The sequence below is a fragment of the Syngnathus acus genome, chromosome 17 (assembly GCF_901709675.1).
Source record: "Syngnathus acus chromosome 17, fSynAcu1.2, whole genome shotgun sequence".
In the NCBI taxonomy this organism is placed as follows: domain Eukaryota; kingdom Metazoa; phylum Chordata; class Actinopteri; order Syngnathiformes; family Syngnathidae; genus Syngnathus; species Syngnathus acus.
Window position 1 is genome coordinate 9,499,261 of NC_051102.1, and position 529,462 is coordinate 10,028,722.

At 44.1% G+C, this 529,462-nt stretch overlaps 56 protein-coding genes, 3 long non-coding RNA genes and 1 other non-coding gene across 108 annotated transcripts; 31 read left to right on the plus strand and 29 right to left on the minus strand.

The window, feature by feature from the left end:
• The first annotated feature begins 1,997 nt into the window (after window positions 1–1,997).
• On the plus strand, window positions 1,998–15,287 carry LOC119137404 (BMP/retinoic acid-inducible neural-specific protein 3-like). Its single transcript, XM_037276695.1, has 8 exons — window positions 1,998–2,370; window positions 2,452–2,737; window positions 7,299–7,501; window positions 7,962–8,167; window positions 9,272–9,377; window positions 10,511–10,747; window positions 12,033–12,255; window positions 13,967–15,287. The coding sequence occupies exons 2-8, from the start codon at window positions 2,484–2,486 to the stop codon at window positions 15,093–15,095; spliced, it is 2,358 nt and encodes a 785-aa protein (XP_037132590.1). The 5' UTR covers window positions 1,998–2,370; window positions 2,452–2,483; the 3' UTR covers window positions 15,096–15,287.
• A 17,819-nt stretch (window positions 15,288–33,106) lies between these two features.
• On the plus strand, window positions 33,107–34,798 carry rgs5b (regulator of G protein signaling 5b). Its single transcript, XM_037276766.1, has 5 exons — window positions 33,107–33,315; window positions 33,400–33,489; window positions 33,577–33,632; window positions 34,127–34,290; window positions 34,364–34,798. The coding sequence occupies exons 1-5, from the start codon at window positions 33,272–33,274 to the stop codon at window positions 34,505–34,507; spliced, it is 498 nt and encodes a 165-aa protein (XP_037132661.1). The 5' UTR covers window positions 33,107–33,271; the 3' UTR covers window positions 34,508–34,798.
• A 6,126-nt stretch (window positions 34,799–40,924) lies between these two features.
• Window positions 40,925–44,198, minus strand: LOC119136919 (plasminogen activator inhibitor 1 RNA-binding protein-like). The gene is made up of 9 exons (XM_037275772.1): window positions 43,820–44,198; window positions 43,055–43,229; window positions 42,842–42,982; window positions 42,608–42,676; window positions 42,226–42,306; window positions 41,910–42,087; window positions 41,546–41,611; window positions 41,287–41,475; window positions 40,925–41,098 (listed from the first exon to the last, which is right to left on the minus strand). The coding sequence occupies exons 1-9, from the start codon at window positions 44,073–44,075 to the stop codon at window positions 41,039–41,041; spliced, it is 1,215 nt and encodes a 404-aa protein (XP_037131667.1). The 5' UTR covers window positions 44,076–44,198; the 3' UTR covers window positions 40,925–41,038.
• A 386-nt stretch (window positions 44,199–44,584) lies between these two features.
• Window positions 44,585–46,615, minus strand: LOC119136920 (3-keto-steroid reductase/17-beta-hydroxysteroid dehydrogenase 7-like). The gene is made up of 9 exons (XM_037275773.1): window positions 46,465–46,615; window positions 46,030–46,233; window positions 45,871–45,963; window positions 45,671–45,785; window positions 45,388–45,582; window positions 45,142–45,246; window positions 45,010–45,066; window positions 44,834–44,932; window positions 44,585–44,748 (listed from the first exon to the last, which is right to left on the minus strand). The coding sequence occupies exons 1-9, from the start codon at window positions 46,587–46,589 to the stop codon at window positions 44,662–44,664; spliced, it is 1,080 nt and encodes a 359-aa protein (XP_037131668.1). The 5' UTR covers window positions 46,590–46,615; the 3' UTR covers window positions 44,585–44,661.
• Window positions 46,616–46,839: 224 nt separating this feature from the next.
• LOC119136917 (discoidin domain-containing receptor 2-like) lies at window positions 46,840–52,671 on the minus strand. 5 transcript variants are annotated; one of them, XM_037275769.1, is made up of 17 exons: window positions 52,403–52,671; window positions 52,002–52,090; window positions 51,242–51,344; window positions 50,918–51,155; window positions 50,581–50,728; window positions 50,404–50,506; window positions 50,159–50,342; window positions 49,852–50,092; window positions 49,681–49,746; window positions 49,282–49,418; window positions 49,002–49,209; window positions 48,675–48,916; window positions 48,446–48,573; window positions 48,108–48,299; window positions 47,793–48,027; window positions 47,573–47,722; window positions 46,840–47,458 (listed from the first exon to the last, which is right to left on the minus strand). In XM_037275769.1, the coding sequence occupies exons 2-17, from the start codon at window positions 52,075–52,077 to the stop codon at window positions 47,324–47,326; spliced, it is 2,586 nt and encodes an 861-aa protein (XP_037131664.1). In that variant the 5' UTR covers window positions 52,078–52,090; window positions 52,403–52,671; the 3' UTR covers window positions 46,840–47,323. The 5 variants fall into 5 exon arrangements, with proteins under 5 accessions (XP_037131664.1, XP_037131663.1, XP_037131665.1 ...); XM_037275768.1 differs by having other exon boundaries at window positions 48,675–48,943; XM_037275770.1 differs by lacking the exon at window positions 49,681–49,746 and having other exon boundaries at window positions 48,675–48,943.
• A 563-nt stretch (window positions 52,672–53,234) lies between these two features.
• Window positions 53,235–59,154, minus strand: LOC119136918 (carboxyl-terminal PDZ ligand of neuronal nitric oxide synthase protein-like). Its single transcript, XM_037275771.1, has 10 exons — window positions 58,599–59,154; window positions 58,284–58,355; window positions 56,772–56,861; window positions 56,644–56,702; window positions 56,472–56,580; window positions 56,272–56,401; window positions 55,916–56,037; window positions 55,481–55,624; window positions 55,245–55,413; window positions 53,235–55,172 (listed from the first exon to the last, which is right to left on the minus strand). Exons 1-10 carry the CDS (start codon window positions 58,701–58,703, stop codon window positions 54,664–54,666), a joined length of 1,509 nt encoding a protein of 502 aa, XP_037131666.1. The 5' UTR covers window positions 58,704–59,154; the 3' UTR covers window positions 53,235–54,663.
• Window positions 59,155–59,500: 346 nt separating this feature from the next.
• Window positions 59,501–62,583, plus strand: LOC119136640 (UDP-glucuronic acid/UDP-N-acetylgalactosamine transporter-like). Its single transcript, XM_037275240.1, has 13 exons — window positions 59,501–59,775; window positions 60,222–60,255; window positions 60,332–60,418; window positions 60,501–60,568; window positions 60,938–61,009; window positions 61,081–61,149; window positions 61,211–61,313; window positions 61,388–61,480; window positions 61,793–61,860; window positions 61,935–62,013; window positions 62,072–62,154; window positions 62,286–62,338; window positions 62,414–62,583. Exons 1-13 carry the CDS (start codon window positions 59,588–59,590, stop codon window positions 62,425–62,427), a joined length of 1,011 nt encoding a protein of 336 aa, XP_037131135.1. The 5' UTR covers window positions 59,501–59,587; the 3' UTR covers window positions 62,428–62,583.
• A 1-nt stretch (window position 62,584) lies between these two features.
• Window positions 62,585–67,221, minus strand: mier1b (mesoderm induction early response 1b, transcriptional regulator). Of its 2 annotated transcripts, none has more exons than XM_037275237.1 (13): window positions 67,144–67,221; window positions 66,464–66,488; window positions 66,219–66,367; window positions 65,974–66,153; window positions 65,744–65,873; window positions 65,601–65,668; window positions 65,424–65,496; window positions 65,189–65,340; window positions 65,033–65,114; window positions 64,877–64,971; window positions 64,424–64,470; window positions 64,043–64,170; window positions 62,585–63,926 (listed from the first exon to the last, which is right to left on the minus strand). In XM_037275237.1, the coding sequence occupies exons 1-13, from the start codon at window positions 67,150–67,152 to the stop codon at window positions 63,634–63,636; spliced, it is 1,431 nt and encodes a 476-aa protein (XP_037131132.1). In that variant the 5' UTR covers window positions 67,153–67,221; the 3' UTR covers window positions 62,585–63,633. The 2 variants fall into 2 exon arrangements, with proteins under 2 accessions (XP_037131132.1, XP_037131131.1); XM_037275236.1 differs by having other exon boundaries at window positions 64,424–64,551.
• Window positions 67,222–67,511: 290 nt separating this feature from the next.
• LOC119136641 (tctex1 domain-containing protein 1-A-like) lies at window positions 67,512–69,146 on the minus strand. 2 transcript variants are annotated; one of them, XM_037275242.1, is made up of 5 exons: window positions 68,966–69,146; window positions 68,532–68,622; window positions 68,358–68,437; window positions 68,084–68,208; window positions 67,512–68,008 (listed from the first exon to the last, which is right to left on the minus strand). In XM_037275242.1, the coding sequence occupies exons 1-5, from the start codon at window positions 69,012–69,014 to the stop codon at window positions 67,805–67,807; spliced, it is 549 nt and encodes a 182-aa protein (XP_037131137.1). In that variant the 5' UTR covers window positions 69,015–69,146; the 3' UTR covers window positions 67,512–67,804. The 2 variants fall into 2 exon arrangements, with proteins under 2 accessions (XP_037131137.1, XP_037131138.1); XM_037275243.1 differs by lacking the exon at window positions 68,966–69,146 and having other exon boundaries at window positions 67,513–68,008; window positions 68,532–68,816.
• A 1,261-nt stretch (window positions 69,147–70,407) lies between these two features.
• Window positions 70,408–77,831, minus strand: LOC119136637 (SH3-containing GRB2-like protein 3-interacting protein 1). The gene is made up of 23 exons (XM_037275235.1): window positions 77,314–77,831; window positions 76,112–76,175; window positions 75,963–76,008; window positions 75,666–75,722; window positions 75,423–75,480; window positions 75,139–75,314; window positions 75,019–75,030; window positions 74,632–74,643; window positions 74,472–74,496; window positions 74,322–74,385; window positions 74,080–74,153; window positions 73,928–74,002; window positions 73,799–73,861; window positions 72,981–73,727; window positions 72,688–72,809; window positions 72,325–72,475; window positions 72,131–72,242; window positions 71,880–72,035; window positions 71,661–71,793; window positions 71,389–71,591; window positions 71,175–71,239; window positions 70,904–71,068; window positions 70,408–70,815 (listed from the first exon to the last, which is right to left on the minus strand). Exons 1-23 carry the CDS (start codon window positions 77,321–77,323, stop codon window positions 70,793–70,795), a joined length of 2,613 nt encoding a protein of 870 aa, XP_037131130.1. The 5' UTR covers window positions 77,324–77,831; the 3' UTR covers window positions 70,408–70,792.
• A 9,936-nt stretch (window positions 77,832–87,767) lies between these two features.
• Window positions 87,768–93,891, plus strand: LOC119136639 (phosphatidylinositol 3-kinase regulatory subunit gamma-like). 2 transcript variants are annotated; one of them, XM_037275238.1, is made up of 10 exons: window positions 87,768–88,122; window positions 90,145–90,256; window positions 90,352–90,450; window positions 90,535–90,715; window positions 90,870–90,992; window positions 91,078–91,220; window positions 91,344–91,520; window positions 91,597–91,671; window positions 91,744–91,914; window positions 91,989–93,891. In XM_037275238.1, exons 1-10 carry the CDS (start codon window positions 88,068–88,070, stop codon window positions 92,260–92,262), a joined length of 1,410 nt encoding a protein of 469 aa, XP_037131133.1. In that variant the 5' UTR covers window positions 87,768–88,067; the 3' UTR covers window positions 92,263–93,891. The 2 variants fall into 2 exon arrangements, with proteins under 2 accessions (XP_037131133.1, XP_037131134.1); XM_037275239.1 differs by having other exon boundaries at window positions 90,876–90,992; window positions 91,989–92,262.
• On the minus strand, window positions 90,624–90,986 carry LOC119136642. Its single transcript, XR_005100782.1, has 2 exons — window positions 90,846–90,986; window positions 90,624–90,756 (listed from the first exon to the last, which is right to left on the minus strand). It is a non-coding gene; the product is annotated as an uncharacterized LOC119136642 (long non-coding RNA).
• Window positions 93,892–93,987: 96 nt separating the features above from the next.
• LOC119137113 lies at window positions 93,988–95,538 on the minus strand. Of its 2 annotated transcripts, none has more exons than XR_005100865.1 (3): window positions 95,353–95,538; window positions 94,812–94,882; window positions 93,988–94,144 (listed from the first exon to the last, which is right to left on the minus strand). It is a non-coding gene; the product is annotated as an uncharacterized LOC119137113 (long non-coding RNA). The 2 variants fall into 2 exon arrangements; XR_005100866.1 differs by lacking the exon at window positions 95,353–95,538 and adding an exon at window positions 95,227–95,342.
• A 2,281-nt stretch (window positions 95,539–97,819) lies between these two features.
• Window positions 97,820–101,304, plus strand: LOC119136849 (intracisternal A particle-promoted polypeptide). Of its 2 annotated transcripts, none has more exons than XM_037275623.1 (10): window positions 97,820–97,909; window positions 98,176–98,559; window positions 98,642–98,853; window positions 98,952–99,171; window positions 99,243–99,395; window positions 99,489–99,656; window positions 99,727–99,864; window positions 100,016–100,138; window positions 100,218–100,438; window positions 100,627–101,304. In XM_037275623.1, the coding sequence occupies exons 2-10, from the start codon at window positions 98,226–98,228 to the stop codon at window positions 100,849–100,851; spliced, it is 1,794 nt and encodes a 597-aa protein (XP_037131518.1). In that variant the 5' UTR covers window positions 97,820–97,909; window positions 98,176–98,225; the 3' UTR covers window positions 100,852–101,304. The 2 variants fall into 2 exon arrangements, with proteins under 2 accessions (XP_037131518.1, XP_037131519.1); XM_037275624.1 differs by having other exon boundaries at window positions 100,218–100,473; window positions 100,551–100,730.
• Window positions 101,191–102,815, minus strand: LOC119136853 (transmembrane protein 69-like). Its single transcript, XM_037275634.1, has 3 exons — window positions 102,676–102,815; window positions 102,374–102,416; window positions 101,191–102,103 (listed from the first exon to the last, which is right to left on the minus strand). The coding sequence occupies exons 1-3, from the start codon at window positions 102,699–102,701 to the stop codon at window positions 101,438–101,440; spliced, it is 735 nt and encodes a 244-aa protein (XP_037131529.1). The 5' UTR covers window positions 102,702–102,815; the 3' UTR covers window positions 101,191–101,437.
• A 237-nt stretch (window positions 102,816–103,052) lies between these two features.
• Window positions 103,053–108,946, plus strand: gpbp1l1 (GC-rich promoter binding protein 1-like 1). Of its 5 annotated transcripts, none has more exons than XM_037275629.1 (12): window positions 103,053–103,328; window positions 104,317–105,382; window positions 105,456–105,570; window positions 106,050–106,185; window positions 106,476–106,804; window positions 107,051–107,126; window positions 107,209–107,405; window positions 107,479–107,607; window positions 107,689–107,844; window positions 107,922–108,046; window positions 108,187–108,289; window positions 108,359–108,946. In XM_037275629.1, exons 3-12 carry the CDS (start codon window positions 105,511–105,513, stop codon window positions 108,533–108,535), a joined length of 1,488 nt encoding a protein of 495 aa, XP_037131524.1. In that variant the 5' UTR covers window positions 103,053–103,328; window positions 104,317–105,382; window positions 105,456–105,510; the 3' UTR covers window positions 108,536–108,946. The 5 variants fall into 5 exon arrangements, with proteins under 5 accessions (XP_037131524.1, XP_037131523.1, XP_037131527.1 ...); XM_037275628.1 differs by having other exon boundaries at window positions 103,053–103,241; XM_037275632.1 differs by having other exon boundaries at window positions 103,076–103,099.
• A 313-nt stretch (window positions 108,947–109,259) lies between these two features.
• On the minus strand, window positions 109,260–112,615 carry LOC119136850 (histone-binding protein N1/N2-like). Of its 3 annotated transcripts, none has more exons than XM_037275627.1 (13): window positions 112,332–112,615; window positions 111,805–111,885; window positions 111,613–111,716; window positions 111,233–111,490; window positions 111,098–111,175; window positions 110,984–111,030; window positions 110,829–110,920; window positions 110,630–110,703; window positions 110,345–110,533; window positions 110,100–110,266; window positions 109,854–110,033; window positions 109,683–109,786; window positions 109,260–109,611 (listed from the first exon to the last, which is right to left on the minus strand). In XM_037275627.1, the coding sequence occupies exons 1-13, from the start codon at window positions 112,430–112,432 to the stop codon at window positions 109,605–109,607; spliced, it is 1,482 nt and encodes a 493-aa protein (XP_037131522.1). In that variant the 5' UTR covers window positions 112,433–112,615; the 3' UTR covers window positions 109,260–109,604. The 3 variants fall into 3 exon arrangements, with proteins under 3 accessions (XP_037131522.1, XP_037131521.1, XP_037131520.1); XM_037275626.1 differs by having other exon boundaries at window positions 111,098–111,490; window positions 112,332–112,437; window positions 112,507–112,598; XM_037275625.1 differs by having other exon boundaries at window positions 111,098–111,490.
• Window positions 112,616–114,767: 2,152 nt separating this feature from the next.
• On the plus strand, window positions 114,768–117,631 carry prdx1 (peroxiredoxin 1). 2 transcript variants are annotated; one of them, XM_037275659.1, is made up of 6 exons: window positions 114,768–114,895; window positions 115,796–115,907; window positions 116,055–116,208; window positions 116,279–116,401; window positions 116,919–117,049; window positions 117,291–117,631. In XM_037275659.1, exons 2-6 carry the CDS (start codon window positions 115,802–115,804, stop codon window positions 117,371–117,373), a joined length of 597 nt encoding a protein of 198 aa, XP_037131554.1. In that variant the 5' UTR covers window positions 114,768–114,895; window positions 115,796–115,801; the 3' UTR covers window positions 117,374–117,631. The 2 variants fall into 2 exon arrangements, with proteins under 2 accessions (XP_037131554.1, XP_037131555.1); XM_037275660.1 differs by having other exon boundaries at window positions 114,795–114,895; window positions 115,792–115,907.
• A 511-nt stretch (window positions 117,632–118,142) lies between these two features.
• Window positions 118,143–120,046, plus strand: zte38 (zebrafish testis-expressed 38; the record flags this gene model as incomplete). The annotated part of the gene is made up of 10 exons (XM_037276813.1): window positions 118,143–118,296; window positions 118,398–118,461; window positions 118,780–118,816; window positions 118,894–118,914; window positions 119,004–119,030; window positions 119,115–119,182; window positions 119,267–119,415; window positions 119,496–119,719; window positions 119,824–119,872; window positions 119,943–120,046. Coding segments are annotated over 10 exons (897 nt in total), but the record flags the coding sequence as incomplete, so codon positions are not given.
• Window positions 119,041–124,727, minus strand: aldh9a1b (aldehyde dehydrogenase 9 family, member A1b). 4 transcript variants are annotated; one of them, XM_037275653.1, is made up of 12 exons: window positions 124,574–124,727; window positions 124,226–124,420; window positions 123,097–123,242; window positions 122,552–122,681; window positions 122,329–122,463; window positions 122,045–122,241; window positions 121,772–121,912; window positions 121,504–121,692; window positions 121,337–121,424; window positions 121,121–121,262; window positions 120,814–120,926; window positions 119,041–120,746 (listed from the first exon to the last, which is right to left on the minus strand). In XM_037275653.1, the coding sequence occupies exons 2-12, from the start codon at window positions 124,392–124,394 to the stop codon at window positions 120,652–120,654; spliced, it is 1,545 nt and encodes a 514-aa protein (XP_037131548.1). In that variant the 5' UTR covers window positions 124,395–124,420; window positions 124,574–124,727; the 3' UTR covers window positions 119,041–120,651. The 4 variants fall into 4 exon arrangements, with proteins under 4 accessions (XP_037131548.1, XP_037131547.1, XP_037131549.1 ...); XM_037275652.1 differs by having other exon boundaries at window positions 124,226–124,462; XM_037275654.1 differs by having other exon boundaries at window positions 124,226–124,462; window positions 124,616–124,723.
• Window positions 124,728–124,886: 159 nt separating this feature from the next.
• On the plus strand, window positions 124,887–129,774 carry uck2b (uridine-cytidine kinase 2b). Its single transcript, XM_037275658.1, has 7 exons — window positions 124,887–125,046; window positions 127,145–127,304; window positions 127,595–127,691; window positions 127,815–127,957; window positions 128,208–128,305; window positions 128,387–128,435; window positions 128,530–129,774. Exons 1-7 carry the CDS (start codon window positions 124,942–124,944, stop codon window positions 128,670–128,672), a joined length of 795 nt encoding a protein of 264 aa, XP_037131553.1. The 5' UTR covers window positions 124,887–124,941; the 3' UTR covers window positions 128,673–129,774.
• Window positions 129,775–133,077: 3,303 nt separating this feature from the next.
• rbp1.1 (retinol binding protein 1, cellular, tandem duplicate 1) lies at window positions 133,078–135,871 on the minus strand. The gene is made up of 4 exons (XM_037276641.1): window positions 135,434–135,871; window positions 135,166–135,344; window positions 134,323–134,424; window positions 133,078–133,550 (listed from the first exon to the last, which is right to left on the minus strand). The coding sequence occupies exons 1-4, from the start codon at window positions 135,504–135,506 to the stop codon at window positions 133,500–133,502; spliced, it is 405 nt and encodes a 134-aa protein (XP_037132536.1). The 5' UTR covers window positions 135,507–135,871; the 3' UTR covers window positions 133,078–133,499.
• Window positions 135,872–136,091: 220 nt separating this feature from the next.
• On the minus strand, window positions 136,092–139,277 carry nmnat3 (nicotinamide nucleotide adenylyltransferase 3). Its single transcript, XM_037276640.1, has 6 exons — window positions 139,135–139,277; window positions 138,620–138,766; window positions 138,194–138,377; window positions 137,670–137,740; window positions 136,991–137,190; window positions 136,092–136,880 (listed from the first exon to the last, which is right to left on the minus strand). Exons 1-6 carry the CDS (start codon window positions 139,181–139,183, stop codon window positions 136,656–136,658), a joined length of 876 nt encoding a protein of 291 aa, XP_037132535.1. The 5' UTR covers window positions 139,184–139,277; the 3' UTR covers window positions 136,092–136,655.
• Window positions 139,278–140,592: 1,315 nt separating this feature from the next.
• Window positions 140,593–194,227, plus strand: clstn2 (calsyntenin 2). Its single transcript, XM_037275947.1, has 18 exons — window positions 140,593–140,785; window positions 161,675–161,797; window positions 172,882–173,077; window positions 174,923–175,034; window positions 175,585–175,681; window positions 176,705–176,854; window positions 178,085–178,270; window positions 178,757–179,014; window positions 179,492–179,613; window positions 185,648–185,810; window positions 189,772–189,938; window positions 190,291–190,439; window positions 190,701–190,906; window positions 191,002–191,169; window positions 191,900–192,045; window positions 192,227–192,347; window positions 192,435–192,619; window positions 192,739–194,227. Exons 1-18 carry the CDS (start codon window positions 140,713–140,715, stop codon window positions 192,961–192,963), a joined length of 2,847 nt encoding a protein of 948 aa, XP_037131842.1. The 5' UTR covers window positions 140,593–140,712; the 3' UTR covers window positions 192,964–194,227.
• Window positions 194,228–194,414: 187 nt separating this feature from the next.
• Window positions 194,415–200,427, minus strand: sept2 (septin 2). 2 transcript variants are annotated; one of them, XM_037276268.1, is made up of 13 exons: window positions 200,282–200,427; window positions 199,345–199,386; window positions 199,152–199,266; window positions 198,316–198,402; window positions 198,122–198,245; window positions 197,910–198,044; window positions 197,725–197,842; window positions 197,550–197,651; window positions 197,321–197,466; window positions 197,124–197,207; window positions 195,620–195,680; window positions 195,438–195,527; window positions 194,415–195,250 (listed from the first exon to the last, which is right to left on the minus strand). In XM_037276268.1, the coding sequence occupies exons 2-12, from the start codon at window positions 199,366–199,368 to the stop codon at window positions 195,450–195,452; spliced, it is 1,074 nt and encodes a 357-aa protein (XP_037132163.1). In that variant the 5' UTR covers window positions 199,369–199,386; window positions 200,282–200,427; the 3' UTR covers window positions 194,415–195,250; window positions 195,438–195,449. The 2 variants fall into 2 exon arrangements, with proteins under 2 accessions (XP_037132163.1, XP_037132162.1); XM_037276267.1 differs by having other exon boundaries at window positions 197,085–197,207.
• A 3,151-nt stretch (window positions 200,428–203,578) lies between these two features.
• LOC119137370 (transcription factor Sox-14) lies at window positions 203,579–204,675 on the plus strand. The gene has a single exon (XM_037276634.1). It carries the CDS (start codon window positions 203,785–203,787, stop codon window positions 204,448–204,450), a length of 666 nt encoding a protein of 221 aa, XP_037132529.1. The 5' UTR covers window positions 203,579–203,784; the 3' UTR covers window positions 204,451–204,675.
• Window positions 204,676–204,989: 314 nt separating this feature from the next.
• On the minus strand, window positions 204,990–208,777 carry selenof (selenoprotein F). Its single transcript, XM_037276636.1, has 5 exons — window positions 208,650–208,777; window positions 207,694–207,861; window positions 206,473–206,536; window positions 205,927–205,976; window positions 204,990–205,699 (listed from the first exon to the last, which is right to left on the minus strand). The coding sequence occupies exons 1-5, from the start codon at window positions 208,695–208,697 to the stop codon at window positions 205,568–205,570; spliced, it is 462 nt and encodes a 153-aa protein (XP_037132531.1). The 5' UTR covers window positions 208,698–208,777; the 3' UTR covers window positions 204,990–205,567.
• On the plus strand, window positions 207,814–222,997 carry hs2st1a (heparan sulfate 2-O-sulfotransferase 1a). 2 transcript variants are annotated; one of them, XM_037276631.1, is made up of 8 exons: window positions 207,814–207,903; window positions 209,618–209,727; window positions 218,709–218,962; window positions 219,034–219,119; window positions 219,672–219,810; window positions 219,886–219,983; window positions 220,256–220,413; window positions 221,471–222,997. In XM_037276631.1, the coding sequence occupies exons 1-8, from the start codon at window positions 207,887–207,889 to the stop codon at window positions 221,692–221,694; spliced, it is 1,086 nt and encodes a 361-aa protein (XP_037132526.1). In that variant the 5' UTR covers window positions 207,814–207,886; the 3' UTR covers window positions 221,695–222,997. The 2 variants fall into 2 exon arrangements, with proteins under 2 accessions (XP_037132526.1, XP_037132527.1); XM_037276632.1 differs by lacking the exon at window positions 207,814–207,903 and having other exon boundaries at window positions 209,155–209,727.
• Window positions 222,998–225,403: 2,406 nt separating this feature from the next.
• On the plus strand, window positions 225,404–238,425 carry pkn2 (protein kinase N2). Of its 2 annotated transcripts, none has more exons than XM_037276625.1 (23): window positions 225,404–225,682; window positions 229,564–229,728; window positions 229,854–229,989; window positions 232,028–232,182; window positions 233,138–233,267; window positions 233,342–233,487; window positions 233,659–233,872; window positions 233,988–234,173; window positions 234,398–234,507; window positions 234,583–234,726; window positions 234,819–234,894; window positions 234,982–235,138; window positions 235,220–235,349; window positions 235,455–235,591; window positions 235,738–235,813; window positions 235,929–236,020; window positions 236,092–236,268; window positions 236,393–236,455; window positions 236,541–236,617; window positions 236,866–237,008; window positions 237,084–237,191; window positions 237,455–237,535; window positions 237,716–238,425. In XM_037276625.1, the coding sequence occupies exons 1-23, from the start codon at window positions 225,662–225,664 to the stop codon at window positions 237,917–237,919; spliced, it is 2,928 nt and encodes a 975-aa protein (XP_037132520.1). In that variant the 5' UTR covers window positions 225,404–225,661; the 3' UTR covers window positions 237,920–238,425. The 2 variants fall into 2 exon arrangements, with proteins under 2 accessions (XP_037132520.1, XP_037132519.1); XM_037276624.1 differs by lacking the exon at window positions 225,404–225,682 and adding an exon at window positions 228,492–228,612.
• Window positions 238,426–239,619: 1,194 nt separating this feature from the next.
• On the minus strand, window positions 239,620–242,310 carry gtf2b (general transcription factor IIB). Its single transcript, XM_037276633.1, has 7 exons — window positions 242,167–242,310; window positions 241,512–241,624; window positions 241,042–241,175; window positions 240,769–240,915; window positions 240,552–240,681; window positions 240,175–240,456; window positions 239,620–240,079 (listed from the first exon to the last, which is right to left on the minus strand). Exons 1-7 carry the CDS (start codon window positions 242,181–242,183, stop codon window positions 239,946–239,948), a joined length of 957 nt encoding a protein of 318 aa, XP_037132528.1. The 5' UTR covers window positions 242,184–242,310; the 3' UTR covers window positions 239,620–239,945.
• A 915-nt stretch (window positions 242,311–243,225) lies between these two features.
• On the plus strand, window positions 243,226–248,333 carry lrrc8da (leucine rich repeat containing 8 VRAC subunit Da). Of its 2 annotated transcripts, XM_037276628.1 has the most exons (3): window positions 243,226–243,508; window positions 244,491–244,555; window positions 244,720–248,333. In XM_037276628.1, coding segments are annotated over exons 2-3 (2,514 nt in total). In that variant the 5' UTR covers window positions 243,226–243,508; window positions 244,491–244,554; the 3' UTR covers window positions 247,233–248,333. The 2 variants fall into 2 exon arrangements, with proteins under 2 accessions (XP_037132523.1, XP_037132522.1); XM_037276627.1 differs by lacking the exon at window positions 244,491–244,555 and having other exon boundaries at window positions 243,227–243,508.
• Window positions 248,334–248,630: 297 nt separating this feature from the next.
• LOC119137367 lies at window positions 248,631–252,228 on the plus strand. 2 transcript variants are annotated; one of them, XR_005100900.1, is made up of 11 exons: window positions 248,631–248,837; window positions 249,124–249,233; window positions 249,408–249,501; window positions 249,692–250,352; window positions 250,600–250,672; window positions 250,779–250,845; window positions 250,942–251,089; window positions 251,168–251,228; window positions 251,356–251,478; window positions 251,559–251,648; window positions 251,751–252,228. XR_005100900.1 is itself a non-coding variant. In XM_037276629.1 (11 exons), the coding sequence occupies exons 1-11, from the start codon at window positions 248,737–248,739 to the stop codon at window positions 251,769–251,771; spliced, it is 1,557 nt and encodes a 518-aa protein (XP_037132524.1). In that variant the 5' UTR covers window positions 248,631–248,736; the 3' UTR covers window positions 251,772–252,228. The 2 variants fall into 2 exon arrangements, 1 of the variants encoding a protein (XP_037132524.1); XM_037276629.1 differs by having other exon boundaries at window positions 251,348–251,478.
• A 125-nt stretch (window positions 252,229–252,353) lies between these two features.
• On the minus strand, window positions 252,354–257,557 carry znf644a (zinc finger protein 644a). Its single transcript, XM_037276623.1, has 7 exons — window positions 257,480–257,557; window positions 257,282–257,386; window positions 254,216–256,553; window positions 253,596–254,150; window positions 253,387–253,512; window positions 253,027–253,129; window positions 252,354–252,947 (listed from the first exon to the last, which is right to left on the minus strand). Exons 3-7 carry the CDS (start codon window positions 256,548–256,550, stop codon window positions 252,743–252,745), a joined length of 3,324 nt encoding a protein of 1,107 aa, XP_037132518.1. The 5' UTR covers window positions 256,551–256,553; window positions 257,282–257,386; window positions 257,480–257,557; the 3' UTR covers window positions 252,354–252,742.
• A 1,927-nt stretch (window positions 257,558–259,484) lies between these two features.
• Window positions 259,485–267,026, plus strand: hfm1 (helicase for meiosis 1). The gene is made up of 36 exons (XM_037276814.1): window positions 259,485–259,698; window positions 260,060–260,101; window positions 260,306–260,376; window positions 260,446–260,578; window positions 260,664–260,815; window positions 260,895–260,972; window positions 261,037–261,192; window positions 261,274–261,474; window positions 261,552–261,640; window positions 261,724–261,767; window positions 261,839–261,940; window positions 262,018–262,163; window positions 262,279–262,373; window positions 262,526–262,659; window positions 262,735–262,782; window positions 263,011–263,091; window positions 263,176–263,267; window positions 263,344–263,450; window positions 263,516–263,563; window positions 263,639–263,736; window positions 263,809–263,943; window positions 264,010–264,095; window positions 264,194–264,277; window positions 264,351–264,508; window positions 264,575–264,678; window positions 264,762–264,860; window positions 264,930–264,989; window positions 265,087–265,211; window positions 265,305–265,378; window positions 265,460–265,548; window positions 265,689–265,766; window positions 265,872–265,909; window positions 265,984–266,158; window positions 266,247–266,292; window positions 266,536–266,608; window positions 266,907–267,026. Exons 1-36 carry the CDS (start codon window positions 259,509–259,511, stop codon window positions 267,024–267,026), a joined length of 3,651 nt encoding a protein of 1,216 aa, XP_037132709.1. The 5' UTR covers window positions 259,485–259,508.
• Window positions 267,027–267,657: 631 nt separating this feature from the next.
• cdc7 (cell division cycle 7 homolog (S. cerevisiae)) lies at window positions 267,658–271,264 on the plus strand. Of its 4 annotated transcripts, XM_037276151.1 has the most exons (13): window positions 267,658–267,813; window positions 267,917–267,995; window positions 268,405–268,491; window positions 268,582–268,717; window positions 268,795–268,888; window positions 268,991–269,133; window positions 269,305–269,368; window positions 269,483–269,617; window positions 269,742–269,849; window positions 269,962–270,125; window positions 270,204–270,286; window positions 270,365–270,514; window positions 270,590–271,264. In XM_037276151.1, exons 2-13 carry the CDS (start codon window positions 267,917–267,919, stop codon window positions 270,943–270,945), a joined length of 1,599 nt encoding a protein of 532 aa, XP_037132046.1. In that variant the 5' UTR covers window positions 267,658–267,813; the 3' UTR covers window positions 270,946–271,264. The 4 variants fall into 4 exon arrangements, with proteins under 4 accessions (XP_037132046.1, XP_037132045.1, XP_037132047.1 ...); XM_037276150.1 differs by having other exon boundaries at window positions 269,305–269,617; XM_037276152.1 differs by lacking the exon at window positions 269,483–269,617.
• Window positions 271,265–271,333: 69 nt separating this feature from the next.
• Window positions 271,334–275,221, minus strand: glmna (glomulin, FKBP associated protein a). Of its 3 annotated transcripts, none has more exons than XM_037276148.1 (19): window positions 275,100–275,221; window positions 274,844–274,904; window positions 274,570–274,695; window positions 274,337–274,450; window positions 274,161–274,269; window positions 273,778–274,066; window positions 273,625–273,718; window positions 273,379–273,560; window positions 273,262–273,315; window positions 273,039–273,066; window positions 272,864–272,953; window positions 272,744–272,785; window positions 272,501–272,574; window positions 272,338–272,422; window positions 272,167–272,276; window positions 271,926–271,989; window positions 271,731–271,866; window positions 271,598–271,668; window positions 271,334–271,515 (listed from the first exon to the last, which is right to left on the minus strand). In XM_037276148.1, the coding sequence occupies exons 2-19, from the start codon at window positions 274,880–274,882 to the stop codon at window positions 271,426–271,428; spliced, it is 1,797 nt and encodes a 598-aa protein (XP_037132043.1). In that variant the 5' UTR covers window positions 274,883–274,904; window positions 275,100–275,221; the 3' UTR covers window positions 271,334–271,425. The 3 variants fall into 3 exon arrangements, with proteins under 3 accessions (XP_037132043.1, XP_037132042.1, XP_037132044.1); XM_037276147.1 differs by having other exon boundaries at window positions 273,039–273,069; XM_037276149.1 differs by lacking the exon at window positions 274,844–274,904 and having other exon boundaries at window positions 273,039–273,069; window positions 275,100–275,212.
• Window position 275,222: 1 nt separating this feature from the next.
• Window positions 275,223–280,187, plus strand: rpap2 (RNA polymerase II associated protein 2). Its single transcript, XM_037276146.1, has 12 exons — window positions 275,223–275,327; window positions 275,397–275,442; window positions 275,684–275,798; window positions 275,909–276,007; window positions 276,080–276,145; window positions 276,237–276,325; window positions 276,605–276,637; window positions 276,706–277,621; window positions 277,877–277,974; window positions 278,134–278,214; window positions 278,824–278,892; window positions 279,956–280,187. Exons 1-12 carry the CDS (start codon window positions 275,282–275,284, stop codon window positions 280,098–280,100), a joined length of 1,803 nt encoding a protein of 600 aa, XP_037132041.1. The 5' UTR covers window positions 275,223–275,281; the 3' UTR covers window positions 280,101–280,187.
• A 571-nt stretch (window positions 280,188–280,758) lies between these two features.
• Window positions 280,759–284,383, minus strand: gfi1aa (growth factor independent 1A transcription repressor a). 2 transcript variants are annotated; one of them, XM_037276155.1, is made up of 6 exons: window positions 284,202–284,383; window positions 283,896–284,072; window positions 282,189–282,556; window positions 281,947–282,084; window positions 281,447–281,612; window positions 280,759–281,334 (listed from the first exon to the last, which is right to left on the minus strand). In XM_037276155.1, the coding sequence occupies exons 1-6, from the start codon at window positions 284,311–284,313 to the stop codon at window positions 281,156–281,158; spliced, it is 1,140 nt and encodes a 379-aa protein (XP_037132050.1). In that variant the 5' UTR covers window positions 284,314–284,383; the 3' UTR covers window positions 280,759–281,155. The 2 variants fall into 2 exon arrangements, with proteins under 2 accessions (XP_037132050.1, XP_037132051.1); XM_037276156.1 differs by lacking the exon at window positions 283,896–284,072.
• A 3,108-nt stretch (window positions 284,384–287,491) lies between these two features.
• Window positions 287,492–290,060, plus strand: rpl5a (ribosomal protein L5a). The gene is made up of 8 exons (XM_037275853.1): window positions 287,492–287,616; window positions 287,835–287,904; window positions 288,252–288,367; window positions 288,440–288,574; window positions 288,705–288,907; window positions 289,385–289,562; window positions 289,693–289,784; window positions 289,917–290,060. The coding sequence occupies exons 1-8, from the start codon at window positions 287,614–287,616 to the stop codon at window positions 290,017–290,019; spliced, it is 900 nt and encodes a 299-aa protein (XP_037131748.1). The 5' UTR covers window positions 287,492–287,613; the 3' UTR covers window positions 290,020–290,060.
• A 140-nt stretch (window positions 290,061–290,200) lies between these two features.
• dipk1aa (divergent protein kinase domain 1Aa) lies at window positions 290,201–294,422 on the minus strand. 2 transcript variants are annotated; one of them, XM_037275852.1, is made up of 7 exons: window positions 294,107–294,422; window positions 293,957–294,033; window positions 293,084–293,218; window positions 292,446–292,553; window positions 292,181–292,357; window positions 291,916–292,047; window positions 290,201–291,813 (listed from the first exon to the last, which is right to left on the minus strand). In XM_037275852.1, the coding sequence occupies exons 2-7, from the start codon at window positions 294,008–294,010 to the stop codon at window positions 291,133–291,135; spliced, it is 1,287 nt and encodes a 428-aa protein (XP_037131747.1). In that variant the 5' UTR covers window positions 294,011–294,033; window positions 294,107–294,422; the 3' UTR covers window positions 290,201–291,132. The 2 variants fall into 2 exon arrangements, with proteins under 2 accessions (XP_037131747.1, XP_037131745.1); XM_037275850.1 differs by having other exon boundaries at window positions 293,957–294,422.
• Window positions 294,423–294,671: 249 nt separating this feature from the next.
• On the plus strand, window positions 294,672–299,926 carry mtf2 (metal response element binding transcription factor 2). 2 transcript variants are annotated; one of them, XM_037275848.1, is made up of 15 exons: window positions 294,672–294,906; window positions 295,618–295,804; window positions 295,928–296,009; window positions 296,217–296,327; window positions 296,411–296,511; window positions 296,611–296,729; window positions 296,830–296,925; window positions 297,065–297,133; window positions 297,293–297,416; window positions 297,556–297,623; window positions 297,711–297,866; window positions 297,981–298,071; window positions 298,210–298,268; window positions 298,377–298,475; window positions 298,583–299,926. In XM_037275848.1, the coding sequence occupies exons 1-15, from the start codon at window positions 294,902–294,904 to the stop codon at window positions 298,959–298,961; spliced, it is 1,746 nt and encodes a 581-aa protein (XP_037131743.1). In that variant the 5' UTR covers window positions 294,672–294,901; the 3' UTR covers window positions 298,962–299,926. The 2 variants fall into 2 exon arrangements, with proteins under 2 accessions (XP_037131743.1, XP_037131744.1); XM_037275849.1 differs by having other exon boundaries at window positions 296,614–296,729.
• A 381-nt stretch (window positions 299,927–300,307) lies between these two features.
• ccdc18 (coiled-coil domain containing 18) lies at window positions 300,308–309,865 on the plus strand. 2 transcript variants are annotated; one of them, XM_037275790.1, is made up of 25 exons: window positions 300,308–300,716; window positions 301,135–301,293; window positions 301,508–301,611; window positions 301,670–301,798; window positions 301,948–302,044; window positions 302,137–302,258; window positions 302,342–302,630; window positions 302,725–302,812; window positions 302,942–303,159; window positions 303,275–303,385; window positions 303,714–303,845; window positions 304,006–304,140; window positions 304,208–304,273; window positions 304,395–304,511; window positions 304,604–304,771; window positions 305,143–305,285; window positions 305,746–305,909; window positions 305,985–306,198; window positions 306,733–306,832; window positions 306,900–307,031; window positions 307,292–307,405; window positions 307,474–307,611; window positions 307,839–308,240; window positions 308,516–309,154; window positions 309,682–309,865. In XM_037275790.1, exons 2-25 carry the CDS (start codon window positions 301,162–301,164, stop codon window positions 309,700–309,702), a joined length of 3,975 nt encoding a protein of 1,324 aa, XP_037131685.1. In that variant the 5' UTR covers window positions 300,308–300,716; window positions 301,135–301,161; the 3' UTR covers window positions 309,703–309,865. The 2 variants fall into 2 exon arrangements, with proteins under 2 accessions (XP_037131685.1, XP_037131686.1); XM_037275791.1 differs by having other exon boundaries at window positions 308,519–309,154.
• A 2,016-nt stretch (window positions 309,866–311,881) lies between these two features.
• On the plus strand, window positions 311,882–321,499 carry scinlb (scinderin like b). Of its 2 annotated transcripts, none has more exons than XM_037275792.1 (17): window positions 311,882–311,989; window positions 313,729–313,916; window positions 314,821–314,975; window positions 316,508–316,669; window positions 316,812–316,961; window positions 317,404–317,493; window positions 317,566–317,698; window positions 317,863–317,951; window positions 318,018–318,233; window positions 318,473–318,594; window positions 318,670–318,760; window positions 319,163–319,333; window positions 319,450–319,624; window positions 319,898–320,013; window positions 320,086–320,163; window positions 320,268–320,328; window positions 320,837–321,499. In XM_037275792.1, exons 2-17 carry the CDS (start codon window positions 313,736–313,738, stop codon window positions 320,998–321,000), a joined length of 2,154 nt encoding a protein of 717 aa, XP_037131687.1. In that variant the 5' UTR covers window positions 311,882–311,989; window positions 313,729–313,735; the 3' UTR covers window positions 321,001–321,499. The 2 variants fall into 2 exon arrangements, with proteins under 2 accessions (XP_037131687.1, XP_037131688.1); XM_037275793.1 differs by having other exon boundaries at window positions 311,912–311,989; window positions 313,720–313,916.
• Window positions 321,500–322,204: 705 nt separating this feature from the next.
• Window positions 322,205–329,689, plus strand: wls (Wnt ligand secretion mediator). The gene is made up of 12 exons (XM_037276418.1): window positions 322,205–322,448; window positions 324,197–324,469; window positions 325,244–325,368; window positions 325,453–325,614; window positions 325,742–325,878; window positions 327,061–327,229; window positions 327,335–327,432; window positions 327,535–327,598; window positions 327,986–328,129; window positions 328,198–328,281; window positions 328,351–328,495; window positions 328,973–329,689. Exons 1-12 carry the CDS (start codon window positions 322,343–322,345, stop codon window positions 329,080–329,082), a joined length of 1,617 nt encoding a protein of 538 aa, XP_037132313.1. The 5' UTR covers window positions 322,205–322,342; the 3' UTR covers window positions 329,083–329,689.
• Window positions 329,690–348,034: 18,345 nt separating this feature from the next.
• neurod6b (neuronal differentiation 6b) lies at window positions 348,035–357,217 on the minus strand. 3 transcript variants are annotated; one of them, XM_037276621.1, is made up of 6 exons: window positions 356,870–357,217; window positions 356,728–356,781; window positions 354,274–354,385; window positions 353,895–353,979; window positions 349,991–350,248; window positions 348,035–349,786 (listed from the first exon to the last, which is right to left on the minus strand). In XM_037276621.1, exon 6 carries the CDS (start codon window positions 349,776–349,778, stop codon window positions 348,750–348,752), a length of 1,029 nt encoding a protein of 342 aa, XP_037132516.1. In that variant the 5' UTR covers window positions 349,779–349,786; window positions 349,991–350,248; window positions 353,895–353,979; window positions 354,274–354,385; window positions 356,728–356,781; window positions 356,870–357,217; the 3' UTR covers window positions 348,035–348,749. The 3 variants fall into 3 exon arrangements, with proteins under 3 accessions (XP_037132516.1, XP_037132514.1, XP_037132515.1); XM_037276619.1 differs by having other exon boundaries at window positions 356,865–357,217; XM_037276620.1 differs by having other exon boundaries at window positions 348,035–349,783; window positions 356,728–357,217.
• Window positions 357,218–357,920: 703 nt separating this feature from the next.
• pde1cb (phosphodiesterase 1C, calmodulin-dependent b) lies at window positions 357,921–394,311 on the minus strand. Of its 4 annotated transcripts, none has more exons than XM_037275963.1 (19): window positions 389,539–389,689; window positions 389,314–389,449; window positions 387,322–387,372; window positions 386,940–387,105; window positions 367,486–367,599; window positions 366,912–367,094; window positions 366,253–366,319; window positions 365,887–366,003; window positions 365,117–365,257; window positions 364,145–364,245; window positions 363,102–363,230; window positions 362,605–362,706; window positions 361,777–361,897; window positions 361,153–361,234; window positions 360,909–361,029; window positions 359,684–359,859; window positions 359,076–359,282; window positions 358,684–358,746; window positions 357,921–358,464 (listed from the first exon to the last, which is right to left on the minus strand). In XM_037275963.1, the coding sequence occupies exons 2-19, from the start codon at window positions 389,393–389,395 to the stop codon at window positions 358,445–358,447; spliced, it is 2,043 nt and encodes a 680-aa protein (XP_037131858.1). In that variant the 5' UTR covers window positions 389,396–389,449; window positions 389,539–389,689; the 3' UTR covers window positions 357,921–358,444. The 4 variants fall into 4 exon arrangements, with proteins under 4 accessions (XP_037131858.1, XP_037131859.1, XP_037131857.1 ...); XM_037275964.1 differs by having other exon boundaries at window positions 389,530–389,689; XM_037275962.1 differs by lacking the exons at window positions 389,314–389,449; window positions 389,539–389,689 and adding an exon at window positions 393,865–394,311.
• Window positions 369,389–384,760, plus strand: LOC119137018. Its single transcript, XR_005100838.1, has 3 exons — window positions 369,389–369,399; window positions 373,578–373,592; window positions 384,680–384,760. It is a non-coding gene; the product is annotated as an uncharacterized LOC119137018 (long non-coding RNA).
• Window positions 394,312–395,131: 820 nt separating the features above from the next.
• LOC119137017 (vimentin A2-like) lies at window positions 395,132–399,367 on the minus strand. The gene is made up of 9 exons (XM_037275966.1): window positions 398,770–399,367; window positions 398,217–398,277; window positions 396,810–396,905; window positions 396,504–396,668; window positions 396,143–396,268; window positions 395,852–396,072; window positions 395,690–395,733; window positions 395,544–395,629; window positions 395,132–395,479 (listed from the first exon to the last, which is right to left on the minus strand). Exons 1-9 carry the CDS (start codon window positions 399,351–399,353, stop codon window positions 395,438–395,440), a joined length of 1,425 nt encoding a protein of 474 aa, XP_037131861.1. The 5' UTR covers window positions 399,354–399,367; the 3' UTR covers window positions 395,132–395,437.
• A 2,189-nt stretch (window positions 399,368–401,556) lies between these two features.
• On the minus strand, window positions 401,557–408,224 carry LOC119137433 (oxygen-regulated protein 1). The gene is made up of 4 exons (XM_037276732.1): window positions 408,011–408,224; window positions 407,224–407,977; window positions 406,936–407,072; window positions 401,557–406,722 (listed from the first exon to the last, which is right to left on the minus strand). The coding sequence occupies exons 2-4, from the start codon at window positions 407,881–407,883 to the stop codon at window positions 401,730–401,732; spliced, it is 5,790 nt and encodes a 1,929-aa protein (XP_037132627.1). The 5' UTR covers window positions 407,884–407,977; window positions 408,011–408,224; the 3' UTR covers window positions 401,557–401,729.
• A 1,259-nt stretch (window positions 408,225–409,483) lies between these two features.
• tcea1 (transcription elongation factor A (SII), 1) lies at window positions 409,484–413,113 on the plus strand. 2 transcript variants are annotated; one of them, XM_037276526.1, is made up of 10 exons: window positions 409,484–409,720; window positions 410,117–410,179; window positions 410,587–410,692; window positions 410,798–410,894; window positions 410,979–411,127; window positions 411,237–411,293; window positions 411,398–411,552; window positions 412,282–412,428; window positions 412,507–412,578; window positions 412,670–413,113. In XM_037276526.1, the coding sequence occupies exons 1-10, from the start codon at window positions 409,646–409,648 to the stop codon at window positions 412,676–412,678; spliced, it is 930 nt and encodes a 309-aa protein (XP_037132421.1). In that variant the 5' UTR covers window positions 409,484–409,645; the 3' UTR covers window positions 412,679–413,113. The 2 variants fall into 2 exon arrangements, with proteins under 2 accessions (XP_037132421.1, XP_037132422.1); XM_037276527.1 differs by having other exon boundaries at window positions 409,541–409,720; window positions 410,982–411,127.
• Window positions 413,114–413,457: 344 nt separating this feature from the next.
• On the minus strand, window positions 413,458–419,338 carry rgs20 (regulator of G protein signaling 20). 2 transcript variants are annotated; one of them, XM_037276529.1, is made up of 5 exons: window positions 419,049–419,338; window positions 416,032–416,198; window positions 415,564–415,638; window positions 415,258–415,492; window positions 413,458–415,136 (listed from the first exon to the last, which is right to left on the minus strand). In XM_037276529.1, exons 1-5 carry the CDS (start codon window positions 419,235–419,237, stop codon window positions 414,948–414,950), a joined length of 855 nt encoding a protein of 284 aa, XP_037132424.1. In that variant the 5' UTR covers window positions 419,238–419,338; the 3' UTR covers window positions 413,458–414,947. The 2 variants fall into 2 exon arrangements, with proteins under 2 accessions (XP_037132424.1, XP_037132423.1); XM_037276528.1 differs by lacking the exon at window positions 419,049–419,338 and adding an exon at window positions 417,273–417,402.
• Window positions 419,339–419,643: 305 nt separating this feature from the next.
• Window positions 419,644–427,835, plus strand: atp6v1h (ATPase H+ transporting V1 subunit H). 2 transcript variants are annotated; one of them, XM_037276583.1, is made up of 14 exons: window positions 419,644–419,713; window positions 420,603–420,763; window positions 420,957–421,056; window positions 421,134–421,223; window positions 421,800–421,913; window positions 422,668–422,772; window positions 422,999–423,058; window positions 423,670–423,767; window positions 424,230–424,422; window positions 426,135–426,313; window positions 426,507–426,632; window positions 426,744–426,845; window positions 426,914–427,027; window positions 427,553–427,835. In XM_037276583.1, the coding sequence occupies exons 2-14, from the start codon at window positions 420,660–420,662 to the stop codon at window positions 427,620–427,622; spliced, it is 1,455 nt and encodes a 484-aa protein (XP_037132478.1). In that variant the 5' UTR covers window positions 419,644–419,713; window positions 420,603–420,659; the 3' UTR covers window positions 427,623–427,835. The 2 variants fall into 2 exon arrangements, with proteins under 2 accessions (XP_037132478.1, XP_037132479.1); XM_037276584.1 differs by lacking the exon at window positions 422,999–423,058.
• On the plus strand, window positions 424,961–438,681 carry bag1 (BCL2 associated athanogene 1). Of its 2 annotated transcripts, none has more exons than XM_037276586.1 (7): window positions 424,961–426,101; window positions 436,904–437,070; window positions 437,140–437,222; window positions 437,286–437,399; window positions 437,629–437,736; window positions 438,000–438,062; window positions 438,144–438,681. In XM_037276586.1, exons 1-7 carry the CDS (start codon window positions 425,599–425,601, stop codon window positions 438,231–438,233), a joined length of 1,128 nt encoding a protein of 375 aa, XP_037132481.1. In that variant the 5' UTR covers window positions 424,961–425,598; the 3' UTR covers window positions 438,234–438,681. The 2 variants fall into 2 exon arrangements, with proteins under 2 accessions (XP_037132481.1, XP_037132483.1); XM_037276588.1 differs by lacking the exon at window positions 424,961–426,101 and adding an exon at window positions 436,520–436,645 and having other exon boundaries at window positions 436,942–437,070.
• oprk1 (opioid receptor, kappa 1) lies at window positions 429,614–432,186 on the plus strand. Its single transcript, XM_037276585.1, has 4 exons — window positions 429,614–429,809; window positions 430,512–430,806; window positions 431,077–431,429; window positions 431,555–432,186. Exons 2-4 carry the CDS (start codon window positions 430,535–430,537, stop codon window positions 432,085–432,087), a joined length of 1,158 nt encoding a protein of 385 aa, XP_037132480.1. The 5' UTR covers window positions 429,614–429,809; window positions 430,512–430,534; the 3' UTR covers window positions 432,088–432,186.
• chmp5a (charged multivesicular body protein 5a) lies at window positions 433,759–435,866 on the plus strand. The gene is made up of 8 exons (XM_037276589.1): window positions 433,759–433,938; window positions 434,327–434,431; window positions 434,505–434,551; window positions 434,698–434,791; window positions 434,895–434,966; window positions 435,124–435,232; window positions 435,379–435,494; window positions 435,574–435,866. Exons 1-8 carry the CDS (start codon window positions 433,870–433,872, stop codon window positions 435,622–435,624), a joined length of 663 nt encoding a protein of 220 aa, XP_037132484.1. The 5' UTR covers window positions 433,759–433,869; the 3' UTR covers window positions 435,625–435,866.
• On the minus strand, window positions 436,124–436,216 carry trnar-ucu. The gene is made up of 2 exons: window positions 436,180–436,216; window positions 436,124–436,159 (listed from the first exon to the last, which is right to left on the minus strand). It is a non-coding gene; the product is annotated as a tRNA-Arg (tRNA).
• Window positions 437,787–440,248, minus strand: myl12.2 (myosin, light chain 12, genome duplicate 2). 2 transcript variants are annotated; one of them, XM_037276591.1, is made up of 4 exons: window positions 440,152–440,248; window positions 439,678–439,893; window positions 439,457–439,618; window positions 437,787–439,138 (listed from the first exon to the last, which is right to left on the minus strand). In XM_037276591.1, the coding sequence occupies exons 2-4, from the start codon at window positions 439,859–439,861 to the stop codon at window positions 438,966–438,968; spliced, it is 519 nt and encodes a 172-aa protein (XP_037132486.1). In that variant the 5' UTR covers window positions 439,862–439,893; window positions 440,152–440,248; the 3' UTR covers window positions 437,787–438,965. The 2 variants fall into 2 exon arrangements, with proteins under 2 accessions (XP_037132486.1, XP_037132485.1); XM_037276590.1 differs by having other exon boundaries at window positions 438,966–439,138; window positions 439,678–439,890; window positions 440,152–440,241.
• Window positions 440,249–440,667: 419 nt separating this feature from the next.
• On the plus strand, window positions 440,668–452,170 carry myom1a (myomesin 1a (skelemin)). Its single transcript, XM_037276576.1, has 37 exons — window positions 440,668–440,832; window positions 441,362–441,600; window positions 442,776–442,925; window positions 443,007–443,193; window positions 443,265–443,422; window positions 443,498–443,590; window positions 443,681–443,769; window positions 443,868–443,909; window positions 444,057–444,218; window positions 444,291–444,452; window positions 444,620–444,761; window positions 444,826–445,025; window positions 445,097–445,150; window positions 445,380–445,504; window positions 445,574–445,757; window positions 445,828–446,002; window positions 446,188–446,309; window positions 447,051–447,247; window positions 447,323–447,449; window positions 447,577–447,761; window positions 447,824–447,938; window positions 448,050–448,206; window positions 448,350–448,456; window positions 448,631–448,675; window positions 449,184–449,320; window positions 449,398–449,542; window positions 449,645–449,704; window positions 449,764–449,831; window positions 449,899–450,024; window positions 450,559–450,646; window positions 450,717–450,755; window positions 450,851–450,956; window positions 451,107–451,270; window positions 451,361–451,397; window positions 451,521–451,543; window positions 451,621–451,676; window positions 451,752–452,170. The coding sequence occupies exons 2-37, from the start codon at window positions 441,407–441,409 to the stop codon at window positions 452,019–452,021; spliced, it is 4,491 nt and encodes a 1,496-aa protein (XP_037132471.1). The 5' UTR covers window positions 440,668–440,832; window positions 441,362–441,406; the 3' UTR covers window positions 452,022–452,170.
• Window positions 452,171–452,458: 288 nt separating this feature from the next.
• Window positions 452,459–464,064, plus strand: lpin2 (lipin 2). Of its 5 annotated transcripts, none has more exons than XM_037276580.1 (19): window positions 452,459–452,729; window positions 456,167–456,367; window positions 457,179–457,274; window positions 457,483–457,928; window positions 458,112–458,238; window positions 458,317–458,614; window positions 458,692–458,791; window positions 458,860–459,047; window positions 459,190–459,283; window positions 459,358–459,427; window positions 459,500–459,592; window positions 459,663–459,745; window positions 459,811–459,955; window positions 460,195–460,343; window positions 460,936–461,022; window positions 461,420–461,572; window positions 462,442–462,556; window positions 462,832–462,935; window positions 463,059–464,064. In XM_037276580.1, the coding sequence occupies exons 2-19, from the start codon at window positions 456,176–456,178 to the stop codon at window positions 463,201–463,203; spliced, it is 2,685 nt and encodes an 894-aa protein (XP_037132475.1). In that variant the 5' UTR covers window positions 452,459–452,729; window positions 456,167–456,175; the 3' UTR covers window positions 463,204–464,064. The 5 variants fall into 5 exon arrangements, with proteins under 5 accessions (XP_037132475.1, XP_037132477.1, XP_037132476.1 ...); XM_037276582.1 differs by having other exon boundaries at window positions 457,486–457,928; XM_037276581.1 differs by lacking the exon at window positions 452,459–452,729 and adding an exon at window positions 454,151–454,170.
• Window positions 464,065–464,309: 245 nt separating this feature from the next.
• Window positions 464,310–474,453, minus strand: emilin2a (elastin microfibril interfacer 2a). The gene is made up of 9 exons (XM_037276577.1): window positions 474,229–474,453; window positions 473,542–473,667; window positions 472,984–473,174; window positions 471,052–472,923; window positions 466,928–467,236; window positions 466,752–466,805; window positions 466,235–466,294; window positions 466,005–466,148; window positions 464,310–465,899 (listed from the first exon to the last, which is right to left on the minus strand). Exons 1-9 carry the CDS (start codon window positions 474,354–474,356, stop codon window positions 465,586–465,588), a joined length of 3,198 nt encoding a protein of 1,065 aa, XP_037132472.1. The 5' UTR covers window positions 474,357–474,453; the 3' UTR covers window positions 464,310–465,585.
• Window positions 474,454–529,462: the final 55,009 nt, after the last annotated feature.

Consider the following 529,462-nt stretch of genomic DNA (forward strand, 5'->3'; position numbering starts at 1 on the left):
AAAAACGGCAAATTTTGCCAGTCGAAAGTGTTCCGTAAGCGTGCAACTGCCAAAATGGTCTTAAATATTCTCCACTGGCAGACCCGTTGGAACATAATCCACTTTGCAAATCCGTCAATGTTCTCTCCACGTTGTCAGTTCCACGCGTCCGTCTAAGTGAGACAGTCCAAGAATCTGTCAAGAAAATCGAGCGCAACTATCGCTATTTCGACTTGGAAGACGTGACCTCTTGATATTGAATTGACTGCGCTAATTTGAGATAGAGGGTGGAAGGGGGAATGATTCCTCGTCATCCTGAGGGGTTGCTGCCAAATAACATTAACGCGAAAGCCGATCGATGGAAGCAGACTATCGATCGCACCTCGTCATGGATAACAGGCGCGCTTCTCGCAGCCCATTTAACACTGTTTTTCGATGAAGATGACATGCACGCTGGAAGGAAGCAGACAGAGGAGTCTCCTGGCAAACATCACATCCAAACGGAGCGGCAAATATGACCTTTCCTATTCTTATCAACACTGCCGAGCAAAACACGGGACGCTAATTTGAGATTGATTTGCTGAGGTGCACGCAAACACGCATGTCATTATAATATAACAAAATATGTATATATAACACAATTAGAATAATGTTTGCAGGCATAACACGACATGGTGCCTATATGGCTAGCAGACGCTAAATTAAAAAAGTGCCGTTTGGTATTTCCGGTACTCCGTCCGTTTGCCGATCGCACTCCTCACCACAACCGAACTGTTGTAGAGTTTTTTTTTTTTTTTTTGGAATGCCACAGGGACCCCCTGGAAGGCGGCAGTTGATTTGATTCTCGCCAGAGTTTGATTACTCTGTTTACACCTGATCAAACAACTGCACCAAGGAGGAAAATAAATTGCACTTTGATTAAAACGTACTAAGCATCTATAGGAGGCATTAGAAGACAAGTACAGCCCAATCAACAAAAGCTATGCCATAAAAGTGCCCACGGAACACAACCAGCATTACTAAAAAACAAAACAAAAAATCTGCAGAAGAATTCCGAGACAGCTGGTTCTGTCGTTGCTGCAAATGAAGCATTGGCAAATTCTCCTGGTTGTCATTCTCAGGCCAAGTCACTGAGTTGAGGAGCTTCATTTCCTCAAATGTCATCCTTGACCGCCACCAAGAACTAAATGTCCTGCAATTATTTTTTTTTTTTAATCACGTATTCATATAATGTCACGTGAAGCTGGTCCAATCCTTTTTTTTTTCCACTTCCACCTTTTTTGCAAGTGTACGGCAAATGACTTAGCTATATAATATCTTTAAACTTTCATACGTCAAAAGGATTTGTCAAGCGATGTTGCTGTAAGGAAGGTGGAAAATATCTGCATGCACACCTGCTCCTACAGCTGTCTCCCGCATCACCATCTTGGAGGAGGGGGGGGGGGGGGGGGGGGGGGGGGGGGTTGGAACACTTGATAAGCAGCAGAGACTTGATAATAGCCTTTTTAGAGATGGACTTTTTGTTTTTTAACCAATCCTTGCCTTTTTTTCTTAAAAGATAGAGATTTCTGAGTCTGGAAAGTGTTCATTAATTTGAATGTGTCAAGAAAGCCGCTGTGTGATGATGACCAGTAATTACCCCCGCCGCTCTTTTGCAGCATGCCATCTTCATATGAGGCGCCCTCGGCTGTAAAGCTGCGGCACAGGACAATAAAATGGAAAGATAGGGGTGATAATGAGCCTATTATAAGACTCGTTTTAACACATTTCGACGCCGACGGAACTTGCTGTTATCCCAAATAGTGAGGAGCAATCATGCCAAGGTGCTGTCGACGGATCGAAAGCATTCCTGATGATCCTCATCCGGCTGTCCTTACAACCGCAATCCACTGAGACTGTACACATCACCCCCCCCCCCCTCACTGGCTCCGAGAAAAAGAGAGAGAGAGAGAGAGAGAGAGGTGCCGTTGGGGGGAAAAGTGGGGGGGGTGAAGAGAAAAAGCTCTCTGTGTCGGTCGGAGCAGCCGCTCATTCATACAGCAGAGGGAGGAAGAGGAGGAGGAAGAGGAGGAGGAGAACAGCTGCTGCAGAATTTTGCATGAAAATAGGAGGGGAGGTCAAAGTAAACAAAAACAGGAGCTTCGTGCCGTTCCTGCCATGCCTGGCGTGGGGATGAACCCGTCCATTGACTTTTTGGAATCAAGTGACTTGCGCTGGAGGGATGCGCCGATACTCAGGGGGAGGGAGGGGGGGTCCATCCGTTGTGACAAAGTTGAGCCAGAGCGGGAATCAAGTTGAAAGAAAGCCCTCGCTGCCCTTTGGACGTCTTTTCTAAATGCCAGCTTTCAATTCCTAACGAGTCCATCATTTGGTCTTCTTTTGCAAAGTCAGGTGAGTCATCGCAAAGACACTTTGATTGATTCTTTCCGAAAGGCGCAATTGTCAGCAAAGTATTCTGTTGGACCCTCCCAGCCCGGAGAGAATGAGGTGTCGTTGGGTGAAGCATGAGCCGTCAGAGAATCCGTCGTAAGCGGCTGTTTCCGCTATGGAGCGGCGCCGCTCTCGGCCTCTGGCTCTTCTGCTGCTGCTGCTGCCGGACCTCGCGGGCCGAGGGAGCCGCCGTCTCGTCGGGCGGCTCCCCGGGCGGCTCGCTCGCATGGCTTCTGTCGGATAAAGGACCCTTCCAGCAGTCGTTGGAGTTCACCGAGGCTGCGGAGAGGCACCAGCAAGGCTTCAGCACCCGATATAAGATCTACAGGTGAGATGCATTTTGGCCCAGCGCTTGTCATTTCTCATCTCACCTAACACGCCACTTGAAAAGCAGGGTGGAATGAATCAGCTGCTGCCGTGGAGACGTACTGAAAGGCTGCCCACTCTCGGGCTTGCCCTGGCAGGTATCACACCTGCCAAGGCTGAGATTTGTGAAATGCAGCCTCGACATATTCAGACTGAAAAAGAGCAAGGAGAAAGCTTCACTCGGGCTCCACGCTGTGCTCAGCTTGCTTGCGACAAAGTGGTGGAAATGCATTCAGGACGGGTTAGGGGCAATGTCCAGACTTTTTTGTTTGTTGCTGGCAAATCTCCAGCCAGTCTTCTGCGATTTTACCATTTTGTTTCCTTTGAATGGACTCGTGTCAGCTCTTTAGGTTCCTTCCTGACTGTCTTCCCTAATTAGCTAGAGTAGATATGAAATCATTGACAAGTGAGAAGAGACTGCATGGTCACTGTTTCGAGTCTGTGGACAAGGAGTAATATGACCTCTGCTCACCATTTTTACATATAAACCACAAGCCATTATCTCCAAACAGAGGGCTCAATTAGCCAGTGAATTGTAAACAATGATATTGCATTATACACTGTATTTTCTAATGCATTAGAAAAGAAAAAGACACAGTATCCTCTCCCAAAAAAGTCTGTAGTAGCTCCATCCTGACAAAAGGATCATTAAGAGCATTTGAGGCTGCACCGCAGGTTCTCCATGATAGTCATGAGTTCTTGCAAATGACCAACCATTGAGTTTTTCTTCCTTCCTAGCTGAAGTAGCAAAAAACGTCAGTGGTAATTTGTGCGCTGGGGGGATGATGTGTTGTCTTGCATGAGAATGACTTGACGGCGGAAGGCTCTGTTCTTTCGTCTTTATTTCGCTACGACACCAACTGGCCTGCTAGAAATCGCACGCATTTTGCCAAAATCGTTTTAACACATTTTTAGCACCCTGAAGGCCGTCCATATCAATCTCCAGTTTTCCAGCACCAAAAAAAATAATCACTTTGTGACCACTTTTTGTGTGTGCGTATGTAACTAAATATATATATATATATATATGTGTTTTTTATATTATTTATATATAATATAAATTATGTATTCATTAATTTACTATTATAATATATTATAATTTATTTATTTTTATTTATTGTATTTATTTATTAAATTATATATATATATGTTTGAAAACTAGTCATCATCCCAGAGCCCTGCGAATGTTTTCCTTTGTAAATTAGGGATTAGAGGTGGCCGAAATCCAGATTTATGTCTATGGAATATGATGCATTCAGAGCGTCTCAGATGACACACAGCTTTTGAATACCTGCTTGGCAATCATCGGCGGATTTTTAAGTGCTGCTCTCATTATATGGTGCCTTTCAAAATGTCCTTAGTATGCTTTCTGAGCCACACGCAAATTATTTAACAGTGCAATCATTTTCTTCACCACAATTTTCTTTCATATTGTGCAAATACACTGTGGTCCAGCCCGTTTTAAGGGTAGCATACCTGATTCAAATGAGCATCTCCTCAGCAAGATTTGCAAATGCCTCATCGCGATTCTGATTAGTTCAATCCGGGATGTTGCATGTAAATCAGGCCGGATAGTGGCTCTCCAGAACCGGACTTGGGTAGTTTGCTGCATTGTAAAAACACTTCAAATCATTTGAGAGAGAGACAGAGAGAGAAGCACTGTCTGGAATTATAATTGTGTGGTCTCCTCAAAGGTACTGTTTTGGTTCTATTGGCACTTCACTTTTACAGTTATACCTGGAACGGGTACCTCAGAGTCCAAATTATCCTTATGGAGTCACTCCTTCAGTGTATATTTGACCCAAAGGGATAGATATGGATTCGGAGTGACCGAGTGTCCAATATGAAGCTGCCTTGGGGCCAACATTGCCTTGCTGCTCTTCCCACCTCTGTGGCGTATAATTTACGTGTTGTGCTTGCCAGGAGCGTGTGATTACGTTGTCTATTTGCTCTTTGGATGTTCTCACCTTTTCTCTGGCCAATGAGATGCTTTCACCACGATTGATTGTGCACAGTGCATGTGATCATCTGTCCGGATGGACTACATTGTATTAGCAAACAATCTTTCCTTGTGTCCATCAGAAGTGGACAATGAGTCTGTCCGTTCATTAGGACGATTGGCCGTAATGGCATACCCCACACATTGTCCCGGTTCCCCAATTATTTGTGTGCTGAGCAGCTTTCCTCGTGACAATGATTGCCTCCCAGAAGGAGTCAGAGCCAGCAGCACTGTGGGATTGCAATATTGGACAAGAACAGGTTCGATTCGCTGACATTCGTGTCTGCAAAGTGCATAATGAGACTTGTTTACTTGCAGCATTCCAACGTTTTCAAAGAATGCTCATCATCACACAAGTGGCAATCCCGGGGTGAATACAGCGATGGAGGTGGAGAGATTGCCTACTGGGATGCTTGTATCCCCGGGGTGGGAGGCGGGGGGGTCTCGCGTAATCCCCAATTACATCCAACATGCCATGTTCGCTGATTCGACTCAATGAGGCCGGTTGATAGAGAAACACTGACTGGCGGGATGTTTTGACACAATCTTGGGACTTGCGGTGTCATTCGAGTTTAATGTATGGACGACGACATCGCCCAAGCAATTTCAGTTTGACAGAGAGGCAGGAACAACTCAATGCGCCGATTGCCTGTCCTCCCGGTAAAATTGCACATCTTTTCTACCTGAATCAGCATATATTTGGATTGACAATAACAATTGTGGGATTGCTGTGCCATTATGACACACAGTAGATGAATACGTCTTTGGAGTTGAACGCCAGCATTCTTCATTTTGACACTCTCCGAACTTTTTTCCTGGACTTAGTTCACTTAACAAGTGCTCTTTAGCTGAGCTTAAACCATTTTATATGCAGAATTTGAGTATCCTAAAGATGGGGTGGAGGGCTTTGGCTTGAGGTTTATTTTGGACTTTGCTCTCGCTCGGAGGTACGTGCCGAAGGATCCTAGTGGAAGAAGTAAACAAGTGTCTCTGCAGTACTTGTCTCTAATTGGTATTTTGTTCATTCTGTGCGGGGGACACATTCTTTCGGATTCCAGAAATGCCAAAGTCGGATTTGTCAATAAATCCAAGCTAACGCTTTGGCCTTGTTTCCCCCCCCCCCCCGAAGATATAATTGTCCTCTGAGAACACAATCATGACATGTTCTTCGAATGACACTTTAACTAATTGGACTCTTTATCTGGATCGAAGTGGCTTTTATATCTCCGAGCGAACAAACCATGATCTAATGATCATTTTGGAACATGTCCTTTCACGGCCAATCGATTTTCTTGCAAGCTTTCAAAGAGTGGTCCGCGGCACTCCATTAGAGATGTTCAGCCGTGATTTGTCCATGAGACAGACTAACAATTTGACTGGGTTTAGTTGCGACGCCGCGTTCTCACAATGGCAGCTGCACGTTGGAATCAGTGTTGAGCTGGAAAATGGAGGCAGGGTCTCACTTTTGATGCTGAAGGATGACTGCGTGCTAATTTACCTGGGCCTCATCAGCCCATGCTTGACTGCGGAGAAGTAAAACCCCAAGAAAATCAATCATTTTTCATTCAAAGGAGTTGAAAGGATTCAGGTTCGGAAAATAAGTCCGAGATCTGTTGCTTTAGAAACTCGACACAATTATCTCGTCTTCAAGTAAGCAGTCTTTTACTTCGGGTTATTAAAACTTTGAAGCCATAGTTGACGCAAATGGAAAAGGAACGTTATTGAAAATTGCACATCGGCTATGAAAGGAGTTAAAAGTTGCCTTTTTCTTTGAACTACAGGAACGAAATACCACGTGGTGTTTTCCTTTTTAAAAGTCATGACCATCTTTTTTTTGTGCTCCGAGCAACGACTGTTGTGAGGTCCTTCTTGTTTCTGGAGGAAACTGAATTGTCTAAATCAGGGGTGTCAAACTCATTTTTTTCGCGGGCCGCATTGTAGTCAGCTTCTTTCGGAGGGCCATTATGACTTTCAACCCAAATAAATGCATGAGCACCTCATATTATATACAGTCAAAGCTACAAAACAAACTGACAAATAACTCGTTTTCAAATCAGACCAGTAAAAACTGGTCAAATATTTAAAAAAAAAGATATTATTGAAAGTGCAATTCTAGGAATGACACAAATTTGATGCACAATTTGTCTTCGCGGGCCACATAAAAGGATGTGGCGGGCCGTATCTGGCCCCCGGGCCTTGAGTTTGACACCTGTGGTCTAAATAAAGGTATTATCTCACAGGAAAATCAATGAGTGAGTGAGTGAGTGAGTGAGTGAGTGAGTGAGTGAGTGAGTGAGTGAGTTAAGACTCCCATCCAAACCTTTCAATTAGATTTTAATTGGGTTAGAATGATAGTGGCTCAGAATAATAAGAGGACCAATATCATAGAAAAGTATCAGCCAGCCACTATGACCTCTGTAACATTGACTTCACCCAGTGACTAGGTGACAAATATCAGAATAGGCTGCAGCCAACTAAGTGTGTGTGTGTGTGTGTGTGTGTGTGTGTGTGTGTGTGTCTCCAGGGAGTTTGGTCGATGGAAGGTCAACAGCCTGGCGGTGGAGAAACGAGACAGTCTCGGGGGCGGTCGTGGTCTGACCGTGCCCCTCGACCCCGAATTCATGAACACCGTCCGCCAGCTGGGAAGACGGCCGACCCTGCACGCAATTACCCAGAGTCTAATAAAAAAATACGGCACCCATCTCCTCCTCGCCGCCACATTGGGAGGTACGGTACAACGCACGGGCAAGCATTTCGGACATATATTTATATTCTGTGCGGAGTAATGGTCGTTGATTATTAGGCTTCTTCCCTAAGGTGTGTACATAATCGTTTATCTTGATGTGCCCTGCAATGGTCCATGAGGATGGAGAGAGAGAAAAAGAATTTTCTTCATTTTAATTACATTTTGTAAAGACACATTATAATTTGGGCTACATCCGATTTTCCATGGTACCAACGTCACCGGCAAATTTGATATAATGGTAACAATGAAATGGCTGTGATTAATGATGATGAATAAATAATGTGTTCCTTTTCTCTGACTTTCCCTCAATTCATCCAAAGTGTCACTTCCTCCACAGCGCTTAATTACCACTTTTCAATCTAATATGAAGAGATGCTAACGAAGGGTGATTAGTGTCGCTCCCTCCGTCGACGCTAATGAAGCTCGTATTCTCGTCACCAGGGGAAGAATCCCTAACCATATTTGTGGACAAAAGGAAGCTGGGTCAGGAATCTCCGCCAGTGGCGACCGAGGGCAATAAAAGCGACAACGCGAGCGGGGTAATTACGCTAGAGGCGCTCCATCAGCTGGCGGCGTCCTACTTCACCGACAGAGAAAGCACCCTACGTAGACTTCACCACCTCCAGATCGCCTCTACTGCTATACGGGTGCGTTCAAAAAAAGATGACAAATGCATGTGCACTGTTAAATAGAATCGACATGTACCGTATTTTCCGCACTATAAGGCGCACCGGATTATAAGACGCGCCTTCAATGAATGGCCCATTTTAAAACTTTGTCCATATATAGGATACATACATTTGGCCCGCGGGCCGGACTTTGGACACGCCTGCTGTAGTGGCTCAATATTGGTCCATATATAAGGCGCACCTGATTATAAGGCGCACTGTCGGCTTTTGAGAAAATTGGAGGTTTTTAAGTGCGCCTTATAGTGCGGAAAATACGGTATGTTTATTGAGTGCGCCTGACACGAGGAAGCCATTTATTCTGCATTTCAAAATTGTCCGATCATTGCCATCCATTCCTCGCAAAATACCTTACTGTAATACTGAAGGCTATACTTCATTGTAGTATAATTCAAAGGATTATAAATGGCAGCCCCAAAGGAGAGCTTAAGAGGAGTGGACCAGTGCAGCCGTTTCAAGACCTCACGACGGAAACACCAATCATCCGTTTTAACATCGAAAGTAGCTATTAGAGAGAACGCATACATCAGCCCGAGGCTAAAACGTTAGATGCTAAAGTGAATAGCTGCTGATGAAGACGAGTGCCACCCCACAAACATCTTCTTGCGGTTATCTGTCGGTTTGATCGATTTGCGATATCATCCCGTTAATTCCCGGCTAGACTGTTTTCCATTCAATGGAGAGTAGCAGATGAGAGGAGGGGGGGGGGGGGGGGGGGTCGGGTGTAACAGAAGCCTCTATTGACGTCCTTTCATTCAAAAGGTATAATGTTGGAAATGTCAGGAAGGATTTGCAAGTCGAGCCTCTGCAAAATGAACATTTCTAGACTCAACAGCGGGGTCAATTACTTGAGGAGCGTTTGATGTTAGGTGGTCGGAGCAAAGTAGATTTCCTTTCGCTAATGCCTCTCTGAGGAGGCTTGTAAATGGAAGACCTTCCTTAACAGTGTACTACTTGCATTCAAATGTGATTTCAGGTAGAAAAAGGGACTGTTGAAAGATCAAGTGACATAAGACAAGTTTCTTCAAGCACGTAGATATATATATTTTTTCTATTTGGATGCAGGTAACAGAAACCAGGACCGGGCCACTTGGATGCAGCAACTATGACAATCTGGACACCGTCAGCTCGGTTCTGGTTCACAGTCCAGAAAATAAGGTTCAGCTACAAGGTAAGAAACGAGTCCATTGGACCTATTGTATAAATATATGTTCTATTTATTTATGAGGTTATATCGTACCGTTTGTTGTGTATTTATTTGTCATTTCCCTTGTTGTTACCCGAGTAAATAAAGGTCCGGTAAAATCAAATAGAAAAAGCATATGACAGGATTTGGTTGTTGAATGGAATATTTTTTTATTGTTCCTGCAGTAACCCACAGATCAATCAGACATGATGAAAAAAGTGAAAAATTGAAGCAGAATCGCCCGCAAAGACAAAAATGATAGGAAACGCATCGTAAATGGCAGCATGTCTCAGTAATTCCGCAGTAAATATGCTACCCGTGGACTGGAAGCAACACTAATTGGCTTATCCTTGCTCTTGGGAGTCTAGCTGGGAAATCATTCACAAGTGATTATTTCGTGTCCTGCGTTAGGTGGCCCGTTGCAACTTGTCCAACTATCAGCGTTCCAGTTGCCTCGTTAGCAGTAAACAACTTACACATATAGCGAGCAAGCCGTTTGGCCCGATGCTACTTTTGTAAGCTGGCGGCATTGTACCGTTCGGCTGCCAGTAGACCGCAATGATTTTGTTCGACATTGTTTTTCAGAGCTAAGTGGAAAGAACATTGTGTGCGTGAAATAATAAGTACATTCTCAACGCCCGCTGGCTGATGTTCATCTTCCTGTTCGAGTCATCGTAAAACCGAAAAAGAAGCAATTTTATTCACCGTATACGAATCGGACCGTCGGAATTTTACGGGTCAACTCGTTCTCATTGTTGTGTATTGAAGAGATTCAGAGAACTCAGCTGAAAGCAAATGGATGTTTTCAAAGGGGCCTTTATGTATAATCTGCCTTTTAAAAAGAGGAACATAAGTGTAGGTCATTACTCATAGCAGGACATTTTTGGAAGAATCTCTTGGCGTCAAAATCAACTGCTGTAGCCATCTAACGAATTGAACAGCCAGGTCGATATTGGACCTAAATAGAGTCAAATCCATCAAGTCCGCCGTGCAATTAGTTTGTCACCGCTGTGCTGCCATTTGTTGACGATAATTATAAAGCAGCGGCCTGATTCTCTCATCTTTGGCAGGGGCACTCGAATAATTGCCTTGGTTCTGCTGTCTTTCACGCTCGGCAGGGCTGCAGGTCGTCCTCCCCGGCTACTTGCGGAGCCACTTCATTCAGGCGGCTCTCGACTACATTGGCTGTAAATCCCAGGGTCATTTTATGTGCCGAAACAACGAATGCTGGTGCGAGTGCAGGGTGGAATTCCCACAGTGCAACTGCCCTCACGCTGACCTGGACACTCTGGAAAACAACCTTGTGCGCATCAGAGAGGCCTGGAGGCGGAGCAACTTGGAGTTTGAAGCATCCGGTGAGTCCGAGGTCGTGATTTATCGTTGCCCTTAGAAGTCATTTGGAAATGTCAGCGAGCGTGACTCGCGCAATCAACAAGCTCCGGCGCCGCTTGAAATGCTTCTGAACTTTCGGCCCTTGTTCTCGGAAAGACTGCGCCGTCGCGTTTGAACGCTAACACGAACAGAACAGCCACGTCTTGTTCTCGTTCAAAATTCTTGCCTGGCTGTCAAGTGTTGCCACTTTAAATCAAATGAACTGTCACTCAAAGTGTCAGATTTCAGCGTGCGGCTCTTGGGCCAGGATGGAGTGGAAAAGAAGGTCACTCAAAGATCATTTTAATCTAGGGTTGATTTGAGTAATGACTTCAATAATGGACCACCGTATTTTTCGGAGAAAATAAAAAATACATTTTCATCAAATCAATACATGTTCTCAACAATTGACAGACTTGATTCGTGAGAGCCTGCCTTGTTATCCAGTGCGCCTTATAGTCGGGAAAATACGGTAATTCATTACCACTACAGCTAAAACGTGACTTGTCAGCAGGTGTTGTAAACGTACCTCTAACAGTGTGACACTTGCTAATTGATTGTGTGACCTCTACTAAGAAGCTAGCTTGTCCTCATTTTCCCACGTGTAGTTCCCCACCGCTTTGTACGCGGCAAATTGGCTCGCGCACAAATAAACGGTCCAGCGATCAAACAAAGCACGCCTGGCGTCCTAGGACCTAATAATGTAATATTGTATCATTGTGAAACAAAGCTATCGTGACTATAAACACAACATTACCGTGCCTGATTGGATTAGCGGCCTCAACTGGCATTTAGTCAGCAAAATACCCAGAGGTTTGCACAAAATCTGATTTAATCTGTTCTGGGGCATGAATAAAATGGCCTCCACTAAAATCAAGGTTATCCCATCCCTTGAGTAGGAAGGAAAAACACTTTAAAGGATTGCGTGGGATTTTAGGCAGAATGCTGCTTTGCAAATGCAGCTCACAATTCGCCATTTCTCTTGTCACCGTGCTTGGGTGACGTTTTATATATATATATATATGACGGTATCCGTTCATTCACTGTATACGGGTTCGAAAGTCTCTTTTTGTTCCCTAACAATTCAGAATAACAGACTTGTAAATAAATACTCCCGCTCGTCCGACTAATACCGAAAAATTCCTCGAGCTATTTGCTTTTCCGAGACAAAAAACGAGGAGCGTATTGGGTATTTTCGTTCAGATTGTTATTTTCTGGATAATACCCAAGCAGCAAATTTTGCCCCTTGGTGCTCTTCTGTCCTTCCAGAGGAATTCCAAAGCTTTGTTGGAAAGCTGCCGACGCATTACGCTGTAAACACATCTGTTGTGGAGCACTTATGGAGGACAGATGCCAGCCTGCTCCAACGCTACAGGCAACTCGAGACCGTCAACCAGCGGCTCTTCACCAAAGCTCGCCGCACCATCAACAAGCTCTTCAGCCTCAGCAAGAGGTGCAGTAAACAGCCCAAAATCATCCTGCAGAGGCCGAGGTGAGATGCAAAATGAAATAAGTGGCAACCACAAGCCGAAAAAATTCTGTTTGTTTTGATTAATTGCATTTTTGAAAAGGTTTAACCCTGTGCGTGGATATACACTGCAAAAATATCTTCTAATTGGAAGCTCCTGCAGTGAGAGCTCCTTGGGACTCCACAGAAGCTTCAAGTGCCTGTTTGCTGCTCATCACTGACTTTTTTTCACCCGCTTAATGCTGCTAACGATGAAAAACATGCCGTTGTCAGAAGCCATTTGCTTTCTGAATCATCATTTTTCAAAATTTGGGCCACTGACATGGAATGGGGAGGCTTTGTCTTCCATCTGCCAATATTCAATGTTTCAATCAGGATGGAAACTTTCAATTTCTGCCTCTGACATACCGTATTTTCCGCACTATAAGGCGCACCGGATTATAAGGCGCACCTTCAATGAATGGCCCATTTTAAAACTTTGTCCATATATAAGGCGCACCGGATTATAAGGCGCACCTTCAATGAATGGCTCATTTTAAAACTTTGTCCATATATAAGATATATACATTTGGCCCGCGGGCCGGACTTTGGACACACCTGCTGTCGTGGCTCAATATTGGTCCATATATAAGGCGCACCTGATTATAAGGCGCACTGTCGGCTTTTGAGAAAATTTGAGGTTTTTAGGTGCGCCTTATAGTGCGGAAAATACGGTACTTCATACTTGCTTCTAATGACAATCGCGTTGAATTTCATGATTTGGCAAACCTGCAAATCTACTCTTGAGCTTCCGGGACCTCCCCAAATTTTGTCCGAATCCCAAAACTAATGGCGACACTTGCAGCATCAGCTGTCCGTATACTTTCTTTCCGTGCCAGCCACCATTCGTCATTATCTGCAAGCTCGTCAACGCTGTAAAAGCACTCCGAGTAGGTTCAAGTTTGAAAGGTGCTCTATAAACGGAGTCCATTTACTGTTTACTGTTTTTTTTCAAGAATCTCAGTTTTGGCCGTTGCTATCCATTACCGCTCTAGCTTTTTTTTTTTTTTTGCTTCAGCTGCTGTTTCAGCATAGATCCACCCGGATGTTGGACTTTAGCAGATTGTCACAGCCACCGTTGGCTGCGACTTGTAGGAGGGACATTCGTAAAATTACACAACCTTGGCCCGCTAGCTCACTAGTCAAATTTAGACACTGCCTCCTCAGTCTGAAATCCAATTAGACTTGTTTATGACACACTCACTGCTGGTAAAATAAAACAAGACCATATTGGTTTCGGGTCAGTAGGTGCAGCTGTTTCTTTTATTGTTTGTGTCTCTGTGAAACATTTATTTTACGGCTTTATTAAATTTCCCCATGTGCTTACAAGTTGTATTGTAAATAGATTTTGTTTTCTTATGTGAAGTATGTATCATGTCGTAATATAGTAAACGCATTAAGGGTAATTGGAGGTGCCCATCTGTTGTCTCCCTTGAATTCAATCTTTTGGAATTCAATCAAAATGATTGTCTTTATTCATCAAATGGTGAACTGTGTGATTGTAATCAGGAGAAATCAAAAAAAAAATCAAAGGCACACCCATTACTCTGTCTCATATCCATGTTTACGAGATATAAGAGCAGAGACAAGTGGTCCTTGTAATTTAAGTGAGGTGTCCTCATGGTTCTCTCGTACCTTGAAAAAGAAAAATCCTCAATGGCGAGTTGATGTAAAAGTGGATGTGATTGTCTCCTAGGTCTCTCCACTTCTGGCTGAGCTACACCCTCTCCATCCTGTACTGCAGCGAGAACAACCAAGTGGGCGTCTACAATGACGAGAGCGCCCGATGTTCCTGCCCTTATAGCCAGCCGCCGTGCCAAGGGCTCATCCCGTGCTCCACGGGTGACGGAGCCCGCTGTTCGTCTTGCTCAGCCGAGAACCGCACGCGCTGCTCCGGTTGCAATCCCGGCTTCACCCTCAACCAGGGAGTCTGCAGGCACGCCGTGCCAGACCCTACGGACCCGTATTTGGGTTTGGAGAGCGATCGGGACTTCCACGACGTGGAGCTTCGCTACCTCCTCCAGAGACGCGATCCGCGCATCACTCTGCACGCCGTGTTCGTAAGCAACGACGTGCGGATAAACACTTGGTTCGACCCGTCGTGGAGGAAGCGAATGCTGCTGACCCTGAAGAGCAACCGGGTTAAATCCAGCAGAGTTCACATGCTCCTTGGACTGGCCTTGCAGTTTTGTCTGAGCAGGAACAGCAGCCTGGAGCCGGCTTTTTCGCTCTTTGTCAATCCTTTCGGGGGCAGCCATTCGGAGAGCTGGACCATGCCTATCGGACAACACGGCTATCCCGACTGGGAGCGGACCAAATTGGACATTCCCTTGGACTGCTATAACTGGACCTTGTCTCTCGGGAACAGGCGGAAGAGCTTTTTTGAGACGGTGCATTTTTACTTGAGAAGCCGTATCAAGGAGGGCGGGTCAACGGGACCCAAGAACGCTTCGGCGGACTACGACCCGGTGGAGGCGACCGAGCCGCCCAACAGCGTGGGTTATATGAAAGTGAACAGCATGCAGCTGTTTGGCTACAGCATGCACTTTGACCCTGAGGCGATCCAGGACTTGATCCTGCAGATCGACTACCCGTACACTCAGGGATCGCAGGACTCGGCTCTGTTGCAGCTGGTGGAGCTGCGCTACAGGGTCAACCGGCTCTCGCCTCCCGGGGCCCCCCACGTGGACCTTTTCGCTTGTCTGCTCCGCCACCGGCTTAAACTCTCCGGTGCGGACGTGAGCAGGATCCTCACCGCCCTGCAGACGTTCAGCGCCAGGCAACCGAGCTACGTGGAGTACGAGGCCACCAAACTCTGTAGCTAATGGCACTTTGGTTTTCTATCTTCTTGCCGCATACACTACGGGCTTGCATCCTCTTTCAGCCGGGTTCATTTGTTGTCAAGGGAATGGTCCATTCTCTGAGGCTTTGTTGTACATAAGCTGTTCTGCGATTCAAATCACCGCTAATGTCAATGTAGTTTTATGAATAAAAGATGTTGAAATCTTCTGTTTCAACTGCTATGCTTCTCGTTGGTATTAACTAGCCACGGACAACAAGCGCAGCTCAATCAATTCCACGCATAGCACACGGGAGGGATTCGATCCAATTCGACGGACACGTTGCGCACGCACGAGACCGTGAAGACTGGTGAAGAAAGTGATCCGCAGTTGCCATGGGAATGACAAAGAAACTTCTGCAACTTTCTTGCTGTTGAATTGAAATGCTACCTTGAACATGTGGTGAATGGTCTTTGTTGCTTCGCTGGTCTTCAAAAAAACACTTGGTGGACGATGGCTGGCCCAGAGAAGGAACACCCCAGTGACACGCGGCTGATTGGGAAAAGATTTTATTCAACCGATGTCAGAGTGAAGTCTCTCCGAAAATTCGAGTAGCCCAACAGCAAAGATGTTAGCAGCCCCTCCTTCCTTCTTTCTTCTCCTGTGAGGCCCCGCATCTTTTATACCTGGCAAGACAACAGCTGCGGTTCGAGTCTCAGTCTACTGGTTGCTTTCGATGCCCCTAAAAGGTCATGAACTAGGGTCTTCCCTGCTCACGAACAAATAGCCCTTCCATATTCTAAGTACCTACACATTCCTGAAACTAAAGCCTCTCTGCCCAGCAAAAATAGCTTATGGTAGTCTCACTGCTGCTAGTTGACCACCTAAGGCAACATACAAAGACGCATAGAATCCAAATTTTACCACAAACAGCAATTAAAACAGACAGGGCTAACTTTGAGAGAAGCTCTGACCGTTTCTTACGTAACATCACGGGAGGAGCAGCCCCCCCCCGCCGGAACGCTGCAGGTGTGTGTAGGCCGTTGTTGTTGTTTTAGCCCATCTGGAGCCTCAAAACACAAGGTCTCCATTCTGCTTTTAGGGACTCGCCTTGGCACAGATTGCTGAGTATATAGTTGGAGAGAGGAAGGCTTGCTTGGAATTAGCCCTCCTCTCCTCTGATCCACCGCCGTCCCTGACTGCCATTCACACTTACCGTGATAGATGAGCTCGCTCGGCAGTGAGACATGACCGGCATCAAACAGCAGCAGTTAGCCATCGGTGACGAGGAAAATTCCCTCGGATAGCATCCGAGGGACGAGAACCTCTCGGACCAAAAGGGAAATTCGCTTCAGCGCCCCGGGGGATGTCGGTACAGGAGCCGCCGGCATCCAGCGCGGCTTTGATTAAAATCTGAAGACAAAGTCGACGCTTCATCAAGATTCCCCCAACATGCTACGCCACAGATTAAAGCTCATGTGGTATTACTCGCATGGAATACAAAGAGGTTTGTATGCATTCCCATTTCAGAGGAGCCAAAGAGTTCATGTAATGACTTCACAGAGGAGATGCAGTTGAACGATAGTCGTCTTGAAACATTGAGAACTATTGGCTAAACCTAACCCCCCTGGTTATAAACAGAAATATTGCCTACCATGCTCAAGATTTTGAAATTCGACTCTGTGGTGGAAGTAATGTGGCTTTTTGGCCAGCGCAGGCAATGATTGCCATTTCAAATATCAATCCGTCCATCCACTTGTCTCTTCGGATTACGGCTGATTAGTCATCGGGTACAGTATTCGGAGACTAGTTGGCTAACAGATCGCTGGTTGCCGAGACATTTCCACGACGTCGCCAGGGAGTCGAGGTAAATTCGAACGTTTTTCTGTGACCGTTTGGAGACGCCTCCACGTAGCGTTCGTTGATTTGTGTCGGTCGAGCTCTCGAACGGTGTAACTCGCCGATGTTTAACCGATATGAAAATATCCCATTCCATATATTCCGAACCTACGTCGTGTAAATCCAGCCTAATTGTTTCTTTATACCTACATTTTAGTTTGAACAAATGGGCAAGCAACAGCTGCAAAGCAATTAAAGTTACGTTTAAATAACAGCCAGAATGCACACTTTCCGTTACAACTGGACAGAAACGAGACCGTAAAGATTAAATCATTAGGCCAACCACCAAAGCTTTAATTGCAACAGAAAGGTTTGTTTCTTTACTAAGTGTCACATAATAGCTCAGGTCCTGCTATGTACTCGGGGCACTTTGGTGGACTGATTCCTGTCCTGCTTCCATGTCTACTTCAGATTTCCAAGTGGTGATATTTTCAGCAAATTTGACATTTGATGCGCTTCACCTCAACCCTGTTGGGAAAAGAGCTGAACATGGACTTCCAACTGATGGTTGAGAAGTCTGCATTAAAAACCACACTTGCTGTGATGAAGTCCACATATACTGTATGCACCAAAAAAAAACATCGATCACCAATTTACATGTGTCTACAACAACTAATGGATTCCGAGCGTAACCGCTTCAAACGTGCAATACACCGGAGAAGAAAAATGATGCAATTTGGCAAAAGGTGGACAAGCGCAGGGGCGGGTGATTTGAGGGCAGGAGTTCTAAATGCGTGCTATGCACACATGCACCCAAGCACGGAGCAGAGTGTGAGTGATAAGCGGCTACTTTGGCTTGGCAGTTGTGTGGGTCTCTGAGGAAACATGAGCTCCACTAATGTGAGTGTCTGTTTAACAAGCATGCTGCTGGGGGTTGGCAGGGGCTCAATGGAGGGGGCACACTTTGTGGAGAGGATCAGCCCATGGGAGGCATCCGGAATAATAGCAGATGATACGTCACACACGCCTACACATTAACACGTACTGTGTATGTGAGAATTATTGGACTGCATTAGTATAACAGCAAAAGGTCAGGGAGACGTCTCCACATACTGTGTTTTAAAATGCTGCTGATTATTGCCTTTTATCAGCCGCTCTTTCATTTATGTGATACATTTGCCCAACAAAAACTTTCAAGCGTCGGTGAGTTATTCAAGTGACTCACAGATTTAATGACCATTATGACGATTTTCTGGAAATGTCAAGTGTTTTAATTTTTCAAAGACTCTGCAGATCTTTTTATCAGCAGAAAGAGCCGTCTTCTTTTTTAACATGATGCACATCTACGGTGACTTGCATAAAAATGTGCAGTTAGCAAAAGGAGCAAATTATGAGCCCCCACCCTTATGCATGGGGGGGGGGGGTTCTGAAAGGCGCTCTGCAATCGATCCAAAAGCGATCGGCACGTTCCGATCAATTCATTCCGTATAACCGAAAGCTCTTACTTTCTGCGTCAAGAAAGCGAAATATGGATTGTTGCCTTCAAGGATGGACCTTTGCGCCATAAAACCAAATGAAGTTACTGATTAGATGCTTGAGAATAATTCAGTCGTGGCCATTTGCCATTTCCTCACTATCAGCCATAATCAACAGCATCATCTCATTTCAATCGGAGAGCTGCACAATAAAATGCCGAGGTTCATGATTAACAACAACACGAGCTTTTCGGATTTGCATAAAGTCTTTTCATGACGGGTGATTGTGATGCACGTGCACGCGCGCACACACGAAATAATGCAAAGCAAAGGTTGCCGTTCTTTAGCCCACCCGCTCATTATCGCCAAAGTGCTAATGATACAGTGAGGATCAAGGAGCTGTATGCAGATGGAGAGGATTTACAATGCTTGGCAGATCACTGATACGCACGGCGTCAACTCCAGTGTGCCTGCCTGCCCGGGGTTTGTGCCAACAGGGATTTGGGATTTAGTCTCCTGATTCTGCATCAGCCTCTTTTAACTCTCAACATTAGAGAAGGAGAGAGCAGAAATCCCACCAGAGCTCCAACCTGCAACATCTAAGAATACATTTAAAACATAAATACATTTAAAAGGCACTCGGGTTTGATTTTGCCAAGCTTGGGCGCAGGAAGTACACGCTCTCCACTTTGATTATCTCCGCAAAGCCCGACGGTCCATCTGAGTGGCTTCTCGGCACAATTACATTCATCAAGATCTGGAGAGTGCTTGTCATGTTAACAATTTGATTATTTGACCAGATAATTGCGGCGTTCCATTACTTTGTGTGTATGACTCACGGCTACCATGTCGCTCCCGAGAGAATGACATCTGCTGTGCAATGTGTAGCAACCATTGGAGGACATTTCATCATCTCATTAAGATCTTCGCCACTGCCGCTTTCAAATGTTTACCCCCCCAAACACATTAGAAGCTGCTTAAGTTTCAAAAGGACATGTTTTTTTTTTTGCTTTGGGAGATAACATCATTACAGCTTCTAATGCTTCTGAGGTTTGTCCAAACGGTCGACGCTGGCGCAGTAGCAGTGTCACGTGTTAGCACAGCGGCTCCATATTTGTCCCACGCGCCGTGAGCAGGCAACGGCTCCATATAGCGTGCTCTGTATTTTTAATGGTATTAATGTGCCAATTCTCAAACAAACAATTAGTACGGTTCATTTGTTCAGCATTGTTGGCTGCCTGGAGCCCGGCAGCACTTTCTGCACTCCCTGATCACATTAATCAAACTGTGCCGTGCTAGTAAGAAAAAAAAAAAAAGCATCCGAAGAGCATTTTTGCAATTAGGTGGGAATAAGCTGTTTAATAAAAGCCATTGGAATCAGCACTTGGAGCCCGTGGGGACTGCTAGAAAGCAGAAGCCGCCATATCTGGACGGGCGCTAATCTCACAGCTGGGGACCTGGTGGCCAATTATTGGGAAGGAAGGAAGCACTATATCCGCACGTCGCTGAGAAAACCTGAGCTGGAAGTAGTAATTACGTCTCAAAATCACAAGCCATTGATCTCTCCAAATGTGTTGTTCGCCGGCCGGCCGGCAGAATAAATGAGCCGACGGAGGATTGTTTCGCGGCGCCGTGCCGCGTGACGCCGATGCTCAAGTCCAGTTACTAATCATAGACGGCTGACAAATCTCACCTCCGGTAAAAATCTACTACCTGAATGCCCTTTGGAAGTTGCTGCTCGCTCGCTGTCTCTTCAATTAAGAGAGAATTCACTACAGCCAAGCGGCAAAAGACTTCATTTTAACTGGGTCACACTAAATCCAGTCATATGGTCCAGGCACATCGTGTCTTTTGCTGGTGGAGCGGCGAATGCCACTGAGCTTTAAATCAGCCGCACACACTGAGTCACACACACACACACACACGTACACAGAGGCAGGCCAAGTCAGGTTCAGATAACCTGAGGAAGGGCAGAGAGACGCAAGCATTGACTTTTGGTCTCTTAACATTCTGCAGCTCCAATCTGCTCTCCGCAAGCAGCCGAGCATTAGCGCATCACTTGTGCCGAGTGTGAATGAGTCATTTAGGAACTCGGTGGAATCGACAAATTACGTTGGCTGCAGCGGTGCTAAGAATTCGGAGGAGGTGCCTTCTTGTTGGATTGAAAATTGATTTGGAAGATGATAAGTGATTGTTTTCTGAACTAAATTTTGTGAAAAATACATGCAGATATACTTTGAGCCAAAAAACATCATCACACATGACAAAAAGATACGTCACTTGGTGGGAAAGGCTTTTCAAGCCATTTGGAGCCACGGACCTGACAAAGAAGCAGCCCGCCCGGGGACCATTGCCGCTCAGTAGAAGGACAAATGTTGGGATAAGGTTGTTGTTTTTTTTCTTATGTTTGAATGCAATTTCTGGCCGTGGGTGGGTTTGCACATCCTCTTTCTATTCTTGACGGCACAGTGCCAGACAGGGACAGTCGAATTCTCTTGCCTGCAATTTATATTTTTTCCAAATGTGGAGAAAAAATAAAATGCACTTGCACAACGGGAAAGCTCGTTGGAGGAGTCGCAAAGATTAAAACGCACCAAAGGATCTGCCGCAAGCTTCGGCAAATTCAACCTGATTTATCGAAAATTTGAAAGGTTTGTGCATCATACTGTACATGCACCTTCTGACCTTTTCAATGTCGTCAATAGTTTCTTCTCCCTCTCATGTCTGAACAGCACGCGGCGGAATCTTAAATCGACTCCTGCCTCGGTCGGTAGCTTTCTTTCCCCACGTTGAAGTGATCCGTGACAATGTTTTCACCACGCTTATCCTCTCCAAGGTATGTGGAGCCCCGCCCAGATCCCCAGCTCAATTGGACAAAAAACAAAATTGCCCGTCAATCACAGAGAAACGGACAACCGTTCCCTGTCACCCAGTGGGAATTGAGCCCGACGGTCCCCGTGCACGAGTCAGGCAAGTGAACCGTTACGCCATCAGACTGTCAAGTTACTGAAGCTACAAAAAGCTTTTTAGGAGGTTGGATGTTAAAATACGATCTGAGGGATTCATTCCACAAGACGCACAGTGTCTTTGCCCCCGAGACAGCAAAGGAATAAACTAAACAGATCCAACTTGACAAACTGAATATACCAGCAAAGTGACACGCCAGTGACAGAAATGAGCAGCTCAAAGAACGCTTTGGAGATAAGCCCACAACAGCCTTGCAAAATATCTTCAATTTGACACAACATCACTTCACTGTCAAACGCGGCCACCGTTAAGAGATTGGAAATTTGACTCGGTTGATGTTTTCAACAGGTTTGACGTTTGCGCCGGCCAATCCGAACGTGTTGTATCATTTGGGGTGCGAGACATACGACGTGGGATATCACCCTTGCTGCAATTGTCACAGAGGTGACAGATTGTTGCAGGGATTTAAAAGTGTGCACACAAAGATTTATTGACAAGCGGAATGGAAACTTGGTGTGCTGGATTACTTACTGGATTATCATTTATTTTATATATATTATTTATCTAATTTCTTTTAATTATTTTATTTATTTTTGGGTATTTTTTTATTATTATTATTATTGTTGGACTATTTGATGTATTATTGTGATACAGAGTTAATTGATTTTATTTATTTCATATATATTCAAATATATATATAGAATTTATATTTATTTTATAATTTTTTTAATATCATTATTATTGGATTATTTTATGTATTATTGTGATAGAGTTAATTGATCGGGATCGATTTTGCGTGCTTGGCGTGTTCCGAGGTGTCCGGACTGAAATGCATCCACAGCACCCTTGCACGTCTGGTAAATCAACTCCGAGAACTTTTGGATTGACTTTCTGCTCTTGGAGTTACAGTTGCCGCCAGAGTTGTTTCTCTCCTTCCTGGACTCGTGGTGGCAAGTTCGTGAGTCATTCTGCGGCAGCATCTCTCATCTCCTCGGGGTGACAAATGATTCAACGGTTGTTTGAGAACGAGGGAAGCGCATCATTCGTTCACATTTCCCATCAGCCTTTGACATACCCTGAACTGTTTTGGACCACCTTGAGCATTTTTTCCGGGAGGGATGGCCTTCAACCATTCCAATATCGTTCAGGAATCATCAGATGCAGATGACTCGACTATCTGCTCTTGCAATGAGCTCAATTGGGGGACATGAAATGGTTGCAGAGAAATCCTCTTGCAGCTAAACAGAATAAAAGCAACAACAAATACTTTCAGTGACGGTGAACTCTAAGAATCTCCAATCTGTTGTCAACATTTGATTTCAAGTTACGGCTTTGACGGTGATTACGGTTGCGCTTCTCTCTGTAGGATTCCGTCAGGCACCTGCAGCTTCTTGGAAATGCAACGGCTTTGGCGGCTCGGCTCACTGTTGCTGAGAGACCGCCGCCGCCGCCGCCGTCGCCGCCGTCCTCCCATGGCTGGGCAGCATTTCAATTTACTTTACAATGATTTCATTATTAATGCCACGTTGGTGCTAGCTTATGTCCATTATTTGCCTGTCGCTCACCACGAGGCCTTTGAGATTTAGCGGGCGGGCTTCCAATAGATTTTTTTTTATTAGTTTGTTTTATTACATCTTGTTCTTTGAAATAAACATAAGACATATTTTTATTAAAACTTCGAAAACAAATTGATTTATTCCAAAATATTGTCATATCAACTCTGGCGTAATTTGGTTCTCGTTTATTGCTCTATAGATAAAATACACTTCCCCAAATTAAAATAAATAGATGGATCAATAAATAAAAGGAAAGCCTAATCATCACCCTGTTAACCCAAGTCAATGACACGCCCGGGTATCGCCCAGTTGGGACGCAATAACAATGAGGAATCCATTTTGCGTCATTATGCAAATGAGGCAGGTGCAAAAGAGAAATCATTAGCAAGACGAGCGCTAATAGAGAACGTTTTTACAGGTGGCCGTCACACTCAATTTTGCTCTTGCCACCCTTCCTCTCTGCTTAATTCATTTTTCCACGCCTTCATCCTGCGCATCTGGAACATCATCTACGGTTGCTTGGCTTAGCGACGTCTCCCTGCTGCAACACACCCGATTGAAATGATGCTTATCCAACTTCCGCAGACCTCGCTATTTGATCATTTCAATCGGGCACCATGGAGACGTCCAAAACGTGCAACAGGACACCGAGGACCCAGACGACCAAGAATGGTGACCCCTTGCAATATAGCAATTACACATCATCTTTCCAGATGAAGAAAACAGTGGAATGGCTCGGGTTGATTCAATTCCGTTACCTTGGCAACCGACTCCTCCATGCAGTACGCAGTCTCCCAATTTTGCCATTTCCTCCTTAATTTTACCTCTCATTAATCAAGGCCAATAAAAGGAATAATTGTTACCTGCCCCTGTCGTTCGGCGCGTGTGCGCGTTTTATGTTTCAATCAGCTTGAAAACAATGGAAGCCAGTGTCGAGTACTAACAAGAAGTAAAGTGATGAAAGATCTCGGAAAGTAAGACACGTCTCCAGCCAAACGCATCTGTATCGTGAGCGTGCACTTTTTTTTAGATGATGATGAAGAAAGAGTGTCTCAAGTCCTCGTGAAGATGAAAGAGATGTCTGCTCCTCTCGGAGAATTCATTACTCTCAATGCAGGTGACTTTTCCACAGTGCGGCCAGCCAGCGTTGCCGTCGCAGCCTCACTTTGGCACTTGGACGCTCATGTGTCACCATCCCTCTTTGTGGCTCACTGAAGTCATCTTCACACAGAGACGTCAACCCCGTGGATCACAGGGATGCTCAAATGGAGACAAATTGGCTGAGTTTCAGAGACGCTCGTTACCTTTTCACTGAGCGACAGGCTTCCTTTTAGCACCCAAATGTAAATGAACACCCAACACACTAACAGTAGATAGATGGCAAGTCTCAAGATGACATTTAGGTGTCAAATTTATTTTGGTGGCGGGTCGCATCATAGTCAAAGTTTGCCTCAAAGGGCCATTCAAATTGTCAATTTTAAAATAATAATCAAAACCGTTTGAATATTTAAAAATAGAATATTGAAATCAAATATTTAAAAATAAAAAATATTTCAAAAAGGAATGGTAATAAAAATTGCTAACAATATTTCTATTTTTTTTTTTAAAGTTAAAACAATTTGAAATTTTGGAATTCGAGGCACAATTTGTCTAAAATAGTGTGGCGGGCCGTATCTGGCCCCCGGGCCTCGACTTTGACACCTGTGGTGTGGGCATTTTGTGCGAAGAAATATTTGGATGCATTTTCCCCATTTTCTTGCACTTCCGCCATGTAGATGGTGTCCCTCTCCTGCACCAATCTTAAAGGGAATAGGCCCGTCAGCTGTGTTCGCTCCCACAATGGCGCAAACGCCCGTATCCAAACAAAAGAATATGATTACAACTGACAAAAAGTCAATTTCATGTATCCACTGGTTACTGCCACTTTTTTTTTTCCACATGTATGGTTCTTTTTGGCATGAGCTCAGTACTCATCACTGACTCATCACTACCACACTCTGAAGGGAAGCTTCAAAGTGACCCGGAAGACATGTTATCCTCTGTTAGTGAGATGTTACATCCACAGAGAGCATTCACAAGTGATTCTTAATTAAACATAATCAGTGCTGGCTTAGTCTGCATTTGTGTCTGGATAAGCCATAAGAGCTCTCCTGGGTAAAGTGAGCAGCAACACGCATGTGGGCCGATTAGCATGAGCTCCAGCCTCGGCGTGTTTTCCTCCCGCCGTCTGTCCTTGTTCGTCCTCGACACCCCAGTGACTTTCCTTAGTGTGGATTTTTGGGGGGGGGGGGGGTTTGTCCCGTGGTCGTTAAAGAACTCCCAAGTTGCAGCCGCTGTGCAGCCTCTGCGACTGACATTTGAAGCCCCGTTGCAATCGACTGACTCCATTCCGTGTTGCTCCTGCAAGAGGACTGGGAAAATATTCGAATTTGGTATTCAAAGTCTTAAATGTGTATTGGTAGGGGGGGGGGGGTATGTTTTATTACCGCTATGGCAGATGGATAATAACGCTTAAAAATGATAGACTACTTTATAATTATCAAATTTGGACAGCTCCAGGCAGGACTGCTGGGAGAGAGATGGTGAAAAGAGACAAAATAACACAGTCCAGAAACATTTAAAGATTGATGTCATGCAGCTTTCGCTTATTTTGTGATTGCTTTTAGTCATAGAGAAAAGCAAGGCTATTTTATTTCAGCATTTCCTTCGCTTGCTGAAGTTAGCCATAATTTTGGGGGGAGCTCCTATAATCCTATTCATCCATTTTCTGTCCTCATTTGGGTCAAAAGTGGGCCTGAGCCTGCTCAAGCTGACTTTGCGTTCTTTAAAAGAATAGTTTGGTTTCATCCATTTCAATGACTTTCATCCCCCGCAATCTCACACTCATCAAATGGTGTGATGTCTCACAAGAGATTTGATCTATTTCATGCAGGACCCAAATTCTGGGTCGCAAGGAGGTGAGGCATCTCACTTCATATTTTAATTTAGACAGAACAAAAAGCAATCAAGGCACTGGCATAAATAAACTACATTTACAATGACTCGGAGGAGCAGGACAAGATACGACCAGCACAGAAAAATACAAGCCAAGTGGCCGAGGGAGCTGATTGGTTGACAACAACAGGTAAAGACCAACCAAAACCAAACTACAAAATGAAAATATGAGTTTGGGAGTAAAAGATTCAACTTCACTCCATATACTTCCAAATTACAACATCATCGTGGCGTGGGCATCTGTGACCTCGGAGGAACGGAAATGGCCTTCTTGCAAGTGAATTCTCCCGTTTGGAGCGGATTACGGCCACCGCTCGGGATGACCTCATCGATTTGAAGCTAGCTCGCACGGCCGGCCGGCACCTGCGGCATCCTCGGGCCACACGTCTGCCTCCAATCATTGATGGAGCCTTTTCCTTTGTCGCCCGCGTGTTGCTCCTTGTGACTAAAAACACGATGAAATTCTCTTTGGAAGGTAGACAAATCACCTTAATGGGTTTTATCTCCATTTATGAAATTACCCTTTTAGCTTAAGTGCTCTGATGAATATGTTCAGAAACGGAAATTGTGAGGCTGAAGTTTGCCTCTTTTTTTTTTTTTATATCCTGCAGCCGTAATTCTCCACTAATATGACAGAAAATTACTTGGCATCCTGCCCCAAATGCTAGTTTAAAATAATAATAGCGAGCGTATCATAAACTTGGAGGTCACTCTGGACACAATTTCTAGTGAATGGAATTTTCTTGGATGGTGTTATTTTTAATAAGCCAGGAGAATGGCTTCCTGTTTTTTGTTTATTTCCACGCCCGCCAGTGTCATTTTGAGCTGAATGATGCTGAGAAGAAGGCTTGAGTCACAGCGGAAGTCCACATGGACCCACTGCAAGAAAATCTTTGAATTGTGAGTCATGCTTGAAACTTATTAAGTGTCCCAAGCGATGAGTGAATCTGAAAAATATTGGGATTTCTATTCAGGGAGGTCATTTCCATTTGAAAAAAGAAAAGATACCGTTTGTCGCTACAGTACATCGACTACACATGTTGTCATTTCCGACTACATCCTGTTGTTATACGAAAGGCAGAGCAGAGGCCACTCGACACAAAGAGCTTGCAAATACGTCTTCGCTGTGTGACGCTGGCTCAAGTAGCTCAAGAGGAGACCTTTTTCATTCAGAGCGGCAGCTGTGCATTTACGACTCGGCCACCCCACGCCGTCGCTACTACAAAACAGCAGCGCAACAAAACCCAAAGAGAGGGGATATGCAAAGCAGGCCCACCTCTGCCTGGAGCCAGCTGCTCATTTTGTTACTGTTGTTACTATCGGCCAGCCAACTCATCATTCCCAGGCAATTGAAATTAGAAGTTACTGAGACTCTATCTCAGTCAATATTCAGGTTGAGGTCAGATTTGCGCTTTGTAAAACGCATCTGTTCTGCAGTCAGTGTGAATTAGGCGTAAGATGCAATCTCCAGTTAGAAGACTACCTTTTTTTTTTTTTTTATTTAGCCGTGAGCTGGAACATTTCCCTGCTGACTCTGGCTGACCCTGTACTGTAGCCAGCAACCCGTCACAAAAGGCTCGATTCAAACCTTAACGTTCGCACCTATGGGAAATTTACAATCTTCAATTTCCATAACATGCACATTTTAGGAATGTGAGGAAGCGGCAGTATGCGAAGAAAAACACACGCAAGCACGGCGAGGACATTCAAAGTCGGCAAGCGTGAGACCAGATTCAAACCTTGCTAATGTTTAACGGAATAACATAAGGCCTCATTTTTGTTCAAGGAACACAAACATTATGTTGCTGAAATGTTTGCTATTCAAGCAGAACGTAGGCAGTCACACATGATCACACGTGCGCATAATTCCGCACGTTCACGTCACAAAAGCGTCGTAGACTTTGCCACTTTAGTCGACGAGGGAAAAGATCTATCATAACGTTGTCCTTTGGGAAGGAGATTGCAAGAAAAACACTCTGCAGGCTCAGAAATGTGATCATAAAGACCGAATACACATTCTTGCGTGTGCGTGTGTGTGATGCAAGTTCCATCCATAGTGTTAATTCAGTAGCTCGCAGGCATACATGCTGACACAATCCTATTATGTGACACAAAAGCCTGCTAAATGTTTCTAAGGCTTTGAATTTACGCCTGTGCCGAGTGCACGGCGTCATCTTAAGAATGTGCACCCTCAAGTATTTCTCCGTTAGGAATTAATTCAGTGTGCTTTTTAATTTGCCTGTGACAAACATTTTATAATTTTTTTTTTTTTTTTGTAGATGTCAAGGAAGGAATGGTGGCTGGGTGAGTTGCTCCTTGCATAGATACATGTGACTCTGCTGTCACCAGCTGGCTACAAAGGCAAACGCAAGCACTCCAGTACACCAACATGGCTGCTATTGTCCACATTCAACACAAGAGTGAGCAGTGAGTCTGTGCAAAGAATAAATCTTTACATTTCATCATCAGCTCACCACCACCACAGTCTCACAGACAGGTTTAGCTTGGAGAGCATCCTGTATAAAAAAATAAAATAAAATCTTCAACCCTATCCAATTTCAATTGTCCTGATTATGGGTGGGCGTGGCTAAAACAAAAGCCAGGTATGATCTTGGCCGAACTCATTTTAAAGCAGCAATTGAGGAACAGAGAATCCTCATTGCTTCAGATTTATTTCACCTTCTGGTCTTCACATCCGTAGCTACGGTCCTGATTAATTCTCTATTATGTGTACCTTTGACTTTTGGCTCTCGCACTTGTTTTCTCACTGAAGTTTCCTCAGAATTTCTGGAGCCGTAAATAGTCCCACAATCATTCAGGAGACATTTCACCTCGAGTGATCGGTGCAAGAAATTTCCCGCCGGCTCGCATCTCGCTCGGCCATGCAGTGATTCCATCCCATGGGGAGAGAGAAATTCCCACACATGACTGTGGCTTGCAGTCACATGACTAGAATTTGGCAACATGGGAAAGTTATTGGTCATTAGTGTCACACTCACTTAGGACAATAAAGTCACAAACAGCTGTCAGCCTTTAAAGCTTGAATGTTAACAATCTGAAAATTTACAATCCTCCTAAAAGCCCTAATGAAAGGCAAATAAGTGTTTTGGGAAATGAATGCTTGCCAATATTTCACAAATGAATTGCTTGTTATGGTGCGTTGAGCAGACGCAAACTAGTGACTTCCTGCTGGTATTCGACTGAGTTGAGAGGGTTTAAAAGTGTCACGCTGTCGCAGTACAAATGGCGTGCTGTGTCAAAACTTCCTTTCATCCTTCATGGGCTGTATTCGACACTGCAGTGGAACATGTTGTCTTGTTTTGGAATTGCAACCCATCAAACAAGAAGATCTGGTTAAAGTGTCACCATAGGCAGAGATTTTAGAAATAGTTTTAGAAATAGTTTTCTTTTAGAGATATTCTATACATACACATATACGTATTCATATACAGATACATATACGTATTCATATACATATATGTACACATGCATATACACTACCGTTCAAAGGTTTGGGGTCACAAAATTGTTTGGGTGACCCCAAACATTTGAACGGTAGTGTATATATTTATTTAGATAATTATTTATAGATTATATATATAATCTTCTGTGTAAAAAATCTTATAATATATATGTATACTTATATTCATAGATTATATATAATCTTATACAAATATGAAATATAATTTATAATATTTAATTCATAATATTTTATTATAATAATATTTACACTACCGTTCAAAGGTTTGGGGTCACCCAAACAATTTTGTGACCCCAAAGTTTTGAACGGTAGTGTACGTATACATGTGCAAATAATTATACAAATAATTATTCATATACAAATACATATCCGCATTTATACATATACCGTATTTTCCGCACTATAAGGCGCACCTAAAAACCTCCAATTGACAGTGCGCCTTATAATCAGGTGCGACTTATATATGGACCAATATTGAGCCACTACAGCAGGCATGTCCAAAGTCCGGCCCGCGGGCCAAATGTTTATATCTTATATATGGACAAAGTTTTAAAATGGGCCGTTCATTGAAGGTGCGCCTTATAATCCGGTGCGCCTTATATATGGACAAAGTTTTCAAATGGGCCGTTCATTGAAGGTGCGCCTAATAATCCGGTGCGCCTTATAGTGCGGAAAATACGGTACTACATATAACTACTATATACAGGCAGACAGTTTAGTGCTTGAGGTGATTCATTATAGTATGAAACTAAATTACTCTACGACATTACCACGGGTATTCTTTAAACATGTTCAAATAATGTCTGTCGTTGGTGCCAATTTGGACATACACAACAACTTGCAAAGCGGTGTTTCCATTCAGTCTTTCCTTGAATTTACCTTGCTTCGCTAAATGAGACGTGAAGCTAATGAAGCCACGTGTCCATTTGACAAAACGGCGCCCAACGCTTTGTGTGCTTTCAGAGCACGCGGCGAGCATGACTTGGCAGTCTAATGAGCAGCATGCACAGGTTGATTTTCTGAGAAGCACAGCCACCATTTCTCCACTTGCATGTTGCCAAGCAGGCTCTCAGAGAATGGGCTCTCAAGGTGCAACCAGATTAAGGCCAAAAAAAAAAAAAAAGGTTCAGGCCAAACGTCTGCTTGTGCATCTGTTTCACTCAAAATACTTATGTTGAAAATATAAGTCAACAAATGTTTCACTCTCACATGATGTCAATGTCATGAACCAGAACAACAGTAATGGGCAAGATTAAGAATTAATTGATTTACGCTAACAAGCTAACGTCACTCTCCATTTCCCTCACCACGATTCCCTTACATCACTTAAGCAAAACACATAACCGTGTTTGGACTCAATGTATCTCGGGTAGTATTCCCCATCCGTCTGCGGTTGGCAGCGGCCATGTTGCGCAACAAAGTCAATCTAATCAACCCGGCAATAAATATGGACGAGGTTGCGGCGCCCTCCTCGCTCTGAGGTGACATCTGTGCCTTGTTTACTGACACCTTCTGCTCCCGCTCAACCTATTGTGTCAGCCAGCAGTTATATTTCAGAATAAAAGTGAGCACATTAGCGCGATGCCTTTCCTCTAAATCATCTTTCTCTTCCATTTGCAGCAATGTACCCAATTAGCTTTGGTGTCGCACATCCTGCTGTTGCCTCCCCGCCGGCGCCTTTTGTTTCTGTGCTAGCGAGTCCAAACGTGTTAGCCTCCTGCGGTGTATTCTTTGGAAAACGTCTATTTTTTTTCCCCCCCTGACTCATAATTCATAGAAGAACGTAGCAAACATATTGACATGACGGCGGGCGGCGGTCATCGTTAGGAGAGAAAACGAGTGCAGCTCGTTAAAAAAACAAGTCATGCGTGCGTTTATAAAAGTCAGTAACATTAAAAATACATCTTGCGTTGGGCAGCCGGCAGGTGCGGAGATCTCCAGAAGGAGATGCCTGAAGCGGCGTCTTCTTTTCATGCGCCGTGGTTAATGCTGAGGCTGCTTAACATGGATTTGTCAACTTCGCTGCGGCAAGTCCGCATGTTCCATATCCACTTGACATTTGATAATACACAGATAGATAGCATCATGTGCATCGGCGGTGGGCCTGCGCTGAGCATTGAGATGCATCAGATGAGCCTCCCTCCACCTGCTCACTGGCTAAATATGCAGATGATGGATTCCCTGGCCAGCTCCAGATGGCTCTTGTTGAAAGCTGCCGTTGAGCAGACCAACTCACTTTTGACTTTCCAGTGTAGAACAATAAAGACATGATGAGAGTTGGAGGAGGTGGAAACAGAAGGCGGAAACTGTGTTTGGGCTTGGACGCCTTTCAGATGAAATCTTGGCTCATGTCAGCTGGGAAATGGAGTGACTATTTGGGAATTCCACAGTACGACCCCTCCCGCTCTTCCAGAAATGTGGCAATTCATTCAAATACTTCTTGCAGGAAGTGGTGACTATCCCAGGAGGATCAAGATTTTAACAAGAACAAAGATTGCGCAACATTTCGAGCCCCGATACTGAGTTACCCCGTTGTCCTAAAAAAAAAAAAACTTCAATAAGGGGAAAATGCGAGAATAGGTGTGGGAAAAGCAGTTTCGATCCTACAAATACAATCTCGATTGTGGATGAAGCTCAATTTTAGGTCAGCGTGATGTAATCCAACACCCTTTTGTATATTGTACAATTTAATTTCTGGGTCAGTCGTACTGTGATGCATCATTCGACAAACACAGCAATCACTCCTCACTTTGTTGGACGGTGTGTAAGCCAAGAAGCAGACGTTATGTGATATGAATTGTCCTTAACCTACATTTCCATCATGAAAGGAAATTTTGGAGAGCCATTCAATGCAACTGTGTCACTGGACATAATAAAACCACAGGACGCACAAATGTTCCGTTGGGTCATCGTTTCTGAGTAGAAATGGCGGAACAAACAGTGATCTCTATCCTGGACTGGATGGAAGTCAAAACAATTTACGCGAAGTGGAATCCAGAAAAGACCCAGTATTTTTTTTAATACATAAAAAAACATCATTGTGGAAAAGTCCACTAACCAGAAAAGTTACTTTTTAAAGCAAGTCATCGGTAAAATAACCGAGTTAGTGTTTCAAGCTTCCTCATGAGCACTTTGGACCGACTTGGTGTTTGTTAGACAGCGGTAGCAGATTACATACAAAAGAAATTCTGCGTATTCTTCCGCGAAGGAAATTGGCGCCCACACATTCACTGAATCACTTTTGTCCCTCACCTTACGTTTTCCTTTCCTCAGACTCAGTGACATACTTCCTCTTTTTGCTCAAAATAGATTTTTCAAAACAATCGGCTTGCTCAAACATAAGTCTATATTTATCGACGTTCTATCGAGGAAAGAAAGGAAGAAAAAAAGAATTGCTCATTCATCATTTGGTATTGATGCAGCCAGCATGTGGGTGACTTGAGGACGACTTGAACTTTTGTAATTCATTATAATCAAATCAAATCATCTCGGACCAAACAAATGTGTTGATTAATTCTATTGAATTTGAACAGTTTTGATCCCACATGAGCAAATTCAATTTACACTCTACTGGAAATTTTTGTTGCGCATAACATAGAGGAATAGATGACACACAGAAAAATGAGAGCGTTAGAGGGCAAAGGATATCTGGACTCGAGTCAAGTTTCAGGGGGAGCACACTGAACTTGCAACTATCTGCTCTGTGCGGGTGTAGTCTGCTCCCAAGTCTCCTCATCATCCCATCGCTCTTGCTCCGCATTGGCTGAGAGCTGTGATGTCACGGAGTGGACCACGCTATAAAAAAGGCCCTCTCCCGTGCAAGCGTCAGACAGACCGAGAGCTAGCCCACACGCAAACACACAACCAGGCCAAGCTCACTGGAAATATCCGCCAGCAAACCATCTCAACATGTGCCGAGGACTTGAACTATTGCCAGCCACCTGCCTGGAGAGGTAAGACATTTTTCTTCCCGTTCGGATGAGAAACGACAGCCCGGCTCATAATGCTTCGTTCTTTTGTCATTGTCATCATCGCAGGGCCAAGGAGCTGAAAGCTCTGTTTGGAAGTTTGCTGCACAAGTCGGATCACAGCATCCCCGTGCAGCCCAAAAAAAGTCACACTCACAGGTAAGGGAGATGATACTACAGAAGAGGAATTTTTTGGACTGAAGGATTGTTTTGTATTTATTTGGATGTTCCTCCTTTTTCTTGCAGTGTTGACGAGCAACTGAAATGGAAGGACTCGTTTGAAAAACTGCTGTCCAGTCAAAGTAAGCGCATGAGAACAAAAAGACAGGATTAAAAATGAAGAACAAAAATGCTAAACTATGTATTAGTCATAATAATAATCATTGTAAAATGAGCCCTGATGTCGTTTGAAATATGTTTTAACAGTTTGAATGTAAATCTGAAATATAACTGAGGAGGGAAAAGACGATTCATTGCTCTCATTTACATTTTGGTATTTTAACCCCAATTATTAGGTGATATTAAGGTAATCGTTGGAGGGAACTCTGCAATACAAAACAATAGCTGCTCTTAGGCTACTAACGTTCTATTTCTAGCGAGGCTCTCAGATAGCTAATCAACTCCGGCCGGCGAGGTCATTATGCTTATTATTGCGAGAGCTGCTTTGAAATATTTTGCCGTCCTTCCTCAGACGTCGAAAATAGCGTGACGCAGAGCATTCGATTGTTTCCGATGTTATTGGATTGTGCTTGTCGATTAAAAGGTCATGCTAACGTTTCTCCTCTCCTCCTTTTAGATGGTTTGTGTCTATTCAGAGCTTTCCTGATGTCGGAATTCAGCGAGGAAAATATCGCCTTCTACTTGGCGTGCGAAGACTACAGAACGGCAAAGCCCTCAAAAATGTCCGTCAAGGCCAAGCAAATCTTTGATGAGTTCATCAGCGCCGACGCGCCCCGAGAGGTAAGAGATCCAAGTGGGAATGTGATTTTGCGGTGATGTGGAAAAAATGACTCATTGATGATTCCTTCGCCAGGTCAACCTGGATCACGTGACCAAAGCCATCACCAAGGAGAACATTGAGCATCCCACCAGCTTAAGTTTCGATCTGGCCCAAGGCAAAATTTACACGCTGATGGAGAAGGACTGCTACCCTCGTTTCCTCAAGTCCTTGAGCTAGCAGAGCGAACAAGAACGGCTAAGCAACTTGATCAAGAACTTGTGTGATGTGACCCTTCACCAGATGTGAAAACGCATAAGCTAACAACGACGACGCCTAGCCGAAAGGCAGACGTCAAATATCCGAGCTGAGGACTCGTGACCAAGATTCGGCCGACCGGAGTCTGAGCCGAAGGACGTGAAGGTGCGAGGACGCGACCTGAGCTGCTTGAGAGAGACATGTGAACAAGTTGAAGACCACAGAAACGGACGTCGTCTTGACTTCGCACAACAAATACTAATTTATTGATTGTCTTTAATCGTATTTATATGGAAAATATCATTTGCTTTATAAGTGTTTTGTGAAAGAATCTTTTTTTTATTGCGCATGGCGAAATGAAATCCACCAATTAAAGGAAGACACAAATGTCTGAAATGGGCTACTGGCATGTGTGGCCTCTTTCCTTCCACTTGACCGAAAGAGAGTGCGTAGCGTGGAAGTTCTCACGAGAAGACGGTTAAATGTTCACGTCAGGACTACATAAATAACTGTACGTTGAAATATAGAATTTGTGTTTGTGCAAATACAAAAATCTTTTTTTATCCTTACAATTACACTTTTGCTACTATTGCCACACAAAAACACAAATTAAAGGCAGTGAAAGTCTGAAAGATTTTTGGGTTTAGTCATTTGAATAAATACATTCAGGTCAATTTTACTGAAATGAAATATTTCTTTTAAGCCCTTTCAAAGAGATTTGACACCTGACTGTCAGGTCTGTTTGCACTTAATAAAGTACCGTTTTTTTCCATGTATAATGCGCCCCCATGTATAATACGCACCCTAAAAATGGCATGTTGATGCTGGAAAAAAGCCTGTACCCATGTATAATACGCACCCAAATTTTGACTCCTACTTAAGTCCGTAAACGTAAAATTATTTCAGAAAAAAAGATCATCTTTGGGAACAACCGGATGTTAGTCTGCCGGTCAGTATCACTGCGCATGCGGTAGCAAACTCGATAGCGAAGAAATGTTTCGGATTTGTGTAGGGTACATTGTGACAGCAAACGAGCAGGTGATCGAGCAAGCGTCTGATACGAGAGCATTGTGTTCGTATGGAGCGTGTTTGAAGTGAACAGCAGAGAAGAAAGCGCATGTGTAATGGCGGCCTCCGTATGATATCCGGATTAAAAAAATAAAATAAATAAAATTGTACCCATGTATAATGCGCACCCCAGATTTTAGGACAATAAATTAGTTAAATTTTGCGCATTATACATGGAAAAAAACGGTATTTCCAAATTGCTTTTGATTCATCTCATTCATTTAAGGTGTCAGCGGAGGTGAAGAGCCGTCACCAGCAAGACAATGAGTCACCTAGTGAGCCTCGCACGGACCACTTAAAAGCCGCTCGCTGAGTCAGCGCCGCTTTGTCAGTCAGCGAGCTTTTTTCTTGCATTGTGCTTTATTTCATCCCACACGTGCAGACCGCCGAGGTGGAATCCTCGTCAAATAATCGAGGAGATGCGGGGGCACTCATTAACCCTCCTGACTCCCTTCTATAACCTCTTAGTCATCTCACACACACACAATAATGACTTTAAATAATCACTTAAAATTTTGGTGTGTCTCAGGCAGCAGGTAGTCTTTTTAGTCACGTATTTAATAAAAGGCCCAATTATAGGATCCAAGGAGGATTCTCATTTTTTTTTTTTTACACGTGGCTCGACCGACCCGCTTGCGTTTAAAGTCTGTCAAGGACGAGTTGACACGCTGCTTTAATTTGCTTTGAAATTATTTCACCCGAGGTGGCTGAAGTACTTACAATACGTACTTACAAGTACAGAACATTGCGTAAAAAGAAAAAAAAACGCAAGTACTCTTTCAATGCCGCAGCTTTGCAACGTTCTGTACTGACGAACAAAAGAAACTTTTTTCTAATTCTTACCATGGTAAGAATTAGAAAAAACACACGTGAGCTGTAGCTGCCCTAAACGATGTGCTCACATGTTTCATAAGAAACCATATAGAAGTGTTACGGGGGCGGACATGTTGTCGCCCACATTGGCTGAAGCCCGACTTCGACATCTGCTCCACGTGGACGCACGCCGAGATGAGGCGGCATCCTCATTTCAAAAAACCTATTTTGCACGTGGCTGCCGATTAATATCCTGAATATTTAAGTCACAACGGTTGGCAGGTTGCCAAGGCAACGCAGCATCGCAGAACAGATGACCTGCCTCGTGACCTTTTTTTTTTTTTTTTTCCCCCATTTCGGCTGCTTCTTTGTTTGTCGCTTGAAAATAATTTACCGGCAGGCGTCGTGAAGACTCCCCTGAGGATAATAACGTTTTAAAAACTAGTGTAAACAAGACTCGCTGCTATTGTTCCTTATTTGGTGATGTTGCCACATCAAATTGTCACATAATACGGCACATGGGGCAACTCATGCTGTAAGGCAACGTGCTGTGTAGGCCTACAGGAAACATAATGGCAAGGTTAGCGTGATATAAGTCAGGGCAGATTTTGTGTGTGGTTGCATAAAAACATCCATTCAAGGATGGCACAAAACCGCTGAACAAGATGTCATTTTGTACTTTTTTTTTTCCCCCCAAAAAAAATCAATACACTCTGAATTTTACCGGGACTGTTGACATACAAAAAAACCAATATCCTGACTCACGTTGTAGTATAAGTGCAAGTAAAACTTGGCTGCCATTTTGGTGAAATTACAATCTCCACCCTTGCATTGGGTTAGTAAAAAAAAGAAAATCTTTGGGGGGGGTCGGGAAATAAATCAAAGGGCCACTGAGTGTGCTTTAGTAGATCTCGAATGAGTTTACAAACATCAGTTTGTAATAGCGTCTCACACGCAAGCATCCCGTAGATATTTTGAGAAATCGGTTGAAAAATCGTCAGCGTGCTCAAGAATCGGTAATTAAATAGCCTCCCCGGTTCAAAACGCAAACTCGGAATGTTTTGATTTTGTGTTTCCCATGACTGCTGTGACCCGAAGAAGATAGGTAAATCTTCATGCCATGTTGTTTATCCAACTTTTTTAGATCCGCTCCAAACATTACGGCCTCATTTGCTGTTCACTGTTGAACTTTGACCCACATGCAAGCTTGGTCAATAAGATTTCAGGTATCCAGGAGGCTTTCGAGCAGTGGCCTTAATTGAATGGATCACTTTGTTTGATTTGGATCCCGGGAGCACTTAGTAAACGTGCGTGAGAGTGGCCGAAATGCCCCGTGACGTACGTACATTTACGTAAAGTATCAAAATAACATCTCGGAAGATAAATGCGCTTTCTCCAAGGAGCTGAAGCGTCTTACTTTTCCAACTCATTGTTGCATTTGAGGATGATGAAATTCATTAGAAAAGCCGAAGCATCCAGCTCTACTATAACACCAGAGGAAAACTGTTTACTCCAATTATAAAGCGTAATGGGCGGAGCTTGTGCCAGGTGGCAGTCAGCCAAAATGTTGGCATCCAAGACAGTAAGTATATCTTCTATTATTTAGGAACGAACGTCATGCACCTTAATACTCCATTGAGTCATTCAAGTGCGAAGGCCTCCTCGTGAACCCGTTTGAGTTCTCGCCATGTAATATCTCCAGAACATTTTGTTCCCTAGGAAGGTGACGGGGCCTTCTGCTCTTTTTGAACTTGAAATTAGATGTCATGAAGAAGGCCACATGACACAGGTGGTGAAGAAGCAAAGACTGCAAGAAGACTCATTAAGGTTGACCTGCAGTTTTCTGCTTGGTTCAATTGGACAAAGAGCTCTGCTGCCCTCTGCTGGGCAGCAACATGATGACATAAATGGACTCCTACAGTACTAAGACCACAGGCCAGCCATTTTCAACAATGAACATCACGCACACAAACTCTCAGTTCAACAAAGTCCACAAACAAAAACATAATAATTTAGAATAGCGTTTTTTCACTTACTATGCATGTTGCTTAGTGCGACTTCTGGCATTCCTTGTCTTGAATAATCCTCTTCAAATCTGGCTTGTATTCCATTGTTGCTCCTCGAAGCAATGACTAGTGAACCACCACAATGGGTGTGAAATCAAAATTTAAAGATAAAACATTTGGATAACTTGGGTGGACTTTTTGCTCTTGTAGAAATGGTATTTCCCTCATTTCATTTGATTCACTATTTGTCCATTGTATTGGAGACCAAAATTTCCACACAAAAAAAACTCGTTACCCAATGCAATGATTGAGAACAGAATACAAACAAGGTGCTGGTACAAATCAACTGAATTAATGACCAAAATGAGAACCAAAGTAAAAAAAAAAAAAAAGGCCAACACAACTCATGGGAGGAAAAAAAAAAACATGACATGACCTCAACAGGACAACGAAACAAGAACTGGACGAAAGCAGGAATTTAAATACAAGCCAAGTGACAAAGAGGAACACCTGGACAAGTCACAAGTGGCCGAGGGAGCTGATTGGTCAAACACAAGGGACCCACTAGATGAGAACAACAGGTGACCCAAACATTACAGCCAGACAATGGGACATATGGAAAACAAGGTAAATTCTAAATCAGAATCAAAGATAGATCTACCATCTTTGTTGTCTGAGCATTACCTGACGATGAATCTTCACTTTGTGTCGCTGCCCTTGCCGCTCATATGAATTTATTAAGGCTCATTTTCATGAAAGTATAACAGTGTTAAATCTTTACCCTGAAGAGCATCACGAATTTCCAGCACTGTGATGTCATAGCCAGTCGCAAAGCAAAATGGCCAGCCTGCTGAGAGGGATCAAACCAGGTGGATTGTTCTGCTTCATTCATATTCAGCAAAACATAAGTGTGGGTGCGCAGAACATATTGTACAGAACATTTCGGACTTCCCCTTGTAAAGGCTTGACTTCACCCTTTATTTCCAAAAACATTTTCATCTTTTACACTAATAGCCAATTCTATAGCATAACTTTGTCTTCTTCTTCTTCTAAACAGATTAACCTTACTAGGCCAGATACACAATTCCGAAAGAGCAGCCAGGACTGGAATGAAAACATGAAATGGCACCAACAAATACTGTACACAATAGCTGCAAACACAAAAGCTGCTAAATGACTGCAAGCATTAAAACCTGCACGAGTGTTTTTTTTTTTTTTTTGTCATTTACATGACCACATTTCAAGATGTCATGCGGTCTTCATTTTAGCTTACAATAAAGGAGGCAAGTTACAAAATATAGAAGCAGTGCCATGATGAATTTCTGCCTTGCAACCTTTACCCAACATCCACCACTGCCACTTTGTTCTTAAAATGAAGACTTTGCATTCCATTTGGAGACTATATTTTACACTTCTAAAGCAATTTATTAGAACAGGGATGTTTACACAAAGTTTTATAGTCATGTGGCTCAAACAGTCGTATAAAGGGGGTGGGGGGGGGGGTCAGCGACAAAACCTTCGGCACTGTCCAATGAACATTCTTGCTACACTTTAGCCCCTCTGAGCTTCTTCTTTCACAGGACGCGACTTTATGTTCTGTAGATCGTAATCGTTCCACAACAGCAGACATTGTGCCACTGCACTCATAAAATAACAAGAATAAAACACGCAGCAAAATGTGGTCTGCAGAAACGAGTGGACTCTTCAGAAATGAAGACCGAGAGCTTTTTTTGAGATGCGTTGGACTTGTGCGGTCGCCTCGCCCGGCCGGGCACCGGATGAAGGGGACCAATACTTTCTAAGAAACCAGCAGTCACAGTTGCACATTCAATCGCACGCTCACACTTTTGAACAGAAGAAATAAAAATAAAAGCATTTGTTTAGTGGTCCTGAATTTACACGTCGTACAGTCTGTATGAGCTAAGAGGACCAGCCTAAAGATACACACTTGCTGCAAACAGGCGGCACATCTGGATCGGGGGGATACAAAGCATTACTAAGCACTGGTCCACCCCCCCCAAAAAAAAACTATCCCGGCTATCCCCCCCACGAAAAAGAGGCATTAACTTTCACTGCACAACAAGCGAAAAAATCCCAAGCTGTTTCTTTTTTTGAGTAGGTTGTCACCGTTGCCTCACTTTGTGCCTCTCAAAAAGAGATCGTCAGGATGATAACAATTTTTAAAAAGTCACACTTCAGCTATCTAGTACAGGTTTCATATGTAGTGTAGTGCTACCACGTCAGTGTGTATCGTTACAGCGGGGGGGAAGTTCTCCAAAGTCTTCGACTGTAGGCCTCCATAAAATACTGTTGAAAGCCCCAAATCGCAGAAAATTCATCATTTCAAGCGGAACAAACCAAACTCGATGAATGAGGCATAATCGCCGAGTGAAAACCAATAAAAACATCCCTGCCTTCATGTTTCAAAATACAAAATGTCCGTGTAGCAAGAGGTCCTTTTTCCAACGTTTTTGTCGTGTTCGCTGGTAAAATCGAGTAGGGGATGACTGTCTTTTTTTGTCATTTGGGTTTCTTAAATATTTGAGAATGGGGTAAGCATGCAAGCCTTGTAAATGGGGGGGGGGGGGGCTGATGGAGGAGTCGGCCGGGGGAAACAAAGGAGCCTTCAGGCCAGGGCGGGGAAGGCCTCGGGGTCATCCACGTTGGGGACCGACACGCCACTTGCCTGGCAGGAAGAAAACAAGGCATGAGCTTGGGGGTCATTTCAGAAAAAACATGAACTGTAGAGGAAAAAGCATTTGTGGAAGAGCCCCATTGTCTCCTAACCCTCCCCTGCCCCCAGCAAGCTCCGCAGCAGCTTTTCCACATGGGTGCTTCTCGGTGCCGTAGCGAGCACATTTTCACCTTTGTTACCTTTTCAGAGCGGCCCGGGCCGCTGCGCACTGGCCTGCCGCCTCCCCCGCCGCGGGCCCCCCTGCCCCCGCGAGGGCCCCCGCGCCCGCGGCCGGGGCGGCCCAGGTCTCCAAAGTTGATCTCCAGCTGAGAGGTGATGTCGTTGGCCGGCTTGCGGAAGTGGTGCTCGGTGGATTCGTCCGCAGTGCCCTGTGCGCAGAAGAGCTGGAGTTCACGTGCCTTTTATTTGATTTGACAGCCAATGTGAAGTCGCGGGCACCTTTTGGTACAGGCTTTGCGCGTCGACTTCTGTTTCCGGGGCGTCAATCAAAGTTCCGACAGGCCTCTGAAAATTCAAAGAGAGGAAATGTCAACCTGGAGTTTTTTGAGCAAGACAGAGCGGTGGGGTTTTGTCAGGTCACAAAGATTGTGTTGACGGTTAAAGACCGGCTGGCACACGCAAAGGGGTGGGGGGGGTGCAAACATGACTGCCACCAAACTTTTGACGCTGTTTCTATTCAGTTGAAGTGAACTCACACGTGGAGGACTTTGAAAAACTTGACTTGGGCTTGCTTTTTTTTTCTTTCATCCGTTGGGGGAATATGTACACTTAAAGCAGGCGTGCCCATCTCATCTCAACTCACATCTTCGCTTTTGGACTTGTGCAGCACGTATCCTTTCTTCCACTGGCTGTCGGTACCCTCGTTGGCCTTGCGGATGTTGAACTCCACCTTAGTGCGCTCCTTGTCCTGCATGGCCTTCCACTCGTCCAGCGTCATCTCTCGGGGGCCTTCCGGTTTCACGTCTTCCGCCTCGTTCTCCCTGCCCAGCCGGTCGGTCGGTGCGACAAGTGGGAAGACGTCAAAACGGACACGGCTCTTAGTTCGGAACATGGTCGAGGAAAAGGTCAAGGACAATGTGAAAAACATGGCCGGGAACCGACAGGAAGTGAGCACTCACTTATTCTCCGAGCCGGCGGGCGCCTGCTCCTCACCCTCCGTGGTGGTCTCGGCAGCGGGGGCGGGGCTCGGTTCGGCCTCGCTGAAAGACATGAGAGCATCCGGTTTGTCTTGCCCGACCTTCGTTGAACCGAGTCCCAGATTTGACGGGTAAAACAAAAATGGAATTGTCACACGAGTCTAACTAGGAGTAGACCTTATTACAAGGTATTGAATAGTCACAGAGGCTGGCGATACCGGTCAGCGCTACTCGTCACTGGCTCCCTCTTGTAGCTATCAGGAAATAAATGGCTTGCATGGCTATATATACATTTTATAATATAGAAAAAAATATTGAATATTTTTCGTAGGTGAGCTGTGCTCGCGTGTGTGAGATTTTTCACCTGACTTGCTCCTTCACATTCCCCCAGTTGTGTGAGCCGCTGCCACTGCGCTTCTCGCTTTTCTGATTCCTGAGGCAAGACAAATAACAATCAGTGTGTGTGTGTGTGTGTGTGTGTGTGTGTGTGTTGCGTTTCCGGGGTTCAAAACAGAGTTCATAACTGCAACATAACTGGAAGTTTGGAATTAAAATGAAATTGTGTCACTCAAAGGGAAATTCAACAATCAAGACTCACAATTTGTCAGCGCCGCTGTGTCTGTCAAAGTCTCGTTTTCCGCGAGAGTCGAAAGCGTCCCCTCTGCCCATGCCCCGCCCTCGGCCTCCGCGGCCACCTCGGCCGCCGCCGCGCCCTCTTGGTGGTCGGTCTCCGAAGGGCCTGAAGACAAGCAACAAGAGAAGCTCGAACATGCTCTAGCAAATCGATCGGTCCACGTGGGGTGCTTCTCACTTCTCCGCAGGGAAGTCGGGGCCGTCTCCCTCGGCCGGTTTCTCAAAGCGTCGCTCTCGAGGGGGTCTGCGGTCTGGCCGTTTGTCTCCGGGTCGCCCGTCACCTTGGCCCCCCTGCTGCTGCGAGCCCTGGTGACCCTGCTGCTGTTCTGGCCGTCGACCCACTCGCCTCATACCTGTGAAGCGCACAAGCGGGTGTAAGCTTTGATGACATCCTTCATTTTTGTGATGTTGGTTTAAAGTCACGTACGTGTTTTGATGGGTCGTAACTTCAAACAGTTTCTTGGTGCCTTGACAACACAGGCTTTTTAGATGCTTTCTGACAGTTGGGAGGTTTTTGGGGATGTCTCATTTATAAAAGATTTAGATCGCAAATACATTCGATGCACCCTCACTATTATAAAAAACGGTTCAGTTCACCCTTGTGCGTCTCGCAAGCCACTGCTGAATTCACACATCTCATCAATTCGTCCATTCGGCAAACGTTAATAAACGTGCGTCCTCTCTGGTGTTTATGTCGAGACGCGCGCCGAGCATCATCCGGAGCAGCGCACACATTCTAACAGGATGCGTCGGTCACAGCGGACTTGCACGCACGAGACGCTGTGACCAGAAAGTCATCTCCGTGTGTCCTCGGACAACAATCATGCAGGCAGGCGGGCTCCGTGTTGACCTCCCGCCGAGTGACGCTGTCCAGCAACAGCTAGCATGCTAGAAGGACAGTTGAGCATCACACCCAACCACACACGGAGAGGTGTTTGTTTACCTTCTTTTTTCAGCGGCACCGGCGGTTGGGGCTCGTCCTTCTTATCCGCGAGCGTGTTCTTCCTATCCTTCTGTGACTCCTTCTTGGGCGGCTTGGAGGCTTGAGCGGCGCTCTTAGCGGAGCCAGCGGCGGCCGCCTCCTTCTTCTTGTTCTCGGCAGCTTTCAGGATCTCCGACGGGTCCGACTCGTCGTCCGGTAGCTGATCGAAGCGGTTGGTTACGACGCAGCCGAAGCCTTCCTGCAGGTGCCCGGGCATGATGGCGCCCCTTCAGCTGGATTTACCGCCGATTGGAAGAGGCTTGATGCGAGCGAGTCGCTGGATGCTGACACAAGATGGCTGGGAAAGCGGCCCCTTCTCTTCCGGTGCGAGACAACATCCGGGACACCGTGGGGGGGGGGGGGGGGGGGTACGCTGAGATGCGCGCGCACACACGCCTGCTATGTTTTTATTGACGTCACGTAGTGACGTACTCATGTCCTCAGAGAGTCATTTGCGTTTTAATTTCCCACGAGGAGTCATGTGATTAGAAAACAGCATTGCCCTAACATGGGCAAATATATTCAGGATTTGTCTTTTCTTTCCTGAGCTCTCTTGCGGATGTTATCAGAATGCACTTTCAAAGTTGAAGTCATGGCTTTGAGTTTTTACGCACCACTAGAGGGAGCCCATGTACCACAATATCATATACTCATTAAAATAAGACTGTAGAACAAGTCAGTTTATTGAGTCATAATTTAACCAGAGAATTAAAAAAGTCCAACCTAATTTTCACAATATTACGTCTTTTATTTTGAATATAGGACAATATTATCCAAATGTAAGGAGTAAACTGTTTTGCTTGTCAGCAAGTGAGTCTTCTCCTGATGTCTTTCTCCAATTCAAGTAGTTTTTCATAAAGCGCCTCGCACATACTGTCGTCAATGTCCATCTGATAGAACACAAACAATAGTTTGGGCACGGTGCCCAAATGTCAAGTGCTCTATTTGTGTGATGGAATTCTGCCAGACACTTACTTGCCGTGGCTCCGTGTAGTTTGCACCAAGTCCTGATGTTAAGCTGTGATATTTTGCTCGTGGGTCCAGAGCCTCTGGCGCTTGAAGGAACAGCCAATGCTGTGGAAGTCCATTTCGAGTTACGCTGAAGTATGTTATTTCTTATTAACCCTTATGATGGGTTATTTGTGACATACCAGTGACCCCGCTCCGTTATATGGCGTGAGAGTAAAAGTATTGGTGAAGATCCTGATCTGTTCAATAAAGAAAACAGCAGGTGACACTTCAGAAAAAGCCAGAAAGAACAGCAAACATCACATAGCACTCACCAGCCACATGAATGGCATGATTAAAGTCCAGAAGAAGGAGGGCAGGATACCATAAGTGAGATTGGTCATCACCAGTCCAGGACATATGACGGAGGAGAAAAGCCCCTGGTGGAAATGAAAACCAAAATACTTACACACAGAGCTATTTGCATCTTGCGGTCAGAAATTTAAAAGCAAAAAAAGATTTAAAAACGAGCTACCTATAAATGCAGTGTTTGCAATGACGTTCTCGTGCAAGAAACAAACCTGGCTGTTCTTGTGTCTGTTCAGGGCCACACTGAGCATGTCAGAGGCATACTTGGACGAGCTGTAGGGCTCCGTCCCATTTTTGTGCTGGATGTCCTCAATGCTGAAGGCAGTGCGACGGGCGTTACTCGAAGAGGTCCACACCACATGTGACGTGTGACCCGCCTCGCACAATAGAGGCTCCAGCTCTCTGACCTTGCACAAGAACAGGACTGTCAAAGTGCTTGGTGTTGCTAATGAAGCGATATTAACAAAATATCTGATTGTTTGCTTGGGTCAGTACCAGGAGGAAATGACCAAATAGGTTTGTGGCGAAAACCTCCTGGAGACCGTCACAGTTGAGGCGGTCCTGCTGTGTTAAGAGACCCTCTGCTGTGGCAAACATGTTGATGGCCTTACTGTTGAGGGGAGAAAACACGGGACATCAATGCACAGACTGTCAAAAGTGGCCCAAATGAGATTTGAAATAAATTGGACTTTTACCTTGAGAACAAACCTTTGAAAAAAGCTTTTACATCCACCTGTGGATTGGGCATTATTCCTGCATTTAGATACAAAAAGTCAATTCTTTTGTACCTGCAGAAAAAACAAAAATTAATCCATTGAGCGTGTCAAATGTGTCACGATTGGAATGTATCTGACCTGGATCTGAGTTCTCCGGCAGCAGCGAGCACCGACTGCACAGAACCCACATCCAGCTGCAGTAAATCCACTCGGGCCTTGGCGTGAGACGCCAAGAGGGCAGAGCGGGCAGCCTCGGCCCGGTTCATGTTTCTGCACGCCAGACACAAACGGAGCTGGATGTGCTCGCTCAGAAGCCTTTCGCATAAAGCAAGACCGATACCACTACAACAAGAAGACAAAGATACTGTTGATGACAGTGCTTTTGGTACCAGGGCCATTGTACATTCATGTCATGGAATAAATATTAGAATTTAGGTTAAATGTAACTAATCACCCTTTCAATTAGATTAGGTTCCCAAATCAATTACTGAGGTTTATGCAATCTGAGGTGGGTTAGCTCACTTGTGATCATGATGATTTATGATGACGATATGAAAATCACGTGTAGCTTACCTGTTCGCGCCGGTTACAATGACAACTTTCTCCATGTCTGACTGGTAGTTGTTCCCGTTAGACTGACAATAGTTTACGAATGAATAAACCAGACAGAACCCGTTCGAGGGCGGTCCAATTCCCATGGTGCCATGGTTCGATTCCGGTGTAAACAAACGAGCCAATCCACGTGGACTAGGCGATAACGTGGTACGAAGGCTAGCCAATCAGCTTAGAACTACGGCGAGCGACGAGAGCCAAAACAAAAAGCATTGCGCAATAAACGAGTAAAATATACAGCACGTATTCTGTATTACCGTTAGTGGCCATTAAAATGTGAAATCCCATAAGTTTTCTGTATTCAATACCTTGACAAAATAAATGTATGCATTTTCTGAAAATCACTTTATTTCAAATGTTTAAATCCACACCTTTTACGAATGTTTGTTTCTATCTAATATAGTCGCCTTGACCAACTAAAAGAGCTATTTTATCAAGCAGGTCAGAATGTCGCTTCATTATTAGACAATTTATATTTTACACCTTCATTTATTTCTATACAGCAACAAATTAGTAAAAGATTATACAGAATATGATTCATGAAAATACATTATAAAAGCTCGACAAATACTTTCAACCCCCATCATAATAACACTAACCTATAAAGACACCAAAGTACAAAATAATAAATACATTGAGTAATTTAATATGAGAACAGTATATCGAAAGGTATATTCAGTTGCCAATTTATAAAATACACAGTCCCATGGTCACCAACTAGCTCAAAACAACTGGTTAACATTTGCAGGGTTGATTGTCACTCAACATTTGCACAAAGCAGACCCTGCAAGTTGTGCTTCGCAGACAAAACGGACATCTTTTATGCCAAGTGCTCCACCAACTGACTGTGTATGTCCTGAAAGCTCGGCCTCTGTTTGGCATTTCTCCTCCAGCAAGTCAACATCAGGTCATGATACAGGCCGTCGGGACAACAAGGTGGCTGTGGCAGATAGACCTGGACAAAAAAAGATATTGTCACTTTAAAACAAAAAATGCAAATATACGGTATTTCCTGCATCTAAGTCCAAAATTGAAGATTGTATAAGGTGGCCAAAGGTGTGCCCCTCACCTGTTTGCCATGGTCCCTGAAGAACTCGCCCGTGTTCTCAATCACCTGCTCATCAGAGAGGTGGGCGTAAGGCTGCTTCTTGCAAAGAGTCAAGATTTCCCACAAAGTCACCCCGAAAGCCCACACGTCGCTAGCCATGGTGAATTTGCCCTGAAATCAGGTCAGAAATGATTTTAGGACCGTCTGGAGTTGGACTGGATCGGTCCCTCAGAGGACTCACCAGCAGAATGCTCTCCCAAGACATCCAGCGGATTGGCAGTACAGCTCGGCCCTGGATCCGGTAGTAGTCCCCGCGGTAGAGGTTGCGACTCATGCCGAAATCGGCAATCTTGATGGTGTAGTTCTTCCCCACCAAACAGTTTCGTGTGGCCAGGTCACGATGGACAAAGTTGAGAGAGTTCAAGTACTTCATACCGGAGGCTATCTGCACGGCCATGTCTATCAGTTTGCTGTAGCTAAAGGGCAAAGGTCAGCGAGACGATAGCGGTGACGGACGCGCACCCGAAGGCGCATTCGATGTGATCGTCGAATCTACCTGACCATCCTCTCGTCTGCTTTCTCCTCCCGACCTTCCTCTTTTAGTCGGAGGAACTGGTTGAGGTCTCCGTTCTCCATGTACTCGGTGATCATACAAAGAGGCTCGGTGTCCACGCATACGGCCAGCAGGCGGACAATGTTGGGGTCCATCAGGCGAGACATGATTCGGATCTCCTCCAGGAAATCGTTCCTTAGGTGTGCCACAGAAAAATGTTCACCCCATCAATAAACGCAGAAATCACAAATTTCAAGTTGTCTGTAATCCTTTTTCTGATGCTTGTAGATGGAAACATCCATTTTGTGCTCAAGTGATAAGAGAAGCAGCTAGCGAGTAACCTTGCGTTCCTGTTGGCATCTTCTCGCAGCGTTTTAACAGCTACAAGTAGGGGTGCTTGGTTTGACCCTTCTCCGGACGACTCGCCGTCTAAAAAGGCCCGCATGCCTTCTGCTTCGCACAAGTGCACCTAAAAAAAACATTTGGAACGTTCTGCTTCGCACAAGTGCACCTAAAAAAATTTGGAACGTCATTTTCAGACATCCAAACCTCAAAATTAAAAGCACGCACCTCTCCAAACTGCCCCTCTCCCAGTTTCTCTTTGAATGTGAGCTTGTCTCGGGGGAACTCTTTCACGGAGGCCGCCGCGTCCGCGTCCCCGCCACCGCCGGCGAGGAGATGGAGGCTGACAGCCGTGATGGATCGGCTGTTGCTGCCGGACCCCTGCAGACTGATAATGTCCGCCTCTGCATAGTGGGGGGCGCCGTCCGAAGCGCCGGCCGCTGCGAGAACCCCGTAGGAGCTGCTCGGTCCTGACGCGCGCAAGGAATCAATGCAACCTGGATTGATTGCAAATTGGATTGATTTCATCCATTCATCTGCCATATGTGAGCTCACCCAGGTGCTCGGCGAAATGCGCAAACTCGGGCAGTCTCCGGATGAGACGGGAAGGCTCCTGGTAGTCGGAGCAAAGCGGGAAGATCCTCTCATAGGTGGAGTTGGAGGTGGAGACAGAAGAGGACGTGGATGAGTGCTGGAAGGAAAAGGCCCTCGTCTGAACCGCGAGACGTGCCGTGAGTTCCTCATCGAGGATTCGCCGCGATGCCTGTAAAACGGACTTTGAGTTACTGGCAACGCAGACGAGGAAATCGATCACGCTCAAATGACCTTGGCGCACCTTCTCAAGCATGTTTTTCCACACCTGCCGCCACAAGATGATAACGATGATGGTCAAAAGGATCGCGATAATGGCCACCAAGCAGCCAATCAGGATCCTTGTATTGCTGTCATCCACTTTGTGAGTTGGGTCGTCCCCTAAACAAGATGGAGAGTAACTAAAAGGACTCTTGCGCAAGGGTCCCATTTAATTGTCTGATATGCAACCAGCAGGGGGCGTTGTCTGCTTACAAAATGAGCCGTTTCGGGTTCTTTATGCAATTAGCTGCCCTTGTGGACTGAATGGAGGGGGCATGCTTAGCATCCGCTCGATTCAAGCAATGATGGTACACAGATCAGCGCTTTTGCTAACATCAAATTCTGCTTTTACAAGTCAGTGAGTGAGATGAGCAAAGCTAACCCGGTAGTGTGTTAGTTGGATGCCCATGCTTCCGGGGAGTCAAAGATGTGTTGTACACCGCTGAGCCTGTCGGGGGAGAAGATGAAGATGGAGGCGACAGCATCACCAGCCGCAAAGAAAAAAAAAAAAAAAAAAAGAAGGAATGGACAGAAAGACATGATGTCGTTGCACCTGACTGGAAGGCCACTTCGCTCAACAGCATCCAGAGGTCACTGAAGTGAAAACGGCATTTGATGGCCACGGCGGTGCGGTCCCCGAGGGGCACGGTGACAAAACGGGCGCTTTGGCTCACATTGTCGACGGGAGGCCTGAAGGTCATGGGCTCAGACTCCCAGTCGGAGCCCGAGCGGAAATAACAGGTGGCCTGTCTGAACATCCGGACCCCTCGGCTGAACATGTTATTGCAGTGAACCTGCGGACGACAACTGCGGCTAAAGCGCCTTTTTGTTTCTTTCGTTTCTACACTTTGTCTCATCACCTTGACGGAAGTGAAGTTTCGGATGCGGTCGAACTGAAAAGTCATTTCCACGTAACCTTTGGGCCAGCTCCTGTTGCTCCAGCCCACGTAGTCGTACCCCGGCCACATGCCGTGGATGTGACTGTGGAGAAAATCGTCCAGACCCCAAGTTCCGTCCGTCAGCTGGCCCAGACCCTTGCTCATTCTAGAAGCGACAAAAAAACGGTTGGAATGAGCTCCATGTAGCGTGCGTCGAAGGTCCTCACTTTTCCGCTGCTGCTCCGTCATACGCCGAGTCATTGAAGTAGACATCCAGGCCTCGATAGAGCATTTGGTGCCCCTCTGGGATGGTGTAAGACATCAGACCATCTAAAAGCGAAACAGAAACCGTGGTAAAAATCCAAAGGTCAAAGTGACCGATTGAGTTTCAGCTTTGGACCGACCGAGCCATTCGCAACCGTAGAGCTCAACTCTCATGCACGCTATCAAAGAGTGGTCGGTCACTGGCATGAAGCGCACGTATCGAGCGATGATGGGAGGTTCCAGATCCTTCAGCACCACATCGTATGCGTTCCTGTTGCCCTCAATGACCTAGTGGAGGAAAGTGGAGGAAGATTTCAACGCAACAAAGACCTAAGTGAGTGCTGCCCCCTTGTGGTGGATGAGGGCGTTGACTCTCTGTACATTATTGACTGTCACTGAAGCTGGAGGCGACCAGGGTTATTACAAGTGACCCCCCCCCCCCCCCCCCCGCCTTCCGGCCAGCGATGGCATCCTCACCTGTCGCCCCTTCCGATCACTCCATCCCAGCCAATCAATGCCATCGCGACTGTACTTGATCCTATATCGCTGGGCAAATTCATTCCCCATGCCGTCAGCGTGGCGCCCTTGCGTGCCCACCAGCGTGAGGAAATGCAGCGAGCGGAGGTCCACCTGGAGGTATTCTTTAAGCCCGTCAGATTCGGCTAAAACGTCAGGACACCAGGCCCCGTCGCCGTCACCGTTGTCCGAATCGAGCCTGCGCGGGATCAAAACAATCCGTTTGGGTGCTCACATTTAGAAGGTTAAATAACAAAAGGAAAGCTATAATAAATAAGAACATGCCTCCCAAATTTTGCAGCAGTTGACTCAGACCACTGACTGGAAGCGGAGATGTCCTCATCCTGAATCTGCCCACCAGTCATACCCAGAGGATAGCGACACATTTCTACAAAGACACGACACAAGGCATCCTTCATACGTGTGTGTGTGTGTGTGTGTGTTTTGCCAGTCCCCTTCCTGCAGCTCGGCCTCCGCAGCCAAACAGAGGCGTGACTGTGTGAGTGCCAGTCTCGGAGCAGTCTCCACTTTGCTTCCTTTTTTTTTTTTTTTGCAAAGTTCCACCACATCCACGTGAGACACGTTTGACTTGATCAGCTTTTCACCTCCGTGCTAATTTCAACGATGCAAAAGTCACATCCACCACGGCTTGCTGTACCTGGCTCCTGTCGACGTTCCTAATAAAACGTCCGTTACATTGAAATCCGCCTTAGGCTGTGAAAATGTTCAAAGTGGGCAGTGTGTGTAGCTGTGTGCGCTGCCCACGACTACGCCTAAAAACCGCTCGTGAAAGGTCTGCCTGTTCGCACCATATTTGCTGTCTTACTTTGGGTAAACCACACACACACACACACGCACATGGGTCTGCACTCCGAGCCCACCCAACCACCCACCTGATGTCACTTTCCTTCTCCATCTATATATGCCAAGGTTAGTTTAAGACCACACGTGTCACATAAGAAAGCGAGCTGGTCTATGACTTGGTGGAACTTGTGCTGAAGATACAAACACCAAAGATACATTGGAGAGCAAGATGGATATCTACCTGGGTTAACTTGACAGCGTACGGCGGCGACCAGCAGGACAAAGACGACATGGCGCGCAGCCTCTTTCCGCGCCATGACGTTTGAGGGCCTGCAAATGCCTGCAATGACATTACAGTCCCGTTGGTTCTGGTGGGATGCAATGCTTTGCTCGCTCACTACTTGAACGTGCATAACTTGCATCTTTAGAGGGAGGCAAAGCCAGGATTTTTTTTTTTTGTGGCGCACATTTCATACACAAGGCACAAACAAGTAAAGATTACAAAGGTAGCTTATTCGAATTACTGAGAGAAGAAATGCTGATAACCTTTAAACACATTTACAAAAGATTTACAAACATTGAAAAGCAAAAAGGAAAGACTTTCCGGAAGGTTACGAGCTGCAAAAAATGGATCAGTCTTACTTGAGTTTGCGACTAGGAAGCCATCAGTCTCTGCAAACGATCTTCATCTTCAACTCGCTGGACTCTTCTGGACTTTATGGGAGTGGAAAGAGGAGGGGGGTGGACGGAGGCTGGTGGAAAGAAAGTGAGAAAATAACACTTTGGGTTTTGGAGGGGGAGGCCAGCCAACCTCCCACAATTCCACCTGATGCTTGAATTTTGCTCTGCAGAGGCAGAGAACGCTGTCTGCCGTCAGGCGCATCTTATTTCAGAACTTCTTCAGAACAATCTGGAGACTGAAATGTATGACTGTCAATAACGAAAGAAAGTCACTTCATTGACTGATTTTTCACACGCTGCTTGCTCCAGGCCATACATGTCCTATTTCGAATATTTCCATTCGAGTCCATCTAACACAGGATTACGCACGCTAAAAAAAAATCGTCTAGCAAAAAAAATCGTGGTATTAAAAGATTTCCTCTTTGAAGCGTTGCATGGAGCACTTTGTGTAAATCCATCTCCAGTTCAGCTGGATGTTTTTGAGAAGTTCCTCCCTCCCTCTAATGCCGTAAACACGATCGGGAGTGGATGATTCGACACGGGCTTATCCAGCTGCTCACCCGAAACAGACGAAGGAGCAACCGCTTAACTTTTGTGGATGGCCAAAGAGTCACATCACCTGCGGGAGGAGGCAAGTGGGCTTGTTGGAACATAAAATGAAAGTCATCTTCGTATCGCGTGTCAAGGAACTGCCCAGGGTGGCGTTAACGAACGAGCGAGCGAGCGGGCGCTATTTCTTCCCTTTTAGCGCCTTCTATTTGCGGGACACACGACCACACGGAAGACGAGCGAACACGTGAAAAAAAGATGTTTAATTTCACAAGGCGATACATCTACGGTGTGTTTGTAAGTGCACTTTCATTTTTGAGTGCCCTTGACTGAAGTTAGTGCGAGCGAGTGAGGAAAAAATGGCAATGAAGGACACATTTGGGGACGGCGCGTCCACCATTTAGTCATTGAAAGGCGACTTGCCAAAACTGGGCTGACACTTGGCCGGAGGTATTGGAAGGCACAGATTTGTTTTATTCGCCTCTCCAAAAGTGGGGCGCAACAAAAGCCCGACTGCAATATGGCGTCAATACATAATGCTTAACACGAGAGTTGGAAATAAACAGTGCGATGCAGTAGCATTATAAGACAAACAATGAGGGGGGGGGGGGGGGGGGTGCCCAGTTTTGCATACCAAAAGATGTCAGTCGGCAGCTTATAAGAGACAAAGATGGTCACATCCTTGCTGGATGCGTCACGCGTATTATTCCCGCAGTATGGTTGGTATGGCAACAAGCATGGAGCGCTGTGTTGTGGCAAGGCAGGGAAGCCAACCTGTTCACAAATCATGAAGATTACACACACGTCATCGAACACACTTTGCAAGGCATGCTGATGCCGGACTTGTATTACCTGCACAAGCTTTGTAACTACCATCTCTCTCTTTGTCTTTTCAATTATCAAAAAAAAAATCTTGCTGCATCCAATCAGAAACCTCCATTCCACCAGGCCTCAATTAATCACTTGCTGGCCTCCCTTTGTCCCTTCCAAAACAAATCAATCAAACCGATGGAGCCGTGCACGAGGAAACAGCAATTACCTGCGCTATGACGACCATCACAATAGAAAGAAATCCCAAATAGAATAGAAAAAGCCCAAATAGAAAGCCCAGCCAAGATGCCATTCAAAGCAACACAACTTAAAGCAGCAGCTGTAGGAAAGCGCTTCACATACGGGACAACCACAAAGACGGTAAAAATGGAAAATCGAAACACAAATGAAGACACCATAGAAGAACAGTAACAGTCGCAAGTCGGTCGAAAGCCAAAGAAGAAAAATGAACACTTACAGTACCGCTAAAGGAGTGTGCATGGACACGCCTCCTCTTTTACAGTACGTTGGTTGTATTGAACTGGCAACAAAGACAAGCCTTTCACAGTCTTAGCAAATGTGCCGAATGTGAACAATCGCAAACTAGAAGCGTAACATTCGTTTTTGCATTTGCATCTGCAGAGGTTTGGACAGTTTTCATTTTTGCTACTGATACGACATTTACGATTCAACATGCATGCGACTTCAAGCCCGCTTTGCCAAAACATTTGGAATTTTCCACCGTTTGGAAGTCACGAAAAGCGCGACAAAGTCAGAACTTAGCAACAAGTGCTAAGCGGGCCGGACTGACTCGTTTGGAAAAATGTGCGACCATCTTGAGTGCGCTGTCGGTGCCTCTACCTCTACACGGCCATCTCGTCCCCTAAGGAGTCCGCCAAAGTCTCCGTATTCAACACGTGGGCGAGTCGAACGCCGCCGTCCGGCCCGGCTCCCTCGCTGTGGCCCCAGCTGTCTCGGTCGTCGCTCTCATCCGTGTTGGACTCGTACTCTGATCCGATTCCCGATTCTCTAAAGCAGAGCAGCTCCAGAGCACCCAGCACCCGCTCACCCGTGGGTGAAGTGTCAGGCAGATCTCCGTCGCCGGGCGTCTCGCCCGCTCCGTCGCTTTGCTCCCGGCTGTCCGAGGAGAACCGAAAGCACTCCAGACGTACGGCGTCGGCGCCGAGGCCGCTTTCGGGTGTCCCCGCGCTTGACGAGCCCGACCCCGGGACGAAGGAGACCCAGGCCCCGTCGCTGATCTGGTGCTGGGAGACGGAGGCTACCGTTGACCCAGATGGCGTGAGTGCTTCACTGGGCGTGCTGGGGGGTCGTGCACGGAACGTGATCTCCAGAAGACTGTCCTGGGAGCCCACTAAGGACACACATGCTGAAGTTGGACAAATTGAACTCCACATGCACAGCAGACCACCCGTGCACCACTCACCGGATGACAAATGTGCTCCGGCTTTGAGCTCCAGCTCCTGGATCTGTTTGACCAGCAGGGAAATGTGCTGCAGCAAGTCCGTGTTCTGCTGCAGCAGCCTCTGAACTCGGGTCTGGGCCTCGCTTCGAGCGCAAACCTCCACGGACAGCTGGCCCCTCAGCACGTGCACCTGAGTGAATCCAATGCATGCAGAACATTTTTTGCTTTGCTGTTGTCAAAACTGAAGTCTTAAGCACCTGAGCTGATGCCGCCTGCGCCTGCTGCTCCTGCTGCTGTAACTGCTTGTGCAGGAGTTGGAGCTGGTGCTCGGAAGCGCGGGGGGGGGCCTCTGCGCTTTTGCCGGCCGGGGAGCTCAGCAGAAGCGAGCCGTCGTCGGAGCTCTGCCACGGGGAGGACGGCGGTAAACGAACCGCCGTTAGACATGACAAACTGATCCATCCATCCATCCATCCAACCGAAGCTTATTTTGAGGATCTCATTAGATTCTCCAGGCGTAGCAAATAAAAAGTCTGCTGGATGTAAATTGTCTAGAAGCATCCATAAATGTCACTTGGAAGGGGAGGGGTGGGGAAGGGAGGGAGGGAGGGGGCGTGCGCTAACATCCACCTGCTGTTCTGACGGAATAACAATGAGGGCCAGTAAAATGATGAAGTAGAATTTCCGTGGGCTACCTTGCCATTATTAGCGATGACCTTTTTGTTCCTCTCCAGGTCCGATGAAGTGTTGCACTCGATGCTCTCCTCTGTGGTGGCTTCAAGGTCGGTCTCCTCTGACAACGCAAACCTCTCGTGGGCTGCGGAGAAAAGAAAGTAGACACGCGCCAGGCACATTTGGAGGCGTGTTTTTATTCGGAGCTCATCGACAAAGGTGCGAATGATTCAATCAATGACTCAAACAACTCGCTGGCGCTAAAGTGCCGCCGCGGCACTCCGAGCTCATAAAAACCATCATGTTTTCACTCAGCTTTTTGTCCCCCCAGCAGGTGCAAGACAGGGAACTTGGTGTGACAATTGGTGAAATGGATCACCTGGCAGGTCATCGGGCTCCTTCTCCTCCGCCTCCTCGTCATCCCGGTCGTCCGTTTTCTTCTGCAAGGTCAGCTGGTGACACACGTCAAACGCCTGGCCTACTGTCCGCACGATCCGCATGGCCTGAGACTGCGTGGCGAGGGAAGGAGACCACAACGTGTGTGTGTGTGCATGCGTGTGTGTGTGTGTGTGTGCGTACCTTCCTCTTGGACTTGAAAACGTTGCAGCGGAAGCTGTTGCTTTCCCCGTCCCTCGCTATGTAACTGAAGATCTTGAGGTCTTGCGCGTCATGTGAGACATAAAAAATCCTGCCGGCAGGGCACAGTGTGTCAGCTTTTGTAAGAAACCAAACCAAAACAAAGTCTTCACACCTGAAAATGGGATCCTGCGAGACCAAGATGGTACTCTCGTCCCACGACCAACCTTTTCGCTGTCAGAAGGTCAAAAAGTGAGACGCCGAGTCAGCCTTTGAACGCAGTCGACGCATTGCGGGACTCACCTTCTTTTTCCTTAATATCACTTTGACAAAATCGGTGGAAACAACAATGTTGACCTTCTTCTTCTTGATGTTCTTCAGTTTGAATTCGTACTGCGAAAGCAGAAACGACGGCGTTAGCAGTTCAAGGTCACCCAAGCAAATGAGCGTCCACCTGAAGAGTTCAAATTGAGACTTGACGGGGGCGAGTGCGTGAGATGTTTGACGGTCAATTGAGGAGACGTCGTATTTTCTTTGTCCTCGTGTTGACAAGTCTTTCACTCGTCCTTTCATTCGTCCCCGCCGACACATTCGACCTATCCGTCTGGATTTCAAATGAAGCCTCTTGGTATTTATAGCATGCTGGCAAGCGGCCATGACGTCAGGCGAGCGCTCGACGGACTGGCCTTCCCGCTCGTTGATGTGTAACGTTTGCTAAATTCAATAATGCATCTTGTCACACACTCTTACTCGCCACTCATCCATCTCATCCGGGTGTGGGAATATTTCTGACATTCCGAACAGTGGCGGCTCAGGGGACTGAGAGAAGTGTGTGTGTTGACGAGGAGCTGGCTTATATGCCATTTCCACGCCGTCTACATGCAAGCAATGCCAAGCGTCGTGGCAAGACACAAAAGTGTCAGATGGAGGAGGCGCAACGTTGAATGGAATCACAGCTCAATTGGAGCACATTCACCTGGCACCAAATAAGAAAACAAAAAGCAACCGTGTCTTCATATGGACACAAAACGTGTCGGATTCATTCAAACATTTTCCTTTCTCTGTCCAGTGTCATGTTGGAGGACTCCAGGAAGATGAAAAGGGAACATTTACACTTGACAGAAATGGCGTGCGGCCAATATTGTATTTGTAATAAAGTCTTATCGACAGTTGGTGAGCATGAATCGAGAAATACGCGATTGCTTATTTGCTCACTTGAGTCACGCTATTGCAATGCAGCACAAATGCGGGCTTGGTTTTTAGGCTCTAAAATGTCAGATGAATCCATGAATTCACAGACATCATGGGTTTTAGGGAAAAAAACAAACAAGTGAAATACGTATCGAAGACGAGAGCATTTCCTCCACATGTATGCCAATAAGGCATGGCTATCCCAGATGAGGATTAAGTCCTCGTTGCGTGTCACTGAGGAAATGGCCGACCTCTATGTGACTCGATAAGTTGGATGTTAGATTAGATCTCGGCGCTGACCACCAGATCGTAAATCCTTTCCTCGGGCGCGTCTCACTGCAGTGAGAAGTAATTGCGCTGCAGTCGCCGGCCGGCTGGCTGGCTGGCTGGCTTGCCTTGTCCGAGCCTCGAGAGATGTTGATTTTTCAAATGGTCTGCCATATAAACCTCAGGCAGAAGGTCGCAATCTGGATATTATTTTACAACTCCCGATAAATTGGAGAATGTTGGAGGGGTCCTCTCATCACTGTGCATAAGACGTTAAACTCAAGCGCCAGGAAGCACACTCCATCGGTTGCTTGGCTTTAACCATTTGCGGAGATGAAATATGTGATTGTGTCTTACTCTGATTCTTCTCATGGCAGCAACTATTTCCATGCGGCTGCCAGGCCGACCCACTTCCAAGCTGCCAATGTACTGTAAAAAGGAAATTTGTGTCAGAGGCAGAGACCACCACTTGTTACGCTACTGTCATATTGCAGCGACTCAAACTCCTCATGACACACTTCAAACAGAATCGATGGACAGAAATGATGGGAAAGGTTTGGTCAAATAAAATACAGGTCAAATTGGTGCATAATTCTGCATCATGGCAATAAACAAGGTGCTTCATGGTTCCGAAAGAGCTCACATTTATGGCCAAACGACGGGGGACTTTACCTTTGCCTCGAAGCAGACTCCATGCTGGAACACCTCCTCGTTATGCATAGGGATCCTCAAATCGAGGGAGTCATCCACCAAATTATACTTGGTCACCCCTGGCATCGCTCATCCAGCGAATGATTGCGGACTCGACACTTGTTTGGCGTCAGACGCACGAAAGACGAGCACGGATGCGCATCTTTCGGCGCACTCTTACTCCCTGGAGGTCATCCGGGTCGAGGCGGATCGAAGAGCTGGAGAGTTGGGCTTGACGATCGCTGATCGATGTGCGCGGTAGCCGAGCCCCCACTAAACCCAAAATGATGCGTCCTTGCTCTGAGGCACGACCGAGGATTTGCGCGCCCGCTGCTGTCTTTCTGCAGATGACTCAACACATGAGTCTTGTTTGCGTGAAGCTCTGCATCAAGCGCTTTAAATGCTCAACGGTGACAGGCAGCGAGTGCATCTCATCCTTGAAAGTGGGTGGAAGAGAGGAGCTAAGTGGCTTCATCCAGCAGGAGTGGATGTTGTTTGTTTGCGTGACATCTAGTGGTACCACCGGGAACATCTCTGGCGACAACTTCAAGCACGCTTTTAATGTACCACAGCTGTCATGATATATATATTAAAAAATACTTAAAAAAATAGTACATTTATTATTGTCACTCACACCTTTTGTTTTCAAAAGTACTTTTAAATGACAACTAGTGTAAAAATGTTGTTAAAGTGTGAAGAAATTTTAATCAGAGATGGCGTCTAGGTTAATGGTTTGCTTGTCAGATGTTTTGATATTTGTTTAAAAAAAAATTTTGCTTCGATTTGGGGGAAAGTTTACGGTCTGATATGAGACATTCCGCCAAGATAGTAATGGGCCCTTCATTTCCGCTTTCGTCGCAAACAACCTTCGTGCGGCTGTCAACTGCGCATGCCCACTAGAGAGCGCAGCTTTCCGTTTCGACTCAACTCCGACAGCCTGCCTGCCTTCGGGCTTTGCATGTGAAATAAATATGACAGAGTCGCACACGCACAAACGTCGACCAAAATTGGAGGCTGACGGAGGAGCATCCCCACCAGCCAACAACGACACTCTGGGTGACTCCCCCGCAGCGCTTCCAAAGCTGCTTGCTGCATGTTTTTACGGAGTCAGTTCTTTTCTCATCGTCGTTGTGAACAAAAGTGTCCTCAGCGGCTACAGGTAAAGTACAAAGTACGAGAGTCAATCATTGCCTCGGCCTGGACGTGCATTTGCTTCCAATCATAACATTTTTGTGAGAGGGACAACAGAAAACGGGCGTTCTGGATAACTAGAGCACTTCCTGTGCCTCTCCACTTCAAGGCAGATAGATACAATTATTACATTATTATTATTATGATGAAAACGAGAAGATGAGGGCACATCCAGAATCAGCGCAAAAAACGTCATCAACAAAACTTTACATGCATCTCTGATTTGTGAAAAAAATGTGACCAGTGTAATCAGTCAAATTTCTTTGAGTATTAAAAAAGATATTAAGATGAAAAAACTTTACATGCATCTCTGATTTGTAGGAAAAAAAAAATGTGACCAGTGTAATCAGTCAACTTTCTTTGAGTATTAAACAAATACTGTTGATAAGATGAAATTTGTAATATTAATTTCAGATTTCCCTCATCAACATGTGTTGGAATTGGTCAAGTGAGTAGTTCCCGTGCATCACTAACCTTCTGGTCATGTCGTGTATCAATTGCCCTGCTTGTGTCGTGCTTGGCAGATGCTGGCGACGGTGGTGCTTCTGCGGGTTGGCAAAATGTTGGGCGTCATTTCCTTTCCAGATATCAACTCAAGTATACCACGCAAGGTCAGGCAGAACTATCCAATTGCGCTATTTTGTATCGACAGAAACGTCTCTTCATGAAGCCAACCCTTTTTTGCTCCGCCAGTTATTTCCACTGCCCCTACTCCATGCCGGCAATCAGATCTCCGGACTGTTTGGGACTCAGCGACTCAAGTTGGTTTCTAAGAATTGGACTCGGTTTCCACCAAGCTGTATTGTTTTTGTCTTGTTGAGGACCCAAACTCAGGGGAGCACTGCAGGAGTGCAGTCATTTATCATCAAGGAAAACAAAAATGCAAAACAAGGTGCTGGGACAAGCAAAAATATGACCAGGATAAAAGTAGCTCAACCTAAACCAGGCAAACAGCTTGGCTTGGACAGAGAGAGAAGAACAAACAAGAACTATTTGTCTAGGAGTGCAAGAAAGCAGGCCAGTAAATACAAACTGATGAGACAGAGAGGAGCACCCCTGGACAGGTCACCAAGGGTTAGCAAGAGCTGATTGGCTAACATCTAATGGTCTCTCTCTTTCTCTCATCTTAGTTTGCCCATGTTCACAGCTCTGAGAAGGTTCAGCATTCTCTTGACCATGCTGTGTGAAGTCATCCTGCTCAGGCAAGCGTCACTCGCTCGCCAACGTCGGCGAACAACGTCGGCCTGCTGCAACATCTGCTTTCTCTCATCAGAAAGACGTACTCGAGGCTTATCAAAAGCGCCGTCTTTTTGATGATCTTTGGCGCGTTGATAGCCGCCAGGTGAGTTGCTGTCCCACGACAAAAAGAATGAAACGTTAGTCGTGTAACTTTTGTGTGGTAGCGCCGACTTAGCGTTTGACCTGGTGGGCTACGTCTTCGTAATGCTCAACAACGTGCTCACAGCTGCCAGTGGTGCTTACATGAAGCAGAAACTGGATGCCAAGGTAAGCAGAGCTGCTCACATCACCTTTTGACTTGAGTGTTATTAACGCAAGACTCTTTGCTGCTGTTCTTTTAGGATCTGGGCAAATTTGGACTTCTCTACTACAACGCTCTGATCATGATTGTACCCACCGTAGCGTACGCGTACTACACCGGAGACTTAAAACGGGTCGGCCGCTGCTTGGTGTTTTTTGCACTTTGTTAGGATTAATGCTTTATCAATATCTTTATCATCAGTTTAGAAGTCCTTGACTTGAAGCCATTTTCAATAATATAAAGATCACTATTTGACACGCTGAAGGGAATTAATGACCTGGCGACGGAGTCTATGTTGGTCGCAGCTATAAATTACAATGCATGGTAAAAACCAAACTACCTCAAAACCTGAAAAAAGGAAAGAGATTTTGAAATTAGTGTCAAAAATATGTTCATGGACACATCAGGATTCAAGAAGAGCTGACACATTATTTGGCCGTTTTAGAGTTTGGCGTTTGACGGCTGGTCGGAGCGGCTCTTCCTTACGCAGTTTTTGCTTTCCTGCGTTCTGGGGTAACTTTTGTCAGCGCAAAATTAGCGGAGCGCACCTCCAACACTTGTCTAAGGCGTCGTTTCTCCTTTGCCAGATTGGTCTTGATGTACTCCATCATGCTGTGCACGCAGTACAACTCGGCACTCACCACCTCCATCGTGGGCTGCGTTAAGGTAAAGCAACCGGCGCCAAGTGTCAGCGTTGCTATCTGACCGTTGCCGCTTGTGGCAGAATACTGTGGTGACCTACGTGGGAATGCTCTTGGGTGGCGATTACGTTTTCTCCTGGACAAATTTTATCGGTTTGAACATCAGGTGAGATTAAAAACTATTATTATTCAACATTCCAATGAAACCCCATGCGGGATTGAGCGACATTTTCCAAAACTGATCAAATCAATAAGTAGGCTGAGCCATTATTTGGTGTCCCATTTATGTCCCCAAAGCATCACGGGGAGCCTCGTGTACTCCTTCAGCACCTTCACTCAAGAACACACAAGTAAGCCCGTTCAAAGTCTTTCACGCGCAACGTTGCGCTCCTTTGGTTCGCTACTCTGTCTGTTTACTTTCCCAGAAAAGGCGCGGTGATGCTCAAGAGGTCTGCCTTGAAGAAAGACACCCAGCAGTTTGTCAACTTTATTACAAAGCGCCGCCAATTTATGATCATACTTTGGACTTATTTTTCCTGGGGTTATATTAACTCGGCATTGTTTTTATTTTTGATCAAATATAACCTAGTGTTTTATATGTTGCAGTTGTTTTTATTTAGGTGTCATTTACAGAGGGGAGGGGCAGCAAAACATTGCAAACAAGACTAACCGGGGCAAATGTGTTTTAGGACAAAACGGTCGCAATCGAGAGTAAAACGATTCAGAGGCGACTTAATCAAATGTCTGGGGGTGCCGGCGGATTTGCCTCACTCCAATCAAAGTGACTTTCCGACGTGTCGGATAACCCTTGCGCCTTAAGAACCAAAGGTGAAGCTAAAACGCTTTGAGATGGACTAAAGGTCAAAGCAAGAAAAAATGGGATGTCTCCTTTTCAAACGACATACGGTGGTATATTTCACAGCCGCTTTTGACCAAAGCGTAGAAAGAAGAGCAACAGGAGAATTTTTCAAAATGTACCAATGGATGTAGGAAAATCTATACAAAGCTTACAAAGGGCCGACATTCGGACGAGTCAAAAGAAAAGGCCAAGCAGGGGCGGCCGTTGCCAAAAATGCAGCCAGCGTCAATACAGGACATCACTGATGTCAGCGGCTTGACACAAACAAACCTCGGCTGGTTTATTTCTGCGAGCGAAAAAAAGTCCCTTTGCTTCTGCCGCAAAAAAATGTCCAATGAAAGTGCAACTCAAGTCAACTGGCAACGTGAGCCGCTCGCCTACGATGGTCCGCCCTCCCTCCCTCCCTCACTCGGCTTGGGCGTAAGGTCCTTTTCAACGCTCCGCTCTTCACATGTTCAAATGAGCAAATACCCATCATAGACTTTTTGTTAAAAAATATAAATATCTGGTGTAAAAAAAATAGCAATGGGAATCATTCGTTTGTTTGTTTTCCTTTGAGAACAAATAGAAAAGGAGAGATTCTTGGCAAAACGCTGTCAGCCAAGTCATGACAGACGCCGGCCGGGAACAAGTTGGGAGCTACCTGGATGGGCTCGAGAGACTGTCGATAGGCAGGGGTCACAATCGTTCCCCCGCTGGAGGGAGGATCTACGCCATTTTGGGCCGCACAGCCGCTCATCGAGTCCTCGCTGACGCCCTCCCCAGTGGGGAAATCATTTGGACTGCTCAGTTCTCCTGCGTTGCGGTCGCTTCCGCTTGGCTTTGGGCCAAAGGCTCCGTCTCTATCTTGATCCTCTTGGCCGGCCTGTCGTGCGGTCCGGCCGTGTCTCTTTGGTCGGCGGGAGGCTCCGGCGAGCCGTTCCGCTGGTGACTCGGTGAGCCGGGATGGCTGCATCCGTTGGAGTTGTTGTCTGAGGTGGGAAAGGGGCCGTTGCAGCCAGCCGGCTCAGCTTTCACTTGGCCTTCCGGCACAACGTGGGCGCCGTCTCCGACGTGACTGGAACTGTGGCCTGCAATACCTGGCAAGAAAACAAAAAGAAAGAAAAGATCACCTTTGACTCTTGAGCAGTGTTGCCGTGAAACGACGGCGGCGGCTCTTTTGGATGACATGGCGAGACTTTTGAACTCGACTCACCATTGTGCCCGCTGCTGTCCTCCCTTTCCGATTGGCTGGCGCTGCTGCTGGACGTGGTGGGAGGGGGCGACGCCGCCCTGCTGGAGGCCACGCTCTCCGTCTCGTCCAACAACCTGTCCATGTAGTCTCTGAAGGCACATGGAAGCGTACGGGCACGTTACGCACGGCCTTGAAAACTCCATAGTGAGAGCGGGTTAGGGCCGCTTTGCTTTAAGACGCGTCCGGAAAGTATTCACAACCAATCGGATGGAGTTTTGCTGATCAAGTACTGTGAATACTTTGCGGATGCACAGTTTTGGGGTCGCTCGGGCCTGGAACCTGTTCATCAACATCCACTGCGTGAGTCAATTTAGAAGAAGCGAGAAGCAAACAAGAACTTACGTGACACCGGGATGAAGGTTGTATTTCCTTTTTCCAAGTCTGGTTTGCTGTGCAAAGAAATCATAACGCTCAGACTTCTTCCACATGTAATAAAAGGCCACACATTCTCCTACAGACCTAGTTCTCACCTGAAAGATTTAATGCAGCGGACATGAAATCAACATTATTACCATCGTCAACACAAAGGAGACAATCAAACAAAAAAAAGCCTTGTCATCAATGAACACGTGCGCAAAATAGCACAACATGGACAGGAAGAAAGAAAAACAACAACAAATGCCCTAATTGTGAAATTGATGTCATGCTTATCAAATCTATTCAGCACTTTAATTTTGTAATGAAACTGTCAACCGTGACTCGGTCCTTCCCTTTTGTTTTCATAGAATCGTTAAGATTTCCAACGTCACGACATATTTGCGCGATAATTTGCTCGGCTTGAGTCAATCGCCTCACCTTGTTGGCCTGTATTAAATGAAAGTCTTTTCCATAGGATTTGAGTCCTTGTTCAAAATTTCGACACTCCTCTTCGGTCCAGACGGAAAGCTCCTCTGTGAAGACGCCGGAGTTAACGCTCACATCAACAACTTGTCAGCAAAACGCGGGCCTTACCTCTGGCCGCTTTCACGTTAAAGCGAAGTCTTCTTAAAGCTTCCTCGGTGTCAAAGTCACATTTGACAAGTTCGTATAATGCCTGGCAAGAAGTCCGTTTTTAATTGACGCCGTGTTTGGCGCGCGCGCGGAAGCGGGCCCCGCCTGTGCTCTCACCTGTTCGTTGTCCTTGACGTGGGACCCTTCTGGGATGGCGTCCACGCCCTTCTCGTCGCCCGTGCGTCTTGACGCCTCCATTAAAAATGCCACCACTTTGTTTTCGGGGATGCATTCGGGGTTCCATAACAGCTGGTCATCATTTTCATAGACTACTCGGAAAAATTAGAAGAAGGCAGATTTCAAACTGGCTGTGCTACAATTTTTTTCATGCTTTGCATTTTTACAGCCTTACCTTTTTCATTTTCTTTGTATTGACATAAGCCGGTGGGCGTTTCTGCCTGATACATAGAGCCCACCATAATCTCCTGTTGGGTTTCGAGACAAGAAGAGTTGGAAACAAAATAGGGATGGCCTGAGATGTCGGCACCAATGTGGTGCCCAGCCGGTGCTCATCAAAATGACAAACTACCTTCTTCCAGTCTTCGGACGGAACATAATCCTCATCTTCCTCTGACTCCTCCTCTGCATCGTTATTACCTGACACAACGTCACTTTTTAAATGCACGAGGGCAAGCCATTTGCGCCAAGAGCGAGAGATGAGAGGCGACCTACTTTCAAAGTACTTGTGCTTCTGCGGACGGATAAGCTCGGATGTGCCGAAGCCCCGGACAGACCGCGTGCGGCCCTCCGTGGTCGGCGGGGCCTCGTCCTCCTGTGCTGTCGAGCTCTTTACGCCTTCGTCCTAAAAAGACGCATCAAACCGCACTTCTTTACACACAAACGTGCCAAATAAATAATCTCTTTGTCAAACCGCCGTTTATGCCAAGAGTGAAAAGTCACACCTCATTCCTTTTGAGCTCGCCGGTGCCTCTGCTGCTTTCGTCATTGTCCAGCTCATCATCCTCATCCTCGTCTTCATCCTCTTCTTCCTGTTCTTCATCCTCCTCCTCATCCTCCTCTGCCGGTGAAGCGCCCCCGTAACCGTAAAGACTCAGGAGCTCATGAATGGGCATTTCTCCTTCCTAATGACGGAGGGGAAATAAGTCTGTAAACTTAAAACAACAAAGGTTAGACTTGATAAACATACGCGTGCGAGATCTTCAATCTCAGTGGCGTTCGCCTCGTCAGATGCTTCCAACATTTCCTCCTCTTCCATTGTGCGTTCATCATCGAAGTCATGGACGAGCATGTCCGCTGATGGGTCGAAGTCATGGTCAACGCAAGTCGCTGAGCCCCCTACAGAGGCAAGATGAAGACACATTTAGTTAGCAAAAATTAATAATAATAAAAACCACACACACTCTCTGGTGCAGCAAATTTGATGCTACATACCTGGGCTTGGATTCCCAAGGGAGGACTGCAAGGGAAAAAAGTACTAAGCATCAAAGGAAATAGCAAAAGCCTTACTGAAACAACGTATACGCAGTCTTTTTGCAAACGACAGAAAAGGGTCGTCCGCAAAAAGCGCGGCTGCCACTGAGCGGTCAACAATGACTGTCACTACGTCCAGCTGGGAATTTAAATGGCTCTTTATCGACGCCAAAATACACAGTCGCAGGACTTCAGCGCACTGCCTTGGTTAAACTAGCCCAGTGCGTTTCCTCAGCTCAACGACCGTGCAAGTTGTGCGCTAATTCGATTTCAATAGCAAGCTAACGCTTTCAAGTTACGCGTAGGAACACCCGCGAGCACAAAAAAAAAAACCTGACGAAATTGCAGCTAAAATGACCATTCACTGGACGTAATGAATTTAGTGCAAATATTCAATAGGGGGAAATTATTCGTTTCTGAACAAAACCGCAAAGTCGCTAACGCCGCAGCTAATGCTAGCCAAAGCCGAAGTTTACAAGGATGCTAATGTAAGAACAATTGATAACTGAGAGAGGAAGCGGCGCGCTGATGGTTCCATGTACTAAAATGTACAAAGTACACGACGCGTATACGCGGCTGAAAGCATTCGCTTTGGCTCGACATAGTTTTGTATTTTCCGATTATTTACTTCACTTTCTTACCTCCGCCATGTTTGCTATCCTGCAGGGTCACGCGAGTACCCGGATGGAAAACCCCGCCCACCTGAACTCCGTCGTTCGTTCGTTCGATCGTTGTACGAATCACGGAGGCACGACTCTGCTGTTGTGTGGCCTGACCACGAGTAAATTTCTTGTCACAAAACAGAAGTTAATTTACTCTAAAGGTTAGGTAAAACTAATTTACTTATGCCCCTGAATTTCATTACAAATTGTGTTTGAATTCAGAAGCCACAAAAAAAAACAGAGCTGTGTACCCAAATTTAATCATCATATTCACAAACAATATACATTACAAATGTTAAGTTTGACGTGATAATTTCTACAGCTCAACATGAACAAAACTACTTTATGAGAACACATTTATGTTAAGTGGGGTCCAGAGAGATTCTTTTACATATTTGTGTCATGAGAAATCCACAAAGACTCATTTTAACAAAACTAAGTTAAAAAAAAAACTCGTCTTCCTAAACATCACTGTTAAAAATGTACCAATTAAGTATTGGCAAAACCAAATTTTATTTTCAGCGCAGTTGAACTCCATCTGCTGGTTAAGTCATTAGCAATCAAAGTGAGTTACTTTTAAAATGAAGTAATCAGTAACCCAGTTACCTTTTCAAGAGAAGCCGTGGGAACACTCCTTGCTTCACTCATAGTAAACGGCATAGACACTGGCCACGCCGTACAGAGACGTGTTCTTTAGCGACCACGACGCAAAGGTGTCACTTGATGGGTCCCACAAACAGCGGCTGCTGACCTCCATGCTCTGCCCGGCCAGCTGGCCGATGTGGACCACGACAACCACCTTGTATCTGCGGATCATCAGTTCCTTCACACGGGCTCGTACCACCTGAAGGATGACATCGAGAGGAATGATCCCAGCATAAAGCCTCGCTTTGCAATTTGTCTCGTCTTTAGGACTCACCTCACATATGGTTTTCGTCATTTGCCGGGACCATTCCACTTCATATTGCTCTTCTTCCAAGTAGCTTTTGAGTACCTCCTTAAGTATTTGCTGAAGTGCAGGGGCAGGGAAACGTGTCTGAGGTTCTGTTATCAAAGCACACAGAGAATTAAGTGTTGTCGTGTGGTGCTTTTAGCTGTTCTGAGATGCGAGCCGTCGTTCGGATGATTTTTTTGTGTTGACTATAGCAAACAGATCAAATTTTGGGGGCAACAATGCCATTACAAAGATGTACCTAGCCGATAGGTGTTCTCAAATTTGACAGTCATTCGTTCATCGTGGTGGTCATCTACGCAGGACACATTGCTCAAAGAACTGAAAGAGACAACAGATCACACTCAGTTGACCTTCCTGAGAGAGATCAGAAAAATATCTAGTCTCAAGTTGTAACGCAAGAGGGTCTACTCACTCCTTGGTCTTGCCACCCGTGATTCTCATTCCATGACTTCCCTCTGAAGGCCCCTTGCTGATCCTCTTGTCTGGTCTCTTGATCGCTTTATCTTTAAGCACATCAGACATTTTCTCAAAACAGAGCACAAATAGCAAACATATAGAAAGAAAAACAAAATTGCAAAAATAAACAGCGAAAGTCACGTTTCAAATCAGCACGTTTGCATTTGCGATCATCTTGTAAAGCTGTACTTTTGTAAAAAAACGCGTTAGTAATCCAACAGGCGTTTTCCAGTTTTGCGTCGTCATGACAACCTTTCTTCACTCACGGAAGTCGGGTTTATTTTCTTTTTTTTTTTCCGCGATAAAAAAATCCTATTAGCAAAATAAAACATGGTCTTGATGGTCTAAGCGTATTGATCTTACAAGTTTAGTACATAATAGAAAACATACATAATATCATTAACTTCTTCCATCCATCCATTTTCAATGTCGGTTGCATTTATGCTGCTCACGAAAGCCGAATGGCGGACTGCCTCCTCAACTGGATGCCAGGCAATTGCAGGGCACACACAGAGAGCAACCAACAAATATCATCAGCTTTTATGCTTGATTTGCATGCTTTTCTTCTTGCAACGACGTGAAAACGTCACGCTTGCGTCATTACCGTAACGCTCAGTGACGCCGCGCACCTCGAATCACAACAAACATCATCACGGTTGACAGGCCTGACATGAAAATGTAGCAAGTTTAAAATGACATTAATATTCATGTGCTTATTCGTTTACATGACGTTAAAACATCCATTCTGCACTGTTAAAAGAGTAAATTACAACAGTAAATTATTTTGAGGGGCAGAGAAAAATGGTGTGTGAGCAGTACAAATGTACAAATGAGAGGGATAGATTGGTGGTATTTTCTTTTCTTTATTATCCAAGTAAAACAAGTCTTACATTATATTGACTTTTTCCACATGTATTTACTTTTCAAATCTTTGGATGGGAAATGTACATCAAATGTTTGCATATTCTGTGTATTTAAAGACGGACATCATGTTCTGCGCAAAAATCCAGGCAAAGAAAAGAGAATTTCAACGAGCTGTTATTACAGCGAGGCCTTAAATGTGAGGCAACATAGTTGACCAGCTGAAGATGGAAAATACCAGATGTTTTGTGTGCAGTTCAATCAGGGGACATGACTGACGACATGCCAGATTCACTGAATAGGTAGCAAACTTGAAGTAATAGCATGATTACACAATAGTACACAGATTGCATCATGACCTTCATGACATGGAGAAGCATCACAATGAGAGAAGTGGGGAGGGGCAATGCAGACTTCATGCGGCGCCGGACTTATTCGTGAACAGTAACACGTACTTTTGTACAGGGAGCACACAAGATAAACAATAGATGAGGAGAAACGCTTTCGTTCCAGATAACCTAAGATCCTTATGACGTCAACAAACAAACAAGCACAAACACATATCCATCCATATGCTGAGAGAAATATTTCAAACATACTTCTCTGTCTACACTCTTGACACTTAAATATTTCAATATTGCTATTAGAATTTTTTTTTAAACATGAAATCAAAAGAAAAGCCGTCGCAGCAGGTACATAATACGTGTGCAGTATCTGTTTTTGTTTTTTTCCCCTACAACACATTCATCACTTCTTGATGTCCTTGAGGTAACCAAAACCCGCGTACAAGATCGCAGCCATACTATGAAGCGGCAATACATTTTGCTAATCGAGGATTACAACCTCCCTTTTTCCAACATATGGCACAACCCTTGTCAATCTTAAGGCTCACGCAGACATTCAACAAAAACGGTGTGTGTGTGTATGGGGGGGTGTGTCTTTCATCAACCATGCGTAATTTTTTTATTTTATTTTTTAAATAATCTCTAAATGAATACATTTCCATTGGAAAATAACCCTCCTTATCATACAATTTTTGTACATTTTCCACCCTGTGGTCATAATATATCATCTATTATCTTTTACAATAAATTTACAATGACAAGTTGGACAAAGTTAGGGAGGTTTGGCTGCATCACTGTATGGATCCACGATTAAGCTTCCAGGAGTCAATTAGGATTTCACTCCTTTAGGGCCCAAAAGTGTTTCAAGTAACAAACTACATGATTTGCATACACTCAGCAGCCATCTTTCTACTGATGGATGCTGTAAAGTTTAAAACGGAGTCATTGTCGTCAGAGGCAAAAAAAACAAACAAACCACGGATTCCCCTGCTTGTGTGCATTGGCGGGTCCACTAATTATCTGCCAAATATTTCCCTGTGGAGTAAGAAATGTTTTTAGTCAAGCACAATGGCTGAAAGCGATTTGAAAAGAAAGCCACGTGTGTAACGGTTCATCGTCTGACCTGCAGCGAATCTCTTCTTAATTAGGGAGAGCCTGTAGCCAGTCCCGAGCAGTTGGATATCGCAACCGGACATAGTGCTGCCCTCACTGGTGAAGTGAACTGCCAGCTGGGAGGGTTTCCACGGACCCTCTGTCAGCTGGAAGCGGCCCAGCAGAGCCCCGACTCCTACAGGACACCAATGCAGCGAGAACAGATTTCAACATCAAATGATCACGTGAAAGAAACTTGAAAAGCTTTCATGGCATTTGAAAGGATTTCAAAGGTAATTTACCTCCATTTTCAGACCTACTGGAAAGGCTGGGAATCTTCCACTGTATCATCTGCTGCTCTGGATGCCTTCAAAAGAAACAAATCATCGTTCCCTATTGAAATGAATGGAAGTGCCATTAATCCGTTCCGTTGTTCTGTTAAACTGTACTGCACAGGAATTTTTACAGCTACGTTACGTGGAGTGAATAAATACGACTGATAGTGAAAGCCCTCACCAGGTGGCAGGTGGGACCATAGCCTGGAGTTTAGCTACGCCTCCATCCACAGGAACCAGAAAGTGGACGTTGTGAAGCGGCGCCGGGGTCACCATGGCCTCTGCGTTGTATTTGTAGTCTATCCTCAGGTCCGTGTTGTCGGCATCGCCGCGCCAACTCACGGCGAGATTGAGAGGAGTGGACTGGATTCCATCTGCTGACACCTAGAACGCACAGATGGATATTTGAACCAAGGATTTATTTGTTGGATGCATGGAAGGACGTATGGATACCTGATATTTGATCATATCCACATTATAGTATGTCGCCTGGGGCTTCTGCTCAGCCACTTTCTTAAGATGACTCATCAAGTTTTGCATGTTCACCCAGAACTGCTTGGTCTCTACGCTGTCTGTTGGGGAATCACTGAAAGGATCAGAAGAATAGACACCATTGAGTGATTTCTTTTTCAATGTAGGGAGCATTCTCCGTTGCTGTATGTTCATTCCTACCAGCACAGCAGCTGTGGATTGGGGAGGACCTGCTCCAGTCGGGTGTAGTTGCCGATGCTAAAGATGAGGACGGGTTGAGTCGGGTGGCTGGCGAAATGCCTGGTGATGCCTGCCGGGAAGGAGAGCACCAGTTCCCCGGTAATCTTCACCACACATCTGAAACAGCGGGCAAGAACGAGATAGAAAACGTGCAATTCAAGAAACGGATTGTAAGCAATCAGATTTGGCCACCGGACGAAATGCGGGCCTACTTGCTGGGGTCGGCGCCTTTGAAGTAAGCGTTGATGGTTTCTGTGAAGGCCGCTGCCACTGGCAGAGTGTCCTGAGGTCCCATGGTAAGCGGGCTGGGCCCTCTTGAACCCCCTAAATGGCACAAACACACATAAGGTATAAATACATTTGGACATAGCGGATTTGTCGGAGCAAACATTCACATAATCTGTACCTGTGTTGGACAGATTGAGGTCCCGCCCTAAAGTGGGTGTGGACGCCGCGCTCTGCGACGTTATGGAAGAGATGGAAGAGGAGCTCTCTGCCCGAGCCAGTGGGGCAAAAGGTGGAGGGCTTCCAGACACAGAAGGACTGAAGGGCGGAGTCTGGAAGATGAATTCATTCATTGATAACGGCAACATTGTCACAGTACACCTTGCACAAATGTGAGTCTGCAATAGTTTGATTTACCCGGTAAATGATATGCTGTGATTGTATTTCATAGGGAGTGTATTTTTTACAAAATCTATTCATAGAAAGCAAGATATTTGATAAGTAGAATGCAAGGTCAAAGGTCAAACCTGGGTGCAACACATACCAGGTCTGGGGTGGGTTTTCCGGGGGGCAACTTTGGCCGCGAAGAAGGCCGCGGAGGAGGAGGAGGAGGGACCGGACTGCCACGAGACTGGGGGGTAGCGCAGCGGGCTGGTGAAGATGCTCCTGAGGCACATAGCAGCTTAGCTTGAGCTACCTGAGATGCTTGTCTCGGCAAAGTCATTTTAGAAAACAGTATTTCCTTCATCTTTTAACCACACTTTGGCTATCAAAGCGCTAGATGGGAGTATTTTCGGAACTGTTAGGTAGGTCCACCACTTGAATCCTCAAGCCTACCTGAATGAGGCCCAGGGGAAGACACAATGGATCGGTACGCGGTCGGATGAAGAGGAGGCGGCGTTCCGCGGAAGCTCGCCGTTAGCTCTCTTGGTGAACCCGTCAAATCTGGGATGTCGTCTCTCAGGTGCAGCGCCTCGGGCGTCCTTTTCCCCCCTACTCCCCCCAAAAGCAGCGGTGATATAACTCCTGTTCGAGGAGACCGTCTCTCCGCTGGCAGAGGAGGCACGGGACTTCTTGATACTGGGGAGGGCGAGTAATGCGCAAACTGCAGCACCTCCTCATCAATGGCCTCCTCATCAAGGCAGACAGCTGGCGAACTGCTGGGCGAGAAATAAGGGGGCAGGGGAGGGGCCGGTTCATCCGGAGGAGGAGGTCCCAACATGATGGAAGTGGGTGAGTCCGGTGGCGTGAAAAGAGGCAAAGAGTCAGGAGAGACGGCCGGAGGTGAAGGCGGAGGCTCGTTGGGAGGGGGTCCCGGCGAGAGACGCGGGGTGGAGGGTGTGGACGAGGGGGTGTCCGGGGCGGGAGAATCTGGTGGAGGGGGCGGAGCGGGCTCATCTGGTGGCGGAGGTCTGTCATTTGTGAAAGTAACCCATCTGGCGGACGGGGTGTCTTCGGCAGCGCGCGGGCTACCAAACACATCGTCCAGGTCGGGCGCCGCCGAGCCTCGGTGGGATGAGGGCGACAAGACGCTTAGGTAGATGGGGGCAGAACTGCAAGTTGCTCTTCTGTTGGGTAAATCAACTGCAAAAAAAAGAAAAGAAATGATGGCAAATATGGACAAGCATTTTTCAATTCAATCCCAAATTGTTTACCTGCAGATTGCGAAGGATAGCCTTGACTCCGCGATATGTTCTTGGGAGGGAGCGGAGGAGGAGCTGCAATGACAATTCGACACGCCTGTTAACATTTCAGCAATTGTGAATATTTCCACACAAGCTTACCTCCCGTCGGGAAACTTTTGCTCAAAGGCGACTCCGACCTTGGCTGAGATCCTCCCCAGACATCAGCAGGAAGCACTGAAGAGATGATGACCAATGTTGCCTCTGTAGTAACTTTTTTATGTAAGCATGTGATACTGTACGACTTGCAATACCATCATATCTGGCATATTGGCTCAGTGAGGGCAGTCTGAAGAAGGCGGGGGGGCTGTTCTGCGATAGTCTGTCACTGCAAAAGTAGACAAGTCTTTAAGTCGGATTCGTTGGCATGAAGTGATTTCTTCATGTTAGCACAACAGAAAGTTCAAAGTTGGATGTACACATGTCAGAGTAGAAAAGCTGCTCTGATATTCAATGTAATCAAGTTCCTTGAGAAGAGACAAAAATCAAAAATGACCTTGAGGTGTCAGGGGCAGGACTTGGCGTGGGGGTCGAGCGTCTGGGTCGAGCAATCTCTTCACCTAGAAGCGACATAAGCTGGCAAATGAACGGCTGCTCGCGAGATTGGGCATCAAAAAGCAAACCGATGCAAAATGGATGTACTTACATGACAGGTGCCTCTTTATCTGTCCCTATAAAAAAACAAAAAAAAACAAAGTGTGTGACTTTAAGACTATCTGGCTGTCAGTCGTGTTACATTCTGCACCGCAGAAGAGACGAGACGTTTGGGGAGGTCAAACAGTGAGCGCACGATGCCACAAACTCACCGGGCTGCGTCTCTGAGACCAGCAAAAAGGAAGAGAGAACACACCTGGGTCAGAAAGTGAGTGACAAATCAGTCAAACGTACATCAACCAAAAACGCCACACACTGTTCCTTTTTATAATGCAACGTGACACACAAGAGATGAGAAGGACGGCACGATCATTTCAACTCATCGTGAAGACTTGTGTGTTGGTTATGATTGTATGCATTATGTGACAGCACAGCCGTATAAGTCAAGCTGCACGGGTTTATTCACCGACAAGGCATGAAATCATGCAAAATGAAGTGCGGTTAAAAAGGTAATTTGTGGCAAGCACCACTAGGGGGAGACTCTCAAGGAGATCTCATGCAAAATGAATTGTAGTTGAAAAAAAAATGAAACGGCTTACCGGACTTCTCTTCTGCGAGATAAAAGACATGAGTGCAAAAATAAGAAAAATGGCAACAAAAGTCAGTAACATCCTTTTTTTTTTTAATGAAATAAGAGTTTTGTTCCCGAGTTGACTCACCAGAGATGGAGAAAGCGCCAAACCTCCAACTGAGGCTTTGAGCTCATCCACCGATGGAGGGATACATTTGGCACTCTCAGTCACCAGTGGCTTGATCCTGATTTGGAACTTTCTCTTGCTTTCTTCCTCGTCCTCTGAATCGCTGGAGGAGAAAAACTGCTTTCCTGTGGAAGCTGGTCAACATTTGTCAAGGACACAAGAAAAAGGGCTACGAGACACGTCATGCTGGTTCACTTCCCGCTCAGGGACGGATAAGTAGTATAAAAAGTGGGCAAAAAGGATATCATCACCTTCAGCGCCAGGACGTTGGCTAAAACCTTCCTCATCCACATCGGGCGATGCCTGGAATGACAGCGACAAAATTGCTAAGAACAAGAATTCTCGGCTGATTTTTTTTAAAAAAAAGCCTTGATATTAAAATGCTTGTGAAGGCAGGCTCGCTCGCTTCATACGTGCGCTGGAAAGCAAAAGTGAAAGAGGGAGCAGCAAGACAAAAAAAAAAAAAAAAGGAGGCAGTGAACACTCACGTATCTGTCCCAGTCAAACTCTCCATAGAAACCATTGGGTGCTCCGTTAGTCTTTTTCTGTACAAAATGACAACAGGGAAGGCAAACATCACACAAGTGTCTCAAAGAATAAAGCAAAGGAAAAACATGCAGGAGACACCCAGCAAATGTGACAGCTCTTTTTTTTTTGACACTAAATGCAATCAAAGTGAATTGAAAGTGAAAACAACAAGCACTTTGCCCCCGGCGTTGGAGTTTGCCATGCTGGACAGACATACAGCCAGACAGAAGGGGGAGAAAGTCACAACATATACACACGTTTCTTTTCTTTCCACTCGCACTTGCTTCTTTGTCAGGTGAGCTCCTGTTTGAAATGACAAGAGAGACAGAAATAGCACCACTATAAACGCTGCTCTGGCCATATTTTTGCAGTTGAGTATTCCACACATCCATACCAGGTAACTTACGTGGTCTCTGCATCCTTGTCTTTTTTTTGTAAGCCCAAGACCTTCCTAGTTCGCTTTTTCAGTCCTTGTGAAAGAAAGAGAGCCGACATCGCAAAGGATAAATGGACTGACGTTGAAATAAAGCTCCATGTTAAAATCAAGGTGAAGAGCAGACTATTGTATGTCCCGAGCCGTTCAACACTGTGTTGACTCCAAAGCACGCAAGCAAACATTTTGAGAAGAAGCTTTACGCAATTACCTCGATGAATTAGTTTATTGCTTTAGCGCCGAGATGCCAGACATCGACAAACAGCTTCTATCGCAAATGAAGCTGTGCAGACTCCACAATCCACTTATGAGCCGGAAAGGAAACGCTGATCAATGTGCTCACTTCATTAGCGTAATTCAAGTGAAATATGGCAACTATGGCATGTGGCACCACCTCCACCTGCTGCTCTATAAAGGAGTCACTTTGACAGCTTTGACATTGGGCATCTCGGTGCACTTGTAGGAAACCCCGCAGGAGGCCGGCCGGGATAACGTTCAAACTCTTCACTACTCGTGTAAAACTAATCATCAGCATAGGAACTTCAAGACAATTGAGAAAGTAGAAACATCAAATGGCAGATTGTTGTGACGTCAAAACGGGCTTAGAACACGAGAGTGTCTTCAAGCTCGGGAAGTACACGGAACACCACGAGAGACTAATTGCAGGTCATCTGCTAATTTTAGCTACCAACCATTTGCATGTCAGCACTGGCGTGGTATGAAGAGGGGCAACTGTCATTAAGGTTGGTGAACAGGATACCAGTTAGCCATGGCCATAGTTTAGCATTTAAACGTGTGGCTACAGTTAGCACAACACTAGTTACAACACGAGTAGGTGCAGGTTACTGTTTGTAAAAACATTTACAGTACTCAGATAGGACTGTGCAGTGACATGAGCAGGATTACATTGCACCAGGGCACCATGTTTTTTTTTTTTCCTCCCCTTTTCTTTTCACCGCACCTCACTAGCCTTGGCGTCCCTCGTTCATAGCTTGCCAATGCTCAACAAAGCCGTCAGCGTGCTTCGCAACGCGCAGTCCGGGCGTCCCGAGTCGTCCGCGCCGCATGACAGAGTGCGTCAATGAATTCGGTCCTTGATGGCCCAGCGAGACGCAAGAGGGCAAGGGGAGGACGGACGGACGCAAGGGGTGCGAGACGGACGCTGCACACATTACCTTGCATCATGGTTGCAGATTTTCATCCTACACTGCCGCTGGTGTGCAGATGGACACGAGTGGGAAATGATTCCAGATGGTCAAAGGATGCCCGGGCAGGGCATGGCTAATTGCGCCCGGTTCCCCCGGCCAAACGCGGAGGTTGACTCCCTCAGAGGCCCAACTCCCGTATACAGAGATGAGAGGAGGGGAGGGCAAGGGAGAGGGTGAATGACAGCAGCTGTGGAGGACAGCAAGAGAGAGGAAGAGAAAGCCGTGGGGATAATCCTGGAATAAGGGGCCCGATCGGTCCTGGACGCCCCAAGCGCCAAGGCACGCGAAAGCTGGCTCGGTGGAGAGATGCTGAGGAAAGGAAGAGGGGGAACACGGAGCGCTCAGGAGAGCGAGGAAGACTAAGACGGAGGGAGGTGGGAGGGAATGGCTGCTTTGCTGATGTCACAGCTGCACTAAACCAATCCTGGCATCCGTGGTCACATGGCCGCTGTCCCCCGATGCCTTCGGCTTCCATCTGACAGAAACATCAGCCAAATGCATGCAGATTACACATGGATTCAACCACCGACTTCTTCTTTGGAAAAATAATTTCACTTACTCATGTTGATATAAATAGAAGTAAATCACTGTCTAATAAAGACAAAACTCAAGTAAACCGACTCACAATTTGAGAATGCCTGACGCAACAAGCGTGGAGCAAACAATGTGCGGACATCACATATTTAAAATGAAAGTTGGTTCATTTCTTTGACTAATTTGCCTCCTCATCAAAGCTGGGGGTTACAAAAATCCATTCTCTTCCACCCCAAGAACACAACAACTGTATATAGCCAGCAATCAGAATTAAATACAGTTGAGGGACACACGAGGTGGTCACGTGAGGCATGCGCTATGTAAGGTCATTTATGAAGCTAAGTCAATGAGCTTAGCGAACCTGCAGTAACAGAGCAAAGGCACGCCCCCCGTGCTTTCCTTAACAAGCTCCTTACTTACGTAAGATGTCAGGACAGGGTCAGAAGTCATGCCAGCATGGATTTAGCTAAGGAGAGTAGAACCAAATGAACTCCAGAAGCAGAGAGGGCACCAACTACTGCTGAAGTTTGATACACAGGACAAGCGGTGCAGATGATTGGATGGATGGATGGACAGATGGCAGGAAAACAGTGACTCTCAAATTGCTTGTGTGACTACGTACATTGCAAACTGTATTGAGTCCATGTTGAGTTCAGTCAAGATGTTTAAATCTAACATCAAGGGCTCAGGAGACCTTCCTTCTGCCCTCTTTTGTGTCTTTTAAAGAATGAAACAACCATATGAATGAAATGAGATAAATGAATGAAATCAAATAAACCCTCCATTTTCTGTATTGGGAAGGGAGTAAGACTATATTAATTGATACAGATATAAAAGCTCATTTTAAAGTTAAAGAGAACTGAAGATATTTCAGTAGCAAACTGGCCTATTTTCCCTGAATCATAACTAAATCTTGCAAGGCAAATTATGACGTAAGACGTAAGTCTGCTTTTCGCCACTAGACGGCGCAAAAATACTATTTAATCAGTAACGCCAGCCTCCGGGCGTCTCAATCGTGTCGTCATTCACATTTCCCACATATTTGCTCAGAACGTGTCAAAATTTCGTGTATGATAGGTTACCCTGCGCGTATACATATATATTTTCTCTTTATATTTAGGGCAATTTTGATTTCGATCCAATGTGCGTGAAAAGGTGCTTGGGGTTTGCAGGTGGATCAGGAGGTGGCAGTGTTTGTCACCAGTGAATTAACCAATTGTCTCTGGGTAGAAAAGGCTGAACGAGGAGAACAGTGGTGAGGAGAAAGCAGAGCTCAAAAAGATGATGTAATCCATTAAAGCGACATTCACACCCACAAAAAAAAAAACGCCACAAGGTTGTTGTCAATAAAAAAACGAAGGCAGACGGCAATTCAAGGATGCTACAGGATCTTGGGGTTACTGATTCTTAAAAATGCTTGTTTTCATTTATACGGGCAAACATTTGGAATGTCAAATGCCCATAGGGAGGGACAAAAATGACATCATTTGTGCTCTTCATAGAGCGATATTTATATTTGATCAAGCGCTGGGTTAAAAAAAAAAAAACATTGGTCCAGACTGGTGAAAACTGTGGATCCTTCCTTCCTTCCATCCATCCATCCATCTTCCTGATCACTCCACCTTTTTAGGGTCATAAGCAAAGGCCGTGTCCCAGCTGACTGTGGACGAGAGTCAAGCCACATTCAAGCAAGAGTCAAGCCACTTTCCAGCTAATTGCAGGTCATATGTAGACAAGCAACCATTCACACTTTACTACACACCTAAGGACAATTTCGATTTTGGAATGCAGGAGCAAGCTGCAGTACTCGGAGGAAATCCCCACAAGAACAGGAAGAACATGCAACCTCTATTAGGTGACGCAGACGCTAACCACAAGCTCAAATAGAGTTATGTAAAAGTCATTTTGATGTTTCGGTTTCTTTCTCAAAATGTCAGTGAGCAAATTAGTTTCGGGTTACTAAAGAACTATTATATAAATTTGAGTCCCTTTAGGAGAAATGCAGTTTACACTGCTGTATATTTTTGTTGCACAGAGAATCAGACCACACACACACACATTTACACTCACGCACACACACATGTACACACAAGGAGAGATGTCAAAATGATGGTGCGCACAAGTGGTGCTACACCTCGGCTGAGTCTTTGGAATGCAGCGGTGGGGGGATCACTTGGATGGCCCGCTCGAGGGCACGCGGACGAGCGCAAAGTGAGCTTTAGCCACTCACTTAGTTATCATGACTATAGTGAAATATTTGGTACGATAGATCATCATGGTAGACTTCATTTTTGCAAATAACAACAATACACAGCACCTTTAGGACTTAATAACACGTCAGGGGTCACCAACGTGGAGGCGCCTGTGGGCATCGGGGTGGGCAGAAGGTAACGGCCAAGCACCACATGGGCTGTGCTAAAAAATAGCTCACCAGTGATTTCCTAGGAATGTCATCGAAGTGATCATTTGAAAATGTGAACACTGGAAAAGTTTTATAGGGGGGGAAAAAGGTGTTATACATTGATATTTATTTGTGGGGAATCACATGAATGAATACGATTCATTCTTAATCAAAACATAACATTATTAAAGGCAAATGTGTTACTTCAGTCAAACTGGTGGCCGTTTGGATTAACATATCGATTGACATATCGCACAGGTACGTAAAAAGTTTTTTAAGTACAAATAATACTCTTTGATCAAGAGTCATTTCCTATATCACGAGTTTCACATGCAGCATCAGTGAAATCATTTGAAAGTAAAATGTAAAAAGTGTGTTTGGGGTGACAATAGGACCGCCTTGAGGGGAAAACAGCCCATAACAGGATTTGGTTACGAAAATGAATCCAGAAAGAAGTTGTTTCATTTCGGTCACTTAGCGTGTGGCCAAGTACAGTCGCTTGCCTTTGACCTTTAAAAAATAAAAAATAAAAAAAGGGGGGGGTCGGGAGGCCCCTATCTTATTTATTTCCACATTGGGCCTCTTGGATAACACGGACCTGATCAAACAAAGCAATTTGATGGGCATTAAAAGCGGAGACTCTGGATCTGCCTTGTTTGCATATGACCTCAGCTCCGACGCCTCGGGCTAAACAGAAACACCATCCATTATGAAGCGTGGTTAACCGGCTCCCTCCCAAATTACAGTGACGCTGGGCTCCCATTTGACTGATTTAGCGGCGTTGCGGTTCGCCATCTCATGTTACCGACTGTAATGGCGAGATGCGCTCACGCAGGCTCGCCTCCCCTTGTAAAAAGTCGGCAGGGCATTCTGTCGGCCGTTTGGTAGGTCCCGAGCCAAGCGCAATCTGTCGCGGGGCCTTTCGAGATTACTCGTAGCTCAATTGACGAGAACATGCTTAATGGCCGGAACGCAAAAGAGGCGTATGGTTTCTCTAGCACGTTAGCGACATCGGTACGATGCGATTGGAAGAAGCCGCTGGCACCAGTCTTATCGTGACAACGCCTCGGTCGCGTTTGACAACATTTAGCCAGCAAGGAGCGGCTGGCGGGCACGCCTTTCTTCCACGTCAGCCAGACATCTGCCCCTCTTTAATGCTGCACTTTAACCTTGCGGGCTAAAGATAAGTTAACCTTTTCAACCACGCCGTCTCCTTTTAGCACACGTGCGCGGCATGTGAGGCTCAAATGTTGGAAATCATTTTACAACGGGTGTCTGAAATGCAAACGGCTGCAGTATTACATTATCGGCCGACGCTCACTGAGGGATCGCCCGGCCCGCCGTTTCGGGCCTATTTTTGGATCACGTCGTTCATTTATTTAGTTTGCACGCTGCTCTGGAACGAGAGGCCACGGAAAACTAAGGGCTCGGAAAGGAAGGGGAAGACAAAGAAACGACCTCGTGCGTACGTAAGGTGGGGGAGACTAAGCCTGAGAGAGCCAAACGGCCAAAGCTGTACTGAAATACGATGAGGGGCGCAACTGTGCCACCCGAGCGATTTTCTTGACTACTTGCGGTTGAGTATTGCATTATCACATTTGCTTTGCGGCCGAGCCGCTTATTTGTCTGCCGACATCCTATTACACCATTTGCCTGAAAGCTGTTGCTTTGTCTACCTTGACATTTGCAGCGCTGACAAAAACGAATCCCCTCCGACAGGCGTCATTATCAAAAGTAGGTGGGAAGAGAAGCTTAAGAGGCCTTCAACCTTCAGGTGACATCCTCGTTTGATGACAAAGATCCAAGCCAAGCACTAAGCTCGCCTTTGTCTTGACTCCGGCGGGTGAGACAGAATTGCTCTTTGTAGTATTGGGCCAAAAGTCAGTCCCGAAATTAGAGTTAAAAGTTACGACAACAAGCGTAATCGGTATTTTGGAACAAAACATATTCCGGTACAAACAGCAGCATGTGAATACGGCGGGTGGACAAGAGTGAGGGTTAACCGAAAAATAAAAAAGTCTTGGAGATATGGAAGATTTTCTAGTTGGGGCATTTGGAGTGAATGGCAGGCACGCTATTGGACTTGGTCGAGCAAATTCCACATCAAAATGACAAATGTGCAAAGGTTGCTCTTGGCTCGCTGATACACAATCTTGTCAGGAGTCCCCGACAACTCAGGGACAAAGTCAAGTCAGACAGATAATGCCTTCTTAACCTTCTGGGACGTTGGTGGCGTTTAAGCGCCAATGCACGCTCGGGTTGTGCTGGGATGCTGCCATTGTACGGAGAGAGCTTAACACCAAAAACTTCCTTAAGACCTCTGTAAGCAAATAGCACTTGCATGGGAGTGCATGCGTAGCAAGGGCGCGACTTGCGTGCAGGACAGCGGTGGGTGGTTTGTTTTGTCAGCAAAATGTCAATCTGTCTTTGTGAGGTTATCCCATATGATCTCCCTAAATGCACATGGCTTGGTAGCCCATCTGCTTGGCAGTCAAGAGCTCCCCCTCCCAAAAATCCCTCCACTCCCCCGCCACCCTGGTCCGGAGGTCTTGCCTTTCTACCTCCCACTGAGAGGATATGAAAAAGCAGACAAAGCTTTCCATTCTCTTCCTTTACTGTCAGATTTTTGGATCCGTGTAATCCTGGTATGGCAGCAACACGTGCACCGCGGTTCGCTTGCTCCCTAACAACTAACTTGAGAAGCAAACAATGCGACAAATCTTGGTGGAAACGGACATTGGGTTGAATTTTTTGTCAGCACATGCACTCACGTCGCCTGGCCAGTTCCCAGCATCCCTGAGAATGGAGCAAAAGCTCAATCTGTCCATGGCCTCGGGCAAGAAGTGCGTGGCGAGCCCGGCCGGCGAAACGATACGGACACGTTTGGCTGGCACGCACGCCAGCGACTGTAGACCAAAACTCATGTTGCGTGCTAACTGGCTCCTTCCCTCCCCCCCCCCCCCCCCCATCCCCTCACGCTACCCCGCACTGCAATTATACGCATGCTCCCACCCAAACATGCAAGAATAGGCCTTCTCAGTCAACAGACAAAACGAGTCATTCTGTCCTCAAACCATGACATCATGAGCGTTTAACTCCGGCGAGAAATTCAAGCTTAATTTAACTTTTGTCGAGAAAGGGGGGAAAAAAAGTGCCGCGTGTTACCGTGGCGGAACGCAGCCGTGGTGTGAACAGACATGTCTACGTTTCAAGGACAACACTAAAAAGTGGCTTTTTTTTTTTTTCTGCCTTCTGTTTATGTGTCCAAAGACATACATACAGTGAAAAACAAAAGTTGAATTGACTCAATTTGATCCAAATTGGTGCACCAAACAAAATCATCAGATTGGTTCAGATACGCTTCGACTTCAAAATGCATCAGGAGCCGAATCATTTTATTTTCTGGAACCACTTGGCAAAGTAAAATGGAGTTCATTCAAAACAGCATAATATTTATACGTTTGTAATAGGACTATGTTTTTCAGTTACAGGAACGCATGGAAAGGATCTGGGAGAAAAGTGGGAAGATTTTCTGGGGGCCCACGAGTCGGCAATTTTCTGAAAGTTTCTACTTGTTATTGCAGTGGTGGCATCTATCAAACTGCTGACAGCTTTTGTGTCAAGCACACCTCACTCTTGAAATCTCCCTGGCAACAGAGTCCTCTCTCCTCTGTCCTTGTGACTCAGGGAGGGCTCCTTCATAGCGAGTGAGCCACATGCGTGTGCAGTACGCAAGTATACATGATGGGAGTGAAGCAATGACAGGAACCTTAGCCCAGCTCGCTCGTGGCAACAAAGAGGCGGCTGGGTTTCATTGCAGAGCCTCCCTCTCACTCTCCCACACGCTCATAAATAACCATACGGGCTCTCTGCCCTGGCTAGGGGGAGAAAAGAGCCATTTAGGCAGCTCCACTCCTCTCATGCCTTGTAAGTGACCTTTTAGAAGGGTCATTCGGGAGAACCACGGCCCCCTCTGACCTGCCCTCCCCAGCGCCTTCTCCCCACCCCGGCACCTCCTGACACACACCTCTCGTTCTCTCCTGGCCGACCTGAATCATCTGTGGAGAGAAGACACTTAGCAATCTTGTGTCATTGCGCGGAGGCGTTTAAGAGGCAGAAGGGAGAAAGCTTTCCAAGCTCAGTCGTGGAGCATGCGAGATGGCGGCACGGGTCAGAGGTGAAGGGCACAATATGGGAGGAGGGGAATAAATCCTGTATGATGAGCAACAATGGATGCAATCCCTGCTGACAATGATGCCATTGTGGGCTGTTGCTCGCTTAGTGTGTCCTGGATCTGTGCCTAATAGAGTTATAGTGCTGATGTGATAGCTGCGTAGCGAGGAGACTATAGTGTCCTTTTATATGAAGGAGCCAACCGCCTAGGAGCTTGAAAAGAGGTCTCAGCTTCTTCGTTGGGGCGTGGGGGGGGCACAGCACATGACTCACTTTTATTTCAGCACATCTTTGGGAATCTTTTTGGTACTGGCATCCTTCCATTTTCTAAAACTTATCCTGTGCAAGTTCATAGAAAACCAGCCCATCTGATTTTGGGCAGAAGGCAAGGAGACAGACTCGCCTTCAAATTGCCCAACGTCAGTGAAGTGAACCACGACAAATTCGTCGGGAGGAACAGTGCACCCTGGCACCACGACATAACTCTGACATTTACTGTCCTTGGTAACGTGGTGGCCTGCCACGAATTCCTGGGTTGTCACCTCCGTGTGTTAAGTTTAGGCTGTGGCAGAAAAGGAGTGACAAATGATGAGCGGCGGCATGCTAAACTAACTCCGAGGACAGAAGCGGCTGGATTTGGCCAACAGGCTCAGACGGGCTGACACGGAAACATTTTGGAAAAAAATCCCTTCTTTCCAATTTGACATTCCCTACAGCAAACATTGGTTTTCTGTTGATTTGATTTTCTTACTCGTTGGCTTCTCTATGACCTGGTTAAAAGAACAAGCTATGTTTCTTCCCAGGCCCCAGCTATTTGAAGCTCATAGTTTTGGTCATCTAAGGTTTTCAACTCCATTCAGACACTGGCCCCGCTTACATTTCCACAATGACAAGATCCTAGGGGCCAGACCATAAGCGTCCTCCACTCTGGCCACAGTTGAGTTGCCTCTGGCAGGACTACTGCATGCTTTGTGTGCTGGTTCTGGCCACCAACCAGGGAAACCCCGCAGTCTCTCCGCGGTGAATGCCGAACACTCCGCCAAGACCATTATGCAGCCCTTCAATGGCCGCCGTGAATAGCGAGCGGCACACTACAGTACGGCGGATTGTTAAGACGCGCAATTCACCCTGGGCTCCATTGGGAGACCATGACACATATATAAACACTGGTGAACTACACTAATCCCCGATATGCTTCCTCTGTGTTGTGTCTTTTCATGATGGACAACAAACAAAAGCAAATCCAGATAAAATGCGCCCTACATAGACAAATAGGAAAACAGTTAATGAATAGCGTTCCTTGACACAGTTAGTGAGCTCAAGCATTACTCCAAAAAGCCAGGAGATTACCTACTATCACAATTTGGTGGCAGCAGGAAGCCTATCACGTGCACATTTAACACTCTTATGTAGGGATTAATGTTCATAATTTCCCGACAGCGTTAACAAACAATATCGCAGAATGGAGGACTTCCAACGGGCTCGTTCTTTTATACAGCTAGATCTTTTCCTTTTGCCTTGTTGACAAATGACCTCCATCTTCTGACTATTTGTCTACTATGGTTAAACTCTTAGTTTTCAAGGCTCATTGGCGTATTGCAGTTGTGGGCATGGAGATGAGTCACAGCTGCCAGCAGGCCTCTTGTGTTAATCTTACGATTAGCCCGCAGTGATCCCATCAGGACTGCCAAGATCTGTGGTGAAGAGCCGAAAGGTTTATCCCAAAAGTGATCTGTCGCTAACGCTAACCACAGCATGCGCAAACGAAGCACGCGAGCGGAATACAAGGCGCACCGAGAATATCCCGGCTGCTTTGAATACTGTTTGTAGGGGTGACATATCCTCGCCCCACATATCTGGAGCAGCACCGGCGCTGTTGCGCGTTAAAGAGTGCGGTGGTAGAGAAATGTGTCACACGGGTCAGACCCAGGAGTTAAGGGGGCAAGCGGCGTGCCCTTCTGACACAGGAGGGGGGGGAGCTGCCAAATGACATGCTGTGACAGGCTTCTCAAAGTGGGAACGGCATGGAAGGCACAAAAGCAAACACTACCGCATTGTATTTGCACGCAAACGTTCACACGTGAGCGCAGCCGTCCGACACGCGGTAACACCTGCTGCGTATCGAAGAACAAATAAGCATACGTCTAGTAACTCAATGCGCCCAACATGAGAGTTTTCTCAAGATTTCATTTAATATGCCAACTGTGACTGAGAGTCATTGTCAGCTAGCTTACGCCACAAATACTCTCTATTCAGGCCAGTTGGTTTCGAAGGTTTCATGGGCAGTAGACGCAAGGAAGAATCATCTCACTGGTGGGAAAATGGAATGCTGGAGGCAATTACCTCCCTGACTTTCTGTCTTTGGGTCAAAAGGGGAGCAGCCATAAACGCACGGAGACCAAGCAGACCTTGTTTCACTCTCCCTGAAGCCACAAACATCAGCTGGGGGAAGAGGCCCTGGTTGTTTAAATTTACAGCACCGTGTCATTGTGTTTCATGAGGGAACGACAACGCTTGTATTCCGTGGACATGAACACGTACGTGAATGCTAATATGCTGGCAAAATAAAATGTTTCCAGGTACTCTTGATCACTCTGTAAAGCCACTTGTTTGTTCACCTGAATGATCTCAGTGATAATTACAAGCAGCGTCTCACACACACACACACACACATGCGCAAACGTTGACAATTTTGCTGCTGAACGTGTTTGACAAGCTCAACAAGAATATAACACGCACCAGAACTACGTAGACGACACAAAACCTGAGACAAAAGAGCTGAACCAAAAAAAGCTCCCTGGATGTTTTAAGAAAAGCTGAAACAATAAATTGTTCAGTTATAATAACATGTATGACATGTCATTTTGATTCTCGCTTTACAGTCATTTGGAGGCACTTGAAAATGACAGAAAACATACAATTGGTTTTAATGTTAAACAAAAAAATGAAAGATGTATTTATATTTGAAGATTCCTACCCGTCTATTACGTTTTTATCTTTCATTCATGCTGTGCAAGCCATTTTCAGCTGTCACGGGTTGCAGCAAGTTGCGAGGATGTGAATGAAACGGTCTGGAACGTACCATTTAAGTGTAGGGGTTAGATTAATTCTAAAACGACATTGGCGTTCGAGAAATAAAATGAACCTCGACATATTTGAATTGGAAATGTTCTGATTAATCCCGACAACTAAATAAAAGCATAACAATGAGTGTTGCGTGTGGTTGTGAAGCATGCGTGGAAAATAACTCCCCTACCGTGACAGCGGGTTGGATCCCTCCAAGATGATGTTGGAACTGCCCTTTAAAGTCGCTCGACTTCCTAGACCAAGTAAAGACGGCATGAATGCATTGCGCTGGGAGAAGGAAGGTACAGCCTGACAATCCGCATCTCTATAAAGTCTACCAACAACATATTGCAGGGACTTTGAGACGAGAATTTTTGAGGCGGGGGGTTCATTTTTTTGTCCAAATTTAGGACGTGTAGGCTGATTTAAAGTAGCCGAAAACAGGCTCAGTTGCGAAGGAACAAAGGTGCCTATTTTTGCCTTTTTCTTTTCTTTATTTTTACTTTGAGACAACGTCAGCAAACTGGACTACTCCTGTGAAACGGGAATGATTTATCCTCCTGAAGGTTTATTCTACATCGAGATGGATCCAGCACCGCCAGGTAATACTAACTACTGCAGCCATTGTCTGTTTTTAGGGGGGTTAAAAATCGCCTGTCAGCTCCCGTTCGCTTGATTTTTAGCTTTCGTGGTGTCGTGGGATAAAAATGCTCAGGTTGACATGTGGGCAAATATATGTAGTTGTGATTAAAACGTTGGAATGGTTAGGTCGTGGGCGCTGCGCCTCCTCTGTGCTCTTGCCCAGGCATGCATAGCGCAATTCGCTTGCCAATTACGTAATACCCCAGCGGACCAGGCGCAGTGGTTCGTTCGCCTCTTTTCTTTTGTCCCAGCACGTCTGGCTAATTCACGACGAGCAGCGACGCAGAGTCTCGCCGAACTCTCACGAACCGTGCGACGACTCAGTAGACACCCATGACAAGGCACGGGGAACATTTTCGAAGGAAATATGGTGCGTCAAGGGGCACCGCATGAAACGAGCGCTTTGTTCTCGGCTCTGCAGCCAGCCGTGCTTAATTAGTGCTAGCTCGCAAAGTAGGCTAGAGGCAGGCGAGCGAGCGAGCGAACGGGCTGGCGAGACGACCCATCTCGTGCCGTCATTGCCACGGGGCGACCGGACCGCGTCCCCATCTGCACATTTCGACCTTTTTGTTTGGTGACAACTTGCAAAACTTGAACACGAATGCCTGCTGCTGCGGCACCACAATTGCTCTAAACACATTGGCCTCGAATGCTATTAAGACTTAATGACACGGCATTGAAACGATCCATGAAACGACCGTTCCTTTCAAAGAGTCCATTTACAATGGGGTGAAACCAGGCTTTATCGTGATGAATTCATTTCCTGAGTTCAGGGTTAATGACTTGGCTCTGGCTCTGTTCTATACCGCTGGCTGGTACGGAGCCTTTGGTGTACACACAAATTTCTTGGCAGGAAACAGGAGAAGAAGAAAAAAAAGGGGGGAGTATGCAGGTTTAATTTTGATGGGGGCAGGAGCAGCAGTTTTTGGTTTTTAGTCTGCCAAAAAACTGCTGCTGCTGCTGCACCTGACTTTTGTTTATTTTAAGGTCAAAGGAGAGCGGATGGTGGGTGAAAGCCACATTTTCTCCTGGCATAGGCAGCTCTTGTCGTCTACCCAACTGCCCCATGAAAGGCACTTTTGTCCTGACGTGAAATATATCGCCCCGGCCCTCAGCTTCTCTTGATGCGGTTAGCGCTCCTTTTTCATCCTTAGAAAAACGCTTCGACTTTTCCGCCAACTCTGATGTGCTTTTCCCTGAAAAAGTTGAGGATTTGCAAGACTGCAGTAATTGTAGTAAGATGGGGTCATGATTTTCAAAAAGAAATGTAGCGATTAAGAATAATTGTCTATAAAATATTTAAAAAGCTGTAGGATATTATGCGGTTAAGGCAGGACCTTGCCGATGACGTCACGTAACAAACTTGTTGCGACGGTCGCATATTTGCAGATTAGTCTGAGATATTTAATTGCAACCGCAACAATTTTGCTTTTGAAGTATTCTCGTCAAAAAATAGACTGCAGACCACAATAGTGGGCATTTGCCAAATAATACTGAAATTGGTGAATAGTCATAACACACGCTCGTGCAACACTCCCCCCCACCCCGTGGGTGTGTCAGTCATGATTTGGCAAGTGACATCTTTTGGAAACATGCCTGGGCTTGTCCCCGTCAAGCCACCAGGCAAGGGCGCGACAAACTTGCATGAGTAGGAGGTGTGTGTGTGTGTGTGGGGGGGGATGATCTCTGGCTCGAAGAGGCCTCGCGAAGCGTGTCGGCACATTGGGCGATTGGATTGATACCGTTTTGTTGAGTAAGACGCCTGCTGGATCTTGCATCGTTGCAATGCGGGCAATCTAGATGCAGGACAATAGCTTTGTGTTGTTTATTTTGCCATCTACTTATCTAAACTTTTCCCTGGTGTGGAATCCTTTCTTCTTTCACCGTGGCGAGGCACACACGACTGTAATCTTGGAGCTAGTATTTAGATAAATGTGATTGCGCTTTTTCCAATGACGTTGTCTCATTTCCATCCCTAACAGCTCTCCCTCCCAGGTCAACCAAGCCAACGTCTTCCGTCATGAACAATAACTGCCTTTCCCCGCAGTCCGACTCGCTACAGGATGCCGAATGGTACTGGGGCGATGTAACCAGGTAAAAGACCAGGGCGGCTAATTTAAACATCTCTCCCCTTCTATCGCTTGTCTGTTGAAATGCGGTGTTTAATCTGTTAACTGATTTCCCCTCAGGGACGAGGTCAACGAGAAGCTCCGTGACACACCTGACGGCTCCTTCCTAGTACGTGACGCGTCCACCAAGCTGCAGGGAGATTTTACGCTGACATTAAGGTGAAACGGCTTGAAGAAAACAACAGCAAAGCGCTTTTGTTTCCCCGTTCGGCGCTCACTTATCGGACAAATTGCGGTTGACAGGAAAGACGGCCACAATAAATTGATCAAGATTTACCACCGCGACGGCAAGTACGGCTTCTCGGACCCACTCACCTTCACTTCGGTGGTGGAGCTCATTTGGCACTATCGGCACCACCCGTTAGTGGAATACAACGCCTCGTTGGACCTGATGCTCACACACCCGGTGTCTCGCTTCCAGCAGGTCAGTGCGTTCCACATTTCAGTTTCGCAATGGTCAGGAATCTGCAAATTGGACAATAATTGAGTACTTGTTGTGAATTTCTGAGCGAACCGTTTTCTGTTTCATCACTACAACGTGCCTTTTCACTAACCTTAAGCGATTGGATTTGTTTTGGCATCAGGTGAAGGAGAACAGTGTTGACGTCGCCGGAAGAAAGCTCAAAGAGGTCCATTGTCAGTATGAAGAGAAGTCGAAGGAGTTTGATCGTCTTTACGAAGCCTTCACCAAGACTTCGCAGGTGACGACTGCAGTGCAATGACTTCTGGTGCTCCTAAACATTTGAGTGCAAATCAGACTAAAATGGATTCATTCTCTGAAATCAGGAGATCCAGATGAAACAAACCGCGATCGAGGCATTCAACGAGACAATGATGATCTTTGAGGAACAATGTCGTGAACAAGAGCGCTACGGCGAAGAATTTGAGAGGAACAGTCTCTCCGAGGGAGCCGACAAAGATCTCGAGAGGTACTTTTGCAAAATGAGCCCTTTTCGAGGGGATGACATAACCGATATTAGATTTCACACGCTTTGCATTCTCATCATCCTAGTCCCGAAATTTCATTCAGACCTTTGACTTGCCCGCTTTAGCTTTCTGATCAACTACGAGAAGCTGAAGTGCCGTCTCAGCGATATCTACGACAGCAAGATTCATCTGGAAGAAGACTTGCGGAGCCAGGTGGAAAACTACAGAGAGACCGACAGAAAGATGAACAGTTTGCGGCCAGATCTGATCCAGCTGCGCAATATCCGAGATCAGTATCTCAAGTGAGTATGCCGAGGTAGATGACCGCCAAAAAACCCCCACAATGTTTAATTTCTTTGATGGCTTTTCGACATGCAGCTGGCTCAATCACAAAGGCGTGCGGCAGAAACTCATCAACGACTGGCTCGGGATACTAAAAGACAGCCTTGACGAGTACGTACGAACGAACCCAAGCGTCGGAAAGTCAAATGCGGTGGAATACAAAGATGACTTTTGTTTCCTCAGTACGTACGTGTTGAAAGGAGACGAGAAGAACTTACCCCATCAGGACGAGACGAGTTGGTTTGTCGGCGAACTGAGCAGGACGCAGGCCGAGGAGATGCTTCAGGGGAAAGATCCTGGAACGTTCCTCATCCGCGAGAGCAGCAGGCAAGGCTGCTACGCCTGCTCCGTCGTGTGAGTATCTGCACAATGAAAGGAGGCCGATCATTTGCGGCGCCCGTTGACGCTTTGTTGTTTTTCGATTCCAGAGTAAACGACGAAGTGAAGCACTGCATGATCTACAGCACGCCGCACGGTTACGGCTTCGCCGAGCCCTACGACGTCCACTGTTCACTGAAAGACCTTGTCCTACACTACCGCTTGCACTCGTTAGCGCAACACAACGACGCCCTGGATGTTAGGCTGTCGCATCCCGTACACGCCGAAGCGACCGCCATGCCTTCGCAACACGCAGAGGAGCACAAACTCTTACAGACTCCCAAGCAGATAGTGAGGCTGCCGCCAGCCGCTCCGGAGATGTAAACCAAGTGAGATTATATCGAGGACATGTTTACTGTACCCTGCGAGGACGACTGCGTCGAGGTGCATTGTGCTCAATGTTGCACTAAAGTGATTCCATCCGTTTTCGTGAAGGCAAATTCACAGATTTGAAGTGGGACCGGAACTTGAATGTCAGCTTTTATTATTTTGGTTTTACCAGAGACTGTTAAATATTTCTGAAAAGAAACTGTACTTCATATATTGTCGTTCGTTGGATGTTTTTTTAGGGGGGGGTGGAGATGTTGACAACCGCTAAATTGCTCTCTAACCGACTGCGGATGCCGCGTCTTGGTTTGGCTTGTACCAGTGGTTCTTAACCTGGGAACCCTATGGGTTCGACAGAGCCTCCACTGAGGAGGTCCGAACATACCGGATTTATTGTGTAAATTCTGATTTACCAGTATGTAATTTGTTGTGGGTTCATGCATCGTGTTGGTTTTGTTCTTTGAACAAGGTGATGTTCATGCATGGCTCATTTTGTGCACCAGTAAAAAAACATCTATGTCTAGAATTTAAAAAATAAAATTCACTAACGAGGGGTTCGGTGAATGCGCATATGAAACTGGTGGGGTTCGGTACCTCCAACAAGGTTAAGAACCACCGGTTTGTACTATCCGAGCGGATGTTTTGCCTAAAACCGAATCGGCTATGAAAAGTGATCAATAGGTTGCGTGAACATATTAGATTACTACTACTTAGCGCATTGGTGCGGAGAAAATGGTGCTGTACACAGGCTGTTTCTGTCATCCTGGTTTGGTGGACCAAACCGTTTTCTGGGTAAATACCACTTGTGAATATGTGAAAAATTGTGGTGCATCTTGACAATTTGCCCCGTTCATACAGTGGATATTATGTAGCATTAACATCCTATAGAAAACTATTACTCAATGTTATACCCATTGACCAAAGCACTTGATAGAGCGCAAGAACACACGCCCGTTTTGCCCAATGGATGCTTTTGGGCAAGCTTTGGGTAAATATCTACACCTGCTGATTGATGTGCTGATGAAAACATAATCTGAAGTACTGTATGTTATATTCTGTTACTCAAAGAAGTATAAGCTTTTTGTATTCTATATTTTTTCTACAAACATGCCACAAGATGAAAGCTTGAAGAAAGTGCAATCCAACAGTATTTCTATTGTTGCAATGTGTGACGGCGGTGTGAAGGTTTTGCTGTTACGAATGGTTGACATGCGCCACAAAAAAAATGCACTCTTTGGTGGTGTCGGTAAGATACGGCCTCTCGTGTTCATTTGAACGGGAAACGGTCCGGAAGTATCCTGCCTCCATGACTTGAATTGTGGCATTGCCGGAGCTATGAATGTGTTTCATCACGACATGCGGCCTACATAACTAATGGCGCAAGGAATCTGTTTGACATGGCACATTCTTTTCCAGGTTCGTGAACAACAAAACTCTGTACTGAGAAACTAAAATGTATATCTGAGGTTCCTACTTGGGATTAGGCCTGTTTGGCCTCATATAGTTAAAAAAAAAAACCCTCCAGATGAGGATGGAGGGAAATGCCTTTGGTGAAGCTGAGCAATGTAAAATCATGAATTTTTTCTTGCTGAAAGACAATAAACTGATGAGGGTTTTGTCATTTTATGCCATTTTGTGCTGTTTTTCATTGCTCATAGAAGGCATATTTCTGTTAGATTAGAATAGATCCATGGTAGTCTGTCATTAAAATTTACTTCGAATCAGCAGTTCAGATTTGTAAAAATATGAAATTGACCAAATTTGGACATGCGGGTAGGAGGTTTCGGCCATTTGTACCTTTATGTAGCGGTAGCCATTGTATTCCAACAAGCTCTGGCCCGGGTTGGTTCGGCAGACACGGAAGGCACCGGAGGACATACTGCGGACAGATGGAAGAGAAAGGAAGTGACAAAGACAATAGCAGGATATGCTGTGGAACTTGTCGCCCTGCCCGGTATGTCCGCATTATCTCACCCGAAAAAAATCTGGATCATTTTGAACATGCAATCATATCATTTCAGAAAGGTTATTTCAATGGAACACAGTCTGTGAACATTAGAAAGTACTCAGAATCAGCAATTTCATTCACCCAAGTTGATCACATACCATTGTAATGTCAAAAATATTGCACACCAAATATATTCATAAAAAAAGTGCTACAAATCAGAAACACTTGTACAAACAATATATAGAGACAGACCACTGGCTGTGCTTAGTTATTTTCTGGTATGCCCCCCAGGAAGAAGAAAATATTTCACACCCACAGAATTGTCCTCAGTGACTATAAATAGTATCATTTGTCTATTAAATCATAATACTATTTTATCCAAATGAACATCTACTCTGGGTTGACACACACATACACGCTATTTGAGAAGCACTGGTAGGCCAATGTACCCAGTTGACACCACTGTGACCAAGAACAACATGTGGCCTCGTTCAGCCTTCACATAAGGTCCACATTAGGCAAGGATTATTAAGGTGAAGAGGGCAGGGATGTACTCGAGGAGAGCCTCGGTTCCAGGCCATGGATTATTCACTTCTACCTGTGTCAGCAAAGAGCTGGTGAAAAGGTCCCATGACGAGGACCACTCAGATGGGCCCCCCGACTCCCTCACTGTAAAACAAAATGGAGACACCGTGTGCGGGGTAGAAAGGAGGAACTTGTTTAACGCAAGTAAAGAATCATGAGTTTTGTTCTACTTCAAGGGATGTTACGTAGTGCTCTTGAACATTTCCCGTAACCTGAAATATTCCCCAAACTTGGCTCCTTCCCAGACTAACTTGCCTACGCAGCAGTTAAACTAACACAACTAAATCTGCTTTTCTTCCCCAAGCTCCGTCTCGAAGTAAAAAGCCACCCCCACGCCCTTTTCCTCAAAAATAATACACACACTCACTCCTCCATTTCCTTCGTCCTTCATTTTCATTCCCCATTTTCATTTTTGTTAGCACACTCACACGTCAACTCGCCCAAGCTCTGAAGTTCTCCATTTAAACAAGTTCGAAGTGAAGGGGAGCGGTAAGACGAATTTGTTTTATTGTCACACTTCAGCTGGAGAGTGGAGGGACCATTAAATGACTTACAGGCTTTCAGGAAAATAGGTTTAGCTTTAGGCATTCTGCGCCGGCCACGTCCAATCATGTCACTCCTCCTCTCTGTCTCCGTCCGATTCCTCCGCGTTTAGGCCAGACTCTCAGCCAATGGCAAGCCGAGAACGTGAAGCGTGTCAACCAATCCAGATCCAGTTGCTATGTCGAAAGGAGAATCAATAAAGTGGATTTTTTTTTTTTTTTTTTAACCTCCCCGTTTTTATAGCTGGCGATATAGCTCGCTCATAGGCTGGGAGCTAGAAACCTTGTTGCTTGCCTGTCCAAGCAACTTGTAAACTAAAGCTTCACGTTGCTTTAAATCTACTCCTGCACATGGCATAGTTATACACTTCACAGTTATGTTTGAAAGAAAATAGCTTATGAAAAAAAACAGCATCCTATGCAGAAATCTTTCAATAACAATCCCTCTTCTTTTCAGTTATATTATGCAGGCTTGCAAATGATTCAAAAATAAATGTTTTACATCTAAAAGAAAAGAACCAAGTCCTCAAACATCTTCACATATTGCCAACCTGTTGAAACATTGCTACTTCTTGGGTATGCGGATTAATATGAAGAGCTAAAAGTTGAATCCACATTTGTGTGAAATAATAATCAAATTACCTTTAATTATGCATAGCACATATTAAAAACCTATTATGCAGTATTCATAAATGTGAAGAAACTGATCATGTTAATGATTTTTCAAAAAGAATGATCAATGATTATTCAAGACAGGAAACAGATAAATATCAAAACTATGCAATAGTTGATTTCTCTTAATATTTTGACGTGTTAAAATGTTCAGATGATCAGGCCAGCAGGCCCTCTTGTCCAACTTCAGTGACCTTTGACCTTTTGAATGAATGAACAAAATTTCTCACCCACTACATAATTATCCTCTGACTAGAAGCTGTTACAACTGTCCCCGAGGGACGAACTTCATTTACCTCAATTTTCCCCAAAATGTATTGTGCATTTACAGATTACATGCACAGCTTTTCAACATTAAAAAACTCCCCCACCCAAAAGACTCAACTACCCTCCTACAAATGAAAGTTGTAAGCATGCAATAATCCATCAATCCATCCCTCCATTATCTGTACTGCTAATCTGTCAACCAATTTGTTAAAGTTCAGTTTTGAAATGAATTAGAAAAGCGATCAAGTGTTCATGGTCCCGTATCATAGGACTGTCAGTACATTTGTTGTTTTCTTTGCACGGAGAACTCTTTTGTAATTGGGGCTTTTTTGAAGGCAACAGTCAATCCCTACAACACAGTCTATGAGCCTAATTGTTGTACTAAAACGTCACAGGATATAATTACTTTTCACAAAACTCTAATCTATTATCTATTCCAATAAAACCAAATCTTATGATGTTTTCATTTCTGGGGTAGACAAACTCTCAACAGAGGCCAGAGATCCAACAAAAAGCCAGACACTGCATTTTTATAAAGAACGATAATTATAGTGATTACTTTCCATAGAATGGCCCTCACACGATTTAGGTTTTTCCTCCAACCTCATGAGATTCTGCAAGCCAGTCTGTCTTTCTTTCCCCTGGCATCACATTAGCCATCACATGATGACATGAACATCAGCGGAAATAATGATTGCAACCTTAAAAAGCAAAAATAAGTTTCAAAGTGAAATACTTCAGTCATCTTAAAAAAGGCATTTTTGAATTTAAATATTCTGTTAGATGTGGTTTGATGGGAGACACAAACAAACATGATTGTCACATGAAGGATGCAGGCCAATGTGTTTATCAATTCAAGTTCATTATGTTTGCATTTCATCACGTTTACATCTTTCTCCTCTGTTCAAAGACTTTATGTCATTGCGGTGAAGTGTGGTTCTTTGTCTTGTTGTTATGTGGCCCACGGTTGGCTGGCAACAAATTCAGGGTGTCAGCAGCACTGGGCTCCAGCTCACCTGCAACCCTAATGAGTATATAGTAAAAAAAAAAAAAGATTGATATTTTAAATTGATGAACAGATGTTTTGTGAACGTCACTATGAAATAGGTGGTAATAATAATAAAAAATATACATACAGATGTGGGAAATCATCTAATAATCAATAAAACAGACTACGACAGCAGTTCTTATTATAGTTAGATTGAATGTCAGCAGTGTCCAAAATAATCATTGAGCTGAAAATGCTACACCATCAAACATAAAGACGTTTTTGTTGTTGTTTATGTGACGTTTCGCCATTTATTAAATTCTTACGTTTGTTTACGCGCAACACTGCCACCTGGCGTTAAATCTTATACAGACCAATCGAGTGAAAAAGCACAAAGGAACAAAGAGAACACGCATTTTCAGATAAAGAATCCTAAAATTAGTTAGTATTAGTAATTTACTTTAAAAAAAAAATAGACATTTCAAACTCCACACAAGGGACAAATAGCACCATTCCACCTCTCTTGTGCCTACGCGATTGATTAGTTGTGACTGGGGATTGACTTCAAGACCAAAGTAATCAATTCTGACCGACAACAACAAAGTATAGGAAGTTAGCTGCATGTCCTAAACAAATTTACGGGTGAGTGCGGTTGAGCGTGAATTGAGCATTATAGATTTAGTTTTAGAGCGTGGTTGTAGGTTAGTAGTTGCATCAGAGTTGCGTGTTTAATCATGGCGAGCGATTTACTAGCATGCTAACAGCTGTGTCTTAGTTGATGTAGCGATTGCAAATAGATGCCAAGTGCATTGTTATTATATTCAAACATGAGAGAATCTTTATATAAACACAGTTATTTGTTTTCGTGTTCAACTCATGTGTTTTTCTATCTGTTTTGCGTTTAATAGAGACAAAGGTTTGGGAATAATGGCCCTCCTGGTAAAGTGTCTGAGCTGTCATGTCTTCCACCGAATGTGTGTCAACTTGTGATGGTGATGCTGCTACTGTCATGGCAACCCAGGCTCCTGAACAGGCTCTGTTGAGCTCAGACCGCTACGCAAGGCTCATCCTGGCCCAGTTGAATAAAATGAGGCTGCGCACAGACTTCTGTGATGTTGGGCTGAGGGTCGGCCGCAGAGTCTTCAAAGTTCACCGACTGGTGCTTGCTGCCAGCAGCCAATACTTTTCTGCTCTTTTCTCGGGAGGGATGAGTGAGGCCGATAAAGAAGAGGTGGAGATTCTGGGAGTGGATGCTGGAGTCTTTGAGGTTTTGTTGGACTTTGTTTATACAGGTATTTGTAGATATCATTATGTTCTGCAAAAAAAGAAATCCCAGCCGTTGATTTCATGAAAATGTGCTCTCTTTCTCGTTAGGCACAATCAATGTGACAATAGAGAATGTTCAAGAACTGATGTTGGCAGCAGATATGCTGCAGTTGAATGAGGTGGTCTCCATCTGCGGTGAGTTTCTTAAGGGCCACATGGATCCATCCAACTGTGTGGGCATCTTTCAGTTCCTGGAGCAGATTGCCTGCATGGAATTGCTGGAGTTCTCCGAGAACTATATCCATGTTCACTTCCTGGAGGTAAGAAGCGCTTGATCATTTTGGTTTATTTATATTCTTTTTATTTCCAAAGACTCATTCAAATCCTCCTGATTTTATACGCCTCTTCCATCAATCAGGTTTGCATCGGTGATGAGTTCAAGGACCTCTCAAAGGATCAGATTGTAAAGCTTCTAAGAAGTGAAGAGCTGAGAATTGAGGACGAGTACCAGGTGTTCACCGCAGCCATGGAGTGGGTTCTCCAAGACGTGGCTAAGCGGAAAAAATACGTGGTTGAGGTGTTGGAACCGGTGCGCTTCCCTTTACTTTCCCCGCAGAGGCTGTTCAAGTACATCGAGGGTGAGGCGACTTAGTTTCTATATTCACGCAACTTAAGATTTCAGAGGCTCATTTTCTTTTACGTAACCAAGGCATGACTGACTTCAGTCTGAGAGTGGCACTGCAGACCCTTTTGAAGGAGTACATTGAAGTAGCAAAGTCTCCAAAAGACAAGACGCACAGCCAACTGCACCAAGTCAAGATGAGACCGAGAAGAAAAGCACGCAAATACGTTTATGCCATAGGTACTGTTTTCAAGTCTTTTTCTCACATGTCACATGTCAAGCGTATGTGAGACAATTTGGAATGATGGGACTTTTTCTTTTTGGCCATTGCAGGAGGCTACACTCGACTTCAGGGCGGTCGCTGGAGCGACAGCAGGGCCTTGAGTTGCGTGGAGCGCTTTGACACCTTCAACCAGTACTGGACCACGGTGTCATCGCTCCATCAGGCCCGTAGCGGGTTGGGCGTGGCCGTGCTCGAGGGCATGATTTATGTGGTGGGAGGTGAGCAAGCTGAGATATGTCACAAAGTGGCGTGGCTTTGATGACAAGTTTCACTTTTTGTCTTCACCAGGAGAGAAAGATTCCATGATTTTTGACTGCACGGAGAGATACGACCCGGTGACCAAACAGTGGGCTGCTGTAGCCTCTCTGAATTTCCCTCGCTGTGGAGTCGGCGTCTGCGCCTGCCACGGAGCGCTCTACGCGCTTGGTAAATACCACGACTGTGTTGTCGGAACGTGTCAAATGATATTGAATTATAGAATTGGTGTCATCAAAGAGCAGAGATGAAATGCGACTCTTTTGTCAAGATTGAAGCGTCCTGTCAAAATTAGCTCGTCGTTTGCTGCTTTCCCATTTAGGCGGATGGATCGGCTCCGAGATCGGGAGGACAATGGAACGTTACGACCCAGAGGAAAACAAGTGGGAGGTCATAGGCGACATGGCAGTTCCCCGCTATTATTTTGGCTGCTGCGAGCTCCAAGGTGGGTATCTGTTGTCTTTGAAATGTGCAACCTGAAGGCCTTAAAGTCAATGCACCAGACCGCTACCATTTCTGTCCAGGCTTTATTTACGTGATCGGAGGGATCAGCGACGAAGGCACGGAGCTATGCTCAGCCGAGGTCTACGATCCCATCAGCCGGCGCTGGAGCGCCTTGCCGGTGATGCTCACGCGGCGAGCGTATGTGGGCGTGGCCTGCCTCAACAACTGTATTTACGCGGTGGGTGGCCGCAATGAGGCCGTGGGTGCCTTGGAGACGGTGGAAAAATATTGTCCAGAGCAGGTAACCGAAGACAAACTGTAGCATATCCATGAAAAGTGCCCACTGGACTTTTCTTGTGGAAGGCGTTTCACTTTGTTGCACATTTTAGCTGTGGACTCTTTTGGATGAAAACGTTTTCAACACGCAAGAACAGTCCAGCCGCCTCAATTCAACCTTTGCGAATGACCACCTGCTGTCTGTCTGTCCAGGAGAAGTGGTTCGAAGTGGCCCCCATGTCCACGGCGCGCGCCGGGCCCTCAGTGTCGGCAGTCAACGGTTTGTTGTACGCCGTGGGAGGAAGGGCCGCCAGCAGAACCTTCTCAGCCCCCGTGACCATCGACTCTGTGGAGATCTACGACCCCCACCTGGACACGTGGACCCAAGTCGGCAACATGATCGCCAGTCGCTGCGATGGCGGCTTGGCTGTGCTCTGAGCACTGCGACTCTTTCTCTTTTTGGAAAAAGTGCACCTTAAGACATCTCTGCATATTATTTATTGATACGTGTAACCGGTGTTCTTTCATTGAGGCAAAAGTCTCTATTCTCGGTTCCCTGAATGCTTTTAAATTGCTCTTCTCTTTGCATTGTTTTAAAATTAGATATGGAAGCACTGTTTTGTTAATCTCTCTTTCACTTTCTTGAAATATGTCAACAGTGTGTGCGCGGTGCTACTTGAAAGTCTGAACAATCCATTTGAGTCTGTTTGTCGATGAAAGAGAATGACACAAACTGTGCTGTTACTACTGGATTGCTTTCATACCGATGGACAGAAGTGATGTCATACTTTTTACCTATAATTCAACAAATATCCCTTATCATACAAATGCAGCATTGCTGTCAAATAATGAAATAAACTTGCATTCCGGTATTGCCAGTGATGGTCATGACTAAAGCTGCGTTTGCATTGAAGTGGCATGTAACGTTTCACAGAGGAGTGCATTCTGAAAATGACTTATTTAGCAGTGTTTGCTATTCATGACCTGTTCAAACGTTCCGATACGCACCCCAACTGCTGTACATTTAATACTTTTTATCGGTCAACGTCTTTAGCTTCTTCTCAGCGCAGATATTCTTCAAGATCAGTGTTGCCACCAGTGAGAAGGTAGCAACCAGAGTAAGGAAAGTTCTCATGGCTTTGAACCAGGCTGGGTATCCAGGTAGCAGCGTCAGGTCATAGTGTAAAGACAGTCCCAGTCCCACAACGAGCACCGTGACGCCCTCGACGAGATTGTCCCTGCACAGCAAAGCCAGCCAGGCCAGAAGTGATGGAACGACGCTGTTGCCCAAGTTCATCCAGTCGGGTTGAGCGGGACTCCCGTCAGGAATGGCAAAGCCCCAGCGAACACCTCCGAGGAAGGATACGATACAAGCGCCGTACAGCATTTGAGCATATGCCACTTCTGGGTAGAAGGACTGAGTGGTCGCCATGACGACAGGGGCGCTCACAAATGGGATGAGCCCAGACAAACCGAGGTACAGCGCTGGTTTGGGAGCTTGACTCATGGCCTTCAAACTGAAAGCTTCTTTGGTGTCGCTTTTGTCTGAGTGGCAGAGACGCCAGCCAGCCCAGTTGATCGGTTTGATGTTGGTCGACGTCTGTTTGGATGGAATCGCCAACGACGAGACCGGTTGAATGCGTGTTGGGTTTGATGCGCTGTCTATCCATCGAGGATTCCACGTCCAAAACTGTAAATATATGCATTTTTATACTACTAGGAATAAAAAATTAGGGCCCAATATTAATTTTTAAAAGTCAATGCTATCCTGTTGCAGGGAAAAAAAACAAGCTTTAATCGGGCAATTATAATTTAGAAACTTGAGAATGCAGAAAATTATTGAATTATAATTGCCATAATTGGCTATTCTAATCGCCCTAACCTTAATTAAAACAAGATGGACTTTCCATACCACTGTCTTCACTTGAAAAAACTTTTATTTCTTCCAACACTGGCTTACCTTACTGAGATTTCCATGAGGTGCAAATCCAAACATTTTGATTCTAAAAAAAACAAAAAATAAAACAAAACATTGCAAGGTCAAGCAATTGTTCGGCAACAATCCGCTTATATGATGAAGTACCGAAACGTTCTTTTGGAAATCATGCGTGTTCCTGGTAAATTGCACAGATACACTAACGATGTTGACGTTTTGATTAGCGTTAACAACTGGGGTCGTTGTTACCATGATTATTACATCGGTGATTTTTCTTTCTCTGTATTTTATAAAGACAAAGATCGTTTGTGCTTACGATGTCTTACCTTCTTATGAAATCGCGTCTGATCATTTCAAACTTAGTCGAAAGCGTCCTCGCTACGAAATCGTGCCGTTTTTCTTCGACAAAACGAGATAAGTTCTGCTATCGACTATTTTGTCTGTCCATGGCGGGGGAGGTTTTAAGGGGCATTCAAGAATACAAAGATTCTTCAAACATCGCCACCGTAGCCTAGAAATGTTGGAAACTAAACGTCTATCGCGCTACATGAATTAATCATTGTTTTTTTTATGAGCACGTTTCGAGTTTCCAAAATCTCAACTTCAATGTTTTTGTTTCCATTCCAAGCGGTTAAAAGCGTACCTCACAGAGTGGAACCTCATCTAGTTGCATAATGACGTGACTTCTTGAACGCAGCCTTATTGAGTGTTCGAATTCCCCCCCCCCACCCCCAGGTGCCAGCGCCAGTGGTAAGCGCACAGAAGAAAACCCAAACAAACACCAATAGCTGCTCAAACACGGCATTATTTTCACTCCGGAGTGTCATTTGGTAGTCATCAGACCGCCTGGCGTCCCCTGGAATCTATGAAAGGCTATCTGGCTTTGGAGAAGGTACGCGGAATTGTCAAGGAAACATTTCAAGTTAGCTCGCTCGCTAGCTTAGCAAGCTGCTGATGAATGTGTGCTGCCGCTGCTAAGGTAGCCATTTTGAAACTGTGTTGTTCCAACGATGCAAGGTCTATTTACCTTTTCTGTACGTTTGTGACACTTGCTAAAATGGTCCCTTGACACGCTTTAGGTGATATGTAACGTCTTAACGTGTTAGCCGTGCGGCTAGTTAGGCTCTGGAGCCAGACTAGCTCATTGCATTCCACCTCGGTTTTCGGGTTCAGTTAACAGGCTAAGTAACAGCAGCTATTAGCTAACACTTGCTAGGCGAATGTTCGCGTAGGTAAGTACACAGATGAGTTAGCAACCGAGTGATTGTGGGTTGTACTAGCACCGTGCGCTAGTGGTTGGCTTTGATAAGTTAAGACATTCAAATGGCCTTTTGGTAGAACTGCACCTTTGAACATTTAGCAAGTTGCGAGCGCGGTGAAACGTGTGCGCTGCGTGTTGAATTGGTCTCGTGTCGAGTAAGAGGGCACGTTTGTTTTTGTTTTTTTCCTCCCCCTCTCACTGACTATGGTAACGTTTAAATGAACATGTATATTCTTGACCCTGCAGTGGTTCGTCGCGGTTTGTCCGTCGTAGCTTGTGTGCGTCTCCAACTCATTGATGTTAAGCTATTATGTAACAGTTCAGTGTGAGTGCAACGCCGTTTGCACCGACCTTGTTTTATTGTCATGTTAAACGGAGTAATAATGAACCTATGAACGAAACTGAAAGATGCTTCAACAATTCCAGTTTGATATTTGATACTAATACTGCCGTGTTGTGGTAGAAGTGAGAAAGGGCCGCGGGTATTTTTGCATTGGTATTAATATTTCATTCAAAGTCGCCACACATTTCAGCTCTCGTTTTGTGCGATGGCTGCAAGAGTAGCGAGCGAGTCTTTGATTTGGACTCCTAAGCGTGCGAGAGAGTCGTTTTGCAGCCAGTTATGGACAAGGGTGTTAATTCAACTTGACTTTGCATGTATGGTGCATTTGTGACTTGTTTTCTGACTGTAGTCTTTGATTTGCAGGTGCAGTTCCTTTGCAGAATCAAGTGGAATACCAGGAAGTAATCAGGAATACAAACTCCTCCAACAAGAAAATCGTTTTGTGCACATTTGGGCATTTGTTTACTCCAAGGTTTTGACAAGGCTGGGAGCTTTTTACCAATTTTTGGAGTTTGCATATCTATGAAGTCCGAGTTTCCCCAACTTGTATCTTCCCCAAACTTACATATAGTTAAATGGGCATTTTGCAAATGTGAAAGCAAGTCCTGCGACAATAATGCCGTCTTTATAACGCACGGCCCATCAGGCTCTCCCTTTCATTAACCAGAAAGGCAAATGACGGCAATGTAGCTAACGCAGCTTTAGTTTTCTTCATTGTCATGTGACTTTGAATTAGCGAGTATCGTTTCCTTCCAACTCCGGCAGTCTTGAATGAGGTGAGCAGTGGGTTTCCTGCAAAAGACTGCCCCTCGACTCCTTTTCTTCGCTGCGTGCGTTTGAGTAGATTCTAAAATGATTGGGTAAACGTTGAATTGATGCCAATTGCTACTGGCCCACAGTGCGGCAGGAAAAGGCGACTTTCGTTCTCCCCGGCTTGGCGTCGCGGTGGAACCGCTACACAAAGCGCTGTCCTGGTACACGGGCAAACGCCTTCTACACTTTGACGACCGAGTTCTTCTGCAACCCGTGGGACAAATGACCCCTCTTCAATCCAATCGTTTGCAATTCGACTGCTCATCTTTCACACGTCCCAACTAAATCATTGAACTTGAACAGTGACGGGATTTGCTCCGGAGCGGCTCGGAAATCTTCTTCCTCGGAGACGAGCGGGCCCGCGCGTCTGGAAATCCGTCTCCTTCCTTGTTTGGCCAGTATTCTGGATCAGCAATTGCAGCTCGTTCCCGCAACCCAGCCTGGACGAAGCGCGCTGCTGCCTCTTGAGAAAGGGGCTGCACTGTCCTGGCAGAGGTTTACAGGGGTCGTGTGTGCGCCACTCCTCGTCTGACTTGTCAGTGCCGGCGGGCCTGAAGAGAACAGGCCAGACGGACCAAGGGAGGAGGCCGAGGACTTCAGAGCCATCGACTCTGGGGTAACTCTTGTGCCCGACATGATAAAACTCTTGATTCTGTCTGTTATTAACGGACCTCCCTGCCTTTTGTCAGATCCTGGCCATGAGGTTTGATGCCTCAATCCACTGACCAGAAACACTGGACCTAAATGGCGCAGCATGACTTTGTCCCTGCCTGGCTTAACTTCTCCACACCCCAGCCTGCCAAGGTTTGTGTGCGCCACTAAGACTTAGCGCCGCCGAGGGTTTTTTGTGGCTCATAGCAAAATTGTGATGCTTTGGAACCAATTCTTAGTCATACCTCCATCCTATTAAATAGGTTGTGTTTTTTTTTGTTAATGCATTTTGTTATTGATCCATGCGTAAAGTTAGCATTGCAATAAAATTGCCATTGTTTGAAGAAAAGAAAAAAAAGCAATACTTGGCCCACGCCGCGTCTAAATTGGTTAGATTTTTGATCATTTTTGTGCCTACGGTGGATCTTTTTTGCCTTTTGTTTCATGTGTCTGGGGAAAAAAACCATTTCTTTGGCTCTTCACTGGTTCACAAACGTTTAAGCTGTTGCGGCGAGGTCTCATTTTTGCCCGCTGCAGGATTGCAGTCGCACGTTGCCAACTGTTGGCTGAGACTTGACTTGAGAATTGCCTTTGCCCTCATTGACCACTGTCTTTCCCGCTGCCTCCCCCAGTCCCCTGCTGCCACCCTCGATAAACAAGGCGAGCCCCACCACCACCACCACAGGGAAGGCAGAAATGCTGTGAGCCGCCGCCGCCACAACTCTTCAGACGGCTTCTTCAACAACGGCTCCTTGCGCGCTCCAACAGGTACCAGTAGTGAAGAAAGCCACGTTGGCACTCAGTGGGCACATCAGTTACTGTGCTAATGCATGATAATAGTCTCGGATGGGCATTGCTGTGGACGGGGGAGATGAGTCCTATGCTATCATTTGGGTCATTGTGGCGTTGCTGCGTGTTGGTGTATTGTTGTCATGGAGACAAGCCCGCCCGCAGATCTTTTTGATCACGACAAATGTTTACATTTTTGAAATGGAAAAACCTAAAGTTGCTAAGCAGTATGACTGCCCTCTTTTTTTTGTGTGTGTGTGTGTGTGTAGGTGATGGGTGGCAGCAGCCCTCGCTACTTCTGAGACATGACTCTGTGGATTCCGGGGTGGCCAAAGGAGGGCACAGTGGCTTAGCAGGGGGCTCGTGTTGGAAGGACACACCCAGCTGGCATGGAGCCCCGCGGGGTGCCCAGGACGCCCGCCACCACCATCACCACCCCAAACGGGGAGGGGGCGACAGGGACAACAGGCAGGGAGGGCACCGGCAGCGCAATGGTAACTTCCACCCCCGTAAGGGCACCTCTTACCAGGACAAGTTTCCCAATGAAGAACGCAAAGACAATAAGGACGACAAGCTGAAGTTTGTGGAAGAGGACTTTGTGAGTAGCTTCATTGGAATTGTTTTTATCAAATATTTCTCAAGTTTCCTTACAATTTGATGAGAGAATGGTTAATAGGGACAAACGGGCGAGGACAGATACCATTTAGATGTTTACGGATGTTTCTGTCACAAGCCCGAGCTGGCATGACCAATATGCTGAGAATTCTCACACGGGGAAGTCACCCCTCTTCGATTAGAATGGCCGAATTGTCTCCACAACAGTCAATTGTTGTGCTTTTTGTAGCCTTCCCTCAACCCTGAAACAACTGGAAAGCCGGGCACTCCCATGAGGCCGGTGGCTCCCCACGCCGGAGTGTGGGGTAAGAGCTCCCAAGGCACCTTTCCGCTCACGTGCGTGCACCTTGTTGCCTCACCGTTGCGCCGGTTTGCTTTCGCCTCCAGAAAATCCTCCCAGTGGCAAGCAGATGGTATCCAAAATGTTGGTGATCAAGAAGGTTTCCAAGGAGGAACCCAGCGCCGCCTTCGCCGCTGGCTTCGCCAGTGCCGGCGCCTTGCCAGCCAACGGCGCGAAAGCTCCCATCACAGGCTCCAGCGTCTACAAGAATCTGGTCCCAAAGCCTGCGGTAGCCCCCACCAAAGTACCAATGACTGCCGGCCGTCACGGTCCCTCTGGAAAGTTTCCCAGCTAACGCCTTTGGTGTATTTTTCAAGAGCACCCAGTGGAAAGCCGGCGCTAGAGAGATGGCCAAGTCTGGCCGAGATTCCGTCTTTCCCAACCCCGTCTCTGCCGTCAAACCCAGCCCCCCGGTCAGTGCACCACAGCACAACACACCTAAAGAGGTGAGCCTTTTGAAAGAATCAGAAAGAATGGCAGTGAGGATTATTTTTCAAACAAGAATGGCCTGTGTGTCATCTCCGCAGCATCCTTCCAGCACCACTCCTCCCATAGACATTGCTCCGTCGAGGCTGAAGCTGATGCGCCGCGGCCCCGACCGCAAGAGCGAGTTCCTGCGAGCTCTGAAGGACGAGGGCACTGGCGAGCTGACGACAAGCAGCAGCCCAGGAACTTCGGGAGAGGTCGGTTCCGCCTCCGATGCAAGCCCCTCCCTTTTCCCCCCCTCCTCTGCGTCTCATCGTTGCGCGACTGTTTTCAGGGCGAAAGCAGCACCCCAGAGCCCAAAGCCTACAGCGAGGACGTCTGCCACGAGAACGGGCTGTCCTACTCCCTCAGCGACTCTGACACGGAACACCTGTCGAGCTCACTGGAGGCTGAGCACAGGTACGGCAAAAAAGACACAGTAGTCTGTTTTATTTCAGGGGGTAGTGTTGTGCACCACTTCAAACCCCAACCCAAATAAACATTGCTCGTTTTACGTCGTAGAGCGTAATAAGCTTCATTCAAGCTACGTGTTTGCGCAGATTGCTGAAGGCCATGGGATGGCAGGAGTACCCCGAAAACGACGACAACTTCCTGCCTCTGACCGAAGACGAGCTGAGGGAGTTCCAGACAAAAACTGAGCAGGTGAGCCGCGCTCGATTGCCACCACGTGGAAAGCCGACGCGAGCTCACGTGTGGATCTGGCCCGAGCAGCTGAAGCGCAACGGCCTGCAGAAGAACGGCGTTCTCCCCAGGCCGCGCGGCGTCACCCTCCACTTCACCCCCTGGAGGAGTGTGGCGGAGGCGCACGTGGAGGAGGGCTCCGAGTCCGAAACCAGTAGCAGCAGCCAGACCTCGGACGACGACGACAATGACCGCATCAAATCCTAACGGGGCTTTACGGAACAAAACAAAATAGAGAAACGACGCAACAGCCAACACATCTCAGCAAGCCACCCGCCCTCCTTTCTCTTTTTTTTTTTTTTTTTAGAGCACCATTTTGAATTTTTGATTATTTTTGTTGTTCTTGCACAAGGGAAAAACCAATCAAATCCCAGTGAAGGGGGAGGTTTCTGCGCTGCCAGACGTTGTTTTCCCTGCGTTTCCTCCTTCACTGCAGTCCTGCTCTGACCCTGAACCCGCCTCCTTTTTCTTCCTCGCTTTGTGGAACTGAAGTGTTCATCAAGAAAAAGGGCAATGAATGCACACTTGATTCTGCTTTAAACAGACTAACTCATTTCATTGATGATGCTGATGACACATTATTAATGACATTAATAAAATTGGTTCCTGACAAGCTGATCTTTCAAGCAGCTGATTGTGATGCCTCGATTCTGATGGATTTAGTCCAAGTTCCTCATCCTCAATGACTGAAAAATGAACCCACTCTTTTGTTCATTCATACTGGTGCAGAGTGAAGTTCAATGTAGTTCAACCGTTAATAGAAAGCACCACCCACAAAGAAATATCACAATACTACTGTGGATTAAAGTGTAGCAAAATCTTTTGGAGTGAAAGTCTTCTAATGCTGTTAAATATGTTCCCGTATATGTTAGACAGATGGAGCGTTTGCGTGCATTCAAGTCCAGCATGTAAGCCTGCCCCTCACCCAAGGTCAGTTCTCAGTTAAAAATGTCATGGTTCAAGTCTTTTATTAAACAAAACAAGTCACAATATCAGAACAGAGCAGTGCAACAACAGGGTGGAACAATGGCAACATGACTGCTTACATATTTTAACAAACCGGTGCAAAAAGTGGAGCCGAGACGGCTGGCGCATCAGAAACAACGACAAATCCATGTTGGCATTGTTTCACCACACGCAACTTCACAGATGTACAAAAGCAACATTTATTCAATGGTACAAAACCCAGGGCAAGTACAAAAAGATCAACACCATCTTGGAAACGAAGATGTGTCCTTGTTGAGGTAACGTTAGAACAAAGAGAAGGCCCCCTTTTTCACATACTGCAAGAGAAGGAAAGAAAAAGTTTATAGCCAAGCAAGCAATAAATTGCTTGGGAGTGTTGAGGCCTCACCTCGTGTCACCGTTGGCTTTTTGCACAACGAGCGTGTCCTGAGCAACATCCTGCTTGGCCTTCTTAACCACACCCTCTTTTGAAGGACTCTCCTCTGGCTTCCTCTGAAAGACACATTTTTGTTGGAGCACAGCTTGTGGGCCTTTTTGTTGGGCCTCAACAGCGTCCCACCTTTTTTCGGACCAAGTGGCTGATGTCAGAAACCTGAGTGTCGGGAGCGGACCCGTTGGTAGAACAGAGTTTGGTGCTTGAGGAGTAAAGTGGCGGCTGGCTATGACTGCTGGCAGCGCTCGCTGGTGAAGTGTCACCACTCTGAGCGGCGACAACTGCGGACGAAGTGGAGGCGCCGTCCTGACAAGCACATTTCAACACGTAAGCTCGCCTGCCGTCAAATCTACTTAGTCGTGAGGGACCCACCGGCGCAGGCTCGGTGGACTCAGTGTTGCGACATTTCAGGCTATCGGTGGCGTCCTCCACCTTCTCCTGGATCTCGGGCAGCAGAGCCTTCAGTTCCTCCATCTCCTGCCTCTCCTCAGGAAGCTCCTCAGGGCCGGCAGCCTTTGCCATCAGCTCTGTCAGGTTTGCTGCCGAACAAAACCCGTCTGAACAAAAAGCAAGCAGGCACGCCTTCCTTGGTGGCGGTTTGGAAATCAAAATCTCACCCAGCCTGCTTTTGATGACAGAGATGGAACGGTTGAGGTGGTCCACGGACTCTCCGTACTGTTGGTTCAAGCTGAAGGTCAGACCCAGCTGGTAGTGCGTCTCGGCGACCAGTCGGCTGTCGGCGTCCAAGTGTTTCCGCTGAAGTGAAAGACACTCCCGGAGGTCTTCCAAGGCTTGGACGTAGTTCCCTGCAGGGGGGGGTGGGGTAAGCGAGCGTTCAGTTCTCAGGAAGCTAAGCGGCCAGAGCCGAGCGTTCGGTCCAGCCTTGGGCTTCTTGAACCTACCAGACTCAGCAGAAACTTCACTCAGTCTTAAATGGGCCTGAGCTGCCATAAGCTGGTCGTCCTTGGACTCTTTTCTATGTTCAGGACAAAAAAAAGTCAGGTTAGTGCATGCAATGTTATTTTAAGTTCAACATTTTAGCAAATTTTCCCAAGGCTAAATGATAAGTCCCAAAGTCTTCTAGCCCTGTTCTACACTGACCTCTTATAGATGACCTTGGCTAATTCCAGCATCTCCCAGGCCAGCTGAAGGTTTCCCACCTCCTCTTCTTCCTCCTCTGATTCATCGCCCTCCTGCCAAACAATCACATTCAACCTTGCACGCATGCTCATCTCAAAAGTTTTTTTTCTTCTTACCTTTTCTCCAGAGTTGCTGTCTTCGCCTTGTTCCTCCTCAGCTTCATCTGAAAACAAAAAGAATTGTCATATTTCAGGATACAGAATTGCAAGTGGTCCAGGAGGTAGACTCACCTTCAGAGTCTTCTTCTTCTTCTTCCATCTTCTCAGCCACGTCTTCGACTTTCTCGTCAGCCATTTTGTCCGTTTCACCATTCTCCATTTTGTCAGACGCTTCGACCTTCTCGTCAGCCATTTCGTTCGCGTCACCATTTTCCATTTTGTTAGACGCTTCAACCTTCTCGTCAGCTATTTTGTCTACTGTCTTTTCTAACTTCTCATCACTCAGGTCTTCCTTCTTGACTGCTTTTCCCCCTTCCATTTTATCTGATAGAGGTTCCTCGGCTACACTGTCCTCTGTTTTTTCCTCAACCTTCTTGTCGGCCGCAGTTTCCTCCTCCTTTGCATTGTCGGATTTCTCCGCCATGGCGTCGTAAACTTGAACCCTCAACTCATCTCTGGTCTTTTCTGTTATGAAAAGAAGACAGAAATGTTGAAGAATCATGTTAGTATTCATCTAAAATACAGCGGAACTTACTGGTGAATTTCATTTGACCCCCAAAAAATTATTTGATGCATGATTCACTCACCATCAACTTTTTCTGTGCCCTCCACATTGGAATCTTGAGGATTCTCATCTTCGTCGTCCTCCGGGACTCCTTCCAAAGCGTTACCGAGTACAGAGTTCTCCATTCTGCATCAGAACACTCAACATTCATCTTGTTTGATAATTCAATTGAAGGAAGAAAAAATAAAGTAAATCCTAAAAGTAGAGTTCATACCGTGCCAAATCCAACAAGGCTCTACCGCACCAAAAGAATGCTTCTGCACACTCATCTGCGGTGTCTCCATATGCTTTGGCTCTGAAAACAAAACATGATCAATGCACATTTGCACTTGCCTTCATTTGGGTCACGAACTGGAGCCTATTTGGACTGGACCGGTTGCTGTTTAGGCTCCTGCTAACCTACCGTGCATCTTTTTGCAAAAGTGGGACTAAGCTAGAGTTGCACACAAAGAGGTGCTAACCATGTTTACCAAAGTGAAACCTTTATTTATCATTCAATCTTTTTGTTGCATCCCTTTTTTTTTTTTTTTTAGTTCAGCTTCGAAAACCATATTTGAACGGACATGAACTAAGTCATTTGTTGAGGAAGTTTATTTTATTTTTTAAGTTTATTTTTATTTGAAGTGGTTAGCAACCTTTTTGAGTAGCGCAAGTACACACTACTTTTTCTGTTGGTGGCACATTTCACTTTCAAAGTCACTAATTGAGAACGTTTGCAAATAACGCTTGTACTCAGCTCACAGTATTCCGCAGGCCTCCTGGAGAGTGCTCACCGCCTCCACCGCTTTGCCCATAACCAACTGCTTCTTCCCCGCTCCGATTAGTTTGTAGGCCTCTTCCATGTTCCCTGGAAAGTACGGACCAAAAAATAATATTTTTTTTAACGGCGAACGCTATCGAGAGCTGCGGAACAAACCTGATCTTGCGAAGGTACACGCGTTGAAAGGAGACTTAAGATGCTCGCAAGCGTGACGTCGTGCAGCTTGTCCGTTCGGTCAGACTTCGCGCCAATTATTCCTTTAGGACCACTTCCGGATTCGATTTCTTAAAGGCACAGGTCCCTTTTATGACTTGAATGAATTATGAATTATGACGTCATGACAACATCACTGCTAAATCGTCAGGGCCAGTGAGGTCTTCTCTGCTGGCCTAGTATCAGAATCACTATAGAATATTGACAGCCGTGAAATGGATATCTTAATTCATTCCTCACAGGTGTCAAACTCAAGGCCCCGGGGCCACCACGTCATTTTATGTGGCCCGCGAAGACAAATTGTGCATCAAATTCGTGTCATTACTAGAATTGCAAATTGTCTTCACTTTTAATATGATCTTTCTTTTTAAATATTTGACCAGTTTTTACTCGTCTGATTTGAAAACAAGTTATTTGTCGGTTTGTTTTGTAGCTTTTACTGTATATACTAATATGAGGTGCTCATACATTTATTTGGGTTGACAGTCATAATGGCCCTCCGAAAGAAGCTATGACTACAAAAAAATGAGTTTGACACCCCTGGTCTATTGCAATACCCACAGAAATAAAAAATAAATGCTAGGGTTCTCCTTATTTTAAACTTTATGTAAGGTGCATGTAACCGTGCATGTGTGTAAGCATGCATGAGTGCTTGTGTCACATCCTGCTGTGGTAGAAAGCATGTTTATAACCCTCCCGCCGCTTCCATGCCTCGTTATACATGTCTGGACCCGGCATCCCATCGGTGTCACGCTGAGACAAACCTATTCAATTCCTCCTGCAACCTCCCTCAGTTGTCTCACACCAAACATTGCCCATATAGACAACGGTGGTGGTAGGGTTAAGGATGGCTCTGGATGTTCTGGACACACATACAAAGATCTTAATGTGTTTTTCTAGGGCATCAGGACCAAAATGAAGGACGTGAATGCCCTTCAAACATCCGGGTGCAGCAATTTACACGCCTGTTGTGAAATCGCAGATGACAACACCATTTGATCAATGCGACGCCTCTCATAAGAGATTATTGTGTGTGTGTGTGTGTGTGTGTACCCTCTTATCTGCCCCTTGATGCGGTGCCCATGGCAACAGCATGCAAGGACACCGCTCAGTGACAACAGAAAGATGGGATGTGGTGGAGGGCCACAGTTATTTGGTTAAACATCATCATTTGAGTTTGAGACTTGGCATACGTTCAGTTTTACAGCCAAATCATATTTTTGCAGAAATTTTAATATTTTCGTCCGGGATTTGGAGGCTGTGCTGTGGAGTACTCTCTCTCGCCAGTTGCTCTTGGCAAAAATCACATAATAAATTCTGCAAAATTACTGGAATGTCATGTATAGAAAATATATGGCTAGCTAGAGGGACTTTTTTTTTTTTAAATGATTCACAAAGTTAATAGTTTATTCAATTAGATAATGTGCATTGTGCAAAACCTGTTTCCTTAGTTTATACAAGTCACAGTCAGTGGAAAGCATTCCTGTCGTACAAAAGAAATGCCACAAGCAGGAACTGAGGAAATGCTGGACAGCTTTAAGTACAGAGTGATGCAAGAAAGCACTAACGTGACAAATGTAATTGGCTGTGCTGGCAAACCGGCAGCTAATTCATTGTATATATATATTTTTTTAAATATCTACATTCTTTACACTGTTATGTAGACATGGTTTACTGATGTACAGTATTAATCCTAACAATGTCATGCACATTTTTCTAGTGGCTCATGTGGAATACATGGGAGAAATGTTTGCTTGGCAAGTTCACTTCAAGACCTTTTTAAATGGTCTATTTCCTTGAAGGGTTCTTCAATCAAAATCATTGTACTTGACTTTAATCAGCTGATTTTTTTTATTATCTTGGGGAGGGGCCGAGCATGGTGGGGTCACAAGGTTTAATACTGTTTGAGGCAGGATTAGTCTTTTTTTCACCTAATAGTTTCTTTCTCAAAGCCGGAAAAAAAGTTGAAATCATTTTACAAAGGAGTTCACCTTACATTTTGATCGTTTTGATTCATACTTGTGTCAATGACGGTAGAAAAAAAATGAATGATGACTTTATTTTGGAAGGCGCGTGTTTGTTTGCATTGTGCTATTTTTCCAACTATCTAATATTTGTAGAAATAGCAGGAAGAGCATTAATAAATGCTTGGAAATGTGCAAAGTCATGCTGCGTGTGCCCGCTAGAGTAGGAAGTGCAGAAAGTGAGATCCCGTTTGTGAGCCGGATTCACGCGAGAAGTCGTTTGCTATATACAGCGCTCCATCTCACTCATTTCCAGCAGTTCTTCTTTGAAAACGTAAAGCGAGTCACGCTTATTCGGCTGCAACAAGGTATGTACTGCAAAATAAGATGAACAAACTTTGCGTTTTATTGTTCGAATTGATTCGAACAGTACGTTGAACTGTGTTAGTACTTTATTACCACAGTAGTTCGGATTCGAAGATAACCATTGACTTCAGTCTCGACACAGTAATGTTTTGTGTGAAGTATAAAGTTCAACAAGCGAGTTTCAGGAAGAGCGTGTTTAACTTGAGGAACACGTTATTTTCATTTATATAGTTGTGTACCTCTTATTTTAAACAAAGTAATGCGAAGGCTCCGACGTCAGTGTAAGTTTCATTGATATCATTCGTGCTTGATATACCCAATGAAAGTAGTCAGGATGAGGGGAAATAAATGTATCGATGTTGTAAAGTCCGTCCAGTTAAAGAACACTTTTTTTAAATACAAAATTAATCAAGCACAAGACAAAAACATTCATGTCATCCTAGTTATCTGTTATGTTCAATTATTTAGATTTGAAGCAGAAAAAAAAGTTCATTAACGGAACACGGAGAAGGCGTGGTACTGTTTCATTTTCTATTGTTGAGTTCTTTGTTTTGCTTTCACCTTCACAATGACTGTTCACAAGAAACATTCAAATAAAAAATTTACTGCAAGGCTTTTTCCTGGCCATATAAATATTTAGAGTATCAAGTGCGCATGTTATTTTTCAATGTTGAAAGTATCACAAACTATTTGCCATATTTCAGGTAATGTCAATAAAATAAAAATGGGCAATAATGTAATGATGGATTTTTATTTGTATAAAATCCTCTCCAAATCTGACAGGTACAAATATGTCCATACGCAATCTCTATGTGTCTCTAAATGTGCATACTCCGGCACCATCCCCTTTGCCCAAGATGAAGTGTGCTATTGATGATTGATTTGTTCTGTTGTTCAGGTAGCAAAAGATGGCTGCTGGCAAAGCTCAAATTGGAAAGATGGCTCCCGATTTCACAGCCAAAGCGGTGATGCCAGATGGTCAGTTCAAGGACCTCAAACTGTCCGACTACAAAGGTAATCCTTCATTCAACGTTCGCTCACGGGCTGCGTCGCTTTGAAGCCGCTTTGCTCTGCTCTTTGCTCTGCAAAATACTTGATGAATATTAATGCGGTTATTGTTTCTGCATGCCGCCTGAATCGCTTGTCGTCATGTTGCTGCAGGGAAGTATGTCGTCTTCTTCTTTTATCCGCTGGATTTCACCTTTGTGTGCCCGACGGAGATCATCGCATTCAGCGACGCGGCCGACGAATTCAGGAAGATTGGCTGCGAGGTCATCGCTGCCTCTGTTGACTCTCACTTCTCCCACTTTGCATGGTATTTTAGCACCCGCAGGCTTTGTGTGTGTGTTTGTCACATTTACATTTTCTGCTTGCGCTTTCGTAAGGACCAACACTCCTCGTAAGGAGGGCGGTTTGGGCACCATGAAGATCCCAATGGTGTCCGACACACGTCACACCATTTCCACTGATTATGGTGTTCTAAAGGAGGATGAAGGCATCGCTTACAGGTAATGCATGTGGAGCATTGTAAGAAGCAAGTGTACATCAATAAATAAATACTATACATATATGACTGAAACTAACACCATCAATTGTAACTATAAGAGTAATAAGACATATACATTGATGACTCCTAAAAGTTTGTAGGCAAACAAGACCATGAAAACGGGTTTTACAACACCATTTGAGCGATTCACATACTGTTGCCCACTCTGCGATTCATTGCAAATCTGAATTAACATTTACCTGAGCGGCAGACACAACAGATACATTGGAGACTAAGGAAATTATAATTAAAGGCAATAGCACCATCTGCTGGACTTAATGGGGATCTTCCCAAAAATAAAATATAACCAATAGCACCACCTGCTGGACATAGTGGGGATCTTCCCCACAATAAAACGGTCCCCTTTTCGGGTCAGACCACTTTGGCTCAATTGCCTCTACAACCTGTCTTATTATTATTAATATAAATATTTACATTGAATTTATAGGAAAATAATGAAAGGTAATGTCGTACCTCAGGGGTCTGTTCATCATCGATGACAAGGGGCTCTTGAGACAGATCACCATCAACGACCTTCCCGTCGGACGTTCTGTTGACGAGACTTTGCGTCTGGTCCAGGCTTTTCAGTTCACCGACAAATACGGAGAAGGTACGTCAATATTTACGGCAGCTGCACCTTTGATCGATCACCCAAATATTTGACTTATTTTTCTAAATCAGAGTAAACTTTTCTCTATTTTACTTATTTTTTGCACATCAGAATATATGTTCCCCATAATACCAAATTACTTTGGCTCCCACAGATATCTCGTAAAATATTTTTAGAGTTTGAACCGTATCTGAAGGCACCATTGTATCCGTATATGTACTGTATGGGTCTTTCTTTTCAGTGTGCCCAGCCGGCTGGAAACCGGGAAGTGATACCATCAAACCTGACGTCCAGAAGAGCAAAGACTTCTTCTCCAAGCAGTAATAAGACCAAGGCCAGAATCCGCTGCGTGCTCCAATAGATTTCATTTAGATAATATTTTCAGAAAATAGATTTTTATGTTTTGTTTATGGAAGTGTTGCTCAGTGACAGTTTTATTCAGCATTTGTCTTGTATGTACCGAAGACCAAAGTGTATTGTTGTGAGGGTTTCAAACGTCTTTGTATGTTATTCCTAATCGTGAAACCAATTTACTGTGCCTTTACATTATGTGGAAATAAAATAATCCAGTGGACGCTTCACGTAACTGGTTGTATTCAATGAGCTCATTGACGGACGGCCAAGGCAGGTAGGTGAACGCAGCAGCAGCAGCAGCAGCAGTCAAAGTTACGTTAAACGTGGCTCACATTGACCACTGACGGTATTTTTTTTTTAGCAAAAGCTGATAGTATATCGTGAATTTGTAATATATACAGTTCCAAATATTGGTCTCGTTTAACAACGACAAGAAAAACAACAACCTTAACCTACGGTTAATTAGCATTAGCAACACTCGGCCGAAATTATACAGAAGAACGAAGATGACGGCAGCTACAATGGCAATCGAGAAGGAAAAGGATCTTATTGAGGTTAGTAAAAATGAGTCAATGTTTGGTTTTATTCACATTTTAATAGCCATACCATGTAAGGAGTAGAAGCTAACTACATCATTAAATACGGAGAATTTGGGCTAACTCCGCCATCTTGTGGCTTGTACTCCGCCATCTTGTATTATATGACTCGTTCCTTCCTCGTAATTAAACGTCTTCTGTAAACTTTTAAGTGGACTGGATTATTTCCGAACGACGTCAATAGCAAAGAGGGGTCCCTTGTCTACCTTAAGAGGATGCTGGCTGTGGCCGTGTCAACCATCACCTACCTCAGAGGCATTTTACCTGAAAATGCCTACTGTACCAGATACTTGGAAGGTGACCACCAACTTTGGGCATATCAGTGAATTCTCAGATGAAATAGAAATGTGATGGATGATGAACTGTACATTCTAACAACTTGTTTCTGTGTTCAACAGATGTGTGCTTCAAGATTTTGCGAAAGGACAGCAGCATTCCTAGAGCCAGAAATGTTGTCAAATGGTACTCACAATATTTCCACCTTTTTGATGCAGAACACCCCACAGATTTAATGATTTCTTTCCCTTTTTATGACAATGCATCTCGTGAACCGACACAGCAAATTGTTTTTAGATTATTTCGTGGTAATGTGCTTCCCAGTCTTTATTGAGCACATGTTTTATAGAAAAAATAATGGCAGAGAATCAAGCAAAAACACGGAATTCATGAAGACTCAGTCAATTTGCAAACAAATAGTGAAATATTGGTCCTCTCAATAATGATTGTTTTTTTTTAGCCGTGTTTTCACAGCTTCAGTGATACTCTAATATTTTTGTCCAGGTTGTTTGGCTGTTTTGATGCACTGGAGAAACAATATGTAAGTATATGAAATATTTCACTTTTTAAATAAAATTTATCTTGCTTGATTTTTGTTTTCTGTTGTCCTCTCAACAGCTTGAGGTTGTGTTCATTGGGGTAAGTAAGTAATTCAGTTAAGTGACAGTGGAAAGTACAGCTTAAGAACAAACAGCTGCCGCTGACCTGAGCTTTATTGTGCCGTCTAGGTATACACCGAACCCGACGAACCAAATGTAAGTTCTCTCAGTACTGAAATATTTATTTCAAGCTTGTCAAGGATAGCCTGGAATTGGGAAAAAATAAAATCTGTTTTTCAGTGCATCATTGAGTCTTACAGTTTCAAGTTCAAGTACAGAGAGACAGGTCCGGAAATGGATATACTGAGGTGTGGAAGGACATTTTGTTGTTTTTGCCAGCATTGTTGAAATTTGAGCGAGTTGGTTGTGACATAAGCATTGTGGAATCACAGGACCAATGGTGTCAAATTGAAGGTGACATTGGAAGACACCAAGAGAGCCACCGTGGTACTTATCAGGCAGCTCTCCCTGCTCATGCAGAACCTCAATGTCCTTCCTGACCACATCCACATGAGCATGAAGCTCTACTACTACGACAACGGTGAGCTGTCGCAAACGGCCGAACCAAACGCGTATCACGTGTTTCTGCCGCAAACGTCCTGTACTCTTGTTCTCCCCAAGTCACACCGGCACTCTACGAGCCGCCCGGCTTCAAGGAGGGTAGGTGCGACAGCCTGTGGTTCGAAGGCACGGCCGTGCACTTCGAAGTGGGCGACGTCCAGACGGCCTTGCACGCCTTTCACGTGCGAGTTTCCGCTGACACAAGTCGGCTAGGGAATCTTGGAGACAGAAAGAAGCCGATCGATACCAAGCCGACCGACGCCTCCGGGAAAGAAAACATCGAGGTAGCACGTCATTGGTATGCCTCAGAGAAAAATATGCAACGTGTAATGCATTAATACTGCGCTTTAAAACATATTTATAAACTGAGATCCATCTTTGATCGCAGGGCCCCGGCGAGATCGTGTGCGTCGACGATGAGAAGCCCTTCGGAGATGGTAAGTTGATCTGCTGCCGTCATTCGACAAGTGACATCTATAAAAAGCCGCTCACTCCAAACTCATACAGAGTCGGCGCCGTTCAAAGATCCCGAAATCAAGGTATGCCACATTCCAAGCACGCTGGCACAAAGCGCTGGCAGGATGCCTTCTTTGACTCTATGTCCATTTTAGAGAAAGGCAACAGCCAAACAGGAGACAAGAATGAGAAGAAAACTTCAAGTGTTACCTTTAGCAGAAGGTCCATCAGCACAGTTGTTACGAATGTCCGATTCCTCGTTTGTCTTCTTACAAGACTGAATTGCAAGCGAACACGCGAGTATTTCATTTCAAGCCGTTTTCCTCGTTCTTTTTACTCGCTTGTCACCAGGCGGCCCATGTGTACTTGAAGCGGTGCACATTTGGTGTAATGCAAATTGTTGTGGGACCTTTTCAGTTAGTGTTCAATAAATCGTTTCTAAGCAGCAATACACATTGGCTTTTCTTGTGCTTAAAATCATCAAAGCCGATATGCAGAAAGGCACAGTGCAAACTATGGGAACAAATTAACATTGGGAAGAAAAAAAATCAAATCTTAATGTCAAACAGCGAACTTCATTCACTTTACGCTGTTTGCGAGAAGATTTGTCGCCCGTTCAATAGTTCAGAGGACGTTTCCTCGCGTCAATATCACAGGGAGTGCAAAACATTTAGATGGCTGGCTTGAAGCAAAGCATGAAGGAGGCCGATGCGCCGTTTTGCTTTCCGGCTACTTCCATTTTGCTGTGGGTTGGCGTTTCCTAGAAGAGACTGTCGACATCTCCCATCTCCACAAACACCGTCTTCAGTTGCGAGTAATGTTCGATTGTCACCTGGCCATTCTCCCGCCCTATGCCTGGTCAACAGAGACAAAACGTAACTTTTTTTTTTAAAGACCTAAACGTGGCCGTACGTGGTAATACCTGACATTTTGAAGCCTCCAAATGGAACCTCCACAGGAGTGATGTTATAGTTGTTGATGAAGCAGGAACCGGCCTTGAGGTGTTCAACCACACGGTGGGCACGCTTCACATCCCTGAACAGTCAAAAGATACAAAAAAAATATATATACTAAAAGTATGTGTGGTTGACTTGTCTTAAGCGGTTCCCTTGTGCTGGACTGAACTTGATCTCTTTTTGAAATTTGAGCAGTTTACTCGATGGCGATGAGATCTATCTACTCTGTCGGCCATTTTCCCCCAACGTCAATGTGCTGCACCTGATCCCAACCTTGTGAAAAGTCCCGCTGCTAATCCCATGGTGGTGTCGTTGGCTCGCCGCAGCGCCTCCTCTTCTGTGTCGAAGGACAACACGGACATGACGGGACCAAAGATTTCCTCTCTGACACAGGTCATGTCGTCTCTGCAATTGGCTAGAGGGAAAAATACACAGATGGGAATGCAGACCGAACCAAACGAGCAATAATACGTCGTCTCTGTTGAGTACCGAGTACGCATGGCGTCATGTAGTATCCCTGTCTGAGTTTTGGGTCTGAAGGGACAAAAGGTTCACCCCCGCACAATACTGTGGCTCCCTAGAAAAATGTTCAGTTGAACCCACAGCACAACAAAGGTTAAAGTTGACAACTGGCATGAATGAATTTGAGCCCGTACCTCCTTCCTCGCCTGATCCACAAAGGCGAGCACTTTGTCTAGATGTGGCCGGCTGACTAAAGCTCCCATTTTGGTATTCTCTAATAACGGGTCGCCAATCTCAATGGCCTGGGTCCTCTTCACAACTTGATCCACAAATTCCTCCAGAATCGGCCTTTGGACAAAAACTCGCGTGCCGTTGCTACAAACCTGTGAGACCAGGAAACGAGCACAAACTGACAGGAGGTTACTGGTTTAGTGATGTGGCTTGAAGAGAAGCACTTTGTACCTGGCCTTGAGAAAGGAAGTTTGCCATGAGGGCTCCCCGCACTGCGTTCTCCATGTCACTGTCCTCAAATATGAGCAGGGGAGATTTGCCGCCAAGCTCTAACGTCACCGGTTTCACCCCTTTGGATGCCATTTCCATAATCTGCGGGATCCCACGAAAGAAAAATAGCCATTGTTTTTTTAAAATCGATGTAGTTTGGTTTGCAACTCCTCTCAATTTCCATCATTTTGTTTCTATCCTCACTAACGAGTCCTCGAGGAACTCTGTACTCACTTTCTGTCCAGTTTGCACACTCCCGGTGAAGGACACCTTTGCCACATCGGGGTGGTGACAGAGTAAGCTGCCGGTCTCCTGCCCCCCCTGGACCACATTGAAGAGTCCCTCTGGAGCTCCTACTTGGGTAAATATCTCCGCCAACATCACCGCCGTCACAGGCGTGACTGGGGATGGCTTGAACACCATGCTGTTGCCTGATTGGTGGACAAAACAAAATGCACCTGACCTTGCTGCAGTGACATCTAGAGGGCAGATAACATTTTCTGGGGCGAATCCCATACCACAGGCCAGCGCTGGGGCTGATTTCCAGGCAGCAATCTGGAAAGGGTAATTCCAAGCACCAATGCCAACGCATACGCCCAAAGGCTCCCTGCGTGTGTAGGCAAAAGAGCCGCCAGGCAATTGCACATGCTGGCCTGGGCAAATTAAAAAAAATCAGTATTCAATGATTAGCAATGGGAACATGTCATATTCTCAAATGTTTCCACGTTGTTGTGTGCTAACCCGCAAGAGTGCTGGACAGTCCCGCATAGTACTCTATACACAACCGGCCAGAGTCCACATCCAGACGGGCCTCCGTGATGGACTTCCCGTTGTTGACTACTTCCATTTCAGCAATCTCCTCTCGCCTTTTCTGTGCATGACAAACAAAATAAAAGGTCAAACACAGCTTAGAGAGCGGAACCAACCACAGCTGTGTACTACAGTGCTATAAAAATCTGAGAAAAAAAAAAAGTGAGTCATCCGCAAAGCTGTGAAAGCAAACACCAGGCTTCCTTATTCTTGAGGTGGAACCCAAAGGCAGCAAAAATAACAAAAAGAAGCAGTGGCCCTAAAATTGAACCCTGTGGAACACCATATACGACACTGGGGCAACAAGGCTAACACAAAAGTCTCGGATCCAAACCACTCAATACCCACCCGGTGCTGCAAACAACCCAACAGAATACTATGATGATAGAAAGACAATTTATATTGTTCTATTATCAGTTCATCTGTAATTTGATGTCCAGACTACAGTAAAGGTAAGGAACAAAACTGAAACACACCTCAATGGTGTGCGCAGCTTCTATCATCACCCTTGCTCTTTCCATTCCAGACATTTTACTCCAAGGACCAAAGGCTGACTTGGCTGCCTCTACAGCTTGGTTGACCTCTGAGGAACCACATGGCTCCAACGTGCACAGGACGCGCCCTGCAAAATAAAGTATGTGGAGATTCGCACTCGGTCATGCATGGTAAGAGAGACTTTCCTTGTTTGTTGAAGACTCAACAAACAAGAAAAGTCAGGTCGCCTTTGTAGACAAAGTTCAATTCGGAGGTCAGTGCAACCCACCTCCATTTTATAATCAGAAAAGAGAACCTCTGATGAACAACACACACACACACATGACTTTCTTTCACCCCTCAGATGAAATTCAGAGAGAGCGCACCCCGTGGTTCAATAACTTGAACTCTTGAGGTCAGTCGTCTCGTACTCTGGATGGATCTTGACGTGCTTTTTTTTTTTTTTAAACTACATTTGCACAGCTCATTTCTAATGCCGCCACAGCATTTGATCAGATTTAAATTTGGACTTTGACTGCGCCATTGCGACACATTGACACCCGCCTCTTCTTTTTTCAGCCATTCTGTTGTATATTTGCTAGTGGCGGGATCACTGCCCTTTTCCATGACCCAATTATGACTCAGCTTTTAGTTGTCAGACTGACTCACATTTGAGTCTATTTTGGTCTACTGACAAGTTAATGGTTGACTCAATTCAAGGTGCTAAGGTCCTGAAAACACTTCATCACCGAGCTCGACAGTTTGTCGTTTCTCTAACATCTCTGTAATGATGAACCCAGTATTTTTCGGGGTTCTATTGTGCATGTGTTCTTGGAATATTTTCCAAAATGTTTTTCACTGTGGAACAATGAACTCTAAATTCTTTTAAAATGATCTTATAACACTTCCCAGATTTTGGACCAACATCAACTACAACTGTCTTTTCTCCTTCGTATTGAGTTAATGAACACCAGATTACTCAATAATCAGATAATAACCAAGTAGTACATTTTTAATTAACATGGAATGCGTTGCTGGTCTTAATCTGCATGGGGTGATCAGCTCATACGGTGCAGGGAATGTTATTTTTCATTTTAAAGGAAATATAAAAAGGCGGATGGATGTCATTACCTGTTGCTGGCTCGAAGACGTTCTCCCCATTGTTTCTTTCTTTGCTCGCCCTTCTTTTTCCACCCCAGAAGTTCAACGGGGCAGTGATTTTCGCAGAGCCCGAGGAGAGGCTTCGTACCGCAGTCAACAACGCAGTCGCCCGCGGGAGCACAGTGAGTCTCCGGAGCATATTTAGCTTGTTGATTCCGCGGCTTTCTGATGCACCGACAATTGCAAAGCATACAATATTTTTACAGACTGAAAAAAAAGAAGAAGAAAAAACTCGTCTTCATATATCACATTTCAACATGACACAAGCTGACACGATAGGAGCAAGTAGTACTGCAAAATAGACACATTTGCACTTACTGTCATTTGTTAAAATATTTCGCTGTCTTGAGAAGAACTTACCACGACGCTAACTCTAGGCTTAAAAACAGTGCAACTTTGTTCATTATAGTTTACGTTAGCTTCTTCTGCAGCTTCAACTTGGAGGCGGGACTTACGAAAAACGTCACTGTACGATTAGATATTATTTTCATCCGGAAATTCGATTTAAAAAAAACAAAAACCTTAAATGCCGATTTTATGAGGCTTGAATACATTTAAAAGCAGAATAAGCACATCTAAAATATTAAGACTCAACTTTCACGAGTGCATAAAGCAACGTGTGGCGATATGGGAGGAGCTCAGTGCGTGATCTTCCAGCCCGGCGCTCTCGGCAGCACATTGCAAGTATGGCCGGCGACTCCGAAACACCCCCCCGGGACCGGGGCGACCATACCGACGTAATACGACAACCTTTTCTCATCGGTGTCTCCGGGGGCACCGCCAGCGGAAAGGTTAGCATTATAGCTAGCGACTTAGGTATCTTTGACAATTGTCACTTGTTCTTTTCGCCACGCGTTTAATGACGTATCACATCTCGTGTGTCTACCGGCTGACCGCGTGGCTTCGGTGCCGCTTGATTGACAGCTGCATCATGTCCCCCCCCCAACATTGACCTGGTTTAATCCTAACGCGGAAAAAAAAAAGAGCTTTTTAGTGATTTCAGTTTCCCTCTCTTTCTCTATTTTTTCAAATTTAAAATGGTCATCATCGTAGGTGGCAACCCACGATTTTACCTGAGCTTAGCTGCCAGGCTAAATTCCATCAGACGCTAACTTAGCTCGCTATGGAAGACAATAGCCAGTGCTAGCCTACATCTTAGCCTGTTTGTAAACAGTCCCAAGCTTCAAACAAATGTGCATTAAACTGGAATAAAACATAGTAAAATGCGCGTTTACGTTTGTATATCGAAATAATGGCGACTTCAAGACTTCGGTCTTAAACGAGAATAACGAGTGACCCATATTTGACAGCAGCGTTTTAAAGATTTCCGACGGCTCTTTGTTCGATAAAGGTGAACGCAATGCCTGCTTATACGGAACCATCCATTTTGCAACATGTGCGAAATCAGCCTGCCATCACTCTCTTGTAACGAATAAAATCTCACGCAGCCAAATAAGCACATTCGATTGATTGATTTTTTTCAGTAAAATTACGTTTTATGAAAACTGAAATAGTTAATTCAATGCAAACCGATAGAAATTAGTACTGTGTTGAAACTTTTTTTTTTCTAATCAAAGATTACATTTCACTAAAGACAATTTCAGTGAAATGGCAGAGCAAACCAAATGAGATAATTATGTGGAACAATAGTCACCTTTTATCTTGAGAACCTTGAGAACATTGGCTCTATGGAATAACTCCAATAAAGGACTGTTCAAAAAATAAAACCTCAATGTGCTACCATTAAAAAGTAAAATTATACAGCAATTAGCACATGTGATGAGGTTTTTGCTGGTAAGGCACATTTCATATGACGCCTCGGCTTTATATTTTCAATTGTTGGTTGCTTACAAGTGACTGTCTTGTGCAGAAACACTGGCAAAACCAGTACGATTACATCGCTTCATTTCATCACTGTATATTTGAGATAGAAATTTCAAATGCACCACCTAAGAAACAGGTCGAGCAGATCCAGCCTGCGTAAAATTAAACAAATTGGGACACAAGTTATTTAAAAAACAAAATCCGTACACTGCCTGCTTCAGTAGTGAAATATGCACTAATATTATAGTTTGTATATTTCTTGTCACCTGTCAGTGGCACTAGTCTAATATGGCCCTTAGAATCTTGCAGTCCGGTTCCCATTCAGTAGCTGCGTGGCTCGCATGATGTAATCTCTGCTTGGACGAAAGCAGCCCTGCATCACGGCAGTGCATTGTTTTAGATTTGCGTGGATGGCATGATGTAATCTTAACCAATTTGTATGGAAGCAGCACTAGCGTCGTTTTTAGATTCACATCAGAGATTCAGAATGCCAATAAGTGATTAATTGCCATCAAGTCTGCTGCGATAAGCACCCAGATTGACCGTTCTCCCCTCATATGGACATTCTAATGATGTCCTCCAAAAATTACTGGCATGCTTCGTTTTGATTGGAATTCAAGGAATGTTTTATTTATGGGTCTAATTGAAAATGTATGAATTTTATAATAATAATTAAATAATGAATTGCCTGCCAATCAACATTGGAGTAGGCCTGACGGGAAATGTTTGACATTAGTGCGGCTCAATTTGATGAACACAACAGCAACCCAGCCTCGGGCAGTCCGAACGCACTGTCAGCATTTACCGGGAGACGCGTTTAGTTGTCCAGGGTCAATGGGGACACTGCAGGGTAGGCAACGAGTGCAAATTTATTCAAAGGAATTGTGCTGTTTTTGAAATGATTATTTTACTTCCAAAAAATTGTTATTCCATCACAAAGCTATGCTTTCTTACTAAATCTGGTGCAAAAGAAAATTGGTAGCAATTTGTAGAATTTTGGGGGGAGTTGTGGCACCAATTGCAGGTGCAAATTACTTTTATTTTTGCCTCGCTTTGTGCTCGTAGTCGTCCGTATGCGGCAAGATAATGGAGCTGCTGGGCCAAAACAAGATTGACCATCACCAGAGGCAGGTGGCCATCCTGAGCCAGGACAGCTTTTACAAGGTGCTGACCCCTGAGCAGCAAACCAAGGCGCTCAAGGGCCAGTTCAACTTTGACCATCCAGGTACACAAAGCTTGGTTTCCTTGTCGCATTGCCGTAGAAAATCAAATGCTTCGGTCCATCAAAGATAAAAATACGTATGCCGAAGCATGAGCTCCATTTTAGGATTGTCTTTAGCTCACCCTAACCCTTCTTCCGGTTTCAAATGCCAGCTCGGAGATTGAAGCAAACAGCTGCTGGCTGACGGTTAGCAAACGTATCGCGGCAGCCACGCCACCCTCTAGGGGAAAAAGAAAAAAAACATGCCTCTAACTACATCTGAGCAAATGTCCCCGTCCTTTCCTTGCTTGTAGATGCCTTTGACAATGAGCTGATCATGCAAACACTCAGGGAGATCCTGGAAGGGAAAACTGTCCAGATCCCAGTTTATGACTTTGTCACTCATTCCAGGTGAGCACACATGACCAAGGTGTGTTTCTTATGCTCTGTGCATTTAAGCGTGCTGAAGTCAGCCGCGCCAGTTTCCCACCACTCGTGTCTGCTCACTTGGGGAAACCTTTGTGTGCGTTTCAGGAAGGACGAGTTTGTCACGGTGTATCCGGCCGACGTGGTCCTCTTTGAGGGCATCCTGATGTTCTACTCTCAGGAGATCCGAGACCTATTCCAGATGAAGCTGTTTGTCGACACGGACCCGGACACGCGCTTGTCTCGTAGAGGTGAGGGGCGGGGCATCTATATTTGTGGAGCGGAGTGTGTGTTTTTTTTCCACCTCCAACTATTCTGTTCGCCTCGCTAGTACCGGTGTTGAATAAAATTATTTGATAGACAAAAGAATGACAGAGAAAAGAATGAGTAAACGTCATTGGCTGTTTTTTTTTTTTTCTTTGCCTAAAATGGCTGCCACATTGATATATCATATTTCACCATGGCTGTTATTGCACAGCATTTATTCATTTCCTTTTCCAGTTTTGAGAGACATCGGTGAGCGTGGGCGGGAGTTGGAACAAGTGCTGAGTCAGTACATAACTTTTGTGAAACCAGCCTTCGAGGAGTTCTGCTTACCGGTATGTGACTTGGCCAAATCAACGTGGCAGCTGTGCAGATTCACATTTTGACACACTTCACGTTTTCTTTGCCTCAACTAGACGAAGAAGTACGCCGATGTGATTATACCCCGCGGAGCAGATAACCTCGGTAAAGCTCCGATAGTCGCTTCTCCCGCTCGCTGAAGCGTAAGTGTTCCCCGTGAGGGTTTTGGACCGCTCATCCTTTTCCTTTGTGTCCGCAGTGGCCATCAACTTGATAGTACAGCACATCCAAGACATTCTCAACGGCGGCCCAAACAAGCGGCACAACGGCTGCGCCAACGGCCACGGCCCCGGCCCCCCGCGGCAACGACGGACGTCCGAGTCCAGCAGTCGGCCGCATTGACCTCGCCGCACCTCTCTTCTCAAAGCGAAGAGGGGTGACGGGCCAGCGCTGTAAATACTACGAATAATAACGATGCCTTTTGGCGCCACTGTATTTAAGAGTGAAAGGAGAAAAGATTTGCGTCAAGAATCAAAAGGCCTTTTTATTATCATGACTAGTCCTTGCTATGAGTTCCATTCATTCTAATGGTTGAAGTTTGGCATTCACGTTTATGGCGGGAGGGTCAAGAAGAAGCGCTTAGTCTCATGAAGACCTTGGGCTTGTATGGACCCACATTTTTTTTTCTTGCAGGTTTATCTATGGTTTCCATGTGTCCCCCTGTGGCTTTATGAACGTTCATGCTGATTATGAATAAAAGAGGGGAGAAGATTTTTTTATTTTAATTTCTGATAAAACTTGAACCTGATAAATGTTTGTTTGGATGTGGGCTCCAAAACGAGGTTGGACAAACTCAGATTGCACTTTGTATTTGTATGACAATCTTAGTATTGTTTCTTTTCAGTGTTCCCCTGTCTTGTGAAGTGTGATGTGTAAAGTCCACAGCATTTGTTTACGCTGCCCTGTTACATTAGTTTGCCGCAGCAGAAACGACGACATTAGCAAAGGCTGAGTTCATACCTCATCGATGGTGCCAAGATTCAGGGTGATAGCTTGCTATGGCATGGCTGTTACATAGTTGAACTACTTTAATTGGCTGCAATAGGAACAAGAATCGGAATAAGGTGTTGCAAAATAAAGCTTGGTGGGGTTTTTTTGCAAAATGATATTGCAGGCACAGCATGCTCAGGTTACTAAAAGGGTAATTGATGCAGCAGCAATAGCTCATGTGGCTGCAAACTACCGAAATCCACCACAATGCCTCCATGAAGTTGCCTCAGGTTAATATGCACATCAAGTATCCACGTCACTCAGTTGGACTTCAGATTACAATGAAACAATCAAATACTTTTTTTTTTTTCCCCCTTCCCTATTCTCTACTATATTTATTTTTTATGATCCAATTATGCTGAATAATGCCACTGGATAATACTTGAAAGACTTTTACATGGTGACGTCATCAATCCTCATTTCATAGCGTTCAATAAACTGAGCTGACCAAGTGTCTGTGTCTTGTCTTTTTTTTTTTTTGGTCCGTTTCTCCCGTCCCATCAAACGTAATGCAAAGCTTATGAGCAGGATCCATGAGCTTTATGGCCTGTAGATGGCGATGTTTCCCAATGTTGCATATGTAAAGAGTGGTTTCCTTAAATGTTTACAAACACGGTTTTTAATTTCTAAAATAAAAATGCGTGGAGTTTCTCAACTTCTCCACAGTCTATGCTACCTCAGCTTTCAAACAAGACCCGTTGTGAATAATTTAATTTTGTTTTAAATGTCCAACAGTCATTTTTATTGCCAAGTGAACTGAATCTTTAGAGTCTGTTCACTCAAAAGATTCGTTCAAAAGAATCGTTCACCGAATCGTTTGCTACACTTTCTTATTTATTTATTCATTTATTTATTTATTCATTCACCCCCACCTCCTGATTGGCTGTTTGGTCTGTGACGTCACTTGAACACTCCAAAGGTCACAGGTGTCAAGCTCTAGTCCTCGGGGCCGCGTTCCAATATGTTTTCCAAGTTACCCTCGTTAAACACACCTGCGTGAAAAGTTTTAGCCACTTTCACGTTCTGCAGGAGCTAAAACTTTTCCCGCAGGTGCACTTAACGAGGGAATCACACGGACACTCCATTAGGTACACCGCCATTTTCAAGTGTACCTAATAACAGGCCACTTTATTAGGGAAATATCATGGTCAAAGGTCACAGGTGTCAAGCGCTAGTCCTCAGGGCCGCGTTCCAATATGTTTTCCAAGTTACCCTCGTTAAGCACACCTGCGTGAAAAGTTTTAGCCACTTTCACGTTCTGCAGGAGCTAAAACTTTTCCCGCAGGTGCACTTAACGAGGGAATCACACGGACACTCCATTAGGTACACCGCCATTTTCAAGTGTACCTAATAACAGGCCACTTTATTAGGGAAATATCATGGTCAAAGGTCACAGGTGTCAAGCGCTAGTCCTCAGGGCCGCGTTCCAATATGTTTTCCAAGTTACCCTCGTTAAACACACCTGCGTGAAAAGTTTTAGCCACTTTCACGTTCTGCAGGAGCTAAAACTTTTCCCGCAGGTGCACTTAACGAGGGAATCACACGGACACTCCATTAGGTACACCGCCATTTTCAAGTGTACCTAATAACAGGCCACTTTATTAGGGAAATATCATGGTCAAAGGTCACAGGTGTCAAGCGCTAGTCCTCAGGGCCGCGTTCCAATATGTTTTCCAAGTTACCCTCGTTAAACACACCTGCGTGAAAAGTTTTAGCCACTTTCACGTTCTGCAGGAGCTAAAACTTTTCCCGCAGGTGCACTTAACGAGGGAATCACACGGACACTCCATTAGGTACACCGCCATTTTCAAGTGTACCTAATAACAGGCCACTTTATTAGGGAAATATCAGGGTCAAAGGTCACAGATGTCACGCTCTAGTCCTCCGGGCCGCGTTCCAATATGTTTTCCAAGTTACCCTCGTTAAACACACCTGCGTGAAAAGTTTTAGCCACTTTCACGTTCTGCAGGAGCTAAAACTTTTCCCGCAGGTGCACTTAACGAGGGAATCACACGGACACTCCATTAGGTACACCGCCATTTTCAAGTGTACCTAATAACAGGCTGCTTTATTAGGGAAATATCATGGTCAAAGGTCACAGGTCCTCGGGGCCCCATTCCAACATGTTTTCCAAGATTCCCTCGTTAAGTGCACCTGCGTGAAAAGTTTTAGCTCCTGCAGAACGTGAAAGGAGCTAAAACTTTTCACGCAGGTGCGCTTAACGAGGGTCACTTGGAAAACATGTTGGAACGCGGCCCCTCGAGGACTGGAGGTTGACACCCCTGGTTTAAGTGAAAAGTGCCACACCCGCCCTCACCCCCACTTTCTGATTGGCTGGTTGATCTGTGACGTCACTCGGACACTCCATTAGGTACACTGCCATTTTTAGGTGTACCTAATAACAGGCCAGTTCATTAGGGAAAAATCATGGCCAAAGCTTAACTGAAAGTGAAAAGTGCCACACCCGCCCTCACCCCCACTTTCTGATTGGCTGGTTGATCTGTGACGTCACTCGGACACTCCATTAGGTACACCGCCATTTTTAGGTGTACCTAATAACAGGCCAGTTCATTAGGGAAAAACCATGGCTTAAGCTTAACTGAACGTGAAAAGTGCCACACCCGCCCTCACCCCCACCTCCTGATTGGCTGGTTGATCTGTGACGTCACACGGACACTCCATTAGGTACACCACCATTTTCAAGTGTACCTAATAACTTTATGCATTTTTTGCACGTGTCAAGAATGTGTATTTGACTTTGCTCTTTATTTACAGAACGTAAACACATACATATTATCATATAAAGCAGTTAACCAAATGTCAGATTTTTGTTTTCATGCCCAAAAAAATAAAAACAAGGAATAAAACACCAGACAAGTTTGAACAGGTTTTAATGTTTATTAAAATAATAATAATAAAAGTACATTTCACACCAGCAATCTAATGTGTAATTGCAGTAGATATATTGGATAACAATATTTAGGCGTATATATGCAACCACGTTATTTTAAGTGTTATAAAATCGTTGTTGCATAATGGCGCATCCCTTCATGCAATACAGTTACCCGTTAGCTTGGAGAAAACGTGCATAAAAGAAGTGGTGTTTCAGTGAGTGGTTCTTTCTTTCCTTGGCAAATCTACATTCTGGCTTACATAGTTCACGCCGGGAGGGAGACGCAACACATTCACTGACTGAACCGTTGATGCACGGGAAGGATGGCAGTTGACCCGTTGACTCGTTCGCGAACGGCAAAGTCAGGATTGGTTCCCTCACTGATCCGTTCTCGCGATCAACTGGAAATGCAAATCACTCACGACTCGTTCGTAAACAGGAAGTTACGTCATTTCTTCGTTTTGTTTTACGGCGAGGTGGCACCAGCTTCAATGCGCATTACCGACACCTACTGGTTGATGTCATATGAACTGAAAAAAGAACCAATCACTTTAGGAAGTGATTCGTTCACTCGTTCACTGAAAGGATTTGTTCACTCACGAGCCAACACTAACTTGGGACGAAATGAGTGAAATATCGTTGAGTGTCTTATCTATATCGCGTCGTCCATATGAGACACTTTATTGATTTTTTTTTTTCAAACCCCGACACTAACAATCAAACTTTAACTTCAAGCCTTAAAGTCAAACTTCCATTTTGCATTTTAATCTCGGGATCAACATCACTCGCACTGAAGATTGAATAAAAACAAACAGCAGTTTTCCATCAGACATTAGTCTGTCAAGAAAGGACAGATGACAAGACAGTGTTTATTTCATTTTATTGATTGATGAATTTGACTATCAGCGACACAGTCCCAAAAGAATTGGGAGGGATATCATTTATTTACATGCGTTTCAACTGACATTCCTTCTAAAGACCGTCAACTAGGTTGCATCCAGTTCCATCAATGTGGTCCACCTATTTGATAAACAACTCTTATTGGCATGCTCCTATACAAATAGATAAATTAATTTAAGTAATGCCCGTCCTGAGCCAATTGAGGATGCTACACAATATGCATACTATATGTCACTTTTTGGAGTGTGCAATCGAGGGTGGAAGATCCAGTCAACGTTTGATTGGCGGCTCAATACCATGGCAGGAAATTATATCAGTGGGTGAAATGGAGGATGAGTGCATGAATGGACTAATTAGAATGTCGGACGTTGGATGTCGAAACCACTTTAGGACTTCTTGAAGACCTGCTTGGAGACGACTCCTGCAGCTCTAAGCTCCTGTAAACAAATAAAACACAAATATAAGAGGCAATCACATCCAATATTAGGTCAAACTAATGACATAACTGCATTTTCATTCTGCCATCAAATTGAAAGGTTGTCAATTTGGCTTCTGTCTTGCAATGCCCTTTTCTTCCACTAGAGAGCGCTGCTGCTTTAAAATTAAACATCTCTTCAATGACGTCCGGATGGATGGCTGCTACCGGAAAACATCATTTTGGGCCATCATAGCACTTAAATGATTATTGATTATTTTTCGCTTAAGATTTGGGCTCAATAATACTAAATCTCATTAGCTGAGCTCGTGGTATTGGTCATTATTTCATGGACTTATTTTCACCTGGTAATGGATTCACAGTTCCACACTGAGCTATTTGAAAATCATGGTCGGTTAATTTAACACTAATCTGTCTAAATGATTTAAAAGTGTGTAAAATACGTTTTACAATAATTGACAAATAAACAGCGTGAAGCAAGCATCCTGTTTCTTAGTTGGAGAACGAGAGAGTCTTCTTTTCATTTCCTCAAAATGATGTTCTTGACTTGTGTTAAATGTCTCAAATTTGTAGCTGTAACCCGTCTTCAGCTCATGCTTCATTGGATTTATGAAGAACCTCTTGTAAATTAAGACATTTTCTTTTTCAGCACATCTCAAGTGAAGTTGGACGAGAAAATGTGTATTTATCCGGCGAGAGGCATTTAATGATTCGGATTAAAGTATCCAAATTGTGCGATTGATATTCATGGCGGGAGCTGGATGTGTCCTTACCAGATGAAGCTCGTCTCCTTCCACCCAGTGGGTCCAACCTCTTCCTTCAATCTCTCCTTTCTGCACACACACCAGCTTATCTCCATCCCAGGTGATGGTGGTCTGAGTGTACAAATCCAGATGAGAGATTTACAACATTAGTATATCTGGAGCGTAATCAGAGTAATCAATAACGAAGAGTACCTGTCGTTAACATACACATGTAAACACGCTGCCTGTCAACATTCCGATAAAATCAGCTCATAAATGATGCATGTGACCTTCATGCTCAGTCTTTAAATAAGATTAGAGGTGATCTGTAATCAGCCTATCGAAAAACAAAAATGCTGTTTCATCTCCCAAGGTATAAGGGACCCCTTTCAGCATTTAATGTCACAATTGGATTACCTACAATCCAGTGAGATTATTTTTATGAATAAGACTCCCTTCCTTAATTTATGATACCTTTGGTGGATTGTGGCTGCAAAATTGCAGCGCTGCATATTGAAGGCCATAACACGATTAGAAGTGCAAAACTACACTCAACTCATTTCTTTTCCATAAAATTGTTAGAATAGATGTTCGATTTGAACTTCATTGTGTTGCCATGTAGATGTTATTTGCCCAGAGCCTTCAGAATCAGTAGTATTGTCCCATGTTTTGTAGTAGATTTCAAACTGGCCCACAATATTGTCAGCATTTTGCGGTCTTCTGATTGGTTGGACATTCTAAAATGTAATAATCAGGATTTTTTTTTAACTTTGAGTTTTTAATTAAATTGACTATTAGATTGTGATGATTTTGGTTTCAGAATTCTTTTGTTCAGAATAATTCTTTCCATTTTGCAGGTTTCTCATGACTCACCATACACTTCCTATCATCCACCCCGGACAGATCCTCCTCGAACTCTTTGCCCACATAGAAATCCATGTTGTAGTTTTTGAAGGTACTGAGGGTTTTGATGATAATGTGATCCCCCTCCTGGACGATGTCCTTGTCCGGCTTGAGCAAAGTGGCAATTTTTCTGATGGCAACATTCACATCTGCAAACCAGAATAAAATAGGTTAATTGTTTGCAGCCAAATGAGCTTTATTTGGAGCGAGTGATAATCAAGCTTCCCTACAAACTCACCAAGAGCCTTGAGATACTCCTCAAAGTTGTCATTGGAAATCATTTTCCAGTATCCGTTCAGGTCCACAGGCATTTTGTCAGCTTCTCCTTTACGGTCAGTTGTCAAGGAGGTTTGCAGCCGGAGTGCCAATCCCGCAGTCACAATCTCCCATTTGAACCAAACTCAAAACCTAATCCGATTACTTGGCAGGTTTTCATTTTTCTTGACACCTCCCATTTCCCAGCTCATGTTAAAAATCACGCAACTACGATTTATCCTTGGCTGGAACGACACAGTTCACATGATATACAATGCAGCCCGTGTGTGCTTTATTTCTCAGTGTGCTTACGTCGTCTACGCGGGATTAGGATAAATGAACTTCCTTCGGGTCCACATATATAACGCCACGTGGTGAGGCCTTGAGCTCTGATTTATCCTTATAATGAGTTTCTTTCAGTAAAAATAGAAGATAGAGCAACTCGGCGCAATGCGGCCGGCTGTTGTAGCAGACTGAATGAAGAGTTACACAAGCGCAATCATCTGAGCTGAAAAGAAAAAAAACATGGAACACAATAGGCAGGTTAAACCTTTTTTTTTTTAACTCTGTTCAGTGCTGACCGCAAATAAAATATTCTTTTTGAAGTGAGTGCTTATCTGAGTAAATTTGAAGATGTTTTCGATTTTGTCCTCATGTATTATTCAACCCATGAGGAACCTGTCTCGATTTTATTTCAAATATGTATGATATGTAGCCAGTGGTAGTTTTTTATGAGGACAAAACATATTTTAAGCCTGGGGCTGGGGAAATGTCAGCACCAGCCAGGTGACACTGTTTCCAAAATAAATATTTTTATCCCCAAACTTGCACCACTGCATACATAAATAAGAAATTTAAAACTTCAAGTCCATAAAGTGCAACAGAGCAAAGGCTGGTGAAGATGTTTTCTGCATTTTGACAGTATTTTGCACAAATATCTTGAAGTAGCCACCCGACCATGACTGAAAAGAAGCACTGAATGGTGATAGAATTCAAGCTTCAAAGATGTCCGTGTTGAACTCACTCTTGTCAGTCATCCAGATTCTCTGCTGGCTGGCAGCTAGGCCTGCATGAAAGACCCCCCCCCACCACCACCATTCAGCAAAACAACTCAAGTGTTATTTTCCTAGTGGATTGAAGCACACTGAGGCCAGATGCTTCAGCAGGAGGTATGAGCTGGTGCGTCATCAGCTGGTGGAACGAAATCATTTGAGAGAAGCACCGATGTCAGGGAGACTTTCCCGGGCTTGTTTGGCGAGCGGCCTCAGAGCCGTGCCCTCATTTCTCCTTTCGCTGTCCTCGGTGTAGAGGCTGTGCCGCTCAATGTATTCAATGACAGAGTCTGGGACCAGGTATTTGACGCTCAATCCCCGTCTGAGAGACCGGCGGACCTCTGTTGCGCTGACCTCGTTCCTCACCCAGTCTTTCACCTGGAACATGTTTTACCACAAAAGCAAGTCGTGGCTAAGGTTTAACGCCGAAAATATTTTCGCCACCAGAGGGAGCTCTTTTACCATCATACAATTCAACATCGACTGACCTGGAAGATGTTTTGTCTGTGGCGCCAAAGTGGATCTAATTCGTGCACCGTCTGTTCACACTGCAGCCCCCCTCGACTAATACACACCAAGCCAAAGCGGCCCACCACCTCCTCCATGTGGTCATCCCGCCACAAGCCAGGAATCCTGAAGTTCTCCAAGAAATCAGCTCCACACAGAAGCTTGAGCTGAGGAGCCATGCCTGAAGGGAAGAAGAAGTGGAAAGTGAGTCTGTTGTCCAAATGAATTGGAGCTGCATCCTTCAGAGGCTGCATTTGATGGGCAAAGTGAGAAGGCTTGAAGAATGCTTCAAATGCAGCCCACAGATGTGTCTTTGTTTTCATGACTGGAGCAAATTTGCGCCATCACGCATGTTGTGCAACAATGTGAAGCAAAAGCGTGCTTGTGAACAGTCTTAAAAGCAGCGTCTTAAAACGATCCCTAATACTCAGGGGTGCGATTTCGCTTCCGCACGTGTTCCAACACATTGCTGGATACAAATCCGTCACGCTGATTCTAAGCTTGTAAAAGCGCAGAACATGCAAAAGAAAAGATTTGGTGTGCTTTTGTACTTTCAAACAATGCAAATGTAGCATTCGGGTAGCTCGGCACAGAGTTATTTATTTATTTAACGGTCAATACAGACCAAAAAAAATTATTTGATGGGTGCTGAGTTCTTACTTTGTGAGTGACTGCTGGAGTCTTCATGTATCTTCTGTTCAAACTCGTTTAGAATACGACTGTGATGATACCTGGAAGGAAAAAGGTGGGGAGGTTATTTCACTTCAAGTGAAATTTAAACCATTGGTTGTTTGAGGACTTATTATTCAGATCGTGAATGACGCTTAATGAGACAGAATCAAATCAGTATGTGTGACCGGGGGAATAAATGAGGAAAAAAAAAAAAAAAAAAAACCACACTCGTGCCTCTGTTAAGCTTCTTAAAGCAGTTCCATTCCAAAGGTTGGTTAGTGAAACGAGGTGTGGTGCTCAGAGCCTGGAAACAACGGGCTGCTTTATGTCATGAACATCCGTTGCGCAAACGGGGGATCAGAAACAACAATGTGGAAGGGGAGGAGTAACACTCAAAAGAGATTTGTGTGAAATCATGAGAAAAGGGAAAAGACGATGGGGAAAAAAATGGGAGTGGTTGAATGAAGCGAGCTGAGGGGTGATTTTCAACTAAGCTTAACCTTAACTCTCACCTCATGGTGACCACCGTTTCAGTCCAGTCAGCCTGCTGGCTCTCCCATTCGTCGACTTTGACCCAGTTTGAGCTCTGGAGCGCCAGCTTTGCCATGGCAAGTCTGTGCTTTGCCAGCACCAGGCCTTGCTTCCCATAGTTGTCACTCACAGGAGAAACGATGCCACCCACCACTTGGTACTGGCCTGGGGGGGAAGAGAATATGAATTCACTTTTTCTAGGTCAGGGGGAAAAAAAAGGAATACATTTCATGCATAACTAACACTGTTTGTGAATGAATGTAACATAATATTTGCAGTTGACTCCGACTCTGGTTCATTTTGTTTCTCACTGATGAGAAACAAAATGAAAGTGTCTGTCTACCTTTAACACACAAGTATCAAAGGCAAAACGCTTAATAGTCAAGTTTCCAGAATTGTGATTCAACCTGTGCTGTGCATGTGGTCTCTGGCAAGCTCAAACAGCCTCATGTGCTGGTTGGTTATAGGATTGAAGGATCCGCAGGCTAACAAGACAAGCGGAACACGCTGGACGGGCATTTTGGTTAAAGTCCTTCTCAAGAAAGCAAAAGGACCTGAAAAGGGGCAGAAATAGCATCAAATGAATAGCCATGTAAACAACAACGCTTTTATGTCTATGATATCATAGTGAACACGTGTCTCAAACCTCAGAGCTGCATTACCTGGGCTGACCTCATGTTTTCAAGCATCTTATAAAACCTCAAACTTTTCTTCCATCTAATTATTCCAGTTTTAATCTTAATTCATTCTCATTTATCAAAATTCTTAATCCATCATCGTTGTTTCGAGTACTTTTTTTCGTGCAACGCGCAGAAATATTTAATCTTAAATATTAAAGGAGAGTGAGTGAAAAAAGTTTGAGATTTCAAAACAAGCACTTCATCACAAACAGGATAGATATACTGAGATGGGGAAAACGTACCTTGACTGTAGTTTTTCCTTTCTGAAAAGGTTTTACAGTAAAGCCTCATGTTTATTTTGAGGACGTTTCTTACGACGGAGTAGCTGTAGCTTCAACAAACACTGTCTCGGAGGCGTCCATCTTGCTTTTCCGTATCGCTGAGAATGCGGATGTGACGTCACAGCGATTCCGATTAAATCAAATTTAATTTTATTTAAACAAAAATCAATAGAAACGCGTAAAACTTGAATAAAAATACACGTATGCATCCAAATACTAAAATTAGCAGTGAGTGTGTTATATCTTGACGTGGTGGTTTTTTTTTACGTTTTGTGTCGCACTGTTTTAAAACGGCGTAAGTGCGACACCTCGTGGACAGATAGCTCTAATGGAGCTGTCCATGGTACTTTATACAATTTGAATTGCAGCGAAATAGCCGATTGGCCTGCACAATGCAAGACTGAAGGGAGGGGGGTAATCGGAATGGAATGAATGAATGAAAAATAAATAAAAACATTTAATTCCAGTTAATATGTTAATTCCAAATTAGTAACAACTACCAGAACCCATCCGTTAATTTTTATACTGTATATCAGGATTTTAAAAACATGCGCCAATTAAAGGAAAATATGTTTTATTTTAATAAGAATGAAATCTTTAGCAAATCCCACTTCTTATTTCCCTTTGGGATGATTAGGGATAAGAAGCAACGGAACACTTCATGACGACTCTCCCCTTGACTGCTTTAAACCAGCTGAGCCCGTTCAGGGAAACAATAATAAAGGAAAATATGACGGCGTGCACACTTTGTGTTTCGCATGTGTGTTTGTGTTGTTATCCTCTAACTCACTTGAGGGTAGCCACTCGCTGTAATCCCCTAAACGCACACAAACACCCGAGAGCAAAAGAAAAGGGAAGAATAATTGGACAACATCTGGCGTGAAAGCCGAAAGACACATTTTTGACAGCGTAACAGTGCCGTTCTAATTATTTTCAGGAAGATGCAGTTAGAACATATCGAATGGTGCCAACTAATCTTTCTGACTATGATCAATTTCCATCCCCCAAATCTAAATATTATTAAATATTACATTGTCAATATTATTGAATTCCAGAAGCTGTTTTGCCAATTTCTTTATTATATGGTTTATGATATTGGTAACAACTGAATAGTTTAAATGTTTTTTGTCGACAAAAAATGACATTATCATTATTCTACTGTTTTATTTTGAAATGGAACATACACTTGCTTATCTAAATATTAAATATTATATTATTATATTTCAGAAGCTGTTTTGCCAATTTGAGTCAACTTCCTTATGATATTGGTAACTACTGAATAGTTTCAGTGTTTCTTTTGTTGCTAAAAAATGACTATTATTATTATGCTACTGTTTTATTTTGAAATGGAATCAAAGGAAATGACATTTCACCAACACTATTGGTCGCTTTCTCTCTCCGAGTTATCAGTGAGTGTCTCTACACGCCCAGGATGAGACTGAGCAGCCAGTGGGGAAAGAAGCACAGCTCTGCATACGACCCGCCAGCACCAACAAGGAGGAGAAGACGCGGAGGCATCAGCCGTACCAACCACCCACCATGGCGAAAGTGGCCGTGTCTCTTTTACTCCCTTGGCTCATATGTGGTCTTTGCTGTGCTGTCAGTGGAAAAGGTAGGAAGTGCGAAAATAATATTCCAAACTCTGCTTTATTTTTTTTTTAAACGCTTCTCAAAGTTCTCAAAGCGACAACTGCAGCCACATAGCTTGTTATTGCTGTTTTACTACTTCTATAATCATGTGAAGTGTGTGTTTTTTATTTATGGAGCAGACTTAACGAGATGGCATCAACTCGTATTTGCCAGGAAGGAACAGCTCAGTCGGGAAATCGCTTTCCTTGGCAAAAAAACAACTTCTCCACTTTTTTAAAATAACTTATTTCAAATATCAAGTATCACCCTCCATGGCAAAACAAATTTTCCTCACCACTGTCTTGACCAACAGTATGATACAGTAACATAGTAGGACTAAGTGTTCATCAAAAATGAGCCAAAGTTGCTTTACTAAAAAGTATATGTAGTATCATTGTAAGCTACTGATGTCACGAATGATGTAGTGGTATATCCGCTCGACTTTGGTGCAGGCAGCGTGGGTGAATGATTCTTTCTCTGCATGTGCCCTATAGTTGCTGGGAGACCAGTAGAGCAGGTCGGTAACATTTTGCCCAAAATCAGCTGTGAACCGGATCCAGCTCACTGCGAATCTTGTTAGGATAAGTAATAAAGAACTGGATGGATGGATCACTACAAAACATAGGAAAATGAAAAATGACTAAAAAGGACCCTCAAGTCAAAAACATTAGCCCCATTCGCCCAATCATGACACGCTGATTAATATCTCACGATTGTTCAGATGTTTCTTTGGGTGAGCATCACAACTTAGACTTACACATTCTAGATTTGCATTTTAACATTTAGCCTAAAACAATCAAAATTGACTGTGGGTTCAAGTGTTCCAAATTGGCTGGTTGCCCAGTGATGCAAATAAAAACAGTGCGAGTGTTAGTGATGTCTGCAGGGTAGTCGTGGTCCGGGCATTACATTCAATCACATCCTCTCTGTCAAATTGTTCTCTCCTCTTTGTGACACACACACACACATGAATACACACACATGTGGCACTGACTGCTGTGCCCCTAAAAAGCGGGGACATTGTGTTAATTGGGTCTCTGGAGTAAGATTGTGGGGGCTGTTTGCATTTGCCAAGCCAAACACGATCATTATTTTCTTTGTTTATGAAAGACCTCAATATGGCTGATCGCCAGATGGATAGCAAGCTGGGGGTAGAACTCATTTTCTAGATAGACCACCCATCCAGTTTTCAGACATTTACTGGAAATAATGGCATCTTTTTTCTTCTTTTTCATTTGTTTTAGTTGTCATGAAAAAATGGGGAAAACAATGAACCAAATACTGATTCTATTATTTATGAATTGTCTTAAAACATTGTTATATGTACCCCCACTAGTATAAAAACAGCATTCTGGTTATTATTGCATTCATAAAAATGAATTAAGCAGCAAAATCTGCACTTTTTTTCCCCATCACCGGGGGGTAGCCATTTTGTCACTCGCTGTCAACTGAAAATGACATCACAGTTGCCGACCGATCGTAGCTCACCTAATTTCCAATTCTGGTCATGTGACGTTCGATCGTTACTTGAGGCTTTAGCCACTGTGATGTCATTTTGGCCGACAAATTGATCGCCCCCTGTACGCCGACTTATTCCTGTCTGAACTAAAAATCGCCCCTCGTTTGCTGAAGCCAGAGGGCAGCCATCTTATGTTGCCGCAGTTACCGAAACGTGCATGTAGCGCTTAGTGGTCCGACTACACCACACACTGACATTTTTGCCGCAGAGACAAAAAATGTGTTAAAAGAAAATGTTGAAAATACACTTTGGCCACTATTTTATGAAGGCGACGATATGCATCTGCGGATGTGTCGTACCGATGCATTCCCCAACGTGAAGGCCGCACTATTCAGCCTGTTATGAATTGACCGTCTAGCTTTCACCCCGCGTGACTCGGTAAATAAATACACGTTCCCAAAGATGTGTTGCTGTAAACACAAATCATTTTCCCCTTTAAAGATGAAGATGTCAAGGCCACATTGTTCTGCATGCGTTCCGTATGAGTGTCGCTGCCACCGCCTACGGCGACTCGACAAGCTCAGCGGAATAATGTTTACATGAGACAAAGACTTTCACAAGCAGGAGACCATGAATGCAAAGGTTTGTTGTACGCTGTGAAGGGAAGAATAAAGGGAAGGAAAGCAATTGAAACCAGATCAGATTTATGGGCATTTTTTCAACAGAGTCATCTCGCTGCTTTATCCCCGCTGGAACGTAAATCCAGACGGTGACATGAAGCGTAGACGCATAACTCAGGTGCTTTTCTTCCGCACTGGTCGGACAGGCTCTGCTTGGGAGTTGCTTTGCCCTACTTTGAAGCTTTTTTTTTTTTCGTCTTTCCAGTCCTTCACTCCCCTCGTGTCTTCTCACATCCCTTTCACTTTGTTTCTCCCCTCCTCTCATCACTCTTTACTGATCTGCTCCGCTGAGCTGATGCCATTCAGAGGGCAAAATTGTCATCGAGAAAGAAAAAGTTTCGTCAGCCTCGCCGTGTTCTTCGGGCTCGGATGGCCTTCCTTTTGATTTCCAGACATGCCGCTCACAAGGTCTTTTCTTCCACAGCCCCAGTTCAATTTCAAAGATTTATGGACTTAAGTGAGACGTATAAATGACAAGGCGTGCCCCTCTCTGCCTGCCTTTGCCTTCTCACGAGTTGATCCCAAGGTTCCCGAATCGTTCCATTTTTTACAAATATATAGTTTTTCGTCACTTGCTCAAATTTGGTTTATGTAATGAGACAATGAAAACCAGTTTTTTTTTCTTTACATTGATTTTTAGGTTTCATGTTAATAAAATGCTAAATGTAACGCTAACATCAGGCACATTGTGTAGAATTTAATATAAGCTCATCCTTGCTTTTAAAATTGCGCATATTAACGTACACGAATCCATCGCAACACTCGCCGAGCGCACGTTTGTGTCTGACTTGTGTTGAAACATTTGCATTCATAAATGCGTGTCGCATTATTGCAAACGAGTGTGTATGCAAATCCAACCCCTAATTAGGATGTTAATTACCCCGCAAGGCTAATTAGAAGATGCCTGATGAGGTGGAAAATGGAGGAGTGAAATATAAGGGGTCACCACAGCATAACGCTCTGTTTGTTCGCTATTAAGCGGAAATATTTTGGAATCGTGTGCGGGTTGTTGCTCGATGCCACATTGACACCAGCTGAGCCAACTGCGTCACGGAATGAGCCGCGTCTGCATGACTGAGTCGCTGAGGGTTGATTAGGACGCAATTTGGGCGCAGTAGAGTTCTCTCTATTAATTCGTGGCTGATTCATGTATCAAAAAAAAAGTCAAATATTGGAAAGCAAAAGTCTGAACAGAGGCCAAGCGTGCTTGCTTCAAGGTATTTGTTTACTATAAAACGAGCAGATAAGATAAAAAGGAGTTTGATCAAATCAAAGTCCTGAGCCTTAAAGCTTTCTGTTCCTGCAGTGAAAACATTTCCCTTCTTTGTGCTCAATGATGACTATTTTCAATGTTATCTGGCCGTTTGTAATAGGCGAAAGAATTAAATTGTGAATAAAAACAACAAGTGTGACTTCTTGTCAAACAGACAATTACTGGCGGTTTGGCTGCCTTGCTCAGGGTCACCTCAATCTTTTCATCAGTAGTTGGATTTTTCTATATGTGGCTGTGGAAATTTTGCTCGCCGCGACCCCGCCAGTAACTGTTCATAGGCGGTCATAAAAATAAAAAAGCTGAAAGGTTATCGCAATTTGGCAGGTAGACCCCGTAAACCGCTTCACAGTTTTTATTGCCGCTTGGTTTCTTCTGGTTTTATTCCAATTGTAATTCCAGTCCAGGCGCATAAGCCTTGGAAAATGTGTTTTTAGAAGATCCACAGAAGCCCTGAAATCTCTTTTCATGTTACTCTGAACTGAGTCATCTGTATTTTTGTTGTCCTGTTGGCTTTTGTAGTCAGTCCAAAGCAGCAGTCAAAGGCTTTGAACTGGCTTTCTATTTTGTCTTCTCGGCCTTCCCATAGAAACGGCGAGCAAGAGCAAATTTGTTTTTTGTGAGATTTGATGCCCGGGAATGTTTCACAAGCGCGGCTTTGTGGGAAGCTTTCAGGGAAGTGAGGTGAGATGATGTCACCAGTCAAGCAAATACAAATCACTTGTGCAACAAAATATTATTTGGAACCATTTGTCAATGTGGTCGTCACGTGTGGTTTTGTTCTCACTTTAGCAACACACACACACCTGGGTGCCTGCAGCGGTCGCATTTGAAGCGCAGGAAAAAAAAGATTAGAGCAGCCAGGAAAAATGAAAGCATGTCCTCCGCAAGGAGGCCTCTAATTTCTTCGGAGTCATCAGTCAAAAAGAGTTATCTCTGTTTTTCCCACTTTCTTCTCTCCATCACCTCAATGACTCTGATCTTGTGGCAGCCGCGTAGTGGATGTGCAAATATTTGAGACGCTCAGGTCACTCGGGTTGTCGTTGGGTCGTTCTTTTGCGGACGCTGTTCGCCTCTCTGATTAGTTTGTGCTTCCTCTTCTGCTACTCGCACTTTATTAACGCAGTCAAAAGAGTAAATAAATGTACCGACTCCAACTCCCGGGGCAAGTTCCCCCCCCCCCCATCAAGTCATTGTTGTAACAGATTGCTTTTAATTTTTACTTACTCTGGTGCAATGACATTTTTTTTGGGTATCATATTAGTCACGGTCCACAGCTTTGGCTATTAGATCTCTGTCAGCAGAAAAGGCAACGGCTGTTTTTTTGCAGAGTCAGCATTGCTTTCGGTGCCAATAATGGAGGCTCACCCTGGCTTTTCCAGCTCATTATTGCGAATCAATCGAAAGTGAAACATCATTTTAGTCTGAGTCAAGCGCACAATTGGTGAAGTTATGATGTGATTGACTGAAAGGATGGCGATTGCTTTGGGAGCCAGATTATTTTCCTTATCTTTCTCAGAATTCTGGTTTTCAACCATTTTTTTAGCTCGACTAAAATAGCCTCAGCATTTGCATGTTGCTTCAGCGTGTTTTAAAAAATTATTACCGTTTTTTTCCATGTATAATGCGCCCCCATGTATAATACGCACCCTAAAAATGGCATGTCGATGCTGGAAAAAAGCCTGTACCCATGTATAATACGCACCCAAATTTTGACTCCTACTAAAAAGATCTTTGGGAACAACCGGTTGTTATGCTGCCGGTCAGTATCACTGCGCATGCGCTAGCAAACTCGATAGCGAAGAAATGTTTCGGATTTGTGTAGGGTACATTGTGACAGCAAACGAGCAGGTGATCGAGCAAGCGTCTGATACGAGAGCATTGTGTTCGTATGGAGCGTGTTTGAAGTGAACAGCAGAGAAGAAAGGAACAAGGCAAAGTGTTGTGAAATAAAATATTACCTGTAATACGCATTTAGGTAGAGAACTGAACTCTCGCTCTTTATATAGCTGATGTGTCAAAAAAAAAAAAATAAAAAAATTGTACCCATGTATAATGCGCACCCCAGATTTTAGGACAATAAATTTGTTACATTTTGCGCATTATACATGGAAAAAAACGGTATTACTTTGAGATGCACACTGTTGGCAGAAACCAACCAAATCACACATCTTTTTTTTTTTAAATCAATTTTCCTGTCTCAATCTATTGGTTCTCTGTTGCCTTTGGCCCCGGCACCTGCTTTCTTCCCGAGTTCCCTCCTGCACAATTACACTCAGCCAGCCACCTACCCACCCACACGCATTCCGCTAAGGAGCTCCTCGGCTTCTGTAATAAAGCCGCTGTCCTTCCCAGTAATGGGGATCAGCTGCGGGTGAATGTGCCAAGACGGCTCCTCGGCAAAAGATCAGTGGCCGCTGTGGCCAACTTACTTATTTTGTTAACCTCCCTCGACCTTGATCTGCTCTCATCTCGTTACGCTTGGACCGCTCGTAGTCGCAATGCTCAAAGAGTGAAAAGTGATACATTATTTAAAGAGCTTCAGTTTAGACCTCCCGAGCAGCATGTCTTTATTTAGATAGTTGTCTCGAGGAGAACATTGGGGAGAAAATGCTGGTAATTGTTTAGGAGGCAAGAATCTTTTCTATGCTGAAGCCATCAAAGTAAAAAAAAGGTGGCAAAAATGGTTTAAATTTTTATCACATTATAGCTGGAATAGTTTGTGTAGAATTTCCATGTTGCTTCCTTAATCCATGTTTTTGAGGAAAGCACACTGGCAACGCTGGAGTTGGGCATTAATCCCGCTTTGGAATTACGCTTCACTGAAGTGTGATGGACCTTACCCACACACACCACCACAACTGCTCCCTGCACCAGATTAAAATGTCTTGGCAATTCTCTGCAACTATGGTTTATCATGCACCCTCCAGTCCAACTTCCTTTAGTACCTGCCCTGAATCTGCAAGGGTGGGGGTGGGGGGGGCAAGGACGAACCACAGAGAGAGAAGAATCATCATCATATCTGGGTCGAGGACAGGACAGTGTGGACTGAGATAAGAAAAGAATAAAACAAATATTTGTGGTGTGGTGATGTTTCTATTGCATTGCCACTCATTGCCTGGCGATGTGAGCAGCCGGTGGTCCAAAGCGATTTATCATGATTATGTGCCGGTAGGCAGGAAATGTCACAGTAGGCAGGTCTGGGCACACCTGAGGTGGAAGCTGACGCTATTTCCAGGCTGCCAGCCTCACATTTACATGCCACAGTCAACAAATTTACAATAGAGGTCATGACGGGAAAAATGATGTAAACACTGAAACAGTGTTTGAATTGACAGAAATATGTCAAGTTGTGTAGAATTAATAGTATACACATAATAAAAATGGAATAGGAAACGCAACACGGTCAAAATATCAAGTGTTGAAATGGATCAAACGGGATTTAAATCATTTGTCGGCCATTTTGCGCATTAGCTGTTATCAGCACAATCATCAGCTAAAACTGTTTACTTCTTATACTATTCGAAAAAGTCAATTCACCACACATTCTTGAAACGATCTACACAGCATTTTGTTTTCCTTGTGGGACGTTTGTATTTATTTTTAGTCCCAAGAGCCGCCCGCGGGTTATATTTGTCATGGTGTTGGCATCTCATTAAAGCGGCCTTAAATGACAGATGTCACTTTGTATCTCCATCTGTTTTTCTTTCACCTCCAGCGATTCTTTATCTTGACTTGAGTGTCATTTTGACCTCGTTCAGCTTACCTGTAGCGTTTCGTAATGAATGTTTTTGGACGTGTACGCTCATCGGAATCAACCGGTAGTGTTGTGTGTGTGCTGCTCGACTGCACAGTGTGGTGCTCGAGAGTTCTAAATGATTAATAATTCCCCGCTGTGGTGTGTCTGTCAAGACTGGAGCTCAAACCAGTGTCACTACTTATTGCTGTCACTGAATGAAAATTGTAAGACTGGGTTGTCAGTCCAGGAGTTTTGCCACAAACCAGCAGTTGTTCATTTTTTTTTTTTCAACAGAATTTTTTTTGTACATATTTCAGCTTATAATTAAAGATTGACGTATTTTCATCAGCAGCTATTGCCAAGAATCACCATAATGGCTCCGTTGAATAAGGGAGGCTTACTCATTTGCGATTGACTCATTCAGTGCCATGGACGGTTAGAGACGTCAAAGATATTAACCGGTGAATGAGTCAACATGCTAGACGACACGGCGACGACGCAATTGTGTCCCCTCGTTGAATCTCCGCTCCTCCCCTCGTTTCCTCAATGTGTGAAGTTTTCAAGTAGCTCCTTGAACATGTTGCGCAACAACATTCATTTGAGCCGAGTAGACTTTCTGTCTTCATTAAAATTTAAATCATTTTCCCTCGGAAACCAGTGCTCCATTTTTACTTTCACTGAGCTATGCAGCTTTACTTGTACACACCTTCCCTATCTAGGCCAATGCCTCCCCTGGCCACGGCGTTACGAAAAGAACCAAATTACACAGATCAGTCACATCAGTGGTTTGAATGCCGATAGTTTGACCCACAAACGGACCTAAATCGGTATTGGTCTGCATTAGTAAACATTATGGATGAGAACATTTCTCACACGATTTTCTTAATCTGCATCAAAAAGGTCAGACGATGGAAGCCATTCTTCAGGGCAATAAGCACCCCCCCCCCCTCCTTTCTTGCTATTTTCAACCTTACTTATGAATCTATTTTTATTAGCTCTAATGAAATTTGCCCGCTCTCCCTATTGCATTAGCTTCCATCGCTCTCCGCCTGGAAGATGACTCAGGGCCCTCGATAGAGCCTTATCACACTGCAGCCAAGACTGGGACAATTATTCAGCCATTAGACCAACTCGGAAGTCTGATGAGCTTCATGGCCAGACATCCGCCGATAAATAAGCTCCACCACTTGATGCAAAACCTTTGACAGAGCACATTGAAGCACATTCATACACATACAAGAGCCCTTTGGAGTTGACATTGTATTTTAGGTGACACATTTCCCCTGTCCTTTGTAAAACAATTCTCTCTTCATATCGGACTGGATTAATAATCTTTTTAGTAGCGCCAAGGAGTCATGTGATATATTTGTGTCGCTGGCATTGTAAAGCAGCCAGCGCATACGGCTGCAGCCTCTCCGTCTTTGAAAACAAAGCCTAGTTGTTTAGATGTTACCTTTTCAGAAGAATCCTTTTAACTACATCCCCAAAGAAAGAAAAAGAGATTTATTCATCTTGGAGAGAAATTTACTCTTGCCGCCGCCTCCGCAATGTAAACAAAAATTCGCACTATAATAATTATGAAACATGGTCTTTGTAGTCTTTTCTGAAAGAAAAAAAAAACAGTGGCGCCTGGAGATATACGTACTTTATTTAAGTTAGTGTTTGTCAGGATAAATGTCCTGACGCAGGAGCAAAAATTTGCCGTTTAACAATTATCCAATAAATATATTGTTTAAAAAAAAGGCTTCGAGCTCTATTTATTTATTTTCCAGTGTATTAAATCCAAAAAATAATGTATTTTGTTCAAATGCGCAGCCATACAGGATACACATGTACATTGAGTACATTTGTGCAGTGTACATTTTTTTAAAGTCAAGCCAACTAGCTTCACGATACCAATTTGGAATTCAGTTGCAATTTATCAGGAGATGCTCATCCTCCCAACGGAACGCTCTGCCGGCCGGGGCTGAACAGAGCCCATTTACGCAGTAGGTGAATATGAATGTGCACACACTTGAATCGATTTCCAGTCGGTTACTGCTGGCCAAGTGTTTGATCAAATCAATCTTTTTCATGGTTTTGCCAAAGACAATGAACACTACCCGATGAGAAGCCGATGTTGATCTTCTGCATTTCGAGCCATTAATGCAGAAAGACACATGCTGAATACAAGGATCAATAAACAGCAGACACATCATAGCAGCTAGATGAAACACATTGGGTATTACCGTATTTTACGCACTATAAGGCGCACCTAAAAACCTCCAATTTTTCTCAAAAGCCGACCGTGCGCCTTATAATCAGGTGCGCCTTATATATGGACCAATATTGAGCCACTACAGCAGGCGTGTACAAAGTCCGGCCCGCGGGCCAAATGTATATATCTTATATATGGACAAAGTTTTAAAACGGGCCATTCATTGAAAGTGCGCCTTATAATCCGGTGCGCCTTATATATGGACAAAGTTTTAAAATGGGCCGTTCATTGAAGGTGCGCCTTATAATCCGGTGCGCCTTATAGTGCGGAAAATACGGTAAATGGCCCAAACTGGAGAGACTCAGGATTCTGTGCTTTTGTTTCCTGAATTGCTGAGCCACTATTTCAATTTGAAATGATTACTGCGATTAGTAAGTATCAACAGCCACTTAAACTTTCCACGAGACGATCAATGCAAATTGGCGGTAAAACGGCACGTTTTGGTCACACGGCTTTGCTAACAAAAAAAACGAGAACTGCCACAGAGATTCATTCGGCTGATATTTAACCTTAAAGGCAAGCTAACTTATAGTGGAGCTGCTACTTCACGTTCAGCCCATATGACATCTCGGAGGCATTCAATTAGGATGGCTTCCTTCCGAGTGCCTCCCTTTGGAAATGTCAAACTCAGACTCACACTTGTCTGAGTAGAATGAAATGGCTCTGCAGGGGGTCCATATTTGCCCGGGAACACTTGATGACCCCGTAAGAGTCGCTGGAGGAGTGACACCTGTATTATATTAGCTCAGCCACTTGCCAGGTAAGGAGCAGAAAATGAATGCATGGACCGGGGGAGCTTTGCTTAGTTGATATGCCGAGGCAGTCCCAAAATGTGCCCACTGGCAAACATCCTGTTAAAACCCAGCCAACATAGTCAGAAGTGCTTCTGTGTTTGCAGCTCCAGATGCATAAGATGCGTCCAGGGACACATTCTACCACCACGGTTCGCTCGCAAAACCCGAAAAGTCCAAAATCCTGCAGTCACATAGTCAAATTAAAAAAGACCTTCAGAATATCCTTGGCAGAGTTTGTTGGTAGATAATTACGTACTAAAAACCGACGATGTGGTGGTATTATTGAGCGGAACAAAAGCATAGATGGGAACCATTGGAGTGACGGACAAAGTGACCAAGTGATGTCTTGTGATAGCAAAGCAAACACAAAGACTGAGAGATGTTTGGCTGCGGCTATAGAAAACAGGCCACTTGGGAAATGGGGAAAGGAAATTCAATTTGATGGTAATCTGATGTACACATTCTACTGTTTGAGAGTTAAATTAGATTTTGGATCGGTTTGCTTTAGCCCCTGCCTGCCCCTTACACTATTAGGGAGGGAGATTTCTCTCCAAAGATCTATGGTTGTGTCTGATTGAAGAATCATGCTGAGGCAATAATGGACAGATGGTAATCTATCAAACAGACAACAAAATATTTGATGTCTTCTCCTGTCACCTTATTTTTCCTTCAATTTGTGTAAGATTTGTTTCTTGGACTGACTTGGGTAAAGTTTGAAAAATCAACCTACCGTATTTTCCGGGCTATAAGGCGCACCTTCACTGAATGGCCCATTTTAAAACTTTGTCCTTATATAAGGTGCACAAAATAATGATCCATAGTCTTTTTGATTCATGATTCATAGTCTTCAGCGGGCCACTTATGATTGATTTCATGACAATGCTTTGGGCCAGTTTAAATTTAGGAAGTTGGTCCATATATAAGGCGCACCGGACTATAAGGCGCACTGTCGGCTTTTGAGAAAATTTGAGGTTTTTAGGTGCGCCTTATAGTCGGGAAAATACGGTATTGTGTCTGTTTAGGTTTAGAAGCAACACGTATTGGAACACAATTGGTGGAGCAATGCAGGTAGACAAATAAAATGAATGCATTAGTTGAGCTTTAGGTAATAAGGTACAGTGTGCTGATTTCAGGCCTCACACAAAAAAGAAAAATAGATGCATTTAAGGCTTCAATCTGAGCTTTTGTTTAAAATTTTAATAAGTAGATCTATTCAAAGCTTAGGGTCAAGTTTTTTTTTAGGAATTGCAAAGTATGAGTCAGCCTTTTGAAAGCCTGGTGTTTTGCCATATTTTTCCACTTCTCTGTGCAATGAACTTTGACAAGCCTTCAACATCTCTTGCTGATTTGAGTGGTGGAACAGGTGCCGTCTTGTTAGACCAGAACAAATCTGGATAGAAGTACTGAAGCGGACAGAAATTTCCACTTCATAAATTGCTTTTGGGAGAAAAAAAAAAAAAGAGGACCTTGTTTCATTTCTGATGATTAATACGGTGAAAATCTTCCACATCCTTCTTAACTCAATCAGTGCCATTGACGTCAATTTCTAAGTGAACAATTGAATGCTTCCAATTTTATGGGAACAGTTTCAAAAATCAAATGTTCCTAATGTCCCCTGTATTCTTGTTTTTGGACACAAATCAATCAATTCATGAAAGCAGGAAGGAAAAAAAAAAAAATCAACTTGCGGTCTTGTTAGTAACACAAACCCCGCCCTCCACGGTCAGTTTTATTTCATACTCTACTCCAAACGACTCAGCGATAGCTAAAAGTCGATACTTTGGATGTAAATTGCACATTCCAAGTTTTCCGGTCTTTTGCCAAGCCTGACTGGACTGGAAAATACTGTTTAAAGCCTCAGGCTGGCTGCAAGGGTAGCGAGGACAAATCACCCAGTGCAAACCTCATCCGTGTAGCCTGCTCACAGCTCCCTGTCCAAATTCTAATCAGGAGCCAAACGGCAGGGAAAATGTACTGGGTGAAGAACAGGTGGAGCATGGGAGGTGCCAGCCAAAGGGGTTTGAACCGGAAATAATGACAATTACCGTTTGATCTCATCACACTGGCACCCTCCTCCGAGCCGTTTTATGCTGGGTGGTCTCCCTCTAACGGAATGGAACACATTGGACCACCAAAGTCGGTTTCTAATGAAGCTAATTCCTCATCCACGTTTAAGCGCTTCGTTTTCCCTCGTCAGCTTCTCATGTTGAGTTTTTTTTACTTTCGGCTCTTTTCCATTCTGGCTGAAGGCTATTTATCTATTTTATTTCAATGGTGTCGTGCGTGATGGCGCATGATTAAAGATATCGACTGTAATTAATTTTTCTTTCTCGGATATGCTGTACTATGTATTCTACGAATGATCAAATAGAAGAGAAATATCTTAACTATTCCTCATCGAGATTCACCCTGGACTAATGTAAACGTATCATTGCTGGATAATGAGTCCAGACACCACGCTGTGTCGTTGGGACTAGAAAAATGATAGATGATAACGACGCTTGAGCATTGGAGTGGGCTGAAAGTGGCGGATGAGTGCAAGAATGAGGGCCTTGTTAAAATGATGGGACGACGAGACATAAAGATTTAATTGACTCTCCAACTTTAGGGTAGCGTAAAAGTATCATCAAATAAAATCCAGTGAAGAATAGTCAGTTCTGTGATGTTTGTCTTCTCCTCTCAATATATTTAATAACGATCGTTTCAGACCCACTTGTAAATTTCACTGTCAAGAAGACTATCAAACATTACTTAACTCTTGCTTGCCCTCCAGCGTTACTATGTCTCTCGTTTTCACTCAAGCTGCTCATGTTAACGTGCTAACGTCTCGGTTTCCTTTAATTCCTTGCCGCTGGGAATTGTTACCTGTCTTCCAAGGTTGTCACTCTGAGCAGTTAATCGACGTGGGAAACGATCCAGCAATCGAATTCGACAATCAAATCTAGCAATCGCTGTGTAAATGTGTCTTGTGACCACCGGGACCGCTGTGACTGACATCGTCTCTAACATTTTTTCCAAATGTTTTGTCAGAGACTAATACCTGGAATCTCGGTCCGATTATCAAACGCCAATATTGTGCTGTAAGCTAAAATGTAGTCTTAAATAAGACTGGAAACAAAAATTGAACATGTGTGTCTCTATAAAAGGCCTGAATGAGAACGTAGAGTTGGCTAGCTGCTAAATTGCTAAACAGTTAGCCACTCTGTGTTGAGCGTCAGTTGGTCATCTAAAAAATATGTCGACTGTATTTTTGTTCCGGTTTTATGTTTCCCTGGCAAATGACCTGATTAAAATCCTGACTCATTGTCCCGTGTGTGTGTATAAAGGACTGAGCTTTAAAGTTGACTAGTGCTGAAGTCTCCACACACCTAATTATGTTAATAGGGCAAGCATTATCTGCTATGCGATACGTGTACTTTAGACACGGTTATGTCCCTCTTGGGTGGCTTATGTTTGAAAAGGACAAGCGATGGAACATTCCCTGAACGGAGGCCTGCTTTAGGCAATGTTACGAATTGTAATTCCCATTATGTTTTCCTTCACATGGTCAAGTCAGTCCCATCAGAAGGAGCTGCTCATCCTAATGCAATCTACCTCGCCTTGGAGACCGTGTAGCCCGAGGCAGAGATAATCAGCTTCCGTGAAGCTACCAACATTTTTTTTGAAAAGGTCCTCCGGGTTCAACTTGGCTTGTACTCTGTTTTGTTTTCTTTTTTAGGGTTTTTGGCACTTTCCTGCCCCTACCCTGCCAACATGGCGGTCTCAAAACACCTTTTTACAAAGTTCATAAAAAATAAGTGTAGTCTGGGAAAAAGGTTGGTTCAAGGTTGTTACTGACCTTGAGTGTATTATTTCATTGGTGACTTGAAACAAAAGTTAAATTTAAACCATGACCGTGCTTGTAATGCAAATCATCTATTATTTATTATCATCATCATTATTATTATCCATCCATCCATTTTCCATACCGCGTATCCCTTTACTATTATTATTATTATTATTATTATTATTACAATAATCAAATCATTGGCTGGATGAGGGTTTTTTCCGATCCACCTAATTGTTTCTGATGTGAGAGGTGCCATTGGATAGGAGTAATTTGTCTTTGCTTGGTGTATTTGGCATTATGAGTAATGGTACTTTCAGACTTTTCTGCTCCCTTGATTACTTTGACCCCCACCTTTCCTCCTATGTACCCATTTATTCTAGTGGCGTATTCTTTCAAATGCAAGATGACCAAGTTTGACAAAGTCACATGGACAATGTGTGTCCAAAGCACAAGGCTGCAGAGATTGTAGAGATTTGATGTGTAGATGGCGATTGTAAAAATAAACGTTCAATTCAAAATTTCATAACGGAAATTAGAATGGATGTTAGTTATAAGCTTTCTGACAATTGCCCTGTGACCAGCACACGGCGTAACACATTTCTCGCTCAAAGGCGGCTTGGATCGTCTCACCTATTGAGGAAAAGCACGCTAGAAAATGGATGGCTGCTTGAATCCAATCTGTTACGATTGTCGCCATGCTTAGTTGGCTGGTAAGATGCTGGTCATGTCCACTTCTCGTGCTACTCCGAATTAGATGAATGCTTCTGTGTGAAGCCTGATTAGTGTTAGTGACAGCTCATAGATCTTTCGGTAGCACTTTCTCAACCTTGCCTTTCCAGTCATCCAACCGGGAAATGCACCTTTGAATCTTTTTCTTTTTTTTTTAACTAGAGCCATGCCGCTCAGTTTCTGTGCAAATAAAATAAAAACTTGTTTCATAGTTCATATTTTTTGTAAATCAACCTCCACCAAAGCAAATGATTGAATTATCCATGACTATTAAAATACAATATTTTCATTGTCTCTAATATGTTTGATTCATTGTAATTCATATTTTGAATGTACCTTTTTTTATAATAATTTTTGTGAATTTATTTCTATAAAAACCTTTCTATGCATATAAGTGGAAGTTTCAAATGATTTTGACTTCATTGACTCACAAATAAGCCTTCAAGTGTGGAGGCGGATCTTCAACCCTTCATAAAGAACTTTCATTGAACATTTCCATTGAGCGAGTAAAGAACTTAGATTTAAGAGGTGCATCAACCCAAGCCATGTTTATTGGGCTGCTCTGCTTAATTGAATCTTTCCAATCACTTCATATGCTAATTCATTATCAGGATGAAGCCCAGGCTGAAACTAGATGTAAACATTTGGTAAATTGAAGAAGAATTCAAATTTTCAAGGCAAATACATTCAAGAGGAAATAGTAGCGCGATAACGTTGCCCTTGATTTGCTATCTCTTTGATTCCATCCACTCACATTGACTATGATGATATAAAACAAAATTATACATGGTTGGTTTTCGAAGCAAAACACCTCCGCAGCTAAGCAGGCTGCATACATAAATGCAGACGCGCATATGCCGTACACACTCCACATTTGTGCCGCGTTTGGCATGTGACTATGTTGAAGGCGCTACAGCCTCCATGCTGTTGCTCCAGTTTATCTTCACCTGTCAGACATCCTCTTCGTCACTCTCACGGGCTGCTGGGAATTCCACACGCATCCACACACACACACACACACACACACTCCAAACATGCATTCATAGTTGGTAGTAGCAAGTTGCCCAAGGCTGTTGCTCAAATGTGACTGTCTAAGGCTTAGACTCTAAGCAACAAGCATTTTTTTTTTTTTTTTTTTTTTTTAGTTCTGCCAGTCAATAGTTGGCCGCTGCTTGCTAACCGGCTCCTGCGCGGTGGTTTGGATACAACCTCGGGCTATGCGTATCACACAGCTGTGAGTCGGATGGGCTAATCTTCAATAAACATGCATCAATACGTACTTTCTTATTACAATGAAGTCGAATTGAAAAATTAGGCCTGGTTTTGAAGATATAGGACACAGGTATCAAACTTAAGGCCCGGGGGCCAGATACGGCCCGCCACGTCATTTTATGCGGCCCGCGAAGACAAATTGTGCATCAAATTCGTGTGTCATTACTAGAATCGCAAATTGTCTTCACTCTTAATAATATATAATTTTTTCAATATTTGACTACCGTAATTTTCGGACTATAAGTCGCACCGGAGTATAAGTCGCACCAGCCATAAAATGCCCAAAAAAGTGAAAAAAACCCATATATATGTATATAAGTCGCTCCTGAGTATAAGTCGCCCCCCCACCCAAACTATGAAAAAAAACCGCGACTTATAGTCCGAAAATTACGGTAGTTTTTACTGGTCTGATTTGAAAACAGGTTATTTGTCAGTTTGTTTTGTCGCTTTTACTGTATATCATATGAGGTGCTCATACATTTATTTGGGTTGACAGTCATAATGGCCCCTCGAAAGAAGCTATGACGACAATGCGGCCAGCCAAAAAAATGAGAGATAGAAATGCCTTTGTAATAGGAGCATATGCCCAGTCTCGTGTGTGTGTGCATGTGTGTGTCTCTCAAGCTGCGGGGGAGAAAACAGTCAATTCCAACTCAAATGTGTTGTAAATTGCTCAAAGTTAATCAAGTGCGCATTCATTTTTCCCAAGCTTGTATCATGCTGAGTGTATTAAATGGAAGCATTGATTGCTTCTTCAGCGATGCACGCCGCTAACAGCATTTTTGTCACACTGGCGACTTCCATTTAGACACTAACAAATGCCTCTTACCAACATATCTCTATACTAAGAAAGATAAAGTTGCGCATTTCATGTTTCATTTTCAGAATGGGAGATTAGCAGCCGTTTGAGACGGTTACTGAGTGTTGCGTTGGACAAATGTGACAATGCGCTCTTTTAAGTGAGTCTCGGCAGAACCAAAAGAGCAGTCGGAGAGCGTCGACCTCTGCCAAGACTTGACACCTGCAAAATAAATACCGACTCCCCTCTCGGAGAGTCTCTCAGTCTGCAGAAGTCCCTCAGAACCGCAAAAAAAAAAATCACCAAATTTGTTACTAGTTGACACACGGGAATAGTTTTGAATTGTGTGAAAATTACATATGCTTGAATAGCGCAAAGAGTTTCCTAACCAAATCAAGAAAGGACTGCAATGTAATAAGATCCCACAGAAGCACAACAAATTGCATCCTGATCTGATGAGATTTGTAAAATGTGTTTCTGGCAATGCACTTTTAGAAGTAATCATATCAGGATGGGTTTCATATTACAACTTCTGGTGTTGCAAACGCACATCGTACATTATTTCATAACTTTATCAGCTCAGAACAGAATTGGGATTTTTGATTCCTCCCTAATCTACATCTACCATTAGGAATTTCAGGAGATTTCCTGTGAGTGGTTTTCAATAAGGGGTGTGCTCACTTTTGATACTAGCAGTTTAGCCATTTGGATATGGCTATGTGGTCGACAGTAAGTTTCACTATTCTATAAAGCTGTTCTAAAAAGATTCTTTTTTTTCCTGACAATTTTTTTCCCGACAGTTCCACCCGTTTCCTATAGGGAACATAAAATGAATTTTTATCAGAATTTTCTGAAGGATTTTTGGGGTTTATAAAAAATATTGTGGACACCCTGAAATATCCTTGAGCCCCCCTCCCAAGTCAAAAGAGATAGTGACAAGTCATTCAAGTGGAACAGTTTCTAATTCTACGCGGTCACTCACACAGCATGCATGTCAGCTCCTCTCATTGCCAGCTACTCTCAGTTAATGGAGATCACCCCTGCCGCCATCTTCATTTCTGTCCCATTCTCTGATCTCGCTTTATTGTCATTTCCCTTCACTGCACTTTCACTTCACTTCTTTGCCGTCATCCTTTTGTGTGGCTGTTTTGCCGAGCTACTGTAGCTTGTCCATTATGCAATATAAGCAAATGCTGAGGGCGCTGTGGCCTCCAGGGAGATGACAAAAGTAGAAAAAAATATGCCGTTATCATACTGATATTGAAAAAGTTCATGCACATTTACATGTAAAGCAATAGTCAATTATTTTTTGTTGAAATGATAATACGATCCCAATCATTTAGCACACTGTATTGTTTAGCGATTAGCCTCAGCAATCGATAAATACAGTTTGGTTTATTTTTTTCTGTAGCCATGTGACTCGGAGGGGTCGAGATCATTCGTGAAGGTTAAATTTACTCAATGTATACATCGACCTAATCCACATTTATTTGTTGTGTACATCTACGGCTGGTAGAAAAATATGCCGAAGCTGCAAAAAATGTGTCATCACGCCCATGTAAGTTTGATTTTTTTTCCCAATTCTCGCTTTTGGATGTTGTTTTCCGCCCCCACGTTGTTGACTTTTTCCTGTAGCTGCCTAACCCCCCTCAGCCTTTTGTCTTCCAATAATTCTGCTGACTGGGCACATTCACCACAACGGGTTTGCTCACTGTATATCCTACCCATCAAAATGCTCTGGAAAATAATTATCTTTCCACGTGGGTGGCTTCTTGACTTGTGACGGGACAAGATCAGAGTAATAGCCTTTTAAGTTCATTGTTTAGAAATAACAACACAAAATTAAAAAAAAAAAAAAAAGGACATCCTACAAATCTCAACCGCAAACGACAGGAAGCGTCCTCAGAGAGCGTGTGGGAAGAATTAATGTCCTGAGAATGAGCCACCGGCAGTTTCTAACCAAGGACTACATGCGGCAGTCAATATGCGTAATTACACTCTTCATCCTAAGCATCTTACACTTCAGCATTGAGACTTTAAAAGTCACCGTTCATGCTCTCGGTATTGATGTAATGTCGGCTCTGTATGGATAATGTACTGCTGTGGTCGGTAATAGTATTATTATTATTTATTATTATTATCCATCCATCTTCTGTTATTATTATTATTATTATTATGCAGGTACAGTTAAGCCTGATTATAACAAGTGATAGGGAAAATAAATGGATGGCTGGAAAAGTTATCATGTCCTATCTCCTATTTTTCCATTTTTGGAAGGAGTAGCAACACACGACCAGATGTTTGGATTATCTTTATTATTTTATTCTTGGGGTTAACAGACGCAAATATTCTAGTTTGCCTCAGGGGTGAATTGAAGTAGCAGAATGGCTCCAATGACTGGACAAGACAGGCCAGCATTTTGTTTATGGATTCCAGTTACTTCTTCTTTTCATGATAGATTTGAAGCAGGCCTGGTGGAGTCCATTTTCAACTGTCCCAGTAAGTAAATTAGACCTCCATAATGGACACGGACGGCGACGCTGTGACGAGCGCAGATGTTCTGTTCGGCTTTGTTTGCCGTCAGACGCTTTTATAAAGTCAAAAGCAAGAACGTCAAGGACAAACACCTTTTCGTGCATAGATGATGACTTTGAAGTCTTGACGTTATGCAAGATGTATTTCAAATCATCTTTTAGATAGAGAATAGAATATCATGTTTGGGTTCGAGAGCGTCAACTCTCACTCTTTTCTTTGTGAGGAATGTAGAACTCACTAAACAATTGCACACTTGAGATTAACACTATTTTTTTTTTAGGCCGCTATGTATTTATTGGATTGGGCAGATGGAAAGTGGGAGGGACTTTAATCCACACTGTCAGTAATTATTTGTGATGTGATCTGCGCTAATCTCCAGATCATCTGCTATACTTAAAGTCGTGTGGTGTGCACAGGGCTTTACTTTCTTCTCCACACCCAAAGCGAGAACTCGGATTAAAAGGATCCGATGAGAGAATATTCATTGACTTTGAGTCTCATGCGTGAGCTACAAGGTTTTCACTTGCGAGAAAACATCTTGTGAAGGTTTTATTAATATAATAGACGGCGCTGCTGTCTGCTCTGTGCTGTATTTCCTCAAATAGTGGCCGGGGGCGTTTATTTACTCGACTAGCCGATGTCGGTTTTACGAAGGAGTGTTTCTAAAGTACGAGGCGCCATCTCTGAACTAATTAAGCCGTGCTGTTCGTGTGAGTGGAGGTCATATTTGAAGGAATGCTCTGTGTTATTTGTATGACCTTGCTCAAATCTCACTCACTGATAATGTGATGTTTTCATGTGGCGGCAAATATACAACTACATCAAATATTAGCAAAAATTAGGATTTAATGCTTTCTACGATGCATTTTTTTGTGATGTCTCATATTTAATTAGTATTTTTTGTATTTTATTTTTTTACACGACTCCATGTTTAATAAATAAATACTTTTGCCATTTGAGATATTGAGCATTTTATTCTGTGGTTAGAAAAGTAGGATATTGTTTTTTTATGTGGCAGTGTTAGTCAAAAGACACTTTTTTTGTGATGTCTCATATTTAATTGTTTTATTTTTTTTGTATTTTTTTTTTTTACACTACATGTTTAATAAATAATGATTTTTTCCGTTTGAGATATTGAGCATTCTATTCTGTGGTTGGAAAAGTAGGATATTGTTTTTTTATGTGGCAGTTTTAGTCAAAAGAAATTTGTTAAAAAAAAAACGGACTTGTTTTGTGTTTGACTGTTTCCTCTATCACCAAGATCAATAACAAAGATGGAACCGTAGCAAATTTTTTTTCTTCATCTTCCATTCCCTCCAACTGCCTCATTTCAAAATCTTTTGAATTCACTCAGGACGTCCAGATGACATGATGTGCAGTGGAAAGAAACATGTGAATTACAAAAACAATCCTTGCAAGCCTTGCTTTAAATTGAAATGTGCATTCAAGTAAAACGTTAAACAGGAACAGCAAGATTAATATCTTTTTTTTTTTTTCTCTCTTCCACAGTCAACAAGCACAAACCGTGGATAGAAGCTTCTTACCACGGCGTGATCACGGAAAACATGGGTACCGTGCTTCTGGACCCTCCGCTTGTTGCTCTTGACAAGGATGCACCAATTCCCTATGCAGGTAGCTACACACACATGAATATTAGAATAATTTTTCCGCCTGGCAACGTGACAGAGCTCGAATGAGTTAACATGTAACGATGACAGAAGAACATAATTATGAAGCTCATCTGCCGACGAGGCTTTCAGATGTTGATTGGGTTGTCTTATAAGAGGCAGCCATGCGATTATTGCAGAGCTGACAGTGACTGGAATGAGACGGCGAGCGGCCGGTTCTAATTTGATAAATTATTCGCAGACTCCAAGGCAAACAAAGAGCCTTTCTGGCAGTCAGCACTTAACTGCTCATTATGGACAAATGGTTTCTATTAATCCCGACGCTGACAACCATGAAAAATGGATATTCAACTTTATATTTGTTGGTTTTTTTGGGAACGCCAATGACCTTGATGAGTGTGAAAACGCTTATAAAATTCTCCTCGCGAGCTTTACCGAGCCAATAAAGTCAAATTTACAGTAACATTAGACGAGACAGCTTAAGTTAGCGACTGAATAGCAAATGAGAAGCCAATAGGGTTGAAAAGGTGACGAAAGCAGCAGACAAGACGCAAACGAGCTTTGATTTGATTTTTTTTTTTTTTTCTTGCCCACCCTCGCCTCCACGATTAACGCTTTGTTTGGCGAATAGCAAAAGGTCAACTCTGGTGAGCTATTTTGCCCGAGAGGAGTTGCTGCAGCTCTGTGCCATCGTTGTTGACTGACTATATTTCTTTCCCTCAATGTGCGCTAACTGAAAGTCTCACAATAGCTACCAAGGAGACTTAAGAAAAATGCTGGAGCTCCTTCACAATTTATCTTCTTTAAACAATTGTCTACAGCTATGCTAACACTCGGGGCTTTTCTCCTCATGGATTCACTGTCTGGCTATGCTTTTATTTCAGGGTGGAGGGGGCGGTCCCCCCCCCTAGCTGTGGCAATGCATAGTTTTGACCCACTAATAACATGTTTAACTACCGTATTTTCCGGACTATAAGGCGCACCTAAAAACCTAAAATTTTCTCAAAAGCCGACAGTGCGTCTTATTGAAATCAATTATAAGTGGCCCGCTGAAGACTATGAATCAAAAAGACAATGGATCATTATTTTTTGATTATAAAGTCATTTGTTGCGTCTGAAGTGGAAATAAAAAAGATAAAATGGAGAATGATTTGATTTGGATTAAAAATCTGACATGATGCATCAATGGTGCGCCTTTTATGAGGACAAAGTTTTAAAATGGGCCATTCATTGAAGGTGCGCCTTATAGTCCGGTGCGCCTTATAGTCCGGAAAATACGGTATCTGATTTTGAATTTCCGCGGCACTTGGTGTCAATCCTGGTTTTAGTTTTACTGCAGAGGTGTGTAGCCTGTCCTTCTGCTTCCTCATTAATTGCATGGAGGCAAGTGACAACAACAGTTACCAACTTGCCATCTCTCAGCCTTCTGTCAGCGCAACCTTTCTTTTGTGCTTCCAATCCACACCCTCCGCACTTTTCTTTCTTTCTTTCTTCTCATTGCTTTTTGACTCATGTCTTGTCCTTCCCGCCCCTGCGGCATCACATTTCATTGAAGCTCCCCACAGTGGCCTCCCCCTTTAAACATGATGTGTCGGGATAAATTGGAATTGCTCCGTGATGCCCGGCCCCTCTATGCCTTTTGAGCAAAAGGTGTGAGGATCGAGCAAGCCTTCTCAATCAAATTAGTATGAGGGATGGTTGCAGTGGACTCGAGGTTACCATGAAGCAAATAGTCCGTTTCCTTTTGCCCATTCTTTATCTCGGGAGCGCAGTCAACAGGCATAGATTCTCCCCATTCATCATGGTACCAGAATAGCCTGCCGGTGTGCACGACAGTATTTCCTCTGCATAGCGAGGGAATGGAACTGATGCAGCTGGAGAGAAACAAGAGCGCGCTGGGGAGGAAAATGTGGAATAGACAGATGGATAACGAAATTGTGTGAGCATCATCACAAAAGAAAAAAACACGGACAGGCATTCCCATGCATAGAATGCAATTTTCTGGGCCAGTCCCCATTTTTCTTTTTGTCCCGCATCAAAACTGTTACCCAGTGTATCAAAGTGTTTTTTAGGAAGTGCATTCCTGTAAATTGTGTGGGTTTTTTTGCTAATGAAAAAAACAGTCCATATAAAAAGTCTACACACCCCTTTACAGATGCTAAGATAAATCATTTATATTTTTTTTGGGGCTATTTATGTGATCCATAAACTCAACGGAAGTTTTTTTTTAATGTTTTTGAATGAGCGGCACTTTAAATGGTGGCAGGTGTGTGCTGAATCATGAGTTTGAAGGGAATCGGCTCATTCGGAACACAACCGCAGCCGAGTTACAAGATTATGTGCTCACTTTAGTTTTTTTATTCCCCCTCTCAAAGATGAAATACAAAAATTAATTGCAATGTGCGGGTTATCATTTAAATGCTTGACATTTTCTGATGAAGCCAGCAAAATTCATACTTTAATTTAGCCATGTGATTTTTAACCACCGTTATTGAGATTTTGCGATTTAATTTTGCATTTGGTCTATTAAAAGAAATCAAGTGTCTCATCTTGTTGTGACTTTTCATTGCTCCCAAAACAGAAAGGTCAAATGTGTTGTGTCATAAAAATACATGTGATGGATATTTGTAGATAAAGATAAAACCACCACCTTTTTATCTACTCAAAAATTAGATTTGATTCCATCAACGAACAGTGTCTGATTGTATCTATGCTTTCAAAATCTACAGAAAACTCTGTAGTATTGCTCATTGATCGCTTTGACAGACAACAACAAAAAGAAAGACTTGCTCTAGTCTCGGAAAAATAGACAGCCCGAAGTAATCGATCGGAAAACACTACGCGCGGCGCAGGTGAATTCACTACCGCTGAAAGACGAGACCAAGTATTAGCGATAATGGGAGTCTGGAAGCAAAGGGCAGGAAGCTGGAGCTTCTGTCTAGATCACATTTGTGATCATAGCTCCATCTTAAGGCCTCCAAAAATTGATTTGTTTCATTTGTTTCAAGCCCACGTTTCGTGTATTATTGAATAATGTCTATCGCCCCTTGTGGTCAGAGAGCTTGTTGCGTCTTTTTCACCTTCAAATTTACTATCATTTATCCTCAGGGTCACCTCCAGAAGATGATTGCAATACGAATTGTTAACCCGTTACAGACAGAGTGGACAGGAAGGGTTAGACTAACTTCATTTTTTGGCATTGTAACATGGCGCTGGCTCGTGTGACATTATGAAAGCAGCACGGCGTCTGTAGTGGTCCATTAACGTCTCCGCTGGATACTTTTGCAGCCGCAGCGCTGCGAGTGCAGGCCTGTTTTGACCACACGCTCGCACGCCATTACAAACGCACAGCAAAAGCCTTTGAGGAAAAGATGGAAGTTCACAAGTCGAAGGGAGTTTCGAAACAAGGAGAAAAGTTCAAACAAAATTTTCCAGACAGAATCTCATTATTTTTATCACTTTGTTAACTCTGCACTTATTGTTTTATATCGGAATCACTGTATGTAAAAAAAAAAAAAAAACTCAGGAGATAAGATTGTAAAAAAAATAATTTTTATGAAATCACTTGAGGGAAACCGTAACATTTTACCTCTAAATGTTAATTGAGTTTAAACCTCCCCCAATGAAATGTCAGCGAGAAGCACATTTACCTCAGAGGTGATATGCCTTATTTCAACATTCCATTGACAAATGAATTGATTCAAGAGCTTAAAGACGATTCTAAATCCTCTCAGTGTACAATCGAAGGATTACGTTTGCTGTCAACAGAATCACTGGTGTCCTTTCAAGCGATAACACACAACAACAAAAGACTCCAACCTGGAGCCACAAGTGTTTGCCTGCAAACAACGTGAGCTTCATTTGTTGAAATGTCACGCGGCGCCGAACTGCCTCACTATCACATCGCGCGCATCATTAACCTAACTACGACGGTTTGCGGGAGCCCAACGAACGGGAAACCACGATTTATGCTTCTCCTCATTTTTACACCACCCGAGATACGGATGAGTCATCGGGAGCATCACAACTAGGCTCCTTCTTTCCCTGAATTGTATTTTTTTTAACTTAGCAAAAAGCTTTCAACGCTAGTCTATATTTAGATGATTGTGATGTGAAAGAACGTGAGAGCCTCTGACCTCAACAACAACAACAACAAGCACCTTGGGGATGGGCGAGACAGAAAATGTAAGCCTCTCTCTGGCAGGTTCAACATCACCGACGTGAACCCTGACTTCATAAAATATTTTCTAGATGAGCGGGCACAAATGTACTCGCACTTGAAAATTGTGTGGAGTGGAAGGTGAAGCGGAAATGATTTGGCTGGGGAAAGTGCTTTTCTTGGCGCAAAATGAATTCTGGAAGAACTCCCCCCTTAAATTGAAAATGCTTAATGAATTGCGCTGTGAAAAGTAGCTGAAGCTAATCCAGTCGTTTTGTGAATTCTCCAGTGTTTCGCAGAGACTTGATGGGGCCTCTGTATCTTGACAGGCTAATTAGACGCCAATTTGCATATCTTCCTTGTACCATTTTCCTTGTTCATGTGAGCATGAAATAGGATAATCTGCCTTTTGAACCTTTGTAGCACATCACACTAACGTCAGCAGGGAAAACAGGTGAGCTGTGACGTGAGCCCTCGGGCACTACGATGTCCGTTTCAGTCGACAGTAGAGGGCGTTGCAAGCGGAAAATGTCACCCTCTCAGGATAATCCAGAGTTAGCCACCCGCATTTCAAACAACGCGATCAATGTCAGAATAGAAGCGGTCGAGTCAATATGATAAAACATGGTGATTTAATTTTTGGGGGGGAAAGTACGCGGCCATTTCCCCCTCTGACTCATGTCTTAGTGTTACCTTTCAAGGTGAAAAAACCCAACAGTAATGCTTCAGATGGCGAGACCTTGAGATTAAGATCGCTTTTGCCAGAAAACGAGATGGAGAGATAGAGAGGGAAAGCCGAGATAAATGAGGACAGAGCAAAAGGTCCATTGAAGTAGTCTACAATTCATAGCATGCATGTGTTTTATTTAGCTGGAATTGGTTGAGGGAAGCATGAGTTTATATTTTTTTTATTTTTTTTTATTTTTTATTTTGTATGTTTGCATTAGGAAGGGAGCAGCTATCCGAATAAGTTGTAAAATGACAATAAAGGACATTCTATTCCATTCATATATATATATATAATTAATTATATAATATATATTAATATATTTCAAGGTATGTGTATTGGTATGTTTTGTTTATCAAAAAAAGGTTGGTATCAGTACAGATACGATATCGGTACTATTTTGTATGAGGTTGTAAATTGGTCAACTAATGCAAAACATATTTAGCACAGGTTCTTTGGTTGGCCTTCATTTTATTCTTTTATTTTTTATTTTTTTTGCCTAATGACATTCCATACCCTCTGCTATTCCCCCTCGCCCCCACTTACCACGAAAAAAGACCCGGGTCTACAAAAAGGTTGCTAGGCAGCTGGTGGCGTGTTGCTATGATATGAATTATAATCTATCCTCCAGGTCCAATCTTTACTTAATTACTGGTCTGAAACACTAACACGCTCGGCCCAAGAGGCCGAGTGTATTTTACCGGACGAGGGTCTCCAGGGTCAATTATGGGAGTGTAATGATTGTAATTGGCTAATTTTCAGCACATTACCCCACTTTATGTCTCATTCGCTAGGCGGTAATTTAGTGAAGGAGTCAAGGCTTGCCTGCCTCGGGGTGACAGATAGCAGCGAGGGTCTGAAACGGGAAACCGCTTGGGAAATTGGGTGTAGGAATGAGTTGCAGAGACCCCTGATGGGGGGGGGGGGGGGGGTTGAGACGCCAAGACAACAGCCCCATTTTCCATGGCGTGCCATTTAATCACCTTTTTCTCCACTGTCCATTTATTTCACGTGAAATAACGTTTGTCACACCGCCCAAGAGTTTGAACAAAAAGGTGGATACAAAAAAGCGGGCAGAAAGGAAATTTCAAATGATTGACGGAGTAATGGACGAGGGCAGCGAGGCTAAACAGAACAGAGTTGAACGTCCAACTGATGTATACTTTCACACACTCTTCCAGCTCTGGAAAATGACACATTGACATTTTTTTTTTTTTTTTTTTTTTAATAGGAAATAGCGGAAACTGAATCTGTGTTTTTCCTCTTGTCAGTCGGCAGCTATTGATGATAATGATAACACAGTGTAATATTTATTATCGTAATATATTTCGTAGTATTTATGGAGTCAGGCTTAAGTTCAATAACAGGTGGATTTTTTTTTTTTTGAAAAGCTAAAAAAATACAGCACATGGTAGAATTTAAGCGTTATAGGCCAAACAATAAATCAAAAACATGATGTGCTGGGAAAAAAAAAAAAAAATCAGCATCAAAATGATGTGCAGCATAATAAAGCCATCTCTGAGGAAAATTTGCTGTTGACCAATTTTATCACAAACTCCAATCAATGGCATCGCAGGAGCTGTTTGACTTTCTCATTAATATCATAAGAAATAAAAGCCACGGTTTTTTTTTCCTTATTAAAATAAAAGTCTTCATCTGACACCGATGATTAAACGTGACGGGGAATGATGGGTGAGACGTTGGAGGATGGTCTACGATGACAACCGTTAACTAGCATGCGGCGATCAATGAAAGATGGCATATTGGTTATTAAATTGTCCTTACCAGCACACCCAAAGTGTCTTACTCATTAGCTCTTCTTCAGATGTTGCCTCTAAATGTATCTTTTGATAAAGGCTGAATGCAAAAAAGCGGCATGGCAGCACCCAGCCGTGTCACATGATGGCTTGAAGCTCTCCTTTTATACATTTAATTAAGAGTGTGCGTTTGCATGCATCAAGTCTCCAGCGGTTCTTAAATGCCACCTTTCATATTTTATCAGCTCCCAAGCTAAACATTAGTCAAGGAGAATTACCTGCCGACATCGCACTGCTAATGGCTGACACGCAATGCGATTTTCGAAGCAATGGATTTGAACACAAACGGTGGTGGAGCACACGTAGACATATTATGAAATGGAACGTTTTTTCTTCAATGGAGATAATCAGAAATGTGCCTTTAGCATCTTAACTCTGTCTGTTTCTCAAAAAGCCATTTAACTGTAAAGGAGGGAGCAACCAGCGCTAAAAGGAAGTGCCTATGAGTGCACGCACATGATAAGATGTGAATCATTTGCTTATCGTAGTGAAAATCCCGAGAGAAGAAATGAGAGGACATAATGCGAGATGATTGAAGAGGTGTGCAGTGCCGCTTACACCTGTTAGTTGTCTCTGGAGTCAACGTTAGCAACTAGAGTACAGTAATAATTTGACGGAACTCCACTCTACAATTACAGCTTCACGAATGGACAAAACCACGGAAGTAATGATACGTTGTTTTTACTGGAGAACTTTAGAGTTTGATTTCATTTGTTGAGTGGGGGGTCTGGAATTTATTTATTTTTTTCCCCCACTAACTGTTTGTATATCAGCAGACTTCAGCCTCTTTTTATTTTATGGTGGTATCATGGTGATTCTGGAGGAATGGCAAACCTGAGTATGCATCTTAATGTGCTGGCATGTGCACATCTGTGCAAGGTGTCAGTTTGTCACCCTGAGGTCAAGCGGTTGGTGTAACTACTTCCCCAAATGCAATTAAGAGGTGACCTATGATGTGAGCGAGCCCGTTGGGACTGATGAATTGCTCTCCGCAATTCACTCTTTCACTGACAAGACACCCATTGCACTGTCCTTCCGCATAAAAAAAATTAAATAAAATATATATATATATATATATATACACATACACATTTTAGGAGTACTTGCAATATGTCATTTTTAAAATAGATACATTGGCTGCTCACAATCCTGTCATTTTCATCATTCAACTAATTGGTCCAAAAATGTGTTCATTAGACCTTAACAGTACCATTCATCATTTTTTTGCAAGAGAAAATCTTGGAAGTCTTGAAAGTGTTGGCTGCATGGCAGCGTCATTAATTATAACTTCATTTGCTGTCGAGAAATAAACAGATCAAAGCGCGAGTCCGGCTTTGGCAAAAAATAAATAAATACAGAGCTGCGGCTAAGATAACTTTTGAAATTTCTTATCCTTCAGTCTACTTAATGTCCTCATCATGACCTCGGGAAAACCTTGAGACGAGAGAGAAAATCCTGTTTAAGCTTGCAGTTGAATGGCTTAGCAGAAAGCCTTCATTTGTTTTCAGTTTTTTTCTCGCACCCTAAAAAAAAGGAGGCTAGAACATAGCGGAGATGGTTGTGCTCAAAAGAAACTAGATATTTAAATAAATGTTCATTATGTGAGTAGGCGGATAGAATTACAGATAATCTGAGACTGCGACATACGCTCTAATACAAAAACAACCAAAAAAAAGCTTTGAAAATTTGCACAAATTAATCAGGATTATACCAAGCAAACAAATGACAATTAACCACGTCACCTTCATAACCGAGATAAAAATGCGCATGCGTGTTCAGTAGGAGTTTGGTCGTATCTCGACAGTCAGGAGCGAGATGATGTGCCAGTCTGTCATTAATTAAATGCGAAGATGTGGGCCGAGTGTGAGCTTAGTTGAGGGAATGAAGGAATCAAAGCTTAAGACCGTCTGATACTCTGCTTGGGAAACACACAGGCTTCATCAGTTTAAAGCTTTTGAAGTATTTGCTTAAAATCAATGGAAATGCACTATAGTATCATGTGAAAGACTTGGGGGAAAAAATTCGATGCAGTACAGAGAAATTGCAATTTGTATTGGAGGCACCACGACTCAAACATTTCAAATAACTTTACTTTGTTTTCAAAACATTGCCTTCCTCAGTCGTTGTTAAAAAAACAATTACGCAGTAGATATAGATGTATATATATATTTTTTTTTAATTGTCTCTAACATCACTTCGGTGTCATTTCATCACAGCACTGTCGCCAGTCCTGGTGACACAATCACAATCCTGATTAGAAGTGATAGTTCACATTGTTAAATTACTAAAAGCTGATTAAGGTGGATGTGTCCCACTGGCGAGGCGCTAATTGGGAAAGTAACTTGTCACTCCAAATAAAAAGTCAAGGCTTCATTCCTCCACCAATTTGTTTCAATTATGTTACAAGGTTTCCTGTCCATGGAGGCGATGTCATATTCATTTTGTGCTAATGATACACTTTGCTCCGAGCTAGCTTCTGAAACTGAATCTTCCGCGGACGAGCGGCTTTAGAGTGCCTCGTCGTCACATGTTAGTCATTCAAATTTGGCAAGGTTGTCTTCTCTGTGATGTGTTAAATATCAAAATATTTATTTTCACTTTACTTTGGGTCTTTTTGTGTGTGGATTTTTTTTTTTTTTAATTGAATCCAAATGTGTTGTCCTTACACTTATAAAAGCTACTTGAGAAGACACCCCTTGGCACTCTATAAGAAAAAACTATAGTGGGAAAAGGACTTAATGACATTGTTAAAATTTCCATCTAGATTTTACAGGCAACCTCTTAAAACTTTACCTTGGTCTCATGTTGAATTGAGTTTTCTTAGACACTAATTAATTTTGCCCACATCTACTTTGTTAAAAATGTTCAATTGAAACTTTAAGATGCTTGCCGTAAGGTCAGTTCACATTTATTTGAAATACCTACTCACTCATTGACAGCTAGACATTTTCTGTCACTGCGACATTTATTGTCATTAGCCTTATTGTCACGGCCTCTTTCCTTTAGCCGTGAACCCAAACGATAGCGTTATTATGTTGACTTTAAAAAGCGAGCCTTTACCTTCCGCCATGCCGGCCCAAAGATTAGACTTGGCTTTCATCCATAAATTACGAGCGAGTGAATTTGAAGTGCTCCCTTAGGGGTGGAGTGCTGAGAAACAAGCTAAGTGGCAAGAAATGAAATAGATGCGTAAGGGGGGGGGTATGCATATGTACGTTTGCTGACACAGTCAAAATAAGAAGAGACGAAATCTGGACCATTTACATATCCAGCCGTGCATTTGCCACTTCCTCAGTCCTCTGCCTAACTCAATTGCATTCCACTGTAAAATTGAATCCAGAAATATTTGCTACAATGGATGGAGCGGAAAATGGATTTGCATCCATCCACAAAGTGTGACCTGGAAATAACTTTTCACCGCTATCCACAAACTTGGTCACGTTGTTGTTTGTGGTATTTTTAAGAGAAATGTTTTCCCCCTAAATTCGCTTATTGGTCGTCTCGCACGTGTAAACATTACAACCTGCTCGCAAACTCAACTCGGAGGAGCAAATGAGGAATAAACATCCTTTAAAAATGGCCATGAACACTGCAAAACCTCAGCTCGAGAGAATGCTATCTTAACCCGCTGGGGGTGTTTTTTAAAATCTAATCAGGTTGAAAGAAATTCAGTAAGGAAATAGTGGTATACACCAGCACTTGTTAATTCTGCGTTTGTGGAAGATGAATTACCGTATTTTCCGCACTATAAGGCGCACCTAAAAACCTCAAATTTCCTCAAAAGCCAACAGTGCCCCTTATAATCCGGTGCGCCTTATATATGGACCAATACTGAGCCACTACGGCATGTCCAAATATATGGATAAAGTTTTAAAATGGGCCATTCATTGAAGGTGCGCCTTATAATCCGGTGCGCCTTATAGTGCGAAAAATACGGTAAGCATAAAAAGCCACTTGTTTCTCTCCATCTCAGGGAGGCGGCCATTTTGAAAATGACATCAGAGTGGCTAACAACTCAATTGGGGGGGGAGGCTGTAACGAATGAATGACATTTCCATATTAGATGTGTTCTTGATTCATCTCTTCACTTTGATATTTTTATATCTCATCAAGTCCACCCCTTTCATTTATTTTGTCGATACGGCCTTGACCAGAGTGTCTCGTTTCATTGTGATATCTAAGCCTTGCTCGGAGGGCAGTTCTGCTTTCACCGATTGACTCCAACAGATTAGATATGATCGACAAAGGTCAAGGTTACAATAAGATTGAAGTCATTTGTTGCGTATGACACTAAAAGAAACATGAGTCGCTATCGTCAAGTAATTACTGGCTTAATAAAAAAAAAAAAAAAAAACACTCTTCCATGTTTTTGCTTGTCTTTTTAGGGGAAATTTGTGCCTTTAAGATTTATGGCCAGGACATTCCTTTCGAGGCAGTGGTGTTGAATCGCACCTCAGGAGAAGGCGTACTGAGAGCCAGTGGCCCTGTGGACTGCGAGAGCCAGAAGGAATACACATTCATTATCCAAGCCTATGACTGCGGCGCTGGACCCGGTGGGGCCGACTGGAAGAAATCCCACAAGTGAGTGCGGCATGAGCATTTTTTTCAGCCCTCATGTTATTTCATCAAAGTATTTGAGCAATTTTGTCCGTTTAATCAACGTCAGACACTTCAAATTGTTTCCCACTGACTCAAAGCCACAAAATCCTACATGACAAAATAATTGCAAATGTAATTTACAAGATCTACTTGACATGAATTGAGAGAATGTGAAAATGGTATAATTTTCTAGTTGGAATAATCATTTGTGTATGACGGCTTTGCGGGCGCCTTTGTTTTGCCGTCACCGATTCATTTTGCCGCACAATGGAAATGCACTTATAACAAAGGCGATTATTCAAGCTGTCTTGTAGCGCTAATGCTCTCTCGCTTGGAATGAGTCACGTGTGTAACAACTGAGGTGAGATATAAGACAAAAGCTTGACTAGAACATGAATAATACTTTTGCATCAGAGCTACTAAGACAGCGACACAAATGATTTCCGGAGAGCCTGTCAAATGCACAAAAGCTTTCACACAAAAAAAATCCGGATTTAAACGAGTGAGACACAGCCGCAACTTTCTGGTGTAGAACTAAAATTCTTTTTCGTTCGGGTCAGCAGTAGTCACTCCCGTTCTGGAAGTAGCCTGGTGCTATGGCTTTGAAAACGTAATGTGGTTACCAGTTAAGCTAACAGTTAGCCTCACTTCTTACCTTTTTTCTTCTATTGCAAATCTTTCTATGTTTCCCGGCAGCAGTGGCGGAGCTAGAAGGGGGGTTGCACGGGCACCCTGAAATATGCTTTGCCCTGCCCCAAGAGCCATACCAGATTAATTTAATTTACATTTTTTATTTTATTTTATTTATTTTTATTTTGTTATTTTTTTATTTATCATATTTATTCATTTAATAACACCAGACTTTTGGATCGTTTCAGATTTTTTCCCTTGAATTTTGTTCCCCCACATCCCATCTCCCCAATTTTTTAAATTGATGTTTTCTTCTTAATAGATTGACTCAAATCATCTATTCTGGAATGTATACCTCCACGATAAATGATAACAATATGTACTTATGCTTGCGATGATAATATTTCCTTGTACCGGCGGCGGCGGCGCAGCCTTTCTGGATCTGTCCTCCTTTTCATCGAGCGCCGTCACTTCAGGCGTGCTGACGACGTCGGTTGACAGGATTGCGTGCCCGCCCGTGTACGTCGGAGAGCGTGCAGGCGTTGGTTGTGATTGACAGTGACATACATGGCGTCTGGCATTGACGGTATCAAATCAAAGCCGCTGCCGCTTCACTCATACAAGCAGTGCAAATTTGAATGCTTGGTATTGAAGGTACGAAGAGACGGCGAGGTAAAGGGAAATTTATGAGCTCGGGGAGCTCTGGGATGAATTTCTCCGGTGGAAGATGAATGGCGCGCCACGTCCGTTTGTGTGTGTGTGTACGTGTCCTTATCACGGCATGACATTCTAAATAGGCCTCATTAAGCTAATGTCATTAATTTGCCAGATGTGCGTCCTCAGACACAAGTTACAGGGAAGGTCACGGAAAAAGCAAACTTGTGTGAATCATTGCTTCCCTTTTAAATTCTGCGAAGCAAATTTCATCGCAGGTGCTCGAGAGAAGTGGGCGGCTTTCTATTTTTAGGACTGTATTCTCCTATAAATGCCCCCTCTGTCTTCATTGGCTGTTCTTAAGATAGACCACAAAAAAGGTTTTAATTAAGTTTGATCACCACTAATGGATTCCTCGGTTCCCGTTTTCTTCATCCATCTTTTTGCATCTTGTCTCTGCTGCCCGTTCTCTCCATCAATCACTTCCAAACTACATGTCCCTCCCTGATGTTTCTCATCCATGCATTTCATGCTTTCTCCCAGGGCCGTGGTGCACGTCCAGGTGGATGACGTCAATGAGTTTTGCCCCGTGTTTCGGGAGCCTCTGTACAAAGCGGCAGTAACCGAAGGCAAGATCTATGACAGCATTTTGCAGGTATTTTGCTCACGCTACACGACGCCTGTGGTTGAACTGCAATGGCTAGAACTTTAAAGTCAGCACATATAGTTACTATATATACACACAATCTAGAAGGGGGGGGCGGGGGAACTGCCCCCCCCCCTTCAAATATTATCTGACCAGGTGCAAGGTCAGATATTTACAATATGTACCGTATTTTCCGCACTATAAGGTGCACCGCATTATAAGGCGCACCTTCAATGAATGGCCCATTTTAAAACTTTTATATACATTTAGCCCGCAGGCCGGACTTTGGACACGCTTGCTGTAGTGGCTCAATATTGGTCCATATATAAGGCGCACCTGATTATAAGGCGCAATGTCGGCTTTTGAGAAAATTTGATGTTTTTAGGTGCGCCTTATAGTGCGGAAAATACGGTAAATTGACTTTTAGGAGTTCCATTTCGCTCGATCTACTGTAGGAAACATTTTGTGATATCCCCATGGCCCCCCCCAAAGAAAAAAAAATCCTAGTTCCGCCACTGCTCGGTAGCCAGCAGCTGAAGTGTATTTTGTGCTGTCACAGGTGGAGGCTTGGGACCAGGACTGTTCTCCACAGTACAGTCAGATCTGCAACTATGAAATTGTCACTCCAGGCACGCCATTTGCCATCGACCGCAATGGTGAGTCTGTGTGTGTGTGTGTGTGTGTGTGTGTGTGTGTGTGTGTGTATGCAACATTTGTTTAAAAACATGCAAGGGAAAGGAGAGGCGGCTGTTTATTTTCACCTCAAAATAAAATTCTCATTATTAGTTATAACGTATTATCAATATACTGCTACTACTCTAATAATTCACATAGTTAATAGTGGCAGGAAATAAAGCATGAATAAACTAGAACCAAGATCTATTAGGCTGGTGTCTCTGCACACTTCCTTGATGGCTGGAGGACATTTTTGGGATTGATTTTCAATTGTTTTCTATTCAGCGCATGTCTAACGTTTCAGCTTTGGGCTATTTGCTTGCTCCTCCATGAACGTCCATTTCCACACTGTGTTGATCTGGATGAATTCAGCAAGATTCAAAGAAAAGGGCCAGCCGGAGGCCTTCATGTACTTTATGGGACTCTCTCTTGCCGTATATTTTTGTTGAGTGAATCGGCGTAACAAATCAAATCAAGTGGAAAAAATTGTAACTGTACACTTGACATTTCGTGCGCAAAGGAGATGAGATGGAATCGAGTGAGCGTTTGGATATTTCTTTCATGGACACGTAAAAAAAAAAAAAAAGTTCTCCGCTGTGTTAGTTAAAAGTCTTTGACGTTCTTTGTTCAAATAACACAAAGGGTGACGAATTATTACACACTCTGGTTCATATCAAATTGTTTTGGGCTCTGTGTGATGCAAATGCAGACTACGGCTTTCGTTACCATGACGACTGGGGTGGAGCAAGACTTCTCCAACCCCTGTAGTGACATTTCCTTTTTGAAAAGCAATGAAGGGACACCTTAGCGAAGAAGCACAACGGCTCTCTCACCGGCACATTTTCATAAATAGGTAGTTTAATCTTACTCCAGAAACCTTGTATACAAGCAATTAAGAAGTCAATTTGCAAACTAAGGTGATCTGAATACGGCCCGCCGGAATTGCCAAATGAGGAAAAACTGAGAGTGTTGACTAATTTCTACTTTGTTTTGGTGGCCTTTAGGTAATATCAGAAACACGGAGCGACTGAGCTATGACAAGCAGCAGAGCTACAAGATTCTGGTGACAGCCTTTGACTGCGGTCAGAAGACGGCAAAGGAGGATGTGGCCGTGCATATTGATGTCAAGCCTGTCTGCAAAGCTGGGTGGCAAGGTCAGAAATAGCCAAGCGACGGGCGGAAACCTATGTCTTTTTTTTTTTAATATATATATATATATATATAAATCAACGTTATTGGTCTGTCACCACACCATCTGTTATTTTTATCAGCCAATATAAAGTGTTGAAAACAGCGTGAACAAATCTGTTTTGACCAGCCAAGGAACTGCATCTTGAAATATTGCTTGTATAATTCAATAATGACTGTTTATTATTTTTGTGGAAATATTTAGAACCCGGTGAGTGTGAAATTGAAGGCTTCCTCCAGGGAATTTAGTTTCATTTTAGACCAAATGTCTCTCATGGAAATCAAACCCTGTGGTGGAAAAAAAAATAATAATAATGAAAGAAAAGCTCTAGAGAGAAAATTGGCTGGGAGCGTTTCCTTCAACATGGGAGTCTGCAATTGGAGCCCCACTCTTTTCCTGCTGCCTCACCTGTCAGCGCTGACAGCATCTCACAAGTCCAACTCACCCTGGCCAGGAATAAAAGTGAGGAGGAGATCAAAAAAAAAACTCAAGGAAGAAAAGTGAGAAACTTCGAATCAGACAGAAATCTTCTTGCTCCTTCCTGCCGTTCTTAAAACATCTCCGACCTTTTACCGCGCGTGCGGCATTTAGCCAAAATGTAGTTAGCTCTGTTCTCAGTTGAAAGGTCATTTTTTGGACGTAAGAAATTATGGTTTGTATATTTGCTCACACGTGAATACTCCCAGACAACAAGAAATGACAAATACAGGGAATTTTCTAAATATACGTACCTGTCATGCGGTTTCACGCCAAGAGCTAAGAAGCGCCTTAGAGCTTCAAAACAACTCTTGTTGCACCCACTTAACGGATTGGAACAAGACAGAAAACTAGTTCTTCTTTTATATTCATGTCTCGACACCAATTAAGTACTAATCCCCCCTACATTTTATGTGAAAATGACAGGAGCAGTCTTTTTTATAAAGGCTAATGAATCAAATGTCACATTCTGGAAACGGAGACATCCTGCACCAGTTACATTTATTTAAATGTCATATTGATCTAAGAGTGTTAAAAGATGTCAACATAGACATTGAGCAAATATGCTATATAAATAAACTTGACTTACTGGCACGTTCGCAGAGAGAGCAACTCTTCTCAGAAAGAGGCTTCAGGCAAGTGATGTTTAAACAATTGGTGGCGCAACACAGGTAGATAGATAATCTAACAATAACACAACTTGTTTTTTAATCTTCAGGCTGGAACAAACGTGTGGACTATGAGCCGGGCACTGGCAGCAAGAGTCTCTTTCCCAAGTTGCACTTGGAAACATGCGGAGAACCCTTGTCTGGCATAAAAGTCACGGTGGAGCTTCAGACAAGTCACATCGGGAAGGGCTGCGATCGGGAAACGTACTCTGAGAAGTCTCTGCAAAAACTTTGCGGTGAGTAGAAACATCTGGGGGGGGGGCAGAATTAGGTTGCAATGGAAGCAACTGTTGGAATAATAGAATAAAAGAAAAGGAGGGATTGATTTGGAATGCCCGCTTGGAACATCCAGCTGCTGTTTAGCAGCAGAGGGTTGTCATGATGAGGGACAATGAAATTTTAATTAAACGTAAGAAATTACATTTGATGTCTCGCTCCGTTTTATTAACATTTCCAGTGTGCCTTTTGTAGTCGTGGAATTCCATTTAATATTCTTAATTAAGTCTCCGAGGCCATTCCAAAGTGTGACATGTTCATTATTGCATTCCATTTATATTCTGGATCTCATTGTTAGCCAAAGACAGCTAAGCTAAAATCAGCTTGCATTGTATTTACAGACGTCCCCCGCCTATTTGCGGTTCACTATTCATCATTTTTTTGGGTGACTTCCCAGACACTCCAAGATTCCTCAAGCTGTCTTTCTGAAATGACGTTTCCGACAGGCGCAGCATCGGGCAGTACAGATCTTCTCCCCGCCCCGAGCCCATCCACCAACTGGACCGCATCTCTCGTGACCGACAGTGGCCGTGACAGCGACCTCATCTACAGATTTGACGGACAACAGGCAGCCAACGTTCCCGATCACGTGGTGCCCCAAAACCTCACGGATCAGTTCACCGTTGCGACATGGATGAAACATGGCCCCAGTCCGGGACTCAGAGCTGAGAAGGAAACTTTGCTGTGCAACTCTGACAAAACTGGTGAGCACATTTGTTTCGTTCTAATTCCAAACAGTGTGAAAACCTGCAAAATGTTAGCTAGTGCTAACATAGCAAATGTCTTGACATTATGATTGATCAAATAACATTGGCTATGTGTTGGCATAGTAATGCTCAATCTCCTTTTTTCTCCGAACCCAGACAGTGAGGGATAAAAACAACGCAACGTGCTACCAAAAAACAGTTCCAGATAGGCGGCAGAAAATTGATAACATCTCACACTGATTTGAATGTTATCACTGTGTTTATTTTATTCAAACCCCAAAGAACAACACTTGCTATGATAGATATGATTTTCCCAAAATATGGCTGTATTTATGTTTGAACAGCGGCGGTTCAAATGACAAAAATGTTGAGTTCGCCTAAGCACTTCATTTCACACAGCCGGAAATATATGAGACACATTGAGGGGGGGGGAAAAAGTCATCTCAGGTGTCTGCATGTGTATTTGTTTTGCAGAAATGAACCGCCATCATTATTCTCTATATATTCACAACTGCCGGCTGGTCTTCCTGCTTAGAAGAGATTTCAGCCAACTTGATACTTTCAGACCTGCTGAATTCCACTGGAAGCTGGAGCAGGTAAGGAGTGTGTGTGCGTGTGATTGTTTTCTCCATTCATGTTTTTTGGACAGGTTTCATTTTTAATGTAAAATTGTAGCATCAGATGTATTCCGAGCGTTATTCTCCATGAGTCTGACGAACAAATGTTTAAGCAAACAAATGCAAAATTTACTGTCAAATTAATTCATCGTGTAACAAAACCATGACGTTTAAAAGAACGCCATTATTTTGACGAAGGAAAGACCACTAGCTTAATGCTAACGCACAATGCAAAATGTCATAGACAGGCTAATAAATAGCATTGATGTTGCCATGTTAAAACTTTAAAAATAGCATAGATGTAAACCAAGCAAATATTTAAAGCTCAAAAAGCGCATTTTGGACAGCGTTCACAACGATTAGAATTTCCGATTTCTTCAAAAGGTGTTTAAAAACTAGTCAGCAAAACTACGCTACAGTTCAGTTGCTTTTCAGCTCCATCGCTCGATCAATGGCGGCAACCCTTCCCAGGATGACAAATAATACTGGTCTGTTGTCTTGTCATCCTCCGCTAGCCCGAAATTGGTACAATACGGCACTTCTTTTCTTTTTTTCCCCCACTTTCAAGGTCTTCACTCAATCAAAAGTTCTTCTGGTCTATTTCGATGCTGTTTGTCACCGAACCCTGCTCCCATAAATTCCCTCCCAACCAGTGAGGCGAAAAGTAAATTTGGTTTGTTCTAGTCTTTTGAAAGTAAACATGTTGTCTTTTCTCTTAGACTCGCTTATGTTTTGTTTTATTATCTGCATTGTTTCATCTTTACCTGCCTCTGACGTTCTCATTTTTTTCTCCCGAGATACAAAAAGGCAAACCTCACACTGCAGTTATTTTCGCCTTAAAGATGGTGCAACCAGTTATTAAACCGTTTTAAAACATCACACTCAGCAAAAACATTCGCAAGTGGATTTTTAAATGCATCATGGTCCAAATGTAGACAATTCTGAATCAACTTATACGTTTCAATAATTGGATTTGAAATCACATTACAAGGCTATGTATAAAAAGAAAAGAAAAGAAAAAGGGGAGGGGGAAGACGTGTGAAAGTAAATATTTAGGGAACATGAGGTATCACAATCCACGTTTCCAGACAGGCGGGAACGTGAGGCGGCTAGAGAATGAGCGAGTTGCCGTTTGTGTTATTGTCCGTCATGGCTGGAAACTGCTAAGCCAAAAGCACTGCTTTTTGGATCTGAGCTAACGTCATGAAAAAGTGATATACCCTGAAGCTACGCAGGTAAGGTCAAAGAAACCTAAAACAGAATTTCTTTCCAAAAATATAGCTGCAAGGTAAAGAGGCGCCTTTGGTCATAATTGAACGATTTCATCAGACATATTCTGCAGGTATTGTTCTTAGCGGATGGATGAATGAATTACATGTTGTTGAGTCAGTGTTGTTTTAGTTGCCCTGACCCAGGGGTGTCAAACTCATTTTTTTTAGCGGGCCGCATTGTAGTCATAGCTTCTTTCGGAAGGCCATTATGACTGTCAACCCAAATAAATGTATGAGCACCTCTTATTATATACAGTCAAAGCTACAAAACAAATTGACGAATAACTCGTTTTCAAATCAGACGAGTAAAAACTGGTCAAATATTAACAACAACAAAAAAAAGATATTAAAAGTAAAATTTGCAATTCGAGTAATGACACGAATTTGATGCACAATTTGTCACATAAAATGATGTGGCGGGCCGTATCTGGCCCCCGGGCCTTGAGTTTGACATGTGCCCTAAACAGTCCCGATGGATAGATGAGTAGTACAGTCGAGAGCTGGAATGCAGCCAAGCACAAGGTCGGAGGGATTTGCGAGCAACGTTGTCGGGGCAAGAGGGAGGAGGAGGAGGTGACTACGGCGCGTCGGAACTGCCGCTCACTGTCCTCCTCGTTCCTCTTGCACTTAGGAAGGACACTCAATGGCTTCTGCTGCAACTCCATTTAGCTGTATTGATTTTTCAATTGTCACCCTAGAGAGGGGAGGCAGAGAGCCATGAAAGACCGTTGGCAGGGAGCGGGAAAGAGGCCTCCATTTGCCAAATGGATTGAACACAAGCGAAGGAACGTGACTCCTGATTGAAACCTTCTACGCAACACATTACAACGCAAACTTGCTTTCTCCTGCTTTACGACTCATAGCAATGCTCGGGCACTTGGCCAAATGTGAATTAAGACTATAGCTTTGCTTCCGTTTGCTTGGCGGGCATAATAACAAAGCAGAATGAAAAAAAGAGTACCGTATTTTCCGGACTATAAGGCGCACCTAAAAACCTCAAATTTCCTCAAAAGTGTGCCTTATAGTCCGGTGCGCCTTGTATATGGACCAAATTCCTCAATTTAAACTGGCCCGAAGCATTGTGTCATGAAATCAATCACAAGTGGCCCGCTGAAGACTATGAATCATGAATCAAAAAGACTATGGATCATTATTTTGTGATTATAAAGTAATTTTTGGCGTCTGAAGTTGAAATAAAAAAGATAAAATGGAGAATGATTTGATTTGGATTAAAAATCTGACATGATGCATTAATGGTGCGCCTTATAGTCCGGTGCGCCTTATATAAGGACAACGTTTTAAAATGGGCCATTCAGTGAAGGTGCGCCTTATAGTCCGGTGCGCCTTATAGTCCGGAAAATACGGTAGTTTGTTTTGAACTCATTCACTGCTAACTCAGTTAATATCTTTGACGTCTATAACCGTCAATGGCACTGAATGAGTTCAAGTCCTTTAAGTTTGACTTAATATGGTTAGCCAAGCTAGTGTGCGTGATGTAGAACGTTTGAAAGTAACCCTGCCGAAAATTCCCTGAATTTGTGAATGATGATATAGTGGGGGAACGCTGTATTTACAGGTTGAGATTTAAGCTAGAGAGAAAGCAACATTTATTTGAGCCGGCAGCCGTTTGGGAGGGAGCACAATTAGCGCTGGGCGACGCCATGGCGTGTTGTGAATTGCAGATAAGTGTTCCAATTTCACTGCCGTGAAAACGCTTGTGGAGCATCATTGATCATGAAGGTACACGTCTTGACTTCGATTACTGCGAATGAATAGCGGAAGCGGTCGGGATTGAACGTCCTGGCCCTCGTCTGCGACGCATCCTCACTTATCTGCTTTATCTGCTTGCTTGCAAAGTGCTTGTTGTGGCGCGACTCCCTCACTGCGTTGGGCTGATTAGAAGCGTCCCGTTGTTTCCGAGCAGATGGGATGGATTACTGAGGTGCTGAAGTTAAGACTTTTCAATGGGCCGCTACTCAGGCAGATTGAAGTTCATCCCATCTCTCCCTTAACAGATTCAAAGCTGAATGCAAGAATTCAAATTTCCAAAGTACTGGTCAACGAGTGACGAAGAGTACCGTATTTTCCGCACTATAAGGCGCACCTAAAAACCTCCAATTTTCTCAAAAGCCTTATAATCCAGTGCGCCTTAGATATGGACCAATATGGATTCGTGGATGAGGACTAATTTATTAAAGTAAACTTTACGTGTTTATTTTGTGTGTTGTGTGATATTAACGTTGAGTTATTGATATATTGTTATCGTTTTCACTATTTCGAGTGTTACTATAATTGTGATTGCATTAACGTTGGAGCAACGTTGAGTTATTTATTCTATGCGCCTTATAATCCGGTGCGCCTAATATATGGACAAAGTTTTAAAATGGGCCATTCATTGAAGGTGCGCCTTATCATCCGATGCGCCTTATAGTGCGGAAAATACGGTAAAGGGATTTTCATTTAAGACTTATTCCCACGCTGTGTGTTTGTGTGTGTTTGTTGAAGAGCCATCTAATGGCTTCCAAACCCTTCGCTCCATCCACATGCTGTTTATTTAATAAGCTCAACATAAGCTTGCACTGGCCAAATGTTAAACATTGCAACTTATGCGTCCCTCATCACCCGTGCCGTTTACAATGCGGCGGGAAAAAAAGTGATCGCAAATCAACTTAAATGTACAATACATTGCTATTATAAGGCGGCATTAATGCAAGGACACACTCAGAATGAAGTCAGAAATATTTCACTACACTCTCCTCTGTATTAAATCTATCAGATACTCATGAAGATGTCGCAACAATTTAGCAGTCAACAAGATCAATAGTGTGTTTTATTCCGTGCAATAGGAAGGATTTAGAAATAGCTATATCTCAAATGCGCAATTTTTTTTATGGCTCAAGCCCCGGTGATAAATAAAAAATAAAGAAATAAATACATTATTAGAATTTAAAATTAAAATATATAGATTGGGTTGTTGGGGAGGTGCTAGTACCCTTGAGCAAGGTACTGTTTGTCTAACGTCTCTCCTTGCACGGCCCCTCGTGTGTTATCGTGTGTGCTGTATGATTTACAACAAAAAAAAAAGAGATTAAATTGAATTTCGCCTTGAGGGGTTGTAATCAGTGTAACAAATTAAAAAAAAAAAAAAAATCAAATCATGTGAATGTGATCCAAAACAGTAGCAAGTGGCAAGTCAGAGGAAAGAATAATCAGATCGGATATTCGACTTGGCCTGGCCAACTTAGCACTCATTTCCACAGGCACTCAGCCAGACATCCTTTAAAAAGCAATTAATTCCACTTGTCAAGTCAAGTGCATATCCAAATCCAAAATGTGAGCTGGTGGAATACAACCTTTGAAAATAACACCTGATATGCACTGTGCTATAATCAATACGGCAATTGACTCGGATTGGGCCGCAAACACAACGATACAAATGAACGTTTATTCCAAATAAGTAAAAATAATAATATAGATAGATTGTAGTATAAGATGGTATCGCTATCATTCTAGAAATACATGCAAATGCTGCATAAAGTATAAGAATCAAATCTTGAATTCCCACTTTCCCTGTTTATTTCACTGCCATAATAAACAGCAAATGTTTTGAGGTGCGTGTAGCGATTAGAAGCACATTCATTCCTGCTGTTTTTCTATCTTTGCGTGGCAAATGAAAAGATATTTCCCTCTTTAGTGCAAATAAATCAACTCAATCCGTCAAGGCAAGTGCGGCATAGGGGGGTATCAAAGTAGCCTCAAAACTCCCTGATGCCTCAAAAGCAGATTCACAGTCAAAGCGGTTCAAGTAATGCTGGTCTTTGATTGAGATCATATATTTGTGTTCTGGAATGAACAGGGCAGAACCCCATGCACTGCTTCAAGCAGATATCTAAAGCACATAATATACAAATGGGTGTCTACATTTTTTTTCATGAAGGTTAATCAGTTCCGCTGAGGTTCTTCTGGTGTGTGTGCCTTGGCCACCAGGGGGCAGTTTAATATAAAAATACAAATATGGAAACAGCTCCTTAGTCAGCGGCAGGAGAGTGATTTTCTTTTTTTTTTGCAGAGGATAAAGAATATATGACTGTGGGTAATGTTTTTTTTTTTTTTTAGTATGCAATGTGTAATTGTCTCTGGTGTTTAGTTTGACTGTAAACTACAAGTGGAAGCTTTTAATCTTATTTTTTAAAGAATTGTTCACTGTCTAACATAATGCTGCTTGTCAGAAAATTGAGTTGACTGCCACCTCCCGGCGTTGTTATAATACCTCAAGAATATAACTGCCACCACTGGGTCTATGTTTTAAAAGAAACTCCCAAATAGTTGCAGGAAAAATATTGCAGGAAAAAAAAATATGCTAACGGCCGCTTGACTGAACTGAGTGATCCTAATTTGAGATTCAGACATCCATGCAAAGCAACGCATCAGCAGCCACCTTTCAAGCCGGAGACTGTCAAATCCAGCAGCCATCAAAAACCTGGTGAAACACTCATTTTAAATGGATTGTCACAACGTATGTCCTATTGGATTTTAATGAACAGCCCATTAGCTGTCAGCAAAAAGCCATGAACAGAACCTTCCAAAACTGAGATAAGTCATTTTCTCTAAAGAATGCATAACTATCCTACTTTAGTAACTACCTTCCCTTTGGTTGACATATTATGTAGTAAGGTAAAAAAAAAAAAAGTCTTGTTGCCTAGTGACTGACTCGTCCATCTTCTTTTTATTCCCTTCTGCAGATCTGTGACAAAGAGTGGCACTATTACGTGATCAATGTGGAATTTCCTGCTGTGACTCTCTTTGTGGATGGAGTGACCTATGAACCCTACCTGGTGACAGATGACTGGCCAATCCATGCCTCACAGATCGATACGCAGCTCACAGTGGGCGCCTGCTGGCAAGGTTGGTGTGTGTGTGTGTGTGTTAGCGTGTCAGATGAACCTTTTTCATTTACACCTTACGTTCCTGTTTCTGCTAGTTTGATGTTATATTAACAGTGAATATAAAAAGTGTGATCCCTGTTAAAAAAAAAAAAAAAAAAAGACTGATTTGAATATTTTATAACTTTTTCTAACTGTTAATGTGTTGCTCTGGAAAAACTGAAATGAACAATGCTGAATAGCAGTCGGTGCGGCACAGAAGCTTTTGGCTTCGGCTGGAAAGAAAGGGAGAGAAAAGCCTACTGGAACAATTGCAATTTCTTTGAATTTGAATGTGATTGGTTCATTCTGAATTCCCAATTTGAAGCGGGTGTGCACACTTGTGCAACCACATGATCACAGTTTTTACTTCACATTATTGCTTGGAAAAAAGATTTGAATGAAAAGCTAAGGCGAGTTATCATATTTCTTCGAAAAGTGTTTGTCCTTTGAATCTAATAATAGACACAGTGTCCCAATTAGTTACCGGGTAGCTGCACTTGAACAAATAAATGCCTCTCTAAAAAAATAATAATAAATAAAAAAGCCTCAATTTTTCCACTGCCAAATAAAATGGAGTAACGGTCCTGGCTGCAGTCTTGTTCACTTTCAGAAATGAAAGAGTTGAACTGCTGAGCCCAGTTGATGGCCATTGCTGAGGAAAGCAGCATGTAAAGCGAGTCCCCCGTTAATACGCGCAAATGTGGAGAATTACACCGCACGCTGGAAGCAATTACTCTGTTGTTTGTACTAAAGACCTCCCCACTAACAGACATCATCTCAAATTGGCACGCTCACAAATGCGCTACTTAGCGCAAGATGTGCTTCATAAACTACAAGCGGCAATTCTTTTAACGTAAGAATACAATTTAAAATTCCTTACATTAAATATGAAGTTGCTTTTTCCTAACATTTCACTATAATTGCTATGTTGCACGTGGTTCAAGGATTCGAAACAATTCCAGTATGTGTAATTGGATGCCAGATGAATTTGTCCAATCAAATTTGATCACCTATATGTTGCCATGGCAATGTCATCCGCCTAGCACCTTTAGAATTACTATGTAACTTTGACTACTGTAATTTGTAATGGGACTGAAAGCTTAAGACAAACATTGAAACAGGACGTCAAGCCACTGCCAAGCAATTTCGAATTAAATTCACGTTTAAAGTACACATGCATACGCGGGAGAATGTAGGAGAGAAAAATAAATAGAGATTAAGATGTACGCCTTGGGGCTGTGAACAATTCTTTTGAAACGGAGAGGCATGAGCAAAGTGGGGATCAAACGACTGGTTGCAACAAATGGGAAGAAGAACGCAGCAATGATTGCGTTGTAGTCAATTTGAGCTGCTATGCGATGATTCGCCTCATTTTAAAGAAATGTGCTGGGGGGGGGCAGACCAACAGCAGTGATGGGCGCTGCAGCTCACCTAAATCAAAGTCCATCTTGAAAAAAAACATCTTTCCAGAGAACATTTCTCTGGTCATTTGAAATTCTTTCCCTCTTGAGCTTGATTGCAATTTCCTTTTCATCATCATTTCCTGCCATTTTGCCTTTTCTGACTTGATTCTTCTCTCTGTGAATTTGTGATTGTAAGAGAAAGCCCTGAAGGAGGGATTAGGCAGAGTGAATGGGCCACAACTTTGCCAGCTATTACATCCCAATGAAGCTGCCTTAAGCTTCACTAAGCTGCAACTGATAACTTTGCAGGCCATTAGTGAGCAAGATTGCCTTTCAGGCTCTCATTTCACTAGCCGAGCCCCAACGCCCCCGTTCACCAACATTTTACCCAGAGTCAACATCACAATAATGAAGTGTGTGGACTCAGACATGCACACTCTGTCCACCGCCGGGCAGCAAGAGAAATATGTTGGCATGTAGCATGCACAATGTGTCTGTTTTCTTTTTTTCTTACTGTCTGAAAAAAGCCCTTTTGGTATTCTCACCATGGGGCCCATAGTGGCGGAGCCAGAGTGTGGCTAATAGGTAGGCGTGGAAAAAAAAAAATCAAGGTGGGCCTGATTTTTTTTCTCCCACTGAACACAATCCTCTTGTCTTGACACATCGCATTTTGAAATAAAAACGGAATAAAATTCAAATCTCGCTAGACAACCACGGGCCGAGATAACCACAATCATGCTTGTGCCATAATAAAATAAAATTTCTGACTTACCATTATAGAAGGTGGAGTCTTCTGGGCTGAGTTCAAAGCATTGATTATGTCATGATGATCAGAGCTGTCCATCATTACTTTTTCAAAAGTGTCAAATTGTTGAGGCGTCCTTAGGCGTGTCTGGATCCTGTTTGTTGCAGAGAAACGCTGCAGGTGGTCAAAGGGTTATAATATCCACATATTTGGAAAAATGTCCGATGGCCAGCTGTCCAGGATTTCCATCAATGTTGGAAAGTGTTGAACGTGTCTTCAGTCTCTTTGTGGGATTTCAATCTTGGCACACAGCATAGCGACGTCCAGTCCAGGAAAAACCTGAACATGTCCCAGGTTCGCTGATTAATTAACAGGATGGGCCGGCCGGGGTCAAAGATGAAATATTAGGATAAGAGCATTCCTGCCTAAGATGGCGACGAGGACGTCCCTCGTTTATCAGGGCAATACACATTTCGTGACCAACCGCAGCAATTACTGTACTCGCATTTTCTGTGCGTGTTTGTTTTTTTCGTTCAATTGGTGGCACATACAATTGTTTTGCCATTGCTTACCTCTAACAACACAACGACAACGACCCGATTGTTGATGAACTGGAGCGTCGCGACGCTTATGAGTCGAAAAGTTCGATCACGTAAAAGTTGTTTTTTAGTTTTGTGTAGTTGGCTATATTTGATTGTTAATATTCTATGCAATAAAAAGCACGGTGAAACGCAAATTGAAAAAATAATGTAAGAGTAATTTAGTTTTAGTTTTCCATTCCGCCCGTCTTGGACCGTTGCAATTATTGGATCTCAATTATCGATGTATCGAATAATATTATAAAAACGGACAAAAATAATAACACTGGGCACTGATTTGCATTAATTCCAAATCTGCCCTATTTTTTTCTTTCTCATATCAGGTTTCTATAGTCTTGTGCAATGCGCAATAAAAATGTCCTGCCGCTCACTCTTAAGTGTGTGTCTTTAAAACACAACAAGGAAGAAAAATGACCCAAATGCTGTCTCCTGAGGCAGGAAAACACTTCGACTTTTACTTTAGAAAGAAAGCAGAGGCAACATTTAAAAGAAAAGAATTTCCTCCGTCAACAAACATTGACGTGGCATAAATAGTTTACGAGCAACACAGAAAATGAAAAGAGTCCAAGAATGGTGACATGAATACTCATTCAAAGTGACACTTTCTGCATTGAGTTACAAGTTTGAGGCTTTATTCACTGGCTCGAAAAAGACGTGTTTCCTTGCTGTGACACTTGCGGAACAATCTTGGATGAACATGCATTGCATTCGTTGCGTCTGTCAAACTTGTGCACTAAATTCCCAAGAGGAAGCGTCAGAATATCGACGCTGATGTGCCAGATGTTGAGCGCCTGTCGCGTCACATTGACATGATTACTCTTGTCGCACACATTTCTGCGTGCATCACATTTGTTGGGGATATTTTACAGACCCACCCACGATAAACCGCGATATAGACAGACAGAGGCTTTAAAAGGCCATTTTGAAAAATAGTTGTACCCCTCTCAGGTTACCAGCACATTGAAACTTAGAAGAAAGTGTTTAATTCTTCCTGACATCACTAGAACACTTAATCTATGACGCTTCTCCCATTGAAATAGAACTAACTTTTTCTTCTCTTCCCTTCCAATTGTCCTTTATTGACCCACTTCTTATTTTCAACCTGCGGGCCCAACCTCACCTCCCTTATCGCCCTTCTCTACTTTCTCTTCTTGTTCCTTATCTCCTCTATTCTTTTCCCTCATTCCCGTTTAGGTGGCGAGGTAGCGACTCCGAGGTTCACCCAGTATTTCCGCGGCAGCTTGTCGGGCTTGACGATCCGCCCGGGCCGCATTGAAACCCAGAAGGTTATCTCCTGCTTGCAGGCCTGCAAAGAAGGTCTCGATATTAACTCCCTTGAAAGCCTAGCGAAGGACATCAAGGTGTGTGGTTATTGGGGGGAAAGGGTTAGAAGTACGCACACACATCTTACTGCTATTGTATAGTCGTACAAGCAGTGACATAGCTCCTCTTGATGTGTATTAATTATTAGATATAATCAATATCTAGGCATCAATGTCAATTTCTTTTTAAGATAGATCGATAGGATCACTTTGATACCATCTTTTGGCCGCTAGCTGTCAAGGAACTATCTCCAAGTGAATTTAGGAGTTTCATGAGAAGTTTGCCTCCATCTGGTGGATTCTGTAGGAATTACAAATTCTTATTGTATTATGAAAAGGCCTTGTTAATGTTCGCAGCGATGATCATTGCTTTTGCCACGTCTTTTTGCAGTTCCATTTTAACCCTGCACAGTCAATGCTGGTAGTGGAAGGAGAGGATCTGGACAGCATCAACACAGCCATGACCAAGGTGTCCTACATCAACTCTCGCCAGTTTCCAACACCGGGCCTGCGACGGCTCCACATCAGCACCACTGTACTGTAAGTGCAAATTTTTTTAAATCCATTTTTCTATCGGATTTGTTCAGCCATCACGGTGGAAAATATGTCTTATGAAACAAACCCCTTTCGAGGTATAGAGGAAAGACTAAATATAAAGATGTCAAACTAACAATCACGAAATTAGAAATGAGAAGCAAACGATGATATAGCGCGGCCGGCCGTACCTTCAAGCGAATCCAGCCGCTCGCTCACAAGCGGTAATAGAATCACTGTTGCCATGTTCCATTGCTTACGTGTCAGGTGTTTCGGGGAGGACGCGTGTCTCTCCATCCCAGACGTCAAGGCGGTGGTCATGGTGCAGCCGCCCAGTGAACCGAGAATCACCATTACGGGATCCGGTCGACTGGTCAGACCCGCCGGTGACCTTCGCGGTCCGCTGGGCGTGGCTCCTTTCAAGGAGCTCGACATCACCAGCACAGTAATGAAGGGAGACGGCCTCAGTGGATGTGAGATGTCTGCGTTTGCAGGAAATGCATTGTCAGTGCTCTCTGTGAGGGATTTATGGTTAGAGTTGGATCCTTTTTTCTGTCGCCGCGTGCAGCCCGCAGGCCAGGTGTGATGGAGGTGATGCATAACTTGGACTACTGTGATATCCTGGTGATTGGGGACGAGCTGAATCCTGAAAGAGAGAGCCTGCATATTCATCACAGCGCTCTGCTGGGAAAACACCTCGACGCCACCAACTCCACCTCGGGAATATCAATATATGGTAAGTTTTAACACCTGCAGATGAATCACATATTGTGTTTTGGAAAGTTCACTGCTTTCATTTTTGTGTTCAAAGTTGATTTTATGACAATGGCTCGTGACCTTTTTGTCACTGAAGTAGTGATTGGTTTTGTGCTCTCAGTAGGGTTGCGGTCAGGGATTGATGATATTTTACTACTATATACTTACTCATTGAAGCTAAAGCTCCATTTTTGTAGTGTCAGATGCTACTGGCTTGTCTTGCGCAAGAATTATTTTATTGCTCAAGGCGCTGTTTTCTGGTTTGTTTGTTTTGTTTTTTTAGACCATGAAAAAAAAAAAGGTCAGTTCAAAATGTTGAAAATGTTGCAGAGGTCATTTTAACACCTTCAGGCATCTCCAAAGGGAGCCTACTATCACGCATCCTATGCCAGCCCAAAAAAAATCACTAAACTGACCTCTGAGTCATTCAAAGGACTCCAGATACCAGAAGCTTGTCGCTAATCAGTTTTACTTTGTAGTTTTGCTGCACATTTTTTATATATATACTAATGTTTACGCCTTGAAATATATGCTGTGCAGACTTTTTCATCATATTTCAACAGATAGGTGAACCACAGGGATCTGTGCCAGAGCCCTTGCAATAGTCACTGTACTGTAAAAATATTCTGTCTAATTGAGTGAAATGGAATCATTTCCTGATATGGCGCTGCATCAAAGCAATGCGTTAACGTGAATTTTGTGTGTGCCAGGGGTGGACTCCATGGCCCACTATGAGCAGGCAGTGCGTCAGGTGCGCTACAGGAACTGGCGACCTGCCACCCTGACTGAAAGAAGGTTCCGACTCACCTGCTCGGAGCTTAACGGCCGTTACACCAGCAATGAATTCATCCTGGAGGTTATTTTTTACTTTTTTATACCTAGCTCCACTTTGAGGACACGTTGCTCGTGATCCCAAACGATTATCCAGCCTCCTCATGTTGAAGTGGCTTGCCGTCTTCCCCCTCCTCACACTTGACTCCCTTGCATTGTCTTTTGCTGCAATCTCTGAATCTTCAAGTGTTCTTGTGCCACTCCAGGTCAGTGTTCTTCACCACGTCAAGCCGGTGGAGCATGTCAATCACATGCCCGCTCAGGCGCAGTACGTGAGAGCCGTTCATCACCCACTCATGATACATGCTCCTAATTCCCACATGTCAGGTAGGACATTTATGGTATTTAAAAATGGATCAACCCGAAAATGGTCCGACTCTACTGTTTAAATTGTACTTTTTTTTTCTTGTGCAGGACCAGCACCTCCAGCAGCCACAGTTGTTATTGTGGTGTGCATCGCCGCCCTGGTGGTCATTGTAGTCATTGGCGTGTACAGAATCCACGCTACTCACCAGGAGAGCTACCAAGAGGATGGAGCCAAAGAACCTGAGCTGGACTGGGACAAGTCTGCACTCAACATCACTGTAAACCCTATGGAGGTAACTAGCGAACCTCATTTTGATGTAGTATGTGTACTTCATTACTTTGGTTAAAAAAAACAGAAGCAACAAAACTTCCATGTACGAAAACAGCAGTTCTGATTTTGTTTGGAATTCAGAATGTGAGAGGAGCTCATGCCCTCAGTGAAGAAGCCAGCCAAGAGCTGTGTAGGGGGGAAGAAGAGGATGAAGAACATGTGGGAGGAATGGCAAATGTGGAGTCGGATAACAGCGATGACGACGACGAGGAGGAAGAGGACGACGAGGAGGACGAAGATGAGGGGGCGATGCAAATGGAAAAGAAGAGGAAGCTCAAGTGGCACAATTCCTCCCTAACATATTGACCGCGCACACAAGCAAATATATGTCTGCACATGTACTGGACACACAGCGCTCTCCTTTCTCTGTCTTGCTTTACACAAACAAACACGCCCGCAGACCCAAGCCCTTGCTGTTATTTCCAATCAAACATCTCCCCCTGCTGGACAATATTTTAACTGCAGTCTAAATGGTATTCATGATGAAGCAACTCAGTGTGTTGTCGGGCATTGGCAAGGCCTCACAGCCAATTTAATATTATTGTAAGGCACTGTAAAATGAAGCCCAATTTAAATATTACCACTGCGCTCGGATTTAAAGAAAAGATTCTATTCAAATGTATTGCGCATCAAAGTTAAAGAAAACGGAACTGCACTTGGGCAGTGATTGTTTCGCATTTCACCGAGTTATGAATATCGCTAACTTATTGTGAGTAGTGACTTTGAAATGAAATGCATTTTTTCCAGATTACTTTTGTAGCACTGATTGTTTTTTTAAGATTGCGTTCGGAAGACTTGTGTTTGTATGTCAAATGAGTTTATTTACTATTGCGCACATTGTACAGAACAATCTTGTTTGAGTTGATTTTTACACCGCTTTATTCCCCTTCAACGTGACACAAGAGATGAGAAGTAGTTCAACTTTGGCTTTTGGTGTGTCCTTGTTTTCATCTTCAGCTCACACCTGACGTTTTGTGCACTTAGCTCAGAAACATCACATTGCATGACTACTATCAAAGAGAAACATACTTGCCATCAGATACCAAACAAAAATGTCTGAAGGTCAAAAGGTCAGAAACTCTGTTTCCGAATGTAGTCGGTCTTGTTAGCTGAAGACAGAGGTCACCGTTGTATCTGATCTCTTCACTTTGAATTCCACTCCAGTGCCTCCAAGAAAACTCGAAAAAACGAGTTTTAAACTTAGTGTTTAAAGTGCTGTTTTAACTCCCTGCAAAATATGAACAAGACTTGTCATAACAAAAGAATTTGTCACTAAGTTACCCCTTGAATAACCATCAACCACTTGAATAACTTCATAATACATGACCATACCCATCATTCTCCTTGTTAACGCTTGTTGGGCTGGTTGTGACGTCATCATTGTGAGCCATTTGTCATGTCGTGCAGAGCAACTCATTTACATACATTAAGCGAACCTTGTAAAGGAAGTTATGAGCAGTTCTTTTGTATATATTGTTTTCGTATTTTAAACAAATGTTCGATATTTCTCCCTTTGTAGTGGTCATCCCACTGCTTTCTGTATATTGACCAATAAAGACTTTAGAATCTATACAGCGTCTTGTCATTGAACCATGTTGAACATGTCACTGTATTCTATTATTTCACCACTAGATGGCCCAATTCTCTGCCATAAGTAATTGTTGTATTTGAAACGCTCGACGTAGACGAAACTAAAGCTTGACGTTTTATTTATCCATTATGCTTACAACGGACGCACAAAATGTAAAACTCCAGCCTACAATTTGAGAATAAAACATTTATTACAACATTATACATCAAGAACAATATTTGGTGCATTATTATTGGGTAAAAATAGCTCAAAGGGGAATGCTCAGTTTGGCTGGTGAGGGGAATAATTGGCATCAATGGGACCCACATTGGAAAGGTTAAAAAACTGTTTTTTTTTGCCTTGAATTAAACATTTGTCTCTCACTGAGGCAGAACTTCACAGAGCAGTACAAATGTAAACGAAAGCCTTCACCTGACAAAGCAGTGTCATGAATAATATCCTTCAGTTTGTCCAACTCAAAATGACTTCACAGAAAAGAGTGCATGCAACTTCAAATGGCCTCAGACATGGATGTAATGTAGCATGCGAGAAAGTAACATCGGTAACAGTTGATGGCACATCTTTACTCGGTTGGGGGGGGGGGACCAAATACTTTTTCACCCTCACATAAAAATATTTGAACACTGACAAGAGTTGTTTTTTGAACTCTCAAACTCTTTGATGAGGAAAATATTGGCAAGATTTTAACATTTAGGTCATCCCAATGTCAAATTTGTCAATATAACCAATGAAAGGGTAACTGACAATTTGGTATTTAAAGACTTTAGATTCAAGGGTCATTTGATTGTGACTGGAAAATGTGTGTTAAAAAGTGTCAGGAATATAACTGCAAGGATATACATTTATAAGTCATTTTAACACGGTTTGAATATACTTTACTATAGTTATCAGCAGTTCAGATCCCAAGTGGGACTGAATGAACAAGTCAAGAACCAGATGGCTGCTGTTCTCAAGCTGTCCTTCGCTTCCTTCTGGACAAATTCAAGTGGTGCCACGAATAACCTGTCATAAGAAAAAAAAAAAAATTATTTAAAAAAAAATAAGCAGGGCAATAAGTGCAGCCTGTCAATGAAGCTGCTCCTCTGCCAGGGGCCGGTGCTGTGCCGATGCTTTTGATTGGCCAGCAGAAGCTGACCAGCGTGTTCGATGTGAATTAAATCATGGCAACATTTGGAAGGATCTTACTCACTTCATCATCTTTTCAAACGTCTCCCTCTCCATCGCCCTGTTTCTGCATCTGGGCCTGCATCTTGGCAATCATCTCCTGCATTCGTCTCAACTGGACGACACATAAAGTCATATTTAATTCGTTTGCTCCTATCCCCTCCAAATGGCAGAGGTATTGCTGTATTCATCTGTTGCAACACCCACCTCAGCCTCCTTCTCCTGCAGAATCATATCCTTGTCCATTTCCTCCGGTTCCGGACCCTTTCTGCAGCAGTCACATAGTGGCACAGATTACTCAAATGCTAGTTTAAAAGACAAATTGTAAACCCGTGTGTGGGATTTTTTTCTTCTTCTTCTAACTACTCACAAAACGATAGGGATATTTGGCCTCTGGGTGAAATTTCAGGATGACCCTCAAATCCACTTTCATTTTTACAGATGAACTTAACTTTTGGAAACGTTTGAAGGCATGTCTGTTTGATTTATTTGAGTTGTAAATTGTGTCTGAACCTTTGGCACAACTTGCTGTTCTCTAACAAGGTGCTGAATGGCAAAATTCAAATCAGGCGTTTGAGCATTGACAAGTTCCAAAAGCCATCCCGAACATTTTGTGATTCTGTGAATAAACTAACCCCCCCCCCCAAAAAATCAAAGTGTAAGTGATGTGCACTGGTTATAAAAGTTGGTTCTGGGTGAGGTTTAAATGGCAGGAGTGCAGCTACTAACTATTAGGCAAACATGACAAAAGCCACATTAAGAAAAGTGGGGAAAAGAGGAACAGTGGGTTAGTCGAGTAGTCCGCTAGAGGAAAGTGGGCCTCAAAAGACCATAAGGGTCAAGTTGGAAGAAAGGCAGCAGCAGAAGCAGCAGGTGGAAACGTCAGGGGGAAGAGCAAGACCTCCCCCACTTGAAGACGAACTACAAAACAGTACCTCCAATGTTCCATGTAAAACCAGTCCTTTATCCCGGATTGGCTTTCGAGGGGAAAACTGAAAACAACTTTTTGGGAGCTATTGTGAGGGTAATGATTGATTTGTTAAAATGGCAATTCTGCTCAAGTCGGCTACAGACCGAACTGTTGACAAAGCAGCAGCTCAGTGTAATTAAACAAATATTTCATAAAATACAGTAATTTAAATAGATTAAAATATACCAAATATACTCTTGTACTTTTTGTCTCATTTTTAAAGAATCAATTCCTATTGTTAAAATGTTTCATATATACTTCCTTTAATTATAATACATTTGCCACATTATAATAGAAAAAAAATGACCGTAGCTGTAATAATTAACCAATTAATTTAAACCTGTAACATGTAAGTGCTTGATTTTTATTTATTTATAATCAGTTTAAGGAGAGAAATGAAAATGGCTTTACTTTGCCCAGCTGCTTGCCAGCGTCGTTGACATGCAAACTGATGAGTTAGAACTCCAGTACAACTGACACGATGAGAAATATAATGGAGGTTATTTCAGAGTAAATGCAAACTACATCTAGAAATGATGTCATCTACTTTGATAGAGAAACAATGACTTCTGGTTGCTGTCTATTTGGACCCACATGTGTGTGTTGAGGTCTTACAAATACAAATAACGGTGTTTTTCTGAGGGCCCCGGGGCGGGGGGGAGGCGGTGCAGAGAAGCAAGCAGACAGACAGGTAGTACGTACGCAGGAGACAGAGGCAGAATGTAACCATGGGAGGACAACCTGCCGCTGCGCTTCAGGCGATCCGAGCGGAAGTTCTCGTAGTGCAGGTCTTGGGTCACTTCCTGCAGATCTTGCATGTGGGTTCTGTGGAGTTGTGGAAAATGCCAAAAATATCTTTTAAATCGCTAACATTTGGCCAGCTATTGAGTGTCTGTGCTTTCTTATGGCAGAGGTTCGCAAATAGCAGTTGTGCTCACATCAGCATGGTGCGCAGCTTGAGGAAGTCATTGTGCTCGGGGTTCTCCACCTCCACCACACCCCAGGGGTACAGGCGACCCCGCACCTTCTTCCCCTTGGCCTCGATCTGCTGGTTGGAGCCTACCACCGCGAAAGGGATGCTCGCCTGGGGACGGTCGGCGACTCATATGAGCGGGGTGGCTGGCTAATGAACAGTTTTGTGCTTTCAGTGAGGACACGTTCGTTTACCTTGAGGATCCTGGTCTGCTCTTTGAAGTCTTCATCCTCGTCCGACTCGGCGTCAGGCAGGTGGTAAATCTTGATACCGTGTTCATCGATTTCGTCCAGAATCTGAGCAGGGTCACACATTCAGCACGTGATCCTAGTAGCCGGCGAGCCTAACGATAAATCGCGTGTTGCTCACTCTGCGCTTGAGCCGCTCTCTCTCTCGGAGGGTGAGCGTGTCCGCCTTGGCAATGACGGGAACCACGTTGACCTTATTGTGGATGGCCTTCATGAACTGAACGTCCAGCGGCTTCAAGCTGGGAGGAGCGGGGAACAAGTTGAGCGCAAAGACGGCGAGTGGTGTCGGTCGGCGGCCGGGCTCACCCGTGGCCGAGCGGGGAAATGAAATAGAAGCAGCAGTGAACTCTGTTGTCGACGATGTGACGCCGATTGAGACCGCTCTCGTCGTGGAGGTAGCGCTCAAATTGGTCATCGATATAGCTGATAATGGTGCTGAAACTGGTCAAAGAAAAAGTCTTGTATTACAGTCAAATGTTGGTGCTGTCACAAATCATAATGAGCTCCCAATTTCATACCAGTCCTGGCTGTTGATGGCGTCTCCATATCCGGGCGTGTCCACCACAGTCAGACGCAACTTGACGCCGCGCTCCTCGATTTCCACCGTGGATGCCTCGATCTGAACCGTCCTCTCGATTTTCTCTGTTTGGGAACGAAAGCGCGTGACGCTCGGCAAGGTGACCGCACGAGCGGCCTCGCGCTGGTGTTCTACCTGCCGCTCCTGGGATGATTCTCTCGGGGTAGAGGTCGGTCAGGAAGAGGCTATTGATCAGGGTAGATTTCCCAAGTCCAGATTCACCTTTTGCCACAATGAAGAGTAAAAAAAAACAGCTCAGTGCTCAATGCATCATTATGCAAAAAGTTGCCCGATACAATCAGACAAGGAAGCGGATTTAGTAACTGAAATTTGACCTCACCACACCTATTGAGAGAAAGTAGCAGCGTGAGAACTGAATGTTGTTCAATGTAATATAATAGTACATTGAACACACTTCCTGTCAGCCAAACTCGCGTTCTCGCCCCATGCAACCATTTGATGCGTTTCCAACGGAACAATAATGTACATCTTTGCTAAATGTGCGATTGTCTAGTCTTGCAAAAAAAATTGTTTTAATTGACTTGAAATAACAGTAAGTAGCAGAAGATGAACAGGAACTATAAATAATGATTTAGTGAGGTGATTAAAAGAGCGAGCGAGCGAGCCTCGTTCTCTGTTTGTAACAATCCCCGAAGGCGCGCAAGACACATTCCACTCTGGGCTTATTTTAAAGGAAAAAGGATGAGCAGGGAGCTTTCACCCTCCCTCTTTCCCAAGTGGGGGAGGGGCGGGGGGGCTCGGGTGAGTCACAGCCTTCACATCAGAAGTTTACAGACTCCAGCTGAACAACTCGACTAATATGTCACTTGCAGTCCAAAAGTTCAACACAGCGGTGTTTTGCTGTGTAGTTTTTTTTTTTAATTACTAAAAAAAAATCCCGTGACAGATTAATGAAACCAAATACCACCCAAAGTTTAATATGGATGTTGTGCACAGAGTCGTAGCCTTACCTACAACCATAAGCGTGAACTCAAAACCCTTTTTAACGGACTTGCGATGAACCTGATTGGGCAGGTTGGCAAATCCCACATACCCCGGTGTCTCGGGGTTGGTGAACTGGCCCTGCTGTAGAAACAAAGATAACTTGAATTTAATTGAGAAGACAAAGTAACATTTCAGGTCACATCTCTTTTGTAGGCTTACCTTCATTTTGTCACCTTGCGACATGGTTTTTCTTCACTGCTCCTTCAAAGACAGAAGAGCAAGAAAACGTAATGCCTTTGCAAATCCATTTCAGAATGGTAACAGGAGAAATAGATTCATGCATGATTGCTTACAAGTCTTGGAAGTGCGAGAGACAGGAAGTCTGGTTTGCTTTGCGAGAGAGCTCGAATGTCACCCCCACCCCCCCACACATGATCTGCTTTTTTTTTTCCTTTAAGTTTTATTACAACTTGTGATATGCTTCTTTGGCTATTATTATAAAGTGGCAACAGGTCCAATTTAAACAGTAAATGTTTTCACATGCTGAGTAGTGGACAGTAAGTAACGTTTCATGTTTCAACTTTTCTTAAGTTTTTATTCTCACCTGCCATCAAATAAGCAACAATGCTGCAATCTGGCACAAAACATTTCTACTTTTGAGGTATCAATGTTTGTCCCCAAACGGTGCCTTGCTGTTATTCTACTGTACTTTAAAGCGTAGCAGTCAAACAGGAAATCCAACAAAAGACAAGAAGAAAGAAAAAATCCAGATTTTGAATGCATGTGCAGGCTACAAAATTTCAGTTTGTACTACATTTTGACGCGTAGAAAAGTGGACTGTTTAATTATCGTAGGCGCTCTTTATAACGGTGAACGCTCAAGTGGGTGTGGAACATAGCTCATGGGTAACATCCGCAAAAATTAAAAACAAATAATCAACGTTTCATCCCAAAAAGATGATGGAGAAAGGTCAAAATCAGACTGGTTAACTTAGAATTCTTAGCATAATCGATAGCATCGATTACTCCCTAACTAGCTGATTAGCTGCTCCCTGTTGAACTCGCGATGCTAATTTTAGCCAACTACCCGACAGCGAACAGTCTTATGTGGTTAATTTTTTTTAAAAAAGTGCTGAGATGGTGGAATTAAACGTTACCTTCAGCGTCCGCTGGAAAATTGAGTACGAAGAGGACAAAGAGGAGGCAGAGAGCGGCGGCGGGGAAGAAGAGTTTAGCTTGGCGGACACCTCGAATTCTTCAGATTCCGGTGTACACAGCTTCCTCCGAGCAAACACACCGACCACCCACAATGCACCGCGCGGCATGGGTGGCTAAAAGCGTTGGATATGTACGTCGACGTCGCCGCCATGTTGAATGTGGAAAAATCAACCTGTGACGAGGCGTTGCTCCATTTTTCTTTTATCATGGCTCCACTATCATTTGAATAAATGCTTAGTTAGTCCCTGCTGGTCAATTTACACGTTTACAATATGGTCAACATGGCTTTTTAATCTCGGGGTATGATTCTTTTAAGGATGCACGTGTCTTGGGTTCAAGTCCCGGACAAATCCAATCAAAGCAGTAGTTTTGCTTTTTTTATTTTTTTATTTTTTTATTTTGCAGTTATAGTTCACAATTATGAAGTTCTGGATCTTGGCTTTCTTTCCAATGTGGAGTTTTCATATGTATCTTGATTAAATACGGTTTGACACGAATGTCAGCGAACAACAGTTTGGAGGACCCGCATGGCGGTTGAACCGACTTGTTCTTCTATCAGCATCGAGACTTAAATCCAGCTCCGGGGCTCAGTCGGCTGGAAAATATGTTGCGTAAAGCCTTTCTGCCTGTCTATCTGTGTTTTTCTCCCTCTAGCCTCCATAAGAGCCATGAGATAAGTTGGTAAATAGCAGTCTATTCCCTTTGCTGTTGCAGCAGGCATATCTTGAGCACATGGCGAAATAACATTATTTCCATAAGCTTCTTAGTTGCTCTGGGCTCTGTCATTTGTATGGTGGCTGCATGTGATGACTTCAGATGTGATTTAAAATACATTACGAGAATGTCCCCACTCTTGTAACAGGGGCAAAGGGGGGTTTGAGGGTTTTTGGTGAGTGACTTTTTCGGTAGGTGTGTCTATCATAGCCTTCCACTTTCCAAACAGAACTTGATTTACATGATGAGATCTTTTCAATCCGATGCTGTCAGTGACAATTGCTGTACCTCATTGACTGCTGACTTGTTTATATTACAAACTAGCTGATAGGGACCACCTCAGGTTTATCCTCCCGGCCCCGCAGGAAGTGTATTAATTTCACCAGGTCGTATGAAATGATTTGTTGGGCAAAGATCTCTTTTCCACTCTCCCCCTCATCTCTGTCAACCTCCCCCAGGGTCAAGCAAAGCATATTCTACTGTCAAAATGTCAGGAGGAAAGCTATTAAAAAGCTTGACTTTTCTTAAGTATCATGAGAATAAGTACATGGTTTAGTGAAATCCCTCCCTAAGCGCACTGAAAATCTTTTCCTCCTGAAATATTGCCTAATGGACGACTCAGGAGTGTCAAAAAGAGCGTTGTTAGCCAAGAATGCACTTTTGGGGATTTGATCCGTTTATATTCCGAGCGGAAACAACAAAATCGTGACGTGGAAGTGTGATGGAACTTTTTAGTTCTATAGAAACTTCTGCTTTGGTTCATTATGACAATATGGAACCTATCATTTTATTACTGTGTAAGTCAGTGATGTGAATCAAGGGGATATCAAACTTTTTTAAAAGAGCAAACTACTGTGCTGCTAAGCTATGCTAAGCTACTAAGTCACTTGTGAATGTTTTCAGAAAGCAACAAAACAACAAAGCTTGACTTGATTGACTGAATCTACACACACAAAAACCGAATGAATTAAATATTTGCATTGTTGCTAGCTGGCACGCAGCGGTTCGCGAGTTGAACAGACGTCCTTCTTGCTCAGACTCTTCTCCCCGTTAATTTTTGTCTTTGTGTTCACCTGTCCATTTCTTTCTCCACCGTGATTCTATAATCCACCTGAGTGCATGAACGACAGTTTTGACATAAGAAGTAAAGATAGACAGACTTCCCAAGGAGAGGGACAGTATCTTTAGAGCCTGGGGATAACCGGATTACCACAGTCATTTTGTGCGGCTGGCACTTTTTCTTATTACCCGTTCCAACTAACAACACCCCCGGCCCGGCCCTTCCCTTCTGCCTGTTCTTAGAAGTCACACCAAACACAGACAAGTACACAATAGAGCACACTCCAAGTTGTAGAGACAGCAGCGAGACCTTCTCTGCTGGCTTAAACGCTATTAGAAGAAAGCACTGGCCTACATTTCATCTCTATGATGGTCTAAGAACAGTGTGGGAGTGGTCAGTGTTTGGATGTGGTGATGATGGGATGCGGAACCTCCGGCGCCAGGCGATAAGAGCCCGGCTATGAGAAGATGGATCGGCTGGGTGACCCCTGCTGTCCGTCACTTTATCCCTGCAGCCCTTCTGCTGAAAATGTCTTATCACAAGTGCTGCCGCTGTGTGTCTGCACTGCTGGATCTTTCAGAAACATCGGCTTTTGATTGAGGGGAGTAAATGGAATAAAGACCCCCTACTGCAGTGTTGCCTGACCTTATCTGCCAAGGCCAATCGGATTTGACATGAGAAAAATCTCATGGCAGTAGCAGCGTATGACAGAATATTTACTGTAATTCTAATTTTTTTTCCCAGATCTCAATTTTTTAAATGTTTTTGACAACTTCCACTCAAAAAGCAAGAATTCCCGACAGTTCGGCCTGCTCACTAATCCATCAATGTCATTTCAATAACATACGAGGAGGTTATAAAGTGTTTGATCAGATAAGCTATCATAATTATGAAAATGGTTAAAAGAAATCAATATTTACTCCAAGGACCAGTAAATTATGGCTGTGATTAATATTGATCTTGGAGGAGAGGAGGTTGAAGGGGGTTAAGCTACTTTACGAGCTGTAGCATAGTTGAAAATAGGAAGCCTGCAATGCATGATGGGAAAGACTTTAAATTGGTTTGTTTAGAGCAGAAGAACCTAGCGTGATTGAAAGACGACAACACAGTCACTTTCCAGTATAGTAAAGTCAGGGCAAGAATCAGATTGATGGCATTTCCATTCATTTCAATGGGGAAAGACGATTTGAGATGCAAATGTTTTGAAATATGGGAAAAATGAAGGATTACATGTCAAATGCTTCTCTTAGGCAGATTTCTAACCGTTTTTGTAGTCATATTGTGGCCCATGTTACATTCTACGAATCATTTCTTTAATATGTGTCTCATCAGCGATTTTGTGAGGCGTTTAAGTGTCAAAAGGGAGGGTAAAGCCGGGCGTCTCAGAAATGTAGTCTCTTTTTTTTTTTTTTTTTTACTTGAGTGGGATTACAGTGCTCTCTTCTTCTCATTGGCTTGGCCCACCGTGACAGTGGAGTAGAGATGAGAGCTTGACATGCTTGGTCTCTTCCATAACAAGCTTCCAACTTACAAGCAGCACTTGTCCTTCAAGCAATTAAGGCGCACAGAAAACATTGATGGCGGATTTATTACCCCCTAATAGAAGCACATGACGTTTTTTCTCCTCCTTTTTTTGTGTGGAAAAGTTGACCTCCTGAATTGTTTTAAATGAATGTGTGGTCGGATTTGGAAATGCCCAAACCTTTAGCGCACATCAAGAGACCCATGAACGCGTTCATGGTGTGGTCCAGGGGTCAGAGGCGCCAGATGGCCCAGGACAACCCAAAGATGCACAATTCGGAAATAAGCAAGAGGCTGGGCGCCGAGTGGAAAAAGCTCAGCGACTCCGAGAAGCGTCCTTACATCGACGAGGCCAAAAGGCTCCGGGCGCAACACATGCGAGAACACCCGGACTACAAGTACAGACCTCGGCGCAAACCCAAAACTCTTCAAGCGGAGCGCCTCGTTTTCCCGCATGTGGAGCCCTTGAAGGGATTCTCCGTGGACTCGTCCTTTCTCATCCACGGGGATAAACCTCCCACTCTCCTGGCGCCGTCCCCCGTGAGACATCTCCATCGGATGGCCGAGTTCCAGCCGCCTCTGAGCGGCTACAGCGCACCCGCCTTCGGGTACCACTCCGGGGCGGTGGTCGGGGGTTTGGCTTGTCTCGGACAGCACACCCACGCGTCGCCTGGTAGCCCCTATGTGGTGCCGTGCAACTGTGGAGCGTGGTCGGCGGCCGGTGTGCAGCCTCAGGTGGCTTACATTCTACTCCCGGGAGGGATGAGCAAGAGCGGCGTGGACGCGTACGCAGCACCCGGAGCCAGTGCGTAAATGACCAGTGCGTAAATGGAGTGCAGGCGGGGACACCATCATTGAGAAATCGTTGCTGGCTATAGAGACGAATGAAGTTGGTTGTGAATAACTTTTCAGAGCAATTCCGTGAAATTGGATAATTTCCCAAGGTTTGCAGTGACTGCTTTAAAAGGGTTAGAATCTGGACACGCCCCCTCCACGACTTTGGTATTGTTTCGAGTCTTTGTTGTCTCTGTCAAAAAAAAAAAATTCGGACAGAATGTTCATTCCATTAATAAGATAATCCTGATACTGAATCTGAATTACTGTGTGCCATTCTGAAATTGTCTCAATAAATCCACCTGCGGAAAGATTTAACCAAAATGTGGTTTTATACAAAGAACCACCAGGTGGAAACAAGAATATATTGGAAAGCTTGCCGTATATAATTTTTAAAATGACCAATCACCAATTCACCGGACAATTTGTAAATGCTTGTCATTCTTTTGCGTACCACTAGAGGGAGCCAGCACACCACTTCAATCAGTGGTCTGAACAACACGAGTCGTAAGATACAACTGAGAGATTTTTATTTATTTATTGTTGCATATTCAAATTTTACCTATGCGCATTCATAACAAATCCAATTTCTGCCAAACCGTCGATGAAGCCCAGGAACACAAAACCCATCAGGGCTCACTTCCCAAAACTGGTTTAAGGCGAGCTCTTCACTAACGTGTCCTGGGACTAGACCATCTACTTCTTAGACAGAAATTAGGAATCATTCTCTTTTCTACATACCTGCACATCAAGCATTATAAAAATAAGTGTAATGAGAAAATCAGAAACATAAAATTAACAGTTAAGTTCATGAATTTGTGACTTTGAACAGATTTTAACAGCGATGTATAAATGCTAAGTTCAGTCCAAATAATTAGAATTTTACATTTCGCACTAACATTTTTATCTCATCTGAATTTGTGTCCATAATTTGTTTAATTTTCAAATCCAAATGTGTTTTTACTTACCGAAAAAAAGAGGCTGGCAGAACCCTCCAAAAACATTTTGGCAAAATGAGTGAAGTAAACTATCAGTAAACTTTGTATACATTTTTGAACTGTCCCTTTAACTGTGAAAACCAAATTGAAACCTGTGTTTATATCCGCTCTAATTTTTCACTCAAGAACTCTTCCACGCTGTCCGTGTTCCACTTGAGGATGCTGAGTTCCTCGGTGATGTTCCCGTTATCGTCCAAAAGCTTTAGCACAGGATCGGAGCCTCGCACGTACTGAGAAAGTGTAGGAGGTGATGGAAGAAAAAATAAATAAAAAATAAAAAGGACAAGTGTCAGCAAGCCAAAAAAATAGAAAGTAGAATTGTCACAGGAACTTTTCTTCTGAAGAGTATTTGCAAATTTAAAAAAAAATGCTTCATTTCCTTACATGGTGCTCTAACACAAAGTTGAAATAAAAATGTGTTAGTTGTGAAAAGTGACCAGCGGGCGTCAACACTCACCTTGATCTGAAGACCCTTGAACATCTTTGGCTTGTCACCCTTGACAAAAGCTGCATGGATTAAAAAAAAATAAGGGTCAGGTCATGCATGTGTCCATTAGCGGCTCTATTTTCGCACCCGGAATTTAATTATTGACAGCTGCAAACCCTTCCGAGAAGGTCGCATCTGGAGGAGACAGTTGAGCACGCGAAACGGCTACAGCTGAAGTAAACAAAGGCTGGCCAAATGGCGCACGAGTCAACACTCGTGCCACTCCGGCACGAGATCGCATGCGGTTAATGATAACGGAACGAGGCGCAACGTTGTTGAGCAGACGGCGGGTGGTCCTCTTCCACAACAAATGGCCAAACCTTCCCAGTGGGGGCTTGAAAAGCAAACCTCAGGTGCTTAAGGCAACCTACTGATGGAAGAATTTGGACCACACCTTATTTCCTTTTTTAACACAATGCTTCCCAGTCGATTTCATTTGCAGGCTAAATATAAGCGTTGGAATATAAAACGGAATAATTGATATGTGACGTGGTAATATTTCTCAAGAGAACTCACCTTGGACTTGGGGGAACCTCCCCAATTTTCATCCGCACACCTCCAGGATGGCCCCAGCATAGAGCTGTTGACAAAGAAAAGACATGGTGGTGTCTGAGGGGAAGGCATCCGAGGCACAGACACTGCCCACACACGGAGATAAGAGGCGAGACGGCCCTGCTGGTGACAGCATGGCTGGCCTGCAGGCGTCTCCTGGCGACCACTTGCCATCATTAAGCAGAGCGAGTGAACGTGGAGCGGAGTCAACAGATGGTCGCTTTGTCATCAAACCTCCGGAGGCAATGTTAAGCAAGTTGGAGGAAAATAGAGACTCACAGCTGCCGCTTTGCAAAGGAAAAGACTTTATGTTTTGCCACATGCGGAAAATGATGCCACTCACAAAAGATGTGGACTGTAGCTATATAATAATAATACAAAATATGAAATGGAGAGCATTGTATCGAGTAAATGTGTGGCAGCCAGCTCACATGCATCTGGGTAACAGAGACTCTATATTTAAACATAGTCAACTATTATTAAGTATCATTAAGTTTAGGTGCTCAAGTATTTCTGTGAAATTGTACAAATCTAAATGCGCACGCCTTTCACGTCACCATCCGTGCAAAAGATTTAGAGAGCTAAGGAACGTTCCCATTTCCAAAGACGACTCGTTACACACCCTGTGCCTCAGCGCTTTTAATAGTCAAACACATTAGGAGTATTACTTCCTCATTAAAGCCAGCCAAGTACATCCTCCTTGCAGCTATTAAAAAGGTAGGCGGCCAGCCTAGCAGCCAGGGACAAAATGATTCAGTCTTAGGCTTGGGCGATATGGCCCTTTAAATAAAATCTCAAAAGATTTCCCTCCATCGTTTGCTTGGAGAAAAATCAATTATTTAAAACAAGTTGAGCTTTTTTTTCCCCTTTACCTCTCCTGGGATTCTCTTCATTTCTCCTGATGCCAAACAAGCTTTGAAAAGTTTATTATCACCCCCCCCCATTAACTTCCATCAACTTTTAAAAAGAATTTGTGGTTATGCGGTCAACCATAGAAAATTTACATGTGACCTGATTCGTTGATTGATCTAAGTGTAAATATTAACATATTGGGAGTGGGGGTGTTATCTGCATCTGGCTGTGTAAACTTTTCGGTCAAGGATGCAAAGTTCAAATTGGAGTGAGTTGGCGTTTCTTGTTTGTTTTTTAAGTCGGGGGAGCTGCAGTCTATACTTTTCTTTTTACCTTGCGGGCTTCCAATTGGGCTTCCTGCTGGCAGCAGTGCCTGCAGTCAGGCTGCAGCTTGGTGAGGCTGAACTCCCCAAGCAGGTCACAGGAACTGCACAGCAAATTGCTGGAGAAGCCCAGATCCCTGCAAGCTTCTGACGCCAACTCGGAGCCAAACACCGACAGCTGGAGGGAGGAAAGACAAGATGAAATGGAATATGTAAGAAGGTATGGAGAAAAAAAAAAAGAAGATTAAAATAATGTCGTGCCAAATTGACCCTCAAGCTATGACGGTCAAAATTAATAACATGCAACAGTGTACCTTGACTTTATAGAATCAGTTCACTTCTTTACAGCCCTCATGGTATTATGTATTTATACAATGCATTTTCTTTTCTAAAAGCGTGTTATCTAACTAAATAGGAGTTTCCCCATTGAGGGAATAATGAAGGATTATCTTATTTTATCTTAAAGGTGGGGGTTTTAGGGGTTGGGGGGGGGGGGGGGGGCTGGACTGGATTAATGGAAATTTTATTCATTTTACAAGTAAATTTGATTTATATACTGGGATTACAGTACATTTACGTCTAATGAGATTACATCGTAACGTTTTCTTTTAATTTGAGGTCGTCTGAACGTTTTTGAGCTCATTTCCTCACTGACTAATGATTTTTCGAACATAATTTGGCAACCTTTTAAAAAGAGGTTAGTTTGGCGTCTCTCGGTTAAATAACACGAGAAGTAGACATATTTCTCAACCTAAATCACAATATTTTCCCAGATTCACCTAAATTTATGAAAAAGAGTTGTCGAGGTTTGAGTTAGCCACGTCATATCGGCGCCCAGGCAACTATAGAATGCGATAGAACACGTTAAATTTAACACAAAATTGGGCAGTCCACGCACAGTAAAAGTACTTGTCGATCGAGCGCAACGATATAACCTCATCTTGAACGTTAACGTGTTTAACTCACCGTTTTTAAAAGCGAAAGCAGCCACAGGAGGTACACTTCCCCCGACATTTTGGAGAGTGATTGAAAAACTACAATGTCGGACCCTTGATTTAAATGAAGGAGTGTCCCACATTATGCCTGATGGGAATCGTATATATAACGAGGTTGAACTCAACTAATTCTACAACATCACCAAATAAAATACACACATGACAAGCAAGAAAATGTCAACGAATTTCTTCAGACTTTTGAATTTCACGGGCGCAATTTTTGTGTGGAATAGGCACACAAGGGAACAATTACAATCGTGGTACTTCTTCTTCGCTTAGAATTTAATCTCGTACTTTACGAGGCTGAGAAAGAAAACAGCACTCCTATAGGTCGGCGTTCGCGCTCGACGGTTCCGTTTGTCCAATCCGATGTGTACAGACAGCAGTGGCTGACGAATAGAAAGAGACCGCTTCACGGGTCCAGTCCATAGAAATTAAAATGTTCGCATTGCGTGGGTTAGCCCTTTCCTGCAATACGTTAAGCGCACACGCCATAATGCATGTGTCATATTGCTCACTCCAGGACACATCTAATACGGCGGCGTCATTGACGTACGTTTCCACGCGAAGGAGGGGCTAACGGTGGATTTTGATCTCTATGGTGGGCTCTTGATTCTGTCCAGTGGCCTGGGTGCTTTTGACAGTATGAACGGTGGAACCGTGCAAGTAAAGACTGGACACCGAGGAGCACTTGTACAAACGACCGTGGAAACCTTTTACAAGCCGCAAACCGTGCCATGCAAATGATGGAGTAGCAAAAAGAATGGGCATTTTGCATTGGAGGGGGATTTAAATATCCACGCACGCAGACGCTTTGTGCTCACCGGTTGTCTGTGCGTGTCTTCGGTGTGTTTCTTACCCACCCCCTCTCGTCTCCCCTCTTTTGGGTATGGACTGACCGCCGACTCCTTCTCCGGATGATTTGATGGGGCTGCTCAGAGTCATGATGCCGCCTAAGTTGCAGCTGCTGGCTTTGCTGGCGTTCGCCGTGGCCATGTTCTTCCTAGAGAACCAGATTCAGAAGCTGGAGGAGTCCCGCGGAAAACTCGGTAAATCCCCGCCACTACCACCCCTCAATAATATAAATAAAAGCCATCAGAAAAAAAAAGAAAAAAGATGCACGGACCATGCTTTAAGAGCGCGCAATTTGCGCAACCGCGCAATACGCGGTCATGCAGCACAAGGAGGCGTGCTCAGTATTTGTGTATTATCTTAAGATAGATAGATGAGAGTCGATACAGCGGGTTCAACCGCAGGTATTTGGAGTCTATAAAGATGACACCAAGATAAATAATTTCCAAACTTTAGCCACCTATATGACCTATAACCCGTAGTTGGTTAATTCTGAACACATCCTGAGTTAAACAGGGTGTACACACTTCTGCAACCACATTATCCCAGTTGTTTCTTCTTTACTTTACCCCTCTAAAAGAATTTTTTCCCCCTTCAATTTAGGTTTATAGTTTATAAGTTGCAATAATGGTGGGAACATGTTGATCATTTTAACTTTTGTGTGCAATACATTTTGATGGAATCATTCGGTGCAATTGATTTTTTAAGTTTAGCTGGGGTCGTGAGCGGAAGAAGAGATTCTTCACCACGTGTGTTTGTGTCCATATCTCCTTTTTATAGCGCTTAATTACCTACCTAATAGTAATTAATACATTTCCCATTCCATTTTCAGCAATAGTTTCATCAGTAGTTATTTTTATGGGGAAGCTATCAACATCATCGTCATCTCACACATCCAATTGAAAGGGAGCAGACACTGCTTTCCTTTCCAATCTCATTCCCACCTCCCATTAGGGGTCCAGTCAGTCCCAATAAAGATCTGGGACACTGCAGGATTATCTCTCTGATGCTTCCACTGTGGGGGATTTGAAGGAACAGCAGAGACACCCCCAAAGCTTTGGCTGCCACTTCAGGGTTCCATTTGCCAGTTTTTCAATAACTTTGTACGTATGCCGAAGTGGCGAGGTCATAGCAGGGTAAGCAGAGGTGTGCTAATTTCCTGGTCTTTGTGGATGTACACTTCTATACTTGAAACACCAAAGAATGCAAGAATCACTAGCTGGAAGGAAAGTAGTAATTGGTGTCTAGGATGTATGCTGAAGTGGTACATCTCAACTGATAGACTGTGATCTTTGCATTTCAGGAAGGAGCTAAGTTTAGCCTGGGTTCTTAGTTTTGGTGACAGAGTTTTCTTTGCATACACTTGACGTTGCAAGATGATTTTCCAAGGATCATGGTTTGTGGTACTGCATGACAAAAGGAATGATTGGAGAAAATAGATTTAAAAAAAAAATTAAACTGTCCAATTTACAGAACGATTAACACACCTCTTAATTGAATACTCTCTTGAAGTCCCTGCTGAGTAGTTGGAGAGTCCAAAATATTGACTTGTGACATGGTTTACTGCTGCTGTTAAACCTGGGCTGGGACACACACACACACACACACACACACAGGCGAGCACAAACGGCATTGGAACAGCCTTCTCTCTGACTGTCCACCCCCAAAAGAATTTGTCGACCTTGCAAAAAAAAATGTCCTGATGGATGACAGGAAGGCCGGCGCACACGTTTGCATACTGGCACTCCAAATTGTTTGCTGCATTGGCAAGTAATTTTGACAAAGGATTTTTGGAGGCACGGTGCTGACAGCAAAACAGCTTGATGGTCATGTGACCACCTGTTGGCACGCCTTCTATTGCTCCATCACTGAAACGGTAATAGTGATCTGTCTCTCAGTATGGCAGTAATATGAGGTGTTCTTCACAGAGGATAAACAATCGCCTATGTGTGTCGTTATAGTTCACGAGTATAGCGTCTAATCGACGTCAATTTAGGACGGGAAAAATCATATTGCGAGGGTTAAATGTGCCGACTCTGTATCCATTGATCCCAGCAGGCGCTCCCATCGGCGGCCACGCAGGTTGCACCATTTGCACCCATTAGAGGCTACCCCGCAGGGCGGACAAGCTGCGATCTGCTTTCGAGCTAATTGCGCTTCGGAGGTTTGACCGAGGAGTCTCCTGCATTCCAATGACACGGCCATGCAGCCAGGCGCCCCGCTGTGGGCGTCGTCCATTATTCTGACACTCCTTCTCTGCGGCTGCTTATCGGCTGGCTCTGCGCCGACAAAGACTAAAATAACGTTCGGTGGCAACTTTCGGTTGCTTTGATACAAACTCAGTTTAGTCACTTTTTTTTTTCTTTCTTTTACCTGAAGCTCGCCTTGAGACAAAATTCCTACAGGTCTACCGGTGATAAGTGCTGCAGTGCAGTAACTAAGCAGGAGATGCTTGGTTTCCAGAAGGAGAATTTTTGTCAAACTGTCGTCATAGTTTTTTTTTTTTAATTAAATCTCCTTCCAGATATTCAGAAACAGAGAAACAATTTCTAATCTATTGTGTGGAGATACGCGTTTAATGACACAGGCCTCCCTGTGATCAAATTCAGTGCAGCGCAAGACTTGAATGTTTTTTTTTTGTTTTTTTTGCCTCAGAAGGTCTCGGCTTGGAATTGGACTTAGTTATGCTGTCTGCTGTAGTCAAGCAATCCAAAGGACCTGAGGCAGAAATTTTCTGGAAAAGAAAATTGGTCAAGCACTGCTGCCTCCAGTGATTTAAAAAAGTGTTTCCCAACATTTATTGAGCCAAGGTGCATGTTTTACGTTAGAAAAGCAAGTACGTTGTAATCTAGAACATTTACCAGCTCCTTGCGCATTTCTCAACTCCTAACTTCAATTTCAACACGTTCAGTTCATTTGACAACATTTCAGTTCCCCCTCCCTGTCTCTCGAAATTGCATTCTGTAGTCGTTAATATAATGTTCTTCTCCTTTCATGACTCAGTTTCTTCAGTTTGCTTTGACCTCTCTGTGACACCACACGTCTTCCCCGAGGGCTGTAAAGCCTGCACGAGTCATTTGCTTCCACGCTGCATGTTGGCATCCGCTACTTTAGGCAGCCAGTCGCCCAGATTAGCTCTGTCACTCTTTTGCAACATACCAGTGGAGCTGCTAATGAAGAAGGGGGGGGCACTGTGGCGATGGACGTAGAGGTGTTGGCGATAGATTTGCGGCACAGTGGTGTGTTTTGAACATGTTCAAACACTCCCCCAAAAAATTACTTGTAGTGTTTATAAGAGGCGGGGTGGGTGACATTAGCTAATGTATGCGTGAGTGTTTTGACGTGAGCTGTGGCTAACAGCAGATCCTTCATAAATTGTTCCCATTTGTTTCGCTGTTCTTCCGATGTTCTGTAAACAGCCCAAAAGCAATTACAGTAAACTATAAAAAAAAAAAAAGATGATTGCGTGGGTGCAAATGATGAACTGCGACGTTGCAGAGGAACACTGGATGTGACTTCACCGTAATAACACGACCCCCCTGAGGGTATTCCTTACCTACGATGTGGCCCATGATGAAAACAAGTTTGACACCCGTGATTTATGGGGACTGGCCTGCTCTTTGTCTAGTTGCTTTTGTGCCACGTAGTGCACAATGCAGCAAGTCCACCAATGCTGCATTGGCTGGCTCTAGCAGGAGGATGACAGACAGGCTAATCAAAGTGTTACGGACAGCTTGCATCCCCCACCCTTCTGCGACACCATCACTCTGATGTTGCCGTCGCTGCTCCTAGCTGGCATCTCCCCAACCCCCTTTTCCTCCTCACCGTCTTTCCTCCATCATTTTGCTGATGTTGGCCAGAGGTGGCGGCTCGGTGAGCTCGCTCGCTGGCGCTCCTCGAACAAGAATGGACTGCTCTCACCTTGCACCAAAATTCCTCCAGCCTGCATTTATGTCAAACGAGTAGGAGGAAGTTGGAGTGGCAGCAGATAGTTGAAAATATAGAGTTGTCGTATCATGGGAGAAAGTGATGCCTGGAGCATGATTGTTGAAGTGAATTTTTGGCCTTCCTCTTATTCTGGCTGATCGGCTATATTTGAACACAAACGGCGCGGCAACACATACGCACCGAGCATATCACAAGACTCATATTTATATATTTTTATACTCTTCAAAAAAAAAAAAAAATAGTACTGCAGTTTTGGTCGTGTTTTGAGTCTATTTTTGAAACTGAAACTTTCCCATTTTTACCAAGTTGTTTCCAAAACACCCCCCAACTCTCCTCACTCCCTTTTTAATGAAGACGAAAGCCATAGGATCAATTTTGAACTCGGCGAGTCTCACGCCGTGCTGTCGAAGCCTGCGGCTTTTTGACAGATGATGAAGCTAGCTGTTGTAAACACGCGACAGCAGGTGTCGGTTCCCACTCTTCCTCCCTGCTCACTTTGCTTCCCCCCCCCCCACTCCCGCCTCAATCAACTCCCCAACAAATGGAGATGAAGTCACATCTCATATCAACTTCCTCTAATGCCAGCGCTCTCACGCAGCTCCCGCAGGATCAGTCGTTGTGAACATCTTCATGTACGCAATTTGCCGTCCGTTGAAATGTGCGTCCAAGTGCCTAAGGTTTTTATTTTCCTCCCATGTAACACATCTTCAATGGCAATGCTTTGTCTCCCTTTACTAATTTAGATGGCCCTGTGTATGCATGGGTGTGTGTGTGTGTTCCATAGACTGATTGTCAATCTCTTGGCTGGGCGCCTGGATCGATATTGAGACAATCCCCATTTCGCGCTCTATGCGGAGAATTAACTTGGATCAAAAAGTCAAAGTCAAAGTCTGCTTTATTGTCAATTTCTTCACATGCCAAGACACATAAAGAAATCGAAATATGAAAAATGAGCACTCTACGGATAAAAGTATTGGGACACTTGACGACTATGCCCTCCGAAAAGCAAACGGCTCATTTGGGGGCAATGAGCGTCTCGGGAGTACAAATGGATTCGGGATCACACTACAGCTACACGCCATCCCCCAGCATCTTTATCAGAAAGCGCGAGTGGAGATGAAAAAAACAGAAGGGCGAGAGACGAGGTGATGATAATCGTTGCGGCCGTGTTTGCTACAAGTGGCTTCTGATTCGGCGGCGTGCTATTCCCGGCCGCGTTGGTCCCCCGCTCACCGTTACCTCTATGAATAGCCGTTGTCTGCTCATTCTAATAGAGTGCCGCGTTTTCCCCCGACTCCTATGTATGCATTATTAATCATCTCTTACTGGGCCGGGAGGCGGCGAGCATCACGTACAGTGTTTGGGGTTGTAACGTGCTACCGAATACAAATGATTATGATGCAAATAGTGTTTATGTGGAGGAAAGCGTGTTTTATTTCTCTTCTGTTTTGTCCTAAACACTGACCTCCAGCTCTAAATCGTAATATTTGAAAAGTCACGCAAGAGTCTTCGGCAAGGTTGCATTGCGTCCGTACAAAGTGTCACAGCCGCGCGCCTTTACTTAGCGAGCCCGGGGGAGCCATCGAATCTGCCATCTGTGTAAATTGCGCCGTAATCTCATCCGACGGCTTGTTGCTCGTGAGCGAGGCTAAACGCGGCCTTCCTCTCCTCGTTTCACGTTTGCAGCCTGCTGGCTTGGATGGCACACGAGATGTATTAAAGAGGAGAGCGACGGGTGTAAGCGCGATTATCATCCCTGCCTCGCCGGGATTCTTATCATTAGTCAAGAAGCATGTCTTGCATTTGCGCCAGCAATTATTGATGGGCCGCATGTGGCTGGCTCTTACTTAGCGCACCCTTTGGCGAAGCATCTTGTGGTTCAATCTTAATACAGAGTACCTCGATTCACGAGTTAAATCCGTAATGCAATCACGCTCGTAACTCAATTTACTCCCGTGTTGAAATGATCCCCCCCCCCAAATTGAAATGCTTTAATGAATTTTTTAATGCAGATACTACACAGATTTTTTTGGGATGTACTTCTTCAACTCTGCATAGCAACTCAGTTCAAGCATCCAACTTTGGAGTCTTTTCACTAAAAACAGCCGATTACCAAAATAGCCACAGTAGCGTCTTTGTCCTTTATGACTGTCAAGTGACTAATCGCGGACAGGCAACATTCAAATGACGTCGTCTGTTGGCACCGACAAAACCGCCTTTGTGTCTGGTCTTACCGAAATTGGAGGAATGCGTCGTCCCACCAAAACGCTCTTGTTCTCCGCGTGCTGCATCATCATCCTGTCAACAGGGAAAAAGTCATTTTTGAAAAAGTGAGCCAGATGACCTTTGCATAGGAGAGTGTGAGGATTGTTATACGCTCTGTTATTTAGCCTGTATAGTGTGTTTTGCATTACGGGATAGCATTAAGCTAGCAGACATTTGCTGAATGAAAGAAACTTGAAGCTTTTCAACGGAAGGGACTTCAGTGATTGGCTAACGGCGATCAATGACGAAAACACTCACAATAATTTTCCGACATACTCCGTTTAGTTTTATTTTACGTTTGTCATGTTTGTCGTATAACCGTTCAAGCCTGCCGAGGGAGTCGCAGCAGCAGTCGATGAACAGCATTTTTTTTGATAAAGCAGCGAGCTGGCCTGCCAGGTCTCCGCTCTGTCATCCGTCATTGATTTTGCAATCGGGCGGCATCCGAGCAGAACGGCGAAAGCTGCGCACCCCAGCCGGGGGAGCCGATAGCCAATCTCGATTACCCGCCTAACCCAAGGCCTCGGTTCAAGAGGCGAACCCTCCCCCGGATTGGAGCGAGAAGCCCCGGCCATGATGGATTTATGATCTGCTTAGGCAAAGCGTCATCCCATCTCCTTCACTTTTAGCATCCCATCCCGAGTGGCGCCGGTACATGACGGGCCGTCTCATTTGAACAGATCTGGTGGCAAAATATGAATGATGACTCCAAATGGTCGTCTCTAATCGGCTGCGAAATTGCCTCAGTAAATACGTTGGGACTACAAGCGCTCCGTCTCCCCGCTGTCGGTGGGTGAGAATGAAAAGCGGCAGGGTAATAGGCTTGTAGTTGTCACAGTGTTTAAGACCCGTGTTGGATTCACGCTTCATAATTGGCTTTTAATGCACAGAGATGACTCGAGGGGGAGGAAGTGGCAGAAATGGCCAATGAAAGGCGGCCCGCTGTGTGGCCAGAGTAATTCGGGCTTTTGTCCTCTAATTAAATGACCTCAGATGGGAGCGCTAAGCTTGGTTTTGTGCCTATGTGTGCTGCCCCCTGATATGGAAGTTTGTGCCAAGGCGTCTGGTAATGAATGAGGCGTCTACTACAAAGCCCAAGAAGCTGGCTTTGTCCTTGTGGCCTGTTTGGAAACTCGGTTAAAAAAAAAAAAAAAAACACAGTGTGTCTTTAGCGAGAGCGTTTGTGGGGCCTCTTAGCATAGTTTGGACGTTGTTGGTAGGGATAGGATTGGCTCTCAAGCTTTCGTCATTGTTCTTCTGAAAAGTCTGGGAGCCCTCGAAGCACCCCGGAGCCTTCCAGAAGGCCAGGTTAGTGTTAATATGCGTTTGTCACTCAAGACCAGCCGTCAGAAGGAAACAGGAAAGACTTATTCAGTCTACATATTATGAACTTGAGCATTGCCCTTGTGGAATAATACAATGAGGCTGAATACAAATTTCTGAATACAAAATTGAAAGCATTTCTTTTGAATTTTTTTCCTTGCAAGCTGTTTTAAAACACTTTGTCCAATCTTTAAGGACCCACAAAATATTGAATGTGACAATGTCCTACCATGAAAAAAAAAAAGGACTTTCTTCAATTCTTTCATAACCAGCCAGACAAACGTGCAAACATTCCTCCACATGATGATGAATGTGAAGCCAACGTGCTATCAGAGCGTTATTCCGCTTAAAAGCCTTTCGATGCCTGCCGCTCGACTGCCATGTAATATTTATGGCCTGGCGTTGTCGCAGCGTCATTCGTTTGAAGATCGCAGCCAGCTTTCCGAGCGCCCCGCTTGCAAAAACTAATACCGCAAAGGACACACGGGAGCCCGGGGCCGTAAAATCTGACCGTCGCGACTGCTACCGGCGTTGGCAGCCGTGTGAATGAACATCTCCGTTCCAATTGTTGCTGCGTGCCAGACACCATTTTGTGGCCGGGAGCAGCGCGGCTCCATCTGTAACCAGATAGAACTTTGATCAGAGGCTTGCATTTATAGCTGCATAGACAGGTGGAAGGAGGAAATGAGGAATACAGTAACGTACCCCCCCCCCCCCTCAAGTCCTGTTCCTGGACTCAAGAAGACCAACCCCCCTGCTATAAAGGTGGCAAGGCAGTGACAACTACGAGCTCCCACGATTATTAGCGCTTCCCGTGATGTGCTGCCTCTCCTTCTCACACACTCACACACGCGCAATCCTCTCGGTCGTCCTTTCTGCCGGCTTCTCTGAGCATTGTCAGTCCGCCGTGAATTCAGATGAAGAAAAGCCCGCAGGCAACAAAAGCGAGAGGCTGCTTTTGTGCGCAATCTATTCACACAAGTCCAGTTTACACACACCAACCTTCCGCCCTCCTCATTTGGAGTGAATTGATGTCCCGTCTCACGTCCGCTAGCTTTCAAATAACTGTCACCTTCCAGCCAAAGTGCCAACCTCTCACCCCTCGGCCTGTCACCTCTGGCTCTCTCGTCTCGCTGCTTTTCGTCATTTTTATCTGTCGAGCCCGGTAGTTAAATCTTGGTGCAGTCAATCAAGTCAAGCTATCCTAAACTGGTTGAATGCGTTAGTCCGACCAAAATCGCAATTTGTGGCAGTGACCGTTTCCAGTAACCTACAATTATTATTATTTTTTTTGCATTGTATAAACAAATTTACAATTGGCTCAATAGCTGACTGGAAATAATAGCTTTAGCCGAATAACAGGCCTGTGAGACATTTAGCACGCTGATTGCCAGAATAAACAAAGACGGAGCATGTGGGCAGAGAGCAGAGGAAAGCACCCCAAATATTCTGCCAACTCACCAATAAACATAAATATATTATCACAGTATCCATTCCCTGTATCGTTCTGAGAGCTGCTGCAAAACAAATTTTTTTTTACCTTCTATTTTTTTTTCATAGAAATACACGGCAAGCCCTGAGGCAGCACAGCAGTTTGGTATAAATTTGAGCAAGTCTATGAAACTCCCTGTCATGCTTCCAGAGCGAGCCATCGCCCGGCACGAGGTACGGGAGATCGAGCAGCGGCACACGCAAGACGGCCTGCGGGAGCGGGACTCGTCATGGGCGTCCGTTTCCGAGAGCGACGACGACGTGGTCATCATTTATAACCGCGTGCCGAAGACGGCCAGCACTTCCTTCACCAACATCGCCTACGACCTGTGTGGGAGGAACCATTACCATGTCCTGCACATCAACACCACAAAGAACAACCCCGTCATGTCCATACAGGACCAGGTCACAATCGATCTGATTATGATTCGCTGTCCGCATTCTAACACGCTAATAATTGTTTTTGCGCGGTTCAGGTACGGTTTGTAAAGAATGTGACTGAATGGCGGGAAATGAAGCCAGCTTTCTACCACGGCCATGTCTCCTTCCTGGACTTCACCAAGTAAGAACGTGTGCATTTGACTCCTCCTTGTGGTGATTAAGTGCTCGAGACGTGCACAGAGGCAGCCAGGGAGCATTTTCGCTTCATGCTCATTATTTAAATCATCATCAGAATTGTGATTTTATTCCGAATCAAATAAATACAAAATTGTTCTTTGTAGGCCTACATGTAAAATTGTTTATTTTATGAATATTTGTGTGTTAGTATTTTTAACAAATCAGTCAACTAATTATTTAACGAGGTAGAAAAAAATCAATGTAAAATATTTAATTTTAATAGCAACTAATTTAGTAATATAATACCTAAATAGATAACTAAATAACTAATTAAAATTGTAATTACTAATTATCACTAATTATTTAATGAGGTAAAAAAACTGTAAAATATTTAATTTAAATAGCAACTAATTTAGTAACATATTGATAAAAGTAAAATATTGACTGAATAAACGATGAAGAATTCTAATGAATGAAACGCGCAGGTCAAAACATCACTGTCGTGTTCCGTTTTCTAAATGACTTTTTTTCTAACCCAAGTAAGTTTTTTTTTCAGGTTTGGGCTGAAGGTGAAGCCGATCTACATAAACGTCATCAGGGACCCCATCGAAAGGCTGGTTTCCTATTATTACTTTTTGCGTTTCGGAGATGACTACCGACCCGGCTTGAGGCGCAGGAAACAAGGAGACAAAAAGGTCCAAGGACACTCCTGCACTTAGTCGTGTATGTAAAATGAAATGATTAATTTCAACTTTGTGCCAACGTTTCAGACATTTGATGAATGCGTATCGGCCGGCGGCTCCGACTGCGCCCCTGAGAAGCTTTGGCTCCAGATTCCCTTTTTCTGCGGGCACTACTCCGAATGCTGGTCAGTGGTGACAATGACAAAATTGCATTAAGCAGTGTGACAAGTATTTCCAGCAGAGACAATTAAACTGCTCTTGATTGTTGCATTTTTTTTTGTATAAAACACCTTTTTCCTTTTTTACAAATACTTCCACCTACACAGAATTTTAATTTAGTCTCTATCCTTTTGTCTTAATCCTTCCCTGTTATCTTTCCTCCATTCCCTTATCTTCTCCTGTGAGCGTTTCTCCACACACGCGGGATTTAAAAATGCAAACGTTTGTCTTTTTGCAGGAACGTGGGTAGCCAGTGGGCTCTGGAGCAGGCGAAATACAACCTGGTGAATGAGTACATGTTGGTCGGAGTGACGGAAGAGCTGGAGGACTTTGTCATGATGCTGGAGTCGGCTCTGCCACGCTTCTTTAAAGGAGCCACCGAACTGTACAAAACAGGTGCGCGTCCGAGCTGCTAACCATCATTTTGTAAGAGCACTTTTTTCTTTTTTTTTGGAAGACCCCATTTGCCTTCAAGCAACCTTTACGGATTACCATAAACTGGCTTACACACATTTTACAAGCACAATGGTAGCTGCTAGTTTTAGGATTAAAGAATGAAATCCTGATAAGATATTAAATATGCTGTGAACAAACCATTGTCGAGACAATTTTGCAGCCCCAAAATATCACCGTATTAGATGAGGATTGATTTAATCCCTTTTGAAAAATGATTAGAAAGCAGGGAGGCTACATCGAAGATTTAGTTTGTCATTGCTTTTACGATGACGCATTTTCTCAATATCCCTGATGCTTATTCATAGCAGCGGCTGGAAAGTGTAAATTGACTTACAAGCTTGGTCACGGATCCGTTGAAGCTTGTAAATCAAGGTATCGCCGTACGGTTTTCAGATACCTGAGGCGCACCTCTAAAAATATATTTGCATGTCAGGGTGTTAAGTCTTGTTAATAACGTGACTCATTAGGAAGATCAAATTTCCTGTCTGGTCATATAACCTTCTCTTCTGCATTCCCCTCACTTGAGTCTTGTGATGGATGTCATAACCGGGAGCGCTCCAGCCTTGCATCACCTCAGCGCCGATAAATGTTAAGCACTTTCCAAATATAGACGTTTTCTTCGTCGGTGTAATCGTTGAAGAGAAGCGACATTGGCGAATTGGATGAAGCGAGAGAGAGAGAGAAAAAAAAAAAAAACTGTGGTGAAAGTGAAGACAGCTTTCTGCTTTGTGACCTTCTTGCCTCCTTGTTTAATCATGTTTAATTAGTGTGTGAGCAGATCCCAGCAATTACCAATCGCTCAGTGAAACCTGGCAAGTGGTCGATAAGCCTCATTTAATCAAGACCGATCAGCATTTTTCTATTTTTAGGACTCGTGCGCACATACTGTACGGCTGTATTTAATTCCACGTTATCTACGTGTCGATTGTGATGTTTTTTTTAGCTCACCGTTATCTTCACGGCTAGCCTTGAGTCCCGCTCTTTCTTGTGATCACAGGGAAGAAATCCCACTTGAGGAAGACCAGCGAGAAGAAGCCGCCCACCAGGGAGTCCACGGCCAAACTGCAGCAGTCGGCCATCTGGAAGATGGAGAACGAGTTCTATGAGTTTGCCCTGGAGCAGTTCCAGTTTGTCAGGGCCCACGCGGTGCGGGAAAAGGATGGCGAACTCTACATGTTGCCGCAAAACTTCTTCTATGAGAAGATCTACCCCAAAAACTAACCAGGGTGGGGATGTATACACAGAGAGGTTTGGAGGAGGACGCAAGGATGAGATGTCCAAGTGTCCTCTGGTGGAAACTACTTGAGTGAGCTCGTGCTGTGGACATAGGACAGCGCATGCCACCGGATTGCTCACACATGGGGATGGCCAAGCTCGTGTTTGGTCCCCGTCCCTGCAGGTCAGCGGCTTCCTTTCACTTCCATGTCAGCGATCTATAGAAGGCCCGGAGAGCTATGACGGGAGACCAGGAGTCGCTCAGTCCCAAATGGCCGAGACAAAACATCTACATCCGCTATGTGCTGTTTGGTTGTGTTTAGCCATTTGAGCTACAGAGTTCCCCCTTAATATTGCGGTCCATCATTCGCAACGCTGTTATAATTCCATCATTTTTTTTTTTTTTTTTTAATATAGAAGCATTGGTGAAACCCCGCTCTTTGCTGTGGGTTTAGGAACTGAGCCCTTTAATCCAGCTTGTCTAGATACTACAAGTTGGCAGCAAAGCACTATGTTTGTCTAAATCAAACTCCTTCTGTCACTATAACATAGTTCATTGGTGCCAAGATGCCACAAGATGGCAGCAAAGCAATACTTTTATTGCTTTGGCCTATCTTGTGGCATCGGGCGGGATAAAACAAAACAAGTGAATAATTTTCCCCGCGAATGACTGAATAGGTTCCACAGAAAAACAAAACACACACTTCGTGAATAGCAAAACACGAATAGGTAGGGCTTTACAGTATTGTCTTTTGGATGTGAACATGGAAAATTACCGAGCTATAGTATTTGGACTTCTTCTGAAATCTTAAAAGAAAGAAATCAGTGTGTATGTTTTATACCGTGTGTTTTCGTTGGCTCTGGTAAGTGTGCAGCTTTATAGCCTGGCCATTTCTTTACATGCGCTTTTATTACAGTGTGTATGAAGGAACACAATGAAGATGCTGCTTGCTGTAAATATACATTTCAGTACATGAAGGTGAGATTGGTTCCTGCTGGAAATTAGCTTGATTTATATACATATATTTAATTACAGCGAGTCTGTGTGTTTGTAACTACTCGGTAAATTGTCCTGCTGTATATAACTGATTTCGTTTGTTATGCTGAAAATCCCAATGGCCTGAGGACTAACTGCCACCTTTTGGAAAATAACAATGTGACATCTGAAGAAGAATTCTCGACACTTTTTTTTGCAGTTGCAATCACAACCCATTGCATCATTTGAATGGTCATTTTGGTGTGCCTTCCTTGTGCCCAGAACAGTGCTGCAGCTGTGTCTGATACAAAATAAAACAACATGGCTGTGTTATTTAATGCTTTTCTGGGGGTCAGTACGAAGTGGTGCTTGGATGTTCTTTAGTCGTATGTGGAACATGGGGGCCGGGGGGGGGCATCAAATGTATTATGAAAAGCCATTTGAGCATTTATTTGATATCCAGTGTAAGATTGTACTAGAGGACCAAAGGTGGGGAAGGGGGGAAAAAAAACTAGGATTGTAAAACAGTCACTGATTTGTCTTAACAGGTGAGGGAACGTTTTACAAGTGGTGACCAATAGAGGGCGTCAGAGAGCTGTTGTTTTCAGTAAAGTTCCAATCACACTATTTCACTCATGTCTTGATTTGTTTTGCCATGATTTATTAGTAAGGCTTACGTTTGAATATAATTTAAAATTGTTTTGAAGTGATACGCCACAAAAAAAAAACAGTTTTAGGATGAGAAGAATAAAATGATGCGAGTGACAGTGCGACTGTGACAGTTTATGTGAGCTAAAGCCCTTCCACTCATCTGGGCTCATATAATCCGTGGCTAGTCATCAATAGTGGGACTGATCCCGCTTAATCTCATATTGTAGTCCAGTAAGAGCTTCCCAGTTTTGGCCTTATGACACATAAGTAGTACGCCCATCCTCACTTTCAGTCTGGACGTGTGAGCAGTCGGTCGCATTCAGAGCAAAATGCTTCGGTTTCAACAGTCACTCATCTGTTTTCTATCATGGAGATGCTTTCCGTCCATTTTCATAGCTGACAAATATGCGGTGGCTATGAAATGAAATTTCAACCTCAAACACGATTATGATTATAATCATTTACATTTGCATGCTCGCCACGCGAAATGAACCTATAGTGGGAATCTTCACCTTTGCGAAACATGTTCGGCAGCATTTGGAGTGGCGACATATGGTTGAAATTCCTGAAAAACCAGGGACGCCACAATGTCACGGGGAAGATTCCAAAAGCTGTCTGGAAAACCACACATTTTCAGTTTTAAGACTGAACATTCAGAACAACAGCAATTTCCTGCCAGCTCAATTAAACTAACCAATCATTATATTACTCTTATCCAAAGAAATAATCCATTTTATTGTGGGCAAACAGCCAGGGACCAATGTGGCTGCCGAGAGAATGATTGCGCAGTCTTGCAGATGCTGCTTAACCCGCCGACGTCTGCAATGTGACAGTTGCTCCGAACGTGATGTCGGAGTTGCCAAGCCAGCTGGATGACGAAACCAAAGGACAAGCGCTGGAGTCGTGTCCTCTGGGGCCGCAGCGTGACATGTCACACCTCGCTGGGAAGACTGGATTATCTAAATCGCTACCAAACAGCCCTCACATGTCTGGGACTGGAAGCTCTTTGTGCTCTTACTGCTATTGCTCAAATACAACAACACTGTGGTTTCATAAAATGAACATGGTCTTCTTCATTTAAAAAAAACCCAGAGAGATCTAGTCGGGTAAATGTATTTACCTTGTGCAACCATCAGTCCTGTTTCCATGTCTCCATGGTGAGCGTCCTCAGAGGCTGGTGGAGGGGGACAGGTGCTCAGGACAGGATGTGCTGTGAATCATCATTCTGATTTGAAAACACCAGATGTAGATTTGGATTTTAAAGGTGAAGTCAAGTCAGAAACTTTCTTTACAATAATATGTTCTATCCAGCCCAAAAAAAAAAAAAAGCCTGAACACAGCATATTGAATAATATTGCATTTGTGGACTGAAGCAACAAAATCCACCTATTGTCATCCATCTCAGGGGGTGGCCATTTTGTGACTGAAAATGACAGCACAGTTTCTCAGGGCTCAGATGGCTCAGCTTGCGAATGTTCAAAATAGCCAAACTCAGAAACAGGTGAGGCATTATGAAGTAATAATACGTTGAATTAACCAATGACATCATTGGCACAATTCGAGGCCTTCTTTGTGATTTCTTTGGAATCGAACCCGTAACCTCTGACCTGTAAGGCGGACATAACCACCGTTCTGACCATAGGCTAAAATGTGTTAATGGGATTTCTATTCAATTCAATGTTTAAAGGAGCTGAGGAGGAATCTGCTGTAGTCAAACGAATTAAATTCATGTCTCAAGGCATCATTAAGTATTTTTTGTGACAATTTTGTTTTGTGGTCGTGTCGTGACTTTTTTTTTTTTAATGGAAAGTACGTCTTGGTTTTTAGATGACATCAATTATAATAAATAATTATTGAACCAATTATTTGAATGTGTGGGAATCGCTGTATTATTTGATCTTAAAAACCAAAACATTTGTTTCGACGGGGTTTCCCCCCGATATTGGTATTAAGTGTAAAGTTTTTGGACGTGGTTAGCACGGAGCTACTTTGTATATTTTCTTTTTACTTTTTTTTTTTTTTTTTTTAAAGTAGTTTGGAGGTGGTCGGTACTTGTTGGCGGTGGTTCGGCTTCTCTGGGCGGACTCTTCCACTCATAACCGCCGCCTCTTTCTCCAACTTGACTGGGATAGCCTTTACTTTTCACTTTTCATTTACGTTTAGCTAGCGAGCACGGCAGCGCGGGCGGGCGAGCGCGGAGCAAGACAACCATGAGGAGTTTATCTTACCCGAGATGACCGAAAATCGACGTTTGTGCTGGGAAACGTCCAAAAAGAAAACTTGTTTTCGGAGTTCCGACTCCCCTCCTCTCTCCCAGTAGGATTTGATTCAAAGGCGACAAGCAAGATGGCCGCCGACTCCGTGCAGGTAGGAAAAGTTGACAACTGTTGACGAAAAAGTGAAATAAGTTACTCGGGGATTGGAACAGAAAGCCAAGGGGAAAGCTTTGACTTTGTTGGGGCTTTGTCGACGAAGTCAAGCAATATACGTGTATGAGGTGCGCCCAGAAAAGTTTGTCTGGTGGGGGGGAATCATCCTAGGATTTGAGGCCTGGGAAACAATTATCCAAACTTATCCATAAAATATTCCCACGTTTTACAGCAATGACGTTCTAGTCACGTTACGACCACGATAAATTGAAGGGTCACTAGTTACCTCTCGAGTGGTGGTAAACGTTAACTTGCAGGGATCTTGCAAAGCTTAATGACTTTCCCCCCCTCGTCTTATATTTGCTATATTTAGCATTATTGACTATATATATGGTCAACTTGTCTTGTCATTGCCACGCAAATTGTACAAACCACATGGACGTCACTTGCAAATAGGTCACTAGTTTCCTCCAACGGTGGTTAAACTTTAACCTATAGGAATATTTCTAACATCAAGTCATGGTTTACCGTCTTTATACTTGCATTGATGAGCATATCGTGAACTGTACACAACACATGGACGAGTTCCCTTCAATGGTGTTTAAACGTCAGCTTTCGGGATATTGCCAAGGTAAATACGTTTGACCACTTATGTTTGCTATATTTAGTATAACTGGCAATCTGGTGCACTTGTCCTTTTTTGCAATGCAAATTGGACACACTTTGTAGACATGTCACTTGTAAACCGGTGACAGCAACACACAAGACAGCATGGACGAATTAAAAATGCACGTTGTTGCCTCTTTTGCACCATGCAGCGGTGTGTTTCATAGTTATTCCCCACCACTTGTGTATTATTTAGTAATGCAAAAAGTCATGAGTCATGACTGAATGTGGTTTCACTTGAGTGACGTCACACTGGAGGTGACTTTTTCAGACTAATAAAATGCAGCTGTCGGCATACCAATAAATGATGATACATTGAATAGTTGAGGACACTTAGTTTTTTTTTATTTTGGTCGGAATTTACATTGAGGAACTGCACTGCTTCCTACTGAAATGTTTTCCCAGTTTTTGTTCACCTTGTAAACATAAACCAAATTTCTCGTTTTATATAGACAATAACATTTGAATTCTTACAAGTTACATAGCGGCTCAAAACCTATAAGTGATTCGATATGTCTCACGGTTGCAATGGGCGAGCGGGAAGGCAACTGAGATGGGCATCATCCAGAAGGGAAGGTGTGGAAAGCAGGAGCAGGGTAATGGCATCAACTTTTCCATTGTTTGAATGAAGCTCTTGTTTTTCAGATTTTGGACTTAATATTGGATTTAAGGATAAATTGAGTTGGACATGTGCAGGTAACAGTTGTTGACCTTTGCAAGAATGGTATCGTTGGTGGCTGTCTGCAAGTCACTTATAGATGTATATTTTTAACAGCTGCTGCAGCATATGGCTGGTATTGTTTTCACCGTGTGCGTGGGCTTATCGACCTAAATTCCAACAGGAACCTTTTGTTATACGCTGCATACATATTGTACTTCTATATATGCATTGAATACATTTACACACATTTATGGCCAGACTCTTTTTGATATTTCTATTTCCCAGAATTGTTTGAATTTGTTTGCTTCACCGCTTTTAGTTTAGGAATATTATATATGCATGAGTTATGTATTTTATCAGCATATGGTGGGGCCACGATTTACAGATGAATCGACTTTGGAATTTCCCGAGATATGAGTAGCCGAGGCTGTTTATTGCTACGCCCAGTTGTAAAAAACATTTACAAAGCTGTGTTTTTTTTTCTTTGGGGTCATTTCAAGTAATCCACATAACCTGCTCACTTCGTAGGAGAGAAGAGAAGTGCTTACACTCATTTTATGTCATGGTGGAAAAGTTGAAAGATGCACCAGCTGGTCAGCAGCTTGTACACGTTGTTGAGTCCTAGCTCTTTTTTATTTTTTTTTAAATGTAATTTCTGTTTAACGTTAAATTAAACTAAATATCTTTGTATGTTTTACTAGCCCTTTTATTTCCATCCTATCTGATTGTGCTTTCCGAGCATTGTGGCACAGTAAAATGGGCCTTTCTGGGTGTCCTCATGCTGTCCAGCTGGGCAAATATGGCTATAGTGCAGAGCAAATAAGTTTCACAGGGCAGCAAACCTTTTTTCATATCGCCACTCTTCTCAGTTCCCGGCGTTTGACCTCTTTTTCACCGAGGAGTCATCAGGCAGCGTCTTGACCGGGAAATATACAAAGTATAGTTTCCTTAAGTTGAGCAGCAGAAGGTTTCTCAATTGTAAGTCAGCAGGGCAGCTCTGCGTTCAATTGGCTGGAATCCAAAATGTTCCCACTCCGCCGCGGTATTAAGCTTCGGAACTAATTCCCGTTTATGCCGCTCGATTTTCTGCGATTGCACAGATGGAGGAGTTTTTCAAAGAAGCACCTTCATTTGCGGCGCGATTTGAACGGCGCTCTCATCAGTAGGCTGAATTGTTATCATCTTAAATGGTTGTTTGTTTGTACCGCAGCAGCGCGGGAGGTCGGGATGGATGTTATGTTTTTAACTTGGGTTAATTTTAGACCACCGCAGCGAGATTAGGACCCATTCTGGGCCGCTCTGACCTCACAGAGCGAGAAGCTAATAGGGATTTGGCCGTCGCCGCTCAGACGGTTTATCTTCCCTCGTTTATGTCACCGGCGCGGTTGAGGGAGACAAAATGAGACGGCAGGAGAAAATCCGCCAAAGTGAATGAATGAGAGTGGCTTTGAATGGATAGTCAAACGTCTTTGTCGCGCTTCGCAATGGCAGAACTTCAGTGGGGCTCTTTGGACGAACATCTGACTTGTCAGTACAACATGCGTGGGATGGTTTGGTCAGCTGATTTTGAGATGGAACTGGCTGAAGCTGATGATGTCACGGTAAGGGAAAGACATTGGAACAATTGCGCAACTTGGAGTGACTTTAAACGGCCTCTATCGAAGAAGTGCTCGCTATTTGCTGCTTGTTGTGAAGTGAGTTGAGTCCGCTCGACCGTACAGCGCCCGTGTTTCAAATTTTGAAAGCTTGCATCTCAAGACATCGTTCTAAATGAATTATTCCGTTTAAGTTGAGTAAGTTTCCCAAAAGTCTTACATTTGATCAATAGCCCTGTACGTTTTTATGATGGCAATTGATGACATAATTAAGGAAATTTGGGTCCTGGAAAGCAGCCAAATTTCTGTGACGCACCCTGTTTAATTTTTCTGCATTTTTAAACGCTACTTTGATTTGCTATAAAAAAAAGGGCCAATCAGTGATGCAAATGGATTCCGTATAATGCCATCTGCTTCTAGCGTGTCACCGCTGCTTTCACGATGACCTCTGACACTGAAAAGGAAGTGCTTCCTAATCCTTCCGTCACCAACGTAGAGGCTTCTAGAACTCCTGTCAGCAGTGACCGAAAACACTGCTGAATATTCATGTTGACAGTCTGACCCTCACATTTGCTCTGATGCCATTCTTGTCGCGGCCAGGGAGAAAAAAACACAACAAGGCAGCTCGTATGGTGTCCGCTGCCCACGTGGATCCGCTTCGCTTGTACGTCACAGTCTAGCAAAGAGCGCCAAGTACTTAATCCCCTGCATCTCATTGTTAAATTTACACCCATGAGGTGGCTAACACGCCAACGCCTTAACAAGTTAGCTTGAGTAAATGGTTCGTTGTTGAGCCACATGCTAAGATACATTTTTCTTTCCTTCATTGTTGTCGTTTGTCGGCATGTCTCCGTTCAGTTGAAGCGTGAGCTGCGGTCGGTTTTTCTCGCGATTTTGACTTGCAAAACCGGGGACCAAGGGCAATCTCTGTTATTTATTGCCTCTCTCCTCTTGTAGGGGGATGCCAGGGGCCACCTGGTGTCAGAGCGGCTGGGCCTTGGCAACAATCTGGACCTGTCGGACACCATGGTCCAACAGAAACTGGAAGAGATCAAGGAGCAGATTCGGCGTGAGATCCGAAAGGAGCTTAAGATCAAAGAAGGTGCAGAGAATCTGCGCAAGGTACGCCGCGCTCGCGCTCACCGGGTTCTGCACAACCAGTACACAACGTTAGGGGACAATCGGCATTTTGCTTTTCAGCTCCATTCTGACTTTGTCACGATTGGACTCTCGCCGATTCTCTTCAGGTCACCACAGACAAGAAGAGCCTGGCTTATGTGGACAACATGCTGAAAAAATCCAACAAGAAGGTCGAGGAGCTTCACCAGGAGCTGCAGGAGCTCGACGCCCACATTGTGGTTAAAGACCCCGAAGAGCTGCAAGGTGACAAAAGGAATCCGTGTTCCCTCTCTATGAAAATAGTTGTTGGGCTTTTTTATCAGCAAGTTCATCAGCTAAATTAAAAACTAGTCACTGATTTGATCACAAGAAAAAGCAAGGATTTTTTTTAAATAATAAAAAAATATATAGTGTGAGTTTCCTTATTAAAAAATTTTGGGTCTTTTTTAAAGGGGGGTGGAATTGTTGGCGTTTCCATTTATTTCACGAGGGAACGACGTTTTGAGATACGAGCGTTGTCATGTAACCAAGGAAGCTCATATCTCCAGGCAGCGCTTGTGTTTACTTTTTGCAGTTCCTTCGACTAACCGTTTTCTACGACTTCATTGGCAACAAAGTGTTCCTTAGGTTTAGGCTACCTTACTGGGCAGTTGGAATGCCAAGTATCACTCGGTAAGTCATTCTGACAGTGTTGTGTCGGAACACACCAGTCTAAACATCAGCGCATACATCTCCTCAGTCACTCTTCGGAGGTGACTCACTCTCCGGAGACCGACGTTGCATTCCACATTCCACCGACAGTTACAATGAGATGACGATTGTTTCCCTCCAGAGGTGTTGAAAGCTGGCTCCCAAAACTCCCAAACAAAGAGTCAGGGGCGTTTGTTCAGCGTGGTCGCTTTACACCGGAGGACCCACGAGCCTCTCGTCCAAAGGCCAAGCCGCTTCCGTTGAAGCGGGGAAGTCAACCGGGTTGGACGTGTGTTTTGGGGGAGGGGAAGCGGCGTTGCCTTGGTAAATGGTTATCTCGAGTGGGAACAAATTTGGCCCGACTCCGTGACCCTCTGTCTGATGAACAAGGTCTTTCTTTCTTTGGGTGTGACACGTCACCAGGGGAATGTCGCTGACCGTGGCGAAATGACAGGAGAGCTGGGAATTTAGCACGTCTCGACCCGGCAGTCATGGGACAACCTCTCGACGCTCGCTCAACGCTTGTTGCCCAACAGTGTTTCCTCCAGCAGTCGACAGTGGTGTTGCCTTGACTTGCGAGTTGAATTTATTACAGCGCTCTCTCATCTCAAATCATCATTGCCCATTGAAATGAATGGAAATGCTGTTAATCAGTTCCTGTCATGTCTTGTGTTTTGAATAAGAAAGCAGCAGCAGCAGCATCTGTGTTTCGATGAATCCTGTCGGATTTTAGGTTCTGGCAAGATAAGGCTTAATATTCTAAGTGATGTAACTGCCATTAGGTGACCAGCATGTCATCTCTTCCCACTTTCCCTTTCGCCTTCCCATCGGAAACCGAGGGGAGGGTTGCCCTTGTCAGCTGTCCAGCGTTGACATCACTCCTGGTAGCTATTCGGTAGCTCAGCGTCTTGTCCTCCCTGTCCGGCGGGGGCCGAACCGCATTAAGAGGGAGGAGAAAATTCTCAATTTGATTCAACTTTGACCAACTCGAGCAGTTTTTAAGTCAGCGCGCTTTTTTTTTTTTTTTTTTTTTTTTTTTTCTTCTGGAGGAATACTCCTATGACTCAAACCACACAGAAACCGAAACTGAACTTGCAAATCGTGTTTGGGAGAAGTCAGGCCGGTTTTCTTGTCGACTGTGCGTACGTGTAATGTTCAGCTCTACCTGGGAAAAGATTTCCATGCTTCAAGTACACCAGTGGAATTTTGAAATTTTTCAGCTCACAGATTCCCAGAAAGTTCCTGTCGAGATTCAAACAATATTACAAACATTACAGCCCCAAATATTCTTTGTGCCACATGGTGAAATGTTATATTTCCCGTCTCCCTTCTTTGTTCTTCCAACTAATGTACTCCTGTAATACCAAATTCTGAACTTCCCGACGTTGCCACCTGACAGCTTTTCTGTAAGCAAACTTTGAAGTAATGGTGCGAGCCTGCGGGATTGTTTAGCTAACCTCAACATGGCGGCATGCCAGAAATAGCACGTACAAGCAGAGTTCAGTTTCAAGTCTATTCCTGACAAACTCCAGCAGAAGTCATATCCTGTAGCACTGCTTGTCTACAAACTGCTCTAAGAATGTAACGCTTCCTTTTCTATCTTCCTCCTCAGAATGCCCCCTGACCCCAGATACCCCGAACAGCGAGAGCCGAATGTGCACAAGCAGCAGCCGGCTGGCCGCCCTGAAAAGACAGAACGACATTGAGCTCAAGGTCAAACAGGGCGCGGAGAACATGATTCAGATGTACTCCAACGGGCCCTCAAAGGTAGGCCTCGCAAATGAGCTACATCAACTGGCTGAGAAATGAAATGATTGACTTCTTGTTAAATGCTTGTACATTGTGGTTATCTGTTGCCACCTAATGACAGCGCACACCTCTAATAGACAATCGTCTTTCAATCGTGGTTTCCTAACACTATTAATTAACATTGTTTGCTTCGACTGCGGCTATTGAATATGTTCGGAATCGATTAATGGCGTATTTGGGGTTCAAATGGAGCAAATGATTTCGACGGCCGGATTTTCTTTCCGTTCTCTACAACCTATTGAGTCATTTTAAAAGCAGCACTGGTTTTGTTGTACAATCATAACAAGACACACCTTGAGTGTCTTGAGAACCCGCCCGTTTGCCGAGATGACAGAAGCAGCACGACTCCACTTTGCCGATGGCAGAACGAGAGCGGTTTTGTTTTGAGCCGCTTCTCTGCGGGAGGAGGAAACATGTGCTGATACATGGTGTGTCATGTTCACAGCTGTTTGTTCGCAAAACATTTACGGGTATTGTTGCCGCTGTCATGCTCGGAGTGACACGATAAGCTTTAAATTCGGCCGCCCTGTGTGGGTGGGTTTCATTTACGAGAGATAGAAATGAGAAATTCAGCGAAGAAGCAATTTCTCGACAGATTTGCGTGAAAGCCCAGACGGCTGCCGCCGAACTGAAACGTTGTGAAATGAATGGACGTGTTGAAATACAGAATGAGAGGAAATTCCTGTCGGAGAGGGTCCTTTTCCTCCGGGTTGCCGCCATCAGTGACCTGAGGAATTCAAAAGTCTGTCTGCGTATGTTTTTCCAAAACAAAAAAAAAGCTATTACGCACACAATGACACCTCTGTGGTTTTGGCAAAATAAAGCTTGACCAGATTTGAATCAATCGGATCAATTTGGCCTTGAGTTGCTTTGCTCTTCCAGCTGAGATGAATGTTGCCGTTTTTGCCGCTAGGATCGCAAGCTGCTGGCGACGGCGCAGCAGTTGCTTCAGGACAGCAAGATGAAGATCGAGTTCATCAGGATGCAGATCCTCAAGGCAAGCCAGGCCAATGAGTTGAGCTTTGAGAACAATGACGTGATTGGTAAGACTAAAGATTCATGTTGCCACCATAAAAATAAAAATAAATGATGATTCAAGTTGTTCATTGTCTGCCAGACAAGGCCATCATCAGCCCTTTGGACCTTCGGGTGGAGGAGCTTTGTCACCATGCCAGGATCGAGTCTGCGGTGGCAGAAGGCGCCAAGAATGTTATGAGACTCTTGGGCACCGGGAAAGTCACTGAAAAGAGAGCACATTTAGAGGTAGAAGATTACATCTGCAGCTCAGCAGTAATTCAATGACGTGGCGAAGATAAACAAGCTTTCTGCTTGTGGTTTTTTTTTTTTTTTAATCGCTCACGGTTTTATAACTGCACTGAAACGATTCGTTTCTATCTGCTCTTACCCGAGCAACCTTTCTCTCCTCCAATTTAGGCGCAGGCTCGCTTTAATGAATCCAACCAAAAGCTGGACCTCCTTCGTTACTCGTTGGAGCAGCGCCTCAGCGAGCTGCCTAAGAACCACCCGCGCAACAGCAGCATCGTGGAAGAGCTGTCACTTCTGTCCGCGCCAGTCCTCAGCCCACGATCCAGCATCATCTCGGCGCAGAACCAATACAGTACGGTGACCAAGCCCGCCGCGCTGACAGGTACTGCAAGGTTTGGGAAAGTGCCACCGTGAAACAAATAAACCGTAGTAACAGATGAAATACATTCTTTAAAGTTAAATACAACTGAACTGTACTTGTCGGCCTCCGCTACCAGGCACCTTAGACGTCAGGCTCATGGGGTGTCAAGACCTGCTGGAAAATGTTCCCGGGCGCTCCAAAGCCGCATCTGTCCCCCTGCCTGGCTGGAGCCCCAGCGAAACGCGTTCGTCCTTCATAAGCAGAGCCAACCGGAACCGCAGCGTGAGTTCACGGAGCGTGGCGAAAAGCGAGGAGCTCTCGAGTAAGTTTGTCTCATCGGGGTGACGCTAATGATGAAAGGCGGTACTTTGACTTGGGGGTGCATCCAAAAAAATGCAGCACCTTGCTTGCAAAATCTATTCGGATCAGATCAATTGGTCGCGACGGCCTGAAGAATCAAGTGAACTCCCACGTCGAAGTACCGCTGTAATTGATGACATCATGCAAGGCGGCCAGTATTTGTAAGTTGGGGCTGTGTTTTCTTAGATGAGATCAGTGCCGTTTTAAAGTTGGACAACACGGTCGTTGGTCAAACCAGCTGGAGGCCGGTCGGCAACCAGGCCTGGGACCACAAGTTTACGTTGGAGCTGGACCGGGTAACAAACGCAATCGCTTTGTGTACGGCCGACACGGTCCTACGTGTTTCTTACCAATGGCCGTCCCCCGTCTAGTCGCGCGAACTGGAGATCTCAGTGTACTGGCGAGACTGGCGCTCACTTTGCGCGGTCAAGTTCCTGCGTCTTGAGGACTTCCTGGACAACCAGCGTCACGGCATGTGTTTGTACCTGGAGCCGCAGGGCATGCTCTTTGCTGAGGTTTGCGCTCGTATTCACTCTCAAATACATTGGAAATTCCAAAAAATGCAAATGATGAAGCTTGTCATTCCATCGTTGCTTTTCTTGTTCAGGTAACATTCTTCAATCCCGTCATCGAGAGACGACCAAAGTTGCAAAGGCAAAAGAAGATTTTCTCAAAGCAGCAAGGTAAGGGAGCCAGGTTTATACAAGATCATCTAATTCCCCAATGTGTCGATCAGACATTGACTCCTTCCTCTTTTTATCCCCCCCAAGGTAAGACTTTCCTGCGAGCCCCTCAGATGAACATCAACATCGCCACGTGGGGCCGTCTGGTGAGAAGAGCCATTCCGACTGTGAGCACCAACTCCTTCAGTCCGCAGGCCGCTGAGACCGGCTCCAGCGGTATCCCGGGTTCCCCCACACCAAGCAGGCAAGCCGAGGCACCGCGACATGCAACGTCAACGGAACCTGACGTGCTTTTATCACTTCTAAACGGTATCCTTTTCCACAGCGACCCCCTGGTGACCAAGCTGGACTTTGACAGAGAGCCAACGCCAGGACCCAAGTTCTACCCAACGCCCGACACCATACGAGAACCGCCGGAGCAACACAGCATTCTGCCTGACAAGGAGGAAGTGCAGGTATTGAATCCCGCGGTTTTGTTTTGATGCGGTTGTGAACGATTTAGCAAGAAAGACCACGGACTAATTTCACCTCACGTTCAGCCTTTCGGTCCATCATTCCAGGACGCGTTGGCCTCCTTCGACTTCCTGAACAAGAGGAACAGCATGGCGGTGAAGCCAGATCTGGAACTGGTGGCAGAGACGGAGATTCAACATCCGGACCTGGAGCTCACGGCCTTCCCAAAAGATACCGAGATAAGGTAGACCTGGAACTTCTCTTAGGAACATAATTCATCATCTCTGGCTTTCACCGCTGTTTTGATGTTTGTGGTGAAGAAATGACTTCATCCATAGCAAAGAAAATCACAACAATGTGCGGTAATGTCGACTTAAAATTGTTTTTCAGGGAAGAAGAGCAGTTTCACTTCAGCCTCAAAGACTTCAAGTGCGTTGCGGTCCTTGGACGCGGCCACTTTGGAAAGGTCCGCTTGATTTGATTTCCTTTTATGACACAAGGGAGCAGAGTTTTGTCCCCATCCCCGTAGCTTGAGTGTTCAACAACCAGGACGTCTGAGGCCTTTCTGTATTTTTTTCCAGGTGTTGTTAGCCGAGTACAAAAGTACAGGCGAAATGTTCGCCATCAAAGCTCTGAAGAAAGGCGACATTGTGGCTCGCGATGAAGTTGACAGGTAAGAAGCGCAGCCATGCCAAATGTTAGCAAAGTCCACAAAGCGTTGACCTCGTCTTCTTCTTTCTCCAGTTTGATGTGCGAAAAGCGAATCTTTGAGACGGTCAACAGTGTGCGCCACCCGTTCCTGGTCAACTTGTTTGCGTGCTTCCAGACGCAGGAGCACGTGTGTTTTGTCATGGAGTACGCGGCGGGAGGCGATCTGATGATGCACATTCACGCCGACGTCTTCTCCGAGCCGCGGGCCATGTAAGTGTGACATGAGGCCAGTGGGTAGGCATTTCACAGACTATTTGTAGAAAGGAATTTTTTTTCTTCCCATTGTAGCATAGTAATCAATTGAGACCTTTTCTGTGTGTTTTTTTTTTTTTAGATTTTATGCTGCCTGTGTCGTGTTGGGATTACAGTATTTACATGACCACAAGATTGTGTACAGGTGAGCCATTCGGCGGGACATTTATTTCGAAAATGTAGTTGTGCTGTTAAAAAAAACCCAAACATGAATCATTTTTGTTTGGCAGGGACTTGAAGCTAGACAACCTCCTCCTGGACACCGAAGGTTATGTGAAGATTGCTGACTTTGGCCTTTGCAAAGAAGGTAAAATGGAACTTGTGTGCCGATGGGCCACATTTGAAGTTTAGAATATAACTCAATGTAACTGGATCCATCACAAACGCGAAAACATGAAGGGTAAAAAAAAAAAAACACCTTTGTAAAAAAAATAAAAAGCCCTCGTGTAATGTTCTAACTTACCATAGGATGGCACCAAAGCTGTGACTAAATAAAATAATGTCAATAGTCAATTATGTCTTTGATTATATTCCAATAGTATTTGTTGTGGTCAGGAATGGGCTTCAGGGACAGAACCAGCACTTTCTGCGGAACACCAGAATTTTTGGCCCCCGAGGTCTTGACTGAAACGTCGTACACCCGCGCCGTGGACTGGTGGGGGCTGGGCGTGCTCATTTTTGAGATGCTGGTGGGGGAGGTGAGTGCGCGTTTGGCCACCACGCTTGCTTTGTCTCGGCGCCATCTAACGGCATCTCCGTGTCATTTCTTTCAGTCGCCGTTCCCCGGCGATGATGAGGAGGAGGTGTTTGACAGTATCGTCAATGATGAGGTGCGATACCCACGATTCCTCTCCACTGAAGCCATCTCCATCATGAGGAGGGTATGTTGCTAAAACCAGTGTGACTGAGAGAAATCATTTCACAAAAACATGAAAATGAGAACTTGCCGCTCAAGAAATGTAATATGACATAAAAAACGATTTAACTTAAAGAATTAGGTCAAAGTTGGCCTTCTGGATTTTAGAAGTTCACTTTTTCAATTTAGTTTCTGAAGTATAGTCAATAAAATTTGCTAAAATTTTCTTTTTTAGATGCACCCTAGATGCTGTACCTTTTTTAGCATTCATTGTCTATCTGTGTTCAGCTTTTAAGGAGAAGCCCGGAGCGTCGTCTTGGAGCAGGAGAAAGGGATGCCGAGGAAGTCAAGAAACACTTATTCTTTAGGGTGAGGAGCTCAATTAAAATGCACAAAGGCCTACTGAGGCTACTAAAAATCTGTCTGGAATTAGTCATTCGTTCCCTACTCTCTAATCGATATATTTTGGAGGATTTCGTTTTAGAACTATATGAGGTCCACGAAATAAAAAGCTGATTATCCTGTTCCATTCTCCATGTGTATGTCCAGAACATGGACTGGAACGGCCTCCTCTCCAAGAAAGTGAAGCCCCCGTTTGTGCCCACCATCCAAGGCGCGAACGACGTCAGCAATTTTGACGACGAATTCACCTCTGAGGCGCCTATTCTGACCCCGCCCAGGGAGCCGCGGGTGCTCAACTCGGACGAGCAGAACATGTTCTCCGACTTTGATTACATTGCCGACTGGTGTTAGCGCCACGGGTGCAACGGCAGCGCTCAGAACTCTTCTGTACAAAGGTTTGAGGGATCTAAGACGCTTCCCTGAGGAATCCCACTTTTTTTATTAAAAAGAAAGAAACCATGAAGAATTTTTTTATGAGGAAAAACTTGTTGGAGAAACTAATGGAGGATGGAGCAATGCTGTCTGACCACTGAGAATGTTTTTCATATGAACTCCGAGACTGGAGACGGCAGTCCCGAACACTCACTGACATTTATTCATGTTTATTTTGTTTTGAATATGTACAGTTTCTTCGGTGGGATATTTTATTGCGTCGTTTTTGTGCTCAAGACATAATCCCTCTCAAAACTGGCAAAAAATTTGCTAAAAGCATCACTGAAGCCCAACAACACATCTTGACTACTACTACTGTTGTTTTCTTTTTTTTGTGTCTAGTTTAAATTTTATTTTTGTCTTGTTCATACAAGCTCGCATATGAATTCAGCAGCTGTCCATCCAGTGTTACGACACAATACAGTGGTTCTTAACCTTGTTGGAGGTACCGAACCCCACCAGTATCATATGCGCATTCACCGAACCCCTCTTTCGTGATTTTTTTCTTTTCAAATTCAAGACATCAATGTTGGTGCACAAAATGAGCCGTGCATGAACTTCACCTTGTTCAAAGAAAAAAATCCAACGCAATGCATGAACTCAAAACAAATGACAAACCTGCAGATTAGCGTGACTTCTGCTGTTGCGAAATCAGTTCAGATATGAGTCATCACGAATTTACACAATAAATCAGGTATGTTTGGACCTCCGCAGTGGAGGCTCTGCCGAACCCCTGCGACCGACTCACTGAACCCCTTGGGTTCGATCGAACCCAGGTTAAGAACCACTGCTGTGAGAAAAAAAATATTTTTTAACTACAGATTTGGAATTAGAATCCCCCTGGCCCAACAAGTTTGAGGACCGTTTGGTTTTGTAATACTGGGTTAGAGTTCCGACTTTTTACTTCTTACCTCAATTAACGTGACTCTCAGCTACGCCACCAAATTAGAGTTGAACAGACAACTCTTCATGAATGAGAATTATTTTTTAGTATACATAATGTACACAAGGAAGCTGAAAGCACTACGTTTTATCAATAGATTTACATAATTGTCATAATTTCAATGGACATAGATTGTACAGTTTTGTTTTTTACTCATTGTGCATGTTACCATAATGGATACAAACTCAATGGATGGTACAGCAATATATAATTCAAGTCACGACTGATGATCTTCACCCTGGTGTAAAAAAAAAAAAAAAAGTAATTTTTCCAGTCATTGAGTCGCCTATCATGAATCCACAAATTAAACATGTAATAGTGGAATTACGTGTATTACATCTTATCGCTCTTGTGTAAATGTGCGTATCAACATTTATTGAGCAGAGGCACATATTTTACAATCGAAAAATGCCATGGCGCAATGTCACATGTTAGCCACTCGCTTTTATTGTATTAATGTAAAATCTATTTGATGAGAAACCTCATAATGTTGCTGAATAATGTGAAATTTATTTTGTCTGATTACTCCATGTCATAGAAGAATATTTGGTTTTCGTGCATTGAATTGTTCTGCCTGTCATTATATGTTGCTGGCATAGATGGTATTGAGTGAAGTTGGATAATTTTCCAGAAATCAGTGACATAAGGTTGAAAAGCGATTCCCCTGAATCTGTAGTTTCGTTTCCAATGAAAAGTTTTTTATTTTTTTAAATTACAGTTCAAACAAACTAACAAAATATAAGCAGATCATTTTCCTACAAAAAATGCATGTATACAATATGAAAGCAGCCTAAAATTGAAAACATTATCCTCACTTGAACATGACCGTCTGGTAAGGAGAGTTCTTTAGTGATCACTGGAATGTGTGTCCATCTTTCTGCTGTGAGGCTGCCTTGAAATCTTAGGGACAAGAGAAACCAACCACAAAAACCCAAAAAAAAAACAGCGGTGAAAGTAGCAGACGCTGTCGTACTGCTGGGGTTGGAGGCGAAGGGGATCTTTTCACAGTTGGGGCAGCTTGTCGACAGGTGTGTCGAATTTGAAGTCCAAAGGGAAAAGTTCAGCGGCGCGAGGGTAGATAAGCCGGTACGACTGTCGGATGGTCACGTCTGCAACACCGGCGGTGTCTCCGATTTCTTTAGTGGCACATGGAAGACATTTCCCAAGATGTAGATCTACTTAAATATCTCTGAAATGTACTCTGGACAAATTGCCTCAACACTCGTCTTACCTTTCTGTGTCTTCTTCTCGGCAGAGGCCTGCGAGGCCATGTAGATGGCGGCGGCGGCCACGGAGATGGGGCTCCTGCCGGGCACCAGGTCCAGCTCGACGGCCTTCATGGCGATGTACGTGGCGGCCATCTGCACCTGCTTGGGCAGGCCAAGATTGGAACAGAAGCGGGACATGAAGTCCCCTGTGGTGATGAGGTCCACGCTGGTCTCCAGGGCCTTCAGGATCAGCTTGAAACAGCGGCCGATCTCCTTTTTGGAGATGCGGGACACGGCGCAGATTTCTGAGGATCAACACGGACGCCGTGTTACTCGTCAACATGAAATTGGATCGCCATACATTGCATTCGGTAGTCAACGGGGATGTTTGTGGTATGACCTTTAAACGTTCTGGGGACGCCTTCTTGTCTGCAGGCAATGTAGAGGCAGGCAGAAGCGATGGCGTCGTTGGCTCGGCCCTTCAGGCTCTTTTGTTCGTAAACTTGCTTGAATAGGTTGTTGGTTCTGTCCTGCCAGGCGAACATTGACAAGGTGAAAAGAAGCGCTACCCACCACTAACAGAAGAAACCCCTAAATCCTCATAGTAGTTCCCTTACTATAATGTTCCTTGGCAAATTAATGCGATCAGCCATGGTGGTGATCTCTTTGAAGGCGTTGAGCATGGCCCGGTCCGAGCTGCTCATGGTGCGGCGGTTCTGGTACTTGGAGTTGCCAAACTCGTCAAAACTAGCGGCCCCCGTTCCCTGTGATGGAAACAAAGAACTTCAATGTTGCCATCACTATATCAGCGTAAGAGAATTGGAGTGGAGGGGTCCTCAAACGTTTCAGGTCCAAGGACACCTTACAGGGAAAGAAAGGTATTTGCTGACCTTGCTAATCATGGTGGTGAGATCTCCTCCATTCAGCAGCGGGTTCTGGGCGTCGCCCACTCTGGATGGATCTTTGAGGGCTTTCTCGTTGGAAAACGTCCTCCACTCTGACCCAACGTCGATCACACGGTCACCTGAGGAAAAACCCCGCCCCCACAAAAGGACACTTCGAACAGGACCAAAAAAAACTTGATGTGCAATCCTGTTAGATGACACGCGTCTACTGGGCGCTTGCATCAGTACCAGCTGGTATGCATCATCTCCCTCCTGGTTAAAGCTCTGTGCTCAGGAGGCTCATTAGAGAGCGCTCCGATCCACCAGAGCTTTAACTTGAACGATGCATCACAGACTATGTCTTGGAAACAAGACAATATACTTTTCCTAATAATTGAGGTTAGTTTAGCCTTCTGCTAATGGTCCACTTTCTCATGCTGACCCTTTGCAAAATTCAGGGGTGCAGCTGTGCTTACCTACAACAAGACCACACTCAGGGCAAATCATGTCTCCTGCTCGGTAGTCTTCCACCAGGATAGCATCGGGGTGGTTGGGACACTGAACCCTGGGCAAGGTCGATCCATCTCCACTGTGGACGCAAAATGATCATCATGGATACAAATATGAGCAGTTTTGTTACTTTACCAAACTGGGAGTAAGGTACGTAGCTATCCGTGATTTCACACCGCGTGTGATTATTTATACAAAAACCTAATGTGAACCGCAATCAGAGTAAAAGAATTAAAAAAAAACAAGTTTAACAACCCTGCCTTAAAAAAAACAAATGTTCCAATGAATGTGATGACGCTGCGCAAGCCTGTTATTAGACAACTGGGCAGCCACTGCATTAGCCACACAGCTAGCGATCCCGGCATTATATCCTATATTTGGGACGGGAAACAATATTTTTTTAACATCAGTGACAACTTTTACTGAATTAGCTCTTATTCCATACAATTGGTCTACGAAAAAACAACAGCGTGTGGGCATTACGACCGCTGAGCTAGCACGCTACACTAACCAACAATACGCTACCTCATCGAGCGAGGGCCGTCTCTTTGTTTTCGGTGGCTTTAGCTCAAAAGTCACGTCGTTGAGTTATTTGTGACGAATAATGAGCGCCCTACTCACCGGCTTGTAGACGCCATGACACAAGTGTAAGTCTGTCAAAGAAACAAACCACTTGGAGCTGAAGTACTCTTATTTATAGATTTTTGATCACGTGGCCTTTTGGGTACGGCAAGTCGGAGAGCACGAATCACCTATTTATATAAACTAAAATAACCGTACTATTCCCATTTCTGCGAACTTCTTTGAGCCAAGGTAGAAAGAAGGAAGCCAGGAAGGAATTAGTCTTTTTTTCCTTTAATGAAACAACATGATCATCCATAGCAAATTAGTACCCCAGTTTAGGAAAGACTGTTCAAATTGTTAGCATGAAGTTTTCCAGGTTGCATGTACGGTACATGTTAAATATGGGACACGGTAACTGCAATTACAAGTCGTTTGGAACTCCATGTAAATGCACATAAACCAGAGAGTGAGGTACACGCATAATACAGCATTGTGAATAATAGAGAGCTAGTTGAGCTGGTTGTAAGCTTCATCTGAGCTCCTCCAATTAAAAGGAGGAAATCCCTTATATTGCTCATCATACATAAAGAGACAAAAAAAATTGCATTTGCCATCTTTAATGACGTCCATATTTGATCTTGTACCACAGACTCAGGGCATCACACAATCTAATACTTGCTTTCTTTTCCCTCTTTCAGCCCCCCCTTCCCCCCATCAAAGTACTGTACATGAGTATCGTGAGAGCAGAGCGCTGGTAAATAGCAACCAGCAGCCCGAGACCGGTTAGAACCTGTATTGATAGCAACTATGGAGCACTTTCTCTGTCGGGTGCATCATCTGGGAATGATGTAAGAGCATTGGGTTCAATCCTGACTGGCTCAAGAAACAAAAACAACACATAAATTGTAACTTAAAAATAAGTGTTTGAAAATAAATTGTTCAAAAAAAAAATGCATGTATCGTAATTAAAAGTTAAATACAACTAAACCTTACAGATTAACTAAACTACTGATAATCGAATTAACCAGCGTCTGTGTGACCTTCTTTTTCCCGTTTTCACTTGAATGCAACATGGGATAAAGTTCGTAGGCAAAGCGGAGTCTTCAGGAAGTAGCCGTCCTTTCATCGTCCAATCAGAGGCGACCAAAGCACAACGGCTCCATGTTGGTTCAGCCTCTTGTCTCTCCTTCACCTGCCTCCTCTCTCCTCTCTTCTGTTGTTCGTCTGCGCACTTTGTCCGGGACCAACAGGCTTGAACTGAGCTCTGTTCAGTGGGGAACGAACACTTGATGGATGTAGCCGCCACTCTCACCGACAAATGTGTGAACCGCGGAATCGGCGAAATGTGGTACGCCGGTTGAGCAAGGAATAACCGGGGTCCTTTAACGCCGCACCGTCAGTAAGTGATGTATCACAGTATACTTGTAATCATTAAGTCCTTGCTAGTTAACAAGTATGGCTTTTGGAGGACTTTCTTTGTTTTTTTGCTTCAAACACTACAATACATTACAAAGTCAACAAGTAACCTGACTCAAAACATAATCGCAGTTCATCCTGTAAAGGTTGCAAAGTCTACCCTGATCTCAAGAGGAAAAAAAGACCAGCTGTTCTATTCTTCGCATGCATTGTTCCTCTTATTTATTAATAAACTCAGCTGTATTATATCACAAGGCTGCGGATACGTAATGGTCATGTTTGTGAGTGCATACGTGGATTTTATTCGCACGCATCTTGTGTTTACTTCCAGAGGGGGAAAAAAAATCTTTAATTTCTCGGGTCTCTTTATTGATACCAATAACGATCATTTTTGGCTAAAAATGACGTCACAAAAAGTCTAAAAGTCTGTAAGAAATGAAGTGCCGTTTTTCCATGTGATAAGAATATATAATCGAGCTCATGATGTGACGACATACAAACATCCATCCCGCATCTCTCCGTCCCAAATGGGCTCAACAAAGGATTACGTCAGAGTCCACGTCATTAATAAAAGTTTGGTGACGTCACATTATAACGCGGTTGTGTACAACATTGCAACCAATTGCCACTAAACTAACCAATGGGGGTATGTGACTTACTGATTCTATCGCGTGTTTGCGTTTGATTAACATTTTCCTCTGTTAATATGAAATAAAAGTGTTTTTGGGTAGCTGGCATTTCAATCCATTTCAAATTCATTTCACTTAAAAGTAAAGTATTGCCATGTAACAGATTCAACCCAAAGGTCACGGTACCACTATGACTCAAACTTGAATTGAATTAAAACAGACTTGTTAGGCAATGTGAAAAGTTACACATTGACACTTTTTAAATGGAGCTCCTAGTTTTTAAACACTTTTTTTATATGCACCTGTTGGTATAACCCTTTGACAGGTTTGCTTTAGGCTTGACAAAAACAGAGCGACATGCTGAACGGGGAGGACTATTCGTATTGGACAGGAAGTAACAAGTAAGAGCATTTCACAAGGCAATTGAAAGCAGGCCTGCGATTGAACATCCATTTTCAAAGCAGAAGGTTCCAACTTGACGTAATCAATGAGCTTTGTCTACATTGCTGTCGTGCTCCACTCAAATGTAAATACTCCAAACTGATTGTCCTTCCTCTCGTTGCAGTGATGTTCACAGTGACCGAGTTTGCGTCCTTGAATGACGTCCATCCAACGTACCGCATCTTGAAGCCATGGTGGGATGTCTTCATGGACTATTTGAGCTTGGTCATGCTCATGTTGGCCCTATTCGCCATGACCATGCAGATCACCAAGGACCAGCTAGCGTGCCTTCCTTTCATGGACGAAACGCAGGAGGACTCTCGAAATGACTCCGACCCCGCACAGAATGCTCAGCAAGTAGCTACTGCGATAAACATCAAGAGTGCCGTGCAGAACTTTCAGCCCGAGTATGAAGATACCGATAAGAGAGAAGAGAATTGTCGTGATCGGCCTCAAGCACCGGGAATCAAGACCAATTTGGACTTTCAGCAGTACGTGTTCATCAACCAAATGTGTTATCACCTGGTGTTGCCCTGGTATTCCAAATTCTTCCCTTATCTCATCCTGATTAACACCATCATCCTGATGGTCAGCAGCAACTTCTGGTTCAAATTTCCCAAGACGAGCTCAAAAATAGAACACTTTGTCTCCATTCTGTGTCGCTGTTTCGAGTCTCCGTGGACCACCAAGGCCGTGTCGGAAACAGCCTGCGAAGAGTCGGAGAAGAACAAGCAGAGGTTGAGCGGCACCTCTTTCGCGCATCACACCGCGTCTTTAGAGGGCAACGAGGAAGGCTCCGGTTCCATGACCACCTCCCCCGCGCTGGAAGGCGTGGTGTCGGCAGATAACCCCATCGCCGAAGCCCCGACGGCCACCATGCCCATCTTGGATAAAAAGGACGGGGAGCAGGCCAAAGCCCTGTTTGAGAAAGTGCGCAAGTTCCGAGCTCACGTGGAGGACAACGATTTCATCTACAGGTTCTACGCGGCTCAGACCATCTTCAAAACGGCCACCTTCATTTCAATGCTGTCCTACACCTCCAGCTTTTTGGTGAAAATTCATTTCGAGCATATATGCGAGACTGACGTCAAAGCGCTGGTGGGCTACGGACGCTTCTATTGTACGCACAACATGGCTTTCATGTTAGAAAAGGTGCTCTTCTGCTACATAGCGCTGATGATCTTGTATGGGATGGTGTGTCTCTACTCCCTCTTCTGGGTATTCCGAGGACCTCTGAAAGAGTATTCCTTTGAGAAAGTCAGGGAAGAGAGCAGCTTTAGTGACATTCCAGACGTCAAAAACGACTTTGCTTTCCTCTTACACATGGTCGACCAGTACGACCAGCTCTACTCCAAACGCTTCGGCGTCTTCCTGTCCGAGGTGAGCGAGAACAAGCTGAGGGAGATCAGCCTCAATCACGAGTGGAACTTCAAAAAAGCCCGGAAATGCGTGACTCGGAACGCGCAAGATCAGCAAGAGCTGCACCTGAAGAATCTCTTTGGTCTTCCCAACGTGGTCTTTGACCTCACCGACTTGGAGGTGCTCAAGCTGGAGAAGATTCCCGAAGTCAGATTCATTGCGAACGTGTCCCAGATGACCAGTCTGAGGGAGCTGCACCTCTACGAGTGTCCCGCCAAAGTGGAGCAGACCGGTTTCGCTTTCCTCCGCGATCATCTTCACAGCCTTCACATCAGTTTCACAGATGTCGCCGAGATCCCGACATGGATATTCTTGCTGAGGAATTTGCGACAGCTCTACATCGTCGGGAACCTGAGCTCGGAAAACAACAGGATGTTCGGTTTAGAGTCCATGCGGGACTTGAGGCATTTAAAGATTTTGTACCTGAAGAGCAACCTCCCAAAATTGCCTACCAACATCACAGACGTGTCGCAGCACCTGGTGAAATTGATGGTGCACAACGACGGCACGCGACTCTTCGGGCTGAATACTCTGAAAAAAATGACCAACCTCATCGACCTGGAGTTGCACAGTTGCGAGCTGGAGAAGATCCCTCACGCTATTTTCAGCTTGATCAACCTGCAGGAGCTCGATCTGAAGTCCAACAACATCCGGACCATCGAGGAGATTGTCAGCCTGCAGCACCTCAAGAGACTGACGTGTCTCAAATTGTGGCACAACAAAATCACGTCAATCCCCTCCTCCATCGTCCAGGGCAAGTCGCTGGAGGCTCTCCACCTCTCGCACAATAAGTTGCAGTCCCTGCCGCCGGCGTTGTTCAAACTACCTAAACTGCAATCTTTGCATTTGGCCCACAACTTAATCCAGGTGCTCCCTCAGGATGTCGGTCTTCTGCAGGACCTTCTGGACCTGGACATGACTTCCAACAAGCTGGAGACCTTGCCCAAGAATTTGTTCAAGTGCACCAAGCTGAGAGTGCTTTGCTTGGGCTACAACGACCTGAGGGAACTGTCAGAGGCTGTTGGAGACCTGGTTCAGCTCAACCATCTGGAGCTGAAGGGCAACAGTCTGGAAAGGCTCCCCGCGCAGCTCGGAAACTGCCGCCGGCTCCTCAGAAGTGAGTTCCTGGTGGAGGATCACCTCTACATGACCCTGCCCGTGGATGTCAGGGAGAGCATCGGCCGAGACAGCAACATCGCCAGTACAAGTGTCTTGTAGCAGCAGGGCTCAAACTTTTTGGGTCCAGACAGGGAGATTTTTTTTTCCCCCCAATCAACCCCCAAAAAGTCGGTGTTGTGGCCAAAATATTAAAAGTATTTCTTTGTTACCATCTTGTAGCAACTCAAATCTGGAAAATCGATTTCCAGTTTTTGTTTGATTTTTGGCACAAAACAAATTCATCCACCCATTGTGGCATTAAATTATCTTTAATAAAAATTTTTTTTTTTTTAATTACAGTCATTTTAAAACAGTGTTCGTTCAATTTTACAGACGCTCGACCAGCTGAAGATAATCTTGTGACACAAATAATGTAACGGTGTGCCTGAGTGGTGTTCCAAACCTTTTGATTGTTTGTTTTTATTCCGCTGATGAGTGTAGAAAGCACCAAACACCAAGGGCTGGGCAATGAATTCATTATGACATTAATGACGAGTCTCAATTGCTCATTGTTAAACTGAATGAATTTGCAGCTGTCATTCTTTTCTTTTTTTTTGCATCAAGCATGTCAGACCGGGGTTTTTTAATTATTACTTGTAATGTAGACCTTTGATATTTTTGTCTCAGGAACAAATAGAACCGTGGATGAAAATTTAAATGGGGAGGAATTTTTGTTTAATCCAAATGGCTTTACTTTTTTTCTTCACTTGCGGGCCAAAAGAAATCACATTATCTTCTCCAGTGTTTGTTGTGCTCACTACTTGAAGGATATCTTCTGTGATTCAGGTTATTAGTAGTGTTTGTTTAGCAATGTCATGAAGAACATAGCAATTCCAGAATTGACTAAATCACTAGATATTACCTTTTAAACTACAATGTTATAAATGTATGCAATTCACTTGCATAAAAAAAATCCATGAATGTTCTCAGATCCTGTTTTCCTTGACGGGCTGGACCTTTTAAATGTTTTCTCCATGCCCTAAAATGTGAACGTGTATACATGTTTTACACTTTTGACTAATTAGCATATTGACAACAAAGTTGTCTGCCTTCCCCCCAGTGTATTTTTGTATACTTTAGTTTCATGTATTCATAGTTGCTGTATCACCTCAGTGTCCTATATTCACAGTTTTCATGACTAAATAAAAATCACTGAAAAGATAGTCGAGTGTTATTTCTTTCATAGCTTATTCTCTAAAAACTAATGCGGATTATAACTTTATATAATTTTAATATCGTTCACGGTGCATTTCTTAACTAATGAATGTGAAATTCTAGAAATCGGGGTTTTTTTTCCTAATGAAAAAAACATATTTTTAAGAGATCATACAGTGGCCAACGTCAGTGAAAATTAAACTTTAGCTGTATTTTTGTAACCGTAGAAACGGGAATCCGTCGTAACCCGAGGACCCCTCTGTACGTTATCACGAATCCTAAACGTGTACTGTAGCACCACCTACTGGTTACATAGGGAACTCTTGAGGGAGCGTTCACTGTTCAGTGCATATATGCACATACTACTCGGTCATTTTGGGATCTTTCCTGCAAAAAAGCAAACCAAACCATGAATCCCCACCAAAATGTTGCTTATAGCAACACTTCACGGTTAGCAGTGACGGGGACTCGGGAACGAGTTAGCCGGTTCAGTGACCATCCACCGACTAGGTAATTTTATACTCGATTAACAGCAGCCTGTTAGGCCACATTTCTTGGAACAAAAACATGATTTATCTAGTAACATGTCAATTTATTGTTTAGCTAGCTTGGTAAAACCACAATGGTGTTTTATTTCGGTTGTGTATGGAGATTTGTGGCTAAAGCAAACCAGCTTTGCTGCTAGCTTCATGCGAGTTGTACTTAGCCTTGATACAACGACAACCTGCGTTTTGCCTCGTACATTTGACCAGTTATGTCGGCTTCTAATTTATTTCCCCCCCCAAATGATTATTAGAGTGCCTGGAGACTTCAGAGAAAACGTGGTGCACATGCCAATGAGACCCGAGCCCAATACTAAAAGCACATCTGTTAAAATGATGGCAGCCCAATCTCAGACTAGACCAGGTAACAAAACTTTATTTTCAATTTCATTTTCAAACTAAAAAGTTGCGTATTTATTAAGGTTTCAGCTGTAATATTGGGAAATTAAATGGTTTATATAACACTACCTATCCATCCATCTATTGGATGAAGTAATATACATCGACTCAAGATAACTCATTTTATTTGACTTTTTAGTGAAAGCCACTCCTGGTAAATGGAAGTCTTCATTCAAACCGATCGATGGGGAAGACCCTGAAGATGAATCACAGACGCAAAGCACGAAAGAAAGGCAAGTCCCACATCATACTTACCGTGAACTGAGTTGTTTACCACCATCAAGCGTTTGTATTTGGAAATTAGAACGAACCTCAAGGCAATGCTGTATTAAGAAAAATAAAACTGTGATCTGTTTTCCTAAAATGACTGAAAGTCACAATGCCATGTAGCTAACACGAGCGGTCATCCTCTGTCGCTTTCAGGATTGAAATTTACGACCCCTTTGACCCACCGATGGAAGACTTGCCCAATGCCACCTTAGGGGACATTAGCTGCGACTCCCCACCTGGGGATGAAAACTCGCCCGAGAAGGATGACAACGTTGAGTGGCAAAGTTCCCCGCCCGAGAAGGATGACAACCTTGAGTGGCAAAGTTCCCCGTCCGAGGAGGATGACAACGTTGAGTGGCAACCTTCCCCGTCCGAGCAAGATGACAACGTTGAGTGGCAACGTTCCCCGCCCGAGCAGGATGACAATCTTGAGTGGCAACGTTCCCCGCCCGAGCAGGATGACAATCTTGCGTGGCAACGTTCCCCGCCCAAGCAGGATGAGTGGCAACCTATGTCTCCGGATAGAAGAGGCCGCAACATTCCCCCGTGGATGTTGGACCGAGCCTTGGACATACACGACTTCAGCTTTGAGAGAAGACGCAACGAAAATCCAAGTCACCTTCGGCTGGCTGAGCAACAGTCCTACAGCCCAGACTTGAAATCAATTGAGCGTCGGAGTTATGAATCTACTCGACTATCTTTCAGCCCTGACAGGCGTTTGGATGGCTCATCTAGTCAACGGTATTCTGCGTCTTACACGGAAGAGAGGATCAACGGAAAGGAAGAGATGACCGGGGCTGAGTACAGAACCCCGGTACGGTAAAGTCAGGGACACAAGTCAAGTCAAGTCAAGTCAAGTCTCTGGTACTCTGGTAATTTAGTCAATATCACTGTTTCATCCCAAAAAAAAAGAAAATGCTCATTACTGCCACCTACAAGACTGGAGTAGACCATTATGACCAAACATGGCCTCATCTGATTTTGTGCTCTGGTTTTTCTGCATTAATCTGCTTATAAACTGAGCATTGTCCAAACCAACTGCTTCGTTTCCACATTCGCAGATGATCCCACGAGTTCGATTATCCTCGCCCAGGTTGGAGCGGGACTATAAAATTAAGGAGCCCGATGAAGCAGGTGAATAGCAGTTTTATATCTGCCCAAGAAATCGCCATGTGTTTTAAGTAGATTGGATTTAGAAATGTGTTAAGACTCCCAATGTATGTTTTTAACTGCTTTGCAGAACCGGAGCGCAGGCCACCGACGACGAGGATAAAAAGGAAAAGGAGAAGATCTGTCCAAATGGATCAGTGAGTCACAAAAATGTTTCTCCATTGCGTGAAGCCAAAGATGTGGCTCGCTTGTAGATTTGATCAATTGTGTTTTACAATGTTGTCTCTTTGAAGGATAACCATCAACTGTGACCTGTGTGACATTGAACTAAGCAACGGGGAGGAGCTGGACAAACATTTGCAAAGTAAAATTCACTGGGACACCATGGTGCACATCCAGGAGCAGAATAACTACGATGACCTGACCATTGCCTTTCTGCAGGTTAGAGGTTTTCCCCCACACAATTTTCAAATATTTAATTTTCAGTTTTAAAAAAAAAAAAAAAGTCTATATTTGCAGGACGTCATGGTGTATAAAAGCATCAAATGCAGCCGAGCCATTGAACACTGTGCTCTTCAAGGTATGAATTAACTTAGCGGGACTAAAAACCGTAAAACCTTTCTTTCAAAGCCCAACGTGTATATTTGTAGTAAATACCTGCTTTTCTGACCATCGTTTCGCAATAAGCTATTTTGTCAGTTCTACAGGAGAAGGACCACATGACAAAGGTGTCATTGTTCCATTGCGCGGCGTGCCAGGTGCTGGTGTCCACGGCAGAAGTGGCCGTGCAGAATCACATTACCTCTATGGAACACCTCTCCAACACCAAAGTAACTAACGGCCGTCTTCATTTTTGGAGGCAATCGGCGGATGTTAAAGTTTGCTCAGAAAACGCCGCCGTTTCTTGAAGGAATTTGACGCGCAACGGAGACAGGCTTCACTCAACAAAGCAGATACCATCATGAAAGAGTTGCAGCCTCAGTTTGAAAATTTCATCAAGGTACGTATTTTGGGCCAAAAATGAAATGTTTGGATATCATTCAAATGGACCATCTGCATTCATTTCTGTTTCTTACTAATGTATTTTTTTTTTTTTGCTCAGGGTTTCAGCCACTTTGATTGAAAGCAGCCCTCAAAAGATGAACTTGGTGCTATCTGCCACAAGCGAACAAACTTTGCCACCTTCAAAACCACATATGCGGTCTTTTACTCGCTTTTGCACCTTTTAAGGCCCCCCCAATGCGCTTTGCAGCGGTGACGCAGAATCAGGAGCAACTTCGGGCTCATTATTTTGCTCAAGGATACTTGGACATGGTCCGGGGAACGTCGACCGCTCTATCACCGAGCCGTGCCACAGAACTTTAGAGGTTAATCAACAGATTCGTTTTGCTCGTCACTTCTTGTCTGCCCGAGCCAAACTTCATGAGTAAAGGTACCAGCGAGGAGGGAAAAGCAACGTGTACATTTTTTAAATTTTTTTATTTAGACCACAGATGTTTTCAGTCCTGTATTTGTGATACTGTACATTTCAAAATTAATTTAGAAACTGTATATTTCATCATTAAATAGTATAGACAATGCTTTAAGTGTTAGTTTGTTTTTCTTGTTTTTTAAAAATGCGTTTAATTAGTAACAAAGTTACCGAAATGCTTTAAACAAAACAAAACAAGGTTCAAGTACATAGGTTCCTGTCACGTTTTTTTTCTTTCTTAGAATTTCCAGATACTTAAAGTACTCAAATTCTGTGCCATAAAATGTGTTTTAAGGGAGTAGAAAACGAAGCTTTTTCTTTTTCCTCTTCATATTTTAAAAATCGATACAGTAGCAGTGCTCCCAAATTTTGAGAAAAGGGTGAGGTAAAAGTTGTCTACTGCATGAACCTAAACTGTCCTGTTTGGAAATGTACTCCAAAAAGGTGGAAGATGTCAAAACAGAAAGAGGGCAATATCCAAAAGAATTGGCGTAACCGATGCTCTTGAAGACCAACGAGTGTGTACTTTTGGCAAGTACTTGTTTGACTAAAAAAAGTGAAAAATGTACATACACATAGAGTTTAGTTAAAATCTAACAACGAAAGAAAGGTGCCTTTTGTCTTCAGGAGGTGTCAAGTGCGGCGGCCGGCTGCGAGCTTTCCGGGTCTGTCTTGACGCAAGACGCCAAATCGGCGGTGGGGAGCGAAGAGACCTCCACCATGGCCAGTCCGGTACGGGGGATACTCGTATTCATAATGTGTCTCTGTAAATGCTTGATCCAGTCCTCCTGGACAGACAAGGGACCCTGAAAGACCAAGTCGCAGAACCTGGAACCCAAAAAATAAATCAATACAATTCAGCAGCTGCATGTTCTTTTGAATCCGAGTGTTTCCGAAATACGCTGACCTGCATGTAAGTCTGTACGTTTCCTCTGGAGTTTGTGTTAACGGAAGCACCTTCTTCTTTGAGCTGGGCCTTAAACGCTGCCTTCTCGGTTTACAATCAAACTCTGAAATAAATTAGAATTTAAACATATATATATATAATATAAAAAATGTTTCGATTGATTATAAACTGCCTTTTTTGCAACAAAATTACCAGGAAAAAAAAAAAAGCTGGATCTCAAGCCATCAACCTGCATGATGTCACTCAATGTGAGACCTCAGGGGGCTTCATGCAAGCGTGAGTTGTTCTATTTTGATTCGTTTTCTTTCTGAACTAAATGTAAACTAAAGCCATAAATTCAACTTTCATTTTTGCACTTACCCGTTCCCTCGAGCAAGGCGTTTCTTTTCCGTTTTGCGCACGCACGCAGGTGGTTCGAGAGACTAACGCCGCTGTGGAACGTTGCGTTGCAGTGGACGCACACCTTTCGGTTGAATTCACCTTTCTCTGGAAAAGGCACATTCACTCAATTGGGATCATTTTGGGCCAAAATATAAGTGTGGCTCCGCAAATGTTTCAAGGCTGCTCACCTGATATCGGGATTGGCAGCGAAGACGCGACTCTCGGCCCTGAACTTTGTTCACCGTTTGTACAAAGAGCACCAGAGTACTTTGCGACGGGCGCCAATGTTTTGGGTTTGCTGTCTTCCTGGCATTTTCTCTTCTTTAGAATTCCTATCAATGCGGCCGTGTCGGTGAGCGAATCTTGTTCTAACGCTGTCAGCGGCGAGTCCGTTTCCGAGAGCGAACACGGAGGCATGGGCGGTTTCACGTCGGCCCACGCGTTCGAGTCTGAGTCATCGAATTCAAAAGCGGATGGCATGAAATAATTTGCTCCGTAGTGGAAATGATTTCGTCTCTTTCCCAGAATGTGAACGGCCCTGGTGTACTCCTTCTTGTTGCGCATCAACTCCTTGAGGACAATTAACGGCGATTTGTTCTTTGAATAATGGGCTCGACCGATTTTTTTGAGGTGGCCGCGTACGTGGTTGGACTGTCCTTTCCTATTGTCAAACATGTCCCCGCATAACGGACAGGAGTGGATGTCGGTCTCGGTGTCCTCGGATTCGGGCGGCAACTCCAGCACTGCAACAAACAGCAATCTCAAGTCAGGGATTTGTTTTGAAATATATTTTCGACACGAGGATTACCTTTTTTTATTTTGCGAAACGCCGCAATCTTCCGTCGGATTTTGGGCCTGTCTTCACAAGCCACTTTCTCAGGAGTCAGAACGTGTCGCGCTGTGTAGGTCAGTCCGACCCTGTGAAGATGTCCTCTCACGTGATTGGACAAGCCCACTCCCGACTGGAAGACAGCCGGGCAGTACGGACAGTTCTTGCAGTCCAAGTCCAATTTCGGCATTTGGTCCGCAAAGGAGTCGAGCGACGGCGTCTGGCGCGGATCAAAGGTTCCTTGGAACACTTGCGTTTCGATGCATTCTTCTTTTATCGTGGGCTCATTGTCGCGCTCTTCGTTCTTCACTTTCTCAAAGAGCCTCTTTGATGCCTGCAGAGCGCCGCATAGCGACATTCTCCTGCTATAGGAATAAATTAAATTATGACTTTCTTGACTGACACCGTTGTCAAGATGGTCTTCGACTTTCACTTGGAAAATGTCTCTTTTGTCTTCCAGGTCTCCTTGGTTTCGTCCGGTAGGGCTCGGAAGAGCTTTTGACGAGACCAAGCGTGACTCTTGGTCAGACGTGTTGCGGTACGGTGTTGACATCTTTCGTTTTGATGGCGACTTCTTGACGGGCGATTGATAAGGGGTGCTTCTGTTAGGTCCCGCGAGGCCGTTTGGAGATTGCGTCGTATCGTCCTTGACCGATGTCGTCGGATCTTTATTCCCATTGGCTGCATAGTGAGAGGGTTTCCTCTGCTGCGCGCTCTTCTGTCCCTGTTTTTGTCGGGATAGCAGAACGTTAATGGATTTGTCCAGTTTGGATTCGCTGAGTTTGGACTTGAAACCTCTCTTGAGGTGATGACTTTTGAATAAATCCGAAATGGCGTTTGACTCGGTGGGAGAAGAGACCTCGTCCTTGATGAGGATTTTGGACGTCAACTCTGCGTCTTCCAAGGTTGAGAAAGGGGGAATGTAAAGATCCGGGGGAGGCGGAGCCACGTCCTTGCCGTACTGCTCCATTTCGTACTCCTTCATTTCGAGCTGGTGGCGACGCCAGAGGTGATTTTTAAAAATGGTTTTGCTAAGAGCTCTATAAGTACAAATATTACAAGAGAAAGTATCGTATTGACTGACCCTGCTTTGCTTTTTGACGACATGTTGCGAGTGCAGGATGATGTGGCGTCGAAGTTCGTGCCAACTCGTCGCCCTGAAGTTACATTTGTCACATTTAAAGTTTTTCTTTTCTTTCGCGTGAGTTTTTGCATGTTGAACAAACGTGTTGGGGCAGCTCGTTCCAAACGGGCACTGAGGGCAGAAAAGCTTGGCGCCGTTATCCTCGTTCTTCCCGTCAGTCCATTTTTTCAGTTTGCCGGTTAGCGTCGATCTTTTGTCGTGGTGCATGTTGGCGTGCTCGATGAGTACGCTACTGTGACTGAAAGACTCTCCGCATTCTCTGCAGATAAACATCTTTGGCAAATGATTTGGCCCGTCTTCGTGACTTTTCATATGGCGCTGCCAAGTAGATCTCTTTTTGAAAACGATCTTGCATTTTATGCACGGGTAAGACGCTTTTCCCTCATCAGGATGGGAATTTAGTGCGAGCGCGACGCTTGGGTTGTCATCCTGCGAATGTCTCTCAGGGGCACTGCAGAGGACTTGCTTGATAGCCTTCAACGTTCCATTGGGATAATTTGGGACGTTCTCCACCTGGGATGTCTGCAACTTGGAGACAGTCCTTGACTGTCTGACGTCAAAAGAAATGGAGTCCGCATGGTCCTCTTTATCGGATAAAAAATCGGATAATTTGTGAGATAAATCAGAGCGTAGGTCTTCTGAGGGATCCACCATTGTGACCATGTCCATTTTCCGTTTTCTTCTGCCCTGGCTATTTAGAGAATACACTTCCTGTTTAGGCTCTTCACCAGAGCAATTGTTGTGATTCTCCCACGCAAAGTGCATAAACTCACTACGGGGGTACCAACTTAAATCATCGGATGATTTCTCAGGTGATTCTACATCAAAACCCCAAATTCCAGTCGTGTCGATTTCCTGCACTGTTTTTAACTGAGTGATGCTTTTTTCCTCATCTTTCTCCATGGTTATGCTGTTGACCTCATCGACCCGAGTCGCCTCACGTAAAGACAGTCCGTTTCCCAAGCCAATTGGAGACAACATATCAGCGTTTGACAGAACATCCAGGACACTGGATTGCTTTTGGGAAGGTTTGTAAAAAGAATCATTGCAAGGGGTTGATTCTTCTGTCATTCTCACAGAATCTTGCAGGAGGATGAGGGCACTGATGTCAGGATCTGCATCTTTGTCATCTCCATCAACACCAGCCAGACATGACATTTCAGCTGCCATGACCTAAAAAAACCACAAAAAAAACATTATGATGTTATTCAATCGCATCAATAAAATTCCTTGGACAGTTCAGATCACTTAGCTCATTGCCACAATTTCAAAAGTCAAGGTATCAAGAACCGTCTTGTCACGCATAAAGCTGTCAAAATGAATCAACTAATCCACAACTTATCAATTATCAAATTAATCAAGAACCATTTTAATAACTAGTTATTTTCTTTTTTCGGAGGGACTTCCAAGCAGTGCGATATAATTTTCTAAAGGTCGGAGCAGGGAGGTATCTGAACTGAACAGCAATAAATATGTCATAACAATTAAGTAAGCCACAACCAAACACGTTCACACGTACCATCCAAAATTGTGTTAAATCACATGAATTTGCATCGCCAAACGTCAGTGAATAGTGTGAAAACCCGAAACTTGCGTCATAATAGTTGATATACAGTACCGGCTCACAATGTAATTGACATACGTTTCCAGAGCAGCGTTGCTGATTCTCTTTGTTTTGTTTCTTCCTATTTAGCTTCATATTTAGCACAAACATTCGCTTGTATTGTTGGATGCTGCTTGGCATGAGCTGCAGACCATTTCCAACAAGGCTGCCCCCCCCTCAAAAAAAGAAAAACCTCATTACCTAGGCTAAACTAGAGCTAATGACAAAACCCTACTCGCCACATTCGACACGCATAGCAACGAAATGCTGGGAGGTGGGAAAAACAAGCGCACATTACCCCTCAATGGAGTAGATGGAGGCTGGAGGCGAAGAATATCGTGCATATGATAATTTCTGACTTTCGTCTTCCATCTACTTCACAGTCGCCATTTTCCGTGGTGGTCTGGTGTGGCACAGATCATTTAAAAAAAAAAAAAAAAAAACTGGGTAAACGTGAATACTTCTGTCTGCCCGGCGATAAAATCAACAAACTGACCATTAGTAGCATTTCAAGCCGTGAGAAGTGTACAAAGAATTTCCAGATAAAGAGAGCGATGCGTTTAATTTAGACACGCAATACTACGAATCGGTGCATGCACCCCCGCGAAACGTACTAATGGTTTGTTCCAATAGGAGGCATAAAAATGAGTTAATGAACCTTTTTGGTGACAGATTTTTAGGAGCTTGATCATGGTTAATAAATTGACTTTAACGGAGGGGCATTGGTTTGCAACAGTTTCGTAAATATTAGCTTTCAACAGTGTCTTCCAATTAAATAAAACCATTGGATTATGTAAATAAACTTTATTCTCTCATGATGAACCCTGGATGATCTATGTTGTGTGTTCAAGCCAGCTATATATAGTTTAATTTTATTAAACTGCTATATGGACGGGTAACTTCATTATTTTATTGGTTATATGTACAGTCTTATTATTTGGTCACGTTTAATGCTGGATATCAATGAAATTCCATTATTATTGTTAGTACAATTTAGTTATTGGGCTTTTCAATAGTAGTCCTAAACATGCCTGATTTACACCCTCATTTAAAAAAAAATCCATTGTATTATTTAATATACAGATGATATAGTTAATAAAATTCAACTGCTTTCTCACTAAACACTAAACAACCGAATAATCAGTTGGACGGTGATTTTGAGTTCTTATTCAAACCGGCAAGACTGACGACTACTAAAATCTCCGTCAGATTCGGATCCAAAAAAGGGAACCATTTATGAGCAGAGGTAATCAGAAAATGATAATTTATATATACATTGAATGTTAAGTTTAAATACATTTTTCCCCTAATGCTTCTAAAATTTATTTAAAATGCTAACTATAGACATTCCGTACTGTTAGCATATTAGTTTATTGTTAGCAATTAGCAACGCTAATTTTCAGTCTGCTCTGAAAATTATCTTCCCTACCACCCCCCCCAAAGGATTATATTTATTTATTAGTTAGTTATTATTAGTTGTTGGTATTTAATTATTTATCAGTTTATCTATTGATAAAAATAAATAAATGTAATTTACAATTCAAATTTCCTAATGTCTAATCTTTCTTGGCTCAATAAAGGTTGAAAAGTACTGCATAAATGACCAAGATGTTGGACTCAAATGACTGCACCTTGTCCTTGGACAATCTATTTTTTGAGAAGCCAATCGTCCACAAAGTGTGAGTACAACAAGAACGCCTTGAAACTTGCTTCCATCTCTTTTATTTAAAATGATATTGTGCCCCTTTTGGGTTGTAATCAACAGAAAGCCGCTGAACCATGAGGTCAGTCCAAGTCCACAGCAGTTGGAAGCACCACAATCTCTTTTCCAGATTCCAGATACTCACGTTATACAGGAAGAGGCAGAGTCAATCGCTACCGAGCACAGTATGTTTTGTTCTAGATTAAGTTGAATTCATTTTCACTTGACTTCTGTAAACTACTTCCTAGCTGGGAAATTGACGTCCAACTATATTTAACTGGGTCTTTAACAGCCTTGAAAAACGTAACACTTTTTACCTTGTAAACAAATTGGGATAAGATATTGTAGGAGAAATTCACATCATAATTGCTTGGCGCTTCTAACAGTTTTTGAATTCACAGGTTTCCAACAAAGACTGAATGAAGAGCTTCAAGACAGCACCAGTACGCTCGATGGCCTTTGGGAATGTCAAGGTTTTCGGGATCTCTATCATGATCCCCGTCAAAGTAGCATAGATGCAAAAGATGACAGTCGGCAAGATACTGATGGAGGAACCACCGGCTTGAAGTATTTATCTGTGGGTGACAGAAAAGGCCTACCTCTGCAGAGAAGGCAAGTTTCAGTTCATATTTATTGTCGCTGCACATAAGTAACCCTCACACTGGACAGCAGCAGTTACATCTTTTTGCTATGCTGTTCTCCCGCCCCCAACAGCTTGTTCAAGGTTCCCGTGTCAAGGCGCGGAGGTGACTCGTCAAACGCAAACGACCTCTATAGTAGTCACACAGCATCCAGACTTCCAACTTTTCCCAGTCCCGTCTCCATGGCAACAGCGCCTCATCCTCCTCTTCAGCCACTAAGGGCGACATTTAGCCAGGCTGCTCCTTCTTCCCCCTTCCAGCCAGCCACCTTCCTACCCCCTCCTCTGGTCTCATCAGCAACGAGCAGGCAGAACAAGGGCACAACGAGAGCCTTGGTTGCACCCGCTGTGCGTCAGCCGCTCCACATCCAAGGTGCTGTACTGCGAAAACACACCTCCAAAGATCACCCCTGCTGATTACTGTACATAAGGTTATTGCTAACGACCATGCAAATGTGCAGCCATGGCCGCAACTAGCACAGTGTGCTTGGGTTGAAATGAGGTGAACCCAAGTGAGCTCCTCTAGTAACTGTCTAGTTGGAGGTAAACATGCTCACCACTAGGTGGTAGAAAAGGGCTGTTTGCAAGTCTTTACCAAAATCTCAAAGCACACCACTAAATTAAAATATACAGTGCATATTGGGGGGGGGGAAAGTGTGTTTATTTTACAGTAAGTTTGGATGTCCTATCCATTTTGACATGAAATTTGAATGGCTGGATTGTATGCATTGCAGGATCTTCAGGATCTACCGTTTTGCGCCCAGTCTCTGAAATCCGTATCCTTTTTTCCGTTTGCTTTTTAAAAGCACAAATTTCAGAGTCACTGTCAGTCTTCATGCTAAACACCCATAGTGTGTCACGTGATGCTCTTTTAGCCATGACCCCCCCAAAGAAAATGTAAGAGATGGAAAACCTTTAAGGGCCTTTAAATGAAACGTTTTACTTTGAGGTTGTCATAAATTCCTGACCCAAGCTAACAGCAGATAAATTCAGACCCGTCTTCAGCGAGTTCCCCATTTTTAACTACGTCCAGTCTAAGGCCCTAGATGACGTAAGCATTATTTCAAGCGAGTCTTTATCGAGTTTGAGAGAAGTGCTTTTGATAATGTGGACATCTCAGATTCTTTACACAGACAAGAACTTTGTGGCATGCGCTCCTACCGGATCTGGTAAAACTGTGCTGTTTGAACTGGCCATCATCCACATGTTAATGGAGACCTCAGAGCCTTGGAGAGGCGTCAAAGCTGTATACAGTAAGTGTACATGTGCAGAATTCAGAGCAGTAAAATATCATGTCAAAAAGTCATTTTATATCTTTGTTTTGTTTTTGCTTGCCAGTGGCCCCCATCAAAGCTCTCTGCAGTCAGTGCTTTGAGAACTGGACCAAGAAGTTTGGTCCTCTGGGGCTAAGCTGCAAGGAGCTGACAGGCGACACCGAGATTGACGACTTATTTGAAATTATGAACGCCCATATCATCTTGACCACTCCAGTGTGTGACAGCAGTGCAGCAGGAGAAAAAAACATTTAGTAGAGTATGTCGTATAACGCAGATTTTTTTTTTTACCCAGGAAAAATGGGACAGCACGACAAGAAAGTGGAAGCACAACTCTCTGCTGCAGTTGGTCAGACTCTTCCTTATAGATGAGGTCCGTGTGTCCATTTTTAGTATTCTACCAAGCATCATTCAAGATGATCTTTTGGTCCACCCAGGTTCATGTAGTGAAGGATGCAACCCGTGGTGCCACTCTCGAAGTGGTAGTTAGCAGGATGAAGGCTATCCACACCTTCAGAACAATCCAGAGTCACGACGCGGGCGTCTCGATGAGGTTCGTGGCTGTGTCGGCCACCGTACCTAATATTTCCGATGTAAGGACAGCCTTCTCCGTTCTCTTTTGTAACTCCCGTGGAGCTTGCTTACGACTGCTCTTCTCATCTCCCTGGGTTTAGATTGCCGACTGGTTGTCCAGCGAGAAGGGTCCGGCTACCTATCTGGCGTTGGGTGAGATCCACCGCCCGGTGAAACTGAAGAAAGTGGTGCTCGGATTCCCTTGTACCCCAAACCAAACAGAGTTCAAGTTCGACTTGTCTCTCAATTACAAGATGGCCAAAATCATACAGACCTACTCCGACCAGAAGCCTGCTTTAGTGGTGCGTGTCATCTGAAAGTAAAGCCATCACTTTAGTCTGGTTGAGTTGGTATAGTTCTTGTTCTTCTTCTTCTGTAGTTTTGCTCCACCAGAAAAGGAACCCAGCAGTCAGCTGCTGTTCTGGCAAAGGATACACGCTTTATTATGACCGCGGAACACAAGCAAAGGTGTACATTAAAAAAAAAAAAACGTATATATTAGATAAAAAACCTTTGGAAGGATGTCAGCTCTTCATCTCCTTGACTTCCAGGTTGATGGAATACGCACAGTCCATTTTGGATTCACAATTAAAAGGTGATCTATCAATTCACCGGGCAGTCGGCTGGCGGATTAATGTTGATAACATTGTTATGTTTGGCCTTCAGAGCTGGTGAGAGTGGGAGTCGGTTTCCACCACGCTGGAGTTGACGCATCAGACAGAAAATTGATCGAAAAGGCCTTCGCTCTCGGAGACCTGCCTGTCCTTTGTAAGACTGACTGCACGTCACACGTGATCCCGTTTGTCTCGATGTAGCATTTATTATGTGATACTTCCATCTTGTAGTTACTACGCGCACTCTGGCCATGGGAGTGAACATGCCTGCTCACTTGGTGGTGATCAAGTCCACCATGCAGTATGTTGCAGGCTCCTGTGAGGAGTACAGTGATTCGGACCTGCTGCAGATGATTGGCCGGGCTGGAAGGCCTCAGGTAGAGTCAGAATTAGTTAGTCAAACTTACTCCTTGGAATATTTCCAAAAAATAGAATGGTCGCTGGATCTTCTACTACCTTGCTTTTTTTAACGAGTAAATATTCTTGTCTTAGTTTGACACATCTGCCACAGCAGTGATCATGACCAAAATGCAAACCAGAGACAAGCTTATGAAACTCATGAATGGGATGGAGATTATCGAAAGCAGGTATTGAATTTTCTCTGAGTGAAAGATGATACGGCAGCCTCAAAGTCAACCAGCAGTTTTTTTTTTGTGGGGATACATTTTTTGACAAAATAGGAAATAAGCGATAAAGCGAGAGCAACAACAAAATCGAATTTGAAATTTGTTTTGAACAGTTTGCACACTCACCTGGTAGAGCACCTGAACGCCGAGATCGTTCTCCAAACCATCAGCGACGTCAACATGGCTCTGGACTGGATACGTTCCACCTTTCTCTACATCCGAGCGCTGAAGAACCCACAACACTATGGTTAGCTCTCTCACCATAAGGAGGCATCTTAAAAGTTGTTGTTGTCGAATAGCCATTTGTAACTCACCCTTTCAGGATTCTCTGCTAACATAGACAGATGTGGAATTGAAGCAAAACTTCAAGGTAGGCCTTGGTTCTTTTTTTTTTTCTTGGACTGAATTCTTCATGGCCATCCTCCCACATTCCATAATGTGAGTTTCATTGAAGACTAGCTAGGACTTTTGGATGAATTATCCATTGTGTGGATAAATGGAGATGATTCACACAGCTTCATAGAATCTTCATCTTTTATTCTTTGTTACTTTGGAGGACTTTTTCATCTAAAATGATGTCACTCCGCTTCTATTTTAGAACTGTGTCTGAAGAACCTCAACTCTCTGTCTTCTATCAACCTGATCACTATGGATGAAGACATCAATATTAAACCTACAGGTAGTGTCTGGTGATGAATTATTTGCAAAGTTCTGGGTGCTCAACATGCCCCAAATGTTTCGTTTTGATTCTTTGTGTTTTCAGAGGCTGGCAGGTTGATGGCAAGGTACTGCGTTGCCTTTGATACCATGCTGCAGTACAGCAAAGTATCTGGCACAGAAAACCTCTCGGACGTGGTAGGCAATTACAATTTTGTCTTTGATGGAATTCCCATTGGTTCCAAATATCAATCGGAAATATTTCTTTGTGTAGATTAAGCTGGTGTCGAAGAGCAAAGAGTTCAGTGACATTCAGCTGAGGGTGACTGAGAAGAGGTCCTTGAATACCTTGAACTTGGACAAGAACAGAACGACCATCAGGTCACATACCGAGACAGAGAAACATTTTCTGTATTTCTCGCCACCGACCATATTGTATTTCTCAGGTTTCCGATGGAAGGAAAGATCAAAAGCAATGACATGAAAGTGAACTGGTGGGTCATTTTTTTTTCTCTCCCTTGAGCATACTTTGAACGGTATTCCAAGTTTGTGCTTTTCTTGCCTTGCAGCTTGATTCAAGCTCAGCTGGGGTCCATCTCAATTCAAGACTTTGGCCTCACACAGGATACAGCAAGAATATTCAGGATCGGGATGCGCATCAGCAAGTGTACGTCAGACAGACGAGAGACACTTCTTTCAAAACAAACTCCAATTTGAAATGTCTTTCGACTTCAACCAGGCCTTTCTGAATACCTGAGTCAGCATTCCAAAATGGGTTTCAGTATTCTGCTCAACTCTCTGATCCTGGCCAAATGTTTCAGAGCAAAACTTTGGGAGAACTCTCCGTATGTCTCCAAACAGGTTGACAAGATAGGTGAGTCCGCCGCGAAAACACACTCGCACAAACAGTCCACGTGAAATATTTCAAAATGTGCTTCAGGCCAAACGCTGTCAACTGCTATGGTGAATGCCGGACTCACCACGTTCAGCAAGATTGAGCAAACCAACCCGAGGGAGATTGAAATGGTCAGTCTGCTGAAACTCCTTATAGAACATGTTTTTTTGGACAAGATAATTCTTAATAATAATTATTAATCATATTTATATTCATGTGTTTTGTGCAGATTCTCAATAGACACCCACCATTTGGAAACCAAATCAAGGAATTTGTCCTGCACCTTCCCAAGTACGAGGTCACCTTGGAGCAGGTAAAACGTTTCAAGTTTAAGAGTGGCTAAAGATCCCAATGAGTTGTTTTCACGCCACTGCTGTATTTGGCAGCTGGCAAGATACAGCTGCAGTATGGCAGAGATTCTCGTCAAGGTTGGCCTCAAAAACCGAGAAGTGCTGCTGAGCAAGAGAACGGCTCCGGACAGTCACTATGTTTCTCTGGTCATTGGAGACTCTGACAACAATTGCGTCTTCCAGCAGAAATTCACGTAGGGGATTTTGGACTCATTGGAACATCATTTCCAAAAAAAACAACCTTTATCTTCCCCACCCAGTGACCTGTTGCTGTTGAAGTGCAGCACCTGGTCAAAGAAAATTGAAGTGACAAAGGCCTCAACGGGAGATGAGATCAGTGTTAATCTCATCAGTTCGGAATATGGTGACCTCGTGTTTCATTTGAACTTCATGTTCAAAAGTATCTACAATTGATAATGTGATTTTTTTTAATTTTGGCTTTGACAGTTGGCCTAGACATCCAGCAGAAGTTCAACGTGTTCTACTCGGGAAAACACAGGTCTGAGACGGCGCCTCTAAAGGGAAACATAACATCTAGGGAGCAAGGTACTAAAAACATCAGGATTGATGAAAATCTAAAACAATAACCTCCTTTTTATTGTTGATCAAATGAAGGCAATAAAAGACAGTGCAACCATCTCTGCAAGAATAAGGAGCAATGCGGCCATGAGTGTTGTAAGTACAATCATTCATCATTCTATGTGTCTGAACATTATTTGGCTTTATAATATATGGGTTTTTTTTTACTGAGCATCCGTCATCTGCCCCCAAGGTAAAACCGGTGTAACTGTGGTCCGGAAGAAGCCGGCAGCCAAAGCTCATTGTTTTTCATCATATCTGAGCGATCTGAGAAGAAAATGTGACACACTTCCACCCACTCCAGTCAAGCGACTCAAGGTGAAATAGAAAGAGATTATTTTGCAAGAGGATCATCCTCACGGTGTATGTTTGAGACGAAGATTTGATGCTTGAATTTTGTTTTCTTGTTAGGTGAAAATGAAGGAGGACTATTCGAGTGTCAACACGCAGCAGTTTTTATACAAGGCTAAGCAACGACACACCAGGTGATCCTGTGAGACAATAATCAATATTCATGAAATTTAAAACCAAGAGGTTTAATTTCACCGGTTATATCTTGCTTGAAGCGATGACGGATACCAGCAAAGTGCAATGATGGATCTGAGCGCAGGCAGTTCCTCGCAGTATGCGCACCATATGGACGACTTTGACAACGGTACCAATATCAGTCCTGAAATTTCTTCACATTCCTGTCATTGCAGTGTTGACGATTGACAAAAGCACTTTTCCTTACTTTTTGTGTTTCATGTATGTTCTGTAGCCATACTTTTTTTGTATCTGGTACTCCTTCTTTAGATGATGCCGTATTTATGGACATGCACAAAACAATGGAGAAGCCAGCCCAAGCTAATATCCCACCCCGTACCCAGCAAGGTCATACATGTTAAATCTCAATCATACATTTCCACATTTTAGGCCAATCGAGACACCTCTGTGCAAAACTAATACCGTCTCTCATCTGTGTTGATGGATGTTCAGCTTCCGTTGGGGGGAGGAATGCCGAATCACATGTTGCTGTGAGTTCAAACCTCAAAGCGCACATGAGCTCAACCAACACCGGCAACTCTATCTTGCATGTCCCGTTTCACAGAGACCCTGGCAAGGGTCGAACCTAAACACTCGCAGCAACGATGAGACATTGTCCCAAATACCAAGTGTCAGCTTTGACCTCGGAAATGATTGGGATGACTGGAGCGACTTTGGCGATGACATTGCGGTTGACACGTCTCTGACTCAAGCTCAGTCACCTAAATGCAACAAATCAGGTACTCGCTTTGAAGTTGTTGTTGTTTGTGTGTGTGTGTTTTAAACGTTGTTAAAGCACAACAATGACATTCATGTTTGTTTATGCAGCTCATGTGGCTAAATCACCATGCCGCCCCTCTGCCATTGCACTGAGGTAGGGTACATACACTGCAAATGTGTCCCTTCAAATTTTATTTCTAGTAAATATTCAAACTTTTCACGAAGCTTTACTGCAGCTGCAGAGTATTTATCTTGTCACAAATGGGATTATCCATATCTGAAATTCAGCTCAGGGGGAAAGTTTAGTTGAATACATTCACTTTTATATTTATTGGTTTATGTTTGTAATTGTATTTGGTTTTAATTTACATTTTGATCTTTTTTTTTCCCCCCTCAGATCAATTTCCCAAAACAAACTCAACATTCCTGAGCCCTCTCCTTTTATTGCTGGACAGCTGAATCAAACAAAGGTATGTGTATGCTAATATACAGACAGGACATGACATGTTGATAACTGAAGAGAGTAAACTATCAATTTAAAAATAAATTACTAAACATGTATGTGAGAATCGTAGTACGTATTTTAGTAGTATCAATCAGTCATAGTTTTTGTCATTACACTTAATTTTATTTGAGGAGTGCTACCTCTATTTTCTGTCAATAAATGTAAGCAAAACAGTTGTATGCATTTCACTGAAATCTTAATTCTACTCGCCATAAATAAAATTAACATGTTTGGAAATGATTCATTGTTTCCTTCATGTGCAGAATCCAGGAATGTTCAGTGCTGGGATCGCAACAAAGTCACCAGATAGAAAAACAACTTCAAACATTGCAGCCCCACCTCCTCAAATATTCAAATTCTTCTCACCAATGGCTGACTGGTAAAGGATCATTTCATAACAAGGCTTCTTATTAAAAAAAAAATTTCCTTGCAAATTTCATGGCATGTAACTAAATAGCTGCTTATTTCCCCATCTTCTCCGTGGCAACAGCGAAGAAGAGGAATCTTATGTTGGAATTTTTGATGGTATATTTTAAAAGTTCTGGATGACAAAATTCCAGAAATGTTCTTTAGCATTCATGGATGTTGTGGGACGTTGTTGTTGATTTCCCAGGTACGAGTTTGTGTATTATCTAATTGTTCAGTTGTTTCTTCAGTACAGTGGCAGTTTGTGTTTATTTTTTCTTCTCAAGAAGAGAACACTGGTAATGAAATTGCATTGTTTTCATTTCATCATATTTCTTACAGTTATTTATGCATTAAACTTATGACCGAGATAAGACTTATGTCAATAAATTCAATTTCAATTAATATATTTTGCTTAGCGTTTTTTAATGATCAATCAAGTAAGCAAAAGTAATAATTATATGTAATGTTGAATTTTTTATATGAATGAGCGTGACTTTGATTTGTGTAAATTATTTTTTAAAAGCGTAGCCATAAAGCAATTCACTGTTCCCACGGCATTTCGTGCCTTATCGCGACATTTTACTGTTGTGACGTCATTTTAGCGGGGAGTTTGTTGGCGGAAAAGAAGTCTATGTCCAGTCGGTCGTCGAAAGTCTGAAACTTTTCTGTTTATTCGGACGAGTTCGAAGTGAGTTTCGAAAGTCTACGATATACTTTTGTGTTTTCTTTGGACACCGCCGCCATTTACTTCGAACCCATGAGGTGAGTTTTCCTTTGTTCGGTGTTACTCCCGCAGCCTACTAAATAGCGCTGAAATAATCTTAGTGTTCTGTTGAATCCCATTTTTCTCTTCCTGATTTTCTAGATGGATTCTTTGGTCATCTGCACTGATAATGTTGCGACGGACGGTAGTGTCAAGTCTACAAACAAGAAAAATATTTCAAGTGAGTTGAAGTGTGTCGCTTTATCCCACAGGTGTCAAACACAAGGCCTGGGGGCCAGATACGGCCCGCCACATCATTTTGTGGGGCCTGCGAAGACACATTGTGTGTTATTACTAGAATTGCAAGTTGTCTTCACTTTTACAATTTTTTTTTTTTTAAGTATTTGACCAGTTTTTACTCGTCTGATTTGAAAACGAGTTATTTGTCAGTTTGTTTTGTAGCTTATACTGTAAATAATATTTGGGTTGACAGTCATAATGGCCCTCCAAAAAAAACTGACTACAATGCGGCCTGCGAAAAAAAAAGAGTTTGACACCCCTGACTTAAGTGATTGGGCAAAATAATATGGGTTTATAAAATATAATATTGAAGAGTTACAAAAGATAACTTGTTTGGTGTTTTCCTTCAGGGGATGTGGAGTCAGAAATCGAAAACCTCTGCAAGGCGGTTCCTCAGCTTGCCAAGACTTTTCGCATCATAGAGAAAATCGGCGAAGGTGGTTTATATACTTTACACTTTTCCGTTTGCATGCGATTATCATTTTTATTTGACTTGTTGTTGATGTGTTTTGTAACTTGCGCACCAGGGACATTCAGTTCAGTCTACCTTGGTGAGGCTCGGATGCGGGATGGTAGCAGAGAGATGTTTGCCCTCAAACATCTCATTCCTACCAGTCATCCAACTCGCATTGCTGCGGAGCTCCAATGTCTCACCGTTGCTGGGTTCGTTAATTTCAATGTGAACATTCTGGATTCTACTTGTTGCTTGAATCTGAAAACTATCCTGTTTAATTTTTCAGGGGCAGGGAAAATGTGATGGGTGTGGAGTATTGCTTCAGGAATGAGGATCATGTTGTGATTGTCATGCCTTATATGGAACATCAAGCAATAGTGGTAAGAAATAGAATAGAAGTTTGGGGTCACTTTTTTTCTTTTTCTTTCCAAAAGCACATTTTTCTTTCAACTCATTTGGTGTGGTCAAAATGTTCCAACCAGGACATCATCGGCTCATTGAGCTTCGAAGAGGTTCGTCTGTACATGTATCATCTGCTGAAGGCACTCAGACACATTCATCAGTTTGGCATAATCCATCGAGACATCAAACCAAACAACTTTCTCTACAACAGAAAGGCCAAGACGTGAGTAGTAACAATGTAAAAAAATAAAATTGAGCCAACTACAATATCAAAATCCTTAATTAGACTACAGTGTATTAATTGTTTACCACAAACCAACATATAGCATTTTATTTGTATCCTTGTTCAGAGAAGATTCATAATAATTCTATAATAATTGGTCCTTATGCGCAGGTTTGCCCTGGTGGACTTCGGCTTGGCTCAGGGAACGTCCAACACTCAAATTGAGCTGCTCAAGGTAGTCCGACAGAAGTTGTCAGCGCCAAAAGCTGAAAGCTCCAAAAATACACGAGACAACGCGCCACCTAGACTCGTCATTACCAACACAGCCCCCACCTCACTACCTCCGCAGCCATCCACGGCTCACCCACCTTTTTCCTCATCCACCACCACCACCTCCTCAGCTACTTGGAAAGCGCTGATGAAAAAAACACGCGTTGTCACGACCACGGCGGGGGCCTCTACGTCTCGCACAAAGCACACGAAGGTGTCTGCACTGAAATGATCACTTAATTTCCTCGGGCTGGCTAGCTGGCTGTGTTCACTCCCTATCCACTATCATGTGCTGTATATATAGTAGTGAGTTCACCATCAGTATTTGCTGTCTGTAGGATTTAGTGGCTTTACGCAAAGCGCCAAGACCCGTGTTTAGCGAGAAGAACCTAAACAGCAGCAATTCAACCGCCGCCACCACCACTAAACGAGAAGTAAAGACACAAGTAAGCCTGTTGCCAAGTCAGATTTACAACACCCATCCGTCCGTTGTCAATTACTTTGCAATTGTGCCCTGTTTAGGAAATGTTTATATTATTATTGTCCTCTTTTGTTCAGCTGGTAAAACCCGTGAAAACCGGGGAGCTCTCAAGCCGAAGGTTCCTTTCAGGCCGAGGGGGACCAGCAACTGTCAGACCTCTGAAAACTCATCGAGGTGTTCGTCAACCTCTCATTTGTAACTGCTTCCAGACAGAGCGTGTCTGCAATATCTGCCTGTCCAGGTGAAGGGTTTGATGTTTTAGCGTGCTTTTTGTTTTCTAACAATGTTAACGTCACCTGCTCCTCTTGTGCTTCCACAGGAAGCAGCAGGTGGCTCCCAGAGCGGGAACGCCAGGTTTCCGAGCACCGGAGATACTCACCAAGTGTCCAGACCAAGGAACAGGTGGGTGTCGTGAACACATAGCAACCAGTTGGGAGTTTACTGTCAAACTAAACATGAATTGTTTGGTCCTGTACTCAGCCATTGATATGTGGTCAGCCGGAGTCATCTTCCTCTCCCTGCTCAGTGGACGCTACCCGTTCTTCAAAGCCAGCGACGATTTGGTGGCTCTCGCTCAGATCATGACTATACGAGGCTCCAGAGAGACCGTAAGAGCAGCCAAGGCATTCGGTGCGTATCAACATGATTGTGAAATGGAATTGCGGCTTGACCCGCCACCATCATAATCATCAATCACTCGTCTAGGCAAGGTGGTGCTGTGTAGTCAAGAACTTCCTCAGCTAGATCTCAGGGTCCTCTGCGAGACGCTCAGAGGACAGAGACCCAGTAAAGACGCCAAGCCAATCAGCAAAACCAAACCTGAAACTACGGATGAAGGAGCTCAAAAGCAAGCTTGTGAGACCCCTCGTCCACATCCAAAAAGCCGGGATAAAACCCTGAAACCGTCCTCTCAGCGGGACTGTCTGGTCCATGATGAACGGGGCTGGGACACAGTTCCCGACGAGGCTTACGACCTATTGGACCTTTTACTGGATCTCAACCCGAATAGCAGAATTACAGCAGCACAGGCCCTGGAGCACCCGCTCTTTAAGGACTTGTAAAACACCCCCGTCAAGTTTTGGCTTGGATGAACACATTTTCAGGTAAACGTCATTGGACCATCTTTAAACTTTTGAAAAGGGTTCAGTTTATGAACATGGATTTGGCATCTTTTGCAGAATGCACATGCTCATCTACAAATGAGCTGGCCCATCTGTTCATATCAATTTCAAATTGTTCCTTGTTCCCAACCTTGCCTAAAGAAATGTCTGGTCAGTGTAGTCCACTCTGCATCAAATCTCATTTAAGAGACTGGTTCAGCTAATTTATTTAAGAAAAACCTGTCTGTCTTAATGTACTTTTCTCATAAAATGAAAAAAAACAACAACTATGTGTTATCCTGTGTGTGCAGCGATGACATAGTACATTTTGACACAGATTCTTTTAAAATTGTTCCAAATGACCATAATTTATTTGTAGAAAACAAGTGTAAGCGCACTGAATTATACATCAATGTTTCATTGTGAAAGTGATGCTAAAGTTTAGATGGAGCTCTTCACCTCCGTGAGCTCCTCTATTCGCACCAGTACGCTCTCCATCATGTCAAAGGTGTGCAGGGCCGAATGGAGGGCCTGGTGGGGAACATGAATTCCAATCATGTCATCACAATGTTCTTCAAAGTACAATTCCACCAAAAACATAACAGCCACTCACCTCAACCTGAGACTCGGAGGACATATTTGGCAGCTTCTCATCACCAACGGACAAGGAAATCACAGACGTGTCTGGAAAGGAAGGTACTGCATGATTACTATCACTTGAGACCCGTTGCGGCCGTTGGACTGACCTTTGACATTTCTCTTGTTGTTCTCCACGGTGGTGCTGAGCTCCCTCTCGTAGTGAGCTCTCGACATGTTAATCCCAACACGAAGGGGCTTCAAGAACACATCTTCTATTTTAGACAGCGCTGTCCAGATCCCCGTCTGTGAAATTGATACATAGTTTGAGACACTAATGTGGTGAGGATGGAACAGACGCTCACCTTGTCCTCTGTCACTTTATCTCTTATGACGAGGTAACGCAGCAAGTTCAGAGCCTCCATGAGTCTGGGGGGGGGGGAAAAAATAGGTAACTATGCTATTAGAATTTAGTCCAAGAAGTTCACCCAAAACATCTCAGTCTAAAAAAAGATGAGTGGAAAATAGACAGCGACTCTACTTCTGTGGTGCGTCTAGCTGTTCTAGTGAGCTAAATCTTCTTAATAGTGAGAAGAACAAACGTGCCTGTCCAGGTACTGCAGAAGGTCAGTCTCAGGGCCGTCTGGGAGAGTGAAGACCAACCACAGCAGGGGCATCAAGCGAAAACCCTCAAACCAAATGTTACTGTTCCCGGGCTGCATACAAGACAAACGTCATGAGAGACCAGGATGTGACGTTTAAAACGTGCAGCCTCACCCGCAAGGCCGCATCGATCTGACTTCGGATGTTTTTGATGATGTAGCCTTCTACTCCGGAGTGATTGCTCGTTTTCAGCATGTACCTGAAATGAGGCCAACGGGTTCAAATCTGCCACTGGAATATAAAGTGCATCTGGAAAAGCGCTTCACTGTTGACTTACTTGAAGAAATCGTACTTGGCTTCAAGATTAAACTTCTCAAGGCTTAGCTGGAACACCTTCAAACCTTTGCATCTCTGAGATTGGAAGCATGGGATTGATTTGAACATCAGCACATGAACCAAAACATGCGACAAATAAATTTAGGATTCATCTCGTTCCCAATATTTGATACAAATCTTATACTGGCTCTTACTACAGCTAAAAAAGTGGTTGGACGATGGGACTGAGAAATGATTCACTCACCAACTCATGTTTTGGACATATGGTCATGACCTTGGTTAAGTTCTATAAACAAACAGATTAGAAATTAACAGCATGTACTTTTGGCAAATAAAAATCCGAGTTGCTTTTATTTATGTTTACCTGAGGCACAGTGCGGAAGGTTTTGATTTCCAGTAGTTCTGTAGGCAAACTGTTATCCTCCACACGCACAAGACTATTTTCATAAAGCTCCTGCATGATTACATTTCTCTTATTTGTATATATTCGTATGCAAACAACATCGCGTGTCATAAAGAATTAAAAAGAAATAACTCACTAGTCCTTTCTGGATCCGAAACTCTTCACTTCTAAAAAAAATAACATCAATCCAAATGATTTTTATCCATATTGTATTTCAGAAGTCAAACCTCCAAATTGTGCGCCAATGTCAAATATTTCGAATAAACTACATTTCTAACATCAAATGTCAAACGTTTTTCCACAGAGAATAGACTTCAAGATGGCCCGATAATATTTAAGGAGCGGAGGAACGAACTCACCTGGACAGCAGGAGGTCGACATGATCCATATTACACCGAAGGCTGAACATGGGACTGCAAGACAGCGTAAGCATGAATACAATTTCTCATACTTGCTGTTAGACGTTCGGGTCTTACTTGAAGACGTAGGGGAAGGTGTTGGCGGCGAGGTGGTGAACAAACACCAGGTGAGCCAGGCTGGCTTGCGACTCTTTGGGATAGCGCACCTCCTCCTCTAAAAAGCCTGCCACCTCTTTCCTCTTGCATAGAGGCCGATACACCAGACTCGGCGTAGACTCTCCGATAGCGGCGAGGTTGTTCTGCGAGAAACGTGCAAGAACGCTCAGCTGGGAATTTCAATTGTGAGGTTGGAGAATGTCATACCAAAATCTCTGTTGCAAAATCCCTCAGAGGAGACGAAGCGTCGGAATCTTTCAGTTGCACCTCCAGAAGAGGACGACTCAAAGTGCTCATGCAGCTGCAAGATGGACAGATAAGGAGTCAACATGGCGAAGGAAGAGAGACCTCATCACTCACAATTTGACAAGTTCTGTCCTCAGCTCCTCTTGATCCACTCGGTCGAATCCGGTCAACTTTTTGGAGCTTTCGCTTGGCTTGCCGTCACCGTTGCAGAACTCCCGTTTGGCTTCTTGGACAAAGGGCTTGACAAAGGCAGTCAGGTCATAGCAGCAACGACAGAGCGGGAAAGTGTTGTCCTCCTCCTGCTCTTTGGTTTGAGGGACGGGCAGTTTGGCCACCTGGTCCAAAGCGGAGGACAAGGCCATGCCCAAAGACGACGCCTTACGATTGCCCAGGCGCAGCAGCACTGACGGCATCAAGACACGACGTAGCAAAAGTGATCAGCGTGCCACGGAAAATGATCCAAAACTGTCAATGAAGCAGCTGATGAAATTCCTCACCTTTCTGCAAAGGTTTCAACAGCAAACGGAGGCTCTCTGCTATGGCGACGGGCTCCTCCTGCTCCAACTGCTCCAACAGGCCGATCAGCAACTCTTTAGGTCTGCACGTCTAAAATTCAACACCTATGAAATTGACATCTCTTCAAAAACAAAGGCACAATTTCACATATTTTAACCTCAATTAGGTGATTGAAAATGGCCAGACAGTGAAGAACGTTCTTGTCGTCCTTCTTCAATAGAACTTGAATCAGAGGAGGCAGCAGGTTCCACCCCATACATCTCACAATCTCCTACAAAGAAGAAGACATTTACCAGGTATTCGGAGTTGCACATTTTAACAAGGTACAACAGCAGTGGAAGAGGCAGAGAAGGTCCCCATCGCTCTATTTCGATGAAGATGTTTATTTACCTGATTTGTGTCATCCAAGACAATACTGAGCACTTGAGCAGAGTTTCCCTCCTCGATGCATGACCGACCAGCGGTCAGAAAGATGGAGTGATCTTCGGTGGTGTAGCTGTCACATGGCAGGGCTTGCTAGATGAGAGAGACAACAATGGATGAGAAACATCTCATATGACCAATGAATTGAAAACGATTCAATTTCAATTAACTGGTCAGATTAGAAAACACAATGAAAATGTGGCATTTTCATTTTTGAAATAAATCATCCAGGTTGACTCACACATCTCTGCACCACATCACTGAATTGATCCAAAGCCATTCCCTTTGTCTCCAGAGGCACTCTTTAAATAAATATGATGAACAATCAAGGAAGAATATTGTGCTTATGCTCATCATACGAAAAGAAAGAAAATTACATTGGTAACTGTAAATAGACGAGTCAATGCTAGCTTTGACACATCATTAGCTTAGCTACTAGGTTACAAACACAAATATACATATCTCTTAACTTTGTAAGCACAATTTCAAATACTTACATCAATTACTAATTGTGTACCGAATATGTGAGAACTACGATGAAACAAAGTTCAACTTCAGTGTCCAGATAAAACCCACACCGGGTCGGGGAAAATCCGTTAATAAAATTCGACTCATCTGGTTTCCCGTAGCTCTGTGACGTCACGGGTCAGAGTTGAAATCGTGCCAAAACAGGAACAACATGGAGTCGATAGCTCGAAGAACTACCTCGAAAGCGAATAAAAAAGGTAATTTAACCATTTCTTTTGACGAATAACTTACCCTTCATTCAACGTGATATCTGTTTGTCGTTGCAGATGGAAAGCACGCCAAGATGTTGATTGCGGAAGCAGAAGCGAGAAGGTTTTTATAAAGGCTTTAAATTTGTGCGTGTTAGAAGTATTTCTAAGCACAATAACCGATTCAACTCTTATATTTAGTATTAATAAAAAGTACGGACTATGTACAATTGCTTGCCTGTCACTATAGTTTGCTGATCTAGATCAAATAAATACGTTACTTTTCAAACCGATTAAGGGATGTTGATTATTTAAGGTTTGGGTTGTTTGTTGTTCAATTGGCTTTGTTACTGTCTATTCGACAGGCGAGAGGCGATCCGGGAGACTCTGAGGGAGAGACTGGAATTGGAGAAAAGAGCTTTGCAAGTGGTGGAGCGTCTCCTAGAGGACAGCGTGTCTGATGACTTCTTGCTCGACTGCGTGCGTACTAGTCAAATTTTCTTTGCCCTTACCTCCAATTTAAAGTCATGAGTAACTATTCTATGCTTCCAACTTCTAATGTGTTTTAACTCTATGTTTTCCCAATACAGGCCAAGTTTATCACCAGTGCTAATTACAAAGATGCTGTGGAGGAAAGATTCATCACCAAATTGTGTGGTTATCCTTTATGTTCAAATAAACTGAACAAGGTATCTACATACAGCCATCATATGTTTATACATGTTTATACGTTCATATGCTGGAGTTTGTTTACCTTACAGATTCCAAAGCAACAGTTCAAAATTTCAACTCAGACCAATAAGGTGTATGACATCACAGAGCGCAAGGTGAGTGCTGCTACATACGGCAAAAAAGAATAGTTTGTGAGATATACAGGACGTTTTGCACAGTTTTAAAATGTGCCTTCTCTCTGCGTAGTGTTTTTGCAGTAACTTTTGCTACCGAGCATCCAAAGAATTTGAGCTACAGATATCAAAGACACCACTTTGGCTCAGGCAGGATGAGGGGTATGTGTACCAAACTCCAATTTGAAACACAAATATGACTTGACATTTTGAAATGCATTCATATTGGGGCCATATTCGTAAAAATCAAGAATGAACACTTTTTTTTCTTCTTTCAATTGTTGTGGTTGTGGCCACAATTTTATTTTCCCTTCCATGTCATGTCTGGGGTTCCCCATTATTCTTTTGATTCTATGATTTTGTTTTAGTGGCCTGAAGTTTCTTGCATATACAGTTAATGTGCACAACAATGAAGTGAAAAATCACTGGCTTTTCTTGCAGACTGGCAGAAATCAAGCTGACGAAAGGGGACACGTATGTATTTGCTTCAGTGAAAATGTACAGTGTACATAACCATCAAAAATATGTACTGGTGTGTCCAGCGGGAGTTCTGGTGAAGAGGTGTGTCTGACAGCAAAGTGCCTCCTGGAGGAGGACATTGAACAACCGCTGAGTAGTCCATCTGAGGACCATCAGGAGAGTGGCTTCACTACCGGCCACAGCGACAGCAGCGACGACGAACGGGAGCAAGACTTTGTTTCCAGCGTGGTCTCCCGGGAACAAAGACCCAGGGTGCACTGGGGTGACCGGCCCAAACGTAAAAATGAAGGCGAGGGAGTTGGACGAGTGGAGGCCGAGCGTAGAAAGGTAGCTAGCGGACGATGTCCACGAAGGCAGAAAGCAGACGTTGCACCTAAGAACAACCATAGGGAAGCCAATGTGGAAGAGGTGACAGATCAACTGAATTCATGCAGCCTCCACACCACGTCGACACCTCCAGCCTCTCCTATCGCTGAATCAACTCGCCCAAGCGACACAGATTCACAAAACAGCCGAGATCTAACTGAGTTAAATGCCGGCGGCCGGCCGAGCCTCAACATCGTCCAGGTGGGGATGAGCAAGCGAGGGGCGACAGGGTTACGGAGTCTTCTCAAGAACCACACCCTCGAAGCAAAACACAGCCCGATTGGACAGAATCTCCTGGAATCCTTAAGAGCGACACTGAACGACTGGCTCACAGCTGAGAGCCTTCAATTCCTGCATGGAGCTGATTGTGCGCTCGACTCTCCTTCTACGTACGGGAAAGAAGAAGAAGAGGAGGAGGAACTGGATGAAGATGACATTGAGGATGACATCACTGAGGGAAACGAAAGAATGGAGCGGGGGCGAGCCACGGCGCCGGTTCCTGACTTTGAGGCTCTCAAAAGGGAAACCCAGCAGATGGTGCTCAAAGTCAGAGAGTTTTACAAAGGCACCTGGATTGTACCTGAGGAGGCAGAGAGGACGATTGGAAACGAGGTGAGCGATGGGACACAAATGCGTGAAAGTTAGAAACCACAAGGGGGCGCCAGACAAAAACATTGGTAGCGCTTTGGGGTTATGTATAGAGAGGAAAGTAAGGGCCACTGATGTTTCAGCAATTATTTATTTATTCCCCGCACTCCTCCGCGGTTTCATGCTTCAAGTACATTCATCAGCAACACATTTTAAAACACTATGTTTAAAAAAAAAAGAAAAACTCATGTTAGTTTATCTCACTGGTTGACCTTCCAGGACCAGAGCACAGGTGACTCTCCAGCTCTGCCACTGGTCGACTCCAAGGCACAGCACCTCATCCAGAAGCGAATCACAGTGGAGAAACTGGCCAGCTGGTTCGTGTCCACAATCTTCCGCATGTTAGACACTGATTGTTATTGCAAATATTTGTCATTTTGTTACCACATTGTTACCAACAAAGGTTAAAAAGAAAAAGAAACATTGGTAAGGCAACTTACTGGATGTATTTCATTTCTGCCCATTTTGATGTGCAGTCTCAGAAGCATTGTGGGCCCGCTGAGTCTCACCCTGAGTGACATCACCAGTGACCTCAACAACCTGGTCAGGACGTTCAGGTCAGTGCAACACGCACGTGACACGTGACACACCTCCACGGGGACGTATTCATGTTTCACAGTGGCGACTGATGCCAGCTCATTACTCATGTTACGGGATGCACTGCAAAACGCGAGCAATACGACTATACTCTTGGATGATTGTGATTAAAGAAATCAATTCATACATTATTCATGTCATTTGTAAATGCAGTGAGTATGTGCTGTCGAAAAGAGATGATTATGTCGATGGATCCCGTGCGGGAAATTAACGAATGGAAATTGCACAAAAAATAAAAATAATCAGTTTGTTCTCTTTAGTCGTTGAAGTCGTTTTCAACAAGTTTGCTATTAAATCACCGTGTAGGTGATTTAAGAGAAGTCCGGCGTCCAGGAATTCTATTGTTTTGTGCCGAGAGGCCCCGCTGACACACTTGAAGAAAAACTAAAGGATATGCGTTGCTGCCAGAGAGACATGCATCCGGAGAACTTGTACAGCAGAAGCCATGTTTGTGCCACTTGGCTCCGACTGTTTACGCTTTCAATTCATCCTCACAACAATCACAATTTGCACTTGCAAAGACAGCCAGCATTGGGTGACTGACCTTACCTGTTTTTATGATACCACAGGTTTACCAACACCAACATTATCCACAAACCTCCAGAGTGGACCCTCATTGCTGTCGTGCTTCTTCATCTGTAAGTGTGGCTTTTACTTAAACGAGTGGTTCCCCAAACTGTAAGGATTGAAATATAACTCATTTAACTCGTGTCAAGGAAATAAGTTGATATTATAAACTCGAAAAATATTCAATAACTGCAACCCTATCTTTTTAAAACCATATGATCCAGTTTTGGATACAATCTACCGCATCACGGTGTATGTGATATCGTCTCGCCCGCGCCATATGGCGTGCGAGGGGTGCACGGGCGTACGCTCACATGGGATGGCAATTCTCAAACAGTTCCGTGCTCCTCCCATCTGAGTACACACTCGAGCTCGGCGGCCTTATCTCACCCACATTTTCCCACTCCAGATCCGTGATGGAGGACGGAAAACACACAAGCAGCCCTGTTCACCTCGCATGTTAAACACATACACACACACACGCACGTTAAACTGGCACTTGAGAAAAGGTTCACCTGATTTCAACTGGCTCTGATTTACGAGACCCAAATAACTTACGTCAACGTCCGAGCTGACCTACATAACAACATGCTGTTATTTCAAATGCAGTGCCTCGGCGTACGAGTTGAATTTGTTCCGTGGCATGCTAAAAATTCTCCAATCATTTCTCCATCGCATGCATCTCAATTTAGATGGACTCCTCTCTTCTCTTTCATTCCACGTAGCACACTTGTAGAGGAACCAGTGCCAGTGGTAGCACATGATTTCATCAGTCCCCATTCAAATCCAAGCTACTATTTCTCCACCATGAATAATTTGGCGCGGTGTGGTTATCTATCTGCTGCTCGGCAGCTGCGGAGCTCGTCTGGCCACCATTGTTCAAGTCAGTTGAATAATGGATGCACCCCCCCCCCCCCCCCTTTGCAACACGGGAACCGGAGGAGAACCGCAGAACTCCAAGCAGATACATAGACAACTAGAGATGGAACGAACAAGTTGGCTATGTGGACTCATTGTCATCTTCCTAATTAGCTACATTAGGTACATTTAGAAGAGACGGTCAAAATGATTCATCAAAATATTGTTACATGTTAATATAATTTTTAATAATAGAAAAAATCCACCCCCCTCCAGGTTGTCATGTGTGTCTCCGGTGGTTGCCGAAGCCTTGAAGACGCCGTCGTCAGTCTCGTATGTAAACACCCTGACGGAGGAATTGGGCCTCCAGCAGCGAGACCTCTTGAACCTACTCCAGGCATTTACACCCCCGCCGCGCTGACGTACAATACAAAACAATTCAGGGAACGAGTAAAACGGGTTCTGTCGTTGAACCAAATAAAAATATTTTCCATTGTTTATTCCAAAATTATTTGGTGTTTTTTCTTGTATTACATCATTTGTATTGTTAAGATTTTTAATCCGATCAGATGTCAGTTTTTGTGTGTTGCCATGTTATTTTAATCTGCCCAGGGCCTTCAGAATTATTTGAGCTGGTCCATGTAAACTTTGTTAGCAATAGGAATATTTTATTAATCAATGTTCATATTCATCCTGACAGGGGCAGAATTTTTCTTTCCTCTTAATTGGTAAGGAGGAGCAAAACTCAAGAGTCCAGTTTGACAAGCAAAACATGTCTGTAGTGATCTGACAAATTCATACATTTAATAATCAGCATCTCTGGTGAGTCTGATGTATGTTATTTATTGTGTGTGTGTTTTGCCATGTCATTAGATAAATATTGGGCAGCGTTAGCTAGGAAATCACTTCCTAGGAACTTTGAGAGCTTGGAATATTGCATGCGTGTCAAAACAAATCACACCCGAGATTTCCCAGTACAAAATGACTTGGTGTGGACACGATGCTTATCACCGCACTGGAGGATATTTAACATTGGTCATAAAAGTGAGGCGAGTCCAGTTGACTTCCTTCACAGGCTGCTTTATGGCACTAATTGCGTTTGTTGTACGGGTATGCTATTTGATTTTGACCAGATGGCAATCAGACCCTTTGGTTCAGGTGATATGACTTGTCAGTGAGACTGGGAACGTGATTGATGCGTCACATAGCTGAACACTTTTTTTTTAATTTAACAACACTTAACTAAAAATGCATTCTAATCTTAAGACGTCAATTGTTTTAACAGATAATTTAATGAGTGGATACAAGCTTAATAAAGCATAACAAATACATGTACATAAAAATAATAACCTCGTACAGTATTGCCAGGCTAAATAATAATAAATAGTCAACAACACAATCGACTTTATATGTGTCTGTCTAGCAATAACTACGTGAAAGAACAAAAAGTGCAATTAAGGCTCTGAAAGGAAGGCATTATTTGAGTCCGTGCTGAGTCTCCTTGTGCCTCCTGAGGTCCACTTTCCTCTGGAAGCCTTTTGTGCAGAGGTCGCAGGCGAAAGGCTTGAATCCTGTGTGCTTTCGGCTGTGCGTGATCAAGTTGGAACTCTGGCTGAAGGCCTTGCCGCACACTTGGCACTTGTGCGGCTTCTCGCCTGCACGCAAAAGGAAAGGCGTCTTTCGCATGTCTCTTTGCTGACCGCGATTTTTCGAACATGTTTTGTACAAGTTGTGCTACTAGTAAGAACAAAGCATTTCCGTGTTTACCTGTGTGGATGAACGTGTGCTTTTTCATGTCGGACTTCTGATGGAACCTCTTCCCGCAGTACTGACACGGGTACGGCCGCGTGTCCGAGTGGATGAGAAGGTGCGTGGACAGCGTGGATGAGCGCTTGAAGCTTTTGCTGCAGATTTTGCAGCTGAAGCTTCTTTCCTGTGCATGCAAGATATATTTCGTTTTTCACACAAGCAGACATGCAAGCCTCGGTTTTAAAGGGAAGTTGATCTTTCACAACCTTTGAGTCACAGCACATCATTTACATGAGAAAAGATTTACACCGCCCCACCTTATGAAAATGTCCACAAACGTACAGTAGATATAGAAAGTCTACACCCCCCCCCGTTCAAATGCCAGGTTTTTGTGATAAAGAATGAGATCAGGATAAATCAACAGGGGTGTGTAGACTTTTTATATTAACTGGACATGTGCTGCAGTATAATGCTTATCTATCAAATCCCGTGATACTCCCAATGTATTAGCCACATACCTGCGAGTGTACCGCCCTGTGTTGGTCCAGGCTGACCGCATGGCCGAAGGTTTTACCGCAAATCCCGCACTCGAAGGGACGCGTCCCACTGTGTGACCGCCTGACGTGTACCTCCAGGCCGTGGGGCGTGGAGAACACCTTTTGGCAAAAAAATGATTGACCTCAAGGGAAAGAACCGACTTGCTGCCATCAAGTGTATCTATCTTTCTATCTTTGTGTTATGGCAGGTAAGGTAACATTACCTTGTAACACTTGAGGCACTTATAGGAGCCTTCAGGATCGATCTGGTTGATGCACATAAACTCCTCTTCACTCTTGATGATTTCAGACCCATGCTGCTTCTCTTTTAGATCCCCAAACATGTCAGCATTCCTCATCCCGCACATCCGTTGGATTTGGATCGGATCTGAACAGTCCTGGTAGCATCCTTTGGTCCGAGATTCTGGGCGGCCGCGCTGCAGCTCCAGCTGGTGCAAGCGCCGGTGGTACGGAGCCGGGACCGTGTCCCTCAGGTCTGACACGGGATAGGAGGGCCAGGGGTAAGCGGGGAAGAGGGACATTTTGAAGTGGTGTCCGTCCTTCACGGTGGGTGTGGAGCATTCCTCAGAATCTGAAATGGTGTCAAATGTGAGTGGAGAGGTGCATTTACTGCTGCTAACTCTTCAAGCAACAGATATTTGATCACAAATAGTGCAGCAACACATGTAAACATTGCGTAAACATTAATACATTAACTACTCATTCGCATATATTCTTTATCCTCTACAAAGAAATACTCATCATGGCTGTGATACTGCCCTCCGGTGGCCAAGTCGCATACACCACAAGGAGCCACAATTAATCATGATGCAAAAAGTGAATAATTCTTTGTGTTCCATTGAATTGTGTTATTAAGTTATGTTTTTATGATAAGGCAGAGTGATATTTTCCTGATTCAAAATTACATTACAAAATGTTTTGTTTTGGGGATGGAGAGTGGAACAGATTAATAGCTTTCCATTCATTCCAACAGCCAAAGAAGATTTGACACAAATAATCTAAGATTTAGCCATCTAGAGAAATAGAAAAAAGTAGAAATGGAATCATCGTTCATTGCATTATTGAGTAAGTCATCTCTTCTATTTTTTTTCAATAGTTTGAGGAAATGTGTGACTCAAACTAATGCAAATTTGCTCCTCACATTATGAGAAAAAGTTTTATTTATAAACCTGTTGCCTAAATTGTCCTCCAATTCTGGAGTGACAAAACTAAACATCCTTTTATTAAGTTTTGATATGGAAGTTAAGGTCAACTGTTAAAAGTTGTCTATTATACAATATTTTATATTCATCATGTTTATATTAAACACAAGCATATTCTTTCTCTTTAACTGGCGATGTATTCCATTTTGATTTAGGTCTATAGTGACATGGTACAATGAATTAAATGGGAAAAAAATAGACTGAAATAAAATATAATGAAATGGCATGAACTGAAACATCATCAAAAATGTGATATGGCCGATTATATTTCATTTTGATTTTGGTGCTTATTTGATACAAATCGATACAAGTTAAATGATTTAAGTTAAATAATTAGCACTGCATTTTGGTAGCATAAAGGACAGCATTAGTCTAAACAAAATAAATACATAAATAAAATCATGCGTTATAGCCAGTCAAAGAGCGAGTAAATAAAAATAATAGGAAAACAATGTGAAAACTAAAAATGAGATTTTTGGACTTTGTGCTATTTGCAATTTTTATATTGGAGCAAATAACCTACATTTCTTAGTGTTATGTATACTATTTATATATACTATTTTATTTTGTAAACCTCAACATTTTAACAGTTTACCCTCATCTCCAAGTCTAAATTGAAAGTTTTCACGATTAGTAATTATGCCAGTTTAGCTTGTCTGTAAATTTCGGTACAATTTTTAAATAAACACGGCATAATTTGAATGAGACCTGGAGAGTAGGACGGCGACGGGGGACGCCACAAATCACAGTCCGAGGCTCTGTCGCTCGCTCCGTAGCTCAGCGGCGAGCTGGACGGCAGTGAACCCGGGGACAGGACCTGGGGCCCCGGGGACAGCCTGTCCGTAGTCACGGCCTCCAAACTCGAGTCCGCTTGACATTTTGTCTCTAAAGTTACCAACAGAAGACATTGTCTTTTTAAAATCGATTCCTTTGATATTGAATTTAAAAATCTCGTTGATTGTAGGTGGAATACGAATTGGTGCGTGATTCCGTGCGTAATTACGCATGACCAACCTGCGCTTATATGAGCCAGAAGCGTATCCAAACCGACGTAGACGTCATCCAGATATCGGGGCTGGTGGTAGCTGTGGGCCCGCTTACTCTTCACCAGGAAAGACCTCGGCATCTTGCTTACAGTGAGTCAACTCTGTGTGTACTGTGTGTACTTGTCACTACCTCTCACTTGACCGGAGTGCGTCTAAGCTCTTTGAGCGATTTGGGGTTGGGATTTTTTTTTAGGGCCATTACGCATGCGTAGAGAGACCGCAGTGCTTGCCAGGTGTTGCGTGGCAGGTGGCCAAATCTCCTCCCTCCTAGAAGCTAGAATGTACACACAGGTACATTTACTCATGGTTGACTAAATCAAAATCAATTGATATATATATATATTTATATATATACACACACTCGGTCAGAGCCATCACATTAGGAACCGTTATTTTATGCTCACTATGTTATTTATTATTGTTTTTGACGTGTGCAGTAGCCTATGATTACTGTTACTATGATAAAGAATCAGGTTGATTTTTTTTTTCTTCAGTATTTTATTCAAAAACTACCACGTTGTGAAATATACATTATGGTCATAAGTTGACCACAATGTGTATTTCACGACATGGTTTATGTGTCTAATTATTTATTATCGGGGTTGCACTTTACTGTAATGTATGACTGCATCACGTTATAATGATATCTAAGTCTAATAAAATGAAAAACATACATTTACAATGTTGTGAAATGCACTTCCTGTACATTGCAGTTTTAGTCCAAAGACAAATAGAGAGTAAGTGACATGTGAATACAATCAGACCTAAAACGAGCTTGTGTGTGTATCATGGATGACCCAAGCAGGTTGATCCATAGAGGCCTCGTTGTTTGGCTGCTTGTAAGGTGATCCTGTTAATGAGCCGGTGGCCCGGTCGGCAGCCTTGCGCAACAGCCTGCCGGTGGAGACTTGAGGTGTAACTTTACAGTTGCTCTGCTTCATCTTACCAGCACTGACTTCAGCCTGATTGTTTTACACTATTAAAGCCCCCCCCCCCCCCCCCACACCTGACGTGCACTCAATTAGCCTGCCTTGCCGATTGGAGTGGGACACAAATATTAACATTTGTTAAGAAATCTGTCAGTTTCAAATCCTATCAGAGATTTGGGCTGTACGGCCAAGGTCAAAGTGGTGTGGATTTGTGTTCCGTGTGGGAAGCGAGGTTGTTTGATGCAGCTGACGCAAGCATGATATACAACACATGGCCCCGTACTCACAGTGCACTGATACTGCAGCCGACACACACACACACACACACCAAAGATGCCGACTTGTTTTCAAGGGATGGTGCTAAAGTCAGCTTGATTTGTTGCTACAAAGCAAAGAAAAAAATTGATTTACTGCATTAAAATTGGGAATAATGCAATTAATCTGTTCCCCACAAAACATCACCCAAAAAGACTTGTCATAAAAAAATGGAATGTGAAAAACTAAACTGCATCTTAATAGACATTGTGCTTCTCCTCTTGGTGTGCACACCTTGGCCACTAGGTGGCAGTACAACAGGTACATCGTGATAGATGGAAACGCTAACAACAAAGCTGCAATAAACGCTGTTTAAATGTTTGGAATTATTTCAGCTTCAATGCTAGTTTCATTAGCCCATCTGTGGTGTTTTGCATAGTGTGTTAGCATTAAGCTAGTAGCCTTACATGAGATGGAATATTTGAACGAGAACTGGCAGCAATCCATACTCTCTGTGGAGGCAATTTTAAAGCAAATAAATAAATGATTCTGCCTGATAAGCTAGCTACCAAGAGCCTTCATGATTTTAATAAACACACACAGGATTTATGAACCAAAAGCCTGAACTGTCAAACTGATCCTCCCTGGTCGGAGTTTTTGTTTAGTCCGTTTGTCCTGCATCTCAATGCAAACCACAAATCGCTATCTCATCCTCTCACAGGTTCCTTTGACTGCTGCAGCCTCACCGCAGACTGGCAACCGCCTCAACACTCCCCCCCCCCCACCACCATCTCTGCACGACACTCCATTCTGATTTGAGTCCTTTCCCCCTGTGAGCAACCTGCAATGGTAAGTTGGGCGTTTTACTTCAGTCAGCATGAAAAACAGAAATGGAATGAATTCGTACAATTTCACAGCCAACCTTTCAGTTGGCCCAAGTGCAAACCGCAGTGTGAACGCAGTGAATATGATTTTCTGGATGTCGCTGACCACCAGACACTTGTTCTTCTTTTACACAGGAGCTGAGTTTATTTCTTTTGCATGCACACAAGTATCTGTATCAGTACTTTTCCCACCTCTGCTCTTGGATTAGTTGACCCAGCATAGGTCAGATCCTTGAAAGTGTGAACAACGGAAGAAACACTCCACACCAAACTGGATGCTGGGATTTATGATTTAAACAGTCTACAAATCAGCCCCCCTCATCCATCACTGTGATCAGCAGCTCCCCTTGTTTGCAAGCAGCCCGTTTCTGGTTGTAAATCAACCCCCCCCTTCGGACCTCATCCAGGGAACGTTGGAGTGTGGATGTGAAGAAAGCTGCGCGCTACTTCCTGGTCATTGTGTGTCTCTGTGCGTGTCTTTTGGATAGCGTTGCGGGGGTGTTTGAAAGGTCAGAGGTCATGACTGTGGCTCGTTCATATGTTTATACAGGTGTTTATTTTCTCTCAACAAACTTTGGTATATTTTAAGTCGTACCGTTTGCTGTGTAATTGCTTCAGCAGTCAGATGACTGGAAATTTGCTTTCTCCTAATTGTGAAATCAGTTCTGCAGAAACCAAGGTTGAACATCTTTGAAAAAGCGTGACTTTGACTTTTCTTATCACTGTATGAGAATGCCAGCGAATGACACGGAGATACTTTATCTGACTGCAACTGTAAAGCAGAAGATTTTTGTTCTGCTTTTTGGTTTAATTTGGTTTTGTCAATTCATCGTTCATATTTCATCATTTGATTAAGGAAAGATTTTTGTAGAACGCAGAGAGCATATAAATCCTATTCTGGCCTTCCTCCATTGGTGCTCTGTGTACTTTAGATTTCATTTTTTTTAAAAAAAGTGTCATTTTTTAAATCTCTAAATGGTCTACTGAAGTCGAAGCGGAAGCTCAGAAGGAATAAGACCCTTTCCGTCACTGGTCCCAAACTATGGAATGACCTTGCAAATGCAAAAGTCTGTAATATATCGATTTTTTGTTTAATTCTGTCTCAATAATTGAAAACAAAACGGAACAACGCAGGAATGGTGTGTATGTTTGTATTGTGCTGCCCTCTGTTGGTTTGTCGTGTTACCGCCAATGCTGTAGGGGGCGCTTCTGTGCCGTGGCGGCCCTCGATTAAATCATCGGCTAGTTTCCGCTTCACTGTACCATATATTGTCGTTGAATCGGAGTGCAAAAAGTTAAAAAACCCTTTAAAATGGTGAGTTAACCTTTATAATTTTTAACGATTTTCAACCCTTGTGTATGTATACGTGGGGATTTTTATGTTAAACGGGTGTTTGCGGTGGTTTGGTGGTCGGATGGCGTTTGATAGATCCCGAGTGTTTCCTTCCAGCGTGGCATTATCATCATCGCTGGACGAGCTGACCTGATTTGAGCAAAACCGTGTTTGGATCTGAACGCTTCGGTTCTTTTCAGGGTTTCGTGAAAGTGGTGAAGAGCAAGGCTTACTTCAAGAGATATGAAGTCAAATTCAGGCGAAGGAGAGGTATAAATGAATTCCCAACTTTGCAAATGTATTTGCTGATTTAAAGTGCAGCATGGAAAGTACAGGTGGTTTTCAAATGTAGGGGAAAATAACAATCAAGTACAGATATATGACAAATCTACTTATTATTTGTACTTGAGTATTATGCATGTTGGTTTTCTGCTTCTTGTATGCCCACCTGGTATCTATCATTTAATAAAAGTATATATGCTGAAATAATGATGAGCACGTTTAAACAACAAAGCGAAAAAAAAAGAATTAAAAAATCAAATTGACTGTGTGTACGTGTTCATAAATGCACCCCAGTTGTATTTACCATTTGTCGAAGTAACCATTTTGTGTTCCAGAGGGCAAAACGGACTACTATGCTCGCAAACGCCTGGTTGTACAGGACAAGAATAAGTACAATACACCCAAATACCGATTGATCGTCCGCTTGTCCAACAGGGATATCTGCTGCCAGGTCTGCTGTGAGAAGACGTGAGTAGGTCTCAAATACTCTGATGACTCTCTTAACTATTACGTCTCTTGACAGATTGCCTATGCAAAGATCGAGGGAGACCACGTTGTGTCTGCCGCTTATTCCCGCGAGTTGCCCAAATATGGCATCGCTGTAGGTCTCACAAACTATGCCGCCGCCTATTGCACCGGACTGCTGCTTGCCCGCCGGGTAAGAATGAAAGCTTTTATGTTCCTCGCTATTGTTGCATCATTTCACACTCATGTTAAAAATAAATGAATGTGACGTATTTGATTGCAAATGAGTTGGAACGCTCAAAGGGGTGTTCTCTTTGTCCTAGCTGTTGCACAAGTTCGGCATGGATCAGGTGTACGAGGGTCAGGTGGAGGTGACGGGCGATGAGTTCAACGTGGAGAGCGTAGACGGCCAGCCGGGAGCCTTCACCTGCTACCTGGATGCGGGCCTGGCCAGAACCAGCACGGGCAACAAAGTGTTTGGAGCGCTGAAGGGGGCGGTAGACGGAGGGTTGGCCATTCCTCACAGGTCAGTGGTCGATGATTTCTGGAGATCTTTCCATTCTTGTGGTGACGGATTGATCCGGTGGTTCTTTGCATCTTGATGATGATCCCAAGCACGCTGAGCAAAACGTAGTTGGTCCTTCGTTTGCATTGGCTGATGTTTATTGTCCTTTCAAGACGGGGCTGAGAGAAGCAACAGAATCATCCGAGCTGATTTGATCAATATCAATTAAGTCAGTCTTTTACTGTCTTTATTACTATACCCATTTTTAAATAAACAAAGGGTGGATGTGATAATGGAAATCTTAATTGTAAAATCTATTTTGAGCATGTTCGATAGTTATGCACGTCACTGACTTATTGCATGTAGATCAACAAGGATACTTTGTACTAACTATGTTTGACCAAATAATCCAAATTGGATCCTGGATTATTAATAATCCAGTATAACTCATTTGGTTAGAAAATCTATGCTGAGGTCTCGTCTGCCCGTCATTCACAGTCTGAAACGCTTCCCTGGTTACGACGCCGAGAGCAAAGAGTTTAACGCCGAGCTGCATCGGAAGCACATCATGGGCATGAACGTGGCCGACTACATGTCGTACCTGATGGAGGAGGACGAGGATGCCTACAAGAAACAGTTTTCGCGCTTCATCAAGAACGGAGTCGCACCGGACACGGTACGAATTTTCTCGCTTGTGGGCAGTCCAGCCAAAACACAAAATGGCTAGCTTCAGTGAATTGTGTGGGAAATTTTCCCTAGCGACTGTTGAACAGATATTGCATGAGATTTTTTTGCACACTTTTCAGATCGAGGAAATGTACAAAAAAGCGCACGCCGCCATCAGAGCGAATCCCGTTCACGAAAAGAAACCCAAAAAAGAAGTCGTGAACAAAAAGAGGTGGGTTTTTTATGATTATTTTATGAGCAAAATCCATCATACTCCTGGTGATTTTATTTTTTAACTGCCTGCTGAGCTCTCATCCAACTATTGAATATTAATGGTGCCACTCTTTGCTCTTCTCTGGGGCAGATGGAACCGGCCCAAAATGTCCCTGGCACAAAGGAAGGACCGCGTCCGGCTGAAAAAAGCCAGCTTCTTACGAGCGCAAGAGCTAGAGGCCGGGGACGGGTAGCGCTTTGGCGCATCACAAATAAATCTACAGTAGTGCAAAATAAACTTCGGTGTTTGTCATTTGATAGTTTGTGGAACGAGCGCCGTAAGTTTATTTTAGTCGCGCTTCATCCTGAAATTTCACCCCTCAGCTGTTTAGTTTTCCCATCTAGTGACTCAAAAAAAAGAAACCAGGCGTGCGATTAAAGACAGCAAAATAGTGTGTACTGTATTTGCAGTTGTGCAAAATCATGCAATGTATTTTTCAGTTTGAACATCTTACTCCACACAGCAGCATTGAACACTCCTTCAGCTTTTTCCACAGATGAATTTTCAAAAGTTACTTCAAAGGACCTCGTGCATTCTTTGCCTTCAAGTGCAGCCACAGATCTTCACTCAGCACATTCGGACAACTACTTCACGTTTTATGGCACAGTGATGGGTGAAACCCAAAACGGATGCAGTATGATAACGAGCTCGTTCTTTTTCTCGAGAAAAAAAGAGCAGCTAACATTCACAAATGATTATAAAGCTCTGTGATCTGTGAGTTAATGCGTAGTCCAAATACTCAAGGCCCAAAAAGTGTCACAAGGCAACAATTGTGCTTCTATATTGTAGATTGACCGCCCAGTTGCTTAGCAAAGTCCAAAATGTCCCACTGAGTACCAAATCCAATAAAAATGTGACAGTGAAGAAGCATTTGGCTTCAAAATGTGGAACAAAACCATCATGAATCACTGTTAGTTTTGACACTTCCAAAAAAGAATTAGAATGGAACATCCACAAGACATTTTTCCATGAGTACCTAACCCGCTAAGTTTCAACATATTCATGAGTACGTTGACAAAAATAAGCATGCAAAAGTCATCACATTAAATGGGGACCTTACATTTAGTTGATACTACACAAACCCAAATTAATTAAAAAAATTAAGACACGTGAATTAGAGTGTTTTCAGTTTTCCCAATTGTGTGTGTGTGTGCGTGCGTGTGGTTAATCTGTTGTGATTCCTTCCGTTCAGCTCTTTTGTTATTGAACAGTTGGACAAGTCCGTGCAAAAGGTGAGAACTCAATTGACATTTTTGGATGAGTAGTGTAATGCTCTAGTATCACAGCATGGTCAGATGAGACGCGGTCATGAGTCCTTGGTGTGCGAGATCTGTCTCCACAGCAGAGCCTTCAAGTTGTTGAGAAGCAGCGAGTGCTCCATGTTCAACTGGCCAGCGTCGCCCTTGAGGGCCATGCAAGCGTACAGCTGCCTCTCCAGCTCCTCCCGCAGGGTGGATGGCGCCCCGTGCAGCAGGTAGTCCTTCAGCGTACTGCACGCTTTGGCCAAATTGGGCCGGACGGGCTCCTCCCTGCAGCGTTTCTCGACGCCGTCGCACGACGTCCGGCAGTCTGCGCCGTACACGCAGTCGGCGTCTGTCACGCAGCGCCGCGCCCGCATCCCCCGCCGGAACTGGCTTTCCGGCACCACCGCCCGGGCATCGGTGAGACGCAGCTCGTGACCGTCGGTGTAGCCGAAGCGGACCGCCGCCAGGTCGCAGATGAGGAAGCTGCCGTACGTGCCGTGGAAGACGTCCTCCACCAGCTCCAGGAGACCCATGGAGATCTTGGCTTTGCGAGGCCACGAGGGGGTAAACCACTGGTCCATGGTGCGCTGTAAGCCACCGGGGACCCAGGAGACCAGCGGCCAGGGGACCGAGAAGCCGTACAGGGGCTTGTGAGGAACCCTTTCGGTCATGTAGAGGTCGCCGCAGTAGCCGAGGAGGCGCGGCGTGTGCCCGCGTTCCTGAAGCAGCAGGCCCAGAAGCACCTGCGAGAAAATTCAAGTCAACGACTCAAGTACAAGTAGCCAAGTGATTGTTGTTTGCTCGTTCCCAACACTACTACAATGCAAATATTGATGTTATTTGACCTCATCAATCTGCAGGAGGGCCCACGTGGAGCGAGCTTCCGGCAGGGACACTTTTCCGTCTTTGTTGCCGTCCGCCACGGACAAGATCACGTTCACCAGGGCGCTGAGGTTGGGCTGATCTCCGAGCTTGGACTGGAAAGGTCACGCACACACACACGTCATCCATACGTAGCGCCGCCGATGACATTATGATTTTTCAACCAATTAAATGAAATCATTTCCCACCGCTTGGGGATCAACTGTATGCGTTTGAAAAAAATACTACCTTGATGTGATTAAAAACCATTTCTCGGAACTTCTCCACCGACGTGCCTTTGGTAGGAGTATCGAAGATAGGCACCTCACGGTGTGGCTCCGGCTCCTCGCCAATCTCATAGTGCGCCACTTTCCCCAAATGACAGCGAATGATCCCTTCGTGATCTCCCCAACTTCCGGTGTACACCTGATTAAAAACGGCAAAATATTTGGGTTGATTTTGAACAAGTTGTGAATGTGGGTGATAAGGATAAACTTTGCGGATGGTTCCCCACCTGGTTGTTCGGGAGCGTTGACAGACATCTGCTCATGTAGAATGTGTCTTTGTCACACAGGCTGCTACAGGCCGAGCCATCAATGATTCCTCGCTTGTATTTGTCACACTTGAGGGCAAAGAGCACACACACACACACACACACACACACACACATATACCAGTCTGTCAAGTTGATCCACAAACAAGTTTCCAAAGACCACAAATGAATCAGTCAAATTGTCTTAGTCAGAAACAGGTCTGGTAAGCACAACTAACCACCTGCTACCTTAACCAAAAATTTGGATTAAGATATTTATTTGCTGCTTCCTATCTGAGCATTTGTTTAATTGTGTTCCAGAATAAATGCGTCATTTCCAGAGTAAAAAACGTATACTGTGGACTCGGTCACAAAAAGGATTTTAAAACAATCAGGTCTAAGGTGTGTTTACCTCGTGAACCTTAACCAGCATCTTGAAAGTTGATAAATGAGTTAAACTGCAATTACCATTCTAAAGGCCTATAAAACAATATTGATGACCAGCCCGACGTATTGTGTAAGAACATCAACGAGCGATCACAACATTGTGGTGTGTGCCATTTAATCAATAAGAATCCCACAACGCGGTCGCAACGAGCGGAAGCTAATCGATAACTCACAATGGCGTTTTTGCACTGGTGTCCTCTGCACAGCTCCGTGTAGGCCGAGTATTGCACGTATAGTACCCAGCTTCCCACCAGCACCGTCAGCCAGGTGAGGAACAAGTATTTCACCCTTACGAAGGAAATACGAGCCTGCAAAGAGAGAAGAGCAAGAACATGACTCCAATTTTCCCTCGCATCTCTTATCTTGAAAATGTATAAGTCAAGGTATCACTAAGCGCTAAGCACTAGTTCACCATGTTGTTCTGTTTTTGGTACCAACCCTCAGGAGTGTTCAGCCGACTATGGCGGCAAAGACAAAAGGCCATCGGTATCATGTCCGCGTGTTGCCGAGCAACCTGTTGTTCAGAACCCCGAGGAGGTTTCAACATAGAACTGAACACCAATGACCGAAATTCTTCCCTCTCCTCCTACCTTTTGACATTTTGTAACCGTTTTAGTTGCGTTCCTTTGTGTCTTTCATCCTGAATGCTTCACTGTTCTTCCTTTGCGGTGTGAGAGCTGTCATGGTGAAGTTTGTCTTGCCTCAACTCTCACCTCTTCTCACACACTGCACTGTTTGATCATCTGGCCTGGATTGACGGGAAACTAATCATTTGGGTTTGAAATATACCTTGAGTGACGTCAGACATGACACCACTCACAATGCGCAGACTCCAATGCTCTCTGGGTTGATTGATCAAATCTGACCCTGCACTTACAGTTTTATGTTGAAACGAACTCTTAATATCTCGGATGTGATTATTGAAGCTTTTGGGTCAAGAGCATTAACCGAGGAACGACTCGATCGTTTACCTCCTGCCAGCTGTCAGGCCTGACAGATTACACACAAAACACACACACATCCAAATATACAGAGAGCTGTCTTACCTGGAAATAGAATGACCTCTTCACCCAGGCCCGTGGAAACAGTGCCTTCGCCATCACAAAAATAGATCATCTCAAAACTGGAGAACATCAGCCACCGCAGGATCAATTGTCTCGCCTCGCATGCACAACGAATACAAATGATGAATGCACCTTATTTCATTTAGCAGATGTTGCTTTTTGTGCGATGCGGTGCTCTGTCTGTCGGCACATTCATGGCAGCTCCGGGAGTTGCTTTTCCCAAGCAAACCCAAGTTTCCCAAGCAAATCCGATCGACCCAAAGGCAAAAAAACAGCAGCGCAAGATTGGGTCAGTGCGCAGGCGCGGTGAGTACGAAGCAGTATCTATATATTTATTAAAAAAAAAAGGTCATTTCTAGTCTGCATGAAATCAATTTAAAATATGTTTGCTAGAGTACATTTATCTGCGGCTCCAATATGTCAAAATGGAGATTTCTGTTCATTACAAGCTGTTTCAGCGTGAGTTAATTTCCGTAGTCTTTCACAATAAAAGCAACGTTGTTCCTTTTGTACTTCCGTTAAAAGTAAAGCCACATTTCATATGGTGTTTTTTTTTCTTAGTAACAACTGTTTGATCTCACGCCCTCAACCCCTTTTCCATAACCCTGGTCGGAAATAGTTTGATGGGGTAAATGAAATTATTTCTAGAATGCAAATAAACGGATGAGGAAGCGACGCGGTTGTTGCAACTCTTCTCTTCCCACAATGCAATAGCCGAGCCGTCAGCGGGAAACCAAAATGGCGAACATGCTCGGGGTAAATGAGCCGTTTGTTATTTTCTGAGAAAGAAGCAAAGTCCAGACGTTTGGGTCGCTCTCGTTTGTTGCAAAACGAAACAAATCGAGGTGACCCAAGAAACACGAGAGCCACACGCGAATACTGACTTTGTTTACTACTCTCGTGAGCCGTAGAAGCGGAGGTGCCCGAATGAGGTATTGTTGTCATGTTTTCCTGTAATGTGGGGGTGTTGGTCCGACTCACTAGTCTAGTGGTTTACTTTAAAACGTAGCTCATTGGATTAATTATGCAAACACTTCGTCTCTACTTGCGGCTCCAACCATGAAATAATCCGAATTTTGCTTCCTCATTGTCACCTTTAGCCGGGCGGTTTTCAAATTTTACATGTGGCTGAACACTAACAACCATTCAAACAAAGAGGCAGTCCTGAAAGAACATCCGAATAAACAACGAATCTTTTTAAAACTTATGTTCTGAACTAAAGTGCGCACAGTCGGTCCATTAATAGCAGTTACGAAACGTGTGTAATACAAAAATTCAAGTAACGAAGTATAAGTACTGTAACGTCTGTACTGATTCGTCAGTGTGACAAGAAGGTGCTTTGAGATTAAAAGACCCCCCTAAATGAGAGTTTACGTACATGTTTTACATTTTTATTTACAACACATCAAATACTTAGGACCAAATGGTTGTGATGTCACTTGATGGTTAAAAACCAGTAACACGCAAAACAGGATGAAATAGTTATGTAAGAAATGCACGGCTCAAATTATTAACTAATATTTAATATAGAGATGGGGTAAGTGAGCATCACCTTTATATTTTATGGAGTGAAACATTTCAGAAGTTCCTGCTGCTAATGTTTTTTGCTAATCCATGTCCCCCCTGCACCTGTCCATCCCCAGAGACTCGGGCGTTCTGAGTCATCTGTCCGTCCATCCGAGATCCCACCCCTCACGGCAGCAGGCTGTTCCCTTGTCCCCCACGAGGCAAGAAAGGGTGGCTTATGGAGAGCAGGACCGATTCACCGAGGGACAGGATGTCTTGGCCCGCTGGTCAGATGGCTTGATCTACTTGGGAACAATCGCTAAGGTTAGTGTGCGAGGACGAACATTGACACCTTGACTTACGAGTGTCCGAATTCATTTTTTTCTTTCTCTCCCACACAAAAAAAGAAGACAAAATTGATTGAATCGTTTTTCCCGACTCTCGCAGATAGATCGAGACAAGCAGCGATGCTTTGTGGTGTTTGAGGATCGATCCAAATCTTGGGTTCTCTGGAAAGATATTCAAACAGGTAAGCAGGAGCCAATTAGTTCTGTACTTTGAAATGTGCCATATAAGTCAAAATATTTCAAATAATTGATTTTTCCATTGATTTCAACTTTACTCAATACGTCCCCGTATTCTCAATCACTCTTTTGTTACTCTTAACACGTAAAGTATTTGGCTATTTCTTTGGCTTCAAGTATTTATTGATTATTTTTATTGTTGTTCAATTCAGGAGACGAAGATGAAGACGATGATGAGTACGATGACATCGTGTGCTCCATATGTCGGCATGAAACCTCCGAGGAGCCCAATGAGATAGTCATTTGTGACAAGTGTGGGCAAGGTATGCCTTACATTGGGATGGACCGGTAAGTTTTCTTTTTTTTGGTTCACTTTAATAATTCTAATGTGCTTGTCGTCCTTCAGGCTACCATCAGCTCTGCCACTCGCCCATCATTGACGCTGCTGTCATCGACTCGGACGACAAATGGCTTTGCTGTGAATGTCAGCTCACTTCTTTCCCAAAGGTACAGCCAGTTTAGAATTTAAGGGCAACAAACCGCATTTATCACAAGGAACACCCTTTATTTATTATATTTATTTGAATAATTATTCTTTTTTTGAAGCAGGAGGAGACAGAAACCATGGATCTGTCCTTCCCATACGCACCGGAGGAACTGGTGTGGGATGAAGACCACCGGACCAACTTGCAACAGTGCTACTGCTACTGTGGAGGGCCAGGAAAGTGAGTGGCCTGACGAGATGAAATCAAATTTGTCATAGCAGGAGCCCCCTCCATGCAATCGACGTTTTCGTTTGTCTTCTCGTGTACCGTATGAAAATAGCTGGTACCTGAAGATGCTGCAGTGCAATAGTTGTGAGCAGTGGTTCCACGAAGCCTGCCTCCGTTGCTTATCCATGCCGATGCTTTACGGAGACAGGTGAGAAGATTTATTAACAGGTTTCTAATTGATTAGCCAGACATCAAATTCCAGAGCCACAATACTTTCATCGTGGTCCTTTTTTTTTTTTTTTTTTTTTAGCCAAATGTAACAGCATTTGCTTTTCCTTTGCCTTCAGATTTTATCTCTTCATTTGCTCCGTTTGCAACAGTGGACCTGAGTATCTGAGCCGACTGCCTCTCGGATGGTAAGATACTCTTTCCAGGTTTTCGAAATCACAACGTTAAAATGTGCTTTGTCGCCATCTACTGGCTGTACGGGCAAAGCTTCAAACTTGACTCCCAAAATGGAATCGAAAATGAAATTGTGCTTGGATGTGGCTACATAACGAACGGAAATGCTGCAGGGAGGATGTGACACACCTGAGCCTGTACAACCTGACAATGATCCACAAGAAGAAGTACTTTGATTCCGAGCTGGACCTGATGACCTACATCAACAACAACTGGGAGCTGCTGCAGCTTGGTGAAGTAAGGACCATAATCACAGGTTGCATTTTAATCAAAGTCAAGAAACCTTTCGACACAGTCTGACGTTTGCTCTTTTGAATGTACGTTTTGACTTCCACACCTTTTAAAACCTGGATTGTCTTTGTTGTAATGTCAACAGCTTGCCGATAATCCAAGATCAACGCGATTTGCGTATGTTCTTGAGGCTTTAAACAGCAACACAACCAAGTAGGTTCTCGTTATTTTTGTCGGCCTGCATTTCTGATACTGAAAAAAAAGGCCTAAAAGTAACCCTTCCTTTTTTGCCTCTGCTAGGTTCATGTCAGGAAAAGAGGTAAAGAAGAAGAAGCACTTGTTTGGGCTGAGGGTTCGATTCCCTCCCACTCCCCCCAGTGGAGAGCATCCAGTAAGCAGACTGATGGGGCGCCCCTCACATGGCATCAACTCAAACAAATCGCTGTCTGGCATGAGGTAAGATGCTTTATACTACAAATAGATCTGATGTTTACGTCGTATTTCTCATATTAATGATGAAACTATTTTACTCTGCGTGAACTGTTAACTTTTACCATCTTCACTAACCAGAGCACAGAAGAAGTCCAGAAGGAGGAAGCAAGCAACTCATTCACTGGAGCGGCAGGCCAAACGCAGATGTTCCAGTGAACTCCTGTCCCAGGTGTGTACATTTGTATCTAGTAGTGGGCAGGAACTGCACATAGTTTGACAGAAGGCGAGTATTACTGTATTGTTTGTTTCCTCTCGGAGGAAAAACTTGTCGTACAAGAAACGACAACTTGTTTTGATCATCTGACAGGAACTAAGAAAGCCCACAGCACTAGAATCTCCCTCACTGGAGCGCTTTTCGTCTGTCAAGTAAGGGAACATGCTGCAAATTACAAAGCACGGTCTTTCGGATGACCAATTCTCCAGTGACTCATTTGAACGTTTTGTCTTTTTCGTCTCTCTCACTCGGTGCTCCAGGAGCGAGCGGTCTTTACTGTCATCTCAAACCTCAGACGCAGAGTCGATTGGCGCCCTGAGCACCTCGGAAACTACCTCAAGCCTCTCGAGGCCGTCCAGGTAAGCCGGCGACGTCAGCTTTGATGATAGAGAGGGAGGGGCCACTTGTGTTTGAATAATAATAACCACTGCTTTAAAACTCAACTGGTGTGATCCTATCCCTGTAGCCTGTGCAGCTCCAACAGGACCCAGACGACGACTTCCACCCTGCCCCTTTCCCCTCCACCCTTAAAAAGAAAACGCGGGCGGCCGCGGCGGGTCCCGCCGCCGCCGCACAACCCCGAGAGTCTTCCGCTCGGCCAAGCACACCCCGTCCCTTCCGGCGCAGATGTTGCAACTCCGCTTCCGGGACTGCACTCTGCAGACATAGTTCACGGCATGGACCCCAACAGCCAGCTGTCCCACCTCAAGAGCTCAATCAGCACCTATTTTGGTGCAGCGGGAAGGCTGGCTTGCGGGGAGAAGTACAAAGTGCTAGCTCGAAGGGTCACCTTGGACGGCAAGGTGCAGTATCTGGTGCAGTGGGAGGGCGTCACCGCCTCCTAGACTGGCGTCTTGACCGCACGCCCATCTTGTAATCAGAGCATTAGTTGTCGTTCTCCTTATAGCATAATTACCATGTGTCATTTTTCAGAACGGAAGGGAAAATGACAACACATTCATCAAACATGAAGAGTTCGGTTGCGTAAATTCCACATTACTGTGATAACTGAGAATGTACCCAGACATTAAGAATTTATATTTGGCAAACATATTGTGGTTTTTTTTAGGTAAAAAATGACTCACGCAATTATGCTAATAGGCTAACGAAATATGTCCCTTTTCAGTTTATACTGGAGCGTTATGAAGCTTTCTGTAAAGCCTACTGGTTCAGTGCAGCTCACTGTGAATAATACGTTCAAACATATCTACAGTTGGTATGTAAAACTTTGTTGCTATATACGAGGCTTTGGCATATTTGTATCTCTTTGCTCTTTAGCCGTTGTTTTTTTTTTTTTATTGCTTTACTTGGAATGTTTACAACAAGCCCTCAGTTATGCATAAAACTGTTCAATGCACTGCTCCTTAGGCTTACAAAGATATGTTTTATTTTTAAGATCAGTTTGTATTTACTTGTCAATTTCAAACCAGCTGAGTATAAAACTACATTTTATTTCCCACGGAATGTAGCCCGTTTAACTTGCCAATCTGGGTCAAGAATAAGGGGAAGTTTTGTTTTGCCACTGATGTTGCACCGTGAATCTTTTGTGTCCACTTGGATAACGTTTATTTTTGTACAGTGCAGAGTTATAATGTCTCTCTATACTTGTATTCTTGACAACAAAAGTTCTTCAGCAGGCTGTGTTTAGGCCATTCTATAAGACACGTGCGTGCATTGTGCTTAATTTCAGGCTCCACCTTTTTGGCAACTGAATACTTATTTTAAGTGGTGTGATTTAAATCTTTAAGGACCTATAACGTTTTTTTCCCCCCTTGTTTTGATAATCAAAAAATAAAAAGTGAAAAAACTCCAATTTGTCCACTGCGTTTAACCCATCCCCATGTGATTTTGATCCAGAGAGGGGAGACCCAATTCCAAACCGTTACACTGAGTGCCAAGCAGGGAAGAAATTGGTCCCATTTATATAGTTTTTGGTATGACCCGGCCGGGGTTTGAATCCAGAATCTTCCAGTCTCAGGGCGGACACTCTACCACTAGCTCACTGAGCTGGTGCTTGGGCTATTTTTCACGATTACGATTGGCTATTTTAGATCACTTCCACGCTTGCCATTGGCTATTTCATCCTTCCGCCACTGTTCGCGCTCGTGTGCGTAGCAGACGCTTCAACCAATCGTTGTGTAGTGTCGATTGCTTCCATCCAATCACTAACGGATTAAAAAAAAACAGGGGCGGAGACAACTTGGTTAAGTTTTTGTTGGGTAATGCTAACACATCGACTAAAACGGAATGACAAAATGAAATCAGTGTATTAAAAAACAAAACAACTACCACCACCAAGCTAATCAGTAATTTAGGCTGTTTTTTGAGACTTTCTTTGACCAGATCGCAGCGACGTTACATCTCTCGGCTAGCCACTTGTTGATTAGCAAGCGTTGTTTACATTTGGCTTGCTAACATGCTACTAACTCATTGACAGTCATGTGTCGTTTATTCTTGAAAGTGATCGACAAGTACCACCACGGCCGACAGTTGACCACTGTAAAAAGTTATGATCACTTAACTGGTCGTATGTACTCTTCAGAATCAAATGTCAATGACGAAGATTAGACACTTGATGAATCTGCCAAGACTGCAACTGGGTGAGTCCACGACAACTTGTTTTAAACCACTGCTCTATTCGTGAATTAAGTCATAAATGCCATTTTTAGAGACTTCAACTATGTTTCAATCTATGTTCAATTAATCTGCATAAATCAAGATTATGTTTGTAAAATTGTCTTCTTCAAACCACTAAATGAGTCTGTCTTCTGCCATCTACTGGAAGAACATTTAATTGTTCTGTCTGGCACGTTATGTCGCTCCTATTGGTTGTTGAACAAAAATTCATTTTTTTTTTTCTAATAAAAATTCATTTTTGGATCTATTAATTTCACCTGGTGCACTTTTGTCCAGATAATTGCTTACTCCACACTGTTAGGAATCATTACATTAATTTGAAATCCATTATGCTAACAACAGAAAAACATGTCATTCTTGCTTGTTTCCATTCTTATCCAGTCCACTTGACTTCATGTCATCCATGAAATGGATTCTGTTCCTATGAAGCGAAAAATGGGTTACGCACGCCAAGAAAATGCCCGTCTTGCCATGCAGGATGTTGAACTCATCACTGACCTGGATGCTACACCGTATGAACTCCTTTCCTCCAGCTCTCAGGTAAAAGAGCCATCCTGAGGCATATGGAAATGATCTTTTCTGCTTGTACTGGTGCAAGCATCTCCATGGTTTTCCCTTTATGTGCACACTGTCCATAAACAAACAAAAAAAAGGACATTATAAACACGGTTCGATGGAACGATAGGTGTTTTATATTGGCCATATTGTTATATCGTACAACTTTATGCATAATGAGGGACATTTTCACTTTCAGGGCCACCTGCGGTGCTCCAGTGGGAGATCTCTTAACATCTCAGTCATGAAGGAGCAAATTGTACATCTCGAAACAGAAGTGGAGACCAAAGCTAAAGAAGTAAAGTAAGTCATGCCGACGTACATGATATCCTGAAAGCTAGTCTGTCTTTGTGTTTCTTAGGGCGGCAGAGCTGAGAGCGGAACGTTGTCAGGAGGAAGCAACTCACAGTGACATCATGATCACAACTCTGACGGAAAAACTAAACACTCTCAGAGAAGAACTGGCAAACAAAAGCGCTTTGACTAAAAGGTAAATTGGCTGGATTGAACAGTGTTTTATTATATTTCACAGTTTGGGCATTATGTTCAATGTAATTCTGCAATTAATTTATTATGTCGTCTATACACTGAATGTATATTTGTGCTGTATTCGACATAATTTTGTCCAATTTTTAACAGGGCGGAGCAACAAAGAAACCAAGCCCTCGAAAACGCTGAGAAACTCAAAGAAGCTTTCAAAGAGTACAAGGCCACTGTTGCCATCAAATTTCAAAAGGTCATTTTCAACTTTGGAATCTCAAAGTTTGTCACAGTGTTCCAGGCTGAAACTGATGTCATTGTAAAACAATTGCTGTGTCTGCATTCCAGGTGATGGAAAATGAAATCAAATTAAAAGACAGTCTGATTGAGTGTGATCAAGAAAAAGAAGCGTTAGAACTTCAGTGTACTGCGCTGGAGAGAGAAAAGGCCGATCAGAGTCATACAATCAGGTTTGCATGTTAACATGGCTCGCTTTGTTCCCATCACGTGTGCTTACTCGTCCTTACCATGACCTCTTCACGGGCCCTTGCAGCCAGCTAAAGGAAGACGCGAGGCAGGCAAAGACTTTTGCCGCTGAGTGTTCAGATCTCCAGGCAAAGCTTGAGGATGCCGGGCGGCGGAGCTCAGACCTCCAGAGGCAGCTGACGGAACGCAACGCTGAATGCAGGGAGCTGCTTACTCTGCGCAAGGAACTGGAAGATCTGCGCACTCTGACCAAGAACCAGGAGCTGTGTCTGGCCCACAGCAACAAAGCAACGCAGCAGAGCCAAGCCGAGGCAGCCAGCCTGGAGGCCATATTATCTCTGCTGCATCTTCGAGAGGTGGGGAGATTTATACGTCATATGATTTTCCTTATGGTGCCCAAAGCCAAAGTGATATAACCTACCTGATTCAGATGATATAATATTTTTTTAGGATGCTGTAGGACCATTGTGTGTCAGGCCCTGCACGCTGCCTCCGGCGGACTATTCAACAACTGCACAAATGCTGAAACTGAAACCAGGTTCACGTTCTTTCATCTGCATTTTGATATACAGGCCATAAACAAAAGCACAAAAGAAAATCCCGCCAATGTAACCTTCACATCATCAATGCCAACCCTTCCAGTCTTATTATTTTTGGATCTTCTCAGGTGAAGGTTACCAGCATCTATTGCAAGTTCTTCAGGTGAAGGAGGCTGAAAGGACTAAACAATGCAGCCTGGTCGAGAGGCTTCAGGACCGCGTGAACCGAGCTCAGGAGGAAATTTCCGCCCTGCAAGCTTCCTTGGCCCAAAGAGCTTCCAACTACCAGAATCTCCAGACGGAGCTGATGGACAAAGCCAACCAAGCCACGGCCTCAGAGAAAGAAGTATAGCAATTTTCTCTTCTTCTGCTTCTGTTGGTCATACAACAAATGTGACGCTTCCCTTTGTAACCTTACACGTGGTTTCACAAGCTTTGCTTTGCTCTTGGTTTCAAATCAGTACAAGAGAAAGAGCGCTCGAGTTGCTGCGCTGGAGAAACAGTTACAGGAGAAAACGTCGGCCTACAGTCAGGCTGCACTGAGGAATACGGAGCTGGAGAATCAGCTGCAGGTACATTTTTTAAATGTGCTGCTACTTCTCATATGACTTGGTCACTGGGGGTGTATAATACATCATAATATAATATATACAAAGAGTCTCCATTACTCAGTGACTCAATAAGCTGCAGTAAGTTGTTTTTCATAAAGAATGTGAGTATTGTGATATTGTCGGTCTAAATGTGTTGCTTCACCGTTGGTGTTCAAATATCTGCATATCACAGCTTGAAGCCCTTTTTTGAGGGATTGTTTACTTATCTGAAGTGAGCAAAGTTGAGTTTTCTTTCGTCATCCAGCACTTTTTGAAGATGCTATTTTTGGTCTTCTTGTATTCAATGCAGGAGATGATTGGCACTCTTCAACACTACCAAACACTGATGAGCAAAAAGCAAAGGGAGTACCAGCAGACTTTGGAAAAGACCAAACAATCACAAAGTCAGCAATGCACCGAGCACCAACACAGAATAGACATGGTGACTTGAATTTACATCTGAGCTTTTTTTTTTTTCTTTCTTCAATATTCATGATAGAGTTGTTCATTTTTTTACGAGTGTCAGTCATTTTAGTCGTTAATTATAACTATAAATATAAAATATTTATAAATATAAAGTGAGCATTTTCTCACATTTTCAGCTACAGCTGTCTGTGGAGGAGGCTCATTCTCGAGTCTTAGACATGGAGCAGGAACTGAGTTGTCTCCAGAGAGAAAGAGATGAGGCTCAGGCTGCAACTTTACGGCTGCAGACCTCTGTGGAACAGCTCACGCAGGTAAGGAAGGACTCCTGTTTTTAAAACAAGCTTAGTGAGGACTTGATGCATTTTGTCTCGGCTTCAGGAGAAGCAGATTGAAGCGAGACACAGCGAGGAGTTGCTCCAGAGTTTAAAAGAGCAGGCAGCCAAGGTCGGTGGAACAACATGTGACATTGCTTTAAGGATGACTAGAAGAACCAAATATTTCAGTCCATCCATTGTAAAAGTTGCACTTTGTGTGAGTGTTGACTTTTTGTCTGGGCGTGTGTCAGGTGTGTGAGCTCCAGTCGTCTCTGTCAGCGTGCCGAGACCAGCTGACGTGGCATCTTCAGCAGATGGAGGAGATGAAAAAAAGTTACGAGTCCGAGCTGCAGAGATCCAAAGACCGGGTAGACAGTCACCGCTCGGACTGAGCAATTTTCAAAAATGATAATAATAACGCTCAATACTCCTGTTTTTTTTTTTCTTCTCCCCGCTTCAGGTGTGTTCTCAGCAAGAAAAGCTTCACGGTGTCACTCGGGTGGCTCAGAGTTCCAGTGAGCAAAATCTGCAGCTTCAGCTTTCTTTGCAGCAGCAGCAGACGATGCTGAGCGAGAGCACGGCTCGCATCGCCGAACTGGAGGAGAGCCAAAGTCAGCTGCAGCAACAGGTGAGCAACCGAGTTCGCTAGTGCGAAGAGAAGATGCCATCCATTTGTTAACATAACGAAATCCGAGAAGGGTTCATTCATCATGTGAAAACAAAGCATTGGTTTCGGGGGATAAGCGGTTTAATCTTGTGATCACATAAATAGCACAGAAAGTCTTCTTAGCTTTGTGTCCCAACTCTTAAGACAATGTTGTCCATTCAGTGCGCTGAGCTGTACAGAATCGAGCACAGACTTAGCAAAAAAATTGAATGAGCGGCGAGATCTAATTCATTGTGTTAGAATTTAATGTTACCACCTTGGTGACCTTTGCTGTATTCTCACCAAATGTGGTGGGTTGGGGAAATTTGGTGACATTCTTGTCTTTGACGTAGGTGTCCACACTTGAGCATCAGCTGGAGCGAGCTCGAGGGTCTCTGCAGGATGAGTTGAGGAGCAGACGGGAAGACAATGTGGAGAAAGACAAGGACCTGCATGACGTGAAGGAAAAGAACACTAAACTGTCTGAGACACTCAAGTAAGGACAGGAGTGCCGTGGCATGAGTAGAATCATCAACAGCTTGTTTTCCACGCATTTATTTTTTTACCATTGAGATAATTGCATCATATGTTGTCCCATTTGAAAATCAGACATATCAGATTGTGTCTTATGATTCCACCATAACCAGCAGTAGGCGTGACGCCGCCCCTCTTGCTCCGCCTCTCGCCTCCGTTAATATATATAAGCGAGGCTTAGCTTTGGTTTGCCGACATTTCTTTCGGCCGGATCGTGATGTCTTAAAGGACAATTACTTCATTTTCTTCACATTTTTTTGCTAAGTTCCTAAAAATTGCTGAAGGTTCTCTTCATATCAGAAATGGGTGCCGCGCTCATGATAAGGTGAGGCGAATAAATGTTTCATATTTGGATGTCATGCTATTGCTAAAAAAAAAAAAAACTAATCATAACAAGCTTGTTACTTTTCATATTTTTGTAGCCAAGCGACAACAGACGCGAAAAAATACCAAGTGGAGCTCGTGTCCAAAGAGTCGGAGCTGCAGAGTCTGCGGAAAGACGTCACCGTCAAGACATCTCAGATCAGCGTCATGGACAAGAACCTGCAGCAAACAAGGAGCGCGCTTGAAAGCAAGAATGACTTGGGTAAGCAAATGCACCCAAGCCACATTCGTTGTGACGCTACAGACACCTTCAACACTTTCCCTCGCTCTTCTTTAGTGGTGGACCTGGAAGAGAAGCTCCATCGTTGCGAGGCAGACAAGCACAACTGCATCCAGAAGGTGCAGCTCCTGGAGGGCCAGCTGCAGACGGTGCAGGAGGAGCTGGCCGAGACTTTGACGCAGCTCCACTTGCTTAAAGACGTCTTGCAGAGGACCCAAAGCATTGCTGACGAGCGGCAAGTGCAGGTGGAAAAACTGAGTATACGTCTCAGGTGAGGCTACGCTCGCTCGTGAACTCTTCTACGGACGTGATGGAGTCATTGTGTCGTTGAAACCATGTCATGAGAATTTTATACTTTTTCTTTGTGTGACAAACGTGTCCATTTTACGGATCATTTCTTTTGTGATGTAATCATTTGCTATTTCAAGATGGTACATACTGTGCCACTGAGCTATAAAAGCTCTTTTGTAATTATTGCCTGCAGCTACTGTACACAAAGCACTCAAGGGAACACACACACCAACAATATAAAGATTTGTCTGTACAACCGCAAGACTTGAGTTCATTGGTCTTCACAATCCACGTTACTGTCAGAGCCCTCCCCTAAAAATAACGTAAAAAGTTTCTAAAAAATGCCGCACTGATTTTTTTATACACAAAAATAACAATAAATCTAGTTTGCATTCTTTCTGCACAATAATTAGATCCATAAAAAGTGTTATATTAGATCTTATAAACTTTTCTTAATGTTCACAATCCATTACATAATATGATTTATTTATAAGGTGTATGTGCGTGTTCACAGCGAGACCCAGAAGGAGTTGGAAGAGAGGACTCATGAAGTTTTAGACATGGACGATGCATTGAAAGAAAGACAGGGGGAGCTCCAGCAAAGAGCAACGCTGGTATGAAAGAAGCCTCCAGGGTGTGTTTGGAAGGCAACGCTTTGACACACTTCCGTGTGTTCCTCAGCTGGGCCAGCTGGATGTGGCCATCCGGGAGCACAAGCAGGAGATGGAGATCAAGGTGAAGGCACTGCAGCAAAGTCTGGAGGCCAGAGAGGAAGAACTGAGAGACGCTCAGAAGGAGCTCGAGGAGACAAAGGTAGAGAGAGGAGTGCATCAAGGAATGTGAGCAAGGTCATGCAAATAAGACAAAAGCGAATCGGGTCACAATGTCCTGGAGGTCAAATTGAAAAAGTTCAACATGTGACATCCCGGAAAGAGAACAGTGAACAGAAGGAACAGTTTTTTTTTTTTTTGGAGAGAAAATATATCCTGTGGTTCGCGGCAAAAGTACAGCCGATGGCGATGCAATTGTTTTTCTTTAAAAATATTGGGTCTGATCTTTCGAATGTGTTTCAGGAATCCCATCAGCACAGACTTGAGACATTGCTGCAGGAACTTGAAAAAGCTCAGTGTCACTGTAAAGTTCTCACATCACAACTGGACGCCATCAAGCTGCAGGAGAAGGACTTGGTAAACGCCATTCAGATGTTTTCACACGCTAGCTGCTCGGCAGTTATACTGTCATGGCTACTGTGTAGGTTGAGAAGCTGTGCCATGCAAAGGAAGAGCTGGCTCTGAAAGAGACACGCTGGCAACGCTGCGAGGTCAGCTTGCAGAACACGCTCGCTTCTTTAGAGCGGGAGCTGGATCTGGAGCGGGAGCAACATAACAAGGAGGTACGCCATATCATTAGCGAGTATTAGCGACGATTCCAAACAATTGAGTACGTACGTGGATTGCATTGCTCAAGATTAAATCAATTAAAATGTATAGATTATTTTATGTACCACTAGAGGGAGCCCTCCTCTACCACACTTGAAGAAACACTGAGGGAATGTCGGATTGAATTGAGTATTTGAAGTTTCAGTGTATGCTAAGATGTGTTTTCTTTCTTCTTGGTCAGCTGGAGTCCCTGCAGGAGACCCGAGGTCAGCTCCTCAAAGTGTCCTCGCACATGTCATCCTCGCAGGAGAAGCTCACCTCTAAACTCCAGCAGCAGGAGATCCAGCTGGACCAGGCTAAAAGTGAGCTGGAACACGCAAAGATGGAGTTGGATCGCACCAAGGCCGAAGCCAGTCATCTCCAGACTCGGCTAGAGCAGAGCCAGAACGGGCTCCTGCAGACTGAGACTCAGCTGGAGAGGAGCCGGAATTTGTACGAGAAAGTCAAGGCTCAGAAGAGGCAGCTCCAAGTCCAGCTGGAGCAGCTTAGTGCTCAGTGGAAAGAAGCCAGGGACAAATCTGCTCAGCGCTGCACTCAGCTTGAATCCTCTCAGGGGTCCACCGAGACCTCCAGTGAGCTCGAGGTAATGCACTTTAATGCAAGGCTAGAATCACCACTTATTGTTGCTGTACCGAAGAAGATTTTGAAGCTATCTGAACTTGAATATTTATTTTCTGATGACTTAATTTCTGCATTCAAGGGTTTAAATACATTTTTCAGTTATTATTATTATTATTTTTTATATTTCACCATCAGAAATGTTAGCGATGGTTATGGTAACATATTTTGTTAGTGTCCAGTGATTATTATTATTTTTTGATGCAAGTTAACAATCTGCTCATTTTGGCAACTTCTAAGCAGGAGTCTGAGGTAACTCGTCTCATCTCTAGTCTGGAGCGAGCAACTGAACGTCACCATCCAGCTGCGTGCGATCCAAATGGCTCAATGCCATCCGTCCATCCCCAAGAGGACTCCTCATCCTCGCCGTGCCCTCCTTCCTCTCCCACTAGGTATCCGACAACCACCATCTCTCCATCCCTCGCTCCCAGGACTTCCCCTCCCTCCGCAACTGGAACCTCGCCTCCGTCTGATGCGGGCCTCGAGATGCTTCTCCAGAGTTGTAGCAACGACCTGTCCTTAGAGCTTCCTCCGAGCCTCAAGGCCACGCTGAGGGAGGCGCTGAGTCAGCAGCCGTGGGAGTCGTCCAACTCGGACTCCGTAGACCACAGCTGGCAGGGACTCAGCAGCACCGAGCCGCCATCGAGCTGCGAGCTCTCCTTCGACCCCCTCACCTACGTGACGGGAGACACAAGCTCCAGCTCCGAGCGTACTATCACGGAGGAAGGAGATAACGAGCGAGTAGGGGCGAGCAGCCCGAACGAGCACATGAACTCATTGAAGGGAATGTTGCGGTTCGTCAATCGGACTTTAGCCAATCAGGACGATCCGTCCTTGTGGAGCTCTGAGGGGTCATCGCAGAGTGGACCGGACCTTCAGGTAACAGCAGCACAGTGATGGAATTGAATCAAACATGCATTTGGACTTATTATATCAGTGGTATTGTTGTAATTTACTGCAACAAACATTACTAAATAATATATATATGAGATATTTGAACACAAAGTGTGGCGCAACACATGAAGACAGACAATACTCACAGGCTCATAGAGTACCAGTGGATTTTTTTTCTTCCAGTCGTTTTATATAAACAAATATTCTTAAAATTATATAACTTTTGTTGTGTGGAGCCAACTTCTTTTTCATGAAAATACCAAATATTCCTAAAGTTGGCTCGAATAGAGGCAGGAGAAATGGAAACAATTTGACTTCTGTGCTACACAACCCTCAATTAGTTGTAAGGCTCACCATTCATTCACCAAGTGACTGATGAAATCGAAATTAAATCCAGCAGTGACAGAGAAACCGAGTTGGCCCAAACGTTTTATTGCCCTTATGTAAGACAAGGCTGCCACATTCCATTCGATTTCATCTGGTGAAACTGTCGCATTTTTGTCTGCCCTCAGATGGACACCGGGGAGGCATGAACAACGTTCCTGTTTATATCTTCAACGTATCTCTTATAATGTAAGTTATTCAAGTAGTGCTGTGTTGAAGTGGTTTTTGTCTGACAGCCTGTGACTGGTGTTTAGATAGATTAAAACATTTGAGTTTTCATTTTTAATACTTCAATAAATGTTCTTATTTTTACTAGTGTCATTCTCCAGAGACCTTTCAATCTTGGTTGCAAACTAACAAGATCCCTCGGTCAACCAGTTGCATGAGAATTGTCACTTTCCAATCCAAGAAAGGAATTTTTGGCTCAGCGACGGGCAACGAGAAAGCCGAGAAAAAGCTTTGGGATCTAACTTACATAACAAGAACACGATTAATGGCATTTTGACAAAACCACAGAAATCGCTGTCGTTTTAACTGTTCTCTGAGTAGACTGCGTGGTACCCCCCTCATGGGGTCGTAAGGGCAGGGGCCCAGCAATGCATGAGCCCCTCCGGAGAGTTACTTTTGAAAGCCTCTACTTGAAATTGCATTCTAAGCCAATTTTTTCTAGCTTAGTGGAAACTTGCACTGTCTCTTTAAAAAAAAAAAAAAAAAAAAAAGCCACTTTAACACTGTTTCCAAACTTTTATTGAAGCACTTCACTGGTTCTTTTATATCAAACAAATTATTTTAGGTGCATTACCTGACATGTTTCGGCGGTGATTAAAAAGGAAAACCAAGATGAACTTAGTACAACTTTTATTGAAGCAATTAGAAAACTCTCACAAAGTGTATACTTTTGTCAATTTCAGCACAACTTCCCTTTCAGTAATTCCAACTACGACTTTGTGACATGCAGATTGCCAGACGTCAGTCGCTCTTCCTCGTTGAACTAACAAAACAGAAACTTGCAAAACACGTTTTGCTTTTAATACTGTGCCCTGTTTGTCTGAAGTAATCATATGTCTTAAGAGCATTTACATTTTCAGGAAGGCTATCTTGACGTTTGCATGTTAAGCTCCTTGTAAAGTGAGGATGTGGTTCATTTTGTGGCCTGCTGCGATAGCGTCACTCTTGCGCTCTAGTTCCTCTGTTCAACTTCCTATGTTTGTCTTTTTTTTAAATTGCCAGTTACATATTATCTATCTCCTAATTTTCAGTGTTAGCCTCCATTTTGCGAAAATGTGACTTGTTTTGTCTCTGTGCAACTTTATAGTATAGTTCTCGGCCTAGTATGTGCATATAGTCCGATTGTGGCAGATGTACGAGCTGACATGTGGTCATCATAATAACAGTGTCATTATGTATTCTTTCGAGACTGGACAAACGAGATGGACGAGTGTCGCAGCTGGCCATGTTTGGAAAAGGCCTTCAAAGATGCAAAGCTCATACGGCTGCAGGGAATCATTATTTGAAAGTGCGGCCGGCCGTAGACACGCAAAGCGCAACTCAGCTGGATGACTCCCAGTGTTGATGTGCTTTAATTAAACATGCGGCTTGCGGATAAACAAACAACGACCTGGTTTGTAATTAGATGCTTCTAATAATATAATACAAGCATAAGGTACAAATCAAAACAGAAAGCAACCTTGAGAAGGAATTGAAAGAAACTTAAATGTAATCCAAGAAGGAAAAAAAAGATGAAATTGTATATGGTAACAAATCTGAATGTATATATTTCCAACAGTATCAAAGTGGGGTCCCAGTTCTCCCTCATGTCCCTTTTCTCCTTTTGTGTCCCAGATTAGCCCGACATGATAAGATTGTAATCCATTGTGGTTGAGGATGTGCACCATCAGCTGTCTCCAGCCTGCTGGTGGGGCCTCCTGTCACTCCCTCAATGAAAACATTCACCACTCTAACACCAGTTAGGTAGACTAACGTAATTGGTAGGCAACCTTTTGGATTTACTTTTAAAAAGATGAAGTATGGACGCATATGACTTGTCAAACTAAATCCCAAAAGCAAACAAACCCATGTTTGCTACTTTGTGTTTAAAGTAAACCCAGTGAACTATGTACCCTCCCTGTTTGAACACATTTTATATCCGGAAAAGAGCAGGAAGTAGCCATCATCTGCCATCAGTAAATTGATGAAATACAGACTTGGTGCGTGTGTGTCTGTTGTTATATTAGAAGAGCATCTGGATGTTTATTTGTTTTGGCTTGCTGCTGTCAACCAATCAGAGCGTCGTATTTTCCGACAGACAACCTCCGCGGCTGCTCAATCTCCCTCCCCCTTGGCACTCCCCATTTGCGCCTCTGAATCGGATCACTCCCACATCTGCAGCCTCCACCGACAACACTTCTCTTCTTCCACCCATCATCACATATACATGTAAGTCTTATTTTATTAGTAACTTTATTTCTGTCATTGTTTTCTTTTTCCTCTGGTTCACCCATTGCAAAGTACCCGATTGTTTTTTTTCCACATAAAACTATTATTGTCGTATATATTCTTTGAATCCTTTACTTTTAAGATTAGAAGATTCAAAAGACACAAAGGGAGTGTTAATTCAAAGAGCAACGTTACGTAACATAAGACCAGTTCGTCCGTGGTAATTAAAAGCTCTAATGTTGCAGAGTTGTTGGTCTCGTAAAGTACTGTGAGATTCTTCATTGAAATCAAAGCGACAACAATGATGTCGCTGTTGTCATCCGTGCACACAATATCACGAGAATTGATTTACTAAATATCCATTACCACTATGTAGTGAGAATTTAACGCACAAAATGCTACATTTTGGCCGATAATGTTATGTACTCTTTGGACAGCGAGGTACACAAATGAAGGGCACCTTTTATAGAAACAATTTCAAGGTTTACCGGAGTGCCCAGCGAAGGTGCGCTTCATTTGTTTTACCAGACGTCCGGATGTGTTGGGACAAGTCAGTCTCTCTTGCGCACATTCTACTTACCTCGAGGCCAATAATTAGCAATTAGTTGTTACAAAATATTAATTTGTGTGTATAAGGTAAAGTGATAAAATAATTGAATATTCAATATTAATCACGTCATTTTTTGACAGTGGAGAGAAGAAAATGTGAGGTGAGTTCTGTTCCACTTAGGTCAAACTTTAAAACTCATGGCCCGGGGGCCAGATCTGGCCCGTCACTTCATTTCATGTGGCCCGCAAAAGCAAAATCATGTGTCAATTCAATGTTTCTTGTTAAAATACCAAAACTCTAAAGTGTCTTTGTTTTTAACAACAGTGAGATGTTGCAACATTTTTGTTCAAATCCAAATTTCAAAATAAATTAGAAAATTGTCATAAATGGCCACACGAGGGAAACAATAACTCCGATGTGGCCCGCAACAAAAATGAGTTTATATGAAATAATAAGATTTTACATTGTTCCCATAATTTTTTTTTGTAGTTCTTGTTGCCTAGATGCAGCTACATATGATGAAGTGGCTGGCGCACTTTAATAATGACTTTTTAATGCAGTCGTCTCAAAGCCAAGATGAGTGTTTGCTTCAGACTGTATTGATCAGCCCTGTTCCGGCTACTCTACCAAGTGTTTTCCTGCATCTGTAACCCGATCAGTGCAATAAAACCACCCACCCATGATTCAGACACATTAGTGAGTGCCTTACCATCACAACTGTTTGAAATGTTCTTTCTAAATGCAAGTAAGAGTTTGTTCTTAAAAGTGTTTGTGCAAGAGCTTGTATGTGAGGATGTTAAAAAAGAAATCCTCAATAATAATGCTACTGCCTCAAAGTAATTTGTAATCTGGATCTCGTGTAAACATGGTGGGTGAATAAATAATCTGAGTGATTTTGTATCTTCGGCGGCATGACAGATTACAGTTTCTCTACCGTGCCTGTATGTGCGTGGTAGATGGATTATGCAAAAGTAGAACGGGCCAAATTAAATGCTTGTCATGCTTGCTTGGCAAAGTTTGATTTTCATGAACATGTTTCATATATTTGTTGTTTGTGTGAATGAGAAAAAAAACCATAAAACCTCAAAAATGTTTTTTTGTAATCCTTAAATGGCCACACCCCAATTCTGCAATGCAAAATCCTTCATTTAACATCTTTCTTTGTGTCCCCCCGCCCCACCCCTTTTAGATCCATCATGGTGTCCCATAAGGAGTTTGCAAACGCAGGGAAGCAGCCTGGCCTGCAAGTGTGGCGCATCGAGAACTTGGACCTGAAGCCCGTTCCGAAGGCTCTGCATGGAAACTTCTACAGCGGAGATGCCTACTTGTTGCTTTTCACCACTTCCGCCCCCTCCTACAGCATCCACATGTGGCTCGGTAAAACACAGCGCCCAGAATCTAATTTCAATTTCTCCGAGCAGTATAGCTTTGTGTGCATCCGGAATGTTACGTAACACATGTGGGTTCCTGAGTGCATGCAGACAAGTCTGCAAGCGTCACCGCTGAAACACACACATACCACAAGCGCTATATAGCTGCGCAACTCAAAAAGTTGCAGCTGTTCGTGAGAATCCGCACTTCCTTCTTTTTTGTGCTCTTAGTCTCAGGTCTCTTCACATTCAAACCATTGTGGCATGCGGGTGACATCTGGTGAGCTTTTCTCATGCTCTTTAAATCTTGGTCAAATCAGTACGAGTCACTTCGGGAATACTTCTACAGGCCGCTGGGGGACAAGAACCAGCCCGTACTTGTTTGCTGGCAGTCAGACGGGCGTCTGCAACCAACATATTAGACTTGCAACAGTCTTTTGCCAGAACACTAAAGTAGAATTATATAATGTGAAATTGAGTAAAAGAACAAAAAGTTCTGATTCAATTGCCGTACTTACATAAGAGCGGAAAAAAAATGCTGACTCCGTCTCGAATGGGTTTTAGGGATCTGGAATGTTGTGGATTTGAGGGAAAGTTTGATTTGTTTCATTAAGTCGGATGCATCCAGCAGCTGTGGTTGAAGTGAGTCAGTGTCTCCGTGCCTGACTCACAAGCGCCATATTTTCATTCAATGATCACATGCAGATGAACTGACTCACGATGTCACACATCCTTTTTTTCAAACCAAAAGCCAGGTCCAAAACAAAAAAAATGGCTTTAGTAAAAAAGTGTGAGAAGGAGCTCAATTTAGTCAGGCCATAACCTTGTCTAATTGCAGAAAAGTGCTTTGCCGCCATCTTGTGACATCGATAACAATCACAAATTTTGGACGATTTGTGACTCCCTTCCAGGCGAGGAGTGCTCGCAGGACGAGAGCGGCGCCGCGGCCATCTTCGCCACTCAGCTGGACGACTTCCTGGGTGGCGGGCCGGTGCAGTTCCGGGAGATGCAGGCCTCCGAATCCAACACCTTCCTCGGCTTCTTCAAGACGGGCATCACATACAAGGTGCAGATATTTGACCTAACTTTTCGTTTAACTGACCCAATGGCTAGTTATCAAGCCAATAATTAAAGTAGAGGATGAATTGGAATGAAGAACTTGTTAGGAAATGAGAGCAACTTCTCCTACCATGCTGTCGCCATGGCAACTGAGCCGCGCTTGGATTTTAAACGGCACTTTGTAAAAGGGTAACTTCAATGGAATGGCTGTGACTCAACTATATGAGCGTGGTTTAATGATTGTCAGCCCCAGGTGCATTTTGTCGCAGATGAGTCTGAAGTTCACCGACAAATTGCCTTCTTCAGAATTTCCATGCCAGGGCGCGTCCAGCCTTTCCGCTGCCCATCTGTTTTGAGTTTTGAGCCGAAATTTCCTCCTCTAATTTTGTCTGGCTGTAATTATCCCACTAAACATTCTTTTCTTTTTGCAAGGACTTTGACCAAAAGCACATGATGTTATATCATAATGATGTTTGTTTAACATATGCAAATCGTTACAGGCTAATTTACAAAACGTAAAATATTCTTGCCAAATATACGTAATATAATCCTTGTTTTATTACTCTCTTTTTTTTTTTAAGCTAGTTTTTGTTTTTGTTTTTAGTTTTTCTATTTTCATCGGGAGAACTTCCAGTCCTCTCATAGCTTTGGCGAGTCCTTCAGGAAGCAATCTTTCCATCAGAACAAACACAGGACACATTGTTACCATGGAAAATTTTACAGAGTGGTTCTTGAGAAGGCTGAATGTGCTCTCCATTTTGAAGCCACTCCTCCAGATTGTGGCAAGACCCTGTCAGCATACTGGTACTTTGTTCAGCAAGAAGAAATGTTGTTTGTCACAAGAACTCGTTCATTTGTCTCCATCCTCCCACTAATGAGCATTATGTCTTGGCGATATGTTGTAATTCCAATTTGCATGATTTGTAAGTTTCATTTGTTTTGCTTTGACGGCTTCTCAAAGGACGGCACTTTACGGGACAATTCCACTTCCAAGGTACAACGAAGGTCCTCGTCCTTGACACGATTTGATAATTGACAGTTATGCAGTCTTTTTTATCTGGCAGCTGTCTTGGTCCACATTGCTGTGTAAAGTTCAAATCATTCTCAGTTGTGAACTTGTGAAATCATCCAACTTGTGAAACAAACCTTCAACCCTGCCATGTATGGTTTAGTTAATCCCTAAATTATCCATCCAATTCATTTGGTCAAAATGCCATAAAATGACGGGCGGTAAACTACTACTTTTATCTAAATGAAACTCCTCAACTCACTTAGTTCAAAGAGCAACTAAATTAAGAAGGAGCAGAGCAAGGAGAAAGAGCAGATCCAATATGAGCACAAAGGTGAATTTTGTGGTATTTCTGTAATACCCTTAAATGCCACAAGATGGCGCCAAAGCCCCACCTAATAGGAAATTAGTATTTGGTGTCAGGGAAGTACTGTGACAAGAAATGCAATATAGAAATTAACCTAACTACTTATAGGATTCAAATGAATCCACTACGTCAGATGACTAACAATCGCCCCGTGTTCTCACAGAAAGGTGGTGTGGCGTCCGGTTTTCAACACGTGGTGACCAACGACGCCAACGTGAAACGACTGCTTCACATCAAAGGTCGCAGGGCCATCAGAGCCACCGAGATGGAGATGACCTGGGCTAGCTTCAACAAGGGGGACTGCTTCATTATTGATCTGGGAAAGGTGAGCCCTTGATTTGTGTGACACTGGATTGGTTGCTCTCAAGATCATTTATAAAACACGCAGGAAAACTTTTATCTTCAATGGTCACATTTTTTTAGTACTTCCATCCACCTCAGATGTCTGTCACAATGTTTGTCGCCAGGAAATCTACCAGTGGTGCGGCAGCGAGTGCAACCGCTACGAGAAGCTGAAGGCCTCCCACATGGCCATCCACATCCGAGACAACGAGAGGAACGGCCGAGCTAAGCTGCACATGGTGGACGAGGGCCAAGAGCCGCAGGCCATCACGGAGGTGCAATTCATTTTCTCAGCCTGGCGCTTGATGTTTGAGCCCAAAGGTCTCCTGTGAGCCGAAGCTATAAGCTGTAATGATGCGTGTGAGATAGGCAGCGTGGGAACAAACATGCACAATGCTGTCGTTTGTAATGAGCTGCTAGCGGGCCAAATTGGGGCCAACTCTCTGCCTTGTAAACACGTGAAGGGAGGACACAGAAGACTAATGAGATGATACAAGAGCCCTAGATTATTATTTTTTTGTCTTTTTGTTTAAAGAAATTCTAAAACTTCATTATTTTTGCCATATTCAGTGCACAAGGGAGTTCATTTTATTTCATGTCATTTCTTTATCCAAAAATAGATTTGTACAGACATCAAAGTCTAAAAAAAAAACCTCGTAAAGTAGTCTTAATGATAAACTACAATGGACTTGTCTCAATGGTTGACTGTGTTTCAAGGTGCTGGGACCCAAACCTGCCATTGCACCAAGCACTCCTGATGATGAGAAGGTGGATGCCTCCAATAGGAAGAAGGGCGCCCTCTACATGGTGAGAAAGCTTTTTGTTTTCTGCTAATTGTGATGACAGCTATTGTATTTGAAATTTCCTTTTGCTTTTCAGATCTCCGATGCTTCGGGTTCCATGAAGTTGACTGTGGTGGCCGCATCCAGCCCCTTCAAACAGGCCATGTTGTCATCCGACGAATGTTACATTCTAGATAACGGAGTGGACAAGAACATATTTGTTTGGAAAGGTAATCAAGTCATCCAAATTCACGCAAGTAATATTACAATTTGTAATTGTAGGTCAGTGCATTTTATTGAATCGGATTTGATTGTGCAAGTGTACCTAATGAAGTGTCTAGTGAATGGACTGGATAAACGTTTGTCTCATCTGCCTATCATTGCCTTCAATCAGGTCCAAAGGCCAACGTGTCAGAGCGCAAAGCCGCCATGTCAGCAGGCCAGAAGTTCATTAAAGACAAAGGGTACAGCAACAAGTGCCAGGTACATTTTAGAGATGATCTTCTGTAGTCGAACCGCACAAAAAACCTTTCTTGATGCTACTTGCAGCTGCAAGTGCTTCCCGCAGGAGCCGAGACAATCCTCTTCAAGCAGTTCTTCAGTGACTGGAAGGACAAAGACGAGACCACCGGGCCGAGTCAGGCTTACACTATTGGCCGCATTGCTAAAGTGGATCAGGTGCCCTTTGACGCGTCCAGCCTGCACTCCAATAAGGCCATGGCAGCTCAGCATTGCATGGTCGACGATGGCACGGGCAAGTTCCAGGTAAAACTCAGCATTAATGGTACCTTCAACTTGACTCATTCACCTCCTAGCTGTCCCTAGTCACCACAGGTGTGCCCCAAGGTTCCGTCCCGGGACCCCTTCTCTTTAACTCTTTCCCATCAGCAAATAGTTTCAGTGACAACCAGTTGTTGAGCAAAGCCAACTTCTCTACTCCCCTTCTTTACAGACAGTTTCAATGACTTTCAAATTTTGTAAGAAATGTATCTGGTCTCTTTTAGATTTGGCGTGCGGAGAATGGTGAAATGGTTCCTGTCGATCCTGCATCGTACGGCCACTTCTATGGTGGCGACTGTTACATCATCCTCTACACCTACAAGACAGGACAACTGATTTACACTTGGTGTGTGTTATTGTTGTTTGACTTTCGGCTTAACTCGTCAAACGTATTCTAAATACGTCGACGTGACTTTGTCAGGCAGGGGCTGAAGGCGACTCAGGATGAATTGACTGCTTCAGCGTTTCTCACCGTCAAGTTGGATGACTCAATGGGAGGATCACCAGTTCAGGTTCGAGCTTGTCGACAGATACCAACGCCTTTATATCATTTTTCTACTTAACCACCTGCCAGTATTCTTACAATCAGGATGATATCAGGAATAGATAGTGGGAATTGCCGCCAAGGTTAATTGTGAGCTCAAAAAACATATATTTGGTGAGAGATTGAACGTCAACTGCAACTTTCTTCATAAAAAAATACACCACCTTCAAATGGCCAACAGAGGGCGCTATTCTATTCATTCTAACGTGGCCCTGTAACTACAAGTCGGATTTCTGATCAATTACTGATTAGAAATACTGAAAGTTATATATTATCCGTGAATAAATTCATTAAACTTTTACTTAAACTTTTAATTTTTAAACTTGATAATTGCTGTAAAAAGATTTTTGAATCCTGTTGTGTTCTACAGGTGAGAGTGACTCAGGGCCAGGAGCCCCCTCACTTGATGAGCCTGTTCAAGGGCAGACCCATGATCATCCACAGCGGAGGAACATCACGTAAAGGTGGACAGACCCGATCTGGCAGCACTCGCCTCTTCCACATCCGCCAGAGCACCTCCCACGCTACCCGGGCCGTGGAGGTGACGAGCGCTTTTATTCAACCCGCCGAAAAGTCTCCCACTTCTCACCGGTCTTCATTTCATCCAACCCGCCGAAAAGTCTCCCACTTCTCACCGGTCTTCATTTCATCCTTCAGGTTGATGTTTCCGCTTCCAACCTGAACACCAATGACGTGTTTGTGCTGAAGTCACCAAGCGGTCTGTTTGTGTGGCGAGGCGTGGGCGCCAGCGACAACGAGATGGAGGCCGCCAAGCACGTGGTGGGCTTCCTCGGAGGAAGCGCCAGCCATGTTGCCGAGGGAAAAGAGCCAGGTGGGTGTCCTCTGTTAATCCATTGACAATATAGAAGAAAAATTCATTGATGCCCACCTTTACAATTGCCTATAGTCACCACAAGATGACAGCAAAGGCTGACTAAATAAAGCCCCGCCCCTCATTTCAGCATAGTTGCTTGGATGCAGAATTTTTAAGCAAATAACATCTTTGTGGATTCCACCCAAAAAAGTAGCTTGTGATTGTATATCAGTGCTAATTCAACCAGAACAATAAAAGTGCTCAATTGGTACCAATTCTTCTTCTTCTCAGCTGCATTCTGGACCGCTCTGGGTGGCAAAAAGGAATACCAGACGTCCAAGACTCTGCAGAACATGATCAAGCCACCACGCCTGTTTGGCTGCTCCAACAAAACCGGACGACTCACTGTGCGTGACATCATGATATGAATGAATTGCGCTTTAGCACTTGGACACATTATGACGACAGCCTTTTCGCAGGTTGAAGAAGTTCCTGGAGATTTCACTCAGACTGACCTGGCCACGGATGATGTCATGATTCTAGATACTTGGGCCCAAGTAAGATGGCTATACTGTTTTGGTTGGCTTTGGAGAATTCTCATTTGTGCCCTGAATTGACCAAATAGCCTTGATGACATCCGTCGTTTGTGTGTTCCACGCAGCTCTTCCTTTGGATCGGCAAGGAAGCGAACGCACAGGAAAAGACTGGAGCTCCCAAATTAGGTTGGTTGTACAAAAAATGTCCAGTTGAATTATCCTTTAGCTATTAACCTTTCCAAAAAACAACGACCGTGCCTAATGAGTCTTAAAACCTTTGAGACTCGCACGTTAGCCATCTTGCCTTTGGCACTAAACGCAGTATTGTCACATGATGTCCATGGCCCTTTTGCACTTTTGCTCAAGGCCAACAATGTCCATGAGCGCACTTGTCAAGAGAAGTCAACATTGTGTCTCTGGAGTGTGGCAGACACTATTGTACAATATTTTTTCTTCCCGAGACCAAGCAGGGCTATCCTTCATAGATGTTTGCTTATTATGGGAGTGCATCGGGGATGGAAGGTCGCAGGCTTTCAAATGCTGCTTTTCAGCCTTGCCCCCTAAGTGGAGAGAGAGAGATTGCTCACGACGTAAATGCTCTGCTGATTCCCCCTCCATGCTGTATGCCAAGGAGGATAAATGAAAATGATGTTCGTTTGTTTTTAATGCCTATTTTTTCGCCCATCTCCTCCAGCAAGGGAATATCTGGATTCAGACCCGTCCGGCCGCAAGGGGCTGCCCATCACCACCATCAAACAGGGAGCGGAGCCGCCAATTTTCACCGGCTGGTTCCACGCCTGGGACCCCAAGATGTGGGAGACGGATCCCTTGGACAGAATCCGCGCTCGACTGTTCTGAACACCAAAATCTTTCGCCAACTTTGCACTTATTTAGCTCCAGTTGCCATTTTGGTTGTTTTACCTCTAATCCCGAAGTGCCAAAAGCAAAGATGTAATCAGATTTAAAGGCTGGGAGTGCTTTTTAGAAAATGATGCTTTCTGTCTTCTTAAGACAATTGGATTTTTTATTTTTATTTTTTGCATTCAACAATGAGTCATCCTCATTTTACCACTTTTTCTTGTTTAAAAAAAAAACCTTTATGCTATGCAAAATAATTTTAGACAGTGTGTGCACCTAGTTAATATCAACATGCTTTTTTACCACCATACACACCATTCAATCCATTGTTTCCACACTTTAGTTCATACCGGATTGTTGCGCTTACTAGAAGTTGCATGCTGCATTTTTATCCTGCTGTGAAACGTGTCGAAGTATATGCATGCACACATTTAGCACTGTGTCCATGAAATACTCTCATGGGTTGCTTTAAAATAAAACTCTTTTGAGTTAAAACACATGTACGTGTATGGCAGAAATCAGAAGCCCACACCTTATTATTATTTCTTTGGTAGTTGACTATAATGTGATGAAATGTCTTAATTGTGGCTATTTAAACACAAATGGTGCAGCAACAGATGTAGACTGACATTACACATTTTTATTCTCTGTGGAAAACAACATTAGAGTGAAATGCATTTCCATTTGTGTTTGGATTATACTGGCCCCTGATCTGACAGGACAATGAATACCAATTACAATCTATAAATGCAGCCCATAATCGCAGTCCAGAACACAGATTCACAAATTGTACTATGTTCCTATTAACGCATGACTTTGGCGCCATCTTGTGGCATCTTTCTGCATTTCAAAAAGAGTAGCCAAACAGGATCCAAGGAAGGGACTGTGAATAGGTGACTTTGTAAATAGTCTCAGTAGGATAATTGTACTGTAATGCAAAAAAAAAAAAAAAAATTGATGGTGATGGATAGGAAGCAGCTGTCAAATTTGGTGAAGCTGTTAGTGAATGGCTCAAGTACAAAACAAAATGAGAAGGCACTTGGAGCAAGCCTCTTTAAATAGGAGCGACACAACAAGCACGCTATGACAAACATCCAGTGGCATGCTAACCTGGATAATGTAATGCGGCGGCGCGCTCTGCTCCTCACAGGGGATAAATCCGAGCGCGGTCATGTGACACCCCCCCCCCCCCCCCCCCCTCTTTTTCTTCCTTCGAAGTTGAAAGGCAAAACTGGAGCGGCGGAAGCGAGCCGCTACTTTGCTACCTTCTCACACTCGTCGCGGATGCAACGACTTCGTCTCTTTTGAGGAGCCACATTGTCTATTTTAACCCTCCATCACGATGGCGGGGGCAATTATCGAGAACATGAGCACCAAAAAGTTGGTGATCGTGGGAGTTATACTGCTTTTGTTCCAGGCGTTCGCTTTCATGGTCGGTGGGTTAATTGGTAAGTTTTTTTCGCCCCCTCCTCCTACCTCCTTATCGCTCACGTTTATGATTCTCTTTTCAGTGTCGAATGCAAAATGACGAAAGCGCAAAGTTAGGTAGTTGTGCCTCCATGGCAGTGTTAATACGCGGTGTTTTTTTTTTCTGACAAAGAAAAGATTGTACGCGCTGCGTGTTCGTTCCCCTTCTTTAGCCTGGCCTTTAAACGCAGCACGGAACTTTTAGCTAAATCACTGCTATGTTCTTCTCTACACTCCACTAGGGACTTAAAAACTTTAAAAAAAAAAAAAAAAAAAACAGGGAAGATGTAGTGAAAGTACATGTAAGAAGTTTAGATAGCTTTTCTAACATTGTGAACTGACAAAGAAATCCCAAATTAGCGAATGATAACTGAAACATTCTAGAAAAATCTATCGACAACCAATCGATTATCAAATTAGTCAATGATTTCTCAATCGTTTAGATCACTTTTTTGAATTGAAAATGCTCCAAATGCTCAGAATTTGAGCTTTTCCACAGAAAATATCTGATTTCTGTAGTCTTATCTTTGCATTAATTAAAAATAAATAATGGACCAAATTAGTAAATGCATCGTTTTCTCCACTGTCGATTTGTGGAAGGGTAGGAAATTGAATTTGAAAGAAATATATTGATTATATATTATATTATTGTAATTCCTGGGTGGCTCAAGTTGTTTGCTGGTGCTCATGTTAAATTTAAGGAAAAGAAAAACTCATGCTAAACTCTCATATGTATTAGTTGCAAAACAAGCATACATTAAAGATTGTAGCGAACATCTGCTTGCCATCACATAATAAATTACAGCCAGCCATTTTTTATGTTTGAATTCTTTGATCCAAATTCTCGCAATCCTCTTTACCCCTCCTCCCTCATGCCATCCATGTCTGTGCTGTGCGAGGCCTCAGGCAGCATCTCTACCTTCCGCTAACCCCCACCTTGTGTGGATCTCACTCTCCCCAAATCCCAGTGGCCTCCCAGGCAGTGCTTTCGTGTTTTGCCTCTACTTTTAGCTGCATCGAAGCACGGGGACACGCACACGGCTGCTAAAGTTCCATCCCCGTCCGTCTTCAGGGGGCTGTGTTAGGTTCACTGTCAAATTTCTTCAAATCCACCCACGCTCATGCGGAACACACACAAGTTGAGCCCATTTGAAGAGCTTTCCTGTATACCGGTTTAATCTGCAAACGTCCCTCTTGCTGACAAATTAGCCCGTTTGGTTCCCGTCTGGCTAAGATGCTTTTAATGACACCGGATTCCTTTGTGTTTGCTCGGTGGCCCCGGGGCACCGGGGACAATTAGGTAGAAAGGGGCCCCCCGCACCCTCGTTTCCCAACAAACGGCTAGAGCAGGCATGGGGTTGGCGAGCTGCGGGGATGGCCATTATTCTGGACACACTGTTGTGGACTCTGAAGCCGCCGCTGGGATCGGGGGTCACTAGATAATTGAACTCCAAGGGGATTCAGATAACTGGATTTGACTCACTTTGGTGTCTTTGAAAATAGTAGCGCCCACATCTGCAATTGTATTAGCCTACAATCACGGTTTGAGATACTCTAAATAAAATGGCAAGAACTGAAATCATGTGGTTCTGAAAAGATGGACTTGAGTTGTCTTTGTTGATTCGCGCATCAATGAATCTAACATTACGGCCCATGACAAAATTAGAAATGATGGTCCACAAGAAAGATTTGAAACAAATGTTAACCTCTGCTCTCTGTGTCTTCTCAGCTCCCAGCCCCACCACGGCAATCCATTACCTGGCCACCAAATGCGTGGACACCGCCAAGCACCGGCAGGAAGCCAAATGGTTCATGCCATGGGGTCCCAATCAATGCGACAAAATCCGCTCCTTTGACGAGGCCCCGGCTAAGATGATTGAGGCCAACAACATTGTGTTTGCCGTCCACATTCCTCTGCCCAACAAGGAGATGAGCCCCTGGTTCCAGTTCATGCTGGTCATCTTGCAGTTTGACATCGCCTTCAAGATGTACAACCAGATAGGTGACAAACACGTCCTTGATGATGTCATCACTCCACAGACATGAGGCTTTTATTACAAGAGTCATTTCATTTCGACATTGTCACTTTTATTAGTCCGGACTATTGCAGTTATTTGTATTTGAGTTGCTCTAATTGTCCTCCAACCCGAGTGTTTATTGTAAACTCCACGTCAGCACTCTTGTTCAGGGTGGTGGAGTTCAGGACGCGTCACTTTGTAACACTCCAGCAGGGCACACAGGCTTTAAATAACTCCCGTCTTTATTGACTATGCACTGATTTGACGCATAAATTCACATGCTGCTCTTGAGTATCACATTTCTTGAGGATTTCTGGAGGGCAACAATGTCGTGAACAAAAAAAAAGTTTGAATGCTTGTCATTCTTTACGAGCCAACCTCTGTGGCCTCGCTTGTCTAAACAGTCATGCCACGGTAACGGGCAACTCTTCAGCATAATTAACGAGAGATTAGAAAATTCTGCCTGGCAAGCCATCGCCTTGGTCAACAACCATGTCTGGATCACCGTGTCGTGCCAAAGAAGAGCTTTACCCTCATTATGAGTTCCACCCACCTGCAGCACCCTTTGGCCGAGCTCCAGCAACAACACAGCTGTTGAGGAGGCTTAGTTTCCGTGGCGATGGCCACTGGACCCCAGTGGAATGTTGCGTGAAGTGAGCTCATATCCCGGGCTGACCTTACTGTTTTTTTGAGTTTGGACCACTAAACAGTTTACCAAGTGAGCTTGGGTTCAAAGCAGCTATTAATTTTGTGTCCAGAGGACGGAGCCATGGTCACCGTTGACGTGGGCCTGGCCTACAGAGATGATACAGTCAGCGAGTGGACCGAGATGGCGCACTCATTTGAACAACGGAAGCTCAGCTGCAACTTCACCACTTCCAAGGTAAGTTTGAATTGATTTTTTTATTATTATTACAGATTGTACTTGGTTTTCAGATGCATGACCGTGTGTGTGTGCCTTTTCCAGACTTTTGAAAACGAGGGCCGTTACTACGAGTGTGACCTCCTGCCCTTCATGGAGGTCGGCAGCGTGGCCCACAAGTACTATCTTCTCAACGTTCGTCTGCCGGTCAATGAGCGCAAGAAGATCAACGTGGGCATCGGAGAAATCAAGGACATTCGCTTGGTTGTAAGTCGACTTCTTATTGCCACTTCAATGTGAGGAGCGCACATTGTTCTTCTCGCGTAGCTTCCTAGAAGGATTCTTTGGACGTGAGAGTTTTCCCCGCATGTATCGCCTTGTTTTCTGTTCCAAGGGCATCCACCAAAATGGCGGCTTCACTAAGGTTTGGTTTGCCATGAAGACGTTCCTCACACCCAGCATCCTCATCATCATGATATGGTACTGGAGGCGCATCACGCTCATGACGAGACCTCCTGTGCTGCTGGAGAAGTAAGGCCAATGATCCTCAAGGCGGCGTTATTTTTTCATTGTGCTGCAGCCAGAATCGTTTCCTCGCAAGGCACCGCCCGCCGCGTTAGGCTGCATATTAACTATGAATGAAATTTTGCAAGTGGGTCATGCAAAGTCTGCGCACTTCACTAAGGTCAGTCAGAGAAGCGCGTCTGAGGCGCATTGCGTTTACGTAACTTCACCAGTCAGGTGACGAGCAAACAAAGTCGCTCATAGTCACCTCCTTTTTACATCATTTTGATTTTTATTTTTTTTTGCTGATGAACTGAAGAAACTTTAAAAACTGAATGTTATGATAACTCCGAACACACATAATGAATGCCCCCAAAAAGCCAGTTTTGACGGTTCTGTCATGCTGCCACTTTAGCAATGGAGCCTAGTGAAGTGTGAAACACGTTACAAAAAATCTGCTGGCACTCAACTGACAGACTATACACACACACACGCACACACACTCGCCAGCCAGCCAGTCAGTCAGTCAGGGTCTCTTTTTTGCTCGCGGTGACTCACGGCTTGTTTTCCCCAATGAGCTCTTTGGAAAGTGGGACTTGTACCCAAAGCTTTTTGCGGTCCTACACTTAAAATGTGTGTCAAAGACAAGTTAATTTCCTTCCACTGGGATTTTCCCTTCTGCATTTCATGTGTCCAAAACACTCTTCAAACCTTCATGGCTACACACACACGCACACACACACCCGCAGCGTGCTCTTCACTCTGTTAGTTTTGCGCGGGGCACATTCCTCGCATACCACCCGAGTCAGGTTTCACTTGTTCACTTCATAAAGCCTTGCTGAGGCCAATGAGTTAGCAACTTCTATTACTTCGAAGTGTCCACCTGACCCTGAATGTCCTGATGGTTAGCTTTCTTCAGTATTTCCAGTGTGTCGATTCAGTTTCATATTATAGAAAGATTTCTGATAGCAGGTTAACCCAGATGCGTTCACGCTGGAGGTCTTCCCACAAAGGCTGTAATTATTTATTTTATAATCTGCTGGTGGCATGTTGGGACGTGCTGAGACCACAAAACCAATCTCCGTTTGGTCTCGTTGAAACTTTAATTCATTTATTTTAGGATTTCAGGGAGAGGAGGTAGAATGTTTTCAGTTTCCAGTTCTTTTTGATTGTTTTTAATGAAAAAATAAAAATGTTTTACTCTTGCAGAGTGATCTTTGCTCTGGGCATCTCCATGACGTTCATCAACATCCCAGTGGAGTGGTTCTCCATTGGCTTCAACTGGACCTGGATGTTGCTTTTTGGAGACATCCGACAAGGCATTTTCTACTCCATGTTGCTTTCCTTCTGGATCATCTTCTGCGGAGAGCACCTCATGGTACTGTGCCTGGCTCTCAACATTTTTTTTTTTTTTTAAGCTTGGCTCAACTCTTGCTTGCTGACGTGTCATGTTGAACAAATCTATTTTGCTTTCTTCTTTCAGGACCAAACGGAGAGGAATCGTTTCTCAGTGTATTGGAAACAAGTCGGGCCCATCGTGTTTGGGTCGTTCTGTCTCTTCATCTTCGACATGTGTGAGAGGTGAGAAAGTATTATTTTAAAATGGATGAACGTGAAATATCCGCTTTGTATTATACAGTATATGGTCGGAAATAAATCCACTGTTTTGTTCCTTTTGACCAGAGGTGTCCAGTTAACAAACCCCTTCTACAGCATCTGGGCATCTGATGTCGGGACTGAGCTGGCTGTATCCAAAACCATATTTCGGCTTTGATAGAGTCTCTCATCTGCTTCGAAATATATGTACATAATTAAAGGGACACCTTTGCTTTTTGAAGGTTCACTACATTTTTCTTGGTTTCTTGTTGTTTTCACACAGATGAGTTCCCTTGACTAATAAGAGGAGGACTAATTAATTCACTAACGCCATATGTTGGCACCAGCCGAGAATGGATGGTTTTTGTTCTTGTTTATTTTTGGCGCTTGCTAGAATTAACATCTTATACTAAAATACTAGTGCCAAAATGTCACTTTTTCCCCAGTCCCTGATGGGAAACCCTTGCGGATGCATGAAATGGTTAGCTAGCTAGCTAGCGAAGTGAAGCTGTTCTTCCCTTGACTGCCGCTTGCTCAGATGGCTTTCATAATAGTAGCCGGGATCTGCGCTTGCCTCTACTTCCTCTTCCTTTGCTTCATGGTTTTCCAAGTCTTCCGCAACATCAGTGGTAAGAGGTCTTCACTGCCTGCCATGTCCAAGGCCAGACGCCTGCACTACGAGGTTGGTATTGTCGCCATTGTTTTTTCCCATTTGGGCTCAGAAAATAATAACCACGCTCTCATTTTCAGGGTTTGATTTTTCGTTTCAAATTCCTCATGTTGGTCACGTTGGCCTGTGCCGCCATGACTGTCATCTTCTTCATCATCAGTCAGGTAGGTGGTATGATGATCAAGTTGCCCTTTCCGTTGTGTTTATTAACAGCAGATGATATGTTTGTCCAGGTGAATGAGGGTCACTGGCACTGGGGGGAACACACCGTTGAGGTGAACAGTGCCTTCTTCACGGGTATCTACGGAATGTGGAATCTCTACGTATTCGCCATCATGTTCTTGTACGCCCCCTCTCACAAGCGACAAAGCATCACCGGTAACGACATTTCTTGAATAAGAATGCTTATGTGGTCTTTCCCTCCCCGGGATACTTAATAAGTCAATTCAAGGCTGGAATCTCTCTCCATTTAGTTTGGGGTATTTGAAACACAGCAAGTGTTAACAAAATGAATCATTTGGTGGGGGATTTTTTTTGGAAAGTAGGAATTCAGTGGCTTCCTTCCAGGCTCTCAAAGTAAGGCAACAGTAAGTTTAGCGAGTAATGAAAAGCATTCATCTCTCACAATTCAGTGTCAGAGACCAATTGGAAGCATTGACATTTTTTGGAGGCTTTCCCAAAAATGCATCAACCAGCCTGATGAGATGCGTGTTTCGCACCACCGTGTTGATTTACTCCACTTAGCCTTTCGTTCTGTCGAGTCATCGGCTGCAAAAAAAGGCAAACTTTTGTACCAATCTCTCTCCTGTAAGTATTTCCTGGACTCCAAAACTTTGGCCGTATCTGTTTATGCAGGCGATACTGCAGCAAGCAGCGGCGAAGACATCCAGCTGACTACGACCATCACTCACGTCGACGGTCCCACTGAGATCTACAAGATGACTGGAAAAGAAGCCCAAGAGTAGCACCGCATCATCTTTGACAGCCACCCTTTATTACCTACTGTTCCAACTGCCCCCTTTCCCCACCGACATGTTGTACATAAGTTACCCGAGCAACCTGACCCAACCGTGCCTGGCCACCTTGCATGAACCTTTCAGTCGCCAGCCTGTTGATCTGCAGTATTGTCAACAAGTCATTTCATGTTGGATACATTTCCATACTTGCTGTATAGTGTTATACGATTTTAAATGTTGCACTCTTTTGACACCAAGTTGGGTACATGAAAGCTGCTTCATTGATCAATTAGTTCATATTGTTACATTTATTCTTTTTCCGCTGGAGGGATGCTATGCTGCCACTTCATGTTCTATCTTCTAATAATTTCATAGTGAAGGCCGTATAACCTGTCACTAATCTCTTCCATACCAAGTAAATCACGTGACACATCATTACATTTTTTTTATATTTGGGAAAATGTACAGATCACAGCCTATTTTTTATAGTGTTTCCCAACTTCAAAAACATGTATCAAGCTCTATCATGTTAAGAGTTTAGAAGTTGCCAGTAGTCTGATTAAATGTCATGTTTTTTTTATTGTAATTTAAATAAAAGTACTTTTACTTAACTGCGTGCATCTATTCATTTTCTACAGTGTTTGTCCTCTTGAGTGTCACACCTTAGCTGAAGTGTTTCCATCCTGGACTGGTCGTCAGTCAGCCAGAGGACCTCGACAAACACAGGCATTGACATCCTAAAATATGAATGAGCTCAACATCTTTTGAGAATGCGGGAGCATCTGGAGAAAACGTGTGCAAAGAGAACCTGAAACTTGAGCCCTGTAATTCAGATGTGCTAAGCCACTGTACTATGTGCATTCAAGTAAATGTAACTGCATTCTTGATGAGGAATAGAATGACATCAGTCTGTGTACTTATTACAGAACACTATAGTGTCTCAAGACGCCACACTCTCGCCATCTCCTGGTCAGTATTAGAAATGCTGCCAATGATAACTTCTGGGAATCCAAAACAAATGAACGACTGGAGGTCGACAGTGTACCTAATAACAGGCCACTTTATTAGGGAAATATCATGGTCAAAGGTCACAGGTGTCAAGCTCTAGTCCTCGGGGCCGCGTTCCAATATGTTTTCCAAGTTACCCTCGTTAAGTGCACCTGCGGGAAAAGTTTTTGGTCATTTTCACGTTCTACAGGAGCTAAAACTTTTCACGCAGGTGCACTTAACGAGGGAATCACACGGACACTCCATTAGGTACACCGCCATTTTCAAGTGTACCTAATAGGCCGCTTTATTAGGGAAATATCATGGTCAAAGGTCACAGGTGTCAAGCTCTAGTCCTCGGGGCCGCGTTCCAATATGTTTTCCAAGTTACCCTCGTTAAACACACCTGCGTGAAAAGTTTTAGCCCCTTTCACGTTCCGCAGGAGCTAAAACTTTTCACGCAGGTGCACTTAACGAGGGAATCACACGGACACTCCATTAGGTACACCGCCATTTTCAAGTGTACCTAATAACAGGCCGCTTTATTAGGGAAATATCATGGTCAAAGGTCACAGGTGTCAAGCTCTAGTCCTTAGGGCCGCGTTCCAATATGTTTTCCAAGTTACCCTCGTTAAACACACCTGCGTGAAAAGTTTTAGCTCCTGCAGAACGTGAAAGTGGCTAAAACTTTTCACGCAGGTGCACTTAACGAGGGTAACTTGCAAAACATATTGGAACGCGGCCCCAAGGACTAGAGCTTGACACCTGTGACCTTTGACCATGATACTTCCCTAATAAAGGGGCCTGTTATTAGGTACACTTGAAAATGGCGGTGTACCTAATGGAGTGTCCTTGTGATTCCCTCGTTAAGTGCACCTGCGTGAAAAGTTTTAGCTCCTGCAGAACGTGAAAGTGGCTAAAACTTTTCACGCAGGTGCGCTTAACGAGGTTAACTTGGAAAACATGTTGGAACGCGGCCCCTCGAGCACTGGAGGTCGACACCCCTGGTTTAAGTGAAAAGTGCCACACCCGCCCTCACCCCCACTTTCTGATTGGCTGGTTGATCTGTGACGTCACACGGACACTCCATTAGGTACACCGCCATTTTCAAGTGTACCTAATAACAGGCCAGTTCATTAGGGAAAAATCATGGCCAAAGCTTAACTGAAAGTGAAAAGTGCCACACCCGCCCTCACCCCCACTTTCTGATTGGCTGGTTGATCTGTGACGTCACACGGACACTCCATTAGGTACACCACCATTTTCAAGTGTACCTAATAACAGGCCAGTTCATTAGGGAAAAATCATGGCCAAAGCTTAACTGAAAGTGAAAAGTGCCACACCCGCCCTCACCCCCACTTTCTGATTGGCTGGTTGATCTGTGACGTCACATGGACACTCCATTAGGTACACCGCCATTTTCAAGTGTACCTAATAACAGGCCAGTTCATTAGGGAAAAATCATGGCCAAAGCTTAACTGAAAGTGAAAAGTGCCACACCCGCCCTCACCCCCACCTCCTGATTGGCTGGTTGATCTGTGACGTCACACGGACACTCCATTAGGTACACCATCATTTTCAGATGTACCTAATAACTTTAAGCATTTTTTGTACGTGTCAAGAATATGTATTTGACAACTTGGTCTTTATTTTGGGGGACACCAACACATTACACAACGTAAAACACATATACAGATTGTCATATAAAGCAGTTAACCAAATGTCAGATTTTTATTTTCATGCCCAAAAAAATAAAAACAAGGAATAAAACACCAGACAAGTTTTAACAGGTTTTAATGTTTATTAAAATAATAATAATAATAAAAGTAAATTTTAAACCAGCAATCTAATGTGAAATTGCAGTAGATATATTGGATAACAATATTTAGGCGTATATATGCATACACGTTATTTTAAGTGATTATTAAAATAATAGTAATAATAAAAGTAAATTTTAAACCAGCAATCTAATGTGAAATTGCAGTAGATATATTGGATAACAATATTTAGGCGTATATATGCATACACGGTATTTTAAGTGTTATAAAATCAAGATTACCCAAAGAGAAGCATAATCTCCCCGTTGTTGCATGACGGCGCATCCCTTCATGCAATACAGTTAGCCGTTAGCTTGGAGAAAACGTGCATAAAAGGAGTGGTGTTTCAGTGAGCGGTTCTTTCTTTCCTTGCCAAATCGCAAATCGACATTCTGGCTTACATAGTTCACGCCAGGAGGGAGACGACGCAACACCTTCACTGACTGATCCGTTGATGCACGCATGGGAAGGAAGGCAGTTGACCCGTTGACACGTTCGCGAACTCATCCGTTCTCGCGATCAACTGGAAATGCAAATCACTCACTCACTGACTCGTTGGCTCACAGATCCGTTCCGTTTAGTGTTGGCTCGTGAGTGAACGATTTGTTCAAAAGAACGAATCTTTTCAGTGAACGAGAGTGAACGAATAACTTCCTAAAGTGATTCGTTCTTTTTTCAGTTCATATGACTTCAACCAGTAGGTGTCGGTAATGCGCATTGAAGCTGGTGCCACCTCGCCATAAAACAAAACGAAGAAGAAAATGACGTACTTCCTGTTCATGAACGAGTCTTGAATTGCATTTGCCGTTCCTTCACTGAACGGATTTGTGAGTGAACGAGTCAGTGAGTGAGAGTGCTTTGCATTTCCAGTTCATCGCGAGAACGAACCAGTGAGGGAATGAATCCTGACTTTCCCGTTCGCGAACGAGTCAATGGTTGAAGTGCCTTCCTTCCCGTGCTTGGAGCTAGGGTTAGGGTTAGAGCTAGGGTTAGAGCTAGGGTTAGGGTTAGAGCTAGGGTTAGAGCTAGGGTTAGGGTTGGAGCTAGGGTTAGAGCTAGGGTTAAGGTTACAGCTAGGGTTAGGGTTAGAGCTAGGGTTAGAGCTAGGGTTAGGGTTAGAGCTAGGGTTAAGGTTACAGCTAGGGTTAGGGTTAGAGCTAGGGTTAGAGCTAGGGTTAGGGTTGGAGCTAAGGTTAGGGTTAGGGCTAGGGTTAGGGTTACAGCTAGGGTTAGAGCTAGGGTTAGGGTTAGAGCTAGGGTTGGAGCTAGGGTTAGGGTTAGAGCTAGGGTTAGAGCTAGGGTTAAGGTTACAGCTAGGGTTAGGGTTAGAGCTAGGGTTGGAGCTAGGGTTAGGGTTAGAGCTAGGGTTAGGGTTAGACTAGGGTTAGAGCTAGGGTTAGAGCTAGGGTTAGGGTTAGAGCTAGGGTTAGTGTTAGAGCTAGGGTTAGAGCTAGGGTTAGGGTTAGAGCTAGGGTTAGACTAGGGTTAGAGCTAGGGTTAGAGCTAGGGTTGGAGCTAGGGTTAGGGTTAGAGCTAGGGTTGGAGCTAGGGTTAGGGTTAGAGCTAGGGTTAGGGTTAGGGTTAGGGTTAGGGTTAGGGCTAGGGTTAGGGTTACAGCTAGGGTTAGAGCTAGGGTTAGAGCTAGGGTTGGAGCTAGGGTTAGGGTTAGAGCTAGGGTTAGAGGGTTAGGGTTAGGGTTACTAACTAGGCTTTCAAAACTAGAGTTAGGGTTAGGGTTAGGGTTTCTAACTAGGCTTTCAAAACTCGGGTTAGGGTTTCCGACTAGGGTTTCCAAGGAGTTTTGCCATCGCTAATTAGGGTTTCAAACTAGGCTCAGGGTTTCCGACTAGGGTTTTAAACCAAGGTTTAGGGTCTCAAACTAGGTTTTAAAGCTAGGGTTAGGGTTTCCAACGAGGGTTTCAAACTACTTTTAGGGTTTCTAAGATTGGGGTTTCTAACTAGGCTTTCAAAACTAGGGTTAGGGTTTTCGACTAGGGTTTCCAAAGTTAGGGTTAGGGTTGGGGTTACTAACTAGGCTTTCAAAACTAGAGTTAGGGTTAGGGTTAGGGTTTCTAACAAAGCTTTCAAAACTCGGGTTAGGGTTTCCGACTAGGGTTTCCAAGGAGTTTTGCCATCGCTAATTAGGGTTTCAAACTAGGCTCAGGGTTTCCGACTAGGGTTTTAAACCAAGGTTAGGGTCTCAAACTAGGTTTTAAAGCTAGGGTTAGGGTTTCCAACGAGGGTTTCAAACTACTTTTAGGGTTTCTAAGATTGGGGTTTCTAACTAGGCTTTCAAAACTAGGGTTAGGGTTTTCGACTAGGGTTTCCAAAGTTAGGGTTAGGGTTAGGGTTGGGGTTAGGGTTACTAACTAGGCTTTCAAAACTAGAGTTAGGGTTAGGGTTAGGGTTTCTAACTAGGCTTTCAAAACTCGGGTTAGGGTTTCCGACTAGGGTTTCCAAGGAGTTTTGCCATCGCTAATTAGGGTTTCAAACTAGCCTCAGGGTTTCCGACTAGGGTTTTAAACCAAGGTTAGGGTCTCAAACTAGGTTTTAAAGCTAGGGTTAGGGTTTCCAACGAGGGTTTCAAACTACTTTTAGGGTTTCTAAGATTGGGGTTTCTAACTAGGCTTTCAAAACTAGGGTTAGAGTTTTCGACTAGGGTTTCCAAAGTTAGGGTTAGGGTTGGGGTTAGGGTTACTAACTCGGCTTTCAAAACTAGAGTTAGGGTTAGGGTTTCTAACTAGGCTTTCAAAACTCGGGTTAGGGTTTCCGACTAGGGTTTCCAAGGAGTTTTGCCATCGCTAATTAGGGTTTCAAACTAGGCTCAGGGTTTCCGACTAGGGTTTTAAACCAAGGTTAGGGTCTCAAACTAGGTTTTAAAGCTAGGGTTAGGGTTTCCAACGAGGGTTTCAAACTACTTTTAGGGTTTCTAAGATTGGGGTTTCTAACTAGGCTTTCAAAACTAGGGTTAGGGTTTTCGACTAGGGTTTCCAAAGTTAGGGTTAGGGTTAGGGTTGGGGTTAGGGTTACTAACTAGGCTTTCAAAACTAGAGTTAGGGTTAGGGTTTCTAACTAGGCTTTCAAAACTCGGGTTAGGGTTTCCGACTAGGGTTTCCAAGGAGTTTTGCCATCGCTAATTAGGGTTTCAAACTAGGCTCAGGGTTTCCGACTAGGGTTTTAAACCAAGGTTAGGGTCTCAAACTAGGTTTTAAAGCTAGGGTTAGGGTTTCCAACGAGGGTTTCAAACTACTTTTAGGGTTTCTAAGATTGGGGTTTCTAACTAGGCTTTCAAAACTAGGGTTAGGGTTTTCGACTAGGGTTTCCAAAGTTAGGGTTAGGGTTGGGGTTAGGGTTACTAACTAGGCTTTCAAAACTAGAGTTAGGGTTAGGGTTAGGGTTTCTAACTAGGCTTTCAAAACTCGGGTTAGGGTTTCCGACTAGGGTTTCCAAGGAGTTTTGCCATCGCTAATTAGGGTTTCAAACTAGGCTCAGGGTTTCCGACTAGGGTTTTAAACCAAGGTTAGGGTCTCAAACTAGGTTTTAAAGCTAGGGTTAGGGTTTCCAACGAGGGTTTCAAACTACTTTTAGGGTTTCTAAGATTGGGGTTTCTAACTAGGCTTTCAAAACTAGGGTTAGGGTTTTCGACTAGGGTTTCCAAAGTTAGGGTTAGGGTTGGGGTTAGGGTTACTAACTAGGCTTTCAAAACTAGAGTTAGGGTTAGGGTTAGGGTTTCTAACTAGGCTTTCAAAACTCGGGTTAGGGTTCCCGACTAGGGTTTCCAAGGAGTTTTGCCATCGCTAATTAGGGTTTCAAACTAGGCTCAGGGTTTCCGACTAGGGTTTTAAACCAAGGTTAGGGTCTCAAACTAGGTTTTAAAGCTAGGGTTAGGGTTTCCAACGAGGGTTTCAAACTACTTTTAGGGTTTCTAAGATTGGGGTTTCTAACTAGGCTTTCAAAACTAGGGTTAGGGTTTTCGACTAGGGTTTCCAAAGTTAGGGTTAGGGTTGGGGTTAGGGTTACTAACTAGGCTTTCAAAACTAGAGTTAGGGTTAGGGTTAGGGTTTCTAACTAGGCTTTCAAAACTCGGGTTAGGGTTCCCGACTAGGGTTTCCAAGGAGTTTTGCCATCGCTAATTAGGGTTTCAAACTAGGCTCAGGGTTTCCGACTAGGGTTTTAAACCAAGGTTAGGGTCTCAAACTAGGTTTTAAAGCTAGGGTTAGGGTTTCCAACGAGGGTTTCAAACTACTTTTAGGGTTTCTAAGATTGGGGTTTCTAACTAGGCTTTCAAAACTAGGGTTAGGGTTTTCGACTAGGGTTTCCAAAGTTAGGGTTAGGGTTAGGGTTGGGGTTAGGGTTACTAACTAGGCTTTCAAAACTAGAGTTAGGGTTAGGGTTAGGGTTTCTAACTAGGCTTTCAAAACTCGGGTTAGGGTTTCCGACTAGGGTTTCCAAGGAGTTTTGCCATCGCTAATTAGGGTTTCAAACTAGGCTCAGGGTTTCCGACTAGGGTTTTAAACCAAGGTTAGGGTCTCAAACTAGGTTTTAAAGCTAGGGTTAGGGTTTCCAACGAGGGTTTCAAACTACTTTTAGGGTTTCTAAGATTGGGGTTTCTAACTAGGCTTTCAAAACTAGGGTTAGGGTTTTCGACTAGGGTTTCCAAAGTTAGGGTTAGGGTTAGGGTTGGGGTTAGGGTTACTAACTAGGCTTTCAAAACTAGAGTTAGGGTTAGGGTTAGGGTTTCTAACTAGGCTTTCAAAACTCGGGTTAGAGTTTCCGACTAGGGTTTCCAAGGAGTTTTGCCATCGCTAATTAGGGTTTCAAACTAGGCTCAGGGTTTCCGACTAGGGTTTTAAACCAAGGTTAGGGTCTCAAACTAGGTTTTAAAGCTAGGGTTAGGGTTTCCAACGAGGGTTTCAAACTACTTTTAGGGTTTCTAAGATTGGGGTTTCTAACTAGGCTTTCAAAACTAGGGTTAGGGTTTTCGACTAGGGTTTCCAAAGTTAGGGTTAGGGTTGGGGTTAGGGTTACTAACTAGGCTTTCAAAACTAGAGTTAGGGTTAGGGTTAGGGTTTCTAACTAGGCTTTCAAAACTCGGGTTAGGGTTCCCGACTAGGGTTTCCAAGGAGTTTTGCCATCGCTAATTAGGGTTTCAAACTAGGCTCAGGGTTTCCGACTAGGGTTTTAAACCAAGGTTAGGGTCTCAAACTAGGTTTTAAAGCTAGGGTTAGGGTTTCCAACGAGGGTTTCAAACTACTTTTAGGGTTTCTAAGATTGGGGTTTCTAACTAGGCTTTCAAAACTAGGGTTAGGGTTTTCGACTAGGGTTTCCAAAGTTAGGGTTAGGGTTAGGGTTGGGGTTAGGGTTACTAACTAGGCTTTCAAAACTAGAGTTAGGGTTAGGGTTAGGGTTTCTAACTAGGCTTTCAAAACTCGGGTTAGGGTTTCCGACTAGGGTTTCCAAGGAGTTTTGCCATCGCTAATTAGGGTTTCAAACTAGGCTCAGGGTTTCCGACTAGGGTTTTAAACCAAGGTTAGGGTCTCAAACTAGGTTTTAAAGCTAGGGTTAGGGTTTCCAACGAGGGTTTCAAACTACTTTTAGGGTTTCTAAGATTGGGGTTTCTAACTAGGCTTTCAAAACTAGGGTTAGGGTTTTCGACTAGGGTTTCCAAAGTTAGGGTTAGGGTTGGGGTTAGGGTTACTAACTAGGCTTTCAAAACTAGAGTTAGGGTTAGGGTTAGGGTTTCTAACTAGGCTTTCAAAACTCGGGTTAGGGTTCCCGACTAGGGTTTCCAAGGAGTTTTGCCATCGCTAATTAGGGTTTCAAACTAGGCTCAGGGTTTCCGACTAGGGTTTTAAACCAAGGTTAGGGTCTCAAACTAGGTTTTAAAGCTAGGGTTAGGGTTTCCAACGAGGGTTTCAAACTACTTTTAGGGTTTCTAAGATTGGGGTTTCTAACTAGGCTTTCAAAACTAGGGTTAGGGTTTTCGACTAGGGTTTCCAAAGTTAGGGTTAGGGTTAGGGTTGGGGTTACTAACTAGGCTTTCAAAACTAGAGTTAGGGTTAGGGTTAGGGTTTCTAACAAAGCTTTCAAAACTCGGGTTAGGGTTTCCGACTAGGGTTTCCAAGGAGTTTTGCCATCGCTAATTAGGGTTTCAAACTAGGCTCAGGGTTTCCGACTAGGGTTTTAAACCAAGGTTAGGGTCTCAAACTAGGTTTTAAAGCTAGGGTTAGGGTTTCCAACGAGGGTTTCAAACTACTTTTAGGGTTTCTAAGATTGGGGTTTCTAACTAGGCTTTCAAAACTAGGGTTAGGGTTTTCGACTAGGGTTTCCAAAGTTAGGGTTAGGGTTAGGGTTGGGGTTAGGGTTACTAACTAGGCTTTCAAAACTAGAGTTAGGGTTAGGGTTAGGGTTTCTAACTAGGCTTTCAAAACTCGGGTTAGGGTTTCCGACTAGGGTTTCCAAGGAGTTTTGCCATCGCTAATTAGGGTTTCAAACTAGCCTCAGGGTTTCCGACTAGGGTTTTAAACCAAGGTTAGGGTCTCAAACTAGGTTTTAAAGCTAGGGTTAGGGTTTCCAACGAGGGTTTCAAACTACTTTTAGGGTTTCTAAGATTGGGGTTTCTAACTAGGCTTTCAAAACTAGGGTTAGGGTTTTCGACTAGGGTTTCTAAAGTTAGGGTTAGGGTTAGGGTTGGGGTTACTAACTAGGCTTTCAAAACTAGAGTTAGGGTTAGGGTTAGGGTTTCTAACAAAGCTTTCAAAACTCGGGTTAGGGTTTCCGACTAGGGTTTCCAAGGAGTTTTGCCATCGCTAATTAGGGTTTCAAACTAGGCTCAGGGTTTCCGACTAGGGTTTTAAACCAAGGTTAGGGTCTCAAACTAGGTTTTAAAGCTAGGGTTAGGGTTTCCAACGAGGGTTTCAAACTACTTTTAGGGTTTCTAAGATTGGGGTTTCTAACTAGGCTTTCAAAACTAGGGTTAGGGTTTTCGACTAGGGTTTCCAAAGTTAGGGTTAGGGTTAGGGTTAGGGTTACTAACTAGGCTTTCAAAACTAGAGTTAGGGTTAGGGTTAGGGTTTCTAACTAGGCTTTCAAAACTCGGGTTAGGGTTTCCGACTAGGGTTTCCAAGGAGTTTTGCCATCGCTAATTAGGGTTTCAAACTAGCCTCAGGGTTTCCGACTAGGGTTTTAAACCAAGGTTAGGGTCTCAAACTAGGTTTTAAAGCTAGGGTTAGGGTTTCCAACGAGGGTTTCAAACTACTTTTAGGGTTTCTAAGATTGGGGTTTCTAACTAGGCTTTCAAAACTAGGGTTAGAGTTTTCGACTAGGGTTTCCAAAGTTAGGGTTAGGGTTGGGGTTAGGGTTACTAACTAGGCTTTCAAAACTAGAGTTAGGGTTAGGGTTTCTAACTAGGCTTTCAAAACTCGGGTTAGGATTTCCGACTAGGGTTTCCAAGGAGTTTTGCCATCGCTAATTAGGGTTTCAAACTAGGCTCAGGGTTTCCGACTAGGGTTTTAAACCAAGGTTAGGGTCTCAAACTAGGTTTTAAAGCTAGGGTTAGGGTTTCCAACGAGGGTTTCAAACTACTTTTAGGGTTTCTAAGATTGGGGTTTCTAACTAGGCTTTCAAAACTAGGGTTAGGGTTTTCGACTAGGGTTTCCAAAGTTAGGGTTAGGGTTGGGTTAGGTTGAAATTTGTCCTCTGCATTTAACCCATCTCCGTGTGATCTTAATCCATCCCCTGGGGGAGAGGGGAGCAGTGAGCAGCAGCGGTGCCGCTCTCGGGAATCATTTAGTGATCTAAATATAAAATATAAAAATGCTACTCATTTCTTCCCTGCTTGGCACTCAGTGTAAGGGGTTGAAATGGGGCTCCGCTGCTGCTCACGATCATTTTAATTTATAAAATCAAGATTACCCAAAGAGAAGCATAATCTCCCCGTTTTTGCATAACGGCGCATCCCTTCATGCAATAGAGTTAGCCGTTAGCTTGGAGAAAACGTGCATAAAAGAAGTGGTTTCACTGAGCGGTCCTTTCTTTCCTTGGCAAATCGTAAATCGACATTCTGGTTTACATAGTTCACGCCAGGAGGGAGACGACGCAACACCTTCACTGACTGATCCGTTGATGCACGGAAAGGAAGGCACTTCAACCATTGACTCGTTCGCGAACGGGAAAGTCAGGATTCATTCCTTCACTGGTTCGTTATCGCGATGAACTGGAAATGCAAAGCACTCTCACTCACTGACTCGTTCACTCACAAATCCGTTCAGTGAAGGAACGGCAAATGCAATTCAAGACTCGTTCATGATCAGGAAGTACGTCATTTTCTTCTTCGTTTTGTTTTACGGCGAGGTGGCACCAGCTTCAATGCGCATTACCGACACCTACTGGTTGAAGTCATATGAACTGAAAAAAGAACGAATCACTTTAGGAAGTTATTCGTTCACTCACGAGCCAACACTAGTTGCGAGATCATTTTCACAGACTGACGCCACACTCTCGCCATCGCCTGGTCAGTGTGATACACGCTGCTAATGATAACTTCCGGGAATCCAAAACAAATGTACGAGCCATTGTTTTTGTATCCTGTGATTCGTGGCGGATGTCCACTGAATAAGCGAGACATTTTCCGAGCGCCCCTAACCCTAACCCTAACCCCCCCTGCACCCTCTGTAAAAAACAAAACAAAACGCACAGTCGTCATTTCAATGGCGGTATTTCCATAACGGCTATATAATAACTGCTTCTAAACGTCATATCCAATGATCAAGACACGGTCCTTGTCAAAAAAACAAAAACAACTACAGCGATTAACTACCATGGAGAGTTAATTATCGAATCAAACATCTGGACATGGCCGGTAGGCTTAGACGCCTCTAGTAAGATTGGTTATGTGATGCCTCAAACACGGCATCCTCCATAGAAAATGTCCCCATCTGGCCATTGTTTTTCTTTTCTTTTTTTTCAAATCATTATTTCAGTTGTTTGATTTTTTTTTTTAAATTGTAAATAATGTTCCCGATTGAACTATTCCCTGCCTTAACTTTTCATTTCAACAACCAGATAATATGTCAGGGAATAAACACAATGTGATGTCATGAGTCCTAATGAACTTACCGTGCTGTGTAACACAATCTTTTCAACGATTGTATTGTATGCTGACGTCATCATACAACCATAGCCCGGCGTGTCCTCCGCTTGGATGACGTCAAACCGCGTATTGCACCGCAAGAACCACAGATGCGCGTCTGTGCTTCTTTTACTGTTCTTTGTGTGCAATTACGTGTTTATGTATGTACAAACATTTTCCAGGCACTGGCACCGACCCCCTTCCCCAGCTCACATGGAGCCATTCTGCAGACTGGGCCTTTTTTTGGCTTTGCCCTCCTTGTCCTCAGGCTGCACCAGCTGCTGTCTACTTGCGACCTGCACGTTCCACGGGCTCTGCCTGGCATAGCGTACTTGCTTTCCTTCTTCTCCTCCTTTTTTGGGGGGTTGGGCGGGGGGGCTTGGTCGTAACTTTGCGAAAGGTGAGCCACCGAGTGATTTTCCACCGCGGCGTGCATAACTAATGGCAACGTGTTAAAAAATCATCGCGGAAACGTCCTTGGGAAGACAAATGAATTTTCAGCAGAATAATTAACTTAATTAACAAATTTGCATGCATATTCATCAGGGCCATTGAAGTCTTTCCAGCTCAGCTTGATGAACGTTGCTGCGTAATAACCAGCTCATTTACATTCTGCCATCCAGCGCCATTTACGCGCATTACTGAGAGAGCGGCGCGCTTGGCGTGTAACGGCGTGCACGCGCCGCTCGTTTTCTTAACACGTGAGCCGAATGAATTGATTTGACGTGGCCGTTTGTTGGCCGCCCGCGCACCCAAATCGGAGGCCCAGCTGCCACGCCCCCCCCCCCCCCCCCCCACCAACACCTCTTTGCCCCCCTGCCTACATATTCATGCCCACGAAGCTCAATGTGACACACGCTGACCCCCGCACCTTCGCCACGTCCTTCTTGGCACCCATCCTGCCTCGTAAACTCTCCCAGGGCTGCCAGCCTGTTAAAAACCTGAGCCCCTCCCCCGCCACCCCCTCCCGCCCCCTGGGTACCCATGGGCACACCCCCACTCCTCTGCTCCTCCGTGTCTCTGCAGGGCAATCTTTAAAGGCGGCAAGGTGTGACGGAACAGACTGGCAGCCTGGCAGCCGCCGCCCAAGGACAGCAATGCTCCGTCAGCCGTGAGCGGGCACCACGGTGAGGGGCCCCGCGCTCGGCCTCTCTGTGCCTTTCTCATGCCTCATCTATGCCACGCTCACAGAAGCGCAAGGCTTTTGTTTTGATTAAGTGGAATTTTTGGGGGGTGGGTGTTCCACACTAAACGTGCAGGCACTATAGTGCAGGCCCCTGAGGCACTGGCAGAGCTAAGGGTGGGCTGCAGGGGCACTGGCCCCCTGAAAAATGATTGGACACCCCAAGATGCTTGATTTTATGGTATTTGCTGATTTTTATGGGCAACATTTATACCTGTAGTTGACATTTAGTAAATATTAGCGTTTTCTGAAGAATTTAGGGTAGCTTTTCAGACCCCCTGAAATATCATTGGTCCTTCTCGATTGTGCCAAGAAAGAAAAAAAAAAATCCCAGCGAACTCAAAATAGTCTAGAAACGCCTCCAGAGTGTAAGTTCATGTTGAGAGTTGTGTCGGCAGGAGCATATGGAAAGACCACATCATGGTAGATGCGTTCTTATTGTGTATTGGTGCTACACAGCAGCTTGGCAAGCTTCACTGCCAACCGACAAGCCGCCAGTCCTCCATTAACGCCATCCGAGATGCAGGAAAAACAAAAGGAACGCCGGCACTTTTTTTTTTTGCACCTTGAACACGAGCAATATGGTGCATGGCCGTCCTGAGATTTGGCACTTGCAATTAACACGTCGATGCAGGCAAAATGTAGACATATTTCAGAAGAAAATAGCTTCAGCTAACAACTTTTCTTTCCTCGGTTTGCCCCTGCGACACTCGGCGTGACGCCGCGCCGTAAGCTGTGAGCGCGGCTGCGAAAAAAAGTGTGAACGCGGTCCGTTGCGCACGAGATGGCCACGGAACGTCACAGATTTCACGCTCGGTGGAAGTTTTTAACGACGCGTTTGACTCGTTTATGGCGCCGACCGTGACTCGTTTGTTTGGAGGCTTCCGCGCAAACGGCCCATTAAACTGACCTTCAGACGACAACTGAACCTCAAGCGGCTGTCACGGCGCTGATGAGGAGGACGGCTGTGGTTTCAAATCAGAGCAACGAATGTATTCTTGAGTGAAATAAAACAAAACATGAAGATGAATACATGAATGAAAAGTATAGTACATGAATCCATACGCGCAATCAAGCAACATCTCGCATTTTGTGTGGCGCGAATAAAATAATCAAATTGCATCAGATCAGAGAACATGAAAAAGTTTGTTTGGGGAGGGGGAGCAGACGCTTCCCCGCAGATCCGCCGTGGGAGCGCCGCTTCCCGTCAGCAGCTGTGGCACATTATTAATAACACGCATGCTTGTTTACACGTATGAACAACATCGACACCAAAACACGGAGCCATTATTTCATATGATAAGCGTAAAAAAAGAAAAGCATGATCATTGGTATATTGTCTGTCTACATGTGTCGCTGCACTTTTTGTTTTCAAGCCATCACCTTCAATGGTTATTGTGTAGCACCGCGACAACGATGCTCTTTAGCGTTAGCATAAAACTAGCATACCAAAAGGCCAAGCTGTGGTTATTTTCAATACACACAATGTCATCCTGTATTTTATGTAAACTACGGTGGTGTGTATTTGTTCCTTGATTTTGATACAAGTGCTGTATTTCTGGCATGTTTGGGATGTACACAAAGCTCAGTGATGTTAAATTTTTGTAGAATTTGTGACTAAATTCTCATTGATGAGAAAACATCTTGTAAGTTCTTTGTAAGGAATCTTTTGTATTGTGTGTGTGTGTGGGGGGGGGGTGTTCGGTGGGGGGGCTTCGTTTGACGACGCTAGCGTTTGATGGCGCAATTGATGGGCAAGTTGCGAAGAAAAAGTCCCAAAGCCTCGGAGGAATTTGATTACCTCCATCCATTATCTGCACAGTGAGCAATCGCGAGGCTCGCCATCTGTCATCCGTTTCATTTGCATCGTCAACACCTGCCCCGCCTGTTTATGCCTTCACTTCTTCTTCTTTTTTCTTGTTTTTATAAGCCGCCTTTCATGGCAGCCAGGAAGCAACGCTGACTTTTCCTGCTAAACGCATTAGTTCCACAACTTCAAACAACATATTGCATGCAAACGACGGCTTTAATGTCGCAAATGGACTTTTGAAAGTCTTTCTTAATGCGGGTGCTCGTTTCAATCAATTGACGACGACGCTTATACAGTCGAGATGTTACACCGTTGTACTTCTTAACCTTAGATAGACTCTACTGATGAATGGATGGAGTGATGAACCCATGGAGTGATGGATGGACGGACAGATTGATGGAACAATCTCAAGAAACTACTGACAGAAGGACGAAAGAATGGACAGAGGGATAGACGGACTGACGCTATCAACAGATGGCTAGTTAGCTAGCTAGCCAGGCTAGCTAGGCTAGATAGATAGATAGATAGATAGATAGATAGATAGATAGATAGATAGATAGATAGATAGATAGATAGATAGATAGATAGATAATCTCCTGTTTGTTGTGCCTTTCTCTCCCTCCTCCATCTCCCCTCCATCCTTCCTTCCATCCCTCCACCCATCCATCCATCCATCCACGCATGGCGTCTCGCATGCATGTATCCCCAGGTGGTGGCGACGGCTGCGGGGCCCATTAGCGGCAGAATCCCAGCCTCCAGCAGGCCACGCGTGTCCCCGGTGACACATTTTTGGACCGGCACCAACAATCCAACCCTCGGCAGACAGCTCACTTTTCCCTCTGCGCTCCGTGTGTGTGTGTGTTGCGTGTGTGTGTGTGCGAACACAGCATGAGTCCCACAGGAAATGCTTGAAAGGCAGTATGGGACAGATTGGCGATGGCGCACAGTGGAGATGAATACTAAAAGGAGATAGCGGAGGAGACATCTTGTACGCTTGGTGCGCTCCACGCCACTGCCTGTGCCGTAACGCCGACACGCCAAGCATGTGATCGATATACAATTGATATTGTGGAGGGGCTAAGGAGATCCTTCATTTCTCGAGGGCGGCGTGATTATGGAACAATACGTCAGCGGGGCACAAAAGAAGAGTGGATGTTACGAATGGATTCTTTCTCCGTGCTAATACGGAGTTAATTATGGAGCTAATGACTCCTGTGTGATTAGTCCAGGAAAGTTCCTATACTTGTTCTTACATGTTTAATGTCTGCCATTCCTCATTTCCAAAATGGAAATGGATCTATCTGTGACACGGTAGTTTTTTCTCACTTACTTTGATTTCATTTTTTACAGTTCTTCTCATTCCTCATCATATCTCTTTATCACATTGCTCAACAACTTGAAAACTTTTCTGCCTTCTTCAAGGAACACGCAAAGGCCGAGTGCCTAATCCGGAATCTAAAATACACGGCCTTGGCTTGTTTTGGTTCCTAAGTGAGTCCAAATTCACTCAACGGTTCCATATCAGGGCTGTCAAACTCAATTTTGTGGCAGGCCACATCGTAGTTGTGGTTGAATTCTCATCTGAACAAATCTGCTAATAAATGCTCACCACCATCCAAGCGGGCCCACGCCGGCGTCGCCAAGCCAGAGAAGGTGCTTGCTGAATGGGCTTCGGGTCGGATGCCAGAAGGGCTGATCCACCAATCTGACACCTTAATGAGATCCCGGCCTGGCGTCGAAGCTCCTCGACACTGCGCCACTATGACCTGACGGATGACACACACACACACACACACACACACACACACACACACACACACACACACACACACACACACACACACACACACACACACACACACACACACACACACACACACACACACACACACACACGTGTTTAATTCTTTCACACATGCATCCGCACATTGGGAGGAGGGGGCTGGTAGCATGGGGGGTTCATCTCCTTAAATCTGTCTAATTAAACCACCAAATCCCTCTACTCCCCTCACCCACCAGCCCCATCCACATTTCCAAGACATCCACCACACGCATGCACACAAACACACACACACACACACACACACACACACACCAGACACCACCCCCTCCCATTCGCAATTCCAAATGATTATTAGGAATTTAATGGGGGAAACGTGTCCCTGTCCCGCCACCATCGCCATCTGGGGCTTGGGAATGGCATGGAATTTTGAAGACCCTTGTTGACGGGATGAGTGAGGGGCGCCATTGGTCAACATTTGAGGCTATGGAAGCTCAAGAATGCAACAAAAACAGAAAATCAACTCTTATTTTGTATATGTCACCTCCAACTTTAAAGTTTGGCGACATAGTTTGTCTCAGGAAAAAGCTACCTTGGTGTCGAACTAAAATGCGCCAGGGTCAAATTTCATCTTTCTTCACCTTCCTCCCATATTCTTAAAACACTTTACGCCGTCTATGTGTGCCAAATCTTTTCCCTTCCTTTCATCCTTTCATCCTTCCTTCCTTCCTTCCTTCCTTCCTTCCTTCCTTCCTTCCTTCCTTCCTTCCTTCCTTCCTTCCTTCCTTCCTTCCTTCCTTCCTTCCTTCCTTCCTTCCTCCATCAATCAACTTCCTGAAACCATCCGTGATTCCCTTCTTCCATCCTTGCTCCCTTCCTCCCTCTCTCCCTTCCTTCCATCCTTCCCTTCCATTGTCCTTCCATGCTTTCAGTTCTGCTTCCATTCATCAATTAGTTGATTTAAAGTGTCCAACTGCTTCATTCCCCCACTATATAAATAATGTACACAAACAATAGATCGAGTGCGTGGGACAGATGCTGCGTGTATAATGAGCATGTGAACGCAGTGGCGGGGGGGTACACGTACACGTTTGACCCCGTGTTAAACTGTCGCTTGCTTGCCCATGAAGCACGTGGGCGACGCACCCACCTACTTCACCGATCCCACCTAACGACTCAAAGCCCACTTCTCCTGTCCAAACACATGCACAGTAACAAGCCGGAGGGAGTGACACTGAGTGGGACAAATGTAGAATTTGAGGTGGGGGGGCTAAAGAGGTGCTTGCAGGTCCCTCGAGGGACCACCGCTTTTAATGATGAGACAGGAGAAAATGAGCGCAAAGAAACAGGTTTTCTCATCACGTCGTGCCTCCCAAATTAGCCATTCTATGAAATATGTTGTTCTTTTAAGAATATTTTAAAACATTTTTCACTTGTGTTTGTACACGCACACAAAAAAAATACACGAAACACAATGAACGCACGGCAATTGTGTTAGTTGATGTTTTATTCAATTTCTGAGGAAGAAAATATTTCAGAGATCGTTTTTGAAGTTTGTCAATTTGCTTTACTATAATAAAAATTACGTTGTTTATTATTCAAAAGTTATTAAGCGGAAATATGACCTTGTATAAATAACATTCCTTTTTTTTTTTTTACTTAAAATTTATTTGGCAGTGTCAAGAGCTAATACATAATTTGGTTTTAATTTTTAAATGGTGGCATAAATAAAGCTATGACCAAAAAAAAGAGGAATAAAAATGTGTCATGTTACGTTATGTATGTTACATTGGAATAGTAGATGCCCTATCAATTTTCGTTAAAACTAGCAAAAACTTTTGCGAGGGTGCTGTTTTTCTTCGTTTATCTCACCCAAAACAATTACTATTTTATTAATAGGGTGCTTTTTTTTTTTATTAGACTGTCTAGTTTTAAAAATCAAGATCACTCTTGTAAGGCTGCCAAAAGACGTTCAGCTAAATTTGCGCGTCGCGAATTTAAGCATTTTAGACTTTTGCATTCAAATGGTCATTCGAGAAGTTTAAAAATGTAACAACACAATTATTACCTTTTTGTTGTGATGCAAACTGCAGACTGGGAAGACTGGAGAGCACAGTCTGGCCCGAATCCAGCAACTCCAACTCATCCAAGCGCGGGGATTGAGTTTACCTACAAGTGCACAATTCGCCCAAAAGAGGATTAAAAAACAACGAACATTAGGATTCCCCTCCAAACAAATCAATAAATTAATACCTTTTGATTTTCCCCTATAATTCATTTATTCATTCAATTGTGGTCAATGATACAAGCGCATCACAACATGAACATTACTTCGATTCATAACGAGTAAAGGTTTGGCCATCTCCCTGCCCCAAAAATGACATAATTTGTTAACAAATGACCAAATGAATGTCATTGCATATTAACGGTGGTGTCTTTTTAAGGAATGTGACACATGGGAATATTAAACCCCTTCTCATGACAACAATAACATAAAATCCTTCACATAACACTGTTTTGAAATGTACAATAATTCTATCATATATAATCCACTGTCAATAAATAGGCTCAAATAAATAAACCAATAAATAAGTACTCATAATTTACAGTCACTCTCTATTAAAACACAATTTACTCCACACTCACGCACATGTATTTTGAATTGTCCTGGAACAATTTAGATGTCACGTTTTAACCGTTTTTATGCCATTTGCATAGCTTCATTGCTATGTTATTGCTCAATTCTAAATTGATAATAACCTAATACGATCCCCCAAATGACATGTAAATCATACAAATATGCCTCTTCAACGAATTGTGATGTGGATTTGGACATTTTCATTGACTTGTGACGGTCAAAGTTTGTTGTGCTTCGGCGTCCAAAGTACAGACTTTTGATGGAGTTGATCTGAGGGGAAAAGACGAAGCACTTTTGTGTGGATGTGTCCAGAAATGAGAGTTTGTGCATCTTAATTGTGGTACGAGGCGTTGAGCTCCCCCTGCGCTTGGAAGGACTGGCCGCGGACGTGCAGGTCGTACGGGTAGCGGCCCTCCGGGGCCACCCGGTACATGGAGCCGTGCGCCAGGGCCGCGCGTCCGCTCGCGCCGCAGTAGCGCACCCCGTAGTGGTGACCCCCTTTGACGTAGTCCGGCGGCTCGTCATGCTTGAAAGCGAAAATGCCGTTCAGGTTCACGGGAGGACTCAGCTGGCTCTCAAAGTGCGGGCTGCCGGCCTCCGGGGACGCGTAGGACGGCTCGTAGGCGCCCGAGTAGCCGTAGTGGCGGAACGGCTTACTCGCCGGGTCCGACGAGCCGGAGCTGCCGTGCCCGGCGGTGGGCGCGCTCACCTCGGAACCCGGGTAGGCCGACGAGGAGTAGAGCGGGTCGTACGGAGAGCGCCCGGAGAACACCACCTCCCCGTTGTGGTCGGTGAGGAAGTTCCGGGCGTTGAGCTGCAGGCAGCCCGCCACCAGGTTGGTGGTGGGCTGCGATAATCCTTTGCAGAGGGTCTGCACAAACGCCAGCAGGTCGGGTCTCTTGCCGGCGCTTAGGGTCTCGGACAAAGCCCAGATGTAGTTCTTAGCCAGGCGCAGGGTCTCGATTTTGGACAGCTTTTGCGTTTTGGAGTAGCAGGGCACCACTTTGCGGAGGCTCTCCAAGGCGGCGTTGAGGCCGTGCATGCGGCTCCTCTCCCGGGCGTTGGCCTCCTGCCGCCGCATCCTGGAGCGATCGCGCGGCTCCTTATTGGCCTTCTTCTTCCGGGGCCCGCGCTTCTTGTGCAGCAGGAGGCCGCCGTCCTCTTGCTCGTCGTCCCGATCCGAGGAGGCGCCGTCGTCTCCGATGGACCTGCACGGCTCGTCGTCGTCTTCGTCGTCATCGTGGAGATGGTGAGGAGGGCGAGGGGAAGCTCGCTCTTCGGGGGCACCTCCGCGGGGGTAACTGGCGCCGAAGCGTGGCTCACACATCGTGTGCGCGTCGTCGAATGGCAGAGTCAACATAATTCCTGCTAAGAAAAAAACACCAAAAAAAAAAACATTTTAAGTGGCTTGAATGTTTCTTCTGAACTACTTTGCAATTCCACTCCCGGAAAAAAAACTTTCCAGCATGCAGGCATCTTTGCAATCCCAAAGGCACTGCATTCAAACTCTCTCTTTTTTTTTTTTTTTTTTTGATGACAAAAAGCCCGAGTTTAACACCAAAAGACACTCACCATGCAGGGAGGGGGGTCAGCGTGCAGCCTCCATGTTCCCAAACCTCCTGTCGCTCATGCGCCCCCCAAAAAGATGACAGCAATAATGACAAGAGCACACTCAGGCTTCCTCTCTGCTCCTCCTCCTCTTCGCTGTCTTCTTCAGGACTGTCTGCCACTGGTGCCAGCAGCCGGTATGCATGGGGCTGCTGGTGCCATCTGCCGCTGACGTCTCATGGCAGCCCGGACCACGTGCTCGCCGGGTCCCTGGGGACCCTCCTGCATGGTGCAGAGCGGCAGAGAGAAGATAACAAGCAAGACGCGTGCAAAACGGATTTTATGAGTCCACGTCTGCATTGTCAACAGGTACACAGGTACGTTTGCACATCTGTGTACATGTGAAAAATCAACTTTTACACTAAGCGGGAATCCAAATCTTCACACGTCACTCGGTAGTCAATGCGGGGTGATAAACACACGGCCTTACGTTTATATGAAGTCACACAGTTATATGAAGGCACGTTTACGAGGGAAAATAAAACCAAAAGAAGGATGGCGTGAAGGTGGTCCTTCTGTTCACTCCTTGTTGCTTACACATAAATGATTCAAATGGAGCCTTTGATAGACCTTGTAAATCCTTACATACTCTACCGTGAGCAAGGTGCAATCATAAAAGCGAGCAGGAAAAGATGCAATGTATTTGTTGCCTGCTCCCGTGGGTGCAGGTGTACCTAATGTTGTGGCCGGTGAGTGCCTTGAGATCAAACTCCATCTTTTTGTGACAGCAATGACCCACATCAATAGAAATACATACAATAAAACAATTTGGACACACTTTAAAATCAATGACCATTGTGCTGTTGCCGGCCTTAGCCACTTGGGGGCAGTATATGATTGAAGTTTCAGCTCCTTGGATAGGATAAAGAATATATGACAATGTCCCATCCTATTGAGTGTGGGGTTCAAATGTCAGTTGCTTAAAGGGGATTACAAAAGCCTTTTACATTATGTCTTAGCATTAGCTTTACGCTATAGGCTAAACTATGGATGTTTCTTCAAGTTTTACATTTACAGTCACATTTGTGCATGCCGTATATGATGATGACAAAGAGGTGTGCTTGCTACCGGAGCTCCTCGGGACTCCAAACATTAAGTGCACCCCGAGGATAGAAATATATAAAAGAAAAGAAAAAAGAATGCTCTGTGGCAGGCTGCCAACATCACACCGGGGGCACAGCTGCCACTTGATATGGTTGCATGCGCTCCTCAGCTATGCGGAACACACACGCGCACACGCACGCGTATGCCAGCCAATGACCTTGTTACAAGGAGAATCAATTAAAGCCCAGTATCAATCTTTCTGTATTGGACATTACAAGACATGAGGACAAAAGATATACCGTCATACAAATACAATGTGTGTGTGTGTGTGCGTGCTTCAGCAGCATCTGATGAGTCCAACTCCCCATCTCAGACTAATCAGTCGACTGCACTAATTGCAAATGCAAATATGCAAATTTATATTAATTAATTACTCTGCTAATTAGTTCTCTTGTCTGTTCAGGTAATAAATCACTGTGTGCTCGAGAAGAGGGGGAAGAAAGCGTGAGAGACCGATCTTTTTTTTTCCGCCTGGACCATGTTGGCAAGTGCCAGGTCGACGGCCGTCAATCACCCAAAAAGTGACGGCGCCGCTTTGAGGAGATGTCACTCGTGGGGAGAGGGTGGAGCTCCGCTAAGATGCGTTCCCGCCTGTCAGCGCTTTTAATTATCACATTATCAGCTTTTACGCCGCATTTTACTCAATGGATGTCAACGCCGAGGGGAGGCGGGCGGGTGCGAGGCGTGAAGCGGCGCGGTCGAGTCAGCGAAAATGACAAGACGATAAAATGTTTTTTAAAAAAAGATGTTTTTCACAAGCTCACACTTGTGGTTCACTCACAGCATCTCATAGCAAACCCCAGATCAAGAGTAACGGGACATGAGAGGACAAGCATGCAAGAGTAAGCATTGGGACAGTTATGGTCGTGGGAAAAGTAAAAAAAAAAAAAAAAAAGACATCAACAAGGCCAGAAAAAAACAAACAGAAAATAACAAGGAGCAACAACTAAGGGAATACAAGCAAACTGATGTGACTCAGGCAAACACCAACAGGCCCGACCCAAAAATCATACGAGATGGACCTGATTAAAGGGACACTACAAAAAAGCAAGACATAACAAAACCAAATATAAATCGAAACAAAAACACAGATTATGACAGATTTTTCTATTCAATTTCTATTTTGTCACGTTTGCCAACAGGTAGGACAAATTATTGGCAGGCGGTTTAACAGCGGTATCGTCAATGCTATTGCTAACCTGGCTAGCCAAGTCATATTATATACTGTCGCTTGAATTTCAACCCAATCAAAGAAAGAGGAAAAAGAACAATTCCAGTTGTGAAGTACCGGAGAGGGTTTTGGCGGCGGTGGCTTTGCTACACCCTGACACACACCTGCCCACCCGCCGGCAACTGCAGCGAGGATTTTGGGAATGATTAGCAGAGGGTCAGGCCTTGCACTGCACCGGTGTCATCCAGCTGTGCTGTTCTAGCCAATTAGAAGCTCCATATGCTGTGGACCTCGGGCTGGCCACACCTCCCACTCACAAACACACACACACACACACACACACAATTTCTATATGACAATGGAGTAGATGGCAGTCAGGTATTTCCGTGGGTGTGCAGGCTGGTGTCATGCATAATGGATGTGTTGTTGAAAATGTAGAATGTAAAGATGTTTGTCGCAAGACGTGTGAGATGTTGCCGGGGGCGCGCCACCCTTTTTTTTTTCTCCCTCAAAGCGAAAGCAATCTGTTCACACACGCTCAATCTGTCGCTTCACCGAGCGACAAGATAAATACTTTTTTTTTTTTTTTTGGGCTAAAATGTGTCAGCTTCTCCTATTTAAGTGAGTTTTTGCTAATGAGTTTTATGTAGGGTTTCCATAAAGTCGATGATGAATTGCAGTGACAACATAAACGTGCAATAAACATGCAGATCCTGGAGACAAATTGCACAAAATTAAGTTTTTAATAGCTTGTGTGCAAAAACAGTGAAGCCCTGAGATATGTCGTTAATTCATTGCGTGATCATATTTGTATCTCAGATCACCTTTCACCTTTTTGAGTTTTAGGCATAACTTTCATGCAGCAGCCAATCATATTGCAGCGGGGGCGGGCGTGTTTTATTTAGAACTCTGGAGGCAATCATAGAAATGTCTCAACTCAACTCTGTGCTTATCAGTACGGCACTAATATTAGTTGTTTTTGTACAGGGGATAAAGGATACCTGTGAGTACTAGATTGTATGTCTACATCTTGTTGCACCAATCCGTTGCAAAAGAGATGTTAATTACCATTAATTTGGAACTTATTTAGAAATATGAAGGGTTAATTGGCGGCAACGATACTTTGCTGTATGCTCTGTGATTGTTTCTGCTCGAAGGTAGCAGTATTTGGAAGGTTTTTAAGTACAGCAACATCCATGCTCATTTCTGTGAGCTCATTTATGGCATTTCAATTTATAAGTTGGCATTAAAGTAGCGGGTTTTCATCCAAATAAATTACACAGTTGGTTTGAACCATTTGATGTTTGAATACATCATTGTTTAAATCTGTTGTGTTTCACGTTTTACAGTAAACTTTAATTGGGAATGAGTAAAAAAAACAGTTTGAATGAAACGAAGAAATGCTTTAAAAGGTGTGTCATAACAACTTGAACTGCTTAAAGTGTGCGGGGATAAACTATAGTGCAGTGACATGGAAAGTTGAAGTTTCCCTCATATTGAGAACAAAAAGCACTCCACTAACTTTACATTTTTTATGGCAATCTTTTTTTTTTTTTGACCTGATGCTGAGATGACTGACAGGCGTCTTCTCACCTAATCGACACTCTAGGCGTTGATGTGAGAATCCCTTACTTCCTCCACGCTTCTCATCAAGTGTCCTCGTCTTCCTCCTCTCCGGCTGAAAAAAAAGTGTGATATCAAGTGATCTTTTAATGTGAGGCACACTTTCACTTTAGAGGCCACTAACGAAGTCACGTGACAGACTTCTAACCTTAGCATCTGTCACCAGTCGCATAGGAAACACTTAATTGAAATCAATTTAACTACAAAACAGGAATTTGAAGGACGTAATGTGACTTGAAAAAGCGGGACGAGCTCGGTGCTTCTAAGGACAGGAGAAGTGTGCAAAGGCCACGGATCAATCAATATGATCACATAAAATAGTGCACTCCAACAAACATGGAGATCTTACATGGATTGGCAGGCGACATCTGACGTCTGCTTGAGAATAAGTTGGGGGTCTTCCCTCCCTACCGTCGGAATGGCGGATGGAGAAGAGTTGGCAAGCAAGCCCCGTTTGCAACCTGAAAAGCTTCCAGGAAGTAAAAGCTCGGCTGCCAACAGAAGCACTTCCTCGTTCCTCCCCACTCGCTCGCCTCTTTAACACTGCAGCCAATTCACAATTACACACACACACACATGCACAGCCAGCCTCCATCCCTCATTGCAAATTGAATTCATCTACACTCCTTTACACGCTGGACATGTGGACTGAATTTAGTCATCTTATTTTGTCTTTGATGCACACATGAAAACGGCAACTGGGCCTGAAAAGTGGGAATAAACATTATTTCCCCACTGTGGGATAAATAAAGTTCTATCTAATGGAATCTAAAAACATAATAAAGTTTGGAATAAAATACACAAAGAAAAGGCAAAGCCGGTGCCGCAAAGATATAGGAAGACCAGAACACATACACACAAGTGCAAGAGAAGGACAGACTGGTGGAAGACACCTTCTCGCCATCCCTGCTCTTCCTCTTGCACGGGACAGGAGGTGGGGTGGAGCACAACCCCCCCCCCCCCCCCATACTCGCACGGATGGATGGTTGGAGCGCAATTGCACATGTAAAGCAGCAACGTCGAGTGTGAAATATGTGTTTGCTTTATTAAGCGTGCAATGGATAAAGCCAGTGAACTCACATCCATATAAGATAAGTGTACGTGTGTGCGTGCGCGTGCACGCTTTTATTTCCTATCACACGTACACACACAGCATGTTTGGAAAGAAGCGTACAAGCTCATTTGCACATCTCACTTGCGAGCAGATTGACTATTAAATAGAGTAATGGTGCAAAACAAAGGCTCCGTAAATCAGCCGCAAGCCCAAAGAAGAAGAAGAAGAAGAAGAAGAAGAAGGGAGTGGTGGCATCCTGGCAGCCTACTGCTGCAGGGGCTCCTGGCCTAATAGAAGACGTGTGTTCCAGTGCAAACACGAGCTTTTAGGGGAACAGCTGGCGTGTAATTGAATTAACATTGGCCTTCTGCTTGTCGCCCTCCGCCATCTCCGCACATCAACATGAATATGCATGCCGACCACTATGGATTGTTGCGGAGCGTGACTTGGTAGCACCGGTGGTGCGTTGGCTCCCTCTAGCGGGGGACCAAAACACAACCACTGCCTTTACGTTTCAGATCCGATATACCTAATTTTTTTTCGCGGGCCGCATTGTAGTCATAGCTTCTTTCGGATGGCCATTATGACTGTCAACACAAATAAATGTATGAGCACCTCATATAATGTATATACAGTAAAAGCTACTAAACAAACTGACAAATAACACGTTTTCAAATCAGACGAGTAAAAACTGGTCAAATATTTAAAAAAAAAAGATATTAAAAGTGAAGACAATTTGCAATTCTAGTAATGACACGAATTTGATGCAGGATTTGTTTTTGCGGGCCACATAAAATGATGTGGCGGGCCGTATCTGGCCCCCGGGCCTTGAGTTTGACACCTGTGCGATATACATATAAGGCACATCTTAGCTCCTCGCATGTCCACCTGAGTGAGACGTTTCGAATAAAGACATACTGACAGGATCTGAGCCCTTTGAGTCCACTTTATTGATACAGCTGTGCAGTCACATAGCATGGTGGCACACACCCGCGATGAAACAGTGACACACACACCTGCACTCACTCACTCACTCACTCACTCACTCACTCACTCACTCACTCACTCACTCACTCACTCACTCACTCACTCACTCACTCACTCACTCACTCACTCACTCACGCGAGAGATTTGGCGGACTGTTTGGCATCCATCTTGTGATTTTGTAATCAAGCAACAAACATTCCTGCTATTTTAAAAGGCCCTAAACTTATTTGTGCCTACCACTTAAAAAAAAGTGATATCTTTTCATAGAGGATAAATATATAAAGTACCTACGAGTACTGTTAGATTATTTGCGTGCATGTGTTGCTCCACCTTTTGTGTGAAAACATTCAATGGTTCTAAAACTACAACTATCGATGCTATGTGCTAGCCCATCAATGGAATTTCCCAATATATGCTAGCATGAAGCTAAGGTTTTCCTAGAGGAAATTTTTGTGGTTGTTTTCAACACACAAGATGTAAATCTTGCTTTTAGGTTTAGTTTGACAATTCACTGGCGCCAACAACACTTGTTTGTGCTCGCAAATCAATGCAAAAAAATAGTTTAAGTGATGGACTTGTATTGAAAAACTCCTAAGTGGGGACACTCTTATCTGAAGGCACAATTGTCCGTTGGATTTTGTGTTGCTATTTTAGGCCACACAGCTGACAACCATGTTACAAAGGAATATTCAACCATTAATGAACAATCAAAATGAGTTGCAAATAAAAACGGAATGACACAAAAAGGTCTCTTACAAATACCTGAAATGCGAAGCAGTCCACCACATCTCTCTCGACACGCACACAGGTCATAATCTGAGCAGGTCACAGTGAGGAGATCAGAAATACACATTAAGTATTTACCGGCATTGTTTTCTTTTTAAACCTCGCACACCCACCTGACCTCGAGACATTTGAGATCAATCATCTAAGCTGGAGTGTGAGCGTGGGGAACAGATTGTTACTAAAACACCACGTGGAGAAGAAATCCAACAATGATGTCGACGACGCCTGCTAAATACAGCAAGAGCATGGAAAAGCACAACAAACAGATTACTTGACAATGTCACAAGCGTTTGCTCTAAACACAAGGAGGAAATTATAGAGCACACACACACATACACACAATACACTTGTAAAAAAATAAACACATTGGTACAGAACGAGAAAGGTTGCAACAGGTCATAGGAACTAGACAAAAGAAATAAAATGTTTTAAGTGAATGAAAAAATATGGGGGCAGAGTACAAAAAAAAAAATGCAACCCACTATACAATAAATGAAAACAATGAATACATAAAATATAAATTAACAAAGCAACCCAATATATTATTATTAGTAAATAAACAATAAGAATGAAAAACATTGGAAAAACTGTGAAGCACAAACAAAACAAATTGAAAGTGAAGTCAATGAAAGAAAATATGAAATTTTAAATATGAAAATATATGTTAAATGAGGAAAAAAAAACATTCAAAAAAATAAAGAGAGGAAGGGGGAAAAAAATCACATCAAAAAACAAGCCACACAAAAATAAAAGTAAAATAAATTAAAAACAATGGCAAAACGGAAGGCAAAGAGGAAGAGAACTGTTACAGCACGAAAAGAGCACATAAAACATTATCAGCGAGTTGCAGGAACAATGACGGCTGGTTCCGACAGGTGCAGTTACACGTAACAGTAAGAGGCACACAGGTAGATCGAGAGAAAAGTAACTTTTCACAGCACGTGACGTCGCCCTATCATAAAAAAACATGTCAAAAAGGAAAATTAAGGTTAAAAAAAGAATTGGTTTTCTCTCATTCCTAGAAATGTGTCAGTTCAAATGTGTCTATTCTCCAAAAAGAAGCATACCGCATGCCAACATCTTGGCACTATGGATTTATACCCAAATAATATTGCACAAGTGCACAATTATGTTAAATAGGGAATGCAAATACTGCCCATTTTTCTTGCGCTTAACTACAAGTATGCATTTACGATAACAGCGAAAGCAGAGAATTATTATTTTACATATGCACAGTCAGCAATATTTGCATCTTAGAGTTGCAGAGCAGGGGAAAAGCAGCACATTTAAAAAAACAAGACAAGGCATTCAGAAGAACAAATAAGTTAAAAAAAAATGTGCGATATGTTGTTTTGGAAAGAAAAAAGTGTTTTACGTGACAGGTTGCGTTAGCAATAGGAGCCATTTACTTTAAAAAAAAAAAAAAAGAATGAATAGGATGCACACACAAAAAAAAGAACATGAACATTTTTCCCTCTTTGCAGTTTAAATGTAACATTTCACCAAGCTTGAAACTATGGAGAACTACAAAGTAAAAGTTGCTAAGATGTCCAGGGGACAAAATCGTGGCGGAATATGTACAAAACAAAAACTCCTAAAGTGAAGCCGTCAGTCAGTATCGCGTGATCCTCTAGAGGGCGACAAAGTCCAAGTAATTGGCTTTTCCCACCCTCCGTGGTCCAGGTCGGCGTTCTCATTCCATAGCCACCTCCGCTGTGTCAAAGACAAAATGGAAAACACGAGGAGTAGAATTATGATATGCAGCAAATAATTTTAATTTTAGTAGTGTACTGGAACTTGCGTATAAAATTTTCCCATAATGTAAAAATCTACAGTTAGCATGTGGACACATTCCAGACCACCACTGAATAGGTTTGTTTTGCCTGTGTGTGTGTGTTTGGACATCATCAAATATTATTTTCATCCACTCACCATCAATCGCCATGTTTTTGGTCTCTTCCCTTCCCGGAGAGTCTGCGCCTTCAGACAACTCTCCTAAGCCATCAAAAGCAAGCGATGCATTGAAATACAACTTTAATACGTTGGATGACCAATGTTCATAAATCCAAACGCTTGGATTTCGGATTAAATTTGAAATGCATGAAAATCCGTTGGTTAGTGTATTCCTGGCAAGAAAGCAAAGATTTTACACCAAGTAGTTCGAGTGCAGTAAACAAGGTCCTCAGACTAATATGGCAGCTGCTGTCCCACTTGAACTCAACATGGTGATTACAAACACAAAATGATATCAATCGGCATGCTCATAACAATATTTAGTGAGCCACACGCTGCTTCACCAAGCCCAACGACAAAGACAAACTTACCGTTCTGCAGCGAGGGACTCTTATGTGCGGCGCCCCCAGGCGGCGATGTCGCTTCATCAGCGTCTGGCTTTGACTCCGCCTCCTGGTCTCCCGCTTCTTGTTGGTCGTCTTTGGACTCGGTCGAGTCGGCGCTGTCCTCCTGAGGTTCCATGGCGTCATCCTGCTGGGCTCGCTCCTCCGCCTCCCTTTTGGCTCGTTCCTCCGCCTCTGAGGTTAGATAGACATTGTTGACAGGTTAGGAAGCGACTTTCGCAAGGTCAAAGTCAGACATATCCAAGATGTTAAATCTACTACTGATCCAAATGATAACGTCTTATTTGATTGATTAAAGAGCAAATTACCAGCTCATGAGTTGTGGAAGCAAATAATGGCAGGTTGCTTTTTAAAGAGTGGGAAGGAAACAGAAGTGAGCTGAATGAAATAAAGCTTCGGATTTATATTCGAGTCAACCTTGGAGTACAAAATGAGTGTACAAATTCGTGTGGGTGTAAACAGATGCTGCAGGTGTAAATACTAAACATAAAGGGCAAATAAATAAATAAACAACTTGAGCAGTTCTTCGTGATGGACTGAAACTCAAAATATTTGAAATATAGAAAAAGCTGCACCTTTGGTGGCCTGCGCTTTCCATCGCTCCCTGTTCTGGGTGACCTCCTCGTTCCACAGCGCTTTGAAGTTCTTCATGTCCACGGCCAGCAGGGGGCTCTGACCCGACGAGCAGCTGTCGCAGGCCAAGCTCTTGACGCTGTGCCTTTTGGCCTCCTCCGAGCTAATACTGTTCAGACTGTTCAGACAAAGCAGAGGAACTCAGACCACGAACCAGGCACATTTTTCACATGACACCAGTCAAAATAGAAAATTAAGTTGACATTTTGAGGGATAGATAATATGCCGAAATCAGCTCGTGGTCCATCCTAGCTAGACCTCATGGCTGGGTCTTCTGACTACACAATGACCCAAAGCACACATCGGTCATTGGACGACACAAAGCCCAGACCTCAATCCCACTGAAGAAGTGAATGCTCATGCTCGGAAAGCGCGACGCAATTTGGGCCAGATGTGTGTGGGTGTGTGTGTAGTCCAGTCCAGTGCCTAACTTGAATCATTTCCTGTTAACTTGTGATTAGATTAAATCGCTTTCGTAGGCCTCCCCACCCCGACATCAATAGAATAGATTAGTAAAAGCAGCGTCCTATCATGTGACAGCTCTGTGATGGGATTAGAGTAGACGGGACGTCCCTTAAATCGGCAGCATTCATCCTTCGGGCAAGGGGAACGTGCCTAGACGCGCGAGCGAGGCAAAGCAATCCATCCGGCGTGCGTTGAGATGATTCACTTTGGTCTTGACGCCAGCGTCTGAGCGCTGAGAGGCGAGCAATAACGGCCAGACAGTTACAGATAACCGAAAGCGGCAATAAGCGGCATGATGGAAGATGAAGAGCCTTGACGCCTTTCAGCCCATCAGGTGAGCAGAAATCGCCACGGCCATGTGAGATTTATGCTCAGTTAAGGCGGCTGCTGAGCGCACTGATAAGCAGGCCGATATTGATGTGAAAGCTGAAGGGAGGCTTAATGCGGACTTTTACACAGATCATTTTTGTCATTAGGACGCTCTAGTAGTTAGTCATTAGATGGATTTTGGGGGGGGGGGGGTGGTCACGGACTCGATGCAGCTTTCCACATTGCCATTTCAATCCCAGAAAAATCAGAATTATAATGACTTTTGAGACGCGTGCTTGTGCTGAATGAAAGATGAGGACAATTCCACGGAACAGAAACAAGTTGTGAACAAGTGTAACTTTTGAAAGAAGACCCTCTTAAAATGGTGCCCACCTGGAGCGTCGGAAGCCCGCCAGACCCGAGTGCGAGGCCTCGTCGATGAGCGGCGTGACAATGCGCTCCATCATGTCGCTCAGTACGGTGAAAGTGGGCACCACGATGAAGTCGATGAAACCTGCGCGAGACCACGCCGGAAGTTATTACATTTATTCGAGGTGGGGCATTCATTTTTTCATTTTGGGATGAATTGCTGGTCAACTTTTCATCCCGATGTTACACAGATGCTGTTGTGACTCACCGATCTGGGACTGGGCCACCATTGTGGACTTTCGGTCGCAGAGCGGCGAGAAGGAAAGGCCGAGCTCGGCTTCTTTGTCCCCCTGGGTGGCACAAGCATCATTTGTGAAAACCACGCTCTTGCTCAGGGCAAAATTTTACGACTGTGCAAATGCATCCCCCCGGTGCAAAATGTGCCAGCCTCGCAGTGTACGAAGCCCCGTGTTCTTAAGGGAGGGGGCGGCCCTGCTCTCGCTACGCCGTTCAACAGGCTTGATGACCTGCTCGGCACGCCGACCGCCTTTGGGGAAAAAAAATTGCGTTTCATTTTCCCTTTTTGAACACACAAGAAATAGAGGTGGGAGTTGGCCTTGTGCGCAGAAGCTGTTTATTGACAAAACGTGTCCCTCGAGGCAAGAAAAAAAAAGAAAAAAAAAAGCCTTGCGATAGCAACCCAACCGCAATAACAAAAGGAGCCATATTGACAACAGGAGTGTTTGATAATGGAAGAGAGTGAAATGAGGGCACATTGTTCATTTGACCTCTACAGCTATCATCTTTTCTTGTTATCATTGCCAGAGCAAATGGCGGTGGCCCTCTGAAATACATTTCACACACAACATTTCCTCCAAAAGAAGGTGCTCACCTGTCTGAAGAACTCCTCCAGCAAAGAGGTGGTCCAGCGGTGGTGAAGGTCCCAACTTTTGGCCGGGTGGCTGATGTCGGCGGTGTGCAGCAGTAAGGACAGGGCTTTGGGCTTATCGATGCTGCAGACGGCAATAAATGAAGCGTCACTTAAATCCGAATGCGCATTTCAATCGCTTCCCATTAAGTAGCTACAAGAATGCATTTTTGTTAAGAGCGTACAATGAATAAAAGCAAAAAGAGACAGGTGGGCGAGCATAAGGCAAGACTCGGGAGAAATTACGAAGACAGTTGGCGGAACACACAACACCTGCACCAAAATATTGCCTTGACCTGAGATTTGACAACAATTCTTCAATCCACGATGTGGTCAACAACAACAAAACGTGATTGCCCGCTTAAGACTAATTGTCTGTTTCACTGCAATACGCTGTGAAGATCATTTCACATTATCGGGCATGACTGCTGCCTCTGATAGTATTAAAAACTGGTCACGCATGACAAATAGATTCAACACAAAAATGGAAAGGAGACAGAAGAAAAACACACATGGAAGGTTAAACATCAAGGGAAGGAAGAAGGGGGGGGGGGGCGAAAAAAACCGGCTCGCATTTCTCCACCTCATCCCATTTGCGTCAGGCCTGCAGCAGCCGGCCTCGAATTACTTTACAGTCCATTCAGCATTACAAAGTGCAATCTCTCATGCGTGTGTGTGTGTGTGTGTGATGGGAGGATACCATCCAGTCAGCACTCTTCACTCACTCACAATTATTCTATCTTCCCCCAAGTGGAGCTTGTGGATTGAAACTGCAGGATAAAGTCAACTGACCCCTCAGGCTGTTGCAGGAAGTTCTTCATGGCCTTCACCTGCTGGAAGTGGCAGGACATGTCAGTGGCCAGCACCATCTCCACCACCAAAGCACGCAGCTCCCTGCCAGAAAAACACAAAATGAAAAAAGTGTCACAAACCTGTGTAGGGGTTAAAAAAAAGAATTAGAAGCTTGCTGGAGCAAAAAGCCGGCAGCCGGCACAGACTTTGCAAGCTATTTATAAATGTCTTCCTTTGACAGGTCCAAGCTCATACTAGGAAAATTGGATTGCTGCTGTCTGCTTTAATATATGATCACAGTTTCGGCGAGTGCAAAACTGTTGGACCTTGAAAGCGCTTGTCAGTTGCCGCGGAACAAAAAGCGAGTTCACAATGAATGCGAAATGTGCACACGGAGGTCCTGCCCCTGAACTTTTGTATCGCCGCTTCCTATTATTTATTCTCTTCATTGTATTGACTGTTTTTTATTTCCCCGGCTCCCTCTCGTTCGTTCTGACCTCCAGTCATCCTTGGAGAGATTGTACAAGATGTTCATCTCGTCGTCGTCCTGCAGCAGGCGGTAGGCGGCGCTCACGTGGTGGCTCTCCAACACCGAGCGGTCGTTGTACAAGATAGCCGTGTCGGACCTGGGTGAGGACGCCCAACAAATAGTCCATTATCATCTTTATGACCGTCGGTGAGCGACCCGACTCGCCGATTCTCCTTTTAATTAGAGAGATAGCTTTGATAATATCTGAAACTCATCTCAGGATTTTTGAATCGTTCGGGAATTTGAATGGTCCTCATGGAATTAGATCAGTCTAATGTTGATATCAATGAGGTTAAATGGCGTGAAGACTTAATGGATTGCAATGGCGGCCTAACTACTTTGCTGCCTAAATGGAAATCACGTCACGATTCAACACATCTTTGCGGCTCATTTCTATTGCGCAACGCCAAGCTGTATTGTCAAATGACGGCAACACTGTCATTTGTGATTTTATACGACTTTGTTCATTTCTTTGGCTGCTTAAATGAGGCACTACTCGATAAGATATTACGTGACTTGTGCAATTATCACTTCAACGTGACTGGAACTTGCCTGACTTTGAGTTGATTTGACTCATTTCAACTTTTTATTATCATTAATAACCCTCAGGACAATTGCATAATTTATAAGATGTCACCATACCACATTGCAGTAATATAATATTCCTGTCTTTGACACAAATTTCAAGTCATTCTGCTTTTTTTTATTTTTTTATTAAGCAAGGTAGGGAGGGGGTGTCATTAATCACTCGGCGGGATGAACGATTCCATCGAAAAAGAAAAAAAAAGAAAATCAGCATTAATGTTAAAGTAGCAAGAACATTTCTTTGAATGCCCTTCCCTTACACATTGAAATAAGTCTTTATTTTACAAGCCGTACAGCTCTATTTGGGTTCTTGTCCTTCCTCTTATGTTATTGCTGCACCAGCAGCCGGGCCCTTCTCGCCTTGGTAAATGAGGGCATCGATCTCGGAGTCAAGAGCCGGGCGCTTTTGATTTTAAGATCCATTACCTTGTCTGAATGTGGAAGTTGTTTGTAGTCCCCGTGTGCTCGTAGTCGTGCACGGCCGCTGCGAAGATCATGGCAAAGATCTCCAGCTCAGTTAACCAATGCTTGGGGTGGCGGGCAAGTGGGGGTGATACGATGGATGGAAAGGGCAGTCATGAAAGAAAAAAGAATGCGCAGAGGAGAGAATAATAGACAGCAATGAAGCGATGAGAAATGGGGAGGCAGTGAATGGAAAAGCAAGGAAGGTTCCATTTTGAAGATGCGGAGGAGGCGGGAATACATTACGGGTTGGGATGGATGGAAACAAACGGGTGATGGAGAAGACAAGGGGGGAAGGTCACAAGAGAGTTTAGAGAAGACAAGTTAGATACTAAATGTGGCATTTTTACATTTAGTTGAATGACTAGCCCCTGGAGGATAATGGCACACTCTGAACCTTTTTTTTTTTTTTTTTTTTTTAAACAAAATCAGGTTTGTCAGCTGGGTATGCAACACCATATTTTAAATGTACAATTATTATGACTTATTAATCCGAATAGCGTATCAAGAATAAGAGGGAGCCAAGAGGTGCCCCTTGTGTATTTGCACGTAGGCCTGCTTTATGAATGACCTGTTGATTTAATGGAGTCTGGAGGGCGTGCGGAATGACAAATGCTCTTGCATTGCGGCTCTCCCGGGAGCCCTGTGGTCACGGCGCTAATGCGGTTTCCTGCGCCAGTCACAGCCCGCAGAAAAAGCAGCATGTCGCCGGCCGGCTGGCTGTCACGGCCATCTTATTAGGGTGATGAAAGAAAAGCAAGGGGTGGCTCAATGGACTCTAGTGCCGTTTTTTGCGTGGAGCAAAAACATAATTGTGGTCTAGCATTTGCAAATTTGCCAACGGATGGATTCTTTTTGCCTGTTCATTGCTTTTCTTTTCTTCTTGGTTATTCGCTTTGCGCTGAGGCCTGAGCAATAAAAGTCCGACATACTCACCACCATGCCGGTCTTGAGTAATAAATAATGAACAGTCTGTGTGACATCAGCAGCATGCATCAAGTTGTGGTAGGGGTTTTTATGCTTGCTGTATCCCACTTCCAAGGCCTCGACAAATGACACAACCGCAGAAATGGGGATCTGGTGAGCAGAGAAAATTAAGTTAGGTTATGCTGGGAGCAGCGATGAAATGAAATTTGGATGGATCGCTGAAACTGCTGTTGGAGTCGAACTTTCATCACAGCGAATCCGAATGCATTGATTCCATGACATGCTCCGCCCACATCCAACTTGAAAACATGTGGCAATATGAGGAAATGCTTTTGAAGGATGCCCAGAAATGGTCAAAATGGCAATTGTGTTGATTTGCATCTCACGACAAGACGGGCAGACGCAATGTTGTGTTGCTGGGTGACACTGAAAAAGGGATTTTCCGATTCATCTGACTGGTACACGCGCATGGTGTTATAGACCATTGCCCCACAGCAACTCGTAAAATGGATTGTGCACCATTTGGAGTGTGATTACACATTTATGCAAGCTTCATTGCCTTCATCATTTACACTCGCGTACTGTCACTACATGGAGTGTCCTCAGCTATTAGAGTAAAAAAAAAAATTGCTTCACAGATCGCGTGGTGTGTAAAATGACAGTCAAGGCTGCACAACAAATCTTCCTTTGCTTGTTTGCTTTTGTATACGTAAATCATTTTAGTATTACAGTATGGTTGATTTCTTTTTTAAAATACGGAGATAAGGGTAGCACTGTACCTTAAAACGGCTGATGAGGTCATATCTGGTGAGCAACTCGTAGAAAATGAATTTAAGCGCGTGATCGCCACTGGCCTCGTTCAGAGCAAACACGTCAAATGACCACTTGTCAACATTCTGTGGGAGAAGAAAAAAAAATGTGTCGTACACTCTGTTACCCCCCCAAGGGTGTTAATTGATCTTTTCTCAAGCTTTGTTCAAATATTTAAATTGCTTAAATAAAATAACAGAGGTGCATATCAAGCCTATTGTGACAAAATATTAAACTGAGCGTATTTTCTGCCCGAATTCGAGTGATCCCATACTGTGTGCAAAATGTTATTCCTTATTTGCTTATGTTTGTTTTTGCAGTGCATGCGTTAATACCTTCAGCACAGATATAACGGAAGGGGGGTAGCTGAGTCCCACCAAATTGGAGGTGCGTCGGTACATCCTGTTTGGATTGAGATAAAACACAATGACACATTTGACAGAAAAAAACGACATATGTGAAGTAGTATACAGAATATATGCCTGTGAGTCTTGTTATATTATATTATTACGAATGTATAAATAATGTGTTGCTTCTAAAACGACAACCGCCGAAGCTAGCTGTTAGCATGTCAATGGTGTTTTGACTTGTGTGTTAGTATTCACACTAAGCAGAATTTCTCAAGGCAAATAGTCGTAGTTTGTAATACTCGACATTTGGTTCTCTTTTTTGTATGTTTAGTTTGACAGGAAACTTCAACTGGGAGTGGCATTAAATAGCTTGAAGCTTCCATTTTGATGAATTCTTGGCTTTTTAGAAGTGCTGCTGAGTGTGAATGAGTTGTGAGAGTTCAGCTACGATGCTCGTTGCGATAGTTTATCGCAGGTCAAAAAAAAAAAAAAAAAAAATGAATTGGGACAAATGATGTTACAATATGACGCCAAAGCAATACTTTTATATTCGACATGGTTTGGGTGGGTGACTTTTTTTTCTTTTTTTTCCCCACCAAGCAGCTGATTGAGTGCACGTTGAGGAACACTGTCCTTCATTTTACCTCTCAACAAATATTCCCGCCTGGACGGCATGGACGATGCTTCGAAAACGAGGTTTCTCCTCATTGCGTCGCAGCATCAGGCCCATCTGGCGTGTGAAGGTGGAGGCCAGCCAGTCACGCACTTCCGACGGTACCGACTCGGACTGGATGTCGCTGAGCTCATCCTCTGTGTCCACCAAGCGCCTGAAAGGAGAATTTCAAATTCGGCTAGCGGCGGTCTGACAAGGGGATGAAAGCCAAATCCTAGCGAGCTACATCCATCGAATTTCATCACATCTTACATAAGTTGGCTTCTTAAAATGCCCTGATGTGTGACAATATTCTCGCCAGTGTTTTGCTTGCCATGTACCGTCAAAGCCAGCACAATTTGGGTGCTCGTGCTATCGCCGCCACTAATCTGCTTGGACCCACATGACGGAGAGGTTTACATAATTCCATAATCCTGGACATATCTCGTACTCCGGGCAACAAAATTCTCTCAAAAACTCTTGCTCCACATCACGGGTGAAACACGCAACATTTCGTCCAAATCCGTGTATGAATAAAAAGCACCGACAGATAGATCAAAGCTCACCTGGTCTCCTCGACGTAGACCGATTCCAGCACAGACGCGGCATACTCGAGGTTCTTCTTGAGGTCGGCGAGGGAAGCTTCGCCTCTCTCCAGTTGTTTGACCAGACATCTTAATCTAAAACAGACATTCAACAAGCCAGTCAACAAAGTGGATTAACTCCTCTGCCATGTTGACATGATCCATTCACTGGCTAATATTAGAGTCATCTGCTTTGCTTTGGCTGCTTGTTTTTCCTTGTGGCCAATGACCAGTAATGTAAAATGGTTCATGCTAAGTCAAAGTCAGCCAGTGTCATTTAGCGACTCCAGGGACACTCAGAGGGTCAAACACGGGGTAATTAAAAACATTAAATATAGCTGCCTTCCTTCCATCTGCGAATGTTCTATCCAGGAAGACAACTTTGACAGTCACGCTTGATGGGATCGGCCATCGTTAACCTCTAACGTGTACTTGCCTTTCCGCATCTGTCAATGGCAGTTGAAGTTGCTGTCAGTGGATGCATTGCTCTTTTATTGAGCACTGGAAGTTTAGGGCATTCTTTTTCTCGTGGTTGCCTCATTTTTTGCTTTTCACGACTGAATATTTCTATCGATTGATAAAAATGCCAGCACACAAACAGAAGTGAATCAACTTTATTGGTGTTGTGCACAGTTGCCTTTTGCAGGATGCCACCTGCTGCTAGCTGGAGGGTCATGTGATCACTCATCGTGAAAGCCCATGCTGGCTACGGGTGTTGTTGAATTATTAAGAGGGAAGGTTTCAGATGCTCTCATTGATTAGGTACCCTGACAGTGGCCGTATTTTCCCTCCTAACCGAAGGCTTCGGCATGCACGACTCGAATGTCTAAAGCACAGGTGTCAAACTCAAGGCCCGGGGGCCAGATACGGGCCGCAACATCATTTTATGTGGCCCGCGAAGACAAATTGTGTATCAAATTCGTGTCATTACTAGAATTGCAAATTGTCTTCACTTTTAATATGATCTTTCTTTTTAAATATTTGACCAGTTTTTACTCGTCTGATTTGAAAACGAGTTATTTGTCACTTTGTTTTGTCGCTTTTACTGTATATACATAATATGAGGTGCTCATACATTTATTTGGGTTGACAGTCATAATGGCCCTCCGAAAGAAGCTATGACTACAATGCGGTCCGCGGAAAAAATGAGTTTGACACCCCTTGTCTAAAGAATTAAAATCGTCAGTCGCCGGATTCATGTAGTTGCACCAATTGGATAAAGATCTGAAATAGCAGTTGACCGCCAACGCCGAAAGCTAGGGGCAACATTTATCCAACGTCGGCAGCTGATTCTTATCCGTTTATTGTTTTACCCGGCCGGCTCAAGTGGGTGGACAAATTAACCTTGAAAAGCAGATGGACCCCTGACGATTCCGGTTTATCATGTCGCAAATCCATCATGCCGAGCTTCAGGCTGACTAAGGGGATGGCTAGAGAAAACGGAGTGACTAATAAAGCATCTTTTGAAGTCAGTTCAGATGTGTGATGTAAGGAAGTGCTCTGAATGAACAATTTCATTGTCAAGTTGTGAGATTTTGTCGTGAATCATGTTTGCCAGCAAACTTGTAACAGGTCCATTTGTAACATTTCAGCGGCAACCAATTGATCTCTCCAACTGGGAGCTGGAAATGGTAAAGAGGTAAAAGTCGATTCCTTGTTTTTGATGCTAATAAGGTATACATGTCTGTTCACAGCTGCTTCTTCCCGTGTTGTGCTATACGGCTATTTTAAGAGTTTGGATGAAGGGAGCGTCACTACATGTGATTTGGGGAAGCTAATGATGGTTATTAAGAGCAGCTGTGTGCCACAGAGCTTTCCCGCTCATATTGACGATAAGCAAAAATCATAAACACCATATAACCGATTAGAAAAAAATTCAAATGTGTCATTTTGAGTGTATGTTTTAAAAAAGATACCGTATTTTCCGGACTATAAGGCGCACCGGACTATAAGGCGCACCTTCAATGAATGGCCCATTTTAAAACTTTGTCCTTATATAAGGCGCACCGGACTATAAGGCGCACCATTAATGCATCATGTCAGATTTTTAATCCAAATCAAATCATTCTCCATTTTATTTTTTTTAATTTCAACCTCAGACGCAACAAATTACTTTATAATCACAAAATAATGATCCATAGTCTTTTTGATTCATGATTCATAGTCTTCAGCGGGCCACTTATGATTGATTTCATGACACAATGCTTCAGGCCAGTTTAAATTTAGGAATTTGGTCCATATATAAGGTGCACCGGACTATAAGGCGCACTGCCGGCTTATGAGAAAATTTTAGGTTCTTCGGTGCGCCTTATAGTCCGGAAAATACGGTGCACGAAATACATTTCATTCATATTTATGTATTTTATCGCTTTTACTCTTTGAAATGTGTTCCCTCATGCAATTAAGAAAAAAAGAAAGAAGAAAATTGCCACTCGTTTCAAGTCATTTTAGGGAAAAACCATAACATCAGGATATATAGTATATATATATATATATATCAAAGTCAAAGTCTGCTTTATATATTTATATATGTTAGGCTAAAATATTACCTATATTAGGGTATAACATTTTATCTGTATTACACAACATTAGTGCCAGGATGTCTAAGTAATTGACGCAATCACCAAAGGAAACAAAACGGCCTCATTCCACCTACTGTCAGGGGGGTTAATAGGCCTGGATAGAGAAATATAGCTACAATGGCCTAAAGTAACTGCTGGGCTCAGAGCCAAGGGAGAAAATGAGAGTGGCGGGAGATAAAGGGGACGCCACTTGGAGTCACACAGCGAACCAAAAACCAAAAAGCAAGAATTAAAAAGCAGAAATGTCAACTAGTTGTTAGTCTACTGTTGAGGTGCCCTTGAGCAAGGCACCGTCCCCAGCCCAATTTTCTTTTTCCCTTGTTTGTAGGCATGGGGCTATTATGTGCTTCAAAGTTCTTTTGCGGTTATATCTTTATTGCTACGCTTGTAGGCATGTGTATGTGTATGTGTATATATATGTATATTTTTATATGTATATATATATATGTATATGTATGTATGTGGGTATGTCTGTATGTGTATATATGTATATGCATGTATTTTGTCATGTCTTTTCATTGTGTACAATAATCTTATTCTTTTTTCACATGTTTGAAATAAATGAAACGAAACGAAAGTGTCTTTTGAGCAGGCAAAATTACAATAATACTGATGAGTTGAGTTCCTACGTTTCAATGAATCCCACATGTCTATCTTACACTGCTCCTAAATTGACAAATTGATGTAACAATTGTTTCATTCTTTTTATTCTATCGGATGATGTGATTATTATGGGATTCGCAATGTTGTGGAGTGCCTCATTAAAATCTAATTTTATTGGGGAGGCTGGAACGGATTACAGGCATTTTCATCCATTTCAATAGGAAAAGATGATTTGAGACAACTGGTCTAACCCAACGTCTACATGAGTATAAGGTATTTCATATTTGTGCAGTGTGTGTGTGTGTGTGTTTAATATTGCTCTGACAGCTGAGATCAGGCACACTGGCCTGGAAGCACTTGACCCTCTGTAGATGTGCTTTAATCACGCGTCGCACGCCAGATGCTCACAAGCACACGTTTGGCAGATCTCTCACGAGAACTCAGTGTAGCTCACGGTGAAACTGTTATTTCACTAATTACATTTGTTGATGCAGAGGTACCTGAATTTAGGAGTGAGCTGACACTTGAGTTTCTCTGGAAACAACACGTCGCTCGATCGCCTTGAGTTGCTAGCAGAAATTTGTGTCGCATAATGGTGGCGGAGAATTCTACAAGCAACGGAGAGGAACCGATTTTTCAAAAAGAAGGCGAGTTCTTCATGATTATTTACAAACTTTGTGAAATAAAAAGAATGCGTAATCCATCCGCCACAAAACTTGGGAAAGTTTGCTAGCTTATTGCTGAAATAATTCAATACTCCATAGTCAGGCTAATGATATTATTGTGGTTAAATCCCTCCCCTTGATCTAGCAATTGGTCACCGCTTGCATTTTCCAATGACATTCCGACCGCAGCGGTGTGTAATCAATGGCCCGGGGTCAATGTAATCACCCGTGGAGATTAGCGCGTGCGCTCGGGAGAACACGCAGAGGTGTTTTGCGATAAGATAAGCAACAAGCGGACTGTAAAAACATCATGTCTGAGCTGAGGTTCTGCAGCTGCATCATGATTGTGAATGCGGAGAACCAGCAGAGATGTCGACTTGCTGTGTGATCAGCAGGAAAATAAAAGTAGGCCTAATGGAACCACGGAACTCATTCCGTGTTGTGTTACGTAAATAAACATGATGGAGGACCGGCTGCTGTGCGGACTAAAATGCTTCCACCGCTCTAATTAAATGAAGGTTTTTTTTTGTGGTGGCCGCTTCATTGAACAACAGTGGCGACTCCTTGAAAATTTCCGATACGCGTTGCTAAACAAAGCCTTTCCCGTGGGAGGCGGGCGCCGCGTGACAGATGTGATGAGAGCAGCGAACGACAGAAGAATCCTTAAAAAAGATCAGTGCTTGGCTGAACGCAGCCCACTCGTGTCAACGTCTCAAGCAAACGCACGGAAAAAAGTTAAAAGACCAAGGCTGAGATTCCAACTTAATACATTTTTTTTTTAAAAAAAAGCCAAATGAATGCAAAGTGGTATGATGACCATATCGAGTTTGACAAACATCTGCCGAGCAAAGCTAGAAAGTTGCAATAAAATTAACAAATGGATGAAAAGCAACTGCATTCATCTGACATATGGAGCTTTTACCCTCGTGCACAGCTCTGCAGCCAAGAAAGCACCATAAATTGTCATAACGACGCCACGGTTTGGGTTTAATATCCAGAGAGCTAAAAAAAAATCAAAAGCCATCAGGCTCCGAAATATGACAAAGGTTTTTTTTGTTCAATGTTTTGTTTTGCCTCTTCGTCTGCATGCATTTGTGTCCAGATTCTCAACTATGTTTTTCTTTAATCCCAGTGAGCAATTTGACAGTTCTGAGAAAAGAAAAAAAGTCATTTGTTCGACAAGGGATATAAAAAAAAAAAGCAGTGGAGAATTTAATAGAGCACTGTTTCATGGTCTGGCAAAGTAACAATGGTGGGGCAGGGGTCAAAATGTCATCAGGGAAAACAATGCTGATGATGTCAACTCGGCGGTAAGCTGCAGCAATATTAGATGGTTTTCACAGCGGATAAAGAAAAATAATTTCACATTTCATTTTCACTGGCATCTTTACCTGATTAACAAAGCCAGCAGAGAGGAAACTGGAGTCCATTCAAACGCAACAGACTGTTAAATTACGGGAAACGATAAATAGTCCAATTGAGAGACTAGCTCAGAGTGTAATCAGTTCAGTTCAGTGGCTTGATACAAAACAAACCGACTGCATGAATTGACCTAGCAACATACTTTCTGTCCCTTCAACTGGGACAAGATCAACACGCACCTTTTTTAGTTTTTCCAACATGTACTTTACAGAACATCAGCTGGTCACTGCACCATATGTCAATAAAATAAAACAACCTGAAACGTAGACCGTATGTTTTGTTCTTTAACAAAACGGCACATCAAATGGATGCTTATGAGGGGATCGTTTAAAAGCAGAACAAGCCTCAGAACAAAATCTAAATATCATCCATAATCTCACAAATCCCGCCTCTTGATGTGCGTCCAGCGACGCAAGCTGTCCTGTCAAACATGCATTCGCCGATGATATTTGTCCACGCTTTAAAGTATAATCCCAAATACGAACAGAAAAGTTCCAAAAATTCAATGTACTGCCAAAAATCTATGATCCAAGGTAAGTATATGAAGTGGAGCCTTAGAAATAAGAGGCCAAGAAAACAGGTGGAACGGAGGCGAGGAGGCAGGCGGTTATCCAAAGTCAAGAATGTGTCATGATGTAAAGTACTGCCAACCAAATTGTCGCACGGTGGTGTTCCGTGACCTCGCTCGTAATTCAAAATCGGTTTTTCACACGTTGAAACAAACAAATAAATAATATCTCAAAAAGCGAGCAAATCGGGTCACTCGTATTTCAAGGCACCTCAGTATATGCTTGGAAGAAAGAAAAAAAAAAATCTAGTCTCAATTCAGACAATAAAAGACGATCCCGGAGCAACATGCCATACAGTAATGATTTTGAGAAGAGCATTTAGTCCATTCAAAACATGGTTGTGTTATTTGTAGCTGCGGGATGTTGATTTGCAAGCGCCACGCTGGTTGCCAACAACAGGTGTCGTCGCTGCCAAAATCTGATGCTGGAATAATGATTTCAACATTGATTCTTTTTTTTCCCCCCTTCTCACTCCCTGCCATCACAATCTGTCAGGCACATTAGGGCACGTCAAGCTCAAACTGCCACAAAGCTAAAAAAGATTTTAAAAAAATCCTAAATCAATGAGATGATAGGGAACAAACACGATGGCATCGGAGAAAATCAATTTGACGATATGATTTTTTTCTAATTCCTATCATTAGTTTTAACCAACGGAACTTTTCTGACCACGAAAACAATTTCAACAGAAATGGGCATCATTATGAACTAATTTGTTAAGAATTCGTCCGATGGTTTGTTGTCATTTTTTTTGTGGGGCTGGAACGGATTAACAGCACTTCCATGTATTTCAATGGGAAAAAATACTTCCCAGAACAAAAGAAACCTTTCAAATTCCCTGATTTGTGAAGGTTGGAAAACAAAATGGCTGCAGAACCTGGAAAACTACAAAAAGAAAACTCGTGAAGGAAGGCAGCCGCTCCTGTGTGGACCAGTGAGCTAAAACCGTCGCAACCAATGAGATTATCGGGTTGATGCTAATCCTGGAGATGTAATGAAAGATAGTATATCATTCGGTCAGATTATTACAACGGTAATCCAGGTAGCTGGCAGCTGCCAGTGATAAAACAGCAGGTGCATCAGATCTTGACATGTACGAATACAGTAGAGGCCGATCCTCTTGGGCTGAGCAACGGCGATAGCGGATATAGCCGTCCGTTCAAAACGGCACAGGGGGAAAATGGTTCAGCTGGCTAATTGCAAAAGCAACAGAGTGAGACGCAAAAGATGGGGAGGAGGCAGCTGCCGCACGCGTGGAGTGACCTCACCAGTCGTCCGTCCCTCAACCTGTAATAAACGTGGAAGGCAAAAACGCAACTTGACTTTTTTGTTACGGCTACTCCGTGAAATTATCATGCGGGAGCTGAGGTTTTGTTCATGCTCAGAAGAACAATCGGAATCATTAATAATCATCGTCAACAATTCAGTGAATGCCGCTAATGAAAATGAGCGTTAGTTACAATGCCGATTGTTCCGAGCTTCATATATTCAGCAAAAGAAAGATCATTTCACTCCAGAAATTGCAAAACTGCTACTAAATTAAACTCTGCTAATGAGCCAGAGCCAAGTGGGCCCCATTTGTCATGTTCCTCTCCAAGATATTTCCATCCTACTGAGTGTAATTGCTTTGTCGGAAAGTAGAGGAACTCTCCTCAAATCACGAGCGAGATAGGCTAGCTTGTAATGCGGAGTCCCCGAAAATGAGCGATGCAAGTATGTCTCGAGTCCGCTTCATTAAGCTCTTTGGAGACCACTGCAGACGTCCAATTGAATGTTTTCGTCCGATTGGTGGGAGAGGGAGCTAATCAACTGTGCTACATGGTCCTGTGTTTAGGGTCAAGGGTTAAAACACCGGGATTAGGGTTTAGGATTAAGAGGGTAGAGCTTTATGAATTTATCGGTTGTGGGATTTGTTTCTGGTAAACTCACACAAAAACGAAGGAATAAAGGCAGCCGAAACCTCCGACAATTACTCCCGGTGTTGCATAAAAATGGCTTCTAGAGTGTTCTACTTGAGTGTATTCATTCAATTCTGAAGTCACAGAAGGCAACTTATTTGAATACACTATATGAGAAGCCGCGACTTCGACGAGGACCGAGTTAGCTGGAGATGAATGAGGTGAGCTGACAGATCGCTGAATGGAAACACACATGCAAGCAGATGGCTGCCGGTTATCACGCACACACACAACCGCACACATTATGCATACTAAGCAACCCCCCCCCCCCCCCCATGATATCTCAAACTGTGACAGATACTTCTTGTTATGGCACTGGCAAAAAAAAAATTCATTCCTGCTCCTAATTCCTCCGCCTTCGTCTACCTGCAATTTGTGGACAAACAGCCAGCGGGAAGCCACAGTGGTAAAGCAGAAGCAGGGCTTGGTGGATATAAACAACCAGATTAAGGAGACAATCTCCACCATAAATCTGCAATATTATCTGCTGTGGGCGGCAGGAAGGCGAAGCTCAGAGAGCTGGACTGACACCAGGAGCGCCCTGTGATGTTTTATTATCGCCGGCCGTAGCCTAAACTCGGAGATGAACACTTGAAAGCCTCGGAATCAATCACGGGAACGGCGGCGTGCACTTGGCTCAATAATACTTTCCGAGTCTTGCTAAAGAGTTGAAAATCATCAGCATGGAAGTAATCAGCATGGGGGGGGGGGGGGAATGCAAATACTTGTGCATACTTAGACATGCACTTGAATGTGTGATTATGGTGTACTAAATAGTGATGCTGCCATGTAATGTGCAACTGGAATCATTCATTCTAATGGCGAAGTATCGATATGTCTATTTCAATATAGTAATCACATCATTGGCTCTCACCGTACTATGGTAAATACGCCACATCGAAATATTGATATTGTTGCAGTACAGTCCAAGTTGGGGTGGGGAAAAAATATTGATATGACAACATATCACACTGTGTCAATATTGTTGCGGTCCAATATCCATGTCAGAAGTAGATTAGAATCAAATCAACAAATGAGTTCATCACTGATGGCAATACCAAAAATAAAATGAAGGGGGAAGAAGGATAAATGGAGACTAAATGGGAAAAAAAAAACCTCTATAATTAGTAGGAGCTCTGAGATTGGTGTGAACAGGGCAATTACCCCAGTAATCATCAGGTGGTAGGAGAGAGGAGGAGATGTGGCAACAGGAGGAAGAAATAAATGGAGAAAGACAAAGGCGACGAAAGAAACAACAGCCAGGAGTCCTAATCAGTGCTGTGAGCTATGAGAAAACACATTTTCACCACAATGGAGCATTTGGGAGTCCAAAGGGGGGAAAAAAGCAAAAATGTTAGTGATGTAAGACTGTACGCACGGGGTAAAATAGGAAATAATGTGGAACCAGTGCAAGACCCTAACACATGCATTATTTATTAGGACGATTGCAGAAAGGACAACGTCAGTCATGGCTGAAATTGAGGTCTTGAGCTTCCTGAGTTGATCTTCAATCTTTACAATAAATGACACATTGGCTTCTTTAATATTTACTGATATCTAATGGGATACAGTTTGATGGCACAGTATGACATTGCCAACTTTTCCTACTCTAAAATATCTATGTTGGAACGGATCAATGGCGTTGACATTGATTTCAATGGGAGAAAATGATTCGAAATACTGTATGAGCTTTTGAGTTACGAGCGTGATCACGGAACAAATTAAATTCGCATGTCAAGCCATGTCACCCAGTGAGCAGAGACTGATTATTTTTTGATAAAAAAAACCCCCACATCATATGAATTCCCTCATTATCGAACGACATCATCGTCTTTAACGCCAAAGTAATTCATGCCAAGCAATTATTTGCTTTACGACAATCACAGCGTTTGGCCGGAGCTGCCAGCTAATCGGAACGCGAGAACGAAATCAAGACAGCGTGGTAATGAACGTTCTCCAGTAAATAGCCCGGTAGCTGCGGTGACCGACGAATGGCGAGGAGACACAAGAGGCATTGGCTAATAGCGTCTAATGGTTTGCTCTTGAAGGCAGCCAATGCCTGCAAGATTTTCTCCTTACTTCCTGACATTAGCCAGAGTTCAATTCTCCCCAGTGAGCCGCTTTCCTGCTCCCCCATCACACTCGTCTTTGTCAACGTCTTCATTTATTCATCGTGCCCTCTTGTTGCTATTTTTATGTATGCCAATCGTATGGCGAAGACTGAAATGCTCCTTGGTGGGATTTTAAAAAAAAAATTGCATTTCCTTGCAAGACAGATGGATTATTTTTACAATCATGGAACACAATAATAGCTTTGCAATTTGACTTTGTCTGAAGGTTATTTGACTTCATTTGTTTCGACGCCATTTGACACGGACGCAACCGCGTCGACTCAAATGTCAAAGACGAATCACACACACTGAAACGCACTCCTCCAATTCTCAATATAACGCTGCCCGCTCAAACTCATAATTACAAAGATTGAGTGAAGTCGACTGAAAATGCCAGAGAGCAGAGTCACGACCGCCTCTGAAAAAAGAAAAAAAAAAAAGTCGTCACCATGTGAACAAACAGCAGCAGTGCAACGGAGGCCGAGCAGACTGCAAGCTAACATGGCTGTCAAAACAATCCCATTGCGCCAAAAAGGCACAATAAGATGTAAATAATGTATTACTGATATTTGAATGGTTGGAAATGACCAAAATCAGACAAGAATTGACACCCTTTGGGAGTTTCGTTCTTTTTTCACTAGCACTACTACAACAAATTAAAAATGACTCACTCTCAAAGCTACGTGTTAGCATAGCAACCAGACACATGGCCATGTGATCTCGAGGCCGCAACGCTTTGAATAAATACAACAACGAATACGAGGGAATTTTTGATCTGGCATGACCACCAGTACCATCTAAAATAGCAACCGGTAACCAGTTTGTGTTCCACCAACGGCCAACCCACATAAGAGACCCGCACAAATCATCTCTTTCTTTCCGTCACGGCAAGAACAGCTCTCTCTCCTTCTCTTTCTCCATCTGGATGAGAGGCTGTCCTGGTGTGTCAGTAATGACAATGTGGCAGAGTTCCTCTCTGACAATTAGCCCGGCCGTAATTACACGGACACATGTGGCGCTGTCAGTCACGGCGCTCCTCCACACAGGAACTCTCCCACCCGCCACCAAGCGAGAGAGCGAGACCACAGACTGTGCCGACCAGTAGCAAGCCGCTCAATTACGCTCAACAATCCCACGGCTCGCGTTGAAAACGACGACCGAGCGGCGCCCGGCGAAGCTTTATTTGTTTGCTGCTAGCTTTATGGACTGCTTGCGATGTTCCGTTTACTAGCTTAATGCACTTTGTGCCAACGCACGCCACAGATGGCAGCCAGCAGCGAATTCAATTTGTGACGGGAGCACGACGACGACGAAAGAGCATACGTGGCTTGGGATACGAGTTTCATCTCTTCCGTGACCATGCTTGGAAATCAAAACATTCATATTTCAAATCACCGTTTGCCACTAAAATGAATGCAAGTGTCATTAATGTGTTCCAAAAAAACATTTTACTGATCAGATCCGTGGAAATTCTAGTATTTATTATGAAGTTCATTCAAGTGGGGAAAGAGTATATTTTTGAAATCCATCGTCTGCTGCTACTTCAACACAAGCGATTAGAAAGAATTAAAGCATCCTAATTTAAATCCGCCCGCTTGCAATTTGTTCTGAGCAAATAATCACTTGAACGATGTGAAAGGAAAAATGGCCGCCGACAGCATGCTTGAGATCAATAAAGACACAGCCTTTATAAATGATACTTAAATATCCATTACCTACTCGTTCCGTGGCATTAATTAATGCGCTTGTAACACGATGCATTTAAGTCAAGTTAATAGAGGGCCCGATTTCCCTCGGGCATCTCCAACAGGGGCCAAATAAATGAAAGTTTCATCCGGGCGTCGACAACGTGGCATGAGAGTTATTTGTCAAGCGTGGGTGAGGTTGTTTGCGCCTTCACAGATAAATACACTCTCTTAATGCCTGCCCGACAACGAGCCATCCATCACCAGGAGAATTGAAAGAAGACAAGCGGATAAGATAGAGTGCTTCAGAATTCGAGCAGATGAATTGGACTCAAAGAATTGACGCCTAACCTGTGGAGAGAGCATCCATTTAGAGGAATGTAATTGATGGAGGGGAAAAATCATCCGGGATGTGATGACGGCATTCCAAAATTCCAAGTCTTACCTCTGCGACGTCTTCTTGTACTTGCGCCTGTCAGAGATAAACACCAAGTTACATTCGGATTGACTGAAAAGTAAGGCAAATGAAAAAAAATAGCTATAAAATAACTACAGTAAAGACAGACTTCAAAAAGAGGTGAACGTTAAGACTACAAAAGCAAATCGGTGTGACGTTCATTGAGATTAATTTATTTATATCACAGAAATAGCATGAGCTGTCAAGTAGACAGTAAAATCAACACAGCAATTACTTAGGCAGATAATTTAAGAGGACGCATGAATAAAACATGAGCATCCGCGTACACAAACGCATACACACATCCACTCCATCCCGCCTACTTTAATACAACACACACCTACTATCACTTACGCTAACATTTGGCCCGAAAACAAACACCCACGCCTCCGCCGGGTGCCTTCGGCGTACCTCTAAAAGCCGAATCCATACGCACGGGCACTTGTCATCGGCGAGTCGAGGGGGGTCCCACTTCACAACACGTAGGCTCGGATCGGAAATGCCGCTCGGACACAATTGCGGGCACTTAGTTTGATTTGCGCCATCCTCGAGTTGAGAAACTCCATCGATAGAAAATTATCTACCATCTGGCCTATGTCCAGTGAGTAAAGGACCTGTGATGTCTATGGCGCCACCTTGAGCCAAAGTCACCTATCTCTGAAGGGAGCCTTCGAAGATGAACTCTTGATAAAGTGATTAAATAATTCATTGATTTCCTTTAATCAGGGAAGGCGACAGGGAGGTCAGCCCGCGGCGGACATGTGATTTATTTATGAAAATCCTTTGGAAACAATGCCAAAGCAGAAAAGGGGGAATTTGTCATCAAGAAGGGGGGGGTAGTTAAGCCCAACATGCTGCATAATTGACTGCAAAGCAAGGACAAGGAGTGTCGAAAGGCAACACGCTGACCTTCTATGTACGCGTGATTGGTGAAAGCCGATCTTGGCAAAGGCCCCGCAATCGAGTGCGGCATCGTTAAACGAGACTGAGCCTTTAAAGTTGAGTGGGGTTGAGAAAATTAGTGAGGACGTGGGCTGTAGTTTGGGATATGTAGTTTTAAACATAGGGAAATTGCATCATAGGTCTCAAAATCAATGATCTTGTTCTAAATGAAACTCATTCACTGCCATTGACGGCTATAGACGTTAAAGTTCCATTTGGAACTGGGCTGGCAGTGAATGAGTTAAAACCAGCTGTGATCAAATTGCGCAAGTGAGGCTGCGGTGGTTCTGGTCTCAACTCGTCTGGACTCGAATGATGCAACACGGCTGTCCATTGACGCCTTGTCAACATCTGTGGCAAGCCCCCTTGCTTCAAACAGTGACTAATGTGACGTCTGAGGAACGGCGTGGATCGGGCCTGACCGTCAAATGTCAAATATCGGGATGGGACAGACCCTTGTGGCGGCAAATTTAGGACGGTGACGAAATGGAAGTGGGCCGAGGAAACTCAATGTGGCAGGGGATGATGGTCGCTCGAGGGGAGCAGAAGAGAGAGGGAACAATAAGGAACCTTTCTGATAGCGTGATAACTCTTAACATCCCCCGTTGCTGTCGGGGTCGCAATGACAAGAACTCGGAGTGCATGAAAGCTAATTGCCACTCCATCTTGAGCGTAGAGAACAACGCTGAGTTCTGGGTGCCAGGAAAGGTCAGGGAAGGTGTTGATTGCTTGCCAAACAGGCACCGGTTTGAAAATATCTCGTAAAAATGCCCTTATGTGAAATCCAAAAGAGAAACGTCCATTTGCAATTTCGTGAAACAAAGAGAGGGCTTTCAATTTGTTACGGGGATTAAGAGGTTACCGGGGAACGTGGACGCCTCAACCTCCTTCGTTGAAGTCATTCTTCGGTTCGCAAATTGTACTTTTACAAATCAACTTAACGTTTCCTAGCTTTTCCTGATCATAAATCACCCACATTACAATATTCATCCCAATTGTTGATTTGTGAGCTCCGTCTGGTATTATTCTCACGCACACACACACACACACACACTTGTTGACAAAAGCAAAAGTGGTTCTACTCACAGTCCTCGGAGCCTGAGCCAAATCTTCTCAATTTGTTCCGGCTGGAGGTACTGAAGGGCCGTGCTTTCAAACTCCTCGATCTCTTTGGTGGGAGACTCCATGTCACACACTCGCAACTCAAGAGTGACGACACTCGTGCCAACGGGGAGATCAGCGGCGGCGAAGAAGGAAAACTTTAATCCCTCACGTACGAGAGAGAGCGAGATGGCAACGTGTGACCCGAGGTCGCCTCTTCATTCACACCGCCGCCCAAAGCTGCGATGCGCCGGCCGGCATGTTTCCATCTCCACCCCCTTGTTAATCTCTTCTGTCCCTTGTTTGATTCCACGAGAGAGTCTTAAAAGCTGAGGCAGTTGGGCGATTTGCCAACTGTTCAGGAGGCTCACTCGTCGGCTCCTGCGGGGGTACGGGGGTCCTGGAGCCGTGCCATGCTCGCTTAGCAATGACGGGATGGAGACGGCAGGGCAGCGCAATCCGGGATTAACGCGCACTACTGCCGGCCGAGCTCTTCACACACACCGGGGAGGGAGAGGAGGAACAGTGGCAGTGGAAGTGGGAGGAGTCACGGCTCATAATGACAAACCCGTGTTCTGTTTCTGGCAATGGAGGGGCGGGGGAGCGGATGATGGTCTTGAATGAGCAGGATTACAAAATGTTCACAGGATAACAACAACTAAAAAATGACAGAAAGATATCAAAGGGATATTTTGAAGATTTGAACGAATATTTGAAAGCTTTTGTATTCGTTTTTGGGAGGAGAATGCTCAATAGGTTTCTTCGTATTTTTTTGCGTGTATGTGTAGACAACCCCACAGTTGCTGAAACTACAATAATCTACACAGTTGCCAGCCATGACATGATCTGGCAACATAGCCTGTTGTCATCTGAACATGCAGATTATACATTTACTGCGTTGCATATTAAAGGCCGAACGGAGCGGGATTAAATAGCATGCAGACGAATTGACCGAGATTACGCTGATCCAATGGGAGCATCTCTGCATCCCACAGGGGCAGCCCACAAAGACAAGCGGCATTGTGGCGAGTAATCATGTCAATCCCGCCTGCTCTTGCTGGTGACCGAGTATAAAAACAACAAAGACGATTAATCGACAACAATCGTTTCGTCTTAAATGGATCTTTTTCTTATTTGGGACCAGTGACAGTATATCTTCTTCTTTTCTCTGACGACAAATAAGATGACAAGACCATCAAGCTTCAAATTCTTTGCTGTGAATCTTGCAAGAATGACTCAGCCCGGGCTTACTCGGCGCCCCCCCGCCCGCCACACTCTGCGGTCTTTCAATTACTTGATGCCGGGATAAAGCCTGGTCTCCACCTCAAACACGCCTCTCCCTTTCATCTTCCGTGATGGCTCTGGTGCAAGAGGTTCACCCCGGGCATTGACAAACCCGCTGATGTTCTCTTCAAAGGCGCGCCGGCGTCTTATTTTTCGGCTCGCCGAAATGCACTCTTCATCGCGGCTTTTTTCGCAGAACTGTGACGCCCTCTCGAGGGACCCGCGGCGGCGGGCGGGTGACTACGGGTCGGCGAGAGGGGAAGAGCGTCGACAACAACCTCTTGGCAATTTCACCTTTTTGCACACCCGGGAAGTGTAAATTTGACAACGGCTATGTCAAAAAAAAGCTTGGAAGGTCCCAAAAGGTCAGCACTCTGACTTGAGTGTGAGCTGTGAATGAAGAAGCATTTTGCAGCATGTCAGATGATTGCCACATACTGCTATTTTGCTTCCAAAAAAAAAAAAGAAAGCTGCCTTCTATTCAAGAAAGCTGTTGGTTTGTCTTTAGTGAATGACGCACCACATTAGTTGTGCAAAATGCAGCAAGATTCGATATCACACAAGAGCAGACAGACTGGAACAAAGGGAATCAGCTGAGCGCAGACCTCTGCCAAGGTCAGACAATAATGATAACAAATATCCTTGCTGATGGAAAAAGAGAAATAGAAACAAAAGCAATTATGATTGTTTTTTTTGTTTTTTTTGCACTGCAGTTCATACGGAAAATTAAAAGCCGTGGCTTACGAGGATCCACAATCATCCCGAAGGCGGTGGTAGTTAAAAATGCAAAGTGTGTACTGGCAGAATGTGAAACACAAAATTCACACGAATAATTTTTTTTTCATTTGCTTCAGTCTCATGAAAAAGCCTCAACAATTTAGTTGCGCTAGAATGACTCTGACGAGGGCGTAGAATGACACTGCTGGTCATTGTGATAATTCCACTCGGCTAAGCTATTGACGTCACATCACCCGAGCTCCTTAAAGCTCACGTATCGCAATCACGACATCAACGTCAACGGCCATTCGGAGGTACATAAAAAATTCAGATCTCATTAAAATTCCCAAGCAAGTCGATAAGGCTATCTAGGCATTGAAATAGAAATTGCGGGTGCCAGTAATAGTCGCACTTTGGTATCATTATCCGTCATAAAACCTAACTTGCAATCTCGGCATTGGATGAGTCCAAGGTTGCAGCATCCAGCTACTTACTGTACGTCAAATTCCAACAGACTGAACGTGGACAGTTGGACACCGACTAAAGACGATAACAATTGTTAAAATGTATGTTTCAATGAAGAAAAATGTCTCAGCACATCTCAGCTCATCAGTGCAGCACTAATAGTGGACATTCTTTGCAGAGGATAAAGAATATATGACAGAATACCGCTGCATTGTTACGGTACATCAAAAAGATTCATAGCACAGCATCGTAGATGTTATTTAATGTTAGCATTAAGCTAGCAGACGCTATTTCATGTTCGCATTAAGCTACCACACACTAAGCTATTTGGTTTTTGATATTTGTATTACTCTTATGCAGTGCTTCTCAAATAGTGGGGCGCGCCCCAAGGGGGGGGCGCGGTGCAATACCTGGGGGGGCGCGTGTGACCCTGGGGAACAGGCTTTTTTTTTTTTTTTTTTTTTTAATTATTTTTTTTTTTTGGCAGTACTAGAATAAAGTGTAATTGCGCATTTACTACAGTAGGCGGCAGTGGCGCTCTCATTGTTACTTCTGTCACGTTTGCGACAGTGCAACATTTTACGACTTACAAGACAACAGGTTTGCCTTGGTTAGCACAAATTGTTTAATTCACCTTGTTTTGTAGGTTCAAGTGTTTTATATATTGTGCTCCTGAGTTAATGTTGCTGAACTGAATATAAATAAGTTATTATTTTTTTAGTTTTTGTAGTTTATTAGTTATTATAATTATTAAATATTATTTATTGATTTGATTTAATTTTGCAATGGTGCAATTAGTTGGTCAAACATGTTTACAGTTTAAACAAGGATTTATTTATTCTTAATTTCAGGCATTGATGCACTTAAAATCTTTTCTGTTGCAGACTTAAAACACGATTTGATAAAGTTATTCTTTGTAAGTTTGACCATATGTCTTTCTTTTTTTCTTTAATGTTAATAAGGATAAAATGTTATGCAGAGATGGATAGTCACGGTGGGGAGTGGGGGGCGCGAATAGTTTTCTTCTTGCTAGGGGGGGCGTAACAGAAAATAATTGAGAAGCACTGCTCTTATGACATTTCACTTAGTTTTTTTTTTTTCCTCAAATGAATTGAAAGGTTTTAAAAGCACTCTTGTTTGTCGCAAAATCGTCCAATCACAGTTTTGACGTTATAAATAGCTGCTTTCCTCTGCCGCTCTGGTCTTGATGAGAGCAACCTGTAAATGGCATCACTCAGTAGGTGTCTTTATTGCCTCGATGATATTGAGCCAGACACAAGGCATCATCCCAAGCCCGGCTCATATCTCTCTTGTAAACACTCTTCCGGGCGGCCATTTTCTGTTTCCCCAGAGTTCACTTCAGGGTCAAGGTTTTGGCAAGCGGCGGGCTGGCGGTAACTCCAACATGTAAAAGTGCCAAAGATCCCTCCAGATTTACACCTTCACCTGAAGTGTCTCCCTCGCTGGGACGTTGGATGCCAGAGTGGCCGAGCAAAAACTAACTTGAGTTAAAAGACAGTGTGTTTTACTTGGCAAAAGGTGAACGATTGTCAGACAACACAAAAGCATTGGTGAAGTGATGGTCGGGTTCTCCACAGAACATCCCATTCCGTCCTTATTGATTATTTTTGTACAGGACATCAACATGTTCTGGAAAGGCCAGAATTGATGGGCTAGTATCAACGGGTCAACTGTGACTACTATCAAAAAAAGGCTCTACCGAAGTATATTTTGAATCCGTTCCCAAAATGTAATTAGCAGGGCTTTGAGGTCCAACATACACGAGGACAAACATATTGATTCCAGCAAAGGTTAAAAGCTTTTCTCTAGCGACATTGATGAAATATATGTATAATAAGCAAAACAATAGCAAGCATTTGGATTTCGGGGACCTCGGCACGAACTGTTGATGCAGCGTAAATGTATTAAAAGCCAAAACCAAAACGACGAGGCCTCAGGCAGGCAATTTGAACGTCCGACCGCGAGGTGACGCCGCATTCGGTCGATGCGCAAGCACTCTCGGTCACGCACACTCACAAACCAGTGGAGGCTCATTAGCCGCTCGGCGGGGCTTGTGATGAAAGCAGCGGTAGCCAAAGGAGGGGTCGGCAGGCCAAACCGGGGGCTACAACAGAGGCGTCCGTTTTAATCGACTGCGTTGCTCGCCGTCCAATTAACAGGCAGAAAAATCACAGCGCTGACCGCAAAAGCCATGCGGGCCTCTGAAGTCAAACGTTGGGTCGTGTGAACTGGAAGTCTGAGACACCAATCTCCTTCCTTGTTAAAAATGCACATTCGCAAAACTTCAATATTTTGTTGAATTGCCCAACTTGAAATTTTATCCAAGTTCGTTTTTTTTTAATTTATAGAGTTCAGTAGCAAGTGTCAGAAACAAACTTTTTCTCCCCTTCATTAAAATGAACGTTTGTATCACAGAGGCACGATTATCGGCAACCAAAATTAAAACCATTTTTAGATAGCAAAAAAAAACAGACCCAAAATAGGATCATCTCCAATTCAAATCTATCATTCAATCATCACAATGCATTTGGACCATGCGCCTGGAAAGGCCCACGTCACGCTACCTGCGGCAATTTTGTCGGCGGAGCCCTTGAGGTTAATTGCAATCAAACGGTTAAAAGCCGTTCAATATTCCAAAACGCGACACGGCATTATGTTAATGCACGTTTGAAGCCATTGTTACCAAGGTGGAATCAATCTCGCCTGCATCCCTCGAGGTCAGCGTCCATACGGAGCAATTAGTGTGCAGTGAGGATTAAATGTCAGAAATGACCATTATCAACTCGAGGTTAAATCAATTACCATATGAAATTGATATCAAGTGTATGCGTGGTCAGCACTACAAAGATCCTACCTGATGGCCGTCTTCTCTGTGACATCCCCCTCGTCCGTCAGGGGGAGCTCATCTGCCAGAATCTCCTCAGGTGTCCGGAGGTCATTCTGGGGGGTCTTCTGCTCTCTGCCTTTGATGCCCATCCCTGCTGTGATGGCGTTCCATAAAGCACTTTGGGACTTGGAGCCTGCAATTATAATAAGAGATGCATTATATATGTATGTAGCTGTAGACGGGGAGCTTCGTTTTGTTTACGGAAGCTTAAGTCGCTTGAGGGGAGCGGAGTAGCGTTCTGATGCTGCCATCGTGTGGGTGTGTGATGTAACAGCCAAAAAGTTGCACGACATGACACCAGGAAACATTAGCTCCATCATAAAAACTCATTTACACTTCATAAACGTACGTGCAAAACTGGCCTGTGGTCGACTTGAGCTTTCTCCATCTTCGTTTGCCACTGGAAAGAAGAAAAACAAAAAGTGAGGGGACCCAGTTGAGAGCACTAAAAAAAAAAAACGTCTGGAAATTGACAAAGCTGCGCAATATTGCCCAAAACGGTGATACATTTAGTTTAAAGGACCTTACGGTGACGGGTTATTGAGGAAAACTAATGAGCTGAAGTTATTTTTCCAAACTGAAGCCACTCGGCAGCATCACAGAACAGAAGCTTGTTACCATGGCGATGTGGCTCACTGGGAAATGAGCCAGCTTTGTAGAGAGACACCACACACCTTGAACTCCCAGGTTTATTACAACATATCTCCTAGCGATTTGTGTATTTCAGAACCCGAGTATTGATGTAAGGGGCAGCGAGGTGTGGTTTTTTTTGGGTCATAATTCTAGTAACGAAAACAGCCTGAAAGAAGCGAAAAATTGCGAAATATAGGTATTGTTTAGATGTAAAACGTGAGTGAGGGGGGCAATATTTGGAGAGGGCAGGGGGTTAACAACGAGCTGGTAGAATGTACTGAATTTATGGATTACGACTGACACCCGAGACAATATCAAAAAGAATATTTATTTTTATTTGAAAATTTTGAAAATCAGTTGAAGACCTTGTAAAGTCATTCAGAGATTTGACAATTGCTGAAAACACAGAATTATGTTGTAGAGAATTGATTCAGTGTTTTAACACGTTTCAATTTTGCCTTCATGAAGCCTGGCACGAGTCACTCATCACCAGCTAGCTAGCTATGCCTACACCCCCAAAATTGTATCCTGCAATGTGTCACCTGAACGCACTTGTTACATTCCGTACAAGATAAAAATGACTCAATAAATGGTCTAAAAAAAAAAAAAAAAAAAGCAACAAAAGAAATAGTTTCTCTTTAAACTGACTGTGAAGTTCAAATATGTTTACACGGCAGTGCATCGATACCGACATTGCGGCACTAATAAGCACAGCTCGCGACAAAGCACCGCAGTCGGGAGTCCAAACATCAGCTGCGGGTCTCCACGTTAATAGAGCGCCGGACGTGAGGGGCAATGAGGGAGCGGTGCTTCAGTCACGCTTCAGAGGAGGTGATTGGCGAAGCGCGCCCACCGAGAACCCAGGCCCGGCCGAGCCATTGATTGTGATTCTTCGGAGTTGCCATGGCAACTGTCCATGCTTGCCGAGAGCGCCGGCATTGTAATATAGGCCGCGTGTGACAAGAGTGGATTTGGAGCTCTACTACCATGTCAACAGAAAGACCATTTAGATGAGATCATAAACACTCTGGGTGGAATTTATTTGACGACACGGTACATCGACCTCCAGGAGTTGTACTACTTTCTTATTAGTCTTTGTTTCAAAGCACTGTCATGCTTTGGCTGTGCAGCTTCCAGTCCTCATTTTGTTTTGTCCAATCAGATTTCAGCTTCTATGTGTTGTCATGTATTTGTCATTCTCCCAAAGTCTTCAGAATATTGTGACTAGTGACATTCTTCCATCCTGATTGGTTCAGATGTGCTTAGCCTTCTGATTGGTTGATCTTAAGATGCACACCAAATACCCATGATTCTTTTTTGACATCAAGGATCTGACTGTATATATACACAAAGTGTGGGAGTGAAGTTTCCCAACTAAGGATCCTTCGCAGCTCCAGTTGTCCTGCCGCAACTCTTGCCTCACTGAACGAAAAGGGAAAAGTCGTAGTTTGACAAACGTGTGCCAAAACAGCTTTCTTATGAACTGATGGCGGATTTGTTTTTATAGTTTTTTGCCTCGCCCCCTTTAAGCACATAAGTTCATCTACACTCAGGTTGTCAGGACAATAGCCTGAATCCCAGGTGACGTCAGCTCGCTTGTTTCCATGGAGGGCTCGCAGCGCAGCGGCAAGCATCAACTTCAGCCGAGTGGACTAATGCGGCGAGTTGAGCGGCCGGTCTCGAATGTGACACGCACACTAAGTCTTACCTATGGTGATGTTGAAGCCGTCAATGCTGAAAGTGGCGCTCCGACCCTTTCGGAAGCGATGCTTCTTGGAGTTTGCCTCCATAACCTCAAGAAGCTCAGCGCCTTTGGTCTGCTCTTTTATTTCTCAGTTCATTAACTGTCAACAAAAAAAATTTTTTTTAAAAAAAACAGTCGGCGGACTCCACTTGGCGATCAGTGCTGGCGGAGAATTCTCACACTGGTCACCTTTTCAGGCACAGACCTCCTTCCTCTCCATCGCCACCACCCCCCCGACTTTATTTTCTCCCTCTCGCTTGACGTTTCCTCACAGCTCCACAAGCTCATTTCAACTTGTGGCTCTTGTCTATCTCTTTCTCTCTCGCGCTCTCTCTCTCTCTCGCTCCGTCCCCTAAGCGGTATGGTAGGTGTATAGTGGGCGGTCGGGAGGGGAGGACATCTCTGGAGATCTTTAAAAGCACATGACTCCTCCTACTAGGAAGAATTTTCAACGTGATAAAATCCTGCCTAAATCTATTCCGGTTTTGCTTGCTAAAAAAAATGCCCCCTCCCCTGAAAAAAAAAAAAAAAAAGATTCTATCAAGACATGTGTAGCGTCACGGCAAACTGAACAGGAGTGACAGATGTGTCGAGTCCCGACGAGTCCCTGAATCAATGCCACTGCTTTTTCATTTTCTCTTATTTACCCAAGCCCATTATGAGCGCACACGCAAAAAGCTCGGAGTGCTGCCGCTTCAATGGTTACACGTGATTTGTAAGAGTACACAAAAAATCCAACCACATCCAAAATGATCATGCTGTCTCTATGAACACCATATGACATTTCGCTTCAGGATTTTCCCCTCTTTCATTTCCCCGCCCAATCCGATTCCGTTTTGCACTTTCCCTTTCAATTGAGGCGCTAATAGCAGAAGGGATGCGCCACGTGATATACATTCCACTTTTTAGGGATCCATGTTTCGTAATTTAGCCTGAACCACATTATTGTCTTCAACCTAGGACTTGGATTATATGGTGGTCCCTCGAATAGACACTGGTGCGTCATCCACTTGAGATAAACACCTCCCTAAAAATAGACAATTATCAAGAAACATAGTAGGTCATTATCTCGGTTCGTAGTAGCTAGTGTTCACAAGAGTGACCTAACAAAGACAGCTCTCACTCTGCCAGGAAAGTGTGGAGTCTACAGTAAATCAATCAATTCATTCCAATTAAAACAGAGTACTAGGCCACAACACTTTCCGGAAAATTGTTACGGGTGGTTCTCAGGAAGTATGGTCCAAGAACGTGACGCGAGCACCCAAAAATGAACTTTTACAAAACCCGATTAAAAAAAAAAAAGACATTCTTTAAATCAAAGCTTCTGGCAGTGTGCAGAGATTGTTGATCACATGGAGCTGTTTTGTTTGGATACATTTCCTTTCTATTTACATTCAATACATTTGGCGTTACGCAATACATTTTAGAAGTTGCCGAGGACATTGCATAACACACTCAACGAAGCCATTGTGTGCCTGCGCCCCAACCCCCGGTCACTCTTTAGTCAACTGCAATATGTGTTTTCACTCTCAACTGTGAAAATGCAGACTTGTACAGTACACTGGTAACGACGAACTGAAATGACAGTTCATGAGAAAAAAATCTTCAATGTGATTACGCTCAATTGGAAGGAGACAGGATCAACATGGGAAGGCCGGGTATTACGCATGATTTAAATGAATTGCGTGTTTTGACAATTACAAGGGCGCAGATTCGCTTTCCTCTAAAGACAATAAACATTGTTTTTATTTTCCCTTCAAAATGGAGTCTTTAATTGCTTCTATATTGCTTTGAGACTGTTTGTCCACCCATCAAGCGTGAAATTACACAACCAACTATTAGATCCACTACAGTGTGTGATTCTCCGGCTTAGTGAGGAAATACTTTCTCCACAAGCGATGCTTTTGTTGACTATTTTGGCCACTCACGCTTTTCTTTGCGCTGCCACAAGTTCGAAGCACCTCATGCCACATGACTGTCGGAAAATTTGTAAAGCGTCATAATGGCACATTGCTATACAATATGTCAACAATCGACAATCGAAGCGCAAAAACAAGCTCATTAGAGGTTTCCGCAGAACTGTGGAATGACACGGGCCTTTTCACTCCCCACACCGCTGTCACCCCAGTGACAAAGTCTTGTAATTAAGACACCCAGAGACCGGGCACCTTTGTTTTCTCCTGCTAAATGCTCATTAGAGGCACCTTTAAAAAGGTAATGTGGGGAACCTGAGGGAACTGGCTGACAAGGCGCCGCGTGTGACGCCAGCCGCATCAACATCCTGACGGAAACATGGCCAAACAAATGTCAAGGGTGGCGAATGACTTTTTTTTTTGGGGGGGGGGGACAAGCATGGCTGCAGTTCTAAATGAGGCAGACGCATTTGGCAGTGTTGGGTCAACTGAAGCAAAAAATAAGAACCCACGGCGTCACTTATTTCCCTCCCGACGGACTTAAGCTGCATGTAAACCCGTCACGTTTGATTGACGCCAAAACTGGCTAGCTAATGAGCGGCTGCCTTCAACCACTGACTAGACATTTGAATATTTTTAAATCAACAACAGCAACACTTCTTATTCGTAATGCATGAGACTGCAACATGTATTAACAACTATTACTAACTTTTTATTTTAACAAACAGGAATTGGGGACTTCTATAAATAGTCAACTTGTTGGTCTTGTAGGTCATTGACATTAAAACACCGCAGGGATTATCTGACAGAGTCAGGTAGGAGACGCCTGAGCATCATCACCGGCCGAGGGGGAAGTTCAACTGAAAGTCGAAGGGAGTCTACGGTCTGACACAGTCATGGAAACGACACCACGGAGAGGATATTTTTGGAGTCGTCCGGGGAAGGTCCTTCCCTTCGGGGAGTAAAGGCGTTTGAGGCACCAGTGGGTTGTAAACAGGAAGTAGAATGCAGCAGCCAATCATCTTGCAGCTGGGTGTGTCCTTCCCATAGTGGGATTCAAACACCTCAACTCCTCTCTTGGCTCATCAGTACAGCACTAATTATTTATTCTACACATGGAAAAAGGGATATTTGAATGTGATTAATTATATTGGCAATGTACATGTGATTCGGTTTTAGGCCGTTACTTAAATGGTGAAACTAAATGCTAATTAGCATTAAGTTCGACTTCAGACCTTTGGCTGTTTTAAAAAGTGTTATTTCTCTTTGTTTTATGTTTACGTGGACAGTAAACTTCAACTGCCTATAGTTTGATTAATTGTTTACGATTTGTGCTTCGATTATTAGGTGCGGTGAGTTCAGCGCCGCCATAACAATGCGAGATCTTCCCAAACTAAATTTCAACTTACCGTTTTGTTTTTTGAGGCTATTAAAGTTAGCGCAAGAGTCCATCTTTAACTTTACAAGCATACAAGTGGCGGTGGTCCTTTTTATTCCCGTCTCAAGGACACCTGTAGTGAGCACGAGTGGAGATATGCTGAAAGGTTGGCCTTCAAAGCCGTGTGGTGTTCATTCGGTGAATAGCTACTTTCAAGGAGAATATGCAAAACCCTCCCTCTGATGTGACCACTTGCTCTTATCTACAGATGCGAGCATGCAACCAGCCAGCCGCAGGAAATAACACAACAGAGTGTATTCGGTAGGAACTGGATGCCCTTGCAAAATTCTAAAAAAAATTGTTTTTCTTTTTTTTTTGTATTTGCCAAGTGACAGTTGGAGTGCAAAGGAGCTGAGCCCTTGGGCTTGTCTCCTCAGAGGCACCTTTTCCTGTTTCCATGATACCAGTTTTGGCACTGTAATTGTGATGCTTTAACTCGAAGATGAACCTCTTGCATGACCTTCAGCTGATGAGTATACAACAAAAACACAAGTGCTGCTTCATACTTGAGCATTTTTTCTACCTCTGAAGAGAGAGAAAATGTCAACCCTTTTAAATCACTTATGTTGTCTCTCCAGACAAAAAGACAATGATGACATTAGAAAAAAATAAAAACAGCCATTGGGCCCGTGCATCGAGCAAGCTACTTGGGTAACATTTGCACCGCATGTGATGATCACATGAGATTTCAAAATCTATGGAAGAACAGAATCTTAATGTGTGCCAAACTATCCGAGCACACCACACACACATTAGAACTAAAAGTGTCAAATTCCTAATTTTATATCATTAAGTGTAGGGTTCGGTCACAGATTTATAAAAATCTTTTATGATTTGAAAAATCCTCTTCATAAGCGTGGTCGCAGAACAAATTCAACGCATATCTCAAGGCACCACTGGACTATTAACATTTTTAATTAATTATATTACTTAACCAATTAATTTCTTCAAAATAAAACGTTAAAAAAATAAACAGTTTGACTCATAAATGTCGCATTTAATGAAATAGTCGGTTAATTAATTACGGGTCACTTAATTATAGCTTATATAAATATTAGGGCGATAATTAATTATGTTGTATGGTTTGTACTTGAAGAAAGTTTGTTCAAGAACGACGAGGCAAACTTTTGAAGGCAACAGGTTAGCTTCGGTCCAAGTACTCACCGCACAGTTTGTTCGGTTGAAATTCGGATGCCTTCTTGGCTCCGTTGGAGTCCTCCCGGTTCAAGACGAGCAACTGCCGGGAAGTCTGTCGAGCGACTTGGCTGGGCGGCTTGTGACTCCTCTTCCGAGCCGATTCGGGCGCCGAGTGGCTCCTCTCCGGGTCGTGACTCTCCGGTTCCGAGCCCACTTTGACCAGCGCGTGGCGTGTCCTCGTCAGGGCGGAAGTCACAGAGCCCATCGTGAGGAGGGCGGAGGTGAGCGAGGGATGCCCACTTTTTAGCTCAAATACTCGGGGTCCAGGTCCTCACCTGAGATTTGATTTCAACTCGCCAAATCGTGAAATGTTGCCTCTAATGGAGACGAAGCGTGATTTCAATCAAGGCACAACAGAGTTCAGTCGGGTCATGTCAGCGGCGTCTCCCTCGGTGTGCCTTTCCGCCTCAGACGCGTCACTCGAGGAGAAAGTTGCCCCGTCAACGAACCCCGCTCTCGAGAGGGAAACCCGTTCCGGAAGCGAACCATTTTCATCGAGCGCTAAGCGTTATTATTTACATAAATATGAAACACGACTTAATTTGCGCACAGGTGGGGGGGGTTGAGATAAGTGACGTTTATCGATTAACCCAAGTGTTGTTTTCGGTTGATATCGCGAGACTTGGTTTGTCTTAAATTGGAACATTCGTAGTCACGTGGCGTACACAGTGGATAATAATAGCAAAATATTTTGATTACTAATTACAACAAAAACGCATCATGTAAATTATGGTTTAAAAAATATATTGTAGCTCCAAAAATGGTTCAAATCTCGTGACTACCGATGGTAAACTTTAGCATGTCAATTGGGTTTTCCCATTAAATTATATCCATATTGAATGTTCATCAGTGTTTTCTTTTACTATTTATTTATTTATTGGGCATTTCCACTCATTTCAATGGGCAAAGATAATGTGACATAGCAGTGTTTTTTGTGGTACAAGCTCGCGGGGTCACGAAAAAAGTGCATTCTTCTTTTAATCTTTTGCTGCTTTTAGGTGCAGCCAAAAGGATAGAAGCGCAGTAATCATATTTCTCACTTTCCAGCGGGATTTCACGCCTCTTGTCATGAAGTTATTTAACATGACATGACTGCGGGGAAAATACAGGTGTTAATGAGGTAGGAGTCCATTAGGAACACTTGCCTCGGAACACGTGAGGGTGTTTAATGACTAGTTCATTTATTATTAGCATTTGACAATGAAAGAGCACCACAGAAGGATCACACGTCACCGACGGTCTCATTAGTTTATTGCTGAATACGAGACAACGGTGGCGTGTTTAGCATTTGGTCGTGTGCATACAGAATCTAGCAAAAGGTTGACTACAACTGAGATATTTTGTGTGATTATGTGTGTACAGTAGCAATTTATTGTGTCCGAGACGAGAAAAAGAACAGAAATGGAAGCTAAAAACATTGTTTCAAACTAACTAGCTTACCAAATCATGACATATAAAAGGCACTTTTAAGAGCTATGAGTGCAGAGCCAGTGAACATCTTCATATTTGTTTGTGCGTTTTGTTTTCAGCGAGGGTCTTATTACTCCAGGTCATCGTGGTTCTGGGTCGACTCGTTGATCACCTTCACGGAGGACGCATCAGAATCAATGTGAAGCTTCATTTAAAAAGCATTACGGGTCTCGTACCTGACCGTCTCTGGTCTCGATGGTCTTGATGAAAACCTTCTTGGTGGTTGAGGTTTCCACTTGAGGTTTGTAGTCAATCATGGTTTCTGTGAAAATTGCAATATCAATCAAAGTCGTGTTAGTGGTGTACAAATGTGTCAACTTACCTCTCAGGTTGAGAGAGGAGAGGTTCGGCATTGGGGTGGAGATTCTGGAAATAAGGAAAACGAGAAAATACTCAATTAGTGGGCAAAAATACACAAATATTCAATAACATCAGATATAAAAATGGGAAGGAAAAAAACCCACACAATGGCGTGAATGGTTACCTGCTTTCCTCTCCTTCCAGCAGCTTCCTGTAGGTGGCGATCTCGATGTCCAGGGCCATCTTGACGTTGAGGAGGTCCTGGTACTCCCGCAGGTGGCGAGCCATCTCATCCTTCATGTTATGAATATCATCCTCCAGGCGAGCCACCGTCTCTTGATAGCCCGCCGTCTCGGCTGAGAAATTGTCCTCTATCTCTCGCATCTGCCGCTCCAGCGACTCGTTCTGGGGAGGAACCGACAAGCGTTGCAGCCTCCGTCGTAAGCTTGACGGTAAGCAATCGAAGGCTACTCACGGTCCCCTTGAGAGCATCAGCCTCACAGGTGACAGCCTGAACCTGGCGTCTGTAGTCGTTGGCCTCCTGCTTGGCCAGCCTCAGAGCTTCATTGTTGCGAACGGCCGCTTCAGTGAGGTCAGCAAACTATAATCATGAAATTTCTTGCCACAAACTTGCCTTTGAACTTTGTGAGCGTGAGTCGTTTAAACTGCAGTACTCTCTTTCTCATACAGGGGGCAGTAAACTATCATTTCTGTCCATTATTGATACCGCCAGAAGCATGACATTAAATCAGAAATGTTTAAATGTCAAAAAAGTTCAAACAAAATATAGAGGAGGCTGATTTTTGGGCATCAAAATATTCCAGCTCAATCCAAACCTTGGATTTGTACCACTCCTCAGACTCCTGGATGTTTTTGGAAGCCAGGTTCTCATACTGCAGGCGGACGTCCCTCAGAGCGGCCGTCAGGTCCGGCTTGGCCACGTCCATGTCCACCTGCACATGCTGCTGCATGTGGATCTGGTTCTGCAGCTCCACTATTTCCTGTCACAAAAAAGCCAGAGATGTGCTCAAGTCTCATTCAAAGTATCTTGTATTGATTTGACCCCTCAGCAGATACACAATAGATCCCTTTATAGTATATGAGCATCATTTCCTCAGTAGTCACAGAAAAAAGAGGCTTACCTCATCATGCAGCTTCTTGAGGAAGTCGATTTCCTCCTGGAGGGATTCCACCTTCCTCTCTAGGTCCAGTCTGGCGAGGGCAGCGTTGTCCACATCCTGCACCATGACGCCCACAAACTAACTTAGTAAGCGGACTTTTGAAGGTGACGTGAATTATAAATTGCATCTTTGCTGACACTGGTGAAAAAAAACAACTCTTGTGGATACCACACTGGATGCTTTTCAGCCTCCTCTACGCTACTATGCCCGAAAAGTGTGGTGACCTTAATCCCACTTGTTTGTTTGTTTATTCGGGCAAACCTGTGATCGCTTAATTTAGCAGCCTTGCGTGTCTCACCTGAGAATAAAAACATGACATTGTCCATTATAAATTAGTGTTTGTTTCAGAGTTTTGGTGACGCCACACTGCTAAGCTTTGTCCTTCCAACATTGGCAGGTCGTCAAATGAGGTATCAGCAAATGGAGCAGCTTTGCCCGCCCGGCGCTAATACCACAAACAAAGCGCACTATTCAGCCCGGGTATCCTAAACGGGCCGGGGGCTGGGAGGGTGACTGTCTGCCTGACTGAGCGGGCCAACGTGCAGACGGCGAATGCCTCATTGTTGGCATGTCACACCGAGTTCCTTCCTGCCATTCTTATACAACATCGTATATGGGCTGCCCACGCAAGCAGCCGCTGCAGATGTTTGCCAGCGTTTTATATGGATCAACTACACCAAAATCATTTCCAAACTTCTTCTTACAACCTGTACAACTCAACTGAAAAAAATTATTTTAAAGAGTAAAAGAAAACATAGTTGCATAAGTGTGCACACCCTCTTATCACTGGAGATGTGCCTGTATTGCAGCTATTAGTTTCATAACAACTCAACTAAAAATATTTTTTTAAAGGGAGGTTAAAAAATATATAGTTGCATAAGTGTGCACACCCTCTTATCACTAGAGACGTGCCTGTACTGCAGCTGCTAGTTTCATGACTCATTGTCGTGATGCGTCGTTGGCTTGACATTAATCCCTTACATGTAATGACTGCCATTGCCAGGCGGACAGATCTCACGGTGGGCTTGCCCTCTCGCTCTGATAACCACATTGGGCCCACACTGTTGTTGCCCCAGACCGGCTCATTCAGCGTGACCAGTCAGACTTAAAAAGATCGTCTCTCCTTGCAGGCCTGATTGAACATAACAGTCCCAGCCAAGCAACCAAGCATCCAACCGTGTCTTGTCCTAGCGAATCCTGCTCTCCGGCTTTTTGGGATCATGGCTACAATCCGCTGTTGTGCCACCACAGGGGGCACATTCCTGTCTAGCCAGGGAGAAAGGAGACACGCATAGACTCGAGTCCGTTTAATAGATCCGCATCACTTTTAAATCACCCGTCGTGTAATGGTTCTGTTTCTACGTTTACCTGACGGAAGCCATGCATGTTTGCCTCGGCCTCTTCCCTCAGGGACATCTCATCCTGCAACCTGGCATGAGAGATGATACATTAGGCAAGGAACTGGAACATGTCCAAGTCGCTTTCATTCGGTACACCTGCAAAATCTAACGCCGGCTCACAAAGTTTTCTTGAAATGTGTTTTGGGGCTGAGGAGCAAACAAATGTGGAAAAAATATCAAGTTGCTCGGACTACAGAGTTTTGGGGCGTCATGTTGACACCACTAAAGTACTAATAATACATGAATATATACTTTTTAAATCCAGTATCTTACGTTAATGTACAGTTCAGTGTTTAACGTACATAAATTTGCATTCATTCATCCAAATATTTATTTGTGTACAATTCCAGGGCACTTACATTGACACCTAAGCATAATTTAGTCTTTAGTCTTAAATTAACCATAAACTTAACATTTTGGAACTTGGAGGAAAATCACTTGCACGAGGAAAAAGCACAAGGAGAACATGCCAAGAACATTTTTGAGGTGTAAAAAGTTTGTGACCGTGTGAGTGAGCCTACTTGTCCCTGAGCCTCCCGATGTCATCGGCCAAGTTGTCCCGATGCACTTCCACCCGAGCCTTCTCGTTGCTCAGCTGGTCCACCTGGCGCCTCAGCTCCCTCATCTGGTCCTCGTACAGGTCGCCGACTCGCGACGTGCCTTTGCCGCGGAGCTGCTCCAGCTCGGCGAGCAAGATCTTATTCTGCTGCTCCAGAAAGCGCACCTTGTCGATGTAGCTGGCGAAGCGGTCGTTGAGCGACTGCATCTGGACCTTCTCGCTGGTGCGGTTGGCGATGAACTCGCTGTTGATGGCGTCGGACAGCGAGAAGTCCAGCTGCTCCGACGCCAGCCGGGGCATGGCCGAGCTGCTGCTGCGCAGACGCTGCGTCTTGGTGGCGAAGACCATGCCGCCGGGTGCTCCATAAGACGACACCCGGTTGGTGCGCATGGGAGCGGAATACTGGCGGCTGGAGTAGCTGCTTCTCACGGTTCTATCTCCGCCGAACATCTTCCTGTAGGAGGATTGAGGAGGTGCTGCTCTGAAAGTAGACATGCTTGCTGGTCGATCCCCGGTGTATAAGCTGCGTGCAAGTCCTGACAGCATCACCCAACTCGCGCGTGCGCATTTATACTCTGCTCCTTATGCAAATGAACGAGGCGGATGGAGCGGCAGTTGATGCGTCCAATCACGTTTTAGGTCCAACATCAACAAGAACGTGGCCAGGCGTGTTTCTCCCGACCCTTGGTCAATTTATTAAGTCAATAACCTAGACTTGCTTTTTTATTTGTGCAAAGGAAGAAAAGCTTCGAATCATTGTGAATGACAGCTGCTGGTTTAGATGCTTTCCAATTTCTCCCCTGAGTCCATTTCCAAATCTGTTGCTAACCAAAACAGCAGCACCAAAGCTTGAAAACAGTCTCACTGATTAATTACAGTTTACGAGTTTGCATTTTCAGACACTTTTTTTTTTTTTTTTAGCAAAGCGTGTTCATTGTTGGTCTTCTATGAAAGTGGGTCACCACTTTGCAATAATTGGAAATAGTGAGTCACAGGGTGACAGCAATTAAGAACCATTCATCTTTTAAATATAAAGACAAAATGGTTACTGGATGTAGCAAAAGTTGTTAAAAATAAACAACGCAGAATCAAACATTTGCGCCCAGAGGCCTCAATGTGAGTAAATAGTGGCGCCCCTTTGCTGAAAGTGACAATGAACGTTCACATGATCAACTCACTTGGAGGCTGGGAGTGAGCGAGGAGGGGGGGGGGGGGGTGTAAAAAAAAAAAATTCCTGCTCCCAGGCCTCTTTATGAAGCAGCCAAGCAGGGATTGTGTATTGCTGACTTGTCAGCGAGCAGAATGCAGACAGTCGGCGCTAAGTATTGTTTGTCGGGCCCCCACCGGTGTTTGCCGTTGTCACTGTTTGGGCCAAATAGTTTTCATTCCGCGCGGGAATGGATCACGGGTTCACCTCTGCCAAGGAGCTTGTTTTTGTGGACTGTTCAATCATCGCCCAATGGACAATCTGTTCCATTTGTGTCAGGATTTGGATTTCTGTCCAATACCATCTGGTCCTGTCCCGTTCTGTCCTGTCACAGATCAAATCTCTCATGTCAAATCTGCATGAAATTTCACTTTTTACTTCTCTTCTGCCGTATGACTTGAAAAACCACAATCCTTGAGGGCCTGCAAAAAGCCTGCTCTTTGTTGCATCTCCCATGATGGCTAATCTTGTGCACGGTCGTCATAGCGATCACCCCCCACATAGTTTAAACATAGAAAGAAGGGGCTTGCCCTGAGCACTTTTAGAATGAGAGGAAGTCTAAATGTGAGGATATAAAAGGATGTCAATTCAAGAGCCGTGCCGCTCCACACAGTCGCTTTTATGGCACGGAATTCCTTTTTTTCATCTTTATACAGGAAGGTTTTTTTTTCGTCCATGTCGGAATGAAAACCGTATTCATTTTGAGCTTCTTTGCTCTACTTTTTGGGTCATAACAACAATAGATGAATGAGGGCTTTTCACTAAATCACCATAGTGACAAACTAAAACCTTGGAAGGAATCCAAAATGGTCACTTTATAATGAACCCCAACTCTCTTTGTGAGTATGGGGGTGTGTGACGGAGGCGGAGCTTCGCACTCTCACTCTGGGTGGACTAATTTCCCAACCTTAGCATTAGCATTAGCACCAAACCCTCTCAATTGGTGCTCAAGTCAAATGTCAATCGCATGTGTCGGACAGCGTCAGGGAGCATCGGCCACCTTGAGCCGGTGACAACAACAGCTGACATCCCCAACGTGCCTTTCAGTTAAGTGTGAAGGCACTTTTTTTTTAGATGTACTTCATGTTTTTACATTTTCCTAAAGTAATTTCAACGAGTCGTACGGGATAATAATAATAATAATAATAATGATAATAATAATGATAATAATAATAATAATAATGATAATAATAATAATAATAATCAGGAATAAAAACAGACGCATGCCACATGTTCTGCAGCTACTAACCATGTGAAAGTCATAAAGTCCTCCGAGTTGCTGCAGGCACAAGCGAGTCGTCATTAAATCAATGCATGCACCCATTCTCGGTACTACTGCGGTCTTTAGAGTTACTCGTCTTTTATTCCAATATAAGAAATAAATACAAACTGAAAAATATCAGTCGGTACAAATAAAAAAATATTTTTATTTTTAAATAATTGATTCCTTTCACAGTTTGTTTTAAATGTTCTGATAAACCACTGTTCACTCTGTTGTGCAGTGGAGAAAAAGGCAGTACAGTACAATGAAATTAGCAGCCTATAAAATATCCTGTATTGGCAGACAGTCAATTGAAAGAACATATAATGTGAGGTCATTTCATTTCTTCAAAGTGGTTCTTGTTTTGTTATGAAATCCTTCAAGAAAGAATATTTTCTATTCTTGAGACGAATATCAAACTCTTACATTTTCAAAAATAAGTTTGTGTGACCAGTTATAGAATTTGGCAATATTGTCCGCACCTCAAACTCATTGCATCTGTGGAGTCTTGTGATTGATGCCTTGAGTTCCCTCGTGCTTCTACCCCGGTGGAGGACTCCCCTCCCTCGGGATACACTTTTCCGTCTGCTATTTTAAACTCCACCGATGCAAAAGATGAAAGGCTGCCATTCTTGCTGGCCCACGTTTTGGAGGTGTCAACCACCGGCGCCACCCTGAAGCCCCTCCCTTTCACCCAGTTTGTTTCTTTGCTTTGGTCGCTATCGTTGTCCAGGAATGGGTCTGAGTCGCTTCCGTGTGGCATGGTGAAGTAGTTGCATCTTGGGGGTTGAGGCTTGGCAAGTTCTTCCAGTTCAGAGGAGGATATAGCCGCGAGGAGGGTGGTCTGGTTTATTTGGTGGTTCTGCGACTCCTCGCTGGAGTTCCTTGTGTCTTGGGAGGTGCTGTCCAAATCTCTGTACATGCCCTCAGAGATAGGTGGCGAATTTCTGATCAGGTGGTTTTCCTTGAGCAACCATCGACCTTGGTCAATCAAGACCCCGTTGCTGGGTCCCGGATTCTGTTCTGTCTTCGGGGCTGGGTCGTTGTCCTCCTTTTTGAGACAAGACAAAGTTGCCCTTGAGCCTTTTGAGTCACCTGAAAAGGAATTGCCACCTTCGGAATGACTTGTGGATATCTTGGAGGTAGTCAACTCTAGATTAGCTCTTTTAATCGAGCCTTCATCTTCGTTACTCTCCGAAATGATGGCTACAGAGTCTGGGCTTTGATATCCACCGCTTTCCAAACTTTCTGGTCTGTAGTCTGATAAATCTGAGGTGATCGGGCTCTGGAGGCATCTGGAACCATAGCTACAAAGTCTTTGGCTCGTTGGGTTGAGTGTTTTCTTCATTTTTCCGATTTGAGTTCGATCCTGCTCGATTCTAATGTTGCCGTGATTGTCGTACATAAATGTGAGCGAGGAGGACTGTAGGGCAGAGTTAACAAAGTCCAGGAGTTCTTGGGATATTTCCACCGGGTGGGTGAGATTGTTGCTTTGGTCCTGAGGAAAGATCCCTGCCTCATTTTCAAGAGCTGTGTTCTCCTCAAAGCGCTCATGCTCCAGTGATGATTCAGTGCCATGTTCCTTGTTGAAATGATCTTTTTCCATCTGTGGGCTTGTACAAAAGGTCTCACTGGCTGGAAGGTTTGTGTTCTCCACTTCCTCTCCGGATTCTTCCTCAGGACACGTGTCCTCATCTAGTTTCTCTGTCTGTTCTGTTAGATTTTCTCGTTCTTCGTCCGAAACCTGGACTTCTGGATTTGGTTCTTGAAAGGATTTAAGGTCATCTTCACTCGCTTGTTCAGTTGGTGTCCCACTTGACTTCACTTCTTCAGATTCTTCCTTTGGAAAATTGCCTTCTTCAATCTCCTCCGGCTCAACTGTCTGCTCAATTTTTGGTTTCTTTTCTAGAGTAGGTTCTGGATTGGTAACGATACTTTCAACAATCCTTTCAATTTCATCATTGTCCTTTTCATCTTCTTCAATTTCTTCAATTCCCTCGTCATGGGGACTTGCGCTAGCCTCTATCTCCAGGTCGTCTTCGCTCTGTGCTTCAGCGGGTGTCTGGCCAGGCACGTCTACTCGGTCCATAAATGTTTCCTCTGGACTGGTTTCTCGAGTATCCTTCTCATTCTCCTCCTGCTTCTGCGGATCTACGTTTTCTGAAGTAGATTCAGGTATGTCTACAGCATCATTTTTTCCCTTGCTTCCTTCTTCTTCATCATCAATGTCAGGGAGACTTGCTTGACCTTCTACCTCTGGGTTTGGTTCTTGCCAACATCCCAAGTCATCTTCACTTTCTGCTTCCCTTGTTGTACAACTTGGCTTTTCCACTTTGTCTGTAGATTCTTCTTCTGAAGTTGTTACCCTTGCATCCTCCATCTGTTGTATTTCATCTTCTTCCTCATCTGTAGTAGGTTCAGGTGTGTCCATATTATCATGAGCCGTATTGTTCGGGTCCTCACTTGAGACCTCTGTTGCTTCTTTTGTTGTTCCTTCTACCAATGGGTTTGGTTCTAAGGAACATCCTAATCTGTCTTTTTTTCCCATTTCAACTGGTGGTACTGTCTGTACAAATTCTTCCGCTGGAAAAGTTTCTTGACTATCGTCCTCATCCTCTTCCAACATCTCTGTCTGTTTCTTCTCATCCATAATAGGTTCAAGTATGTCTCCATTGAGCTTTTCATTGTGGTCCTCGTCTAAGACCTCGGTTCCTTCCGCTTCCATCTTTTCCTCAATGTCATCTTCATCATCATCTTTAGATACTGCCTCCTCCTCTACATACTCCTCACTACCTTTCCGTTCCATCTCACCTTCATCCATTGCTTCTTTTGATTCCTCCATGTGATCTTCTGCATCCTTTATATTTCCTTCATTAACTTGGTGCTCCCATGCTATTGGTTCTCTCCTGTCACGGCCTATTTTAGGATCAGGTTGATCTTCCATCTCTCCAGTCCATGATGAGCCATCGTTCTTATCGTTTGTGTTTACATGAATGCAGGAATGATCACAGCATTGTTTTAAGTCGCTGTCTTGCGAAACCTTCTCATCTGCTGATTCTGAGGAATCGCTCTTAGGCTCGACAACAGTGCACTCTTCTTCAGGAGCCTGCTGAAGCGCTGATGAAATCTCCATCCTGAGGTCGTAGGGCAGCTCTTTTATTAGCTGATCAACAGTTGCATCCTGGACCCAAACGGAATCTCGGGTTTCTTGAAATTTGGGAATGAGTGATTCTGTCTGCAGCTTTTCCTTACAAGTTTGGAAATCCATCCAGTCTTTCATGAACTTGGGAGACACTCCACTGTGCAAATCAATCAGACTCGCCCGTTGCTCGTCCTGGTCTTCAATGGCAGAAATGTTCTGCAGGAACTTCAAGAGGAGCATGGCTTCAGAGGCATTTTCTGAATCAGTGCTTTCACCCCTTAGACCGTCTCTCAGAGCCGTTACCGACAAAAACGAAAGCAAGGCTGTGCAAGAGGTGCCAAATACTGAAGCCACCTCAGATGAAAAATTAAGTCGGCTCCTTGATTGGTCAGACGTAATTCGCATTGATTGAATTAACGAGCAAAGTTCCCGTGAGACTGATTTCAGCTTTTCTTTGGGGCTTGAAATATCCATTTGAGATTCATTGCTTGACCAAGTCTGCTGGTGGGCGGGTTCAACATCTGTCGGTTTCTGTTCTGTGGACCGGAGGGGGACCGAGAGACACGAACCCGTCGCGCTCAAAGTGTCAGAAGGAGTCTTCTGCTCATCTGCATGGGTCTGGGTTTCCTTCATTTCCTCCGTTTCTGAATCACAACCAATCTGAAATAAAACCTTTTTGGGCGGTTCTGGAACATCTGAGGTTACCATGTACACCACTGGATTCGAAATGACCTCCTCCAACCAGTTCTCAACATACTGTTGGATTTCAGAGTGGGACCGATTGAGAGAAATCTTTGAAACGTTTCGTTGATCCAAACGTGAGGATAACAGCCGGTTGTCAGTCGTGGGAATGGACTTGCCGCTTGTCTTTTTTCTTGACAACTTTTGGAGCTTTAAAAGATCTGACACATTCTTCTTCATAGGAGGCCTGACAGATGGGGTATCAACATTGTGGCCGTTATACCTAGCAGATGCTTTATTCATGTTTTGGTCCTTGGTTGAGGTTGGAAATAATGTTTCTGATGCCCTTCCACGGGTACCTGGAGTATTTGTGTACGATTTTTCAACTCGCTTTGGGCTTAGTCCACGTTTATCTTTTTCTGTGGTAGCGAGGCTCTTTTTTCTAGCGTTAGCATTGCCACCGTGGTTATCTGCTGATTTACGATTTCTCTCCATGAACCTTGACTTGGAGCTCTTTTTCGTCTCTATCTTTTTGGCTTCATTCTTTGACACCGAAGACGGTTTGTTTGTCACCTGGAGCGTTGGAGACATTGGCTCCGATGACAATGACAACATCTCCTCTTTCTGTCTTTGGAGTGAGTCAGCAGTAGGCTGCTGCAAGCTGAAGTCGATGTCAGTGCTGGATGAACAAATCCCTGAGGCTGTGGACTGGTGGCTTTGTGGCACTGGAGGGGAAGGATCTGCATCCGCATTTGGAAGGTAATTGTGACTCTCATAAATACGCATCACGGTCTCTCGAACCTCCAGCCCATCATTTTCTATCTTGAGTACTTCGGCTACTCCTGAGGATCTCAGGAATGAGGTGTTGTTCCCTTCCAGAAGAGTTTCCCGAGGCTTTGGGAGAAGTTGGCTACTGCTGCTATGTCTGATCCTACAGTATCCCTCCATTGTGTCTCCTTCAGTCATCCTCTCCAAATATGAATAATGGCCCAGGGTGTTCCCTTGGACGCCGGACTCTGTCAGCATCTTCACACTCTCAAAAGACTCTTCCCTCATTACACGATGAGGGCCTGGAGTTGGGGCACGTCTGAACCTTTTTTTTGCTTCCCCTACTTTTTGAAATCCAACCTCCTCTGCAGTAGCTGGAGGTTGGTTTTCCTCTTTTGCCTCATCTTCACATAAGTCAGAAGGTCCTTTGGCAACGTAGAAGTTTGAGTCAGGTGAGATGTTGCTTGTCTCTGTGACTGAGCCACAAACATTTCTCCTCCTAAGGCTGGAGCGGCTAACTGTGGTACTCCAGTGAAGGATCTCCTCCTCCTTGATGGTAAGACGCACTTTCATCTCCACGGTCATGCTGCCATCTTGGTTCACCCGGAAGGATTTCTCAATGTCGTCGTCCTGAGGTAAGATGCAAGCGTTGCGCTGGTGAGCCACTGTGGTGGATCCGCACGTCTTCAAGCACGCCGGGTCCACTTCGGGTGTTTGGGCGTGACTGTTCGCACTTCCCTTCCGAGAATTGTTTATCTGCTTGATGATATACTGCTCGGATGACAGAGAAAAATTCCTGGAGCATCTTCCACTGGATCTTTGGCTGTCTTTTGGGACAGAAATGTTATGATTAAGGCTATTTTTCATTATTGGGAAAAATGATATCTTCATTACAAATGTGAAGCGTAAGATTTTGTTGAGAATGAGATTAGCCTGTGGCAACAGCAAGACATCCAGCGAGACTTATCTTTGAGGTGATTGCGTAACACTTTAGCTATTAAACTCTTGAGTTTTTTTAGGACCGAGATGACCGACTGAACACTTACGAGCTTGATGCCGCTGCATGGACGGTTGCCCCGTTTCCATGAACAATGCCTGGACGGTCTGGCTTGTCCTTTGGAAAGCGTGGTTGCTGAGCCGAAAGGGCTCATTGCCTGCCGCCACGAGGAATCCGGAGCACAAGATCAGAGCAGCAAGACCTCCGATCTGCAAGGAACGGAAAGATGTTTGACCACACCAACACCAACAGTTATTTGGGGATTGTTCAGGAATCACAGATCTAGGATAGCTGCTTCCGAATTCCTGTCAAAATATGAGCCCTGGAATTCAGCAACATCGAAATTCGTCAAGTACTCACTCTTCTTCCGTCGATAGAGTAGAGTTTGAGCACTGGAAATTGCAGAATCTGCGAGAGGTAATCCAGTAAAGCGTCAAAGGTGGGCGCCGTCCTTTTCTGCAGCACAATTGTGCGTTTCATGTCGGGATCCTTGTTCTTGATGACCACCAGCCTCCTCGGCGTCCTGACAGCCACTCGCTCCGGAACCTTAGCCGGCCTGCCGCTGTTATCGTCACCCCTCCCCAGGGAACCAAACTGGAGTCCCTGGCGCTTCCGCCGACCCGCGGTGAAGCCTCTGGCCATGTTCCAGGGCACCTGGCGCCGGTTGACCTCCTCTAAGTTCACCGGCTTTACTCTCTTCTGGTCGGAGCACAGGTAGGACCCGCCGTCCTGTAAATCGTCCAATCCTTTCACTTGGTGGGTCCCTCGGGGTGTAGTAATAGTTCGCACGCCAAAAGGCAGAGGCACTTTTTTGGAAAGGGCATCCAGCAGGGCGTCAAAGGTCTTGAAGGTGCGGGCGTTGATGACCAAGCGGTGCCCGCCGAATGTATGATCGCCGCTTTTGTAGAAGCACAATCGTTTTGGCACTGAGGGGTCGGACATCGGCTGGATCGATCGGGAGGGCCCACTGGCTGGGGAACATCCCTGGACGGGGTTCTCCTGAGTGGGTGTGTTGGTCATGTTGAGTGGCTTTGGAGAAAACACAAAGTGTGGGACTATGGTTGAAATGCACTCAGATCAAGTGAATAGGAGTAATTATAAGTGCACAAAATTCCTGTGCAAATTGTTGCATTCAATCTTTTAGAACCTCTGCCCCATTTTTGATCCTCATTACCTACTACACTACTGTATTGGAGTACCCGCAGAAAATATACACAAGTACTGGTAGAACACACCAGCTCCACCACGAAGGACCTAGATTGAGACGAAGAACCTATTGGCTGTGAAGCAAGACAGACTTTCACTTCTGGAACTTTCATAAAGATCTACATACCAAAAGAAAAACCTTACTGAGAAGGTACATTGACCAATACAACAAGCCTCAAAAGAAAAAAAAAAAAAAGTCAAATGGTATAAAAGAGGATCTGGGGTACTACAGGGAAAAAAAGGTGCATGAATTGAAGGGTCTTACCTATTTTCTCACATTGTGCCCAATTTAAAAGAGTGTGTATTCGTCCTTGTCCGAGCGAGGGAAAGCCTCTCAGTCGTGTGTGTGTGTGTGTGTGTGTGTGCTTGTGTGCAAGGGCTATTTTAGGACTGGCAGCACTGTGGCCAATTTGCTTAATCTTGTCTCAGCATTTTAACATAAGGCGACACACAAACAATAGAGAGTGGAAAATAAAATTGGCTTATACTTGTTTTGGCAAGCGTGTGAATACTTAGGAACCGAATTATGTAGCTCAATTTAAAAAAAAAAAAGAAAACTCATTTCTAGTCTCATTGGCCACAAAATGGTGTCGTGAAGTTAACATGTACAGTTTTGCAATGTGAATGTTGTTTTCAGCTCAAATAATATTTTGAAGGAAGTCACTCTCTTGCACAGGAGACAGCAGAGGTGACTTGAACAGTTACTATTCACAAATAGGTTGCATAATCAGATTGAAGATTTCTTGGGCCTAATAGGGATTAGCTGGGAGATTTTGCGCACTAGCATGAGTCACAATAAAGTTAGGGCACGGACTGAAAGCACTGTGTCACCAATATTTATAAGCAATATCTAAGGATTTCTTTCATCTGTAATTGTTTTATATATAATTATAAAAATGTTAATACAATGATCCGCACAATAGGTTGATAATCATTCAGGAGATTTTGGTGATTTATTTGAATAGAGAAGTTAAAAGGGAAATTTGAATGTGAAACGTAATTATTTTCCTCTAAGTATTTATACTTCCCTCTTTTTACTTTCATTTTAACTGTGTGTTTTCATTGATGCATATGTCTGTTTTTTAATGTAGCTAATAAATAAAAATAAATTAGAAAAATGTTTGTGCAATCAATCAATCAATCTCGAATCAATTTATGGAAATGACTTGAGTCAAATCCGGTGATTTGGCGCCCTCTATAGACGGGGTGATAAATGCTGAGTAAATGAATTAATTTTAACAAAATACCAAACGATCATCAAACGTTTTTCTTATTCTTTTGTCTTTTTCAATCCATTTCAAGAGGAGAATACGTGAAAATGAAGTAGTTTTGGACTTCGGAGTCGTTTCGGACTTCGGAGTCGTTTGTTTATCTGTCTCGATTATCTTTCCCTGCGTCCATCGTGTATCGATTAGTAAGGTCTGCTACACAGTGGAGGCTCCGGGATCCGCCGCCTCGCAGCTCCAGCACCGCTGCCTTCATCGGAGTGGCGTGCTCTCCATCGAGGATAGCCTTTTTTCTCTTTTTCTTTTCACCCCCATTCTCACTGCGCTTCGTTTTCGTCTCCCCGGTCGCCATGGGCAAGCGGGAGGAAGAGGAGATCATTAGAATCGCCAAGAAAATGGACAAAATGGCGCAGAAGAAAAACGGGGTGAGCGGCGCTGCAATGTGATGTGAATGAATGCCAGCCAGCCAGTCAGGCTAAACGGCCACCGATAGAAGCGGTTAGACATGGAGAAGAGAAAGTGTGCCTCTTTCAACAAAATGCTTCTCTATGCCGACTTTTTCGTTATAGTTTGGACCGTTTGCATAGCCACAAACGTCCAACGGTGGTCAAAAAGCCGCCTTGGTGGGAGCTAACGTACCTGTTGTTATGGTTTAACGCTTAGCCTTGAGCTAACTGTTAGCCGCTAGCAACAACAACAACGTCACCGAACTCCACCAACGGGGTGAACTACTGACCAAATAGGCTTTCGGGTGTTTATCAGATTCGGGACTTCCTTGATAAGAGCAGTCTTGTGTTTAACTGCGGTGTTATGCTCCACAGTCTGGTGCTCTGGACCTGCTCAAGGAGCTACGCAGCGTACCGATGACCCTGGAACTATTGCAGGTACCTTGAAAAAGCACACATACGGTGTTTCGGCATTTATGACCTCATCAGGCATCCCTCAGTTTGGTCGCTCAGTCATGAACAGTTCTTCCAAAAAGACTTTTTCAGAAGTTCAATGCCAGTCAGTTTTCAAACCCTTCAAGCAACAAAATATGTAAACATAAACGGTGGAGCAACACATGCAGGCAGATGATGTAAGAATATTGATACTTCCTGGCATCTACTCTATTCTGTCAAAGAGGAACAGATTAATGGCTTTTCTCGCTCATTTCAGTGGGAAATGACGTTTTAGTGCTTTGATTGATGAGCTTCATCGTGGGACATATTACTCATATCTCAAGGCACGACTGTGGAAGGAAAGTAGGTATCTTTTTAAATTCACCATTTGTTTGTTTTGCCACCACCAGTCGACCAGAATCGGAATGTCTGTCAACGCCATCCGCAAGCAGAGCACAGATGAAGAGGTGACATCCCTAGCCAAGTCTTTGATCAAATCATGGAAGAAGCTTTTGGGTAAGTCAAAATCTTTCCTCGTGCTGCTGTTCACTGTCAAGCCACCAGGAAGTTGTCATCAGCTTATCCTGTTGCACCCCCCCCCCTCCATCTTGATATTTCCAGACGAGCCCGTGAGTGGGGACAAATCCTCAGATGACAAGAGGAAAGATACGGCCCCTGTATCTCCCGCCCAGGGAAGTCCGGAGGCGAAAGAAGAAAGGTAACCGACTGTCCCTCCAGTGCTGCTCTCCGCTCGTGTTCTCTTCGAGTGTTGAGGTTTGTCGTCTTGCTTCCTTCCCATCAGCAGCTCCAGCAGTAACTCCAGCGGCAAGAGCGAGCACGCAGACGTTTCCAGCAACTCGCTAATCAACACTTTCCCTCGTGCTCCCGGCACCGGCGACTCCATACGCATTAAGTGTCGAGGGATGCTGTCCAACGCTTTACAGACTGGAGGTATCGATATTAGCAGTATTATCATTAGTAGCAGTAGCAGCGGTACTAGTAGCTGGGGGTTGGGCTTTTTTTATTCTATTCACGCAGTAGGTTCTCCCTCCCCTTGCAGACGACTACATCGCCATCGGTGCCGACTGCGACGAGCTCGGAGCGCAGATTGAGGAATATATCCTTCTCAGTCAGACGACGTTCCGGCCTGGGGTCTTGTTTTTTTTTTTTTTTTTGTTGAGCAAATCCAGTTGCCTTATTGCCTTGACCGCCGCTCCTCACGCATATTCCAAGAGTTCAAAAACACGGACATGAAGTACAAGAACCGCGTGCGCAGCCGAATCTCTAACCTGAAGGACGTGAAGAATCCCAACTTGAGGAGGACGGTGCTCTGCGGGAGCGTCACCCCCGAGCGCATGGCCAAGATGACCGCCGAGGTGCGTTCATTGACCAGAAAAACTCTTTGTGCTCTTTGCTTACATTGTGGCCTGCAGGATCCAAAATGTTCTCAGATTAGTGTTTAGCATATTTGTCAGCAGCGCTGATTTTCAACTGTGGTGGGAGTGCAATTTTTCCTTCTTTTCTGGAAGTGGGCCACGAACCACTTAATGGTACATTTCCGTTCATCTCCATGGCGACGGAGGATTTCAAATACAAGTACTTTGTGTTGTGAGCGTGATCACCGAACAAATCAAATTTGAATCTCAAGGCAAAAACACTATGTGTAATATTACACCATTTTTTTTAAATCCGATGCAAATGTTTAAATTATTTTTTCCTACTGTTTCCAATTTTGGCCTTGGATTTTCTTCACCACATCAGGTTCTCATAATAATAATTTAATTGGTGATTATGTTCATTAATTATTATTATTAATACATAATATCTGAGGGTTAGGGCAGCAACAGGTGGAATTTTTTACTGGAACGTCACAGCTAGAAATTCCAGCGCATGGTAAAATCTGTATTGTGCAATCTTTTATCAGGTAAATAGAAATTATTATAATTAAGAAAGGAAAAAAAATATTGAAATGACTGTCTATGAAAATGAAATACTGATACGCGTTGTTAAGGTGAACATTAAACCAACTTTGATTCATGAGTGTATTTTCGGTTCACTTTGGAACGGTCGAGTCGTTGACGTCATCTCTGTCCTCCTCTGAGCAGGAAATGGCCAGTGACGAGCTGAAAGAGATGCGGAAGAACTTGACCAAAGAGGCTGTCAGAGACCACCAGATGGCCACCACGGGGGGCACGCAGACAGATCTGTTCACTTGCGGCAAGTGCAAGGGCAAATGCTGCACCTACACGCAGGTACATGTGCCCCAGCTCGCTTTCACTCCGCTTTGGGCGCCTGAATCGGTCGCCATTCAACTTTTGCATCTGCCGCAGGTTCAAACTCGCAGCGCTGATGAGCCCATGACCACGTTTGTCTTCTGCAATGAGTGCGGAAATAGATGGAAGGTTTGTTTTGTTCACTAACCACCCTTAACACGCCGTCGGGTCATTTTTCCACAAACATCAGCTAATCGGACTTTTTCTGTGTTTGTCGTAGTTCTGTTGAGCGGGCAGGCATCTTCCTTGAGTAGCAAAATTCCTGGACCAGATCCTATCGACGGGCGGCAGATTGGAGCTTTTTCTTTTTTTATGTTTCTTTTTTATCATCTGGTGTATACGTTGTACACCGGACGTTGTGTTAAGGATGCCTTGTGGCTTTGAGTTGGACTAAAATCTCCTGAGGTCATCGTAAGCCCCGTTCTCTCTGCCGACCGACCCCACCGCCGACAAATGCAATCTTTTAATATTGTTAATAGTCGTTTCCAAATAATTAGATGTATGCAATCAAGCTTGACTCGTTCTTTTATCAGCATTTTTTTTTTTTTATATTTGTAGATTTAACACCGTTGGCAGTTTCGCTATGCTTTCCCCTCCACAACAGCACCACATTGTTTTATTTAATTACCCAATAAAGTGTAATCCATTTGATTAAAAAAACAAAGAAAACTAAGTTGATAACGATCATCTTGACGGATTCCAGTTAATCGCATGAGATTGAAACCTAATCTGGATTTTTCTCAAGTAATTATTAATACAGTGGTGCCCTGAAGATACAAGAAACTGGATTTAAAAAAAAAAAAATCTTAATTATTATTTTATAAGCCAGTCAATCTGTCGTCTTCCTTATCTCACAGTAAAAAGTTGATGCCACAAATACTGTGCAAACATGACCCCTCCTGGTTGTGAACAGTATCTGAGGCAATTTCAACCACTGCATCATCGTAGCGCCAATAGACTGAATCAATTAGCTTCAAACACATTTAGCAAAAGAAACATTCCAGAGCCTTTTAAAATCATTGTGCTTTATTTATTTTTTTTCTCACTCAAAATGCCCACAAGTCATCATGTTCTTGGAGAGTAGCATAAAACCAAAAACTCTAATACCATACACTGTAAACATTCACATTATTCTTTTTATTGTTATTATTTTAAAAATGTCTTCTTTTTTTTTTCTCTCAGAAAACGCAGCGCAAAAATGAACACATCCCATATACTGTAAACAAAAACAAAAAATAGATTTAATAGGCATCGCGCCAAAACCGCAGTTTGGTGCGTTTGAGGTTCTTCTGCACTCAGCAAAGACGTCAATCAGCCAGCCCCATTCCCTCGACATCCAGTTTGGTAGACGTCGCTAAAAACATCGAGGATAAATCGAGTTCAGCCGATGCGAGGGACGTGTTGTTGCGGACAGCTGGCTCTTGTGCTCGCCCCCCCCCCCCCAAAAAAAGCACCTTTATGGCGAGAGTTTGCCCGTGAAAAGGATGTGTCGTCCAAACGGAATGTCAAGGCACTTCCCCTACCTCCCCCCCTCCCCTCCCCATGTGAGCAGCTCATCTTTTTGAGCGACGCGGTCGTGAGGCAACAAAAGTCAAAAGGGAACACTCAAAAGCATTGGACCATCGTGGCGACAGCACAAACGGCCGTGGCGACATTTTGGGCAGACGCTAAGCCATGAGTCTCTGCTAACTTGCAAACTGGCATTTTCAAATGAATGACTGTCATCCAATTGGCTAGCCGGTCTTCTAGTGCAGTCCAAAATTGGTCATAAGTGGTTTTAAATAGAATTAGGAAAAGTTGGATCAAATAAATAACCCACAAAACAATCCAATTTTGAGGAGCTTGTTTTGTACAAAAACAACCCAGCTTTTGTGTTTTGTTTTTGCTGGGGGTGTACAAAGCAAGCAAATCTTTAAATATTACACTTTGGATGAGTAAAAAATACCGGTAGCGGCAAATAAATACATCACAATTACTAAAGTTACACAAAAGGAGTTATGTCAGATGATAAAAAAAAAAAAAAATTAAGGTGAAACCAAGGTCAAGCTAGCGTGTCGCCATTGCCTTTGAACTTTGATTCTCGTCTCGCAGTTAAATATCTCCATGTAAAATACCCACAATTCCATTTGTATTATTTACAAACTCATAAATATATATTTATATATGTCGTCTCAAGTAGGAATCGTTTACCCCTCCCTGTCCCTTGAGAAAAAACAATTTTAAAAAAAGGTCAACTAAAATAGATTACTTCTTTGAAAAGAAAGGAGTAAAAGTAAGAGAAGTTCCTTTGGAGTATTATGTTGCTCTGCTGGAGTGTTAGCAGTACTTATTGATGTGGAGCCCTCGCAAGATGTTGAGACCTGAGTGTCTACTGCTGAGAATTCCCCGAGTTTTGCGGCGGCCCGCTTGGTCGGTGTAAATCCTGCACTGGACACGAGAGGGTGGGGCAATACAAAAAAAAAAATGGTGGATCACAGGTCTTGATTTTTTTTTTTCTTCTACGATTCAGGTGACTGCTCGGACAGAGCGTTGAGCAGGTTTTTGTAGGCCTGGGAGTTCATGTAGCGAGGGTACGAGTCTCTTTGCATGAGCGTGTAGATCTGGAGCTGGGCGTCGTCGAACGTGTGCGACGTGGGCTCCTGCATGTTGCGATTGATGGATTCCCGCACTCGGGAGTCCAGACTCACCTGAGGAGTGGGAGAAAAACAAACGATAAATACGATTCACTAGACACGATGCCACGTCGATTCAATGGAATCACGCGGTAGCAAGCGTAGCTTGGAAAGATGCAACATGGTAAATTATGACCTCTTTCGGGGAGAGGATGGAGATGTAGTCCTCGTAGATGGCACGGGCCTTCTCCTCCACTGAGCCCTTGTTGCTCTCCTTGGCGAACTCCTGGCAGGCGAGCCAGAATAACATGTTCTCCTCGCTGAACTCGGTGCGCAGGAATTGACGGAAAGAGTTGCGTCCGGCCGGGCAGCTCATGAGCTTGTCAAAGGACTGGGCCCAAGAGCTCACCTCCTCCAGCGTGGGCTTGGGGCTGCGACAAAACAAAACGATTAGACGCCACACGCTCGCCGATGACAAACGGCGGGGTGACTTTCCACCCACCAGTCTTCACAGTCCGCGGTCCCTTCCTTGACATCGTACGAGGTCTTCCGATTCCTCTCGTCTCTGTCCTCGTTCCTGACAATCAGACAACTCGCATGTACGTGCTTGGCTTCAGGTTAACACTTGCGACTGCGGATTCACTTTTGTTCCTTTGGATTTGCCACATGTAACTAACTCAGGAATTGTAAAAAACAATAATGGCAGAAGTGTTGTTGCTGCCGGTTTAAAACAAAGACCGCTTTGGGGTTGGAACAAGCACATTGCCAAAGTTGGATGATCTCTTTTAAGAGTACCTGTGCATCATGGCATTAGCTAGATAGCTAGCTACCAAATTTGTTGTATATGGCAACCCATTTAGACTCATTGCAAAAGTATGGCAGTCCCACAGGGTCGAAAAGCAGATCGTGCTAAATGTGCTATTTATCATTTTTGTGATTGCCGCTGGTGTGAGGGGCTGCAGGAGCCTACCAAGAGCAGCTACAGCAGCAGCACCAACAGAAGCAGCAGGCGTTGGAACCCCGCGGGTTGGCCTGGCCCGGCTGGCCCTGGTGGGCCAGTGCAGTCCCCCCCGCTGCCGATTCCTGCTGCACCGACATCTGCCTCTTTCGCATCTCCATCGGCTCTGATCCCATGGGCTGTGGGAGTTGCGGGGGGGAAAAATAGAACAGTAGTATGCTTTGCAGTAAGCACAATTATTGACTGATTTTTTTTTTTTTTACTTTTGGCTCATGCTTTAAATGAGTGTGGGATAGAAAAAAGAAGCTGAAGGGCTTTTCGCTTGGGTGTACATTGCGCGTCTAACGTGCAAGTGTTGTATGCATTGATATTGATCGAATTCGATCCATATTTGTCATTCATTGCAGAGGATAAAGAATAGATGCGAGTACTGCAATATTGTCTTTACGTGTTGCTGCATCATTTGTGTTCAATGCTGAAAGAATATAGTGCGGCAACAAAGATGCAAATTAGCGTTAGCATGAAGCAAGAAGCCTGAAAGTGAAGCGACTTTGCTGTTGCCTTGCAGCACTCGAATCTCAAGTCTGCGCACCCGAATCAAAGCAAAAAAATCGGCCCAACGACAGCTCGTAGCGCAAAAAGCTCGAGACGCTCATATGTCAAGTATTCGCTGTATATGTATTATGAATATTAATGCCAATATTTCTGTGTGAGTGTGTGTTTTTAGCAGATGCATGCAGCGAAAGGCCCTAACGTGCCAAGAAAAGGTGTCATCATCAGGTCAGACACTAACAAATCCTGTCATATCATTTATGTAACACACACACATACACACACACACACACTACCTGACACAAGGGGGTGGGGTGGGGGTGAATTGCTGTATCGTAGGCAAAGATAAATGGATGTTATTATGCAGGGATGCAATTGATACAGGATATTTGATTGATTTATGCAATCGATACAGGATATTTTCTTTTCTCTATTTAACAAAAATGATGCGTGCGTTTCTCCAAATACAATTGAATGGTGAAGAGGACAGAAAAAGAGGAGGGGGCGGTTGGGGTATCCACCGCACTGCACTCTGGCTTCATCATCAAATGATCCCTCTCTGAATCATAAATCGTTGCACACAAAAAAAGGGTGAATTTAATGCCCCCCGTACTCCTCCTCTCTTCTTCAATCCAGCATCCTCCGTTCTTAGCGCGCGCGCGCACACAGACACACGCACACGCGAAACGCGCCATACTTACAATTCCACCATGTATGCACAGCGACAAGCAGTTAAAAATCAGATAATGTGTAGAAAAGGACACGCTTCTCTTGATTACATCCGATGGCAAAGCGCTTCTTTTGCCCCCCCCTCTCCTCTCCTCTCCTCGCCTCCACCTTCTCCTCCTCCCCGACCGGCTGCTCCGAGTCACTGCGCATGCGCACGTTCTCGTAGTAGCCGAGACCCCCAGTGCAGAAAGTGTAAGTTCGTGTGCACACATTGCCCCAATCAAAGATGGCGACACCTCTTAAATTGAGCTTTGCGAGATGGGGCTGCATGCATATCTATCTACTTGTATTCAAATATCAAAAATAAGTACTGCTTTGTGCATGTGAACATGTTTCACTTCATGTTGTAAAAACCTTTGCAAATTTAGTATCATTATATTGATATATTCTGAAATACTGTGTGCGTAACAACACTGGCACCTAGAGGCATCTTGACGTACAGCATATATATATATATATATATATATATAAAATATTTCATCTATAATATTTGAAATGACGTACATGCGACCATACTGCCACAGAGTCCCAATAGTTGCATTTGCACCCCAGAGACGTAGACATGTGACCTGCTCGACAACAGTTCATTTAACACTTTATCCTACACCGAGTTACGCAACACCGACCCACAAAATGCCCATGTGACTGTGCACCATACCCTCTGACTCCTGGGACTGTGTGAGTGTGTGTGTTGGGACGGATTTGGGTTCGAGTGCAGAATAATGAAAACCGGGGGCGTGCGATTAAAGCAGGATTGCCAGGTTTTGCTGGAGGCTTACGGAGAATGACGACGGATTCGGGATAAGTGTTTGGTCCCGGCGCCTCACGGCAAGAAGGTCACAGCGGTTTGAATCAGGCAGTAACGGTACAAGTGTAAAGAGGAGTCTGTAAACCCAGTTGAAATGATAATAAAGTAAAATTACTCAACTGGAGTGTGCGTCTGTCCAATTAAAAGGATTTGATACGTATCTCTATACATGGGGTGCAATACGATTCAATTCGATTCGATTGAATCATTAAAAAAAAAAAGATTTCCTGATTCACATTGGTTTTTCTTTGTTACAGTATACTCGCCTTTGGAACACACTTGACATTTTACAAGTATGTTGAAGTGACGCCAGTTGAAGTCCGCTAAAAAATTCTAGTCATTTATTTCAATGGGGAAATTTGTGGTTTGAGTTATGAGCAGAATTCTGAAACAATGACCATATTCCCCATCAAAATAACTATCAACTATTGCCATTCGATTGTATAGGTGCACTTAGTGTTGTAGAAATGACATCAACTGGAAGCCATTTGGAGACACAACACTTTCTCTTTTAATCTTCGTAAGCCTCCAATCAGACGTGCTTTAGTCGCCGCAAATAGATGTTTGACGGGAAGCCACTCCAGCGAGCCGGGCCTCCAACAAGAACAAAAATGTAGCTAAAGTTGGGATCCACAGAAGGTGGGGAGATATTGGTAGGTATTCAGGTATGGGTACATTTTTGCCAGTTGGGTATGTGGTAGAGCTACGCATGGAGGTATTGTTGGGTTGTGCTGTACAGTTATTTAAGGAGGTGGGTGGATCGATGGGTAGGTTGCTAAGTTCCTAGACAGGTAGGGTCGATCCGAAATTAAGGTGAGTGGGTTGGTGGTGGGCGGATATTCAAGAAGCAAAAATAATCGGTTGGTATTTGGTAGGTACAGTGGGGTCGCTTTTGGTTGTAGGTAGTTGGGTAGGCCGGGAGCGTGTCATGGATGCGTACCTCAAGGCACACCATATCCTGCTCATCGTGGTCGTGTTCATTGTAGCTGACGGAACAACCGACGCCACGGTGGCACGCCCGGATGAGCCTCTGTATACTTTGCCACATGAGGACGCGGCGGCGGCGGATCCACCGCAGGATCGACGCGGGCCTGATCTCCCACCCTTTGGCCCTTCTAGGGTGCGTCATGGTCCCACGGCGAGGCCCCGCCGCCGCTCAGCATCATGGGAAATCCACACTGCCCGTGGCACTTCTGTGGCCGGGTGCGTCCTGTTGTGCATAGCGATGATGGAAGAGAGGCTGAATGATGAAGGAAAGTGTTTGGTGCGGGTGGAGGGAGGGCAGATGGGTATTAAGACGATGTTGTGTGCTTAGGACAGATTAACTCTGCAGGAAGACTGGTGACAGAGTCACGTGACACTTATGACGTCACGGTTGACGTTTGTCAGTTTTATCCTTCAATGAATTATGTATATATAATATTGTAATAATACTCCGACAATAACATGTCTTTTAATATCCATTATTAATATAGTAAAAAAACAACAACGGTTAAAAAAACGAGCTTCGTCTGTTTTTCCGCGGACGTGCACGTGACCACTGGCCGTTTGCAGTCACATGATTCAACGTGACGTCACTGTCAGCTGAGCTCAAGAGCTCGTCGGGTGAGTGATTCGGCCCTATCTTCTTTAAAAACTGTAATATTTACACTCCGTTTTGCACCGTTATTATGCGTTATGTGATTAGTTTCTTGTTGTTATTGCAAATTAGTCCTGCCTGGCACGAGAATGTTGTGGTTTAGCATCCTTTCCTTGTTTTGCTAGCTGGTTCGACAAGACGCTAATACCCTTTTTTTTTTCCGTGTATAGCCACATCTTTATGGAATATTGCTTTTCGGGTTCTTCAATAACCAAATGCCGAATTACGTTGACATACGTTGACATTGAGTATCTAGCTTTCTGGTGTTTGTTAGTCTGACCTTCTCTATGTACACTGCACTGAACAAATGGTCCTCGCCATACGACGTGACGACGAAACCGGAAAAGTACGTAGGTCGGGACATGTCCATACATGCGCATTTATGGAAAAAAAAAAAAGTAATGGCCGAACGTTATCTCTAAGTAAGGGTTTCAAATCTATAATATATGCTATTTCAGTGCAAAATAACCCCCCACAAAAAACAACTATTGGCTACAATCTTGGGTTTTGAATTATGTTGGAATAAATTGAGGAGCTTTAATTAGATTAAAGTAGTGCTTCACTGCCATCTCGTGGCATTTTGGTGCCAACTGCCAAGGGATGATGTTGAAATGTGTTTTTCCATCGTCTTGTGGCATTTACAGGAAATTAGAAATGTGTTAGTTATTCACGGATTTTTCACTCTTCACAACAGCCAACGCTCACTCTATTCACACATGATGTGGAAAATGCAAAAAATGTTGATGTTTTGTGCATATTGATCTTTTAAACCCTAAATAAGATCATTGTAAGTTACAGAAGACTAGAAGAGGAAAAGGACTTTATATGTGATGCCTCGGTTTTGTTCCGATCCAGATGGTGTCCACCTCATAGTCTGTCTCAACAAAGAATTGCATCCAGCAGCCACAGAGGATGGACATCCGCGGGGCCGTGGACGCCGCTGTCCCCACCAACATCATCGCTGCCAAGGCGGCGGAGGTTCGTGCCAATCTGGTCAACTGGCAGTCGTACTTGCAGTAAGTGACACACGTCAAAATGGTGAGAAACTGAGTCACAGTCTTGAGGGGGGGGGGACTTCCTATTTATGTCATGTTTGGAATTGGCGTGATGAATGGCTTCTATGGTGGCTTGAAAACAATTTTTGTGAGTGAGTTGGACATTCTATAGAACATTTCATCTGACTGATTTTTTGACAACTTCCTTTTTTAGGAGTCAGATGATCTCAGCAGAGGACTGTGAGTTCATCAAGAAGTTTGAGGTGGCCAACTCTGAGGAGAAGCAGGTCATCCTGACCAATGAAGGACATCAGGTATTTGAGTTTGCTCAACATAACACACACGTGCTGTTTGATTTATTCTATGCTACATTTTTTTTTCTTCCATACAGTGTGCAAAGACATTTCTGAACCTAATGGCTCACATCTCCAAGGAGCAGACTGTCCAGTACATCTTGACGCTCACTGATGACACTCTGCAGGTATTGTGAACGACTAGGGACAAAAGTATTTGTACAATCTCCAGCGCATCTGGAAAATATTTATAGTGCCTCACTTTTTCCACATTCTGTTTTGTTACCATCAAAACACACATTGTTATTACGGGGTGTTTTTTGTAGATTTTTTTTATTGGGGGAAAAAAATAATTCATTTTGGCAATAACTCAATTTTTAACATATCAAATATGGAAAATGTCAAATATGTACTTTGCAGATGCCCTGTTCATAATAATACAGCCAATATGCTGCGTCATTTTTAATTAAATGCTTTTTATCTAATAATTTCTTTGGCTCCGACCAGTTCATTGTGAAAATATCTGTATTTTTGTTCTTGTCCATTGATGATATTCCCTAACTTTCAAATTGAAGTAGGCTACTTTGTGTAAATCAGCTGCCAGTCCTGCAATGTAATGCCATAATTCAGTGAAATCTCCTCACAGTAATTTAATTTGAACTTGGTGCCTATGTCCAAATACGTCTCAAAGTAACTATACGGCAGCAATCATCTTCAGATAGTGAATTGAATGGCTGTTAATTAAAATCTTGAATGTGCCGCAGGAGAACCATCAGAGGGTGAGCATCTTCTTTGACTATGCAAAGAAGACAAAGAACACAGCCTGGTCCTATTTTCTCCCCATGCTGAATCGCCAGGACCTCTTCACCGTCCACATGGTGAGTTGGTCGTTTATCTTCGATAACAAGAGCCCGTTAGGTCAGCCGTCATCCTAAACGTCTTTATCCGCCATTTTCAGCAAATTAACCTTTGTCCGCCGCCCAAATCCAACCACCGAGGCTTCCTCATCATCCGGTCATTAATAATTCCTCACAAAACACAACCTCTTGTCAAAAACAGGCAATTAATGTGATGTTACCCTGGCAACCTTTAGAAATGGCTGAGGACCACCCGGCGCCATCCCAGCCTGCGCTAAAATAAGACGCTGGCAGCATAGTCATTAGAAGCGCCATCCATCACCAACTTGAATGATTTGGGCAGGATGTGCAGGAGTCCCATTTAATATCCGATTTTATTTCAAGTGGCAGATTTCATTTCATTCCTTAAGATCTCCGCGAGCTTTGGCAGACGCTGAATGATTGGTACCCGTCTGTTAATGAAAGAAAAGCCCACAGTAGTCAGAACAATAACTTGAATATGTCTAAAGTAATCATGTAAAACAAACAAATTGCTCTGCATTCTTTTTCAATGCCGCCCACGTCACCCACCAGGCAGGCGTTTTTTTTATTGCTGTTCATCCTTCATCGCAGACACGACAGGATGCCAACCCCCTTGTGGACAAAAATAATACATGCACATGTTATTGCGTTTGATAATGCAAAATAAATTTGCATCCAATTAATCAATGGACTAATCGGTAAAAATACGATATGCCGTTTGAGTCTTCTCCCATCCCATGATCTCGACACGCAGGCGGCGAGGATCATCGCCAAGTTGGCCGCTTGGGGCCGTGACCTGATGGAGGGAAGTGATCTGAACTACTATTTCAACTGGATCAAAAGCCAGCTCAGCTCACAGGTATGACGACTAGGTTTCATTTGTGATGAATAACGCAAAATGTTGTCTTGGCAAAGACAGAAGACTGGACACCAATGTCTCGTATTATTTCTCATTCAGATGAAGCAGAATTTGAATTTCTATCCCCTGTTGATGACCTTCTTGATCTTTCTTTGTGCTCCCGGCAGCACTCTGGGCTCCGAGGCATCGATTGCTTCTTTTGTTGATTTTGTTTATCTCTCATTAGAACCTTCACGGTACAGGTCCAGACACAGGCTCGGGAGCGGGAACCATTTCCCCCAGTGAAGTGAGTATGAGCGAGCTGCATGGAAAATCAGCCCTCAGCACGCCTTGGGATTTTCACCTCTTTGTTCTCTCCGTGGACGATTCCGGATTGCAGTGGTGCGCGGCACCCGGGGTGGGGGGTCGACATGTTGTTTGCTGCCGCTGCTTGCATTTCACCTAATGTTAAAAGCGCACGACAATTGGAGAAGCACTTAGCGAGGCGGCAGCATCCATCAGTGGATTTACTGTCACTCACTGCTCCCTCTTCCCTCTCAGTAATCACTAATTATTCTGTGAAACGTACTCCGGGTGTGTATATTAACCTATGTTTTCCAGCCAGGTAACCTCCACTCTTCCATCCTTCTGTTCTCTTCCCCGAGCTGGACTCATTTTGCTTTTTCTCACCCAATTAACTTCTTCTTCCTCCTCTTCCAATCTCTACAGTGATGTGATTTTCACTCCGGTGTGATGGGAGCAAAAAAAATAGTTGAATGGATTCTCAAGAACATTTCCTTTTTCTGCTTGTCGAGTACACTGTGTCTGCCAACTTGTATTGACCTTCTAAGCAAAAGATTTTCCTCAAGCTCACGATGCCGAGCGGAGAAAAAAAACCATTTGCGTTGTTCTTTGCAGAGCTCTCAGTATGTCCAGTGCGTGGCCGGATGCCTTCAACTCATGCTGAGGATCAACGAGTACAGGTTTGCCTGGGTGGAGGCCGACGGGGTGAACTGGTGAGTCGTGCCCGTTTGATTGCTGATGTTTTGACATTCTGATCATTCTGACAAGTGTAAAAAGAAGTTCAAATGAGAATCGGTCGTTTTTGAGCCCATCTGCGGCCGATTCACTGGACTGAACATGATTTGGAAAGTCACACAAATATTTAGAGTCCAAAAGTAGGAGCGCAAAGTAAGCGTTGAATCATCTGTAGACCTTTGCTTCTAAAATAGGCCGGCCATCGTTGCCGTGGCTCCGTCCCAGTTCAGTTCGGAGTCCTTTGGCAGTCCCGCTGTTACATTTGCATTCGTGGCCGAGTCGGCGTGTCGTATTCCCGCTCGGTCATTAGGCGTAATGGCACAGCAGCATGGAGGCGCACCGCCGCGGACCTCGGCCATTAGTCCAGCCGCGCGGCGCAGAGAAGCGGCTCATCAGCATTTGTTGTTGTTGCTCACCCCCCCCTCCGCCTCTCTCCCCAGCATAACGGCGGTGCTGAGCAACAAGTGCGGCTTCCAGCTCCAGTACCAGATGATCTTCTGCGTCTGGCTCCTGGCCTTTAGCCCGCAGCTGTGCGAGCAGCTGCGGCGCTACAACGTGGTGCCCGCGCTCTCTGACATCCTCCAGGAATCTGTCAAGGAGAAGGTCACCCGGATCATCCTGGCCGCATTCAGGGTATGCGTGGTACCTCCAAAAGTGCACTTAAATATTCTGAAGGTCTTGCACAGCACTTTCAACTTGTAATTGGGATTTGTGCTTTATGGCCTCTGGGGAGCCTGACTGAAATGACTCAATGAAGCAACAGAGAAAGGCGATAAAAGAAACTCAAATCCATAAAAGATACATAAATACAATTTATACCAACACGCTGCTCAAGCAGCTGCCTGCTGACATTGCTCCGTACCGACCATGAATATTTCATGGCGAGCCGCTTTGGGAAAGCAAAAATCCCCCCCCAAGTTTTGAAATGACCAAATATGTGAATGTCAAACGGTTGAACGACTCCCCTGTGCTGCCCTCCAATTGTGGAGCCGCAAAAAGCAGATGTGAGTTCAAAATGCCTAACCAGTTCATTTCCAGATCGAAGAAAGGTTTTATGATTTGTATGAAAGTCATTATTTTGTTCTTTGAGTTACTGTTACCAAGCAACTATGCAATATTACACATAAGAATGCCTTCTTGGATCAAAATGAAACATTAACGTATGTCCTCTAATAATGGCAAAATCCTTTCCCCTTCAGAAAAAAACCCCCAAAACTAATAACCTCAGTTTATAGACCCTGTCACACATGGACATTAAGGGGGCGAGTTCATTTGAACTGTGTTGCTAATGGAAGTAACAGCACATCACAAACTGCACAAGTTATTTACTGCACTACTTAAAAACCCATCAGGGATTTCTTTATGGTCCGATGAAAGGAAAGCAAATTCCACTAGGGATTCAAACCCAGAACTTGTGAGGCAGATGTACTCTCCACAAAGCAAGCAAGTACTGCTTTAAAATGGCATCTCTCTGTCTTTCTTCACCTCATTGACAACATTGCCTCATTCCCACAGTAATAATGGGCGGGTGGTACTCACCTTCAACAACAACTCGCTCGGTTCCAAATCAGTTTCGATTTTTTTTTTTTTTTTTCCTCATTAATTCTTGTCCGCTGCATCACAAGGCTGCTTAAGAATCAGTCTGCTGCAAACTGATTGCTTGCTACATCAAATCACAGGGGAAATAGAAAGGCTTGCATTTTGAGAAAAAAAAAAGGGGGGGGGGGGCGTCCTTGCTTATTTGAGAGCTTTGTCCCGACGACCCTGTCGCACGGCACACAAAAGCCAGGCTGAATAGCGGATGATTACATGAACCGAACTACATTTAACGTGAACACTCAGCGGCTGAGACAGAAGCGCCCCCACCTCGCCTTAAAACTCCCATTCAGCAATTCATCCACGAGGGAAACGCTGAGGGACGTTTGCATTATGACTGACGCCGGGCGCCTCATTAAAAACGACAGCGAGCGGCGAACGGTGACCAAGCAGATGTTCGTCTCGCTGCTTCATTGTGTCTCTCCCTTACATAAATATTTGATTTTCAAAGAGACCGCAGGGGTCTCTGAATTCTTTCCATCCAAATGTTCAGCTGCGTCGATCGCTGTTTTCTCCCAAATGTGCTCATTAGCGGATGAGACTGTCAGCTCCATCATCTTGGACACACAAAAGCCGTCCTGCTGTCTGGTCACCGGCTCAATTCCAAATGTGTATCATTTTCGGGATTCTGTCAGAGCGCCTTCGGTCAGCCCCCTTACCGAAGCCAATTTTTATGTGAGGTCATCCAAACATGAATATGAGACAAAAGGTGGATGGTGCACCTGTATTTATTCCCAATGTCATTCCAGAATCTCCTGGAGAAGTCGTCAGAGAGGGAGACCCGCCAGGAGTACGCGCTGGCTATGATCCAGTGTAAAGTGCTGAAGCAGCTGGAGAACCTCGAGCAGCAGAAGTACGACGACGAGGACATCACGGAGGACATCAAGTTCCTGCTGGAGAGGCTGGGGGAGAGCGTGCAGGATCTCAGGTGCCTTTTGTCAATTTTAGACTTGCTCGGCTTTAAATGATGCGAGACTTGACAGTGACGTTTGGCAGCAGTAACTTGTTTGGAAACGAGAAGGTTAAGACTCGAGTTATGACGAGCACACGATGTGATGATTCCCACCTTCTGTATAAGCCATTCAACTCGAAAGGTCACCCGTCTTTTATACACACCGCAGCTCGTTCGACGAATATAGTTCCGAACTCAAATCAGGCCGCCTAGAATGGAGCCCGGTGCACAAGTCTGAGAAGTTCTGGCGGGAAAACGCCGTTCGCCTCAACGAGAAGAATTACGAGCTGCTCAAGTAAGACTCGGATGCTTTTTTTCTCTCTGGGTCTTTGAAACATAAGTAGCATAATTGCACTCCTCCATACTGTGTCAATGAGTGTTCAAAGGTAGAGTTCTCCCTCTTCAGGATCTTAACCAGGCTCCTGGAAGTGTCTGATGATCCTCAAGTCATAGCGGTGGCGGCCCACGATGTCGGCGAGTACGTGCGGCACTACCCACGTGGCAAACGGTGAGACGCTGACTTTTGTTTTGCTCCCTGCTCTTTATCCTCATCATTCTCTTCTTCTCGCCTTCCAGGGTGATTGAGCAGCTGGGCGGGAAGCAGCTCGTGATGAATCACATGCACCACGAGGACCAGCTTGTGCGCTACAACGCCCTGCTGGCCGTGCAGAAGCTGATGGTCCACAACTGGTACGAGCACACCCGCAGCCCAGTTGACACGGATTATTTGGGTTTTTAAAAATAACTGCAATGGGAAAAAAAGTTTTTATATTCACTGTATGTCTCTGAAAAGCCGTGCAGCATGGCAAACAGACATTTACTAAAATACCTTCACGCTGCAATCATTTCCCCACCTTCTGAGGTACGATCAAATCCCGTAACGTGCCAAGATGGAGGTGGATAAATGCCAGATCTTCCGGAGCGAAGACATTGGCCCAACCTCCACTTTCTTGAGCGTCGTCAGAGACATTTTGATATTTCTAGCCGAGCGTCGTCGAGCCACTTGTGCAAATGTTACTCACCGGCGGGAGTGATCTTTCCAATCGTAGCGTAAAGTTCAGTACTTGATGACAGCACATTGCACTTTTCAAGTCTAATACATTCAAATATCAAGCGTTCAAACCGATGAGTTTCCAAGAGAAAATAATGAAAACACATTTTACACCCGTTCATATTCCGACAAAGTGCTCATTCCGAGCCGGCTTTGTTTCTCAGGGAGTACCTGGGCAGACAGCTGCAGTCCGGCGACCAGCAGCAAGCTCCGGCGGTGGTGGCTCGAAGCTGAATTGCTCTCGTGTGTGTGTGTGTGTGTTTGTGTGTTAACCGTGCGTGTATGCGTGTGTGTGTTCTATTTAATGACTCGCAAGATGAAGCAAGGCATCATTCCTAAATAGCCTCTCGTGTCGTGTCGTGTCTGTGATTAAATGTATAAAAGGTTACGTAAGTTCTGCCTGTTAAAAAAGAATTGAGCTCGAATAAAGACAAAGTGCGCCACTTCTGTGTGCCTCGGTCCATCCGTTGTCCGCACTTGCGCTGTTGCTACAGCGACGGGAGGTGCCCACTTTTTAAATGAATCAATTTCCCAATCAGCTTAGCTTTAACTGCATTTTGTGTGTAGAGCGCAGGAGGTGACGAGATGGAGCTTGTCATGTTGTCGTTCCAATACAGTATTTGGAATTCCATTATGTCTTGAAATAAGAGTATAAAAAAAAAAAAAAAAAGCTGAATTACTCCACAATTGCAAAAAGATTAAGAAGACTAAAAAAGAACCGGCGATTAATTACGCACACAATGACGGAGGCCTTATTCATCTTTCATTAACTTGAAAATGTCACTTCAAATGCAAAAAAAAGGTTTCTCCAGCCGTAATGAAGAATATCTTTGGGAAAGGTTAGCGTGGGCATTGAATGACAAGGATGAGGAGATGCAAGACAAGTGTGTGTGGAAAACTAATATCAGAATCAAATTTAGTCATCACATATTTTGAAGGTCACCTCTGAGGAGGTCTTAACGTCTCGCGCATTTCATTTCAGAGGGGGAAATTATGCTTCTAGAATGAGCTCAATATTCTTTTTTTTTGATGATGCAACATGATGGTCAGCAGACAGTTGTGGATGAGTTTTGATTTTCAACCAAATCATCTTACATGTAGATCACTGCATCGTTATCTTTATCACAAACTCATCTTCCCCATTTGAGTCAATAAACACATGGCTGGCATTTCAACATCATTCAGCGTTCCAAAAAAAAGGAATGCTCATCCTTGATGCGTTGACGTGTGGAAGGTGTGCCCACGCACGCACACGCCCGCCCACCCACATGCATGCACACCGAGAGAGTGTCAATATTGTTCCAGAGAATGAAATGATAGATCCCGGCTGCCGCTCTGCTCTTCAAGTGCTATTTACAGTGGTGAACTCTGGTCTCTCAAACAGATGGTGTAGCCCATTCTTGCAACCATGCGGTCTTATTCTAATGGTACCAACATTTAGTGGTCAGGGCCAGGTGAAAGCACCTGGGAGTTTTATTATTGAAATGGAAAATATAAAATGCTACTGCCCAACAATATTAGAAATGGGCTGCACTAGACAACTAGCTAATGCTAGCAGCATAGTCGGTTGATTTGGATCAATGCTACACACTAACCAAAAGCAAACCGCTTTATTACTTGTGTGTCACTGTTTTTTTTTCTTTTCTTCTTCTTTCCAGTGTTTTTGCCGTAACAAGGTGGCAAAACTTAACCTCAGTGATAATCATTCTTTTATTATATAACTGTGTGAAGGTTTCACTCTTTCACTCTCCTGTGGGCAAAAACTTTGTGCAATATTGTGTATACCACGCGGCCTTGGTTGATTTATTTCTTTTTTCTTTTTTCCACCGTCAATAAGTGTGATATGTCTCCGAGCAACCGGTGCTAAGTGACAAACTACTTCTCTCACAAAGAGCAGGATCTGTTATTTTATTTTTGTACGGATTCACATATCTTTTTTTAAGACTCCTATAGGAATTGCTTTTTGTTGAATCGAAACTTACCACGTTAAAACATGGAACTTATTACGTTCAAACGTGAAACTTATCACGTTAAAACATGAAACTTATCGCATTAAAGCGTAAATTAGATATTTTTTACATTTTAATGCAATAGAGTCATAACTATATTGTGATATTGAAGTTTTTATTCCTGTTGTGACCGCAACATGCGTTTGTAATATGCAAACAATTTCTAACAGGAAGAATGTTTTTTTTTTGTTTTTTTTTAAACGGTGAGTTGGTTGTCAAGCCGTTGCCGATGACGTCATTAGAGCACCAGCGCTTAAGCAAGCGGCACACTGAGCTACGTTCACTCCATCCGCTTCATCTCCTTCTGCAAGCCTCAAAATTATGATTGCGAATTATTACATTAGCCTTGTCAATCACTCTTTGTCAGCTTTGTAGTATATTTGCATCAACTTTGTGGGGAGCTGGGACAAAGGTAAGCTCGTGTTGATCCAGCATGTCAATGGTGTGATGTCTTTTTGGTATATATATATATATTTGTTTTATTTGTCACCACAATGTATAAAATGGCTTTTTGGCATGCATTCTCATTAGAAGTCTCCCTAGACTGTCTTGAAAGACTAGAAATCCTACAAATATAATAATCACTTCTGCTCGCATCACTGTCGCAAATGTTTTCAAAAAGCGCAATTCTACCTGCAAAACAATTAAGCGCGCTCTTCCTTTTCCGCCGCAACGTCTCCACGCACCTTTCATGTCCTAGCACATTTTAAAAACATCTTTAAAACATTTTTTTCCTTATATTTTGCACTAAATGTTTCTAAAGTCGTTTATTGTGGTGGTTTACAAATCTTGCTATTTCTTTTCTGTAGCTCAAAAAATGAACACAAGCATGTCTTTTCAAATATGTCTCTGTTTTTAGTATCACTAAAAGTCCATCAAGTCATTCTGGAGACTTTCTATCTCTAAAATAAACCAAATATGTTTGCTGTATTGGTCGTTAATGTAGCATCCATTTGTTGTGTTGATGCAAAAATTGCTTCCTAATTTATTCGCGTGGATTGCAGGCTGCAGCTTATTTTCTTCTGTTCGATTGCAATTCAATTAAAGCGCACTTGTGATGGTTGATCGTGTTAAAATGCCATCGTGGATGTTTTTATCATTCTTTTTTTTTAAGGCAGTGATCAAGGACGCATCTCCATGGAGATCGGCGTGGTGCACATCCAACGAGGAGCTGCACCGGAGGAAATGTGTCCCTGGGAGGGGAAAGGAGAGGCGACGGCTGGGGGGTGCACCTGGCCCACTTCCACCGCCTCCTCCTCGGCCTTGGACGCCTTCAACGGGACATGGGAAGGCGAGGCCGACGACGGCGAGCCCATGTCACCCATCATCCCCGTCATCGTGGCCGTGTACTCGCTGGTGTTCGTGGTGGGCCTGGTGGGCAACTGCTTGGTCATGTACGTCATCATCAGGTCAGTCGTTCTAATCGATGGCACAAAGTTTTTCTGCTTTCTTGCAAAATTTAAATGCTTTCCATCACTTTTGAAGAAAAGTTGACAAAATAAAGGTTGATTGGTAGATTGGGTGTAATTTCATCTTCGCCACGAGATGGCACTCTTGTAACGTGTAATAGACAAAATGTCCTTTTCAACAGCAAAAATATGAACTGGAATAACATTTGATTTTTTTTTATTTTTATTTAAGTGCTGCAGCATGATATATTTATTTTGTACATGCATCAGGTACACCAAGATGAAGACGGCCACCAACATCTACATCCTAAACCTGGCGGTGGCGGACGCGCTGGTGACCAGCACAATGCCCTTCCAGAGCACCGACTACCTGCTCAGCTCTTGGCCTTTCGGCGAGGTGGCGTGCAAGGTGTTCATCTCCATCGATTACTACAACATGTTCATCAGCATCTTCACGCTCACCATGATGAGCGTGGACCGTTACGTGGCCGTGTGCCACCCCGTCAAGGCCCTGGACTTCCGCACGCCTGTCAAGGCCAAAGTCATCAACGTGCTCATCTGGGTGCTGTCATCCGCCGCCGGCGTGCCCGCTATGATCCTGGGCAGCACAAAGACCAACAATGGTAGGTCCGCAATATGCTTTTCAGTATCTCCACCAAATATGGTGAGGCATTCGTTTCCTTGGAGGTTCAGTATCTCTGAAAAGTGAAGCTGCTGTACATCTCCCATTGTTGTTTCTGACCACCAGGGACAACCGAATGTGCTCTCCAGTTCCCAGAGCCGTACAGCTACTGGGACACGCTGATGAAGATCTGTGTGTTCATCTTTGCCTTCGTGGTGCCCGTCATCATCATTAGCGTGTGTTACACGCTGATGATCCTGCGCCTCAAGAGCGTCCGCCTGTTGTCGGGCTCGCGCGAGAAGGACCGCAACCTGCGACGTATCGCTCGCCTGGTCCTGGTGGTGGTGGCCGTTTTTGTGGTGTGCTGGACCCCCATCCACATCTTCATCCTGGTCAAGGCTCTGTCGCCCCACGTGCCCGAGACCACGCCGGTCATGGCCGCCTACTTCTTCTGCGTAGCGCTGGGCTACACCAACAGCAGCCTCAACCCCATCCTCTACGCATTCCTGGACGAGAACTTTAAGAAATGCTTCCGGGACTTCTGCTGCCGCGGCGCCCGGAGGGACTGCCAGGGGGTGAGCCGGGTAAGGAGCACTCTGAGGGACCACTCGTGTCCCCCGGACAACCGCGGCGGCCCCAGGCAGGCCAGGCCCGTATGACTAGCCATGGACATGTCCTCTGTGCCGGAACTAGAGGACTCCAATGATTTGTGCTTGACGCAGGTCACCACCGCTGTCTGAACCTCATCTGTGAAGACACATGGTGGTCTGCTTGTGACGACACCGTGGTCCTAATGTCACCGTGCTAATTGTGGTGTCACCATTGTGGTCCGAAACGTGTGATACAAACCGTGTTGATGATGTCACCATGGTGGTCCACTCATTGTGACATCATCGTAGTGGTCCACTAATACGCCACGCCGATGGTCATCGACCAAGGTGATCAAGAACCTGTGCATTGTGATGTCACCATGGTTACCAGAAACTTGTGATGTCACTACAGTGGTCTGCAATCATGGTCTACAAGTCATGGTGGTCCACCAGTTGTGATGCTGTCTACGTATCCTCAAGTGTTGGTTTCACCTGAGAAAAATAACATGGCTGTAATTAGCTTGACAATAACTCTTAGCAGCACGGCGTGTCCCAGTTGATTTCTTTCCTGCAGCTACAAAGCTGACTTGGCTGTAAAGCTGACATTTATGCTAAATTATATACCAGTATTATTTTAGCGTGTAAATATTCATTTAAAAAAAAACAGCACTGAGAGCATCATGAAACATTTTTTACAGAGTTGCCACTCTTTTACATGTAAATGCGACACGATGCAAAAATATGATATAACCATCGAACAAAATGTATGCGTGGCTTCAATGTCATTTTTTTGCAGTCTGACAAAAACGATTTCCTAGATTGTAATTATCTCTAATCATGGGGCTGTATGTTTTTATAAAGTACAATATTATGGAGTGACCTCCTCAAAATACACATTGTAACAATTCTTGTTTTTTTTAGGGGGGCAGAAGATAAAAATGACAATTCCTTTCATTTCAATAGGAAAATTCAACTTGTATCATAAGGCATCCTGAAATGATGAATTCATTTCCAAATTTGGAGTCTGCTTTAAAGAACTTCACGGCTGCTGGATTCTGGTCTCATACATACTGTAAATGAGCTTCTAAGACCAAATCAGCACTTTTCCATCGGTGTGAAATGTAATACAAATAATGTCTTATATATTGTGACGTATCACCAGAGGAATTGTCAGTGTATCCACTATATTGCTCTTTGCTGTATCAATATCACCGTGCCATATTAGCCATAATAAATCTTAACATGATGACTGTTTGATCCATTTCATGGTCACCAAGCGAACTTCCACGCGGCTAGTTCATCGTCAATTCCCGAGCAACGATGCTATTCACCTCTGGCACAAAGACGCGGTGTTTCCACGGCGACACCGCTGTGAAAAACACTTCACTGTCATTTAGCCTTGGAGAGGAAACTGCAAAGAAATGCTTTAATAAAGATGATCATGATGACATTTGTTCAATTCATTAAAAACAAAAAACTATTCCTTCTTGAGATTGTTCTTTTTTTGTATTACATAATAATGATCCAAAATTCAGATACAAAAATTCAATTAGGCCTAATATTTGTGTTGTTCAAAAAATATTTGTCAAAAATGCAACTTTATGACGTTCGTGTGAGGAAAATGTAGCAAAAGTAAAGAGCTGTTCATGATGTCAAACAAAGCGAACGGGAACAAAAGCGAAGGCGAAACCTACCTCAACGCTCATTGGCTGTTCCTCTCACACCGACCAATTGCAATTGATCACCGCCGCCTCCCACTTCCGGGTGTCTTCAATGGATAAATCCGTTCACGTTTGACGGGCGATATTGTGTGTTTTGACTCGAAATTAACGCTTGTTTTCCCCGCAAAAAATGAACAGAATATTTGGACGCAGTAGATCAAAAGGACCTGGTCCGGATCTTTCGGAGTGTATCGGCAATGTGAGTAGTTTATTATGGCTTCTGTTTATTTTCTCGCATTGTGACTCGCCGGGCTATTTGTAATTAATCTCTTAAGTACAGTGTTATTTATGTGTTGTTTGAGTTATTTCAACGTGCTCCGATCATCCTGGTATAAAGACTGATGATCAGTAGGTGACAGTGGGAGGAGTTTATTATTCATTATTCCGTTTATTTTTTTTCTCGTAGGGTGACGCGCCGGGCTATTTGTAATGAACACCTAACTACAATGTTAATTATGTGTTATTTTAGTTGTTGAAACGTGCCCCGATCACCCTGATATAAAGATATATCAAGATATAAAGATATATCAAGGCGTCTCAGTAGTAAGAATGGTGTGGGTAGATTTAAAGTTTTGATGATGTTTCAGGTGGACGCCAGAGGTGAGTCCGTCGAGAAGAAGATAGGCATGCTGGATGCGGAGCTCGCCAAGTACAAGGACCAGTTGAAGAAGCTGAAGGATGGGCCCTCCAAGGTGGAAGATACGAAACGGCCATCAATGGAAACTAAATAAACCAGACGTGGTCTTTATTTTCCTTTCTTTTTAGAACATGGTGAAACAGAAAGCCATGCGAGTGCTGAAGCAAAAGAAGATGTGAGTACACACACAAAGTTTCAAATTTCAACACCACCCTCATATAAATGCACAGGGCGGGCTGAATTAGTTATTATAATTGATTCGAAAACAGCATCAATGGAGCCACATGAAAAGTTTCCAATACTTGTATTTCTGTCACACAGGTACGAGAGTCAGCGAGAGCAGCTGGCTCAGCAGGCTTTCAACATGGAGCAGGCCAACTACACGCTCCAGACACTAAAGGACACCAAGTCCACCGTAAGACTTGCTGCCTTCTTTCTGTGCATGTGTGCCGGGGCAATCTTTCCTCTTCCTTCTTTGCAAATCATGACGACATCACCCTTTGTTGTTTTTTGGACAGGTGGACGCCATGAAGATGGGCGCCAGGGAGATGAAAAGAGCCTACAAGGAAGTCAAATTGGACCAGATTGATGTATGTCTATTTATCGCCATCCATCCATCCATCCATCCATCCATCCATCCATCCATCCATCCATCCATCCATCCATCCATCCATCCATCCATCCATCCCTTTTGATTTCTATCGATCTAGCACCCTGTTTATCTACCTGTCCATCTATCTTGTCCAGGACCTGCAAGACCAACTGGAGGACCTCATGGAGGACGCCAACGAGGTTCAGGAGGCCATGAGTCGCAGCTACGGCACTCCTGATATTGATGAGGAGGATCTGGAAGCCGGTATGCTTCAGCGGCAGCCAGCAATGCAGTTTGATGCCTTTTTTTTTTTTATTGCCTCCAGGTTGCCATAAGTGCTCACACCAGAATGAGCAGTGCAACGGAAAGTGATTTTATTTAAAAGTCGTGATTGGCATGTGCGTTTTCAGAGCTGGACGCACTGGGTGATGAGCTGCTGCAGGACGAAGACACTTCTTACTTGGATGATGCTTCGACCGCTCCATCCATCCCTGAGGGCATTCCCGGAGAAAGCAAGACAGACAAGGTAGATGTGAGCGATTCATTCTTCGACCATACATAATGTACACGCACATACAACAGTCACTTGTTTCTTGTGTTTGCAGGATGGCGTCTTGGTGGACGAGTTTGGCCTCCCGCAGATTCCCGCCAGTTAAATGCATGCGTCTGCTGCACTTAATATTTATTTATTTAATTTTTAATGTCATGATTGATAACTACTACTTCGTACAGGCCTATAACATACTCATTGTCGCACTGATAAACATCATTTCAGCACATGTTCGACAGTTAATTAATTGATTGATATTGACAGTATTGTTTTTCTGATTTGTGAGTGGCATTGAGAGCATCTGTAGATTTACTGTTTGAATTAAATCTTAATTTGTTGGTTATTGTAGTTCAACTGTCATTTCTTTCAGTTAGAGGAGTTAGGTATGAGAAATTGTCTTTTCAAATGAATTAATCAAAGAGGTTTAAAGATTATATTGATTTGTTAATTTAAAAAAAAGTCTCATATCAGAAATCAAAATTAAGATATTTGTAAATTAGAGAATTTACATAGACAATCATTATTAGTCCTTACAACAGTTGGCTAGGTTCAACATGTGGACCTTCCGGGTATTGCCCACCAATGTCCACTTATCTCTCAAAACACGACTCTGGTGGGACTCGAACCCACAACCTTTGAATTACTCCCCTATTATTCGTGCTAGAAGTCCAATGCGCTGTCCATTGCGCTACAGAGCCTATTGATCCTACGATCTGACTCACACTAATTCAAATATTTCAGACTCTTATTGTACGGTTGCCATTGCTTCGAATAAAGCAACGTTTGTGCTGCAAAAGTGGTGAATAAAGCTATTATATTCTCGCAATATTCAGCGAAAGTTTGCTGTGAGACAGTATTTTTAATTCATTAAATTTATTTTATTTTTATTTGTGATTGTATGTTATGATTTATTGTGATATTATTTAATAGCACAATAATATATATAATTTAATATCGTTTAAATAATATCACTCTTTCGTGGAGAGAGTGGGCGGGGTGAACTGCTTCTGCTTACCCGGAAGTAGTTAGCTTGCTGTTAGCGCTTAGCAGTCATTCATGCAGCGTTTAATTTAAACGACGAAATTTAAACATGTCGACGCAAGATATCACCGTCATTGTCGCTTACGGTAATATAACATTCCAATTCGTATTAGATATTCCAAAGAAATAATTATACTTCATGTTGTGGGTGAATAACAGTCCTCGGAAATAAATGGCTTGCTAGCGTGTTTGCTATCGGGGCAAATGTTTAATTGAAAGGGCATAAATAGCCTCGTAACACATGCCCCGCCTCTCACATTTTAAATGTTATAGAAATGTGTGTCGGCTGGGATAGGTTCAAGTTGACCTCCTGGCTTTTAATATGGACAAACCCTATACAAAAGGATAGGCGTTTATTGTTATTGTCAATTCCCGACTCCAGGTTCTACAAAGCACAGCATCACGGTGACCAGTCAAGAGGATGGAAAGTGTCCCACTGTCAAAGACCTGTCAGATTGTCTCAATCAAATCACCGGAATCCCTCCGGCCTCTCAGAAGCTCATCTTCAAGGGTATAGTTCACTTTAGGACCAATGTCCGTGCCATTGCTTCTCCTCATTGGAATTCTGCTGACCTTGCAGGAAAGTCGCTGAAGGACATGGAGCAGACACTGTCCAGCTTCGGGATAAAGAATGGATGCAAGCTCATGATGATTGGAAAGAGGGTGAGGACTCTACTCTTTGTGAATGAGTATGCAGTGGTGTATAAAGGTGAATTCTGTCAACAGAACAGTCCTGAGGAAGAAGCTGAGCTGAGGAAGCTGAAAGATATTGAAAAAACGGTGGAGCAAATGGCAAAAAAGCTGGAGAAGGTCGACGGGGAGTTGACTGGCCTCAAGAATGTATGTGCATTTGTCTACTCATTTTTGAGGGCAATGGTTTTGCATTAAAGAAAGAAACTTTCCAGAAAAACTTTATAATTTCAAGGAAATAAACTTCATCTCTCAAATAATTTTTTTCCCCCCTTGTCAGATTTCGACTTTAATCCCTATTATTTTTTCACAGCATAGCCCCAAATTCTCCTTTGTATTAAATACTTGTAACAATCCTTTTTATTTTTTTTATTAACAGGGATTCTTGGCCAAAGATCTTCAGGCTGATGCTCTGGGCAAACTGGACCACAGAGTGAAAATCGCGGCCGAACAGTTCATGAAGATCCTGGAGCAGATCGATGCTCTGGTAGGCTATTTCATACTTGCAATTGAATCCATGAAAAAAGTAGGACAGCGTTTCCTTGACTTATGAGTTTTAATTCGAGCACATTCCCAACTGAACACATTTGGAATCTCAAATCATCTTTCCCCAAAATGAATGCAAAAGTGCACCAAAGTTTTTGTAATATGTTTTTTAGTAAGCCAACAGCATAGCTAGCGATCGTAACTTAAATTCTTGCTAACAACTCAATATTAACCAAGTGAAAAACCTGTTTTATTTGCCATCAGAGCATCCCGGAAAACTTCAACGACTGCCGGCAGAAGAAAAAGGGCCTTGTGAAGATGGTGCAGGTGAGTGCTCGACTTCATTTCCTCCGTTAAGACAACAGAAAAAAATCTCCCAGTGTTTCACACAAGATGTCCTCACATCAGGATTTCTTGGCCCAGTGTGACAAGATGGAGGCTTGCATATCAGACCACCTGACAAAGATCCAGTCTAAAAATCTGGCCCTAGCGGACTGAAGACATATTCATATTTTTGTTCTTGCTCTGTGAGCAACTACTGTGCTGTGTACAAAGAGCACCTCTGTAGTCTCCGTTCTATTTATTACAACAGTGGTGCCTTGAGACACGAGTGACCCGACGAACAAGTTGTTCTAAATATGAACAGTCATTTGGATTTATTATTTTTTTTTTAAACTTGAGCGCACTTTTTGAGATATGAATGCTGTAAGATAGCATAGGGATGGATTTATAGCATTTCCATTCGTTTCATTGGAGAAAGATGATTTGAGTCCTGAGCATAGCCATGGAACAAATGTCACTCGTATCTCAAAGCGCCACTGAAGCGTGCTCTGTCCTTTAGCGTTTTGGATTGTAGTGTGCTTCACGATTTTCATCAGTTTCTTTACAGCGTGTGTGGTACTCAACAGAAAATGGCGTGTTTTTGATTAAAATATCCAAATGCTCAGAAGCAGCAGTTAACGTATTTTTTTTACTCTTGTATGAGTTGAAATATTCCTGCTGCATTAAGTAAAAATCCGGCCTTTTGCATCAAGGGGTGATCGATCGATAACAATAATCAGTCACAGTAATGTGCCGTTTGTGACATGTGCATGACATCATGTTCAAGTTTGGTCAGCGTCTTAGTGATGTGCAAATGAGCAGGAAGCCGCTACATGACAACCTTCCAGTGGGCTATACAAAACACAGAACGGAGAACTCCTCCACTTGTTGGTTGGGTCGAGTCGGCGGCTAATCGTCCTTGTCCTTGGCACCGTGTTTGAGGATACGCGTGAACGCCACATAGTTGAAGCTGCCCTTCTTGTCGATGGGCGCCTCCCGGAAGAGCTCGTCCACTTCCTCGTCCGTGAACCTGTCGCCCATGGTAGTCAGCAGCTCACGCAGCTGTTCCTCCTGGATCATACCTGCGGGAGCCGCAAAGGGATCATCATGTTTTACTCGTAATGTAACAAATACAGTATTCATCCTCTGAACTGGTCCTACTGTTAGAAATTTTCAAATGTTACTCACCACCTGTACAGCTAAACAAAGTTTCACAATGGCAACAAATTAATTAGCTACTTTTAATTTATTGTGGGACTAATAAAAGTATATCTACTGTAATTCTCCTTGTCTCATTAATGGGATTTCTGACTAGGACCAAGGAGATGCAACTTGGGTCAATACCTGATCTGTTCCGTGGCTCCTCTCCATTAAGGAATAAAGTCTTCACATGCACTCACCGGTGCCTTCCTCGTCAAAGCAGGCGAAGGCATTACGGATGACGTCCTCGGGGTCGGTGCCGTTCAGCTTCTCCCCGAACATGGTGAGGAACATGGTGAAGTTGATGGGACCCGGAGCTTCGTTCATCATGGCCTCCAGGTAGTTGTCAGTGGGGTTTTTACCTGAAGAAAAACGACTGTGTGTTAACTAGTCATAAGTTGTTTTTGTGTCTAGCATCTACCTAGAGAGGCCAACATGTCGTGCAGGTCCTCCTTGTCGATGAAGCCATCCCTGTTTTGGTCGATCATGTTGAAGGCCTCCTTAAACTCCTGGATCTGGGACTGATCAAACATAGCAAACACGTTGGAGGTGGCCCGTTGAGGGCGCTTCTTTGTGTTCTTGCCCTTGGCCCTTTTGCTCGACATGTTGGCGAATCCAAAGTCCCCTTCTCCACCTACTGGAACGCACAAATTCACAATATGCACAATGCATTTAGCCTAATTGAGTTCTTCCAGTTTTGCACTGCAATTACAGCGATGGTAACCACAACCGTCGGGCGATTCATTCAATCATGTGTCATGACGCTGCACAGCAGCATCTCAGTACGTTAGCTAGCTACGCTAACCTATTTAAACCACCGATGGAGGTGGGAAAAAAGGCGCACAATTACGCTTTCGATTAAATGAGTCAAATATTTGCAAATAAAGCCACGCACCTTGGAATATTGACGAATAATTATTAGTCACGCAGAAGTGCCAGTGCGTCCTAGGAATGTTTAGAAGGCGGGACTAGTGGTGCACTTCCTGTTTACTAAATGGACCAATCATAAACCTGGCCGGTGGTGTTTTACTTCCTGTTTACCTAACGGACCAATCAGAGAGGTGGTCTCCCTTCCACACTCCAGTGCTTTAGGGGGCGCCATTGCACATATAAAATGGCATTGGACAAGGGAGAAGAAGTAATCACTACTTTTGCCACTAAGCGGCGGTGTGAACTTTAGGTAGAGAAACATGGTTAAACATGTAAATAATTCATGTATTTTGTAACAAACATGCACCACTACATCTCAAAAATCGACTTGATCATGAGTGAAATTAATTGAATGTAATGACAGTAATTGCGAGCCAATATTTCCTCTATAAAGAGGTAGTGGGGTAAGCCAAGGAGCACCTCTCTTTCTCCCTGTGATCTAAATTTAAATGTGTCCCAGCCTTAAAAGGTCCTGAGGGTGTCTTGTGCGTTCTGCAGAGTGGCAGCATTATTTTTGGTCTGGGGACCACTCTCTTGTCCACTGGCCTTCACCCCTGCTTGCCTTCCCTCGTCCTGGATTTGCTTGACTTAACATTTTGAACACCTCATATTTATCCATTGTTGGATTCCTGGAGACTTCGTTGTGGTAAGCCCTGTTTATTTCTTAAATTAACAAGAACTTTGCGGGCTAAATTGTGTCATCTATAAATTAGAAGGCTGCTCTAGCTGGTTAGGCATGTAACATTTTTATTGGGAATGTTAACATGACATGCTGTGTTTTTCGTTGTTTTTAAATGACATACAATTTATATATTATTTCTCCTCAACTTTGGACTTTATTCATGTTTATATATTTATATTATTATATTAATCATTATTTCAATTATTCTATCTTACACAGGTATATAGATATGTATACATATGTATATCCATATATTTAAGCACATTTTAGTTTCTTTTTTTAAGGTTGAACTTTTTTTCCCTCTATTATTTTCTTCCACTGCAAGATTACATGCGGAGATCACAAATACAAATTTAAGTTAATAAATCAATTCACACATATATATCAGGAAAACCTCGGACCTCAATTGACCTACAAACATCCCGTGCGGTCATAAATCAATCTACAATGGTCATCAATATATCCATGGTGTAACAATACTGTTTCTTTCTAGAACTGGTCCAGACTAAGTGTGTGACATTGCGGAGCGGCCCCCAAGATGTCAGGATCAGTCCAAGTGTCACAGAAGGAGCAGCAGCTCCAGCATCGCAAGGAGCAGCATCAGAAGGAGCTTCATCACCATCGACGACATCAGCAACAGCAGCAGCATCACTATGAGAGCAGCAGTCACTTGAGCACCAAGTCCTCCGTTAGCAAACAGTCCTTCTCCACTTCCAAGACCACCACCCGTCGGTAAGACAGTCTGAAATAAAATGTTGAGAGCCTATGCTAACAATTACCATTTCTGTGGCGGTGTTGTTGCAATGGAGATCTGAACACAAATGCTGCTGCAACACATGTAGACAGGCAATGTCATTTGACACATTCTAAAAGGAGTCTCTTCAACGTTATAGTTCTGTCAACTCAGTCATCATTCTTTAATAGCAGACGTGCTCTTGTTTTATCTTAAATTTTAGGAATAGTTTCATCCCTTAGTATTGATTAGAAAAGACTGATGGAAAATCTCCAGCTTAGCAGCTGCTGCCTCATTGTTAGGTGTCAAAGCGCATATGACACAAGTCAATTTAGGACAACAGAACACAAGTATTGTCATGTCCTAAGTGTGTCACTATCTCTATAAAGAGGCCAGGGAAGGAATTTGAGCTGGTTGAGTGCTGCCAGATACATTCATGACCAGCTGGGCTATTTATGAAAGCTGAGCAGGCCACTTTACTGGATGACACTGAAGGGAACCTCCCTCAGGTTGGAGGCTTTCATTGTTATTTTACCCCCAATGCATTTCAGTAAGCAAAAATATTTTGTTATAGAGCTTCAGATTCAAAGAACCAGAATTTTCTGTCCTATTATCTTTCCATATAGTACTTTGTGTTATCCTGTTATGTATTTATAAAGGGCTAACCAAATGGTGTTCAGGATCAGGCTTAGGTGGACTGAAATACATCTTTCATTTTTACATTCAGTGCCAAAAAATATACTTGCATGCATGTCGGACCCCCCCTAAAATAAACCAATGCGCATTTCAGTCATTGTAATAAAGAGACAAGGATGGACAAGCTATCCCAGCGAACCCGGAATTTAGGAACTGTGAAGCAGATGTACTAAACACTAGTGCACAGTGCTTCCCAAGTGCAACATATTATGTAGAACTAAATCACAGTAATGGCTTGAGTATATTTGCCTTAGGGAAGTTTGCTTAACTTATTGCTAACAATGCTAACAACTCGACATGCTAATGGTTAACAATCATTCGCGTCAATGTTTTGTTTTTGTATGGAGGCTGAAGCGGATTCATTCAATTCAATTTAGAAAGATGATTTGAGAGCTAAATGTTTTGAGTTACAAGTGTGCTCAGGTGATGAATTCAACTTGTATGTCAAGGCACCACTGATTTCTGCGTTCCTTTCAAGCGTGAAAACCACCGTGAAGAGTGAGAAGAAGGAGCTGGAGCAGGTGGTGAAGTCGTTGAGTCCACTACCCAAGCGAGCCAGGCGCACCTACCTGGCCACTGACTTGGACAAGGACGTCATCGGCTATGTGATTCCGATCTTCAGAGCCAAGTAATGATTCCTTCTGAAATGTCACCCGAGTGTAATTTAGACGTTTTGGATTTGTGTGAAAATGACGTTTTGATTGTGAAGCCATGAAGAGGTGCGCGGGTTGATGGAGGCCCGCGAGGACGATGTGACCGAGGAGGGTATCAACTATGTGGCCATGAGGAGCCTGTTTGTCCGGGAGGCCAGGGAGGCGATGGAGGTCAGGGTGGAGAAAAAGTCCAGGACTACGGAAATCCGAGAGTCCGCCGAGCGCGTGCAACTGAGTAGGACTGTAAGGAATCCTTAAAAAAAAGAAAATCGATCACATTCAATAGCCTAATACAAATCTCTGTGTGGCCGCAGTTGGATGAGTGGACAGAGTTCCGCAAGAAAATGAACCCAGATTGCCTGATGCATCCCCCGGAGATGACCACCAAGCCTCGTGGACTGACCGTGTGGGAAGGCGAGACCATCCGGCTGCACTGCACCGTGGCGGGGTGGCCCAGACCAAGGATTGCCTGGTACTGGAAGTATTCAAATTGTCATCATACAAGTTTAAAGAGAAGTTAAGATTGTGTGTTGGTGCTGCATTCAAGGTACAAAAACAACGTGCTGATCGACGCCAAGGCACACTCCGAGAAATACACCGTGGAGAGCACTTACAACATGCATTACCTGGAGATCAAGAAGTAGGTAATCACCAAGCCTCGTTGACGCGGGCCCCAGAAATTCACATTCATGTCGGATGAAGCTGAATTTGCGTCGTTTTTGCACCCCAGCTGCGACTTCCTCGACACAGCCGCGTATCGGGTGTCCGCACTCAACGTGAAAGGAGAAATGTCCTGCGTGGCCACGGTGGTTGTAAAACGTAAGTCAAAGTTCCGTCCGTGCCTTTTAAGCAAGTGTGTTTTTTTTGTTGATTTATTTTTGTTTGGCTTTTAATGAACTATTTTTTTCCTTCTGCAGGTTTCCATGATGAGGAAAGAGAAACGATAGTGACCCAATCTCGTGAGTCCATCTGAATAATAGCGTAATAATATTATTTTGGGGAATTAGAGTTATGCAAAATATGTAATTATTTGTACTTACTTTGCCAAGGTGTAAAAGGAGAAAAGGTTTCTGTGTATGTCCGTGAAAACGTCTTCTGTGTCACAGGCGGCTTCAGCTCTGAGCACGGCGTCACGTTCGAGACGACCATCCTGGACAAATTCAACGTGGCGTTCGGTCGCGAGGGCGAGACAGTGAGCATTGGTTGCACCATCATCATTTATCCCACCGTCAAGAACTACAAGCCCGACGTGGTGTGGTACCGAAACGGTGAGTTGACCCACTGCCACCCACCTGTTCTGAATGTTGAATCTGAAGTCTTTTGACTTTCCCCACGATCAGGTGTGCCCCTGAAGGCATCTCCATGGGTGCATACACAATGGGCCGGGCAGCGCGCCACCCTGACACTGACTCACCTCAACAAGGAAGACGAGGGCATGTACACCATGCGTGTCGTCACCACGGCGGGCTATGACACCTACTCGGCCTACGTGTTTGTCAATGGTAGGTCATGTTCTTCTACACCTGAATGATTAAGGAAGTTAGCTCCACCCCTGATTCATCTATTCGGGATTGTGTCCCAAGACTTTTGTCCAAAAAGTAGGTCAGAGAGCGGATACTGGACAGATTTAGAAACATGACTACTCACATATGTGTTTTCATTTTGCCAGATGCTGACGTGGAGGTGGAGGGGGTCCCCGTAGCCCCCCTGGATGTGCGCTGCCATGATGTCAACAAAGACTACGTGGTGGTGACCTGGAAGCAGCCCGCCGTGGAAGGCAGCAGCCCCATCCTGGGCTACTACGTCGACAGGTAGAGAAGAAACGTGTATCTCCAGGCACGGCTGGATTAAAACTCAAGTGGTGTGTTTTGTTAGGTGTGAGGTTGGAACCCATCACTGGGCGCAGTGCAACGACACACCCGTCAGGTACGCCCGCTTCCCCGTCACGGGCCTGGTGGAGGGCCGCTCGTACGTCTTCAGGGTGACGGCCCTCAACAAGGCGGGGGTGAGCCGCGCCTCACGTATCTCCGAGACGGTGGTCGCCATGGATCCCTTTGACCGGGCCCGCCTCCTTGGTGAGGAACAATCTAGGCGGTTCTAACTAAACAGTGAACTTCTCCAAAATATTGATGCTCTTTTTCAACAGGACCTTCCGCCCCTTGGACTGGCATGATCAAGTTCACGGAGGAGGACCACACCGGTATTTATCTGGAAAGTCTGCACAACTTTTTCCACATTTTATTTGCTCATAGTGAAAAATCTGCCAACCCCGCCCTCAAAAATGATTGTACAGTACCAACATATGCCACAAGTTGGCGGCAAAGCACTACATTGCCATGATATGAAATGTGGAAAAAGTAAGAATGGTGCAATGTATTTGTTTTGTCCAAGTCTCTTCTCTGATCATCATCTTTATGATGTGCCCCCAGCTGGAGTGGTACCTGGAGAACCCACTGAAGTTGAGGTTACAGAGGCAACCAAGAGCTACGTGGTGCTCGCCTGGAAGCCCCCCGTCCAAAGGGGTCATGAAGGAGTGATGTATTACATTGAGAAGGTCAGAATAGTTCTTCTTCTTACTGGTATTTTTAAAATTGATTTTAAAAATAGCTGTTGGCTGTTTCAGTGCGTTTCAGGCTCGGACACTTGGCAGAGAGTCAACACCAGCATGCCCGTCAAGTCTCCTCGCTTCGCCCTGTTTGATCTGTGCGAAGGGAAATCCTACAGATTCCGCGTGCGCTGCTGCAACTCGGCGGGTGTGGGCGAAGCATCCGAAGCCACCGGCGACATCACCGTGGGAGACGTTCTCGGTGCGGCGATAACATTACATATTCATTTCACAATTATCGAAATGAACATCGTCGCTGGGTTTCTCGACAGACCTGCCTTCTTCTCCGGGCATGCCCGTGGCGACCAGGAACACAAGCACCTCCATGGTGGTCTCCTGGGCGGCCTCCAAGGATGTCAAGAACCTGGTGGGCTACTACATCGAATACAGCGTGGTGGGCACCGACGTCTGGATCCCGTGCAACAACAAGCCTGTCAAGCAAACCAGGTCAAACACTTCAGTAGAAATCATATCGGCTGCTGTTTGTTATTTGGACAAAAGTATTGGGACATCTGACCCTTGAAGTCATTCATTACATTACTTCCCAAAAAGTCCAAAAGAATGATGATGATGTTGGTCTACTGTGTCACACCTTAGAATTGCAAAACAAACATTTCTGAATCCGTGTTCAGGTTCGTGTGTCACGGCCTCACCAGTGAGACCACATGCGTGTTCCGAGTGAAGGCGGTCAACGCCGCCGGCTACAGCTTGAGTTCAACGGCTTCGCTGCCAGAGCTGGTGCGGGCGGCCATTTGTGAGTCTCCTCGCCGTTATTCTTTTATTTGACTGACCTTTCGCCGCTCTCACTCTTTCTCTCCCACCACCTCCGCTCCGACTTCATCAACTTGTAATATACTGCTGAGAACACGTTCTTCTTGTGCTTTGACTGCCCTCCAATTTATTTGGTCATGGTTGGGAAAGAAATCATTTTTAACTGCTTTCTTCTGACTTAATATGGTCTGCCATGGATTGTTCTGCTTGCTTCTGCTCCTTAAGGGGAATTTGAATGGAAAATGGATTCTTTAATTGCTTGTGTTGGTTTCTTCATAAAGAAGAAAACATGCTACAGCCATGAGAGCTATTTCCAATTATGAAAAGATCTGCTTAATACGTCCTTGAAGACTAACGTTATGCGCATGCGCATCGCTAAATCTTGTCTTTTTTTTTGGGCCATGTCTGTGTGGCTTAGATGTGGACATAGCTAACTCTTCAGGAGGCCTGGTTGGTGCATGGACAAGGTGAAAAAGGCTAAAAACATAAAAAAGCATGAAGCTTATGAGTCAAGCTTCTGTGTAAGTACTTTATCCATCCTGATGGACTCTTCAAAGGCGTGCATGTGTGTGTGTGTGTGTGTGTGTGGGTGCTCAAACCATGCTGTAGTAGACCAAAAGTGTATTGTTGAAAGTTCTGCCAGTGAGTTCTACCGGCCCATCCATCCGAGATAATTTGCCATCTTTTACGTCTCATCATGAAACAAACGTGTGATATGTCTCAGCCGTCCCCGCCGCGCCGACGGATGTGCACCTACTGGAAGCTCACAGGGACACCATGGTGGTGGGCTGGAGCGAGCCCACCAACAATGGAGGAGCTGACATCCGAGGATACTTTGTGGACTACAGGACCGTGAAGGGACGCGTGGTTAGCAAGTGGAATGAGCTCAACCTCCAAGCCTTGACCACTACCTCCTATAAGGTGAGCTGGAGTCCAGTCACTTCTTCCGTTTGTCTGATTTGGCTGCTCAACTCAACTGGATCTGTTTCCTCTCAGGTGGAGAACCTGAAGGAGAATGTGGTTTACGAGTTCCAGGTACGCGCCATGAACATGGCGGGAGTCAGCGATGGCTCGGTGCCCAGTGTGGCTCTGAAGTGCAATGAGTGGACTCTTACGGTGCCAGGTAGGTGACGCAACATCAAGTGGCAAAATGGCCAACCCCTGAGATGGATAAAAAAAAAAAAAAGTATCCTTAAAATGCTCACCCCTGGTTTCTCATCCAAGGGTTTTTTTTTTTTTTTTCATCCAAGGTGGTCCCGTTGGTCTTCACGTTCTGGAGATCCGGGACTCCTCCATGGTGATCCTGTGGGAGCCGCCTTTGTTCGACGGCCGCTCTCCCGTCAACGGCTACTATTTGGACTTCAAGGAGGTGTCAGCCGGGGACGAAGGCTGGACGGCTGCCCACGAGGAGACCAACAAGTCCACGTTCATGAAAGTGAGGAGCACATTTGGAAATGAAAAGAGAGAAGCTCCTTTTGACTGTTGTTATTGATTCAGGTGAGCGGGCTACAAGCTGCTACATCCTATGTCTTCCGCGTGCGCGCTCAAAACCTCGCAGGTGTGGGGAATCCCTCGGAGGTCTTGGGTCCCATCCTGGCCGAGAGTCGACCTGGTGAGCGCCAGTATTATGTCCCTAAAGTATACAGCTTCGCAATAAAGTCAACTATAAATATTTATCATTTCGAATGAAGGATATGTAAAGTAGCATTTACTGTCCCGTCAGGCACCAAGGAGATCTACGTGGACGTGGACGACGACGGCGTGATCTCTATGGTCTTCGAGTGCCCCGAGATGAGTGAAGGCTGCGAGTTTGTTTGGTCTAAGAACTACCAGGCTATCACAGACACCTCCAGACTGACCATCGTCAAGGAGAAGGGCAGGTAGGCATCAATTTCCAGTTCTCAAAGGTGTGCCGCAGGGTTCGGCCCATTCATGGACCCATGGTGGAAACATGGCTAAAGATGGACCATCAAACGCGGGTTACCTCTCATCAGCTTTGTATTTGGTGTGGTCCATTTTCCAGGTCCCGAGCTATCTTCAACAACCCGTCCCTGGAGGATCTGGGCATTTTCTCCTGCGTAGTCACCAACATGGAAGGCGTCTCATCCAGCTACCAGCTCACGGAGGAAGGTGAGCCGTGTCTCCTTCATGCAATTGCGCTTTGCTGGGCATGTGGAGAGCCGCTTTGTAAGTGATACACTCAATTCCCAGCTGCCAGACAAATGGAAAGTTGCACTCTGCGCTATGAGAAAAATGCTGAGGTGCTGACAATGGCCATTTTAATTCTGCTCTTGTTGTTGACAGATCTGATGCGTCTGTTGGACATTAGCCACGACCACAAGTTCCCTGGTGAATATACGCCGCGCCATCAGTAACACATTTTCACCAGAGTGCTACCATAAAATTCCATCATGATCCATTCTGTGACAATGATCAAAACAGTACATTCATGTTGCTTTATTTAAGTAGTTCGTTGTATCGACTTATCATTTTAAGTTATTATTTATTTTACTGGTTGTTCTTTTTCTAGTTATTTAGTACTTGTAAATCTGCTATTCATTTATTTGTATTTTCTGTAATCTGCTATATTTATTATATATACGTGTATATATGTATATGTATATATATATAGTTTTATTATTTTGTCATTTATTTAGTTCTTTTTTATTTTATGATTTTATTTTGTTCCTTTTAGTTATATTTTTTTCCATCTATAAATGACTTTTTATCGTTTCTCTATTTAATTTTTTTGCTCTTTTTTACAATTTGACATGAGTCCATTAAAAGCAGTAACAAGATACAATTGTGTAAAGCATAAATCCAAGCATGCTGCTTTTTTTTTTTTGTTTGTCCCCAGTTATTCCTTTTGTGAACGAAATGGCCATGGAGTTGCAAGAGAAGGGCCGCGTGCGCTTCTGGACTCAGGTGGAGAAGTTCAGCAAGGACTGTCAAGTAGAATATGTTTTCAACGACACCATCCTTCAACAAGGAGATGTAAGAGCCAGACCTGCTTGTGTATTTCCCCCTCCATTTCTTCCACAAACAAATTGTAATTCCCCCCCGGCCTCTAGAAATACAACATGAAGTTTGACAAGACCACCGGCATCATCGAAATGTTCATGGATTCCCTGGAAGTCACAGACGAGGGAACGTTCACTTTCAATTTGGTGGACGGCAAAGCGAAGGGTGCCACCAGCCTGGTGCTCATAGGAGAAGGTACCAGGCACATCCTTTTTCTTCTGTAGTGAACGTCTATGTCCATTGAGGGGCAGTAGAAGATCATATTTCCTTTATGAAACTTTGCTATTACCTCTGCAGAGTTCACGGCGCTGCAGAAGAAGTCCCAGTTTGAAAGAGCAGAATGGCTCAGGAAACAAGGTATGTTTGCTTCCTCACACATCAGTGTATGTGTTTGCATGACATCTTTTCATCCACAGGTCCTCACTTTGTTAAGTACCTGGACTTCACCATCACGTCGCAGTGTGACGTCCTGCTGCAATGCACGGTAAAGACAAAAACCAGCAATGAATGAACCGATGATTTTTTGGGTGAAAACGCATTTCTCTGCGCAGGTAGGAAACATGAAGGCGGACACGCAAATCATCTGGTACAAGGATAGCCTCTCGATCGGCGAGCGTGACGAAGCCGCCAAGAAGCTGGAGAAGGAGGGCAACGTGCTGACCTTTAATATCGGAAAGGTTGGCCATCACAGGGCAATGCGCTTCTGTTCTGTCCGTACTTTCGTGACCAAACTGCTTCTCGTGAAACTCATAACAAGCAATCTTTGGCCATAAGTATTGGAACATGACTCTTAAAATGACACGTCTATCATTTCTCTTTCATGAGCTTCATTTGGTGCTAGGTGTCCCAATACTTTTGTCCATACGGTGCATTTTTTATTTCTGCTTCTATTACATCATTAACACTGTTTTCAAAAAGTCGCATCATCGTCCATCATGTGTCTGTTGCTCTTAATGTGCTCATGTGTCTTAATTTGCAGTGGGTTATTAAGCAGGACACGATAGAGCCGCCCGTTGACGACGCTTCGCCGTTACTTCCAAGACCCAAAGTCTGGACCATGCATTTTATTTTTCGCATTTCCTCCATGCTACCATTCCATTGTTTGCCATCATGTCTCGTCCGCAGCGTTGTCTGTTAAGCCGACTGTGCGATTACGGAAGACTCGGCGGACGTCACTGTTGTCTCTTTAACGTTAACGTTTCGCACCTTAGATTTCCAAGAATGACGTCGGCATCTACGAAGTGTACCTGAGGGATGACAGAGGCCAGGATAAGAGCAGGTTCGATATGACGAATGCGGGTAAGTTTGCCGTGTTCATTCTGCGTGTTACTTTCCGACATTACAAATAGATGCATCCGTTCCTCTCCAGGCTACCAGGCTGTAATGAATGAGTTGTTCAGAGTGATTGGTGAGTCTCACGCACACACACAAGCTCCTAATAATGGATGCATACACTGAAAGAAGTGTGTATTAAAATGTGTCGTTTGATTTTTCTCCCTCCAGCCAACTCTTCCACTCAAATTCAAGTCACCAGCACGGAGCACGGCATCATCCTGTCCTCCGACGTCACGTACTATCACGAGGAACAGTCCATCAACTGGCTGCACAAGTACGTCCGTGGAGATTTCAAAGTTTGAGTTACGCCAGTGGTCAGATTAAACTCATACCTCAAGGCGCCACTGTACCGGAATGATCAATTCTTTATTAGGCTAACTCCTCATGTTGAAAAAAATGGTGGTTTTCTTCCTGCACCACTAAGGGACGCCAAGATCACCGCTTCAGAACGTGTGAAGGCAGGAGTGACTGGCGAGCAGTTGTGGCTGAAGATCAACGAGCCCACAGAGAAGGACAAGGGCAGATACGCCGTCAACCTGTTTGATGGCAAGGATGGTGTCAAGCGCGTGTTTGAACTGTCTGGGCAAGGTGAGATGTTTTTTTTCTGATTCCAAATTCAATTCTAGGGTTATTTGTTACTAGATATTCATAATATGTGCGTGTGGTTCCTTCATGCAGCATGGGAAGAAGCATTTGAGGAATTCCAAAAGCTCAAGTGAGTAAACAAACTCATGTGACTAAGTGCAAATAATAGTAATAATAATAGTAACCCCACCCCCCAACCAATGCTTTTTCATTCTTTGACATTGTGACTCTTCTTCTTTCCTTCCTCCTGTAGGGCGGCAGCCATCGCAGAGAGAAGTAAGTTGAGCCAAAGTATCTTGAATCATCTCTCCCCATTGAAATGAATGGAAATGCCATTAATCTGTTCTGTTTAGATCGCGCTCGTGTTATTGGAGGACTGCCAGATGTGGTTGCTATCCAAGAGGGCAAGGTAAAGTCGTCGGACTTCTTTCATATTACGCAAATTATTTTCCTCACTATGTCATTTTTTTTCCCCCTACTTCAGTCCCTTAACCTGACCGGCAACGTGTGGGGCGAGCCCACACCCGAGGTGAGCTGGACCAAGAACGAGCGGGAGCTGGCGGCCGACAAACGCTACGTGCTCAAGTTTGAGCACGGCAAGTACGCCAGCATTGCCATCGACACAGTCACCCGTGCCGACTCGGGCAAGTACGCGCTAGTGGTGCGCAACAAGTACGGTACGGAGGCCGGTCAGTTTACGGTCAGCGTGTACAACCCGGAGGATGATGAAACCGTGGAGGGAGAGAAGAAGTAGGACTGAGGGTGGGAAGAGTGAATTCACGAGTGATGGACGGCAGTGCAAAGGCAAGCAAAGTTTTCTTAGCATGTCGGTATTTTAAGTCACTTTTTCGAACAAGTTGGTTCTGTGAAGAAAGGAAACAATAAAAGAACTGATATCTTCATGTCTTCATTTGTTTTGTCATATGACATGTACATTTAGGGGTAGGCAAGAAAATAATACACAACATATTAGATGAAATATTAGAATATAAGACATGACTGGAAAAAAAATACTAAAATAGATATAACCTAGAAAATATCCAGAAATATTACTTAAAATATACTGAATAAATAATATTTTGGTTTTAGTACGGGGGAGCTGATAAATAAATATTTTAAAATATATCTATTTTGGGGAATTTTATTATTATTTAGTAAATATTTACACACGTGAAAACCAACCATGCGCGTGCGCGTGCGCGCGTCCTGCTGCTGCCATCTTCGTCATCATCTCGGAGAGCCACACAACAGCGGCACCTCACCTCCGCTCGCATCCGCTGACCAGCTTGGTGGTCCCGGCCGCGAACACGTCATTCGGTCGGGGAGGCTCGGGAGAAGTAGCAGTAGTAATAGTACGTAGTAGTACTAGTAATAGTTTCACCCACGGGGACAACATCAGACATGGAGGACACGGGGACTCGCTGATTCAAAAACAACAAACCTCCACCGAAGACAACAGAAGGTAAATGAAAAAGAATATATATACATATATATTTCATTTTATTTAAAAAGATTAACATATCTTTAAAAGCAACGTTTGTCATCTTGTCACATCGCTAAGGCAGCTAGCGGCACTTAGCATCGAAGCTAGCTGACATTTCCCCCCCCCCCAGCTTCGAATGATTCATTTAGTTTTATTCCAAATCAGAGAATGGACTTGTGAAATAAATCCACTTAGAGGAATAAAAAAAACGCTTGTTTTCGGGAGTGATCAGAGAGCGTTTGCCGTTTATTCAGTCACGAGCAGTTAGCCGACGCTCGAGCACGGCTCATTCATTTTGGGCTTCTCCCATTTCAATTTGCCACACTTGTGTCTCCAACGTCCACCATTAGCCACCGTAAGAAAGCTGTTTTTCTCCTCCCGACATAAGTGTTGTTATCCAACCCACAAAACGTCTGCCGTGACGTTCAAATGCCGCGGTGACGTTCGTGAGTCATGTTAGCTTTAATTTATCCACACAGCTTTATTCGCTGAATGGCATTTTTGGAATATAGAAAAAAACATTTGTACAAAATGTGGCGCGTTTGTGTTGTGAGCCAATGCGAAGAAGCTGAAGTCTGGAAAGGGCCGGATAAACAGTAGTTGTGCTTCCCATTTTGGATTTTGGACCTATTATTGTGCAATGATTTGATCACGTGTTGTCAGACTTTCTGATGCTATGCGATATTGCTAACGGTTATCGAGACAATAACAAGATCACCCACTCTTGCTATCCAAAAACATTGTAATCTTCATCTCTCTAGAGGCATGAGAGTGGTGCCTTGCTCAATGACACCTGACAGTACTTAAAAGGCAGACTAGCATCTATCCAACAAATTGCCCAGTTCAGAAGCACAACAAAAACTTCCAGATGACTTCCTGCTGCCTTTTATATTACTGTAAAAACAAAAAATAGCCGTCAGATCATTTAATTGACAAAAAAATGCTCCATAGCTGCTGGAGGAGGATTTCTCAACTGTGAAGATGTACTAACTAGTCCTACAAAGCTGCCGGTATACAAATAACTTACTTCTTTGACTAAAAATGCAAACACGCTGATGCCTTGAAATACGGGTGAGCTAACCAACGGGTTTTTCAGTTGTTAGCGTAAGCCAAACTTTGGTAAAACTCAACTTGAAATATGTACAACCATCTATCTTCATGGAAGAAATATTAATGATGAAGGAGGTAAAAGAAAAACAACGACACGGGGGTGTTGGTGTTCACACAATGACGTTCTCCCTCGGGCTTTTCATGTAAAGCGTCGCATGAGCATTTGCGTTTTCCTAATCTGCAAGTTACACAAGACCAAGGCCAGTCAAAATATCTTAGTCGGCGTGTATTAGCCAACATTTGAAAATCTTTCGATGACGGCGCGTGATGTCTTCACACGCCACTGGACTTCATTTCGGCCAGAACTAAGGTGAGCGGCAATGTTGGTGTCCCTTTACTTTTGTCTTGTGAGAACGAGTGTATCAGTGTTGCTCCTGTTTTTTTAATTTGGTACTTGATGTTTTGTTCCTGTTCCTGTATTGGTCTGAGAGGACTCTGCTATCGACCAGTGTTTTGTCAACAAAGGACTTTTACTCGGATTTCTTGCATTTGAGTCCATTAGTTTGTCAGTTTCATTTTGGTAGGTTTCTACTTCCTGTGTTAATGGCTTCTCATTCCCATTGCCTTGACGAGACTCTCTGCGCTTATCAAACAACTGTTTGGCCACAAATCACTTGAGTTAGAATTTTCTCTGCCTGGAGCATCTGAGGCCATTTGTTTGTGCTGCTTCTTGTTTTCTTTTGGTCGGTTTCAGCTTCCTGTTTTTTATAATTCCCCTTGACTTGATAGTAGAAAACATTTCCAGACCAACCTTTGTGTTCAGTTTGTTCATGATTGAGTTTCAACCTATTTGTGTGACTTTTTGTGATTTTCATGTTCAAATATTGAGCTTTTCAGATCGCTGTCAATGATTGGTGAACCGCTGTTGTCTGCCTGTGTCTCTCGATATTTCCACTCCGCACACTTGTTGATGGCGTAACCTTTAGCTCAAATGAGTGAAACATGATCCTTGTGGCTTGGGTCTTGTTAGCCTGCTAGGACAGATTGTTGTTGTCCCTCAATCAACAACCAATTGGCATCCCAGTACAAACAATAGGAATATTGTTAGGATGCTCAAGTGTTTTGTGATTTACCCATAAAACATTTGAGCCATTTTTTGTTTTTCTGCTACTTGCGAACGCAGACTTGAGTGCTGGATGAAGCAGCTCACTTCACTGTAAACACCGCTTTGGCTTATGGCCTTTTACAGTGGACGTTTACTAATGGCGCAGCATCATATGTAGACAGACGATTTCGTATTAGTCACCATCGTATATATTTTTTATTCAGGCCACACTCATAAGTTCAAATGCTAATAATAACTAATAATGTGAAATGCTATATACATTGAACAGTCGGGCTCATTTTAGTTTGCATTATCGGTCTGTAAATGGAATAATCCCTCGGGGATTACACTTTACAGTCCTCTCATTGTTCTGTACTTGTAGTCACATGTTTTGGATGTAGATTGATTATTGCGCCGCGGTAACTACCAGCCATTGTACTAATTGATCCTATTGGCGCAAGACCGAAAGCCACAAGCTTCCATGATTAGTCACATTAACAAGCAGCAATGGTCGTATCGTTCACGCGACAGTGCGTGTGAACGTCACGCTGCAGAGAACACTTTATTATCAGGAGCAAAAACACCTCGTAGCGAGTGTCACCTTATCAGCCGTCAGCTGTCATCTCATTGGCTCAACTGACGATCCTGTATGCTGGCGGAGGCATGAATTGTAAAGTTTATGACAGCGTTTCATAGGAGCAGGTGATAAGTCGGAGGATACATAAAGAACACGTTCAGGATGGTTGAGTTAAGTTATGCAAGAAGCTTGCCGTGGTCGCGGTGGAGTGTCATGAGGTCTTGTGGTCACCATGAAGAGACAAAGATCCTCAGGAACCACCAGCACGGAGGATAACACTGACAGCAGTGAGTTGGATGATTTACCATCGTTAAAATCCTCTTGGAACTTGGTGAGTTGTTTTTTTCTCCAAGGCAGGAAGTTTACCCGTGAACTTTGAACTGGTAGCGGATCGTTGTGTGCACACATGCTTTTCATCCTCAAGCACCTCCTTTCTCCCATGGCCCGAACTAAAGGTCAGGATGAGATGTAAACATTTCGGGTAATGTCAACAAAGGCGGGGAGTTTACAAGGTCCATGAAACTCGACCCTGGCCTGACTCGCTGCCTTTTGTTTACGTCCCTTTATAGCATCGCATTGCCGTCAAGTAGCCATCTTGTAACGCTTCCTCTGTGTGTTTATTTATTTTTTTATAAATTCTTTGTAAACCTGCCCGGCTGACTAGACGCTGTATTTTGTTCCCAGGTGGACACCATGAACTACGTTGGTCAGCTGGCCGGGCAGGTGCTGGTCACCGTCAAGGAGCTGTACAAGGGCATCAACCAGGCCACGCTGTCCGGATGCATCGACGTGGTGGTCGTCCGCCAGCGGGACGGCACCTACCAGTGTTCGCCTTTCCACGTGCGCTTCGGCAAGCTCGGTGTGCTGCGTTCCAAAGAGAAAGTGGTGAGTGCCTTTAATGGTTCGAGATGACAAACCAGAACCCCAAAAACTCAAATGTTCTTTTCCCCTTCTTGGACTTTTGTCAGTCGTATCTTTTGCACTTGATGAATGGTCAGTGGGGTGGGGTGGGGGGATTAGTGAGAGGTTGGTACTTTCTCACTCTCTCCCTAGAATGCTGATGGATTCGGAGGGAGGAATGAATGAATGAATGAATGAATGAGTCATTCCCATAGCAACAAGCACTACAACTTGAATGCGTGGGCAGGAGAGGAAACTGCAGGGGGGGGGGCTTGCGGCTAAGGGCTGTTTTGCAACCAGCCTCCTACTGCACCAAAATGAAGGGTGATTATAAAACATCATCTTTGCAGTTATTTTTAAATGTGCAATATTGAGCCTGCTGTGGTGGAGCTGCCTGTGAGCTGAACAGGGTTAAAGAGGGCCCTCATTTATTCTGCCTCGTTAGTTAATTCAGCATGAAACTCGGTCGTCGTCATCCCTTGCCTTGCGTAAAAGGTCCCCGAGGGTGGGAAATGAAATCTTGTGACTGCCAAGCGAGGCCCATTTTCAACACAGCACATTGGTGTCTTGGGTCGCACGTCTGCTTCACAGTCCAGAGGATCTGGCTTTCGATCCTGTTTTTTTCTCCCACTTTCCAAAAAGATGTGTAGTTCTTTGACAAATAAAATGGGGCTATTTGAAGGTGGGATAGGCTTCATCTAAACAAAATCCAAATGACAATAATTCAAGTCTATCTTTCATGTTGCTCTATGGGAATCATGATATATGTCTTACATTATTATTTTTTTTCTTCCAGATTGACATTGAAGTGAATGGGGAGCCTGTGGAGTTGCAAATGAAACTCGGCGACAACGGCGAGGCTTTTTTCGTCCAGGAAACCGAACAGGAGAATGTTCGTATGACATGATTATTTTTTAATAGTAATTATGAAAATGGGATAGAAATGATTATTTTTCATCTGATTCAGCGATTATTAAAATAATTAACTAGCCACCTCCAACCCCTTAGCTCTGTACCAGGTCATCATTTGATGAAAGCATGTCAGACGTGTTATTAAAAAAAAAGCATGCGTCTCCTTTTGTGCCTTCTCTGTCCTCCAGCAGATTGTTCCCGCCCACCTGGCCACATCCCCAATCCCAACAGAGAGTCACCTTTTCTGGATCTCAGAAGTGGAGCACCGGTCCTCAAAAGACTTGCAAGACGACGACCCGGCCGACCGGGAATATCCCCCCGATCCGCCGCCGCCCGCTACCGTCTCCACCAAAAAGAAGAAAAAACGGAGGAAGAAGCACAAAGGGGACCCTCGCAGAGAAGAGCTGACTCCCCCCACGTCGGTCACCCCCGCCGCTGCTACCACACCTGCTGCTACCGCCACCGAGGAAATGTTTGAGATGGACCTAAGCTCTGATGAGGATGCCTCGGTGCCTCACGTGTCCAGATCGCCTTCAACGTCCACAATACGAGATGTTGACCCCAGACTACCTGCGGCCAGACATAGCTTGGATGGCTACGCACTGTCTGATGGTGACTGGGCAACAAATGACAGGTGTTATTTTTTTCTGCCAGAGATTTGAAAATGCGTGAATTGAAAAGCACTGCAGTCAATCACGAAGCAAAAAGAACACAATCGCTCAAACAAATAAAGAAGGACTTAGTCAATAAATGCGGAAATAAGGTCACCTACCACAAATAAACGTCTCCTTATGTATGTATTTCTTTGTACTTGCAGCCAAGGCTTGTCCCAGGCCTTTTCTCCAAAGAGTGATTCCGAACTGATGGTGAGACCGTCGGAGACTCTGCTGCGAGCCGAGTCGCACATGCAGTGGACCTGGGGAGAGTTTCCGGAAACGGCTAAGGTAAGAAAGCCATCTTCAACATGACCTTTTACCTGTGATGTTTAGTGTTGGAAAAATGGCGGTCCTCCCAATATCCAGGTGACCAGAAAAGACAGAGCGGAGCTACTTAAAACCGTGACCATCACCCCTTCCGAGAGCACCCATTTCCGCGTTATCCTCAGCTCCGAGGCCATGGAGGACTACAGCGAAACGGACGATGGCGACCGCCACGTGTGCGCCGTCGTCAAGCCCGAGCCGCGCACGCTCACGAGCGCTTCTGTGACCGCGCGTGAGAGTCCGGACGCTCTCGCGCAGCCTGCGGAATTGCTGCCGTACGACGTGGTCACCTCCACCCCCGGCAGCAGCCAGCAGAGCGACTCCCCCTCCAAGAAGAAAGGTTGCTTTGATTGAGCGTTTGGCTGGGAAATAATCGGTTTGATTGATTAATTTGCGTTTACCACTTGTTGAATGCAGGTGTCCCGAAGAGGAGCCATCATCAGGGTCCCGAGGACATCTACCTGGATGACCTGAACGCACTTGAGCCCGATGTCGCTGCCAGATACTTTCCCAAAAGGTTCGCCTGCCCACAGTGCTAAAAATACGTCGCTCAGCGTGATCGTAACTCGCGTTCTCGCGTTGCAGCGAGGCGGAGGCGGCCGGCAAGCACTGGATGGAAACAGAGATTCGCTCGGGTTCGCAGTCGCCGCAGTCGGTGGGCAGCGCCGCCGCCGACAGCGGCACCGAGTGTCTGTCGGACTCAGCGAGCGACCTCCCGGACGTCACGCTGTCGCTGTGCGGAGGCCTGACGGAGAACGCGGAGATATCCAAAGGTACTTGTTGTCATGGCAACCAAAGACACGCTTGGGCTTTTGGACATCCGGCAGTAGATTGTGTGTGGGGGGGGGCGGGGACTACCAAAGTCAGCTGTCAAAGCTTTTTCGAACCACTGCAAATGTTCTCTTGTCTCTTCAGAAAAGTTCATGGAGCACATCATCACCTACCACGAATTTGCTGAAAATCCAGCAATTATCGATAACCCAAACCTTGTCGTTAAGATAGGAAATAGGTAAGCATGATTTTGTTTTCCGCACTGAAATCAATGCAACCGACCCATGCCATCAACTGGTTCTCAACACGCAGATATTATAACTGGACTCTTGCTGCACCCTTGATTCTAAGTCTACAAGCATTTCAGAAGAATTTACCAAAGGTAATTTGAAGATATGACTGCAAACTTGTGATGCCAGCGGCGGGAATTTGAACACCGACTCCAATGCTTTAGGCTACAGAGGAGGCCTGGGTGAAGGAGAAGATGCCAAAGAAGTCGGGCCGCTGGTGGTTCTGGCGGAAACGGGCGGATAGTGCAATCAAGCAGGTTTGTGTCACGATCGACAACATTTTGGTTGGAGTGTGAGCCTTCGAGACTTATTTCAAATGTATTGCAGTCTGAGACCAAGCTTGAAACCAAGGAAGAGTCTCAGTCGGCAGAGGAAGGACCCGCCATGACGCAGGAGAATCTCGCCTTACGGTAAATTCTAGCCCGTTACAACGTGGACGGCATATATTTACCATCGATTTAATGTACACTTAAAGGAGCAAAAACACAGACTCGTCCAGCGACGAAGAATGCAAGGAGGTGAGCGCCGCGTCGTGTCAGGAGAGACACCATCATGACATTCAGCAGCATCTCGGCGCCCACGCCTACAGGAAGTCTCTACGTCTCTCCTCTGATCAGATTGTGAGTGTGCTAAGTCATAGTAACTGAATATGTAAAAACGGGGGGGGGTTAGTTCATTTGCCAGTATGGAGCTCCATCTGCTGGCTGAAATTGGTACTTGTGCCATTCAATATTGAAGTCGCTGGGTAGGTGTAAAATTTGTCGGAAGATTGCTCGAGATAGCTTGAACTGATAGATTAATAGATGGGCAGCCAGAGTTGATTGTTTTTTTCCAATTTCTTTTGTCCTCGTACTACCAGGCCAGTCTGAAACTAAAGGAAGGCCCCAACGACGTGACGTTCAGCATCACCACGCAATACCAAGGCACGTGCCGCTGCGAGGGCACCATCTACCTGTGGAACTGGGACGACAAAGTCATCATCTCTGACATCGACGGAACCATCACCAAGTAAGGCCCCACAACGAGAAGCTCGACAATAAATGTGTTCTTTTATTGTAGATTCTCAAATCACGTTGCCATACAATAACGAGGTGTGCAGTATGGACATTTTTTTTTATTTAAGAACCGTTTAATTGAGAATGGAAAACAAGGACGTGAGCCCACACATAAAATCTTTCGCAAGTTACTTTTTTAGATGAAGGCAATTATACGCCAAGATGTTGTGATGCCTTTTCTTGAGTCGCGTAATTGCTTTTGACATGTTTACCCCTCTCCAAATAGCACATATTGTCTCACATTGGCTTTTTAATTAGCTGAAAGCTCGCCTCCAAACCGCCCCTGATGTCAACTTCCATTTCCTCCGCAGCCCACTCTGCAAATGCGCATAGATTGCCCACATATCAAACCAGCCAGATTGACTGCGGCTTATTATCTGGCGTGACCCCGTGACATGTGGCCTCTGTTAGCGCACCGCTCACAAGGCTCCATAATGAGCTCATTTACATTTGAAATGTAGCAGTCTCTCCCACGCGCAGCTAATCTTACTTTATACCAGAGCTCTACGTTATGTTCTCTCTCACTTAGTTTCTGTCACTTTTAGGTCCGACGTGTTTGGACAGATCCTGCCGCAGCTTGGGAAGGACTGGACCCACCAGGGGATCGCCAAGCTCTATCACTCAGTCGCCGAGTAAGTACACAATGGGGAAGAAGCATCTGGGCTCGATTCACAGTTGTCACGGGTTTGCCTTTCTTGCGGCCCTGCATTTATGAGGCTTGCTTAAATGGAGACGTCGTTTATTATGAATTTTGTAAACAATTTAGAAGAGTTCCCAGATGCCTTAATAAAAGGTCTCTGACCTTCCTCACAGTCTGGTTCAAATCACTCCGTTGTGGGTAGGTGTGGCTCTGTCTCAAGTTAATGCAGAGGATTTTTTTTTTTTTGCCCTGATTACCGGGATGGTCAACAAAACAATTTGATTCCATTGACCTTTGTCAAGTATTTGTTTCACTTTCTGAATGCTCCGATATAGCCGATCTAATTAGTGCTCTTCTTAGCAGTTTGTCTTCTCTTTCTTCGTCGGCAGGAACGGCTACAAGTTCCTGTACTGCTCGGCTCGTGCCATCGGCATGGCAGATATGACGAGGGGCTACCTGCAGTGGGTCAACGACGATGGCACCATCCTGCCCCGCGGGCCTCTCATGCTGTCACCCAGCAGCCTCTTTTCGGCTTTCCATAGGTAACCCAAACATAGACTAATCCCATCCTATGACATAAATGCCCCCCTCTCATAGACACCTCCTCTTGCCAGGAAAACAAAATAAGTAGGTCATTATCTCATTGCAACTTTGTGTTTATTTGAGCATTTCGGCTTTGTTGCTAACCAAAACAGCAGCACCGGAGACAGTGTTCAAGTCCTAGTAGAAAGCCCTTAGTTGCTAGCCGCCACATGGCGCCAAAGCAAGGTTTTTATGAGACATGTTTTCGGCAGAATAGGTTCCAAAAATTAAAAATATCATCTGTGAAGTGGAGAATGTGTGGATGCCAATACCAGACTTCAAACATTTGGCGTCCACTGTAATGTGCTAAAAATGCATGTAAATAAAGACTAGCTGCCTCGCTTAAATGTTTTTTTTCCACGACAGATAGTGACCATTAGAATTGTGTGTTTCATTTGATCCCAAACGTCTTTAATATCCAACAAAAACAATGAAATTGACCTTGCCGTTCCAATACTTTTGGAGGGCACTGCATGACTGCTACAGTTAGATTTTACGCACAGGAAGAGCCAAAGCCCTCTGGCATCCTCTGTTGACATTTCTCCCAAATGCACCCGTGCATTGCGCTAAACACAGCTCTGTATTATAGAGCATTCTCACTTTAATTACATCGGATGGAAGCGGGCGTTGCCCTCTATATTTTCTGCCGTTCATATGTTGTCGCCGCCGCCGCCGCTTGTAACCACAGCAACGTCCAAGGCCTCGCCTTCTACATCTGTCATAACAGCCGCATTGTGTTTGCATTGGGCACGAGGAAATTCTTGCTCCATGTCATTGCCTGTCCAACGTAAGGGGAGGCTATCATCATCCCAGTCTTGTGTTCCCTCAGGGAGGTCATCGAGAAGAAACCCGAGATCTTTAAGATCGAATGCCTGACGGACATCAAGAACCTGTTCCAGCATAACAAACAGCCGTTCCACGCCGCCTTCGGCAATCGAGCCAACGTGAGTTTATTTATGTCAGACCGATGACAACGTGTGATTTAACGCAGAGCTGCGCCAACACAAGCAGATGTCGTCTGAAAAAATGACGCACGCTCAACGTCTTGTTTTGATGTGTCATCATGACACGCATTAGAAAACTTTCTGCCAATACGGTGCTGGGTGTTATGTAATCAAGTAGGAACTCATTTTAAGCTCTTAAATTGTGTTGATGAAAGCCCTTCGGTATGTTTTGCATCCACTATCAAGCAAACCATTTTTGCTCCACGTCTGCGTAGGATGTCTTTGCCTACAAGGAGGTGGGAGTTCCCGTTTGCCGGATCTTCACGGTCAACCCGAAGGGAGAGTTGATCCAGGAACAGACCAAGGGCAACAAGTCCTCGTACGTACTCACATTCCAAACTTCCCCTCTCAAAAACAAGTGTTTTGACTCGCGAGCTTGTCCGGCATACAAGCCATTCAAAAGTCAATTCTTCATCCTATGTCTCCATTTTTGTTTGTCCAGTTACTGCAGGCTGAGCGAGCTGGTGGAGCATATGTTCCCGCTGCTGAGCAAGGAGCAGAACGAAGCTTTCGCGATGCCCGAATTCAGCTCCTTCTGCTTTTGGAGGCAGCCCATCCCCGCCGTGGACCCCGCGGACCTGCTCTGAAAATCGCTCAGGTACTCTCGCAACGAGGAGAGGGCCAGGAAGGCACGCACCGCACTTGAAAGGGTGCCCTGTTGTGTTCATTTTTTTTCCACGGGAGTTACCTAGCAGCGCAAATGCACAAAAGAGACACCTGGGAGATGCTCGCTTTTGCCAAATCCAACGCCGCCTTAGATGCACTTCTGGACCTGCCTAATGGCCGCCGCAGTTGCGGTACAGCGAGAATAAGTCAGGCTCCATTTTCAAGGTCACGCCTCCACACGAAGCAGCTACTCCTTCCTCACACTGAAACGATGCGAGGAGGACAATATTGGCATAGAAAACTATTTATGATGCTCAAAAACAACCTCTGCTGGATCATCATCATGATTATTATTTATGAAACTAAGTGTTATGTTTAAGTTATTACTGATGCTGATGCCTTGTCTGAAGAAGTTCTTTACGGCCACAAACATTAGCGCTAAATGCAAACGGTAAGCCTTTTTACTTTGAAGTACAGTCCGTGTTTCAGGAGTACAACGCATGTTCCTCAGCATATGCACACAACCGTTCAAAAGTTTGGAGTCGCTTATTATTCATAGAAGAAGAAAAATAAATCATCCAAAGTACAGCCCAGAAATTGTTAATATACTAAAAACAGTGCTTATAAAAAAGGACATTTGGAAGAGACCCCTAAACCTGTGAACTGTAGTGTGTATAAATATTCATATATGCACTGAAAGTGTGTACATTTCCATTTGAAGGATTTTGACAAAAACAAAGGAATGGTGTTACTTCATGATCCAAACTCACTTGGTCGTACGGCTGCTCCTCATACTTAACCTGGGGTGGGTGACCTACAAGATCTGGCAAAAAATAAATAAAGAAATAAATACAGTGAAACCTAGGAGATAGTGTTATATAAAAAAAAAAAAGCACAAAGGTATTGATTATATATAAATAAACATATTGTTGGCCAAGTAGAATAAGTGTCTTCTGTACCGCTTTGGAAAATTAGAAAAAACCCAATCTGATTTGGATGACAAACAAAAACAATTTAGCAAACGCAATGGAATTTTTTATTGATATTGCAACAGTAACTTTAAAATTACTTGGGTGTTTTTTTTCCATCTATTTGCTCGTATAACAAAAGTTATTCCCCACCCCTGCGCAAGTGTGTTTGTCAGCTCCTGTTCAAAAGTGTTTATTTGTAATTTGCCTTCTTAAGTCATATTTTGTTCAGCGACAAAACTTACCTGCATTTTATCCCACCTGCAAAATGGCCACATCAGAGCCCTAGTCAAATATTAAAAAACGCTTTTGTACCCTGGTTATGGCTCTGCTACCTCCATAGACCAGAAAATGACACTTATAAAAAACCGCAACATGCTGTCAAAACTTTTTTTTTTTTTTTGCTAAAACAGCGACAGATGTGCACACCAAGTGTATTGTGTATATTTCTTTGAATTCATCTGTTAGAGGAAAAACGAAGGTGGCAATATATTGGAGGGGAAAAAAAGCAGGACTTTTAAAGCACAAATGAGACGCTAACGGCTGCATGGTCAGTGTCAGTTGGCGTTTTTTGCATCAACGGTTGATTCACGTGTGTGTTCTCTGGTTAGTCGTAAATTAAAAGATAATAATGAATCCATTCTTTCTATGAAAGTAAAGCTTCTTGTGTGGACGGTGCACACCGTCCCACCCGTTTCACACAAGTCTTTGTTCGGATTATTCCACAAACGAAATCTGTTTTTAGGATGGGCGGATTACTCTGTTGCCTTTCATTTTTTTTCCCTTCTCTCTTTTGTGTCATTTCCTTGAAGTGAATGTTGCTTGCTTCCGTGTGTGCGCCGCCCACACGGAGCAACCACAGTGTTTATTTGGAGACTTAAATGTGGTTTAGAGTATCGTTGAAAAACAAACTATAAAGAGGAAGTACAATTAAACGAAGGAAGAAAATAGGCCTACTGACGCTAACAGATTCTGGCTGTCACGGTCTTGTTTGTATTCAATAAAGTTTCTAACGGAATATGTTTGTTTGGGCTCTATTTTGTGTGCGTGTGTATGGTTTGTGTATTTCAAAGTGCACGGCTAGATGTAAATAAGCTTGACAAAAAGTGTTGACGGAATGAATTAAACTTACGTCTCGTCTCGCTGTGCTTTGCTGTTATTTTGAACATTTTGCAACGACTAGTTTTTCAGGAGTTGAGAGAACTTTTTTTCTGCATGAATCGTCTCGGTGAGTTCATAATCGACCATTTATTACTGTCACGTCACAGATTAGGAGTGTTAAATTATGAAGACCTTTCCGCATTCACAATGGGCGGTACAAAGATTGTCAAATATATTAGATGATGTTTGTTCCTTTGTATGCACACAGTTCACATTGCAGTCTTTGAGCTTCAGCTATCTGCGGTGGGCCGGGGGGCCGTACAGGAAAAGGGCGCCAAAGGTGGAGAGCACCTCCCGGGCCTCGGTGGTGGCCAGCCGGCCCGACGTCCTCAGCAGCCCCACGCGATCGCCTCGCTTCAGGGGCACCACGAGGCTGAAGGAGACGGAGCCGCCGCAAGCGCACGCGTCCCGACCGGCTGCCCCCGAGCTGCGCAACCTCTGGATGCTGCGCTGGGAGACGGACAGGACCGCCTCCACCGACTCGCCGTGCTGCGCCGTCAGAAGCCCTGAGATCAGGTAGCGGCCATCTTGCGGGACTGTGAACAGTCCTGGGGGGAAAAAAAGTGAAATATTTGATGAAGCCAAATTGATAATGAACATTTTCCCTGCTATAATTTGAATAATTGAGAATGTGAAGTGGCAGCAAACATAACCTGTGCGGGGACTGTAGTGGCCCCCGTCGTTGAGCAGAACCTTGTCGAAGCGGATGATGCCAAACTCGCCAGAGAAAGGCTGGAGAGTGAGCCCGGCCGAGAAGGAGAAAGGATCGACCACGGCGGCGCGCTCGACTGGAACGCCTAACAACAACAACAAAGTATGTGATGGAAAACACGGTTTTAGTCTGGAGGCTGCCCTCGGCCGACATTTCCGAGAAAGACTTTACCACGTGATTCGAGTGAAGCTTGGTCGAACGGGTTCCAGGGCACTTGAGCTGCAAGTGGACCTGTCAATTACAAATGTAACACATTTGTACCCCAAAACATTGCTTCTAATTAAAAACACTCATCTTTTTTTCCCACTGAAGTGAATTGAAATTCTGTTGACACGCTCCAGCCTTTCCAATTGTTCATTGAACATCTCAGTTGCTCATCAATACAGCACTAATATTAGTCGTTCTTTGCAGAAGATATAATAAGAATATATGACTGAGCAATGCTAATGTCTACATGTGTTGCTGCACCGTCTTGCTTAAAGAGTTATTTGGCACCACAACATATATAAATGTCACAGCATTAGCATTACACTCGCAGATTAAATAGCTAAGCTATGTGGTTGTTGAAATGACACACTGTGTCACTGATTTATTGTTTTAATGACACACTCATTTATTTTGTGCCCAGTGCTTGTATGTCAAGTTTGTGCTGGCAAAAATTGCAAGGCAACTCTCTCCTCTGCTGTACCTGTGTGGCTGCTTCTCTCAGGCTTGAACGATACCTGCTGCAAAGGAGGATAGCCTGCCAAAAGACAAGAAGGTACAACTTCAACGTGTTTCATCGTTTTACAAAATGGGCCGCCTCATAAGAGTCATTATTACAAAGCAATTTTCTCCCAGCCAATCAGTGAAGACACGACCTACCTGGCGCTCCAGCGAATCCGGTGAGATGCGGCCTTGCCGAGTCCTCGGATCCCCTCCTCACCGTGACCCTGCGCATGTACCCCGGGGGTCCGGCCTGGCCCGTCTCCACCACGGGCCTGCGGGGCACCACGGGGACGCCGTGGCTCCCGGGCCACTGCGGGGCGGCGGGCCGACTCGGCGGGGGCGGCCTCACGACGTGCGTGTTGGGCTGCCTGGGTGGGGGGATGATGAGGGGGATGTGGATTTGGTGAACCCGGCCTCTGCCAGGGTCCGGCGGGGATGCCGGCGGCTCGGGTCTGAGGAGGACTCCTGAGGAAATGATGAAGCAGCGGTGAGGATGAGTCACGGTTTGAACCCCGTGTGAGTTTCATGGCGGGATGACCGGAATGGAATGACGTCGCGCTTAGAGGAAATCAACACTCATCGCTAATGTTTACAATAAGTCCATTAGCATGTGCGGTAAAAGAAGACAGGAACAACTTCCTGAGACAAAAGACTTCAAACCATAACTCAAATCTATCCTAACAAGCTGAACGAGAAGGTCAAGAGCTGTTGGTATGCCGCAGTGCAATTGTACACTGCATCTCAACTAGCGCCTGAATAATACAGCAGAGAAGTCAGCTTAAGATGCTCGGCTGGCATGGCAACCAGCCATGGAAGCGGCGGGAGAATAAACAAAGCCCTTATTAGCTTCAATAAGTGTGTCTGCACACAACCATTCTATCCCGCACTTTGCATTAGTACGAGCACAAATCCCGTGTTTCCAAAACGACGGTATTGCGATGCTGTCTTAATGATGGCCAAGAAGGCCCAGGCAGGCCTCAGAGCAACGAATGGATGGAAGCAGTCCAACAAGACTTTAGCTGGGATCGCAAAAAATGCCAGACTAGCCAGACGCATCACTCATCCTATTCTAGTGCTTGTCAAACTTTTTCTTGACTCCAACGCGCTTCTCTTTTTGCACTCTCGCTTGCTTAATCGGCCCAACTTTTCCAACAAAGTGTAGTCAGGTATTCATATTTCAAATATGGCTGTATTTTATCGTACACAGCGTGTGTGGCGCCTTTCCACTGCCATTTCCCCCTCACAGCCTTTGACTTCAAGACAACTTTGATATCCTTGTTTTTCCCTTCTGCTCCCTGTTCGCAATAGACGCTTCAGCGGAGGGTCCTCGTCGCTCTGTTTAGAAATGCAGTGATCCGTGAAATCAAAGCAGTCGTTGGATCAAATTGATTTGCTGAGGCCTCCCCCAGGGAGATGTCCTCTGGCACCCATGCAAGGACGCATCTTAAAGGAGCTCGTGAGGTGACATGGAAGTGGGGAACATCTCAGACAAAAAAAAGAAAAGTTTGAGTCTTGAAAGAAATTTTAAAAATGTGCGGTCAGGCTTTCGTATTTCGACATCTCCTAAATGGCTGCAGTTGAATTGCTCCATCAGCGAATTCAAGACAGGAATGGGATTTCTAACTAGGCTAAAGGTTTTCAATCCATGTTTGGGTTTCAATCAGTTAGGATTGGATTTAAAATAAGGTATCAAATGAGAATTTGGAGTCAGGGTTAGGGTTTTGGATTTCAATCAAGGAATATACACAGGAGAGACTGCTTCACAAAAGCCTGTCCGTTTATACAGATGTGTGATGTAACACTGTGAGAAGTGATTTTCAGGCTCCAAATTGTTGACAGTCTGGTCGTGTCCACGGGACCTGAAGGATCCAGCTATGACAACAGCTCATCTGTTTACAGCAGGGGTCTCAAACTCCAGTCCTCGGGGGCCGCATTCCTCCATGTTTTCCAAGTTTCCCTTGTTAAACACACCTGATTCAATGATCAGGCTCCTGCAGAACGTGAGGATGAACTGATCATTTGAATCAGGCGTGTTTAACCAGGGAAACTTGGAAAACATGGAGGAATGCGGCCCCCGAGGACTGGAGTTTGAGACCCCTTGTTTACAGCCTACTCGAGGCCCGTCATGCGACTGCAGTGTGCGCTGGATTTCAGATTTCACTGACACTTCATCTCTTGTTCAAGCGGCTTCGCTTTTCCCCAAATCACAACATATTTTCAGAATAATTGCAACAACTATTTTGGGTGGTAACTTGTTTTTAGGGATGACCCTCTTGAGCCCTTAATGAATCCCTCAGAGGTTGGGCAAGAGCCATAAAAGACTTTTTCCACTGTGCATGATTTCAGCTCTCAAAATGTTAGGTAACTGTCCTGAATTACTTTTTTAGTACAAATAGCAACCAAATACACACTACAGCATCTTGTTGCTATGATGTCATACTCTTGATTACGTCACACGTCACTCCTGCGGAGGAACGTAAACAAGAAGAGCCAATGGAAACTTGATTCATTTTTGCAAATAAACACTTTTGCTGAGCCTAATTAGTATTACCCATATTAACCACAGGGGGCAGACTGCTCGCCAGCGCCTCCACTCGAGAGGCTCTAATGCGCATGCGTGCCATGGCTGTCACCAAACCAGTACACGATAACGCAATTAACAAAGCGGAGTTGAGGTTCATGAAAAGTTTGTAAATATGTGTCCTCCAAAATCGTGGATTTATCCGATGCTTATTTCGTGTTACAAAGGCGTATGATGGATTAATTTGACAAGTGGTTGTTGTGATATGGACTTGCCCAGACACTTTTTATGCAGCGTTGACAGTTGACACAGGTGAGTGAGCAAACCTTTTCATTGAAGCAGTTCGTTGCCATGCACGACATCATATTTGAGATTTTTTTTAAATATGCAAAATCTAAGTTCTTGTTGTTTGTTGCTTTGTTGTTTAGCTGTTTTGTGCGATTCTGAATGGGGAATTTGGATGCAAGAGAGTGGAAGAGAAAACTAAATCCCAGTGTTATTTTTTGGCAGTTGACCTACATGCATTTAAAAATATATTAAGATAGCCTTGTGTACATTGGTTGAATCAAAAAACAGATTTGTCCTTTTTTTAAAAATGGCATAGGAAGCCCTGTCTCCCACCCAAAGTTATCCAGGATAGGCTCCAGCTCACCCATGACCTGAATGAGTGCTATCGAAAACAGATGGATGGACAAAAGACATTTTTCAAAATTGCATTCTTCCAACTTAGTGCTAACAGTTAGGGGAAAGCCCTAGTCCTCCCTCTGTTCCACATGACTACTTTGTTTTGGTCAATGCAATGTTAAAAAGAAGGGAGGCACTGACTGGCCAAGGGGCCCAAAGCCATGACATCACAACTGAAGGCATCTGGTCATGGGTGCGGAGCTGTGCTTAACCCCTCCTCTTCTCCATCGCTGCAATGAGTCAGGCAGGGCCTTAATGAAGACCAGACCACGACTCGTCAGGGCTGAGGTCACTCTACGGGAATCCCTAGAGCTTGATCATGCGTGCGTGTGCGTCTGCAGGCGTGTGCGCTGAGTGACTGAGCGCTGAGGTGGACGAGAAATGAAAACCCCAAAAAGGCCACATTACTCACTTTGTTGCTCAGGGAGGAAAAAGACAGTCGACTGATGTCTCCTTCGGGGAAGCGAAAACGGCGTAATTAAATCACTGCAAGCAGACATCAGGGGCTGGGATCCAAAATCGCATAAATATTTTAGCACCGCTTTACCTGCCACATTCCTTCTATATAAAATGTGGAATTCTTGGGACAACATCATCATAAGTCACAGGAAGTTTCCATTATAGGCCTCTCAGCGGCCTGGCGCTGCGGCCGGCCGCGTATTGAATGACATAGGAGGAGGCCAGACAGACAGCCAGCCAGCCAGCCAGCGAGAGGCCCAGCGAACTCGTGTCCTCCCACTCGGGGAAATACCCTGCGGCCATTTAGGGGACGTGATCCTTTTCCTCCGAGCCGAGCCGAGCCTCCGTGTGAGACGCAGTACGTGATATTATGCAGGATTATCTGCAGGAAGGCTTTGTGTTTGTACAGATGTTAATCGCGCTTGATAAAATGCTGGGAGAGTTGGGAAGGAAGTCCCTGGAAGAATCGGATCTATTCAGTCACTCCATTTGAGAAGCGCTCGTATTCGAACGGAACTTTTCCTGTCTATTTCCGGCCGGCATGTTTGAGATCGCTTTGTTTCAGACCGATACCACTCTGAATACTCACTGATACCAAGAACTGAGACCAACTCACCTGGATCCTTGGCAGCGACATCTTTTGAGACCTGTCTGGCCATGGCAGACAGCTGGGCCTGGAAGCGTCGCAAGGCGTTGTGCACTTCGCCGATGTCGGCGCCGTGACGTCCGCAGGTTGTGTTCGTTCTCGCCAGGTCGGCTTTCAGTTCTTCCATGTGAGCGCTGTCTATCCTGAGGCACGCCTTCTCCAGAGTATCCACCCGTCCTTCGACGTGTTCACACCGACTCCGATCGGTCAACACCTGCTTGGCGAGTGCGTCCACTTGGTTCCTCAGTTCCTCCATGTGGCGGCCGCTGGCGTCAGGCTGAGCGGCGAGCACCGACCTCCCCGGGTCACTCAGCTCCGCCTGGCAGCATGTTGCGTTGATTTTAACCATGTCCTGGTTGTACCTGCTCAAGGAATCACTCAGTCCAGTGACGGCACCGGCCAGGCCCACAACATTATCTTGAATGTTAATCAGTTCCTTCTGGAAGCCGTCCATATTCTTGGAACGTTTCTGGTTCCCGGCCGATTCTCTTTCCACACTTTCTAGCAACTGCTGGAGCTTGTCAGTATTTGCGCCGACATCGGTACGAAGAGCGTCCAAGTCTTTCCTGGAGCGACCCAGATCCTTCCAAATGATATCCAGTCCCTTAGATGAGGGCGAGGGACTTCCTTCAACGACGGTGGTTTCTGAGCTAGAGCAGCCTGCCGAGCACAATTCTCCAACGGCGTTGATCTTGTCGTCCAGACCCTGAAGGAGGAATTTGTTGTTGTCGACTTGCGCCTGTACAGTATCCATGGAGTCTCCAACCCCCCCCGAGAAGGAGTTGTTGCTCATTTCCACCAGCATGCTGGTGAACTGGTCCTCCATGCCGTTGAGACGCTCGTCCAGAACTTGCCTTAGCGACGCCACTTCTTCTGTGATGATCCGCGTCAGCTTCTCTTCTATGTAGAAGCAGTGAGTTTCTGCATTTTGTTCGCTGACATTTAAGCGGGCCTCCAATTCTTCAATCAACGGGAGGAAGTCGTCGTTGTCCTCCCGGGGCTCGGACAGGTGTATCAGCTCGTTGTCGATGCGAACGTTTAAGATGCGGTAAGCCTCCGTGATACGTTCGATTTCGAGCCACAAGTCTTTGTGGTCGCTATGGTCCTCCTGCTTCTTAGCCAGGTCCGTCTGCCGCTGGGTTCGCGATGGCCCATCCGCAGCGGCCATGTCCACCCGCAGAGCCCGGATCTCCTTCCTGAGGTCGGCCTCTTTGTTGTCCACCAGTTTGGCGAGGCTTTCCAAACCTTGGTCGCGACTGTCCTCGCAGGTCTTCTGCAAGGTCTGGATTTTGCTACTGCATGCCGCTTGGATCTTGTCCAAGTGTTCCTTCATGGTCAGGTCCAGTTCGTTCTTCAGCTTTTCCACTTTGCCATCGATGTAGCTCTGCACAAGATCAAGCTCCATCATGGCCGGAGTCTGCGATTGCGAGGCATCCATCAGGACGCGAATCTGCCCCTCGTGACTTGTTATCGTCCCTCGCAGGTCTTCCAGCAACTCCTCTTTGCTTTTGAGCGCAACGTTGATATCATCTAAGCGGCCTTCAATTTTTTCTAAGACCTTGTCTCCGGCGATCCCGCCTCTGGACGCCTGGTGGCCATCCAGCACGGCCGGGCTGTCCTCAGGTCCCGGGACCACCGCGCTGTCGGGAGGCTGCATGTTGTTGAAGAGCGTGATCAGCATGTTCTTGGTGTCCTCCTGCAGGTCAGTGCGTAGATTGACCGTGAAGCCTTTCAAAACAGACTGCAGGTCCAGGACTGTCTGGGAGAGGCGCTGAACTTCACCTTCCAGAAGGTGCACCTTGTCGTTGGTCTCATGGTGACCCGTCTCCCTGCGCTCTGGCCCTGAAAGCACGTGACACAGTGAGGCTCGGCAAAGCAGAACATCTGAATTGGGCCACTTACTCTGTATGTGTCTGTTTGAATATCCAGTACTTGCTGGGCCATAGGGCTGAATTTCTTGCACTCGCTGACGTTCTGGAGTGGCTTTTAAATCTCGACAGCCAGGTCCTTGGTAGCCCGGACAGCACCGCCACTCCAACTCCGACACTTTCTTCTGGGCAATCTTGTACGTGGGTCGGAACCGGGTTTTGTATCTGAGAAAGATTTGAGCTCATCAGACGGACAATCATTCTCAGAACGCTAAACACGCTCTTTGCCATGCCTGTTTTTTGTTTGTGTTTATTTATGAGCCGAGTAAGTCTGTTTGTCGGTTCGGATTGCGGTTTTTCCGTTGTGCAGCCAAGACCGAAAACTCCCAGGGAGACAATAAATGACATCACTCCCCTGCAGGCGGGAGTCATGTCTTGGGGAACATCTGGTAAGTTGTGGACTGATTTGGCCTCCTCCCCCATGTCTCCCCCAAATTTGACACCCACTTGACTGAGCTGATGGGGTGGGGGGGGGGGGCGTGACACAATTTGAAAGTAGCTAGTCCTGATTAGCATCCGTCGCAGAACTCACGTCACTTGATGGGGGCAGTTTGTCATGAAGGGTGGGCAAGGGGCCACCACAGGCTCCTGGAAGCTCTCCACACTGCCCTGCACGGCGCAGCTGACGTTCTTGTGCACCACGTAGGCGCACCAGTTCCTGAGCCAAGGGGGATCACAAGCGACATGTTTTCTATTGCAGTCAAAATCACATGGTGAGCAGGAAAAACTATTTGGGTTCATATTCGAGCTTTTTACAGTTGTGTTACATGTGGCACGTGGGTGAAGCAGCATGTGGCTCATCACCCAAGGTCATTCCTGAACTTAGAGTTTGTGGTAACAGTTTGTGATCGCGATGGCAGAGAACCACATCCGCCGCTTTCTCAGAAATAAGATCTGACTATAAACTTTCATCATCCTGAGAGTTTATTTTAGTCGCATTTTTGTCCTGTGCTGTATTTGAATCTTCACGCGCAACCGACTGGGCGTCCCCTATCACACACACATTCCCCAACTTGCGTCTTATCTGCTAAGGACGGAAGAAACAATTTTCTGCCGTATTTAATCCAATTGAGGCGCTAGAATAATCCTAAAGACGGAAAGGGGGGGGGGGGGAGTATATATTATTTATGTTGGCATGTGCGCACAAAAAGTTGGATCAAAGCAGCAGAAACGCCCCGAGTGAACTCCGAAATTTGAGAATCAAAATGACTTTGCTGACCTGTTTCGATGGCTGTGCACCACTCCGCTGTGGAAAGGATCATAAGAAGGTGGTGGAGGAAAGGCATGCGTGAAAAAGTTGCATAAGAGCGTGAAAAGCGTCCATCGCAGTGCGCCTCCCGCACGCATATTTGCACAAAAAAAAAGATCTACTTTTGGAAACAAAGTTATGCGCTACTGTGACATGCTCCCTGCGTGGTATGAGCGCCTTAAAAAAAGAGGGGGGAAAAAAAGTTAACTATCAACTTGACTGCAACTCCCTCCTGGTGTGACGAAAAGGGTCCACGCCCTCCTCCCAATAAAACAACAATGGAAAGCGAAGGAGCAGAAGTGTGCGCGCGCGCGTGTGTGAGTGTGTTTGTTAGGGGGGTCTTAAATCAGATTACCGTTAGGGGAACAGTCGCTCGTTAATTACCCAGAAAGATTTGATTACTTTTTCACAACTTTGCCCATTATCACGACCCGGACACTTCGTTAGGTCCACCTTCACAATGTAATTATGGAAAACAAAATCTTGCTTTTACAAGACAATGAAGAATGTGAAGTCTTGAGTCATCGCAAGTTCTTTCAAATTTAAATCACGTGATGATTTAAGAAACACTTTCCTAGATATCATCAAGTGGTAGTCCAATAAGTTAACCACTATATAAAAAAAGTAAAACTACTTGCCTATTGAAACTGTACTAAGGGAAAGGCAATTTACGCATTTTATTCTCTGAAATTGTATCATAAGTGGCATGTGGGCTCCCTCTAGTGGTACGTGAAGGAAAAACATGACAAGTACAGTTCAGTTGTATTTAACTTTTAAGTTTAATATAATTTAAAGAGTTTCTTTTGAAACGTTAGTTTAGGTCAAGTTTCCTGATATGCTGTGATGCCGTATAATATCTTTTATGAGACCCAGTTGATTAATTTCCAGTATTGTGTGGGGCCCATGGTGTTTTTTGGGACATTAGAATGGACATTCATACTCACCCGCCATGTTATTTTTTTTAATTACTTTGTGATGTTTCTGAACTCGTTATATGCCGTTATATGCAAATAGTACTGTATGGTATCAGTGGCGAATATTTGCGGATTTCAATAAGGCACCTGGGACAACTACGGGGGGTCCTCAGTACCCGGAAGTAGTTGACGGTGAGCGGGAGTTTCGCCGGTTCGTGACTAACTTCCACTGTTGTGTTTCAGGTGAGTAAATCTGTTGAAAAGTTAATGATCAGAACTTGTAATACTGCTGGTAGTCTGAGCTAATTATTGATTAAGAATATGATACATACGGTTACGGTTGTACAATGTATAATTTTGCGTATAACATGGACAGTGTGATGTTTATAACGTATTCTTTAATAACGTAAGCTAGTTAGCTTCAGCCTTAACCTTTTCGGTCAGCTTTCTGAACTTTGAGCCTTAGGGCTCTTTTCCATTTCGTTTTGTTTTTGTGTTATTATTATCTTTTTATTATTCGCCTTCTGTGGATACTTTCGTACTGAATATGATGTATCTATTTTGCTGATCGAAATAAACTAAACTATTCTCAGTACCCGGAAGTAGTTGACATTGAGCGGGAGTTTCGCCGGGTCGTGACTGTAACTGCCACTGTTGTGTTTCAGTAAATTTATTATTTTAACAACAAACCCTGCATGCCATTCGCGTCCATGCCTGCGACAATTGCAATGTATTCTCACAGTTTGGAGTACCTAATATTGAGCCAGTTGCTGCTGTTCTATTCTTCTCCTTCAATCTTGAGTCGACCGAACACAGGCCCTCCAGGCAGGAATTCATTTTCGCTGCTTTGTGGAGGCCTTGGAGGGAGGAGAGCAATTTCCACACACAGCGGTGCGTTTTTTTTTGTTTTTTTTTTATGGAAGCAATGACCTTTTGACACCGTACTGTGCCGACATCAGGCTTAAAAGATTCCCAATTTAGCGAGGCCTGTCTAGCGCAGTGTTTCCAAATCTACATTGAGTCAAGGCAACCAATTTCTTGCAAGTAAGGTTTAATGATGAATAAAGCCCACGTTGCATCACTGTTTTTCTTACCGTCTTTGCAATTCTTTCCACTCTCAGCAATTAGGACACTTTTAATGAGCGTGAATCGTTGCTTCAAAGATGTTGCTCATGTTATGTCCAAAAGAGGGCAGCAGAGCAGCAATAAAAAACGCACGCAGTGGCTCGACTTGTCCGTGCCAAAAAACGTGTTGGACGTTTCATTAGTGAGGAAGGCCGAGTGCCAAACGGTGTGCTTGCCATGCTATCATCATCAAGCCGGGATTATCATCATAACAAAAACTATCCTTCATTTTGAAAGGACACTGTGATTTTGGGGCTTAAATCAGCAGGGAAGCAACCCAGCAGGAAGTTCCCTTTATGACTTTGTGCGATTTTTAGAGGGTTCGAGATGATGCTTTGAATGACAAGCTGCAGTACCTTTTTTGGCAGGCTTTTTGAAATTCTGCCTGCATGCTGAAAAAGTCACCTTGAGTTTTCATGGTCAAGTATAAATGCGCAGGTGGGCACCAAAAAAAAAAATTGTCAACCATCAATGGGCTATAGAGGAGTGAGGGGGCGTATGGGATGAAGTTCTGTGCAGGTGTTTATTAAAGTGGGCTCAAGTATGAGATGCAATAAGTCTTGATCCACAGGGCTGGCTGTATACTCTGGAGTGAGGAAGGGATAGAAGGAGGGGGGTGCTACTGTCATATTTGTAAAACGTACAGTATTTTTAATGAAACACCCAGTCTGGGAAGATGGACTTCAAAAAGAATTGGAATTTACTTGCAATATCGAGACTGTCACCCAAATCTTTTTTTTTTTCCCTTCAATATGATGTGACCTTTTTCCTATCCTTGGAAATCCTGGAGAGATTGCAAAAGCTACGATGTTTACATGAATAGCATGACCTCATAGAAGAACGCGGCCATTAAGGCTTTTATGAATCAGCCGAGCCGCTTTCAGATACCCACTTTATACGTTTGGGCTTTTTAATGTTCACTAATGACTTGATTCATTATATTTATACCATTATTTCGTGCTTCATGACCCATTGCGCGCCATCTGCTGTGTGTGCATTGGAGACAATACAGTCATACAATAAAGAGTTTCATAGCGGTAATATGAGTCGTTCCTTGCAGAGGATAAAGAATATATGCCTGAGTATCATTGTGTGGGCTGTCTACATGCGCCATTTGTATTCAAATATAATTATAGCGACCTCAACATTGGTGCCAGTTTTGTTAGCCATTTGCATTTTATCAGACTTGAGCCATAAACGGAAGTTTGTTCTGTCAACTTTTTCTTTCCTTATTCGACAATAGACTCCGCCGTTACACAATTAGCACGTTAACATTCGACACGTGCGTCTGGAGTTATCTCGTCAAAATGTACACCTTTTCGGTCACTCGCCACCTACGCACACGCACGCACACACATGTACGTACGTGTAGCAAATTAACCAAGCTGATTTATCGCCTATAAAATGTTAATATAGCTTTGAGCCGCTCTGATGAATTGTTAATTAAGGCGGCGACAGGCTCGTCATCCTAAAATGTTAATGAGGTGAGACGACGGTGTCAGGGCCACCGGGTCTCGTCGAGCTGCTCAGCAAATACAGCAGATGAGCCAAAGCGTGCTCGTGCTATAATAAGACACGCTCCTGGCACGTAGCCTCGTGAAAATTATGAATGGGACCGTGTGAATAAATCATCATGCGAGTAATATGTAACCTGGCCCCGACCGTATTTGCTCACTTCTATTTTGGGGAACAACCAATATTGGGGTGTCCAAAATGGATGGCGTGGCATAGTAATGACAAATTAATAATAAATGGTTTCATCTCTTTTGCCGGTGCAGTATATCATTTACATTAAAGTTATATCGCTAATCTGGGGAAAACAAAAAAACTTAATGAAAAACTTGCAATGTTGGAAATGTGGCAATGAAAGGCATAAAGTTTCAGATGCTTTCTTTATTAAAGTTCCCTCCCTTTTTTCTTTCCCAGACAAAATTGACCTTCAGTCGTTCAATCATGTTTAGTTAATTTAAAAAAAAAAAAAGGCTTCATGACATCAGTCATAATTGCGCCAAGGATTCTGTTGACTCACGTTGTCGTGACATAACCGACATAAGAGTTTGTCCTTTTGTTGCGCCGGAGGAGCACACACTTTTCCATCTGTGCTTTTGTGTGCAAATGTGTGAAGAAAGAGAAGAAACCCTGAGTTGGCTCTTGAGTGCCAACGCGTTTGTCAAACTTTCGCTTGGAGCTTTCACTCGAGTCGCTTTGAAATGGTCGCCGGAGTAGGTGTTTGACAAAATCTAAACATCGTGACGCATCGTCCAATTCCAAATCTCTCCGATCATGTGAACCGAGTCGAGGTAAAGACGATCCAAATTTTGGACCAAACATGTATTTGAATGTTTGACTCATCTTTCAAATCACTCTGGCTTCATTCATCTGAAATCTTTTAAAGTCAGTCTTCCATCAGTTAATGCGGGTGTTCCTCAGGGCTGTGTCCGTGAGCCGCTTGCATTCATCGCATCGCCTTCCTATCCTTTGAAATATTTTCCATAAATGTAATCATATTTTGTGGATGACCCTCAGCTTTGCATTTATAATAAACCAAACTCATCACTTCTTCTGTCCTTCACCTCATGCCATTCTGAAATGAAATCCCGGTTCACGTCAAATTTCTTGAAGATTTATCGTGATAAAACTGAAACTCTCCTCTTTCTCCATCCAAAGTTGACACTTTTCTACTCACTCACAATGGACAGTTCCTCTTCTGCATCTCCTTCCTTCCTAATTAAGAGTCTGGGCATCATCCATGACAGTACACACTCGTTTTACTCTCACATAAATAACACCACCGGGTCATCTTATTTCCCTTACGGATTGAATTATCCACCCATCCGTTATCCGTTCACCTGCATATTAATCGGCTCAGTGATACACATTCACACTCCCAGGATATTGTGAAGCAAAACTTTGAGAACTTTGTGAACTTTCTGTCAAGTTGGCTAGCCAGCGCGAGCGTTGACCTTTGCTAACTAAGGTAGCTAGCTAATGCGTTGCTAACCTTAGAAGGAGCAGGCCAATTGGCCACTAACTTAAGGTGTTAAAGAAAAAAATGCGGACTGTCATGCTTAGGTGTTTTGGTTGTTGTGATATCGATTGTCACTTGAGTCGCTATTGTCAGTTTGATTCCATTACGAGCGTATTCCCACCGTGTTCCCGCCCTTTCAAACACCCCCCGTGACTACTTTTTTTACGGTTCCGAGGTGAAAGCAGCAGCAGCAACCTCTTGTCAGTAAAAGTCTCGACAGCAGGGGGGCAAAAAGTGGAACGAAAGGATTGCCGGCGATCCATTTCCGTGCGAATATTGATTCACTGCTGTGTGTGTGTGTGTGTGTGAGAGAAATCTGCCTTGGACAATCGTGGAATCAAATACGGAAGGAATAACTTACGTTTTTTTTCTCTTATTATTCCTGGTCGAATCTGTTGACAAGTGCGAGCACATTCATCCCTTTGAAACATCTACTAAAGGAGCAGGCACAAGGCTCGAAATAACTTTCTTGTCTTTGAGGAGCAGTTTTCATTAGCAACCTCATTTGTAGAGCCACTTTCTCCAAACCAAATTGAGGCCCCTGTATTGAATCTTTTTCCCCGTCCCATGTTCATGAGTGGGTTTTGTCACAAATCAACAATCACTTAAGATTTAATTGACCCTTATTTGTTGTCGTGGGCTTGGTGGCAGCATAAAGCAGGAAATTCATTTTCCTCCTGGCTCCAAAAGTGTCAGGAACAATATTGCAGCGGCAGACTGACTGGGATCTATTTAGCTAACGGTTCCTTTCGGATTCCCGCTCACTCGCTCGCACGCCGCCTCCGCTTGTTGTTTTTGGCACGTTTTGTGCACACACACACACACACTGCGACCCTCGCCGCCGCCCGCCACCAAACATTGACTGATGGCTCGATTTGATTCCTGCCAGCGAGCTTTTGTTGCCTCCGTCTCCCTCCTCAGCGCAGTTGGAAGACAAAATAATTGACTGGCTGTTTAGTGGCCAGCTGGTGGACGCGGCTGAGCTTTTAGCACAGAAACAAACGCATGACAAAGATGGATTCATCGACATGTGATTAGAAATATTAAATATTTCATTCACATCTCCACCAAAGGGGATTAATGTCCTTTCTTTCTTGCCTTCCAAATGAAAGCAAGGCGTCAGTCATGGCACGGCCTCCTGACGACGGCAAGCAGCATCGTTTGCATATCAATAAAGTCCGCCACGCGTTGGTATCGCCCCCCCCCCCCCCTCCACTTTCTATTTTCCGCGCCGGTCCCTTGATGGCTCGTCGTTACAGGCGCGGTCGGTCGCCTGCGGGTCAAATGAAAATGTCAACGCCGTAGGATGAGTGCCCACGCAAATGTCCCCCGTTGAACGCTCAGACTCCTTCGTCATGACGATGAGGGCGAGTTAGCATTTGACAAGCAGCCCGTTTGGGTGACCTTACACGCATCCTACTGTACCCGTGAGCCATGATTAGATTTCCCCCCCCCCCTCCTCAAAAGTCTGATTTAATGTCTAAGTTGCTGAGGGAAAAGTTTGACAATTTAGTTTTGGGTACGTGTTCTTGAGCAAAGTAGTACAAGCAGTAGTTTAGTGGCACCCATCGGTCTAGATGGCACCATTTTTTTAAAAATGATTTGAATAGGACTACATCTGACGTACCAAGTTGGCATTAACGACAGAAAACGTCTTTTAGAAGGATTAGCTGGAAGGATGTTGAGGATGGCCCCTGGAATGCCAAAACCTGACTTTTGAGTCTTAGCCTCACTCGAGTGCTATCACTGGAAGGCTTCAGCGCCAAAGCCTTGCTGTCATTTTTTTTCCTCATGTCTCTGTGGTAACCAATCGTGTATAAGCTACCTAGCCGAACGGACGAAGAAATCCCTCTGCCCCGTAGGCTTATTTTTCCGCGCAGTAATCCGTGCTGGCCTGGTTCAAGTCGTCTCGAGCGATAGGCATCAAGATGAGCCGTTGGGCTTCCACCGTAAGACGTCAAGCTGTGACCCATCAGGCGAGCTGGGGCAAATGTAGCATCCTGCCTTGTGTGGATTCTTTAATCCACTTGTTTTCATGCTACTACATGCCCCAAGCAACATGAAATGTGCATGGAGTGCTTCTCCTGTACTGCCCCCTGGTGGCCAATGTGCACACTGCACAATGAGCAGCACAATGTGCATTGAAGGAAAAAAAGCAGTATGTTGTATTTACTGTATGTATATTACAGAGGGAAATGTTCAAGTAGCTGGTCTGGCATTGAAGAAATGAAAGGCAAAAAAAAAAAAAACTTGAAAAGAAGAAAAACCTCAAAAGTTGGTTTGGATGTGGCTGTGGATGGCAGCAGTGCCAGGAACACGAGTCCCAAATGTCTCTTGTCTGAGCTTGTAAATTGTTTTGTTGTTTTCATCGCCAAAGTATGAAATGAGACGGAGCAGAAAGTTGGCGGCGGCGCAGAGGCAAGTCGAGTGGCGTTGAAGAGGAAGTTGTTCCAATCACTGATTAATTAGATCACCATTCTCTCACATGTACATCTGTTGCTCATTGAGCGAGGCCGGAGCCGAGGTCGGTCGGTCGGTCGGTCGGTCGGCCAGCCGGCCATCGTGGCGCTGCTAATGGAGAGGACGTATTAACCGCCATCTCCGAGCATCCCCCCCCCCGAGACCGCTGGCATGCGTCTGTCTTCCCGCCAATCTTATTTCCCGGATAGCACGCGCACTTATTTCATTTTGGCCAGTTTCTCAGCCGCCCCCACGCCGCATTGATTTTTCACTTGGTACCAAGATGAAGGGCCCTCTCTTGTCCAATAAGCATCCTCTGGTGTTTGTAACCATCCCGTGTATTAATCAAATAATAAGTCATACTCCCACACTTGATCCCCGTGTGTCCTTTTTTTTATTTATTTCAAACTCTATTGTTTTTTTCACGTCTGTTTACTTTTCTCTCTTTGATTTCCCCCGTCGATATGAGATGGCAGAGCCGACCGGGTTTGTTTCGTAGACGCGGCTCTTAGATCCGTCCACCCGTCGGTCCCCGCGGTACATTAGCCGTCCCACGTCATGTATTATTGATCGTCTGGCTCTAATCACTTTGTGCGGTGCGACTGATGAGCCACCTGTTGGAATTTGAAAAACTTTGGTCATTCCGTGCGGCCACTGTCGAGCTTTGTGGTTTACATTGACAAGCAATGTTGTGTTTAAAAAATGAGTGGAAAAGTACAGACCAATATTTTATTATTGTTATTATTTCTTTTTTAATTATTATTATTTCTTTTTTTTAGATCCACCATACCTGAGATGGAAAACCATCCGAGGAAGTATAGCGAAGAGTAAAAGCATTGGAGCTTACCTCAACTTCTTCATGGGAAAGAGATTCTCCAAAAGGGATCTTTATATCTTGTTCTAAATTGTCATATTGATTTTTTTTCATCTGCGTTACTCATTTCCAAAAGGCCAAAGCCGGCGACGTCAATCAATGAAGCAGGTACGTCATTGAGCAGAGTGAGAAAACCATTCTTCACAGATGTTGAGGGCAACGTTTAATATTCCTCCTCGGGTGGAATCGGATGAAAACATTACATACTGTCATCGGAAGGTTTTTCATTTTAGCCGCCGATGAAATCAGGTTTATCGCGTTCGCCAGGCGTAATGAGAGCCGATTTCCCCCGAGTGCGGAATCGGATCCATGGCGATTTTTAGAAACTTTATTAACCCTAAGCAATTATTTGCGTGTTTGTCTTCATTCGATAAGGTAAATGTTCATCTGAAATAAATGTTGGATGGGTGGATTCTGCATGATGCGACTTTAACGCCTCGACTGTGGTGCCGCGGGAAAGCGGCCTTCTATCAGAGCGACAGTAATACCTCATCCCCAGAGGTATTGCATTTTAATACAAACGTCTGGCAGAGATCCAGCTGGGGCAAAATGTTTTATTGAATTTCCCAGTTTCCCTGTGAGCAAAAATCACCGTTTGGAGATTGCGTTACTCGGCCGACTTCTGTCCTTTTTTCCCCCCCCCCAAAGTGAAAGCGAAAGAAAAAGAAAAAGAGAAGCAATAGCTGAAAATAATCAATCTGCTTTTTCAAAAGGAGTTGCCTGCCGGCTGGTAGATGTCTTTGCAGTGTTAACTTCAAGCCTTGCGCCTAGATTCCTCCGCAGGACTATAGCGAATTTGATTGTCTTGTAGCTTAATGCTAACTCACAATGCAAACTCCCGTAGACCGGATAATGGAACTAGCATTCACGTTGCAGCAGCCACAACCTTTTCAGCAACGGAAACCTTGCATAAAATGGATCCGAGTCCATGTGCACCAAGTCCAGCTGATGTTTCATTTTCATGTCTGTTGTTCTGAGGTCCCGTCGCCTTGTCAATGTTAATTGCTTGATTAATCCGCAATCGATACCACATGCGCGCCAGAATGATCGCTATACCGTCCTTAGTTACACTGACCCAACTCACTTTTGTGATAAATTCCCTTCTGCTCTGAAGGGCACACTTTTTTTTTTTTTTTTTTTTTACTCTGACTATATGATCAAGGCCGTAGCATTGTGCGAGCGAATGAATCAAATGAATGAATCAAAGCTCCGTGTCCATCATGAATGCATTTTACAGCGTGACATTTTCTCATTTACGAGTGCTGCACCAACAAAGCCAGTTGGCTGCTACTTCTCCAAAACTCCCCGTCTTGCAACCTGTTGTTACCAAGGTAACCGCGGGAGGCAATCAGAGCTAAAGCACCCTCTCTTCCAACACGACCTCACCCCGACAGGGCGCTGCGAGTCCTTGAGCACGATGTGCTACGATGTTCTTGGACAAAAAGCTGCGCATGTGAAGAGATGAGGAATATTGAATACCCCCCCCACACACACACACTTTAGATATGGCTTTCCAGTTGGATTGAGCGATACGTCTCCTCTTGGGAAATGAAGAGACTGGAGCGGATGGGGATAATTATTTTCTCCAATTTTCCGCACTGGCCCTGCTCTTCCCATCTGCGGCTGACCTTTCAAGGGACTCGTATTTGTGTCTGTCCGTCTTTAAATATTCATGCTCGGCTCTGATAATTACTAATAAAAAAATCTAAAAGTAAAATGCATACTGCACTTGAATGTTCAATACTACCAGACTCATATTTATCAAAAATCTTCCCCTAGGCATTATGGCGGTTAGATGGGTGGCGGGAGAGTGGCCACCATGTAGCTCCGCCCCTGTGGACATGCCAATGGCCAATTCAAAGTCTTCAAATGAACCCAACGTACATCATTTTGGAATGTGGAAGGAAGACATGCCAACTCCACACAGGAAGGCTGAAGGTGAGATTTAAACTGCTTTGCACTTTTTTTTTTTTTTTTTTAACTAAAATGACAAGTTAAAAGACAAGTAAAGCGGGCTAAAAAAATTCTACTTGGGCGTAAGTTGAGAGAAGATGTCAGATATTATTAAAACTATAAAATGTGGGTGTCTCAAATGAACTCTAGTGGTTACTTTTTGATGGAAACGGCTCCACAAAATTCTCAAAACACATCATAAAAGATTCTGAACAGCACAAATGACATATTATGAATGGCTAATTACATTTTGACGAAACATTTCAAAATGACATAATTGATGCCCCTCACCCCCCATGTCACTGCCGCATCATCCAAAAAAAAAAGAAAAAGTCTCACGGGTTGTGAGCGGTGATGATTGGCTTCTCACATGCCAATCGCTGCAAATATTCCCCCGCCGGCACCTGGTTTGAAGGGTCATCCGTCTTTCGCCAGAGACAGACGGACAAATAGCATGTCACACGTCTATCTCATCATAACGCCGCTGACGGCAAAGCGCCATCCCATCATCCACCCTGTGTCACTACGCGAGCATTTCCAACGCTGCTGAAAGATGACAACTCAGTCGGAATGTGTCGAGAATTCTAAACAGGGGTTGCTCATGCAGGTCTGGACTCAGGAAAGAAAGAATCTGCTTCTCCTGTAGCCAGACAAATTGCAGACAAAAACTTGCCAAATGAAAAGTGAAGCCTGCAATGTTTTACAAAATTAATTTAATGTAGGCGACAGCTAAATTTTCTTCTGGCATTCTCATCAAGGCAAAAAATATTTTTTGTCTTTAGCGACTTTGGCATTGTACTACAGGGCCATGTGCTCCAACGAGTATCAAACATTGTCATATGCGGCGTATGATAAATTAAACTCGTCTTGGCTCATTCCCAAGCTTAATTGTGATTATTTCATCATCATATCTGCTAAGCAGTTCTCGCTTTGGCAAATTGCTCGGGGAAAAGAATCAACAAAGTATTAATTAATAGAAAACCCTCATCACGTTTAGCCCTGTTGTTTGCCTCATTTATATTTGATGTTCCGAGAATCATTTATTCCAGATTAAATGAACGCCTCTGAACAAATCCTCCCTTTTATTATTGAGGCTGCGGAATTATTCTTATATTAATGCTGCAGACAATTATAGCGGTGCCCCCCCCCCCCGACACAAAAAAAAAAAAAACATTCGGACCGAAGGTTGCGGCAGGTAAGAATAGAATACGGGGTTGGCCGGTTCGATACAAATTCCCACCCCCATCAGTGATCCCATCTTGGTGCCCTGATCAGTTTTGCTTCTGGTTGACTGCTCGGTGTAATCAGCAGGTGCAACGAAATCTCATTACACCGGGTCCGATTCTCCCTCACTGCTCAGGAACTTTGGCGGACCAGTGGAGTTAAAGTTGGAAGCCGGCAATTACTGGGCAGGACTTGTTCGTGTTCTGGGGACTCATTAGCGAGTAGAGTAAATTGTATCGGCTCAAGTAAAGAGCCCTGTGGAACTTCATGGCAAGAATAATTGTTGATCAATGCTAATCAGCTCATTTTGGTTTGCTCCAGGAAGCCACAACTTTTAGTATTCAAGCGGACGAATCACAAATAAGCCCCCATTGCAGTGTCCTCGTATCATCTGACCTCTCCAAAACCAATGGCCGCCCGACCATATTTCTTTCAATCAGGCCTCTCGCCACTTTTAACCATCGCCTCCCTCCATTGTCTCTCCTTTCTTGTTTTCTCACCTGCCGTCGTTCCTATTTATACCCGCCATGCGTTGACCGAGTGGATTGATTCCGGTAAGGCCGCGTCCGCAGGGCTTTCCTCCTTTATTGCACTCTAATCTGAAGAGGAGGTGGCGAGGGGTGGGGGTGGCTGGGCGGCTCGTCGGCTCTCCACATACACACAAACCCGGCAAAACACAAAAAAGTGAACGGGTCATTTGAGGATTTAATAACTTATTGCCCCGACTTAACTCATTTTATTGGACTTTCATAGTCAAAACTGACTGATTAATGAATTCACTGACATTTCATTCATATGAATCGCCAAAGTGCGTAATCCAACAAAATTTCCCACTGACTTCAATCTAGTTGGGAGTAGCGCGAGATGCTAGATATTCACTCCACAAACTGCATATTTGTTTTGAATTGGACATATCCACCCTATAGTCCGCCATTGTTAGCAACAAGGAGGGCTCGTATTTTGCCGTGAAATGTGTCACACGAGTGTCTCTTTAGCGACGTGATGCTTGCGGGTTGCTTGTCCACTTAAGCATGAATCCGCCAAGAGGTGTCTGTATGCGGTCTCGCCTCTCGGATTTTATTGATGCCTTTTAATCAGGCGAGGAGAGGAAGTGAGTAACGGTGTAGTCCGGGCGACATTAGCATGCTGACATGTTGATGACTGAAGACTTTCACGTGACATACTAATGGGCCGCTTGTTGACATCACTTGTGGCTACCTCCTATGCTGATGCGTTTTTTTTTAGTACTCAATATTTAAGCATCGTTTAAACATTGTTAAAAAAATACCCAGTGTGTGTCCGGTGATGTTTTATCTCTTTTTTTGTCTTATTTATTCAAACTTGAAACTAACTACTGACCATAAAAACAAAAAGAACATAAAAAGTGCTTTTATGTTGATTCTCTCAATAGTAGTAAACATTTCAGGAATGTGAAATATTCACCTTAATGCAAAAATTCCAGTTATTTTTTTTCCCAGAACAACATTACACATTTATATTACACATCTTTTGCACAACCACATAACGCTACTTCATTAATGTCAGTTCAGCCTAGCGATAAGAAAAAAATAGAGGGTCAAATAAATAGCAATTTGAACACAAACGGCACAGCAACACATGTAGACAGACAATGGCAAAACTCGCAAGCATATATTCTTTATCCTCTGTGAAGAACTGCAAATATAATTGCGCAAGTAACTTGCGGATGTCTCCTCATACTGCACATTTGGCACAGCCATGATTGTTTTAAACACCCAATGTTTAATTCTCATAATTCACTGTGACAGTACACCTCAATTTCGAGTGGCAATAAAAAATAATTTCTTCTCTATTTGCCAGACTGCTACACGCCGAAGCAAGTGACATACGCGACTCCCGTGCAATTACGTTTCTATTTCCCCGTGCGCATTGATTGCTGATGATTATGATCATAAAAGCAATCAATCATTCCACCTCCGAACCTATTCCTGAGTCAGTAAGATGAAATACGTTTTTATAATAAAACCTTGAATTCAGAAGCCAATAATTCGCAGTCAGCTTTGTTTGTATTTCTGCTTTTAGAATCCATCACTCTCCATTTATGTTATTGACTAATAAATACGGTAAGCGCCAGTTAAATAAGCAATAGCTGTTGTGTTGTTGTCCCCCCCGACCCCATTGTTTTTTTTTTATTTGTCTAACACACCCGCAACCTTCCTTGGTCCCTATTGGATAGCGAAATGCCAATCTTTCAATTTTGACAAATAGCAGAAATCCAATCAATGGCAGTGTAGGAAGAAATCCAACCAATCATAGAAAATTGAAACCAACTGTATAGGACAAACAAATAAGCAAATGAAATTTATTTTTAATTGTATATTTTGAAAAAAATGAAAAAATATTGCTTCTACTCAGAAAAATAAGGCACAGATTCTATCAATAAGATTTTACAGGGAGAAAAAGACTTTAATGTCATAGTTTAGTTTTATTTTATTTTCAGTTTGACCCAAATGATTTTTCATACCACCGTAAGAGTGCGTGAGGGAAGTGATCGAAGTCCCTCTTACATACCACACTGGGGGGGTTTATTCATATTTGTCTGGGTCCACTTAAGGCTCCGGAGGAAAGAAACGATCTATGTTTCCGACTGAATAGACGACCGCACGTCATCAAGTCAATGTTCCTTTATTAAACGCTAGACAAAGACTTTGCACTAAGGCAAGAAAGTTTGGCCTTCAACACCTCACAGCCCATTCAGGGCCCTATTAATAATCGACAAAAAAGCAGCTCGGTCCTTCTCGCGCGTTTGTCGGCTCTGACGTCTGCACGAAAACATACAACGTCCCAGCCAAGGTGTCTGCACCTACAGTAAATCTGATCATTTTTTGCTCGGAAATATGTGCCTGCACCTGTTCTGCGTATTTTACCATTAAAATGCTCGTCTTTAATGGCACATCGTTGTTTGATGAAAAATTCTCTCTGGATAGAATTGAATTAACATTTTTACTGGCAGACATGTATCAATACTTTAATTACATTCAGTCAAACCAAACATAACATTTTGTGTATCAAAAACAACCACAAAGCTTAACATTGAGTCCTCCATCTTGAGGCTCATGCTAACATAGACAACGATGAGCATATATTTGATGGTGTGTTAGACAATGGCTCTTTGCCACAAAAGAGTTATATAAGAATAATTGTACGCAGTTTTTTTTGCATACTGATCTGTCAGCACACCGACCACATCCTGCTTCCACGTGTAACGTCGCAGAATAGACGGTCGGTCAGCACTGAGAAGTCTCCTAGCTTCAACCCGAGTTTACGTCGTCTCAGGTGATGAAATGAACAGCTCGCAGAGGAGCCCCAGGCAAAGTTCAGGCATCAAACGGCAAAGACGGTGCGACGGCAGGAGGAGTGTCGGTATCATCCATCATGGCTTCTCCGCTGGGACGCGCTGCTGGAATTGTCGAGGTCTTGTCACTGTTGCATCAAGAATTCACGATGGCTGTCAGCTGATGAATGAGCTTGTAAGGTGCTAATTAGGAGATTTGAACTTGAAAAGAAAAATCGGAATGGCTGCTGTTCGTCATTTTAGACAGCTAACTAGTGCTCAATGGCTTCAAGACGTGATTAGCCAACAATTACACACAATGGACGGAATGTTCGTCCGTCCCGATTACAAGATTGTCAATATTGCTAATTGAACCAAAACATCAAGTGGCAAGTTTCTGGTTCAAACCTAACCTGGCCGTCGATATAATGGGGTAAGAGTCGACAATCCCAAAGCGACACGGTGGCCTCCGCCTACGCGCGAGCGGGCCAGGCTAGCCGCAAATGAGCTCATTTGTGTATATTGGCGGCGAGGCTAAAAGTCAGGCAGCTAACGGTGGCAGGCATCGTCAGAAGACGCGCTCGTGTTCTGTGACACTTGAGCACATTCAATTGTCATTTGGATTTTTGATTCAACATAATCCATCCATGGAAAAGGCTGAAAAAAGAAACTCTGGCTACTTTTTATTTACTTTTGTCATTTTACCAATGTGCTGAATTTCTTTCTTTCTTTTTATTTGTGACACTTTACAAAAGTCCAAACAAAGCTTCTTTGTCTTTTGTGTGGTTTCCTTGCCTGTCTGCTTCCCAGTAAACAAGAACGACAAGCACAAACAATCGACTCGTGGGTCTAATTAGAGGCGTAAAATACTAGCAGTGGCTTTCCTGCTCGAGACATTGTGGCAGACTGCAAACGTTCCTACTTTCTACTTCCTACACCTTCCTTGGGTTTAGTATTCCCACGATTCCCTCACGTCTTCTTCCTTCAAACATCTTTAACAACCTCTGCCCCGATCCTTATCCATCCTGATCCTGCTCTCCAATTCATCGGTCAAAGTGGATGTGAATTCTCGTCAGTCTTGTTGGTTCCGGTTATCGATCTACGAGTATGATCTATGATCTAATTATTTATCGACTCAGTTTTCTTCGCTAACTTTAAACTTGCTGATTACCAGCGCGAGCAAAAAGGTGACGAGGTGTAACCAATTAAAAGCTGGCAAAATTAATGAGGGTGCATAAACAAAGCGAGTTAGATTGAGTTTTTCAGCTCGGGTGTGGGGGGGGGGCCACAACGCAAACGTCTGCAGACGTGGCTTTATTACATTCATTTCTTTCCTGCCAGGTCTGGGAATGTGAGTGGGAAGAAGAAGCAAGCAAGAGTTTGTCGCAAATGGCGTCGCTCACGTTAGCGCTGTGTTTGTGCTCCCCCGCTGACACTGTGTGGGTGAGAGAGGGTGATACTGCCTGTTTTGAAACTTTCAACTTGATATAAATAAGAAAAGAAAATATTTCACTGTTACTATCGTTTGATTTGATCTAGCGTATGTATGAAAACGGCGGCGTTTCCACTTTACGCAACAGGAGCAAAGTTCAGCTAACGCTTTCTGACTATTCCTCTCAATTTGCGCCGCATCTTACAGCCCACGTGTGTGCGTGCGCGTCTATAATTGCTGGCGGGTACCTTTTTTGATAGCGAGACTACAAATAAGAGGTGACCTTAAAGCGCTGATGGATGATCGGCTCCAGCGCGCAACGCTAAAGCCGTCTGTGTCAGGCGGCCGTCGCCGCGTAGCTTAAGGTCACATCGGAGTGACGGAAAAGGCAACGGCAACGACCAAATGAGGGCGGGGTGCCGGCGGAAGATATTATACTTCATCCTTAACGTGTGGTCTGAACCTCCGATCCCTCATCGTAAAATATGGCCAGACACGTCACGCCGAATTAGGGGAAGTCGCTCATGTGTAATTGCTAGCGGGGAAAGGTTGTCGCGTTGGCATTAAGAAAAGGCTGCCGTGTTAATTGACTCTGCGGTCAGGAGTCAGAAAACATGGCAGATTTGTTCCTGGCCAGCGAAACAATGACAAGTTCCCGCTTGGGTTTTGTCAGGCCAGGTGGAAGCTCACGCTCGCCGTCGCTCGGCGGCTCCTGTATGGGTTTTGTACCCTTCAGGAGAGCCATTAGAAGATAATGGCTGCAATGAGAATCCTCGTACCCCCTGATGCAATTAGCTCGGGATAATGTCAAGCCGCTGTGTCGCGGCGGACGGGTCTTCAGGGTACACGCAACAGCTTGCGGCTGTTTAAACTTTTATATCCCTAATGCATTTTTGATGGCGTGACGCAGCCCCAGACCCCGCCTGCACCGACCCTGCCCCCTCACCACCCCCTAAAAGAACCGAGACGCTCGGTGGCAAGGGCCATGAAATATATTATCGCGCGTGTGTTCATTATGAATTCTTTATGGCAACCGAGTTCACAGATATTGGTTCACTAAATATAATTCTGACAGTCAAATGGATGTTAAAAGACCTCTGAGCAAATGTGGATGGATACTTAGCGGGCGGCTGTCTGAATTGCACGGAGGCATCGCTTTGAAATTAGAGCAAGCGAGTCTTAAGTGTCGTCGAGAGAGGCAAAGGTCGTTCAAAAGAAACGATTTGCGCTTCCTCAGGCTGTCTTTACATTTTGAGCCATATCAAAAGACATTGACGACACTCAAAACGGAGAATAAACTGGTTCCAAAAAGTTTTGCTCGCAGTCAGATGTTAAAACGGAGCATATTCAACTTTGCACAACAACAAAAAAAAAAGCAGGCAAATGAATGAATGTCTGGAGAGAAAAGCTACTCGCTAAACTGAACATTTGCGGTCATTTGAACTCACAGGCGCTTATTTTTCATCGTCTACAAAAAAATGACGAATCTTCCAGCATCTTTTTTGCGTCACTTGCAGAAGAATTACTATTCGACTTCATTTGCCAGCATGAGTGTATTCTAATGCCTCCCAGTGGCACTCCACAAAGCACACGTTCATTTTTAAAATGAGCTTGAATTATGCTATGACTATGGGAGGCTATTTTTCCTCATTAAAAAACACATACAAAAATAATATAACCATATTTAGGTGGAGGCTGGAACGGATAAATGCCATTTCCATTCATTTCAATGAGGCGAACATGATTTGAGATGTGTGTATGAAACAAAAACTCCTATCTCTGTTTGCATCCAGTTTTAAATTGGAATGCAATTTGAAGACATCTTGGAGGAGATTTTGTGGCGGTCCGACGTTTCTTTTATGCAGCCTCTCTCGATTCACACGCTTTGATATGCCGTCCCTCTGCTGTGTCTCGATGCTGCTCGATGGTGTTGACAAAACAGTGCGGCGCAAATGATGCGGCAGGCATTTCTTCCATGTGTGTGCGTGGGTGGCTGCGATGGCAGCTCCGACGGCACGCCACGCCACGCCACGCACCACCCGGATTGCGCTCATTTAGCGGGGCTGTGTTTTTGCATGCTGACGGTTAGGTTCATCTTTCATCCGATGTCAGTCTATCCATCAATAAATGATCATAAACATGAATCGGGGATCAAGTCGAATGTGGTGTCCTCTGAAGGTGAACATCGACGGAATGGCTTGGGCTGTTTTCATCAGGATTCTCACAGCGTCATATCGCCAGGAGCTTTATTGGCTTCCTTTGAATCCGTCTGAAAGTTGCTGATCTGCACACGCTGATGAAATTCACTTGTTCGGCAGCACTCAACTTTGTGTGTCCTACGTGGACCAAAGTACGTGGAGGAAGAAGAAGAAGAGTTTGCCACAGTCCATTTTGTGACTCCTCAATAATGAATGAATTCTTTATTTTGGTCCAAGTCCCAATCCTGTGGCGGTAGCATCGCATTTCAACAAAGCGACATCAACGCTCGCCGTAATGCGCTCCTTCATCACCGCCGTCGCCGTTCATTAGCAAAGTCTCCAGACTGCCGTGCGCCTTATTATTGTTTTGCTGTCGTCTGAGGCACTTAAAGTTCCATTAAAGCCTCGCCATTTCCTTTTTGCACGCTTAATTCTCATATTCTGTCATTTGGAGTGTCTTTCCCTTCGCCCCCCAGCTCCTCATCGTGGATGTCTTTATGGCCATTGGTAGAGAAGAAGAAAGTGCGGAGCATGATTTTGCACAGCCGCACTGCATCACGGAGGGGAGCTCAGCGCTTTGTGCTTCAACCACTAGAGCTCACTCGTAAGCAGAACAATGCCGCTTGAGCACTATCGACTTGTGCCCTTCGCTTACCTGCCCTTGCAACTTCTTTAAGCTTCCTTGCATCATATCGCCCCGCGTCGGGTAGCCAAGTCCACCCGCCACGTACAAGTCACTCATCTTTCAGATTTGTTTTTACCCCGCAAGACACCACAGGAACATCGTCATCATTCCTGCAGGACACCGCTCGGGAATGATAGAAGTGGACGTTATTGGAAGAGGAAAAAAAAGACATAATTGGGGCTTGGGTGCTTGAAAAAGCTGACAAGTTCACGGGGTCAAGGTCCTTTGGTGTTTTGCCCAGACACCTCCAAAAGGGATCAAGTGGCTCATGCATGTGGCCCCGCCCCCTCTACCACCTGCTCCCTATACGAGCGAATGCCTTTTATTCAAAGCCCAGGTGGGGTCTCTCTCTCTCTCTCCCTGTGGCCCTTTCAGCAGCTCCAGACTCATTTTTGATGGTGTGACGCCGGGCCACATAAAATGATGTGGAGGGCCGTATCTGGCCCCCGGGCCTTGAGTTTGACACCAATGATCCAAAGCTTTACTTGAGGTCTTTTTTACATTGTGTCTTCTATGGTGGCCGCAAACAGTAACGAGCCTATTAAAGCGCAGATATCTGTTTTCAAACGATGGGAGTAAAAGTCAATAGTCGCCCAAAGAGTGCTTGAAAAATGGACTTCAGCCGTGCTTTGTCACCACCCACCGCTCTGCACATGACATCACTTTTCCAGGTCCGTGTGAACAATTGGAACAAAGTTGCGTTCTAATATGACAAGTGTTTGGTGGAGAAAATGATAGCTTGTTACGGGGGCAGCGCGCTGCAGCCGGAGGGAGGCTAAAGTGACAAGACTGCGGCTCCAGGACATCGTGTGATCGCTTTAACCAAGCCGAGTGCACCCAGGGGAGAGTGTGGGAGTGTCAGAAAAAGAAAAGGACAGTGTGGGATAGAAGACCAAGCGTCATATCGTATAGACGGAGAAATGGTGGGAGGGACATGTCAAAGTGGAGGTGTGTTTTTATTAACTTAGCACAGATCCATTGGAGACAAGGCGTCACCCGAACACAGCGAGACGAATGAAAACACAGCCAACATGGCGCTCGATAATCAAAGCAATGAAAAGAAGGCCGTGACGGACGTGCCACGTCAAGCATGGAAAGCCTACGGGCGGCAAGAGAGACCCGCGGAAAAAAATCCATAGCCACGCGGGCCACTGTATTAGATCCTTTTAGTCTCAGTTAATAAATCCCACCGTCGTGAGGTTTTAGTTCAAACTCACTTGGTTGTTGCGCAATCTTTCCATCCGATCTCCCGTTTCTTCCGAATGAGCTTCCAAATAGTCTTGTTCATCCAGTGCTGTGTTTTTTTTTTATGGGGGACATATTCTCAGGCGGTTTTTGATTTGATTTTATTATTTTTTTTTAATGGCTTCAAACATGGACAAGAGTGAAGGTGGCATTTGTTTGCGCCTCTTTGTTCAATGTCTCACGCTGGCCTTATTAAAAATAGCAAATGCAAGGATTTCTGTGCACGGTCCTATGTCGCCACCCAATTAGTTTCCATACCACCAACGATCAGCACTTTCTAAAAATAACTTTCGTTGTTGTCACGTTGCCGTTTTATTCCCTCGCCTTGCAAAGACGGCGCCTTATTGCCTGGGCTGCCGTTGCGTTTGCTCATTGAGATTCAGATCTGCGCTTGGCTCGACTTGTAATTAAAAGTAGATCAAGATGAACAAGGTGGTTGAATATGATTAAACGGGGCTCTCGCCTTTCAGACACATACGCCATTTAGTTTCGGCACGCAAAACGTACACTGATATTGCTCCAATGGCTAAGCGGCCCACGAGAACCGGCTTGAAAAATTCCATTTTTAATGATGTGCTGGACAATAATATGAAATAAACCTTATGAACAATTCCAACTGTTTAGCAGCATCAAATATCAGAAGTGAAACTTTATAAAAAAAATGTAAATTAACTTGATACTCCGCATGTGAATTTGTCGGCTTAATCAAAAGAGGACGCGGGGCGAAAACGTTCCGCAAGGTTTGCAATCAACCTTGGCTGCCAGCTTTTCAATTAAACGTGAAGAAAAGTTTGAATGCCGCCGCAGAACGGCGCCGGCCTTGGTTGTTGCTTGACAACCCGGAGATGTTTTCTCTTTTCTTCTAATTGTTTGGCGCAACCTATTCACTGGTGTAGCGCCAGCCAAGGGCGCCTATTGAATTCTGCTGATGAAACAGGATTTTTTATTTTATTTCTACATCCAGTCATCTAGACTTCATTTTTTTTAACATTCATTTTGCAACGGATCATTCATTCAAAGAAAAAAAAGCTCCGGAAATCAGAATTTGTTTTGACTTTTTCAGCATTTTGGTTCACTTGAATTGGAGCTAACAAGCCGAACTGGTTTTGCGGTTACGTTTGAACACAAATGGTGGAGCAACACACGTAGATAGACCGATAATATAAGAATACTTAGACATATATTCTTTATCCTCTGCAAAGAAGGCGCCTTTCTTTGGAAAGAGTGGAATAAATTGAACTCAAGGCATCACCAACATTGTGAAAAATGCTCTACAGCCCTACAAGTGAGACAAGTCAATCTGCCGGTTGCTCTTCGTGATGAACCTCTTGCAAGTACGCTATCGAAGAATGAAGATCTTTTGTACTCCGTCGCTCCTTGGAGGTGGAATCACCTCTGTCGTTTGCTTGAAAAACATCTTTGAGGTGGCGGGTGGGCGGGTTTGTTTCCATTGCCTGCTCTTGACTCGCCCCTCGTGGTTTTGTTGCCTTGTTGTTCGAGCTCCCCTTTGTACGTCGGATCACTTTTAACTCGTCTCTACTGACTTCACAAGCGAGGCGCCTTCCAGCAAGAGTTGCAAGAACACATCATAAGTGACAGCAAATGGACCCGCTGGCATCCAGTGTGGTAAACAAGTCACTTTTAGCTCTTTTTCCACGCCGCCGTAACATACTTTGTTGTTGAACGTCTCGCCATCCTTCAGCCTGAAACATTGCTCCCATAACGGGATCGGTCATAAAAATGACTCGGTGTGTCGTCACTCGTTTTTGATGTCTTAATAAAACGCCAATGGTGCCTTGACATAAAAGCAGCAGAATTACATCTGAATTTAAAACAACAGACGGTTAGCCTAATGCTAACGTGTCATGGTACAAAGCAATAAAATTCTCTTGACGGTTGCAAGTCATCCAGGAAGCACAAAAACGACAACACCAACCAAGTATCGTTTTTATTTGGAGCCGGTGACGTAGCTTCACGTCTTGACGCAATGGACAAAAGAGTCCTTCCTTAACATTTTTCATATCACCTTGTAAAAATGTCACAGTCATATGTAGTTATAAAAAAGAGTCTACTTAAGGCTGATTTGCAATTCAAACGCATCATCGCTCTCCGGCGGAACCCCGTTGAGAGGCTTCGGAGCGAGCAGCCATTTTGAATCGCTATCATAAAGGAAGAGAAATTCAATTGTAATATGACCACCGTTGTATTCATATCGTTTTGTTTTCTGTTGTTCTCACGTCACGCTATAGCCTCGAGGAGACGCATTGGGAGTTTGCGGCATGCTTCTGCTTTTCTCCGTCCCCTCGCTCATTTCTTCACGTATGTTTTATTAATGCTTTGCCGTTATTTGTTTTGGTCTCCCGTCTTGTAACCCCCGGCACGCTACACCTCATACACAACAAGCCGTACATGCCAGGACACACGAGGGCACGTGCTATCCGTGACGTTAACGCGAAAGAAACAAGGCAGATCGTTATTATTAATCCCGTACAGGAAATAACACCTTGACTTTTTGTTTCAATATTATTATGGGAGAGCGAGCCTTTTAGAAGTTTCTGTTTATGCTAAGCGGTGGTGATATTTGCATCAGGTTTGAATTCCCAGCCATGCCTTGAGGCGTTTCAAATGGAAGCCAAGCTGGCGACGGTGAGAGAGCAGAGGTCAGGTGGGCTCAGATGGAGATAGATATTCACAGGTTGAGCCTCCGAGGGATGAGTCACACACGCATGGAGCCGGCTATCCCCGAGGGGCCTCCGACGCCGCCGGCCACCGCTTCATTACCCAAGCTCCTTACCCGCTCTTTTTCTTTTAAGCTCGCCGTCTTTAAACCCGCCGCCAGTTTGAAGTGTTATAAATAAATATGTCCGGTAGAGGTGGAGGTGGCTGGCTGAGAACACAGAGATAATACAGTGGGAAGGAGAACGGAAAGAAGAATCTATTTGCGTACCGGGAAATGAAAGAAAGTGGGCGAGGCGGTCCGAGGCTGCATTTGCATTTGAGTTCGTGCGCGGCTATAAATATGTATTGTATTCAAAATGATTGTTTTATTCAAATTGGGGGGTTTACATACAAAACATCTGTCAACAGCTTTGCTTCAGGGAGACTCCAAATGAATAAAAGTACATAGACACTGGAAGACATTGGAAGGATAAACAACTAAGAAACCTTATTCCCCCCCCCCCTTATTAAATTTACATTTCATGTTACAAACTTCAATCCATTTTGTGAGCTGAACATATTCCAGCTGACTTTAAAAATCTTTTTTATCCCGGCGACGCGTGGCAGAAAACTATTTTTAACCGCCGTCCTCATGGGGATGTATAGATGTGAAAAAGTGACACTAATCATTTCTTGACCTTTGAGTGCCCTTGCGCTCTCTCTCTCTCTCTCTCTCTCTACTTCATAAAAACAACAGACGACCTACAAAATCGATGAACTTGACCATTGCTGGACTTCCGCCGGACAGCGCCGCTATGCAAATGAGCACGGTTATATAAAAGCAGCGTTGGTTTTGTGCCGCCAAATCCGGATGATGGGAAGGACGATTCCCACACCCTCTGACCACGCTGGCGTTGATGCTATTGATAGCTTCCGTGTGTGGGCAAACGTGTTCGTTTTTTTTTTTCCCCCACACGGGAACATTTGTAGATGCTTTGATGAAATATTACCAGAGTTGGATAGCCCGTCCCAGCGGACTCCGACCGGGAATGTTGAATTATTCCGTGTGTGAGGTTTGCTCAACGACGTGGCGAAAAAGTTAAGAAACCCTGTTTCACACAATCCTCCATAAATGAGCCAAAGTGTGAGGCTGTGATGGGAGTTTACTTTTGGTTGCAATGATGCAATACTGTAGTGGAAGAAGCAGCCACCATAAAAGCATCATCAAACTCTCGTGCGCAGTTCCTGAAACCGAAAAAAAAAAATCCATCTCCCCCGCCAAGAATGTTCCCACAGCAACCTTACTGATATTCAGCAGCCGAGGAGAATATAAGATTCATTTCGGCGTTGGCATCCGCTGCATATTAATAGAAAGGAATATAACTGGGAGGCCACCGGCTTGAAAGGAACTCCCGACGCCTTCTTTTTTTTTTTTTTCTTTTTTCCAGTTGCACAGGAAGGACAAAAGGTGCTCATATAGAACGAAGAGAATATGATGAGAAATGATTTCTTTCTGTGAAATTTCACCACTAAGTGATTATCAAATCGAAGCAGAGTGTCCCTTTCGGGGTTAAGTTTAGTTGAACGTGAAATGCTAAGTCTGGCAATAATCCACATAATGTCAAGGAAAGCCAACAGTGACATAAAAATAGCGAGAGGAGGAAAGAAGTTTTCCGGAAGGCCTGCCAAGCGGACCGCTGCGACTTGTTCTCGTGTCAAAGCTCGTTTCGCAGCTCAACTTCAAGGCTTCGAACCTGATTTGAAAACCGAACTTTTGTCTCAATTTGAAACCCGGGCGCAAAGCGTTATTGTAACGTTAATTCTTTGAGACGCTCGCCGCGCTGACGCTTTGAGCTCCATCTTTTGTTTGACAAGATGGCCTCCGGCTAAACAGGAAGTGAGGCGCTCGTCGTTTTGCATCAATAGCCGTCGGCTGAGAAGCAAGCGCTCGTCTAATTGTCATTGATCGTCCCGCCTTGAAGAAATAACCTCCCTTGGCGAGTCTCAGTCATCTCGCCGGGAGTTAGTTCATATGTCGCTCGTTTCAACTTTTTAATGGCGTTAATTCCCGAAGTCAATAACAACTTGCGGAGCCACCGTCGCATTACTCTCCATTAACTCACCTGGTCGACAGACGGAGCGCCGATATTAGGTTTGTCGCCCTAACGTCATTCCGGCTACCTTGAGGGGATGCCAAATGGGAACCCGAGTGTCAGGAGGCATCAGCGAGAAGATGCATCAAAGCCACGGCGGAATTGTCGCCGTTCAATCGCTTCCTTTGTTCGCACACAAGTGTAGTCGAGGCGTGGGCGGGCGGGCCGGCGGGCGGCCCTTTGTTGTCAGCTGTCGCCGTCATTCTTTCCCGGCCGCCTCGTAATTGCGCTGCGGCCGGCTACGAGCGACAGGTAGGGCCTCGACCGTGACCTGCCTCCAAGGATGGACTTCTGAAAATAACTCAGCGATCATGGCAGCCGCGGGTCCATGATTGAAACGTTGAACCGCCGTTCATCACGGCTGATACGTCCCAGAATATATAGCCGCTATCGGTGGAAATATAAAATTGATTTCTTAGTCCATGAACGTGAGATTCATCAGAAAACGATGGTGCTGACATCTCTTTTTGTGGTTTCTTTTTAATTTTGCGGGTTCAATTCCCTTCCAAAGATCTCCACGTCTCCTATGGCATATTGAAGTAAGCATCTCGGCCAGCGCCGATTTTCATCTCACTTCCTCGACAGAGTTTGTCATCCAAAATAAATCCACGAGCTGGCGCGGATGCCGGCGCATCCACTCCCCGTCCCTCCCTCCCTCCCTCCCTCCCGAGATGAAAATGCTCATTATCCGCTACGCAGCGCCTGGGATCCAGACTTTGGTGGTCACCCCAGGAGACGGCGCTCTGATGCAAATAACATCAAATTGGCTTCTCATATCGAGACACTGGCACGGTTTGACTTGAATCGAAAAAGTCTTTTGATTTGGCAAAAAAGGGACGGCCGGAAAATTGACTTGACGCATACCACCACGCTACATTCGCATTTTATGCTTACACGCTCACCATCCGCACATTCGAAGTCGTTTCCAAATACAGATGACAAAGCGGATGTTAATAAGCCATCGCCGTGGCAACACATATGTCACCGCTATCTTTTGACAGCTGCAGAGATTACCGGGAGGATTTCATTCAGGTAAATATTAGCATGCGGGGTAGAAATGACAGTTGCCCAGTGACTTCCTCGATTGTCTCCCATGTTGGACTCGAGAATTAACAGCAGATCATTTTCGTCTCGTGTTGCAGCACACACCGGCGATGCTCTTCCCTCGCTGGGTTCCGTGTGAAAGGCACAAGCGGATACATTGCAGATATGTCCCAATGCTGACAAATTTGCAGGCTTGCCTTGTGAAAGAGACATTTATCTTAATCAATTCGGGGTATGATTCCTCGACATCGAAGCAATGACACTACCTTTGCTGGGCTCTGTGCGAAAGGAACAGGTAGATAGAGCGCAGTTATGTTGCAGTTGGCAACAGTTACAGGATATCTGTGTGAAATATCTCAATGATTTTTCCCCCCCCCTCTGGCATTACTTTGACTTCTGGGTTCTGTGTAAAAAAAAAAAAAAAAAAATGCAGGTTGAAACATTCTGAATTTTCTTTGGTGTTATTTTTCCTCTACATTCAAGCTATTACTCCACCTTTGCTGATCTCTGTGTAAAATGCACAGGCCTGATATATTCTGCTTCTTTTCTCATGGCCCTGACCATTTTTTATGGATCTTGGCATTAAATGTTCTTAACGTCAAGCAACTTCAGACAGCTTGGCCAATTCAGTCGGCTCTCTAAATGCTAGAAAATGTATAGCCATTATTATTCATAGACACAGTGGTGTTCAAGAAAAAAATCTGCCCCTTTTGTCCAAGTCAGATATACGTGCCGGGGTTCACATATCATTCAAGACGAATTGCAGTGCACACGCTTGTCACTCCCACATGCTGCAGTAAGGCACAAACAGACGCGCTAAAAATAGCTTTTCCTCCTGCAGGTATTTTTCCTGTACACCTTTTATACCGCTGGATTTGTGTCAGAAGAAAAGGCAATTAAGGGAAAGTTTGGCAGGCGGTACAAAAAAAGTGCTTGTGCGTGTGTGTGTGTGAGAAAAGCATCAGGAAAGTTAACTCAAAGAAAACGTTTATGAAAGCAAGTTTCACACAGACAAAGAAGGAGATCCGAGGTGAAACACTAAGTGATGTCGTGTGCAACCTGAAAATGTAATTTTTTTGGGGGATGAAGATATTCATCTGCATCAAGACTTCATCATGTTATTTCTCAGTAATATCGTATAAAATGGCTTCATCATTAGTCCCTTTCACACAGAGATCCAGCGAAATTCACGCAGAGCTGTCGAAACCCTTTGAAATTTTGCAGAAGCATCCAGAATGTTAACTCCTATGGCACGTTTTGAAAAGCAAGTTTCACACAGAGAGGGAAACCGAAAGTAATGAGCTCCTATTGCCTTGCGTCCTGCCTTTTCGTTTATGAAATAGGACATAATTGCAGCTGTGAGGAGAAATGTCATTAGACGCCGCTGCCGCCGATATGGTTACCGTGCTTTTCTTTTACTAAAAATGAGAAAAGGCCCAAATTCGATTGCGGCTGCCATTGAGTTGTTGTGATAGTATTACCGCAGACAAATGTCGGGTATTAAGATGGGGGAGAATATGAAGAGGAAAAAAAATCTAATTATGGGAGAAGGGGATGACCTATCATAATAATGGCACTCTCTATACATGGCGCTTTAAGGCTAAATCCATAGCATGTTAAAGATGCGATATTGCAAACATAATTCTGCCTGTGAAAATCATCAAAATCTTTTTTTTTTTTTTTTACAAGGTCCCATGTGGTGAATGAGACCTGGGAGATTTTATTAAGCTTCCTCTGGCGGATTTAGATGTGCTAGCGTGGAGCAAAGGCGGCAGGGATTAGTCGCCCAGTAGTAAGACAACAAACAAGCAAAACTTTGCATTGTGAAAAGTCTCAACTCGAGTAATCCATTATAATTCCTCAGGCACTTAAGGTGAGCCCTGCCTAGATGCTTTCGTGTGTATGAATAATACCATAAATGGATGCGATCATCTTCTTGTTAGCACTGCTAAAAGTAAGCTTCAAAAAGACAAATGGATGGATAACGAATGAGCTTCATTATCAAGGGATGATTTTTCAGAAGCTCTGGCGGTGGAGCGAGTGGGGGGGGGGGGTTGATTCATGGGAGTGATGGAAATCGTCCATATTTTAACAGCAACACCCCAGTGTGCTTCCAAAAAAAAAAAAAAAAAATGGCCGTAAGGAAGCAACCAGGGTGTTGCTATCCATGTCAGCTGAAAGCTTGGCTGAGCTAATAACCATAAATGCAAAGATTCACTTTCATCTTATCTGCAAAAACAGGATTTGTTGATCAGTGAGTCATCATTCCGCAATCCTGCTTCCCCTCCTTGTGCGGGACCACCTTCTCATCTAATTGTTTTGTAACTCAGGGACTGCGCTGGGGATGACTCATAAGTCAGTGTTGGAAAAGGAAAAACATTTCCCCCATGGCCCAGACGCGCACTTTCCTCATTAAATATTATCATGTTTTCACATGATATAAACATTCACATATAGGCCACTTCTTACAGCGTGTGCCGTTCTCATAAACAAAACATGTGCTAATCAGATAAATCTGTGTCTGGCTAGCTTCCTAGCTGTCTCTTTCATATCTCTCTCAATCTATATCGACTATATCTCTCTCGATACAGTTGTATGAATGTACATATAAACATAGATATATAATAAAATGAAACAACAGCCCAGTTTAAATAGTAACTGCTAATGCTCAGATTTTTTTTATTATTATCCCTAAACATAAGCCAGACCTTTAACCCAACAACAAACATATGTTTAATAATTAATAATAGTGCCATATAGCACTTTGAGATTCCTCCGAATGTAAAGAGCGTTACAAATATAATTCATGATTATTATTATCAAATTAAAATGAATTAATGATTGAAAATTCATGTATCCATTCATTCATCCAAACTGTCTATTGACTTGAACGGTCTCAAATGTTAAGAGCAAAATATGACCATTTAGGGGCAGTCGAGAGCCAGAAATGTATAGTAAATATTGAATGGTATTCCGAGCCATTGATAATCCGTATTTGTCTCCTGTTTTCTTCATTTAGGATTTTTTAAAGCGCATCTACCCTGCAGTTATTGCCCATCTGAGTTAATGCGCAAGCGTCTTCATACAACTTTAAACTGTTTCCTGGCAGAGATGCATTTGTCAAGTTATAAAGCTGTCGCCAAGGTGAAATTGGCCCCTTAGCTCTTTTGGAAACTTGATGACAAAATGCTCCACGCAAGGGAGTAGTCTGGCTAAGGTTGTATATTCAGCAACCAAAAAATAAAAATAAAATCTCCATTACACATCACTACAAGTGAGAAAGATTTCTTCTGAGAAGCGTCAACATTTGACACTTTTTTTTGGCCATGGTGCTAAATCCAAAAACCCACAGGACACAGAGGATGCGTCATCTCCAAAAAGGCCACAAAGTCATTTGAGGACATCTCAAATGCCAGAAAACAAATCTCAGCTAAATTCAAGCGCTATCTTATTATGTGCAGGTCTTGGAAGCTAATTAACAGCACTAAGCCTTTTAATGAAGAATAACACACTTTTCTCTTACGATGACCTTTAGATTTAATGATAGCTGATCGTGCCATACTTTTCCAGACGACATATCTTGACCCGACCTGCAATGTTTTTCTGACAACTTTTGAATGTCACCCCACTCCCAATGAGTTGTGTTTATATACCAGAAGGAAAATAGGGCATGCTAGGATTACAGTTTCCATCCATTTTTTACACCACTTGTCCTCATTAGGACAAGATAGCGTCGCGCTCACCTGAAAGCAAGTTTGATTTAATGAATAACAAAAGCATTCTTAGGCTGCACTATTATATGATATTGTATCACGATTTGGCTAACATTAGCATGCGAGTGACGACATGGCACTCCATCTTCGACAACCATTCTATTAATTTGATGAAGGTTTTTGCAAGTTTACAATTACAAACGCTCTCGCTAGACATTTATGAAATAACTCGTTCCGTACTGCCGGTGATGCGTGAAATAACTTTTACAGCGTTATACCATTCAGGCTTTTATTCGCGACACTCACAGCGTCACCTTTGTGGGGAAGCACTTATCTCTTTCTGGACATCTCATTATGCAAAGGCGTCTCTTTAGCTCCAGAGTGCTTCTTTCATCAGCGTGTGGGCCGGCGGCGGCGGCTGCTTGTTAGCTGAGCCACTCGTTAGTCTTTGCCGTTAACTCATCCCACGTTGAGTTTGCGGCGAGCCTCTGGGAAAAGGAAAATGAATGCTAACATCTCAGCCGCTATTTGGGTCATAAGGATGTGTTGGTATCTGAAGTTGACACACGCAAAGAAAAGATAGGAATCTCTTGAATACATGAAAACCAAATTAAATCCGGCCTGGCTTCCTTCAAGTGTGGATGTTCAGGTGACATGGCTCCTCCTTCCCTCCCGCCGCTGGGTGACAAATGCCAAGGCGCTCACCTGCGTCCTCAAGAGCAGATTCATCTTGCTTACAAGACTGCAGCGCATGACAGGTCAGATTGAGAAAAATGTCTGTTAGCGAGATGGGCGTGATTGCGCCTCCCCCCTTTTACCTTCTAATCCACCACCGTGCAGCACCACCATGCTCAATCGCCTGTGGGCTTGTTCTGCTCATCCACAAGTGTGTAGGATGATGATTTATAGCCCCCCCCCCCCCCCCCCCCCCCCCCCCCCACTGGCTCGGTGAGATATGTGGGTATTTGTGAGCCTAATTGCACAAGGGGCAATTTGATTGTGTGCAAGGTGAAGCTCGATCATGTGCGCGTGCAGGCTCGGCGCCTCGTCAAATTAATCGGAATGAAACGAGTCTCGCGTTTATATTACGGGTTACCGTCAAGGCGAATGTGGTTGCCTTCAGAATGAATGGTTGAAACACGGAGGCCTTTTCCGATTGTCGGTCAATCTGTTTTCAAGATACGCCGTCATCCATCACAGCCGTTTGAACCTAGATGGAGCTTCGGGATCTTTGATCCGCTTGTCTTGGAATAAAAGTGCACATGCAAGACAGCTGCAGAACTCAGACAAATCTCTTCCATCCTTGGTCTCCGTTTAAAGATGGTCATAGCTTCTTACATGAAACAAGGCTACTGGTAGCAAGCAGCTTAAAATGTCTTTGATATGGACATAAGACGTTCAAATTCAAAATGATTGTTCCAGAGTGGTGGAGCTAGAGTGGAAGCCACAGGGGCACTGCCCCCACCCTGGAAATATGCCAGACAATTGACTTTTTTTTTTTCCTGGGATTTTTTTTCCCACCCATCCTCAGAAGGCAGAACATATAGTACACCTTAATGAGCATTTTGTCATTTTCTTTTTGCGGACCCTCAGAGGTATTTGGTTTTATTGCCCTATTACCTGGTCATCAATCCGCAAACGTATCCGTGGATAGAGTATGTATTTTTAAAGTGAGAAGCGTGAAGTGAAGTGTGATTCCTCCAGTCATTTATGCTGGTTGCTATTCCGCCATGGTGGCTCATCTGCATCCAGTTGGCATTTAACAGCTTGACAACAATTTGGGATTTCTGTACATTGACAACAGTGAAATAGCCATTCAGCCTCTCAATTTCCTTTGGATGGATGTCTGCTCAAATTCCCATTAGCCTCCTATGCTAATTCCTGTGTTGACCGAAAATGCTAAGGCCTGCAGAGACGTCGTACTAATATGCTAAATAGCGTAGCCTTTCCTCTCGTGGCTAGTTAGGTGGCAATATATGATTGAATGTATTTGTTTTTATTCACATTCGGTACTTATTAGCGGGTATGACGTATAATAATATATTTCAATGTTGGTCACGAATTATGGACTTATGTTTGCGAAAAACTGCTTTACCTGTTTACTGAGATGAACTCCAACATCGTTTCCTGCAAGGAATTTTTGAAATCCAACTTTTAAAGACCCATTTTTTCCTTCCCTTTCTGAGTTTATATTTGTCTTATAAGTCCTCAGAAAAGCAAAGTCAATAGTAAGCAAAGTAAGAAAATGAAAACCCAGTCTGGCTTATAAATAAAGCATGACGAGGTCTTTTGTGTTCACTTTGTAGCCGCCTCCCGTTCTTTTGTTGCGGGGAGCTCTCGGCGTGTAGGAGGACGACGCTCGCCTGTAAAACATAAAGTCTTTGGGATGGACTGAATCGGCATGAAGCGCACTGCCTGTGACCTTTTTGCGTCGATACGGTCGAGCTGCTGTTTCCCAGGCTCGTCCCGTGTGACACATGCTGACAAGCGGCGCGTGGGGCGGCATTAAGTAGCAGCCATTGATTTGATATGTTGTGAGAAGGATAGATAGGAGGGAAGGTGCTTTGGGGATGGATAGGTCGGGGTTCCACCTATTTTATTTATCACCCTGCTTAGCAATGTTGCTAACGGCATTTTCCTTACGTCAAATATTAAGGGCTCAAATGATTCATTATATCCATTAATGGTTTCAAACAAACGAATCATGTTTATACTCTATTGTGAAACTCATTAGCATATTGTGTTGTTTTTTCGCCAGAGGCAACGGTGCCACTTTGGAGACGTGAATGCACTATTTGAGTGTTTGTACTTTTTGTTACACTTCTTTGAGGGAGTATTGTGAGAATATATCCCAGTGGGTCGTCACATGATTTCATCGAGGCACCCTAAAGTGTCCGTGCATAGGCTCCGCCCACCCAGGGCAGAAACTGACATTCCTGCCCTGTGCAAACGTGATGACAGGATATGTTTGGCGGCAACAAAAAGAAAAGCAATTTGCCAGCCAACAAGTGTGGGCTGACACCTCACCTCAAAGTGTCTCATCTGTGCGAGTAAGGCGGGTAATCAACGAAGGTTTTCCCGCGGGTGACCCGCTTCCTCGTTTCCACCCGTCACACGGCACGCGCCTGAGCCAGACTCTCGGGAGACCGGCAGGAAAACGCATGACAGCTTTTCAACACGGCCATTGTGACTCATTACCGCTAAGTACCCTTCACCTGTGATCCGGGCGCCCGCCGTCCGTTTTGAACGGCGAGGTTCTTTCGGCACCATTCAGCGAGGAGGCGGCCGCCTAATTTGCCATCAGGTGGTGTGAAGCAAGCGCGAGATTGACGTCTTAGTGGCCAATGTGTTAAAGCACGAATGGCGCCGTTTCGGGGGCCAGTAAATCCCCTTTCCCTAATATGACAGGGAGGGTACTTGGAGCGGGAAATCAACTTTTGGAACACATGATGCTGTCCAATACAGCGAGGGAGCACCGATATTTCTTGCCCTGCCAGACATATTCTTTATCCTCTGCAACGAGCGTCCGAAGAAGCTGCCATGTATATATCTGGCTTGTTGACACAAGGATAACTTGTTTATAGCGGAGAGCAATATTGAAGCAAAACACCGGCAGCAGGACGGGAGGAGGGGGATGATAGTGGAGTGTGGTGACAACCATCAGATAAATACAAGAGAGCATTTTGTGACGACGCGGCGAGACAGCACCACCGATCCGTCTTCATTTTATAGGTTGTCTCGAGCGGTAATTGCGTCTCGGAGGAAAGGCCTCAGCTCGAGCTGGAGAAGAGTTCCCAAAGCTGTTGGAGGCGAGCGGGCGGGCACGGCAAAAAAGACCAGAGGGCTTTTCTAGCAACAAGTAATCAGGCTGCACTCCTCACAAAACAACACAAAGTCGGACTGTATTTTTAGGCGCCTCTCCTGCACTGACTAGAAAGGAGAAGGGAGGAGTTGCTAAAATTGGCCTGGAAGCAAGCCGGCTGTGTTCACACCCACAACGACGCAAACGACCGTTTCTGCCTGTGCACTATGAAAATTCTAAAAAAGCACATAGTTAGACCATGTTTTGCATTAGAATTAAGCTTGACACAAAAATAGGGTCGCTAGTTCAATTGGGTTTCAAAAGTTCAGTATTTATTTATTTATGTATTTATTTATTTATTTATTGTGGCTAAAACCAGATCGGATGCTGCTGCTGTCTTTTTTTTTTAATTAATTGATTTATTTTCATCATTTTGAAATCTTATTTGACATACTTGGCAAACTTTTTGATCATTCAAATTGATCAAGGTCGTAAGCAACTCTCGTCTCTGTGGTGTGTCAATTCCGCAAGACATTTATTATTGCTTTACAGCGTCTTGAATGAAATGCTGATCTCGGGTTCAATATTCTGTTAATTGGGTGCTTCTCAACATGGGTCACCTTAACTATTGTGGTGGCACTTTGCTCAGTGTGCCTCCTCATCACCCTCCCCCGTCTGGCAGGAGCAGATGGCGGGAAATCTCCATAGTAGTGTCCCTTGGCTTTTTTACTCATATACAAATACGTATATACATCATGAAGTAAAAGGTTTTATATATGCATAAAGAAAAATGCTAATGTTTGCTACAGCAAGGCCTTTTATTCCATTTTTATTTATTTTGACCTTTTTGCCCGGGATCATGTGTTGCTGGGGCCTTATGTATTTTTCATCAGCACCAGCGTCTCCTTGATTCATCGCACCGTAACCCCCTCCGGCATCAAACGCTTGACATTATCATAGTTCTGAGGGTGCCGGGGGGCATTACAAATTCATGCGGCCTATTGACTTTGCCCACTCCTCCCTTCAAAAAAAAAAAGGATCATCTGCAGATGGAAAAGTCACAGAGTTCACCTGTGACGGGACGCTAATGAGACGGCGACAAGTTTGGAATCTTTGTAGGTGACAATAATGCTGATGTTTTGCCCCTGTACGTAATCATTACCTGCAGGAAAGAAAGGGCTGGACCTCCGAGTCCAATTAGTGCATGTCACTTTTTCCATTTGAGGTCCAGTTTTCAACTCTTACTAATTGCTTTATTGAAGTGAAGGCAAAGGAGACGTTATGCTTTTTTTTTTTTTTTTATAACTTTGACTTGCATGCACTTTGTGGCAGCAGTGAACTCAACTTACTTCATGTTAAGTTGCAGTTTGGCAAATCGAGGACTTTTTCTCATACAAGAGCCTTGTCGCTACTCCCAGTTTAAGTTTACGGTCAAACTAAACTGAAAAAAAAAAAAAGACAATTGCACGTTACGTATATATGTCCATTTAGCTTAGTGCTAACACACAATGCAAAACGTCATTGACATGCTTGCGGTTTTAGACGCAAAGGACATTTGAACACAAACAGTGGCGCAACACATGGAGACAGATAATATAACAATGTTGACAGTTTTTTTTTTTTTTTTTTAAATTCTACTTCTATATTCTTCCCCCAGCAGTGCGAGTAAACGCACTTGGTCACGAAACAAATTAAATGCTACGGCAGACCCTTGAGTCAGCGAAGTACAAAGTAATCAATACATTGTTTTCCGTTATTTAGGCAGTATGAAGGCTGCTTGTTTACGTGAGTGCTTTGGAAATGAATTGTAACATTCTGTTTGGAAGTCCATATTAGGAGTTGGGTAAATCACTTCAGAGGAGCAACAACAACTCATAAGCACCCGACTGTGACTTTGCATTTTCACGCCGCATAATCTTTTGGCACACTTCCTTAAAGTCGCCACGACTTATTGACCTTCCCAAATTTACATTTGATTTCCCATTCAGATCGGCTCCCAAGACGGAAATCCCCCGCATTTACATTTCAGACACACAAACATTGATTGTTTTCTGATTTAAGTAGGAGCATTTTAATTTATGACCCCCCCCCCCCCCCCCCCCCTCGCCATCGTCCTCTCAATCATCCATTACAAGGCCTGGATTGTTACCCTTTGCCATCCGTATCGATTTTGGATCAAAGGACCCGACCCCTTTAATCAATATTGCTACTTGCTATCCATACCCGGCTTAGTTTGAAAGGTTAGCTCCCGCTCCCAGTGTCGTTTTGGGAGGGGATCGGTTTACCTAGTTCTGGCCGTTTTAATATTTCACCAGCAACATATTCCCAGGAAATGAGTCTTTTTTTTTTTTTATTAATATATTCCTAATGGCCCACTTAAAGGTTATGTCTATCAGATGGCTCTAGCATGGGGACACTCTGGCATTTTAATCAGCGCACGAGCTTGCTGTCTAATGAATGCCAGCGTGACGTAGCTGAATGAAGAAGCACGTTGGTGTTTCCATTCAAAAAGTAGCCATTTAAGCACTTAACGGGCGGCTGCCTGATTTTGTTGGTGCGTGTCCACCTGCAAGTGCGCTCATAGCGGGGATGCAGGCGTGCCGAGATGGCGAGGGAAGAAGGCAACCCAGGCTGGAGCCCTCGTGCCTGCTCGAGCACCTCCGGCTCGGAGGAGCGTGAGAGAGGCCGGCGAGAGGCCCGCGGGGGCCCACGGATGGAGCCTGCAAGGAGGAAGCAGGAAAAGCCCGGTCAAGCATTTCAGATGACTCACACCCCCTCGGCATCTCGTACGCCGACTACTAGTCCTCCGCTGACGCTCGACCTTGACACGCAGCTCGCGGGCTTATTGACACGCGTGACATCAAGACACGGAAATCGTTAACTACTCTCACCGTCTTCTTGGAGTCGCTCCCGAGATTCTGCCGTGGCACGTTCTGTTTAGAACGGCTAATTGTGGGATGATTTCATCTTTGGGATTGATTGTCTTGCATCGCTGCGTTTCGGGATGAAATTTGTTGCGAGGTGTCGCATTTAAAAAAAGAACTGTCAGCTTGGTGTCAAAATGTTATTCTAGTCTGGCGTGTTTGCGTCTCCCTAGGTGCTTACCCACTTATCTGATAATTTGCTAAAAAAAAGTAAAAACAGATTCTGTAAGTTACTGATGCATATTTTCCCAACCATGATGCTTAAATCAATATTCATATCTCCTGCTTGTTTCGAAAACACCGCAGTGTTCTTTTCTCACTCCCTTGGTCGTTATAAATCCCTGCTTTGTGCAATAACTCACACCCACCTACACTGTGTATTTATATTCTTCTCACTCTGTCACATACCGCACCAACAATACAGACTTGATTCTCCGAAAAACACACACGAGCAGGAATCATTCTGAAATTAATCTCATTCCAACAATGAAGTGCTTGCGCATGGAAGTCGGATTCCATTTGCCCGCTTGGAAAATGAGACGTTTTTTTTTAGTGAAGGCGCCCATTTATGATATATATGTTTAAAAATGTAATTAGCATCATAAACAACTCTTCTGATGCAGGCTACATTTGTTCTTTGCACTAAGTTCTTGCCCACAAGTGCATTAATATTTCACGATGTAGTCTTTTAAATACTCACAATCCTCACTTAAGTGTAAACAAATCCATCTTAAAGCCTTGCATGTTACGAAATATGGAAATTAAATAAAAAAAAAAAAATGTTGGAGCCGAGTGGGTGAGTAAAAGCCAACTCGTGACACAAAGACCTCCATCTTGACTTGTTCCATTTTATGTGCCCATTGTGTGCGAGGAAAGTGAGGAGACATCACATTCTTTATAGACACCTCATGCATATTTTAGCACCTGGCATAAATAGTGGCGCAACTTAAATAATTGACAAAGCATTTGCTGAAAATGTATAAATAGACGTGCGTGTTCAGCGCGCCGGCCAGATGCCTTGCGCCCAAATCCATTTAGAGAGCTTTTTCCAGAGCTGGGCCCACTTAGAAATATGACGTAACACATATTTATTATTATGGGTTAAAAGCATTTGTGCTTTAAATATATATATTTTTTGCTAACACTTGCTTTTTTTTTTTTAGATTAATTTCCAATCAAGGAAACTCAACCAAAGATGAGCTCCTGATGAAGTGTCCCAACACAGGTATATTTCTTCTTTCTTGGGAAAACAAAATTGTTGCAAGTTGCGATATACTGCAGTTACTCTCAAATTGTACTAAGAGCTCCCTCTAGTGATACATAAAGAAATTGTCTGCATACATTCGTTGTATTTAACTTAAATTCAATAATTTTGCATTTAATCTAATCACGTTTCGATTTTTTCATTTAAATAATTCAACCGTTTAAGTATAGTTTCCGTAACAATGCTTGTAACTCAAAAGAGGATGAACTCAAAACACTCATACTCAACATCAAATCATCTTGTCCCATTGAAATGAATGGAAATGCAAATAATCCATCCCAGCCTTCCCCAAAAATGTTTGAATGCTTTCATGCAAAATGGCCGCCAGTGGCTCTACTTCATCTGCTAGCTTAACATTGTCAAAACTGGATATGCATTCTTTGTGAATTTTAGAATCATGCTCGTGCGTGTGAAGTGAGTGTTGCGCCATTGGTCAGGTGACTGCAGGTGGGAGGGCAAAAAGGCTTTAGGTGAGCACAGCTCATATGCACGTCAGCACTGGCGCTTTTTCATTCTGGTAACAGCTGGAGCTATCGTGCCTTTCTTCATCTTCCTTTTCCTCTTTGAGACTGCTCACGTCACACGTACGCAAGAGCAAATCCGAGCAGAGGACGGACGTTTGGATGCTGCTGGTGTGAAACAAGGAGAGAGACACCCATTTGACTTTATTCCTCTGATCTTTTGGAATCTTTCTCATAAATACGACACTTTTTACTATTTGATTTATATTGAAATATATTGGGTGGAAACCCTTTTTTGTGATATTTTGAGTCATTGCTTTTTCCTGCATCATCCTAATATCCCAGTTGCAGTTTAGTAACATGAAAGGGACGAAATATTGCAAAAACAATGTGTCGCCTCTCCCAATAAAAGAAGAAGAAATAATATTGTATTTCTCTGCTGCAGCCTGCAGCGGGTGTGCGCGGTGACGCGGTCGTTCCCAGTCTGTGCCAGCTGTTCACGTCAAGTCGCTCTGTCAGACAGGCAACCCCGCACTGCTGCATTATTCATGCCCTGCCATGGAGATGGAGTGTTGGGGAGGGGAGGCGAGGAGGATAGGAAGTCCCAAGCAGCGCTTTGACATGCAAAGATGCCAGGCTGCGGTGATGCGGGGTTAAGACTTGCAGCGCCGCCTCCATCTGCTCTCTCGTCTGAGAATTACACGCGATTTTTTTTTGTACAGTATGGAATTTGGTCGTTTCTCCTCTTCGGCCACGGAAGCTCATCCATCAGCGTCAGTGCTGTAAATATGCTTCACACAAACCCATACGGGCCTCAAGACGCCTTAAAGGCTTTGTCCGACTAATTGACCTGCTCCGGTGGCAATATGTCCACATGCAGTGGTAGTTAATGACATCGTCTCAAGACAGCCCTCACGCAAAAATGTCACTCTGATGGCTCTTTTGCGATGGACTGAGAACAATGGAAATCTAATACTACAGATGTGCCCAGTGGCGGAGATAGAGAGGGGGGGGGGGTCTGTGGGGGCACTGCCCCCCCCCCTCCCTCTCTGAAGTATGCTTGGATCACCCAGCTGCCAGACCTGATCATTTTCTATTTTTTCTGAAAATATTTTTCCACATCTGCCATTTTCTGAAGAATTTTTGGCGGTTGTAAGAATTGAAATATATTTGACCCCTCAAGAAAAAAAAAAATCCGAGCTCTGCCAGTGCTAATCCCCAAATTTGTCCCTGCTCCATTTTTGTCATTGGAATGCCCAAAAAAAAAAAAACGAGTAATCCATATGTAGCCTGACTGGATGGTAGCAAACGGGCATGTGAAGGAATGAGAGCTGCTGTTTGCAAAGTGACGCCGCCGCTCAGGTTTGTCAGGGTGTTGACTCAGTATGATTGAGTCGGAGACGTGAGCGCGCTCCGCCGCCGCTTCTCCATTTGTCACCATCCCGAGCCACGAGATTGGCCGGGCGCAGACCGCCCGCGTTCGTCCGCGCTGCGCCGTAAGCCGCCTCTTAGCATGCGCCGACATGCCTGGCGGCCGCCGAGAGCTGGCCGTCTGCTGAAAACTAATCCATTGAGCCTTTCAGCGTGCGCCAGTGGCGCGCAAGCAGTTAGAGCCCGTCGAGTGCGGGCCCTCCAAGCTCGGGAATCAATTGTTGGAAAGTGATACGCCGTGCAAATGGTCAAACGGCGGCCCCGCGTTTCAGCCGCTGTTGTGTCCTCCTTTTGATTGGAGCCTTCAAATACCTTGGCGGGAATGATTCCATTTTTCTCTCACCAATAAATATGTTACGTTTCATTCTTTTTGTCACCGATTTGAGTTTCTCCATCAGCCCCCGCTTCCGACCGACCTTCGATTGTAACAGCGCCTTTGGCATTCATCGAGCCAATTGCCGCCGTTCCAGCCATCTTACCGACAATCTTGCCGTGATCAAGGAAAGCCAAACATGATATATACGTAAATGTGGACAAGCGCATGCAGACTGTCGAGGAATGAGAAGGGGGGGATATAAAGTGATATCAAATGATTTATGAAAGAGGCTCAGCAGAGAGCGGGGCAATGAAAATGCCATCCTCCTGAAAATCTAATAAGCTTCCTGTGTGTGTGCGTGTTCGAGAGAGAGAGAGAGAGAGAGAGAGAGAGAGAGGCGTTGACATGTACAGCAAGCCTTTTCATGGAGCATTCATGTATTAAACAGAGTCCCCCCCCCATCCGACCCCTCCTCCTCCTCAAATATTCATGGCCAGAGATTTACTCATTAATCTTTCATTGTCTCCTATCTGGCTCTTTTGCATACGTCAGGCGTTACTGGTAACACTCCCCTCCATTTCTTTGCTGGTTCGCGACGGCCGACTTGTTGAGTTAGCCGCGGGCGCCGTTGCGGTGACCGCAAGCTCCGTTAAAGTGCTTCCAAAGAGCTTTTTCAGTGCGGGATGGCGGCATTAGCCAATGTTGATAGTGGCAAGCTAAGAAAGGCAAATGCATCAGGGTGACTTTAGAAACGAAATTTCCTTTGTTCTCTCTTTTCGAGAGGCTAATGTAGCAGTCGATTCTGTTCTTGTCAAACGAATCAAACAGATGGACTCAAATGCACCGCAAAAGTCACAGAGGGTCCAACTCGCCAGCGGAGAGTTCTTTCTAGCTAATGGGAATACGAAAATACAGGAAGCGAATGCAAATAAGAGGAAGCCTTCAAATGCATTCATGCCGGCTCTCGCTTTTGTTTTGTTTAATAGTTTTCGTGCCGAAGCGTTTGATCAGGCCCGAGAGGAAGGCCAACATTTGCATGGCTGTCGTACGTTCCCATTACACTTCAACGCGGCGCTCATGATACAACCGCAGTGCCGCATACAAAAACGACAATCAGCGCAAAGTTTTCTCCCAAATGAGCCTTGAGTGTGTTATTAGCTGCGCTTACTTGCTGACTCGGTCAAACATGCTGATTCCCTCTTAACGGAAATGTTTGATGACGACTTTCCAACTTGAAACATTTGGAATTGTACCAACTAAGTCAAAACTATTATTTCATAGAAAGTTAAATTCAAATATATCGGCAATTACCATTTACAGCTGCATTCCGATTCATCGTGCTACTCCTCCCGTTGTGCTCACCTTCGCCACCAGGGGGCGGTATTGCCGTTCAAGTCGTATGACGCTCCTCGATCTCTTTTCATTGGTAAAATGTGTTTTCTTACCAATATAAATCACTTTTTTTTTTGCCCCAAAAAATCAGCTTAGTTTCTGCCCTTTGTCTGCCACCCGAATAAGCGTAAAACCTGGCCGGTGACGCTTCCCCGGAAAGCTTCGGCGGGATCAACATGCCGACATCACAGACCTTTCTCCCACCTTTGGATTTCGTGTGAAAATGCCAAAGGCGCGCTGGGTGTATCCTCCTCTTTGCTTTCCCATCAGGTCCACACGAGCCCAACTCACAACCTGACATTTGTCTCCCAACTGATACTATTGCGAGTAACGATCAAATATCTTTCGTTTCTCGACGTTGCGATGCGCTGCCGCTATGTTCCTAAGCTCCTCGAGTGTGAAAAGTACAAAGTTGCAGAGGTCGGCGATTTTTCTTTTGCTTTTGCATAGCCGCCTCCGCCGTGATTAAGGCTGTGCTGTGATCCCAACGATTAGCTGGCAACACTATAGGAAGCCCAACGCTGGGAGATAATGTGTAGGAAGTCGCTCGGGTGGGCAGGGGCTCATACATCGACCCGTTCCCTTTGGATCCTCGTTAATAATATTCAGCGGCGTAACGCCCACATGTTTGGACAATGTGCAGACAGGAAGTGTGCGAACACTGTGGATTATAATTAGAAACATCACACAGCAAGCATCCGATTAGCAAAGACCAGATCAAATCAAGCAAATCCTGCTCTTAAGATGTTAAAATGAAGTCAACGTTTGCCCTTTTTTTAATGAGTCTTCTTAAAGATGGTCATGGTAGAGCCGACCGACCTCGTTGTCATTCTCTGGTTGGCTCTGACTCAATGATAACAAAGCAATGAATCACTCTTGCTAGTTTTTTTTGTTATTGCCTTTGCGTAGCCTTTTGGCGCTTTGCTAACACCTGATGAACAAGCGATGCCATTGGTCAGCAGCTCTGCTTCTTTGGTTCAGGACTCGGGTTTAAAACTAGCGGTCGGGAGTCAACGTTAGCGGTTCTAGTTGGGCTAAATCTTTAGCATTCGGATACCCGTGATGCATTCAGGGTGATCGTCACCCGTGACCCCGCAGGATAAACACTTGAAGAAAATGGATGGTTGGTCCGTTGTTCTTCCAGCTCACTGACTCATGTGACAGTGAATCAGCGCCGAATCATGCTGTTCCCACCGCTCATCCGGCTTCGAAGGGGTATACGCGGCGCCGCCCATCTGTTGTTATTTGAACACCCACTGGCATCGTCGTGCATCCATTACGGTGATTCGCAATTTAGTGCTGCCAAAGCTCTAATACCCCCGCTTAAATGTTTGCTTTTGCCATTCCCGGGAACAGGTCGGCGTCCCTCTGGGGGGACTGATCTAATTGGTGTGAAACACAAGTCGAGCTAATGGAACATGTGACTTTGACCTAGCTTGACGAGTGTTCCCGGTGGAGAAACCGCACCGAAGCACAATTGACACGCACCCTAATGAGCCCCTCCTCCGCCGACAACAACCGCCTCTGACAAACAAAGAAGGGCCTGGAAAGAGAGTCTCAAAGTTGGACCCTGAAATAGAGGATAGATTGTAAGGCCGCTTTGAGCCCAAGACTTGAAATGAAAACACTTGACTAATAGAGTCGTCAGCACGGAACAGATGCGCACATGAAGCGTCTTCATTATTGTGCATAACGAGGCGACAGACAAAGACTTACCTGCTCATGAAAAGCAAGTGATGTCGAAATCAAATGACAAGACAATCATACAGATCATTTCGGATCTTCCGGGAAAAGAAATTTAGTGATCAAAGTCAAATTTACAAACCTTAGACGACAGAATTTAAGATGTTGCTCGATTGAAGATTTTGAGGTTGTGAGAATGAACAACGGGACCAATGGCTTTGTAAAAGTGGACTTTTAAATCTTTCCTTCTGGAGTTGGGAATAGTCGATGTTGTCGCAATCTGTTGCCAATAACATCGACGGAACGTTACTCTGAAATTATTTTCAATTGCTAATTTAGGACGCTGGAAAACCTCGAATTTAGGACGCTAACATTGGTTAGCGTTTATTGGCTAGCAGCTAAGCTAATAGGCTGTGGACTACTTTTCAAGGGCAGTTTAATAAGTGAAAATGACTGCACACTCTTGCTGAAAAGCAGACATGGAATAGCATAAAAGTCAGAATCAAATAATAGTCATTTGCATCCATTCCAAGTTGATAATATCCTCGTAAGGCAAAGAAAGCACCGCATTAGTTCGGAGTTACCAAAGCATGATGAGTGTATGTGCCATCAAGTGAACATTTGCTGTTTTATATTTAGCATTTGTCCCTCTGTTGACTTTGCGCTGGTGCGCCTCCAAGCGCAATGGCCAATCTGCTGTGCATCAATATTGTGGCATCTTCTTTCCTCTTTGCTTGTTTAAAATCTTGCTGACAGAAAACAATCTAAAAAGGGAGAATTACACCGGCCGGGTGATTTTATTTTCGTCCTTCCATCCTGTTTGAGGGAATTATACAAAAGACCCTTCGTGAATGGAATGTGAATTTCGATTATTTTACTCTGGCATGAGATTGGCTCCTGAGACGTTATTTCCGACAAAGCAAGCGAGAAAGTCAATAATAGGTGCTGCGGCTCCTTCCAAAAAACACAGGAAAGAAAAAACAAGTGTAACTGTCGTCTAGTTATATTTTTTTCCCAAATCAAAATCACTGCATGCTCTTAGATATAGATTTGCGTGTACCGATACCAAGTATCAGATACTTTAAGGTTTCGGTACCAATATCGGCCTTTTCTCTTGTGGCCATTTTACAACTTGTGTTTACGAGATGTCCTTGCCCACATCCAATTTTAAATGCTGATGCAGACACCCGCAATGCTGTATTTATAAGTTAGACACCTTTGACTGAACATCAGCAGTTTGACTATTTGTGACAAGAAAGTGAGCACATGAAACTTATTGTGACCACCCGGTGACATCCCTTGTGTGTGAATCTGTTTTTCCATCCCAGTCTTGTCTTTGTCTGATCTCCCTTTTCCCCCAAAGTTGCGTTTGCGCTCTTAGATGATGTCCTCCGTTGACAAAGAGCCTCTGTTTGTTCATAGCACACGTTTGAACCCAAAGTTGTGCATGCGTGCGTTGTTTTGACACTCTTGTCACTCACGCTTTACTGGGCCGTGGCTTTTTTTTTTTTCAAGGGGAGTTGCGGCTGTGCGGGAATAGAATGCGTCATCAGGTTTGACAATATCACGCCGTCCCCGAAGACAGCAAGCATCCGACGTGCGCTATCGTTGTCGTCTGATGACTTTTAATTAGGACTGAAAGAAGGTTTAATCATTACAACGGGTTGAGTCATATTTGTTTTTGGAAATATACTTTCCAAACTATAGTCGAGGAAACCGCTGAATAAAGTTTGGAAAATAAGGTGAATGTTGTCTCATCAAAATGTCCTCAGCTCGGTTTGAGACTAATGATGTCATGAAGGAGCCAGCAGCCAACAGATGCGATTCACAGCAGTTTAACCTCTGTCCTGTTGCAAATAAATCGCCGTATCTGATCAATGCTACACTTTCATCCATCAGCGTGAACACTCCCATGCATGGTCATTAGAGCCATTTCCTGTGTGGCTATTAGCGCCAGCTGACCAAAGACTGGAAATGCTTTAATAAAATCACTTTGCTGCCTGCCTGCCTGCCTGCCTGCCTGCCTGCTCACTTGTTTTTGCCGTCTCCGCATGTGGCCCGGCCATACCGAGGTACACATGTAACGCCTTCCTTCCGTGTGATTCATCCGTGTGACTAAGTTCTGGAACACATCAAGAGAACTGGGCTATGGTCTGATGCTTAATTTTAGATGAAAAGGGGAGCGAGCCATGAGGTGGGGGCGGGGGAAACCCCCGAACGCATTTCACCAATGACGACTATCGGCAGCTCTGTTTTTTCTCCATCTTTGGCTGCCTCCTGTGAGGATGTGTTTGCCGACCCACTAGGGAGAGGCTATACCGGCTCTGATCTTTCCCCGCCGACTGATGGTACGGCAGCGTCGCGGGAGGCTTGGCTGTTCCCGCTGCAACGTTAGCGACAAATGTACTCTTTGATAAGGACCGCGGCGCTAAAGCGGCAACATCTGGAAGCCGCTGCCTGCAACACGCAAAAGACTCTCTCGGTGGGAGTAGAGTACTTTAATGGGTGCTCCCCCCAAAAAACAGTTTAGGGTTCAGTTACTGGAGTTCTGATGCTAACTCCGAAACAATATTGTACCTGTGAAGACTCAGTCAGAAGTTACTCAAGTTACTTAACTAATGACTTGATTTCAAAACGACATCAGGTTAACTTGATTTATTTTGAACATAAACGAAACCCAAATGTTGCTACGCTCACAAGTTGAATCGACTTCGCGGTTAGCAACATTAGCAGTCCACCGGTGACCGAGTGCTTGCCTTCGGTGGCACATTGCCACCAATGACACATCGCCCTTGATTCCCTTTTTTTTCCCCCCCCCCAAATCCGTGGAGATCATTTTCGTACTCAAAGCCCGCTCAGCGTACCGCTTTGGCCGCAATTCCCCGGGAAAATCTCATATTGATCAACCCGGATAAAATAGAGAAATCGAAACGTCCCGATAAGCATAGATAACATGCTTTTAGGAAACCTCCAATTCCCAAATCAATCCGAATTAAAGTATTTGATTACCAGTTGCCTAGCAACGCAAAGACCACGGCCATCTGTTGCTTGTGCAGGCAGACGAAGCGGCACTGGCGTAGTCAGCGGGGAGGAATTCCACCACACTTTCAATCTTTCAAGCTCTGCTTTTTACTTACACCAGGCAAAAGATTGATGGAATTTCTGTCTACAAAGCAAGCCCACTAAAAATGTTTCCCAGAGTGCATTCTCTTCAATAATTCACCGTTGGACCCAAGGAAAAAAAAATGGAATATTCATACAGACAAATGTCCCACTCTATTCCAGCCGGGCCCTGGGAGGGAAGCCGGGAAGATACTCGTCGGGCGAGTCGGCCACGGATACGCTTGGTATCCGAGCGCGGCGACGACACCTGCGGGAAGGCCAGCGAGCGGCTCGTTTATCAATACTGCATGCCCGCAGCGACCGATGATATAGTGCTGCCTTACAAGCCAAATGACGATTCCAAAACACACTCACCGTACAAGTTACGGATTGACCTTCACCTTCCTCCGTGATGACATCACGAGCGAGCTGAGTCAAAACGGGCTTCTATTAAGGAATCATTTGAAGGGCTTCTTTTTTCTAGGAACGTGTTCGTCGACACGCTCCGACGGCGGCCTCGATGAAGCAAAAGACTTTTAATAAACCCTAAAAAAGATGGGCGGTCAAAGCCGGGAAGCTTTCAATTTTATTACAATAATTGTCCGCCGCTAGGAATATCGGTCTGACGATTGAATTTAAGGCGAGCAAACTCCAGTGAATTTCATTTTATGGCAAGATTCATTAAAAATGTGTTCACACACACACACACAAAGGCTTCCTGGCCAGTCTTTCATTTATATTTCATCGACTTCACTTTTCATCATGCCATAAATCCTCTTGGCTAGTAACAAAGTGCGGCGTTTAAGTATTTAGCCTCATTTGCCCTCGACATTTTCTTAACAAGAGTGTAAAATGGCGGGGGGGGGGGCACATAAAGACAGAAAACAGCACGTTTGTTGCCATCAATCAAGCATGGCAATTAATGCGACAGTAGACACCCTTCACCCAATTTCATATTGATCTGCCGAACTGGGGGTGGGGGCGTTCATTTGTTGAACCCTTTTTCATTTCAAGTCCTTAAAATGATCAATTTATTGTCGGCCATGTGGTTCAGATAGGATAAATTTCCCGAGCGCTGCTCGGAGTTTGTCCAAATACGGGCCTTGAAAAAAATTGCCCATAAAATTGCGGCTTGAAACCAAAATGGCATTGTTCTTTTTCAATTTTCTTGAGATTTTTAAAAGCAGCCATGTTGATCTGTAGGGAGATTATTTTGTTTTCCCCCAGAAAAATTCTTTTTCAAGGAAAATCCTCGCAATGATCAAACCATGTTCCTCTCCAATTTTATTCACCACCCATGTAGGACAATTCAGGCAGATTAATTGAGTCTTACTTCAAACCAAATGTTTTTTTTCTTCAACATCAAGCATGTCAGCCTCTAAAAATGTCTGCAAAACCTCCCAATTGCAAATCAGTATTCATATTTTTACACCATACAGCGTGCTCATGTTTCATAACTCCACGCACTGCTTTGAAGTGTGAACTCGAAGTACACCTTTGCTTAATACTTCTTTTTTTTGTGGGGGGGGGGGGAGATTAGGCAAGGCAAGATGTTCTTGAAATTCTAACTCCTCCTCCGAGTCTCGTCTTCTTCCTCAAATGCAAAGTGAGACGCCCAAGCCAAGTGTTTAGCTGTGCACTGCAGCACCGTGTGTGTGTGCGTGTGTGTGTGCGCGTGTGTGTGTGTGTGTGTGTGTGTGTGCGTGTGTGTGTGTGTGTATATATATATATAGACCTCGTACGCAATACTGTTTTGCTATAATTAGCAGCGAGACTTGCACAGGCCTCTCTTTTAATGAGCTATGCGACATGAATAAAAACAGTGAAATGCACCTGGTTTCAATCTCTCTCTCTCTCTCTCTCTCTCTCTCTCTCTCTCTCTCTCTCTCTCTCTCTCTCTCAAAATGATCATCAAACATCAACGTTCAGTTCAATCTTATTATATATGACTTTTTTCGCATCTCCCTCTACCAGATTGCCTAGTTCGAATCAATCAAAGTCGAATGAGCCCTAGAAATAGCCCGATTTTCTTTTCTTCAAAATGGCGGACTTCCTGTTCAATGTCAAGTTGTTGAATCTTTTTCCTGCATCCTGCCAGACATGTCCACCCAGTTTCAGTCCAAACTGGTGTCATGAGGCTTTTTGTCTCTCCAACTTTTCTGGGAGCTGTACTGACATAAATTGAGCATCAATGTGTTCTCGGCTATACTGCATGAACTTCCTCCAGCAGCACTTGAAGCAAAAGCTTGTTTGCATTGTCTTTTGTCTTTTTCCCCTTCCACTGTATTGCTCCCCCCAAGCCCACCGCTTGCATCATCGCACCATTCACGCCGGGGCAAAGCGACCCCCTTTGGAATCCCTCAATGGGCGTTATTAGTAGTCTGTGGGGAAATAAAGTGACCCATCTGTGAAGGTGCTGATGACGGGGGTGCGTCCTGGGAGGGATTAACTACTGACACATGGAGCCTGTACTAAGTAGATGTTGGAAAGGCGCCATCTATGCATACAGGATAGGTGCAAGGTTTTTTTCACCACACACACACACACACACACCATATAGTGGCTTCTTTGCATCTTTATTAAATTTGTAGTGGGGCCACATCTGGTGAGTGACACCCTCAGAACAAAAGCCGGAGGGAGAAGGGTGGGCGTCGGTGGGCTTGAAACACGGCTCAGAGTATTAATGTGCGTGTGCACGCGTCGAGCATCTGTCACCGTCTAATTGGAGGGTGTCAGGTGCGGGCGCGCGGGGGCCGCAATCCGTCCACCCACCACATGAATCGACAAGACATCTTTATTTATTATCACGCCGACGACCCCGAGGTTTGTGGAACCGTACCGGGTCTGGCGGTGGACGAAGGGAGCCGGATTGTTTTGAGTGCACATGCGCACTAGCTGCGGCAAGTTCAAGCCAATGCAACGGTAGCAGTTCTGTTCTGCTGTCAGTCAAGTTTGCGTGCAAACCTTTACAAAATCCGCCAGCCCAGCCCAGCACGGCCCGTTGACAAACAGCCGACAGTGCGAAGGGAAGCCTCAGGTTCCTTCCACAGCAGCGAGGTAACAAGGGCGAGCGAGGCCGATTAATGAGGCCAACTAAGTGGCTTGGCAGAGCAATACAACTCCCCTCCTCACTCAATCTGGCGTGCCTAAATTACACTTGAATGACTAGATATAGTGTCGGGCTGGAAATAGATCGCCCGTGATGAGAAGCGAGACAAGATAATGTAACGTCACTCAGCGCAAATCGGGTCTCGTTGGCTTCCTGGTCCGCAAATAGAATTCTGCCAACGGAGGAAGATGTTCCGACCGAGGATCGATCCACTCTCGCTCGTCCTTGCAGCGTTTGCAGCATTTCCTTGATCGGGTACACGCCAGGTTAGGGTTAGCGCGGACGACTGCCCGAAACTTTTGTCCTGCTATACTGTCACAATCCAGCAATCAAGTAGCCAAACAAATTTCTCAATGATCTTTTCGGGGTTTTGAATAGACGCTTAAAAGCACAAAGTGCCTGCCTCCCTTCACAACAGAAATTGAATAGTGTCCATTATTGTTCACAAACAGGCCTTAAAGACTTTGTAGCGCTTTGCAAATAAATAGCAGCGACGTTCCCTCACATTTTGACGAAGCCGATGCTGTTCCAAGCAAATGGCTTAATCAATGAATAAGTAAATAGTGTGCAGCATCTGTCTGTTAAACACATTTGATTCAACCTCCTGCCAGCACGCCTGAGTCAATCTTTCTCCGTATGGCGGCAAACACGCCGGCAAGCTGCTGTCACTCACCGACCGGGCGCCGGCTCCAAATGGACCCGTGATGAATATTCGGTGTCTGCCGAGAGACGTTTTGAGTGGCAGCCGCTGCTCGCTATGTGTCCGATCAAGGGAAAAGACCCATAAGGCGTATTTGGCTGGGGAGAGGAATTCAAATGAATGGGAGAAATTATGGAATCGGCATGCGCTGCAAGGTGTGAGAATTCATCATGGGTCTGAGCGCAAAGCCATGGCACTGTTCAAATTGCATTTTTTATCATAAGGCCAATACTTCAAACACATCATCAAGTTTCACCATTGGCATGTCCCAGGAGACCCACAAAAAAAAAAGCCTCGCCCGAAAAGACACAGCAAGTCTGCTGTTTGGCTTAGAATCAGTTATTTTGCTCATTTTCAGTGATCCTTCAAAGACAAACAAGTCTACTAAATCAAGTCCACAAGATCAGAGCCAATTTTTCATCAGAACATAACATTTTTAGTTTATTTGGACGATACCCAGAAATCCAAGGCATAAGAAAACATGCCTGAAAAGGCTGCTGTTTGCTTTCAGACCATTTCTAGAGGTCCTTCAGAGACGCTCTGGAGATTTATCTAGCAAGCGCGAAACAAAAATGTATGATGCTCAATGATGCATCGGATGGAGCTGAGCACAACTTCAAAGTTTGATGGCTCACCGCAAAACACAACAGACAGTAAGTCAGCTCCATAAACTCAGCCAGATTTACTTGGGATCATGAAATTTGATAAACAATCCACCAAAAACTCTGGAGAAACCATGACACGGGTTAAAGTGGTTGTTTTGTCCATATGCAAGGTGTCTACAAAAAATCCGTGAATAGATTACCACCAAATGTTAACCAGGTCTACTAGACAGATGGATAGCGCTAACTTGCTAAACAGTTTTTTTAGTTTTTTGCTAAATTTGAATAAGTCAACTCCATCGCCAGTTTCCCCGATCTTGACCAAACAACAAATCCCGTTCCAAAGAGCCCCCTACAGGCAGAAATAACCATTTCCAAATGGAGACCTTATAGGCGATGTGATGTGAAAACGTGACAATTAATCATCTGACCCTAAATCCATCATGTTTCCGAGACGTTGCGTAACACGGATATGCAATCCAGCTGTTGAAATATTAAGTGATGGATAAGAGATGCCACTAATTACAAATCATGCCTCCCAAGCATTACGAACCATCTGTCTGATTTAAAACAACGACACGAGTTCTTCAAATCCAAAAACAGCTTTATTAAGTCACTTTTTTTCCCCGTGTATTTTTGTGTCTCTTTGGTCTCTTGGTGCAGAAAATAGCTCTTTGCCACCTATGACCCCCCCCCCGGAACTTTGATTTTAGTTTGCGTCAATCCAAAAAAAGTTTGACATCTTTGTTGAGTTAAGATGAGCAGGAAGGCAAAGAAAGGAAAAAAGTGACTTTAATGACACGGGAATGGAGATAGACAGCAAATAAGTATAAAAATACCACTTGATTGTGAGTGACTCGATCTTTCTCACTCATGTGGAGCCTGTGAAAAGATCGCACTTAAGGTCATTTAAATATATTGCAGAGGGTAATTTAATTAGCGCCGTTAAAACACACAATCCAGCCTGTCGACAGATTTTTATCTTCGCATTAGTCACTGGAGTGATGCATGCTTTGTTTTTGTCCGCGCCATCTTTTTGCTGCAGAACAGTGTTGTCGTCGTGTTCGTGTGCCAGTATGATGATGTCAAACCTCTAAAAAAAATAAAATAAAATCCAACAGCAGCGAAATGAAGTGACAAGAATATTTGCGATGTTTTTTTGGAACTTTTTGACAGCTCAGCTGACAAAAAGAATCCAGTTTGTAGGACCACTTTTACTTCCAAAGTATTCCATTCCACTTAATGTTTTATTTTGTCGCGGGAAATCCTTTTCATATCTCCTCAGGAGCCTTCCCATTAGACTCATTAAAAAAAGCATCGACCGACCCCCCCTCGTCCTGATTTTACACGTCGGCTCCAATTTGAGTCATCACACCCGTCGTGATGAGCATCTCTCACTCTTTTTCTTAATTAACACTCCTCCCATTCAGGAAAGTCTGTGTGATCTGTAAAAAGTAAAGCATGCTGTGGGAAAGGGGGGGAGGCTAAAAATAGATGAAATAGAAATAGATTCGTATTCGCACCCCGATTTTTGTGTTAGATTATTCAGTGTTTGCACAGTGAATCCTCAATGAGTTCACACCCAACGTTGATCCACTAGACAGCTATTTGTCCAATACCAGAAAAAGTATTATCGAGTTTATTTGGGTTGGGGGGGGGTCAACAAGTCACCCACAGCTCCCTTTTATGAGAAGGAGGCACTTTAGGAAAAGTAGGATGATGTAAGATGAAGTCATCCTGATCCCGAGGGACTTTTTTCGCTAAAGAGCACTTAGCGACATAGCAACACACGCTAACAACAGACTAGGCCACCATGTTTCTTTCTGACCTGTGTTTTTTTTTTTTTTTTTTTTATAAATGAGAAGAGAGGGCAGCACAAGGTCAAATATTTTTATGTAATGTATAGTCTAATATAACATCTACGATATATCCGTATATTTGTTATGCTATATTTTTGGTCATATTTTGAGCAAGTTTCTTTTATATGCATTGATGAACACGTTGAGTCAAAATGAGAACTTTGTCTTGATTTGTTTTGACAGTTTGCAACCATTTGGAAAATGTGCAAGTGACTTGCACAGTGGCCCGAGTTCCTGAGATGTAAAACCAGCAAAACATGACTGGTCAGGTTTTTTTTTTTTTGTGTCCCATCCCGCCCCCGCCACCCCCCTTGGAGCGAGCACTGGTCCGTGTCTACAAAAGCTTGGCACGTCTCCCTCTGCTGCATCTCCCAGTGGGACCGCACGCTGTCTCCTGCTTAATGAAACATGTGACACCACCAGCCAGTATATGGGACTTTGGGGAGGCAGGCACCCATCCCATCCCCCCCGCCCCCTTCTAAGAACTCCAGCGGCCCCATTCATTCCCTAAAGCATGACCCCCCCCTTCTCCAGTTCATTCATTAGAGTACAATTGAGGAGAAGCAAGGCCAGACGGAAAAGAAAAACACTATTGTATGAATTAAGTCATTAAAATGTTGTTAAAACATACTAAGATAACAAGAGATGATTCATGTTATCTCCTGAGAAAAACATTTCATTTTGCAAAAATACTTGGTAACTTTGGATCCAACGCACACACATAGCTTTAAGCGATGTTTTTTGTTTTTTTTATGGCATGAATATATTTTCATGTCATGGGTAAAAAAGTTGTAATCTTTATTTTTTTTTTTTTTGTTTAGCCAAAGCAGAAAAATAGAACTCATAAAAGAGACTAAATGATCATCTTTGGTTTTGAATCTTTAAATGAAGTCACTTTTTTGCACTTCATGCTAGAATGTGACAACATAGTATTTAAATTATGGATGAATATATTCTATTTTTGGTTGTCTTTTGTGCAATAAATAAATATAATAATATTATAATAATATAATGTAATAATATATCTTTTTTTTTTTTTTTTTTACAATGCCCGCTCTGTCCATGACTCTGAGTTGGAGCAAATGCAAGCTTATTGATGATGCAGGCTGTAAATGAGTTAAACACACACTTGGGCCTGGCCTCATCACACACAAAAGAAAAATGGGAGTGTCTGCCCCCTCCCTCCCTCCTTCCCACCCACCCAATGTGCCAATGTTCTGCCTCCCATGTGATTAAGACGTACCCAAAGTGGCAAAAATCTCCCCCCCTCCTCCAAAAGGCTGACGACCACTTGCGAAACGGCTCGGCCGGTGTTGGCAGAAACGAGGAGGAGCAGGGCAAGTGGGGTTGGGCTCTTATTGATTTGGGCGCCAAACGGGCATCACTTAAAGATTGCCTCAAGGTGGATGAGTGTTTGAATCCCAACTTTGACATGGAACGTCTGGACAGAAAAAGGTTTGCGTGTAAACCGCTGACATGACTTGACGTTATTAAGTTTGCATGTTTACTCACTGAAAGTATTTTGGATTTGTTTGTGTTTTTCTTTTCCCCCAAACCCAATGTGCTGGCATAAACAAGGCCCCCCAAATAGACACGGTCCTTTATGTCAAGTTGGAAAAATGTGTTGCGTGTAAACACCCTTTACGATGAATAAAGGATGGTCCCATACATCAGACGGCAAGCACAAACCTTGACAAGCGACAATCTGTCACTCTCTCGCACTTCCTCGGGGGGGGAGAAACAAAGATGTCCGTGTGTGAGCTAATTCATTTTTCTCCCGATATCTTTCAACCACTCTCTCTCCTCCTGCAGCCGCCGCCGCCGCAGAAGACCCTCCCCCCCATAGCACCCCCCGCTGAGGTCAAAGGTAGCACTCTAAAAGCAAGCACGCTTCACTTTCTTCTTTTTGGTGTGTGGAAACATGTCGACACGTGTGTATAGCCTACATAAGCGTGTCCCCTTTGTGTGCTGCGTTGCCATGCAACATGTCTCTGATTGGGTTAGTTGAGCTCTGCTGCTGCACACACATGCGTGCACACATGGATCAGATCACAAACACGTTGCCACACCCTTTTTCCTCTCCCACGGGACTCGGCTGCACGGCTAAGGCCAAGGAGGGAGGGAGGGAGGGGGCGTCTTTGAGTTGCTTGCTCGGGTGCATTTGAGGCGCATTCGAGGGTTCCTTTTGAATGACTGAGGCGCCAAAGCCAATCTTTTGTTTGCTTTGGCTTTTCAGTGTAGATTTTATTTTCTGTGGTGGGTGTGTGTGTGCGTGTGTGTGTGTGTGTGTGTGTGTGTGTGTGCAAAAGTTTTTGCTTACAATTCAAAGATTAGACATTGATTAGATGTTGTTGTTTACAAAAATTTATTCATACAAATCTTACAACACTTTCATTGACATTGAGCAAACGGAAACGGCACCCCCCCTACCCCCACCCCCCCCAAAGCGAAGGACTCCTGTGTGTGGTCAACACATTGTTTTCTAATTACGATTAAATTCAACATTGAAGTAAGGCGTTTGGCGCTTTCAGAAAGAGAAC

Coding starts and splice junctions, on each gene's coding strand:
- rgs20 (XM_037276529.1), bottom strand. CDS start 419,237: ATGACGCACCCTAGAAGGGCCAAAGGGTGGGAGATCAGGCCCGCGTCG. Junction 415,493..415,563: donor ACCGCGGACTGTGAAGACTG/GTGGGTGGAAAG, acceptor GTTTTGTCGCAG/CCCCAAGCCCACGCTGGAGG. Junction 415,137..415,257: donor CCATCCTCTCCCCGAAAGAG/GTCATAATTTAC, acceptor CCCACTCCTCAG/GTGAGTCTGGACTCCCGAGT.
- oprk1 (XM_037276585.1), top strand. CDS start 430,535: ATGGAGATCGGCGTGGTGCACATCCAACGAGGAGCTGCACCGGAGGAA. Junction 430,807..431,076: donor GTCATGTACGTCATCATCAG/GTCAGTCGTTCT, acceptor TACATGCATCAG/GTACACCAAGATGAAGACGG. Junction 431,430..431,554: donor CAGCACAAAGACCAACAATG/GTAGGTCCGCAA, acceptor TCTGACCACCAG/GGACAACCGAATGTGCTCTC.
- LOC119137017 (XM_037275966.1), bottom strand. CDS start 399,353: ATGCTGTCAGGACTTGCACGCAGCTTATACACCGGGGATCGACCAGCA. Junction 396,073..396,142: donor CTGATGCTCTCAAGGGGACC/GTGAGTAGCCTT, acceptor GTTCCTCCCCAG/AACGAGTCGCTGGAGCGGCA. Junction 395,734..395,851: donor CTGGAAGGAGAGGAAAGCAG/GTAACCATTCAC, acceptor CCTTATTTCCAG/AATCTCCACCCCAATGCCGA.
- neurod6b (XM_037276621.1), bottom strand. CDS start 349,778: ATGTTGACTCTGCCATTCGACGACGCGCACACGATGTGTGAGCCACGC.
- LOC119137370 (XM_037276634.1), top strand. CDS start 203,785: ATGAATGTGTGGTCGGATTTGGAAATGCCCAAACCTTTAGCGCACATC.
- ccdc18 (XM_037275790.1), top strand. CDS start 301,162: ATGGATTCTGTTCCTATGAAGCGAAAAATGGGTTACGCACGCCAAGAA. Junction 302,813..302,941: donor AATGCTGAAACTGAAACCAG/GTTCACGTTCTT, acceptor GGATCTTCTCAG/GTGAAGGTTACCAGCATCTA. Junction 306,833..306,899: donor TCCAGCAAAGAGCAACGCTG/GTATGAAAGAAG, acceptor TGTGTTCCTCAG/CTGGGCCAGCTGGATGTGGC.
- pkn2 (XM_037276624.1), top strand. CDS start 228,496: ATGGCAGAACTTCAGTGGGGCTCTTTGGACGAACATCTGACTTGTCAG. Junction 229,729..229,853: donor GTGCAGAGAATCTGCGCAAG/GTACGCCGCGCT, acceptor GATTCTCTTCAG/GTCACCACAGACAAGAAGAG. Junction 235,139..235,219: donor GGTTCCCCCACACCAAGCAG/GCAAGCCGAGGC, acceptor CCTTTTCCACAG/CGACCCCCTGGTGACCAAGC.
- hs2st1a (XM_037276631.1), top strand. Junction 218,963..219,033: donor TCATGTCCATACAGGACCAG/GTCACAATCGAT, acceptor TGCGCGGTTCAG/GTACGGTTTGTAAAGAATGT. Junction 219,120..219,671: donor TCCTTCCTGGACTTCACCAA/GTAAGAACGTGT, acceptor TTTTTTTTTCAG/GTTTGGGCTGAAGGTGAAGC.
- nmnat3 (XM_037276640.1), bottom strand. CDS start 139,183: ATGAGGCTTTACTGTAAAACCTTTTCAGAAAGGAAAAACTACAGTCAA. Junction 138,767..139,134: donor AAGGAAAAACTACAGTCAAG/GTACGTTTTCCC, acceptor GCCCCTTTTCAG/GTCCTTTTGCTTTCTTGAGA. Junction 137,741..138,193: donor GAAACGGTGGTCACCATGAG/GTGAGAGTTAAG, acceptor TTTTCCTTCCAG/GTATCATCACAGTCGTATTC.
- prdx1 (XM_037275659.1), top strand. CDS start 115,802: ATGGCTGCTGGCAAAGCTCAAATTGGAAAGATGGCTCCCGATTTCACA. Junction 115,908..116,054: donor CAAACTGTCCGACTACAAAG/GTAATCCTTCAT, acceptor ATGTTGCTGCAG/GGAAGTATGTCGTCTTCTTC. Junction 116,402..116,918: donor GATGAAGGCATCGCTTACAG/GTAATGCATGTG, acceptor GTCGTACCTCAG/GGGTCTGTTCATCATCGATG.
- gtf2b (XM_037276633.1), bottom strand. Junction 241,176..241,511: donor TGAGTGTGGTCTTGTTGTAG/GTAAGCACAGCT, acceptor GTTTTTCCTCAG/GTGACCGTGTGATCGACGTT. Junction 240,682..240,768: donor ATTTGCCAAGGAACATTATA/GTAAGGGAACTA, acceptor TTCGCCTGGCAG/GACAGAACCAACAACCTATT.
- chmp5a (XM_037276589.1), top strand. CDS start 433,870: ATGAACAGAATATTTGGACGCAGTAGATCAAAAGGACCTGGTCCGGAT. Junction 434,432..434,504: donor TGAAGGATGGGCCCTCCAAG/GTGGAAGATACG, acceptor CTTTCTTTTTAG/AACATGGTGAAACAGAAAGC. Junction 434,967..435,123: donor TCAAATTGGACCAGATTGAT/GTATGTCTATTT, acceptor TATCTTGTCCAG/GACCTGCAAGACCAACTGGA.
- mier1b (XM_037275236.1), bottom strand. Junction 65,669..65,743: donor GAAGCACAAGTACTTTGAAA/GTAGGTCGCCTC, acceptor ACGTTGTGTCAG/GTAATAACGATGCAGAGGAG. Junction 64,972..65,032: donor TAACGTGAAAGCGGCCAGAG/GTAAGGCCCGCG, acceptor GCGTCTTCACAG/AGGAGCTTTCCGTCTGGACC.
- lpin2 (XM_037276578.1), top strand. CDS start 455,715: ATGAAGAGACAAAGATCCTCAGGAACCACCAGCACGGAGGATAACACT. Junction 459,428..459,499: donor TTCAGAAGAATTTACCAAAG/GTAATTTGAAGA, acceptor CCAATGCTTTAG/GCTACAGAGGAGGCCTGGGT. Junction 461,023..461,419: donor CTCTATCACTCAGTCGCCGA/GTAAGTACACAA, acceptor CTTCGTCGGCAG/GAACGGCTACAAGTTCCTGT.
- glmna (XM_037276147.1), bottom strand. CDS start 274,882: ATGGCTTTGGATCAATTCAGTGATGTGGTGCAGAGATGT. Junction 273,719..273,777: donor AGGACAGAACTTGTCAAATT/GTGAGTGATGAG, acceptor TCCATCTTGCAG/CTGCATGAGCACTTTGAGTC. Junction 273,561..273,624: donor ATTTTGCAACAGAGATTTTG/GTATGACATTCT, acceptor CGTTTCTCGCAG/AACAACCTCGCCGCTATCGG.
- wls (XM_037276418.1), top strand. CDS start 322,343: ATGGCGGGGGCAATTATCGAGAACATGAGCACCAAAAAGTTGGTGATC. Junction 325,615..325,741: donor TCAAGGACATTCGCTTGGTT/GTAAGTCGACTT, acceptor TTCTGTTCCAAG/GGCATCCACCAAAATGGCGG. Junction 328,496..328,972: donor CAAGCGACAAAGCATCACCG/GTAACGACATTT, acceptor CTGTTTATGCAG/GCGATACTGCAGCAAGCAGC.
- LOC119136853 (XM_037275634.1), bottom strand. CDS start 102,701: ATGATCAGACGCGATTTCATAAGAAG. Junction 102,417..102,675: donor AGACGCGATTTCATAAGAAG/GTAAGACATCGT, acceptor TGTTTTTTTTAG/AATCAAAATGTTTGGATTTG. Junction 102,104..102,373: donor CTCATGGAAATCTCAGTAAG/GTAAGCCAGTGT, acceptor ATATATTTACAG/TTTTGGACGTGGAATCCTCG.
- rpap2 (XM_037276146.1), top strand. CDS start 275,282: ATGGAGTCGATAGCTCGAAGAACTACCTCGAAAGCGAATAAAAAAG. Junction 275,328..275,396: donor CTCGAAAGCGAATAAAAAAG/GTAATTTAACCA, acceptor TTGTCGTTGCAG/ATGGAAAGCACGCCAAGATG. Junction 277,975..278,133: donor GTGGAGAAACTGGCCAGCTG/GTTCGTGTCCAC, acceptor TTTGATGTGCAG/TCTCAGAAGCATTGTGGGCC.
- LOC119137433 (XM_037276732.1), bottom strand. CDS start 407,883: ATGACCAACACACCCACTCAGGAGAACCCCGTCCAGGGATGTTCCCCA. Junction 407,073..407,223: donor ACTCTATCGACGGAAGAAGA/GTGAGTACTTGA, acceptor CGTTCCTTGCAG/ATCGGAGGTCTTGCTGCTCT. Junction 406,723..406,935: donor TTCATGGAAACGGGGCAACC/GTCCATGCAGCG, acceptor AATGAAAAATAG/CCTTAATCATAACATTTCTG.
- cdc7 (XM_037276150.1), top strand. CDS start 267,917: ATGGATTCTTTGGTCATCTGCACTGATAATGTTGCGACGGACGGTAGT. Junction 269,134..269,304: donor TACAACAGAAAGGCCAAGAC/GTGAGTAGTAAC, acceptor CCTTATGCGCAG/GTTTGCCCTGGTGGACTTCG. Junction 270,126..270,203: donor TGCAATATCTGCCTGTCCAG/GTGAAGGGTTTG, acceptor GTGCTTCCACAG/GAAGCAGCAGGTGGCTCCCA.
- rbp1.1 (XM_037276641.1), bottom strand. CDS start 135,506: ATGCCTGTGGACCTGAACGGATACTGGAAAATGATTTCCAATGACAAC. Junction 135,345..135,433: donor GGAGTATCTCAAGGCTCTTG/GTGAGTTTGTAG, acceptor TCTGGTTTGCAG/ATGTGAATGTTGCCATCAGA. Junction 134,425..135,165: donor TGGATGATAGGAAGTGTATG/GTGAGTCATGAG, acceptor TTGTACACTCAG/ACCACCATCACCTGGGATGG.
- pde1cb (XM_037275962.1), bottom strand. CDS start 394,102: ATGGGCTCTGTGACTTCCGCCCTGACGAGGACACGCCACGCGCTGGTC. Junction 363,231..364,144: donor AACTTCCACATTCAGACAAG/GTAATGGATCTT, acceptor GTCCTCACCCAG/GTCCGACACGGCTATCTTGT. Junction 358,465..358,683: donor CAAAAACATGGCGATTGATG/GTGAGTGGATGA, acceptor TCTTTGACACAG/CGGAGGTGGCTATGGAATGA.
- LOC119136637 (XM_037275235.1), bottom strand. Junction 75,315..75,422: donor TCCTGGCGCTGAAGGTGATG/ATATCCTTTTTG, acceptor ACAAATGTTGAC/CAGCTTCCACAGGAAAGCAG. Junction 72,243..72,324: donor CCTCAATCTGTCCAACACAG/GTACAGATTATG, acceptor TGTGCCATTTAG/GGGGTTCAAGAGGGCCCAGC.
- LOC119136917 (XM_037275765.1), bottom strand. CDS start 52,077: ATGGCGCGGAAAGAGGCTGCGCGCCATGTCGTCTTTGTCCTGCTGGTC. Junction 51,345..52,001: donor ACGCTGTCAAGTTAACCCAG/GTAGATATCCAT, acceptor GTGTCTTTGTAG/AAATGTGTCGCTATCCTCTG. Junction 50,729..50,917: donor GTGATCGGAAGGGGCGACAG/GTGAGGATGCCA, acceptor TTCCTCCACTAG/GTCATTGAGGGCAACAGGAA.
- scinlb (XM_037275792.1), top strand. CDS start 313,736: ATGGTGTCCCATAAGGAGTTTGCAAACGCAGGGAAGCAGCCTGGCCTG. Junction 316,670..316,811: donor TCATTATTGATCTGGGAAAG/GTGAGCCCTTGA, acceptor GTTTGTCGCCAG/GAAATCTACCAGTGGTGCGG. Junction 317,952..318,017: donor GGTACAGCAACAAGTGCCAG/GTACATTTTAGA, acceptor TGCTACTTGCAG/CTGCAAGTGCTTCCCGCAGG.
- dipk1aa (XM_037275852.1), bottom strand. CDS start 294,010: ATGGCGAAGGCACTGTTTCCACGGGCCTGGGTGAAGAGGTCATTCTAT. Junction 292,048..292,180: donor TGGTTTTTAATCACATCAAG/GTAGTATTTTTT, acceptor TGACCTTTCCAG/TCCAAGCTCGGAGATCAGCC. Junction 291,814..291,915: donor CCCTCCTGCAGATTGATGAG/GTCAAATAACAT, acceptor ATTTTCTCGCAG/GTGCTTCTGGGCCTGCTGCT.
- emilin2a (XM_037276577.1), bottom strand. CDS start 474,356: ATGCGTGCGGGAGGCGCACTGCGATGGACGCTTTTCACGCTCTTATGC. Junction 472,924..472,983: donor TTCAAACAGACACATACAGA/GTAAGTGGCCCA, acceptor ACGTGCTTTCAG/GGCCAGAGCGCAGGGAGACG. Junction 465,900..466,004: donor CCACTACAGTCCCCGCACAG/GTTATGTTTGCT, acceptor TTTTCCCCCCAG/GACTGTTCACAGTCCCGCAA.
- LOC119136639 (XM_037275238.1), top strand. CDS start 88,068: ATGATTTATCCTCCTGAAGGTTTATTCTACATCGAGATGGATCCAGCA. Junction 90,451..90,534: donor GATTTTACGCTGACATTAAG/GTGAAACGGCTT, acceptor TGCGGTTGACAG/GAAAGACGGCCACAATAAAT. Junction 91,221..91,343: donor GCCGACAAAGATCTCGAGAG/GTACTTTTGCAA, acceptor TGCCCGCTTTAG/CTTTCTGATCAACTACGAGA.
- myl12.2 (XM_037276591.1), bottom strand. CDS start 439,861: ATGTCGAGCAAAAGGGCCAAGGGCAAGAACACAAAGAAGCGCCCTCAA. Junction 439,619..439,677: donor CGACATGTTGGCCTCTCTAG/GTAGATGCTAGA, acceptor GTTTTTCTTCAG/GTAAAAACCCCACTGACAAC. Junction 439,139..439,456: donor CTTTGACGAGGAAGGCACCG/GTGAGTGCATGT, acceptor CGGCTCCCGCAG/GTATGATCCAGGAGGAACAG.
- LOC119136850 (XM_037275625.1), bottom strand. CDS start 112,432: ATGGAAGAGGCCTACAAACTAATCGGAGCGGGGAAGAAGCAGTTGGTT. Junction 111,491..111,612: donor GGGCACAGAAAAAGTTGATG/GTGAGTGAATCA, acceptor TTTTCATAACAG/AAAAGACCAGAGATGAGTTG. Junction 110,921..110,983: donor ACAGCAACTCTGGAGAAAAG/GTAAGAAGAAAA, acceptor ATTGTTTGGCAG/GAGGGCGATGAATCAGAGGA.
- gpbp1l1 (XM_037275629.1), top strand. CDS start 105,511: ATGGCGCAGCATGACTTTGTCCCTGCCTGGCTTAACTTCTCCACACCC. Junction 107,608..107,688: donor AGCACAACACACCTAAAGAG/GTGAGCCTTTTG, acceptor TCATCTCCGCAG/CATCCTTCCAGCACCACTCC. Junction 108,047..108,186: donor TCACTGGAGGCTGAGCACAG/GTACGGCAAAAA, acceptor GTGTTTGCGCAG/ATTGCTGAAGGCCATGGGAT.
- LOC119136641 (XM_037275242.1), bottom strand. CDS start 69,014: ATGCAACCGACATTGAAAATGGATGGATGGAAGAAGTTAATGATATTA. Junction 68,623..68,965: donor GAAGAAGTTAATGATATTAT/GTATGTTTTCTA, acceptor ATGTGCTTAAAG/ATAAAGCGATCAAGAGACCA. Junction 68,209..68,357: donor TGAGAACACCTATCGGCTAG/GTACATCTTTGT, acceptor CTTTGATAACAG/AACCTCAGACACGTTTCCCT.
- bag1 (XM_037276586.1), top strand. CDS start 425,599: ATGAACCGAACTACATTTAACGTGAACACTCAGCGGCTGAGACAGAAG. Junction 437,071..437,139: donor TCAGAAGCTCATCTTCAAGG/GTATAGTTCACT, acceptor CTGACCTTGCAG/GAAAGTCGCTGAAGGACATG. Junction 438,063..438,143: donor GCCTTGTGAAGATGGTGCAG/GTGAGTGCTCGA, acceptor TCCTCACATCAG/GATTTCTTGGCCCAGTGTGA.
- hfm1 (XM_037276814.1), top strand. CDS start 259,509: ATGGCAACAGCGCCTCATCCTCCTCTTCAGCCACTAAGGGCGACATTT. Junction 261,768..261,838: donor TTTGGATTCACAATTAAAAG/GTGATCTATCAA, acceptor TTTGGCCTTCAG/AGCTGGTGAGAGTGGGAGTC. Junction 266,609..266,906: donor GACAGCTGAATCAAACAAAG/GTATGTGTATGC, acceptor CTTCATGTGCAG/AATCCAGGAATGTTCAGTGC.
- uck2b (XM_037275658.1), top strand. CDS start 124,942: ATGGCCGGCGACTCCGAAACACCCCCCCGGGACCGGGGCGACCATACC. Junction 125,047..127,144: donor GGGGCACCGCCAGCGGAAAG/GTTAGCATTATA, acceptor TTGTGCTCGTAG/TCGTCCGTATGCGGCAAGAT. Junction 127,305..127,594: donor GTTCAACTTTGACCATCCAG/GTACACAAAGCT, acceptor CCTTGCTTGTAG/ATGCCTTTGACAATGAGCTG.
- LOC119136640 (XM_037275240.1), top strand. CDS start 59,588: ATGACAGAGTCGCACACGCACAAACGTCGACCAAAATTGGAGGCTGAC. Junction 59,776..60,221: donor AGTGTCCTCAGCGGCTACAG/GTAAAGTACAAA, acceptor TATTAATTTCAG/ATTTCCCTCATCAACATGTG. Junction 62,155..62,285: donor TTTATCGGTTTGAACATCAG/GTGAGATTAAAA, acceptor ATGTCCCCAAAG/CATCACGGGGAGCCTCGTGT.
- LOC119136918 (XM_037275771.1), bottom strand. CDS start 58,703: ATGCCAGGGGTGACCAAGTATAATTTGGTGGATGACTCCCTCGATTTG. Junction 56,703..56,771: donor TGATATTAAGGAAAAAGAAG/GTGAGTCCCGCA, acceptor ACCTTCTGACAG/CGAAAAGGTTGGTCGTGGGA. Junction 56,402..56,471: donor TTTTCAAGTCCAAGAGGAAG/GTACGCACACAC, acceptor CTCGCCACGCAG/TCTCAGGCCATGCGGATCGT.
- LOC119137367 (XM_037276629.1), top strand. CDS start 248,737: ATGAATCCCCACCAAAATGTTGCTTATAGCAACACTTCACGGTTAGCA. Junction 250,353..250,599: donor GGGCTGAGTACAGAACCCCG/GTACGGTAAAGT, acceptor CCACATTCGCAG/ATGATCCCACGAGTTCGATT. Junction 251,229..251,347: donor TGAACACTGTGCTCTTCAAG/GTATGAATTAAC, acceptor CTATTTTGTCAG/TTCTACAGGAGAAGGACCAC.
- rpl5a (XM_037275853.1), top strand. Junction 288,908..289,384: donor GGGTTGGCCATTCCTCACAG/GTCAGTGGTCGA, acceptor CGTCATTCACAG/TCTGAAACGCTTCCCTGGTT. Junction 289,563..289,692: donor ACGGAGTCGCACCGGACACG/GTACGAATTTTC, acceptor CACACTTTTCAG/ATCGAGGAAATGTACAAAAA.
- atp6v1h (XM_037276583.1), top strand. CDS start 420,660: ATGGACATCCGCGGGGCCGTGGACGCCGCTGTCCCCACCAACATCATC. Junction 423,768..424,229: donor GAGGCCGACGGGGTGAACTG/GTGAGTCGTGCC, acceptor CTCTCTCCCCAG/CATAACGGCGGTGCTGAGCA. Junction 426,846..426,913: donor CACTACCCACGTGGCAAACG/GTGAGACGCTGA, acceptor CTCGCCTTCCAG/GGTGATTGAGCAGCTGGGCG.
- clstn2 (XM_037275947.1), top strand. CDS start 140,713: ATGGCGAAAGTGGCCGTGTCTCTTTTACTCCCTTGGCTCATATGTGGT. Junction 173,078..174,922: donor GACTGGAAGAAATCCCACAA/GTGAGTGCGGCA, acceptor GCTTTCTCCCAG/GGCCGTGGTGCACGTCCAGG. Junction 192,620..192,738: donor TCACTGTAAACCCTATGGAG/GTAACTAGCGAA, acceptor TTTGGAATTCAG/AATGTGAGAGGAGCTCATGC.
- sept2 (XM_037276267.1), bottom strand. CDS start 199,368: ATGTCGCAAGGTGACAAAATGAAG. Junction 198,045..198,121: donor GCCATCAACAGCCAGGACTG/GTATGAAATTGG, acceptor TTCTTTGACCAG/TTTCAGCACCATTATCAGCT. Junction 197,208..197,320: donor AAGCTGCGCACCATGCTGAT/GTGAGCACAACT, acceptor ACAACTCCACAG/AACCCACATGCAAGATCTGC.
- LOC119137404 (XM_037276695.1), top strand. CDS start 2,484: ATGAGCCGTCAGAGAATCCGTCGTAAGCGGCTGTTTCCGCTATGGAGC. Junction 2,738..7,298: donor ACCCGATATAAGATCTACAG/GTGAGATGCATT, acceptor GTGTGTCTCCAG/GGAGTTTGGTCGATGGAAGG. Junction 9,378..10,510: donor AAATAAGGTTCAGCTACAAG/GTAAGAAACGAG, acceptor CACGCTCGGCAG/GGCTGCAGGTCGTCCTCCCC.
- rgs5b (XM_037276766.1), top strand. CDS start 33,272: ATGTGCCGAGGACTTGAACTATTGCCAGCCACCTGCCTGGAGAG. Junction 33,490..33,576: donor AAAAAAAGTCACACTCACAG/GTAAGGGAGATG, acceptor TTTTTCTTGCAG/TGTTGACGAGCAACTGAAAT. Junction 33,633..34,126: donor AAAACTGCTGTCCAGTCAAA/GTAAGCGCATGA, acceptor TCCTCCTTTTAG/ATGGTTTGTGTCTATTCAGA.
- tcea1 (XM_037276526.1), top strand. CDS start 409,646: ATGGGCAAGCGGGAGGAAGAGGAGATCATTAGAATCGCCAAGAAAATG. Junction 409,721..410,116: donor TGGCGCAGAAGAAAAACGGG/GTGAGCGGCGCT, acceptor TATGCTCCACAG/TCTGGTGCTCTGGACCTGCT. Junction 411,553..412,281: donor TGGCCAAGATGACCGCCGAG/GTGCGTTCATTG, acceptor TCCTCTGAGCAG/GAAATGGCCAGTGACGAGCT.
- LOC119136849 (XM_037275623.1), top strand. CDS start 98,226: ATGTCTTCCACCGAATGTGTGTCAACTTGTGATGGTGATGCTGCTACT. Junction 99,657..99,726: donor CATGATTTATGTGGTGGGAG/GTGAGCAAGCTG, acceptor TGTCTTCACCAG/GAGAGAAAGATTCCATGATT. Junction 99,865..100,015: donor CGGAGCGCTCTACGCGCTTG/GTAAATACCACG, acceptor TTTCCCATTTAG/GCGGATGGATCGGCTCCGAG.
- gfi1aa (XM_037276155.1), bottom strand. CDS start 284,313: ATGCCGAGGTCTTTCCTGGTGAAGAGTAAGCGGGCCCACAGCTACCAC. Junction 281,613..281,946: donor ACAGGGCGGTACACTCGCAG/GTATGTGGCTAA, acceptor TTGCATGCACAG/GAAAGAAGCTTCAGCTGCAA. Junction 281,335..281,446: donor GCACACGTTCATCCACACAG/GTAAACACGGAA, acceptor TTTTGCGTGCAG/GCGAGAAGCCGCACAAGTGC.
- aldh9a1b (XM_037275653.1), bottom strand. CDS start 124,394: ATGCTCCGGAGACTCACTGTGCTCCCGCGGGCGACTGCGTTGTTGACT. Junction 122,242..122,328: donor AGCCCCAGCGCTGGCCTGTG/GTATGGGATTCG, acceptor TCCACCAATCAG/GCAACAGCATGGTGTTCAAG. Junction 121,693..121,771: donor ACTTCCTTTCTCAAGGCCAG/GTACAAAGTGCT, acceptor CTGGTCTCACAG/GTTTGTAGCAACGGCACGCG.
- znf644a (XM_037276623.1), bottom strand. CDS start 256,550: ATGGCAGCTGAAATGTCATGTCTGGCTGGTGTTGATGGAGATGACAAA. Junction 254,151..254,215: donor GTTTCGCAAAATAAAAAAAG/GTAATCCTCGTG, acceptor TGTTTGTTGCAG/TGCTGGAGTTGCCGCCCGAA. Junction 252,948..253,026: donor ACGTACAGACTTACATGCAG/GTCAGCGTATTT, acceptor TTTGGGTTCCAG/GTTCTGCGACTTGGTCTTTC.
- myom1a (XM_037276576.1), top strand. CDS start 441,407: ATGTCAGGATCAGTCCAAGTGTCACAGAAGGAGCAGCAGCTCCAGCAT. Junction 449,832..449,898: donor ACGTCCTGCTGCAATGCACG/GTAAAGACAAAA, acceptor TTCTCTGCGCAG/GTAGGAAACATGAAGGCGGA. Junction 450,025..450,558: donor TGACCTTTAATATCGGAAAG/GTTGGCCATCAC, acceptor TTCGCACCTTAG/ATTTCCAAGAATGACGTCGG.
- LOC119136920 (XM_037275773.1), bottom strand. CDS start 46,589: ATGGGAATTGGACCGCCCTCGAACGGGTTCTGTCTGGTTTATTCATTC. Junction 45,583..45,670: donor TATTTGGTCATTTCCTCCTG/GTACTGACCCAA, acceptor TTCTTGTGCAAG/GTCAGAGAGCTGGAGCCTCT. Junction 44,933..45,009: donor ATAACGGAGCGGGGTCACTG/GTATGTCACAAA, acceptor GGACTTCCACAG/CATTGGCTGTTCCTTCAAGC.
- mtf2 (XM_037275848.1), top strand. Junction 297,867..297,980: donor AAATCGCTGTCTGGCATGAG/GTAAGATGCTTT, acceptor TTCACTAACCAG/AGCACAGAAGAAGTCCAGAA. Junction 298,072..298,209: donor CCAGTGAACTCCTGTCCCAG/GTGTGTACATTT, acceptor ATCATCTGACAG/GAACTAAGAAAGCCCACAGC.
- LOC119136919 (XM_037275772.1), bottom strand. CDS start 44,075: ATGCCCGGGCACCTGCAGGAAGGCTTCGGCTGCGTCGTAACCAACCGC. Junction 42,677..42,841: donor CACAGCGGCGCTGACAAATT/GTGAGTCTTGAT, acceptor GTCTTGCCTCAG/GAATCAGAAAAGCGAGAAGC. Junction 42,088..42,225: donor CCCGCCGGCTCGGAGAATAA/GTGAGTGCTCAC, acceptor CCGGCTGGGCAG/GGAGAACGAGGCGGAAGACG.